The 576,716-nt window shown below is 42.5% G+C and overlaps 4 protein-coding genes across 7 annotated transcripts; 2 read left to right on the plus strand and 2 right to left on the minus strand.

Moving 5' to 3' along the window:
- Positions 1–73,691: 73,691 nt before the first annotated feature.
- ABCC4 (ATP binding cassette subfamily C member 4 (PEL blood group)) lies at positions 73,692–374,241 on the minus strand. 2 transcript variants are annotated; one of them, XM_075852387.1, is made up of 31 exons: positions 373,993–374,241; positions 347,710–347,820; positions 314,883–315,003; positions 314,064–314,285; positions 302,946–303,035; positions 301,572–301,735; positions 299,814–299,939; positions 297,464–297,713; positions 290,506–290,613; positions 283,350–283,439; positions 282,415–282,606; positions 278,656–278,750; positions 275,406–275,492; positions 260,694–260,790; positions 258,472–258,681; positions 258,165–258,305; positions 256,685–256,722; positions 254,082–254,179; positions 249,013–249,159; positions 219,665–219,744; positions 188,547–188,697; positions 175,984–176,103; positions 174,255–174,365; positions 168,185–168,285; positions 160,474–160,665; positions 158,879–159,034; positions 119,491–119,580; positions 115,720–115,892; positions 111,961–112,066; positions 76,236–76,370; positions 73,692–74,300 (listed from the first exon to the last, which is right to left on the minus strand). In XM_075852387.1, the coding sequence occupies exons 1-31, from the start codon at positions 374,064–374,066 to the stop codon at positions 74,211–74,213; spliced, it is 3,966 nt and encodes a 1,321-aa protein (XP_075708502.1). In that variant the 5' UTR covers positions 374,067–374,241; the 3' UTR covers positions 73,692–74,210. The 2 variants fall into 2 exon arrangements, with proteins under 2 accessions (XP_075708502.1, XP_075708503.1); XM_075852388.1 differs by lacking the exons at positions 73,692–74,300; positions 76,236–76,370 and adding an exon at positions 78,918–79,092.
- An 88,501-nt stretch (positions 374,242–462,742) lies between these two features.
- CLDN10 (claudin 10) lies at positions 462,743–509,021 on the plus strand. Its single transcript, XM_075850273.1, has 5 exons — positions 462,743–462,956; positions 466,154–466,315; positions 469,062–469,143; positions 477,026–477,133; positions 508,919–509,021. Exons 1-5 carry the CDS (start codon positions 462,743–462,745, stop codon positions 509,019–509,021), a joined length of 669 nt encoding a protein of 222 aa, XP_075706388.1.
- Positions 509,022–514,928: 5,907 nt separating this feature from the next.
- Positions 514,929–563,150, minus strand: DZIP1 (DAZ interacting zinc finger protein 1). Of its 3 annotated transcripts, none has more exons than XM_075852390.1 (19): positions 563,042–563,150; positions 559,847–560,407; positions 559,486–559,558; positions 549,478–549,602; positions 546,771–546,938; positions 544,506–544,649; positions 544,357–544,419; positions 543,743–543,883; positions 542,171–542,216; positions 536,622–536,684; positions 534,285–534,332; positions 533,509–533,651; positions 533,138–533,336; positions 530,290–530,443; positions 526,972–527,025; positions 522,610–522,818; positions 518,402–518,532; positions 516,232–516,385; positions 514,929–515,709 (listed from the first exon to the last, which is right to left on the minus strand). In XM_075852390.1, the coding sequence occupies exons 1-19, from the start codon at positions 563,042–563,044 to the stop codon at positions 515,627–515,629; spliced, it is 2,562 nt and encodes an 853-aa protein (XP_075708505.1). In that variant the 5' UTR covers positions 563,045–563,150; the 3' UTR covers positions 514,929–515,626. The 3 variants fall into 3 exon arrangements, with proteins under 3 accessions (XP_075708505.1, XP_075708504.1, XP_075708506.1); XM_075852389.1 differs by lacking the exon at positions 563,042–563,150 and adding an exon at positions 562,899–562,991; XM_075852391.1 differs by lacking the exons at positions 534,285–534,332; positions 563,042–563,150 and adding an exon at positions 562,899–562,990.
- A 7,732-nt stretch (positions 563,151–570,882) lies between these two features.
- On the plus strand, positions 570,883–573,007 carry LOC142741765 (uncharacterized). Its single transcript, XM_075851099.1, has 3 exons — positions 570,883–571,052; positions 571,210–571,495; positions 572,990–573,007. Exons 1-3 carry the CDS (start codon positions 570,883–570,885, stop codon positions 573,005–573,007), a joined length of 474 nt encoding a protein of 157 aa, XP_075707214.1.
- The last annotated feature ends 3,709 nt before the right edge of the window (positions 573,008–576,716 follow it).

Raw genomic sequence — 576,716 nt, forward strand, 5'->3', positions numbered from 1 at the left:
TTTTAAGTGGAAACAGGGGGATCTAGAGTCTGGTGAGTATATTGCAGACTGTGGTGCACCATATAGTTTTTTCAGAATAACTCTGAAGTTTCCTTTAATCTTAAATTTATCAAGAACGAGGTCCAGCCTTTGCCATTGAACGTTGTCAAAAGCTTTTTCAGTGTCAATGGCTACTAAAGCACCTTTTCCAGATGGCAGCCATTGAAGCTTAGATTTATTCAGAACCATTAAAACTCATCTGATATTAGATTCCGTGGCCTGCCTCGTACAAAACCCACTTGTGTCGGATTGATCAGATCAGGCATTTTCAGGCAGAGGCAGTCTGGTAATATTTTCCGTTTAGGTTCTGATTTAGCAGGGAAATTGGGAGAGAAGATTTAGGTAGCAACAGGTCTGTGCTTATTTTAGGGAGTGCCTTAATGTAAAAAACCTATAAGCAAAAGCACAGGGAACATAGCACCCAAAAGAAATATACATAACTCTCAAGTATTGCAAAAAATAGAAAAAAGCTTTAAATGATAAATATCAACAATACATGGTATCAAATACAAATATAGGAGTATAAACCAATAAAAAGGACATATACGGAGAGAATATCAGAAAGGTAAGATGTTAAGAAACCTGAGGGTTAACAGAACAACCCATCTCAAAGTGACAGAACCACCCCTGCAAGGCCCCACCACTATTGCATCAAAAAGCCAATGCTTCAATATAAAGTGAACAGTTAGCAAGTAATATATGAATGCATAGATACAGGTACATATAAAAGAATGCCAACTAGTGGTGCAAATTCACCATCACAATTGCTATATGAAAATATAGAAAATCTGGCGCCCAACCAGGTAATGGCAGGGTAAAGAACCAGAGGAATATTAAAGGAACATAACCTGAGGTCATGGGGGAGAAAGGAGAGAATGGTCGTGTGAGATGTGGCAAACAACCGCCTCAACGCGTGTTTCGCCTGAAAGTGCGGCTTCGTCAGGAGGCTAATTATTACAAAAAATCCAGGGCTTTATGTAGGAATTCTATAAACGCCAAATTGCTATCACCTGTAAGCAATATGCAAATTGTCGCTCAGTCTTCATGTTGAGAGCCATCGCATTACCAGAAGTGCCATGTGTCTGCGTAGTGATGTAGCGTCACGTCATTGCTGACATAAGACGCACATCCCCAAGGCTATGCAGACAAACAATCGGCACTCTGAAATACGGTGTCCCTGGCGCATGCACAGCAGCACAGGCAAAAGAAAAGGAACCATGCAAAATAAGTGATAATGCTAGGGATATGTCTAGAAGAGATAGGTATGGTCTAAATTTACAAAATATGAGCCCTAAAATGCATACAGTCAGTTGACAAAAATTAATGTACCCAAAAAGAGTAGCCATGCATTCATAAAGACATAAATAATATTAAATTACAAATACGAATTAAGAAATAAAATTGAGAGAAAAACTTTACATCATGATATATATATATATATATATATATATATATATATATATATATATATATATATACACTAGTCCTTCTCAATGAATGAGAATATCATGAAAAATTTAATTTATTTCAGTAATTCAATTCAAAAAGTGAAACCCATATATTATATATATTCATTACACACCGAGTGATCTATTTCCAGCATGTTTTTCTTTTAATGTTGATGATTATGGCTAACAGTTAATGAAAACCCAAAATTTAGTCTCTCAGAAAATTAGAATATTGGGTAAAAGTTCAAGGTGTCACACTCCAATCAGCGAATCAACACAAAACACCTAAAAAAAACTAAAAAACATCCCTCATGTGCCAATTTGTTCCTGGGGCTGTGTGAAAGGGAAATAGTCCAACATACACCTAATCATGACACTGTACTCCTGTGGTCAAGAATATACACAATATTTTGTTTATTTGGCAGGGCTCCATGTCGCAGCTAGAGTCTTTCTTGTCCTCCTTTTTTTTTTTTTTTGTATTTCAAATTTTTTTTATTTTCAACAAAGAAAGTAAGGATACAGAAGGAAAAAAGGGAGATGAGGGTACAAAAACAAAATCTGAAGGCAATGCGACATTTCTACAATTATCTCAACAAGTCTGCTTGATTTCCAATAATATCAATATTGTGAAATACTTCTCGCATCTACCAGTGTCAATATAGAGAGATTTGTACCATAAATTGACGCCTCTATCCGACATTTCCCAATTCCCTCCTGTCACCCCACATCAGAAAACTATCTGTTAAGATAGTCAGGAATCAATTCGCAGAAAAAGAACGATAGAAAGGAAAGAAAAAAAGGAAAACAGAAAAGATTAAAAGATATGAGGGTAGAGGGGAGTCATCTCTCCCAGCTCTCTCCCCCCCCCCCCCGCAGCACGTCTCTATGAACCAGATATTCTAAGAACTCCCAGCACCATTCCCAATTTGTTCGTCCATAGCCCTTTTGTATCTGTCTGAGCCACAAAATTCGAGCCAGTAGAACCATGTTTTCCGGAATCTACCCGCTTGTTCAGGAGAGAAATTAAGCAACTCCTCCATTCTCCGAATGTCGTGTACCCGCCTCAACCATTGTCTAATCGATGGAGGCTCAGAGGACTGCCATTTCGCTGGAATACATGCTTTAGCTGCATTTAACAAGTGTCTCACCAGCGATTTCTTATATGTCCCTATGGAGATGTCATGATGATGCAACAGAATCCACGCCGGATCATCTCCCAGGGCGAGCCCCGTAATCTCAAATATGACGTCTTGGACTTCTGCCCAAAAGGGGTGAAGACTGTCACAGCCCCAAAATATATGCAGTAGCGTACCTTCTTCCCTGCCACATCTCCAACAGAGATGAGAAACCTCAGGAAACATTTTGTGAAGCACATGTGGGACTCTGTACCACCGGGATAGTATTTTATAATTCGTTTCTTGATAAGCATTACTAATGGAAGCTTTATGTGAAAGGAGCATGACCTTCTCTTTTTGTTCTTGCGTTAGAGAGATCTGGAGATCTTGCTCCCATTTCGCGACAAACGGTGGCGTGAAATCTTCTACAGGAGAAATCAGTAAACCATAAATTTTAGACAATGCTCGTTTCACATGTCCCGCCTGGGAACACAGCGTTTCAAACTGGGTAAGTCTGCGATCATAAGTAACAGGAGCAGGTATATGAGCCAAGTAGTGAGATAGCTGTAAAGTCTGCCACTGTGATGCTACCGGCATGCCCTCAGGCTCAGCCAGTTCCCTCTCACGTAGCCAAACAGCATGTCTACGAAAGCGACCAATCCTAAAATGGCCCTGTTGAAGCCAGTTCTTAAATGTCACTTCCGACAATCCTGGTCCAAATTCTGGTGTCTCCAGGATCGGCGTGAGCGGTGAAGGGGTCGGTGAAACCCCTTCCCGTCCCCGCACACTCCTGAACACCTGTATTGTCGGATATATAGTAGGGTGATCCCTCAGGGATTTCAGATGAGTCAGAGGTATCCATGGCAAGCACTTCAGTGGGAGATCCGTAAAGCCTTGTTCCACAGCTATCCAATCTTTAAGAAAAGCATGGCGGCACCAGTCAACTATTCTAGTCAAATGTATGACATGATAATATTGCTCTACATCAGGCAGCCCAATCCCTCCACTACGCTTGGCCAGCATTAGAATTCTCCTCTGTAGTCTCGGCGGTTTATCAGCCCATACAAAGGAGGTGATGTACTGATATACCGTTTTAAAAAAGGATGTAGGCAATTTAATTGGTAATGCCTGCATCGGGTATAGAAATCTGGGTAACACATTCATCTTGATAATACTCACTCTCCCAAACCATGAGAACGTCCCCCTTGTCCATCGAGCCAAATCAGTCCTCAGTGTTTGTAGCAGAGGTAGGAAGTTTAGCTGGAATGTCGGTTCTATACTGGCCGGCAATTGGATACCCAGGTATCTGATAGATTCCCGCGCCCATCTAAAGGAAAAACTAGCAGGTAGGGAATTCCCTAGATCATGTGGCATATGTAACATCATCGCCTCCGACTTCTGAAAGTTGATTTTCAGGTTGGACAATAGGCCATACTCTCGAAATTCCTTCATGAGATTGGGCATAGAAATGTGAGGAGAGGTCACAAAAAATAGCAGATCATCTGCATAAGCCGCCACCTTGAAAACTTTACCCCTCAAAGTTAAGCCACTCACATTAACATTGCCTCTGATCTTACATAAAAAAGGTTCCAGAGCTAAGGCGAAAAGCAGGGGTGAAAGAGGACATCCCTGTCTTGTACCGTTATGAATCATAAACGGGGAGGAGTAAGTACCATTCACCCTCACAGAAGCCGAAGGCGACGAGTATAGTGCCCCAACCCAGGAGCGCATGCTAGGTCCTAAACCCAGATGTTCCATAATTCCAAATAAAAATGGCCACCCGACTCGATCAAAAGCCTTTTCCACGTCTGTGGATAAAATGACAGCAGGGCTCCTCTGTGAGTTGACCCAATGGACAAGGTTGAGAGCCTTAGTCGTATTATCTCTCGCTTCCCTAGATGGAATGAAGCCTGTTTGGTCTCCGTGAATTACAGTAGTCATCAATGGGGCTAGTCGATTCGCCAATATTTTAGAAAACAATTTCAGATCTACATTGAGTAAAGAAATCTATTGTTCAGGAGAGAAATTAAGCAACTCCTCCATTCTCCGAATGTCGTGTACCCGCCTCAACCATTGTCTAATCGATGGAGGCTCAGAGGACTGCCATTTCGCTGGAATACATGCTTTAGCTGCATTTAACAAGTGTCTCACCAGCGATTTCTTATATGTCCCTATGGAGATGTCATGATGATGCAACAGAATCCACGCCGGATCATCTCCCAGGGCGAGCCCCGTAATCTCAAATATGACGTCTTGGACTTCTGCCCAAAAGGGGTGAAGACTGTCACAGCCCCAAAATATATGCAGTAGCGTACCTTCTTCCCTGCCACATCTCCAACAGAGATGAGAAACCTCAGGAAACATTTTGTGAAGCACATGTGGGACTCTGTACCACCGGGATAGTATTTTATAATTCGTTTCTTGATAAGCATTACTAATGGAAGCTTTATGTGAAAGGAGCATGACCTTCTCTTTTTGTTCTTGCGTTAGAGAGATCTGGAGATCTTGCTCCCATTTCGCGACAAACGGTGGCGTGAAATCTTCTACAGGAGAAATCAGTAAACCATAAATTTTAGACAATGCTCGTTTCACATGTCCCGCCTGGGAACACAGCGTTTCAAACTGGGTAAGTCTGCGATCATAAGTAACAGGAGCAGGTATATGAGCCAAGTAGTGAGATAGCTGTAAAGTCTGCCACTGTGATGCTACCGGCATGCCCTCAGGCTCAGCCAGTTCCCTCTCACGTAGCCAAACAGCATGTCTACGAAAGCGACCAATCCTAAAATGGCCCTGTTGAAGCCAGTTCTTAAATGTCACTTCCGACAATCCTGGTCCAAATTCTGGTGTCTCCAGGATCGGCGTGAGCGGTGAAGGGGTCGGTGAAACCCCTTCCCGTCCCCGCACACTCCTGAACACCTGTATTGTCGGATATATAGTAGGGTGATCCCTCAGGGATTTCAGATGAGTCAGAGGTATCCATGGCAAGCACTTCAGTGGGAGATCCGTAAAGCCTTGTTCCACAGCTATCCAATCTTTAAGAAAAGCATGGCGGCACCAGTCAACTATTCTAGTCAAATGTATGACATGATAATATTGCTCTACATCAGGCAGCCCAATCCCTCCACTACGCTTGGCCAGCATTAGAATTCTCCTCTGTAGTCTCGGCGGTTTATCAGCCCATACAAAGGAGGTGATGTACTGATATACCGTTTTAAAAAAGGATGTAGGCAATTTAATTGGTAATGCCTGCATCGGGTATAGAAATCTGGGTAACACATTCATCTTGATAATACTCACTCTCCCAAACCATGAGAACGTCCCCCTTGTCCATCGAGCCAAATCAGTCCTCAGTGTTTGTAGCAGAGGTAGGAAGTTTAGCTGGAATGTCGGTTCTATACTGGCCGGCAATTGGATACCCAGGTATCTGATAGATTCCCGCGCCCATCTAAAGGAAAAACTAGCAGGTAGGGAATTCCCTAGATCATGTGGCATATGTAACATCATCGCCTCCGACTTCTGAAAGTTGATTTTCAGGTTGGACAATAGGCCATACTCTCGAAATTCCTTCATGAGATTGGGCATAGAAATGTGAGGAGAGGTCACAAAAAATAGCAGATCATCTGCATAAGCCGCCACCTTGAAAACTTTACCCCTCAAAGTTAAGCCACTCACATTAACATTGCCTCTGATCTTACATAAAAAAGGTTCCAGAGCTAAGGCGAAAAGCAGGGGTGAAAGAGGACATCCCTGTCTTGTACCGTTATGAATCATAAACGGGGAGGAGTAAGTACCATTCACCCTCACAGAAGCCGAAGGCGACGAGTATAGTGCCCCAACCCAGGAGCGCATGCTAGGTCCTAAACCCAGATGTTCCATAATTCCAAATAAAAATGGCCACCCGACTCGATCAAAAGCCTTTTCCACGTCTGTGGATAAAATGACAGCAGGGCTCCTCTGTGAGTTGACCCAATGGACAAGGTTGAGAGCCTTAGTCGTATTATCTCTCGCTTCCCTAGATGGAATGAAGTCTGTTTGGTCTCCGTGAATTACAGTAGTCATCAATGGGGCTAGTCGATTCGCCAATATTTTAGAAAACAATTTCAGATCTACATTGAGTAAAGAAATCGGTCTATAACTAGCACAAGAGGAGGGGTCCTTGCCATCTTTCGGAATAACCACTATAGTGGCCCTCAATGAATATGAAGGAACTGAGCTGCCCGATGATATCGCATTAAGAGCCCCCAAAAAGCCATCTGCTAACTGATCTAGGAACATTTTATAGTAACCAAGCGTCAGTCCATCTGGGCCTGGGGCCTTACCCTTTTTTGTATCCTGCAATGCCCCAGAAAGTTCTTCATGAGTGATTGGATGATCCAAAGTGTCATATGCATCTTCAGGTAGTCGTGGGAAACCTGAGGAGGATATATATTCCTGTATAGCTACCTTAGTGGGAGGAGAATGAGGTGTTAATTGGTATAGGGAGGAGTAGAACTCCCGAAAGGATCGGGCGATCTCCCTCGGAGAGGTTATCTTTACCCCTGTATGGGAAGTAATATGAGGAACATATGCTGAAGCTCTCTGGGTTCTTAAAGCATTTGCCAGTATTTTCCCCGGTTTATTTCCATACTCATAAAATATTCTCCGGCACTTAACTAATGTGGCTTTAGCCTTGACTTCATAAAGTGCTCTAAGTTCTTCCCGAAGTGACAGCAAGACTCCCCTCGTTTCTGATGTCTGACAATGTTTATGTTTGACCTCTACTTCGCTAATCTTAGTCAACAAGTCACTCGTTTTTGCCACTCTCTCTCTCTTGAGCCGCACCCCCCATTTGATGAAAAAACCTCTTATGAAGCATTTATGGGCCTCCCATAAGATGAGCGGGTTTGCTACCGAGCCAGTATTGGTAGAAAAGTAGAGCTCCAGCTCGCGGCGAATTTCAGATTGAGCCTCAGGATGTTGAAGTAAAAACTCGTTGAGTTTCCACCGACCTTGTGCCTGTGATGGCGGAGCGAAAGAGAAAGAAAGCGCAATTGGTGAATGATCCGACAAAGGAGATGTGTGAATGTCTGCCCTCTCTACTCTATCCAGATGGAAATGACTGATGAAAAAATAGTCTATTCTGGAGAACATATCATGCGTTGCTGAGTAATACGAGTAATCCCTAGATCCCGGGTACAGAGTCCTCCATACGTCCACTAGTTGGTGATCATGAATAATTTTCCTAATGGAGCTAAGTTGACAGTAAGGCATATGGGAGGCGTCCCTTGAGACGTCCAGGTGAGGTTCCATTGCTACATTAAAATCTCCTCCCACTACTATCACGCCTTCCCCAAAAGTCTGGAGCTGTTCCAGAAATGCCGCTAGAGCCGCTGATTGTCCCGTGTTCGGTAAGTACAAGTTAGCTAGTGTGACTACCTGTGAGAATAGAGTTCCCTTGACAAACAAAAATCTACCCTGAGGGTCAGCTTGAGAATCCATGAAGATCCAAGGTACATGTTGTGCAATGAGAATACTCACACCCCTAGATCTGGAGTCCTCTGAGCAACCATGATAGCAATATGGAAAGCGTCTATTGGAAAGCCTAGGTACCTTATCTTTCCGGAAATGTGTTTCCTGAAGAAACGCCACCTGAGTTTTAAGTCTCCACAGTTCAGCAAGAATCATGGAGCGCTTTTCCGGCATCCTCAGGCCTCGGACATTATAGGAGAGTAACTTCGTATCCGTGTTCATGGTTCCCGAGTGCTGCGAGGGAAGAAACCGAAGGGAGGAAAAAAGAAAAGGGAAAGAAAAGAAAACAACAATAGAGATCGAAAACAGGTAAGTATATAGGGAAAAACAGGGAAGTCTCTAAGGAAGGTTAAAGAAACCGAGGATACTCAGCCAGCGAGACTCCTCGGAGGGAATTCCTATAGGGGAGAGTTGGTAAGGAATCTAAGGAAGTGGAGTCCACCTCCCGTGTAGTTATCTGTAAATAGTACACTTTCAGCGATCACAAACACCCACCCCAAAGCTCTATTAGTAATTCAGCAGGGAGATCGAAGAAGTGATACTAATTCCAAACTTGTAGCAATAAAGGTATAGCACAGCTCCGTAGGGACCTCAAACCACTTCCCAGCCCTGGATAGTTTGCTCGCGCAAAGAGGCCCATAAACTCCATAAAGAGCCCTACCCTATGTACTAACCCTTGTAGCGACACTCGTGATAGCATAAAGCCCCTTCACCCTTTTCAATGGAATCCTGTAATTTCCCTCGCCCCCAGAGGGTGTTATGAATCGTACTCCGTTACCCAGAAAACATCACCATACTCAATAAGTCCCAACTAACAAATCCTAACTCAACTATTTGGCATAATCCTATGTATGTCCCATCAAATGTCGCACCATGAACCATGAGGCCCACATTATCCAGCTGCGTGTGTGTCTATCTCTTTCCCCTTAAACACAAGTGGCCCATCCCGTGATTTGTTCTAACAGAAATATCTAACCATTAGAAAAACATTTTTAGGGGACTATTCCTTCAGTATGGCTCAGCTTATAAGGATACATTATCTGACCATCTAGTCATTAGCTCAGGAAACCAAACATTTGCCCCAGGGTGAGCAGGAAGTCCAGTGTCATATGTAATCATGACTCCACAGCACGGCAAGATAATCACAGATCTTGGATTCCCTTCTATGGCAGTTGTTGCCTCGCCGGTCTGATGCGCTGCGGTCTGGGTTGAAGAGGGTCGATAGGGCGGTTTCTGCCGCGTCTAGCAGGGCGATAATTCAAGGATGACGCAATCCAGTACGGAATGGCGCTCGGAGGGACTTCCAGGAAGACAAAAAGGGCGGGCAGATCTTGTGGCGAATGTATAGCAATCACTGAGCCTTGTTTCTTGACAATAAGGTGGAACGGAAAACCCAACATATATGTCGCTTCAGCCTCTCTAATGATATCCAGTAGTGGTCGCATCACCCGTCTCATATGCAATGTACGAGCTGATAGGTCAGGCAAGATATGAATTTCAGCCCCTCTGAATTTCACGTGGCCCATGGTGTACCCGATCCAGCTCTATATGATTGCCCAGTGGCTCTCCCAGAATACCGTTAAACAGTTCTACAACTATTGCGCGTAGATTATGACCCTCCTTATCCTCTGGCAGTCCCCTGATACGGACATTATTGCGCCTGTTGCGGTTCTCCAGATCATCATGGTCCAGAGTCATAGCTTGTATTAGTGCATGTTGTGAGCGCAGTTGGTCCTCCAACCTATCCTCCAACCTATCCAGTCTGTCGCCACAACACCTGTCTGTTGCTCAATGGCTGAGACCCGAGAGCACATCTGCTCAACGGTGCGGTTCACCTCCTCTAAACACGTACGTTGCATTTTCTCCATTCTGTCTAACATGGTGTCAAAAAAGTTCTGGGACGGGAGATGCTTAAGGGCCTCCGCCAGATCTAATCGCGTTAGTGGAGTTAATGGCGTCTCCATGAAGGGCGGGGAGACAGGGCCCGGGGACCAAGAACTTCCCTCATGGGATCTCTCTGGACTGGGGCTGATAGCTGGGGCACTCTCCAGGGGTTTATAAGGAGTAGACACACCTGATAGCTCGTGGGATCGGGCTGATGTCGTCGCTCCCGGTCGTTGAGGCGTTCCACATGTAGCTGCGGTCGCCATGTTGGCTTCTTCCTGCTTCTGTGAGACACGTGGCCGTAGGAAGCGAGATAGTGAGGATGCCGGAATATTTTTGTCCGAGGTCTTCAGAGGCTTCCCTCGGGGCATAACGCGAGATGTCGGGGTGTTTGCAAGTCGCTGTCAGCGTTAATGTCACAGGTTAAGTCACGGTCGGCGGGAGCTCCTGAGAATGCGACCTTCTTCCTCACATGCTGAGACCACGCCCCCCTTCTTGTCCTCCTTTAATGTTAATGAATTTAACATTAAGCTCACTTGGAAATCGTATGTTGAGTTCCTTGACATTTTGATTACTAAAGGCTGTAATGGGGTAATTTCTACCAATATTTTTAGGACCTCAACTAATGCACTTTTCCATGCCACCTCCTTTCATGACTCGAAAGTCAAAAAGGCCATTCTGACTGGCCAGTTTTTAAGTGCCCGGCCGATCTGCTCCAATGATAGTAACTTCAAATGTCAAGCATCCGACATGTCAGAAAGTTTTCGCGATCTGGGGTACAACCAGAGGGATATTAGACATGGTACCTGAGAGCCAAATATTCATCTGGTGAGGAATTCTTGGTGTGTAAGCCGAATTATAGAAAAACTTTTGATCAGAATGTTAGGTTTATTATCACATTCAATTTGCAATGGGTGGAAATTCGTAACATCTTGCAAAAGCATTGGAATGTGCTTCTTACCGATCGAGATCTGTCCAGCTGTTTACCGGATTACCCCTCCATTACATGGTGGAGGTCTAAAAATGTGAGAGATCTCCTGACTTCCAGTCACTATATCGCTAAGGATCAGAACAATCCCTTTAGGAGTTAAGGTCCCCATGTGTATCATTTAATTATGGCAATTCTTACGTTCCTTCACCTTCTATAATTCTAAAAGAGATAGGGATTACACAATTGTATACAACATCAGCTGCAATACAGAAGCTGTAATTTACTTTGCCACATGTCCCTGTGACTTGATTTACATTGGAATGCAGACAGCCGTTAATGCCAAAGAGATAGATAAATTGCAACCTATCCCCCGCTATTTTCAAAAGCATCATTCTTGCAATCCTAGGGGCCTTAGAGTACATGGTATCGATAAAAGCTTGAAAAAGGTCCTATAGCAGGACGGAAACGTTGCAGCTGTTGACTGAATAAATCACATACATTTTGGAACCATCGGAGTGCTGTGGGATTTATTTAGCCTATATATATATATATATATATATATTTTATATAATTTATATATGCCTTTATGGATGCATGGCTACTCTTTTTGGGTACATAAATTTTTGTTAACTGACTGTATGCATTTTAGAGCTCATATTTTGTAAATTTTCTATCTCCTTCTATAGATCTCTAGCATTATCACTTATTTTGCATGGCTCCTTTTCTTTTGCCTGTGCTGCTGTGCATAAATGCTCGTTCGCGCATGCGCTGGGGGCACCGTATTCCGGAGTGCCGATTTTTTTTGTCTGCATTGCCTTGGTGATGTGTGTCTTAAGTCAGCAATGACATGGCACTACATCACCATGCAGACACATAGCGCTTCCAGTGATGCGATGGCTCTCAACATGCGGACTGAGCGTCGATTTGCATATTGCTAACAGGCGAGAGCAATTTCACGTTTATAGAATTCTTACATAAACCCCTGGAATTTTAGTAATAGTTAGACTCCTGACGAAGCCGGTCTTTCAGGTGAAACATGCGTTGAGGCGGTTGGTTGCCACATCTCACACAATCATTCCCTCCTTGTCCACCATGACCTTAGCTTTAATATCCTTCTGGTTCTTTACCCTGCCATTACCTGGTTGGGCGCCAGATTTTCTATATTTTCATATAGCAATTGTGATGGTGAATTTGCACCACTAGTTGGCATTCTTTTATATGTACCTGTATCTATGCATTCATATATTACTTGCTAACTGTTCACTTTATATTGAAGCATTGGCTTTTTGATGCAATAGTGGTGGGGCCTTGTAGGGAGGGCTGGTTCTGTCACTTTGAGATGGGTTGTCCTGTTAACCCTCAGGTTTCTTAACACCTTACCTTTCTGATATTCTCTCCGTATATGTCCTTTTTATCAGTTTCTCCTCATATATTTGTATTTGATACCATCTATTGTTGATATTTATCATTTAAAGATTTTTTCTATTTTTTACAATACTTGGGAGTTATATATATTTCTTTTGGGTGCTATGTTCCATGTGCTTTTGCTTATAGGTTGTCTACTTGTATTGTGGGGACACGTTTTGGTGGTTAGTTTGAGGTTCTTTGTAGGTTTATATAGTAGCTTAATGTAAGCCAAATTCACAGCTATATGGATTGTTGCACCATGTAAAGTAGAGAAAAAAGTACTTAGTTAAGGCCAGAGAGATCTACTGGCTTAAAGCCTTATAAAGTTTTAAATATTTCGTGGTATTGTGTATCCCCCACCTGGATAATGGTAAATTCACTTCTCCGTAGTAATAGAATAATAAAGAAAATAGATCCGGAGTACTAAAATATAACTTTTACTGATATGAATAAAAAATAGGTATAAACAATTATGAGATGAACATAAGGAACCTATTTGCCAATACTGCATACAATGAATTATTTTCCATCGTTTCAAGTTGTTGTCAGAAATTCTTTTGACAGCAGAAAGTAATCAGTCCACCTTTATAAGGTTTTCAAATTTTTAAATTTTTAAATGATTCTTTGGATCACAAATGGAGGAAAAAGAATAATGGGGCAGTTGCCCTCCTACCCCGTATTTTTCGGTTAGTAGTCCTCCATATTGAAGTGTCCCGCAATGATGTTGCGTCCTCTCTCAGATGGTAAAAAAAGCGACCTACCTGTTTATACCTATTTTTTATTCATATCAGTAAAAGTTATATTTTAGTACTCCGGATCTATTTTCTTTATTAAAGCCTTATAAAGCTCAACTGAGTAGACATCAGGTACCGGGGCCTTATAATTATTAAGGTGTTGAATGGTTCGAGAACCAAGACTGAATAAAAAATATATGCGTGATCCTGGCCTTAATGTGCTATCAAAAGTAGTTGCATCATAATATACTTAAAAGTATTGATGATTTCAGATGGATAAGTGTGAACAATACCTGTACTGTCTCGTATTATAGTTATGTGTGTATGCGCTTTAGATCCCCTGTCCAAATTGGCAAGAAGTATACTTGACTTGTTACCATAGCGAAAGAGATCTGCCTCAAACATAGATCTATGACTTCATTCCCTGCGGTCAAGCCATAGTACAAATTGTGCCCTAGTGGTTTTCTAATCAGCAAGAGACGCATCAGAGGGCTAGGATAGGTGTCTGTTGTACACTTTTCTAAGGGCCATGCTGCTAGCCTGTGATTTATTTTTTTTAAGTTGAGAAAGATAGGCTATCAGTTTGTCTCTAAATACGGCATTGGCCGTGTCCCAATATGTGGCGGGTTTTCTTTGTGAGCAATATTACAATTTTCGTACTTCAGCCACCTACCCTGTAATAGTTCTAGGAAGGAGTCATCTTCAGTAAGAAATGTAGGGAAGTGCCTGACATAATCTTTGCCCCTGACATGGATATCTCATTCCTCAATACTGACCAGTGAGTAGTCGGAGATGAACAACTGTTCTATTTCTAGATAAGAAATTTGGGGTAGCAGCGAGACCCCCGCAAACACAATCAATCCCGGACCAGGATCTATGAGCATGTGAATAATGTGTATATTCAATACGAATTGGATGATGTACACGCCATCTGTTTCCTATCTGTCAAGTGCAGGTTGAATGTTAAGGATTGAAGGACTTTGTCAGAAGCCCTGATTTTGGAAAATCCACCTACCAGACACTTTCAGTGTTTTGTAGGATGTGGAATCGTATTAAAATTCCTAGCTATAATTTTATGCATCACAGGGTCTAGTACAATTATGGTCTGTAGAGACAAAATATTTTTTTTTATCCCTACTGAACCTATAAACGTAAGTGCTGAGTACCCGCAGCAGGCTGTGCTAGGGTAGCATGAATTTGCCCTTTGGAGTCAGAGCAGTGTAATTTTATAGCGAGGGCTATGGATTTAAATAAAAGAATAAGAATACCCTCTTTTCTATCACCAGCACCTCCCCAACAAAGTTTTTTTCATTCTGAAAAAATCTTAAGCTTCTTGAGGATAGAAAAAGGTCTGTATAGTTGAGGAAACCCCATTTTTTAAGGTGGAGCTTGGTGCAAATCTTGCTAAAAGCTTTGCGCTTTCTTGTAAGTTCTGTAGAATAATTGCCAAGCAATAATATTTTGGCCCCTTCTATGTGTATAGATGTCGTATTGCACTTGTAGCCCTGCAAAAGATAATTGTATCTGTAAGCCCTCAAATGGGAGGTAGGCGGCTGCATTCTTCTCTGTCTGGGACTAGCCTATGTGCATGTTCCACGTTAAAGGCCCAAGAGCATAGGCAACTATATTGCACAAACAAGAAAGAGCACACTGACAGGGACAGATTCAGGAAGGCCTACTAGTCTAAGATTGCTCCACTGTGACCTATTCTCTAGGTCGTCAAGTTTTCCAGGATACGTGCATTTTCCCAAGGTGGGTCTCTAATCTGCCACCTAACATGAACTCTGACTTCTGAATTGTCACAACAACTTAATCTCCGGGTTCTGACTGATGGCTCTGTCTGACTACTTTCCAGTTCCATCATTGCCAATGCTTCCTGCTGCCAACAGGTGTACCTGCTCTGAAGCTCGTGATCTGGATATCCGACCGGTTAAGTCCAAACTTCCTTGAGGAGGTTCTTGATGAAGAACGGGAGGATGACCTAGACTACGTACCTAACTTTGGTCAGCGCCAGACAGGTTGCCGCCATAAGGTTCCACTTTCAACATAAGTCGGAGTAATATTATCATATCTGGACTGTGAGATGGGTAGTAGGTGCCGCTGGCACTAAATGTGGTAAATTGAGAAGCACGGTTAAGTCTGTAGCATGACGTCAAGGAGAAAAACCCTGACGGGTTGCTTGTTTTTATTTCTTTGGCAGTGATAAAATACAGCTGATATTTACAGCTCTCTCTGAAGACACCTTCATTTCAGCTCGATGACAATAACTTACTACCAAGCTAAACCATTTACAGCTCTATTATTAAATGTCTTTCAAAACAGTTTGCAACCTCTTTAATTACATTATAATAGGCACTTGCAAAGAAAACTAGTCCCTTCTCATCAAAAATGCTGTGTGTTTGTATACTTTGTATGCTATTACACATTATTCAGCACTTTAGTGTGTAGTATTGTAAGCACTAATTATATAGCATGGCCTGGCATCAAGGAGTCTTGTGCAGCTCAACTAACGTTCTTATTTTGTGCAAACTTCTAGTCAGTGTGCGTGTGTAGAGTGTGTTTAAAGAAGAAAATCTGTACGTCATTACTGAAATTGCTGTTGTTTTGTTGTATTAAGCCAGAAATCAAAATATATTATGAAAGAGCCTTTCCCAATTATAGAAAAGACAAAAAAGAATACCAGTGTTGCCAGGGGTGAACCTAGCCCCTCTGCTGCCTCAGGCGAACTATAAAAAGGCGCCCCCACCCCCAATCTATCGGAGTTTTCTCATTACTACCTTTACACATCAAACACGCAATATATAAAGAAAAATTTAATAGGAAAACATTTGTTGTTTATTTGTAAAGTGCTGTTTAATGTATAGAGAAGATTTAAAGAACTCTTTTTACTGTATTACTTTAGTATCATAGATCAGCAACGCAGCATTAACACTGAAAATGGTTTAACATCTTCTATGCCCCCTTTTTATTACCTAATTGACTTATGATTTTTAACCGAGTTCAGTGGCCCGGCGTGGTCGGCATGATGCAGTGACGTCATCGTGCCGGGCAGTTGACGTCATCAGCGTGCTCCCGATCTCTTGTAGGCCTCAGGCCTAAACCAGGCTGTGGCCTACAAGAGCAAACGGCAGAGCAGGGATTTTTATTGTGGCAAATTATTTATTTTTTTACATTTTATACTGCTAACTTTTTTTTGGTAGGTTCCGCTGGACCGTTTGGACTACATCGTAGATTCATTGGACTACTTCAATGATCTACTTTAAAAAAAATAAAATAATGAAAGAGGGTTGCATGGGGGAGTTTTGATTTCAATAAAAAAAAATTCTTATGTCTGTTTTTTTTAATACTTTATTATGGCCTTAGTAATGGCAGCTGTCTGATTGACAGCGTTCAATTACTAAGGCTGGGGCTTAGCATTAGCCAGTAAAAAGGCTATCACTAACCCCTATTATTACCCCGGTTCCCACTGCCACCAGGGATACCGGGAAGAGTCGAGTACGATTCAGTACCTGGCCATCTGAAACGACTGTTAGGCCGCAGGCTGGTATTATCAGGCTGGGAAGGGCCAAAAAAGTGGCCCTTCCCACCCTGGGGATGCTAGGCTGCAGCTGCTTTATTGTATCTGGCCGGTTATGAAAAATTGGGGAAACCCCTCGTCATTTTTTAAAAATAAATTTAAAAAATATTACGTGAGATCCCCTCCATTTTTCATAGCCAGCCAGATACAATAAAGCAGCAGCATCAGCCTAGCATCACCAGGGTGGGAAGGGCCATGGTTTTTGTCCCTTCCTAGCCTGATAGTACCAGCCTGCGGCCACCCAAGTACCCTTCACTTCAGATGGTCGGGTGCTGGATCGTACCCAGCTCTTCCCGGTACTCCTGGTGGCGGTGGGTACCGGGGTAATAATAGGGGTTAGTGACGGCCTTATTACTGGCTAACACTAAGCCCCTTCTTAGTAATGGACGCTCTCGATCAGACAGCAGCCATTACTAAGGCGGTAATGAAGTATTAAAAAACAGAGACAAAGTAATTTATTTTATTGAAATGACAACTCTTCCACACAATCCACTTTAACCATTTTATTAAAAAAAAAAAGAAAAAAAGCTTACATCAGCGAAGTAGTCCAACGAATCTACGACGTAGTCCAAATGGTCCAGCGGAACCTGCAAAGCAAAAATGAGCAGTATGAAAAATAAAAATAAAGTTGGCTGCCCCCACAGACATATGAATAAATAGCTACCTTCGGGAACATATTAAAATAATTAGAAAAATTAGGCCCATAAAATAAAACATATCAAATAAAAATAAATAAATTATAAAACCTTTCTTTTAAAGAGAACCTTTCACCTCCCCATACATGTGCAGCTGAGTGAGCACAAACTCTGGGGCACTTTACATATTTTTCCTAGCCTCCTTCGTTATTTAGATATCAGTGCTGTAATATTTGGTGCCCGATATTTAAATAACCCCCTGAACTGTCAATGGGCAGGTAATTGGCAAGGGGGCGTGTAACATCGCTGTGACACTGTCCAATCAGCTACAGACAGTTTCAGAGCAAGAGCTGGACAGAGAGCGCGTGCGCGCGAGCGCGCAGCTCCGCCACCACTAAGGAACAGAAGAAGAGTGTGAATTCTTCTTCTTCTGTTTCATGGCATCGGAGCCGTGCACGCACGCTCTCTCTCTTTAGCTCTCGGCAGACAAGGACGACAAGACTGATCTCTCACCTGAGATCACAGTCTTGTACTTGCCTGCCGAGAGCTGAAGAGTGAGAGCGTGCGTGCGCACATGCTCTCCTCTCTCCAGCTCTTGCTGTTGACATTGTCCGTAGCTGATTGGACAGTGTCACAGCGATGTTACACGCCCCCTTGCCAATTACCGCCCCATTGGCAGTTCATGGGGTTATTTAAATATCGGCGCCAAATATTACAGCACCGATATCTAAGTAAGGAAAGAGGGTAGGGAAATTTTTTTTTAAAGTGCCCCAGAGTTTGTGCAGCCCTGACCATTACATGCTGCACTCAAATGCAAATCTGTGGGCAGGTGAAAGATTCTCTTTAAAGTGTAACAACTTTTTTAAAAACTTTTGACATGTCAGAAGTTTTGATCAGTGGGGTCCGAACACTGAGACCCCCCACTAGTCGCTAAAACGAAGCAACAGAAGTGCTCGTGTGAGCAGTGTGCCGCTTCAATTCTGTTTGGCTTTCCTTGGAGCAGTGTACGGGCTCAATAGAAAATCTAGGAGTCCGTACACCGCTCACTCGGCTGAAAGTCGATCATAAATGAAGCGGCATAGCGCTCACCCGAGCACTTCTGCTGCTTCGTTTTAGCGATCGGTGGGGGCCTCAGTGCTCGGACCCCCACCGATGAAAACTTCGGACATGTCCCTATGATATATAAAGATATCTATTACTGCGATTGGTGCAAGTTTTAATTATTTTTTATTGAAAATGATTTGTACTTTTTTAGATACAGCTGCTTTGTATCCTGTATACAGAGCAGCTGTATATAGCGCTGAGACCTGAATCCATTAGGTCGCCTATTACCGATCACATCTAAGTTATGAACTTAGATGTGATTGGTAACAGCTCGATCCTGCAGGACTCGCTGACACTGAATCAGTCAGTCCCGCTGACCTGACAGATACAGGATACAGCGCTATATACATTATATAATATATTTATTTTAATTAGCGGGGGCAGGTTTATGGGGAAGGATTAGGGCCTGTTCACATCAGCGTTGGCTTTCCGTTCCGGGGTTCCTGGGAGGTTTCCGTCGGGTGAACCCCGCAACGGAAAGTCAAACTGAAACCACAGCTTCCGTTTCAGTCACCATTGAAATCAATGGTGACGGAAACATTGCTAATGGTTTCCGTTCGTTACCATTCCGGCAGGTTTCCGTTTTTGTGACGGAATCAATAGCGCAGTCGACTGCGCTAATGGTGACGGAAACGGAAGCTGTGGTTTCAGTTTGACTTTCCGTTGCGGGGTTACCTCCGACGGAACCCCAGAACGGAAAGCCAACGCTGATGTGAACAGGCCCTAAGGCTTCTTTCACACTAGCATTAATATATGTTTACCTCTCTTCAGTCAGAGGAAGAGAGGATCGATACGTTAAACGGAAAGCAACGGTTCCATTAGAACTACCATTGCTTTCAATGGTAATTCTTTTGTATCAGTTGCTTTCCGTTTGTCTCCGTTCGCTAAGTTTCCGTTTTTTTTAAAGGAAACAAAAGTGCAGTCTGCAGAACTTTTATTTCCGTTGAAAAGAACGGAAACCTAGTGAACGGAGACAAACGGAAAGCAACTGATACAAAAGAATTACCATTGAAAGCAACGGTAATTCTAATGGAGCCGTTGCTTTCCGTTTAACGTATCGATCCTCTCCCTCTGACGGAAGAGAGGTAAACGTATATTAATGCTAGTGTGAACAAAGCCCAATGCAAGATATTAATATTAAAAAAAAACAAAAAAAACTCCAGCTGAGATTTGAACCAGCAACCTTCCATGTGTAAGGCAGACAAGCTAACCACTAAACTGTAGAAGCTGTCATAGACAATGCCTGTGAAACTGTAGTAGTTGAGGGTTTACTATTAGTATCTCCTGTCTCTCTGCTGCGTGTGGGTGGTGACTGGTCAGAGGACTCACAGTCAGACAGTGTGCACTGTGAGTGACTGTGAGACTCACCAGTCACAGCCCTGTTTGTAGCTTTCCCACGCTAATTAAGCACAGGAAAGCTACAAAGCCAGGAGTATACTGCAAAGGGGGGGGGGTGCGTTTTACCGACAGCAGAGGGCTCTATAGGGGGGAATTATCCCCCCACCATCGAGCCCTGACTAGTTACTATACTGAAAGGTTAGGGGGGTCTGAGCATCTGACTGACTGCTCTAAAGGGGGGTGGCAGAATCCCCCCCTATAGAGCTCTCTGCAGTAAGTCAGACGCTCAGACCCTCCCCCACCCACACTAATCCTTCCATTAAAGTGATGTGAGGGCTCTATGGGGTGGATTATTCCAGCCCCATAGAGCCCTCTGCTGTCGATAAAATGCCCAGACCCCCCCTTGCAGTATACTCACGTCACGGGTCCCGGTCCCAGCAAGGCAGGAACTTACCTCTGCTGCTCGTCGCTCCTCCTGCAGACTTGCTCCTCTCTGGCTGCATGTGCTGTGTGCAGCGTCAGAGAGGAGGAGTATTACAGACGTTCTTCACGTCTCTCCCCGGTCCAGTCCGTCCCAGGCTGAAAATGCAACCCCCCCCCCCCCCCCCCGTTTGGGTAGGTGGTGCCGCCTGAGGCCGTCGGCTCACCTGGCCTCATGGCAGATGCGGCACTGAGTGTTACCCATAGTGCAATACTGGTGGAGACCACAACACAGTATTATGTGTAAATAGACATATGATCTATTTAGTTAGTGTATAGGTTTACTATATGTATAGGCAAGGAGCAATTGCAAAGGCCAGTCTTATATAGGAAGCCAAAAAGTTGAGACAAATCAGGTAATAAAGCAAGGAATCTGAATAACCAAGAATCAAGCTATACAATAGTTTCAGCATCAGAGCTGTCCAGAAGCTCAACGAAAAGAGTTACTGCCTGGGGCACAAGAGTTTCTGGGTTAAAATATTGCCAGTACCCCCCTTCTTCCAAAAGGTTACCTGGTTGCCCTAGAGCAGGGGTGGGGAACCTTTTTTCTGCAAGGGCCATTTGGATATTTTTAACGTAATTCGCGGGCCGTACAAAATTATCAACTTAATAATGTCCCCCCATAGCTGCCCCCCCACATAGTATATTGCCACCCATAGCTGCCACAAATTCTATAATGCCCCATACAGTATAATGCCCCCATACAGTATAATGCCCCCCTTAGCTGACCCATACAGTAGAATGCCCTGATACAGTATAATGCCCCCTTACGCTATAATGCCCCCATAGCTGCCCCATATACTATAATGCTCCATACAGTATAATGCCCCCATAGCTGTCCCATACCCAGTATAATGCCCCCTCAGCAGCTACCATATGAGCCCCCCTCCCATACCCAGTATAATGCCCCCATAGGTATGTCCCTAATAGAAAAACAATAACATAATTACTTACCTATCCCAGTTTCCACGACGGGTGGAGGATCCTTCTCCTCTGCACTGTGCTGTGAGTGAATCGGCGCAGACAGCGATGATGTCACTACATCGCGTCTGCCTGCACCAAGCTGCTTGCGGCACTGTGAATTCTGGTGCAAGTCTCCAGCATTGAACCCAACTGAATGTGCGTCCTGTGGATGCAGATTAAGTTGGAAGCGGGACCAGCCCAGTCAGCGCTGTGTGACAACGGGGGCCCTGCGAACCCCCCAGGCTTAGGGGACTGGTCAAAATTGCGACCATTAAGACCCTTATAGCTATGCCAATGCCGGCCCGGGAGTGGACCAGTCCGGTCACCTGACCACCACGTCCCTGACTCAGGTCAGGTGACTGGACTGGTCCACTCTTGGGCTGGCACAGTCCAGTCACCTGACCTCACGTCACTGACTCAGTTCAGGGGATCGGGCTGATCCACTCTTGGGCCAGCACGCACCGATCTCACTCAGACCGCCGCTGCCATGCTAATCCTAATTGTGAGTGAGTAGGGCGGAATCACTGTGGCAGCAGCGATGAGAGTGAGTTCGGGCCATACCAAATGATCCCGTGGGCCGGACATTCCCCACCCCTGTCCTAGAGGCTGGCTTGAGAGCATATCTCTGATGAAAATGTTTTGAAAGATTAGGAGCATGAACATTTTCTTCTGGTTCCATGGAATTCTCTTGAGAGCCACCCCCCCCTCCACTGAATTAAGTAATGCAACTTATTCTGAAAAATTCTGGAGTCCAAGATCTTTTCAATAATATATTCAACTTCACTTCAAGAGGATTTTAATAAAATGGATTTGAGTGCAAAGAAAAACAGGATGCACCTTCATAGTTTCATAGTCTCAGGAAGTTTTGGATGAAAAGTGACTTCATTAGTTTAAGCAGAAATTTGAAATGGCCCAATATATTTCTACCCCAATTTTGGGGAAGGTATTTTCAGCTTTGTGGAAAGCCATACACTTGAAAAGCAGCCTGTTTAAATTATTTTTGAGCATCGTACAAACTCTCAACAATCTTATTTTAGACCTTTTTTAATGTCTGCAAACATTCAGTCACTTATGGAGGAGAGGTAGAAATTGGTAAATCAGGATTGAAGACTGGGTGAAGGCCTGTATTAGCACAGAAAGGACTTTGTGGTGTTGATCTATGCTCAGAGTTATTATAGCTGTGGGTAAGTAATCCAACCAGTCATCCTGAAGCAGCGAAGGTACTATTCAAAAGTTTGATTAGTGCTTTCAGTTAGTAGCATAACGCAGAGATTTAGTCAAGAAACAATCCAAGTTCGGAACACAGATAAGCGTCAACTCAAGAATGTGCAGCGTAAGGCAGAGACGTGGTCATAAAAAAATCCAAGCGCGGTACACAAATAAGCAGCAATAGTTTGTAGAGTAGGGCAGCAATGAACTAGACTAGATGCAGGCAGCTCAATAGTCTGGCAAGGAGGAAGTGACTCCAGACTTATAGAGGAAGTCAAATGGTCAGACTAATAAGGTAATCAAGCAAGGAATCTTAAGAGGCAAGAATCAAGAGAAGCTAGAAAATAGATTCAGCATTCGAGCTGTCCAGCAGCACTAGTAGTTCAATGAGAAGAGCAACTGCCTGGGACATAGGATTTGAACACAAACTTCTGACAGATGTGGTGTTAATTCAACATGTAAAATCCACTATATTCTTTATTCATACAATGCATTATTGCTGCTTCACATAAAGAGAGACAGCTCTAAAGCATGATGCTACCACCAGCAGTGATAAACTGTACCAGTTGCATACTCAAGAAGATGAGGGTGATTTCAGGGTTGGACAGCTGCTCACTGCACCTCTTCGTAATCAGGACTGATTCCAGGCTATGACCACCTTTTCACTGTAAGTTGCTTTCTTCACTTTAGAAGTCTATACATGCAAAAGATTCCAGATTGTTCATATTCTTCTCACTATACCTGTAACCAACTGTTTTTTTCCTTCTTTTTATAATTAAATTTTATTACTGGCTCCAAACATATATATAAAAAAAAATATTTTTACAGCATCTTCTGTTCAATAAAAGTGGATATCCAGCTAAAACTTAGAATAGGAAAGGGGGGGAGGGAATCCTCCAGCTCACCGTTTGTTGTGTCTGTGAACAGACAGCGCCCGGAATCCTGCACGACCAGCAGCAAACAACATGCATGCCATGAGTAAGGACACAGTACGTGTCAGAAACGCGTAGGCAAAATGAACTAAGGCAATTTTGATCTTCTACCCAGCTCTGTACTCAGTTACATCATCCACTACTTCTTCGTTTTTAAACTTGACTTATTATTAATAAAAGTGGAACGTTGGTTCTTTTTACTTACCTCAAGCGCTGGATTTCGGTTCTACTTCTTCCTCTGGATATCCAGCTGTATGCATAAATTACATATAATCAGTCGATCTGAACTTGGCAACCCCATCTTCCCCTCATGCCTACATTTATTTAATCCACATTTAGGCATCCATCACAGAAATTCCCCTTCTTATATTTCTAATGTTCCTTTCCCCATGTCTTATTCCTCTGCATTTTCCGAAATAGGGGTATGTTGCTTCCCGTGCTCTCGTTTCACCAGCAACCAGTGCTGTGTTAATCTCACAGCACTGCTTGTCTCTACGTCCGCACCCCCGATCTTGCTATGTGAAAATTCTAACACACTGGACTAAAGGCCCTATTACATCGGCCGATTTTGGCCAATGCAGTGATCACCAATAAACGAGACAGCTTGTTGATCGGCACTCGTTTGCTCCGGTCACAAGGAGCTGTGTATGGGAATGAGCAGTTGTTACTCCAATCGCTCGTCTCCATACATTATCATCATGATGGCAGCGCATCTCCCTATTTACACACCAAGATGTGCTGCCGACAACTAAAATACTTTATTTGAATAATTTCCAAATTTTGTAACAAATACAAAGATCGCATAGAAAGTATTCATAATAGAACACAGAAAATAAAGCATATAAGAAAACACATGGCATATAATGTATTTCATAACGTAAGAGTGAAAATCCCCACTCCCTCCACCTAAAGCACGACTCCGGCTACCAGAGTAAACAGTAAGAGTGAATGATTCCAGACAACATTCTCAAATTAAGACATGAGTTGCAATCCCCCACGAGTGACTTTCAGAAGTTTCCTATTGTGCCAGGCAGTGTATTTAAATGGTGTGACAATTACTGCTATTTCTGGAGCAGTAAAGTGTGATTCAATAAAGATTCTCCACTTGGTAAAAAAAATTCTCAGCACCTGACTCTTTTTGTCTTTCCACTTCTATACGGATCAACCCCAATAGTGTTTTCAATTGTGTAACAATCATGTCTATACTCGGTATGTCTTTGTCTAGCCATTTAGAAAGAAGACAGCACAGGGCCACTAGTAAAACTATGTGTATCGGGGAATATTTTACTTTTTTTAAAATCGATACGATCAGCAGTACTTGCTCGTTCATCTGCTGATCGCTGCCCTGTTTACACAGGGCAATTATCGGCAACGAGCGTTCTATGAACGCTTGCCTGCCCAATGTAAAACCCCCTTTATTCTAGATTTAACAATATTATCTCTATATTTGCGGCTAGAGATAACATTGTGGAGGAACAAGCGCAGTGTGTGTTTAATGATAAGCGATCTCCTGTGCTGTGCCGAGTGCAAAGGCAGGGTCGGCTCCAGGACTACTGCACATGCTTAGGAGCCGTCTCTGAGAACTAATATGAGGTACAGAGGAGGAAGGTCCAAGAGGTAGTGTGCAGGTGCTAACTCGACGAAATCAGAAAGATGGGAAACTGGGCCGATGGCAAACAGTGGCGTTGGTCATATCTATGAAGGAAGGAAATAAGTATTTGATCCCTTGCTGATTTTGTAAGTTTGCCCACTATCAAAGACATGAACAGTCTAGAATTTTTAGGCTAGGTTAATTTTACCAGTGAGAGAGAGATTATATTTTAAAAAAAAACTGAAAATCACATTGTCAAAATTATACATATTTATTTGCATTGTGCACAGAGAAATAAGTATTTGATCCCTTTGGCAAACAAGACTTAATACTTGGTGGCAAAACCCTTGTTGGCAAGCACAGCAGTCAGACGTTTTTTGTAGTTGATGATGAGGTTTGCACACATGTTAGATGGAATTTTGGCCCACTCCTCTTTGCAGATCATCTGTAAATCATTAAGATTTCGAGGCTGTCGCTTGGCAACTCGGATCTTCAGCTCCCTCCATAAGTTTTCGATGGGATTAAGTTCTGGAGACTGGCTCTTTTTGAGCCACTCCTTTCTTGCCTTGGCTGTATGTTTCGGGTCCATCCATTCTCCCATTGATGCGGTGAAGTAGTCCTGTGCCCTTAGCAGAGAAACACCCCCAAAACATAATGTTTCCACCTCCATGCTTGACAGTGGGGACGGTGTTCTTTGCGTCATAGGCAGCATTTCTCTTCCTCCAAACACGGCGAGTTGAGTTAATGCTAAAGAGCTAAATTTTAGTCTCATCTGACCACAGCACCTTCTCCCAATCACTCTCAGAATCATCCAGATGTTCATTTGCAAACTTCAGACGGGCCTGTACATGTGCCTTCTTGAGCAGGGGGACCTTGCGGGCACTGCAGGATTTTAATCCATTACGGCGTAATGTGTTACCAATGGTTTTCTTGGTGACTGTGGTCCCAGCTGCCTTGAGATCATTAACAAGTTCCCCCCGTGTAGTTTTCGGCTGAGCTCTCACCTTCCTCAGGATCAAGGATACCCCCACGAGGTGAGGTTTTGCATGGAGCCCCAGATCGATGTCGATTGACAGTCATTTTGTATGTCTTTCATTTTCTTACTATTGCACCAACAGTTGTCTCCTTCTCACCCAGCGTCTTACTTATGGTTTTGTAGCCCATTCCAGCCTTGTGCAGGTCTATGATCTTGTCCCTGACATCCTTAGGAAGCTCTTTGGTCTTGCCGATGTTGTAGAGGTTAGAGTCAGACTGATTAATTGAGTCTGTGGACAGGAGTCTTTTATACAGGTGACCATTTAAGACAGCTGTCTTTAATGCAGGCACCAAGTTGATTTGGAGCGTGTAACTGGTCTGGAGGAGGCTGAACTCTTAATGGTTGGTAGGGGATCAAATACTTATTTCTCTGTGCACAATGCAAATAAATATATATAATTTTGACTATGTGATTTTCTTTTCTTTTTTATATATAATCTATCTCTCACTGGTAAAATTAACCTAGCCTAAAAATTCTAGACTGTTCATGACTTTGACAGTGGGCAAACTTACAAAATCAGCAAGGGATCAAATACTTATTTCCTTCACTGTATAGGAATGACTACCACAACTAAACATATGGCATGGGGTGGAGAGGATTATATAGCTGGAAAATACTGCATTACAGAAAAAAGAAAGTATTTAAGTATTAATAAATTCACAATCCCGAACACTTGGGCATTAATCAATACGTTGGAAATAACCTTTTAAGGGAGCCTGATGTACTGTAGTCTAAAATCCAAGTTCTGTATAGCCCACAGCTCTACTTGTTCAGATTTGCTGCAGATTGATGATGATTATGAACTAAAAGCAGCAACCACCGATGAGGAAACTGCTATGTACAATAAAAGAACAAAGCAGAACTATCCACTTCTAGTGATTAATTAACAAATATCTGTCACGTGAAATTGAAATGATAGAGTATTATAAAACATTGTAAGTGGATATTATAAAGTACTTTTTTTTTTTTAGGAAGAATCAATGTACCAAATTTTGGGGATTTACATAAAGAGCAAACAATGTATTGCCATTTTTAACAATTCGTGTCCTTGGAGATCAGCAATTAACTGCAGCAGTATGTAGCCTCTGTAATATATTCCAGGACTGGAGCAGCATCGCTGGAGCGAGTAGGCGGTATTTCAGTGAGTAGCGGATAGTTTATTATTTTATAACATTCCCTGCCCTAGAAGATATTTTTTATGTTACATACCTGCCTAGGATCTTACATCACTTTCTCTCTGCTGTTCAACCAGACCCTATTGCTATAGATAAGTTATGGTTAACTCTTCTCTGGTTCTGAGTTCTGTTGCTATGGAACACAATTTTTACTCCTGATTGCTACTGATGACATCATCAAGGCCTTAAAATTTATACCAGCTACTCCCCTCTCTTATTGCCTGACTGTCTTTGGTCTTTCAGCCTGCCTCTAGCGTCCTGAGCATTGTAGCTCCTCTGATTACTGTATCCCGATTCCTGATGTTTTACTTTGTTCCTGGTTTCTGATTTTGGTTCTGCTGTGTGATCCTAGTCTGGTCCTCAAATCTGTTTTTTTACTTCTGCCTTTGTCCCTGACTATGTCCTTGGCCAGAGGCGTAGCTAGGTTCTCCAGCACCCGGGGCAAAGATTCAGTTTGGCGCCCCCCACCCAACCTCTTTCCCGACATCTCCTTCCCCCTCGCCGTGTTTGTTTTCTCTACCAATCGACGTGTCATTGCTTTTTATGTAACACATTTGTACATCTTACAAGCAATATGGTTCTATACACAACACCAGAACCAAGCTCAGTACATAAATACAACACCAGAACAAATACAGCTCAATTTAGTGCAAATCTACAGCTCCCAGCATGGCCCGAACAATGATAAGGATATGCTGGGAGTTGCGGTTTCACAAAAATAAATCCTATCATAATCATCTCGCTGCAGATCATACAGTGACTACATTACTGATTAGAGGCAGAATAAACATTTACATTAAGTGACTCACCGGTGACGTCTCAGATTCTAGTTCTTTTTCTCCATCCGGTCCAGACCTCTATGATGACTTCTCCCGGTCACAGCCCATTTCTGCAGTTTGCCGCTCACATGTCTTCAGCTTCTCACGTTACCAACATTTCTGCACCTATAAATAAATATAAAGTTATCATTATACCACATACTACGCCCCTAAATATAATAGCGCCATACACTGCACCTGTAATTATAATAGCACCATACACCGTGTCCCACACACACACACACACACACACACTGTTCACCTTGTAGATAGTGCCTGCCATAGAGCCCCCTGTAGATAGTGCCCCCATATAGCCCACCCCTGTATATAGTGTCCCACAAATAACTCCCCCTATAGTGCTCTACAGATAGCCCACCCCTGTATATAGCCCCCTGTTGATATAGCCAAGCCCTGTATATAGTGCTCCACGTATAGCCCAACCCTGTATATAGCCCCCTGTAGCTATAGCCCACCACTGTATATAGTGCTCTACAGATAGCCCACCCCGTATATAGCCCCCCTGTAGATATAGCCCACCCCTGTATATAGCCCCCCTGTAGATATAGCCCACCCCTGTATATAGTGCTCCACAGATAGCCCAACCATGTATGTAGCGTCCCTGTAGATATAGCCCACCCCTGTATATAATGCTCCACATATAGTCCACCCCTGTATATAGTGCTCCACATATAGTCCACCCCTGGTATATAGTGTTTCACAGATAGCCCACCCCTGTATATAGTGCTCCACATATAGCCCACCCCTGTATATAGCCCCCCTGTACATATAGTCCACCCCTGTATATAGTGCTCCATTAGATAGTCCACCCCTGTATATAGTGCTCCACAGATAGCCCACCCCTGTATATACTATATACAGGGGTGGGCTATCTGTGGAGCACTATATACAGGGGTTGACTATATGTACAAGGGGGCTATATACAGGGATGGGCTTTCTGTGGAGCACTATAGGGGGAGATATTTGTGGGATACTATATACAGGGGTGGGCTATATCTACAGGGGGACTATATCTACAGGGGGGCTATATCTACAGGGGGACTATATCTACATGGGTGGGCTATATACAGGGGTGGGCGATATACATGGGTGGGCTATATACAGGGGGGGACTATATCTACAGGGGGACTATATCTACAGAAGGGCTATGTACAGGGGTGGGCTATATACAGGAATGGGCTATATACAGGGGGGACTATATCTACAGGGGGACTATATCTACAGGGGGGCTAGATCTACAGGGGGGCTAGATCTACAGGGGGGGGCTATATCTACAGGGGGGCTATATCTACAGGGGTGGGCTATATCTATAGGGGCGCTATATACTATATAGCCCCTTCTGTAGCTATAACCCACCCCTGTATATGGTGCTCCATAGATAGCCCACCCCAGTATATAGCCCCCCCTGTAGATAAAGCCCCCCGCGTGTAGATAAAGTCCCCCCCCCCCGTAGACAAAGTCGTCCCACTGTAGATACAGCCGCACACTTTTATTACAATTAAAAAAAACAAAAAAACAATTCACTCACCTTATTCCCGCTCCCACGCTGTCCGGCAGCCATGGAGACCTGCTCTCTTCTGCGCAGGTCTCCTGGGGGTTGAACGCAGCGTCTATGAAAGGCGATGATTGGCTGGGCAGAATGACTTTCCCAGTCAGTCAGTCAGCGCCTTTCATCGCCGGAAGCGTCACTGGTACAAAAGGTACCAGTCGCTTCATTCGTGGAAAGGCGCTGAATGGCCGGGCACGGAACGTGCCCGGTCATTCATTACTTCTAATTATACCTGTGTCCTTGCGACACAGGTACAATTATAGTGCAGGAGGAGGTGGCGCTGGCGCTGGCGCCCCCCTCTAAGCTGCTCCCGGGGCACATGCCCCGCCTGCCCCCCCTAGCTACGCCCCTGCCTTGGCTCCACCCATTGGTACGTTGTCTGGCTGCCACCCATCCTTGTTGCTACCTAGAGACTCTGCTCTGTATTTAATGACTGGCCATTGAAATCACCGCCTGCGCAGCTACTACCAATTTGAAGTTACTTTGGTGGCCTCGACCTGGGGATCCTCTGCAGCAAAGTGCCCATCCCCATATAGAGGAAAAGGGTGAATACCAGCGATACCTTCGCCTCTGCCGTCAGTGTAGCTAGCATCAATCCGATGGTGGCACAGAGGGTCCACATTCCAGTTAGTAACATTTAGAAGTACCAGAACACCCCTCCAAAGAAGAGCCAGGTGAGATTTGTTTTGCTAGATCAATTGCCCTCATGAATGTGAGTAAACTACAGTCATGAACATTTGTATTTGGTGTACTTACACAGCAGGGCCGGCTCCAGGTTTAGGGAGGCCCTTGGGCGAAAGAGCCTTAGTGGGCCTCTTTGCGGTGCAACTCGAGCGGCTGCGGTATAAAGGCACAAACTAGACAGTGAATATGAAAACATTTTATATGATATACTTAGATACAGGGCCCCAGCAGTAAGTATCCTTGTACTAACATAGGTTCACCCCCCCCCCCCCCCCCCAAAAATGTGTATGTATATAATTGCTTTGCTTTGTTATGTGTTACTAATATTTTTGTGTTTGTTTTTTTTACATGTTCGGATGTTGGACTACTTCGGATTCGAGGACTACTTCGATGACGGCTTTTATTATTCTCAATAAAATGGTTAAGGAGGGATGTGTTTTTTTTTTTTAATTTCAATAAAATAGTTTTTCTATGTCCTTGTATTTTTTTAAACTTTATTACTACCACCTTACTAACGGCCGCTGGCTGATTGACAACATCCATTACTAAGGTGGGGCTTAGTGTTAGCCGGTGCAAAGGCTATCGCTAACCCCCATTATTACCCCGGTACCCACCACCTCCAGGGCTGTCGGGAAGAGCAGAGTACGATCCAGCACCCGACCATCTGTAGTGATGGTTGGGTACTGGGACGGCCGCAGGCTGGTATTATTAGGCTGGGAAAGGCAAGAAACAGTGGCCCTTCCCATCCTGGTAATGCTGCCTGCCGTTGCGGTGTTGTATCTGGCTGGTTATGAAAAATTGGGGGGTTGTTTTTTCCATTTAAAAAAATAATAATTACGTGGAGTCCCCCACATTTTTCATAACCAGCCAGACAACACAGCAGCAGCCTGGCATTACCAGGGTGGGAAGGGACACTGTTTCTGGCCTTTCGCAGCCTAATAATACCAGCCCACGACCGCCCCAGTGCCCGACCGTCGCTACAGATGGTCCTGTACTGGATTTTAGCCAGATCTTCCCGGCACCCCTGGTGGTGGGGGGTACCGGGATAATAATGGGGGGTTAGTGTTAGCATCTGCACGGGCTAACACTAAGCCCTGCCTCAGTAATGGACCCTGTCAATCAGCCAGTGGCCATTACTGATGCAGGAATAATAAAAGTTGAAAAGAAAGTACAAGGACAGAGAAAAAATATTTTATTGAAAATAAAAAAAAGCCATCATCGAAGTAGTCCTCGAATCCGACGTAGTCTAATGACCGAAACTGTAGAAAAAGCACAAACACAAAAAAACTGAGTAACACATGTGGTAGGCTTAGATACAGGGCCAATGTGTGGTACTGTCTGTTAGATGATGTATCTAAGTCTACCACAATGTAGGCTTAGATACAGGGCCCATCAGACAGTATCATACATGGACATACATACATACATGCACCCATATAGAAGTTAGTCTGTTGTTGTTCTCCCATGTAAAAGTCAAGCGAGCCCCCAGTTTATGCCCCCATGTGAATGTTTTAGATCACAGGTTTGTGTCCCCAGTCAGTTTGATGCCTTTGCTCCAATAAGAATAATTAAAACAAACTCACCTAACACGGTCCCGACTCCCGTCACTGTCTTCCCACTGGCACTTGACTTGGCGCCCCTTGCATCCACAATAACATAGCGATGCGGTGCAATCGCACAGATGACGTAATCGTGTCAGTGTGACATGAATACGTCATCTGCGCTGCAGCACTAGGTTGTTATGGATGCGAGAGGCGGGGCCTCCGCTCTGCTCCTCTGCAATCTGCCGCCATGTACCACGGACGGCTACAGATCGTTTAAGCAGGTGGGCGGCGTAAAGCACCCGGCGGCCGAGTCAGCCCTGCTACATAATATTTCCAGTACCAGTGCCGTGTTGGATTCTTCTATTTGCGCCACTACTCGGCCTTCAAGAGAAGCGGATTATGCTGCCACCACCATGCTTCACTGTGTGAATGGTGTTCTTGTAATGATGGGAAGTGTTGGGTTAACACCACACATAGCGTTTCCTATGATGGCCAAAAAGTTAAATTTCATTCTCATCTGACCGAAGAACCTTCTTCCATGTATATGGGGAGTCTGCTACACGCTGTTTAGCGAACTGAAAATGTGTTTTCTTATAGCAATGGCTTTTTTCTGGCCACTGTTCCATAAAGCCCTACTCTGTGGAGTGGATGGCTTATACTAGTCCTATGGACATATACTTTCATCACCGCTTTGGATGTCTTCGTTGAATCTCTGATTAAAACCCTCCTTGCCCGGTCCGTGAGTTTTGGTGAGCGGCCTTCTCTTGTCAGGTTTGTAATTGTGCCATATTTTCCATTATATTATAATGGATTTAATGTTGCTCTGTGTGACGTTCAAAGTTTGGTATATTTTTTTTATAACTCAACCCTGATCTATACATCTACAAGTCTGTCTCTGACCTGTTTGGAAAGCACCTTGGTCTTCACGTTGTTTGCTTAGTGGTGTTGCAGACTCAGTGGTGCTTCAGAACAGGTGTATTTATACTGACATCATGTGACAGATCATCTCACATTTTATTGAAATAATGATGTGACTTCTGATGTTAATTGATTTGACCCTATCTTATTTAGGGGTTTTTATAGCAAAGTGAGTGAATACATATGCAATCTAAAGTTTTCAGTTTTCTTGTTGTTTCAAAAAAAAATTAATTTCATTCCACTGTAACAATTTGCTCTATTTTGTCAATTCCATAACATAAAATCAATAAAGCGCAGTTAATATTAAAAGGTTAAATAATTCTCTACCAACTGTAAAGAGCTTTTATGTCTGTACAAGAAAGAATATGAATAAAGTTAACAATTGTGAATATTGTGATCTTTCTAGTTTTTCACTCCAGAAAACAAATCTAATTCCTTATGATTATTATGGAAGCAGGCAGAATATTAGCTGCAGGGCTACAGTATAAATATTTCTCATGTATATTTTTATGGGTTATTAATGCATCAAAGGTATAAATGAAAGGGATGTCACCAGCTTAATGTAGAAATGTCTTTAGTGCTCTTGCCAAATACTCGTTATTATAAGTGTCAGTATAGGCTTTAGTTAAAGGATGAATCATTCTGGACATTGTTAACCATTTATCTGATGACTGCAGCTAAAGGAATTTTTCAGCACTTATAGACCAAAACAACATAATGAGAACTTTGAAGAACATGGGTAGAATGATTTTTTTTTCAGTGGCACATACATTTTTGTTTAGTAGCACAGACAAAACATGCATTGTTCAGATAAATCGCATTTGATAGGTGTCAGCTAGGAAACAGTATTATTCAAAATAGTGACAATGTAATTTTATATATTTTAGAGCTTTAAAGTAAGCAATAGAAAAAAAAGACTCATCTTGTCAGTTGGCTCCATTTCTCACGATCACTAAAACTGACTAAACAGAATAACGAGAGCCGTAGAGAGCTACAGTGTATAAGTGGGTCTATTTTCAAGATCCATACCCCCATTTCAAGACCTGTAACCCATACCACCCTACTTATATATACTATATTATATATTTGTGACAAACCATAACAGCAAATAGGTTTTCAGAATGAAAGCGATTGTACATTATTCATAGATTAGTGTCATATTGTAAAATTCTACACTGCATCGACACTGGAGCTATTTTATTGCATGACTTCTGAGTGGAATAGTGCATCTTAACTTATTTTTGCATTAGAATCTCAAATTCATCATCCACTAATATCGATGTAAAAAAGAAAAGAAACAAATACATAGCACAGGTGTGACTGCAAACACGCAATTTCCCACCTATACCTGTGGGGCGATGTAAAACCATACATTAAAAAAATTTATTTGGCTTACAGCACCAAATGTGAAACTTGGCTCTGATAAATTGGAGCATGTAGTCTAGGAATTTATACAACACATAAAATTGGTCTTAATACTAGTGTTAGAATTTGATCCCATAAACTGTCCTGGTCCCAGTAGCAGCACTTCTCACTGAGCTACCTGAGATGCTGGTCTGCTCACATTCCAATTTAAGGCTATGTTCACACGGAGTATTTTGGGGGAGGAATATCTGACTCAAAATTCCGTTTGGAACTTTGAGGCAGATTTTCCTCTCCCTGCACGCCGATTTTCGCGGCGATTTTTGCGCCGTTTTTCGCCCGCGGCCATTGAGAGCCGCGGGCATAAAACAGCGCGAAATACGGTTTCTCTGCCTCCCATTGAAGGCAATGGGAGGTCAGAGGCGGAAGCGCCCGAACATAGGGCATGTCGCTTCTTTTTCCCGCGAGGCAGTTTAAATGCTCGCGGGAAAAAGACGCCGACGCCTCCCATTGAAATCAATGGGAGGCGTTCTCGGGCAGTTTTTGCAGAGTTTTGCGACGCGGTTTCCGCGTCAAAAAACTCGCCAAAATACCCCGTGTGAACATAGCCTTACTGTCCAGTTTTATCCATGTGTGACAATTACCAAGCTTCTTGTTCCAGACTTGTTTATCCCAACACTCTGACCTTCTATAAGCCTTGATCTTGCACTTCCGGTTAGCTTGACTAGAAGCAAAGCGGATTGTTATGGCAGTGTGCAGCCTTGTGCTATCTACAGCGGTAGCAAATTTTTACCCAATTAATAATTGAAACTTAGAATTATCTGAACAATTGCATGTAAAAATTGCCAAGCGTTAAAAAGACGTGAGGAGCAATTACGTGTCACGAACGATCAAAACACCATATAAACACATTATTCTGATGTTCAATTTATTAGTTTATTAATCACACTTGCTATATTTTAGCATTTCTCAGTTTCCGCGAAGGAACCTCTTCTGCAGTTGAACCCCCTGTGATGTTGAATAATCATTGCTTATCTTCTTGTAATATGATGATCGCTGCTGTGCATAAATGTATCACCAACTGACTAAAATTTTCAAGAAGGAACTATACATTTTCTAGATGATATGTTGATAAGTCAGTTCTTGATTCATTTTTGTGAATACTAACAAAACAATAATTATTATTTTGTACGAAAAAAACAGTCTATAGTCACCATTACTCTCCAAAACTATTGCTGCTTATTCGTGCAAGATAACTTCAGGACGCTCAACACGAGCGCATGGAGCGGAGGAGATGTTGCGTTATAGTTTCATTGCTCTGCCGTGAACTTGCCACTGCAAGCGCTCTCAAATTGGGAGCCACAACCAGTAATATGCCACACGCTGAAACAATATTTAAAGGCTTAGTCTCCCCTGATGACTCTGTTGCCTGGAGGAAACGCGTCGGGAGAATCTTTCCAAACTTGAGGTTGTGAACAGGATTTCATCTTAATCTATCCAACTCGATTGAGAGACACCACAACAGGAACGGGTAGGGGGGTATATACACAACAAACCCCATAGCTACTACAAGTCTTTTTTCATATATGTGGGAAATGTATTAGGATCGATACTTCGGAATACCAGCTCTCAAATCACATTCTATCAATGTTTTCTACATGTTGCATAATTTGTGGCTTTTTTCTTCATACAATATGAGGGTTATATTCGCACTACTTATGCTTATTTAACCCTGTATTTTTCATCAATGAGAAGGTCATTATAACGTGTAATTTTTTTCTTTTTGCATGTAGTTTTGTTATATCTATTTTAGATTATACTTCAGTAAAAGTTATATTTTATTATAAACTCCAGTCCTTTTCCAGTGATTTTTTTTGTGTAACAAACCTGGAATGCTTCTGACAGGACTCTGCCTTAAGGCTCATGTACACGACTGTATTACAGCTTTGTTTTGTATGGAGCTGTAATTTGGCTACCATAGATGTTGATAAGGCTTTTAGTGTACCTCCATACTTCTAGGGAAGAATGTTCACAGAGTCTGTATGGCAGCACATAGAAGCCATATAGCTCCATACTTAGGTGCTGGAAGGCCTCCATGCACTGCAGTACTGGCTCAGGGTTCTGCCATGTGCATGAGCCCTTTCGCTCTCAAAATCTGTTGCTGTTGATGTGTTATCGAACCTGGATTGCTTCTGAGACTTTGCCTTAGGGTATGTTCACACGCAGTGTTTTCAGACGTAATTCGATCGTATTACGCCTGAAAAAACGCCCCTAATACGCCTACAAATATCTGCCCATTGCTTGCAATGGGTTTTACGGTGTTCTGTTCCCACGAGGTGTAATTTTACGTGTCGTTGTCAAAATACGGCGTGTAAAAAGACTCCCGCGATAAAGAAGTGCATGTCACTTCTTGGGCCGTTTTTGGAACAGTTTTTCATTGACTCCATTAAAAAACAGCTCCAATAACAGCCGTAAAATACGCAGCGAAAAACACGAGTTGCTACAAAAACGTCTGAAAATCAGGAGCGGTTTTCTCCTGAAAACAGCTCCGTATTTTCAGACGTTTTTGGTCACTGCGTGTGAACATACCCTAAGTCTCCCAAAAGCTGTTGCTGCTCGTGTACCAAACTTGGCCTGTTGCTTGCCTTTTCTTGCTTCATCATAACTTTCTGCAAGATTGCTTCAGCCATTGGACTCTAAAGTAGTTTTGAAAATCTGAGGCAGAAGCTGCTACTGTATTACAATGATTAGGTGAAAATAAAAAGTCACGGTACAGCATATTTCACTAATGGTATTTAAACTTTATTCATTATTTTTATTTAAAAATCACGCCTCTACATTCTATAATCTTCTAGATTTCACTGAAATGCATAGAAGCTCTAAAAGGAGTTTGGTTCCCAGGGCATGTGAACGGTCATTTATTGTACTTCTGCCTTAGCGTAATTATCAAAGTACAAATAGAGCAGGGGTGTGACCTTAGCAGTAAGATACACAAGACTGACAAACATCGAGCCACAAGAGGAGGAAGAAAGAGCAGGAAGTGTCTGTGCAAGCATTTATGTACATTGGGTGACTGAGTGACTAAAGATGGATCTTTATAGTTTCTACAATAGTAGACTATGATTGCAACTTCCTGGCCACAGTAACTGTAGGAAAAGCAGCTCTAGAGTACAAACTACTGCGCTAACAGCTAAAATACTACAAAGAGTAACATGAGTAGAATGAACACTCATGTGCACGTGAGTTTCATTACATATATGGAGATGCACTTTCAGTATTGGTACTATATTGTATTACATGGCTTGTTATAATAAATGGTTTTTCATTTAATCATGGTTGCTAATGGTTATAAATAATATCAGTATTTGGACAATAAAGTACTTATCCGATTTACACTTCTCTTTCTACAATTGCCACCTGTAATGGTGTATTGTGATGTTGGATAGCTGTAGATAATGGTTTTAAACCACTCAAGTTAGCTTTATATTTGACATGTTGCTTCCCTGACACTTGTAAGAGATTTAAATTCCTAGAATAGAATTACCGTCAAATTACACCAGGACCCTACTAGAGGAATATCTATTCAGTAGATTTGTCAAAACACATTGAGAGTAGTACAGATGTCCGAAAATAAAATGTGATGTTTACATTTCAAAGTTTGTCATTCTCAAAATCTGATAATTGTTTTATCTGTCAAGCTAAAGAAAAAACAACATCCACTGCAAATTCTCTCTCGCGCGCGCGCGCACACACACACACATGAACTGAAAAGATACCAAAATAAGCCACAAAATGTGCAGAGAAGATTCATATGGAAACATTTTAGTTTTATCCTAGATGCCACCATTTGCCTCAATAAGGTAGCACTGTACCAATACCACATCACAAACAATGGTCAAGATACACAATTGTCTAGTGTACAATGTGTACTGCACAGACCCATTTTGCTAGCTTCTGGGATCATTTCCTACTAAAAAATTCAATGAAGATGATGTGTCACAATATGTAACTAAACAATATTATACAGATAGCTCTAAATGTGGGAATCACAATAAAGATAAAAGGCTGCTTATATTATGTTAGGCTAAGTTCACACTACCGTCATCTTCCGTTCAGGTCTCTTCCATTAGAGAAAGAGATGACCGAAAGGCCAAACGGAAAGCATCGCTACTGTTTGAATTACTATTGATTTCAATAGTAATTCTTGTTTCAGTTGGATTCCGTTTTGCTTCAGTGAAAAAAAAAACGGAAACCTAGCGAACAGAGGCAAACGGAATCCAACAGAAACTAAAGAATTACCATTGAAATTAATGGTAATTCACACAGAAGTGATGCTTTCCGTTTGGGCTTTTGGTCATCTCTTCCTCTGACGGCAGATACCTAAACGGAAGAGGACGGTAGTGTGAACTTAGCCTTAACATGTCAAACATCACTGGATACCTTATATATTTGGAAACAAAGTAGAAAAGAAAAACAAATTCCATCATCAAATAAAAATATTTATGGACAGACATAAAATATGCTTGTATATAGCTTTAAAACCCTCCTCTTCAACCATTCCCTATAAAAGACAGGACACACTTTCATCTGACACATTTAAAGTGTCTGCATCAAAGGGAATTTCACACAGAATTATTTGTAATTGTGGATGGGAATGAATCAGCAATTATGTTTCTATTGTCATGTCATTTAAAGGTAATCCAGCATTAAATATTTTACAACATGAATAATGTGAATGCACCTGCATCAACTATAAACATCATGTTAGAATGACAAGGCTATATATTGTATTCATGTGGATAATTTACTTTGTTCACAGTGTTTTTAATTGAACAATTGCAACCTGATACATTTGGTCGCTTCCTGTTGCTCAGAGGTCCGGCTACTATGGAAGAAAAGCAAGCATTTCTTATATATTTAACTGTATATGAGCGAGTGAATGTGATTGAGAATACTATTACACAATTAAGGCCACATCAATACAGGAGAACATGTATTCAGCATAGCGCTGCAATTTTGGGCTATTGGATGTAGGTTGGATCATACGTTCAAGCAACCCGACCCAAACTACAAGCAAATAACTAAAAAACTAAAAAAAAACAAAAACAGACAAACTATAAATAAATACATGAGATGTTACATAGTTACATATTACATAGTTACATAGTTAGTACGGCTGAAAAAAGACACATGTCCATCAAGTTCAACCAAGGTACGGGAAAAGGGAAGGAAAAATTTCTACACATAGGAGCTAATACTTTTTTGTTCTAGGAAATTATCTAACCCATTTTTAAAGCCATCTACTGTCCCTGCTGTGACCAGCTCCTGCGGTAGGCTATTCCATAGATTCACAGTTCTCACGGTAAAGAAGGCTTGTCGCCTTTGCAGGTTGAACCTTTTTTTCTCCAGACGTAGGGAGTGCCCCCTTGTTTTTTGAGGGGGTTTTACAAGGAACAGGATTTCACCATATTTTTTGTATGTGCCATTAATATATTTATATAAGTTAATCATGTCCCCCCTTAGTCGTCTTTTTTCAAGGCTAAATAGGTTTAATTCTTTTAATCTTTCCTCATAACTTAAATTCTCCATGCCCCTAATTAGCTTCGTTGCTCTGCTTTGTATTTTTTCCAACTCCAGGGCATCCTTTCTATGAACTGGAGCCCAGAACTGAACTGCATATTCTAGATGAGGCCTCACTAATGCTTTGTAAAGTGGCAATATTACATCCCTGTCCCGTGAGTCCATGCCTCTTTTAATACACGACAATATCCTGCTGGCCTTTGACGCAGCTGATTGACACTGAATGCTGTTATTGAGTTTATGATTTACAAGTACACCCAGATCCTTCTCAACAAGTGAATCCGCCAGTGTAGCTCCCCCTAGGACATATGATGCATGCAGGTTGTTGGTACCCAGAGGCATAACTTTACATTTATCTACATTAAACTTCATCTGCCAAGTGGACGCCCAAACACTTAGTTTGTTTAAATCTGCCTGCAATTCATGAACATCTTGCATAGACTGAACTATATTACATAGCTTGGTGTCATCTGCAAAAATAGAAATAGTGCTATTAATCCCATCCTCTATATCATTAATAAATAAGTTGAATAATAGTGGTCCCAGGACTGAACCCTGGGGTACACCACTTATAACCGGTGACCATTCAGAGAAGGAATCATTGACCACAACTCTCTGGATACGGTCCTTGAGCCAATTCTCAATCCAATTACAAACTATATTTTCTAAACCTATAGTCCTTAATTTACCCATTAGGCGTCTATGGGGGACAGTGTCAAATGCCTTTGCAAAGTCCAAAAACACTAAATCCACAGCGGCCCCTCTGTCTAAACTTCTGCTCACCTCTTCATAAAAACAGATTAGGTTAGTTTGACAACTTCTGTCCTTAGTAAAACCGTGCTGGCTGTCACTTATAATGCTATTTATTGTCACATAATCCTGTATATAGTCCCTCAATAGCCCCTCAAACATTTTCCCCACGATGGATGTTAAGCTTACTGGTCTATAATTACCCGGGGAAGACCTAGAGCCCTTTTTGAAAATCGGCACCACATTTGCGCTGCGCCAGTCCCTTGACACTATACCAGTCACTAGAGATTCTCTGAATATTATGAAAAGGGGGACAGAAATAACTGAACTAAGCTCTTTAAGAATTCTAGGGTGTTCTATTTGGATGGTAGAGGACAACAGCTTTTATTAAGAAACCATAAGAATAAATCATGTGATGTGCTAGGCAAATATACATTGGTATTCCCTGATTCCACAACATCCCTTGGTTATGACATTATGCTATGAACATACAAATGATCAAGTTGGTATACCCTTTTTACTTCCTGTTCCAAGTCTAGCAAAGGAAAACCTGGCTCCTGAACTTATAGGGGACAAAAAAAGTTGCTTTGGATTTATATTTTATTGTGAAAAGAAGTCACTTACTAATGTATTTTCATTTTTAATTCTGTTCTAAAATCGTGCAGTTCAAACCCGGTGAATTGGTGCCGGAAGTCCTGTACTTTTTCTAATATTGATGACGCGCCAACAAAACCCCACGTAACGGAGGGTTGGCTTTCTGTGCTTTTCGTGATAGCATGTTATCAAGCGTAATACCGCATGGGGCTGTCACATTGCCTATCACCGGATTCCCTGAGCAAAGCATCAGCTAGCGCTCTGCCCGGGACTCCGGCACTACTGTCGACGTCACGGTCCATATATGGACACGGACATCAGGAGTTTCCTTTTGCTTGACTCCCCGAGCAGAGCATCAGCTGATGATCTGCCCAGGGACTGTAGCATTGCTGCTGAGATCACTGTCCATATATGGACAGTGACGTCGGGAGCAGTACTCGAGTCACGGCAGAGCGCTAGCTGATGATCTGCTTGGGGACTCCAGCGATAGGCAATGTGCCAGCCCCTTGCGGTCATCCGCTTGATAACATGCTGACACGGACAGCACAGGAAGCAAGCCCTCAGTCACGTGGTGCCATGTAGGCACGTCATCAATATTAGGAAAACTACACGTCTTGCGGCACCAATTCACTGGGTTTGAACCGAACGATTCAGTACAGAAGTAAAAATGAAAGTATATTAGTAAGGGGTCATTCACAGCACCACACCGGGGAGTGCTGTGTGGCACCATCTACAGGGGGGAGCTGTGTGGCACCATCTACAGGGTGCGCTGTGTGGCACCATCTACAGGGGGGAGCTGTGTGGCGCCATCTACAGGGGGGAGCTGTGTGGCGCCATCTATAGGGGGGAGCTGTATGGCGCTATCTACAGGGGTCGCTGTGTGCCATTATCTACAGGGGGTACTGAGGCATTATATACAGAGGGCACGGCGTCTGCTTCAGTTTACCTCCGTCGTGTTGAAGAACAGCCGGAGGCAAACTGATGCTAGAACGGATCCCATAGCTTTCTATGGGACATGTTCTGGCACAGGGGACATCATTGTGGTGCAGTACGGCGCTGGACCTCCCTGGGAGCCGGATCCAAAAAAGTTACCTGCGGCGATTTTTGGTTCCGGCTCCCAGGGAGATCCGGCAGCGTATCCTATCTATTTTAATGGTGGCCGGATGTACGCCGGGTGCTGCCGAATCCACCTTCCGGCAGCACCCGGCGGGAAGTTGGATGTGCGCTAGGAGCGGAATCCACGGTCATAGCATTGCCGGGGATTCCGCTCCAGAGCCCCTGACTACTACCCTCCCACCAGTCCCGGATTCAGCGGGACAGTCCCAGATTCCGGGCGGTGTCCCACAGCTCCGTGCAGGTATGTCCCGCTGTCAACTGTGTTTGCCTCCTCAGGATGCAGACACAGTTGAACTTAATACTAAAGCAGGGAACGATCAGGTCCCTGCTTCAGCATGCGTTCAGAGCGGAGCAGAGGGAGCTCCTCCGCTCGCCAAGAATACCCCGGGCACAGTGATGTGCTCGGGGAAGCCCTTGACAGGCTAGAGGGAGCCCTGAAGCTCCCTCTAGCAGAGGAATCCCCGGACAGAGCATCGCCGACGTTGTGGCTGGGGATTCCCTCACGGAGTGCCCCCTGACTCCACTGTCCATGTATGGAGAGTGACGTCCGTGGCTACTGATTGAGTGGAATCCTCGTTGCCGATAATCCGGCCGGAATCCCCGGCCAGAGTCGGCAATGGGGATTCCGCTCAAGGAGTAGCCACTGACGTCACTGTCCATAAATGGACAGTGGAGTCAGGGGGTCCTCTGTGAGGGAATCCCCGGCCACAGCCATCTACAGGGGGGCGCTGTGTGGCACCATCTACAGGGGGGCAATGTGTGGCGCCATCTACAGGGGAGTGCTGTGTGGCACCATCTACAGGGAAGCGTTGTGTGGCCCATCTACAGGGGAGCGCCGTGTGGCCCATCTACAGGGGAGCGCCGTGTGGCCCATCTACAGGGGAGCGCCGTGTGGCGCCATCTACAGGGGAACGCTGTGTGTCACCATCTACTCTACAGGGGAGCGTTGTGTGGCATCATCTACAGGGGGCGCTGTGTGGCATTATCTACAGGGGGTACTGCGTGTTGCTATCTACTGGGAGTACTGTGGCATTCTATACAGGGGGTATTGTGGCATTATATACAGAGGGCGCTATGGTATTATTTACAGGGGGTGTGTGGCACTATATACAGAGGGCACTGCTGCATTATCTACAGAGGGCAGTGTTTCATTATCTACACATGCAATTCATTTGTTTTTAAAAATTTGTCAAAAATGGAAAACACGGAACGGATGCAAAACGGCCCTAGATGGCTATTTTTAACAGCCGACACCCGAACCCTGTTGTGTGAATCCCTGCATGGTGTGGGGTGGGTAGGAGATGCAGGGTGGTATTGGGTAGCTGTAACGGCACCAAAAACTATCTACTCCCTGAAGTTATGGCTAATGTTTGGCGTCTTTTCAGGCTCCCATGGCTGCTTCGAAGATCTGATCTGAGGTCAGTGGACAGCAGCTTCCTTCTGGGCTCTCTCTCTCTTGGCGCCAGCCTTGGCACTGCGCTGAATATGACACACGTGAAATTACAATGTGTGTGTCAGACTTCAGTGTAGCGCCAAGGCCGGAGCAGAGAAGGAGAGCACTGACATGGAACACAACAAGTATCCAATCTATCACAAACTATCCGCCACTCTTCGGGCCGGTTCACATCATTGTTTGCTTTCCGTTCAGAGGTTTCGCCTGAGGTTTCTGTCATGGAATCCCTCAATGGAAAGTCAAACGGAAACCTTAGCTTCCGTTTGCATCACCATTGATATTAATGGTGACGGAAACATTGCTAATGGTTTCCGTTTGTCACTGTTCCGGCAGGTTTCAGTTTTTTTTTACGGAATCAATAGCGCAGTCGACTGCGCTATTGATTCCGTCACAAAAACGGAGACCTGCCGGAATGGTCCCAAGTTTACGACCAGGCACAGATAAGCATCTTTCATTACGAGCCGGTTTGACGAAAATGTTTTTGCCAGGTTATTTAAATCGTTTTTGCCTTTTTTTCTGTATTCTTTTGTGCCAGGAAAAACGACAAAAAAAAGGGTCATTTTGATATAGTGTTGTATAGTTCGTATCCATCATGGCTTTGGTTTGGGTGGACAGTGACATCCTGTTTACTTTTTTCTCCCATTGCTATTGCTATATTATGTAGAGAGTGCTCTCTGACCGATGTGTATAAAGTGATCAGCAATAATACAAATCTATAAGTCTCTGCCAGTAATCGGTCAGTCTCTGACAGTTGGTTCTCAACTCTTGCAGCTGCACATTTACCTATGCAGCAGCAGAAGTCTCTTCAATGCGGTTTATAAACTGAAAAAAGTTATATACTAAGGCAGTCAGCAAGTGGTTAAAATATATTCACTCTTTTTAATTAAAGTGGTATTCTACTTCCAAAAATCCTTTTCTGTTATCTTTCAATAATAAATAAAAACATTGGGAACTGCGTTTCAGCATGTTGCACGAAATATCCCAATCCTGCATGTTCTGATGCCATCTTCTCCCCAGCGGTCAATGACTTCCTGTATTGGTGACCACACTATCTACCCATGGAACAGACAATATTCATGATCACTGATAGCGGAGTAGCACGGTCATGTAGAAGAAATATATTCTTCCACTATCAAAATGTCGTTGAAGTCAATATGGGAAATGAGACAACTGTCTAACGTTACAAAGTAGCTCATAACACTGCTGCGCTATAGTTATGGCAGAGTAGGACAGGGAGGGATCTCTAGAAAACCACCATTCAGAATACGTTTGAAAGATTAAAAAAAAATGTTTAAAAAGGGAAAGTTTACATTTTCGTCTTTTTATTCAAAATGTATACTGTGCGAATGTATGCAAATGTATTCCCTAACGTTTGGATACATCTGCCATTGACTTCCATTTTTGTGGTGTCCCATTATGAAGCGAATGTTTTTCAATATAGTTAAAAAGGGTATCCAGATATAAAGACCTCATTAACGTAGAACATCAGTGCGATACCCTGAATAGAGTTATATGTATAGTGTATAATGACATTCACAAAAAACTTCCTCAAAGTGCCAAACAAGGGGGCTGAAATGAAAGCCCTGCTTGGTTCTGTAGCGTCACATGGTATATCACATGATTCATCTCAGCCAGTAAGCAGCTTTGAAAAGGATCATGTGACATGCAGTCGACTGCTCCCATGACCCTTTTCAATCCATGTGACTCAACAGAACAAGGAAGTGCTTTATTTTTCAACCCGTTTGCATCCACTAAAAAGCCCTCCAAAACGTCAATTTTTTTAAATATATATATATATATGTGTATATATATATATATATATATATATATATATATATATATATATATATATATATCCTAAATGTTTAAGACTATAATAACAGCTTGTCAAAACATAGCAGGTTATTTTGACATGACAGTGATAACTGCATCACAATTTCAGTGATATATTTGTGGATGTTACAATTTCTTTAAATATGGCACCTATTATTCAGGTTACTGACCATCAAAACAGGATTTCATCTATGTGTTAATAAAAACCGCCTGACATCCGAAAAATAAATATTACATGCAACATTACAACAGTGATTGAAATATTGTGTAGGGTCAAATCTCTTCATAAACCATCTCTAATCCCTTTTTGCTGCAGTAGCATTTCACCTTTCTGGACAAGTTTATGAAGCAGAAGAACCAGTAATAAAGTCAAGAATGACAAGAGCCACATCTCCAGTACAACAGTCTTTAAATGACGGGAGCTCTTAAATGTAAGAAATACAAGTAATTTTTTAGAAGTGACTGATCATATCTCATCCAGGTACATGTATTGAATACCATCTGGTTAGTTGCTGTATGAACTGGTTTTAATTTTAACTGTATGTTGGCTCAATACTACCAACATGTGTAAATGAGGCATCCATGATGGAGAATTTTTTTTTTTATTGTTGGAGGAATTACATTTTAACCCTTTCATGACCTATGACGAAAATGAACGTCATGGTCGGCTGCTAGATCGCGCACCATGACGTTCATTTTCGTCAGTATTTCAAACTGTCACTCTGTGTAAACGCAAAGTGACAAGCCCACGATGACAGCTGTCCTAGACAGCTGACACATCAGTCTTGCCGGTCAGCGGACCATCGCCGCTACTTTCGGCAATTAACCCCTTAAATGCGCACCGCATTTAAGTGGTTTGAAGCACATCGGCAGCCCCCACGGGGCTGCCGATGCTTGTCGTGGCAATTGGAGGCTAGACAATGGCCTCCGGGTTTCCATGTACGGAGACCTCGGAGGAGCAGCCTCCGGTCGGTCCTCTTCGGCTTCCTGTCAGAGTAACTGTCATTGTGACGTAACTGTCAGAGTACATTACACTACGTAGTCCACTGCAAGTCTCGTAGTCCCCTAGTGGGACAAGTAAAAAAAAGTAAAAATAAGTAATAAATGTTTTAAAAAAAAAAAAAAAAAAAAAGTTAAAAAAAGCTTTTTTTTCCTATAAGACTTTTATTACAGGAAAAAAATGAACACGTTAAAAAAAAAGTACACATATTTAGTATCACCGCGTTCGTAACAACCCCACCTATAAAACCATAATGTTATTTTTCCCGCATGATGAACACCCCAAAAAAAATCTATTAAAAACTACGACAGAATAGCTTTTTTTGTCACCACCCCTCCCAAAAGAAAGAATAAAAAGTGATCAAAAAGTTGCATGTACCCAAAAATAGCACCGATAAAAACTTCAATCCGTCCCGCAAAAAACATGCCCCCTTACACAGCTTTTTTGACTAAAAAATAAAAAAATTATTGCTCTCAGAATATGGTGACACAGAAATTTTTTTTTTTTTATATAAATAATTGATTTTATTGTGCAAACGGTAAAAAAAGGAAAAAAAACCTATATACATATGGTATCACCATAATCATAGCAACTCGCAGAATAAAGTAAAAATTTCATTTATAGCGTACAGTGAACACCGCAAAAAAAAAACCTAAAACTTGGTAAGAATTCCTGGTTTTTGGTCAGGATTGCAAAAATTTTTAATAAAAAGTGATAAAAAAAATCACATGTGCCCCAAAATGGTACCAATGAATACTACAGATTGTCCCGCAACAAATAAGCCCATACACGGCTCCGGTGGTGAAAAAATAAAAAAGTTCTGGCTTTCAGAACATGGCGATGCAAAATGTGCAGAGTGTCCAAAAGCGGATAAGATCGGGCGCCATTTATCAGTGCGACACCGGCCAAATATCTGCGGATTATGAATTATTTACCCCATTATTATACCCTGTTATTATGCCCTGATGTACTCTACCCAGCTTACACATGCCCCCTCAGTATAAACTGAAATACCAGTAAAACCCCAAACAAAAATACTACCAAGCAAAATCTGCGCTCCAAAAGCAAAATGGCGCTCCCTCCCTTCTGAGCCCTGTAGTGTGCCCAAGCAGCAGTTTGCACCCAAATATATGGCATCGCCATACCTAGCAGAACCCGCTCAACGTTTTATGAGGTATTTGTCTTCTGTGGCACAAACTGGGCACCACATATTATGCACTAAAATGGCATATCAGTGGAAAGTTGCAATTTTCACTTTGAACCATCCGCTGTGCACTAAACCCTTTGCGCACTATGACTACTTTATTGGCCATCATAATGCGGGGGTTGATGTATGAAGCCGGCTCACGTGCTGAGCCCGCTCCATACGCTGCGGGTGTCAGCTGTGTATTACAGCTGACACCCGGGACTAACGGACAGGTACAGTGATCGCTCTGTTACAGAAGCCTGTAAGAATAACAATATACTGCAATACATTAGTATTGCAGTTTATTGTACCAGCGATCCAATGATCGCTGGATCAAGTCCCCTAAGGGGATTAATAAAATGTGTAGAAGAATTAAAGTTATTCGTAGTGAGAATTTTTTTTTTTTTTTTAAAGTTAAGAAAAAAAAAGCTTTTCCCATTTTTCTTCTAAAGTAATGTAAAAAAAATGAACAAAATTGGTATCGCTACATCCGTAAAAGTCTGAACTATTACAATATACCGTTATTTAATTCGCACGGTGAACACCTTAACAAAATTGAATAATTGAAACTGCCAAAATCGCAGTTTTTTTTTTTGTCACCTTAGCTCTAAAAAAAAAAAATTTAATACAACCTTTTAATCACTTTTTATGTACCAAAAAAATGGTACCAATAAAAACTACAGCTCCTCCCGCAAGAAATAAGACCTCACACAACTCTATTGATGGAAAAATAAAAAAGTTATGGCTTTGGAATAAAATCTAAAATAAGAAAGCAAAAAATGGATCAGTTCTGAAAGGGTTAATTCATTTCTAATGAAAAAACGTATGACCACATGTGGGGTATTTCCGTACTCTAGAGAAATTGCTTTATAAAAAATTGTTGTTTTTTTCCGCCTTTATCCCTTCTGAAAAAGAGAAAATTCAACATTTTAGTGGAAAAAAAATTTATATTAATTTTCACGCCCTAATTCTAATAAACTCTGCATAAGACCCGTGGGGTCTAAATGCTCACTATACCCCTAGAAAAATTCATTGAAGGTTTCTCCAAAATGGGGTCACTTTTGGTTGGTTTCCACTGTTTTGGTCCCTCCGGTGCATTGCAAATGCGACATTGCACCGAAAACCATTCCAGCAAAATCAGAAATCCAAAATCCAAGTGGCGCTCCTTCCCTTCTGAGCCCTGCTGTGGGTCCAAACAGCAGTTTATTACCACATATGGGGTATTGTCGTAATCTGGAGACATTGCTTTAGAAATACTAAACCGAAAAAAGGATGGATGCTGAGAAACAGAAAGTAATGAAAAATACAAAAATACTTTGACATGAACAATGCGATACAATAGTAATAAAAAATCTATTATTATTTTTTAATTAATTTCCGCAAATTGTATCAGTCTACTTTTACCACTAAAATAAAGTACAACATGTGACGAAAAAACATTGTCAGAATTACTTGGATATTCAAAACTTTCACAGAGTTATTTTCTGATAAAGTCAGACATACCAGATTTGACAAATCTGGCTTGGTAATTAAGCTCCAAACTAGCTTGGCCATTAAGGGGTTAAAGGCTTAGAATTCCAAAAATGAAAAAATAAAAACAAATAAGCAACGTTAGATGAGAAAGTAAAATTGCATTGTTCTTCTTCATGTGCAATATTTGTAGCATGGTTAACCCCTTAAGAATGCAATCTAAGAGCTTTAACTTTCCTTTTTCCGTCGACAATGCTGTATGATGGCTTGTATTTTAGTTTCTACCTCATAACTAAGATAATTTGAGCTTCTTACTGTTATTAGAATCACTAACACTTATAAAAGAGTTTTTTTAATTTAGATTTGAATAAAACTTACATTTTTCCCCAGACAAGCCTTTTAACCCCTTAAGCCAACAGGATGTAACTGTACGTCATGGTTTTGGCTTACATTAACCAAGCTTCCGCTGCAACGGTCAAATTCAGACATAACTCTGATCCCAGCCATTTATCCCCTTAAATGCCGCAGTCAATATAGACGGCAGTGTTTAAGTGGTTTGACAGAGTGAGGGGGCTACCTCTGTCTCCAATTGGTGACATGGCCATGCCATGGCTGCATGCCTATTAGGCCATGCCAGAGGCATGTCATAACAGACTGCCTGTCAGTTTTTCACCGATCAAGTATACCAAAGCAATATACAGTGCATTCAGAAAGTCTTCAGACCCTTTAAATTGTCACATTTTATTATGTTGAGGCCTTTTGCTAAAAAATAAATAGTTTCTCCCCCCCTATCATTCTGCACTCAATACCCCATCATGACAAAATGAAAATAGATTAGTTGATAATCTTTGCTAATCTGTTGAAAATATTGCATCAACACAAGTATTCAGATCCTTTACTTAGTACTTAGTTAACCCCTTCCCTCTTTGGCCGCTTTTGACCTTCCTGACAGAGCCTCATTTTTCAAATCTCACATGTTTCACTTTATGTGGTAATAACTCCCGAATGCTTTTACCTATCCAAGCGATTCTGAGATTGTTTTCTCTTGACACATTGGACTTTATGTTACTGGCAAAATTTGCCCGATACATTCAGTATTTAATTGTGAAAAATACCAAAATTTAGCGAAAAATTGCAAAAATCATCATTTTTCTCAATTTAAATCTATCTGCTTGTAAGACAGGCAGTTATACCACACAAAAATGTTGCTAACTAACATCCCCCATATGTCTGCTTTAGATTGGCATCGTTTTTTGAACATCATTTTATTTTTCTAGGACGTTACAAGGCTTAGAACTTTAGCAGCAATTTCTCACATTTTCAAGAAAATGTCAAAATGCTATTTTTACAGGGGCCAGTTCAGTTGTGAAGTGGCTTTGAGGTCCTTAGATATTAGAAACCCCCAATAAGTCACCCCATTTTAAAAACTGCACCCCTCAAAGTATTCAAAACAGCATTTAGAAAGTTTCTTAACCCTTTAGACATTGCGCAGGAATTAAGGCAAAGTAGAGGTGAAATTTACAAAGTTCATTATTTTTTTCGAGAAATTCATTTTGAATCCATTTTTTTTGTACCACAGAATGTTTTACCCAAGAAATGCAACTCAATATTTATTGCCCAGGTTCTGCAGTTTTAGGAAAGATCCCACATGTGGCTGTAGTGTGCTACTGGACTGAAGCACCGGCCTCAGAAGCAAATGAGAACCTGGTGGATTTTGGGCCTCCTTTTTATTAGAATATATTTTAGGCACCATGTCAGCTTTGAACAGGTCTAGTGGAACTAAAACAGTGGAAACCCCCCAAAAGTGACCCCATTTGGGAAACTACACCCCTCGAGGAATTTATCTAGGGGTGTAGCAAGCATTTTGACAGACTAGTTTTTTTGCAAAAATTTTTGGAACTAGGCCATGAAAATCTACATTTTTTCAAATAAAATGTAGGTTTAGCTAATTTTTTTTCATTTCCAAAAGAACTAAAGTAGAAAAAGCACCACAACATTTGTAGAGCAATTTCTCCCGAGTAAAACAATACCCCACATGTGGTAATAAACGGTTGTTTGGACACACGGCAGGGCTTAGAAGGGAAAGAGCGCCATTTGGCTTTTGGAACTCAAATTTAGCAGGAATGGTTTGCGGAGGCCATGTCGCATTTGCAAAGCTCCTGAGGGGACAAAAAAGTGGAAACCCCCAACAAGTGACCCCATTTTGGAAACTACACCCCATAAGGAAATTATCTAGGGGTACAGTGAGCAGTTTGACCCCACAGGTGTTTTACAGAACTTATTGTAAGTAGGCCGTAAAAATGAAAATCTACATTTTTTCAAAGAAAATGTAGGTTTAGGTATTTTTTTTTCATTTCCACAAGGACTGAAGGAGAAAAAGCACCGCAACATTTGTAAAGCAACTTCTCCCGAGTAAAACAATACCCCACATGTGGTCACAAACATCTGTTTGGACACACGGTAGGGCTCAGAATGGAAGGAGCACCATTTGAATTTTGGAATGGTTTCTGGGTGTCATGTCATATTTGCTGAGCCCCTGTAGTACTAGTACAGTGGAAACACCCCAAAAGTGACTCCATTTGGGAAACTGCACCCCCTGAGAAATCATCTAGGGGTATAGTGAAAATTTTGATCACAAAGGTTTTTTGCTGAATTAAATTAGAATCAAGCCATGAAAATGAAAAATTATTTTTTTTTCCAACAAGATGTAGTTTTAGATACACATTTTTCCTTTTTACAAGGAATAGAGAAGAAAAAGCACCCCTAAATTTGGAAAGTAATTTCTCCCGAGTATGGTAACAACCCATATGTGGTTCTAATCAGCTGTTTACATATATGGGAGCATTCAGAAGAAAAGGAGCGGTATTTATCTTTTGGAGCGTAGATTTTGCTGGAATGGTTTGCGGACGCCATGTTGCATTTGCAAAACCACTGATGTACAAAACAAAAGTGACCCCGTTTTAGAAACTACACCCCTAAAGGCATTTATCAAGGGGTGTAGTGAGAATTTAGACTCCACAGGTGTTTTTCAGAAATGAATACGCAGTGGATTGTGCAAAGTGAAAATTGCAATTTCTCCACTGATCTGCCCATTCACCGCACAAGATGTTGTGCCCCTAGAGAATCTTACCCCATAAATTGTTAAGCGGGTTCTCCCGGGTATGGTAATGCCTTACTTGTGGCCATAAATTGCTGTTTGGGCACACTGTAGGGCTAAGAAGGGAAAGACCGCCATTTTGAGCATGGATTTTGCTTGGTAATAGTTCTGTTTGGGGTTTTGCTGGTATTTCCGTTTATAATGTGGTGGCATATGTAATCTGTGCGGAGTATATCAGGGGTATAATAAGAGGATATAATAATGGGGTAAATAATACAATTATCCATAGATGTGTGTTACGATGTGAAGCAATCCGTTATGCACAGGCCGGTGTCACACTGATAAACGGTTTTCTTTCTTATCCCCCCTTTTGTAACACTCTGCACCTTTTGGGGACTTTTTCTCCTTCGTAGTTTGGGAAATATTACTGGGAAAGTTTTGCGCTGTTATAATACGGGCACCCTCGCTTCCAGCGGATGTGCTGTGTCCATTCCCTTTCCTAGTTCCTAAATACTAGGGCCCTGAAACTGAAGGAATGTTCCACTCCGGCCTGCACATTGAGATGTTTTTCATCACCGCATTACTAGTGCCGTAACTTTTTTGTTTTTCAGTTGATTGAGCGGTGTGCAGGCTTGTTTTTTGCGAGACGGGCTGTTAGCTTTATTCTGCGGGTCGATACGATTACGGCGATACCAAATTGATATAGTTTTTTTTATGTATTGCAGCTTTTGCACAATAAAATCACTTTTTTTATAAAATCATTTGTTTTCTGTGTCGCCATTCTAAGACCCATAACTTTATTATTTTTGAGTGCACAAAGCGGTGTCAGGGATTATTTTTTGCGGCACGGATTGTCATTTTTTATTAGTACATTTTGGAGTAAATGTGACTTTTTGATCACTTTTTATAGCATTTTTTGGAAGGAGATGTGACCTAAAAACAAAGATTCTGGCGTTGTTTTTCATGGTTTTTTTTTACGGCGACACCGTGCGGGATAAAGTACATAATTGTTTTGTAGTTTTGGTCGTTACGTACGCGGCGATTCCAATTATGTATAGTTTTTTTTATTTTTACGGTTTTCCCATAATATAAGACTTACTATGGGAAAAAAGTCAATTTAGCTTTATTTTTATTTGAAATGTGTATGTTTTTATTGTTTTACCACATTTTTATTAACTTTTTTTACTTGTCCCACTAGGGGACATGAGGGCCTGATGCCCCGATCGCTACTCTAATACACTGCACTACATACGTAGTGCAGTGTATTAGCACTGTCAGTTATTCACTGACAGCAAGCCTATGAGGACACGCCGCAGGCGGGTCCTCATCGGCTCCCGTACAAGGCAGACTCGGACGCCATTTTCTGGCGTCCGATTGCCACAGCAACCCAGCGATTGCATCACTGGGTTGCCGATCGGGTGAAAACCTATCATATGCTGCGCTCTATTGAGCGCAGCATCTGAGGGGTTAATCTGCCGGATCGGAGAATAGCTCCGGTCCTGGCAGTTACAGGAGGGTGCCAGCTGTATAATGCAGCTGTCACCCCGCGGTGATGGTGCCGGCTCTGCTTCTGAGCCCGCACCATCACTGCGCCGTACATATACATATACGGCGCTTTGCGGGAAGCACCTCCCGACAGCGCCGTATATATACGGCGGATGTCGGGAAGGGGTTAAACAACCTTTGACAGTGATAACAGCCTCCAGTCTTCTTGAGTTTGATGCCACAAGATTTTCACACCTGGATTTGGGGATTTTCTGCCATTCGTATCTGCAGATCCTCTCAAGCTCTGTCAGGTTGCATGGGGACCGTCAGCCATTTTCAGGTCCCTCCAGAGTTGTTCGATTGTGTACAAGTCAGGGCTCTGGCTGGGCTACTCAAGCACATTCACAGAGTTGTCCCTAAGCCACTCCTGTGTGGTCTTGGCTGTGTGGTTAGGGTCATTGTCTTGTTGGAAGGTGAACCTTCGGCACAGTCGGAGGTTCAGAGAACTCTAGATCAGGTTTACATTAAGAATATCTCTGTACTTTGCTCCATTCATCTTTTCCTCAACCCTGACCAGTTTCCCTGTCCCAGCCGCTGAAAAACACCCCAACAGCATGATGCTGCCTCCACCATGCTTCACTGTGGGGATGGTATTGGATAAGTGATGGGAAGTGCCTGGTTTACTCCAGCCATGACACTTAGAATGGAGGCCAAAAAGTTAAATCTTGGTTTAATCAGACCACAGAATCTTGTTCCTCACAGTCCGAGAGTCCTTTAGGTGCTTTTTTGCTAACTCCAGACGGGCTTTCGGGTTTCTTTTACGGAGGAGAGGCTTCTTTCTGGCCACTCTGCCATAAAGCCCAGATTGGTGGAATGCTGCAGTGATGGTTGACCTTCTGGAAGTTTCTCCCATCAGCAGACAGGATCTTTGGAGCTCAGCCAGAGTGATCATTGGGTTCTTTGTCACCTTTCTTTCCAATTGGGGTAAGGAAAAAAACAAAAACTGAATGGTGTCAAGGTCAAAACCCTTGACCCCAATTTTGTTTTCTTTGATTTGGCAGTCTTTTGAAACTATTTAAACCCTGCTGGGCTCTCCTGGCAACATGTATGTTTTAGCCTGATGAAGAGATAGGTCCGATCTCGTAACACGTAGCGGTTGTGCAAAACAAACATATGTTATACTATAGTTCTCATCTACCATCCTCCTTTGGATTGATTTCCTGAACCTCATCACTACCTGGGATTCATAAGTGACAGCGCTGGGACACCAATCCGTTTTTGGCCGAGTGGCCCCTGAACAGATCTGCCAGCTGCAGTCCTAATATTTGACAGGCACACTAGGTTTTTGCGCTCCTAGCAAAACACCACAAGGTAAGCACAACTGCGTACAACTTAACCCCCTCTAAAAGCAACATGAGGTGCACTATGTGCGCAAAGCATTCTCTTTTTTCCTGTAGACCTTTCTTACCAAGGCCCTTACGTAGTTTGATGGGGCGGCCAGCTCTAGGAAGAGTCCTGGTTGTTCCAAACTTCTTCCATGAAGGCCACTGTGCTCTTGGGAACTTTCAGTGCAGCAGAAATTTTTTTGTACCCTTCTCCAGATCTGTGCTTCCACACAATCCTGTCTCTGAGCTCTACAGGCATTTCTTTCCTCCTCATGGCTTGGATTTTGCGCTGATATGCATGGTCAGCTGTGAGATCTTATACAGACAGGGGTGTGTCTTTTCAAATAACGTCCAATCAAATGAATTCACCACAGGTGGAATCCAAATCGAGGTGTAAAAACATTTTAAAGAAGAAATTGGAAGCCCCCAGAGCTAAATTTCAAGTGCAATGGCAAATGGTCTGAATAGTTATGTCCATGCAAAAAATTTGTAATTTTTAATAAATTTGAAAAAAGGTCTAAAATACTGTTTTCAACTGGTCATTATGGTGTATTGAGTGCAGAATGGATGAGGAAAAATGTGATGTTTGTATTTTTATTTTAGCACAAGGCCTCAACACAACGTGGAAAAAGTGAAAGCGTCTGAAGACTTTCCAAATGCACTGTACAAGCATTCCGAAGATTGAATTGTGAAATCCCCTAGTAGGACTAAAACGATGGTTTAGAAAAGTGAAATAAAGTTTGTTAAAAAAAAAATTATATATACACACAGTGAAAAAAGAAAATAAAGCATATTTTGTAAAAATGGAAACAAAATATATAAAAAATACATACACATGGTATCGCTGCTATAGTTTCGACCCGAGTTAACACATTTAAACCGCAGGATGAAATACATAAAAAAACGGCGGAATTGCTTTCTTTTCCATTCATCCTCCTAAAAAATAATAAAACGTTAAAAATGTACCCCAAAATTATTCCAATAAAAACTACATCTCATCTCGCAACAAAATAGTTTACATATGGCTACATCGACGGAAAAATACAAAGCTATGGCTCTTGGAATGCCATGATGCAAAAATATTTAAAAAAAACAACAAACCGTTTTTATTGCGCAAACGTAGTAAAACATAAATAAGACCTATACATATTTAGTATCGCTGTAATCATACAGACTCACAAGATAAAGATAACATTTTATTAACACGCCACGGGAAATGGTGCGATTTTGAAATGCAAAAAAAAATAATTCAAATATGACTCATCCCGCAAAAAAAAGAAAAAAGAAAAAGTTACACTCAGAATTCAGCAACACAAAAGCAAAAAAATTACTGCAGGCCTTAATGCCAAAACAGGCTGTTAAAAAATGATGCTGATTTTACAGTGTAACAAGACAAAATATGGAAAAAAGGACCAAAGAACAAAAGTTCACAGAATTCCTCCTGCACCTAAATTACTTAAGAAAGTACAATTTGCCTAGGGAAACATGTTAACCAGTGACAGTCCAGTGCATTTTTTTGGAGCACTGCACGACTAGACAGTTCACCCATTTTTAGTACAGGTTAGTTGAACTAAATTTTTTTTTCTTTTTTACTATAGACCTAACTTTTGGGGCTTGCTTCTGCGACCAATATAATGAAAACAGGTTTTGTTTTAAATTCTAGTTCACTGTTTTTGTCGTCATATAGTGCAACCCTAAAGCCTTGTTCACACAGTGCAGATTTTGCATTCATTTTTTAAGTGAAAACCATAATTCGATCCAGGAGCGTTTATAGGTTTCTTCTGCTTAGGTTCTGTTCCTGGTTTTGGTTTAAAAAAAAAAACAATACATGCAAAATCGGCATCAAATCTGCACTGTGTGAACAATGCCTAAGTTAGATAGACTTAATTAAAGGGTTTGTCTGGGCACTGGGAGGTTTTTCATACAGATGACCTGTCCACAGGTTAGGTCATCAGTATATTATTGGTCGGGGGTCCGACATCCAGACCGATCGAATTCTCTGGCTGCCTCCAGGCACCGGATGTTATGTAGTGGCCAGTGTTGGAAGGAGATGGCTATGTAAACCGCATAGCGGCCATGCTGCAGTACTGTAACTTTGCTCCTTTTCACTTCAATAGCAGCAGAGCTGCAGTACTGCAACACGGTTGCTATACTGTGACTGGTGCCATCTGATTCCGGCATGGACATCCGATGCCCGGAAGCAGCTGATCGATGCAGGGTCCTGGTGTCGAACATCCATTGATCATATACTGATGACCTATCCTGTGAATAAATCCTCAGGAAGAAAAAACGCCCATGCCCGGACAATCCCTTTAATATTTGTGTTCACCATCTTATAACATTAATTTTGATGTATAACATGTACGATGTTGCTTAATTGGATCGTGGTTAGCCCTACCGCAATAGAGGGAGTTATTTTGTTTATACATTATTTTTTTTAGATTATTATTACTATTATTACAGAATGTACCCTTGAAGGTCAGAAAAGACCTGTTGGGGAGCTTATATATTATTTTATATATCAATTTTTTCAAACTTTACTTATTTGCCAGGACTTTGATTCTATCTTTATTCAAAATCAACTGTCCAGTCGTGAACGGAACAATTTATCTACAGTGCCTAAAGTAAATCGGTACTAGTCTTGTCAAAGCCATCATTGGTTAGGTTGCTGCTCTTTCCCTCCCCACTGCAGCTCTGCCTCCTCAGATTGGATGCGGTGAATACACACAAGTCTATCACAGAATCACTTGGCGTCAGTGTTTGGAGAGCGGATTTATATTACAGCAAGGGCTGAATGATTACAAAGTACAGATTACTAAATCAACAGTGAGAAAAATATTAGCAGGTAATTGCCAAACATAAACAGAGGTAAATAAGCCCTAGAAAACAATAAGAAATAAATGGGTGTCGTACCTCCACAAATCTGCTCATCCAGAAAATCTGCAAAAACTCCAGTCAATTATGCACTATTAACGGAATTATACTGCACTTTTAATGGGAAACATTTTTCCTAAAGTCTTTCCAGTTGTGGAAAAAATTACTTGTGTCTGAAACACTCCTGTCATCAGTTGTGGATCTTGCAAGTATGGCAGTCTGAGCATTAACACCTGCCACTAGGATAACTAAGGATAGCATTACATATCGGATTATTAGTAATACAGGTGTTTGTATTATAACAAAATTTAGCAAAACATTCGTAAAGATATTACCTATATATAGTTAGGACCAGAATTATTTTGACAGTGGCACAATCTTCATGATTTGGGCTCTGCATGCCACCACATTGGATTTTAAAAGAAACAATGGAGATGCAATTGAAGTGTAGACTTTCAGGTTTAATTCAAGGGGTTGAACAAAAATATCCTGTGAAACGTTTAGGAATTGCAACTATTTTTGTACACAGCCTCCTCTTTCAGGGGCTCAAAAGTAATTGGACAAATTAACGTTACCATAAATAAAATGTTTTTAAAAAAAAATACTTTGTAGAGAATCCTTTGTAGGCAATGACTGCCTGAAGTCTGGAACCCATGGACATCACCAAATGCTGGGTTTCCTCTTTTGTGATGCTTTGCCAGGCCTTTACTGCAGCTGTCTTCAGTTGTTGCTTGTTTGTGGGTCTTTCTGCCTTAAGTTTTCTCTCTCGGAAGTGAAATGCAGCTCGATTGGGTTGAGATCTGGTGATTGACTTGGCCATTGCAGAATATTCCACTTCTTTGCCTTAAAAAACGCCTAGGTTGCTTTTGCAGTATGTTTTGGGTCATTGTCCATCTGTTCTGTGAAGCGACGTCCAATCAACCTTGCTGCTGTAATGGTACGGGGTGGGGAGACGACAGGTGAGCCCTAATCTACCCGCAACTCAGTCCCTGCCTACTTGCACGGCCCGTCCTAAATGACGGCGTACAACTGGGCGGTCCCTACGCTCAGTAAGTGCAAAGACAGACAACACAAGACAAGGGCACATAGAAGTAAAGAGGAGTAAGGGCAGTTGCCCATGGAAAACTGTGACCAACAGGCAGTGGTGAACGAGCCAAATCAAACCAGGAGGGTACGTAGTAGCAAAACAGAGCAGGAGAATAGTCAGGCAAGCCAGGGTCAAAAAGTTACAGCGGTCAATCAGGTAAATAGCAGGAATAGCAGAGCCAGGAAAACAAGAGAATCACAGGCAAGGAACATGCTGCTAGTCAGGGTATAAATAGACCAAGGGCAGGTGCTAGAACCGTCAGGCCAGGCTGTGATAGGTTCTCCCGCTCCTCAGCCTGCAAGCCTAAGTGGTAACAGATCGCGTCACTCTAGCAGACCTTGGAGCTGATGAAGGCTGATTAACCCCGGGCGTTGACACAGAACCTGTGTCAGGCAAACCCTTTAGGGTATGTGCACACGTAGTGACCAAAAACGTCTGAAAATACAGAGCTGTTTTCAAGGGAAAACAGCCCCTGCTTTTCAGACATTTTTAGAGCAACTCGCGTTTTTCGCTGCATTTTTTACGTCCATTTTTGGAGCCGTTTTCATTGGAGTCTATGAGAAAACAGCTCCAAAAAGGTCCAAAGAAGTGTCCTGCACTTCTTTTGACGAGGCTGTATTTTTACGCGTCGTCGTTTGACAGCTGTCAAACGACGACACGTAAATGACAGGTCGTCTGCACAGTACGTCGGCAAACCCATTCAAATGAATGGGCAGATGTTTGCCGACGTATTGTAGCCTTATTTTCAGACTTAAAACGAGGCATAATACGCCTTGTTTACGTCTGAAAATAGGTCGTGTGAACCCAGCCTTACAGCTGCATTTGGTTGAATCCGAGCAGAAAGTATATCCCTGAACACTTCAGAATTCATCCGGCTGCTTCTGTCCCATCATCAATAAACACTAGTGACCCAGTGCCTTTGGCAGCCATGAATGCCCATGCCACCACACTGCCTCCACCATGTTTTAGAGAGAATGTGGTGTGCTTTGGATCATGAGCCGTTCCAAGCCTTCTCCATACTTTCTTCCTCCCATCATTCTGGTACAAGTTGATCTTCGTTTCATCTGTCCAAAGAATACTGTTCCAGAACTGGGCTGGCTTCTTTACATGTTGTTTGGCAAAGTCTAACCTGGCCTTTCTCTTTTTGAGGCTGATTAATGGTTTGCACCTTGTGGTGAACCCTCTGTATTTGCTCTCACGAAGTCTTCTCTTTATGGTAGACTTAGATACTAATACACCACTAAACCTATAAAGAAACGCATCTGATTCCACCGATACATTAATAAAATTCATACATTTTATATTGATATCAATCTAAAAACACGTAAAAAGCAGAGATGATAACCACAACATGTGGTAGAATGTAGACCAGGCAACAAGTAGAGAAAGTATAGGCATAAATGTGCATTGAATAATAACAAACTCCAGCATTAAGATACAAATTGCCATTCATCATAAAATATGCTGTGCTATGGTACTATAATTGTGCAATCGTAACATTAACCCCTTCCCGACATTTGACGTATCCATACGTCATAGTCGGGTAGAGGGAAGAATGGAAAGGGCTCACGGAGTGAACCCGCTCCATACGATGCAGGTGTTGGCTGTATGTTACAGCCGACACTTCAGAGTAACGACCGCAGCATTTAAATCATTAGAAAGAGGGGGGCAACCACCTCTAACAGTGCATCGCGCCCCCCGCAATGCAATCGCGGGGTGGCTATGGTTGCTATGACTGCCTGGGGGCCTAATTAAAGCCCACAGGTCCGCCACCTTTGTGCTCCTATTAAGTACTGCCTCCGGCAGGGCTTAATAGAAGCCTGTCGGAATCACGGTATACTGCAATACATTAGTACTGCAGTATATACAGTGAAGGAAATAAGTATTTGATCCCTTGCTGATTTTGTAAGTTTGCCCACTGTCAAAGACATGAACAGTCTAGAATTTTAGGTTAATTTTACCAGTGAGAGATAGATTATATAAAAAAAAAAAAAAAGAAAATCACAGTCAAAATTATATATATTTATTTGCATTGTGCACAGAGAAATAAGTATTTGATCCCCTACCAACCATTAAGAGTTCAGCCTCCCCCAGACCAGTTACACGCTCCAAATCAACTTGGTTGTAAAGGATCTGCCAGGCACTGCTTCAGGGTTAACTCCCAGAATTAATCAGTCAACACCTGAGTGTACATCCCTGAGACAGACACCAGCTTCCTCCACTCAGGCTGGCAGGCTTAGGAGTGGGAGAGCCTATCGCAACCTGGCCAGACTCAGCTAGCTCCCGCCCTCGGTCTATTTAAGCCTGCTCTTCCTGTCCATCTGTGCTTGTGAATTCTTTCCTTGAGGTTTCCTGGCCCAGCTACAGCTCCTGCTACTTTTTGATCCTGCTCCATACAGACCCTGGCTTACCGACTACTCTTCTGCTTTTCGCTTTGTACCTCGCACTCTCCTGGCTTGACTCGGCTCGTTCACTACTCTGTTGCTCACGGTGTTTCCGCGAGCAACTGCCCATTTCCCTTGCTTGTGTTCCCTTGTTTGTTTGTCGTGTTTGTCATGCACTTACTGAGCGCAGGGACCGCCGCCCAGTTGTACCCCGTCGTCTAGGGCGGGTCGTTGCAAGTAGGCAGGGACAGAGTGGCGGGTAGATTAGGGCTCACTTGTCCGTTTCCCTACCCCCCCCCACCATTACAAATTCACAAGCCCTATACCTAGTCTACCCTGGTCCCTGACACCATTATGGAACCCCGTGAAACCCTGGCTCAGCAAATGCAGGGTCTCTCCCTACAGGTCCAGGCCCTGGCTCAGAGGGTCAACCAGCCTGATGCTACCTTGGTAGTTCCCCTCACCGCACCCCTTGAACCCCACCTCAAGTTGCCCGACCGGTTCTCAGGTGACCGGAGGGCTTTTCTCTCCTTTCGGGAGAGTTGTAAGCTTTACTTTCGCTTAAAGCCTCACTCCTCAGGTTCTGAGAGCCAGCGGGTGGGTATAATTATGTCCCGGCTCCAGGAAGGGCCCCAAGAGTGGGCCTTCTCCTTGGCTCCTGGCGCCCCTGAACTTTCCTCCGTTGATTGTTTCTTTTCTGCCCTCGGACTTATTTATGACGAGACTGACAGAACTGCCTTTGCCGAGAGTCAGCTGGTGACCTTACGTCAGGGTAAGAGACCTGTTGAGGAGTATTGCTCTGACTTTCGGAAGTGGTGCGTAGCTTCTCGGTGGAATGACCCTGCCTTAAGGTGCCAGTTTAGGTTGGGTCTGTCGAACGCCCTGAAAGACCTGCTAGTTAGCTATCCCTCTTCTGACTCCCTAGACCAGGTTATGGCTTTAGTGGTACGACTTGACCGACGTCTCAGGGAACGACAACGTGAACGTTTATGTGTTTTTTCCTCCGACTCCTCCATGATGCCTCCCGAAGTCCCGTTGCTTCGTTTGTCCCCTAAAGACTCAGAAATACCTATGCAACTCGGGGCCTCCGTGTCCCCTCAACAACGTAGAGAATTCCGCAGGAAGAATGGTCTCTGCTTCTACTGTGGGGATGTCAAGCATCAAGTAAACAACTGTCCCAAGCGTAAGAATGCTGCCAGAGAGCTCCCGCGTCTAAGTGATCATCGGGGAGGTCACTTGGGCGCACAGGTATTTCCCGTAAATATGAAACGTACTAAGATATTGCTTCCCTTTCAGGTCTCGTTTGGTGGTAGGTCTGCTACCGGCAGTGCCTTCGTGGATTCAGGGTCCTCTACTAATATCATGTCTGTGGAATTTGCTATGTCTCTTGCTATGCCTCTGATTGATTTGCCTAAACCTGTTCCGGTAGTGGGTATCGACTCCACTCCTCTTGCTAATGGTTATTTTACACAGCATACCCCTGTTTTTGAACTCCTTGTTGGCTCCATGCATTTGGAGCAGTGCTCTGTACTATTGATGCAGGGATTATCGTACGATTTGGTTCTAGGTCTTCCCTGGTTGCAGTTGCATAATCCCACGTTTGACTGGAATACTGGGGAGCTAACCAAATGGGGTAATGAATGTTGTACGTCATGTTTTTCTGTTAATTCTATTTCTCCCCCTAAGGAGGTGAATACGCTACCCGAGTTTGTTCAGGACTTCGCTGATGTTTTCTCTAAAGAGGCCTCCGAAGTATTACCGCCTCATAGAGAATACGATTGCGCTATCGAATTGGTACCAGGAGCTAAGCTTCCTAAGGGTAGAATATTTAACCTTTCCTGTCCCGAACGTGAAGCCATGAGGGAGTATATCCAGGAATCCCTGGCCAAGGGTTACATTCGTCCCTCTTCTTCTCCGGTAGGTGCTGGCTTCTTCTTCGTAGGGAAGAAGGATGGGGGTCTTAGGCCATGCATTGACTACCGTGGCCTGAATAAGGTCACGGTAAGGAACCAGTATCCCCTTCCTTTGATTCCTGATCTCTTTAATCAGGTTCAGGGGGCCCAATGGTTCTCTAAATTGGATCTACGGGGGGCGTATAACCTTATTCGCATCAAAGAGGGGGATGAGTGGAAGACTGCGTTTAACACGCCCGAAGGCCATTTCGAATACCTCGTCATGCCCTTTGGGTTGTGCAATGCCCCTGCGGTCTTCCAGAACTTCATAAATGAGATTTTGAGAAATTACCTGGGGATATTTCTTGTAGTGTACCTTGATGACATATTGGTGTTTTCCAGGGACTGGTCCTCCCACATAGAGCATGTCAGGAAAGTGCTCCAGGTCCTTCGAGAAAACAAACTGTTTGCCAAAATCGAAAAATGTGTATTTGGGGTACAGGAGATACCATTTTTAGGTCAAATCCTCACTCCTCATGAATTCCGCATGGACCCTGCCAAGGTTCAGGCTGTGGCTGAATGGGTCCAACCTGCCTCCCTGAAAGCGCTACAGTGTTTTTTGGGGTTCGCTAACTATTACAGGAGATTTATTGCTAACTTCTCGGTCGTCGCTAAGCCTCTTACGGACCTCACTCGCAAGGGTGCTGATGTCCTCCATTGGCCCCCTGAGGCCGTCCAGGCTTTTGAGACCCTCAAGAAGTGCTTTATCTCGGCCCCCGTGCTGGTTCAGCCCAACCAAAGGGAGCCATTTATTGTGGAGGTTGACGCGTCCGAGGTGGGAGTGGGGGCCGTCTTGTCCCAGGGTACCAGCTCCCTCACCCATCTCCGCCCCTGTGCTTACTTTTCTAGGAAGTTTTCGCCCACGGAGTGTAACTATGATATTGGCAACCGCGAACTTTTAGCCATTAAATGGGCATTTGAAGAGTGGCGCCACTTCCTGGAGGGGGCTAGGCACCAGGTAACGGTCCTTACCGACCACAAGAATCTGGTTTTCCTAGAATCTGCCCGGAGGCTAAACCCGAGACAAGCTCGATGGGCGTTGTTTTTTACCAGATTCAATTTTTTGGTTACCTATAGGGCCGGGTCTAAAAATATTAAGGCGGATGCACTGTCGCGTAGCTTCATGGCCAGCCCTCCTTCGGAGGAAGATCCTGTTTGTATTTTGCCTCCAGGTATAGTCATTTCCTCTATCGAGTCCGATTTAGTCTCTGAAATTGCTGCTGATCAAGGTTCAGCTCCTGGGAACCTTCCTGAGAACAAGCTGTTTGTTCCCCTGCAATTCCGGCTAAGGGTACTTAGGGAAAATCACGACTCCGCACTATCTGGCCATCCAGGCATCCTGGGTACCAAACACCTCATTACCAGAAATTATTGGTGGCCTGGTTTGCCTAAAGACGTTAAGGCCTACGTCGCCGCCTGTGAGGTTTGTGCCAGGTCCAAGACTCCCAGGTCCCGACCAGCGGGCTTACTGCGTTCGTTGCCCATTCCCCAGAGACCTTGGACACATATCTCCATGGATTTTATCACCGATTTGCCTCCATCCCAAGGCAAGTCGGTGGTGTGGGTGGTGGTAGACCGCTTCAGTAAAATGTGCCACTTTGTGCCCCTCAAGAAACTACCCAACGCCAAGACGTTGGCTACCTTGTTTATCAAACACATCCTGCGTCTCCATGGGGTCCCCGTCAATATTGTTTCTGACAGAGGGGTACAATTTGTTTCATTGTTTTGGAGAGCCTTCTGTAATAAGTTGGGGATTGATCTGTCCTTCTCCTCTGCCTTCCATCCTGAAACCAATGGCCAAACGGAGAGGACTAATCAGTCTCTAGAACAATACTTAAGATGTTTTGTCTCTGACTGTCAATTTGATTGGGTTTCTTTCATTCCCCTCGCCGAATTTTCCCTTAATAACCGGGTCAGTAACTCGTCAGGGGTCTCTCCCTTTTTCTGTAATTTTGGGTTTAATCCACGGTTCTCCTCCGTTTCACCTGGTTGTTCCAACAATCCCGAGGTGGAGGTCGTTCATCGGGATCTGTGCACAGTCTGGGCCCAGGTTCAGAAGAACCTAGAGGCGTCCCAGAGCATACAGAAGGCTCAGGCCGATAGAAGACGTTCTGCTAACCCCCTGTTTGTGGTCGGGGATCTGGTGTGGTTGTCATCCAGGAACTTGCGTCTCAAGGTTCCGTCCAAAAAGTTTGCTCCCCGGTTTATTGGGCCGTATAAGGTCATTGAGGTCCTCAGTCCTGTCTCTTTCCGGCTGGAGTTACCCCCGTCTTTTCGTATACACAACGTGTTTCATGCCTCCCTCCTGAAACGCTGCTCCCCGTCCTTGGCCCCCTCGAGGAAACCTCCTGTTCCCGTCCTCACCCCTGAGGGGGTGGAATTTGAGGTGGCCAGGATCGTGGACAGCAAGATGGTCCAAGGCTCCCTCCAGTACCTGGTCCATTGGAGAGGATACGGGCCCGAGGAGAGGACTTGGGTACCCGCCCGGGATGTTCACGCTGGGGTATTGGTCAGGAGGTTCCACCTGCGTTTCCCCAGTAAGCCAGGTCCACTTAGAAAGGGTCCGGTGGCCCCTCATAAAAGGGGGGGTACTGTAAAGGATCTGCCAGGCACTGCTTCAGGGTTAACTCCCAGAATTAATCAGTCAACACCTGAGTGTACATCCCTGAGACAGACACCAGCTTCCTCCACTCAGGCTGGCAGGCTTAGGAGTGGGAGAGCCTATCGCAACCTGGCCAGACTCAGCTAGCTCCCGCCCTCGGTCTATTTAAGCCTGCTCTTCCTGTCCATCTGTGCTTGTGAATTCTTTCCTTGAGGTTTCCTGGCCCAGCTACAGCTCCTGCTACTTTTTGATCCTGCTCCATACAGACCCTGGCTTACCGACTACTCTTCTGCTTTTCGCTTTGTACCTCGCACTCTCCTGGCTTGACTCGGCTCGTTCACTACTCTGTTGCTCACGGTGTTTCCGCGAGCAACTGCCCATTTCCCTTGCTTGTGTTCCCTTGTTTGTTTGTCGTGTTTGTCATGCACTTACTGAGCGCAGGGACCGCCGCCCAGTTGTACCCCGTCGTCTAGGGCGGGTCGTTGCAAGTAGGCAGGGACAGAGTGGCGGGTAGATTAGGGCTCACTTGTCCGTTTCCCTACCCCCCCCCACCATTACATTGGTGCCTGCATTAAAGACAGCTGTCTTAAATGGTCACCTGTATAAAAGACTCCTGTCCACAGACTCAATTAATCAGTCTGACTCTAACCTCTACAACATCGGCAAGACCAAAGAGCTTCCTAAGGATGTCAGGGACAAGATCATAGACCTGCACAAGGCTGGAATGGGCTACAAAACCATAAGTAAGATGCTGGGTGAGAAGGAGACAACTGTTGGTGCAATATTAAGAAAATGGAAGACATACAAAGTGACTGTCAATCGACATCGATCTAGGGCTCCATGCAAAATCTCACCTCGTGGGTTATCCTTGATCCTGAGGAAGGTGAGAGCTCAGCCGAAACTACACGGGGGGAACTTGTTAATGATCTCAAGGCAGCTGGGACCACAGTCACCAAGAAAACCATTGGTAACACATTACGCCGTAATGGATTAAAATCCTGCAGTGCCCGCAAGGTCCCCCTGCTCAAGAAGGCACATGTACAGGCCCGTCTGAAGTTTGCAAATGAACATCTGGATGATTATGAGAGTGATTGGGAGAAGGTGCTGTGGTCAGAGGAGACTAAAATTGAGCTCTTTGGCATTAACTCAACTCGCCGTGTTTGGAGGAAGAGAAATGCTGCCTATGACCCAAAGAACACTGTCCCCATGTCAAGCATGGAGGTGGAAACATTATGTTTTGAAGGTGTTTCTCTGCTAAGGGCACAGGACTACTTCACCGCATCAATGGGAGAATGGATGGAGCCATGTACCGTCAAATCCTGAGTGACAACCTCCTTCCCTCCACCAGCGCGACAATGACTCGAAACATACAGCCAAGGCAACAAAGGAGTGGCTCAAAAAGAAGCACATTAAGGTCATGGAGTGGCCTAGCCAGTCTCCAGACCTTAATCCCATCGAAAACTTATGGAGGGAGCTGAAGATCCGAGTTGCCAAGCGACAGCCTCAAAATCTTAATGATTTACAGATGATCTGCAAAGAGGAGTGGGCCAAAATTCCATCTAACGTGTGCAAACCTCATCATCAACTACAAAAACCGTCTGACTGCTGTGCTTGCCAACAAGGGTTTTGCCACCAAGTATTAAGTCTTGTTTGCCAAAGGGATCAAATACTTATTTCTCTGTGCACAATGCAAATAAATATATATAATTGTGACAATGTGATTTTCTTTTTTTAATATAACCTATCTCTCACTGGTAAAATTTGTAAAATAATGTAAAAAAAAAACAAATAAAATATTAAAAGTTAAAAAAAACCTTTTCACATTTTCCCCCCAAAGTATAGTAAACAAATAAATAAATAAACATAATTGCTATCGCTGCATTCGTAAAAGTCTGAACTATTACAATATATCATTATTTAACCGGTGTACGGCGTAAAAAACAAAACAAAATGTAAAAACGCCAGAATCGCTATTTTTCACCTCATCTCGCACGGAAAAATGAAATAAAAAGTGATAATAACGTTGCATGTACCTCAACATGGGGTCATTAAAAACTACAGCTTATCCTTCAAAAAATAAGCCCTCAAACCACTTAATCGACAGAAAAATAAAAAAGTTCTGGCTCTCAGAATTTGGCAACACAAAATATAGAAAAAACTATAACTATATTTGGTATCCCCGTAATTGTATTGACCCACAGAATAAAGTTAACATGTTTTAATTGCACAGTGATTCTGTAAAAACAAAGAGAAAAAACAATGGAGGGATTGCGGCTTTTTCATTTTCTACCCGGCAAATATTTTTTTCCCCATTTCTTAGTACATTATATGGCACAATAAATGGTGCTACGAAAAACTACAACTCATTCTGCAAAAATCAAGCCCTCATAGGACTAGATCGACGGAAAAATAAAAAAGTTATAGCTTTTGGAAGGTGGGGAGGTAAAAACGAAAATAAAAATCTGAAAAATGGCTGCGGTGGGAAGGGGTTAAATGTATCCTTATATAAAAGATTTAACAAATGGCTCTTATATAGAAGCAAATTACAATCCTACAGATGTATGATGTGCATATAAAGCACTAAAAATTCATGTATCTTACCCATGGATATAAGGGAACTGAAAACAGCAGGGCAGCCTGGCCACACAACCCGACGCGCGTTTTGGCTATGGAGCCTTCGTCCGGGGCTGATACACCTACTTCCAAGAGAGTGTTCTTCACTTGGGTAGATGTTGTGATGGGAAAGGATTCTGCGATCATCCTCCACTGTTGTCTTCCGTGAACGTCCAGGCCTTTTGGAGTTCACGAGATCACCAGTGCGCTCTTTTTTTTTTTTCAAGAATGTACCAAACTGTTGATTTGGCCACTCCTAACATTTGTGCTATGTCTGATGGATTTCTTCATTTATTTCAGCCTAAGGGTATGTTCACACGGCTTATTTTCGGCCTTTTTCGGGCCGTAAACAGGCGAAAAATGGCCAAAAAATGGGGAGCAGAACGCCTCCAAACATCTGCCTATTGATTGCAATTGAAAAACAGCTGCATAAAAAAACTGCCACGAAGAAGTAGTGCATGTCACTTCTTGGGACGTTTTTGGAGTGGTTTTTATTGACTAGTGAAAAACCGCTCCGAAAACGGCCGTGAAAATCACGAGTGGCTTAAAAAACGTCTGAAAATCAGGAGCTGTTTTCCCTTGAAAACAGCTCCGTATTTTCAGATGTTTTTTGTTTTGTATGTGCACATACCCTTACGATGGTCTGTTTCACTTGCATTGCGAGCTCCATTGACCTCATGATGTGGGTTCACAGCAACAGCTTCCAAATGCAACCCCGGGAATCAACTCCAGACCATCTATCCACGTAGTTGATGAGGGATTAAGGCGTGAATAGCCCATTAAAAAGCTTTTGAGATAATTGTCCAATTATCTTTGGTCCCTTGAAAACGAGGCAGCTACATATTAAAGAGCTGTAATTCCTAAACCGTTCCTCAAATCAGGTTGTGAATACCCTCAAATTAAAGCACAGAGTCTGCATTTTAAACCCATATTGATTATATAACTATACATTCAATGTTTTGGTAAACAGCTAAAACGCCAAAATTGTGTCAGTCCAAATAATTCTGGACCTAACTGTATGGTCCATTATATTCATAAAGAGACTACTTGGTGCAGGTGAGCTTGATCTCCCACTTTTTACCCTAGAATACATCTTATATCTTAGCATGAAGTTATGACTTGGCATTGAGTTAAGACTGACTCCCTTGTCCAGGATTAGAAAAACATGACTGCTTTCTTCTAAAAACAGCACTACACCTGTCCACAGGTTTTGTGTGATATTGCAGCTCAGCCCAATGTACTTCAATGTAGCTCAACAACAATACCAGGCATACCACATGGACAGGTGTGGCACTGATTTTAGAATTATTTTTTATTAAAGTGAAGATCTTTTAAACTGAATAGCTTCTTCTATGTACAACAGTCACCACTGCATAAATCCAAGTAATGTGATCACAATTCAACAGTATACATCACTAAGTATTCTATCCAGCATTACGTATTAGTGATCAGCATAAGGACATCGCTCAAGGGCCCACAAAAGAACAATTAACATTTTAGGGATTATTCAAATCAGGCAGTAATCAAGATATAGGATAAGCTTCAAAATGTTTCCTGAAATTATAACGATGGGCTATTATACAAACCCTAAAAACATTCTTTGCTGTACAGGTCAAGATAAGAGATTTTTTTGTCGTTTGGGATTAAAGTATATGGAGAGCCTAATAAAAAAAACAATCAATATGTGACCATATAATAATACACACCCGATCTTTTCCTCTTAAATAAGTAACACAAATGACGCATGAACTTATGACATTTTATATATTTTAAAGATTAAAATAGCTTTCTTTAAATGATGAAGATGATTACATTACGATCCTTGTGTCAGGCGATTACTGAAAATCTTGCAATCAACGGCTCAATAAAAGTAAGAAAAAGATGAATTACTTTAATTGTGTCAATGCGAGCGGAGACAGTATTTTCTCAAGGGAAAAGAAATGGTGCCTTTCAAAGATACTTGTTAATTCCTTTTAATCACAAAAGTTTTTTTGAACAAAGTGCACAGCTATTTTGTGATATGTGGTGTATTAGCCACAAAAGATAGATATGAGAAACTTACAGATTTTGTAACTATACTGTACATTATCGGATGCTTACGTGAATCCAAGGTCCGTTCTCATAAAATTACCCTCTATATACCTGTGTAATTGGTCCCAGCTTTACAGATTTGAACAACTTCTTTTAAGCCTCCAGCTATACAAGTGCGCACCTATTTTCCTTAGTCTATTAGAAACACCACAAAAAGGCATATATCTAACTAACAATCCAGAGAACCAGCCCTATAGATGTAAAACTGGTGCTGTACCCAGTCCTACCCTTTCGCATTTTTAATTTAACATGACCTAAACTAAAAACATTCTATGTCCAGGATACACTGACGTGAAGCTATATTAAAGGGGTAATATAACAATTCCTTTTTGTCAGAAGGATCCCTGACGATAAGGCTAGCAGAGGAAGTTATGCTGATAGGCCCCTGATTGATCATCTGTAATCTGCGGGAAAACTTTGAAGCACATGTTCAATTCTCCAGCAGCGCCATCACAGGGGGAATTAGGCAAGCAATGCAGCACACTAAAATCAAAGGACTGTTCACGTAATGCAGAAACGTGCCAGGTCCTCAAGATAGAAAATAAATTATTTGTAGCTGTTCTCTACACTAGCTAATAGAGGAGGATACTTTAAGAAGACCTGTCACTAGGTCAACCAAATTCATCTGGTTAACGGACCTGAATAGCGCAGTCTCCCTGACTCCAGCGCTATTTTTCTTTCACTCCTGGACTCCCCTGATTAATGAGATATGGCCCATTGTTGGTTTGGCTCCCTATATGCTAATTTGCTGTAGTTAGTCAACAAGGTGTAATCTACCCTCAAACTACCCCGCACGGATTGGTCAGCAGAGGCAAAGAAGCTAGTTCCACCCAGTTTGCGAACTACAGCAAATTAGCATAGAGGGAGCTTACAAAACAGTAAGCCATATATCTGGAACAGGGGGTCCAGAATTTTTTAAAAATAGGACTGGAATCAGGGGGACTGCGCTATTCAGGTCAGGTAACCAGTTCAACTTATATAACAGGTCCACTTTAACAGTGAACCCAACTCCCTAAACTCACAGTTTCCTAATTGGGTATTTGAATATGTGTCTTCTAAATCAAACATCCCCATTTTAATATGTACTGGTGATTTTATTTTAAGTAAGGTTTAGACTCCTGCAATGAAATATATTAAAATACATCACCTCTTTTATGAAAGAATCTGCGAGCATTAATATTACTCGGTCACAAATTTTCTATTCTATATTTTACTATACTTTACTAGATAGCTTATCTAACCATCTAAACAAACATTAGTTAAAGGTTACCGGTTACGTTGAAAATGCATTCAAATCTGCGGGCAACATGTCAGAGCAGGAGTAGGTAAGCAGATTAATGTATATTTTTGTAGAAAAGGATTCAGTATAACATATTTTATTAATTTATACCTCTGCTAATTCTGGGCTTAGGAGTCCAGTGGACGGTCCTTAGCAGTGATTGATAGCTTCCACTGTATGAGTGTGAATACAGAGGTAGCTGCAATCAGTAATTAGGACCGCCCACTGGACTCCTAAGCCCAAATTGAGCAGCAGTTTAAATGAATAAATTACAAGTTAAACTGAATCTTTTGACACAAAATTATATCAATCTGCTCACCTACTCTTGCTCTATAACATGCTGCCCACAGATTGGACTGCTTTTTTAAAGTGACATGTTCCCTTTAAAAAACAAAAAAAAACTAAAAAAAACACTGGATAATATAGTGGATACATTGTTAATATTAGTGCAGTGTATAATGTTCAATCCCACACGGCATATAAATGTATACAAGATCTTAAAGAACTGGTGACTCATCGAAACCATAGTGTAGCCCAGTGCCAAGGTGACTAAACATGGCAGCAGGGGTGTGTTTGTGCTGCTCTAACCGCAGCTGCTTTTGTAGTATCATTGGTTGCTGTAGGATCCTAGGGACCCACACGCAATAGGTCGTCATGATGTGGCAAGTGGACTTACACAGCTTGGGCAAAAAGTGTACCAAAGAACCTCATGTTAATTTTTTTTATTTTGCTTAGCAGAAATCAATCATCAGATGTCTTTGTACTCTACCATGGACAGTTCCAAATATTAATTTTTTACGGTCATAAAAAAAAAGCTCAACTTTTCAGATACACTGTTAAGACTGAAACCATTGTCTATATCAACAATCATAACTTAGAGACAGTGTATGGACAGCTTTCAAATAAAGTAAAAATTTTTTTTATAATTAAAACAAAATAAAACTGATGCAACATCTAACAAAAGAATGGGTGTCCCTTTAGTCAAATCATAGAATCATAAATTAGAAACAGACAAGAAAAAAATAAAACATATTTGTTTTTCTGCAAAGTCAACATGTACACTACAATGGTTACAACAAATAGGAACAATCAACTGCTAAACACATACATGCGATATAAATGAATAAATGACATTCACTTAGATTAAATGCCCGCATTTTCTAGTGTCTTTTGAGTGCGAATCTTAATTGCAGACGATTATGAATAGAAATTGGCATTAATGAAGGAAACTCTAAGAACCATGAATACTAATTGCATTAATGGCTTTTTAACTGATTGTTGCTTAAATATAGCATGAAAGTGACAGAGATTATGCTGGAAACATGTTTGCTAGTCGGCACTTCAGACCCCTTTTTGCAGGGTGATGGACTTATTATATGTCACTATTAATAACACAAACACAATACCAGTGAGAATAAGAACATCAGTGTAAACATTAACACAGTGTTTCCAGAGAGTTCAAGGCACGCTTAAATGTGTTAGACAAAGCTCTGGGAATGTTGACATTCCTGTTTTAACTTGGGAAAAAACCTGATGAGAAGCTGTAGAAATTACCTGAGGAGCCCTACAAACATTTACTCGCCTGGATCCCTGAATGGACACTTTGTGCTTGCTTTGGATAAGTTCACGTGTCAGTGTATCAGCCAATTCTGAAACTATTTAAAGGCAAAAAATGTCTAACTTACACATCAATACTGAATTTTAATAAAATGTTACCGACTAAATATATTTTACTTGATGGGAGATGCTCAAAAATAAAACATTTACTTTGATTGTGCAAATATATATGTATGTAAAAATAAAAAAAATAATAATAATATATATATATATATATATATATATATATATATATATATATATATATATATATATATAAAAAATGCCTAAACCATTAGATGCCTCTTTTGAAACTGAAGGAACTCTGGACTAGAATTTACTATTTTGAAAACCTTTCCCTTTTCTACGTGAATAGTTGTGTGTATGCCTGGCCTGCATACAGTAGTTAGGAACAAACTTGGCTACACCACTGATGATCATAGGCGGATGGAAATGCTGCCAAGTACAATTAAAGGAAAACAAAGCTGTGCCGTACTGTAAAATTCTGATGACACATGAACACAAACGTTCCCCTTATATTAAAATGAGCACATGAGCCAAGTAGTGATACTCTCCGTTACAGTATCACAATGTCCACTTTAACTCACAATCTAATAATTTCAGATAGCAATACTTAACCATACATATGAATGCACCCAGACTGCTGGCACTTTAAAGACAGCCCGAGGACTGACTGAGAAACCTGGCATAGAACAAAGGCTGCCAAAAGGCAACTTGTGAAAGTACTAGAATGCCGCATTGGAATAAACCTACACAAATAGTGTCAAAGAGCCGTTTCAAAAATAATAAATGGTTCGGATGGGTCCCTGGAAGTAAGTGGCTTGTTTGTTTCTTGGATTTTGTTCATATAAACCTAAAACAAAATAATATATTGTGTTAGTATATAAAACCAGATGGCTTAGACATGCAATAAAAAAAATAAAAAAATCTTAAAAAGCAACTGTTTGACAAAAAATAAACAATTCAATCTCCGTTGAAATCAGCAGTCACCAATACATCATCTGAACAATAGCCCGAATTAATTGCCAATAAACCAAAATGATAGAATGCCTGTTATCCCACTGAGTATTGATGCAACCACGGCCACATTATACTGATAAGACAGTCACTCTGTGCACTGGAAACACGGAGATAAATTAAACAGGGCGACAAAGGCGTGTGGAACCCAGCGTCAGCAAAAAGGTTTCTCATTTTCACACATAAAACCAAAACACAATGGATTTGGATGTTAATATCAGCTTGTAATCCCTATATTTTACAAACTATGATTGACAAGCATTGAAACTTCAAGGTACATATATTTGAAATATCAGTGTGTTTAATTTGTACCAAAAGCAGTTACAAGGCCCATAGAAATGTGATCTATGGATAGTACACCACAATAATGGAATGGAAGGCTAAGGCTCTGACAAAGCCTCATCCAAGCAACTTCTTTAAAACGTAAGATGATCCCAAGTAATAGAAGATATATATATATATTTTCCAGCATGCCTTTCACTGCTTCAATCCCTGCGATTTCCAGCTGAACTAGAAGAGATACAGGTTCCCTGATAAATGTATAATCAGAATATAAAAGGAATGAAATGCTGTCAAGTTTCACGGTTACACAATCGGCAGTTTTTAGGAGCTGTATGGTATCTCTGTTCTTTGACAGATGCGCATAACAAAATGAAATAATGTCAAGACTTGTGTGCTCTTATCTGCCACTGTGTATGCTGGAGAAAAGGGACTTCAAATGCAATTTTTTTTACTTCACAGATGAATGTGAAAAGTTTTGTTTGAGGCTTTCAAAAAGCAAATGCAATCTTCAAATGCTGACATCTGTCACGATTTGGGCCAGAAATAAATGTACAGCGTCTTGGAAATGTGTTTACAATATACATATAGAACAAGTGCCATAAACGGATGTTTGTTTGACAATAATAAGCCGTTATTGCATGGTTTAATATGATTTCTATACGTCCTTTAAAGTTTGCATTAAAAGGGTGCTGAATAGAAATGGCCTCACTAAGGAGCAACTAAATTCTGCAGCCTAACGTTTGCATAATGCAGTAAACATGGCCAAAACGGAGATGCATTGGCTTACTGCAGGGCAGCCCTGCTATTTAGCTTCAGGGCTGAAAAGTCCACTTAATATTCGCTTGTTTGGACTGTGAGGGTATACGCATGTATCCATTCACCATAAAACTGACAAGTATACTGTACATGCGGTTTGTCCGTAGAGTCATTCTGAGCATGACAACATATGGAGGCAGGATTTTACCTGAAAAAAAGGGTCATATCTACTGTGATGATCACACCATAAATTAGCTGTTGATATTAGTTTCTATAGAGGGGAAGGTATGTAGGAGCGGATATGACGGAGGATCGAGGCAATGGACATTTTAGTTTTTGTTCTTTATTTCTTCTACACTTACTTGAATCTAAAATTGATCTATCCAAATCTTCAATGGAACATCCTAGGCAAAATATTGTGGTAATCATTATATAGAGAGCAATAGCCCCTTAATTTTGGGACCCGACGGGAGTCCCCCACGGTTGTGATATTCTAACATGATATGACATAAGTCAGAAAATGAATTTCAGCTGTATTTCTTGATTTTCTTTTTCGCATGGATTGTTAAAATAGTTTACATATCTTTCTTAAACACAGATATAGTATATCTTCTAAAAGTTACCAAATATGCAGATGTCTTGGCTAGTTTAAAACTGCCCAACATCACCCACATTATAGATCCAAAGAATCAAGAAGTAGCAGTTATATTTTTTCTCTCTGCAGAAAACTCACCTGTCTGGCTGTCTCTGTCAAAGAAGATGCTTCTGATTTCCCAACTTGTTGGACCATATTGTAAAAAAGACTTTCTTTATTTTGCAGTAAGTTGAAGGGTTCATCATATTCTTTTACTCTTCCTGAATCAAGCACCTGTATTAACATGACAACTGTTACTAATAAAGGCAAGAATTATCTAGGACAAAATATACCCATCCATTACCGGATTTACATCTCAGTAGCCTAAAGGTACAACTTGCCTAGCCCCTTAGTCCACTCCCAATAATAAAATGACACACTAAAACCCACGCTTTTTATGCAAATACACATTATCCCCTAGACAACCGCAATAGGTATATTCATATTCTTGCTGCCTTTGAAACAGCATCAACTCTTCTAGGTACACTTGCACAAATGGTGTCCTCAATGCTGAGAAATACAGGCAGATACTTATCCATCATGCAGTACCATCAGGGAGGTGTCTGATTGGCTCCAGATTTATACCGCAGCAGGAGAATGACCTCAAACATACAGCCAATGTCATTAATAACTATCTTCAGTGTAAAGAACAAGAAGCCCTGTAAGTGATATGGCCCCCACAGAGCCCTAATCTCAACATCACCGAGTGTCTGGGAATACATGAAGAAATAGAAGTATTTAAGAGAGACTACATCCACAGAAAATTTGTGGTTAGTTCTCCAAGATGTTTGGAACAACCTACCTGCCGAGTTTTTTCAAAAACGGTGTGCAAGTGTACCTAGAAAAATTGATGCTGTTTGGAAGGCAAAGGGTGGTCACATCACATATTGATTTGATTTAGATTTCTGTTCGATCACTTTGTATTTTGTCAATTTATAAAAAAAATCTATTAACGCTTCTATTTTTGAAAGCGGTCTTACTATGCAACATTTTTCCACAACCGCCTAAAAGTTTTGCACAGTACTGTATATCCGAATGATCTGTGGGTACTACCACGGTACCAGTGAGATCAGCGGCAGGAGCACCGCTATTATACACAACCAATCTTCTACCACAACTTTTGGCATTAGAAATAGTCCATCAAAGCTTTAGTTCCGTAAAACCCCTAAGAAATTCATGTACACAGTCAATAGCAGATAGTGCCTCCCTGTGGTCAGTTCAGTGTGCTGAATAAAAGGGTTTAGGTTATTAAGCAAGTTTAGCAAAAAAAAGCAAACCTGATATATCTTCATTTTAAATCTATCTTATAACCAGCAATGGCACCAAATTCTAAGGATCAATTATGTTCCATAAATAGTGATGTGAATGCTTAATCAATAAAATATAAAGTGTCTGGCATATTGTCGATTACTTAAAATCTTGACAAGGCCATTTTTCTGCTAAGCAATTTAATAGCAGGTAACTAAGACCATGGTTAGTAAGGAAAAAAGTATTTGCCATGATTGCAGTTGTTTACAGCTGCTGTAGGGCAGGGAGGGAATAAAATTCCATAACTGTGATTCACATCTCCGTTTCATTTACATTTTTACACACAAATAAAACTGAAAAACAACAAAACCACTTTGAGCCTTTTCCATATTGCAACAAGTTTTACAGCCCATTTTGACATGGGTTAAAGCTGAAAAACACAGCAATGTGTAAATCATAAATGTAAATCACAATGAATGCAATCTTTCAAATAGTTGCAAGCTATTTAATTTGATTTATACACTTACACATTTATTGAAGTGGACCTGTCTGCTGGTATACACGTACAATCACCACTATGGTAGTGTAGCCTTAAAGTTCAATGCCCAACCTGCTAATAATCAGCAAGTCCAGCAGATGTGACATTGAAGACTAGAGTCCAAAATAGGTATATGTCTCCATAAACATTCCCCCTTCTTTCATGTATTGACTGACATGCTCTTATCTAGAAATTTAATCACTATCCGTAAGTGTGCACCATGCTTTTAATTAGCACACAATCTATTACTCTAAGGCTGGGTTCACATGATGAGGTAGTGTGCCGTGCAGCCAGAAACTTATTGCCATTTTGTACTGCGGCTATTTTTTTATTGGCCACACAGCACACTTACTGCAAAGTGGGAATCCGGCCACAAAGTGACCCTGCACTGTGCATGCATGAGTGGATATATGTAAGGGCACCAGATTCATCATCTGGAAGATTGACAAAAGTTTTCACGACGATTTCAGACCTATTTTAATGGCTTAAATGCTATGTACACCTTTGAAAAAGATTTAGAATTTTTTAAAATAAAAATGGCTGTGTGATTGGTGCAACTCTGTAGTTACATTTTATTAAAAATAATTTTTACTTTTTCAGATACAGCTGCTTTGTATCCTGGATACACAGCAGCTGTATCTAGCGCTGAAATCTGTATCCGTCAGGTCAGCGGGACTGACTGGTTCAGTGACAACGGGTCCAACTGTAATCGATCACACCCATGTTATGAACTTAGATGTGATCGGTAACAGCTTGATCCTGCGTGTCAGAGACTTTTATTGAGCAGATCGAGTAAACATTCATAGTGCAGGGAGAGAAGGTGAACACTTGAATTGAATAACCTGTAGATCCCCTTATAGCACAAACACTTCCACCAGACGTTTTCTGTAGCTGCAAAATAAGATTTGCACAACGTTGAGGAAGAACTTTGGACCATTCCTACCTGCATATCATCAATGCTTCTGGGATGCCTTGCATTCACAGCCCCATTCAGACCATGGCACAGCATCTCTATAAGGTTAAGGTCAGGACTCTGACTTGGCCATTCCAATACACAAATCTTTTTCAACCATTCTTCAGTTGATTTGCTTGTGTGCTTTGGGTCATTGTCTTGTTGAATCACCAACGTCTCTTCAGCTTGAGGTCATGGACTGCTGCCCTTACATTCTCCTGTAAAATATTTTTATACTCCTTTAAATTCATTGTCCCTTCAATGATGGCAAGGCAGCCAGGCCCTCAGACAGCTCAAACTATGGTTCTCCCTCCACCTGGTCTCACAGTTGGGATGAGGTTTTGGTGTGGTTGTGTAGTGCTCATATCCTTCAAAACAAAGCAGTGTGTATTTGTGCTAAAAAGTCCCACTTTTGTCTCATCTGTCTATAGAACATTCTCCCAGAAGCACTGTGTAATAGCCAGATGATCTCAGGGAAAATGTAGACGAGTCTCAATATATATATATTTTTGGACAGCAGCGGAATCCTTCGTGGTGTGCCTCCATGTACAACATTTTTTTCAGTGTTTTTCTAATAGTAGTCACACGAACAGAGTTTTTGCATATTGTAGGGTCCCTAGTAGGACTTTTGTTTCTTTCTCACCTCTATCAGGATTGCCCAATGTACTCTTATAGTGATCTAAACAGGACACAGACTCCTAGGGACAGTAGCCACAGACCAGAATTTTCTCGATTTGTAGACAATTTATCTAACGGTAGATTGATGTACACCCAGGTCTTTAGAATTGCTTTCGTAGCCTTTTACCGTTTAATGGTGTCTGTATAACACGTCTTCTGAAAGTTGTTTGCCTCAAGGCATGGGTCACACTAAGGCCTTATTCACACGACAGTGAAAAAAAATGTCCATTTAAAACTGATCAACTGTCAGCTTTTCATGGCCATTTTGCATCAGTTTGTCTGTAAATTTTCATCCATTTCAAGTCCATCTGTCCGTTTTTAATGGCCGTTTGACATCCATTTTGCATCAGTTTTTCATGGCCGTTAAAAAAACTGATGAATTTCATTGGTCAGGCTTTTTTTGTCCCAACCCCCTGAAAAGAACCAAAGGAAGGTCACATGTTCACCTAGACACTATTTACAGCCTCCCTGTATATGATGCCACACGCCTCCCTGTATATGATGCCACACGCCTCCCTGTATATGATGCCACACGCCTCCCTGTAGATGATGCCACATGCCTCCCTGTATATGATGCCACACGCCCCCTGTAGATGCCACACGCCTCCCTGTAGATGATGCCACACGCCTCCCTGTAGATGATGCCACACGCCTCCCTGTAGATGATGCCACACGCCTCCCTGTAGATGATGCCACACGCCTCCCTGTAGATGATGCCACACGCCTCCCTGTAGATGCCACACGCCTCCCTGTAGATGATGCCACACGCCTCCCTGTAGATGATGCCACACGCCTCCCTGTAGATCGTGCCACACCAGCCTCCCTGTAGATCGTGCCACACCAGCCTCCCTGTAGATCGTGCCACACCAGCCTCCCTGTAGATGCCACACCAGCCTCCCTGTAGATGCCACACCAGCCTCCCTGTAGATGCCACACCAGCCTCCCTGTAGATGCCACACCAGCCTTCCTGTAGATGCCACACCAGCCTCCCTGTAGATGCCACACCAGCCTCCCTGTAGATGCCACACCAGCCTCCCTGTAGATGCCACACCAGCCTCCCTGTAGATACCACACCAAACTGCCTGTAGATGCCACACCAGCCTCCCTGTAGATGCCACACCAGCCTGCCTGTATATGCCACACCAGCCTCCCTGTAGATGCCACACCAGCCTGCCTATAGATGCCACACCAGCCTCCCTGTAGATGCCACACCAGCCTGCCTGTAGATGCCACACCAGCCTCCCTGTAGATGCCACACCAGCCTCCCTGTAGATGCCACACCAGCCTCCCTGTAGATGCCACACCAGCCTGCCTATAGATCATGCAACATACTCACGAGAGCAGCGCCGTCTCTCCTCTTCTTCACTTGTGGTCACTCGTCTGCACGGGATCTGGCAAGGCAGAGCGACGGGGCGGTGACGTCATCGAGGCGCCTTCAAACCCCAGTGACCACAGACGAGTGACCACACTAGAAGAAGCGCCGCAAACGTGAGTATGCCAACGATAGCCAGCAAGGGAACTAGTAGTTCCCTTGCCAATCCCCATGTAACAGATCCATTTTTAACGGTTGTTACATGTATTGACAGCCGTTAAAAACGGATCCATTGACTTCTATGGGGGCCGTCAGGCCGTTAAAACGGCCAAAAATAGGACATGTCCTATTTTTTGATGGCCATTATTCACGGGCCGTTAAAAAAACGGCCGTGTGAATGCACCCATAGAATATCATTGTTCTGAAAACGGCCATGTGAAAGCCGTTAAAAGGACGGCCATCACATGGCCGTTTTTCACTGTCGTGTGAAAGAGGCCTAACCAATCTTTCTTGAGAATAACAGATTTGTCAGTAACCAGGCTGTGTGCCCTTTTGCCAAGTAGCTCTGGGAGAAGTCATTAAAACAAAAGGCTCACTTACTTTTTCTCCCTGCACTGCGGATGGTTACTTAATGTGCTCGACATGAACAGTACAACGGTTTGTGCGTTATTAATTTAGTTAGATTGTGTTAGTCTATAAATTTATAGAAAACCACATTTTATTAGTAATCAGTGCAGAAATCCAGGTAATTCCAAAGGGTTCACTTACTTTATCTTCCAATTGTAACTGTATAGTCAGAGGCATGCAATATTTCATATGCCCCCAATAAGTTTTTCAACAGTGGCTTTGGATCTTTCTGAAGATTTGTAACTTATGCAAAGTCAAAGGAACGCATAAATTCACTCCTATTTTTTTATAAGTATCCTCAAACAGATTGTGTGTGAATGTTTTATGTATATAATGTATAAACCTACATATACATTTGGGTAGAATATTTGATATTAAAGTAGGTACAAACTTATTTGTTAATTAATTTAAAAAAATATAGGTCGAATCCGTTCACTATATAGTGAACGGATTAGACTATATTTTTTAAATTAATTAATAAACAAATTTGTACCTACTTTAATATCAAATATTCTACCTAGAGTGTGCTGGTTTGTATCCAATGATGTTTTTTGTTTTAGTGTTTGTCATACTTAAATTTGGACGGCACCGTGCATATTATATTTTTTTGCATTTTTTCTAGGTTACTTAATTGGATTATTTTCTCAGGTTTTTTCTACATATACATTTGGTTAGAAATGTGTAACAGGTTCTGTGTCGACGCACGGGGTTAATTAGCCTTCATCAGCTCAAAGGTCTGCTAGAGTGACGCGATCTGTTACCACTCAGGTTCTCCCTCTCCTCAGCCTGCAAGCCTATCACAGCCTGGCCTTACGGTTCTAGCTCCCGCCCTTGGTCTATTTATACCCTCACTTGCAGCATGTTCCTTGCCTGTGATTCTCTTGTTTTCCTGGCTCTGCTATTCCTGCTATTTACCTGATTGACCGCTGTATCATTTTTGACCCTGGCTTGCCTGACTATTCTCCTGCTCTGTTTTGCTACTACGTACTCTCCTGGTTTGATTTGGCTCGTTCACCACTGCATGTTGCTCACGGTTTTCCGTGGGAACTGCCCTTACTCCCCTTTGCTTCTGTGTGCCCTTGTCTTGTTGTCTGTCTTTGCACTTAATGAGCGTAGGGACCGTCGCCCAGTTGTACGCCGTCATTTAGGACGGGCCGTGCAAGTAGGCAGGGACTGAGTTGCGGGTAGATTAGGGCTCACCTGTCGTCTCCCCACCCCGTACCATTACAAAATGTTACTACCACACATGATAACATTCATGTGTTATTGAAAAACAAAAGTGCCACATAACCCCTTAGTGACCGCCAATACACCCTTTCACGGCGGTTACTAAGGGGTCTTATCCTGATGCATATGCCTTTTCATAGTGCATCAGAATAAGCTCGGCACAGGTGTCCCGTCCCAGGAGGAGCGGGTGCTCGGATGTCTGATGTGACCACTGCATCTAAGTGGTATATAGAGTGAGGGGGCTCCCTCTGTCACCCATCGGTGGCCCCTGAATGCAATCGCGGGCCTCCGATGGGTTGCCATGGCAGCCAGGGTCCTAGTAAAAGGCCCCCAGGCCTGAACCTGGCTATATGCCTAAAAAATGTTTTACACAGACAGGCAGAAATGCTTTGGTATACTAAGTAAACCAAAGCAATAAATAAGCGATTAAAAGATCGCATAGTGTAGTCCCCAAGTGGCACTGGAAAAAATTATTCTTGTGAAAAATTTTAAAAAATCTGTGTACAGTAAAAAACAAAACCATGTTGTAACGTCCGTGGTGACCGACCACAAACTCCTTCCATCCAGTCGACGCCCTCCTCTCAAGAGATGTTTTCACATACGGCCATCCTGTTCCACAGTGTCCACCAGGGTGCGCTCACAAGCTCAGTCCAGACTTAAGCCAGAGCGCACGCAAGTTGGAGATTGAGCTAATTGCTCCCAGAGCACCCTGGGCTACAAGAAGGTCCCAGCCCCATCCTCCCACGCCTGAGCGTTGTTGTCGTATTCCATAGTTTGTCTTGCAAATTGTCCCCTAGTGTTCCCTGCTCCCAGTGTTCCCTGCTCCTGTATCCTGATCTAGTGCCGTGCTTAGCTGTAGCCATGCTGTATACCACGCCTATCGTCTACCTGCTGCCTAGTTCCTGCCAAGCCTGCCTTGCTACTGTCCGAGCTGCCACAGGTACCCTATATGAACTATAGACTCTGACCTGCGCCCTGTTGGCCAGCTGCCATACCGCCAAGGCGGTACGTCCTAGTGGGTCCACGACCCCTACGTGACAGTGCACTCCGGTCTATCCAAGACCATGACGACGTCACAAGAGATGCGGATGGATATGCTAGACCTCCGGTCTCGACAGGATCAAATCCTCCAGGCCTTGAACATTCTCGCACGTCGGCGGGAGGCACGAGCTGTCGTTCCTCCTACTACACCTCCTGGCAGAGTTGACCCACGTTTTTCTTTGCCACTTCCAGACCGCTATGATGGAGACGCAGGTACCGGACGTGGATTTTTGAACCAGTGCCAGATCCACTTCAGCCTGTATACTAGGACATTTTTGTCTGACTGTGCAAGGATCGCTTTCATCATCTCTCTCCTCACTGGCAAGGCCCTTGCATGGGCGAACCCTATCTGGGAGAGACCAGGACCAGAGACCCGTGACTTCCAGGGCTTCCTCCTGACTCTCTGCATGGTGTTTGAGGAGCCTGGACGGGTCTCATCTGCAGCGGTTTCCTTGATTAACCTACGCCAAGGAAACACCTCCTTGAGCGAGTACGCCATCCACTTCCGCACCCTGGCGGGAGAACGGTTATGGAATAATGAGGCCCTGGTGGCTGCATTCTGGCATGGACTGTCTCCTAAAATTAAGGACGAACTTGCCGCTTGAGACCTGCCATCTACCCTGTATGACCTCATCCTTCTGTCGGCCCGGATTGATATGCAGATCCGAGAACGGCTCCAAGAGGTTAGTCGGGAGGGTGACCTTCCTAGTCTTGTCACTACTTTGCAGCAACCCCTGCTGTCCTCAGATGTCGATCCTCCTAAAGAGTCTGTGATGATGGACCAGTTTAAGCTATCCACCCAGGAGAGACAACGCAGACGCACTTCGGGACTATATTGCGGCCTCGGAGGCAATCTTGTGAGCCTGTGTCACCAAAAATCCCAAAGCCTAGGGTTGCTAGGAGAGACAACCTCGGGTAAGAAAGGACTTCTGTCTAAATTGTCCATACCAGTGACCCTAGTGTCCGGCGAGAGAACGCATCAAGTCTCTGCGTATCTGGACTCTGGATCCACTGCGAATTTCATCCGTAGAGACTTGGTGCATCTTCTTCAATTACCCACCATCCCCCTGGAGAGGCCATTGACGGTTGCATCAGTGAATGGACGTCTGCCAGACCCAGTTATAGCGGTGACCAAGCCGCTGAGGCTCCAAGTGGGAGCTCTTCACTCCGAACTCCTGTTGTTCTATGTCCTATCCAAAGCCGTTAACCCTGTGTTGTGGGCCTGCCTTGGCTCCGACTACATGACCCAGTCCTGGAATGGAATTCTCGAGGGGTTCTCCAGTGGGGCCCCGAGTGTCAAAGCCGATGCCTGGTGCAGATTAGTTCGGCTCAGCCTTCGCTGCCTCTGTCATTGGAAGGATTGCCGGGTCATTATGCTGCAAGAGGGAGGCGGAGACATTGCCTCCACATCGGGTGTATGACTGCCCTATCGAGCTGATTCCTGGTGCATCTCTTCCCCGTGGTAGGGTATCTCCTCTCTCCTTGCCAGAGACTCTGTCCATGTCCACCTATGTGAAAGAGAACTTGGAGAGGGGCTTCATGCGGAAGTCTTCATCCCCGGCAGTAGCCGGGTTCTTCTTCGTTAAAAAAAAGGATGGTTCTCTTCGTCCTTGTATTGACTACCGAGGCCTCAACCAGACCATGGTGAAAAATAAATATCAATTGATACTGATCTCAGAAATGTTTGATCGTATATATGTGGTGCCAAGATTTTTTCCAAACTAGACCTGCGTGGGGCTTACAACCTAGTCTCCAATTTTTACAGACAGTTCATCCCAAACTTCTCTTCACTAACATCTCCTATCTCTAACCTCACTAAGAAGGGCATGAACGACAAGGCGTGGACTCCTGAGGCAGAGTCTGCATTCAATAGCCTGAAGAGTGCCTTCACGTCAGCCTCTATGCTCCATCATCCAGATGTGTCTCTACAGTTCTCGTTGGAGGTGGACGCATCCTCTGTCGGTGCTGGTGCACTCCTGTTCCAGAAAGGCTCGAAGGGCAAGTCAATGGTATGTGGATATTTTTCTAAGCTCTTCTCTTCCGCAGAATGCAACTACTCGATTGGGGATCGGGAGTTACTCTACTAGAGGGCGCAGCTCATCCCATCCTGATTTTTACGTACCATAAAAACCTCACCTATCTTCAGACGGCCCAACAGCTGAACCCTCGTCAGGCCAGCTGGTCACTGTTCTTTACCAGGTTCCAGTTTGAGCTCCATTACCGCCCGGTCGCTCACTCCAGACCAGCTGGTCTGCTCCAGCATTTGCCTGTGCCCAATGCCCCCTGGCAGCATATAGCCATGGACTTTATTACGGACATGCCTCTCTCTGCCGGATGCAGTACTGTCTGGGTGGTGGTGGATTTTCAAAGATGGCCCACTTCGTTCCTCTGACTGGTCTTCCTTCTGCTCCTCTGCTGGCCAAGCTGTTCATCCAACACATCTTCCCCCTGCACGGCGTGCCGTAGCATATTGTGTCTGATCGGGGGTTCAGTTCACCTCGAAGTTCTGGAGAGCCCTCTGCGGACTCCTAGGTGTAAAGTTGGACTTTTCCTAGGCCTGCCATACCGCCAAGGCCCAGTGGGTCCACGAACCCTATGTGACACGTTTTCCATAAAAAAAGGTTTGATTTTGTAAAAGTGTAAACCAGAAATAAAAAGTACACATATAGGTTTTGCCATGACCCAAACAATAAAGTTAAGACATTATATAAACCGCAAGATAAACGCCATAATAATTTAAAAAACGACTGAATTGCTTTTCTTTTCTAGCTTCCTTTCCTAAAAAAATTTAATAAAAGTTAGTCAAAAAGTCCTATGTATCTCAAAATGGTACCAAAAAAGGACATCTTGTCCCACAAAAAACAATCCCTCATACGGCTACAGCGCCGAAAAAATACAAAAGTTATGGCTCTTGGAATACAGCAATGCAAAAACTGAATATTTTCTTTTCAAAGTGTTTTTATTGTGCAAAAAGTAGTAAAACATAAAAAAAAACTACAAATTTGGTAATGCCGTAATCATATCTACCCATAGATTAAAGGTAACTGGTTATTTACGCTGCATGGCGTAAATTTAAAATGCAAAAAATAATGGCGGAATTGCGTTTTTTTTCTATACCACCCAAAAAAAAAAGTTAATAAAATGTCATCAAACTACATGTACCTTAAAAATGGTTGCATTGACCTTCATTATCTACTTACAACCTGCCCGATTGGCTAACTGCCCAATCGCTTCCTTTACTGACAGAATAGGCTCGGATGAAACTTAACGCCCAGGACTTCCAGTTCCGGCGCTGACATGTGAAGAAGAAGAAGGAGACGTGTGCTCCGACGCAGCCACCCTAAATCTTAAACTTTTTTGACATAGAACGCAGAGATAAACTCTCGGGTGGATTACCCCAATCCTGCAGAGGACAACGCTACTTATTGAAGGCGTGGTCATACATCCTTGAGGGAGCCATGCCTCAGACGACCTGCACCGCTTGTCTGCCAGCAAGGAAGACATAGAAGAAGTTTCCTCAGACGCAGTCTGAGGACTCTAAATCCAGTTCACAACATCTTCACATCGACTACAAAAAAAACTGGCTATCAAGGTAGCCAGACGGATCCCTCCAGATTTGCAATTTACACTAGTTAAGGCTATAAATGACTCTCTTCAAACCTTGCAATCAGAGGTTACTGTACATGCAGTTAGGCTAGACGAAGCAGAACATCGCATTTCAGCCGCTGAAGATGATATGGCGAAAGTACATACACATATTAGACATTTGATACGGCAAAAGAGCCATATCTTGGAAAAGCTTGATGACCTAGAAAACCGGTCCAGACACTGCAATCTAAGGCTGGTAGGTCTCCCGGGAATCTGTGCCTGCCAGTGCACTTTTCCACATATGTGCTGTGCAAATAAATCTTCTTTTCGACTTAGAAGTTCCATTCAAAGTTGAGCACGTACACAGACCTCAACTTGAGTCAACTTGACAGACCTCGCCAAGTCATCGTCAAATATCTAGACGACTATGAAAAGGAGAACATCTTGAGAGCTTATAAAAGAAAGGCACAGCCCTTGCGCATTGAGGGGGGTCAATGTACTTCTTTTTGGAGATTATTCTATTGAGCTCACACGCAAACGCAGAACGTTCAGCAGGATTTGTACAGTGCTCCATCACAACAAATGGCACTTCCAACTTCAATATCCTGCGACACTACGCATCACCAGACCTGATGGCACAACACAGACCTTCACGGATCCTGAAGAAGCGGAGACACTGCTATCGGATTTTGTGACCGCTCCACCACCTGGAAACTATGCTGCGGCTGCAGCTAGCAGAATGGGGTTCACAACTGTCGTCATTAGAGCAATGAAGACACCCTGAAACACAGCTGACAACGGGACTTCAGGAACTCACGCCGCCTTATTTTTTCTTTCTCCCCCCCCACTATCAGGAGGACTGGTTCGGCTGCTATGCTGGCTTGTGACATTATCTGCAACAGATAGCCCACCCACCCCTCATCGTTAATATCGGGTACTGGAATGAGTGAGTACAGTTATCATACAAGTTGGATATTGTAGTGTCTTACTTCTTTACTCATTCTACATATGTACAAGTAGTTTCATTCCACTAGAGCATTATCATATCTGCTTTATTTAAATGCTTAATTAGTAATTGACAAGGTCAACATGTCGTGTTTTGTCTAGCAATTGCGGGCATGAATCCCTCTCCAGTACAAATGGCCGCACGGATACTCCACATGTCGGAAAGAAGTGAAGTGAATTCAGGACGATTTTTTTCCTACTGGAGCTTGGTGGACTAAATGTTAATGTTTATTATTTTATTGTTCAATTGATTGTATGTATTCATGGTCAAGTTAATCAGGATCGCAGATTCATATAGTTTTGCCTGAGCATCATGCTATGTTGGGAGTGGACAAGACTCATGAGCATTGAATATTTTATCACACGATTCTCCCTATGAAGATCGTGACATGGAATGTCAAAGGACTACGGTCTCCTCACAAACGCTCCTTAGTACTTAAGCATTTGAAATGTCTGAGAGCAGTCATTGCCCTTCGCCAAGAGTCTCACTTACGTGAAAGGGATTTTTTTTAGGATGAAAAAATTGTGGGTAGGGGAGGTACTAGGCTCAGCCTCAGATGATAGAAAAGGGGGAGTTCTTACACTTTGAGTAAGTCACCATCACTTCAGGTAAAATCAACATGCAGATACAGAATGTAGGCTTCTCCATACTCTCCTAGACACTCCAGCGGGGAACGGAGCATATACAATATATATGGACCGAACGGGGATAACAAACATTTCGATTCGGCCTTGCAGACCCAAATTGCTCGACAATACCCAAAACAAAATTGTTACGGGAGACTTCAATAGTGTACTGTCACACATAGAGGATAGGAAATGCTTGAGAACATCTACACTGACAGTGAGAACATCGGATAAAATATTGCAATCTTTTACCTCAGACCTACAGATAGTTGATGCTTGGCGGTCTTCCAATTCGGATGAGTGAGAATACACGCACCACTCACATGCTCAAGGGTATTGGTCAAGGATTGACTATATCTTGACAGGGACCTCACTACCTTGCATATCTAATCCAATTATAGAACAACTTTTAATTTCAGATCATGCGTCGGTCTGCTTGGAAGCAGTGAAGGCATACAATAATTATATTTCACAACCTTCATGGGTCACTTTGCAGGAATGGAAACTCACTTGGGCGGAATTTGAGTTATGGCTCAATCGCAGGGAACGTTTTCATAGTTCTGCGCTGGAGGCTGAATTGTTTAAATATGGTAATAAATCTGGCAGGTTGCTTGCCAACTTGGTTAGGGGAACCAGACCCTACTCCCATATAACCCAACTAAAAAGATAACACTGGCACAGTTAGCACACTTTTAAGCAGTTATATGCTGATATTACCCCGTTTCATAGAGACCATGGTTGCCAATACGTCCAATCCTTAAAACTACCAGTTATGTCATCCACACAGCTATATACTTTGCAATACCTCCTCTTCGGTGATATATGCATTCAGACTATACAAGCCCTTAAAAACAGTAAGTCGCCGGGGCCAGATGGATACTCGGCTAAGTTTTACAAGGCCCTTCGACAGCAAATTACGCCTGCTTTAGTAGCTTACTATAATTCTATTTTACATGGCACACCTACACCCCCAGAAGCTAATTTGTCATACATAAGAGTGCTTCCTAAACCCAGCAAGGATCTCTTATTACCCTCATCCTATCGCTCGATGTCTTTAATTAATCAAGATCTAAAACTAAAACGAATTGCAAAAATCTTTGCCAAACGATTTTCACATATACTCCCTAACCTAATATATCCAACCCAAGTGGGATTTGTATGTGGCAGGGCGGCATTATCTAATAGAAGGGTTTTGACAGTTTTGGATGCCACAAAAATTCTGCATTAAACAATACGCTTTGATAGCCTTGGATGCCGAAAAGGCATTCGATAATGTTAGCTGGAAATGGCTAGATTTAGTACCTCGACAAATTTAGACTAACTGGTAGCTTTAGAACGTTCCTCCCAGCAATCTACAAAGAACCGCGAGCTGCCATATACTCCCCGGGCTGTAGACCGTCCTTGTTCACTTTGCAGAAAGGTACCAGACAGGGCTCCCCCTTGTCCCCCATTATTTAATTTGGCCCTGGAACCTTTGGCATATAATCTGGGGAGAACCTCCCTATTTTAGGGCATACAAGTAGGATCTCAAATGGTGCGTATTGCCCTGTTCGCCGATGATATCTTACTACTCATGTCGGATCCGGCTAAACATTTACAGAATGTGTTTCAACAGATCGGTGACTTCGGAAAAATATCAGGATTCAAAATTAAATCCCGAAAAATGTAAATTCCTTAATTTACTCCCCATTGCCCACTTGGATCGACAGGTGAGAGTCATTTTCAGACCCACTAAATAATGGCCTAACATAACTGTGGATAAAAGTAGGTAGAATCCCTGCCTCTTCTGAATTTCGGTAAGCTTTTTGCTATATCGATCCTTCCAGGTTTTGAAATGCTATTGTGTCCACTAGCCTTTCCCTTTTTTTCTTCCATCCAGATTATACTTTGTTCCTTAAATACTCTGTTCTGCATTGTTAGGGTTGCCTTTGAATCTCGATCTCTGCTCTTTATACATATATATTTCTATGCATGTACTTTTTTAACGTATCCAATGCCTTTTATAACTGTGAACATTTACCTAATGAGGTCAGCCACACCTGGTTTTATTTACCTGATTACTATGTGTTGTTGTTTTTTTGGCGGTTTTTTTAACCCCTCCCCAATCTCCTCTGTGTATTTAAACTGTATACTGTGCTGTTCTGTTATACCTATTTCTCGGCCTGACGAAGACGCATGTTCTGCGTTGAAACGCGTTGCCCATCGTGTGTTGCCCATCCTGTGTTGCACAATAAATCAGCTTATCAGTACCTATCTGCCTTTTCTTCATATCAAGGAGCGCTCTCCAAAAAATATCCAGTTTTTATATATTTCATTGAAATATACTATCCTTATCTTCCTGCGGCTCAATCACATTGATGCCGGTACCTGGATACGGAAAGCTGCAACCTGGCTACATCAAACTGACTTTTACACTAAGCTATACCTGCCAGTACTAGCTTTTATGGTGAGCCTAATCACTTACCTTTACTATTCAGTACCCTATCTTTTAAGGTTTGTCTTGCACCATGTGGCGCTGTGTATATTTTTCTCTCTTCAGACATGCTTCCATATATGGTCTTAACTATCCCCCCTACTATATAATATACAGTCTGACATACAGCGATGGGAAACACTTCCAATAAACTTAATGGGAACGCCACAAGCTTTCTCCAAGCTCCTATACCCATTACAGACTATACCACTCCTCCTGAAACATACTGATGTTACTAATTTAAACAGAGCATTTACCACAGTTATATGGGGGGGGGGGGAAAGAGGCCCAGGATATCAGTGGCCAAGTTGTGTTTGAGTAGGAGACAGGGGGGGGGGGATTTCAATGTTCCAAACATCAGAAGTTATAATATAGCATGCCTGGGCAGACACATTTTAGATTGGGTTCACTCCTCTAATTTATATTCTAATTTCATTTTAGAATCTGCATTAGTAGAACCAATTGACTTGATGTCACTAGTGCATACCACTTATGTATCCCTTCCGCTAAAGACTCCATCACCATACGAGATACGATTGCAACATGGAAGGAATTAAGAAAGCGATTTGGTCTCTCTTTCCAATTCTCTGTCACTCCAAATGGGTAGGTGTTCAAAGACTTTCCAGCTGGAAGGCTTAATAATTATTTTAGGAGCTGGAGACAAAAAGGCATAAATACTGTAGCACACAAACGGCATGATTCTGCACCGAGTATAAAGACTGCCGCAAAACCTTAAATCATTCTGTGACAAGAGCTTACGTGACGTTTCTAGTGAAACTTCAGTTAATGACTTTGATAAATTGCTAGATCAGAGATTAACTAAAAACTCCATCTCTGCTATTTATCAAGCAATTAGAGATAAATGCGGGACGTATAAGCCGCCACTCAGGTTTCCCTATTGGGAGAAGGTACTACAAAGCACCTAAGTTTCTGAACGCATACTGGAGGGATGACTACTATTGCGAAAACATATTATAAATGAGACTTGGAGGCAAACACATTTTAAACTAAAACACGAAGCTATATATGCCTTTAACTTACCTGTCACATTGAACAATCCAGAAAGATTGAAAAGTTGTCCGAAAAGTCAAACACACAGAACGGATCTTACCACGGTATGTGGACTTGTCCACAGATCCAATCATATTGGAGGAGTGTACTTACCTATATAAACACCATGTGGAGAATCCGTATTCAGGTGGCGCCTCTGCTGTTATTGCTCCATTCTTTAGTGCCTATAGCACCTCAATCTCAGGAGGGACATATGTAACCCGCCTTAATACACATTATTCTTTTAGTGGCGAAGAGGTGTATATTAAATAAATGGATTACACCTCAACTACCCTCGATAACTGATGTGTCAGCTCAGCTGAAATTTTACTTATATGCTGCAAATTTGAACCCGAAAGACAGACACACAAAAAGGTAACGCGATTTTTTGCAATATGGAAACCATTTGTTACGACTCATCTTACTCTAGACGAGATCAGAGAAATTATGTCTAAACTTCGATTCTCCACATGGTATCACACCGAAAACTTTAAGGGCTCATTGGGAGTCTTACAGCAATCTGACTGATATTTTTTGGTATTTTCATAAAGAATATGTTATGCCGGGCTTTCACGACATTCTCTACTGAAATGTCATGAATGTAACAGCATGTTCTTGCTTGCGATCCTTGTAAAGAGGCTTAAAACAATGTTAGGCAAAATGTATATAATGCTATATTTCTGCCCAGGTTTCTTTTTTATTGTGTATAACTGGAATTTATACTAGTTCTATGTATGGACGTTTGATTTTTCAATAAAAAATGTAAAAATGAAAAAAATTAAATAAATCAACGCCCAGATTACAATTGAAGAGGTGACTGAAAGTATCAAGTCGCTCACTTTCTCCAAAAGCCCAGGCCCGGACGGCTAAGCAGTCCTGTATTATAAAAAAAATCTCACATTCTGACTCCTCACTTAACTACATACTTCAATACACTTATGAATGGCGAATATATCCTTGATTCCAAAACCTGACAAAGTTGAGACTTAATGTAATAACCTTCGTCCTATATCGGTATTTAATATCGACTACAAGCTGTTTACAAGAATACTTTCAACCAGACTCCATACATGACATCAATAATTTCCCCACCAAACAGGCTTTATACCAATGCGACAACCAACAGATATTAGATTAGCTCATAATATCATTCTTCGTGCCTCATCACATAAACATCAATTATTAGTGTTGAGCCTAGACATTCAAAAAGCATTTGACTCAATTAGCTTAAAATACTTGTATAGAGTGTTACACCAGTTCGGTATTGTGGGTCCCTACCTGACTGCTATCCGAGCTCTGTATCATGCACCTCAAGATACAGTAAAATTTTTGGGCTAATATTCTCCTTATTTTAAGATATTAAAAAGGATGCGTCAAGGTTGTCCACTTTCCCCTCTCCTGTTCGCACTCGCCAAGGAGCCTCTTGCGCAAACCATTCGTCTTAACCACGATATTAGGTGTTACTGTTTGGATACACACATTTAAAGTAAGCATATATGCTGATGATCTGATTTTATTTGTAACTACGCTACTCGTCTCTCTGCCATATCTTATGGATAGCCTTACATGTTTTGGATCATTTTCAGGTCTTACTATCAACCCACCTAAATCAACAGATATGCACATTAATGTGACACTGCAGCAAATTGAGTTAATAAAACTCAATTTTGGCTTTCAATGGGAGCACTCCGGCATGACATACCTGGGGATTACACTTCCTAGAGACGCAAACAAGCTCTATCTCAGCAACTACCCAAAAATGTTTGCATCCATTAGAAAACTTCTTGAGGAATGGTCTAGATACCACATATCGTGGATGGGCAAACTCATAGCAATTAGAATGACAGTTTTACCTAAACTAATGTATTTATTTAGAGCCCTTCCTGTAAGAATCCCTTTACAAGCCATCTCTCATATACAGAGACCGGTGAATAAATTTGTGTGGGCGAACTGAAGTCCGAGGGTAGGCAAATCCACTTTGTATCGCTCGACTACTAGAGGGGGGACTTAGTCTTCCTGACCTAAAATAATACTAATACTATTACGCTTCACAATTATATCAAATTGCCGCATGGAATTGTAATCCTTCTGCCGTTAAATGGGTTTTATTTAAAACACTTACTACACCCCCTTCTTCCCCTCAAGCACTGATGTGTTCTCCTTACCTAAAGTCTTACATATCTAGGGTTAACAATAAAATTGTCAAACATTCCCTGACTCTCTGGTAGAGAAAAGTTTAAGCTCATCTCCCACCTGTCCTCTTTACAACCACTTTTGCATAATCCAGATATTCCGCCTGGATTACGTCCTGTGGATTTTCACTGGTGTGCCACATCAGGACTCCATTCCCTCCCTAAGTTATACGAAGATGGTAGGCCTCTTCCCTTTGACAGGAGCTTCAAATCCCATTTAGGGAACATTTTCGTTACATACAAATATACCATTTCCTTTCCGGTCCAAACTTTGTACAGCAAGACTCTACTCTAACATTCTTCTAAATTACCAGGCGTGGCTCCCCCAGGGAAAAGGGGCTTATATCCGCCCTATACTCACAATTTAGAGGCTCAACATACACGGGGTCTATATCATACATGATATCCTGGGAGAGAGAACTAGGTTCGTTATCTGACACGACCTCATGGCAACACATTTTTAGATAGAACAGCTACAGCTTCCCAATCAAAAAACATTAAGGAAACTTCTTATAAAAAATTAACAAGATGGTATCTCACTCCTGACAGATTGGCCAAACTTTTCCCAGGAAGTCCTCATATTTGCTTTAGAAATTGTGGAGAAAGGAGGCACTATGGCCCACATATGGTGGTTCTGCCCACAGGAAAAGAATAGAGCGCTTAAATAACTCTGAATTTTCAAGTGCAATTTAATTATCTCCCTGGTCGGCAATGCTGAACGCAGACATCCCTGATGTGCCCAAGAACAATAGAAAGCTAATCTCCCATATTTTATCCGCCGCTAAATGGACCATAGCAAGAAACTGGAAATCCCCAGTTATTCAATTTTTGAGGACACTTAATAAAATTAAAGAGATCCAACAGTTTGAAAAAATAGTTAGTATGTTATAAAATAGGCTCCCAAAGTAGAACTCTCAATGGTCAGGCAGGTCCAGATGACGACTTCCTTTGGGTAGTCTATTTTACAAGGCTGTACATCCCCATACTGGAATTTGCTAATTTCCATACAGTAGGCTGCACTGTGGTTTAAAGCGTTTTCTTTTCAGTCTTGTACTTGTATAATGACTTTTGTTTATTTAGACATGATTACCCAATAGTACATCAAAATAAATGAGCTCATATACTTGCCTTTCAATCCACATTTACCGGTTTATTATTACTGTTGATATTATGGTTCCGCAAAGCCAAACTTACTCCCGCATGTGAGAAAATGCACTTGTTACTCATGTCTTTTTCTTACCAAATAAAGAGTTTACAATTTTTTTTTTGAATGGTTGCATTGAAAAATACAACTCATCCTGCAAAAAACAAGCTGTCATACAGCTATGTTGACCAAAAAAATGAAGTTATGGCTCTTTTGGATAATGAAAAAAAACGGAAAAAATTGCTTGGTCATTAAGGGCCAAAATAGACCAGTCATTAAAGGGTTAAAGAGGCTGTCACTAGTTTAGTAATGCCCTATTTTGTAGCTAATCTAATAGGCGCTGTCACACTGGTAATTTTAGTGAAAATTGTGTCCCAAAAAGATTATTATTATTATTTTAACCCCTTAAGGACTGAGCCTGTTTTGGCCTTGAGGACACAGAAGATTTTTGCAAATCTGTTACTTTATGTGGTAATAACTCTAGAATGCTTTTACCTATCCAAGTGATTCTGAGATTGTTTTCTCATGACATGTTGTACTTTATAATACTGAAAAAATTGTTGTAGTTGAATTCAATATTTAATTGTAAAAAACACCACAATTTTGAGAAAATTTGCAAAAATCTGCATTTTTCTAAATTTTAATGTATCTGCTTGTAAAACAGATAGTAATACCACACAAAATAGTTACTAGTTAACATTTTCCATATGTCTACTTTATGTTTGCATCGTTTTTTGAATGTCCTTTTATTTTTCTAGGAAGTTACAAGGCTTAGAACTTTAGTTGCAATTTCTCACATTTTCAAGAAAATTTCAAAAGGCTATTTTTTCAGGGACCAGTTCAGTTCTGAAGTGGCTTTGAGGGCCTTCTATATTAGAAAGTCCACATAAATCACCCCATTTTAAAAACAGCACCCCTCAAAGTATTCAAAACAGCCTTCAGAAATAATTTTAACCCTTTAGGCGTTTCACAGGAAATAAAGCAAAGTAGAGGTGAAATTTACAAATTTCATTTGTAATTCAGTTTTTTCTGTAACACAGAAGGTTTTACCATGGAAATGCAACTCAATACTTATTGCCCAGATTCTGCATTTCTTAGAAATATCCCACATGTGGCCCTAATGTGGTAACGGACTGAAACACAGGCCTCAGAAGCAAAGGAGCCCCTAGTGAATTTTTGGGCTTCTATTTTATTAGAATATATTTTAGGCACCATATCAGGTTTGAAGAGGTCTCGTGGTGCCAAAATAGTGGAAACCACCCAACAGTGACCCCATTTTGGAAACTACACCGATCAAGGAATTTTTCTAGAGGTATAGTTAGCATTTTGAGCCCACAGGTTTTTTGCTAAATTTATTGGATCTAGTCTGTGAAAATGAAAATCTACTTTTTTTCATAAAAAACATACAATGTTTTAGTTTTTACAAGGAATAAAGGAGAAAAAGCACCCCAACATTTGTAAAGCAATGTCTCCCGATTACGGCAATAACCCATATGTGGTAATAAACTGCTGTTTGGACCCACGGCAGGGCTCAGAAGGGAACGAGCGCCATTTGGATTTTGGAGCGCAGATTTTGCTGGAATGGTTTTCGGTGCCATGTCGTGTTTGCAAAGCCCTGGAGGGACCATAACAGTGGAAACTCCCCAAAAGTGACCCCATTTTGGAAATTACACCCCTCAAGGAATTTTCTAGGGGTATAGTTAGCAGCATTTTGACTCCACACGGTTTTTGCAGAATTTATGGGAATTATGCCATGAAATTGAAAATCTAAATTATTTCTAATAAAATGTAGTTTAGCTCAGATTTTTTCATTTTTACATTAGATACAGGAGAAAAACCACGCCAAACATTTGTAAAGCAAACTCTTCTGAGCACAGCAATATCCCATATGTGGTAATAAACTGCTCTTTGGACACACGGCGGGACTTAGAAAGGACGGAGCACCATTTGACTTTGAGCTCAAGTTTTGCTGGAATGGTTTGCGGCCCCATGTCACATTTGCAAAGCCACTGAGGGGCCAAAATAGTGCAAACCCCGCAAAAGTGACCCCATTTGGGAAACTGCACCCCTCGTGGAATTTATCTAGCGGTATAGTGAGCATTCTGACCCCGCAGTTTTTTTGCTGAATTATTGGAATTATTCAGTGAAAATGAAAATCTACATTCTTTCCACTAAAATGTTGCATTTTTTTCATTTTCACAAGGAATAAAGGAGAAAAAGCACCCCAACAATCATATAGCAATTTCTCCCGAGTACGGCAATACCCCATATGTGGTCATAAACTGCTGCTTGGACACACGGCAGTGCTACTTGGCATGTAGATTTTGGTTGATTGTTTTTTGGGCGCCATGTCGCATTTGCAGAGCCCCTGAGGTACCAGTACAGTAGAAACACCTGAGAAGTGACTCCATTTTGGAAACTATACCCCTCATGGTAAACATCTAGGGGTGTAGTGAGCATTTTAATCCCATAGGTGTTTCAAAGATTGTATTAGAATGAGGCAGTGAAAATGAAAAATATTTTTTTTTTCCAAAAATATGTAGTTTTGCACCCAATTTTTTTTCCCACAAGTGGTAATAGGAGAAAAAACAACACAATTTGTTACCCAATTTCTCCAGAGTACGGCAATACCCCATGTGTGGCCCTAAACTGCTGTTTGGGCACATGGCAGAGCTCAAATTGGAAGCTTTGGCTTTTAGAGCGCAGTATTTGCTGGACTGGTGCGCCATGTCGCATTTGCAGAGCTCCCTTAGGTACCAGTGTAGAGTGTAAAATCCTGAGAAGTGACCCCATTTTGTAAACTACACCCCTCAAGGCATTTATCATTTGCCTGGACATATGACAGGGCTTAGGAGTGGAAGGCGCATGTGAGGTCTATTTTGGTGATTTTCGCAGCATTAGCCCACAATGGTAGGGCTCTGGGGTCAAATAGTAAAACAAACCCCCAAGTAGTGACCCCCATTTTGGAAACTGCACCCCTGAAGTCATTTTATTAAGGGGTGTAGTGAGCATTTTGACCACACCGGTTTTTTTTTGCTATTAGAAATGATTGCTCAGTGGATGGTGCAAAGTGAAAATTGCAAATTTCCACAGGTATATGCCATTTTAGTGCACAATATGTGCACGCTGCAGGGCTCAGAACGGAGGGCGGGAGAGCCATTTGGCTTTTGGAGCGCAGATTTTGCTTAGTGGTAATTTTGTTTGGGGTTTTGCTGGTATTTCAGTTTATAATGTGGGGGCATATGTAATCTGTGCGGGGTACATCAGGGCATAAGAGGGTATAATAATGGGGTAAATAAATAATATTTCATAGATCTGTTGCCAGTGACGCATTGATAAATGGTGCCAGATGTTATCCACTTTTGGACACTCTGCACATTTTGCGTTGCTATATTCTGAGAGCCAGAACTTCTTAACTTTTTCTTCACCGGAGCTGTGTGAGGGCTTATTTGTTGCATTGCAATCTGTAGATTTCATTGGTACCATTTTGGGGTACATGCGATTTTTTGATCACTTTTTAGGCAAGCAAGGTGACCAAAAACAAGAAATTCTGATGTTTATTATTCTTTTTTTTTTACGGCGTTCGCCATGCGATATGAATGACCATTTTACTTTATTCTGCGGGTCGGTACGATTACGGCGATGCCAGATGTATATAGTTTTTCTTATGTTTTGCAGCGTCTGCACAATAAAATCACTTTTGTTTCAAATAATTTATTTTTTGTGTCACCATATTCTGAGAGCCATAACTTTTTTATTTATCCGTCAAAAAGGTTGTGAGAGCTTGTTTTTTTGCGGGACGCTGCAGTTTTTGATGGTATAATTTTGGGGTACATGCAACTTTTAGATCCCTTTTTTTATTCTGTTTTGCGAGGGGTAGTGACTAACAAACAGCGATTCTGGAATTGTTTTTTATTAAAAAAAAATTACGGTGTTCACCGTGCGGGTAAAATAGAGTGATATTATTATAGTTCGGGTCGTTACGGACGCGGGGATACCACATAGGTGTACTTTTGTTAATGCTTTTCATTTTTTCCTATAAGACTTCTTATAGGGAAAAAAGGCTGTTAAAGTATTTTTTAACATGAAACTTATGTTTTACTTTTTTACAACATTTTTATTAACTTGTTTTAACTTTTTTGTCCCACTAGGGAACTTGAATCCCTGATCGCTATTCTAATACACTGCACTACCTACATAGCTCTAATACACTGCACTACCTACATAGTGCAGTGTATTAGAGCTGTCAGCTATTCGCTGACAGCAAGCCTATTAGGCTTCGCCTCCCGGCGGGGCCATTAGCAAACATAGGGTGCGATCTAATCACTTTGATGCAGCGATAGCTGCATCTAAGGGGTTAATCAGCCGGATCGGAGCCTAGCTCTGGTCCTGGGCGTTGGAGCTTGATGTCAGCTGTGACAAACAGCTGACACACGCGCCCGTGGCAACCATCAAGGTTGCCGACAGGCTAGAAGACACTTCGATTCAGCGATCGCTTTGATTGCTGCATCTAAGGAGTTAATCGCCCGGATCAGAGCCTAGCTCCGGTCCTGGCCGTTACAGCGGGGTGTCAGACAGGTGATACCCGGTGGTGATGCCACTGGCTCAGCTTCTGAGCCAGCGCCATCACATACACCTTCTCAGGAAGCTGTGATTGGTCAGTCTGCTGTGACTGACCAATCACAGCAATCAACGGCCGGGGACCGCTGTGACTGGTCCCCTGCCGTCTTACTGTGCCGATCAACTGTCAAACAGTTGACGGCACAATTCAGTCACCCTGTCGGGTAACAGTTTATAGCCAGGACGCACCGGTACGTCCCGGTGCCCTAAAGGACATACCGGTGCGGTAAGGGGTTAATAGTGATGAGCTTTTTTCAAAATATGCAAATGGGCCTATACTAGACAAGTGGGTGTCAATAGCAGCGATTCTCCTGAGGTGGAGCTACCTCACAGCCTCTGACGCTGTCCTATCAGCATGAAGCTGCTTCACACAGTGTGAGAGATTGAGGCTGGAGGGAAGGGGCATCACTGATGGCATATGAAAGAGGAGATTCTAATCACAGGGACACAACCAGAGGTATCACCAGTTGAATACACAGTCGGGATTGGAAGCTGTATACTAAATGATCAGGCTGTGTTGCTGGGTAGGGAAGGGGGAGAAGCTGTATGCTGATACAGCGTCGTACAGAAAACAATACACTAGCCAGAGTGAAAAGTCATCTCCTATTTGGCTATTAGAGCCACATTAGCATATTTAGAAAAATGCTCATAACTTTGCAAAAAATAAAAGTTTTTTTTAAAACAAATCACACTGTAGTTATTAGCATCATAGTGCCTATTTTTTTTAGAATGCATTTCTCACCCTTTCAAAATCTCTGCTTTTCTTCAGTAAATGAAAATATTAATGGTTTACATTCAGAGAATTAAAAGATTTTTGGATCTCGTCCAGATTACACAGCTGATGAGCTTGTTGCAATGTATCAATGTAGGTAAGTACTATCAGCCTTGGGAGTCCAAGACAAAGAGAGATTTGTGCTGCTGCTCCGTTTAGCTCAGAGAGTATCAATCCATTGTAACAAACACCTACAGGACTAAGCCAGGATAGGTTTAGAGCATCTATTTTAAAAACGTTAAATGTTCCCATTATCGGACAGCAAGCAGAAATATTGAAAAGTGGGAGGAATTGAAAGACAAAGTATGCTAGAAAGCTGCATAACGTTTCATTATACAAGGACCGGACTTTTGCATACACATATTGTGCAGAACTGAGAACAAAATCCATGTGATCACATTGTGGAAAACGCAATTAAGAGAGCTTTCTCTGATCATATCTAAGCTCATTACCCCAAGACATCCAAATCTTTCCCTGAATGAATGTTCCAGAGATCCTTAAAAAAAGAACTCGCTGAGATATGCTGTTTCCGTAAGTACCATAGAACAGAATGGCAGTTAAAGAGAGAGCGTAGCTCACATGCTACGCTGCTTCCGTAACTGCCATTCACTACTATGGGACTTCCGGAAACAGCATATCTCAGCGAGCTACGCTGTTTCCATAACTCCCGACCACGTAATCAGTAAGTGGCAGGGAGGCAGAGAGAGCACAAAAAGCTAGAACGGGGATAAGGGGGCCCAGTTCCCTCAGAGGTGGGACCCCGCATCTATCTGACATTTATGACATATCCTGTGGGTATCAGAAAAAAGGAGATTTTTGAAGCAGCACTAGTCCCGAGTAGACTCGGGACTAGTGCTGCTTCAAAAATCTCCTTTTTTCTGATATCAAACCACAGAGGCGTGCACTTTTGGAGAATGAATCCGAATCCGCCCAGTGCTATGGGCTTGATTTCCCGAGATACTACCGCACTTTCTAGTGCATCAACTTTACAAGGTATGTCAAAGACATTCGCATACAGCAATGAGGATGCGTTAAGGATTGTACAGAGTGCAACTTATGATTCAGCGTTTTTAAGTACTCCATCAATGGATGCCTTGAAGAGGCAATATGAAAGTGAAGCTAAAAGAAAGATTTCACTGGAGTTACATCTATCCACATTATTGGAGTACTACAAGGCACAGAGAATCCCCAGAGGCTTAAGATCACATTTACGCCCGAATCTGTTTCCTAATAATGAGTACTTCTGTACGAAGTTTGAACACATATCTAATAAATATGCCTTCGATTTAATACTTCTCAATGTGGAATATCTACAATCAGAAATTGCATTGATTGAAAATAAATTGAAGGAAGTTGAAGTGTCAATTGTCCAATCTTCCAATGAGCTAATTTTTGGTTCTCTAAAGGAGAAAATCTCCATGAATTTGGATAGAGTGAAGACCGTGATAGAGAGAACGAAAAGAGATAAATGGCATCGGGATTTGGAGGACTATCGCAATGGTAAAATCTACAATTGGCAAAATATGAATTCATATGGTCCTTCCCAGAGGCGGAGAAAACTGAGGAAATTGGGGAGTGGCAACCTGTTATACACTACCGGTGATTCTGATTCAACCGATGACGCCAATCATGCACCTTTTTTAGACAAAGGTCCACTTGGAAGTATGGACGGTCTAGGAGGGGTGGACGGAAACACCAACGGCAACGCAAGAGGCCGATTTCGTTCGAGATCGAGACCCCCAATGAGGAGGAACCCTCCAAGAACGAAAATATAGTGGTAAATATCTCATCTATAGACCTCACGAATGACCAACTTCAGGTGTTACAGAAGGGTCTTTCATTTTGTCTTGACACTGATGTTGATTGGTTCCAATTGGACCTTGATCTTAAAAGTTTTTTTAGACGTCTGAACCTTAAAGTAATGTTTTCCAAAGATAATGTTACTGTCTGTGAGAAAAGTGATTCTGATTGTATGTTTCAGTCTAGCAAATTGGGTCTTAGACCGACTAGCTCATATATGCCTCCCTCTAGCCCGATTATTGATACGTTTTCAAAGATTGTGTTAGATGAGATTAAATCATTAAAAGAGAGTACTATACATGATACAAGGGGTAATTTGAATCTTACAAATAAGGAAAGGAAGGCTTTAAAGGAACTTATGAATAATAAGGAGATTACCATAAAGCAGGCCGATAAAGGTGGAGCCACGGTCATTTTGGACAGTAGTAAATATGAGTCAGAGATTTATAGTCAATTGGCAGATAGTGAGATATATCAATTGTTACCTAGAGACCCCAAGTTAGAGCTATTGAAAGAGATCAAAGGTATTATTGATGTTGCAGTGGAACAGGGTATTATTGACCAACAATTGGGGAAGTTTCTGAAGGTGGAGGAACCAATTACTCCGATATTATATACACTACCTAAGATTCACAAAAATCTCCATGCCCCCCCAGGCAGACCAATTGTGTCGGGGAGGGGTTCAATTTTTAATAATATTGCTATCTTCCTTGACAAAATCCTGAGAGAACATGTTTTGAAGGCCTCGTCTTACATTAAAGATACAACAGATTTTTTACATAAATTACAACTGATTGAGGCCAGTGGTCCTATATTACTTGTATCATTTGATATTGTATCTCTATATACTAGCATTGAACACAACAGAGGTTTAAGGGCAATAGAGAAATGTCTCGCCAGCACCGGATGTGACCCAGGGTGTAGACGCTTCATCCTCCAGCTGTTGGAGCTGGTACTAAGGAAGAATTATTTTCTCTTTGGTGACCAGTTCTTTTTACAGCTAAGGGGGACGGCGATGGGGTCCAACGTGGCCCCAACGTACGCGAACATCTTCATGTCCACCTTTGAGGAGGAGTATGTCTACACCTCCCCCCATATGGGTCACATCCGCTGCTGGTGGAGATTTATTGATGACATTTTTGTCATATGGGAAGGTGATAGGTTGGGTCTTGATCAGTTTTCGTTAGAACTTAACACTCATATTCCAGCTCTTCAATTTACCATGGTTTGTTCTGATCGAGAATTACAATTTTTGGACACTTTGGTACAATGGAAAGACGGAGTATTTTCCACAGATTTATTTGTGAAACCCACAGACAGAAATAATCTCCTTTTATATAGTAGTAACCATCCTAGACACATGATTGAGTCGTTACCATGGAGTCAATTATTGAGGGTAGATAGGATTGTGTCAGATACTACACAGAAACAAATTAGGTTGACTCAGATGTGTAATAAATTTAAGAAGAGAGGGTATCCTAGGAAACTTGTACAGAAACATAAGGATAGACTACACAATAGTTTGGAATCCAATATTAAGGGTGTACAAGGTGAACGTATACCATTTATATCAACTTTTGGCAATTTGAGTGGTCGCATAGGTAACATTCTGCGAAAGAATTGGCCTATAGTGTCCAAGGGACATAATGAGATTGACACGTTGAGAATACCACCCATTATGTCATATCGGAGGACTAAGAATATCAGAGACACTCTGGTTAAGTCAGACGTGGGTAGTAGAAAGAAAAATACACAATTACTACTTTGCCCCCCCAAAAATGGTAATTTTCCCTGTCTGAATTGCTGCAATTGCAATAATATTGTGAAAGGGAATAGTTTTCAGCATCCACATACGGGGAGGGTCTTTAATATCAGACACAGATTTACATGCAATTCAGATTTCGTTGTATATATGATTACATGTCCTTGTTCATTGATTTACATAGGAGAGACAACTATGCCTATTAAATTGAGAATTAATAAGCATAAAAGTACAATCAGAAAGAAAATGATGGAACTTCCATTACCAAGGCATTTTGTTGAAAAGAATCATCAGTTAAATCAATTGAGATTTAGGGTAATAGATTGTGTCCCGATACTCAGGAGGGGAGGGGATAGACAGAAGCTATTGAAAAAGAAAGAATTACGTTGGATCTTTGAGTTAGATGCCCTATACCCCAAAGGTTTGAATCTAGAATACAAGATAATTCCTGGACTCTGAAATCCCATTGCTGTTTTTAACATTTTTTTAATTTTAATATTGTACACTTGATGGGTGATTTCTGACACATTGTGGAGCATCTATTTTTTGCATCGTCTTGTATTCCTGAGGGTCTTGATATTTTTGGAATATTTCTTACAGATTTGAGCATGTTCGTGATGGAGGTTTATTCACCACACGCCAGCGGATTTATGATCAGAACGAAGATTATAGCGGTTCCTTTCATGTTGGCATCCATCTGTATTTTTTATGCAATGTTTTTGAGTATAGTGATTTTTTGATTGGGTGGGCTATGGTTGATGCTCTATCATCATTATATAAATCTTGTGTTCTGTGCGGTATAGGTGTCCGACATGATTTGTTGGACAGATATTACGAGCATTCCCTAGAAAGTCTTTTAATCACTTTGAGTGATTCGATTTATGTAGGCTAATTAACACTAAAGAGTATTTGATGACACTAACTTTTAGTGATTGATATCATGTAGTAATATGAACCTGATCCCTTTTCCTTCCGTCTGCCCTGTGCACATGTGACTTAACATCACGGAATGAAGGCGTTTTTATCATCATTATATAAATCTCGTGTTTTGTGCGGTATGATTGTCCAACATGATTTGTCGGACAGAAGTTACAAGCATTCCCTAGAAAGTTTTTGAATCACTTCGGTGATCCGATTTATGTAGGCGGTTTAACACTAAACAGTATTTGATGACATTAACTCCTAGGGATTGATATCATGTAGCAATATGAACCTGATCCCTTCTCCCTCCGTCTGCCCTGTTCACATGTGACTTAAACAGAGTGAAGGCGTTTTTAATTATCGAATTAATTTTGCCTCAAAAATATACAGATTTGGAGCTGCAGTATGATGGATTCTTGTTTATGACTGAGGATGTCTTATATTTAACTTCTAGTGATTGATATCATGAAGTAATATGAACCTGATCCCTTCTCCCTCCGTCTGCCCTGTTCACATGTGACTTATACAGAGTGAAGACGTTTTTAATTTTTGAATTAATTTTGCCTTAAAATATACAGATATGGAGCTGCAGTATGATGGATTCCTGTTATGACTGAGGATGTCTTACATTTATACATACTTTGATTACCATTTTTGATCAAACGCTGGTCTTTATTTATTTTTTGCACAGCAGAGATGATTGATTGCTGAGCATGCACAGTAGAGCTCTGTGATCGTAGCTGGAACCTGGAGTGTGGTGAACTTTCCTCCTTCATTTTTCTATTGTAATAACAATGATTGACATATGATTGATGATGATGTATTAAAGATGTATTACACATTGTAGTTTTTCACGTTTTTGAAGATTATATAACTATTTGATGTATGTCATTAAGACTAATGTATGCTTCACCTGGGAGACCAGATTCACGATGTTCACTGGTTGGAATGGGCCATGTGATTATTTGTATTCACCCATTTATAACGATGTTTTTAGACATAATGTTAGGCTTGACAAAGACCCTTCACTCACTATGGGTCGAAACGTTGCTTGTCGTTTGTGGATGTCTTGACAATAAAACCACTTTGATGATTTGAAGACGTGTGCTGTTGTCCTACTACTTCTTTGGATATCCTGTGGGTATGTCATAAATGTCCCTCATGGGAAAACCCCTTTAAAAGTTATTATCATGAAAAATGACAATGAGAAAGAAACAAACTGATAAACTGAATTTTAAAATGATGAATTAATATCAAATCCCTTTGGAGAACTAGCAAGTAAACAAGAGTCACAATAATGCTAGTCATTATTTCACAGATGTTTTCTTATACTTCTTTTGTTCGGCTTCATCACAATAAGTAGAAGTACATCCCACTTGTATTTGTAAAGGGAGAAATAATCCAGAGAAGAACAATGGGATTATAATGAGTATAACAATAGTAATTAAGTGATGTTATGATGACAATGCTAATGCCGAACAGCTTTATTGGCAAATTGCTTACAGTACTCAACAAAGGAGACGATGGCTTGCCTAAGATCAAAGTGACAATTATGAGTTTTATCTTGGCTTCATGACTGTACCATAATATTGTGTTGTATTTCAATTTTCTCGTCATTATTAAGTCCGTGAACAAAACAAAATAAAACAAAAATCAATGCACTTATCCTTGTTTGCTTTGATCTCTATTAAATGCTGGAATCTGCAATTCATAAAACATTTGAATTGCAACCTGCTCTTCAAATAAGAATGTGGCAGAACCCACTTAGTCTACGCTTAAAAAGAAAACATTTGGATGACACAGGTAAATTCCTGCTTAAAACAAAAAATAAGAAGGCAGTTCGTATGAGAAAATATAAAACATTTAGCCATTTACTGCATATTGTAAATTGAAAGTGATGTTTACGTTTATAGCGTGAGCGACTTTATTTATTATAAATGCTGCTCATCCTCTAGGGAGGCGCTCAGTCTGATCAGCGGCAAATGACCCCGAGCACCTAAAACGCGCCCCCTATATTTTGAAACTGAGAAACAGGAGTAAGACACTATTTATCATATAAAAGTAGAAAAATATCCACTTTATTGAAATAATTTAAACAATGAGGGGATCTAAAATATACAGAGGATCCAAAACAAGATTTAACTGTATAAGGGCCACATTGGTAAAGGAGTTAATACCACAGCAGTAATAAAGTATTTAATGCACACATACCGAGTGAAAGATGCATTATATTAACAATATGGGAAAGGAAATTCCCTGTCTGAGTGTACACAAGGAAAAACAGTGCATGCTGCATGACAATTGTTACCATGTGAGTACACAAAAGGTAAAAAGTAAGCACATAGCCTTAATATTGTCACAGACAAAATGGTAATATCATTTGAAAGATATTCAAAAGTAACTAAACTAGTGGACAGATCTAAATGAGTGTCTAAATAGCCGAGAGTATAGATAGAGTCCCAGACAGAGGTATATTGCATGGCATGCCTTACCCATAAATATGAAGTGTAGTCAAGTGGGCCAGAAGAAGGAAAGCGCCCTGAAGCGTGTTTCGCCAATACAGCTTTTTCAAGGGGTCCCTGTATGTGTGCATTAAATACTTTATTACTGCTGTGGTATTAACGCCTTTACCAATGTGGCCCTTATACAGTTAAATCTTGTTTTGGATCCTCTGTATATTTTATATCCCCTCATTATTTGACTCCTATCAACTTCATTGAAATAATTTAGACACGATTGATCATATAAAAGTAGAAACATGTTTCTCAGTTTCAATATATGATATGTTGCAGTTTCTTTTTTCAAAATTTGGAGGTGTCTAACTTTATGTAGGAATCACCTACCCAATAACTTTCCCTGTGAGATATAGGTTGATTAAAAACTCCCCATGCAGGTTTCCCTTTAAAAGCTTATGGGGGAATTATATTAAGACTGGCATTTCAAGCGCCTGTCTTAAACTAATTTACATTGGCGGAAAGTGTACAGAATATATTGAGGTGCACACCTCTTAATATTTGGCGCATCTTTGGCGGTCTGTGCGACATAAAATCAAAATCTACGTATTCTATGAGCAGGTGTAAATTTTAACCATAACTTACACTACTTTCTGGAGCAAATTATGAGAAACCTGTTCCAATGGAGGCCCAACCACATGCCAAACCACAAGCCCTTTTCGCGCCACTTTCAAAAAGTGGCTAGAAAAGTAAAAAATTGCAAATTTTAACGTAACTATGGCATTCCGACAAAATGTGCAACTTTTTTACAGCAGAAAATTGTTGTGAACCTTTTGATATATTCCCCCCTATATGTTCAATAGTGGAACAGCATGTTCAGTCAGATACAGACAAGCTCTTAAACCCCCTAGTTAACATGCAAGATTTTTAGTATAAGGCTGGGTTCACACAACCTATTTTCAGATGTAAACGAGGCGTATTATGCCTCGTTTTACGTCTGAAAATAGGGCTACAATACGTCGGCAAACATCTGCCCATTCATTTGAATGGGTTTGCCGACATACTGTGCAGACGACCTGTAATTTACGCGTCGTCGTTTGTCAGCTGTCAAACTACGACGCGTAAATGGACTGCCTCGGCAAAGAAGTGCAGGACACTTCTTTGCAACGTAATTTGAGCCGTTCTTCATTGAAGTCAATGAAGAGCAGCTCAAGATTACGGGCGTCAAAGACGCCTCGCATAATACGAGGAGCAGCATTTACGTCTGAAACGACGCAGCTGTTTTCTCCTGAAAACAGTCTGTCTTTTCAGACGTAAAAGCCTCTCATCGTGTGCACATACCCTTAGGGTTGTGTCGTTTCGGGGCTGTTCTTTATACAAATGACCTATCCACAGTATAGGTCATCAGTATATCATTGGTGGGGGTCCAACACCCCGACCCCGCAGCGACAGGGGCGGACAAACCATTGATGCAACCTGTGCAGCTGCACAAGGGCCCATTAGGTAAGGGGCCCAGTGTCACCTTAAAGCCCCATTCTTCTGTCTGTTATATTTTATGTAAATGCCTGAGATGAATTTAATGGCTAACAATTACTGATGGATTGTTAGAGATACATAAGGGGGTGATTTATGATGAAATATTGGAGAACAAGGGGCCCATATACTGTTCTTGCACAGGGGCCCTCAGCTGTCTTTGTCCGCCACTGCTCACCGGTATCGTCCGGGTGCCGGAAGTTATGCAGTGGTCGGTGCTGGAAGCAGATCGCTCCAGTCACAGTATAGCAGCTGTCCTGCAGCTCTGCTCCTATTCAAGTAAAGATTATATGTCTCACTAGTTATAAAACCAACAAACTTATGTCTGGGTTTGGCTGGAGTTTGAAGCAAAAAGATACCATTTGGCAAACTACATCCCTAAAGGAATTCATCAAGGGGTATAGTGAGCATTTTAATTGCTGAATTTAGTGGAATTATTCCGTAAAAATTAAAATCTAAAGTTTTTCCAATAAAACGTAGAAATTATAAATTTTTACAAGGAATAAAGAAGAAAAAGCGCACCACGATTTTGTAAAGCAATTTCTCCTGATTAGGGCAATAACCCATATGTGGTAATAAACGGCTGTTTGGACACACAGCAGGGCTCAGAAGGGAAGGAGCGCTATTTGGCTTTGGGAGCTCAAGTTTACTCAATTGATTTTCGAGTGTCATGTTGCATTTGCAAAGCCCCTGAGGGACCAAAACAGTGGACACCCCACAGAAGTGACCCCATTTGGGAAACTACAGCCCTAAAAATAATTTGTCTAGGGGTATAGTGAGCATTTTGATCCCATAGGTTTTTTGCTGAATTTAGTGTGATTAGGCCGTCAAAACTTCTATTGTTTTTTATGGCGTTCACCGTGCACTATAAATGACATATTTAATTTATTCTGTGGGTCAATGCGATTACGGCGATACCATATATATATATATATATATATATATATATATATATATATATATATATATATATATATATATAGGTTTTTTATGTTTTACGGTGTTTGCACGATAAAATAACAGTTTAAAAAAAAATTATTTCGTCTTTTTTATTTTTCTATCAGGAAAGCGGTGTGAGGGCTTTTTTTTTGCGTAACAAACTGTAGTTTTTATTGGTACCATTTTTGGGTACATGCGACTTTTTGATTCCTATTTATGCAATTATTTGGGAGCTGAAGTGACTAAAAAAAGCGATTATGGTATCTTTCTTTTATGATTTTTTTTTATGGCAGTCACCGTGCAAGATAAATGACATTATATATTTATAGTTCAGGGAAAAAGGGCGATTTTTAAATTTTATTATTTTGACATTTTACTTTTGTACATTTTTTAACTTTTTTTTTTTAGTCCCACTAGGGACTTGAAGACCCAATTGTTGGATCGTTATTATAATACCCTGCAATACTTGTGTATTGCAGGGTATTATACCTGTCAGTTTCACACTGACAGGAGGCATATTAGGTCCTGCCTCCTGTCAGGACCTAATCGCCTTCCATAGATGGCAGACCAGAAGTCTTTGTTAGGCTTCCGGTTGCCATAGCAATTGCCCCCCCCGCAACAATCGGCCCCCGCAATCGCGTAGCTATAACAACTTAACTGCGGCGGTCGCTATCGACTGCCGCATTTAAGGGGTTAATTGGTTCAGATCACCGCTATGTTCCGACCCAATGTTTTCCCCCAGTACTAAGGCTGCTAGTAGCAGCCTGTACTGGGAGATGGCGGGCTGCGGGGACCGCCTGTGTGCTCTGTTAGGAGCGCATGTAGATTAACGGGCTGCAGGCACAAGGACCGGTGCTGCAGCCCGTTAATCTACGTGGGGTGGTCGGGAAGAGGTTAAATTTAAACCGCATATTCCCCCCTGCAACAAAAAAAAAAGTCCTCATACGGTTTTGTCGACTAAAAAAAATAAAAAAGAAGTCATAGCCCTTCGAAAGAACGATAGAAAACCCCCCAAAAACTGGCTGGGGTTTAAAATAGGCTGGTCACTAAGGGGTTACGTAAATGACTACTTATAGTTTATACTATTTAATATATATTATTATTTTACATTATTATAATCGATTATTTAGTAGCGACATCTAATGAGCACAGCAGCATTTTTTTGAGCCAATTTTAATCATAACCCCTCAACTTTACCTTAAAAATGTCTAAGATGCATGCTTACGACAAACTAAATAAAGCAAATCCGTCTCTGACCCATAAAGCAAAGGAATACTGCATAAGACATGAGCGTCAACCCAAGGAAAAAAAATCTAATTTACCATGATTTTATCGCTGTCGATAATGGTGTTCAGCCTGTGCGCAATTGTCATCACTGTACAATCAGCAAACTTTTCTCGAATTGTCTTTTGAATCAGCTCATCCGTTCTGTAAAAATAAAAATTTAAAATATCACATCTGTGTGTAATGTACTCTCGTTCAGTATTTCGGTTATTCATTTTAGTAATTGGAGGACACCAAAGAACAATGGGGCAAACTTATTTACTGCAGCTTCCTGACATAAATAGATTGAAAAATATGGTGTTCAGGTCAAATATTTCGGAAAAGTGGCCAAGGCTCAGAGTGGCAAATTTTTTGTCACTTTTCTACTACAGGCCAGCTCCATGTAATTGTTTAGCCTATGCCAAACCTAAACCGGCACATGATGCAAAGGGGAGAGAGATTGAAGCAGTGCTCACATGATGCACCAGTATTTATAAATCTCCACAATTACTTATTGTTACGTAAAAACATCTCCTTATCCCACTATGCAAATGAAGCAAGATAATTTATAGCCCATGCTTTGTTTATTCTTGTTGCTTATATAGTACCAGCATATTCAGTACCCCTGTAAAGCGATTGTCACCATTTACATCAGTCCTGGTACCCAATGGGGCTCACAATCCAATTATGAATTTGGTGCTGGAAAAGCACCTTTTTCCATAGCCAACCGCAAAAAGAGAACCACAGTAACCATTTTATGATGGAGGATTGTGCCGTGCATAGTTCTTTATGACACTGGAGTACACTACAGGCCTCATTACCCAGGAGGTTTTTGCACAAAAATAGCCAGACATGCAAATTAACAGTATGTAAACAAAAAAAACAACGATATAAACTCTTACCTGTCACTAAAACCTTAGATTTTTATGTTTTAATACACTACCCAAGACTGCTTGGAAACTCTGCCCCCCCCCCCCATCTACAATAGTGATCTCTTTACCCTACCTCTTACATGGTCTTGAAAAGTCCACCAGTAGTCCCTACTGCAAGAATTGCTTCACCTACCTCCTCTTCCTTTTTTACTGCTTACCCTCCTTGATCCTTCACACAGCATTTATTTTTTGAAGTTGTATGTGCTCTCGTATTTCTTGGTGCCAATATTCTATGCTAAATTATATTACATTTTTAGGGAGATGCTGCTGGCTAAATATTGCCAATAGTAAACGTCTTCAAAGATTGAATATAAACTTAATTCATATGGTATTTATCAAAACTTTGATTGTGAACTAAGGATCATGCCTTACTGTTGCGAGATCTCTTTGAACAACCAGCTATCAGACCTATGTTAAATTTTTGCTGTATTGAGAAATTTTTATTGTTGCAGTTTTTCTCTAGCTTGTATTTAGTAAAAAAAATGTTATAAAAACACAGTTTAAGGTTGCAAAAATTTCTGCCGAAGGAGGAAATGAGTAACAGCAATCTTGGATCAAGTATGATCCTTCTACACATCGTTGTAAATATCCACAGTGTTGAGATGTTCCTATTTCCAGTTTTGTACTTGACATTGTATTCTCTTCTGCAAAGATAGCGGGGTTCAGTTAGGCACAATTTGTATTATTCTTTTAAGAATCTTTCCAATATCTTAATGAAATTCATACCACAAAAAAATAGTGAGCAATGTTCTATTGATCTTATACTCTTTTTGGTCCAAGTGGCATATTGTAGCATCAACTTCAGTAGAGATCAATGTTGCAACTAATAATAACACTGAAATACTTTACGTATAGACTAATGTTCCATTTAGGCTTAAGCCACAGTATCAGCAATGTACATACATGTAATGAAAAGTCACGTTTACAATACAACACTTCACAAAGAGCTACCTCTCTCTCCCAAAGAAAGAAACCTCATCTTAATGTGATGTTGTTGAGAAAGTTTATAAACGGAGTCTAATTAAATGATCTAGCCTGAAAGCAATGAGTTTGCTCCTGAATACATATAACAGACTAAAACCTATAAAAAAAAATAACTTTCAGTTTAACAATGAGAACACTTTGTGAAGGACGACTATTGTGTGCATTCTGCAGAAATGAAGAGGTTAGCCTAATATAACCCAAGACTTCATTATCATTTTTAGCTACTTTCAATGGGCAGTAATTGAATGTGGGTAGCAAAACAATGAGTTGCGCTGAAATACAGAACAAGATAAACATCATCCCCAAGGTTTTGGATCATTACACATTTTCATCTGCCTCTGTCTTTAAGGGCTGCTCTCTATTCAGAGGTTAGACTATGGTAAGAGACATTTCACATGCCCACATTCAATTCATATGTGCTGAATATAATGGAAATGTTGTATTAGATTATCCTTTCAAGACCACAAAGATTTACAAAAGGGGGTAGAAGCAGAGAACATGTAGATTTGTGCAAACAGTGCCATTTTAAAAACTGATGCTATAGGCAAAACCAAGCTTCGTACTTCCTGGGAGAAAAAAAAACAAAAAAAGATTGCCACCGTGTTTTAAGGGACCTGTCACAAATTGTGCGGTTATAAATGGAGTTTACAACTACAGTAATATAGCAGATTCACACACGCAGGGCTTCACAATATAGTTGTAAAACACGCCAACAAGATCTAGCCTAACATAGTTTACGCTCACAAAATAAAACTAGTGTCTTATCTAAGCACAAAACAGCTGTTAATAAACCACCATTTAAACGTCAATCAAACAGATTAATCTTCAAAAGAAATGTAAATTCCTCACAAAGTTTCTCATATGCCTCAATTAATGGAGATTTTAAGCTGTAATGCTCCGAGGAGGGTGATTCACGACTCTTAATGCAAATGTCTGGGATTAAATTCTACTTTTAGAAACAGTAACTTTTACAGAGCTTTAGTCTTCATGCGCCTGTCATTTATTGTTTCATGCTTAGCAGGAAATGCTGAAATAGTGTTAAATTTACATTTGTAATCATGATACAGTTTGCATTCTTTTCACCCTTATGGTACAGAGTGAGCATGCCATTGAACAAAGAAAAACACTTCTATGTGCTTTATATTCTATTTCGCGTTATATTTTTATCTATTATCTTCATGAAACTGGATATCATCTCTATATAGAGCAAAAGAGTAAATACCCTTTTACACTGGGCAATTATCAAGCAGACAAGCGTTCATAGAACGCTCGTTCCCGATAATTGCTCTGTGTAAACAGGGCAGCGATCAGCAGATGAACGAGCAAACGCTCGTTTATCTGCTGATCGTATCATTTAAAAAAAGTTAAATATTATCCTTGTCGGCAGCACATCTCCCTTGGTAAACAGGGAGACGCGCTGCCGACATAATAATAATGTATTCGGACGAGCGATCGGAGTAACGACCGCTCTTCCCCATCCATAGCTTTGTGTGACAGGAGCAAACAAGCGGTCTCAATCAATGGCGCTCGTTGCATCGGCCAAAATGGGCCGTTGTAATATGGCCTTAAGAAACATAAGAGATTGCCATGCTATTATAAAATTAGATATTAGCTGAAATTTATTATATTGGTTCAAAATACTAGAATATACTGGTAACTTTGAATCCAACATGTTTCAGAGGAACAACAGATGTATTTTATTTACACATTAGTGATAAGCCGGCTGGCAAAAATTCTTACGAAACTGGCACTGCATAGATGTACACATACCGTTACTCTGCCCTATATTCAGTAAAGGTTGGAGTTTTGTAGAGTTGTCACTTTCCATATTGACTTCACAAAGAACATTTTCATGAAATATGCAATTTTAGAAATGAGCACAGAAAATATATTAAAGTGTACCTTGGGTCTACATTTGCTGTTGCTTCATCTATGATTAGTATTCGATTCTTTCTCAAAATTGCCCGGGCAAGGCACACTAGTTGTCTTTGGCCAACACTAAAATTGGAACCGGATTCAGCCAATTGAGTTTCGAGTTTCCCAGGTAATTCTTCAATTGCTTCCTTCAGTTGTACCTGTGGCACAAAATATATTCACAATTAAGACCTGAACAAAAATGATTACCTCACTGGAAAATCACAAACCATGACCCTGGAGCTTCGGACAAACCTTTCAGTTTTCATAGCCATAACCAAGAGGGGTTCCCCAAGAGAGTATAAAAGCATTATACCTGTGCTCCTTTTTTGGTTTTAATCCTAGTTTTGGCTCATGTAAAAATACAATGGCTATATTATTGCAGCAAACCCAGCCTGAGGTCAATTTGTCAATGCGGGGATTGGCAGGGTGGTTTTATGTCCCCATAATGGCATTCGTATCACAGCTGAAAGATCCGGATTGCACACCGTTCTACTTAACCAGACTTAGATCAACATAGAGTTCTATGGTGATTAGAGTTGGGTTCAGTAGAACCATACAGGTCCCAGAGTTGCAGACATAATACAGACTCTAAAATGCGGCTGTATGACCGCAGTCCGAAACCGGCCTTAAGCTGGCTACACACATTAGACTTATATGGTCAGAACGGCTAACCATATAATATGCATGGGGATTCCGGACAATCCCTCAATGTCAGACGTAGAGGGAAAGAAGGAGCATGCATGTTTGATTTCAACATGCCCGATCCTACGTTCCCACAGTGGAAAAAGTCACTGCCAGATGTGTCTAGCATCTGCTTACTCACCTCTCCCCATTGAAATAAACATGCAATTTCTGCCAAACATGCGTGTTTATGCGGAGGATTGGGAGATGGCGGAAAGTTCATTCAATATACAGCTAACAGCAGTCTAATGTGTATGGCTACCTTTAGGCAGCAAGTAGCTTTTCAGCAAACTCTAAACATAAGAACCATTTTAAAAAATGTTATCGATTCCGCTCTGTGAACAGGCCTTAGGCTTCCTGGTGGAAAAGCTATTCAAATCAACTAGCATTTGCTCTGTATTAAAAATTGTAAAAATTTGGTTGTATACAAATGTAAACATTATTCTCCAAAAACGTTTAATTCCGTAACCTTAAAGGAGAGGTGTCATAAAAAAAATGCAGAGCGGCTGCATGTGTGTGTGTGTGTGTGTGGGGGGGGGGGGGGGGGTCTGTGGGGTGCATGAGTTTGCAGAATGGCTGCATGTGTGGGGGAGAGCTCCTGGAGGCCCTGGAATTATTAATAACTTAAAATTTCTGGCGCATCTCTAGGTCCCCTGCGTCACAATAGAAACTACAGTTCATGGACGTCTAGTTTCTATTGCGGCGCAGGGGAGAAGACGGAAGACTGCTGTAGGTGAGCATACATTTTTTTATTTTTCATATTACTAATTTTATTTCTTTTGTTTTGCAGATTCCGCTGGACCTATTGGATGAAGTTGTAGATTCGGTGGACGTTTGCTTGTTTTTTTTAAATAAAATGGTTAACGAAGGTCTTGTGGGGAGTTTTTATTTCGCTAAAAATATTTTCTTATGCCTGTTTTTTTTAATACTTTATTAGCGCCTTAGTAATGCCAGTTGTCTTTTTGACAGCATCCAATACTAAGGCGGGGCTTAGTGTTAGCCAGTAAAAATGCTAGGGTACCCGTCGCCACCAGGTGTAACGGGGAGAGCCGGATACAATCCAGTACCCGACCATTTGGAGTGACGGCCCGGCACTTGGGCGGCCACAGGTTGGTATTAGGTTGGGAAGGGCCAAAAACCGGGTGGCCATTCCCACCCTTGTAATGCTAGCCTGCTGCTGCTATGTTGTATCTGGCGTTTTATAAAAAATTGGGGGACCCCAAGTCTTTTTTTTTTCTTTTTTTATAATTGTCAAAAGCGTGGGCCCCCCCATTTTTCATCGAAGATGAAATAGTCCAATAGGTCCAGCAGAACCTGCAAAACCAAAAAATAAGGTTAGTAATATGAAAAAAATAAAAATAAATCTTATCTCACATACAGCAGTCTTCTGTCTCCTCCCTGGTGCCGCAATAGAGACTAGAAAACAGTGAAAAATAATTCCTTTAGGCATGTTCACACGGAGCGAAAAAACAAAACAAAAAAAAAAAAAAAGACGTGTAAACGTGTCGAAGACACTAACGTTTCGTGTGAAGAGCTTTTTAAAATATAGGTGTTTTTTTGCAGTACATTTTATGCTTTTTGTGCGTGCTTTTTGGCACATAATTAGGACTCCCATTGACTATGGGAACATTTGGCACATTTTACGTGCCAAAGAATCAACTAGACACTTATTTTTTTACGGAACGCGTTATTTAAAAATCGCTTGTATAAAAAAAGTGCGTTGTATGTACGAACGCCTCGCTTCCCCATTGATGTAAAAGCTTTATCAAGCGTTTTTAAAGCGTTTTTCAGCACGTAAAATGTGCCAAAAAACACGTCAAATACACGCCATGTGAACCACTCAACTGAAAAGTCATTCACCACAGCGTCCTATAGCTGCTGCCAGGTACCATTTGTAAAATCACTCCGAAAATGGACCTTGACACTGCTTAGCAACTTTGAAGACACGTCTTCCTGGCTTGTAGCCAAAAATAGGGAGGGGGTGAGTCTCCCCGTCCCATATTCACAGCAGATGTACGTCAGGTTTCTTTGCCTGATTCACCTTGTTGTAATTCTGGGAAGTGCTTCCGACTGGTGGCCAACATAAGAAAACATGTCAAACTATTATTTAATTTTTAAATAATTCCCACCTTGTGGAAGAAAAAACAAAAATACACCAAAAAAATAAATAATAATTTACGACACATTCCCCTTAAGGGCTTGTCCACACAAAGCGGAATTGCTGCATATTTTCCGTCCGTAATTGCGGATGGAAAATACGCAGCAGAATACTGTAGCAGCAAAGTGGGTGGGATTTAACAAATCTCATCCATACGCTGCGTATGTGGACTGAATTCCTGCATTTTTCAGGAGAGGTCACCATCTCCCTGCATTGAAAAGAACTCTGCAAATGCCGCACCATTTTCTGCAGTAAAAAACACAGGAAATTGTGCAGTTTTTCCGCAGCAGAATCACAGCTGGTCTCTGCGGAATTGCTGCAGAAATTTTCTGCAGCAGTTCAGTTACGTGTGGACAAGCCGTAAGGCTTCCTGAACATGGGCTGAAAATGTTTCGGAATATCAGTCTTTCGAATTTGGACTCTGAAACCGCGTCGGAATCCGCAGCAAAAAACGTCCGAAACTGCCTCCCGTTGAAATCGGGCATTTTTCCGCTCACAGTAAAAAAAATAAAAAAAAACACGGTTCTGCCTCTGATCTCCCATTGAAACCAATGGGAGGCAGAGAGATAGTTTCTCATTGCGTTTTTTTTTGCCCAGGCGCTCAATGGCCAAAGAACATAGTGAAAATTGTTCAAGAATTTGAAGGCAGGTCAAAATCTGCCTCAATTCCTGAAGGAAATTTGAGGCAGATTTTTGTGAACAGGACCTAAGAAAGAAAAAGAAAGAAAAAAAAAGAAAAAATCTAATTCACCTTGGTTATTTATTAATACTGTTTCAAGGATTTTCTGCCACAGAGAGGCTTTAAATAAAGACAAAAAGTGTAATAAAGCAGCCCGTTGTTCACATCTACACATGGAAGGAAATGTTACAGAGATACTCTAGTTAATAACAATTCCATCTTTTTGTGTTGTCAGTACCTCTTCTAAAACATCCCACAGCTCATCGTCAGTGTGCTCGTCAAAAGGATCAAGGTTTTTCCTCATTGTCCCAGTGAATAATACTGGCTCCTGTTATTTTGGAAACATAAAATAGGTGACAAAAAAATTATAAAAAATAAAGCATTTCTTTTGTATACATTATCCATGTTTCTTACTGATGATTTCTACGGTCATGGTAATATTTTTTCAATTGATATTCTTTTCATTTGTATTTGCAAGTAGAATCTTGTAGCTGTACATAATTGTCTGCCCTGATTGTATCTAGGGAGCAGAACAGCTTTAAAGGGGGCACCTCCTTTTAATAAATCGATATATTGATAGACTTATTTAGGACTCCATGTTTGCAAATACAAAAAGGTAGCAGCACAGAAGAAATATTATATCTCAAAAAGCATTATCAATGTCATTTATAATGCAACATTTCATTCACTTGTCCTCTTCTTACAAAATATTCAGGAACGTTAAAGGGACGAACATAAAAAAGAATGAGAAAAAAAAACCTAGCTAACACTACAGTGTGCTCCCTCTCTTAGGCTGGGTTCACACGAGCACATTAACGTCCGTAATGGACGGACGTATTTCGGCCGGAAGTCCCGGACCGAACTCAGTGCAGGGAGCCGGGCTCCTAGAATCATAGTTATGTACGACGCTAGGAGTCCCTGCCTCTACGTGGAACTACTGTCCCGTACTGAAAACATGATTACAGTACGGGACAGTTCTCCTGCAGCGAGGCAGGGACTCCTAGCATCGTGCATAACTATGATGCTAGGAGCCCGGCTCCCTGCACTGAGTTCGGTCCGGGACTTCCGGACGAAATACGTCCGTCCATTACGGACGTTAATGTGCTCGTGTGAACCCAGCCTTAGAGTTACATAGTAAGTACTTTAAAAAAAAAAAAGAAAAGACATATCCATAAAGTTCTGCCAAGGAATGGAGTGGAAAGTTGAATGGAGTAGAAGTGTTCCTTGTTGGCCACCTTTACATTCAACTCCCCCCTCCCTGTGGACTTGCTGATAGGGAGGGACTGGGATAAATTTTTCGGACCCTAAAGGGGGGTTTTACACTTGGAGATTATCGGGCAGACAAGCGTTCACAGAACGCATTGTTGCGGATATTTATCCTCTGTAAACAGTTCAGCGATCAGCAGATGAACGAGCAAATGCTTGATCATCTGCTGATCGGATCGATTTAAAATAGTAAATTATTATCATTGTCGGCATCACATCTCCCTGTGTAAACAGGGAGACGCGCTGCCAACATGATAACAACGTATGGGGACGAGCGATCGGAGAAACGACCATAGCTCCGTGTGACAGGAGCAAACGAGCGCCGATCAACGATGTCTCGTAGATCGGTGCTCTCTGCACTAGCCAAAATCGGCCGATGTAATAGGGCCTAAACTCTAATTGTTAGAATCCGTTCCGAAGATGTAGACCGCTAGACAATACCCCCTTGAAGTCTTCAAGACTTCCTGTAACAATCAAATTAGCAGGAATCTTGCAGAGAGAACTACAAGCTATCACCTCCTAAGAACTGATCCATAGTCCAAAGGTAGTGTGCTTTCCACCAGTCCAGCCAACTTGTGGTATTGTGTATTTGTGTGGATATTCAGCTATGGAATCCTAATTCATGTAGCTCTCTCTAAATAGAATATTAAATATAATAATATTGCAATGAAGCACAGAGTTCCCATTGGGTGGTCTACCACTTCTCGGCTGAGCTCTTGCAACTTCTTGCCATTTCCAAAATAACATCAGTTACAGTTAATTGGGGGAAGCTCTGGCATGGCAAATATAAAGTTGGAAAACTGGCACGCTGTAAGTCACTGAGCTCTTCAGCCTGACCTATTCTACTGCTAATATTTGTCTTTAGATATTGCATAGCTGAATGTTTGACTTTATACACCTGTTAGCATTGAATGTCTTTGAACCCACTTATTAGAAGGGGTGTCCACAACTCCAGTGACAATATAACAGTACCAATACACAATTAATACGATATCGCAAGTCAATCAATGAACAACTAACAAGAGGAAATATTATTCGGGTGTGAGGGCTCATGCACACAGCACAGTCCCTATACCCTATACTGCAGCACAAAGTCTCAATGGAAGTGTCATTTATAGACACTCTCTGTGCCACCGTATAGTACCTGAGTGAGCATTGCTTCGAGGGAAGATTATCTACACAATATGGTAAGTGATGGAGCTTGCCAAGAAATAAACAACTTTACATGGCTCCACTCCTAAGTGCAGTTAGATTTTATACTGTGGTATTAAAATGACATGTTTAAAGAGATGTTCTTAGTTATGTAAGAATGTATGCTATGACACTTCTAAATAAAACAAATATGTTCATCGTTGTTTTAATCTTGCAATTCACTGCAGTGTTTTCAGCCCGAATTAGTTGCATATTAAACACATTAAGCAATCCAATTGTTTTGTTTCCTTTGTTACATCATGCCGAAGTTTTCACTCCAGTGTTTTTCCAATTAGTCCGACTTCAATCAAAATCTGTGTAGCAACAGCAACAACAGGACTTAATAAAAAAAATACTGGTAAACAGAATGTTTTCTTAAAGAAATCATAATAGATATTTGTTTGAAGATTACATCCACTTCTACTTGATTATAAAATGTAACAAAATAAACAAATAAATATAAGCAACCTCGTAGGTGCTGCTGCACCTTTATCTAGATAAGTAAATATTGGAGACCAATTACAAGGGTGGGTGGCACTATAAATAAAGTCTTGTATCAACGTGTATGGATACTGAATCCTGGATAGTAGTCAATACTCCTTCCATTTGCACAAAATAAGAAGGCGGTGTGCTGTAATTCTAATTTAGTGCATGATGGGATCTGTAGTTTTTTGGATAGATATCATGCAATATGTGTGATATTACCTTATTTAAGGACTGGATTACTAAAAATGCTAAAAGGCCAGGATCACACAGTTTTTTTAATTAAGGTTTTGATTTATAGTCCTGTTTTAGCTAAAACAAGGAGTGAATACAACATGAAACATACAAATCTTTCCTGCATACTTTCATTCATTCCTGGCTAAAAAAAAAAATGAAAAAAAGAAAATTCACCAAAACTGAACTAAACTCTGAAAACCTGGCCAAACATGACCGATAAATAAACACCCTTATCAACATTGCACTATGTATTCCAGGTAGGGTTCTCATGGATTGAATTTGCAAAAGTCAAGTATATTCTGGGTACCCATTGAAAGGTACTGTGCAGGCTTTGGCGTTACCATAGCCATAGCAGCAGCTAAGGGGCCCAAAGGTTTAGTGGGGTCACTTTGGTGCAAGAACATTGTTCCTTTTTGTGGGGAAATAAGTTGTTGGCTTTGCTATCTAGTACTACTATGTGAATTCTCTGCTATATGGTGTGATTATCCCTACTTGTAATTATTGTTACTTGGTGTTGGGGCCCCTTTCATTTTACTATGGGGCCCTATAAATTCTAGTTACACCCCTGGATGCAGGCTATTCTTTTCTTTCTTGTTTATCAACAGGATCCAGATGGCTCCTGTTTTTTGTACAACAGAATTTCAACAGGATGCAAACACGGGGCGTGAACCTAGCCTAAGCCCTTATTCACATGAACAATGAAAACAGCTATGTGACGGCTATCTATTTAATCAAACCATGTGGGGCAAAAAAAATTGTGGGCAAAAAAAATATAAAAACAATAGGCACAAATAATTTGGACAAATTTGAAATTAATGTTTATGATAGATAAAAAAAATTGTTTTTGCATATTTATATACCAAAATGTTAAAATTCTGTCATGGCAGCTGATGTCTCAGACACTATAGCAGAGGGTTGGGGTATAAGTTGCTACAATGGGGATGCATGTAAATGTAAATTTAGGGATGAAATATTTTACATTCAATTAAAAAAAAATTCTTGTTGACATTTATATGTAACAGCTTAATTTAAGATTACTTTTATCTATGTATTATTATCTTAGTTAACGGCTGTTACAAGGCTGCATAACAAAAATGTACTTCTATGGGGCTATTCACACAGTCATTTTTTTTCTGGACAGCCTATTTTTGCCCGTTTTCACGGATGCCTCAATAGACTCAAGTGTATGAGGGATCTGTGAAAGCAAGTCCCACATGGAGGCAAATCAGCGGTGAAAAATGGCAGTTATTCATGGCCGAATGACGCACATTCATGTAAAGGCCTAAGAAGTCTACTATTTAGCACAGTTTCGGTCAATGATGAAGCACATTAGTATAGGTGTTCCTTCTGCAATGTCCACACTTTATCTGCAATCAGCGCACGTCCTCGCTGCAGCCATATCAATCAACAGCGTGGGGAGGACCAGAGCGGCAGCATTGAAATGCCAGGGATCTTTGAGCTGAGTAAAGTTTCTTTTTATTTTTTTCAATACATCTCTTCTTCCTTGGCCACTTTTTGAATACATCAGAAAACCCCTTTAAACTTTTACATTGACTAAAATTTACTCCAATTTTTCAATACCATGGTCTATGTGGAGTAGAGATGCGACTTTTTTCCTAATATATACACATTATATATATATACATATACACACACACACACACACACACACACACACACACTACCGTTCAAAAATTTGGGGTCACCCAGACAATTTTGTGTTTTCCATGAAAACTCACACTTATATTTATCAAATGAGTTGCAAAATGACTAGAAAATATAGTCAAGACATTGACAAGGTTAGAAATAATGATTTTTATTTCAAATAATAATTTTCTCCTTCAAACTTCGCTTTCGTCAAAGAATGCTCCATTTGCAGCAATTACAGTATTGCAGACCTTTGGCATTCTAGCTGTTAATTTGCTGAGGTAATCGGGAGAAATTTCACCCCATGCTTCCAGAAGGCCTCCCACAAGTTGGATTGGCTTGATGGGCACTTCTTGCGTACCATACGGTCAAGCTGCTCCCACAACAGCTCTATGGGGTTGAGATCTGGTGACTGCGCTGGCCAGTCCATTACAGATAGAATACCAGCTGCCTGCTTCTTCCCTAAATAGTTCTTGCATAATTTGGAGGTGTGCTTTGGGTCATTGTCCTGTTGTAGGATGAAATTGGCTCCAATCAAGCGCTGTCCATAGGGTATGGCATGGCGTTGCAAAATGGAGTGATAGCCTTCCTTATTCAAAATCCCTTTTACCTTGTACAAATCTCCCACTTTACCAGCACCAAAGCAACCCCAGACCATCACCTTACCTCCACCATGCTTGACAGATGGCGTCAGGCACTCTTCCAGCATCTTTTCAGTTGTTCTGCGTCTCACAAATGTTCTTCTGTGTAATCCAAACACCTCAAACTTCGATTCGTCTGTCCAGAACACTTTTTTCCAATCTACCTCTGTCCAATGTCTGTGTGCTTTTGCCCATATTAATCTTTTCCTTTTATTAGCCAGTCTCAGATATGGCTTTTTCTTTGCCACTCTGCCCTGAAGGCCAGCATCCCGGAGTCGCCTCTTCACTGTAGACGTTGACACTGGTGTTTTGCGGGTACTATTTAATGAAGCTGCCAGTTGAGGACCTGTGAGGCATCCATTTCTCAAACTAGAGACTCTAATGTACTCGTCTTGTTGCTCAGTTGTGCAGCGGGGCATCCCACTTCTCTTTCTACTCTGGTTAGAGCTTGTTTGTGCTGTCCTCTGAAGGGAGTAGTACACACCGTTGTAGGAAATCTTCAGTTTCTTGGCAATATCTCGCATGGAATGGCCTTAATTTCTAAGAACAAGAACAGACTGTCGAGTTTCACGTGAAAGCTCTCTTTTTCTAGCCATTTTGAGAGTTTAATCGAACCCACAAATGTAATGCTCCAGATTCTAAACTAGCTCAAGGGAAGGTCAGTTTTATAGCTCCTCTAAACAGCAAAACTGTTTGCAGCGGTGCTAACATAATTGCACAAGGGTTTTCAAGTGTTTTCTAATCATCCATTAGCCTTTTAACAGTTAGCAAACACAATGTACCATTAGAACACTGAAGTGATGGTTGTTGGAAATGGGCCTCTTTACACCTATGTAGATATTGCATTAAAAACCAGACGTTTGCAGCTAGAATAGTCATTTAGCACGTTAACAATGTATAGAGTGTATTTCTGATTAATTTAATGTTATCTTCATTGAAAAAAACTGTGCTTTTCTTTCCAAAATAAGGAAATTTGTAAGTGACCCTAAACTTTTGAACGGTAGTGTAATATATATATATATATATATATATATATATATAAAAATAAATAATATTTTAGAAGTGTAGTAAGCTACGCCCACTTATCACTCCACTTTTACAAATGGACATACAGGGTGCAAATGACTGTAAATTCCGAAACAAATGATTAATAAATGTCACAGCAAAGAAGACATTATTTTGGAGTAAAAAATAAAAAAAAAATGCCTGTGGGCCGGTGTATGAATTTGGCCTGTAGACTTGTGTATATTCTGTAACCAGAGGCACACAGATCTGGTGTTACTCTGTCTGTCCTCTCTCCTTGCTAATATAAAGACAATAGGAGGAGAGTCGGACAGAGAGAAGGGAGCAAGGACCTGTTCTCGAAATTTTTTGACACGCTGATTTTGAAGCGGAAACCTTGTCTAAATCTGTGTAAAAAAACGCCCCAAACTTCCCTTCATTTAATTTGATAGAGTAGAGACTTTATTTTTCCCAGTGGGTTTTGTCCGTAAGGAATTTTGAGACAAATTTTGTCTCCCGACAAAAGTTTGTGCACATACCCGAATACATGACTGTAGGTTCTAACTCACGCAGTTAAAAGGTTACAGATCATATGCAAATAATGCGTTTATGTTGACTCCATCAAAGTTTGAGTTGCAAGAATATTCTTCATAGGGTGTAATAGATTTCCTGCTTGTGTCATATTCAATTTCAGAGAGTTAGGCTATGTTCACATGGAGTATTTTGGGGGAGGAATATCTGCCTCAAAAATTCCGTTAGGAACTTTGAGGCAGATTTTCCTCTCCCTGCTCGCCGATTTTCGCGCCGTTTTTTCGCCCGCGGCCATTGAGCGCCGCGGGCATAAAACAGCGCGAAATACGCTCTCTCTGCCTCCCATTGAAGTCAATCGGAGGTAAGAGGCGGAAGCGCCCGAAGATAGGGCATGTCGCTTCTTTTTCCCGCGAGGCAGTTTTACTGCTCGCGGGAAAAAGACGCCGACGCCTCCCATTGAAATCAATGGGAGGCGTTCTCGGGCAAAATACTCCGTGTGAACATAGCCTTCTTAAGGCTCTAGTACACCTGCTGATTTTCGCCGATGCATCGAGCACCGGTCAACGAGATATTTGATCAAAATGTGCGCTAAGAACCTCCCTATTGTAAGTAGATTTAGCAGTAATGCATATTTATTTACATTTAGCGACTTAGGTGACATTGGTGTACGCAGTGTGCTGTCGCCATTAACTTGTGTGACATATATATATATACATACAGTGAAGGAAATAAGTATTTGATCCCTTGCTGATTTTGTAAGTTTGCCCACTGTCAAAGACATGAACAGTCTAGAATTTTTAGGCTAGGTGTAAAGGATCTGTCAGGCACAGCTTCTATGTCTGTGAGACTGATTCCATCTTCCACCACTCAGGATGGCAGGCTTAGGAGTGGGAGAGCCTATCACAGCCTGGCCAGACGGAGCTAGCTCCCGCCCTCTGTCTATTTATACCTGCCTTTCCTGTTCCTCCTTGCTTGTGATTCTTCTCGTTTGGTTTCCTGGCCCTGCTGCAGCTTCTTGATCTATTTGACCCTGCTTCATATTGACCCTGGCTTACTGACTACTCTCCTGCTCTGCGTTTGGTACCTCGTACACTCCTGGTTTGACTCGGCTCGTTCACCACTCTTGTTGCTCACGGTGTTGCCGTGGGCAACTGCCCCTTTCCCTGGCTTCTGTGTACCCTTGTCTGTTTGTCTGTCGTGCACATATTGAGCGTAGGGACCGTCGCCCAGTTGTACCCCGTTGCCTAGGGCGGGTCGTTGCAAGTAGGCAGGGACTGAGTGGCGGGTAGATTAGGGCTCACTTGTCTGTTTCCCTACCCCCATTATTACACTAGGTTAATTTTACCAGTGAGAGATAGATTATATTTAAAAAAAAAAACACATTGTCAAAATTATATATATTTATTTGCATTGTGCACAGAGAAATAAGTATTTGATCCCTTTGGCAAACAAGACTTAATACTTGGTGGCAAAACCCTTGTTGGCAAGCACAGCAGTCAGACGTTTTTTGTAGTTGATGAGGTTTGCACACATGTTAGATGGAATTTTGTCCCACTCCTCTTTGCAGATCATCTGTAAATCATTAAGATTTCGAGGCTGTCGCTTGGCAACTCAGATCTTCAGCTCCCTCCATAAGTTTTCGATGGGATTAAGGTCTGGAGACTGGCTAGGCCACTCCATGCCCTTAATGTGCTTCTTTTTGAGCCACTCCTTTATTGCCTTGACTGTATGTTTCGGGTAATTGTCGTGCTGGAAGACACAGGCACGAGCAATTTTTAATGTCCTGGTGGAGGGAAGGAGGTTGTCACTCAGGATTTGACGGTACATGGCTCCATCCATTCTCCCATTGATGTGGTGAAGTAGTCCTGTGCCCTTAGCAGAGAAACACCCCCAAAACATAATGTTTCCACCTCCATGCTTGACAGTGGGGACGGTGTTCTTTGGGTCATAGGCAGCATTTCTCTTCCTCCAAACACGGCCAGTTGAGTTAATGCCAAAGAGCTCAATTTTAGTCTCATCTGACCACAGCACCTTCTCCCAATCACTCTCAGAATCATCCAGATGTTCATTTGCAAACTTCAGACGGGCCTCTACATGTGCCTTCTTGAGCAGGGGGACCTTGCGGGCACTGCAGGATTTTAATCCATTACGGCGTAATGTGTTACCAATGGTTTTCTTGGTGACTGTGGTCCCAGCTGCCTTGAGATCATTAACAAGTTCCCCCCGTGTCGTTTTCGGCTGAGCTCTCACCTTCCTCAGGATCAAGGATACCCCACGAGGTGAGATTTTGCATGGAGCCCCAGATCGATGTCGATTGACAGTCATTTTGAATGTCTTCCATTTTCTTACTATTGCACCAACAGTTGTCTCCTTCTCACCCAGCGTCTTACTTATGGTTTTGTAGCCCATTCCAGCCTTGTGCAGGTCTATGATCTTGTCCCTGACATCTTTAGAAAGCTCTTTGGTCTTGCCCATGTTGTAGAGGTTAGAGTCAGACTGATTAATTGAGTCTGTGGACAGGAGTCTTTTATACAGGTGACCATTTAAGACAGCTGTCTTTAATGCAGGCACCAAGTTGATTTGGAGCTTGTAACTGGTCTGGAGGAGGCTGAACTCTTAATGGTTGGTAGGGGATCAAATACTTATTTCTCTGTGCACAATGCAAATAAATATATATAATTTTGACTATGTGATTTTCTGTTTTTTTGTTTTTTTAATATATAACCTATCTCTCACTGGTAAAATTAACCTAGCCTAAAAATTCTAGACTGTTCATGACTTTGACAGTGGGCAAACTTACAAAATCAGCAAGGGATCAAATACTAATTTCCTTCACTGCGTGTGTGTGTGTGTATATATATTATATATATATATATATATATATATATATATATATATAGTGACACTGCGAACACCAATGTCACCTAAGTCGCTAAATGTAAATAAATATATATATATTCCATCTTCTTGTAGTGATGACAATTTGCCCCATCCTAAAATACCATTTTATAATTTCCCTGTTTACAACCCCTTTAAAGCAATGTGTACAATGGGTAAATGAATAATGCTGGTGGGTCTTTAATTAAAAACTAGAACACATACAGATGTGCTGAAATACTAACAATGCAGCCAACAGATGATTAGGTTTTTCGATTTCATACTGTAGGATGTGTGCACGCAGCATGAGAAGTGGCATTAATAGTTTACAATATAATCAGTCCTGTAAATGAGTCATATTAACACAATGTGTTTACAACACCGGCCTCTTCCATTTCACTTACACTGATTTATTACTGTGAGAAACAACATGCCATTCAACATCCCAAAATGTTATACTTGGATATATCTCATAAACAAGATCCGAAGCCATCAATCGATATAATTAAGTGGTTTTCAAATGTTTGCCACTGGTTTTAAAGGAACACTAAATATATAAAATACATAAAAAATAAACATATCACCATGCTTTCCTTTGATCATATGCAGTTATAAAAACTGAAAAAATATATAAAGAATTCTTTGATATGTCCCAGGAGATCAAGCATTTCCCCACTCTTCCCCATTCCTGCTCACAAACTTCAGACTTCACTTCTGTCTCTTGTTTTAGGGCACTTCGATGCACAAGGAGATCTCACTCCTGTCTGCAGTAGGAGACAAGGCACCATAAGCCCCACCCCATAGCAAATTCCAGCCCTTTAGACATCTGCCAGCTCAAAATAGTAGGGATCAGGAGGAAATTAAAACATACGTTCTCTTCAATATTTCTATTTCTAATAAGACTGTTGTTTTCTGGAGCAGAACATTCTGCGAACTGAGAAATACTGTGGGCAAGTGCCTCATCTGTTTACGTTAAGCATTAATTTCTGTATTAACTGCTCCTTTAACACGTGCCTACCTACCCATGACTTGGTCTTGTTTATTCCAGTACATGCATATTGTACATATAACAATCATTTAGCATTATGCACAGTGCATGTTTTGATCTTCTGTTATAAAAAAAAGTTAAGTGATGATGTGGTTTTTATGAATGTTGATGAATAAAGGTTTCCAGACAAAAACAACCATGGAGACAAAAGAGCACCCCAAACATTATCATGACAAGGTGAAGTAACTATCAGGCGATGAATAAAATAAGTAGTTTATTCAATCATTACAAAGCAAAATTTGGTTTAATATTTTGCTTGATCTTGCTGGAAAAAAACCTTCATGTCAAAGCTATACAGGAATGGCTTATAATAGCCAAGTCCAGTACTTAACCCAAATGAGAATTTGTGACTTGGTTGGAAAACAGCTCAACACTCGTTCTTGTGCAAATTGAATGAACTGGCAGAAATTTATAAAGAAGAAATAAGGAAAAATTGCAGATTTCGAAAACTGATTGAGACTCAAGGCTGTAAATACTGACAAAGATGCCTATACTAAATACTAACACAGATGCCAATAGTTATGTATTCAGTTACAGATAATGAATCAAGATAACTTAGCAGAGATTTGTTTGCAATAATATTTTTCTGTTAACTGTTCACAATTTTGACATATATGACCAAGTCCATCGCTTTAACCCCTTGGCATCACAGTCATTTTTAGCTTTTGCTTTTTTCCTCCCCACTTTCAAAATTCCTAACTTTTTATTTTCCGTCGACAGAGCTCTATGAGGACTTGCTTTTTGTGGGACAAGTTATAGTTTTTCATGTCACTATTTAAGGTAACATAAGATGTACTAGGAAACTGAAAAAATATTCTTTAACCCCTTCCCGCAAAATCATGTACAGTTACATGATGGGCGCTAGTGTGTTAGCGCATTCCCACGTAACTGTACATGATGGAGCTAGCTCAGAAGCTGAGACTGAACAATCACCGCCGGGTGCCAGCTGTATGTTACAGCTGGCACCCTGATGTAACTGCCAGAACAATAACTAGCCTCCGATCTGGCCGATTAACCCCTTAGATGCTGCGTTCAAAGATCTCACCATGTCAGGGGTTTTTAGCCACCGGCACCCCAGTAACGTGATCGCTGGGTTGCCAGTGGCTGCAATGGTAACCGGAAGCCTAATACTCGCCTCCTGATCTGCCAGTAACTGAAGCCTCCTATGCACCGCTTGGAGACGGGGCCTAAAAAGGCTTCCGTACCATCGGCAAGATGGCGCTGGCTCAGCTTCCGGCTCAAAAGCTGAGGCGGCGTCATCAGCAGTGGGTGTCCGCTGTATATTACATGGGATACCCTGCTAAAGCAGCAGGAACCGGAGGTAGTTCAGATTCCTGCCATTAACCCCTTAGATGCAGGGATCAAATGCAATCGCTGCATCTTAGTGGTTTGAAAAGAGATCGGCAACTCTGCCATGCAATGGCAAGGCTGTCGACCGCTACTACGGCAACAGGAGGCCTAACAATGGCCTCCTGTCTGCCATTACGGTGTGTTGTTGTTTGGCCTAGCAAGCAGGGTAGCCCGCTCTATGAATTATCAAGGCGTCACAAATAGGCTTCTACCTGGCTAGTCACGTTGCGCCTCATGACCTACACACTATCCCTCCATGTTTCACACACTTGCATCCCATTATTCATTTATTTTTTAGGCACTTTACTCATTACTGCCCCCTATATTTCACTTACATTATTACACTTGCATATACACTATTCATTTATTATTTCTTACTACACATCCCATGCACCACATACCACTCCCCTCAAGACTAGTGGGAGTGGCTATTATTATTTAAAGCACCTGCTCACTCGCCTTCATCAGCGTTTCAGACCTGGCTGTGTCCATTTGTAAGTATGGCCTTTTTCGGTGTTTTTGCATAAATGTCCTTGTTTTTATCTGTTTTGTCTGCCATTACGGAAGCCAATTAGGCCCCCGACCAGAGACGGAGCCTGATCGACTTGCTGTAAGTGAACAACTGACAGTTCTAATACATTGCAAAACATAGGTAGTGCAATGTATTAGAAGATCAAACAAACAGTTGGAGCTTCAAGTCCCCTAGTGGGACTAATGAAAAGTGTAAAAAAAAGTGTAAAAAAAAGTAAAAATAAAAGTTGTGTTTTATTTTATTACTTGAAACTCTTATTGTATTTTTTACAATCGCCCTTTTTCCCTTATCAAGTCATTTATTATTAATACAAATTTGGTATCGCTGCGACCGTAACGACCTGAACTATAAAAATATTGTTATTTATTATTATGTTATTTATCCAGCGCAGTAAACTCTGTAAAAAAAAAAAAAAAAATACTGCCAGATTTGCTGTTTTTTTGGTCACTTTGTCTTCCAAAAATTGAAATAAAAAGTGATCAAAAAAGAATGTATCCAAAAATGGTACCTATAAAAACTATAGCTTGTCTGGCAAAAAACAAGCCCTCATACAGCTCCCTCGACTAAAAAATTAAAAAAGTTATGGCTCTTACAACATGCCGACAGAAAAAAACCACATTCTTTTTACAAAAGTAATTTTTTTGTGCAAAAACTTGTAAAACATAGAAAAAGTGCTATAAATTTGGTATCACCGGAATCGTACTGACCCGCAGAATAAAGTTAACATGTAATTTATAACGCATGCTGAACACTATATAAAAAGAACTAAAAAACTATGCCAGAATTGCGTTTTTTTGGTCACCTTGCCTCCCAAAAAGAAAAAAGATAAAATGTGATCAAAAAAAATCGCATGTACCTCAAAATGGTACCAATAATAACTACAGCTCATCCTGCAAAAAAACAGCCCTCATGCCACTACGTCTATGAAAAAATAAAATAAAGTTAAGGCTCCAATAAATGAGGAAATAAAAAATATGCAGTTGTGCAGATCAGAGGGGAACATTTTTGTTTCAAGAGGCGATCAAGGCCCTAAAATTAGGGTACCAGCAGTGGTGTAGCTATAGGGTTCGCAGCGGTCGCTATTGCGACCTGGCCCAGAAGCCAGGGGGGCCCGCAGCCCCCCGCACCACATCAATGAAAAGTTACTATAGTAACAGGGGCCTATGTAATAAACTACACGGGGAAATTAAGGGGAAGCAGCACTCGTACGAGCTCTGCACCCCCTACAAGATAGCTGATTGGCGGTGCTCCCGGGAGTGGGACCCCAACCCATCAGCTATTGATGGCCTATACTGAAGATAGGCCATCAATATTTAGGGACTGGACAACCTTTAAAGCCTACCTTGTGTTAGGCTTCGATACAGGGCCCCAGCTTAAGAATACTGTTTGCTGGACCCTGTATCTAAGCCTACATTAGGCTTAGATACAGGGTCCAAACAGTATCACACATGCACATGGGCCCTGTTCATATCACTGCTGCCCTTTTGTTGAGGGGTTCCGTCTGGTTAACCCCTCAACGTAAAGGCAAACGGAAACCTTAGCTTCCGTTTGCATCACCATTGATCTCAATGGTGATGGAAACTTTGCTAATGGTTTCCGTTTGTCACCGTTGTGAACGGGTTCCGTTGTTTTGGCGGAATCAATACTGCAGTCGACAATGCAAAACAACGGAACCCTGCCACAACGGTGACAAGCGGAAATCTTTAGCAACGTTTCCGTTACCATTGAGATCAATGGTGAGGGAAACTGAAACAGAGGTTTCAGTTTGCCTTTCTGTTGAGGGGTTAACCCATCAACGGAAGGGCAGCGGTGATGTGAACAGGCCCTTACAAATTTATTTTTTTGTGTTTTTTTACAGGTTCGGTTGTTGGACTACGTCGGATTCGAGGACTACTTCGATGACGGCTTTTTTATTCTCAATAAAATGGTTAATGAGGATTGTGTGGGGGTGTTTTATTTCAATAAAATTATTTTTTCTATATCTTTGTATTTTTTTTTTTACTTTATCGCTGTCAACTTAGTAATGGCCGCTGACAGATTGACAGCGTCCATTACTAAGGCGGGGCTTAGTGATAGTCGGTGAAAAGGCTAACACTAACCTCCATTATTACCCCGGTACCCACCGCCTCCGGGGGTGCCAGGAAGAGCCGGGTACGATCCAGTACCTGACTATCTGTAGTGATGGTCGGGCACTGGGGTGACCGCAGGCTGGTATTATTAGGCTGGGAAAGGCCAAAAACAGTGGCCCTTCCCACCCTGGTAATGCTAGCCTGCTGCTGCTGTGTTGTATCTGGCTGGTTATGAAAAATGGGGGGAACCCACGTAATTTTTTTTTATAACTAATTGGACAGCACGATGTGGGGTTCCCCCATTTTTATAACCAGCCAGATACAGCATAGCAGCAGCAGCCTAGCATTACCAGGGTGGGAAGGGTCACAGTTTTTGGCCTTTCCCAGCCTAATAATACCAGACTGCGGCCGCCCCAGTGCCCCTCCGTTACTACAGATGGTCGGGTACTAGATCATACCCGGCTCTTCCTGGTGGCACTGGGTACCAGGGTAATAATGGGGATTAGTGTTAACCTCTTCATGTCTAACATTAAGTCCCCCCCTTAGTAATAGGCGTTGTGAATCAGCCAGCGACAAATACTAGGGTGGTAGTTATAAAGTTTAAACCAATACAAAGACATAGATAAAATATTTTATTGAAATAAAAATTACACACAACCCTCGTTATCCATTTTATTGAGAATAAAAAAAACGAAGTTATCGAAGTAGTCCTCGAATCTGAAGAAGTCCAACAACCGAACTTGTAAAAAAACAAAAAACACACAAAAATAATTAGTATCACGTCAAAAAGGAAAATAATTATTATTCTTACCTTTCCTGGGTCCAGCGCTGGAGCTGCAATGTCAGCGAGCTGGGCCCTATATCTAATCCAATCATGTGTGATACTGTCTGCTGGGCCCTATATCTAATCATGTGTGATACTGTCTGCTGGGCCCTATATCTAATCCCATCATGTGTGATACTGTCTGCTGGGCCCTATATCTAATCCCATCATGTGTGATACGGTCTGCTGAGCCACTGTGTCTAATCCTATCATGTGTGATACGGTCTGCTGAGCCACTGTGTCTAATCCTATCATGTGTGATATTGTCTGCTGGGCACTATATCTAATCCTATCATGTGTGATACTGTATCTAATCTTACCCATAGATTTAGGGTCGTAGTGCTATAGATATGCTGTCTCTATATATATATATATATATATATATATATATATGCACATATTCATACACACACATTTTTTGGGGGGGGGGCTCATATGTATTGGGCTACTCCCCCTGATGTTTTAAGTCCTTAGTGACACCCCTGGCAGCTAGTGCTGCATTGTTGGGTCACTTAGGAGACCCAGCGATGCAACTGAAAGCTGCAGGCCATCGGCCCTGAGAAATTTGGGGAGCCCCAAGAAGAACATTTGCACCGGGGCCCATGAGCCTTTAGCTACGCCCCTGGGTACCAGGAAGGGGAGGACCCAAACATATCTGCCGGAAGCGAGGGTGCCCGTATTATACCAGGACAATGCTTTCCCAGCAAAATTCCCCAAACTGCAAAGGTGCAGAATGTGGACCAAAAGGGGGATAAGTAAGGATATTTATCAGTGCGACACTGGCCTGTGCAGAAAAGATTGCTTCACAGTGTAACACATATCTATGGATTATTTTATTCTTTTTTTTACCCCATTATTATACCACCTGACTATGCCCCTGATGTACTCTGCCCAGCTTACACATGCCCCCACATTATAAACTAAAATACCAGTAATACTCCAAACAAAAACTACTACCAAGCAAAATCCATGCTCCAAAAGCAAAACGGCGATCTCTCCCTTCTGAACCCAACAGTATGCCCAAACAGCAGTTTACTTCCACATATATGGCATTGCGATACCCTGGAGAACCCTTTTAACAATTTTTGGGGTGTGTGTCTCCAGTGGCACAAGCTGGGCAAGATATATTTATTATCTATTATCTAGGGAAAATGTAACATTTTTACCATCCGCAGCGCAATCATTTATGAAAAAGACCTGTGGGGTGAAAATGTTACTACACCCCTTAATAAATGCCTTGATGGGTGCAGTTTCCAAAATGGGGTCACTTCTCAGGGTTTTTTTTAATTATTATTTCACATCCGAGCCCTGCAATTGTGAACCAATACTGTGTAAGTTGCCAAATTAGGCCTCAACTTTGCATGGTACTCTTTCACTCCTGAGCCTGGTCGAATGTCCAGGCAAAAGATTAGGGCCACATGTAGGGTGTTTCAAAAACCGGGAAACACGGCATAATAATTAGAGAGCTGTCTTGTTATGGTGGCACAAGCTGGGCACCATATATTGACATATGAATGGAGAAAATCCCTCTGCAACATCAAGTGCCCACTAATTTCTGCAAAAAACCTGCGGGGTTAACATGCCCCTAGGTGAATACCTTGAGGGGTGTAGTTTCCAAAATGGGGTCACTTCTGTTATATAGCACCCAGAAACTGATCTAGCAAAATCTGTACTTCAAAATCCAAAAGGCGCTCCTTCCCTTCTGAGCCCTACTGTGTGCCCAAACAGCAGTTTATGACCACATATGGGGTATTGTTTTACTCGGGAGAAATTGCTTTACAAACGTTGCAGGGGTCAAAATGCTCACTATACCCCTAGATAATTTCCTTAAGGGTGTAGTTTTCCAAATTGGGTTACTTTTGGGGGGATTTCCTCTGTTTTGGCACCGCAAGTACCCTTCAAACCGGACATGGTGCCTAAAATATTTTCTAATAAAAAGGAGGCCCCAAAATCCACTAGGTGCACCTTTGCTTCTGAGGCCTGTGCTTCAGTCCATAATCACACTAGGAACACATATGGGATAGTTCTAAAAACTGCAGAATCGGGGCAATAAAATATTGAGATGCATTTCTCCGATAAAACTTTGTATTACAAAAAAGATGGATTTTTTAAATAAAATAATTGGTAAATTTCACCTCTACTTTGCCTTAATTCCTGTGAAACGTCTAAAGGGTTAAGAAACTTTCTAAATACTTTGAGGGGTGATGTTTTTAAAATGGGGTCACTTATTTGTGGTTTGTAATATACAAGGCCCCAAAATCTGCTTCACAACTGAACTGGCCCCTGTAAAAATAGCCTTTTGGAATTTTCTTGAAAATGTGAGAAATTGCTTCTAAAGTTAAGCCTTGTAATATTCTAAAAAAATAAAAGGATGTTCAAAACACGATGCCAATCTAAAAGTAGACATATGGGGGATGTTAATTAGCAACAATTGTGTGTTATAACTGCTTGTCTTACAAGCAGATACATTTAAATTTAGAAAAATGCTAATTTTTCGCAAAATTTTGGATTTTTTCACAATTAAATACTGAATGTATCGAGCAAATTTTGCCAGTAACAAAGTCCAAAGTATCACAAGAAAACAATCTCAGAATCGCAAGGATAGGTAAAAGCATTTCGAAGTTATTACCGCATAAAGTGAAACATGTCAGATTTGAAAAATAAGGCTCTGTCAGAAAGGTCAAAAGTGGCCAAAGCGGGAAGGTGTTAAAAAGGTGGAATTGGAAAAAGACTGATTCCTTGATAATTTTTTGAGTTTCGTAGTTACATAGTTCTGACTTATGGACGTGGCGATACATTTTATTTACTTTTCTTATTATTTCTTCAGTATTAAAAATGTTATATAACCGTTTAACTTACTGTACCGTAGTGGACTTGAACAAGCAATCATTTGACTGCTGGTATAATACACTGCAATACCTGAGTATTGCAGTGTATTTTGCTATTTATCGGCTTGTAATAAAAGGGTTGTCCCAGAATTAATAAAAAAAAAAAAAGCAAATCAGACATCATATGGTGCATAACAATCTCTTTCTAACAAAGCTAGAACCAGCCCTGTAGGTTACATGGATCCAGAGATCTCCCCATTCATTGCTCTGCTAGATTTTCTTCAAGCTGGCAGCTCAGTGGGCATGTCCTTTATGCTGCAGCTCCTCCCCCTCCCTGTTAGAGCTTGTATCAGCAGATAGTTCTGTTTACCTGCCTCTACCACCTCTCTAGAAGAGGCTTTAGAAATGCCCCCTATTACATCTCTTTTTAAAGGGAGAGCCCAGACCTATGTAACTCAAGACGAGGGAGAGCCTGCAGCTTACACATAGTAAGAGGATCAGCGGGGAGAGGGGAGGGCTGAATTCTGTATGTAAGCAGTGCTATATGCAGGTTCTCTCCATCTAAGCAAACTGCTGGCTCTCCTGTGAGTTCTTACTGTGCGAGTCTCCATTCACACTACAAGCTGTGTTTCTCTACTAACAATCAAAGTGAGGCATTTTCTATTGGTTGGTGGAGAGGGGAGTTGAGAATGTGCATCCTTCCTTTTTCAGCACAGTAGAAGTACTATACATATTGAACACCAGGGGGTGCCATTACAATAAAGTTAAGGTAATATCTTGAAACTAATTCAATTTTCTAACTTAAAGGGAACCATTCACTAGTCCATACATGTGCAGTTGAGTGCACCATGTAACAGGCACTGCTGCACAGACCTTGTGTCACTTAAAACCATGTTTCTAGCCTCCTCGGTTTTTTAGATATCAGTGCCGTTATATTTGGCGCCTGATGTGTAAATTACCCCCTGTACTATCAATGGGGTGTTTTTCTTGGAAAGGGCAGGGGGGCATGATACTTAGTGCTCTGACACTGTCCAATCAGCTACAGACAGTGTGGGAACGGCATGTGCTGTGTGATCTCTCTCGCGAGATCACACAGTCTTTTCTTCACTGTCTGACAGGAGCTGGAGAGAGGAGAGCGTGCACGCACAAACAGCTCCACCATGGAACCAAAGAGGAGAAGAATGTGAATTCTTCTTCTCCTCTTCTGTTCCGTGGCGGCAGGAGTATCGTCGGCAGCGGCGACGTTGGAGCTGTGTGTGCTCTCATTCTCTCAAGCGCTCGGCAGACAAGGACGACAAGACTGATCTCGCGAGAGAGATCACATAGCACAACCTGCTCTGACACTGTCCACAGCTTATTGGACAGTGTCAGAGCGCTGAGTATCACGTCCCCCTGCGGTTTACAATAAATTAAAAAAAACGCCCCCTTGACAGTTCAGGGGGTTATTTACATATCGGACACCAAATATAATGGCACAGATATCTATATAACGGAGGAGGCTAGAAACAGCGTTTAAAGTAACACAAGGTTTGTGCAGCAGCGTCTATTACATGGTGCCCTCAGCTGCACATGTATGGGCTAGTGAAAGGTTCTCTTTAAGGTAAATTACAAGACGAATAAAAATTTTAATACGGACTTATATTGCAATAAAATGTAATACTCGGACAAGCCCTTCTAAGCCCAGGCCAGAGCAAAAATACTTTTATTAGGTCCCCAGGCTCCTATGACACCCTGCGATCATGACGCAAGGGGGGGGGGGAGATACCTGAATGAGGGGGCTGCCATCCTCTCACTGTTTACATAGATGCCGTGGTCAATAGCAACTAAGTGGTTAAAAACCAGGATCTGAGTTATCTCCACTTTCAGGCCGTTGCAGTGAGGTGTTGGCTGTAATAGAGCCGACACCCACTGAGTATAGAGCAGGCTCAGCCCGTGTGCCTGTTCCATAAACTCCCTTGACGGCTGTGACGTCACATCTGTACAAGGAGTTAAAGAAAATCAGCTATACACACTGATGGAACAACTATTATAATCACACAAACATATACATGCATGCATACGTATACAGGCATGCATACGTATGCATGCATACGTATACGTGTATGCATGCATACGTATACATGTGTGCATGCATACGCGCATACGTAGGTACACACATACACATATGCATATATAGCTATATATACACACACACACGCATATATACACACACACACACACACACACACGCATAGATATGCATATACACACACACACACACATATATACACACAGATATACACATGCATATATAGATATACACACACGAATATACACATGCATATATAGATATACACACACATATACACATGTATATATAGATATACACACACATATACACATGTATATATAGATATACACACACGCATATACACATGTATATATAGATATACACACGCATATAAACATGTATATATAGATATACACACGCATATACACATGTATATATAGATGTACATATACATTGTAATGTCCGTGGCTGCGGGCTGTCATATCCAGCCACCCCCTGACAGCCGCAGCCACGAGTCAGCAAGCGCTGGCCCCAGCCTCCTCCTCAGGAGACGCCAGCGCTCGCGTCCATTCACCTCAGCCGGATCCCGTAGGGTGTTTATAAACTTTGACCCGTGAGTACCCTGGACTATAAGAGGGGTCCAGCCTCCTAGTTCTATGCCCGAGCGTTGTTGTGTTCCCTAGTTTGTCTATGTGATGGCCTCCTAGTGCGTTTCCTGTTCCAGTCCCTGTCCCTAGACCGGTTTCCAGTTCCTGTTCCTAGCAATCCATACCTTCCTGGTCTAGCATTGTGCTGTGCCAAAGTCGTGCCGTGCTGTATCGACGTCTGACCTGCTTCACCTCGCCTGACGTTCGCCTGCTACCTAGTCCCAGCCAAGCCTGCCCTGCTGCTGTCTGAGCTGCCACAGGTACCTATAGAACTAAAGACCCTCACCTGCTCCCTGTTGGCCAGCTGCCTTACCGCCAAGGCGGTACAGCCAAGTGGGTCCACAGACCCTTCGTGACAGTACGCTCAGGCCATGGTCGATTCAAGACTATGACGAAGTCACAGGAGATGCGAACGGATATGCTGGACCTCCAGTCTCAAAAGGACCAACTCCTCCAGGCGTTGAACATTCTTGCATGTCGGCAGGAGGCACAAGCTGCCGTTCCTCCTACTACACCGCCTGGCAATGTGGATTCTCAGACTACACCTCTTGGCAGTTTTGACCCATGTGTTTGTTTGCCACTTCCTGATCGCTATGATGGAGAAGCAAGTACCTGTCGTGGTTTTCTTAATCAATGCCAGATCCATTTCAGCCTGTATGCTAGGACATTTTCATCTGATGGTGCCAGTGTCGCTTTTGTCATTTCTCTCCTCACCAGTAAGGCTCTTGCATGGGCAAACCCTATCTGGGAGAGACAAGGACCAGAGACCCGCGACTTCCCTGCCTTCCTCTGGACTTTTCTAATGGTGTTTGAGGAGCCTGGACGGGTCTCATCTGCAGCGGCCTCTTTGATTAACCTGCGCCAAGGAGACACCTCCGTGAGTGAGTACGCCATCCTCTTCCGCACCCTGGCGGGAGAACGGTTATGGAACGATGAGGCCCTGGTGGCTGCATTCTGGCATGGACTATCTTCCAGAATTAAAGACAAACTTGCCGCCCGGGATCTGCCTTCTACCATGGATGACCTCCTCCTTCTGTCTGCCCGAATTGATATACGGATCCGTGAATGCCTCCAAGAGGTTCAACGGGAGGGAGCCCTTCCTATTCTGGTTCCTACTTTGCAGCAACCCCTGCTGTCCTCAGATGTCGACCCTCCTAAGAAGTCGGTTTTAACGGACCAGTATAAATTATCTACCCAAGAGACAACGAAGACGCACATCTGGACTCTCTTTATTGCGGCCTCGATGGCCATCTTGTGCGCCTGTGCCCCCAAAAATCCCAAAACCTAGGGATGCTTGGAGTGACTTCCTTGGGTAAAGATGGACTTCCATCTAAATTGTCCATACCTGTGACCATAGTGTCCGGCGAGAAAATGCATAAGGTCTCTGCGTTGTTGGACTCTGGATCCGCTGCCAATTTCATCCGCAGAGATCCGGTGGACCTTCTGCAATTACCCACCACCTCTCTGGAGAGCCCATTGACAGTTGCCTCAGTGAATGGACTACCTCTGTCAGACCCAGTTATAGCTGTGACAAAGCCGCTGAGGCTCCAAGTGGGAGCCCTTCACTCCGAACTTCTGCCGTTCTATGTCCTGCCCAAAGCGGTTAACCCTGTGTTGCTGGGCCTGCCTTGGCTCCGACTGCATGCCCCAGTTCTGGACTGGAATTCTGGAGAGGTTGTCCAGTGGGGCCCTGAGTTGTCAAGGTCGTTGCCTGGTGCGGATTCGTTTGGCTCAGCCTTCACTGCCATGGTCATTGGCAGGATTGCCGGGCCATTATGCTGTCTTTTTGGACGTCTTCAGCAAGAAGGAGGCGGAGACATTGCCCCCACATCGGGCGTATGACTGCCCAATTGAACGGATTCCTGGTGCATCCCTTCCCTGTGGTAGGGTATATCCCCTCTCCTTGCCAGACACTCTGTCCATGTCCTCCTATGTGAAAGAGAACTTAGAAAGGGGCTTCATACGAAGGTCTTCCTCCCCGGCAGGAGCCGGATTCTTCTTCGTCAAAAAGAAAGATGGCTCTCTTCATCCTTGCATCGACTACCGTGGTCTCAACCAGATCACGGTGAAGAATAAATATCCGCTGCCACTGATCTCTGAACGGATTGATCGTATACGTGGTGCAATTTTTTTTCTAAACTAGACCTGCGTGGGGCTTAAAACCTAGTCCGGATTCGCCAGGGTGATGAATGGACGACTGCATTTAACACCCGTGATAGACACTATGAATATCTAGTAATGCCCTTTGGCCTGTGTAATGCTCCCATGGTCTTCCAGGAGTTTGTGACTGACATTTTCCGTGACCTCCTCTATGTTTGTGTAGTAGTCTACCTTGATGACATCTTTATTTTTCTCCAGATCCTATGACGCACCAGAGACATGTCCGTCAGGTTCTGCTACGATTAAGGGAGAATCGTCTGTGCGCCAAGTTGGAGAAGTGCGTATTTAACAAGGATGCTCTACCCTTCCTGAGCTACATCGTCTCGAATCATGGTCTCGAGATGGATTCTGAAAAGGTAAAGTCTGTCCTGGAGTGGCCACGCCCTCAAGACTTGAAGGCCATACAGCACTTTTTGGGATTTGCTAATTTTTACAGGCAGTTTATTACGAACTTCTCCTCATTGACTTCTCCCATCTCTAACCTTACTAAGAAGGGTATGAACGCCAAGGTGGGGACACCTGAGGCAAAGTCCGCATTCAATAGCCTGAAGAGTGCCTTCACGTCAGCCTCTATCCTCCATCATCCGGATGTCTCTCTGCAGTTCTCGTTGGAGGTGGACGCATCCTCTGTCGGTGCTGGTGCACTCCTGTTCCAGAGAGGTCCCAAGGGCAAGTCAAGGGTATGTGGATACTTTTCCAAGCTCTTCTCTTCTGCAGAACGCAACTACTCGATTGGGGATCGGGAGTTACTGGCCATCAAATTGGCTCTGGAGGAGTGGAAACATTTACTAGAGGGCACAGCTCATCCGATCTTGATTTTTAAGGACCACAAGAATCTGACCTACCTCCAGACGGCCCAACGGCTGAACCCTCATCAGGTCAGGTGGTCACTGTTCTTTGTAAGGTTTCAGTTTGAGCTACATTAATCGCCCGGCCGACAAGAATGTGAGGGTCGATGCCTTGTCCAGGTCTTTCGAGACAGAAGACTCCATTGAGAGTCCACAGAACATTAATGTCCCATCTTGCATTGTCTCGGTCAATCCCCTGCAAATTGGGGACATTCCTCCAAGGAGGACTTTTGTGCGCCTGGCTGATCGTGGAAGAATCCTCCGCTGGGGACACTCCTCTAGACTGGCAGGTCACGCGGGGTTAGGCAAGACCCAGGATTTGATTGCTCGTCATTTCTGGTGGCCTACTCTGCTCAAGGATATTGTGGATTTCGTTTCTTCCTGTGCTGTATGTGCAGCCAACAAGGCCACCCACTCCAGACCTGCTGGTCTGCTCCAGCCATTGCCTGTGCCCAATGCTCCCTGGCAGCATATAGCTATGGACTTTATTACGGACCTGCCTCTCTCTGCTGGATGCAGTGCTGTCTGGGTGGTGGTGGACCGATTTTCGAAGATGGCCCACTTTGTTCCTCTGACCGGTCTTCTTTCTGCTCCTCAGTTGGCCAAGTTATTTATCCAACACATCTTCCGCCTGCACAGCTTGCCACAGCATATTGTCTGATCGGGGGGTTCAGTTTACTTCGAGGTTCAGGAGAGTCCTCTGCAGACTTCTTGGCGTGAAGTTGGACTTTTCTACTGCCTACCATCCTCAGTCTAATGGTCAGGTTGAGAGGATCAACCAGATTTTGGAGAACTACCGACGCCACTTCATCTCCAAGAAGCATGATGACTGGGTGCAGCTGCTCCCTTGGGCGTAGTTCTCCTACAATAATCAAACCAGTGAATCTACTAGGAATACACCGTTCTGCATTGTCTATGGCACAAATACCTGCTGCTGACTCCACGTTTAGAGACTTTTTGCAGATCTGGCAGCAGACACGATCCTCCATCCTAATGGCAGTGGACCGCATGAAACGGAAGGCTGACACAAAGAGAAGAGAGCCTCCTCGGTTTCTTCCTGGCACTAAGGTCTGGCTGTTGTCCAGGAATATCCGACTGAGGGTGCCATCATGTAACTTTGCCCCCAGGTTCCTCGGACCATTCAAGGTCCTGCAGCAGATCAACCCTGTCGCCTACAAGCTTCGGCTGCCTCCTACCCTCACGATTCCCAACTCCTTCCATGTCTCCCTCCTGAAACCAGTGATCCTGAAATCGCTATTCCAAGACTCTCAGCCCTGCGGTTGCCTCCAGCGCCCCTTCAGACTTCTTTGAGGTCTAGGAGATTTTGGACACCAAGAGAGTGAGAGGAAAGACCTTTTATTTGGTGGATTGGAGGGGGTTTGGAGCTGAAGAGAGGCCCTGGAAGCCAGAGGAGAACCACAATGCCCCTACCCTTCTGAAGAAGTTTCTCTCTCGCTCTGTTCCCAAAAAGAGGGGGTGTAAGAGGCGGGATACTGTAATGTCCGTGACTGCGGGCTGTCAGGTCCAACCTCCCCGACAGCCGCAGCCACGTGTCGGCAAGCGCTGGCCCCAGCACCTCCTCAGGAGACGCCAGCGCTCGCGTCCACGCACCTCAGCCGGATCCCGTAGGGTGTTGATGAACTTTGACCCGTGAGTACCCTGGACTATAAGAGGGGTCCAGCCCCCTAGTTCTATGCCTGAGCGTTGTTGTGTTCCCTAGTTTGTCTATGTGATAGCCTCCTAGTGTTTTTCCTGTTCCAGTCCCTGTACCTATACCGGTTTCCAGTTCCTGTTCCTAGCAATCCATACCTTCCTGGTCTAGCACTGTGCTGTGCCAAAGTCGTGCCCTGCTGTATCCACGTTTGACCTGATTCACCTCGCCTGAGCTCCGCCTGCTACTTAGTCCCAGCCGAGCCTGCCCTGCTGCTCTCTGAGCTGCCATAGGTACCTATAGAACTATAGACCCTCACCTTCTCCCTGTTGGCCAGCTGCCTTACCGCCAAGGCGGTACAGCCAAGTGGGTCCACAGACCCTTCGTGACAGTACGCTCAGGCCATGGACCCCGCTGGTCGATTCAAGACTATGACGACGTCACAGGAGATGCGAGCGGATATGCTGGACCTCCAGTCTCAAAAGGACCAACTCCTCCAGGCATTGAACATTCTTGCATGTCGGCAGGAGGCACAAGCTGCCGTTCCTCCTACTACACCGCCTGGCAATGTGGATTCTCAGACTACACCTCTTGGCAGTTTTGACCCATGTGTTTGTTTGCCACTTCCTTATCGCTATGATGGAGAAGCAAGTACCTGTCGTGGTTTTCTTAATCAATGCCAGATCCATTTCAGCCTGTATGCTAGGACATTTTCATCTGATGGTGCCAGTGTCGCTTTTGTCATTTCTCTCCTCACCAGTAAGGCTCTTGCATGGGCAAACCCTATCTGGGAGAGACAAGGACCAGAGACCCACGACTTCCCTGCCTTCCTCTGGACTTTTCTAATGGTGTTTGAGGAGCCTGGACGGGTCTCATCTGCAGCGGCCTCTTTGATTAACCTGCGCCAAGGAGACACCGCCAAGGCGGTAAGGCGCAGTGGGTCCACAAACCCTTCGTGACATACATACATATACATACACTACCGTTCAAAAGTTTGGCGTCACCCAAACAATTTTGTGTTTTCCATGAAAACTCACACTTATATTTATCAAATGAGTTGCAAAATGACTAGAAAATATAGTCAAGACATTGACAAGGTTAGAAATAATGATTTTTATTTGAAATAATAATTGCAGACCTTTGGCATTCTAGCTGTTAATTTGCTGAAATAAATCGGGAGAAATTTCAGCCCATGCTTCCAGAAGCCCCTCCCACAAGTTGGATTGGCTTGATGGGCACTTCTTGCGTACCATACGGTCAAGCTGCTCCCACAACAGCTCTATGGAGTTGAGATCTGGTGACTGCGCTGGTCACTCCATTACAGATAGAATACCAGCTGCCTGCTTCTTCCCTAAATAGTTCTTGCATAATTTGGAGGTGTGCTTTGGGTCATTGTCCTGTTGTAGGATGAAATTGGCTCCAATCAAGCGCTGTCCACAGGGTATGGAATGGCGTTGCAAAATGGAGTGATAGCCTTCCTTATTCAAAATCCCTTTTACCTTGTACAAATCTCCCACTTTACCAGCACCAAAGCAACCCCAGACCATCACCTTACCTCCACCATGCTTGACAGATGGCGTCAGGCACTCTTCCAGCATCTTTTCAGTTCTTGTGTGTGATCCAAGCACCTCAAACTTCGATTCGTCTGTCCATAACACTTTTTTCCAATCTTCCTCTGTCCAATGTCTGTGTGCTTTTGCCCATATTAATCTTTTCCTTTTATTAGCCAGTCTCAGATATGGCTTTTTCTTTGCCACTCTGCCCTGAAGGCCAGCATCCCGGAGTCGCCTCTTCACTGTAGATGTTGACACTGGCGTTTTGCGGGTACTATTTAATGAAGCTGCCAGTGGAGGACCTGTGAGGCGTGTATTTCTCAAACTAGAGACTCTAATGTACTTGTCTTGTTGCTCAGGTGTGCAGCGGGGCCTCCCACTTCTCTTTCTACTCTGGTTAGAGCCTGTTTGTGCTGTCCTCCGAAGGGAGTAGTACACACCGTTGTAGGAAATCTTCAGTTTCTTAGAAATGATGGCTATTCCATGCGAGAAATTGCCAAGAACAAGAATAGACTGTCGAGTTTCACATGAAAGCTCTCTTTTTCTAGCCATTTTGGGAGTTTAATCGAACCCAAAAATGTATTGTTCCAGATTCTCAACTAACTCAAAGGAAGGTCAGTTTTATAGCTCCTCTAAACAGCAAAACTCTCTACAGCGGTGCTAACATAATTGCACAAGGGTTTTCAAGTGATTTCTAATCATCCATTAGCCTTCTAACACAGTTAGCAAACACAATGTACCATTAGAACACTGGAGTGATGGTTGCTGGAAATGGGCCTCTATACACCTATGTAGATATTGCATTAAAAACCAGGACGTTTGCAGCTAGAATAGTCATTTAGCACATTAACAATGTATAGAGTGTATTTCTGATTAATTTTATGTTATCTTCATTGAAAAAAAAATTATTTTTTTTCAAAAATAAGATAAATGACTCTAAACTTTTGAACGGTAGTGTACATACATGCATATGTACATACACAAACATACATATACACATGCATATATACATACACACATCTATACATACATACGTTTTTCTAAATATGCAAATGAGGCTATACTAGACAAGTGGGTGTCAACACCAGCAATTTTCCTGAGGTGGAGCTACCTCAGCCTCTGACGCTGTCCTATCAGCATGAAGCTGCTTCACACAGTGTAAGTGTCTAAAGCTGGAGGGAAGGGGATCACTTCAAACAGCCATATCTCCGGCTGTGGACAACCTAGAATAGTGCTTCTGGTGGCATATGAAAGATGAGGTTCTAATCTTTCATATGGCACCAGTTGAAAACACAGTCAGGAATGGAAGCTGTATACTACATGATCACACTGTGTTGCTGGGTAGGGAAGGGGGAGAAACTGCATGCTGATTGGACAGCATCATACAGAAAACATTACATGCCCAGAGTGAAAAGAAAGAGTCACCTCCTATTTGGCTATTATGGCCAAATTAGCATATTTAGAAAAATGCTCATAACTTTGCAAATAATAAAAGTTTTTGAAAACAAAATCACACTGTAGTTATCAGCATCATAGCGCCTATAAGATTAGTTAGGAGATAGGGAATTAATAAACTAGTGACAGATCCTCTTTAAACTCTGTGTTGTTTCCCTCCTCTGTTCTGAGTGATGTCTAATCAGGAGATAGCTAGAGATTTAATTTAAAGAAGAGGGGCAGGCAGCATTCAGTACGGAGAGCCTGGAGCACATAAAACATTAAAGCGCTTGCGATCGCAGCGCTAAAGACATTAAAACATTGATTTATCGGTTATGCTGCACTCTCCACCCTGTATTTAGGGCTGTCAGCAGTATTGAGGGCTCAAAACTGCTGACTAATTTCCTTTAAGTTCTGTAAGTTGCAAGTGGGGCCTCCATAGATCGAACTTATTTTTCCAGCACATCCCCCAGATTGAGATTGGGGAATTTGGAGGCCAAGTCAATATTTTAAACTCTCATGTTTTCAAACCATTCCTGAACAATTTTTGCAGTGACAGGATTCATAATCCTACAGAAAGAGGCTACTGCCATTAGGAAATACCGTTGCCACAAGGAGGTGTAGTTGTTACTTTGACACGTAACACCTACCTAAAACTTGTTGCAGACCTTCGACATGAATGCCAGGACCCAAGAATTCACAGCAAATCATTACATAGAGTATCATACTGCCTCCGCTGGCTTGCCTTTTTTCCATAGTGCATCCTGGTGCCATCTCTTCCCCAGGTAAGTGGCACACACACCGCAGCCCATATGATGTAAAAGAAAACATGACTTATCAGACCAGGCTACGTTTTTCCATTGTCTTATGGTCCAGTTCTGATTCTAAGTGCCCATTGTAAACACTTACGTTGTTGGACAGGGGTCAGCATGGGCACTCTGACCGATCTGCGGCTATAAAGCCCTAAACACAGCAAGCTGTGATGCACTGTATATTCAGACATCTTTCTTAGCCAGCATTTTCAGCACTTTGTTCTACAGTAACTGAGCTTGGACAAGATGATTCCCACGCGAATCAATGAGCCTTGGACGCCCATGAATTTGTCACTACACAGATTGTTCTTCCTTGGACCACTTTTGGTAGGTACTAATCACTGCACATTGAGAAGACCCCACAATGCCTGCCATTTTAAGCTTGCTCTGAACCAGTCGTCCAGTCATTACAATTTGGCTCTTGTCAAAGTCGCACAGATACTTACACTTGCCCATTTTTCCTGCTTCCAACACATCAACTTCAAAAACTGACTGTTTGCTTGCTGCCTAATATATCCCAACCCTTGAAAGGTGACACTAACGAGCTAATCAATGTTATTCACTTCACTGGTTCTAATGTTATGGCTGAATGGTGTATATATACACATGGTTATTGGGAGTCGCTTAACATGCTGTAAAAAAAAGTTCTTGGGGGCAGCAGCATATGACAAAGTGGGTGACTTGAATGGTTGTTGCTCACTTTATTTGTGCCTATCCTCGGATAGCATTCTGTGGAGACCTTGAGTTCCATCGAACCCCAGATGGAATCTGCTTCTGTAACACTACTGATGTATAATTGCAGGAACCCATAATGTACTCTGATAAACCTTTAGTGACCATGTTCTCTGTGGATGTACCTTTTTCTTCATCTCAGTCCTTAAGTCAACTATTTTGAAGTAAAAAGCAAGAATTCTGAGCTACACTTCTTGAACCTGGGTTTTTAATGAGAATGAAAGGCAGATGGAGGGTTCACAATAGAAAATTAATCCTCAAAAATAACTTTATTAAAGGTTCAAAGGGGCATTTAAAAAGAAAAAAAACTACACTAAACAGTCATAATTGGGCAGGTGTGTAGAAAAAAAAAACAAACCCAAAAGGTGCAGACTCTTCTTGTAAGTTTCCTTCTCAAGTAATTACTAACACATCCAGATGCCAAGACCTCTAAACAGTCCGTCTGAACCGAAGACATAAAGGGAAAACTAACAGCATTTATTTTCGGCACAAAAAGCATATTGTTCACCAACAAAAGGAAAAAAAAAAATTAAGTCCGTGTAGGGTCTTCTTTGGAAATGAAAAGGTCACTAGCTCTGGTGAGCAGCTGCAATGTGTGTTAATGAAGCCTTCAATGTGCAGAAACAAAGCTCTGTATTAGGCTACAAAGCAATTGTACTTCTCCACACAACTCTGCCCATTGACTTCTGCTTTGGCTATGCAAAAAGGGGTAATTAATCAGCGCTCTTAAATCCTTTTGTTTCTAATATACACCTCACATCACCATAAATCAGAGGAATGAAACAAAACACCTAAAAAGCACCTGCTATACAGCTACAGCACAATACATATATATATATATATTTATTTATTTGGGTCATCATCCTATACACTGTAGTCTGGTTTTAAAAAATATAACATGTGGATAATATTTATAAGCAAAGAGCATAGGTAAGTAATGGTGTGCCTTTGTCATGTAATGCTGTGTAATGCTAATCGTGCTATTTGATACCACAAGAATTAGTTCAGCCGAAGGAAATTCGAAGAACAGTCTTGCACTACACTAAGGTTAATAGTCAACATTCTTCACTGTGAACCAGTGCCCATCAGGTTAGAGAGATAGTAACTTACTCTCTCTCTGATACAGATAGCCCGGTTATACCATACCTGGGAGAACCAACAGCAGCATGGTTATAAACTAGAACATGAAATGAAAGTGATGTCAAATTTACACAGGTTGCACTATCCATGTAACTCAAATATTTTAAAGGGTAACTAAACGTTCAAACAAACTTCTGACATGTCATAGTGGCATGTCAGAAGGTTTGATTGGTGGGGGTCCAAGCACTGAGACCCCCACCAATCGCTAAAGCGAAGTGGCAGAAGCGCTTGTGTGAGCGCTGAGTCGCTTAGTTAGTTTGGCTTTTTCGGGAAATCGATGTAGCGGTGTACAGGCTCAATAGAAAGTCTATGGTAAGAGTTGGAAAATTATTTTTCCCTCTTAAATGGGGTAATTCGCACCCGTCTAATAATGGTTTTTGCCTTCTCCTATATCAACACAATAGGATTATAGGTTGGACTTGATGAACAAGTGTATTTTTCAACCATATCAACATTACAACATAAATACAATATTCACTAACACCCAGGGTGATTAGCTGAACATTAATAAATACAAATCTAAAACAAATGTATTTTGTAATTTTACTTCCATTTTCAACCCCATGCTCAAGCTCACAGTAGCAGAAAATTATGTTCAGTAAAGTTCTGTTTACACGTATATGGTGTGTGACGTGTGCGGCGAACATATTGACACATGTGCAACTGTATTCTATACAGTTGTGTTTGTCATCCAACGACTCCTATTGTAAAAGCATGTATACCCGGTGGTATACGTTTTGTAGCAGGATCCCTTTGTATTGAAAAGCACAGTCAAATACAGTAGAAGAATAAGGCCCCATGCACACGAACGTAAAAACGCCCGTAATCACGGGCCGTAATTACGGGCCCATAGACTTCTATTGGCCACCGATACCTCCCCGTATGCTTACGGGAAGGTGCCCGGGCCGTTAAAAAATATAGAACATGTCCTATTTTAGGCCGTAATTACGGCACGGGCAGGCCCATAGAAGTCTATGGGGCTCCCGTAATTACGGGCGACTACGTGTGTGCATCCGTAATTACGGGAGCGTTGCTAGGCTACGTCAGTAAATAGTCACTGTCCAGGGTGCTGAAAGAGTTAAACGATCGGCCGTAACTCTTTCAGCACCCTGGACAGAAACTACCGATCACAATATAGATCAACCTGTAAAAAAAAAAAAAAAATAAGACATTCATACTTACCCAGAACTCCCTGCTTCTTCCTCCAGTCCGGCCTCCCGGAATGACGTTTCAGCCCATGTGACCGCTGCAGCCAATCACAGGCTGCAGCAGTCACATGGACTGCAGCGTCATCCAGGGAGGTCGGGCTGGATGTCAAGAGACGGACGCGTTACCAAGGCATCGGCCGGGTAAGTATGAATTTCTTTTACTTTTACCTCGGAAAGGGCTGCCCCTTCTCTCTACCCTGCACGGATAGAGAGAAGGGGCTGCCGATTAGTGCAGTGCAATTTTGCAGCGAAAATGTGCCCGTAAATAGGGGTGGAATACTGGTGACACCGGACCCGTATGTACGGGCACGGGTCCGTAAATACTGGTGCAATACGGGTCGAATACGTGTGACCAAGGACCCGTATTTACGCCAGTATTTACCGGAGGAAAAAATACGTTCGTGTGCATGAGGCCTAATACAGTAGCAGCAGAGTGGATGAGATCTGAACAAATCTCATCCACAGGCTGTGTAAAGGTTAGGCGGAAAAACGCTTAGAAATTGACCTGTTTTTTAATCCGCAGCATGTCAATTGTATTTGCGTAAATCGCTGCATTTTTGTTGCGGGTTTACTCCATTGAATTCAATGGGAGGTAAAACCCGCAAAAAAATAGCAAATGTTGCGATTTTTGAGGCGGAAAAGCTGCAAATCCGCCGCATAAATCGCAACTAAGCAAAAAAAAAATATTATTTTTCCGTGCAGTTTTCAGCAGCGGACATGCTGGCGGAAAACCTGCACCACAATTTGGTTCTGCTTTTCAGACTGAATTCACTGCGGCGCCCGGGGCGGATTCGCGGTGTGCTTTTACACAGCGTATCCGCCCTGTGTGAACTTACCCGAATTATAAATATGATGTTCTAAATGTCTTATTTAATCCAGCATGTAGAAAAACGGTTTAAATTTTGGACTAGCAACAAATAATTTAATGAACTAAATTTATTTAGGCCCCACGCACAAGACCATGTTCAGTCCGTGATATATGGACCGCATGTCGGCAGCATTTCCCGGACCGAACACAGTTTAGCGAGCCGGGCTCCTAGCATCATAGTTATGTATGACGATGTTAGTCACTGCCTCACCGCGGCAATACTGTCCCGTACTGAAAACATGTTTCAGTGCGGGACAGTATTCCCACGGGGAGGCAGGGACACCTAGCATCATAAATAACTATGATGCTAGGAGCCCGGCTCCCTGAACGGTGTTCTGTCCGGAAAATGCGGCCGACATGCGGTCCATATACCACGGACCGAACATTGTCGTGTGCACGAGGCATTCGATTTATACGAGCAATATGTGAGCAAGTCGTTTTTATGAAGAGAGGTAATGATAATAATATTGCTAATTGATAACTGTATTTATAATCCTTAACCTCTTCAGGACACAGCCTGTTTTGGCCTTGTGGACGCAACCCATTTTTTCAAATCTGATATGTCTCACTTTATGTGGTAATATCTTGGGAATGCTTTTACCTATCCAAGCGATTCGGAGACTATTTTCTCGTGACATATTGTACTTTATGTTAGTGGAAAAATTTGGTCAACAAATTTAGTATTCATTTGTGAAAAACACCAAAATTGTGGGAAAATTTGCAAAAACTAGTATTTTTCTCAATTTAAATGTATTGGCTTGTAAAACAGATAGTAATACTACACAAAATAGTTAATAATTAACTTTTCCCATATGTCTACTTTATGTTGGCATCGTTTTTTTGAACACCCTTTTATTTTTCTAGGACTTTACAAGGCTTAGAACTTCAGCAGCATTTTCTCACATTTTCAAGAAAATTTCCAAAACCTATTTTTTTGTGGACCAGTTCACTTCTGAAGTGGCTTTAAGGGATTTCTATATTAGAAACCCCCATAGGTCACCGAATTTTAAAAACTGCACCCCTCAAAGTTTTAAAACAGAATTTAGTAGGTTTCTTAACCCTTTTTGTGTTTCACAGGAATTAAAGCAAAGTGGAGGTGAAATGTATAAATTTTTTCTATTTTAGAAAATCCAATATTTTTCTGTAACGCTAAAGGTTTTACCAGAGAAACGCAACTCAATCTTTATTGCCCAGATTCTGCAGCTTTTAGAACTATCCCACATCTGTGCTTATGGACTGAAACAACGGCCTCAGAAGCAAAGGATCACCTAGTGGATTTTGGGGCCTCCATTTTATTAAAATATATTTTCGGCACCATGGTGGGTTTGAAGAAGTCTTGTGGTGCCAAAACAGTGGAAACACCAAAAAAACAACACAATTTAGCAAACTACACCCCTCAATTTATAGAAGGGTATAGTGAGCATTTTGACAGCACAGGTTTTTTGCTGAACTTCGTGGAATTAGACTGTGAAAATTAAAATTTTAATAATTTCCAATAAAATGTAGAAATTATAAAATTTACAAAGCATAAAGAAAAAACACCCCAATATTTGAAAACCAATTTCTCCTGATTACGGCAATACCCCATATGTGGTAATAAACGGCTGTTTGGACACACGGCAGGGCTCAGAAGGTAAGGAGTGTCATTTGGCTTTTGGAGCTCAACTCTGCTGGATTATTTTTCAGGTGCCATGTCTCATTTGCAAAGCCCGAGGGACCAAAACAGTGGAAACCCTCCAAAAATGACCTCATTTGGGAAACTACAGCCCCAAAAGAATTTATCTACGGGTATAGTCGGCATTGTGATCCTACAGGTTTTCTGCGGAATTCAGTGGAGTTAGGCTACGAAAACGTCTATTACATATTCTTTTTTTTTTTATGGCGTTCACCGTGCACTATAAATGACATATTTAATTTATTCTGCAGGTCGATGCAATTACAGCGATACGATATGTATCTAGTTTTTTTTTATGTTTTACAGTTTGCACGATAAAATCCCGATTTAAAAAAAAATGATCTGGTTTTTGTGTCGCCATATTCTCAAAGCCATAACTATTTTTCCATCAAGAAAGCGGTGTGAGAGCTTGCTTTTTGCGGAACAAGCTGCCGTTTTTATTGGTCTATTTTTGGGTACATGTGACTTTTTGATCCCTATTTAAGTTTTTTTTGGAGCTGAAGTGACAAAAAAAATAGCGATTCTGGTACTGTTTTTTTACGATGTTCACGGTGTGGGATAAATAACATCTTTATAGTTCAGGCCGTTACGGACGCGGCGATACCAATTATGCATAGTTTATTTTTTCTAATAATAAAGTACTTTGTAAGGGGAAAAGGGCGGTTATTTTTATTACTTGTAACTTTGACTTTTTTATTTTTGTAAATTTTTTTTTATTAACGATCCAACTGTTGGATCGTTGTTATAATACGCTACAATGCTTATGTAATGCAGGATATTATACTTGTCAGTTTCACACTGACAGGCAGTGTATTAGGTCCTGCATCTGGCAAGACCTAATCGCCTTCCGTAGATGGCAGACCCGGCGGCCTTTCTTAGGCCTCTGGTTGCCCTAGCAACCATCGGCACCCCAAAATTGAGTCGCAGGTGACAATGTTGTTGTAAATCCTTAAATGCATCGAACGCTATTGACTGCCGCATTTAATGGGTTAATCGGTGTCTTCCCCCCAGTACTAAGGTTGCTAGTAGCAGCCAGTACTGAGAGATGCCAGGTTGCGGGGAATGCTTGTGCGCTCCGCCAGGAGCACACGTAGATTAACAGGCTGCAGGCACAAAGACCAGCGCTGCAGCTTGTTAATATAAGTGGGCTGGTCGGGAAGGGGTTAATAAATTGATGGCACTGCATAAATTATATAACCCCAGCAAAAGATGTGTTGAAGTAAACAGATATATAGTAGTGCCTCTAATTTCGCTTACTTTTCCCTCCCCTTTAACCCCTTAGTGACTAAGCCTGTTTTGGCATTAAGGACCAGAACATTTTTTTCAAATCTGACATGTATCACTTAAAGAGGCTCTGTCACCAGATTTTGCAACCCCTATCTCGTATTGCAGCAGATCGGCGCTGCAATGTAGATAAGAGTAACGTTTTTGTTTTTTTAAAACGAGCATTTTTGGCCAAGTTATGACCATTTTTATATTTATGCAAATGAGGCTTTCTAAAGTACAACTGGGCGTGTATTGTGTATGTACATCTGGGCGTTTTTACTTCTTTTACTAGCTGGGCGTTGTGAATAGAAGTTTATGATGCTGACGAATCAGCATCATCCACTTCTCTTCGTTACCACCCAGATTCTGGCAGTGCACAGACACACAGCGTGTTCTCGAGAGATCACGCTGTGACGTCACTCACTTCCTGCCCCAGGTCCTGCATCGTGTCGGACGAGTGAGGACACATCGGCACCAGAGGCTACATTTGATTCTGCAGCAGCATCGGCGTTTGCAGGTAAGTCGATGTAGCTACTTACCTGCAAACGCTAATGCTGCTGCAGAATCAACTGTAGCCTCTGGTGCCGATGTGTCCTCGCTCGTCCGACACGATGCAGGACCTGGGGCAGGAAGTGAGTGACGTCACAGCGTGATCTCTCGAGAACACGCTGTGTGTCTGTGCACTGCCAGAAGCTGGGTGGTAACGAAGAGAAGTGGATGATGCTGATTCGTCAGCATCATAAACTTCTATTCACAACGCCCAGCTAGTAAAAAAAGGAATAACGCCCAGATGTACATACACAATACACGCCCAGTTGTACTTTAGAAAGCCTCATTTGCATAAATATAAAAATGGTCATAACTTGGCCAAAAATGCTCGTTTTAAAAAAACAAAAACGTTACTCTTATCTACATTGCAGCGCCGATCTGCTGCAATACGAGATAGGGGTTGCAAAATCTGGTGACAGAGCCTCTTTAAAGTGGTAATAACTTTGAAATGCTCTTATTTTCCCATGCGATTCTGAGATTGTTTTCTCGTGACACATTGGACTTTAAGTTAGTGGTAAAAAGTGGTCGACACATTCAGTATTTATGAAAAACACCCACATTTTGAGAAAAATTTAAAAAATTAGCATTTTTATTAATTTAAATGTGTCTGCTTGTAAGACATAGTAATACCACACAAAATAGCTACTATTTCACATTTCCCATATGTCTACTTTATGTTGCCATTGTTTTTTTAACGTCCTTTTATTTTTCTAGGACGTTACAAGGCTTAGAACTTTAGAAAAAAATGTCTCACATTTCCAAGAAAATTTCAAATGCCTTATTTTAGGGACCAGTTCTGTTCTGAACTGGTTTTGAGGGCCTTATATACTATAAACCCCCTATGAAACCACACCATTTTAAAAACTGAACCCCTAAAAGTATTCAAAACAGCATTTAGAAAGTTTAACCCTTTAGGCATTTCACAAGAATTAAAGAAATATAAAGGTGAAATTTACAAACGTCATTTTTTTTTGCAGAAAATCAGTTTTGATAATTTTTTTTCTGTAACAGAAGGTTTTACCAGTGAAACGCAACTCAATATTTATTGCCCAGATTCTGCAGTGTTTAGAAATATCCCACATTTGGCCCTATCGTGCTACTGGACGGAAACACAGGCCTCAAAAGCAAAGGAGCACCTAGTGGATAATGGGGCCTTATTTTTATAAGAATATATTTTAGGCACCATGTCCGGTTTGAAGAGGTCTTGTGGTGCCAAATTAATTTTTACACTTTAGCTGAACTTTTTGCTAACTTTTTTCTGTCCCACTAGGGGACTTGAAGACCAGCACCTCTCATCTTTATTCTAATACATTGCACTAGACACGTAATGCAATGCATTAGAGCTATCAGCTATTCACTAACAGCAAGCCTATTAGGCTCCGCCTCTGGGCGGGCCTAATAGGCTTCCGTACGTGGCAGACCAGGAAGCCACTGTTGGCCACCGGCTCCCATAGCAACGATCGGCATCCGTGGAAACCACTAAGATTCCGCGATCGCTTTTGATCGCGGCACCGAAGGTGTTTATGGCAGGGAGCGGAGCCAGCCCCATTCCCTGCCGTTACAGCAGGATGTCAACTGTAACATATAGCTGACATACTTCGGCTGATAGCGCAGGCTCAGTTTCTGAGCTCGCCGCCATCTTTCATCTGCGGCCGGAAGCCTTGTCAGCGTGTCTTTTGACATGGTGACAGAAAAGCACAATGACGTAACTGTACTTCATGGTGCCTTAAAGCAGTGCAAACCATGATGTACAGTTGCGTCAATGTGCGTTAAGGGGTTACGCAGGTATGCATAAGTATCAATCACATTGAACAGGATACCTTTTCTAGGTATACACACAGAGAATAGTGTCATACAAGCCATAGGGAATGTTTCTACAAAACTTTACATCAATCTGATGAGCTCCCCCTGCTTTATGCTGTCTGCAGATAAAGCAACAACATCAATGAGAGAATCTACTTTTACGTTAGACCATCCCATGGGGCCCGGCCTTTAGTTGTGCATGGCCATGCTACCATTGTAAATTGCATGAACGTCTTGCATCAAAGTTGCCGTTGACTGCACAGCTTAAAACATCAATAGAGTTAAATTGGGACTTGTGGAAGCCATGTAACTGCTGACAACTATGTACCATATACTTCTATTGTAGTGCAACTCTAGCTGAGCAAGGTCAAGCCACTCAAATTTTCTGAATGTAGCATTACGTTATCCGGGTTTCACCACTTCCCTGCACTCGAGATTGTATGGCCAGTTATGTAAAAATGATCTTATGAGAATATGGCTTTAAGTGAAAATTCTGTCTTTATAAACCAGAGGAAGCCATTTTGTAGACTAAACCAATGTTCAGGAGAAAGAAGGCCCGAAGTTTGTGTGACATCAGTGTTTTTCATGGCTATTCATAAGATAGTGCTTTACATGAATATTCGCCAAGACAACATACTGGATGCCCCCTTCCTTAACAGGCAAAAACTGAAATGACAAGTCTTACATGTCACAATGAAAACATACCTGTGGTATAATGGACATCCTCTTCCGCAAATCATGTAGGCCTAAGCTTGATGTCAAAAGTTTATCAATCCAAATTTTTCCTTCAGGTTCAGCAAGACGGAATAGAGCAGAAATGAGGGAACTCTTTCCAGCTCCAGTTCTTCCAACTATTCCAACCTGTAGGCAGATAGGATCATTAGCCAAAGAACGTAATACCCCATTATCCTAGACCCAATAGTGAAAAAAGGGGGTCAAAAAAAACCAAAACAACTCTATACTCACAATTCTATAAACCCACATGTATAGGTATTAGACATCTTGAGTGACATGGACGCAATTTACATTGGGTGTCCAGTGATCATGCATTAATACATAGTACGGTTGAAAAAATACATATGTCCATCAAGTTCAACCAAGGGATGGGAAAAATACGTTTGTATCACGCAGAATGTATATTATCACAAATATGCAATAATTACCCACAGCCACCAATTTACAGCAGTTATACCACAGCCCTATTTTCTTTTTAACCATCACTAAAAAAAAGTTTCCCTATCTGAATAATCATTTATGTGCAGAAGCTTTGTAAAAGGAAGGGAAATACATCTAAAATGTAAATAGAGTCTTTGTTCTTGGTGCTATAGCGACATCTGGTACACATTGTACACCTACTTGAAATCTCTATGCATGAGAAAATTAGAGGATTATTTTTTTAGGTAAACATTATTACCCTATAGCTGAATTTGAAAATAAAATGTAAACAAAATTTATTATTCCTGGCTTCTGCACCTTTTTTCCCTTTATAAGACCTACAAAATTTGTTCCAAATACCTATATGACAGTGGTTCTAGCTTATGTAAAAATGAGGAACAGAACGGATTACATGTAGTGCTTTACATTTCAATTACTTAAGGTATCTAAAATCTGGAAGCTTGTAGAGATTTAATAAAAACCTTCACTTTTTTTTTTTTTTTTTTAATTCCAAAGGTTGATAATCAGTCCTGGTCATCTGATGATCACACAGGTGCCACTTTAGGCTGTGTGCTCACATGTCGCAGCCAATTTGCAATTTTTGCTAAATCGCGGAAAAACCTCAAAACATTTTTCGCGATTTTACGAACATCATGCCAAAAAACGCGAATTGACCATGACGCGTGTAACAAACTATGCATCTATGTAAAAAATAAAACCTCGCATTCAATGAATGCAAGTAGGGATCTTAAGAACTGATGAACTGATACACAAAATATATTACATCCTATGCATTGTATAACGAAATGTTAAACGTTTTATTTGCTGAAAATAGATAACCCCTGTAACTAATAAACAGCATTTCAGCTAAAATTCAGTCACCAAATCACATATATTGGGACTGCAGCAGAAGAAACGGCAGTTTTTTTTTTACATGCACTTAATGTGCGGTCGCAAATACCAGCTGGGATACCTTCATAGAGATTAATGAAGGCATCCAGTTACTAAAGGGTATTATTAAGCATGTAGGGAGCATGTCACCATAGTTGAGAAAAGGAAGATGTGAAAAACAAGAGATTGACAGAGAAGACATCCAATTCCATGTCAGAAAAAATATGAAACTGATAATATTCAGTTAGAAATACCTTTTCCTTTGGCCGGATTAGAGCAGTTAAATGTCTTAGAACCAGTGGTCCATCTAGGCTGTATGAAAAGTTGACATTTTCAAAGGCTATCATGCCCTTACTAGGCCACTCTGGCGGTGGGCGCTTTTTAGACTCCCATTCGGCTTCTTTTTCAAGTTGAGTGTACTCCATGACTCTCTCCACAGAAATCATCTAGAAATAAATAAATCTATCAACTGACTTGTTTCTTTAAATATTCTTATAGTTGAATTAATTAATCCGATAACAACCACAACAAGGACAATAAAGAAACTAAAAGGGAAATTAACTACAGCACACCATTTTGTAATAATAAAGACAAAGGGAACATTATTTCCCAAGGGACATCCTCACTAAACACAAAGAGGTGTGAGAGTCAGTGGAAATAATGAGAAAGACAGAAGACCATGTGTTTACTCACTGCCAACTGTACAGACAGCGATTAATATTCGGATTCAAATGGCAACAAATGAAAAACATTCAACAAAAGTATGATAAAAAATACTGTTCATCATTGAGGATTCATACATAAAGATCTGAATGACCTCTCAAGACGTAGTCGTTTTGCGTGCAGTCATCGAATCAGAATGATATATACCTACTGGGTGACTACCTATTGGACATTACTTAATGTAAAAAGGCCCTTAGTCCATAATTTCTTTACTTTCAGGAAATCATACCAGAATATGGAGGCTATTCACTACTATAGTCATAACAGAAACTTCAGGCAGTATCCTTGGCGAAAGTTGACCAAAATGAAAAAAATAAAAAAATAAATCAGTTACAATGTGGTATGGTGTAACATTAGTCGGACCCCAAACCATCAATGTCTTGTGATCTAGCCTATTGATCGCTTATAAAACATTATTGAATATTATAAAAAGTATTAAAATATGTGATCACTTGGAGCTTCATTCTGGAGATAGGTGTGGGTCTCAGAGCTGAAACCCACATACATCCGGGAGCGGATTATAATGAGGGCAATCTGGGCAAGTGACCAGGGCCGAGGCTCAAAGGAGGCCCAGTTTGTCCTGGTTCTCCTGTACCGGCTGTTAAAATTACAGCTGGTTCAGAGAACCCGGGCGAAGCAGGACCTCTCAGCCAATTGTATCCGCGTCCTTAGGACACGGATACAATTGCTTACATTAGTGCTGGCGAGACAGGGACCTATCCGTTCCCTTCCTCCCATTTTGCGCTTTATTAACGACGCAGCACCATCTACAGGGGGCAGTGTGACTGGCGCTATCTACAGGGGGCAGTGTGACAGGCGCTATCTACAGGGGGCATCGTGACTGGCAGTATCAGGGGCGCAGTGTGTGATACGATTATATTTAGGGGCATAGTGTGCGGGCACCATGAGAATTTTATCTTCGTTTATAGGTGTGGAAATGTTGGAAAAGTGAGGAGCCGAAGACAGCTGAGCGGCAAACGCTGCAGAAATGGGCCATGGCCGGGAGAAGTAATCATAGAAGTCTGGACTGGACGGAGTTGAAAAGAGAAAAATAATCGGAGACGTCACCCGAGAGTCACTCAATGTAAATGTTTATCCTCCCTGTGACTGATCAGTACTGTAGTCACTGTATGATCTGCAGCGAGATGACGGATGGCAGCATTCTTTTTTGTGAAACAGCAACTCCCAGCATCTCCTTACCATTGTTCAGGCTATACTGGGAGCGGACGTTTTATGTCGTACAAACTTAAATGGCGGGGGTTAAAGTGAATTTGCAAATGATCTCTGTACGGAGCTGTATTTGTGCTGGTGTTGTATATATGTAGTGAGCTTGGTTCTGGTGCTGTATTTATGTAGTGAGCTTTGTTCTGGTGCTGTATAGATGTATTGTGCTTTGTTCAGGTGCTGTATATATGTACTGAGCTTGGTTCTGGTGCTGTATACATGTACTGAGAATGGTTCTGGGGCTGTATATTTATGTACAGAGCTTGATTCTGTGGCTGTATAAATTTACCTTATCTGAAGATAAAATTAGACGTTAAATCTACTTTTACCTTAAGATAAGGTAAATATATACATGCAGTAAAAACTAAACCCCAAAAAACCGCAATTTTTTACAATTCACCCATTATATGGTACCTTAAATGGTGCCAATAAAAACTACAGCTCCTCCTGCGAAAAATAATCCTTCACACTCCACTCCATTGACATTAAAAAAAAAAAAAAAAGTTATGGCTCTAGTAAGGCGGCGAGAGAAAATGAAACACAAATACAAAAATGGCTTGGACTTTAAGGGGTTAAACCCTTCAGGCCTGAGCCTGTTTTGGCCTTCAGGACGAAGACGATTTTTCAACTCTGACATGTGTCACTTTATGTGGTAATAACTCTGGAATGCTTTTACCTATCCAAGTGATTCTGAGATTTTTTTTCTCGTGACATATTGTACTTTATGTTAGTGAAAAACTTTGGTCGATAAATTCAATATTTATTTGTAAAAAACACCAAGATTTGGAGAAAATTTGCATTTTTCTAAATTTAAATGTATCTACTTGTAAAACCGATATTAATACCACACAAAATAGTTACTACTTTACATTTCCCATATGTCTACTTTAGGTTTGCATCGTTTTTTGAACATACTTATATTTTTCTAGGACGTTACAAGACTTAAAAATATGAGAAATCGCCGCTAAAGTTCTAAGAAAATTTCAAAAGCCGATTTTTTCATGGACCAGTTCAGTTCTGAAGTGGCTTTGAGGGCCTTATATATTAGAAAGTCCCCATAAATCACCCCATTTTGAAAACTGCACCCCTCAAAGTATTCAAAACCGCATTCAAAAAGTGTTTTAACCCTTTAGGCGTTTCACAGGAATTAAAGCAAAGTATAGGTGAAATTTACAAATGTCATTTTTTTTTGCCAAAATTCATTTGTAATAAAAAAAAATTTATACCACACAAAGTTTTACCCGAGAAATGTAACTCATTATTTATTGCCCAGATTCTGCAGTTTTTAGAAATATCCCACATGTGATCCTAGTGCGCTAATTTACTGAAATACAGGCCTCATAATCAAAGGAAAACCTGGTGGATTTTGGGGCCTCCTTTTTTTTAGAATATATTTTAGGTACCATGTCAGGTTTGACGAGGTCTTGTGGGGCCAAAACAATAAAGACCCCCAAAAGTGGCCTCATTTTGGAAACTACACCCCTCAGGGAATATATCTAGGGGTATAGTTAGCATTTTCAACCCACATTTCTTTTGGTAAATTTATTTGAATTAGTATGTGAAGATGAAAATCTACTTTTTTTCTGAAAAAACTTTGAAAAAATAAAAAAATTCGAAGAATAAAAGAGAAAAAATACCCCAACATATGTAAAGCAATTTCTCACGATTATAGCAATACCCCATATGTGGTAATAAACTGCTGTTTGGACCCACAGCAGGACTCCTAAGAGAAGGAGCACCATTTGGATTTTGAAATTCTGATTTTGCTGGAACAGTTTTCAGTGCCGTGTCGCGTTTGCAATGCACTGGAGGGAACAAAATAGTGGAAACTCCCGAAAAGTGACCCCATTTTGGAAACTACACTCATCAAGGAATTTTTCTAGGTGTAAAGATAGCATTTTGACCCCACAGTTGTTTTGCTGAATTCATTGGAATTATTCTGTAAAGGTAAAAATTAACTTTTTTTCTGAAAAAAGGTAGCCATTTTTAACTTTTACAAGGAATAAAAGGAGAAAAAGCACCCCAACATTTGTAAAACAATTTCTCCCGATTACGGAAATATGCCATATGTGGTAATAAACTGCTGTTTGGACCCACAACAGGGCAAAGAAGGAAAGGAGCGCTATTTGGCTTTTGGAGCTCAAATTTAGCTGAAATGGTTTTTGGGTGCCATGTCGCATTTGAAAGCCCCTGACAGGCCAAAACAGTGGAAACCCCCCAAAGTGACCCACATTTTGGAAATAACACCACTTAAAGAATCTATCTAGGGGTATAGTGAGCATTTAGACCCACAAGTCTTTTTTCAGGATTTATTAGAATTAGGCCATGAAAATTAATATCAACATTTCTTCCACTAAAATGTTGAATATTTTCAATTTCAAAGGATAAAGGAGAAAAAAGCCGCCAACATTTGTAAAGCAATTTCTCCCGAGTACGGCAATATCCCACATGTGGTCATAAATGTTTTTTCATTATAAAGTAATTAACCCTTTCCGGACTGAACCATTTTTTTATTTTCCTTTTTAGTTTTTCCCTCTCCGCTTTCCAAGAGCCATAATTTTTTATGTTTCCGTCACTAGAGTGGTGTGAGGGCTTATTTATTGAGGGACGAGCGGTCGTTTTTATTGGTACCATTTTTTGGTACATACAACTTTTTGAGCACTTTTTATTACATTTTTTGGTAGAGCCAAGGTGACCAAAATACAGCGATTTTGGCGTTTTAAATTCTTTATTTTTCATGGGAGACGCTCCATACATCACCCCCCACACTACGACATGCTATGTCGTGGTGCGCGAAGGGGTTAATGTGCAGCGGATGGTGCAGAGTGAAAATTAAAATTTTCCACTGATATGCCATTTTAGTAAACTACATGTTATGCCAAGTTTGTGCCACTGAAGACAAATACCTCATAAAATATTAACCGGGTTCTCCTGGGTATGGCGATGCCATATCAGTGAACGTAGACTGCTGTTTGGGCACGCTGTAGGGCTCAGAAGGGAGGGAGCGGAATTTGATGCGCAGATTTAGCATGTTAGTTCTGTTTGGCGTTTTACTGGTATTTCAGTTTATAATGTGGGGGCATATGTAATCTGCGCGGAGAACATCAGGGCATAATAAGAGGGTATAATAATGGGGTAAATAAATAAAAATCCACCGATGTGTGGCCGGTGTTGCACTGATAAATGGCACCCAATCTTATCTGCTTTTGGAACACTGCACATTTTGCATCGCCATATTCTTAGAGCCAGAACGGTTTTATTTTTTCTCCACCGGAGCGGTGTGAGGGCTTATTCTTTGCGGGACAATCTGTAGTTTTCATTGGTACCATTTTGGGTTACCAAAAATTATTTTGATCACTTTTTATTCAATTTTTTGGCAAGCAAGGTGATCAAAAACCATCAATTCTGACAACATTTTTTATTCTTTTTTTTTATGGCATTCACCCTGGGCTATAAATGCCAATTTCACTTTATTCTGCGGGTCGATACGATTACTGCGATACCAGATGTATATAATTTTTTTTATGTTTTGCAGCGTTTGTGCAATAAAATCACTTATTTATAAAATAAATAATTTTTTGTGTCCCCATATTCTGAGAGCGATAACTTTTTTATTTTTCAATTAAAAAAAGCTGTGTAAGGGCTTGTTTTTTGCGGGACGGGTTGTAGTTTGTATTGGTACCATTTTGGCGTACATACGACTTTTTGATCACTTTTTATTGTATATTTTGGGAGTGGTGGTGACAAAAAAATTGTGATTCTGGCATTGTTTTTCTTTTTTTTTTTCTTTGCGGTGTTCACCGTGCGGGAAAAATATTCGTTTTATAGTTGGGGTCGTTACGAACGTGGTGATACCAAATATGTGTACGGGTCAATTTTTTCCCTATAATAAAATACTTATTATAGGAAATAAAAGCATTGTTTATGTCACTTCTAACTTTTATTTTTACACTTTTTAAAAACATTTTTTATTAGCTTTTTTTTTTAAAACTTTTTTTACTTGTCCCACTAGGGGACATTTAGACTTGCAGCTCTGATCGCTGCTAGAACACATTACACTACCTGCGTAGTGTAATGTGTTCTGTCATTGTAACGTGACAGTCACACTGACAGAAAGCCTCGGAAGATCGGCTGGAGGCTGCTTCTCCGAGGCTTCCATACATGGCAACCCGGAGGTCATTGTCTGGCCTCTGGTTGCCGTGATAAGGATCGCCAGCCTCCACAAATGCATGTGGGGGGCTGCCAATCTGCTCTAAACCTCTTCAATGTGGTGATCGCAATCGACCACCGCATCGACAGGCCGCTGATCGGCAATGGGGAGAGCAGGGCAGACACCCTGCACAGTTAACGGCCTCTGCGGCAGTTAACTGTTAAAGCGCGGACGTAACTGCACACACAGGTGCACGAAGTTACTGCTCACCTGGGCGTTCATGTATGCCAAGGTGCGGGAAGGGGTTAAACAAACTGGTTCTTTATATTTACGCACAGCAGATGGTTTTTTTCCGGAAACTACTAACAATTTAAAGAGGCTTTGTCACCAGATTCTCAAACCCCTATCTCCTATTGCATGTGATCGGCGCTGCAATGTAGATAACAGTAACGTTTTGTTTTTTTAAAAAGTTCTGAATTCAATGAAATGCTCAGCCCTTAGTCAGTCTTCTACTGCTTGTCTGTATGTTCATTACCCTGCACATAAACCAATCACGTTCTCCGAATATTCACAGAGCAACCAATCTGAAAGTTTACAGTGCTTGGGAATAAGTGACTGGGGCAGAAGAGGATGGAGGCGCAGCCTTATATTGTGGATCGAGCGGGTTCCCCAGCAGCATTTAAAAAAAAACAGGATCCTGACCTGTCCACAGAGTTTAAGGCAACACAGAGTATTTCAGGAGCCGCGTTCTGCTCCCGTAGGTAAACGGGGTAGCAGCACTGCGAAGACCGCACGGAGAATTCACCGGCGGTCAGGATAGAACGTAGCAGCTAGATGAGGGGAACACACCCAGCTGCTAAGTGAGACACAGCAGGGCGCGCTTCCAACACAACCGTGCTGTTAGCTATACAGCTGACGGCTGTCAGCCGTGCAGTAGGATCTTGTGCGGGGTGGTGACTTGCCAATCATGTGAAGGTGTTATTGAGGACAGGAGTGGAGGAGAGGTAACAGACTGAGAGCTACGTAATGGTAAGAGCAGAGTTCACAGCAGCACAGAATATTTCAGGAGAGGAGCTTGCAGAAGTTGAGGAGTGTATGATGCTGACGGGTCACTTATTGGTCAGCGTCATACACATAAACACGCCCAGTTAAAAACACAATACACGCCCAGTTGGAAATAACGAAAAAAAAACGCCCAGTTGTCCATTTCAAAGCTCATTTGCATATATATATAAAATAGCTCATAACTTGGATAAAAATGAACATTTAAAAAAAAAAACTTTGCTGTTATCTACATTGCAGCGCTGATCACATGCAATAGGGATTTGAGAATCTGGTGACAGAGCCTCTTTAAAGCTGCTGACCTCTTTTGGGTCCCAGTATTCTGCTTTTTCTCTTCCGTATGGCTTATTCTGCGTTTACAGCAAATTTACAACCGTGCCAGATCTGTGGCTGCCTAAACAGAAATCTGCAAATATATACGGTACAGCACCTTCAGGGTTCGGGGAAGGGGGGCCCAGACTTTGTGAACTGCCGGGGCCCATGGTATAGATCACACATTTATGGCATAACCTGTGGATGTGCCATAAATGTCTAATGTGGGATTAACCCTTTAACTGAAAACTGTAAAATATTATTAAACCAGAAGTTCCAGGATTCACATTTCCACTTTTATTTAGTAGTTTTCTGTATCTCTAAATAAAACATGCAGCAGACATCAAATCCAAAGCAAACAGATCTATCCAGAAGCACATTACCATACAGGTTTAGAATATTCATATGTGTAACATTTTAAACATACATGATTAAGAAGCTGCAAACGGATAAAAGAAAATGAAAGAAAAAAAATAAATAAATAAAAAAGTTACCAGATTTTCCACTTCTGCACTTTGCCTTACTCCCCACTGGAAAGATCCCATGATTGTAATGGCATAAGACAGCGCCAAACCAACCTGTCCGGCATCAAGAGCTGTAGCAAAATAAAAACCAAGATGGGCATTCAGTCCATAAATCTGTATTTCCTCATTAACAGACATTATCATACTCTGTCCTCACACACACTACAAGGGCCAAGGCTGTGAAATGTTTTCTGCTTTTATATAAGAACAGCTCATTCATAGGATAATGAAAAGTTATCCAAATACATTTCTAACCAGATTGCGGACATTGGCACAGACAATCACTTCCAATGTGATTTTTTTTTTTTTAAACAAAAGTATTTTCAAGCTTTTTTTAAATTCTGTTTCATTTTGTATCACAATGAAATTTCAATAATATTTTGTGTTACAATGTAGCTTGGCAAATGGCACAATAAATTCTGTGGACTATGAAATACAAAATTAGCTGTAGGAAGATTCCAATATGTAGGAATCGGGCACAGATAAAGAAGCTGCCCAAAAAGGGGGGGGGCATGGCCAGATGCCTGCCTGAGCAGACGTGCTTTACTGAGCTCCCTGGATCGATCTCGACCATCCTGCTCTTTTGTGCCTTAAACAACATCAGCGAGTGCCTGCTTTTCTCCCCACCCGCCTTTCCAGATATCTTTGGTCTCCTGGTCCTGTATGGCATTATTCGACCCTCAGCGCCCTAGGCCGCATGTACATTGCTTGAGGCTAAAGGACTCCTGCCCTTACCAGTGGTGGCATTTTACAATCCGAGCCATGTGTGGTGTGGCATGAGGTAGGTGCTCTGCTTGAATCCCTCTCCCTGCCCGTAACTGCATATATCTGGAGAGCAGCGGCCATCAGATTTTCTGTATATTTCCCCTCTGATAACCCCATAGTGGTTTGGAGGTGGTGGATATTGTTGGGACTATGTTATTAGAACTAAAACCAGATATCCGGACCCCACACAGGAGTTCTGGTTACCTGGATCACTTGCTTTCACAACTATTTTGCTTTGGACTCTCGTTTACCTATCTCTGTAATACATCACCTTGCTGATTGCTGCCCCCCCCCCCCCCCACTTCTACATTTCCAACTGTATAATGGACTTCAGTGGGGTATCTAGTCCCTGAATTTATTGACTTGAAGGTTAATAGACAAAGAGGGAAGGAGAAATCCCTGGCTGGGAACTCGGGGCCCATCTCTGATGATGAATCTGTAATGGACGATCCCAAATTTGAACCATTGAATTATTTGGATGAGGATGCCTCTTTCACTGTTCTAAGATACAAGGTAATGCAGCAAATAAACTTGATACATTTTCTAGCCCACAGCCGCTGCCTCCCCCTGCCTTTCCTGACCAGTCTTTATCACTATTTGATGGATCTTTAAGCCCTCCACTATCACTATCCCTGCAGGACCAGCTGGCCTCCTCCTCTCACATGGATGCAAAGTTTGCGGAACTGCTGGGTGCCATTCATTTGTGTCACTCTATGCTGGTCCCTAAAGTTGATGAACTACAGCAGGACTTGTTATTGGAGACCTGACATACAGTATAAAATATGGGAACGCGCTGCGGAGACGGCACATAGGATTTCTGATGTGGAGGATACTCTGCACCTATTCTTACTCAAATTGCTGATTTGCAGAGGCAGATGAAGGCCTCGGTTGAACGAGCAAAGGACTTCTACGATATAACAAGGTCCATATTGTCTGACTGCCTGAAAGGGCTCAAACCCTGTGGATTTCCTGGAATTGTGGCTCAAGGAGACCCTTGATGCCACTGCATTCTCTCCATTTTTTACTATTGAAGGGGCACATAGTGTTCCTGTTCTCCCTGGTCCACCTGGGGGTCTCTTCTCGATCGTTACTTGCTCGCCTGATACACTTCCGGGATAGAGATACCATCTTACAAGCTCCTAGAAGAAAAGGGGATATCCTCTACAACAATCAGTGGGTCTCCTTCTACCAGGACTTCTCTCTTACTATACAAAAGCAGCGTGTCCAGTTCACAGAAACCCGCAAGAAGCTTTGAGAGAAAAGATACAAATATACCCACAGAGCAGACTAAAACATATGTTGTTTACCGAGGCATCAATATTTGAGTTTGGAGACAAAAATTGCAAATTATCGGAGCGCCCGTATGCCTCTATCCTGTCTATAGTATCCCCTGAGAGGGTTATCTATACTACTCCGAAGGATATAAACAGAGCTGTATAGTGAATTATAAAAGTTACAAAATACCCTAAGTGTTGTGTTCCCCAACGGATGATTCAGATTTTCTTGGACAGGCTTCCTTTTTGGCGTCTTTCTGCTGCTCAGGCAATTGAATTGGATGCCTCACTCACAGATCGTAACATTGAAAGCGCAATTCAATCCCTACTGTCTGGTAAGACAAGAGGTCTCGATGGTTTAGAGCAGACATGGGCAAACTACGGCCCGCGGGCCACATACGGCCCGTTAGGCTTTTTAATCCGGCCCGCCGAACTTGTCCAAATTATAGTAAAAACCTCCTTTTTTTTCCCCTTTCCCTGCAATGCCCACGTTTTCCCAATAGATGGCGCACTCAAAACACATTGACCGTTGTTAATGTGGCGCGTATTTCTCTTTATTTCACTTTAATTTTCACTTCGTTTCACGTCACCATTAAGCCCTTCAGCTGCAGGTAGGATATTTAATACAGCCTATGTCTGTGTGCTTGGCAACGATACACGTGTACTGTTTGCGCGTGAAGGCGAGGGTGTCCGTGGCGAGTTTGTAGAGCGCGCGGTCAGGACAATCCATCCATGATTTTGCGGAGTTTAACACAAGTAGATATTATTGAGCTTGAGTATTTCGTTGTGTAATAATATGTTTTGAATGTTGAAAGTGATTCCATTTTTCAATAAATGTTGATTTCTTTAACTTTGCACCTTCGATTGAAACTTATTAAAACAGACGCAATCTTGATAAATCACAGTGCGTATGTTATTTTAATCTATTTACATTTCCTCCTCCCAGTATCTGCGAAATAGTATGTAAATGCCATATCTTGCATATTCCTTGAGACAAATTTATTAACTGATAAGGGCTATTTTTCACATTTGAAAGACAGTTAATAAATTGGGTTGTAGTGTTCTTACTGTGCTATGAGGTTTGCACACACTACATTTAATGCTTTAGTATATCCGGCCCAAACACTCCCTCCAAATGCTCCTGGCCCGGCCCCTCTGTCAAATTTTAGAACCCATTGTGGCCCGAGAGTCAAAAAGTTTGCCCACCCCTGGTTTAGAGGGTGAATGGTATAAAAATAGTTGTAAATAGTCTAGTGCCTAGGCTTCAATAATTATACTCTCATGCCCTTGAGAAGGGGATTTTAAACGATTCAATGCTTGACGCTCTTATTGTAGTCTTGTTGAAAGCCAGGGAAGGACCCTACTCTTTTTGATTATTACCACCCTATTTCCCTTCTTAATTCAGACATAAAAATTCTTGCTAAGATTCTTGCTACAAGATTGAATAGGATTATTTTGCCCCTAATACACCCTGATAAGACCGGCTTTATGCCTGGGAAGGGCATATATATTAATATACTATGGTTATTCCTTAATATTGCTAATGCACACCATGAACCTTCTCTGGGATTTGTTCTCTCTTTTGACACATGTAAAGCTTTTGATACGATTGAATAGCAGTACCTGTGGAAGCTTTCTTCCTGGCTGAACTTTTGCCCTAGATTTAATGCTTTTGTTCGCCTGTTATATAAGGCACCTAGTGCTAGAGTCCGAATAAATCTGATTTCTGATTCCTTTCCTCTTGGACATGGTACCTAACAGGGATGTCCGTTATGCTTACTTTTATTTGCCCTTGCTATTGAACCACTTGCGCTAGCTATCCGCCAGTCCTCTTCTATAAAAGGTATCTCTAGGGGTTCCATAGTTGAATAAGTGTCTTTATACGTTGATGATACCCTGGTATATTTGGTGGATGATGGTTCTTCCCTGGCTTCTCTTTTGCTTCTTATTAAAGTCTTTGGCACATTTTCAGTTCCATTAGTGAACAGGTTTAAGTTAGTTATTTTCTCCCTTTCTCCTCGGTATTGCTCTCGGCAGAGCCTCCCTGCTCCCATACAAGTAGCTACCCAGTTTACATTCCTCTGGGTTGTGGTTTCTCTCAATTTACTGAAATACCCGAAACGTAACTTAGACCCCTTAGTAGCTTCTATTGAGAGAAAATTAAACTCATAAATATGTCTACAAATACTGCAGAATTAATCAGTTTAAGATGATAAACCTCCCTAAATTCCTTTACTTATTTCACAAGTGCCCAATATTATTACCTAAAAAATTCTTCAGACATCTAGATGGTGTGTTGCGCGCTTTCAATCGGCAGGGTGGTACTCCTAGATTTAGCTTTAGTCTTTTGTAGGCCCTTAAGCTTTTCAGGGGGTGGCTCCGCTTAATCTTTACCAGTACTACATAGCCTCAACTAGTTTTTGCACGCTGGTGGATTGATAGATTTGAGTAATGCGGCCACTGCACTTGCAGGAACGGTTAGGAGAGCCCTGCAAATTTTTTATATAGATATAAATCCCCCTGCTCAGCGGTTTTTCTACTCCAAACTGTGGCTCGGTCCGAAAGATCACGCAGGTTGTGCTTCAGGTTAATATCAGCTCTCCATACTCACCTAGAATCCCATTGAAGTCTAAGGGTATGTGCACACACACTAATTACGTCCGTAATTTACGGACGTAATTCGGCCGCAAGTCCCGGACCGAACACAGTGCAGGGAGCCGGGCTCCTAGCATCATACTTATGTACGATGCTAGGAGTCCCTGCCTCGCTGCAGGACAACTGTCCCGTAGTGTAATCATGTTTTCAGTACGGGACAGTTGTCCTGCAGCGAGGCAGGGACTCCTAGCATCGTACATAAGTATGATGCTAGGAGCCCGGCTCCCCGCACTGTGTTCGGTCCGGGACTTGCGGCCGAATTACGTCCGTAAATTACGGACGTAATTAGTGTGTGTGCACATACCCTAACCCGTGTTTATCCCACCTGGAGTCTCTGCTGGGCACGGTGCTGTGGGCTGGGATTATGTTTTTGGGTCAGCTCTACTCTACTGACACCAGCTTTGTATCCTTCTCTGAACTTGTGGATAGTTATGAGATCTCGAGGAGTGAATTTTTCCCCACTATCTCCAGTTGCGTCATGCCTGTGTAACCCAATTTGGCTCTCTCACTCCAGAGATGTGGGTTTCTCTTGGTGCCCCGGACCCTTCTAAGCCCCTTTCACAAACTTATACCCTACTCCAATCTTCTGGGCATAGACCCTTTCATTCTCTGGGTGGCATGGACATATTCCTGATCTGACAGAGGAGTGGAGGGAAGTAGGACCTTCCTTTTTCGATTCTGTAGTGAGTGGAAGAGATTTTTTGATACAATCTCGTTTTTTACGCCAGATTTATTACACTCTGGTTATCTTTAGGAGACAAACCGATTAATAAGGGGATTGAACATCAAAAGGCAGATTATTTATAGGCCTAAACTCACAAAATTATGGTTTATCAAGTGCGGAACAATATAAAACAGAGAACAGTAGTTAGAACTCAAATGCCAGTATTAAACTTGCTGTTGTGACAAAAGCAGAAGCACAAGATAAAATATAGATAATAGAGGAAATTCAGCCATAGCTTACAGGTACATACATCATTAACATCACGTCAAATAAACTGAATACAGATTCATCCATAAAGCTAGGAATTCAGATTAGATTAGGAAAGAAAAAACTCACAGTCAGTGAGCATCACTTAATTCAGTGATCCAGGAATAAAGCTAAACTATGCAGGTGAAGGATTTGGCTGTACTGAATTTTGACTTTATAATTAACTATTTTAATACCACCAAGCTTTCTAGATAGTAACTATGGTGTAAACCATCCATCCACATCAGCATGACTTGTGTGACAAACAGTTTAGGTTATGCTGTGTTTCTTGACCAAGTCTATTTTGTCTCAGTTCCAAGTAACACAAATAACATAGGCAAATATTAGTGTCATATAGATTGAAGACCAAACTTACTTTTTGAAAGGATTAAAGAACCAAAGGCAATGGCTATTACAAACAGTGCGCATATGGCATCCAGACGCACTGCAAGCCAACGCGATGTTGTCAGGAACAAAAACCAGGCCTCTATTAGAAAAGAGAGGAGTAGGATCAAATTTAAAATATACCACAACAAGGGACGGAAAAACAGTTTAATATGGTTTATAAAAATTAAAAAAAACACCCGAAAAAGGTATTTTGTGCCCTCAAACATATAGAATATATAAAGAACATATGACTATACCTAAAGTGGTTGTAAGAGATTACATTCCAGTAAATGGGGCTGTGCTGCAATACCACACACAGCCTATGGTGCAGTTTCTGTAAAAAATGCAACCACCCTAAAAATAAGCCCAATCTATACTAATTCTCAAGTATTTGTAGGCCAGTAATTCTTCCAAACACCACTAGAAACAGATGTGGTGATGGGGTGATAGCATGAGGTTGTATCACAGCAAACCAACAGGTGCCATAGTAAAGACTGACAGGGTTCAAATCTCATTTTAAGAAGAAAAAATGCAACAAATTGCCTTTAATTCTCATTGACGGTCAACTCGAAGCTCCACTTCACACAAGTGCACTGGAACAGGAGTTCTAGTGTAGTGTATGCTACTTCTACCATTCATCTGGATTACACAGCAGGGCAAAATAGCGTGAGGAGAGCACTGACTGCTTTCTCTGAAACAGCACTGCTGTAAAGGCTTAAAGCATGCCTTACTTTTCAGAATAAGCTGGTGTGTGTACATGAGGAATAACACTAATTCTGGCCATTATAGGACATGTATATGGCCTCTGCAGGCGGTCTCTCTAATTCTCAGTTGTCACAACGCTAGTGGGTGGAGCCTAACTGCTATCATGTGGTCTATACACTGCACATATAGAAGAGGAGAATCCTGCTCTCCTATCTTTATCCCATTTATAGAAGCTGCAGCAGCATGGTTAAGTTCATACAGCAGTAATGGGCAGTGTAGCTGAAATTCCAGCACTGGGGTGACAGAGATCTTCCATCACATCTGAGTGTTTCTCTCTGCTCCTACTGCCAACCCCTCCCCCTTCCATAGACTTCCATGAACTGTGTGTTACGGAGACACACTCTCTCTGCTCCCTCCTCCTGCACCTCCTCCTCCCTTCATAGACTTATGGCCAGCAGTGAAGTGACACATCCCCACCTTCTGCAGCCCATATCTTCTGCTCTGTAACCAGGGTCGCCCAATGCTTGACAACAGGAGGTGGACAGCAGATTACAGGAAAGGAGACACCTAGTGGCAGTAACTTCACACAAAATTTGCATGGATAAAACAACTCAATTTTAACAGTAAGTGAATTACAAAGTTGTTTGGTATCAGGTATACTAGTAGATCCGCATAAGTTGTTTGAAAAGTGTCCATTTAAATTTCAGCCCACTGATATAACATTATTATCGCCCAACTAGCAGCTAAAACAGTCTTGTGATCTAACCATAGGCTCCAGTCCATGACATGATCTAAGGTTTGGGCCCAGTATGTACTGTATTAACAGAATATCTGTAAACAAAAATTATTTGTATAGTCTTGTTCATTATAATGTTTTCTTTAACCACCTGGCTACTCAGATACACTGTTGATGCCTGTATCTTCAAAATCGATTCACAAAAAACATTAGCTGGTTAGCACTCTTCCATATAGATTTCCCCAAATACTCTGAGAACAATAACAGTTGCACAAACCAGAATGGAGATCTTGTTGCGCATCAAATATATCTTGGAAACGTTCCTCTGCTTTAAAGGCCCGTATTGTCCAAAGTCCCTGAAGGGAAGATGATAGGTGGGAGAACACTGGACTTCGAGCTGGAAGAGAATAAGTCATTTATATGGGATCATTTCTTGTAAGGACCTAAAAGACACAGATGTGTTCACACTTAACTTTTCTTGAATTCCATTAAATTATACAATTTGTCATTATACCAAATTAATACAATCTTGCACCTTGCAGTAAAAACGTACACATTAAACTATAGAAGTTTTCTTAACATCGAAGTCTAAGGGCTACGGACGGCATCCATTAGACCGATCCAGTAAGAAAAACCTATACATAAAACGTATACGTTTTTAACATGGGAGTCTATGGGCAACGGATGGCTGACAGATTGTCTGAGGTATACATTTTTCTTAAAACATTTAACCCTTTCCCGCCACAGCCATTTCTAAGATTTTCACTTTTGTTTTTTCCTCCCCACCTTCCAAAATCCTTAACTTTATTATTTTTCCATCAATATTGCCGTGTGAGGGCTTGTTTTTTGCAGACGAGTTGTAGATTTTTCAGGCATCATTTATTGTACCATATAATGTAGTGGGAAACTGTAAAAAAATAATTTGTGGTAGGGTGGAATAGGAAAAAAACGGATTCCTCAATCTTTAGTTTTGTATTTACGGCGTTCACCGTGCGGTAAAAACGGCATATTAACTTTATTCTGCGGGTCAATACGATTACAGCGATACCAAATTAACATTTAACTTTTTTTTTAGGTTTTACTACTTTTACAAGGAAAAGACTGATTGTTAAAAATAAAATTTGAGTTTGGTCGCCATATTCAGGGAGCAATAACTTTTATTTTTACGCCGATTGAGCAGGAGGGGGGCTTATTTTTGGCGGGGCGAGCTGTACCATGGTACCATGTTGAACTACATGAGACTTCTTGTAAAAAAAATTCTAGGAGATGAAGTGACCAAAAAACAGCGATTCTGGGGGATTTTAATTTTTTATGGCGTTCACCGTGCGGACTAAATAATAAATATTGTGATAGTTCAGACTTTTACAGACGCATCGATACCAGTTATGTTAATTTTTTTACATTGTGCTTGAGGGAATTTAAAAAAAAAAAAAAAAACTTTTCCGGTTTTTTTTTTAACTTTTGTATTATTTTTGAATTTATTCAAAAATAACCCAATACTTTATTTTATTTTTTTTACTTTTTTCACTTGTCCCCCTAGGGGACTTGAACCAGTGATCATTGAATCGCTTGCACGATATACTGACAGTCTCCTATTAAGCCCTGCCAGAGGCAGGAGTACAAAGGTGGCGGACCTGGGGGCCTTCATCAGGCCCCTAGACGGCCATGCCAACCAACGGCACCCCCCAATCACGTCACGGTTACCCTGAAACACAGTCGACATGCTCGTTCTATGAAGCGGGCTCAGTACGTGAGCCCGCTTCATATTCCCCCACCAGGCACGCACGCGCTATATATATATATATATATATATATATATATATATATATATATATATACACACACACATATACATACATACATACACACACATATATATATACATACATACCACACACCACGGATGTCGGGAAGGGGTTAAAATCACGTGACACACATCTCAGGATATGTCAAGTTTTGGCTATGTTCACATCAACGTTTTGTTTTCCGTTTTACTGCTCCAAAATAGGAGCGGAACAATGAGAAAAACGAAAGTGCCGAGTTCTTCGCATGCCAGAAACCAAACGGCGCCCGATGGAACCCATGGACTTTAATCGGTTCGGTCGGGTTTCTGTCATGGCTTTCTTAATTTTAGAAGACAAAAGTAGTGCTACATGCTATTCCAGCTACACTCAACATTGAAATTGCAACACCAAGAAGGGCAAGCAGTTTGGTTATGCAAATCGAGGAAGTAGCAGGTGTCGCTAAGATCTGTAAATGATAAAAATTTTAAGCAACTAGCTCCAATCTGTGGCATGTGGGAGGGACATAAAAGCCAGATTGAAAGCAAAGTTTTTTAGCCACATGAAACTTCAACAATCAGATCAAGTGGTGTGGGATGATTGTGATGATGCCTCCTGTTTGTCGACGTGCCAGTTATCGCCACTTGTCGCATACTGAGGGAGACAGAATCCTTGAACTGAGAGACCTCAGTTTATCACCCCGGCAGATCACTACACGCCTAGGCCGAGATGTCAGCACAACGATCAGAAGGCATTTGCAAGACATTGGGCTACGAGTCAGACGTCCAGCAACAGGTGTTCCACTGACCATACGCCACCGATCTCAAAGGCCATCATGGTGCACAGTAAGATGGCAATGGAGGCTGAAATGGGGGTCTATTCTCTTCAGCAATGAGTCCCGCTTTGTCTCGGACGCAATGATAGCTGGCGATTGGTCTGGAGACCACGCGGGCAACACCATGAAGAGGCCTTCACAAGGGAATGTCACACCGGTCCTACTCCCAGGATTGTGACGTGAGGTGGCATAATGTACAGTAGCCGGACTTCATTTCAGGTGCACTAACAGCTCAACGTTACATTGATTTGGTCGTGCAACCAGTGGTACGGCCATTTCTCCAAAGTGTTCCAGAAGCGGTTTTTCAACAGGACAATGCCAGGTCACATGTTGCTCGTGCTACTGTGAGCAGCCCGTGTCCCCTAAACGTGCTAGCATGGCGTGCAGCGTCAACGGACTGGTCTCTCATCGGGCATATCTGGGACGTCATTGGTAGGCAATTGAAAAGGGAGCTGGCAGCAGCCAATCTTGATGATTTGCATGTCTAAGTGCATTCAGCGTGGCATAACATTCCTCAGACAACCATTAACAATATCATTGATAGGATGCCAAGGCGTGTAAGTGCGTGTATTTCTGCACGTGGCGCTCATACTCTATGCTGAATAAATAAAGATATTTGGAATATTTTGTTTCCATTTTTTTTTATCATTTGCATATCATTAACAGGTCTATCGATCCTGTGATTTCTACAATTCCAAAAACTTTTCATTCTTGGTGTTACACTCAACATTGAAATTGCATGTCCAACAAAAATGACGACTCTTTGACGGAGGACTCTAATGCAGATGTGAACAGTGCCTAAGAGATAATATGTACAGATGTGTTCTCCCGTAATTTAAGACGCACGGTTTCTTGCATGCTCACCAAATAAAAGCAGATTGAGGTTACCCAGAGTGTCATGCCACTCCATCTAGCCTACAATAGAGTTTCTGTACAAGAATTAAACATGTATAACACTTCGTACATATGCAATTCACACAAACTTCACACATGGGAAATTAGATTTATTTGAATTACATATCTGCACCATGCCAGATCAGTCGTATGACAGTACCATACGGCACCGGAGTGTCCCCATTCACTGCATGATGCGCTATCCTTGTGTCAATAGGGATGGAACTACCAGACGAACCCCTGAATGGTACACAGAACGGTAATGTAACCAAAGCTGAACCAGTTAAAGGCTATGTACACCTTTGAAAACTATTATATATATTATATTACAACTTTGTAATTACTTTTTATTAAAAATTATTTTTATTTATCGTGCGCCAAGACCTGAATCTGTCAGGTCAGCCGGACTGACTGTTCAGTGACAGCTGTGATAGATAACAGCTGGATCCTGCGTGTTCGAGACACGCAGGACCTGCTGTCATTGAAACCGTCTGTGCCACTGGCCTGATGGATACAGGTTTCAGCGCAAGACCGCTGCTCTATCTGAAAAAGTAAAAATAATTTTTTCAAAAAAAGGAATTACAAAGTTACACATTTTTATTTCAAAAAAATGTTTTCAAAGGCGTACATAGGCGTTAATTTACAAAAATTGACATCCCAAAACAAAACATTATTTTGTAACATAGGGTTATTTGGAAACAAAGAGGCAAACATAGTAAGTTCAGGTAGGGTAGGATGGTCAAGGAAGTTCGAAGTAGGGAAAGAATCAAAAGTTTTAGGCCTCATGCACACTACCGTAGCCATGTGCACGTCGGTGATTTTCGGGTCGGCCGGGTGGCGGAATGTCACCCTCAAGCCGCCCGCAAATCGCTAGCCGTGCACATGGCCGCGGCCATTATTTGCTATGAGCCTGGACCGCAGAACACGGCTGTAAAAAGACTTGCCCGTTCTTTCTGCGGTCCGGGCTCCTGGGCCATGCACGGACTGTGAAAACCACGGTCGTGTGCATGGCCCCATAGGAATGAATGGGGCCGCAATTCTCCCGTGGATTTTCGGGGGGAATTGCGGCCACAAAAGCACGTTCGTGTGCATGGGGCCTTAGGTGTCTTTTGCTCAGAAAGCGGTGTGCCAATCTTTTTATTTCTTAAAAATCACTGGTTACTGGAACATAAATGTTTGGAGTCCTAGTTTTTTTTGTGCTGGCGACATTTTTGGGTTTTAAGCACCCAGCGTAAGTTGAGTGCAATGTGCCTCATTTATTTAGCAACATTTATACAAAACCATGTATGCGAATACAATAAAATACTACACAAATAATCAATGTAATACCCTAAAATTCATGATTCACCCATAAAATAAATAAATCCTATACCAAGCTTCAACATTGGATTAGATTTAAAATAAGGCCATAAAAGGGTTATCTATAAAACAATCTTCATGTTAGGTGAAGGTGCTTGTAAAACTGGCTACAAACCTAATAAATATTGTTAATGATCCGTTGGTCGGAACACTAAGGCCCCATGCACACATGGCCGCAATTCCCCCGAAAATCCACGGGAGGATTGCGGCCCCATTCATTCCTAGGGGCCCATGCACACGACCGTGGTTTTCATGGTCGGTGTATGGCCCAGGATCCCGGACCACAGAAAGAACGAAAAAGCCTTATTACAGCCGTGTTCTGTGGTCCGGGCTCATTGAAAATAATGGCCGCGGCCATGTGCACGGCCCGCGATTTGCGGGAAGCTCGCGGCTGTCACTCCGTGGCCGGCCAACCCGGAAATCACGGCCGTGCACATGGCTACGGTCGTGTGCATGAGGCCTTAGGGTATGTCCACACACAGCGTAAACACTGCAGATTTTCCGCAATGGATTTAATTGCGGAAAAACCGCAACATAATACAGTAGCAGTAGAGTGGATGAGATTTGAGATAATCTCATCCACAAACCGAGTAAAAAATATGTTGAAAAACTGTTTATAAATTGACCTGCGGTACACTTTTTTAAATCCGCAGCATGACCATTCATGATTCTGAATTGTTGCTTTTATGTTGCGGGTTTTCCACATTGAATTGAATGGGGAGGTAAAACCTGCAACAAATCGCAGATATTGCGATATTTGTGGCAGAAAAGCTGCGATTCCGCTGCAAAAATCGCAACTAAAAACCCAGTAAGTACAGCCCAAGTTTTATCCCATGTAACTTCTGCAGCCAATCACAGGCTGAATCAGTTACATGCGATGAAACGTCATCCCTGGAGGCCGGGCTGCAGGACGTCAGAGACACGAATCGCCATGACTACGGGTAAGTATGGGCTTTTTATTTTTTTTACCTGCTATTTTCTGCAGTGGACAGTTTGTTGCAGTTTTTCGTCCGGAATTCCCTGCGGAGGCCAGGGCAGATACGCTGTATACTTTTACGCAGCGTATCCACCCTGTGTGAACATACCCTTATTGTTCATATTTCTAATACAAATGTAGCATTTAGTTAGGTATTGTCTGGAAAACGTTTGGCAATGCAAATACACTATACAAACGATTTTGCATGGGATAAATTGCTCAAATCGTGAGAATTTTTTTCCGTGTATGTGCTTTGCCACTATTTGTGGTTTTGTTTTTACTGCGTCCTCCATGCAGAATAAATTATATGGTTCGAGTGAGAGCAATAACTTTATTTTTCTATCGACGGACCTTTATGAGGGCTTGTATTTTGAGGGTCGAGTTGTAGTTTTCATTGGTACCATTTTAGACATGGGACTTATTGATTAACTTTTATTCCTCTTTTTTGAAGAATAAATAAAATAATAGTTTTATAGTCTAAGCAGGTTCCAAAGATAACAATTGTGTAGTTATTATATTATTAGATTTTTCTTTCCATAACAGAGCATCTTGTAATTGCAAATTTACGTTCTTTTTTTATTTTACCTTCGTTTTTCTAATGTTTTTTTTTTCTAAACCAGAATCACACCTCTGTTTAACTAACTAAATGCGACGGTTGCTCTTGACCGTGGCATCTGAGGGGTTAAACAGCTGGGGTCGGAGTTAAACACAGCCTACACATGCCACAGATGGTGCGGGCACAGCATATATTTGTGCCTGCATCATATATTTGCGGCACTTGACGCTCACTACATATGACCAGCACCGTAAATGTATGGTGGATATTGCAAAGTATTTAAAGAAGTTTTCCAGGCTCTAAAAAAAATAAAAAAATGTATAAACTTGCAGCTGCATATGGTATAACATAAGGGTAGATGTCTTACTTACCTTTTAAATTCCCTACTGGTCCATCCGCCAGTCTGAGTTTAGATTGCTGAAGGTCCAATCACTGGCCGCAGCGGTCATGTGCCATACATACTGACATCACCACATCAGCAATGTCAAAACAGACCAGAGGGAACTATGGGCCAGTGGTACTGGACCGGAGAGGATTTAAAAAGGAGAATGTTTTTTTTTTTTCTTATGTTATACCGTATGCAGCTGCAAGTTTATTTTTTTAAAGCCCGGAAAATCCCTTTAAATTAAGCACTACGTAAAACTGAAATACATTAGTTATTTAGTAAAGATTTACCATAAGAAAAGTACTTAAAAAAACAACTGATGACAACCATGTATTATTCTAATGGGAATTACATAGAAAAACTAAATGGGACTGAACAGTGGACAAGTTATGTCTCAAAAAGAGAAAAATACAGAAGTACATTTTCTCCATGTTTTTGTAAAAATGAATAAGGGGCAAAGTTTGAATTTATGTACTTCGAATAGCATTTATTTTTGACAATATGCACAAAGAATGCTCTTATTTAATGAGCATTGTACATTTACGGTTAAGAAAGCATTGTACTTCCAGCGTACCTATGAAACAAACATACTAGCTCCTGTTAGCAGGAACTATAGAATGAAATTGAGAACAGCATCATCCGAGATGGTCTCAGTCCACCTCCCTCATACACTGAGACTACAATGACCGCTTATTAATGGAATATAAAGTGACAGCAACTGGTTGTGCCTGTCAGCAGGTAAGACAGTTTTACAATGGAGGCATTATAAAGCGCTTTCAAGCTATAGTAGCTCCCTCTCGCTTTCATATTTTTTTTTCATTTCCTTTTGTTGAGTGGTCACATTCTCATAGAAAATAAATGTCACCTAACATGATCTAGACAACAGAAGACATGTCAATCATTCCACTTTTAAAAAGACAAAACATTACAATCTGAATAACTCTTAAAGGTGTTATGATCAAAAAACATAGAGCAATTGACCACCGGCACACACATTGAAAATCAACATCATTAATTAGCATGAAAAAAATAAATAATTCTAACCCTAATAAATTAGAATAAAAATAGTAAAAAAAGAAAAGGAAAAAGTAAAAGAAAAAAAAAAGGAGAGAAAAAAAAAGAAAAAAAGTAAAAGAAAAATGATAAAGAAGAAAAAGAATTAGTCAGAGTAAGCAATTGTAATAAAATAGAAATTTAGCATTCTATTCAAACATTGGATGGAAGAACGTGTACCTAATGAATTATTTATATATATATTAGCACTCTATACCTGTCATCAGAGGTATGGTGAATACCTGCACATACTGTACATCAATAGAAGTAAATATATAGGATGTATTTGGGCCTCATTAGTACATTACCATGAAATTTAATAGATTGTGTCACATGCTGCTTATGTCAAGCTCTAAACCTAGGATACATGAATTTTGAGTTCGATAGCCCATGTACAAAATAATAAGCATTTGTCTATGGTGTGCATACAATTGAATAATTTCCAAGTATATACTAGCATACTACATTATTATATGTATTTATGTATTATACTGATAAAAAACACTCACATTTTTTACTACCAGTCACTTTAGTAGTAAGGACGACTAGGACACCCAAATGTCAATATTTACAGAATATTAGAGATTATCACTGCTGTATTTTGGTTGTTTAGTGTTTTTTTTACATTTTACACATTATAAACAACCAAAGTAGTATTAAGTGCATATACACTTATGCAGTAATTCAGTAAATGTCTATCAGCATAAACAATAAGAAAAATAAACAGAAAATGTTGATATGTAGCCATACATGGTCCAATTGATAAATCAGGCAGTAAAATGACATTGTTTGTGGTCAATTGTAGCGGTCATAGCCTTGGTACTGGAAATAGTTTATTTATTTATATATCTAGATTTCAAGTGAAACCACAAACAAGGGCATACATTGCAGAGGCAGTTCATGTGGCTGGCTATGGGGCCCCAGTAGGGAGGGTCACGTCAAATCAAAAAGACCCTACTAGGTAGGAAGGTAAAATAATTATATTTAATAATTTTTCACAAAGGCAAGTTAGACCTAATTTCACACTACTAAATAAATAAAACTTTTATTTCAAGTTAATTAAATCCACTTGAAGTGATCCTATTGGGACTTTAAAAATGCAGTGCCGGACCTATCAGGATCTACAGTATATCCATGTCTGGTATATTCACAAGTATCAATTCACTGCACTAGCGCTAATAAAATAGCTTTATACAATCGGATTTATTTAGCAAGGTTAAGGCCTGTTCACATCAGCATCAGCCTTCAGTTCATGGGTTCCGTCAGACCTTTCTGACGGAGGAACCCATGAACAGAAAGACAAACGGAAACCATAGCTTCCATTTCCATCAATTTTAATGGCAATGCCTCCATTGCAATTGGTTTCCGTTCTATAAGGTTTCCTTTTTTTAGCGGAAATAGCGCAGTCGACTACGCTATTGTTTCCGCTAAAAAAACTAAAACCTTACAGAACGGAAACCATTTGACATTTCTTACTTCAATGTCGCCATGGGGGGGGGAGCATGGAGCGGGCTCACTGCCTGAGCCTGTGCCATACTCAGCAAGTGTCGGCTGTATGTTACAGCCGACACCTCACTGCAACGGCCAGGATCAGAGAGGACTCTGACAAGGGGTTAAATAAAAGGCACACAAAGCCAGGTTACTGACAAAGCTGATCTGCCCGTATATGCGAGCCATCTTCAACCTGACAAGGAGCGCCGATCACAGCCGAAGGTGCATGGCTCTCAGCTTAGCACTTTTTCACCTTTGTTTCAGCGACTGTGGCGGTCTGAGCACCCGGACTCCCAACAATCAAACCTTCTGATAGGTCTACATGGAATATCAAAAGTTCTTTGAAACTACAGTTAGTCTTTAAGTTTTCCCCAAGCCACCTGGATGTTCCTCAATGCTTCTGGGAAAATGTTCAATGGACAGATGAGACAAAAGTGGACCTTTTTGGCACAAATGCACAACGCTATGTTTGGACCAAAAAGAACACAGCACACCAATACCAAAATCTTCATGGCAAAGTTAGGAGTCCTGACCTTAACCCTATAGGGATGCGGTGGTATGACCTGAATAGGGCTCTGCATGCAAGGCATCCCAGAAACATTGATGAACTAAAACACATTTGAAGTTAGTATGGTCAAAAACTCCTCAACGTTGTGCAAATCTGATTTGCAGCTACAAGTGGGAGTGGCTATCATTATTTAAACACACCTGGGCACTTCCCTTCAGCAGAATTCTCTGACCTGGCCGCGTCCTGTTTGGAACGGGTTTTTACCCTCCTCCTAATTTGTGAGTATGGCCTTTTCTATGGTTTTAATTACATTCTATGTCACAATTTTTTTGCACAAGTAGAGTGGAAAGCCACGAGTAGTGACCCAATTTTGGAAACTACACCCCTCAAGGCATTTATCAATTGTCTGGACATACGACAGGACATAGGAGTGAAAAAGCACAATGCGAATTTGAGGCCTATTCTAACAGTTTTCACAGCATTGGCCACAATTGCAGGGCTTGGAGGTCAAATTGCAAAACAAACCCCCAAGTAGTGACACCGATTTTGGAAACTACAACCCTTAAGCCATTTTAAGGGGTGTAGTTAGCAATTTGACCCCACAGTTTTTTTTTATTTCATTAGAAATGAATGCGCAGCGGATGGTGCAAAGTGTAAATTACAATTTTCCACTCATGCCATTTTAGTGCACAATATGATGTTATTTTCAGTTTGTGCCACTGAAGAAAAAAACGTCAAATTGTTAAAGGAACAGTGTCATCACAATTTTTTTTTTAATATGTTAAAGATGTTAGTGCTTTATTAAAAACGTTTGGATTAATTTGTGTGTTGTGTGTTACTTTTTCTTATTTTTACACTTTTTCTTCCCTATGGGGGCTGCCATTTTTTTTTCCATTTCTGTATGTGTCGATTAACGACACATACAGACATGGAATACGGCAGCCACAGTCCCATAGGGACTGCGAACGGGTCCCGTCCCATCCACTTCTGTGTACGCCGTCTGTGTGGGAACGGCGCATGCGCCGCTCCCACACAGTCCAATTTGAAATGCGCGCCGTCCGGTGCCATTTTCCTGTGGACCGGAAGTCGCGGCCGGACAGTAAGATTACTACTTCCGGTCGCGGCTTCCGGACTTGTGCACTTGGACCAGCGGCAGCAGACGGAGCGGACGGGCCGGAGGGAGCCGCGGCGGCAGGAGCAGGTAAGAGATTTCTATGTATGTTCGTGTTTACTACTGTATGTAAACCTACTACACTGTGTGTTAGCTCAAAAAATGGCGACACACAGTGTAGGAGGCTAGACCGTTCAATCCCCTCGTTTATCCCGGCACTAGCCAGGATAAAGGAGGGGGGGATTCTCAGAGCTCACTAGAGCGAGTGCTTTTTTCCAAATTTTGCAGCAAAAAGCAATGTGGTTGCTTTACCACATGCAATGCTGCAATTTTGGGAATAGCTCCATCTAGTGACCAGCACTGGGAAATATTATAAATTAGAATCTAATTTATAATATTTCCTGACTCGTGAAAAAAATAAAAAAAATTTGAACAATGTTTAATCACCTACACACTAAATGTTTAACTAAAAAAAAAAATACATGTTTTGCTGGCAACACATTCCCTTTAAGGGGTTTCATTCGGATTTTAGAGCGCAGATTTTTCTTGGTAGGAGTATATCAAGTCCTGAGTCAACGCAGCCGTCTACCAGGAAATTTTAGAGTACTTCATGCTTCCCTCTGCTGACGAGCTTTATGGAGATGCTGATTTTATTTTCCAGCAGAACTTGGCACCTGCCCACACTGCCAAAAGTATCAATACCTGGTTTAATAACCACAGTATCACTGTGCTTGATTGGCCAGCAAACTCGCTTGACCTAAACCCCGTAGAGAATCTATAGGGTATTGTCAAGAGGAAGATGAGACACCAGACCTAATGATGCAGACGAGTTGAAGACCGCTATCAAAGAACCCTGGGCTTCCATAACATCTCAGCAGTGCCACAGGCTGATCACCACCATGCCACCACGCATTGATGCAGTAATACATGCGAATGGAGCCCCGACCAAGTATTGAGGGCATATACTGCATATACTTTTCAGTAGGCCAAAAATTCGGTATTAAAATTTTTTGAAATTGGGTTTATATAATATTCTAATTTTCTGAGACACTAAATTTTGGGTTTTCATTAACTGTTAGCCATAATCGTTAACATTAAAACAAAAAAATGCTGGAAATAGATCACTCTGTGTGTAATGAATCTATATAATATGAGTTTCACTTTTTGAATTGAATTACTGAAATAAATTAACTTTTTGATTATATTCTAATTCATTGAGAAGGACCAGTACTTCTCCACACCTTTGTCTCTGACCTGTTTGCAGAGCTCCCTGGTCTACATGTTGCTTGCTCAGTGATGTCGCAGACTTATTTCAGAACAGGTGTATTTATACGGACATGTGGCAGATCACGTGACAATTTGATTGCACACAGACGAGCCTTATGCAACTAATTATGTGACTTCTGAAGATATTTATGGCTTTCATAGCAATGGGTGTGCTTACATATGCATCCCAACTTTCCAGTTTATTATTTTTTTTCTTTTAACAAGGATTTTTTTCCGTTCAATTACATAAAATCAAATATAAAATCCATTTTAATTCCATGTTGTAATGCAACAAAACAGGAAAACCAACAAGGGGGATGCAAGGCACTGTAGATACACAAAACAATGTAAAATGTTTTTCTTACACGGAGAATATCACATACAGATTTCAAACTTTATACTCTGAAGAACTTATTTTAGAACACTGAAACAGGGTCTTATTCCCTTTGGGGCTACATTATGGAAGAAAAGCAAAGCGTCTGTGGCTAGAAACATGCGGTGCTGCAATGGCCATTATAATTGTTGACCAGCCTGTGTCCTGGATTCATTAAAAGCCCAAGTACACCTTGTTAGACATGTGCTAAATTATATGCTGAAAGGTTCTAATTATTTATACAATACTTACTTGTTGACTCAAGTCGTTTGATATCTCGAGATGTTTCCAGAAAATACCTCCTCAGGAAATAGAAAACGATCACAAGAGGAAGCAATGGAATTAAAATCCACGGAATAACAGCAACTGCCACAGCAATTACCCCTAAAATCTGGAGAAACACCTGAAAGAAACAAAATGACCATGACTGTATGATTATGTACACTACATTAAACCCCACATAATAAGCGGTATTATCCTAGCCTTTTATTGCCTGCATCCAATAACAAAACCATCATAATAAAGGGAAGACCCACTCCACACCTAAGAATTTAAATGTGACGGCAGAGAACCCCAATACTCCACATCTCCAATACTTAGATCTCACTAACAGTCCAGTCCGGGAAGCGGAAATTTAAAGAGCTGATTGGTAGTGTACTCATGCACTGTAGGTCTGCTTTACCAGTCTCTGTAACTACGCCATTGTTAATAGCGCCCAAAAGTTGAGACTGGCGTGCCCCAACCAGAGAAGACAAAAGTCGTTTTAAATGCTTCTATCTTCTACATTATATACACAGCAGTCAGTAAGTGTTGCTGCCCTTAATGGTGCCTCCAATTATAATATAATACAGTCCTTTCTAAGGTACACACTAGAATAAGAATAATAACTAAAGATTGCCTTAGTAATTCCTGCAATTCAGCGAAGTCTTATATCAAAATTAATAGCCACTGATGTTGAACACAAATAAGTGCATTGTACGATGTCAAGAAAAGTAAGGTAGTCCTTGGCAAAGTATAGATTTTTTTTTTTTTTTTACTAATACACTTATAATTCTATTCTATATACTAATCCGCCATGGTGTTTATGTTAGAGATGCACTAAATATTAAGATATACATTTACCATTCAAGTGTACTGTGGTATTCATAACTCGATTTTTATATTAATTTAGGCACCAGGCTGCCATCAGTTCATGGTCATACAAAATGTGGACTGTATTGTCAAAATGATGTCCCTTTACTTCTGCTAATAACAAGGTTTCATGCCTAAATTACTGCATTAATTTAAACCTATCAATCTTTGTTTGGGAATGAACTAAAATATTGCATTCAACGTGTTAAAATGATAGGCTTATTTAGTCCTCAAGTGCCTCGATTAGCCTTTTGTTAACGCTTAATGGCAGCATCGTCGCTCTCATGCTGAGAATGACAAATTAGGTCTTTGACTACAAGCAGAGCAGACTCCAAGGATTTCAACCTGATTAACTGCCTCTGCTCTTCTCTCCTTTGTAGTCTCAATTTTTGGGTAAACTTGTCATGTAGGAAATCTTGGCCCAATCATTTTCATGTATATTGGCAAAAAAATAAAATATGTATTTGGAAGGCAGATGTAGTACAAACATTTTCTTTGGTCAGTATTTATGTGACTTTCTGCTCTAACTCCGCATTTAAAAGGGGTTTTCCATGTGTCATAAAAAAACAACAACTCCCAAAACAGTTTAAACAGTATCAGTTGAAGCAGTTTGTAGCAAAATTCTTAGTTTCGGTCAACCATGACACTGGAGACTACAATCCCTGGAATGCAACATACCAGGAGCGATCTGCACAGTAAACTCCTTTCGCCAACTTCTTCATTCTGATACTGCGCATGAACAGGGTGGTTGACACACGCATGCTTGTTGCCGCCATTCAAATTTCCAGCCCCCCATACGTCATGTCACTGACGACATCCCGTACATTAAGGCCCTGTTCTCACACAGTTTTTTTGCAGGCAGAAAATTCGGATTTTTGATCTGCCTGCACGCCGTTTGCCGCGATTTTCACAGCGCTTCGCCCGCAAGCATTGAGCGCCGTGGGCAAAAACGACGCGAAATACACTTTCTCTGCCTCCCATTGATGTCAATGGGAGGTCAGAGACGTAAACGCCTGAAGATAGGGCATGTCATATCTTTTTCCCGCGAGACAGTTTTTCCGCTCGCAGGAAAAAAATGCCTCCGCCTCCCATTGAAATCAATGAGAGGCATTTTCGGCCGTTCTTTGGTGCGTGTAAAGGGGTTTTTACCATAATCAATATTGATCACCTATCCAGAACGGGCTTATCTTGCCGTTCCTGGGAGCCCCATAGGAATGAAGTGGTACTGTGCATGCTCGGCCACCGCTCCATTCATTTCTATAAGGCTGCCAAAGATAGTGCTTGGCAGCCCCATAGAAATTAATAGAGCAGTGGTCCAGCATGCACACTACCGCAAGATAAGCCCATTCTTGTGATTGGAGAGTCCCACCGATCAGATATTTCTCACCTATCTTGTGGATAGGTGATTAAGAGGTTTTCCCATAAACATTATTTAAGGGAGTGGAATGCAAGAAGCTGACAATGGCACCATGGCACAGGATGTCAGCAGAAGAGGAAATACACAATGTAGCAGTCATCACGTAACTTGCGTCCGAACCCAGGAATGTCAGTAGCTTCCGAAACACAAGTACACATCAAAATCGACTGCATTTTTTATGTTTCGAATGGGTGGGTAATTTTTTTTTGGGGGGGGGGAATACCTTTAAAGACATTTTTAGTTTCTACTTTAACATTCCATGCTAGTTTAGCAAATCTCAAAGAAATAGTTTTTGCCATAATAACGTAAAGCCTAACTCTACCCATAACCTCAAGTTACGTACGTTCTGTGCATTACGCACTCAGTGATGTAGTTAAAAAAAAAAAAAAAAGACAAAAATGGAAAAACACAAAAGATCATAATAAGGAAAGAAAAATGACAAAGTCGCTGTAACGACAAAATTCTTTCTACACGCTTTCTCTGACATTTCCACACAATAAAATGCAAGGGTCAGTGGTAGTGAAACAAGGCACGGCAGTTCCAGTCTTTTGCTTCCATGCAAGTGAATGACCTCAGCTATTATTTCTGTCTTAAGCACTTTTTGTTCTCAATGTCCAGATGCAAGAGCTATTCTTTCAAAGAAATAACTGTGGACAGCGTCTCCAGATTTCCCTTTTCCTCAGTGTTTTCACTTCATAAAGCTGCAGTCAATGCATTTTGTGTGTGGTGGGGACAGAGAGGGAGGGGAAAAAGCACATTCACTGGTGGTCTTCACCATACCCTTCATTGCTGGCTCAAGTAGTCCCAGGATTACGCCTTTGTTTGCGATGAAAGCAATTGAAAAGTCAGTTATTTAAAATTAGTCAAGCTGTTGATTTTAAAATAAAGGCTTTTTAGATCGGCTTTCTTTAATAAATCACTCGATTCTTCTGAGGGCAGCTGCAGGACACCGCACATCCTCCATGAACTTCCTCCCAGGTTATTTTTTCTTTTCGTTTTCTGCTCCCATTAAATCACAACTTGAACCAATTTTAGTCATTTGAAAAAAAGTTAAATGCAACATCTTTCTAAAACTACGATAAAATCGCCCAAAATTAAAACAAACAAGCATTTTATTTTTTTAAAACAGCATTGTCCAATGCAGATTTCCAATGCATATTGAGACCTTTAAACTAGTCATCACTAAACATCTTCAGCTAACGTCAAAGAATAATTATGCCTAATACAATTACAGACGTGTCCTCATGGTGAACAAAATAAGTTTCCAAGATGGAAAACTTTTCAAACTAATGAGACCCTTTAGAAAATAAAACGTTAGCGTTGGGAAGGCAAACTATCAGAATCGAGTTCTTACTTACTCTATAGCCCAAGATCTTAACCTCTAGTACTTGAAACCCATGGGTTATATGCTATTTCACTAGAGGGTTTCTGCACTGTCCTAATGCTTTGCTTTTAATAGGCAGCAGCACAGTGTAGAATCTTAGCCTTGGGGGTACTTTGATGGTATTTAGTTGAGGTAAGGGGTACTTGGCTTAGAAAGCTTAAGAAATACTGCTCTAGAGGTGCTCAACCATAGAAGGCAGATGTCCAATTTGTTTCTATAGGCAGTGAAGGTAAGCGGTCAGCAGGGCCCCTACTTTGATTGATTTGCTTTGTGAACAGGGCATTATGTCCTAGTCTCCTAGGAGGACAAATCGCTCTCAGAGATCAGCAGATAAGTGCCTCCCAAGTATAGGCCCTACCTGTCTGAGGTTGAATACTCATATGAGCACCTATTAGAGTTAGGGTATGTTCACACGAGGTCATTACGTCCGTAATTGACGGACGTATTTCGGCCGTAAGTACCGGACCGAACACAGTGCAGGGAGCCGGGCTCCTAGCATCATACTTATGTCGGACAACTGTTCCGTACTGTAATCATGTTTTCAGTACGAGACAGTTGTCCTGCAGCGAGGCAGGGACTCCTAGCGTCGTACATAACTATGATGCTAGGAGCCCGGCTCCATGCACTGTTCGGTCCGGTACTTGCGGCCGAAATACGTCCGTCAATTACGGACGTAATGACCTCGTGTGAACATACCCTAAGCCAGGTCTCAGCAGTGCCAATGGCAGGTCTCAGCAGTGGAAGAGACTGTTCTTACAGGAAAGAGTAATCTGCTCAACGCATAATAAGATCTTCCAGGGGAGAGGTGCGCCACAGGAAGTATGGTGTATACAAAGCAAGCTGCTCTAGAAAGGTTTCTTAGTCTGTTACAGAAAGTGATTGCTTTCAAAAGCGGAATACACATTTGACAAAATGTTTTTTTTAACACAATAACACGTGTACTCTGTAGTAACTCTAACGTTTGTAGTATGTAAAAAGTAAGAAGCCGTAACACAAGTATTAAATGTTCAAAGCAGATCTGTCAGCGAAGGCAGCACTTCAAAGAGGAGAAGCAGAGCACATTGATATATTGCTTTCTAGAATTCAATGTAGAAGACTGTAATTACTGTATTACTCACTAAAGCTAGGTTTCTCAGCGCTCAGCAAGTCCTGAGTATTCCCCCCGCCCTCACTCAGTGAGTGACAGCCTTGCCTATATGAGAGTGCATAAAAGGTAGGCGGTCAATCATATCCTGCAGATAAGGCAGCATAATCCTGCTGACAAGTCCACTTTAAATAATAGAATTCTAACTAATGAGGTCAATGAATCCATTACAGATACAAGAATGACTCTCAAGGCCCTATAAAACCAGCAGATAAGCGGCAGGTGCAGCGAGCGCCGATCAAGGAGACATCGTTGATCGGCTCTCGCTTGCTCCGGTCACACGGAGCTATGGATGGGGACGAGCGGTCTTTACTCCGATCGCTCGTCCCCATCCATTATCATCATGTCGGCAGCGCGTCTCCCGGTTTACAAAGGAAGATGGATGTGCTGCCGACAACGATATTTTACTTTTTAAAACGATATGACCAGCAGATGAACGAGCGTTTGCTCGTTGATCTGCTGATCGTTCCCCTGTTTACATAAGGCAATTATCGGGAACTATGAACGCTCGTCTGCCCGATAATCGTCCTGTGTAAAACCCCCTTAAGACCTTGGAAATTAAGTAATTTCTGTAAAATCGTCAGATGTGCATTTAAGAGTATTTTAAATTCTAGCTGAAATGCAGAGTTACACTTCACTAATTGAGAAGAAAATGCGAGACATAGGAATGCAGTGATATTATTCTAAAGGAATCATATACAAGGCGGCAATGTTTTCAAGCTAAACCACGATATTGCATCCCAGTGTCTCGGAATGTTCTTCTCGATTATCTGCTGTATGGGATGATAGTGGAGGTACTTCACCAGACTGCCCAGGAACTTACACATGTCAGCGGTTCAGCGTTCCGACTGTTCCTAATTTAAATGTACTAACCGCACAAAAAAATGGAAAATAGGATATGAAACAGGTCTTCTGAATGATCATAATAATGTGGCTTTTATGGAGCAGTCATGGTATTTATACTGAAACAGGATCATGCAAGTAAGATGTGGTTCAGTGACAAGAGGCTTATAAAAGAAGAGATAAGAGTTTAAACCACTCAAATCCTCGATGTTTGAAGAGGAGAGCGTATCCTATGGATATGGAGTCATTAAATAAGTAGTTAAAGAGAACCGGTCACATTGAAAATGTTTGCCAATCTACCAGCATATTATAGAACAGTATGTTACAGCTGACACCATGCTGTAATGGCAGGAACCAGAGAAAGTTCCTATCCCTGCCATTAACATTTTAGATGTAGCGATCAAAAGTGATCGCTGCATCTAAGTGGTTTGTGGCCAATTGGCACTCCAGCGATGCGATCGTGGGGTTGACGAAGACTGCTATGTCGCAATAGGAGGCCTAACTATGGCGTTCTGGTCTGCCAATTACAGAAGCAGATTAGGCCCAGCCCAGAGGCGGAGACCAATCGGCTTGCTGTTACTGAACGACTGACAGTTCTAATGCAGTGCACTACATAGGTAGTTCAAAGTATTAGAACAGCAATCAGACAGTTGAACCTTCAAGTCCTCTAGTGGGACTAAAAAAAAAAAAAAGAATAAAAAAAAAAAAGTTTCAAGTAATAAAATAAAATAATTGCCCTTTTTCCCTTATCAAGACCTTTATTATTGAAAAAATAAAACCATACATAATTGGTATCGCCGTGTCAGTTACGGCCCGAACTATAAAAATCTTATGTTATTTATCCCGTGCAGTGAACGCCGTAAAATAAAGAATAAAGTGAGTATGTAATTTATAACGCATGGTGTACGCTGTGTAATATATATATATATATATATATATATATATATATATATATAACACACTATGCCATAATTGCTGTTTTTTGGTCACCTTGCCTCAAAAAAAAAAAAATAGGATGAAAAGTGATCAAAAAGTCGCATGTACCCCAAAATGGTACCACCCAAAGAAAACAGCCCTCACAGTACTACGTCTATGAAAAAATATAATACGCTAAGGCTCCAATAAGTCAGGAAAGAAAAAATATGTAGTTGTGCACACAGAGGGGATCAATTCTTCTGTTTCAAGAGGCGATTTATCAAGGCCCTATAATTTTAGGGAACCAGGAAGGGGAGGGCCCAGACATATCTGCTGAAAGCGAGGGTGCTGTATTATACCAGGAGACAACACTTTCCCAGCAAAATTCCCAAACTGCAAAGGTGCAGCATGCATACCAAAAGGGGGATAAGAAACGACACCATTTATCAGTGCGACACTGAAGCAATCCTTTATGCACAGGCCAAAGTGAATCACACATCTATGGATTATTATATAAAAAATTTTTTACCTCATTACTATACCACCTAATTATGCCCTGATGTACTCTGCCCAGCTTACATATGCCCCCACAGTTTAAACTGAAATACCAACAATACCCCAAACAAAAACTGCTACCAATGTTCACACGCTGTGTTTTCAGGCGTATTTTGGGGCGTAAACGCCCAGAAATATGCCCGAGAAAACGGTAGCTAAACGCCTACAAATATCTACTATTGAATAAAATAGGAAAAACTGTGTTTCGTTTAGACGGGGCGGTTCTTTACGTAAAAATATGTCCCGTAAAAAGGAGGTTGTAATTTCTTGAGACGTTTTTCATTGTATCAATGAAAAAAGAGCTCTAAAAAGGTCTAGAAGAAACGCCTCAAAAAACGTAATCAGCTTCAAAAAAGTCTGAAAACCAGAGGCTGTTTTCTCTGAAAATAGCTCCGTAATTTCCAGCCGTTTTTGAGCTTGCGTGTGAACATACCCTAGAGGAAAAAGGAAGCTTTCTATAGATACTTAAGAAAGCGTTATAAATAACAGCAGTACCTGAAACATATAAACACGTTAGCTACGTTTCAGCTTTTTGACTTCTTTTATGACATACCGGTTTTATTGCACAATCTAAACAAACTGAACATGTTTTACATATTAACACTTTCATGCCGACAATCTGTAGATTCACATCCTTTTCGCACATACCCCGTGCTGCCAGGGCGTGAATATACAGATTTCTGTTCCAGCCGGCATAGCATGGTGAAAAGCGCTCGAACGCCGGCTGTGTCAGTGTCCCCGGCTTCCAAGCAACCTGCTCACTGACAGCCAAACCGATTGGTTCGGCTACAGAGAATATGATCACCGTTATTAACTGCTTCTTGACCGCCCACAGTAAATTCACGTCGGCGCTTGCTGGGCTCTGTGCAGCGCCGACGTGAATTCACAGTGGGTGTTAAAAGCGCGATCTGGGTGTCTCAGAGTAGTGCCGACACCCGGATCGCTCTGTTAACCCCTGCCTCTGGACCCGGAGACCTGATCGGGACCGTATTGGTTCAGGTCCCGATCATGTGATCGCAGGGAAAGTTTGTTGTAGCAACAAACTGGAAAGTTTGTTGCTACAACGAACTTTCCCGAGGACCGATTGCGGGTGCTGCCGTCGGTTGCGTGGCAAAACCGGAGGCCATACAACGGCCTCCGGTCTGCCATTCACGGAAGCCTATGAGGACCAGCTGGTCCTCATAGGCTTCCTGTCAGTGTGGCGGTCAACGTCACACTGCCAGTTTATAACACGTTACACTACCTAGCTAGTGTAATGAATTATAGCAGCCATCAGTGCTACAGGTCTTCAAGTAAAACAAGTAAAAAAATAAAAAAAGTAATAAAAATGTTTTATAAAAGTGTAAAAACAAGTTCTAAGTTTAAAAAACAAAAAATGCTTTTTTTCCTATAAGGGTATGTGCACACACACTAATTACGTCCGTAATTGACGGACGTATTTCGGCCGCAAGTACCGGACCGACCACAGTGCAGGGAGCCGGGGGGCCTAGCATCATACTTATGTACGATGCTAGGAGTCCCTGCTACTCCGTGGAACTGCTGTCCCGTACTGAAAACATGATTACAGTACGGGACAGTTGTCCTGCAGAGAGGCAGGGACTCCTAGCATCGTACATAACGATGATGCTAGGAGTCCGGCTCCCTGCACTGTGTTCGGTCCGGGACTTGCGGCCGAAATACGTCCGTCAATTACGGACGTAATTAGTGTGTGTGCACATACCCCAAGTCTTTTATTATAGGAAAAAAATTAAACCGTTAAAAACATACACATATTTGGTATCACCGCGTTCGTAACGACCCCAACTATAAAAACTATAATATTATTTTTCCCGCACGGTGAACACCGCAACAAAATAATTAAAAACCAATACTAGCATCACTATTTTTTGGTCATCACCCCTCCCAAAATATAGAATAAAAAGTGATCAAAAATTTGAATGCACCCCAAAATATTACCAATAAAAACTACAACCCGTCCCGCAAAAAACAAGCCCTTACACAGCTTTTTTGACTGAAAAATAAAAAAATTATGGCTCTCAGAATATGGTGACACAAAAAATAAATAATTTTATAGAAAAGCAATTTTATTGCGCAAACACCACAAAACATTAAAAAAACACTCTAAATATGGTATCGCCGTAATCGTACCGACCTGCAGAATAAAATAAAATGTCATTTATAGAGCACAGTGATTACTGTAAAAAAAAAAAAAGACAAAAAAACCTTGTCAAAATTTATGTTTTTTTTTTTTGTCACTTTGCTTGCCAAAAAAAATCAAATAAAGAGTGATAAAAAAAAAATATCACATGTACCCTAAAATGGTACCAATGAAAACTACAGATTGTAAAGTAACAAATAAGCCCTGGCACGGCTCCGGTGACGAGAGAAAAAAAAAAGTTCTGGCGCTCAGAATATAGCGACAGAAATTGTGCCGATTGTCCAAAAGCGGATAAGATTGGGCACCATTTATCAGTGCGACACCGGCCACACATCTATGAATTATTTATTTACCCCATTATTATACCCTCTTATTATAACCTGATGTACTCTGCCCAGCTTAGATATGCCATCACATTATAAACTCAAATACCAGCAAAACCCCAAACAGAACTATTACCAAGCAAAATCTGTGCTCCAAAAGCCAAATGGCGCTCCCTCCCTTCTGAGCTCTGCCATGGGTCCAAACAGCAGTTTATTACCACATATGGGGTATTGACGTAATCGTGAAAAATAGCTTTACAAGTTTTGGGGTGCTTTTTATTCTTTATTCCTTGTAAAAAATAAAAAAATTATATTTAAGAAAAAAAAAAAGTAGATTTTCATTTTCACAGACATATTCCAATAAATATAGCAAAATACCTGTCGGGTCACGATGCTAACTATACCCCTAGATAAATTCCTTGAGGTGTGTAGTTTCCAAAACCACTTTTGGGGAGATTCCACTGTTTTGGCACCACAAGACCTCTTCAAACCTGACATGGTGCCTAAAATATATTTTTTAAAAAGGAGGCCCCAAAATCCTCTAGGTGCTCCTTTGCTTCTGAGGCTGCGGCTTCATGCCATTATCACACTAGAGCCACATGCGGGATATTTCTAAAAACTGAAGAGTCTGGCCAATAAATATTAAGTTGCATTTCTCTGGTAAAACCTTCTGTGTTACATAAAAAAAAATGTATTACAAATGAATTTTGGCAAAAAAAATGAACTTTGTAAATTTCACCTCTACTTTGCTTTAATTCCTGTGAAATGCCTAAAGGGTTAATAAACTTTCCGAATGCTGTTTTTAATACTTTGAGGGGTGCAGTTTTTAAAATGGGGTGATTTATGGGTTCTATGTAGTAGATAAGGCCCTCAAAGCCACTTCAGAACTGAACTGGTCCTTGACCAAATAGTCTTTTGAAATTTTCTTGAAAATGTGAGGAATTGCTGCTAAAGTTCTAAGCCTTGTAACGTCCTAGAAAAATAAAATAATGTTCAAAAACCAATGCAAATATAAAGTAGACATATGGGGATGTTAATTAGCAACAATTTTGCGTGGTATTCATATCTGTTTTACAAGTAGATGACATTTTAAACTAGAAAAATTATAATTTTTGAAAATTCTTTACATTTTGGTGTTATTCCCAAATAAGCTATGAATTTATTGACCAAATTTTTCCATTAACAAAAGTACAATATGTCACAAGAAAACAATCTCTGAATCGTTTGGATAGGCAAAAGCATTCCAGAGTTATTACCACATAAAATGACAGGTCAGATTTGAAAAAATGGGGCTGGTCATTGAGGTATCGATGACCCTTGGTCCTGAAAAGGTTAATCAGGCTCACAAAGAAAATACCTACGTGATCAAACATACATAATTATTATACGTAATTGAAAATATACAAGTTAAAGATTTTTTGCGTTCTCCCTATCCCAAGGACATGGTGCACTATACCGTGTCAAGCTACTCCAGGCTCTGGATTTGTACACCAAGTCTGTATTAAAAAGTCACAAAAACAGTAAAGGTTTTGAAGGCTGAAAGTGACCCTGAGTGTACCTCCACCAAAAAGCCCTTCTTCAATGCAAATCCTTTAAAAAATGCTCCAGTACAAAGAATGAGATGAACCAGTTACTGCATTGTTTATCAAGTCTCACTTGATTCCTCCTGACAACCATTTAAACAATGAATGTTGGGAAATATCCCTCAAAGAATCAGCAACAAAAGGCAAGGATCAGAGAGCCTTTATATTTACTTAATACTCTTTAAAAAGAGAGAAACTATTTCTTCCTGAAGGGATTAGAGGTCGTCTTATAAAAGACACCTGCAAACAAAACAAGTGTCAAAAGATCTTTATCATAATTGATATTGCTGTTGTTGAAATGCAGATCTGCAATGAAACTCAGATTTAGCAAGCAACCGGACTTATAAAATTGCAACCACATTAAGTATTACTGCTTACCTTGTCTTTTTATGAGGAAATCACAAACAGTAAAGAAAATAAGCAAAATAGATATGCAAGAAGTTACAATTTATCGATGTTTATCATTCAAAATTTTGTCTAAAGTAAACAATTTACTCTTGCAACCACAGAGCCTAAGGATACAAATTTTTATGTAAATCAGAAATTAAAGTACATTTAGCGCTGTTATTTGATATATATATATGCATGTGTGAAGAATTACTTTAACATTCAAAACAGATCTAGCTTACTCAAAATTGAATATATAAATATTCAATCTATATCAAATTTGTTCAAAACTGTATATACTTTTTTTATTGAGAACACTGGGGCAGATTTACTAAGCTGTATAAGATTTAGATAGTGTAAACTTAAATTTGGCACATCTTCTGACTGCCAGGTCCATCACAGTGGCGTACAGTGTATGATAAATTTGGCCCATTTTGCTAGACACGTTAGATACTTTTTGTTTAGACCACCTCTTGGTTGCCTTAGTTTAGGAGTGTTAATTTGCGCCAAATTTTAGCGCAATTTGGCACATTTTAAATCCGGAGACAAAGGGTACGTCCACATACATTTAAAACACTGCAGAATTTATACCTGGATTTTCAGCGCGGAAACTCTACAGTGTACTACAGGTGATGAGATGTGAACAAATCTCATCCACATGCTGCAGGAAAAAAAATCCAGAACACACGTGCGGAGATTAACCGGTGCTGCGGATTCTCATTCTGCAGAATGTAAATTACTGTGGAATTTCCGCTCTGAAATTTTGAAGTGTTTATACTTTGAGTGGACTTACTCCAAGGCCCTGTTCACACAGTTTCTGTGACACGGTTTTTTGACGCGGAAATCGCGTCGGAAAATACGCCAAAAAACTTCCGAAAACGCCTCCCATTGATTTCAATGGCCAGGCAAAGGAGTTTCTTCCCGCGAGCATTTTTCCCGAGACATGCCCTATCTTCGGGCGTTTACGTCTCTGACCTCTCCCTGACATCAATGGGAGGCAGAGAAAGCGTATTTTGTGGCGTTTTTGCCCGTGGGGGTAAATTTGCTTGAGCTCAAAATGTCGCGAAAAACTCGGCAAACGGCGTGCATGCTGATCAAAATCTGCCTCAAAATTCCAAACTGAATTTTGAGGCAGAATTTTCTGCCTGCAAAAAACTCAGTGTGAACAGGGCCTAAGGATGGATTCACATGTGGCATTTGTTGCAAAAATTTCTGCGACTGAAAATCAGTTCTATTCATCTGAATGGAACTTGCAGAAATCCATGCACTGGCTGCAGAAACAACCCCATTCTCATGAATGACTGAAAATCAGTTCTACAGAAATTTCTGCATCAAAATCTGCCACTGCCGCAGTTTGAATGCATTTTTTAAACTTGGACCAGGAACGGAACCTAAAAACAGAAGAAAAATATAAAAGGGCTTACAGATCTGGTTATGGCTTAAAATAACGCATTCAAAATCTGCATCAAATGTGCACCGTGTGAACAAGGCCTTAGAGCGTGAACGTCAAAACTTGTATTTTGTGTTCCCATAACCATGTGAGTGGATTTTGATGTAGAGTCATCATGATCTTACTGAAAAAGCTATCCACACCCCCGTTTAAGCCTTCTAATAACTAGACTTCTAGCAGCAAAACAGCCCCAAAGCATCAATGATCCACAACCATATTTGACATCAGGTGCTTTTCTTTATGAGCAGTCTTTCTTTTTTTATACACTGAGGCCGGATTCACACGAGGGTGTTCAGTCCGTGATATACGGTCCGCAGGTCGGCCGCATTTCCCGGACTGAGCACACTGCAGGGAGCTGGGCTCTTATCGTCATCCTTAGGGTATGTTCGCATGTACACGTCCGATACGCCTGAAATTACGGAGCTGTTTTCAGGAGAAAACAGCTCCGGAATTTCAGACGTAAAGGCAAGTGCAGGCGTTTTTCGCAGCGTCCATTACGGACGTAATTGGAGCTGTTTTTCTATGGAGTCAATGGAAAACGGCTCCAATTACGTCCCAAGAAGTGACAGGCACTTCTTTGACGCGGGCGTCTTTTTTACGCGTAAAAAAAATGACCGTCGGCACAGAACATCGTAAAGCTCATTCAAACGAATGGGCAGATGTTTGCCGGCGCATTGGAGCCGTATTTTCGGACGTAATTCGAGGTTAAAACGCGAACCCAGCCTTATCTGCCACATTTCTTCCTACAACACTTATTTCCTGTATTGTCTGTTTAGACAGTGCAGCAAAGTCTGTGGACTTTATGGCAATTGCTATGAATGGGAGATAATTGACTGAGAAATGTAAATAGATTATTGGCCTCCAAAAAGTGATGAAATACAGTCCCCTTCCCGATAGAGTGATAGGGAAGGCACATACAGAGCCATCCCTGCATGTGTATATTGTGGCAATCTTGCCATATCTAGGCTTCCAGTAGTACAACAGAGCGGTAATTAAATCTCTCACCCACCCTCCGCTGACTCTATCGCAGTCTACACAACAAAGCTGTGAGTTGCAGAAAACATCAGCTTATTCTGAGTGCTCTAGTGGCCGAAACTTTCAGAATAAATTAGGTAAACGTGCTCCGCGTAGAAACTGCCTTTCGCGTTGGGTGAAGCAATTCGAAACCACTAGGTCTTATGTCATGGGAAAAGACTTCGGAAGAGACAGTGAACAGGATTCGAGCCGGGTACCAGCATAGTCCCAGAAAGTCGACCAGGCTGACTAGTATTGAACTACATGTGCCACAAACCTAATTTTCTACAAATGTTCAAAGTGATTTCCATTAGTGACACAGCAGATGTCTAGGCAGTAGTCCGAGTATATGCGGGCGCGTCTGGACAGAACCGGATATGGACACCACTGTTTCAGTGATACCTTGTCTCAGGTCATTCAGATCCTGTGGCTGGGGGGCAGATACATCGAGTCCTTTTTAGATCTGGCAATTGTGGAGGCCAGCGCAACATTGGTGAATCGTTATTTCTGGTGCGGCTAACCAGCGTTTCATTAAAGGAACAGTGTCATGGCAAATAATTTTTTTATATGTTAAAGATGTTAGTGCTGTAATAAAAACGTTTATATTCATTTGTGTGTTTGTGTTTTACTGTTTCTTATTTTTACACTTTTTCTTCCCTATGGGGGCTGCCATTTTTTGTTCCATTTCTGTGTGTGTCGATTAACGACACACACAGACATGGAGTACGGCAGCCACAGTCCCATAGGGACTGTGAACGGCTCCCGTCCCATTCACGTCCGTGTACGGCGTCTGTGTGGGAACTGCGCATGCGCCGCTCCCACACAGTCCTATTCGAAATTGGCGCCGTCCGGCGCCATTTTCCTGTGGACCGGAAGTCGCGGCCGGACTGTAATATTACTACTTCCGGTCGCGGCTTCCGGACTTGTGCACATGGAACAGCGGCAGCAAAGGGAGCGGACGGGCCGGAGGGAGCCGCGGCGGCAGGAGCAGGTAAGACATTTCAATGTATGTTAGTGTTTGTGTGTGTTTACTACTGTATGTAAACCTACTACACTGTGGGTTACCTCAAAAAATGGCGACACACAGTGTAGGAGGTTAAACCTTTCAAACCCCTCGTTTATCCCGGCACTAGCCAGGATAAAGGAGGGGGGGATGCTGAGAGCTCACTAGAGCGAGGGCTTTTAACCCAATGTTGCAATGCTGCAACATTGGGAACAGCTCCATCTAGTGACCAAAAATGGGTAGTATTATAAATTAGAAATAATTTATAATATTTCCTGGACTCGTGCAAAAAAAAAAAAAAAATTTGAACAATGTTTAATCACCCACACACTAAATGTTTAATTTTTTAAAAAAAAAAACATGTTTTTAGGGCAACACCATGCCTTTAAGGTATCACGAACATCAAAAATGGAAATTTGGAGGTGCACCACCCTGCTGATAGGGGAAATCTGCCAAATGTAGTTTGTGGCATAAGCCATTTCTTTAACATGTCCAGGTAGGAGTGACCAGTGATAGTATCCTCAGCAAAAAAAGGGACCGCAGACTTTGCGCCTGCTCATTTCACAGAACATGTTTCATTTGGGGGAGTCCCGCATGTGCTCTATAAGGGCACATGGTTTTCCTGAGATACGCCATACTGTGGTTTGTGGCACTTGTAGTTCCATACTAGTCAGCCTGGTCAACTTTCTAGGAGTACGCTCGTACACGGCTCGAATCCTGTTCACTGTCTTTTCCGAAGTCTTTGGGCGGCCCGGACTTTTCCAATGACATAAACACCCAGTGGTTTCGAATTGCTTAACCCAACGCGAAATGCAGTTACTTTGCGGAGCACATTTACCAAATTTATTCTGAAAGTTTCGCTGTACTGTCACAACTGACCCAGTTCTTGCAAATTCCAACACGCAAAAAGCTTTTTCTTGCTTCAATGTCACCATCTTATGTCACAATATGTAAGAACATTTCAAATTTGGCTCTTGAAAATTAAAGCTGTGCTGTGATTGTTTGCTATGGGCACTAACCAGCTTTACCATTGATGTTACTTTAACTACAGGCCTTTACTTTTGCACCATCTTTTTTGAATCACACTGTAATAAATAAAAAAAAAATATTATATCTATCTATATATATATACACACACACACACACACACACACACACACACACACACACGAAGATAGTAGAAGTACGAGGCACTCACCGTCTGTGGCAATAAAAAGATTTTTATTGAAAAATGATCTCGCTCTGTTAGATGTGGAATAGCCTACGACCGTTTCACGCTACAAGCGCTTTATCAAGGCAATTTGACAGGTGTACTCCACATATGCTAACCAACAAGGAACTTTGTGCAGTGATTGTATTGTGTCTGAAATAGGGCAGTGCCAGCCTTCTCTTTCTCCATTCAATTACATACACACACACACACACACACACACACACACACATTTGTTGCCACAAAAAAATAAAAGCACCTCCAACATAAAAAAAAAGACTGACTTAGTTAATATCATTTTGTGTTGATAAATTCCCTTTAAATTTAAAGAAGCTTCTTCAAATTCCTTAATCTATTTGACATTTTCTAGACTAAAGTTTAGATTCTTAATCATAAGAACGTACGTTATTACTTTATACCATAAAACACTTGTATGAGTTGATCCTCTAATGTGTGTTTACATCTGTAAAAGATAGATTTCCAAAAGTAGACTCCACTCCAATTCAAAAGTGAACAATGGGTCTCTTTATTAGCCCTCGTGCAATGTTTCGGCCCTCCAAACTGAGTCATTTTCAAGCATACGGACAGTGTACACAGCAACGGTATATATGGGGACCAAACATTGTCGCATTTACATGTGATTAAAGCAAATATTAATTTCTTTCACATGTACTTGTTTGCTTTATTAGTGCATGCATAATTACTCTATGCACTTTATGTATTTGAAAATGTTTTTAAGCACTATTGTGTAGAACAATCATTTTTGCTATGATACACAATTTACAACAAGATGTTAATACAATGAATTTATTACTGTTTGAATATTTGCTTTAATCACATGTAAATGCGACAATGTTTGGTCCCCATATATACCGTTGCTGTGTACACTGCCAGTATGCTTGAAAATGACTCAGTTTGGAGGGCCGAAACGTTGCACGAGGGCTAATAAAAAGACCCATTTTTCAGTTTTGAATTGGAGTGCTGTCTACTTTTGAATTGGAGTGCTGTCTACTTTTGAATTGGAGTGCTGTCGATAGATAGATAGATAGATAGATAGATAGATAGATAGATAGATAGATAGATAGATAGATAGATAGATAGATAGATAGATATAGTTTTTACAATCACTCATACCAGGTGTGCAATACATAAAAGAATACTTCATCCTATAGGTCTTTTACGTCTTAATTCGAACTAAAACAAAGATGAGTGAGAAGCGTGAGAAGACCACGTCATCAGTACAGTGATGTGTGATTTATGGGCTTTATTAAATTGCAAGTATAATAAACTAACATCCTCCCCACCTGTTTAGCTCTTAAACCATAACACCTCTGAAACCTATCACTCCTTAGAATGCGTAATTAGCAGTGGATTTACTGCACGCACACAGGGCCCAACCCCATGTACACTAAATGTAACCCTTTTGCTGCCACAGTGATTTGACCTGACAGCACAACTCTGCCTTGACTACAGGCAAGGCTAAGGGGCTTAACAGCCATCATGATCAAGGTCTGAATACAAGCTTACAGTGCACAGGTATTTACATTCTAATTGTTAAAAAATCTAGTCGTACAGGTTAATAATACATATGTTGTATGTATAAAAGTTGGAACTGAAGCAGTAGCCAATAGCATTATATTGTAATACCTTTGATCTTTTACAATCTTCCTGGCACATAAATCTTTTGTGTCTTTGGAGATTATTATCTTGAGTTACAGTTTTTTCTTTTATTCTTACTAAGACATCATTATTTTTACCTTATTATGGCTAATCTGTTCATTCTTTACAAATAACCACTCCTGGTTTTGTTCAATAGGTGCAGTAAACATGGGCTTTGCAAAGCCAACACACATTTAGAATTTGCTTAATCTTTGTTATCATTCCGTGAGAGCAGATTGTTTCTACAAGGCTCCGACATTTCACAATGCATTTCTTTTCTTGCCAGACCGCTGCAAGGCAATCCAACAGAATGCAAAGTGATAGAGAAGGAGAAATAACTACAGCGTTACAATCTACACGGAGGTAAAATCAAGCCAGCATATGACCACTCCTATCCCACATCTTTTTCCCTCTCATTCCTTTTTAGACCCACCCATCTGTCAAGCTACTTATTTGCCTTTAGACCAATGCCTTACCTTTATATTAATATTTCTAGTATAGGATTAACTCAATGTAATGTACTCACCTCACTGTGGTCCAGCAGAGTCTCTCCCTGCTGGCCACCACCGCCACGAGTCTCTCAACAGGTCTGGCAGTGTGGTCAGGCGGGTGGCGCTCTACTTAATCCTTTGGTGACATGTGACGTAACTGTACGTCACAGCCGCCAAGGGGGGGGGGGGAGGATGTATGGTGCTGGATCATGGGCTGTGCCCAACCCATACTTAACGGTTGTCGGTTGTATGTTACAGTTGACACCTCACTGCAGCGGCCGAGATTACAGGACTCCAATCCTGGCTATTTAACCACTCAGGTGCTGCAGTCAATAGTGAGCCCCCAGGTCTGCCATTTTTTCTGCTCCAATTCAGCCCAGTTAAAAAAAAAAAACAAAGAAAAAAAAACAAAAAACCCTTTTCCCATTTTTCCCCTGAAGTAATGCAAAAAATAAAAAGTTAAATTTAACTGCCATCGAAAAAAAGTAAGAATTTTTCACGTTATTGAACCCGCCAGATGAGGACCATAGAAAAATAATAAAATCACCATACCAAAATTTCAGCTTTTTGATCACCTTGCTTCCCCAAAAATTTAAAAAAAACAAAAAACAAAGTGAGCAAAAAAGTTGTATGTATCCCAAACCCCAAAAATGGTACAGATTAAAACTGCAGCTACCCCACTAAAAACAAGCCCTAACATCGCTCTATCGAAGGAAAAATAAAAAAAAGTTATGGATCTCCGAGCATAGAACGTAGCTATCTGTTTTCAGTGTGTGCCATCTTTATTATTATTATTTATGTGTATGTCTCACACTGAAAGCAGATAGCTCTGTTTTGACAGTCAAAGGGGGGGGGGGCTAACAGATAATGGGGAGAGTAGGAGGAAAAGGATCAATTGCAGACTGGACATAAAGCTACGGTGTATTAGCCGGGACAGAGGAGGGGCTGGCTTATCTAATTAACAGAGCCAGGCAGCCAGGCCCATCATCACGTCACCGACACTGGGAGGAGGGGGGAGCTCTCTGCATTCTGAAGCCCTGTCAGCACGTCACAACTAAGGAGAGAAGCTCCACTTTCAGGACCACTTCACAGAACAGGGAAATCTGGACATCCTTGCAGTTTTGAAAGTGAAAGTATATATTAGTAAATGTCTCCATTTTACATTTCTTAACCAATTAGGAACATTTTCTGTTGTCAGACAACCCATTTAAAAACTTCAACTCATCCTGCAAAAAACAAGCCCTCATACGGCTATGCCGACCTTTAAAAAAAATAAAAATAAATAAAAGTATGGCTTTTGGAAAGTGAGAGAGAAAAAAAACTAAAATGAATAAAAACTGAACAATGGCTGCAGCGCCAAGGGGTTTTGGCTCCCTAAAGTGGTTTTGCTATATTCTGATCTTGAACTTTATGTTTGTGACCTGTTGCGGTCCTTGACTACTCCCTTGGATAATCCCATGTACTGCAAGCTCAGTACTACTAGATCACCATTACCGAACCTGCTTGAATAGGTTTCAAAATTGTTCTGGTACGTGTTATAGCCTTTTACTGCTGTAACCTGTAGAAACTATCTCCAACCTCCTCATTATTGGTTTCCCCTTCCACTGAAGCAATCTAGAAAATCTACAACTGGGCTAATTAGAGGCACTGAAGCCCTGGTGCCAGATGAGTACCTCCACCCTAACCGAGCTCCTGAGGAACCGGACTACAGGAACCAAACCGTAAAGGTATGTTCACATGCCCTATTTACTGACATAATTCAGGCGTTTTACTCCTCGAATTACGCCGGAAAAAACTTCTCCAAACATCTGCCCATTGAATTCAATGGGTCTTATGGTGTTCTGTTCAGGTGTATTTTACGCTCTGCTGTCAAAAGACGGCGCGTAAAGACACCCGCCTCAAAGAAGTGCATGTCACTTCTTGGGACGTAATTGGAGCGTTTTTTCATTGACGCCATTGAAAAACAGCTCCAATAAAGTCCATAATGGACGTCGCGAAAAACGCGTGCACTTGTCAAAACGTCTGAAATTCAGGAGCGGTTTTCGCCTGAAAACCGCTCCGTAATTTCAGACGTATTTTGCGCTGTCGTGTGAACATACCCTAACACTTGCTAAAAGGTGTGACATGTCTTACAGTGGAAGTACAGGCTCTAAAGTAACTGGCCCAGTCTTATCTGAAGATTGTAATAAAGAAAGCACCTCTTTTCAAGAAGATTAGCACGAATATGACAGAAACGTGGCATTTTCACGGTCTGCAATGAACAAGCATTATTAATTAGCAGATAACCCTAATACAGGTCTGTGCATAAAACATCTGGATGGAACTGCCATGACACTCCATTTGCATATTATTATGCCATTTATTTTACAGCCTATTCTCTAATTCAAGCAATTTTAGCTTGTTTTTGCAGGACAATTTGTGTTTTTTAATTGCACCATTATGGGGCACATATAAATTATTATTAGCTGTTTTTGGGGGTCTAATGGAAAAGAAACTGAGATTTCGCCATTCTCTTTTCATCTTAAGTTTACATTTACCATCTGGTGTAAATAATATAATAACTTTATTCTGCAGGTCGCTACGTTTATGGTGATACCAAAATTATATCTTTTATGTTTTACTACTTTGACACAATAAAAACACTTTTCCTTTGCAACGTATTTGTGTCGCCATATCCAACAGCTAAAACTTTTTTTTGCCTCCAACGCAGTTGCTTGAGGGCATATTTGCGAGATAACGTGTCGTTTTTATCGCTACCTTTTTGGGGTACATACGACTTTTTGATTGCATTTTTTGGAAGGCAGGATGAACAGCAATTCTGGCATTGTTATTTCATTTCTTATGGCGTTCACCATGCAGGTTTAATAACATAAAAGTTTGGGGCGTTACAGATAGGACAATACCATTTATGTGTAGTTTATTTAAAAAATAAATAAAAAAATTATATATATATATATATATATATATATATATATATATATATATATATATATATATATATATATATATATATATATACACATATACATATACACACACACACACACACGCACACACATACAGGGTGGGCCATTTATATGGATACACCTAAATAAAATGGGAATGGTTGGTGATATTAACTTCCTGTTTGTGGCACATTCGTATATGGGAGGGGGGAAACTTTTCAAGCTGGGTGTTGACCATGGCGGCCATTTTGAAGTCGGACATTTTGTATCCAACTTTAGTTTTTTCAATGGGAAGAGGGTCATGTGACACATCAAACTTATCGAGAATTTCACAAGAAAAACAATGGTGTGCTTGGTTTTAACGTTACTTTATTCTTTCATGAGTTATTTACAAGTTTCTGACCACTTATAAAATGTATTCAAAGTGCTGCCCATTGTGTTGGATTGTCAATGCAACCCTCTTCTCCCACTCTTCACACACTGATAGCAACACCGCAGAAGAAATGCTAGCACAGGCTTCCAGTATCCGTAGTTTCAGTTGCTGCACATCTCGCTATGCTGTCTATGCTGTGAAGATACGAGATGTGCAGCAACTGAAACTACGGATACTGGAAGCCTGTGCTAGCATTTCTTCTGCGGTGTTGCTATCAGTGTGTGAAGAGTGGGAGAAGAGGGTTGCATTGACAATCCAACACAATGGGCAGCACTTTGAACACATTTTATAAGTGGTCAGAAACTTGTAAATAACTCATGAAAGAATAAAGTAACGTTAAAACCAAGCACACCATTGTTTTTCTTGTGAAATTCTCGATAAGTTTGATGTGTCACATGACCCTCTTCCCATTGAAAAAACTAAAGCTGGATACAAAATGTCCGACTTCAAAATGGCCGCCATGGTCAAAACCCAGCTTGAAAAGTTTCCCCCCTCCCATATACGAATGTGCCACAAACAGGAAGTTAATATCACCAACCATTCCCATTTTATTTAGGTGTATCCATATAAATGGCCCACCCTGTGTGTGTGTATATATATATATATATATATATATATATATATATATATATATATATACAGTGAAGGAAATAAGTATTTGATCCCTTGCTGATTTTGTAAGTTTGCCCACTGTCAAAGACATGAACAGTCTAGAATTTTTAGGCTAGGTTAATTTTACCAGTGAGAGATAGATTATATTTTGAAAAAAAAAAACAGAAAATCACATAGTCAAAATTATATATATTTATTTGCATTGTGCATAGAGAAATAAGTATTTGATCCCATACCAACCATTAAGAGTTCAGCCTCCTCCAGACCAGTTACACGCTCCAAATCAACTTGGTGCCTGCATTAAAGACAGCTGTCTTACATGGTCACCTGTATAAAAGACTCCTGTCCACAGACTCAATTAATCAGTCTGACTCTAACCTCTACAACATGGGCAAGACCAAAGAGCTTTCTAAGGATGTCAGGGACAAGATCATAGACCTGCACTAGGCTGGAATTGGCTACAAAACCATAAGTAAGACGCTGGGTGAGAAGGACACAACTGTTGGTGCAATAGTAAGAAAATGGAAGACATACAAAATGACTGTCAATCGACATCGATCTGGGGCTCCATGCAAAATCTCACCTCGTGGGGTATCCTTGATCCTGAGGAAGGTGAGAGCTCAGCCGAAAACTACACGGGGGGAACTTGTTAATGATCTCAAGGCAGCTGGGACTACAGTCACCAAGAAAACCATTGGTAACACATTATGCCGTAATGGATTAAAATCCTGCAGTGCCCGCAAGGTCCCCCTGCTGAAGAAGGCACATGTACAGGCCCGTCTGAAGTTTGCAAATGAACATCTGGATGATTCTGAGAGTGATTGGGAGAAGGTGCTGTGGTCAGATGAGACTAAAATTGAGCTCTTTGGCATTAACTCAACTCGCCGTGTTTGGAGGTAGAGAAATGCTGCCTATGACCCAAAGAACACCATCCCCACTGTCAAGCATGGAGGTGGAAACATTATGTTTTGGGGATGTTTCTCTGCTAAGGGCACAGGACTACTTCACCGCATCAATGGGAGAATGGATGGAGCCATGTACCGTCAAATCCTGAGTGACAACCTCCTTCCCTCCACCAGGAAATTAAAAATGGCTCGTGGCTGGGTCTTCCAGCACGACAATGACCCGAAACATACAGCCAAGGCAACAAAGGAGTGGCTCAAAAAGAAGCACATTAAGGTCATGGAGTGGCCTAGCCAGTCTCCAGACCTTAATCCCATCGAAAACTTATGGAGGGAGCTGAAGATCCGAGTTGCCAAGCGACAGCCTCGAATCTTAATGATTTACAGATGATCTGCAAAGAGGAGTGGGCCAAAATTCCATCTAACATGTGTGCAAAGCTCATCATCAACTACAAAAAACGTCTGACTGCTGTGCTTGCCAACAAGGGTTTTGCCACCAAGTATTAAGTCTTGTTTGCCAAAGGGATCAAATACTTATTTCTCTGTGCACAATGCAAATAAATATATATAATTTTGACTATGTGATTTTCTTTTATCAATATAATCTATCTCTCACTGGTAAAATTAACCTAGCCTAAAAATTCTAGACTGTTCATGTCTTTGACAGTGGGCAAACTTACAAAATCAGCAAGGGATCAAATACTTATTTCCTTCACTGTATATATATATATATATATATATATATATATATATATATACACACACATACATACATACACATACATATACACACACATTTTTGTCCTAATAATAGCATTTTGTAAAGGTTTCTCCCTTTACAAAATACTTTATTATGACAAAAAGTTAATTTTTTTACTTGGGATTTTTCAGTTCTCTATTAGTAACTTTATGAAATTATTTTTAACTTTTTTTTTTCTAGTCCCACTAGGGGACTTTACAATGCATCCATTTGACTGCTTTCATAATTCACTGCAATACTTCTGTATTGTATTGCCTTTGGCAGGACCTAATAGGCATAAATTAAAGGCAGACCTGGAGGCCTTGATTAGGCCATGGAAATGTGTATTGGTGGTCATTAAGGGGCAGAGTACAATGTCTATTTAGTATAGAATCAGCTATGATTAAGGACGAGGAGATCGTCTGAAACGCGTAGGCAGCATATTTTTCCACACATCCACCTTTCCTCTGTGGGACATTGACTCCCGTTTTTACTCTGTCACTAAATAAAATTGGAACAAGTTTCCATTTTAAATATAACCTTTTGGAAATTATTTCATTGCGCTGGATCCCATCTACTCACTGTTCTATTACAATGTCTATTTGTTAGGCTCTTTTCACAATAGCATTAGTTGGGTCCCTCAGGTTTACTGCCAGGTTTTCAAGAATTTTTTGTTGGAGGACAAAAACTGCAGTTTTCGGCAATATTCTTGCGGTTGAAAATACCAAAACCCCGATGGAACCCAGTAAAGTCAATCAGATGTTAATAGGCTTCTGCTTCCGTTTTTTTCAAGCGTTTTTTGAGGCGTAAACGCCCCGAAATACGCCTGAAGACACTCCATGTGAACATACCCTCAGATTGATCACTTATGGCTGCTGTCCAATGGAAATACAATGACCACAGACCTACTATGTGGATGAGTATCTTCTTACTTTTTTCCCCATTTTCTTCTCAGACTGGTACCAGCCTCTTTCATGTTGACGAACTGATGTAGTGCACTAAATGAGGAGAGTCAGCCTTGGCCTATTATTGCCAATTACTTGGACAGTCGTCTGTTGACTATATGCTCTGGATGTGTCCAATACTGCTAATTGATGCTTTTTTAATGTTCGCTAGGAGCCATACCATTAGGATATGTGCACACGACAACGGCAAATACGTCTGAAATTACGGAGCCGTTTTCAGGAGAAAACAGCTCCTGAATTTCAGACGTAATTGCACGTACTCGCGTTTTTCGCAGCGTCTTTTAGGGACGTAATTGGAGCTGTTCTTCATTGGAGTCAATGAAAAACGGCTCCAATTACGTCCCAAGAAGTGTCCTGCACTTCTTTGACGCGGCCGGAATTTTACGCGCCGTCTTTTGACAGCGACGCGTAAAATGACAGCTCGTCTGCACAGAACATCGTAAGACCCATTGCAAGCAATGGGCAGATGTTTGCTGACGTATTGGAGCCGTCTTTTCAGGCATAATTCGAGGCGTAAAACGCATCCATTACGCCTGAAAAATGGTCGTGTGCACATACCCTTAGATTGCATCCCCTAGGCCACAAAATGGCCATATGCTGGGACTTTGCAATATATTATATGCCTGCATATGTTGGGAATTTGTAATATACTTTATGCAGGTGTTTTACACTTTGATCTTATTTACTGCGTGTTCCACTAGTAAAAGAAGAAATAGCGGCACCCAAATCAACTTTCTCTTTCCTTTATTGCTCAATAGCAATAATAAGTGGGTAGAGACAGTGAACTTGACAGGCCTGTGAAAATCATGGTCTCTACCCGCTATTCCTTCTTTTACTATTGGATTATTTGAAGACTTTACCTTTGAGCTGAGCACCTCCTTTGACTCTTTCACGGAGCCTACCAGGCATTAGAATGGGACATTATTATATGATCTTTAGTGTGTGATGATTTACTGTGTGGTTTTGCAGTTTTTTACGTGCTTATATTTGGTATTTTATCTGCAATAAACTATTTAATTTAGAGAATTTGTAAGCTATAGCTCTGGGCCCACTAGACCAGGTCATTACCGGTTTAGGTTTGTGACGTCAGTTTGCTGCAGGATCGCCTGATGTAACGTGACATTTTAATATCTAGATATAATACATTTCTTTACTTCTTACTCTTACTCCAACCACTTGCCATTCTCCCTTTTCTACCATTATCCTATTTTCTCTCCCCATTACCTTATTTAATACTAGGGAGGCAATGTACCCACTGTACTGTGCTATAAGGAAATACACAAGATCTATTTTTTATTTCTAGTGTGAACAGAGTCTTACTGTTGAAGGGTTGAAGTGGTGAAAAGTAGGTCATGCCATCCATTCAGGAGCATGTACATTAATTTAAGGCCCTTACTCTGTTGGGTTAGTTTGAGCACTTCTCATAAATTATTCAAATCATTAGCTCCAAACATATGTCGCATAATAACAGATGGTATTAGAATTGCAACTATGACGATAAAGAATCGGAGGATACGATTTCAGTCCTTGAATTACAGAAGAGAGTCAGTTCTACGCGTCATCCTCCTGATCCTAGTGTTTGAGCAAATTGTCAGCACTGCACAAAGTCTCTGTCTGCAATTTCATGCAAGGACTAGATTTCTGAATAGTTTAGGGGTAAGGTCGCTATTGAATCACTGTGTCCAAAGGTGATATGCTGTAAATTCAGCAAGACCACAAAGCTCCGGTCACCAAGGTCTCAATTCAGACTGCATTAACAAAATATTGAGCCTATGTATCTCTAAAGCCATTGTATACTTAGAATGGAAAAATATTCTAAACTGTATAACTCTAGCAAGAAGCAATGGCTTCAGTCATTATTTACCAATGGTTGTTAAAACGGAGTACCCTCCCATTTGTGTAAATAGAAGTTACGATCAGATAAAAGCGAACAACCATTAGATAAAACACAACTGCATACATAATGAACCACGACTAGAACTAAACCTTATTTACAGAAAAAACACCAAAAGTCAGACTTCGGGATGGTACTATATGTATTGGAACTATATTGATGGTACTATACGTTTGGGTATTTTTAGTACATCTCACATTACATTACATTTTCCATTTAAAAATATAACCTGCCATTTTTCTGTCCCCTGTACACAGGCCAGTTACCTCAAGATCAGCACCTTAACCGTCACCCTTTCACATATGTCAAGGGTTCTGTTTTGTTTCCCTCTGACGTGGTACAGAAACGTCAGAGGCAAACAGATGCCAGAACGGATTCAATGCTTTCCTATGAGGGCAGTTTTGGCCTCCGTTGTAATGCTGGATCTCTACCTGCAGCGGACAGGAAAAAAAACCATTGCATGTAGCCAGACTGATGTTCAAAGTTCACAAAAAGGCCATTAGTTATGTCCGGCTCAGCATAAAACATCTGACCGGACACAACTGATATAGCATATTCCACAATACCAAGGAATCTTAACCATGGATCGAATATCTACTGTCTTCTTGTTCGGCTTGACTAAATAAAGCCTTCTCCCTGTAACCCACTCTTGCATCACCTCCTTTGTTAATTTTTTTGTTTGTTTTTGAGCTTTTGATGTCATATGAGAACTGTAGGTTATAATATTGCAGAATATGGTTTACATGGGCCGCAGGTCTGTTATCTCTATCAGGGCAGGCTCCAGGTTTAGGCGAGCCCCTAGGAGATAGATTCACATTGGGCCCCTAATGCCTCAACGTCTTTCATCCACATCATATATTACACACCAGTAATGTTGCCAGTAATGTTTTTTGGATATTGTTTGGTACATTTTTATTGCGTGTGTTTTTTGGTAAAAATTACATAAATAAATGTTCCGGTAATTTTTACAGAACGACGCAAAAAAACAAATGCCACATGTTAACATACCCTAAGAAGGAGAGATGCACTTATATGCCATAAAGTTTTTTCATTTAACTCTTTTACTCCCAGAAAACGAGGATGCTGTACAGATGTTTTTTCCTTCCCACATTGATAGCCATAACAGCCACTACTAATACATCTTCATAGCTGTATCAGGTTTTGTTTTTTCCGAGACAAGTTGTATTTTTTTTCTAAGCAGCCATTTTGCCATAAACATAAGCGTTTAATTGACATTAACTTTTATTATGGGTTAAATGCAATGTAATTTTTATTTACGCCATTTACCGATTACCATAAATGTTGTGTTCACTGTATTGTATGGGTTTTTACGATTGCGGGGATTCTAAATATGTCTGTTATTTACAATTTTGTGATATTTTTTTACTGAAGAACATTTCACTTGAACGCATTACCTATTTTTTTATTAAAATTAACTTGCATATAGAAATATATATTTATTTATATACCAGTATATTATCCCTGTGAAGAAGAATATTGTTATTTTTAGGCAGATAAAATCCTCTCATATTCGCTCACTGCTAGTGGTTCTGACTCCCATACAGTAGGTCCTGGGTTCCAGACCCGGCAGAGACCAGGTGAACGAAGAGGCTAAATAAAAATTGAATATAGAGCGAGGCGTTTCATTTGTAGGAGAAAATACATAGAACGTAAGCGAATGCAGCATAGTAGCCTCTCCTACTGTCCTGTGTAAGAGAGACGACACAAGGCGTAAAGTTCTGGCAAGTGCTTATTGTATTATGTTGTAGTAAATTAGTAAATTGTTTTATTATGACTCTACGATCATATTGTCTGACAAAAGCTCACCATATTTTCTCTTTATAAAGCTACGAAAATGTCAAAGGGAATGTGTCGCGAATTAAACTTTTTTTTTTTTTTAAGTAAGTTACTTATTTCTATTATATTTTTTACGTTTTTTCTTGTATTTTTTTTTTTTCTTCCACATGGTGGAAGGTATTAAAAATTAAATAATAATTTGACATGTTTTCCTATGTTGGCCTCCAGAGAGAGCACTTCCCAGAATTACAGAAAGGTGAATAAGGCAAAGCAACCTGACTCACAGCTGCTGTAAATGTGGGAGGGAATCCTACAAGCCAGGAAAAGGTGTCTTCAAATTGCTAAGCAGTGTCCGGCTGCCATTTTGGGTGTGATTGTTGAAATGCAGCTTGCAGAAGCTATAGGACACACCAAAAGGCTAAGGGTATGTTCACACGCTCACTAAACAAAGGGAAAACAGCTCCTGATTTTCAGCCATTTTTTAATCAAACTCGAGTTTTTGGTGGCGTTTTTTACGGCCATGTTTGGAGATGTTTTTCTATAGAGTCAATGAAAACCAGCTACAAAAACGTTCCTAGAAGTGACATGCACTTCTTTTTGGCAGGCGTCTTTTTACGTGCCGTTTTTGGAAAATGGCCGCGTAAAAACGTCGGAACAGAGCGCCGTATTTCCCATTGAAACCAATGGGCACATGTTTGGAGGCGTTAGGTTTCCGATTTTTCAGCCGTTTTTCGGGACGTTTACGGTCCGAAAAATGGCTGAAAACACTGCGTGTGAACATACCCTGAGAATGATGAAAGTGAAGTGACTGACTTTTCAGTTGACAGGTTCACACAGCATGTATTTGACACATTGTTTTTTGAGCATTTTACATGCCTCTCCTGCTAAATGTCTTTATCCCTCCATCCTGCTGACAGTCTCCTCCAGGATCACCACCCAATACTGCTTACAGTCTCCTCCATCGTCCCCATACACACACACACTCAGCTTTACTACATCTGACAAGCTTAGCTCCGCACACCGTCCACACTGAATACATCTAGCGACAGGGGAGGGGGCCCGTTTGGGGCCACGACAGTGGGGGTCTGTGAGAGAAAGAGAGGGACAGACAGAGACACACACCTTACCTGGAAAGCAGCTGGTCTTCATAATGGCGCCTGCTATCTCCCTACCAACCGGCTTCTCTGCTGTGTGACGGACAGTACAGAGCCAGATAGCAGAGGCAATGAACGGCTCACGTTCATTGTGCCCTATGCCCTGTAGCTGCCGTATTCCATCTGTGTATGTGTCGTTAATCGACACATACAGAGATGAAAAAAAATGCCAGCCTCCATAGAGAAGTAAAAGTATGAATATATTAACCCCTTAATGACCGCCGATAAGCCTTTTCACGGCGGTCATTAATGGGCTTTATTCTACAGCGCCGCTATTCCACGGCGCTGCATTAGAATAAAGTAAACAGAGCAAGGAGCTGTCAAATCTCCCTGCTCTCAGAGGTAGCTGAGGGCTGGGAGCGTCCCTGCTCTGCCGAGTGAGATCGATATAAGTATCGATCTCACCCGTTTAACCCCTCAGATGCGGTGCACAATAGCGTGCACCGCATCTGAGTGGTTTTGGAGAGAGGGAGAGAGCTCCCTCTCATCCCACTGACACCCGGCGATAAGATCGCCGAGTGTCTGTGTCTCCAACGGCAGCCGGGGGCCTAATAAAGGCCCCCAGGTCTGCCTGTAATGAATGCCTGCTAGGTCATGCCGGAGGCATGACCTAGCAGATGCCTGTCCGTTTTAAAAGGACATTCAATAATACACTGCAATTCAAAAGTATTGCAGTGTATTATAATAGCGATCGGAGGATCGCATTGTGAAGTCCCCTAGTGGGACTAGTATAAAAGTTAAAAAAAGTTGAATAAAGTTAATTTAAAAAAACGTGAAAAAAAAGAAAAACCCACTTTTTCCCCTTACAAACAGATTTACTATTAAAAAAAAAACGTAACGTCCGTAACGACCCCGACTATAAATCGATTACATTATTTAACTCGCACTGTGAATGGAAGAATTGCTGGTTTCTGTTAATCCTGACTTTAAAAAAAATGTGATAAAAAGTGATCAAAAAGTCGCATCTACTCTCAAATGGTACCAATAAAAACTACAAGTCGTCCCACAAAAAACAAGACCTTATACAGCTATGTCGACGCAAAAATAAAAAAGTTATAGCTCTTCGAATGTGACAATGGAAAAATTTAGAAAATGGCTTGGTCATTAGGGCCCAGAATGCAAGCAGGGGGAAGGAGTTAAAAAGTAGAAAGTGACAAGACAAATAAATACAATTCTTGTTTACATTATATTAAAAGCAATATAATGAAAAAAAAAAAAAAATCATGACGACACCTTCCGTTTAGTGCAAATAAGTTTGTTACCTGCATGAAGTCCAAAAACGTAAAAGGTAACAAGTCATCAAGGTGACCAATATCTTTGGAAAACCGATTCAGAATCCTTCCTGAAAAAAAAAAAGGACATATAAATTTACTTACATTGATGAGTGCTTAAAATGAATGGGTCTTCAATATCAAAAGGTTTAGCAATAAAATAACACACTACACGAGTTTACATTTCCAGTTGATGAGGAGAGGAGAAACAATAAATGTTCAAGAAAGACCTACCTCAAAATTAGCAAAAGCTAAAAATCTATACCTTGTTCCCTCCAATTTCCAATGGGGGTAAAGGGAAAAAAAAAATCAAAAAAAAAAATCACAGATTGCACCAATTAATGGCGTTTTCTTAACTGGACAACCCCTTCTCAGCATAAAAATTCCCCAGCAATCAGCTCATCGCCATGGGTTTGGATTCTCTAAAATGTTTTGAACTCTAAATCTGTTCCATACACCCAAACGGGACAGTTCATGTGCATGGATTTTTACAAACCCCGTTCAGACGTATGTAAAAGTCGAAGAAATTTCTGCAAAAAATGTGTTGCATGTGAACATACCCTAATGTGGGGCATACTGTTAGTTTTGAGAGACACTGCCAACCAGTTGTCAAATAGGCATTTTGGTTTGTATCCAAGACTGCCAACCTATGTACCACATCAGTAGACGTGTATGCAGATTTTTAGTTTAAGGGGTTTTCACAAGACAGGTGATTGTATGTGATTGATTGAATGTATGTTTGCTGGGGATTTCCACCTCAAACCCCTAAATCATCAAAATTAGAGTTCCAAGTCCCTGTTGCTCCTCATGGCACGACCGCTGTGAGGAGGAGATTGAAAGGAGTGGTGCTCCATTCAAAGTTTATGGGGCTTCCGAAAAGAGAGTGGAAAAACCCCTTTAATCTATTACAAATCAGCTTCAGTAGAAATGGATAAAATTACAGACTGGTTTAATAAGTTGACCGCAAAATACAAGAGACAAGGCAGCACATCCAAAATAACAGGAATTCATTTACCCACAAATGCGACGTTTCAGTCCAACAGGACCTTTCTCAATAAGTTCACCTTCTGTTTTTAGTGATATACCTTTTTTACAGTCGTTTTTTTTTTTTCTTTACTAATTATTATTATTTCTATAATCGAAGACTTGAAATCTTTGAATTGATGGTGTCTTTTCCATGAAACATAGACATACCGGCCAATACTAACAGTAAGCTATAGGACTAAGCTGAATTAGAGCTGCAGAATTAAATGTTTCTTTTCAAGTACATTTATCAGGTAAAAAAAAAAAGAAAGACTACCAGAATAAGATAAGTTTAATAAAAATCAAGTGGCGGATCGTGATATTTCTTCAGGGTACTGGAATTACTAATTGAATGCCACAAACTTGAGGATGGAGCTTAAACCTTCAGAATGTAATTTACAGTTGTACCTATCAGAAATGTACTGGGATTAAAGAGAATACCCGCGGGGAGGAGAAGACTCGTTTTAAAAAGAGAAACAGAGATGTGATTAGGCCTTTAGAGCATTTAAGCTATATTCTAATGAACATTAGCCTCTGAATAAAATTGCATTCCAAAATATTCTTCATCTTCTGATAAGCAGAAGATCAAAAGCAATGTTAACAATTCCAACTCCCCTCGTGCAAAGACAAATAACTAGTGTGGGTAAAACGAGCATTAAGGAAATGCCCAAACCTCCTGCAAGCCCCCTAGGACTGTACAATGCCAGCATTTCCTTAGGTGAAAATTTATACGTGACCATCACTTGTAGTATAAAACAATAAAACCTTTACAAAATTTTCTATGTGATCATGGCTGGATTAAACATTTAAAATATTTTTTCCCCATAAAGATAGCCAGGGAGAAATAAAAAAAAAGCATTTATTTCAATTTTAAAGTGTATTTCCAGAAATCAGAGAAAAATATTTTGGGTATGTGTCAAAGTGTCTACATAAAAGTGCTATATATTTTTGGTTTGTTTTTCAATGTCTAGTGCACTAGGCTACACATATGCTGCACACTTCATTGACTTCTATAAGAGGGGTCTGAATCTCATGCATGCAGTCATTTTCTCCCTCAATGATATCAAAGAACTACATTGCCCAACATGTTTTTCTACTTAACTGGGGAACTGGAAGTCGGCCTATGTATCATTGAATATGTGCTCTCAATGGTCACGTGCATTATTTTTGTACATTGAATATATTTAAAGTGAGTGTCACAACTTTTGCCTCTCCCCTTTCCTTCCCACATCAGTCAACTTGTCTCCTCTGCCCCTATCTAGTTGGGTTAATCATACCTATCTCGGAGGCAATGCTGCAAGCCATACTAGGAAAGTTTACTTTTAATATTTATGCACCGAATGTGAAGTGTCCGGCTTCTCTGCTGCAGCCCCTCTGCTCCTGGATCGCACGGCGTATAACGGAGGACATGTAGGGCCTTCACTCAAGTGTAGAGGGGAGGGGTGGCAGCAAAGCAGCCGGAGACACTTCTCATTTGGCGTGTGAATATTAAAAGTCTATTTGCCAAGTGTTGGTTTCAGCATGACGGACGTCATAGATCTGATTAAACGTCTCTCCTCTACCCCTATCTAGTGGTGTTAGGATAATGGGGGACGGAGCAAAACTCATGACAGATTCCCATTAAGTGTTTGAGTGATATGCAACTGCAGCATCTAAGTAGTTTGTAGCCCATCGGCACCCACACGACACGATTGCGGGGGTTGTTATGGCAAAAGGAAGCCCGACAACGGCCACCTGGTCTGCCAAGTATGGAACACTATAAGGCCCCGTCTGAGTCGGGGCCTAATAGACGTCCTGACAGTGTAAAACCGACAGATCTAATACACTGCACTACATAGGTAGTGCAATATATTAGACTAGCGATCAGGGGTGCAAGCCTTCTAGTCCCCTAATGGGACTAAAAAAATAAAATAAATAAAAAATATACAAATTCCAGAATTGATGTTTTTTGGCCATGCGTTCTTCCCAAAAAATTAATCAAGAAAATGTGATAACACATTTGCAAGTGGCAGAAAACTGGTATGAATAAAATCTACTGCTTATCCCACAAAAAAAAGCCCTCACACAACTTTTTTATTTTTCGGTCTATGGAGTGAAGGCTCTAGTAAAGCGAGAATGAAAATACATCCTGATGTGCAAGCCTGGAGGAAAACATTCCTTTCTGTAGTAAAACAAAACAAAAAACAGAACTATATCATTTTAGTTTCGCCATAATCGTACTGACCCGCTGAATACAATTAAAGTGTAATCTATACTGCACGGTGACCAATGTAAAAAAAATGACATAAAAAATAATGATAGAATCGCTGTTTTTTTTGTTCATCTTGCATCACAAAGTGAACAAAAAAAAGTTACATGTCCCCGAAAACTGTACCAATAAAAACGATAGCTCGTCTCACAAAAAAAAAAAAGCCCTCATGCGGTTACGTATATGGAAAAAAAACCGTTATGGCACTAGTAAGGCAGGGGTGAAAAAACCTGATGTGTAGGTCAGAGGGGAACATCCCGTCAGTATTAAGAAGTGGTTATCAAGGCCCTAATAATTCAAAACCAGGATGGGGAGGGCTCAAGAATATATCTGCTGGAAGCAAGGGTGCCCATAATACCAGGGCAACACTTTACCAGCAAAGTTTCCCAAACTACAAAGGAGGAAAGGTCCCAAAAAAGGTGCAGTGTGTTCCAAAATGGGGATAAGAATAAACACCATCTATCAGTGCGACACTGGCTTGTGCATGAAGGATTGCTGTGTATAATTATTTACCCCATTATTATACTCTTATTATACCCTGATGTACTCACACAGCTTACATATGCCCCCATATTATAAACTGAAATACCAGTAAAATCCCCAGATAAAAAAAAAATTCTACCAAGCAAAATCTACGCTCCAAATGCCTTATGGCACTCCAACCCTTCTATGCCCTGCAGTGTGCCCAAACAGCAGTTTACGTCCACATATATGACACTGCCATACCTGGGAGAACTTACGTAACAATTTAGTGGGGTAGGACTCCTTAGATGGCACAAGCTGGACACAACATATTGCAAACTGAAATGGCAGATTTGTAGAAAAATTGCAGTTTTCACTTTGAATCATCCGCTGCGTATTAATTTTTGAAAAACACCTGTAGTCTAAAGGCGCACTGCAACACCTTTTGGGGGTCTCTTATTATTTCACATGAGAGCCCTGCAATTGTGAACCAATGCAGTGTAAATCACCAAATTAGGCCTCAAATGCGCATGATGCTTTTGCACTCCTGAGCCCGGTCGTATATCCAGGCAAACTATTAGGGCCACATATAGAGCGTTTACAAAACCAAAAAACAATACTTAGAAAGCAGTCTTTTCACATTGGCACAACATATTGGGCATTGAAATAGCAAAGCTATTGAAAAATTGCCATTTTCACTCTGCAAAATTCAGTGCACACTAACTTACATCTGTGGGGTCTACATGATCACTACACCCCTAGATGGATGCCTTGAGGGGTGTAGTTTCCAAACTAGGGTCACTTGTTTTGGTACACCAGGGGTTTTGGAAATGTGACATGGTGTCAGCAAACCTTCCCAGCAAAATCTACGCTCCAAAAGCTAAATGGCGCTCCTACCCTTCTGAGCCCTCCAGTGTCACCAAACAGCAGTTAATGACCACATATGGGGGGTTGCTGTATTCGGAAGAAATTTCTTTACAAATGCGGTGCTTTTCCTTCTTTATTCCTCGTAAAAAAAACAAAAAAAAACTGGAGCTAAAACAACATCTTATTAAGAAAAATTTAATTTACAATTTTCAACGCCCAATGATGATCAATTCATACAAAAAAACCTGTGTGGTCTAAATCCTTACTACACCCCTAGAAGAATTCCTCAATAGGTGGTGTTTCCCTAATGGAGTCAAATATAGTATATATAAATACAGCACCAGAACGAAGCTCAGTACAGAAGTCTAGTATCAAAACCAAGCTCAGCACATAAATACATCACCAAAACCAAGCTCAGTACAGAGATAATTTTCAAAGTAAGGTTAACCCCTGCTATAGAATTTTGTACCATGTAAAACTACAGCATTCAGTATGACCTAAATAATGGTAAGGTTAGGCTAGGAGTTACGGTTTCACAAAAGAAAACGGTACCACCAACCACCTCGCTTGAGATCATACAGTGAATCAGTACTGATCAGTCAGGGGCAGAATAAACATTTAAATTTAGTGACTTACAGGGGACGTCCTCTGACTGGAGTCGTTCTCTTTCCTTTTTTCCCTCCATTCAACCCAGACCTCCATGATGACATCTTCCAGCTAGGTCTCGCCTCTGAAGAGTTTGTCACGCAGATGTCTTTGGCTCCTTACTTTTACAGCACATCGGTAACCTCTATACTAAACAAAAAATCTTCATAGCACCATACACTGTGCCCCGAATACAATTGTATCACACATTGTGCCTCCTGTAGAAAGTGTCAAATACAATGTGCCACATACAAAGTTGCCCCTGTAGAAATTTTCACATACACACCCTGAACATACCCCTGGAAAAAATTGCCCCCCCCCGCCCCCCCGTGGAAAGTGACACACACTGTCCAGTGCTGAAAAGATCAGGTAGTGCCCCCGTAGAAATTGTCACACAAACCCCTGGAGATCATGCCACACACATACAGTGTACCCTTTAAAACATGCCAAACACACTGTGCCCCCATAAAAAAGTGCCACACACACTGAGTCGCCCTGCAGAAGGTACCACACTTACTAAGCGTCCTGCAGAAAGTGTCACACACCCTGTCCAGTGGCTGAAAAAAAATAAAAAATAGGTAGGAGTAGAACTTGGGGATATGGCCTAAAAATAAAATCTGTTTATGGTAACGTTTTCAATTTTAACCTCGATTCGCTTATGTTTTTGCTAAAAGAAACGGAATAAAAGTTAATTGAGCAGGCGCCGTACAGAGTCAAATATATTTGATGCAAGCGTCCCAGTCCCGCCAACCGGCAATTATTAACTATAGCAAAGAAACTGCTATCATAACTGATGGGAGTAGGAAGCCCGCAAGTAATATATTGGACACTCGTATATTACTGCGGCTGTGTCACCATTGCAGTTTGCGCAATGCACGGGACACCTGTACATTGTACGCAGACGGTGGCCATGTACAGACCTGAGCACCGATGCAGTGATTACATATAGTGACCCTCTGGTCAGCGGACACTGTAGGGGGGGGGGGGGAGACTTTTAAACATCGGTGGGTACTCCCATGGATAAAAAGGCTAAATAAAAGCATACAACTTGGAGAGTGATGACATGGCTAACAGCTGCTGAGCTACCTCTCTGGAAATACGCACCACGCATGCAGCATCACAACGGTGCTGTGGGGGAAAGCTTAATAGTGTGGGAGAGTGATCATCGCAAAAGTAGTCCAGCAACAGTCCAAGTTTGGCAGACTGATAAGCGGCAACAGGTTGTAGCAAGAGACAGGGACGTAGTCCGGAAACCGTCCAAGTTCAGTACACAGATAAGCGCCAATAGGTTGTATAATGTCAGCAAGGAACTAGACTACAGGCAAGAAGCTTAATAGTCGGGAATGGAAAAAGTGAAACCCAGACTTAACAAGCCAAAAAGGTAAAACCAAATTAAGGCAAGGAATCCAGAGGCAGGAAACAAGAGATTCAGCAGTGGAGATGTCTAATATTTCAGATGAGTCAATGAGAAGAACCACTGCCTTTACACAGAAGTCTCTGGGTTAAAATCTTGACACTGCCATACTGAATCCGGCCAAATTAATCCATGCTTGAAGAGGTACATAGCCCAAAACATTGCATGTTAAAGTCACATGTATATGGAGTTGGCTTAATAAATATCTCCCTTAAGTAGGCTTTAAGAGGACTCTAAAACCCCACCGCAAACTATATATAGTAAATAAACTATATTACTTTTTTATCCTATAGTGGTCTCCACTTCTCCTTGCCAATATATCCACTCATTTTACTTCCATTCATAGAACACAACTCAATGGTAGAACACCATGGAGTATGTACTTATGTATACAGGTTAAAGGGGAATTCAAGCTTCAGCAAATAATTGTAATTATTTGTATAATGAAAAGATATACAATCTCCTATTATGCTTTCTGTATGAATTCCTCACGGTTCTCAAGATCTCGAATTGCTGTCATTCTATAAGAAGCTTCATTGTTTACTTTCAGTGGATAAAAATCTGTCCAGGTGATCCACTCGTTGCAGTTACAGTACAATTAAAAAGCCATGCACCCGTCTGATTACTACATGACCATGAACAGATTTTTAGCCCCTGGCGTAAACAATCAAAAAGTTCTTATTGAATGATTGCAAGCAGAGATCTTGAAAACCATGTAGATTTGGAATGTACATTTCTTATTCCTTGCTAACCTTTCAATAAAAATAAAAAAATCCTGAAACTGAAATACCCACTTAAATTGAATCTGGTTTGTTGATACTGGCTGGTTCAGTAGTGTCCTTGTTCCTTTTGTATCATCCCTTTTCCATGAAGATTGTAATCATGTGGGCAGCGCCGTCTCTCCTAATGTTTATATTGTAACAATATATCAGACTGTAACTATGTCACTGTACCCTGTAACTCATTGTACAGAGCTGCTGAAAATGTCACTTTATAAAAAAAAAATATTATAATCATGAAGCATAATCTAAGGAGTGCAGTCTTTATCTTTGCATGTCTTCTATTGGATGTCCCCTACAGGCAGGAAGGTGTATTCGAGATGTTCACCTAATATTCGTGGGGTGTGCAAGAGCAGCATTAAACAAGCTGCATTTTCTCATTTGAGAAAAATTACTTATAGTTCCGGGACTATTATATTAGGTTTAACTTAACCCCAGTGAGAGACAAATTTCAGTACTCTATGCAATATCCATTGCCCGCACACGCACAACAGAAATGTGTATCCTGTAACATTAAATATTGTAATCGGAATACACACTGTTCTTGGATTTCTCCGCAAGTAATTACATAACCACTGAATGCCAATTAATCACTGTTAAATACAAGACCTGTGAAAGACGTGCTATGTACACATCTAAGACTATTTAATCCGCAAATACTTTTCACTATCTAAGCTACACAATGATTCATTAAACCTCCCTTGCTACACAATGGTGAGGCTAAACCTGAAGTGAATAACTCGAAAATCTTTTGTTTCTTAATAAAAGACATCAAACCACAGAGTGTATTATTCTTTCCATGCTCACGCTGTAAAATACTTTAATTGCGTGAACTGAAATGTGTTCAGGTGCTCACTATCCATTTTTACTCTCGCAGGTGTTTTCAGTCATTTGCAGTCATTTTGTTAAAATCTTTTGATCCAGGTATGAAAATACTTGACATTGTACCACACCTGTGCTTTTTATACTTCATAAAGCCAAGGCTAAGGCGGTGTTCACATCAGCGTTGCTTTCCATTGATGGGATCCGTCGGACCTTTCCTTTGAAGGTACCCCCTCACCGGAAAAGCAAACGTAAACCATAGGTTCGGTTTGCATTACTATTGTTTCAATGGTAAGGCTTCAGTTGCTTATGGTTTCCGTTTATCAGCGTTGTGTAAGGCTTCAGTTTTTTTGCCTAAATCAAAAGCACAGTCGACTGGGCTATTGATTCCCCTCAAAAACGGAAACCTTACACAATGGTGGCAAACAGAAACCATAAGCAACTGAAGCCTTACCATTGAAACAATAGTAATGCAAACCGAACCTATGGTTTACATTTGCCTTCCGTTGAGGGGTTTCTCAACTGAAACCAACTCTGATGTGAACAGACCCTTACTTTGTAATGTAGTCCAAAGCTTGGGAAGCGTTTGTTTTCTGTTGGTTCCAATGTAGACTTAGGTCGGTTTCAGCACCGTATATGGGCAATTTTAGAACCCTATGCTAGAATACAATGGTCTAAAAGCGGTTTTAGGTTGTAGAATAATCTAGTAAAATTCAGAAATCAATGTGTAATGGAGTCCCAGAATTCATAGGTCAGTGGCTGCCTCAGGCATAAAGAATTATTCCAATTTAAAGAGGCTCTGTCACCAGATTATCAAATCCCTATCTCCTATTGAATGTGATGGGCGCTGCAATGTAGATAACAGCAAAGTTGTTTTGTTTTTTTGAAAAACTATAATTTTTGTCCAAGTTATGAGCAATTTTATATTTATGCAATTTAGCTTTTCAATGGACAACTGGGCGTGTTTTCTCGTTTTACCAACTGGGCGTGTATTGTGTTTTTACCAACTGGGCGTTGTGAATAGAAGTGTATGACGCTGACAAATCAGCATCATACACTTTTCATCGCTCCTACCCAGCTTCTTTCACAGCAGACACAGCGTGACGTCACCCACAGGTCCTTCAACCTTGTCGTCGGACAAAGATGATACATCGGCTCCAGGCGTCCAAAAGGTTAATATGCTCGTCTCTAGGGACTTTGCTATGCTTACCTGCACATACCCTGCACTGTACTGTCTGACGCCTGGAGCTGATGTGTCTTCTCTCTTCCGACGCCAAGGTTGAAGGACCTGTGGGTGACGTCATCATACCCAGCCAGCTTCTTTCACTGCAGACACAGCGTGACGTCACCCACAGGTCCTTCAACCTTGGCGTCGGAAGAGAGAAGACAAATCCGCTCCAGGCGTCAGAGAGTATAGTTGAATTTGCAGCAGCATCACCATGTGCAGATAAGCATAGCAAACTCCCTAGAGACGAGCATATTAACCTTTTGGACGCCTGGAGCCGATGTATCTTTTTTGTCCGACGACAAGGTTGAAGGACCTGTGGGTGACGTCACGCTGTGTCTGCTGTGAAAGAAGCTGGGTGGGAGCGATGAGAAGTGTATGATGCTGATTTGTCAGCATCATACACTTCTATTCACAAGGAGCAGTTGGTAAAAACACAATACACGCCCAGTTGGTAAAACGAGAAAACACGCCCAGTTGTCCATTGAAAAGCTCATTTGCATAAATATAAAATTGCTCATAACTTGGGCACAAATTATAGTTTTAAAAAAAAGAAAAAAACGTTGCTGTTATCTACATTGCATCGCCCATCACATTCAATAGGAGATAGGGATTTGATAATCTGGTGACAGAGCCTCTTTAAAGACGATCATTTTTGAGAAAGTTATGAGCTAGTTTAGATTTATGCTAATTAGTTTCTCAATGGACAACTGGGCGTGTTTTTACTTTTTACCAACTGGGCGTTGTGAAAAGAAGTGTATGAGGTTGACCAATCAGTGACTAATTAGTGTCCCACACTTCTGATTGTTCCAGCCCTGACCTGATTAGTCACTGATTGGTCAACCTCATACGCTTCTCTTCACAACGCCCAGTTGGTAAAAAGTAAAAACAAGCCCAGTTGTCCATTGAGAAACTCATTAGCATAAATCTAAACTAGCTCATAACTTGCTCAAAAATGATTGTTTTTCAAAATAAAAAACACTGTTGTAATCTACATTACAGCGCCGATCAGATTATGTAGGAGATAGGGCACTTATAATCTGGTGACAGAGCCACTTTAAAGCATTTTTTTATCTACCCACTGGATAGGTGATAAATGCTAGATAGGTGGGGGTCGGAATGCCGGCGCCCCCACCCATCGCCAGAACGGGGACCCCGGTCCTAGTTTCCGCCAGCCACAAAACGACAGCTAGGAGGAGTTTTAATGGAGAGGCAGCAAGGCACCCTGCCGCTCCATTCACAGTGTATAACACGAACATATTATAGGTTTACAAAATGTTCGAAAAGTGTTAAATTATTAAAATAATAAAATAATATTCTTATTGAACAAAATTGTTAAACATTAAAAAACAAAAAACATACGTATTTGGTCAATTAATGTGAATTTTAATACAAAAAACAAAATGGCAGAAGTTATTTTTTATGCATTAAGCTATTGTTAAAAAAAAAAAAAAAATGTACATAAATTACACGTTAACTTATATGTACCCCAATATAATGTCCAAGAAACCTAGAACTTAAACAACAGCTCAAAAGATATAAAAGTTATGTCTGACAGGCAAAAAAACAAGAAAATTGACAAATTGGCTCAGTCCTCAAAGGGTTTATCCAGGGAGAAAAAATGTTCTCCAAATAAAATAAATGCTGAACATGGGCACACTTACTAATGTGCATGTTTTTGCATAACTGCGCGGTTTCTCAGTTTGACAATACATTACTGGGTTTCCAGAAGTCCTTTTTTCATAGTTAAGGCATGTCATCATTTCACGTGACCGCTAGTGGGCTGGCTCCGTGAAGTCCATGCAGTAGTAAGCCAGACCCCTTCTTTAACAGTGGCGTCTCGGACATTGTAATAGCTAGCAGACCTGAATAATAATATGTCACTGGCTATTCCATAGAGCATGCACCATACTGATCCACGAATGAAAAAAAAAAAGCTTTGTTATTGGGGGCACTTGTGGTCATTGTGTGGGGACCGCTGTAAGACACATAGTGCCGGGAATGTGGAGTATACACATGCACTAGTGATCGGTACTTGGGGTGGGCGGGGATACACATCACGAGGAGCGAAATGCATGATGGTACTTGTAGCTTACGGAGCATGCTAAAATGACAAGTAGAGCCTATTATTCAGAAGACTGTCCATGGCTGCAGCTCTATATAGGGGATTGGTGTATGACGAAGAAGTGTGATTTACTGCAGGGAATATCGTTATATAAATATGTTCAGACATTTTTTCTTCTTCATTTGCTCCAAGGATAACCCGTTTAAGGGGTTAAAGGTCATACATAAAGATGTCAGTTTACTGTAAAGGGAAACAATGGTAAAATGCAATTACTTATTCTAACACATTTAAAGGGTACCTAACCTTTCAGGTGACTTTTCAGATAAGCTGTCATGTGTGTACATGGGGAATAACTAATTCTGGCCACTGTATGACTTGTATCGTGCAATTTTGTGTTTTTTTATTAGCAGTTTTCACCTCTGCAGGTTCTATCATTCTCAGTTTACCCTGAGATAGTGGAGCCTATCTGCTATCATTCCCTCCATACACTGCACACATAGAAGGGGATAATCCTGTTCTCCGATCGCTTTCTTTCACATATATAAAAGTAGCAGCATGGAGGAGATTATAAAGCAGTAATGTGCAGTGTAGCTGTGAATCCAGCATTGGCGTGAGACATAACACTTACTAGAAGCTGAAGCAGCATCTGAGTGTCCCTCCTCTGTCTCTCTCACTCTGCCGTTATCCTCCCCGCTCCATAGACTTTTATAGGCAACTGCAATATGATCTCTCAGTGAGCCGATAGTCTGTCTCGTCTTGAGGAGACAGATTTAGCAGTAAATTCAGTTTGCATGAACAGTTAGGCGGGGTCGGTGGAGAAAGCACATTTTCTCTAATAAAATATAATACAAAGTTTATTTTATTCGCTTGTACTATTGATTTATGCAAAGTTTGTTGAAAAGCTACAGACCATTTACAGCAACATTGTGTTATTTTATACTTGTATTGCAGAATACATTACATGGGTATCAGCCACTCACATATTTCACTTCCCCACAAGCATATATTGTCAGTTTTGCTGAAGCAAGTGTACCCCCTGTGTCGACTGCTAGAACCCCCCCTTCAAGTTATAGTGGCAACGCATGCAGGGTTACTTTATATTACAGTGGATCGGTCACATCAATATGCTGTTTTAGGTAAGAGCAGCATATTACAGGTGCAGGTCTGTCCTCCTATTATCCAAAATGGCACACAAAAAAAATATATTGCTATTTGGCCAATAGGAGAGATCAAAGAATAGACCGGACTCTCGGTGGTGATTGACAGGCTACGGTGTATGCAGATACACAGCAGCCAGCCGTCAATCATAGTGAGGAGGGCTGGGGGGGGGGGGGGAGACCCACCCTAATGAATACGCTGTACTCATGTCTATTCTTTAATTGCTCATATTAGCCCGTTAATAGGAGAATAGAGCGGTCTCTTACTTATAAGGGACGCATGGTGACAAATCCACTTTAATCAGTGGAGGATTCGGAAACAGACGGTTCTGCAACTAGGAGTGTCTGACTATAGTTATACAGGGCTTCCACTTTTATCCTAAGCTTTTTAGAACTTGCCACAGAAATAAATTATTGTCCATTATATGTTCCAAGTACAATTCTAATTCTATGGAACTTTCTAATAAAGCGTGGTAGCACTAAAAGGCCACTACTACCTGAGCACCAGCAGATAAACACTGCTTAGGATTAGTACACACCTGCGTCTGTGTGTTCCATAGTTCTGCTCCGTAAGAGGAGCAGAACAAGGGAACGATGGAAGCAACAATTCCGTTGCACAATGGACACCACCGGCGGCTGACAGAACCAATTGACTTCAATAGGTTCCGCCGGCTTTGCGTTGGGGTGTCCGTGATTTTACCAGACAATAGCGCAGCAATAGTCTCAACCGGATCTACCTAACGGAGCCCCCAACACCGATGTAAACGATGCCTTAACTGGTTAAAGAGCAAGAATTTAACCAATCACATTCACGACTGGTCACCAGGTAACAGGAGGACATTCTGACAATCTAGTCAGACGTCAGCATGTAGAGGAAGCAGACGTCCAGTACTGTTAGAGGGCTGAAAAATTGTAAACGTTCACGAGTAGCCATTTTAAATAATACACACATCAAATTCAGAAGGATCCCAATTTAAGGTATTTCCAGAAAATATAAATAAACTTCAAATAGATAATACACGAAGAGTATTTCATGAACGGAACTACACAAGCATTACATCTTCTGGCGCTGCCATAGGGGTGCTAACATGTTTCCTAAAGACAAAGGTGTCCCATCAAGATCTCGTCCCTTAATTCTGTGACATCCGAACAGGGAGAAAAGGTAAAGGCCGTCACAAGGGATATTACCGCCATCATAACTTACAAAAAGGCTTGGTAAACTAAACAGGTTTGATTTGGAAGCCTGAAAGCAAACACAGATGTGTAAATTCAAGTTCTTGGCTAAACAAACAGATTTTATCACATTGAAATGATAATCACTATAAATATAATGAACATTTAACACAAAAGATCACCTGAATACAAGCAGGACGTGATTTAGTGCTGTTCAAATAACTAAAACAATAGCATAAAATCTCAGCTACAAGAGAAAGTAAAAAAGGGGGAGAAAAAAAAAAAAAAAAAAGGATGACATACAAAAAACCCTAGGATAAAATATGAACTGTAAAGCCAATACAAATATCTCAGTGTACACTACAATACACAAAATTCATGAACATAAACCAGCAATAAAGTTGTAAAGCTGGAGTGAATACTGTATATTTTTATTACTATTCCTCAGACCTAAACATATGCGTAATTATCTAATTCAATGTTTCATGAGAATCTTTAGAACATGCCCAGGTTAATATCCTGGAGCTTCGAACGTTTACCCTTTCCGGAGGGTTTTGTAATATAGTGACAAGCAATGAAGCAAATAAAACTGAACGCAAAATGGCGAGAAGTGAAAATATAGCCAGACAATGGCATATTGTAGTTCATCTAACCCAAAATCATGTGCCACAGCCTCTGGGATTTAACTTCACATTAGGTAAATTGTCCTGCGCATCTTACAACTCACATTTCTTGGGAGATAGTCCTTTGAGCTCAGGAGGATGCAGTTACAGTCATCCTTTATGCAGGTCTGGCCTGATGCCATGTCATTTTTATCCGAACAATACGCCGCTAACAAACTGATTGAACTCTAGAATCTCCCTTTTGTCTGCCATTTTCAAATTAATTACCTAAAAAGAGACACCAGAAAACACACTTTGTTTAGCTAGCAGAAACTTCAGTATGGTGGTTATTAAAGTTCCCAAGAGTTGTAAACTAAATAACCGTGCGGGGTATAACAAGTGGGTCATTTGATGCCATATTATTTAGCGTTGTTTGCTTGAAAGTGTAACGCCACTTATAACTAATGAAAAATTCTGCAACTTTCTAATATACTTTGTGTATCAGTTCCTCAACATTTTCAAGATCTCTGCTTGTCATCAGTGAACGGAGACATTCTTGTTTAAATCCAGACGCTGGAATCCTGTTCAGACCCTCTGCTTCTCACAGCTGTGCATTACAATGTATCAGGCTCTCTAACTCACAAGGGAATAGATAAAATTGTTGTAACAAACTATCAGGACCGGGCAGAGATTTGTGCGGTTGACGATGTATTTAATAAATTTTGTAGACTAAAATACTATTTTAGCAAGATGTCAGCTGTAAAAATTGTACCATCAGAACTAGTTTTCTATGTTTGGACATAAACAAGGAAGTTTCCATTCACTTACAGAAAATGCTAAGAAATGGAAACACCGCTCCTGGCCATTAACCCTTATATGTCACGGTCAACAGCGACTATCCCGTGTCAGGTATATCAGGTGCTCAGCTGTCTATTGACACGCAGGCTCCTGATCTAACAGCCGGGATTGGCGAAATTTCAGATCCCAGAAGTTTAAACTCTTAGATGATGCAGTCAATAGCCACCACAACATCTAAGTGGTATTGGAGGGAGGGGGGCCCCCCTCTCTCATCCCTTAAGAAATGCCTTTTTTTTTTTTTTTTTTTTATAGAAAAAAATAAAAAAATACATATATACACCTGCTGCTACTTCGATTTGAATAACCATGCGGCTTGTCCTTCTTGGTGTTGCAATTTCAATGTTGAGGAGTACACAGCCACACACACATCAAAAATATTCAAATGAAACCGCACTTTAGTAGTAAAGCAGTGGGTGCAAAGCAACTAGAGCTTAATCCACAGCTCATGATACGAGAAAAAATTATTACAGAACTTGAGCAAGGTCCAGTAAGAAGAAGATCTGTGGTTTTATTTGCCCATGTTTAAAGCCAAACGATGTTTCAGTTCCACCATGGAACTTTTTTCAGGCCAGGCATATATATATATATACATACATATACACATACATATATACATATATTATATTGGTAGAAAGAGAAATGGCGACAGCACGACGCTGCGAACACTAATGCCACTAAATATAAATAAATATGCATTACTGCTAAATCTACCTACAAATAGGGAGGTTCTTAGTGAACATTTTGATCAAAAAGTGTTAGCCCACCTGCCACGACAAGGCGACCTCTGTAAGGTGGGGACCTACGCTGCACATACACCCAGAACTGGGACTAAGCCCACATATATATCTGGGGATGGTAGGAACCAGCACTAAACTAGGTAGATTTAGCAGTAATGCATATTTACTTATATTAGTGGCTTAGGTGGCATTAGTGTCGCAGTGTGCGGTCGCCATTTCTTTGTCTGCTGTATATTAGCAGTCACAGGTGTTCTTGCACCTGTATACACGTTTTGTAACATTTTGTTGGACTGTGTTCAAATTTTTGTTGTGTTTATGGGATCCATATATGTGGGGTTAGTGACTGCCTCCATTTTTTATCTTGCACTCCTCCCATTCTGCCCTGGGTGATTTTAATTAGTTTAGTGCTGGTTCCTACCATCCCCAGATATATATATATATAGGCTAAGTCCCAGTTCTGGGTGTATGTGCAGAGTAGGTCCCCACCTTACAGTGGTCGCCTTGTCGTGGCAGGTGGGCAAACACTTTTTGATCAAAATGTGCACTAAGAACCTCCCTATTTGTAAGTAGATTTAGCAGTAATGCATATTTATTTATCTTTAGTGGCTTAGGTGGCATTAGTGTTCGCAGTGTGCCATCGCCATCTCTTTTTCTGCTATATATATATATATATATATATATATATATATAAAGACCCAAATGGTAAACTTAATGGTAAACTGTAAAAAAATACCCAAAAAAATAAAAATAAAAAAATTAGGGCAAAATTGTAGTTTTTTTTTATTATCCACCAGCAATTAAAAAACTAGATGCACCCCAAAATGGTACCAATGAACACTACAGCTTGTCCCAACAAAAAAAAATAGCCCTCATACAGCTCCATCGATGGAAAAATAAAATTGTATGGGAATGCAGTGTCAGAAAAACACATTTTATTTGGGGGAAAAAGATTTATCGCGCAAACTATATAATATATATTGATTGGCCTGATGAAGACGTTAGTTCAACGTTGAAACGCGTTGCCTGCTTATCTCCATTAAAACTAGTTATTTATTGCTAACTACTTGTCATCATCATTCTCTTCATTAACAGCAGCTCCTCTCTTTAGGACCTCTTACACATCAAAATGTGTATTGTTTTTAGTTTATTTTAATTGTTCTCATGTTATTTATAGCACACTGTGAACGCTGTAAAAACAAAACCCCCAAAGTACGGTTAAATAATAAATTCTAAGTATCCAAATACGGTGTCAATAAAAAACAGGAGTCCCACACCCGGCTATGTTGACGGAAAAATAAAATAGTTATTACTTTAAAATGCATCAATGAAAAGACAAAAAATAATAAATAATAAAAAATAAAAAAATAAAAATCGCTAAATGCGTGTCACTACGGGATTAAAAAAAACATTTAAAAATAAATTTTAAAAAATACATATAGGGCTCCACCGCAATCATAACAAGACATAGAACAGAGTTATTTATACTGCACCACATCCCCCCAAAAAATTTTGGATTTGCCTTTTTTTAACATAATTTTTTTTAAATAAAAGTTATTCAATAAATAATATGTAACTTTATGAGGACTTTCGTTACGATTATACACTGAGTGAAAGCAGTCATAATTGGATATGAAAACATAACTATTAGGCCCTCTTCACACAGTTTGTTTTTTTTTACATGTTTTATGCCACGGAAACCACGACAAAAAACGGCCACAATTGCCTCCCATTGTTTTCAATGGGAGGTGGAGGCGGCTTTTTCCGGTGAGCGGGAAAAAAAAAGGCTAGCGGGAAAAAGAAGCGACATGCGCCTTAAAAACCCCATTGAAATCAATGGGAGACGGGAAAACCGCCACGAGCGGCCAACGTTTTTTTACTTGTTTTTCAATTTGTCTGTTGAAGAAATAGGTTAAAAAATAAATAAATAAATAAAAAAGCGTCAAAAAACACCTGTGGTGCAAAACCAATTCAAAAAAACCGGAGCTGATTTTTCTAGGCAGAAATTTCTGCCTGCAGAAAAATCTGTGTGAACATACCCTTACACAGCAGGATTTTAGTCAGCATTCTGGAGGAGAAGTATTAATAAATCAAAACGAGGAGTGGGTCCAAAATACGAAAGGGGTGCAAATCTTTCCATTACACTTTTTCTCTGTGTAGTTTCTACTCCTGGTTTTAGCTTCCAAATACTGAAAATACATCCATGTGAAGGTGACCTTAGGTTGTATTAACAGAAACAAGCGGCTAAAAAAAAAAAAAGTTCAACTGTGTGCAAAAATGTATGCAACTGTATATCAATACATGAACGGACGTCGGCGTTTGTTTTGCGGTATTGGACAGCCTGGTATACTGGGCTTTTCAATACTGAAAAGAGATCACACAATACGGTCGTTTTTTGGGGGGTCTTTTTAATTTTTTTTTTGCAAGGTAAACATAGCCTTCAGATGTAGCTCATAAATGTGCCATAACTAGAGGCTCCGGTAGCCAATATTGATGTAGCAGGACTTAAGAACTGTGATTTTTGCTGCAATATTCTATCTTATTTTAATCTTATTCGGCATTAAATTTATGTTACAAGTGTCCGCTTAGAAGAAAAGAGAAGGGACAAGTCATAATATCCATTTACAACAAAGTCCTTCTAATTTACGTCTTTTAAATATACGGATGGCACCGACTATTCAATAAGACTGGAAGAGTTATCAAATGTTTTCTCGTGAGCTTCTTCCAGTTTTACTTTATCTTGTACCCTGCAATAAAACCTACTCTCTCTTTGTCTGCGCTCTGTAAAAAAGAAGTGTTGGATTCACCGAGCACCGCACTTGATAACTGAAGTAAGTGGAGAACATTGTCCTAACAAGCTACTCCCCCTAGTGTCTGTCCTCGTTTTTGCAAGCACACGCCATCAATTAAACTAGATTTCAAAGATTATACATGGTCAATAAATAATAAAAATTGTATGCATACATCCGCATCAATACACAGATTATTTAGAGTATGGAAACCAAAGATAGGTTGGCTTTGAAAAATATAAAATCCCATAAATCTTTTTAAAAAACATAAGAATACATATTACATTTTAATTGAACCGAAAATTATACACACAGTAATATTCCCATGTGACGTTCACAGAATTAAAATGTAATATAGAAAAAAAAGCGTCAAAGATAAAAAAAAAAAAAAGGCAAATGAGAGCAGCAGTAATACTTTCTATATTGAAGCGGTGGCCGAGGATGTGCATCACAATAAAACATTACATTCCGTACTTGTCAAGCTAATATCTATATTATACTCTGAACTCAGCAGACTGACTATGAACATAGACAAAACTTATGTATATGGCCTGTAAGGTCGCCAGTGACGACAATATACCAGCAGAACTATTCTATACTTTCACAAAGTCAGACAAATGTTCTTTGGACGACTGTTGGAATAAATTAGAATTTACACAATCTAATGCTGGAAGTCGTCAGATTGTGATAGCGGTGAATTGTAATCTGACATTTCTTGTTGAGAAGCAGCCGTGGAGGATTTCACATTAGCATGATGCAAAATAATCTTCATACAAGACATCTGAGCTCCAGCATCACTATGCAAAATGAAATGTAAACGATAATGACAGAAAGCCTCCCGGGGATAAGATCTAAATGAAGGTGCTGGTTATTTCTGAAGGGAAGACGTCTCGAGTAGGCTAGTTAAATCAGACAAAACAAATCTGTATTATAGGACAGTCCTAATTGTTGAAGTTACGCGGCCTCAGTCTTATGAATGGCGTGTTTTAATATAAACGCTCCGTAATAGAAGGAGCTACAATCTACCGTGTGTAAAGCGCTTATATGAATACAGGAGTCATCAGCTTTCCTTTAGAGGACCTCAAAATAAACATGCCAATCGTTGTGCCAATAAATATACAGCCATGGCAGCTGGAATGTTTGAGAGCTCCTGACACGGGAGAATTTAATACGAGGTATAAATCCCACTGAGGTGTGATGAATCATCGGGGAGGTTTAAATTAGATTAAGGAGCACAATACAGAAGGCGATTGCCTATGAGGAAATTATTTATTGCCCCTAGTGGCAGACACTTGAACTTTAAGAGATTTTAGACTAAGCTCTTTATCTAAGCCCTCATGACAGGAACCCAATAGGAGTAAAATGATTTCCCAAAAAGGACCCAACTTCAAGACATGCAAGCCACTTCTAAACTTTACAGGACAGACAGAACACTGACTAAACTAAATAGCAGGGGCACGTTTCCCTATTCTCTGACCCCGGGCTCGTCGGGATTCTGTCTTTAGATAAATGTAATAAGATTGCCCCATCTCCTGCCTTGTCAATTAGCACCACAACTAAAATCCAGGTGCTTTCAAGCTTACCTCTGTATTAGTAAGTACACGGACGTTTCTATATATACACACGCATCTTTAAAGAGAACCAGTACCTCTACATATGTTCATCATGAACTAGAGGGTCTAATTACCCACCAAAAAATAAGCGGATAAAGGGGCATTCCCCGGCTCCTGTCTGCAGCACGTTCATTTATTCAGCGTGAACACTGCAGAACCTCCAGACGGAAATTCTGCACCATTTCCATCCCGTGTGCAGGAGGTCTTAGGCATGGGCAAGGCTCTCTAAGTGTTATTGTACTCACTAGTACATGACACAGATCTCCTCATCTAAAGAGAGACTGTCCTAAAAACAAGGGTCTCAAATCCGTTTGACTTCCAAAAAGCTGAACTTTCTGCTTTAATGAGTAACTTTAGATCAGAATAACTTTTAACTTAGAACACGTGCAAGATTTTGTGAGCAGCACATAGCATTAAAACCCCAAAAAATCAATATGGCAATTTCCCTGGGCCACGCCAGACTTTACAGCTCACACTCCAAGTACAGTCCCAGGACTACACATGTGGATTTCTTGCTGCTGGAAAGAACGTTTTCAGTACTGACCATCTAGTGCAATTTCATTCTAATACAATTCATATTGAATGCCATTACGGTCCGGCCTTTATGTAATAAATGACAAGAAATCTAACTTCACTAGACGTAGCAAAAAGGAAAGCTGCAGCACACGAGGCTCAGTTACAGTATGGCATACACGCAATGTCTATACAACTGATCAGCAGAAAAATGTACACAGCAATGCAGAAACTAGCGAGATTATACAGGATAGAGAATATAGAGATTATATACATATATGTGTGTTTACTGATATATATATATATATATACACACACACACACACACACACACACACACACACACACACACACACACACACATATATATATATACACACATACACACACACACACATATATACATTCATTATTATTACTACTAAAATGATTATGTTTTGTCATTATTATTCTCTTTATGCTTTTATTATTAGTTGATTCTTGGGAAATAATATTGAGACTAAAAGCTCAAAATATTTTTCTCTTCATATCCTCTAGCAATATTGTGTGCCTCAGATAAAGGAGTCAATTATAGGATCAGGGCAAAATCACGATGAAAAGAGAAGAGAATTGTAATGATGATTTGGTAAAAAGACAAGACAGAAAATATTTGGATCTTCTGTAGCACCTCAAGCTATTAGCCACTGTGCTCCCCCGGCACAGATTACCCCGTACGTGTAACATACATGCAATGCTTGTGCCGGTATTACGCCTTCAAAGTATGTAGAACATTTTAATGTGTCAAATCAGTGGCGAGGAGGCCTCTTAATACAAGTGTATAAATAACCTAAAACTATTTATTTTATCATATGCTACAAATAGTGGTGAGGCGCTGGTTCTATGTAAAGACAATTTGTGATCATTGGTGAAATCAACCAAAATTAAAAGATCATTTATGTTTTGGTTTTTTTATGGGGAAAATTACATTTTACGGATCATTCATATATAAGAATATAGCTCAGGTATTCATGGAAGCTTAGCTATAGAAAAATCCTATGGGGAGGAACACTAAAAAAAATCTACTGCAAAGTCATAAATGAGTATAAAGTGTACAATGTATTTTTACGCACCAGGTCAAAAATGGTAAAATACAATTTTTCATGACTACAACACTACAAAAAAAAAATACTATAATAATGTAAAATATATATCATTTAATATACCCCCGACATGCAATGTGTGATTTTACATAAATCAAGTCACTGACATTTGTGAGTTAATGGTACATACATGGAGATTTCTATCTTGCCAAAAAGAGTAATAATAGTAATAAATAAAACATACAATATAAAGCCAGGCTTTCATGTTCGACACCGTCTGTCAGTTTGCAAAGTGTTTTTTGGCTTTACACATGGCAAATTTTGCTAAGATCATAGACAGAATATCAGACCCTATCAATAATTGCTGTATCGATTGTCAAAAAAATATATATATAGAAACCATTTAATCCAGTCAGTGTCTGAGCTTTATAGTATTTGCATTTGTATCACTGTCATCAGAAGGGAAACGGCAGTGTTTTATTTTGCTAGGATAAGAAAAACGTTCCCGTTTCCAAAAATAAAGCGCTCAGACCGATATCCATACAGATTACGTAAAAGTCCTGATTGTGAAGAGGGACCTTGGCATGTAGGACCGGCCAAAGAATTGCACAAAAGTCCTTCTCAACAGCAACAAAATAAACCCCGGGAACTTATCCACACTTAAAAGATCATGTATTTGGTCTAATCAGGTCAATGTCTGTAATGAATGCGACAAAGTGACACAAATGTAAAAGATGCATTAGGTTATCCTAGCAGATAACACGTGCAAACAAAACAATCTAACGCAGTGTTGACTCTACTAAAGTAATCCGTTTGTAGAAAGGTTAGCAGCGTGAATACAATGGGTTATCTACTGTTGGGCCACTGGAAAGCTATGGAAATGGAACAAGGGCTTTTATGGTTCTACGAGGTGCAAATGAACAACTCCCACTAAAATATCATTTAATATCACACCCTGATAAAGGGCTGGAATACACAGAACCGCTTATGTAGGAAAACATTATGATGTTTGTCAAACATGCAAAGTCATACAGCCTTCCTTTGACACACCTTCCCGAGTTATTAGCTGTTCCATTCAAACACCCAAAAATAATATTTAGGGTGTTATTATGCGGCTGCACCAAATAAAGGAGACTGATGCAACCTTTTGTCTTGGAATATTTCAGTCACTTGCAATTATAATGTCAGCAGGCTCAGGTCAGAGAATGTGTGTAGTGTTAGAACCACAAGATCCGCTGCCAACGTTTTCAGCTCGGGAATACGCTGCGTAGGTTCTATAATAAGGCAAGCTTCAGTCAGCATAGGAAATAGCAATGTACAGAGGGTGGCATAAAGAAAAGTCACAATAAAAAGTCGCAATACCAGCATTTTAACTTCAGCTTAGTTTGGCAAAAAAGAATTAAAAAAACTAAATAAAAAAAAACAAAAAAAAAACTAAAAAAAAAAAATACAAAACGGTTCGCTATGAAAAAAAAAAAAAGGGCTAGTTTGTATAATCAGGCCTGTTCGTAAGACTTCCTTATTACCCCAAAAATTGTCCTGAAATCTGTTATGCAGTGCTGAAATCAGACTGTAGGCTCTACGAGGGAAGGAACTAACTTCGAGAAATACTATGTAAGATATTAATATCTTTATGTTGGATGATGAGAATAATAATAAAAATAACAACAATCGTGGTAAATGTCATTTCATTATTTTAAAAGACAACTACAAAAGAGAAAAGTAGCTTAACGTCATTAAACGCGGTGTCAGAAGTTGCATCTACACGAGCTAAAACGTAATGCAATGTTATTACTCTACAATTACACGGAGCTAAAACTACAACTCTTCTATAAATTAACCTATGGCTGACACACAAGCACGACTCCACCTCAATACTTGCTTATAAAATAATACAAAGACTAAGCGCCCATTCACACCAGCGTGAATAACATCGGTGTGCAGCGCATGGAAATCACGCGCGGCACATGGACCCATAGACCCATTGAGTTTTCACGTAGCGAGAGTCCGCTGCGTGAAACTCACTGCATGTCCTATATTGGTGCGTTTGAAGTCAATGGTTGAGTGAAAAGCACGAACTGCACAAGGATCCATATCCGTGTGCGGTGCGTGATTTGCGAATCAATGTGATTGAAAAAAAAAAATAGATGTGCTCTGCGAGAGCGCGAATAACGCATGCCCCTCGCAAAGCACACTGATGCATAACACAACACACACAGACCGGATACACGCGCGTGAATCTGATACGCTCGTGTCAATGTAGCCGAAGCATTGGGAATGAAGTTTTTGTCTCAGAGTTGGTGTGTATTATCCTCCGGTCACGTAAAAACAAGGCATAATATAGATTGGTGGGCTTTATAAAAGGTGCAGTCAGAAGCGTATGTCAAGATACCTAAACTATGCTGCCCTCTTGTGTCCAAAAGGTAGCAAAACCAGTGACAGCAATGCAAAACGAACATCAGTTTAAATGAAAAAAATGTGGACCTTTTTACACACACACAATTATTATTATTTTTTTTTAACAATGCCAATACCCAAGAATAAACACCAATCCCTAATTTATCTTGGACTGTTCTCTGTACTTCACCTACTCGGATGCCGTCTCCAAAGTAGCCTGCTTATACCAAGAAAGAGTTTCTAAAGATATATTAAAAAGTAGCAGAGATACAGGGCAGCCTTCATTTTGTGATATTGACTCATCAAAGCGTTCATGTAACTACATTTTACATCGATGAATTCCATGATATCCTACACAGATGGAAAAACATGTTAACCACTTATTTCCTGTAAGATCAGGAGGAGAAAAAAAACCTGTAAATGATACCAATTCCAGTAATGAAAGCGGCAATATAACCGTGTAAAGCATGCTGTACGTGGTAATAGGGGGAACACAATGACAAGTTCCTGACGCAGCGTGTGGGGTCTGGTTAGAGAAGTGACCATTGCAAAACAAAGTGTGGAATAAATGTTGCTAATGTTCTCATGAAGCACACGAGCAAGCCAAGACAAGAAGCGTCTCGGACTGTCAGAAGTCTATATTTAGACTGTTCTACCCTAGAGGGATTCAGGTGAGGAGAGGAAAATGACAGCCAAGCACGCTGAGCAAAGAAAGAAATGACAGAGGTCAGAGGTGGGAAAACTATTTTTGATATTCGATTCTGTTGACACTTTAGAACTCAAAATGGCGGCACGTAGAATAAACAAAGCAGATAAAGGTAGATTTACATGTTACACTTCCCGCAACAAAGGCTCCAAAACAAAGGAGACGGAAAAGAAGATTAACAATGCGTCAGGGTTTAAAAAAGGTCTAGAGAAAGGTCAACAGGCATTCTAAAAGAGCAACACCAGACCTGAATTTATCATGAGGGTGGAAAAAAAACAAAAACATATGTACCTTGTAAAGCACAGATCTCCGTCATCAGGTACTTCTGCCTTATAGCGCGATCCTCTGCAGCGGGAGGACAGGCGGATCAGACGTCACATTTCTCTAACCAATGCCTCAGACTAAGGCCTCATGCACACGAGCGTGTCCGATTCCCGCGCGTGAGGCGTTATGAATCAGTGTGCTTTGTGAGTGGCATGCGTTATTCACGCACTCGCAAAGCACATCTTTATTTTTTTTTTACGTTCAACTGAATTGATGCATATACGTGTGCGGTACGTGGTTTTCACTCACCCATTGACCTCAATGGGCGCGTAGGTGCGTGATAACGCACCAATATAGGATATGCCGTATCTTTCATGCAGCGGACTCTCCTGCGTGAAAAATCACGCATGTGTGAACGGCCCCATTGAAATCAATGGGTCCGTGTGCTGTGCGTTGTTTCAAAGCGAAGTGTGAATGGGGTCTAAGCTGATAACTAATAATAGGAGCGAGAACAGTCTGTGGAGGCAGTTTAGACCCCTTATGGCCCATATGGGAAAAGGATAGGTTATGGTCACATCCATCACTATGACTACCACTATAATTGTGTTATAGGCTGTTACCCACTAGGGCAATTCGTCAAAAAATAAAAATGTATGGGCTGATTATAATGAGTTTACCCCGGATACATTGTGAAAAGTTTGTAGGAAGACATAGCAAGGTATAAAATAATAAACTAACAGGTACTTGAAATGTCCCCCGCTCCAGGCGGACATACCTGTTGCCACCGCTACAGTGCCAGACGCTCCTGCAGCGGTCATGTGCCGCTGCATCCAATCGCCGGCCTCGGTGGTAAAATGCCGTTCATCACCTTCGAGGCCAGCTATTGGCTGCAGCAGCATGTGATACATGAACGCAGCAGGAGCTTCCGGGATTGAACTTTATTTGCAGACCAAATACGTTCATTCAGAGAACGAGAAATGTTAAAAACAAACCTGCAAACACATTTTTTGTTATAAGATGCTCAATAGATTAAAAGGAGATTTAGCAAATAAAAGGTTTATTTTTTTTGTACAATGTTAAGTTTAACAATTTTTCAATACACTTTCTGATTAATTACTCAAGGTTTTCAAGATCTCTGCTTGTATCGAGCCATGCACCTGTAAGTAAACAACAAAGGTTTCTGTTGAATGACAGCAAGCAGAGATCTTGAAAAACATGAGGAATCGATACAGAAAGTATATTGGGAGAATTGTGTAACGGTCTATTATAGAAAGAATAACCTTAGAGGGAATGTGGCATCAGAAAAATTCCTATTGTTTAAATCAAGTTGTAATGCTAAACATATTTATGACTTTTTGGTGATTTTTTTTTTCTATGTCATTACCTATATAAAAAATACAAACATCTTGCAATTTCGACTTTGGCCATTCAACCTCACAATAGACTGTAAGGGCCCTTTTACACCGGCTAATTATAGGATAAACTAGCGTTAACAAAACGCTCATTCCCGATATCTGCCCTGTGTAAACAGTGCAACGATCAGCCGATGAACGCGCAAATGCTCGTTCATCAGCTGATTGTATAGTTTACAGAGCCTAAAATACTATCGTCAGCAGCACATCTCCCTGTGTAAACCGGGAGATGTGCTGCCGATATGATAGAAATGTATGAGGACAAGCGATCGAAGTAATGAGCAATCGTCTCAATACAATACTTGTGAAAGGAGCAAATGAGCGCGGATCAGCGAGCGGTCTCGTTGATTGGTGTTAGTTTACACGGCCCTCGTCTGGCCATGTAATAAGACGCTAACTTCCTGTTCTGTAGAGATCACTTCTCAGCATTCATCTCATTATCATCACACGCAGGATTACAATGAATGGTAACACCTCTATATAGATAACACAGGATCCACCATTGACAATAGGTGATGGACACAGCTCCCCTCCTATCCCTTCCTGCACAATGACCTCTACACAGGTCACAGAACATGCCTATAATATTCTCCCATAGAGGTCAATGAGTCATCTCGTCTACAGGTTCCTATGGTCCATGTGGCTGCTGTAAAGCATATCACTATTTGCTGTTAAAGCAGAGCAGATGCTCCGACACCTCCATAATCACATACAGAAAAGAGAATACAAAAAATCTACAGTTAAAAAATTCAAACAGATTAGAAAAAAAATATGTGTTTCACTATATTTCAATATAGGTGATTCAATTTATTTTATTTGCTTTGACTAGAATTCTCCTTTAAGGGGCAACTCATCATCCTGCAACTTCAAGTTTGAGTGCAAAAAGGGTAAGGCCCCATGGTGCAGCATTTACAGTCGTAATGCACCCGAAATCTTCTCCAGCATGCTGTTCGGTGCGGTTGTCAAGCTCCTCTTTAATGGCTACGCGTTGTTGCGGGTGAAACTGCCGTTTACCTGCAAAACCATTAATGAATACACCCTTTATGAACGCCGATTTTGCAGGAAACCGGTTGTTTTACCTACCCGCAACAACTCGCAGCCATTAACGAGAAACTTGACAACTGCACAAAACCGAGTGCCTGCACGGCTTTCAGCCGCATCCTGTTCTGTGGGGCCATTCACTCCCACACCATCTAAGAGAGTCCTTCACAATAGCAGATTGCTGCCAGTAATATAGCACGTCGATCAGCACTCATTAACATGGTGCAATCATTGTACTGTATGGGGATTAACAAGAGCGTTAGTTCCCATTCAGTTTGCATCATTCTCTCATTCTCGCAGCACATCCCGTTAAGGAGAAATGCGCTGAAGACCACAATGATCTTAACGGCCGCGTAAGAGATGCGATCAGCCGACAGACAAGCATTTGCGCGGTTGTCGGCTGATCGCTGGGCCCTCATATAGGGGCCAATGACCGGGGAACGAGCATTCCGTTCCCCCGATCACCGGCCTGTGCAAAATGGTCTTAGGTCACATTCCGAGCTGAGATCTGTGCTGCGGATTCCAGGGTCTTTGCACTGCTTTAGCTGTCAATTCGTCTGTACAACTAAAATTAGGGACAATATTTATTTTTTCTCAGTGCTTGGTTGCCCAGTGTCAAACATTTTTTTAATAAAGACTAATCCATTTATTAAAAAATGAAAATGCACTCAGTGCGTTTAGTGTAACTTTGTATTTAGTCTTTATTAAAAAAATATTTTTGCTTTTGGAGATACAGCAGTTTTGTATTCTCTATACAGAACAGCTGTATCTCTCGTTTAAGGCCGGATTCACACGAGCGTGTTCGGTCCGTGATATACGGTCCGTTGTCGGCCACATTTTCCGGCCCGTACACAGTGCGCGGAGCCGGGCTCCTAGCATCATAGTTATCTATGACGCTAGGAGTCCCTGCCTCACTGCGAGAAAACGGTCCCGTACTGTAATAATGTTTTCAGTACGGAACAGGACTTCCACGAGGAGGCAGGGACACAGAACTTACACTGAATTAGTCAGTCCCGCGGTCCCGAGCAGGTTCAGTGTTGGTGGTTCCTGCGTGTCTGTGACAAGCAGGATACACCTGTAATCGATCACATATAAGTTATGAACACGCCAGAGACATGCAGCAACCGCCGACACTGAACTAGTCAGGTCCGTGGGACTGACGGATTCAGTGTAAAATGAGCGACACAGAACAGCTGTATCTACAAAAGTAAAAAGATTTTTTTTTAATAAAGACTAATTACAAAGTTACACTAAACACACTGACATTTATTTAAAAAAAAAAATGCCCTCAAAAGGTGTCCACAGCTTTTAAATTCCATCTTCAAAAACTGCAGCAGCGTGTAATAAGTAACACCAACAATAAGAACAGGATCTTTTATGCTATTATGCTGATACTTTACGTTAGATTCATTCAGAGAACAAAACTTGAATCGTTTAACAATCACACTTACCAATCGGGTTCCTGTCGAAAAACAATACTGGTGCCCGCAAGAGTGACTGGAACATTTGGTTGTGCAATGCCTGGGCAGCAGAAACGAGCACGTGAAACACAAGCAAACTCCGCAGGAAACCGAACACGATGGTAGCCAATGTCAGACCTGAAACATTAATAAAAGCGGAGTTTTAAAGTTTTCACTTCATATTTCATATAGAAAGAACAGCAAAATAATTGACTGTCCAAGTTAACCTCTTGTGGCAACTTTATATTAGAGAATTGCTCGCAAAGTAATTCTCTCATAAAGTTAATGTTACACTCAAAATTGCTCCCTTTGTAAACAAAGTAATTCTCATAACACTTTTCTATTAAGGAAATGCTAATAATGCAAAGTCATAGAATAAAAATGCATGAACATCAGAGAATCCATTTAAAGGGAGTCTGTCAGTAGATTTTACGCTACCAAACGTCTGACACCGTTAGGTATATATCAGGTAAATGGATTAGGGACATACCCGTGTTCCTACGATTACTGCCTGCATTAGTGGAAAAAATAAGTTGTATTCCCATGCCCGCCGAACCAGAAAGAGTCCGGCAACTGGCGATCCAACCCCTCCCCTCTCCTTTTCAGTTGATTGACACTGCTAGGTCGATTTTGGTTAACAATTCCAGCCCCTCCTCTCTACTATGCAGTTGCTTCAACAGTTAGTTGAAATCTACTGACAAACTCCCTTTAAAAACCTATCCTTTAACTTTTAATCACATAATAAATGAAATAATAAAAAAAAAAAGGTAAATATAAGAATAGTTTCCTTCCTATAAAAGATTAATCAATCTAAAAGAATAGAATGTTCCCTTGGGTGCAGCAGGAGGAGCATAATAAGTAGCAGTGTTCTCTACATCTTCAGTAATAACCTGAAAAACAACATGATGAGAAGTAGAACACACTGCTGCTTCTAATAGTCTGTCTTGTAACATTGTGACAGTGCTGCATCCACCTCACAGCTGTCCAGCTGAATAGCACAGCACCACTTAAAGGTTTGAGATTGGAAAAAAAAGGTTCTGCCTATTCTCCAAGAACAGCGCCACTCCTGTCCATGGGCTGTGTCTGGTATTAAAACTGCAATACCACAGTCCATCGACATGATTGGCGCGCAGTGTTTCTTTTTTTTTAAATCTTCGACAACCCTTGTTAACAGAAGTATCACTGAGTGACATCACAAATGTCACTGCATAGCCATAGTCTAAAAATAATGTTTTCGGAATAACGTTCTCTATACTGTGAATTTGTATTGGTGTGGTTATCTAATCTGACATACTTTAAAAAAAAAATGATCTCAGCCCTCGATCTAAGGATTAAATGTTTTAAAGATACAGTTGTCTAAAAAAGGTTAATCTAGGAATTGAATGTTAATTGTGTATTTCTACATGTCACAATAAATTACATTCCTAGTCTCATGCCCCCAGAACTGAGAACAGGCAGGGTGGAGGAGTAGGTATACTTCTTTCCCCACACTGCACTTTCCAGGTCATTCCCCCGGTCCCCTCACTCACATTTCCCTCTTTTGAAGTCCACACCCTCAGACTCTTTCACCCTTTTCCCCTCCGAGTGGCAGTTGTCTACCGCCCACCGGGCTCACCCCGCCAATTCCTGGATCATTTTGCTGCCTGGCTTCCACAGTTTCTATCCTCTGAAACACCCACTCTCATCATGGGTGACTTCAACATCCCCATTGATAACCCAATCTCCTCATCTGCCTCCCAGTTTCTATCTTTAACCTCGTCCCTCGGTCTGTCACAACTTACTAACTCTCCTACACATGAAGACGGGCATTCACTTGACCTGGTCTTCTTCCGGCTCTGCTCAGTTTCTGACTTTATTAACTCTCCTCTCCCGCTTTCTGACCACAATCTTCTCTCCTTTACTATCAAATATTCTCTGCCTCCTCAGGTCATCCCTACGTATCAGACATACAGAAATCTACATGCCATTAACACTGTGAAACTCATAGACAGTCTACAGTCCTCATTGTCCCCTATCTCTTCCCTCTCCTGTCCCAATCTGGCTGCCAAACTTTATAATAACACTCTCAAAAATGCATTGGATGAAGCAGCCCCACCTACACTCCGAACCACCCGACAAAGACGACGACGACAACCCTGGCACACGCCTCAATCCCGCTTTCTTCAGCGGTGCTTGAGATGTGCCGAACGACTGTGGAGAAAATCGCATTTGGATGCAGATTTCCTCCATTACAAATTTATGCTCAAAACTTACAACTCTGCCCTTCACCGCGCCAAACAAGTCTACTTCACTTCTCTCATCTCCACACTATCTAATAATCCAAAACGCCTCTTTGATACTTTTCACTCCCTCCTTAGTCCTAAAGTGCAGACGCCAATCACAGATCTCAGTGCTGAAGACCTGGCCAATTATTTTAAAGTTAAAATTGACAACATCCGGCATGATATTCTCTCCCAGTCCCCTAGTAACATCGATCCCCTTCCCCCCCGCACTCGCTCTTCTTCACTCTCAGCATTTGACCCAATAACTGAAGAAGAAGTCTCGAGGCTCCTCTCTTCTTCTCGTCCTACTACCTGCCCTAGTGATCCTGTCCCCTCACACCTCCTCCAGTCCCTCTCCCCAGCTGTCACTAGTCACCTGACTAAAATATTTAACCTCTCTCTTTCCTCTGGTATCTTTCCCTCCGCTTTTAAACATGCCATTATAAACCCATTATTGAAAAAACCAACACTTGACCCATCCAGCGCTGCCAACTACCGACCAGTCTCTAATCTGCCCTTCATCTCCAAACTCCTGGAACGCTTGGTCTATTCTCGCCTTATCCGCTATCTCTCTGCTAACTCCATTCTTGACCCCTTACAATCTGGTTTCCGCACTCTACACTCCACAGAAACTGCCCTTACTAAAGTCTCAAATGATCTCTTGGCGGCTAAATCGGACGGTAAATCCTCTCTCCTGATTCTTTTGGATCTCTCTGCAGCCTTTGACACTGTAGACCACAAACTCCTACTTAACATGCTCCACTCTATTGGCCTCAAGGACGCGGCTCTCTCTTGGTTTTCCTCCTATCTCTCTGACCGCTCATTCAGTGTGTCATTTGCTGGTTCCACTTCTTCTCCTCTTCCCCTTGATATCGGGGTTCCTCAGGGATCAGTCCTAGGTCCGCTCCTCTTTTCTCTCTACACAGCTCCTATTGGACAAACCATCAGCAGATTTGGCTTCCAGTACCATCTCTACGCTGATGACACCCAATTATATACCTCTTTCCGTGACATCACCCCTGCTCTAATACAGAACACCAGTGATTGTCTGTCCGCTGTCTCTAACATCATGTCCTCTCTCTATCTGAAACTGAATCTTTCTAAAACTGAGCTCCTTGTGTTCCCACCATCTACTAACCTCCCTCAACCTGATGTCTCCATCTCTGTGTGTGGCACTATCATAACTCCTAAGCAGCACGCCCGCTGTCTCGGGGTTATTTTTGACTCAGATCTTTCCTTTACTCCTCACATACAATCACTTTCACGCTCCTGTCATTTTCACCTCAAAAACATCTCCAGAATCCGCTCTTTTCTTACGGAGGAAACCGCCAAAACTCTCATTGTTGCTCTGATTCACTCTCGTCTTGACTACTGTAACTCATTACTAGTCGGTCTTCCCCTCACTAAACTCTCCCCTCTCCAATCTATCCTCAATGCAGCAGCCAGGCTCATCTTTATGACCAACCGCTACACCAACGCCTCTAATCTGTGCCAGTCACTGCACTGGTTGCCCATCCCCTTCCGAATAAAATTCAAACTTATTACTCTCACCCACAAAGCTCTCCACAGTGCTGCACCTCCTTACATCTCCTCCCTCATCTCTGTCTACCACCCTACTCGGGCTCTACGTTCTGCCAACGACCTTAGATTAAAATCCTCCATAATCCGAACCTCCCACTACCGTCTCCAGGATTTCTCTCGTGCTGCACCCGTCCTCTGGAATATGCTACCCCAGACAATCAGATTAATTCCCAATATCCACAGTTTTAAACGTGCCCTGAAAACACATCTATTTAGACAGGCCTATAACATTCCCTAATCTGACTCCTTTCCATGGCCCTCCATTTAGATTAGTCATCAGAATAAGATTCCCTCACACTCCTTCTCTTCATGTCCGTCATACACGGATACTGGCTGGTGACCGGCTCATGCAGCTTTATGTTACCACCGCATGTGTATAAAAATGGCCAGACCATTGTACAGAACAAACACTATTACACTTTGTGTCTCCCTTATGTCCTCATAGATTGTAAGCTCTTGCGAGCAGGGTCCTCACTCCCCAGGTTTGAATTGTAAATGAACTTTGTCACTATGTAATGTCTGATATTGTTTGTTTCATGTTCCCTCTAAATTGTAAAGTGCTGCGTAATATGTTGGCGCTATATAAATAAAGATTATTATTATTATTATTATTATTATTATGTTATAGTACTAAAGAGATGCCCTCATCCAGAAGATAATTTATAGAGACTGCTCCCAAATCTCCAACTGGGAATGGACATTCCCTTAATCATATACTCTATTAAATCAACTATACTTTTTCCAAAACTGTAAATTTGACACCATTTTTATAAAAAAATAAATACTTTTCTATTCAGTTGTGTTACATGGATGGGGCCAGTACAACTACTTAATTATGACTTATGAGCATGGGTGGTTGAAAAAAAAAGTGTAAAAAAAAAAAAAGTATATATATATATATATATATATAAAAATAATAATTATGCAGTTCTTTGCTATGGAGAACCACAGGCTCCCACTGAAACTAGTAGCCCATTAATTTCAATGCTTGGTTTTCCCTGCAGGGAGATGAGAATTTATACTGCGATTCATCTGCAGATACCAGATGATTGCAGGACCTTTCAGGAACGAGACCCCCTCCCATGAAAAAAAACCTGCTTGTACTATACCTATAATGTTAAAAAAAAACGCTGCTCAAACTGGAAGACTCCTTAAATAAAATAAAAAAAACACTTTAAAAGTTCTCAACTATAGAAAATATTTTTAAATGTACCTTACCGGCATATACTCCCAGGTATAAGTTGAGATCTAACTTCTCTGGCGCTGTGACGTTGCTATTGGTCCCATTAGCATTCAGTTTTTCCTGTTCCGTTGCCCTAACATAGAAGTCAGAAATGTTAAGAATAAGTGCCATCATGATCGTCCCAGCAGGCGTAACCCCGTACCCCCGATCAGAACGTGATGGCACACCCTAGTAATATGTTCTATGCAGAGGAGGGGGGAATAAAGTATCTTGAGAAAGCGCTGTAAGAAGAAAAATGTTTACTTTTATTAATATACCTGTAGGTCAGGGGTCTCAAACTCGGCCGGGTAAGTGGGCCACATATACAAAAAATGTGAAGTTGACTGACCGCATTACTTTCAAATTTGATACATTACAAAATTATTGTTAATTTATTAGTTATTTGAACTACTATAACAATACTACAATACTATAATAAAACCGCTAGGTTTAAACTTACCGGAAATTTGAGAGCATTCTCCACGTGCTTATTTAAACAATCCAGTTTTACAGTTTAAAGAGGCTCTGTCACCAGATTTTGCAGCCCCTATCTGCTATTGCAGCAGATCGGCGCTGCAATGTAGATTACAGTAACGTTTTTATTTTTAAAAAACGACCATTTTTGGCCAAGTTATGACCATTTTCGTATTTATGCAAATGAGGCTTGCAAAAGTACAACTGGGCGTGTTGAAAAGTAAAAGTACAACTGGGCGTGTATTATGTGCGTACATCGGGGCGTGTTTACTACTTTTACTAGCTGGGCGTTGTGTATAGAAGTATCATCCACTTCTCTTCACAACGCCCAGCTTCTGGCAGTGCAGATCTGTGACGTCACTCACAGGTCCTGCATCGTGTCGGCACCAGAGGCTACAGATGATTCTGCAGCAGCATCAGCGTTTGCAGGTAAGTCGATGTAGCTACTTACCTGCAAACACTGATGCTGCTGCAGAATCAACTGTAGCCTCTGGTGCCGACACGATGCAGGACCTGTGAGTGACGTCACAGATCTGCACTGCCAGAAGCTGGGCGTTGTGAAGAGAAGTGGATGATACTTCTATACACAATGCCCAGCTAGTAAAAGTAGTAAACACGCCCCGATGTACGCACATAATACACGCCCAGTTGTACTTTTGCAAGCCTCATTTGCATAAATACGAAAATGGTCATAACTTGGCCAAAAATGCTCGTTTTTTAAAAATAAAAACGTTACTGTAATCTACATTGCAGCGCCTATCTGCTGCAATAGCAGATAGGGGCTGCAAAATCTGGTGACAGAGCCTCTTTAAGTGTCGCTAAATGCAGTCCGGCAGCTCAGTTGGCAGCATTTGGCAGGCACACAAATGTCAAAATTAGGCAGCCCCTTTTAAGATCATGCCACAGGGCCCTCTGTAGATGCTGCCACAGGGCCCTCTGTAGATGCTGCCACAGGGCCCTCTGTAGATGCTGCCACAGGGCCCTCTGTAGATGCTGCCACAGGGCCCTCTGGGGCTCCCTCTAGGAGTGAAATCCCCAGGCAGAGCGTTGCCGATGCTTTGGCCAGGGATTCCTCTGCTGGAGGAGCCCCTGATGTCACTGTCCACACACCGTGACGTCAGGGGATCCTCCTGGACCGGAATGTGATGTCAGGGGCAACCCCAGAGCCGGTGTCCCAGAGCGGAGCACTAGTATAGGCTCAGCTCCGGAACTCTGGGGAAGCAACTGACATCAGTGTCCATATATGGACAGTGATGTCAGGGGCTTGCCCAGAGCTGGAGTTCCGTAGCGGGCCGCGTGCTTCAGACCCCTGCTGTAGGGTAGATTCACACAGGTTGGATACGCTATGAAAAAGTACACCGCGCGTACCAGACAAAGAACTCGTAGGGAATTCCGTCCGAAAAACCGCACCATATTATGGTGCCGTTTTTTGGCCAAAATAGCCGCTGTGGAAAACAGAGTATAAAAAATAAAATCAATACTTGGCTCACTAGCGTTGCCATAGTGACACATCCCTGCTCTCCCCCTGTGATCGTCTACAGTAGTCACATGGAATGAAACGTAATTTAAGGAGGCCAGCAGCACGTAGAACAACCAGAGGAATAAGTAGTTGCCGCTATGGCAATGGCAGGGAAATAAGTATAGACTTTTTAATTAAATTGAAACAGGAAAAAAATGTTTTTTTGTTTTTTTTTTTACTTTTGTGATTTTTGCAGATTTTCACATAGTGAAAATACGGTTGATGTTTATGTTTGGCATCTAATGCGTAGACCTGTTCCTATGGTTATACAGTGACAAACGCACTGATTAAAATTCTATACTTAATAAATAAAAGAGAAACATACTGAATGAAGTGACTTAATGTGGTTAATAACACTGGGGACATCCAGCCCACTCATCCCTTGGGCTAACATACAATAATAGCTACAATCCTGCAGGTGATGTATTTTTAATTGTAACTAAAAAAGAAAACTATTTTAAAGTAGATTAATAAAAGTAAATTTGACATGAAACTCCATACAACTGCATTCAAAAATAAACTATTTTAATGAATCAAATAGGTTATTTATTTATTTTATAATAAAATAAAAAAACAAACAAAAAAAAAAACAAAAAAAAAACTTACCAGTAAGAAAGCCACCAGTCTTGCAAAACATATGCAACCTAAGGGCAGATATACAGTACAATGTAACAAGGCATACAGCAATAAAAACATCTATAGTCCAAGAGATTATTACAGTATTCCAACAATGCTGTGCATAGTCGATGTATATATGCAGTATAGGATATATAGTAAGTTGCGGTGTTTATTATATACATTACATTATTGGAATTGCAATAAGTAAAATTGCAAAGAGACAGGGTATGATGCTGGGGGAGACATAAACCTCTATCTGCTCCATTTCCCATCGGACTACTAACCTGACACGGTATTCTTTGTTGCACGTGTTTTTAGGGGGCAAGACTAGGGCTGGGCAATTAATTGAAAAATAACAGAAACCGAAAATCAGCGCCGATAACTGACGTCATCTTTGCATTTTGTTTTTTTCGGTTCGGTTTGATTACATGAAGCCCAGCCTCTGCTGTCAGTAACTGTATGCTATCCAATTAGATTTGCTGATATGTGATTAACACATCAGCGATTCTGATTGGATAGCAGACAGTTACGGACGTTTGGGATAGCCAATGGCAGAGCAGGCTCAATATGATGGCATCGACGCTACTCCTCCAGAACGTCGAAGGTATGGCTGCCTGGAGTGCAGGGATTATCAGTTACAGCACCTTCAGGCTGGCTGCTGAGGCACAAGCAGACACACCAAATCAGCCAGTGGGCCCTGCCTAAGCCAAAAGTGGTCCCCCACCCCCCGCACGAGCAGTGCTGCACTATTTACAGCTAGTCCACATTGTTTTGGTCAGTCGTCGCCACTCATCCCTCCGGACAGTCCCCATACTTTCTGCCTTGTTCCGTCAGCTAACTCTCTGCTGCAGTCGCCACTCAAACCCCCCCGACGGTCCCCATGCTTTCTGCTTTGTTTACAAAACAAAGCAAAAAGCGTGGGGACTGTCCGGGGGTGGGGGGGTGAGCTGACTGAGATGCCTCAGCCAAGTGTTAGTGGAATGGTCTACTACTGTATATAATATATACCCCCTGAGCCTGCCTACTGTATAATTTATATGCTGTATGTATACCCCCTGGCTCTAAACCTTCTGTATACTAGTAGTATATAGCAGACTCCGGAAGTATATCATATACTAGTAGTATACAGCAGGGTCAGGGGATAAATATTAACTCAATGGTGTAGCATGCAAATAGGGGGCGTGGCATACAATAAGGGTTGTGGCCTAAATAATCGTTCAATAATCGTAATTGAGGTTACATGTTCAATTAATCGTGATTTTGATTTAGGTCATAATTGCAAGCCCTAGGCAAGACTCAATAATAAAATGATGGTAATGGAGTGGGGGGGGGGGGTAATAAAAACAAAATGAAAACAAAAAATCAGGAGGCGGATTATGACCATTCAATAGTTTACTGCATCATCTCACAGCACAATTTCCTGAACATAAGAGTTTGTCAATTCTTTTAAAAAAAGACAAGGACATACCTGTGATAATATATTCAACAGGATAAGGAGGAACATCATCAAGTAGCTAGATCCAGAAAGGAAGTATTTCTTGTACACCTTGAAACCAACAGTTCCCTCTGAGCGACTCTCCTCCTGAACTGCAGACAGAACAGGTTCTGTCTGAATGTGGTCAAGGGAAGAAACAATTTTGTAGACACCAAGTAAATGTCAGGATGGATACAGCAATTATATCACATAAGTGTCACGCTGTAATTGTGTGTAGCCCATAACAATACAACACAACTGTATAGAGTTTCTAGTAGAAACAGAGCAAGGCTCCACTTACTGGTAGGACATCTGCAGCTCCCTCTTTCTGCGACTGTACTGAAGAGTCTTGAGACCAGGCGGATGACTGGGAGAAGGTTCGGTTCCTGGGTGACTTTATCTGCCCATCTTGGGTTGGGGACTGCTCCTCTTCTCCACTTTTCAGTAAAGAAGCAAAATCGATACCTGACTGTAGAAGCTCTGGAAATGTTCCCTTTCCTACCATCTGGCCCTTCAAGTAAGTAGGAAAATACAATTTCAGTGTTTATCTGCTAGATTAGGAGAATATTGCTTTTAAATATTTTGATAGTGCCACCAAAAATCACAATTATATCTTCGTTAGTTATTTTCCTTCAGGTTTCCTTTGCTTTATTTAAGGACAGAATAGTGTAATACAGTGCGCTATTCCATCCAGCACAAAAAAAAAAATGGATAGCTGACGGAAACCTGAACAATTCATTAGAAGTTAATGGAAAATAAATAAATATATATATATATATAAAAATAAATAAATAAAACTCTTCCTGGTGTGATGTTAAATTTGTGCTGTGTGCCCTTACAATCAGACATCTCCCCTCCGCTGATCCCCCTCCTCTCTCTTAGCATGCAGTCTCACTCATAGTGAGGGAGAGATACGGTTATGGATACGTCTTACACTAGATGGCTTTATTTGGTGATCGAGGGGATTTCTCAACTTTTACCGAGGATGGGGAACTACATGCTGCTGATACAGATGCCAAATTCCCCTAATTACAAATATTCCTTCGGCACTCCAGATGTTGTAAAACCTGGCAGCCAAAGTCTTTATTTCAGTCAAACGCTGTCGGGGCATGCTGAGGATTGTAGTTTCATAACAGCTAGAGGGCCGAAGGTTGCTGACCCCTGGACTAGAGGTTAGTGAAATAAAAAATGATAGGTACAGTATGCTTTAAAATGTAGTTCACCAAAGGCATAAAATAGCAGTTCCCTTGTTTATTCTATGAGAATGGGAAGTCTCATTGGGGGGGGGGGGGTGTACGGGGTCCAACAATGGGCCTCTATCTTGCTACGCTCCATGCAGTGAAATCTACAGGATTGTCGCAGATTTGCACTATAATTTGTGGTAAATCATTGTAAAATTGGTCGGTCCCATTTTGGAAAGCAAGAGTGTCAAATATACCACATTATGGGTGTCAGGTCCGAGCATTCCTAGATGAACAGTTTCCTGGAAAGTGGATTGGTCGTCGTGGGCCAGTTGAATGGCCCCCTAGGTCTCCCGATCTGACCCCCTTAGACTTTTATCTTTGGGGTCATCTGAAGGCAATTGTCTATGCTGTGAAGATACGAGATGTGCAGCAACGGAAACTACGGATACTGGAAACCTGTGCTAGCATTTCTTCTGCGGTCTTGCCATCAGTGTGTGAAGAGTGGGAGAAGAGGGTTGCATTGACAATCCAACACAATGGGCAGCACTTTGAACACATTTTAGAAGTGGTCAGAAACTTGTAAATAACTCATGAAAGAATAAAGTAACGTTAAAACCAAGCACACCATTGTTTTTCTTGTGAAATTCTCGATAAGTTTGATGTGTCACATGACCCTCTTCCCATTGAAAAAACTAAAGTTGGATACAAAATGGCCGACTTCAAAATGGCCGCCATGGTCAACACCCAGCTTGAAAAGTTTCCCCCCTCCCATATACTAATGTGCCACAAACAGGAAGTTAATATCACCACCCATTCCCATTTTATTTAGGTGTATCCATATAAATGGCCCACCCTGTACAATGCATCAAAAATGAATATGGAATAATGTATTCAGTATATATTACAAATACTATTGAGAACATTGCATTAACTTTGGTAAAGAAAGAATAGATGGAGAAAGAAAGTAGGAAAAAAGAGAAATATAAAAGGCAAAAGACAAAAAGGTCCTTGAGTTGCTTCACAAAAGGGTTTATACTGAATTCATATTACGGGGCTAATAGATCGCTATGGGCCCATTTTGTACCTTATATTTTATACAACCAAACGGGTGTTTTCTCTGATTCATACAGAATGTTTGGAGAAGAAAAATTGTGACATGTTCCAACAAATGCCATATTACAGAGGCACTGTACATAGAGGGCCTATGGCTTTGTAATACAGGACTGTAGGGACTCCGTGTGCCATTGTACAGGGTTTGTTCACGTGGCTTTGCCTCACTAGGTTTAGGTTTTTAAACATAATAAAATGCAGTAACATCCATCTTTAGGATAGAAGGTACCTCTTTCAGGATGAGAATTTGCTTGGCTGCACTCAGATACTGTAATTGATGGGTCACCAAGATGCATAACTTTTTGCGTAGAGCCTTACAGATGCACCTAAGGAAAAAAAAAGGTCAATCTTTAATTGAAGAAATCATGAAAATGTGCATGTAAATATGGTCAATGTAATTAGAAGTATATAAGAATAAGGCCTTATTCACACGACAGTGAAAAAAAATGTCCATTTAAAACTGATCAACTGTCAGTTTTTCATGGCCATTTTGCATCAGTGTGTCTCTAAATTTTCATCCATTTCAAGTCCATCTGTCCGTTTTTAATGGCCGTTTGACATCCATTTTGCATCAGTTTTTCATGGCCGTTAAAAAAACTGATGAATTTCATTGGTCAGGCTTTTTTTGTCCCAACCCCCTGAAAACAACCAAAGGAAGGTCACATGTTCACCTAGACACTATTTACAGCCTCCCTGTATATGATGCCACACGCCTCCCTGTATATGATGCCACACGCCTCCCTGTAGATGCCACACGCCCCCTGTAGATGATGCCACACCAGCCTCCCTGTATATGATGCCACACGCCTCCCTGTAGATGCCACACGCCCCCTGTAGATGCCACACGCCTCCCTGTAGATGATGCCACACGCCTCCCTGTAGATGCCACACGCCCCCTGTAGATGATGCCACACGCTTCCCTGTAGATGATGCCACACGCCTCGCTGTAGATGCCACACGCCCCCTGTAGATGATGCCACACGCCTCCCTGTAGATGCCACACGCCCCCTGTAGATGATGCCACACGCCTCCCTGTAGATGATGCCACACGCCTCCCTGTAGATGCCACACGCCCCCTGTAGATGATGCCACACCAGCCTCCCTGTATATGATGCCACACGCCTCCCTGTAGATGCCACACGCCTCCCTGTAGATGCCACACGCCCCCTGTAGATGATGCCACACGCTTCCCTGTAGATGATGCCACACGCCCCCTGTAGATGATGCCACACGCCTCCCTGTAGATGCCACACGCCCCCTGTAGATGATGCCACACGCCTCCCTGTAGATGATGCCACACGCCTCCCTGTAGATGCCACACGCCCCCTGTAGATGCCACACGCCTCCCTGTAGATGCCACACGCCTCCCTGTAGATGATGCCACACACCTCCATGTAGATGATGCCACACGCCTCCCTGTAGATGATGCCACACCAGCCTCCCTGTAGATCGTGCCACACCAGCCTCCCTGTAGATGCTACACCAGCCTCCTTGTAGATGCCACACCAGCCTCCCTGTAGATGCCACACCAGCCTCCTTGTAGATGCCACACCAGCCTCCTTGTAGATGCCACACCAGCCTCCTTGTAGATGCCACACCAGCCTCCCTGTAGATGCCACACCAGCCTCCCTGTACATGATGCCACACCAGCCTCCCTGTAGATGCCACACCAGCCTGCCTGTAGATGCCACACCAGCCTGCCTGTAGATGCCACACCAGCCTCTCTGTAGATGCCACACCAGCCTGCCTATAGATCGTGCCACATACTCACGAGAGCAGCGCCGTCTCTCCTCTTCTTCACTTGTGGTCACTCGTCTGCACGGGATCTGGCAAGGCAGCGCGACGGGGCGATGACGTCATCGGGGCGCTTTCAAACCCGAGTGACCACAGACGAGTGACCACACCTGAAGAAGCGCCGCAAACGTGAGTATGCCAACGATAGCCAGCAAGGGAACTAGTAGTTCCCTTGCCAGTCCCCATGTAAGGCCTCATGCACACGACCGTAAAAACTCCCGTTATTACGGGTCGTAATCACGACCCGTAATAACGGGCTCATTGACTTCTATTGGCGACGGGTGCCTTCCCGTTTTCTCACGGGAAGGTGCCCGTGCCGTTGAAAAAGATAGAACATGTCCTATTTCAGGCCGTAATAACGGCACGGACAGTCCATAGAAGTCTATGGAGCTCTCGTAATGACGGGTGGCTACATGTGTGCACCCGTCATTACGGCAGCGTTGCTAAGCGACGTCAGTAAATAGTCACTGTCCAGGGAGCTGAAAGAGTTAACGGATCGGCAGTAACTCTTTCAGCACCCTGGACAGTGACTACCGATCAGTATAAACCTGTAAAAAAATAAAATAAAAGACGTTCATACTTACCGAGAACTTCCTGCTTCCTCCAGTCCGGTCTCCCGCCCGTTGCCTTGGTGACGCGTCCCTCTTGACATCCGGCCCGACGTCCTGGATGACGGTTTCAGGCCATGTGACCGCTGCAGCCAATCACAGGTCAATCACAGGCTACAGCGGTCACATGGACTGCCGCGTCATCCAGGGATGTCGGGCTGGATGTGAAGAGAGAGATCGCGTCACCAAGACAACGGCCGGGTAAGTATGAATTTCTTTAACTTTTATTACAGAAAGGGCTGTCCCTTCTCTCTATCCTGCACTGATAGAGAGAAGGGGCTGCCGATTAGTGCAGTGCTATTTTGCCGCCAAAAACGTGCCCGTAAATACGGGTAGAATACGGGTGACACCGGACCCATATTTACGGGCACGGGTTCATAAATACTGGTGCAAAACGGGTCGAATACGTGTGACACCGGACCCGTATTTACGCCAGTATTTACGGGTGGGAAAAAATACGGTCGTGTGCATGAGGCCTAACAGATCCGTTTTTAACGGTTGTTACATGTATTGACAGCCGTTAAAAACGGATCCATTGACTTCTATGGGGGCCGTCAGGCCGTTAAAACGGCCAAAAATAGGACATGTCCTATTTTTTGACGGCCATTATTTACGGGCCGTTAAAAAAACGGCCGTGTGAATGCACCCATAGAACATGATTGTTCTGAAAACGGCCATGTGAAAGCCGTTAAAAGGACGGCCATCACATGGCCGTTTTTCACTGTCGTGTGAAAGAGGCCTAACCGTGTCAATGTGAACATAAATTTTGCATCAGAACCAAGCGGTTTGACAAACCCGGATGCAACATTTAAACTGACTGATTATTAAGTGGCATGGTTTAATAAATGGGAAGAAACTTTAATCTCCATTTATTTCTAGTATTAATATACGATTCGATTTGTTGTACAAACAAAAAAAACTAGGAGTAGAAACCAAAAAAAAAAGTCCTAATTTGCACAAGTGTTCCTAGATTACCATCAAAGAAAAGGGTAAGGACACGCGTATCGGCCACAGACAAACACCGAGCTGACTTGCGGGCTTACCATAAATCGGTGAGGTTCTTAAATGATTGTCGATGTCCACACATTTTTGCAGGTAACTAGAAGTTTAACCAGCAGTTTAATTTTCAAAAAACATGCAAACATTAACAATTATTTAAACACTGTAAAACACGACATTGGCCACTACGTGTTCTCTTAACCTAAGAGGAAATAAGTGAAGTTATTATTGGTGGTTTTGTTGAGACCTTTTGTCTTGGAAAAAAATTAAATAAAAAAAAAAAAAAACACGGCACCCAGGAACACACAGAAGATAGAAAATATCGCAAGCAGAAATAAAAGAGCAAGAATCTTAAAGGGGATTATCTGGTGTCCAATATACAAAGCTGATTCATTGTATGCTAGAAAATTAAGTAACACTCATAACTTCAATGTCTCGGCTTGCTTTCAGTGAATGGGAACACTCTTGTTTACTTAAACAGCCTAAAAACCTGCGCAGACCTTGTGTAGCTCACACAGTTACGCAGCAGATTACAGTGCATCAGAGAACTCTCTTAGGGTATGTTCACACGGCCTATTTACGGACGTAATTCAGGCGTTTTTGCCCCGAATTACGTCCGAAAATAGCGCCTCAATAGCGCTGACAAACATCTGCCCATTGAAAGCAATGGGCAGACGTTTGTCTGTTCACACGAGGCGTAATTTACGCGCCGCTGTCAAAAGACGGCGCGTAAATAGACGCCCGCGTCAAAGAAGTGACCTGTCACTTCTTTGGCCGTAATTGGAGCCGTTATTGATTGACTCCAATGAATAGCAGCGCTAATTACGCCCGTAATTGACGCGGCGTTCAAGCGCCTGCACATGCCGTTACGGCTGAAATTACGGGGAGGTTTTCAGGCCGAAACATCCCCGTAATTTCAGCCGTTACGGACGCCCTCGTGTGAACATACCCTTATAAGGCTTCATTCACATCTGCGTCAGGGCTTCGTTTCGACGTTCCGTCTGAGCTTAGCCGTGAGAACGGAGCTCTGACTGACACAAACGGAAACCATAGGTTTCCGTTTCCATCACCATTGATGTCAATGGTGACGGATCCGGTGCGAATGGTTTCCGTTTGTCTCCACTGTGCAAGTCGACTACGCTATTCATTCTGTCAAAATTATGGAACCTTTACACAACAGGGACAAACAGACCATTGGCACCGAATCCGTCACCATTGAAATCAATGGTGAAGGAAACGGAAACCTATGGTTTCCGTTTGTGTCAGTTAGGGACCCGCTCCCACGGAAAACTCAGACGGAACGGGACCCTGGTGCAGAAGGGTGCGTTCACATATATCAGTTGCATCAGCATCAGTTTTTTTGTCTCTCAAGTGATCACAACTGATGCAAAATTAGATCAGTTGCCATCAGGCTTTCACAATTTTTACTACAAAACCAGTTTTCATTAGATGTCATCTGTTTTTAACATCAGTTTTTACCACAATGGTGCACCAAAAAGGTAGTCTAGGGTCTGAAAATGTGCCAAATTTATCAGAGTGGTGCATAGCTTGTGATAGATTGGATACATGATGGTACAAAACAAGTATCTAATCTATGTCAGGGCTCTCCTTTGCTACGGCCTCAGCGCTACACTGAAGTCTGACACACACGCTGTAATGTCACGTGTCATATCCTGCGCCAAGACAGAGAGCCCAAAAGGCAGCTGCTGTCCACTAACTTCAGATCTTCGAAGCTGCCTTGTGAGCCTGCAAAAACGCCAAACACTAGCACTAACTTCATGGAATAGCTAGTGTTTGGTGCCTTTACAGCTACCCACCCCACACCACGCAGGGATTGCGGTTTCTATTCACACGACAGGGTTCAGGTGTCGGCCATTAAAAACGGCCACCTAGGTAGATAGCACCACCCCCACTGTATATAGCGCTACCCCCCTTCCCCTGTAAATAGTGCCACCCCTCCTGTAGAGAATGCCAGAGTATCCCCTGCAGATGTCACACAGCCCCTCTGTAGATGGCTCTACCCCCCTTCCCCTGTAGATAGTCCCACTGAAGCTCCCTCTAGCAGAGGAATCCCCGACCAGAGCATTGCTGACGCTGTGGCCGGGGATTCCCTCCAGGAGGAGCCCCTGACACCACACTCCATATATAGACAGTGACGTCAGGGGTTACTCCCAGAACGGAATTCCCCATTGCCGACGCTATGGTCAGGGATTCCCTCCAGGAGGAGCCCCTGGCGCCACACATCATATGGACTGTGTCGTCAGGGGTTATTCCCTGAATGGAATCCTCAGCCACAGCATTACCGACGCTGTGGCCGGGGATTCCCTCAAGGAGGACCCCCTGACACCACTGTCCATATATAGACAGTGGCGTCAGTGGCTACTCCTTGAGAGGAATCCCAGTTGCCGACTCTGGTCTTGGATTCCGCTCCAGGAGGAGTCCCTGACGTCAATGTCCATATATGGACAGTAACCTCGGGGGTTTCCTCTAGGAGCGGAATCCCCGGCCAGATCATCGGCAACGGGGATTCCACTCAATCAGCAGCCACTGACGACACGGGCTTCCCCGAGCACAGTGCTTAAAGTAGTGCTGTGCCCGGGGAGTCCTCGGCGAGCGGAGGAGTTCCCTCTGCTCTGAACTAATTCTGAAGGAGGGAGCTGATGGTTCCCAGCTTCAGAATCGGGTTCAACTCACTGCGCTATTGATTCCGTCTAAAAAACTGAAACCTGCCGGAACGGTGACAAAAGGAAACCATTAGCAATGTTGATGCAAACGGAAGCTGTGGTTTCCGGTTGACTTTCCGTTGCGGGGTTCCACGACGGAAAACTCAGACGGAACCCCTGAACAGAAAGCGAACGCTGATGTGTACCGGCCCTAACGGACAGCTTTCCCCAGAGCTTACAGCTGATTGATGGAGGACACTTTGTGATCAGCATATTGCTAAAGGACCCTAACAAGTAGGAATTGTCTAAAGCGGAGAACAACTTTAAAGACAAAATGTAAGCCTTTGGATGTAAAAAAAAATAAAAAGACAAAAGAGATGGTGTTTTTATACCCCGTTAATAAGACGAGATCTTAAAAAAGGTGAGAAATGAAAGAATATACAAGAGTGTTGCATTACCTTTCCTTATACCACTGAAAAACTTTACTTACATAAATCCGCTTTTAGACTTGCCCTGACACAGATTCTAACGGATGGGAGTGGGGCTATAGCTTTGAGAATGCAAAATCTAAAACTTCAACCTATAACAATAAGCCTGGAATCCTGCTCTTAACACCTTGTTCACACAGTGCAGATTTGCTGCTGATTTTGTTTGCTCTGAGGCTCTATCACCACATTATAAGTGCCCTATCTCCTATATAAGGAGATCGGCGCTATAAAGTAGGTGGCAGTAATGCTTTTTATTTAGAAAAACGATCTATTTTAAACCACTTTATGAGCGATTTTTAGCTTTAGGCCTCATGCACACTTCCATCACCGTTTTCTCGGCCGTTTTTGACGGATCCGTGTGTCCGTTTTTGTTTCCGTGTGCACTCCGTTTCCGTTCCGTGTTTCCGTTTTACACGGACGTTTTGCTTCCGTTTGGTTTCCGTTTTAAAAACGGATGTGAACTTCATTTGAACCTGTCACATGTCCCAGGAAACACCCATAGAAAGTTTACTAGAAGTTTTTGGTGCTGTTTTCTGCTGCTTTCAGAGCATAGAGAACAGTTGAGATTACTCTGCTTGGCTTACTTTGTTTTTTTGGGTGTTTTGGAGTGAAAATATGAGCCTATCTTCAGGATTGAATGTTTACTGTAGTCTGTGAGTCTGAACTCTTGCTCACCCAGCCGTTGCTATGGCAACGGATCCGTCAAAAACGGACGGCACACGGAAGCCTTCCGTGTGCCATCCGTTTTTTTCATTGACCCATTGACTTCTATGGGCCACACGGTCACTGAATCACTGAGCAAACTAGGACATGCTCTACTTTGCACGGAACGGAACAACGGATCCGTTTAAATAACTGAAGTGTGCATGGGGCCATTGAAATGAATGGGTTCAGGGTGCCATCACTGACAAAAACGGATAGCACCCTGAAGGAAAAAACTGAAGTGTGTATGAGGCCTTATGCCTTAATGCCCAAGTGGGCGTTGTACAGAGTATTAAATATACACAAAATGACTCCAATAGCAAGTACGGGGCTAGATGCTTAAGACAGGGTGCAGCATACTACCCAGATAGTGCTGAAGGGCAACTCCTATATATACTTATATACACAAGAGAAAAGAGGAGCATAAAAGCCATGAAAAAAAATAAACAGCTTTATTAAACACATAATTACATACATCGAAAACGTTAAAAAGGTACAGGACAGGAGGACACTGTGTAATTCCAGTGAAAACACGACTAGAGAGACTCCATATAATATACAAGGGATGATATAGGGTAATCAAGGAGATGGGTGTACGGTATGAGTGATAAACATATTAGTAATAAATGTATTAGGCACTGAAGACCATGTCATGATATACATACAGACAGATGCATATAGGTGTATAGGCATAGAGTAAAGTGCTAGTAGCAAGTAGGCAATGAGGCTAAGACCTAATATACAAGTGTGAGTCAAATGCTAACAATAGACATATTTGAAGGTCTAAGACCTAAATAAACCACTCATCCCTTCCACTCCTGGAAAAAGCTTACCCATGTGAAATTGTTTGAGGGAGTCGGATTGGCGTGCAAGGAACCCCAACGCGCGTTTCGCGGTATGCTTCCTCAAGGGGATACCCCTCAAACAATTTCACATGGGTAAGCTTTTTCCAGGAGTGGAAGGGATGAGTGGTTTATTTAGGTCTTAGACCTTCAAATATGTCTATTGTTAGCATTTGACTCACACTTGTATATTAGGTCTTAGCCTCATTGCCTACTTGCTACTAGCACTTTACTCTATGCCTATACACCTATATGCATCTGTCTGTATGTATATCATGACATGGTCTTCAGTGCCTAATACATTTATTACTAATATGTTTATCACTCATACCGTACACCCATCTCCTTGATTACCCTATATCATCCCTTGTATATTATATGGAGTCTCTCTAGTCGTGTTTTCACTGGAATTACAGTGTCCTCCTGTCCTGTACCTTTTTAACGTTTTCTATGTATGTAATTACGTGTTTAATAAAGCTATTTATTTTTATTCATGGCTTTTATGCTCCTCTTTTCGCTTATGTATAGTTGAACAGAAGAGTGTATGACGCTGACCAATCAGCGTCATGCACTTCTCTCCATTCATTTACACTGCACTAGCGATATAGTTATATCGCTATGTGCAGTCACTTACACAAACATTACTGCAGTGTCCTGATAATGAATATACATCACTACCAGCCTGGACGTGATGTTTATTCAGAATCCTGACACTTCTGAATCTTTTCTGTAAGATTCCAGCAAGGCAAGCGTATTCTCGTTTGAAATGACAGGTTACATCGTAATCTCGCGAGATTACGCTTGCCTTCATGGAATCTCACAGAAAAGATTCAGAAGTGTCAGGATTCTGAATACACATCACGTCCAGGCTGGTAGTGATGTATATTCATTATCAGGACACTACAGTAATGTTAGTGTTGGTGTATGTAGCTGTGCATAACGATATAACTATTTTGCTAGTGCAGTGTAAATGAATGGAGAGAAGTGTATGACGCTCATTGGTCAGCGTCATACACTCCTCTATACAACGCCCACTTGGTCTAACGTAAAACACGCCCACTTGGGCATTAAGAAGCTCATTAGCACAAAGCTAAAAATCCCTCATAAAGTGGTAAAAATAGACCGTTTTTCTAAATAAAAAGCATTACTGTCACCTACATTACAGCGCCGATCTCCTTATATAGGAGATAGGGCACTTATAATGTGGTGACAGAGCCTCTTTAAAGGAAAAAGCAAAATTGGATCCAGGAGAGCAGACCTATAGGGCCTTATTTGTATTTTTCTGCTTTTTGGGTTCGGTTTCTGGTTTTGGCTTAGAAAAAAAAAATACATGCTCAGGCCTCATGCACATGACCGTAAAAACTACCGTTATTACGGGTCGTAATTACGACCCGTAATAACGGGCTCATAGACTTCTATTTGCCACGGGTACCTTCCCGTTTTCTTACGGGAAGGTGCCCGTGCCGTTGAAAAAGATAGAACATGTCCTATTTCAGGCCGTAATAACGGCACGGACAGCCCATAGAAGTCTATGGAGCTCCCGTAATGACGGGTGGCTACGTGTGTGCACCCGTCATTACGGCAGCGTTGCTAGGCGAAGTCAGTAAATAGTCACTGTCCAGGGTGCTGAAAGAGTTAACTGATCGGCAGTAACTCTTTCAGCACCCTGGACAGTGAATTCCGATCAGAATATAGAGCAACGTGTAAAAAAAAAAAAAAAAAAAAAAAGGACGTTCATACTTACCGAGAACTTCCTGCTTCCTCCAGTCCGGTCTCCCGGCCGTTGCCTTGGTGACGTGTCCCTCTCGACATCCGGCCCAACACCCCTGGATGATGTTTCAGCCCATGCGACCGCTGCAGCCAATCACAGGCCAATCACATGCTGCAGCGGTCACATGGACTTCCGCGTCATCCAGGGATGTCGGGCTGGATGTCAAGAGAGGGACGCGTAACCAAGACAATGGCCGGGTAAGTATGAATTTCTTTTACTTTTACCTTGGAAATGGCTGCCCCTTCTCTCTATCCTGCACTGATAGAGAGAAGGGGCTGCCGATTAGAGCAGTGCAATTTTACATCGAAAACGTGCCCGTAAATACGGGTGGAACACGGGTGACACCGGACTCGTATTTATGGGCATGGGTCCATAAATACTAGTGCAAAACGGGTCGAATACGTGTGACACCGGACCCGTATTTACGCCAGTATTTTCGGGTGGGAAAAAATACGGTCGTGTGCATAAGGCCTAAGTCTGCACTGTGTGAACAAGGCCTTATATTGCCTAATGGCAGCAACTCTGCTCTTATCCTTCAGAAATAGTACACAGCAAGTTTACACTGGGCAATTATCGGGCAAACGATCGTTCGTAGAACGCTTGTTGCCGATAATTGCCCGGTGTAAACAGGGAAGTGATCAGCAGATGAACGAGCAAATGCTCGTTCATCTGAGGATTGTATAGTTTTAAAAAAGTAAAATATTATCGTTGTTGGCAGGAAATTTCCCTGTGTAAACAGGGAGACGCACTGCTTACATGATAATGTATGGGGACGAGCGATCGGAGTAACGTTGATCTCATTGATAGTCGCTCACTACACCAGCCAAAATCGGCCAGCCTAATAGAGCCTTAATAGGGTTACTCTGATAGGAAAGCTGCTCTATTATCAGACTGTCTCCATGATTGACCACAAGTAGCTACTAAAACCTCACTCTACTCGCAGACTCAATGGATTGTTCACGTTATTGAAAATAGGTTTAGCTTTGGACTAATAAAAGTTATATTTTAATTTGCTAGTGGTTTCAGTTATTCAGGTTAATAGTAACTAGTACCAAATTTAGGCAAGGGGCATGTAATTCTCTCATTCATGGATTTCATGTAATTTATTTAAAAGTTATTTTATACTTCTACAAATAAGAACATTTCTCACTATAATAAAAATCCCCCATGGCCACACTGTCAAATGTAAATGTGCAATTCCCTTTCAGCAACAATAACAGTTTATTCATGGTCTAATAAACAGGTATGCAATTTTCTAATACACGTTGTGTATCAATTCCTCAAGGCTTTCAAAGTTTCTTCTTGTAGTCATTGAATAGAAACCTTCAGAGCTCTCTTATAACAAGCCGTGCACCTGTGTGATCATCACATGAGACGGACAGATTTGTATCCTCTAGATGTAAACAATGAAGGTTACAAATGAATGACAGCAAGCAGAGATCACAAAAACCGTAAAGGAATTGATAAAGTATATTAGATATTGTATAAACTCATGGGCTTCATTTGCTAAAATCAGAACAACAATTTTGCCTCCTAATTACTGGTATAATCCAGAAGCGGTGGTAAAAAGGACCGTGGCATACGTTTTCCGGTTCATTCCTATATGGTTTCCTGTAGGAGCACGGTCACTGATGTTTATGGAGGCACAATGGGTTCAGATTATACACTATGTCTAATGCACTAGCATTAAAAAAGTGGTAATAAAAAAAAAATAGAGAGAGTCTGATAAAAGCTACTGACAAAAATAAAAGGATGGTTAAAAAAAACCAAAAAAAAACACAGCTTTCATTTCAGGTATCTTGTAATAGTTTTTTTTTCCATATTAGAAGTCTTAACAATTAAAACTCCCAATACAAAAGAATTTCAGCTAAAGATGTCAGCCCTTTTATTGGCCTCAAATGAGTAGCAGAAATCAATTCATCTTAATAACGTTACTTTTTGAATGCAGTTTAAGGTTCTTTCTGTATTCTCATAATACAAAGCATTGAAGGACACGGAATTCTTACATATAATATAAATGTGACAGAGAACTGGGAGGATGCAGAATCAGAATCTCCCCTAACGCAGAGCGCCCATGTCAGGGTCACATACTGGTTCTTCTAATGAAAGATGCGGTTATGGAGAATTGGTGCCATAATACCATTCATTTTCAGAAGCCTTGCTTTCAAATACACATATGTAGACTGACTAAGGATGCTTTTCCATTGTAGAGGAAAAAAATAATTCAAAAATATATATCTATTTCAAAAGGATTCTTGACAGATTGGAGATAGAGAACATTTTCGTCTTAGTTTGCCTTACATTCCGATTTGATAAATAAAGTTAAAAAAAAAAAAAGCCTGGGATAACAAGCGGCTATGCCTTAATTTAAGCGCTTTGTTTGACACATTTCATGTGCAAATTCTTACAGTATTGCTAAAGCGATAAATGTTTTATGTCCCAGGGCCTTGACGGGTAACAAATACGTTCTGTATAGTCAATGTGTTTCATGGCATAATCAAGGCATTGAGCATCAGTTCACTTCATGGGAATGTGAGAGGGAAACTAATCATCAAAGTCACTTTCTGAGCATTGTCATAGACATCCGAAATCTTCTGTCTGTGTCAAGGAAACAAATGTCTGAATTTATTTAGATAACATTGCTGTTTAGAGGAGAAAACAAAACATCAAAGCAAGCAGCAGAAATTGTGACCAGAGGCAGCGGCAAACTTCAGGGAAACAAACAAGATAGGAAAAAAAAAATGACATATCGAGTCGGGACGATAATTTATACACAGAAGTGATTATGCTGTGATGCATGGCCAGATCCCGGTCTACTGACGGTCGCGATTGTCCTACTGGATGTAAGTTGGGTCACAAGGACTGGCCTTTGTACACTTTAAATATACCTACAAAATATTTCTAAAGAAATAGATTGCCTTACATATCTATTCCATGCTTTTGAAGTACAATCACCTTTAATATTGCTCCCGAAATCAATCCCTATGTGACTTGAGTTATCTTTTTCTTTTCTCACAGACATGGGAAGAACTGAGCCATTGCCTTCTAAATATAAGGACTAGTCCAGGTTGTTATGGAGGACAGTATAGCAGCACATCTAATTTATGGCCACAATATAAAACTATAAAACAATTCTACAAAACAGTCATGAGGCGCGCGCGGGAGCGAGCGCGCACGCACACACACCGTAAAGTTTTCTTTTTATTGCTTATACTTGTAGTCATAGGCACAGTTCTGTCATACAGCAGATACGTATGCATACTTCAGGGCACGCTAGTGACCCATTAGAGAGCACAAAATGACAAACTTGTTTTGCACAAAACTTCCCCCTCTTTCAAATATGTACCACAGACAATCAAATTGTAGTTCTGGGAAATTGGATACACAACAGAACCAGGTTAATTTAAAAAAAGATATATATTATAATTATTTTTTTAAATGGGTATGCGGTGTTTACGATGTGTGCGTGTGAATGTCATATTGTATGACGGATTAAAAAAAATAATATAACGTTTAGAACTATACTGCAAGTTACAATGAGGTAGTCACGGGTATAAAAAGCAATGCACCGAGGTAATTCCACCTTGCCGGAGGTTCTGCTCACACTGGTCTTTTTGTAATTCAATCAGGGGTTCTGGTATTTTTTACAGCAATAGAGCAGCGATAGCCTTCCCATGAAAAACACAGAAACTCTGATGAAAACGGATGTAATTATAAGTTCCTAAACATTTTGAGATGGCCTAAACAGGTAGTCCGTAATGTTTCTGCTCTTTACACAAAGCTAAAACCTGAACAATGTTGAGCAAAGGAGAAACAAATCAACACTGAATAAATATTCCAACATTTACAAAGTTTACTGGTTGCATAAAAATGGTAATAATACGCACAAAAATAGTATCATTCCAGTTCAGAAGTCTGAACAGATGGAGCGCGATCACTGTGTGCCCATCGCTATAAAGAAATTGGTCTATACATCGCAATATACAAAAGGTAAAATTAAACCTGAAGTGTCAAATTATACTCTGAAGTGGGGCAATTATGACCTAAATCTCGATTAATTGAACATGTTTCCTCGATGACTATTGAACTATTATTTAGGCCAAACCCCTTTTTATATACCACGCCATTGAATATTTATCCCCTGAGCCTGCTGTATACTACTGTATATAATATACCCGCCTGTCACTGCCCACAGTATATTGCCCCATAGCTGCCCCCACACATTATAATGCCCCATAACTGCCTCCACATAGTATAATGCCCCCCCATAGCTGCCACCACGCAGTATAATGCCCCCATAACAGTCCTCTATACCGTATAATGCCCCCATAATTGCCCTCCCCAGTATATTGCCCCCATAACTGCCCTCCCCGCAGTATATTGCCCCCATAACTGAATTCTACGCAGTAGAATGCCCCATAACTGAATTCTACACAGTATAATGCCCCCATAACTGAATTCTACGCAGTAGAATGCCCCCTGCTCTACCATGCACATGACCGTATTTTCATCTATCCGTAAATACGGATCTGTAGTCATCCGTAACGGTGTCCGCAAATACAGTCCGTATTGCATCCGTATACACGGAACCATAAAAAAAGGAGACTGAAAATGCGTAAATACGGGGGTTTACAGATGCACATCCATAGCGACCCGTATTTACAGAAGCGCCCTAAGGCTTCTATAAGAGAATCCCTGCTGTAATTACAGACAAGAATAGGACAGGTTCTATAATTTTTCCAGCATTGACACCCATGGTTAAAAATACTGAAAGGTGTCCATGGCCAACAGAAATGAATGGGTCCGTAATTACGAATAAACTATACGGTCGTGTGCCTAAATAGGTAGAAAATAATTGATAAAACCGAAATTCGTAAGAGGACGTCGATTAATGGCACCGAATTTCGGTTTAGATGATTTTTCAATTAATTGCCCAGCCCTACTCTGAAGCATTGTGTGCCTGATGCAGTGACCCCAGTAATAAAGTAATACTGCTACCTAAGTGAGAAGCATACCTTGAATGTATGGCTACCAAGAGAAATGTGGTAAGTGGAAACAAAAACAATATACATACTTTTCAAATAAATGTCTTCCGACCTCAGCATCTACAGCACTCAAAGGATCATCCAGCAGATAAATATCTGCATCCTGATAAACAGCCCTGTAAAACATAGAATATAATATAGTACCATACAAGACTATGTACAGATATGCAAACTGCACCACTGACGTTTGACTAGGTACTGTATTTTTTATGTATAGTGTATAGTACAGATAAAGTACAGTGAAGGAAATAAGTATTTGATCCCTTGCTGATTTTGTAAGTTTGCCCACTGTCAAAGTCATGAACAGTCTAGAATTTTTAGGGTAGGTTAATTTTACCAGTGAGAGATAGATTATATTAAAAAAAAAAAAAAAAAAGAATATCACAGTCAAAGTTATATATATTTATTTGCATTGTGCACAGAGAAATAAGTATTTGATCCCCTACCAACCATTAAGAGTTCAGCCTCCTCCAGACCAGTTACACGCTCCAAATCAACTTGGTGCCTGCATTAAAGACAGCTGTCTTAAATGGTCACCTGTATAAAAGACTCCTGTTCACAGACTCAATTAATCAGTCTGACTCTAACCTCTACAACATGGGCAAGACCAAAGAGCTTTCTAAGGCTGTCAGGGACAAGATCATAGACCTGCACAAGGCTGGAATGGGCTACAAAACCATAAGTAAGACGCTGGGTGAGAAGGAGACAACTGTTGGTGCAATAGTAAGAAAATGGAAGACATACAAAATGACTGTCAATCGACATCGATCTGGGGCTCCATGCAAAATCTCACCTCGTGGGGTATCCTTGATCCTGAGGAAGGTGAGAGCTCAGCCGAAAACTACACGGGGGGAACTTGTTAATGATCTCAAGGCAGCTGGGACTACAGTCACCAAGAAAACTATTGGTAACACATTACGCCGTAATGGATTAAAATCCTGCAGTGCCCGCAAGGTCCCCCTGCTCAAGAAGGCACATGTACAGGCCCGTCTGAAGTTTGCAAATGAACATCTGGATGATTCTGAGAGTGATTGGGAGAAGGTGCTGTGGTCAGATGAGACTAAAATTGAGCTCTTTGGCATTAACTCAACTCGCCGTGTTTGGAGGAAGAGAAATGCTGCCTATGACACAAAGAACACCGTCCCCACTGTCAAGCATGGAGGTGGAAACATTATGTTTTGGGGATGTTTCTCTGTTAAGGGCACAGGACTACTTCACCGCATCAATGGGAGAATGGATGGAGCCATGTACCGTCAAATCCTGAGTGACAACCTCCTTCCCTCCACCAGGACATTAAAAATGGCTCGTGGCTGGGTCTTCCAGCACGACAATGACCCGAAACATACAGCCAAGGCAACAAAGGAGTGGCTCAAAAAGAAGCACATTAAGGTCATGGAGTGGCCTAGCCAGTCTCCAGACCTTAATGCCATCGAAAACTTATGAAGGGAGCTGAAGATCAAAGTTGCCAAGCGACCGCCTCGAAATCGTAATGATTTTTACAAATGATCTGCAAAGAGGAGTGGGTCAAAATTCCATCTAACATGTGTGCAAACCTCATCAACAACTACAAAAACCGTCTGACTGCTGTGCTTGCCAACAAGGGTTTTGCCACCAAGTATTAAGTCTTGTTTGCCGAAGGGATCAAATACTTATTTCTCTGTGCACAATGCAAATAAATATATATAAATTGTGACAATGTGATTTTGTTTTCTTTATATATATATATATATATATATATATATATATATATATATATATATATATATATATATATCTCTCACTGGTAAAATTAACCTAGCCTAAAAATTCTAGACTGTTCATGTCTTTGACAGTGGGCAAACTTACAAAATCAGCAAGGGATCAAATACTTATTTCCTTCACTGTATATTTAGAAATATCACAGAGAAAAATAAATCTGATGCTCTGGCAGAAGACAATGACGTCAAGAGCTTCCCTAGGGGCCAAAGCACTTCCGATGCTCTGGCCGAAGACTTCGGCATTGTAAAGCTACGTGGACAGTGATATCAGGAGCGTCCCCAGGTACAACGCTTTAAGAAGCGCACTGCCAGGGGGTTCAGGAGACTATCTTACTGTACTCCTAAACGGCTAGATACGTTGCAGCCTTTCTTTGGAGGTATACATTGGGAGTCCCGACGTATGGAGGGGACCTAATTGTCATGCAATAATCTATTTGTTTGCAATACTCATTTGACCATAAGGCATCATTCACCTATAGGGTTTACTCTTGACCCGGTAGAGTCATGGAACTCAGGTCACATAAGAGATGACTAGAGGGTGTTGTTTAGCACATGTTTAATCCATACAAGGCATTGCAGAGAGGCCATGCCCCAGCAGAGAGCTCAGGCCGATCACTCCTCATGCCCCACGTGAAAGAAGGGTCTTTCATCACAGACACGTCTCCTCCACAATAGGACTTCCTATGGGCACATGCACAGAATTTTTTCCAGCTTTAGTGCCCAACATACTTTACTGTGGCTTTGCATGTTTGAGACTATTTTGGTGCTGAGCACTGCAATGAGATTTTCTCGACATTGTAAAGCTAGGAGATTTTCGCCGTCATCTAGTTTTTTGTGTTTTTGTTAAATCATAAGACGAACTGTGCCTGCAGGCTCCGCAGATGTAAATACACTACTTATAAAGAGTGTGTACATGTAACAGTTTTTAAGTAGGATGTGCACACTTCATTGTAACATTTGTTGAAGCTTGTCAAGATGGGGACATTTATTCCTTTCGATTACTTGAATTTACACTGTACACACGCACGCATGCCCAATTGAGCCACAATAAACTGTAAAAAATTGTTACGAGAAAACAGCTACTACAGGTCATGTACACAATGCGTTAATCACATTGTAGAGGTTAACCCACCTTTAGTAATATAGAAGTATTTGAGTGTGAGTGTTTTAGTTAGGGTTCAATGCGGTTTAGTATGACCCACAGCACTTCCCTCTCCAGGGACTTGTAAGGCACAATTTTGTAAAGTGAAGCCTCACCGTTCATGAAATTCGTATAGTCAGCACAAGTAAAATCTATCATCTTTGTAATACATTCTAAATTACCACTAAAGCTAAATTTCTACGTTTTTACTGTTTAAATGGCTGAATAAGGTATACTAAGGGTCTATTCTGGTGATTCTCTTACTTCTGGTTGTAAATCTCTATGCATTTTGATACAATTACTCCAATAGTAATGAAAAGTATAGTATAAAAGCCAAGTGATTTAAAGTAGTTCTGCATTATCGCCCATTGAATGTCCTACCGTGCCAAGTTAACACGAGCCTTCTGTCCTCCACTTAACGTAACACCACGATCTCCAATCATAGTCACATCTCCATCTTCTAATTGCAGCAAGTCCTGTATCATGATAGGGTAAAACTAATCACATTGGACTGATCGGAGACATGACTCCACTATGGATGACATCCCGCCATGATGGTGCATATTGTTTGCTAATCACCGCAGGATTTATATTTATATATATATACACACACACACACACATACATACACACATATATATAATATTGGTAGAAAAAGAAATGGCGACAGCACACTGCGAACACTGATGCCACCTAAGCCACTAAATATAAATAAATATGCATTACTGCTAAATCTACTTACAAATAGGGAGGTTCTTAGTGCACATTTTGATCAAAAAGTATTTGCCCACCTGCCACGACAAGGCGACCTCTGTAAGGTGGGGACCTACTCTGCACATACACCCAGAACTGGGACTAAGCCCACATATATATCTGGGGATAGTAGGAACCAGCACTAAACTAATTAAAATCACCCAGGGCAGAATGGGAGGAGTGCAAGAGCAACAAGTGGAGGCAGTCACTAACCCCACATATATGAACCACATAAACACAACAAAATTATACAAAACGTGTATACAGGTGCAAGAATGCCTGTGACTGCAAATATACAGCAGAAAAAGAAATGGCAACAGCACACTGCGGACACTAATGCCACCTAAGCCACTAAATATAAATAAATATGCATTACTGCTAAATCTACTTACTTAGTTTAGTGCTGGTTCCTACCATCCCCAGATATATATGTAGGCTTAGGGCATGACCAGATGTGGCGGAATTGCTCTGGAATTCCGCTGCGGACAGTCCGCAACGGAAATCCGCAGCGTACACGTTTCTCCATTGCTTTCCTCAGCTTTTTAGTGAGGTTCGTTTACACGTTGCGGAAAACTCCACTGCGGACCATAGGCTGCGGTGCGGCATTCGGTGTCCGCAGCATACACTGGTTGTTACGGACGTGTAGCGGACTTGTTGCGGACTCATTGCGGAATTTCTCCATTGACTTCAATGGAGTCAAAATTCCGCAATGAAGTCTGCAGATGTTATGTGTGCTGCGGAGCGTATTTGTTTTACGAACATGACATTTCTTTAGTCTGGCTGTAGACCTAGAAATACATAGGTCCAGCCAGAATGAAGCCCCATGCACACGAACGTAAAAATGCCCGTAATCACGGGCTGTTATTACGGCACGGGCAGGCCCATATAAGTCTATGGGGCTCCCGTAATTACGGGTGACTACGTGTGTGCACCTATAATTACGGGAGCGTTGCTAGGAGATGTCAGTAAGTAGTCACTGTCCAGGGTGCTGAAAGAGTTAAACGATCGGCAGTAACTGTTTCTGCACCCTGGACAGTGACTTCCGATCACAATATACATCAACCTGTAAAAAAAAAAATAGAAGTTCCTACTTACCGAGAACTCCCTGCTTCTTCCTCCAGTCCGGCTTCCCAGATAACGTTTAAGTCTAAGTGACGGCTGCAGCCAATCACAGGCTGCAGCGGTCACATGGACTGCCGCGTCATCCAGGGAGGTCGGGCTGGATGTCAAGAGAGGGACGCGTCACCAAGACAACGGCCGGTAAGTATGAAATTCTTTTACTTTCACTAGGGAAAGTGCTGTCCCTTCTCTCTATCCTGCACTGATAGAGAGAAGGGAAGTACTTTCACCTCAATACGCAACAGCTAGTCCGCATCAATTTAATGCCCATTTTAGGCAGAGCCGCAACAGAATCTGCAACGCAGATAATGTGCGACATTGATGCGGATAGTGGCGGAAGAAATACGCCACGTCTGGTCATGCCCTTAGTCCCAGTTCTGGGTGTATGTGCAAAGTAGGTCCCCACCTTACAGAGGTCGCCTTGTCGTGGCAGGTGGGCAAACACTTTTTGATCAAAATGTGCACTAAGAACCTCCCTATTTGTAAGTAGATTTAGCAGTAATGCATATTTATTTATATTTAGTGGCTTAGGTGGCATTAGTGTCGCAGGGTGCTGTCGCCATTTTTTTCTGCTGTATATTTTCAGTCACAGGTGTTCATGCACCTGTATACACGTTTTGTATCATTTTGTTGGTATGTGCTGTTCAAACTTTTGTTGTGTTTATGCGATTTATATATTATATTGGTGAAATAATGATCAATTTATATATGAATGGCACTTGTACATAGTTAAAAACATGGAAAACCCCTTAATAAATAGATGTTTTAAGGCTAAGAGTAAATGTTTAGAATGTAAAATGTAATGAAACCAACGGAAAAAAAAAAAAACACGAAAAAACCCCACACCATTACTTCAGTTCCCCCCTGCTGGTCTTTATTTACATTCCAGCAGCAATGACGTGCCATACATTTAAATACTGCAGCCAATCACTGTCCTCAGTCACGTGACGGAATTATAACTGTACAGAACGTTATCGCTGCTGGAATGTAAACAAAGACACTACGTTTTTTTGCAGCCTTGCACTTTATTCTTAATCCATACCTACATGCGGTCTTAGTTTTTGTGGTCAGGCTAACCAAAAATAAAAGTAAAGAAAATAAAGAAAATAAAAAAGGCATAACTACTTGCTGCCACATAACATTTCAGGTGTGTAAGGGCAGTTCATGAAATATAAAACTTCTACCGCTTGCACACAAACTAGTTCGGCCGTAAAAAACGGTCCGTTTTTCGGATGGGTTTCCCGGCACGACCACGGTACAGGTGAACGGGACTCCTGCCATCACAGACATTTATGATGCTAGGAGTCCCTGCCTCCCCACGGAAATGCGGTTTCGTACTGAACAAAATTATACAGTACTTTACAGCAGTTCCGTGGGGAGTCACACTACTAGCATCATAAATGTCTGTGATGGCAGGAGTCCGGTTCACCTGTACCGCGGTCGGGACAAGGAAATCCAGCTGACACACGGACCGTTTTTCACAGCCCGAACTAAGTCATGTGCAAGAGCACTTAGCAATGTGGAATGGTAAAGACTAGCAACTTTTCAATACTAACGAACTAAAGTATTTCATAAAGAATCATTGGCTGACCTGTGCAAAACCTATCTTTTAGTAAATGTAACATAGTCAAGATGAGATTATAGTCTAAATTCCGAAATAATGCAATCTACCAGAAGTGTTTGGGTATGTGCACACACACTAATTACGTCCGTAATTGACGGACGTATTTTGGCCGCAAGTCCCGGACCGAACACAGTGCAGGGAGCCGGGCTCCTAGCATCATACTTATGTACGATGCTAGGAGTCTCTGCCTCGCTGTAGGACATCTGTCCCGTACTGTAATCATGTTTTCAGTACGGGACAGTAGTTCCACGGAGAGGCAGGGACTCCTAGCATCGTACATAACTATGATGCTAGGAGCCCGGCTCCCTGCACTGAGTTCGGTCCACTACTTGCGGCCGAAATACATCCGTCAATTACGGACGTAATTAGTGTGTGTGCACATACCCTTTGGCTGTCTGCATGCTTCGTATTGGTTGGATCTGCAAAGACTGCATGTATATATCTGCTGCAACTGCACAAGAATATGGAGAGCGCAAAAAAGTCTCTGCTGTCAGCTAAGAGATCAAGGCAAATCTGTCCCTTGCATCTGTAGATTACAGCAGCTTTGTCAGCTTTAGTTTCCAAACAAAAAAAGTAAATCATGAAGCGCTAATGAATGCAGTCAATACCAATCAGCACAAGTCTGCAGCCAGATAACAACTTACCTTCTTCAACGCACACACCCTCAGGACTCTTTCATATTTCTCTTGGTTGTATTCTTTCCCAAATAATATGTTACTTCGGACAGTGCCTGAAAACACCCATGGCTGCTGTGACACATATGCAATTCTTCCTCTGATGTCCACAAAGCCTTTATATTTTGGCAGTTCACCCAGCACTGCACTCAGAAGAGAGGACTAACGGTGGGAGATATAGGTCACATAATATGTCATAATTGTATTATTTTAGGAACAAAGACAGCATTAAACTAGTTGATTTTTTTTTAAATTTAATTTCTTATAATATTCCTGAAAAATCTAAAAATGGCGCACGCTGTTAATATATCTGGAACATTTTATGACTCCTCTTAGCTACAACCCGTTTTCTAGACACTTTCAAAAGTGCCAACATTTATTTATTTAAAAGGGGGAAATACTCTTTAGACTGGACCCCCTTCAGTTCTGCACAAATAAAATCATGACAATAAAAAACATTACAGGTTCTATCCATTAGTACCTATGACAAGTTCAAGTGCAGCTCAGACCAGTAACTAGTTGTCCTTTGTCCACTAAAATATTTAATATCACATTATAGGAACTCGTCATACAAAGGATAATCAAGGATCGATCTAGGTCACGTTGCAGAATTATTCCCCCTTTCATCAGAAAATAAAATAAAATCAGACAGAGTCCAATAAGAAAACACAATACAGCAAGGTAAACTAAGCGTACTATTGTGTCTTCACAAAGAAGTAACACCCCAAGCAGTTTTCTCTGACATGTCATCACCCAATTGGAATGCATTGGGACAATGTACGTACAGTACACATTCTCTTTCATCACTGACTCTGAATACAGCCGCAAAAGTATCAGCATTTTCATTATACTGTAAAATCACAGTTTAAGGTATTTAGAAAGAGGGGGGGGGGGTGAATACTCACTTTTCCTGCCCCAACCGGTCCAATTACAGCCAGCAATTCCCCTGGTCTCACACTACATGAGACATTTTGGAGAGTTGGCATTTCCGAGGTCTGGAAAAAAATATGTAAAGAAATACATGTTTGTTAACACCAGTATCAGAGAAGCAATTATACTTTCAATAACTAACAAAAGGGATGAATACAGCACTGAAAGTTAGACTTATTACCATAAAAGCCACCCAATGTGACAAAATATAGGAACGTTTCAGGCAATCACATGCCCTTTATCAGGCCAAAATCATGGCAGGCAGTGTGAACGACTACACAAACTCCCCCTAAGAAAGTAAAGTATCACTAGGGCAATACGACAACCTCATTGGTAAGCGTTAAAACTAAAGACCATGTAAAACTTTCACATCCACTTTTTTTATTGTCCAAACGCATCTAAAATAAAAACTAAAGCAAGTTTGCAAATGGTAGTGATTTAAAAGTTCCTACGATTTTGTATTTACAGTCCGAAGAACCTTATGCGTTTCCATGTTAACGGAATACAAAGCAGTCAGATCCTGTAGTCATACCCACTTTTATCTATCCTCTACTTCTTTCTAAGCTACATCGGCAGACTAGGGTCAGTAAGGGACAGATGCAATCTCATCTCTCCGTTATCTGATCTCAGATATCTGAAGGGCAACACCTCGAAACACGTTAAATAGGGGATTAAAATAAACCATATTTTTGACCCACAACCATATTCAGTGTGGTCTCAATGGAGTTTTGCGCCAGATCCAGAACAAAATATTTTTACTCCCTACTCCCTTTGCATCTACTAGACGTTAATGACTGCAACCGCTAGCGAGAAATCCGAGATGGCAGCACCTCTGTTATCGTTGCACACAACGTACAATTACGTTCTATTTCTACATGATGTACAAAAGGGGAGCATATTTTCCTACAGTTCAGATGTAAGAGTAGGACTGCAGGATCAGACTACAGAGGGTTTGTTTGTAGTCGGTTACCATGAAGGCACAAAATGATAGGAGCAATTTATTCCAAACTATTTACAAAGTTGCTAAATTATTCATTTTATTTGTATTGTGTTGTGAAGGTGTACATAGTCTTTCAGGGGGAAAAAAAACCTCTGTTAACCTTCAAAAATAGAGTTCACTCAAAGGGGCAGATTTATTAAGACTGGTGTTTCAGATGTCAGTCAAAAAAAAAACCGTGTTGGGAGTGAATTGCGCCAAATGTATTAAGAAGTGCGTGCCTCTTAATAAATTCGGCACATTTTGAACTGCCCTAAAGTCATAAAGTGAAACTCACAACTGCTATGACTAGGCATAGATTTGCGGCAAAAATTTGTAACATCTCCTGGCTTTTTTAAAATTAATAAAAGGTGGAGACCACACCCACTCCTAATAAGCCCCACCCTCTTCTCTGCACTTTCAATGCCATGGAAAGTCGCAGATTTTTACGTCAGGATTTGCGACCAAGCCAAAAGACAGGCGCAAAGCTATTGATCCATTTCTCCCAAAGAGTCAGTCAGCTTCAGCACAATAAAACCTAGTGGGGAATAAAGTAAATGGTCTTTAAAGAGGCTCTGTCACCAGATTTTGCAACCCCTATCTGCTATTGCAGCAGATAGGCGCTGCAATGTAGATTACAGTAACGTTTTTATTTTTAAAAAACGAGCATTTTTGGCCAAGTTATGACCATTTTTGTATTTATGCAAATGAGGCTTGCAAAAGTCCAAGTGGGCGTGTATTATGTGCGTACATCGGGGCGTTTTTACTACTTTTACTAGCTGGGCGTTCTGACGAGAAGTATCATCCACTTCTCTTCAGAACGCCCAGCTTCTGGCAGTGCAGATCTGTGACGTCACTCACAGGTCCTGCATCGTGACGGCCACATCGGCACCAGAGGCTACAGTTGATTCTGCAGCAGCATCAGCGTTTGCAGGTAAGTAGCTACATCGACTTCCCTGCAAACGCCGATGCTGCTGCAGAATCAACTGTAGCCTCTGGTGCCGATGTGGCCGACACGATGCAGGACCTGTGAGTGACGTCACAGATCTGCACTGTCAGAAGCTGGGCGTTCTGAAGAGAAGTGGATGATACTTCTCGTCGAACGCCCAGCTAGTAAAAGTAGTAAAAACGCCCCGATGTACGCACATAATACACGCCCACTTGGACTTTTGCAAGCCTCATGTGCATAAATACAAAAATGGTCATAACTTGGCCAAAAATGCTCGTTTTTTAAAAATAAAAACGTTAGTGTAATCTACATTGCAGCGCCTATCTGCTGCAAGAGCAGATAGGGGTTGCAAAATCTGGTGACAGAGCCTCTTTAAGTGTTCCAGTAGCTCGTCCCTAAATGTTCTGACCCTGTAGAGGAAGCAGAGATATCATTCTGAAATCACACCTAACTACCCAGCCATTAAAACTGTGCACATGACATAAAAAGGGGACATTGTGTACACCTGTTATTTTCTTTCCTTCATTTAAGGGGTATTCCGCTTACAACAAATTACCCCCTATCCGTAGGGTAAGGGGTGACTTGCGGATCGGTGGGTGTCAGACAGCTCGGACGCCCACAGTTTACGAGAACGGGGAGCCCGAAGTTGCCTGAACCCAAGTTTGAACCGAACGGCAGGTCGCTCATGCGCACTGCTGCTCGATTCGTTCTCTATGGGAGCGCTGAAGACAGCCAAGTGCAGCGTTCGGCTTTTTCCGACACTGCCCTGAGTGGCAAATAAATCCACCACTGGTAATCCTCATTTTTGAGTGATCCATATAAAGACTTTGTCTTGTAGGCACCATTCCCCTGGATCGAAGTCTCTTCTGCTCAGGAAGTCGGCCTGAACATTGGTAGATTCTTTTAGATGAAGAGCTGTGAGGGATATGAGATGTTTCTCTGCCCCAAAAAATATTTGGTCTGATAATGTCTGAAGGTTTTTTCCCCTGGTGCCCCCCTGATGGCGGAGAAATGCTACAGTGGTCATGTCGTCCAAGTAGACTTTTACGTGGGATTTTTTGACCAAATGAGGCGTAGCTTTCAGAGTCTCCCACACCGCACTTCTCTAGAAAATTTGAAGGTAGAGGTTTCAAGTTTTCGGGCCATGTGCCCTGGAAGGTCTTTTGGAGTACCATAGCGCCCCAGCCTCTCTTGCTGGCATCCAAAGTTACCGATATTTACTAGAGCAGGGTGCCAGGGAATTCCCTTTTCCAGATTTATGTGATTCTGCCACCAGAGGAGAGAGACATCTTTACTTTCTTGGGTAAGATTATTCTTTTCTCCAAGGATCGAGGGGACCTGTCCCATCTGCTGAGAACCACGTATTGAAGACATCTGCAGGGAGCCTGTGCCCACATTACAGACTGTATGCATGATGTCATGGATCCTAGAATGGACATGGCTTCTCTTAAGGATACAGTCTCTCTGGAAGGAAAATATTTTTGCCATTAAATCTATCTTTTTCTCTAGGGGAAGAAAATACTTTTGGACTCGAGTGTCCAGAGTAGTTCCCAAGAAAATACTTCTGCAAGAGGGGATAAGGTTGGACTTGTTTGTTGACTATCCACCCTAGGTTCTCCAGGAGTTGGTAAGTCTGAAGGTTCTGATTTTCTAGAACAGGTATGGAGGATGCTACTATCAATAGGTCGTCTAGATATGGAATGATGTGAATATCCTGTGTCCTGAGGTATGCAATCATTTCTGCCATAATTTTTTTGAAAATTCTGGGAGCAGATGAGATCCCAAATGGCAGTGCATTGAACAGATAATGGAAGATGCTGCCTACTTGGATTACTGCAAACCTCAGAAATCTTTTGTACATAGGACATATTGGGACATGATAATACGCGTCCTCAAGGTCTATGGTTGCCATAAGAAAACTGATCTATCAGAGGAATGGTTCATTTTATTGACTCCATTTTGAAATAACAATATTTCACGTATTTGTTCAGAGGCTTTAAATGTATTATTCCGTAAGTTCCGGTTGGCTTCCTTACCAGGAAGTGTCGAGAATAATGAACCTGTTTTTGTTCCATTATGGGAACAGGTGAAGTCACTTCCATCTTTAGCATCTTCTGAAGACCTTCTTTCAGGGCTATTTGAAGAGTTAGAGAGAAGATTTGTTGTGACAAACCTGTGACAAGATGTAAACTCTATCTTGTAGCCTTCAGATATTGTTTTCAGTATCCACTGATTTTTTTTGTAATCTTCTGCCAGTAGGGAAGGAATCTCGATATCCTTCCTCCTATACATCTGGTGTCATTGTTTGATTTGTCCCAGATTCTGATTAAAGAAAATCTTTCTTTTGTTACCACCTTTCGGGTAACTCCATCTCCCAGATTTACCTTTACCCCTGTAGTTCTGGGTTTGATGAAAGGGCCGAAAGGACGGTTTCTTTTTAATCACTCTAGGTACAGGTAGTGTCTTCTTTTTGTCATTATATTTTACGAATATAGCGTCAAGGTCAAAAACATATTCTCCCTGGAAGGGAAGGTTAAATAGTCTGGCCTTGGAGATGGGGTCACCAGTCCACATCTTTAACCAAAGGGCTCTTCTGGTAGTATTAGAGATTACAGCCGCCCTAGAGGCAATTCTCACTGATTCGGCTGATGCATCAGCCAAGAACCCTGTTGCCTTCTGGAGTAAAGGGATGGACGTTAGTATATCCTCCCTAGTGGTACCTTCTTTAAGATGGAACGCCAGCTGATTCAGCTATTGGTAAATGGACATTGTTACACATGTAGCTCCAATGTTCACCTGCATTGATGTGGAGGACATTTCCCATAATTTTTTCAGGAGACTGTCAGCCTTTCTGTCCAGTGCCTCCTTCAACTGGGATGAATCCCCAAATGGGAGAGTTGTTTTCTTCCCCACCTTAGCTAATTGTAGATCAATCTTGGGACTTTCTAGCCATCCTTTTATCTTTTCCTCTTCCAGTGAAAACCGGGCATTAAATTCTGATGGGAGAGACAGATGTTTCTCTGAATATTTCCATTCCCCCTTATTTAAAATTCTTTATAATTTTTGTGTATGGGAAAGAATGGTCTTTCTCACCCCCAACCCTGCGAACATATCATCTTGAACTGTGCATGTTTCGGGGACTTCCTAACAGAACAGACAGAGGTTTTTTCTCCAAAGAGGGTAGCTTCTTGTTGCAAATAGCACATTTACGGACAGAGGGATCTTTTTTAGGTTTAGAAGTATCCTTGTCCGTCTGAAATACATAACATAGGGAGGGGTAATGAATAACCTGACCCTAGCAACAGAATAAAAAAATGATTATATATATATATATAGTACCACTTACTAGTGCTGTTTTCCCACTGGCTTCAAAGGGAGCAGGGTGGGACACAGCTTCCAATTCAGACATGATTAGGAAATAACATGTGTAGAAACAAGTCTTACCTGACCAAGGGTGTGTCTTTTATCAGGCTGAAACAGTATCTGACCTTGAGGTTCCTCCCCTAAGAGAGGGACTTCCGACTGCCGGGCAACGGGATGGAGGAGACGAGAACCGCCGACCTCAGCTGGGATGCTCGGTGCGCGCCATTACTCCCATTCCAACAGGAACCAGAAGCGCCCCCAACGTCACCTCCTCCTGGAAGCTAATTACGTGACTGGAAGTGCACACTTGTACACCGGAAGCGACGCGGGCGCCAAGCGCGTCAGCGTGGAATGCACGCTGAAGCCGGCAGGGGAAGCGGCAAGGCTGGGGAGCTCCAAAGGTGACCAGAGCCTGCCACAACCACCCTAGCATTACCAAAAAGGCGGAGGAGAGGCGGTATTCGGTCCGGAGTCCAGGGGAAGCAGGAGAAGACATGAGGGAAAAAAAGCAAGGTTACTTAACATGGCTGCCTGGTTAGTACTCCTTAAGCTATACCCTGTCACCAGCCCAGAGCAGGCCTCTCTTGCATGTCTCCCGACCAGGGACACGAAAAACACTGAGTAGAGGAGGTGGGAAGGGGCTTTTAACCTATTGTGTGTGTCCTTGTCCCTATTAGGGGAGGAGATTCAACCTCCTGTGGTGGGTGAGTTGAGAAAATGCTTTACCAGTAAGTAGAAAGTTTTCAAAAAGGAATGGTTATTTTTTGCTACAATATACACTTCAAAAAAGGAGGTGTTCCATATAGTATGTGCAGTCTTGTGAATGTATTTGAGAACTCCCCTCTATTACATTCATATGCCGTACTAGGAAATAGATATGGGTCGTAATTTCCACCAAACACTTCCTATAATGTACAAGTCTTTCACATCATAGACAAATACGTAATACATAACCGTTTTCACAATCCTGTAAATAAATGAAGATAATCCATCCTACAAGATACAATGTGCATTTAAGAAGAAAATTTAGAGGAAAAGACGACAAAAAAATTCACCTAAAGAATCAAAATCCAGGTCTGGGTAAACTATTTCAGACTTTTGAGTTGTATTATTGCCATTTTTAAGGGTCCAGTTATCTTAGTGACACAAATCACTGCACTGATGCAACTCCTATAAGTAATGTCCCTTGTCAATCATCTACAGAGCTCCATGTGACAATTTCCAGAAGCTCAAAGGTTAGCATGTAGTGTCTGTAATATGACGCATTTGTGCATACCCCAATGATTTTTCTAACTTACTAGTGCACATGACGCATATTCATGTCCAGAAAACAGCTCAAAATGATCAAACTTCACAAATCTTGGTAACATTATAACCACTACTGAAAAGATTAACAGGACCTTTGTTCTGAACACCTTGGCTTAAAGAGAAATCAGTGTTACATAAGAGATTTAGAATACAGCAAGTTCTTTAAGATGTAGGAATCCTTCAGGTGTGGTCTTATTACAGCAACCTTTGTCCAGATGCCGTATAAAAGGACATCTCGATGTCAAAGTGGAAGCACCCATCTCGAGACCCCTCTATGAACCAAAGAGCCCTGCTGCAAACAGGAGCCAGCCTGTCTATGTATTATATGCACAGTCATTCATTTAAATGGCCGCCATTTAATACTACATTTCATCGGGTAAGAGCAAAAGACAATTGTCACAGTAGTACGAAGATCTCATGAAACGCCAATCGATCTTACAGCTGAAAAGGTCAACAGCTACAAAGCAGAAGGGATATATGCATGTTGTGCACTTTAGGAGGTTACCTTTTACCTTGTATTAACAGAGTTTCTTACCTTGTCCCAATAACAAGTCACGTCTTGAATTTGCACCAACAGACTTTCCTCATTTTCTTCAGGCAGTACTACTGCTGGTTTTGAAATCTCATCAAGTAATAAAAAGTTCTGAAATGTTATAAATATGTTATTTGTACTTGATGGTTACTGCAAAAGTATGAAGAACTAGTGTTATGTAAAAAATGGGTCAAAACATCGACGTTGGTGTCCCAATCTGTACCATGCTGGAGGAATTTCTATTGTGCCATCATAAATATATGTAGAGGGCTAAGGTAAATAAGGTTACAAAGTCATCACAGTAACATGGGGGTGCCTGTATTCATCACGTTTAAAAATTTTAATTTGATAGGTTGTTGTGGCCAACAAAACTATTCTTATTAACTACATTTTCTATAGACCAAGTTTATATTTTTAATAGAAATAAAATTATAGCTACTAATCATTGAGCATGTATTATCATAAAGAAAATAATCTAACACATTAATAACAAAACTATACAAATAAGGGGATATGCTGCCGACAAGATGCAAACGTATGGGGATAAACGATCGCCCCGATACTTGCGTTCATTGCGCCATGTAAATAGAGCAAAGAAACACTGATCGACAAGCTGAACATATCGAAATCTGGCCATGTAAAAGGACCCTTACATGGGTACATACTATACAGGTATGTGTATCCATGCCGAGCGAACAAAGCAGCAGTTTTGAACAATAGCTCCATTTCCTACACAGGTAACAAACCTAGGTCACACTACTCACTAATGCCTCATGCACACAACCGTGTGTGCCGTCCGAGTCCAGGGAGTGATCTGAGGAAAAATAGAATATGTTCCATCTTTCCTCGGATCGGAGACTCGGATCATTTTTCACAGACCCGATTCACGCGAGTGGTACAATGGTCGTGTGCATGAAGCATAAGGCTCTGTTAACACGGTGTTACATTGGAGGTTTAACTCAGGAAATACTCCCGACATATACCTATGACGGAAGACTCCGATGTAGGCTGTATAGGGATACGTTGCCCGTTGACTCCTATGAAATATTATTTTTGTACTAGGGGGGGGAAAAAATAAAAAAAAGGTATACCGTCTTAATGTATGCCAGAGGGACACCGTTTTGTCATATGTCGGGTCAATGGGGCTCTGTGGATACGTTCAGCGAATGAGCCGGGAGCTTTCCCAGCACATATTATGAAAGTAGACTGTAATGTCGGGGTAGGGAGACAGACAAGTGAACCCTAATCTACCCGCCACTCAGTCCCTGCCTACTTGCAACGACCCGCCCTAGGCGACGGGGTACAACTGGGCGACGGTCCCTACACTCAATAGGTGCACGACAGACAAACAGACAAGGGTACAAAGAAGCAGGGAAATGGGGAAGTTGCCCACGGGAACACCGTGAGCAACAAGCGAAGTGAACGAGCCGAGTCAAACCAGGAGATGAGCGAGATACAAAAACGCAGAGCAGAAGAGTGGTCAGTAAAGCCAAGGTCAAACAAGCAGAGGATCAGTAGTTCAAGAAGCTGCAGCAGGGCCAGGAAACCAGCAGAGAAGAATCACAAGCAAAGGAGGAACAGGAAAGGCAGGTATAAATAGACAGAGGGCGGGAGCTAGCTCCGTCTGGCCAGGCTGCGATAGGCTCTCCCACTCCTAAGCCTGCCATCCTGGGTGGTGGAAGATGGAGTCAGTCTCACAGACATAGAAGCAGGTGCAGACTGATTACCTATGGGCGTCAACACAGAAGTTGTGTCTGGCAGATCCTTTACATAGACTGCAAACCGTGTGAACTCAGCCTAAGCCCAAAGCCTCAATAGTAACTACAAAAGGCATCAAATGACATGGTCTGAATGTTCACCTTTATCATTGAGACCTGTCAGAAAATAATCTGCAAAAAATTCCTATGAATCCGACAGAAAATAAATCATGGCATTGAATGATTTATTCCAACGGTATTCTTCCCCAGAGTACCTCCATAATACAGAGCCATATGAAGGCCCAATATAGCACCACACAGAGTGCCTACTGCTCCGAAGTATAGAACTTCCATACAGGCTCCGTGTAAATGACTGTAGAGTGCCACGTCTTCCTAATTCTAAGGATTGTGGAAGCCTCAGTTTAGAGACCCTAAACGATGCAACCTTCGGACATGTCTCAATAACCATGTCAAAAAAATACATATAAGAGCACTATCATTTTATATTATTTACTTCCAAACCTAAAGCCTTTGTTTTGAAAAGAATGTAGAATAAATATGCTTCTTAAGGAATTAAACTGATACAGATAACTTTACTGCTCTACTGCCAAGGGTATGTATTATAGGCCAAATAAGAAGAATCTCGCAGGGACATGCTCACAACAACTATGCATATGTGTAGTGTAATAAACGCTAAACCATTCCTTGGAATAGAAAGAAACTGCTTTTTTGGCCTGGCCTAGTTTATAAAGGCATTTCTAAAGGAAATGTGATACAGATAATACGCACTGGAATGTGGAAGCAAGGCTGTGATTAAACTGAAGGAAAATAGGTGTGCTCTTTGGTTTTACATTTCTTTGACATAACTCTGTAGTGAGATTCAGCCTCATGACTGCTTTGCATTTGCACAGATTTAGGATTAAAAAGTTTTAAAATTTTCTCACTTAAAAGTACATTGGGTTGGGCTGAATTTTTCAATTTAAAAAAAATTCTAATATAGAATTCACTCACTGGCGTAGCTATAGGGGGTCGCAGCGGTCGCAATTGCGACCGGGCCCCGAAGTCAGGGGGCCCCACAGCCCCCCGCACCACATCAATAAAAAGTTACTATAGTAACTCGGGCCGCTGTTACTATAGTAACAGACTGTACTTACCTTCCTGGTTCCGGATCGCAGCAGAGGTCCTGACGTCAAGCGCTGTGCGCAGCGCATGACGTCACATCGCTATGCGCCGCGCACAACATCGAAAGGACAGGACCTCCACCGCGGCTGAAGAGGAAGGTAAGATTAGTAGCCCTGACTGGCGGGGTCCGACTCCCAGGACCCGCCAATCAGCTGTTTTGAAGGGGCCGCAGCACTCGTACGAGAGCTGCTCCCCTTCATTCCGGTCACACTGTGAATCGGTGTCGGCGATTCACAGTGTGAGCGAGTAGTGAAATGAAGGGGAAGCAGCTCTCGTACGAGTGCTGCGGCCCCTTCAAAACAGCTGATTGGCGGGTCCCGGGAGGCGGCCCCCGACACATCAGCTATTGATGGCCTATCCTGAGGATAGGCCATCAATGTTTAGGGACTGCACAACCCCTAAGCCTACGATGTAGCAGGCTTAGAGGGCCCATGAGACAGGATCACAGATTGTGTGATCCTGTCTGCTGGGCCCTGTATCTAAGCCAATCACATGGTAGGCTTAGATACATGGCCCATGTGTGATCCTGTCTGATGGGCCCTGTATATAAGCCTACCACACTGTAGGTTTAGATACAGGGCCCCAGCACACAGTAATCTTATACTGTATCAGATTACGGTCTGCTGGACCCTGTATCTAAGCCTACCTTGTGGTAGGCTTAGATACAGGGTCCCACAGACAGTATCACACATGGGCCCTGTATCTAAGCCTAACACATGTGTTACTAATCAGTTTTTTTGTGTGTTTTCTTACAGGTTCGGTCGTTGGACTACGTCGGATTCCAGGACTACTTCGACGACGGCTTTTTTTTTAATTATCAATAAAATGGTTAAGGAGGGTCCTATATCTAATCCAATCGTGTGATACTGTCTGCTGGGCCCTATATCTAATCCGATCATGTGTGATACTGTCTGCTGGGCCCTATATCTAATCCTATCATGTGTGATACTGTCTGCTGAGCCAATGTATCTAATCCTATCCATAGTGTAATGGCAGGGGAGTAGGGAAATAGACAGTGAGCCCTAATCTACCCACCACTCAGTCCCTGCCTACTTGCAATGACCCGCCCTAGGCGACGGGGTACAACTGGGCGACGGTCCCTACGCTCAGTAGGTGCACCACAGACAAACAGACAAGGGGACACAAGCAAAGGGAAATGCCCACGGCAACACCGTGAGTAACAAGAGAGGTGAACGAGCCGAGTCAAACCAGGAATGTACGAGGTACCAAACGCAGAGCAGGAGAGTAGTCAGTAAGCCGGGGTCAGTATGAAGCAAGGTCAAATAGCTAGGAGCTGCAGCAAGGCCAGGAAACCACACGAGAAGAATCACAAGCAAAGGAGGAACAGGAAAGGCAGGTATAAATAGACAGAGGGCGGGAGCTAGCTCCATCTGGCCAGGCTGCGATAGGCTCTCCCACTCCTAAGCCTGCCTTCCTGAGTGGTGGAAGATGGAGTCAGTCTCAGAGACATAGAACCAGGTGCAGACTGATTACCCATGGGCGTATACACAGAAGTTGTGCCTGGCAGATCCTTTACACATAGTTTATAGGGTCGTAGTGCTATAGATATGCTATGCTGTCTCCTATACACACATTTATTTTTGGGCGGACACATACGTATTGGGGCTATTTCCCCTGACATTTTAAGCCCTCAGGGTATGTTCACACGGCAGCGTCCGTTACGGCTGAAATTACGGAGCTGTTTTCCAGGCGAAAACAGCACCGTAATTTCAGCCGTAAAGGCATGTGCAGGCGTCTTTCGCTGCGTCCATTACGGACGTAATTGGAGCTGTTTTTCCATGGAGTCCATGGAAAACGGCTCCATTTACGTTTGAAGAAGTAAATGGGCGGCTTTTTTACGCGCCGCCTTTTGACAGCGGCGCGTAAAAAAGTGACCGTTGGCACAAAACATCGTAAGACCCATTCAAATGAAAGGGCAGATGTTTGCCAACGCTTTTAAGCCGCATTTTCGGACGTAATTCAATGCTAAAACGCCCGAATTTCATCCGTAAATAGGGTGTGTGAACCCAGCCTTAGTGACGCCCCGGCTGCTAGTGCTGCATTGTTAGGTCATTTAGGAGACCCAGTGATGCAGCTGAAAGCTGCGGACCGTCGGCCATGAGGAGTTTGCGGGGGGGGGGGGGCAATAAGAACTTTTGCATCGGGGCCCATGAGCCTTTAGCTACGCCCCTGAATTCACTGATACATTATGAATGTGGACACATGGCATGTCTCTGCATTGTACTCAACCAAACATCCATGGCTACAAGTGTTTTATAATCTATAGGACAAGGAGGTATTTAAGTTACATATAGTTAAATCTGTATAAATTGAACTAATGTGTACCGTTCTGTTATAATACAGTCTTTGCAGGGAAGGTTGAATTTAAATCCCAGTAACTCATGCCAATCTACAGGAGGTCACTCATGATTTAGGATAGAAAACTCCTATGTGCAGTTGGCCTAGAATGTACCTAATCGGTGGTGAATGCTCCAGGGGTAGATTGTTACAGTCCATTTTAATCCACACATAAAAAATACGCTGGTTTATTAATCTAACATACCTAATCCTTTCCCTTTTAAGTCAGCCGTCGTCCTACTACTATACATAAATAGATTATTAGTTATACATATATAAGATCATCGTCCAATCCTGTCGAAATGTGTTTGTCCGACTTTAATCTAATGTGAACTGCCAGATTTAGACTCACTCCCAATATTCACAACTTTTATGCATGACTTTGAAACAATTTATTTAATTTTTTTTAATATGCTGCAGCCCATATGATTCACTCAACTCTGTCGTGCATAACCCCTTTAAAGGGGTATTCCCAACTTGGACATTTATGGCATATCCACAGGACATGCCATCAATTTCCGATAGTAGCGGGTCCCACCTCTGAATTAGATTGCTGCCTAGTTTCGCTGAAATAGGTGGGGTACGACAGATTTTCTCTAATGTGTATGGTCGACTTTAGTTACGTTTTTAGGAGTGCCAAGTAACAGCTGGAAGGCAACTGTAATGGTGGCTACATTGATTTTCTTACAATCTTAATGGGAACCTGTTAGCAACTTTATAGTAGTGGCAGACACGCTGATTTCAGCGATCTGTCACTTATGTGGAAATGTGCTTTCATTTTGTTTAACGGCTGCAGCGCGATACAAGCGCAATGAGGAAGGAGTCTGGTGTATTTGTAAGTTGCCACTGCCCCCTGCTGCTGATTGACAGCTTTGTCCCCTTGTTCATCAGCAGAGACTGGGCGGGGAGAGTGGGCGGGGAGAGTGGCAGCTCATAAATACACCAGACTCTTTCCATAGAGCGCTTGTATCGTGCTGCAGCATTTAAACAAATTGAAAGCACATTTCCACGTAAGTGACAGTCTGCTAAAATCGGTGTCGCTGCCACTACCTTATTCTGACCTCAAAGTGGGCACCATAAAGTTGCTGACAGGTTCCCTTTAAATGCAAATCTGCCTGGCTATGCAACGATAGAGTAGGGGGGTACCTGTAAGATGATATAGATGTTCTAAATGAATTCTACTTTGAGTGAAAGTTGTTATTAGAACTAACTTGCTTATGCTTGTCAGGCTTGTGGCAGCTCTTAGGCTCTTAGTTCACACTTGCGTTGAATGATCCGTTACTCTGATTAGTTTTTATCCTTATTCTGATGTAGAAACAGATCAGTTAAAAATCCCAATGAAATCAAAATAAAGGATGCAAATGGATTACAATCAGTTTGTATCGGTTTTAAATTGACACCAATGATAAAAAGAACCCATCCGTTAGATATAAGTTTTTTTAAACAGCGTAAAAGTCCATTATTCTGATTTAAAAACGTATCAGAGTAACTGATTATACAATGCGGTGCTATTGTTTCCGGTAATCTTGGCCGGATCTGTGATGGAGGCCCCTAACGGAGCCTCGAACACAGATGTGCAGGAGGCCTAAACAGTGGAAAAATAGAGTTCTCCTACTTTATAAGCTACATGCAATTTATCAGCAGCATTGTGCAAATACTTAATTTAAAAAAGAAGTCTTTAAAAATGTGCACAATGAATGGTGGATTTTTAAAAGAAAACATACCTTTATCCTCCTTATGCTGACCTTGGCCTCAGATATCCTCTCAATAGCTGAGGGGAAGAAGAGAGTGACAGTGAGTCTCACTGCACTATAAAGGGACACTGCAACAAACACTCGACTGGCAGAGATAACATTGCCAAGCAGAACATACGTGGTGAAAGTCACAAACACGATGATTTTGCTTGCAACAAAGAAAGATGCCAAGTTGATTCCACGCAGATAAGAACTTTGAAGGACCTTCGATATTTCTTTCCTACAATGATGAAAGCGGGAAAAAAAAAGAAACCAATTCCTTCAAACCACTGAGTAAACACAAAAAAAACCACATTACTTTCTAAATTAAAATGTTGATTAACCCCTTTAAGGGGTATGCTTATCTCAGACATTTGTGGTATATCCATAGGATATGCCATAAAGGTCTGTTAGGTGCAGGTCTCAGAGCGGAGACCTGCATCTATCTAGAGATCAGGGTCCCCCAACCAAGATTGGAGAGATGCCCATTGTCCACCTCCTACAAGCGTAGACTCCATGGCAAGTTGTCCAGGATTCTGGCTACCATCGAGCTCACAGAGCTACACGGTTTCCTTTACTCCCTTAAAAGTTGATGGGAGTTACGTAAACAGCATAGCTCATCGATCTACACTGCTTTCATAACGCAAGCTCCAGAAACAGCGTAGATCACGGTGCTACACTATTTACGGAACCTCCATTCAATTCTATGGGAGTTCCGAACAGAATGGCTTATTCAGCTCGGATGTTTCCGGAACTTTGACCACCTCTGCACAGATTCTACAATGCATCTCACCATGCAGGACCTGCATCTATCAGCCATTATTGGCATCCATCAGCCATTATTGGCATATAGAAGGGATTTTTTTTTTTGCAGGACATTTTTAAATTACACAATTTTTGGGTACATATAATGTATAGAAAAACTTGAATTAATTTTGTTTTATTGGGGGCAATGGAAAAAAACAGCAATTCCAATTGTTTTTTTTTTTTTACTGCTTTCTCCGTGCGATATAAATGACAAGTGAACTTCATTCTGCAGGTTGGTAAGATTAGGGCGATACCGTAATGTTTTTCTAATTTTGCACAATTAAACACAAAGTCAGAGGCTTTACAACTGTAACCCAACCCACAAAAAACTAGCCCTCATATGGCTACGCCGACTTTAAAAACATGTTGCATAGGAAAAAGTCTTCTTTTCTCTTTTTATTTTACTGTGCAAAAGAATTAAAAACGTAACAAAAAATAAAACTATAAACTACTTGGTATCACCATATTCTTACTCACCCACAGAATAAAAAAGGTAACTTGTTTATTGCAGTTTTTTTCTCTGCAGTTTACAGTGCAGTAACAATAACAAGCAGAATTGCTGTTTTTTCTTTTTTCATTCCCTCCCCCACACAAAAAAGCGCAATTGAAAAATAAAACTTGTCATGTAAAAAATAAAAAATCCTTTCATATACATAAATGAAAAAACGTAAAAAATTTTTTTTATTAATTAATAAAAAGTTAGACCTTTGGATACGCAACAATAAAAAAAAATTCTTGGTCCTTAAAGCGTACCAACCTTTTTAGATTAAGCCGTCGTGTATGTAAATGAGGAATAACACTATTATTGACAATTATATTTCTTGTATATATAATTTTTTTGCCGTTTTCCCCTCTGCTGGCTCTCCAATTTTCCCTGAGCTAGTGGGTGGAGCCTAACTGCTATCATATCTTCTATACAAAGCACAAATAATATAACATAATTCTCCTTTTCTATCGATCACAAGATTTATATCTCACCTCATCTCAGTGTGTATCCAGCAATGGGCAAGATAAATCTTACCAGCAGCTGCTGCAAATCTGTCTGTCTCACTCATTCTGCTAACTCCTTCTGCTCCCCCTCCCCTCTCCATATACTTGTATGGGCAGCAGTGTCGGTTGCTGACTCACTCTCACTCTGCTCCCCCTCCCCTTTCCATAAACTCCTATGGGCAGGCTGTGAAGAGACACACTCCCACTTCCTGTATTCTGTCTCCTCTGCACCTAGAGATGAATTTTGCTTGACAAGGGATGGACAGCAGATTACAGGAAGGGAGACACCAAGTGGCAGTAACTTCACACAGAATTCGCATGGATAAAACTATTTTAACAGCAAGAAAATTTGATATGTACCCGGTATATTATTAGATTAGCTTAAGTTGTTTGAAAAGTTAGTGTCCATTTAAGGCTCAAAATAGGCTGGTTCTTAAGGTTCTTAAGGGGTTAAAGAAAGCCTATTGAAAGACAACTGTACGTGCACATGCTTTGTATTACAAACACTACATGACAACATGAACCGGAAAATAATAAAACCTACTTCCTTATGTCATTGACCAGCTCTGTAAATGACTGTTCCCATGCATACATCTTAATAATTCTCATTCCAGATATCACTTCATTCATGGTTCGAATCCTAGTGTCAGTGAAAGCTGCAGTCTTACCCCTAAAACAAAATAAAAAAAAAAAAAAATCTAAACAGAAAAAAGAATCTGGAATTATCTGCTCTTATTTTTAACATGCAGTGATTATACCCATCAGTATTGTATTTAGAGCTCAGGCACAGATTGGCTGGAAATTGCTCCATCTTGGTCTTCATCAAACCTCTGACCACTCATTCACTGTTTATTTTATGGTCTCTACTTCTTCATTTCCCTTCTCTGTTCCTCAAGGGTTCAGCTCTGGGCCCCTTAAAGTTTGAGTGATTATCATTATTTTTTTGATTTGGTCTCTGAAAGCTCCTTTAATATGATGTCTGGTCGCAGTTGAGAGTATTTTCAATACTATCTCTACGTTGTGCCTTGCCATAATCGGCTTTTAATAAAATCTGTCGCTCTCCTAAATATCCCCAGTGAACGTCTTTAAGCAATCTCCTTTCTCTACTTTCTCCACCTATGACATGTCCTTTATTTGCCAGAAACTCCTTTCTAAAACAGAGATTCTCCTCTTCAGTCTTTCTATGAACAGTGTGTTGTACCACATTTGGACCTCAAGCCATATATATTCTGCTAGTGACCATTGACTACTGTCCTCCCTTGTCAAAACCTCCTACTCACATGTCATTTAAGTGCTGCAGAGTATTTTGGCGCTATAAAATAACACAAAACATTCCTTGTACAACTGTGGATTAATGTATATGGTATAAATTATAATTGAAAAATTGCAATCTAACTGGAAGCATACTCTTCATACCCAACACACCTTACAAACAAGTAGAGCAACAAATCAAAGTTTTATGTAGGGGAGATCTTGATGTCCGAGTATTTTTTGCTTTTACTGAAAGATTCCATTATGGAGCACATTAAAAGGGTATTCCAGTCAAGCTGGTCTTCTGATGTGTCAGAGATACATTTAAGAAGATCACAATGTTGAGGACAGTGATATTGCACCAGCTCTATAGAACGCTTAAAACTCTTTGGCACCTCCCAGATTTTTGTTACTGGGAATTGGTACAACGTTCTAAGAAAATGGTCACTTGGTTATTTATGTTACGGTTATTCATATCATACATATATGAGAAATGCTAAAGTAGGTTTGAACTCTCTGAAGAGCCCTTTCATTCTGGACATTAGTGATGGTCCTAGATCACAGACTTCAACAGTGTGATCTTCTCGCATTTCAATTACATTTTGACCCCACTTTGAAGGGAACCTGCCATCCACATTGTGCTGCCCTCATTCATTTAAAGATGTCTCCCTATCACTGTGCATAGGGAGAGAACTGTCAATCAGCAGAGAGAAGGTGGGGCTTGCAAAAAGTGGGTGGAGCTCATGAATATACCATACTCTTCTTTGGCAGCGCTGCCTGGGATTTTAATGTAAGTTCTCAGAAAAGGGTTTACATTAGCACATAACTGATAGACCACTGAAATCAGCATGTCCGTCACTACATTATGCTGCCCTCAGTGAGTGTAGCATAATGTGGATGACCGGTACCCTTTAAGATTAGTGGGCATCAGTAATTAATTCTGTTCTACATAGAAGCAATATTGAAATATAGACAGTATATACAATTACACAGTGCAAACAATTATCCATATGGCTTCAATTTGTATAGACTGTTGAAAATTACTGTTCACCTCAATGATGTAAAGAATTTTCCAAGAAGGGTTTGCAAGGGCATAAGGATAATAAGTACTGCCATTCCTGCCAGGCACGATGGACCAATCTCTATCCAAAGAAGCACAGTTACTGCAATTGCCTGCAATGGTGCAGCCCAGATAAAGTGCAAAAAAATAGTTACCTGTGGAGATAAAAACATATATACACCAGCATACTTAATGACAAAGTGTCAAAATCTGACAACCTTGGATAATCTATTCCCCTAAACCCTGATCATTTAATCTGTTATTATTCTCATGTCACCTTCTCCCCTATTGTTACTATTGAAAAGTGCCCTCAATTAGCTTTATTCGTTGGTAACAGTTTACCTTTATTTGTATAGTTCTGGAACGACAAGTTTTTATAATGTGAGCTATCCCTCTTTTATAACACATAAGATAATGCTTTTTCTCCTCTCATGATGAAAAAAAAATAAAATAAAAAAGTTTCTCAGGTATTTGTGTGGACTTAAAATATTATTTGGTCAATTAATTTCTATTTTGTTATGTAAAGTCAAAATAAAAAACTGAGCCTTTAACCCATTTGTACAATCGGGTGTACCGTTACATCCTAATTGTGGTCTATTGACCACAATAGGACGTAATGGTACACCCAGTGGGTGAGAGGTTTGCACCAACCGTAGCTGGTTCCAGCTGTATTACACAGCCAACATCTCGCTGCAATGGCCAGAATAGACTTTTTCTCCGATTTCGTTTGTTTAACCCCTTAGATGCCGTGCTCAATGGCGACCGTAGCATCTAAGTTGCTACAGACAGAAGGGGCTTCCTCTGGCGTCCCATCGGTGCCCCACTACACAATCAAACAAAGGCCCCCAGGCTTGTCTTGGCTATATATGCCTATTAGGCCATGCTAAAGCATTTTACACTAACAGGCAATAATGCTTTGGTGTATAGAGTATAGCAAAGCATTATATAAGCGATCACGTTTGGTCCCAAAGTGAGACTAGAAAAAAAGCGTTCTTAGTAAAAATAAAAAACAACGGTAGAATTGTTTTTTCCATTCTACCACCAAAAAAGTTAACAAAAATTTATCAATAAGTTAGATGTATCCCAAAATGGTGCCAGACAAACAAAATATACAAAGAAAAAAATAGCCGTCAGTTCTTTCCCAGAAAGTGGTGACACAAAAACAAATGAATTTAAAAAAAAATTAAAAATAAATTAAAAAAAGGACGTTTTTGGAGGTGCAAGGGCAAATTTCGTTTTTTTAATAAAATATTTATTAGTCCCGCTGTAAAGTTAACAACCTGCAGAATAAAAAGTTAACATGTCATTTTTTCTTAAACGTAAACTCGCGAGTGTATCTGATCTAAATATATAACTGAAATATACCTGATCAAACTTATTGACATCATTTGACAGGAGATTTACAATTTGACCTGTAGTTGTTTTTCCCATGGCTGTATTACTGAGACGAAGAGCCTAAAACAGAGAAAACATAACAAAATAGGTCATCCACATGGAATCAAATATAAATGTCCACACATGAAATCACAATGCTGACTTTAACCCCTTAATGACCAGCCTATTTTAAACCTTAATGACCAAACCATTTTTTACGTTTCTCCATCGTCGCATTCCAAGAGCTATAACTTTTTTATTTTTGCGTCGATATAGCTGTATAAGGTCTTGTTTTTTGCGGGACAAGTTGTATTTTTTAATAGCACCATTTTGAGGTACATATTATTTATTGATTAACTTTTATTAACTTTTTTTTGGGGGGGGGGGGGGAATAGAAAAAAACCTGACATCTCGCCACTCTTTTTCACATCTTAAATCTACGCTGTTTACCGTGTGATATAAATAGCACAATAACTTTATTCAGCGGGTTGTTACGATTGCAACGATACCAAATTTGTATAGTTTTTGTATGTTTAACTATTTTTACACAGTAAAAACGCTTTTTTTTCAAAATTATTTGTTTTTGTGTCTCCATATTTGAAGAGCAGTAACGGTTTTATTTTTTCGCCGATGCAGTTGTACGAGGGCTTTTTTTGTGGGAAGACTTGTAGTTTTTATTGGTACCATTTTGGAGTAGATGCGACTTTTTGATCACTTTTTATCACATTTTTTTAAAGTCAGGATTCACAGAAAACAGCAATTTTTCCATAGTTTTTTATTACATTTTTTACGGCGTTCACCGTGCGGGTTAAATAATGTAATATATTTATAGTCGGGGTCGCGGCGATACCAAATATGTGTAACTTTTTAACTTTATTTTGTTTTGTTTTTTCATTATCAAGATTTTTATTTTGTAGCAACAAAATTACAGCATTTATACATTACACAGTTTTGGCAGAAAAATTTGTATCATGTATAACATACAGATTATAACAGTTTATAAACATTATGAAGATGCATAAACCCAAATAGGTGGTAACCTCCCACTCATCTAAAGAGCATATGAATTAAAGTACAGTAGAGCTAACTGTACCCCATATACAGTAATATAATACCATAGCCAAGAGGACCAGGCCTCAATAAAGTAAACATTGGTACATATAAGTGCCACCGAAAGATTATAACAACAACCCAAGACACTAGACAACAAAGGGAAACACAAACACACATAGCGCATAGAGAAAAAGATCACATAATTTGCTCAGAACCTACCATCAAGCCATAGAGGTAGATCAGTACCACCCCGGAATCCAGACCATACTGCCCAAGTTTGGACAAAGAGCACAGACTTGCCCCTGTCTGTTGACAGTAATTCCTCCATTCTCATTATCCCGTTCACCTCTGTCACCCATTCCGTCAAAGAGGGAACCGTATGAGATTTCCAGTGCCTAGGTATCACCGTTCTCGCCGCAGTCAGAAAATGTCGAAAGATACCCCTTTTGAGGTGTGTGAGAGATCCAGGAACCATGGAGAGTAACCCAATAGATGCCGAAGTCGGAACTTCAATGTGCAAGAGCTTCTTGCCCAAATCAAAAATCTTCCCCCAAAAGGTACGTATCCTGGGACAGTCCCACCAAATATGCAACATGGTTCCAGGAGCTTCCCCACACCTCCAACAATCAGCAGACACATCCGGAAATATCTTATGCAGCAAAGCAGGGCAACGATACCACCTAGTGAGTATTTTGTAGTTTTTTTCCTGGGCAAAACAAGACATTGGCAATTTATGGGCTAACAGGAAGGCAGTACCCCATTCCTCTTCAGTATGTTGAACCCCCAACTCTTCGTCCCATGCATTGGTGAAAGACAGTTGAGAAAAGGAACCGCTGGGCACAAGAACTCCATGCAAATATGACAATACATGCGAAGGGGCCGTTGGTAAAGATAAATACTTTTCTAAAGGAGTCTTATCCTGTAATAACACCAGACAGTCCCCCAAAGAAGAGAGATAAGAACGCAGCTGTAAGTATGACCACCAGGTTGATCTTCTCCCCGGGCAAACCTCAGAGACTGCATTCATTGACAACATGACACCTTCAGAAGTAAGGGTCTCAGACAGATATCCACCTTTTCTTCTCTCCCAGCAGAGGAATGTATCCATACCCAACGCCGGAGGGAACGAGGGGTTGTCGAAAAGAGGAGTCATAGGACCCGGCCGATTCACCAGGCACGCAGCACCCATGATCCGCTCCCATACCACAAGAAACTGACGTGTGAGGAAAGGCAGAGATAGACTATGGCGCTGTAGGACAGTCAACCACGGCAAAGAGGACAATGCAAGAGGAGACATATCTTTTTCGATACGCACCCATTGCTTACCTGTTTCCGAGCGGAACCAATCCACTACCCTCATAATCAGTGCGGCTTGATGGTATCTTTTAAAGTCTGGAAGACCCGCGCCCCCGTCTATTTTTGGGCGACTAAGGACAGCAAAACGAATGCGAGGCTTAGAGGAACCCCACACAAATTTGGTTATAGCCCTATGTAAGGTCTTGAAAAAACCCGCTGGTATTACAATAGGGACAGTCTGGAAAAGGTATAAGAATTTGGGCAAAATATCCATTTTGACCGCATTAATTCGCCCAAACCATGACATGCGGTTCCCTCCATATTCTGCCAACTCCTTCAAAGTACGTTGAAGAATAGGTGTGTAGTTCAACGCGAACAAATCTGCCTGTTGCGTGGGCACCTGCACCCCCAAGTATTTTAAGGATGTAGATTGCCATTTGAATGGGAAAACCCGAGCGAGATGGGCAGCCATAGAAGCATCCAGAGATATATTCAAGGCCTCCGATTTGGAGTAATTAACTTTAAAATTGCTTAGATGACCAAAACGCTCAAATTCCTCAGTCAGAGATGGCAAAGAGATCATGGGAGTTGTTATAAATACCAGGAGATCGTCTGCATAAAGCGCTAATTTATGATGCTGTGATCCCACCCGTACACCATTAACATCAGGGTTGCCCCGCAGTGCCACTGCCAGGTGTTCCATAACCAGAACATATAATAGAGGCGATAGTGGGCACCCCTGTCTCGTGCCATTAGCAATAGACAAGGAATCAGATAGGAGTCCATTAACACGAACCCGAGCCGTAGGCCTATGGTATAATGCCATTATCCTATCCACCATAGTAGTGCCAAGGCCTACCTGTTTTAGGACACTGCGGAGGAACACCCAATGCACTCTGTCAAAAGCCTTCTCGGCATCAACCGACAGCAAGCACATCGGTATCTTACGGGATTGGCAAAATGAAGTTAAAAGGAGAGTTTTGTTGGTGTTATCCCGTGCCTCCCGACCACATACAAACCCCACCTGATCATCCCGTATCAATCCAGGTAACAACGGTGACAAGCGAGATGCAAGCAACTTTGCGAAAAATTTTACATCTACATTAATTAATGAGATGGGTCTGAAGTTAGCGCAAGAGGTTGGGTCCTTGCCAGGCTTTGGTAACAGAGTAATGTGAGCCTCAAGGGACTGGGGTGCAAAGGGACACAAGGAAGACACGGAGTTAAAGACTTTCGTCAAAAAGGGAACCAGTTGAGCCTTAAATGTTTTATAAAATTTGTTGTTAAATCCATCAGGCCCTGGACTCTTGCCCAAGGGTGATTCCTTAATAACATGTTCCACTTCTGATTCCACAAAATCCTCCTTGAGTCCCGAAGCCTCCCCCTCCTCTAAAGGCGGTAAAGCCATACTATTTACATAATGATCTATTTTGTCCCGCAAAGCCTCAGCCTGCATGTCGTGAAATTGCCCCTTGATGTTATATAAAGTCGAGTAATACTGTTTAAAGCACTCTGTAATACCCACTGGGTCATGAACTTCGCCCCCCGAAGAAGATAGTATTTTAGGGATGTAGGACGCTTGCGTTCGGGGATGTAACATACGCGCTAAAGATCTACCGCACTTGTCCGCAAATTCATATGAGTGTTTTCTCATCCGATCTCTAAACCAGGCGTGTGATTGATCTATAAGAGATCGCAAGGACTCCCTTGCTGTGGTAAGATCCGCAAAAACCTGTGAAGATGGAATTTGTTTATGACATGATTCCAACTCCCTTATCTGAGTCAGGAGACGTGCAATAGAAATCCCTTTCTCTCGCTTCAAACGTGCCCCGTGCTGTATTAGGACTCCTCTAATGACACATTTCAGCGCCTCCCATTGGAGTGGTAAGGAGGTAGGGTCATGGTCATGTTCATGTACTGCAATAAACCCATCAAGAGCGTCCTTGAGAGCCGACACACATACTGTATCCTTCAATAAATTATCATTAAGTTTCCAAGACCGAAAATTCGGTACCGAGTCAGGAAACGAAAGGGTCAGGAACACTGGGGCATGATCTGACCAGATCATGGGGCCCACATTAGTACTAGGATGCCAGGTAAGCAAATGGTGACTGATCAAAAAAGCATCTATCCGACTGTACATGTTATGCAAGGGGGAAAAGTACGTATACTCTCTCACCTGAGGGTGTAGAATCCTCCACACGTCGATCAATTGCATGGAATGCATCATAGCCTTTAGTGCCCCCAACTGTGATTTAGGAACAGCAGACCTGCCCGAGGAGGTATCAAGCCTAGGATCAAAGGTCAAGTGAAGATCTCCACCTACAATTAAGACGCCCTCTGTAAACTCTTCCAATTTCTTCAACAACACTCGCCCCACTCTAGCCTGATCCTGATTGGGAAGGTACAAGTTAGCCAGGGTAAGAATCTTATTGCGCATAGACAATTTTAAAAAGACATATCGACCTCCCGGGTCAACCAAAACATCAATGATTTTATGGGAAAGTGACTTGTGGATACCTATGCTAGCCCCTTTGGACTTAGATTCCGGGTTGGCACTGTGAAACCAAGACGGGAAGTATCTGTTTGTAAATTGTGGCATATGGCCCACCTGAAAGTGAGTCTCCTGTAGGAACAAGATGTGTACTCGTTCTTTATGCATATTATATAAAATTTGTGAGCGTTTTTCCGGGACATTGAGCCCCCTAGCATTGAAGGTACAGACCTTCTATTGCGCCATCAGAGTCTTTACCCCGAGGAGCTCAACAAAAGAATGCACTAAGGCAGAAGTAAATAGGACAAGACAGACGAGGGGATATACAACAACAAAGACAAACGAACGGGCGAACTAAATCGCCCTCTCCTTGAGCTACTCAAGGAGAAACACTCTAACAGACACCGGAATCAACCAGTGAGTCCCTAAGAGGAGAAGTGTCAGGACACAGACTAGCCAGTGCCCCGCACCCCCCCAACCCAGCAATTATATTCAAGCAAGTAATAATAAATTATTACAGTTAGGAAAACCAAGGCACTTTGCATAACACCCAATAGTAATGAGACAAAAGTATGCCGCATTAATATACACCTAGAAATACCTCAACGGAGCATATTCCTATATACATTCAATGTTATCAAAAGTGCATATACTTGTAAGAGGTACAAGGGATTATAGAAAACCTTAAGCATTCACGTCTGAAGCATAATGACATTAATCGAACCATATCAATGGACCCGCAGTGTCCAGCAAAAATAAAATCAGTTGCAACGAGCGGTAACACCAATGTGAGCGGCTATAAGAACACAGACTATATTTGCTTTAAATGAGAAACCCCAGAATTATTGCATTGAACTCTGATAACAGAACACAGAAAAGTCTAAAAAGGATATCAGATCGGTTCAGCTAGGCGACCCTCATGCCTACGACCAGGAGAAGCAGGAGAACGACCTCGCCTACGCGCCCCTGGACGCGGCGGAGGAAAGGGAACATAAGGCCAATCAGGGATGGAGACTCGAGGTACACGGAGAGCAGCGCAGAAGTCCGGAACATCCCCTGGGTCCCGAACACTCAATAATGACCCATCTCTGCGGACCTGTAGCTGAAAGGGGTGACCCCAAGAATAAGAGATCTCATGCTCCCTCAATACATCCAACAAAGGACGAAGCACTCTGCGCTTATCCAGAGTCATTTTGGACAAATCCGATAGCAGTTGAATCTTGACCCCTTGCAATAAAACTTCCCCTTTATCACGGGCTTTTCTCATTATCTGCTCCTTGAGAGAGAAAAAATGGACACGACATAGCACATCTCTAGGCCTGTCTGGATCCGGGTTCCGAGGACCCAGGGTCCTGTGGGCTCTATCCAACTCAATAGGATCTGCAGCAGGGCGTCCCAGTAAGGTATTAAATAGAGATTGTAAAGTAGGGATAAGTTGACCCGGAGAGATATCCTCAGGAATGCCCCTCAGCCGAATGTTGTTGCGACGATTCCGATTCTCATGATCTTCAGCCAAATTAAATAATGCATGAATCTGATGAGTGCTGATCTAAACGGGCGTCCTGAGAAACTTGTTGCTGTGAAATAACTGAGACATCGCTCTCCATACGCTGCACCTGATCTGACAATTGGGATAGGTTAGTGGTGAGAGATTGTATCTCAGACTTGTATGTCGTTTACAGACGATTAACATAACGCTCCATGTCCTGCTTAGTGGGTAAAGCTGATAACTGACGTCTCAAGCCCTGTAAATCATCCCCAAGGGCAGATGCACCTCCCATTGACGTTGAGGGGTGAAGATCCATATCTATATGAGATGTGGAAGGCAGCAATGCAGGACCCAGCACATGCGGGAGGGAAGATGGAGAGACTCGGCCGCCATGACAGGCACCACGTGACACGCAATCCCGCGCAGGCAGCGCCATCACATCCCCAGCAGAACTCGGTGTGACCCCATCTAGCCTGGAGGGAACCATCCCCGATGCACCGGACAATGAAGGAAAGGTACCATCAGTACCTGAAGCAGCAACGCTGGCCGCAGATGAAATCCCCTCAGGGAGCAAGGACTCGGTGCCATCGCGTCTCTCCTCTGTCGGCGCCATCTTGGAGACTGCTCCTGCCCCGGCGTCGGTCAGAAAACGCTGAATAGACCCAGCTGCAGACATCTGCCGAGTATGATAATGAGTCCCCGAAGAGGCCCAGGACTTCCTAACCATCAGGTTAGTAAATAAATGCGCTTTTGATGCTTTTAAATTAGCTTATGATCGGGTTGAAAGGAGTGCAGGCGCAGAGCTCTCAGAAAGCACGTCCGGTCAGCGCCATGTCCAAGCCACGCCCCCTTATTTTGTTTTTTTAATAGTAAAGCAGTTTGTAAGGGGAAAAGCTGGGTTTTTAATTTTTTTTTTCATTTTTTTTAAAATTAACTTTATTAAACTTTTTTTTTACTTTTTCACTAGTCCCACCAGGGGACTTTAATATGCGATTCTCCGATCGCTATTGTAATACACTGCAATACTTTTGTATTGCAGTGTATTACTGCTTGTCCGTTTAAAACGGACAGACATCTGCTAGGTCATGCCTCCGGCATGATCTAGCAGGCATTCGCTCCAGGCAGAACTGGGGGCCTTTATTAGGCCCCTGGCTGCCATTGGAGACACAGACACTCGGCGATCGTATCGCCGGGTGTCGGTGGGAGAGATAGGGAACTCCCTCCCTCTCTCCAAAACCACTCAGATTCGGTGCACGCTATTGCGCACCGCATCTGAAGGGTTAAACGGGTGAGATCGATACTAATATCCATCTCACCCGGCAGAGCAGGGACGCCCCCAGCCCTCAGCTGCCTCTAGCAGCTGAGAGCAGGGAGATTTGACGCTCCCTGCTCTGTTTACTTTATCCTGAGGCCGGATTCACACGAGGGTGTGAGTTTTGCGCGCGCAAAAATGCGGCGTTTTGCGTGCGCAAAAGGTACTTAACAGCTCTGTGTCATCACCATATGATGCGTGGCTGCGTGATTTTCGCGCAGCCTCCATCATTATGACACTCTGTTAACAGAAAAGAACGTGGTGCTTTTGTTTTCATTCATGGTTTTTACTGCTGTTGCGCGAATCACGCACGTCACACGGAAGTGCTTCCGTGTGCTGCGCGTGATTTTCACGTACCCATTGACTTCAATGGGTGCGTGATGTGCGAAAAACGCACAAATATAGGACATGTCGTGAGTTTTACGCAGCGGACACACACTGCGTGAAAATCACGGACTGTCTGAACGGCCCCATTGACTAACATAAATCCGTGTGAGGCGCGTGAAAATCACGCACGTTGCACGGACGTATATCACGTTTGTCTGAATAAGCCCTTAGTAATAGCGGATCTTTACAAGTTTAGGCACCTTTCAAATACAATTTATTAATATGAAATAAAATAAAATATCAACACGTACAGGCTAGAGTTTATTGCTCAAGTATTAAAATGTGGCTAGAACTGTGAGAGGAAAGCTTAGTAATGATTGCTAAAGGGATTTAAGGTTTTTATCATTTTTACTAGACGAAGGCCCTATTCACACCTGAGTCTCGGTGTTCCGTTGTTCTGCTCGGTCAGAAGAGCAGGACAAGGAAATAACGGAAGCAACGGCTCTGTTGCACCACGGACACCACATGCGGCTGACGGAACTAATTGACTTTAATGGTTCCATCAGCTTTTCATCATGGTGTCCGTGGTTTTACCAGAATCAATAGCGCAGCATGTTGCTCTAATTTTTTTCAGTAATCTCTGCCGGATCTCCAACGCAGATGTGAACAGGCCCTAACTAGTGCGGCTTTTTCTAAATGAAATGGGATTTCTATTAAAGAGGTTTTCAGGTTGAATGTAAATAAAGCTAAAATAGGTCAAAACTCCGTCAAAAATTATAGTTTTTTCTAAATAAAAAGCACTGCTGCAATCTACATTACAGCGCCGATCATATTATGTACAATATAGGCCACTTATAATGTGGTGACATCCTCTTTAATCAGTGCATAATTGAAAACGTTATACCACTTTCTAATTCACTTTGTGTTTCAATTTCCCACCATTTTCAAGATATGCATTTGCTGTCAGTGAATGAGCACACTGTAAATTCACAGGCTGCAACCTCCATACATCCCTCAATGTGAATACAATTGTATCCAGTCTAGGCATTGCTCTGTGAGCTAAACAGCCTGGATTCCAGACTGACACATTGTAGCATACTACAATGCAGCTGCTGATGTATATAGCTCACAGCACATTGCCTAGACTGTATACAATGGTGTCCACTTCTCAGCTGAGAGCAGGACTAGGTATGTATGGGTTCGCGGCCTCTGAATGTACACAAGTCCCTCATTCACTGACAGCAAACACACATCTTGAAAATGGTGAGGAATAGAAATAGTCTATTAGGAAGTTATATAACATTACTTTCATAAGATTGCGTCTGTCCCTAGCTCTCGAAAACCATGTCGTCCATAGTGAGGTCACATCCTGTGGCTACGACAGCATCCTTTAATGCCTCGGATATTGTACATTGAGCCATTGGTATATACAGTCATGTGACTGCTGGACACCATTTCCCTTCACATCGCGTTAATTGCCTTCCTTCAGAGGTATATATTGGGAGAACTCCTAATGGAAGGCTGTGACATCACCCACTCTGTATGTATATCGTCCAAAACAGCCCCGACCCCCTCGCAGAGCGCCTGGGGACAATAGCCCCGGGGAAGCTCTTGACGTCACTGTCCCTATATGAACACTGACGTCAGGAGCTTTTCCAGGGACGAAGTCCCTGAGCGGAGCGCTTCCTGAAGACAGCAGTGTTTCCTGTGGCCCTGTGCAGAAAGCTCCATTGACATAACTGGTTATATATGGACGGTTTACGTCGCTGGAGCTTTCCATCGTATATGTTTAACGTACAGTATATCTGTTATGGGCGCCATACAGTGGCATCCATCCCTCATAGGCTCCCATGACCAAAAACTTATACTGTGCGGTATACTTTGTGTTTTATTTTGCGAAATCCCTCAGGATGGAATAGCGTAGTTTACAACGCTATTTCATCCTTGGAAAAAAATAAAAATAAGTATATGGACTTACCAGCCCGACGGTGTACTCTTTTGGCCTCCATCGGGCTAATAAAGCCCTATTGACATATTTATCTTGTACGTTGGGAGCTTTCCAGATGTATACAATAAACATAGGGCAGGAACGTGATCTGAAGGGGGCCTAAGAATGGCAAGTCCCTGTTTACTTGGAGCCAAAAACTTTGAGAGCTGAAGCTAAACGCAACATTTTTTAAATAAGAATAAGTGCTTTAATTCAGTAAAAGTAAATTGTAGAATCTTGGTAAAACAGTTTAATATGATCTAAAGAAACTAGGATGAGCTCGTATAGGGAATTACATCATTTTCTGTCAACAGTGCTCAAATGGTTACACAAGTCTAATGCTTTAAATTTCTAATACTGTATAATGCGTCTTAATATAGTGGGATGTGGGATTGTTGGTCTCTTTATGTAAGCCCTTAAGTTGGTTTTCAATGAGCGCCGTGGGTTCAAACAGAGCAATGATTGTTAAATATGGGGACAAAATTATCATAACTAATTTCGTTCGTCCCCATGCATTTGCATCATGTCGGCAGCACATCTCTCCAGAGAGATACAATACAGACTAGCGACCATTTTTTTGGGTTGCATAAAAGACACGATCAGCCGATGAACGAGCGTTGGCTTGTTCATCAGCAGATCTTTACACGGTGTACAATGATTGGGAACAAGCGTACGAATGCTCGTTCACTTGATCATTGGCCCGAGTTAAAGGGCCTTACAGACTGGCAAATAGGGAAGACTGGGTGTAAACTATCCATAAGGCCACTTGTACGAACATGTTAAAATAGATAATCTTCCCACTGACGCTTCATTCCTTGAAATCATAGCACCCTGGAAAAGATTGCTGTAAAAAACGCAACATGTGAATACACGTACACAGTGCCTTATGTTATTTGGTCTACCTCGCATTATGTTCTTTTTTTATATCTTTAGTGGTTATCAATGTTCTACATCAAAAGATGGGGACAAAGCATAAGGAGGCAATTAGAAACGGAGCCGCTGACATTACATATCGCAAACCGTAATAAAGTAAAGTAATCTAGTAATATAATAATAATAAATGTTCAGCAATTTACTAGGCGATTAGCTATTTTTATAGGTCATTACCACCCGAACTTTATTTAATACAGACTACTAAAGTAAACACTTACCTTTCTATAAATCATATGGCACATAGCCACACGAAGCTTCATGCCAGCTCGAAGAACATGATAAAAATAAATATGATGAAGGACTGCCAAGAGTAAGGTGCAGACAGACAAGGCTGCAGCGTTAATGTAGGCATTAGCCAGGGCAACATCACTAGGGCCATCCATCTCAAAGTACGTTATAACATTCCCAAGAAAAATTGGTTGGATCACTTTGATACTTTCCTAAAAGAAAGAAAATAACTTTAGGAATGAGAAAGAATTGTATAATTGGCACTTCAGGAAGAAAGGAATAGTTTGAGGACGGCTCGGCGGAGCTGAAACAATGCATGGGTGATTAAAAAAAATGTCTTTATTTGTGGATGTGCTGCCTTGTCCCTCCGATTTATTGCTAGGGACTTTTTAGATCAAGTACTATTACGCTCGCACCCATCTATTTCAATGGTCTGGAGCGGTGATTTTTTTTATAAAAGAATAGCAGATATCAAACTTGGACGCTTTAGGCCCCTTTGACAATGCATTTATGGGTCGGGCGTGCGTGTGTGCATGTTCTATAAACACGTGAAGAAACATTTGTTATTTCACATTCATTAATACAAAGAGTTTGTCAGAAAGAATGGAGTCCATTGTTAGGAGATAAAAACTCAAGCCAGTTCTCGCAAAATAATTTTTTTCGAATAGAGTCCTCTTGCCAAATTAAATGTTTCTAACTTATACAAATAGTGGAAAATGGAAAATCACTGCAACGTTTATTACAGAACAGCAGCTGCTGGCAGAGAAATGCAAAAATCCAAGCAGTGGACATTATTATTACATATCTACCTCAATAAAAGTAAAGAATCCTAAGACAGAGTAGGCTTTCCAGTGGCAGCGTATAATAGCCTTGGTTAGGCGTGGAACGCGACCCTCCTTTTGAGCTTCTTGTAATTCAGTGTCCCAGTACCTAGGATAATCAAACATGCATACTATTAATCTTTGTGTGCCTTTTATTATACCTATTAACTTTTAGGCCTCGCTCACACGGTACTTGACACATTTTACACGCCAAAAAACGCATGTTTTAAGCTTTCCATTAACATCAATGGAAAAACGCTTTGAAGTGCATACTACGCGTTTTTTGTAAAAAAATAAAAAAATAAAAAAAGCAGCATCAGGTAATTAAACACACCTAATTCCCATAGTCAATGGGAGTCCTAATTACGCGCCCAAAAAACGAGTCAAAAACACCTGTACTTTAAAAAGCGCTTTGCAAAAACACTAGCATTTTTTACGCGTTTACAAGTATTTTTTTTTTCTTTAGTGCCGTGTGAACAAGGCATTACAAATCAGAAATATAGCAACTTGCGTAAAATTAATACCTTTCCAATTAGCATTTTCTGTTATTTTACCATCAGCTGGTCTGGTGACCCCTAAAAGTGTCAAAGTAGATGTTCGCTTGCAACGGTTTCAGGAACATTACAAAATCACAACGCAACGATGTCATTAAAAGACAAGCTAGTCAGTGTCAGTGGCAAGTAGCTTACACGCAGTGAAACGAGATCCTAGGAATAGTCAAAGTCAAGCTGGATCATAGACCAAAATACACAAATATTATATTACTAATGACAGTTCAGGACACAGCAACCAATTAAAAAAGGTAAGGAGTACACATTAGGCATAATATATTGGCAAGGTCAGAAAAAAATATATATTTGAAGAACAAACATAGCTTATCTGTACTTCCTCATCCACAGATGTACATACAATGAAGCTCTCCTGACATGTCAATTGTAGTAAGTACTTTTTTTCCACATGAAATAACAATTCTGGAGCAGTTCTCAGAAATCTGCATTGTGCAGTTCCTCGTTTATTCCTCTTGGAAATGTATGAATAAATTAACAACTGGCTGTTACCATTCCTCTGAGACTGTCAGCACTGATTGGACAATGTAAGGGACACGCCCCACCGATAAGGAAAATGGTAACACCCAGTTGCCAATTTAGTCATACATTTCTAAGAGAAGTAACAGAGAATTGGCACAATGTAGAGTTTTAGGAAAAAAAATATCTAGAATGTTCTTATTTTCTGGGAAATACAAGTATTTACTAAAAAAAGACATGTCAGGAAAGATGACTGGTCCTCTTTGAGAAGCAGACTAAAACTGAACAATGGTGAGAACGCATAAAAGAACTATATATGCAACAAAATAAAAACTGCTAATGTCTAAATTGCTTATGTGCATAAGGAAAAACTGCAGTGATCACGCAGGAAAATTCTCGCAGCAACGGAGACAATGGATTGACAGACACTCTTATAAAATAAGACATCCATTTAGCGGCAGCAGTTCGCTTTCTTAGCACACAAGGTTAAAACAGAGACACAAACACATTCAGGTTTTCCACTTCATGATACTCACAGCCCTCAACTCTTGAGAACCTTGTAATTAGTTTTTCAGCAATTTCCTGATGAAGGAAATATGGTCCAATGATAGCAATTTAACTACGGAAATATATTCAGATAGTGGCATAGTTGGTAATCAGCAAGATGGGATGTACAATAGGTTTCTGAATTGTTGCAGGCCTTCTGGTAGGATTGCCAGGCAGCCGCCTCATTTCCTTCACAAAATAAGATGTGAGGTTGAGATCACAATTTCCTACACAGTAGTCTCCAGATATTAATAGGAAAATGTTCATGTGAGCTGTCCTTGCTCGTCCCCGCTGACATCCTTAGTGTTTCCTTGCTGACCTTTTTTTGCACCCAAACACCTCCGTAGAGGTCATCCCCCACCTCCATCGATGTCACACTCCACTCCCCCCACCTGTACCTAGCGCTATTATACCTTACCGAAGGAGCGGAATCCCACCGTGGTTGTGGATTCCGCTCCTGGACGCTTCGCTTGATCTCGCTGTCCATATATGGACAGAGACATCAAGCGATCCGTTCTGGACAGGAATCACCGGCCACAGTGGCGCTATGTATATAAAGGGGTGTTTGTGGGGGGTATCTACAAGTGGCTGTGTTTCGCAGGTGCCGTCCTTGTTCACTGTGAACACGCACAGGCGTGCTCACAGTGAACAACTGCAAAGGCTGGGCGGGCACTAAGGAACCAGCACCCGCAGAAACGACACGTCACCAGTGACGTGTCGTATACCATCCGAGGTCTCTCTGGTCCGAGACCACGTGATCGGTATATGACACGAGAGTGGAGGAGGCAGAAAACGGGACGTCGGAGCTCACGTGATGAGCAGGAAAAAGCAGCCAGAGTGGAGAACCGAAGCAAGATTGCAAGGGTAAGTATATTATAAAATTGTAAATATGTGCAATGTGGTTTTAAATGTAAAAAAAAAAAAATCTCAGACAAGCCCTCACACAAATCTAACTGTACGCGTATACATCTGCGTATAAGTCTGCCATTGACTGCTTTAAGAAAAAGCAGTTGAAAAAAAGTGCAGTTGACTGGGGCAGAGATACACTGGCCAAGCATATGGCAAAAGGGCACCCTCACTTTCTCTTTAACCACTAAAGTCTATGGACATGTCGTCATACATGTTGGAAGATTTCAAGGCTGATTTAACCATAGGGTAAACTGTGCCGTGGCAAGCGACATCACTTTCAAATGTATTTATTTCTTCAGGACGCAAATTCAGTTGAAAACCATGGCAGAGCAGGGAGCCAACTCAAACAAGGGAAGAGTACCAGCTCTTGTTTTTTAGGACCCTCTAGAACTGGGGTCAGCAACGGCACATGGGGCATAGTTTTCTGGCACAGAAACGGTGTCCAGCGCCGTTGTGTGCTTGGCAGAGCTGATCACCAGGAGACAGAGAGCGGAGTATCATTGTGCTTGTCGCTCCTGAACACTTGGCAAGCACATGCAGCACCGTTCTCTCCTGGTGATCAGTGCCACAAAGGTGGAGTTCAGTAGCCGTGTAAAAGGAAAAATGGTAGCAAAAGTTGACAGCTCTCTCTACTATGTGCACCCCTCAAGCTGGTTTTCAGTAGCCATGGTCATTACTATCTGCACCCCTCAAATCTATTGTTTAGTAGCCGCAATCCCTATTTTGTGCACCTTCCCAAGCTGATGTTCAGTAGTCTCGCATGCACCAGAAATGGATCATCTTTGCAAAGAAAGTCAGTTACAAGGGTCGCACTAAAATGTAAGTTTAACCTGTTCCCGCACCACAATGTAATAGCACATTGTGGTGCGGAGGGGGGGGGTGATGTTTGGAGCGGGCTCACCTGTGGAGCACGCTTCGTATGCAGCGGGTGTCAGCGGTATATTAGCGGACACCCAGGCTAACGGCCAGAAACAGCGATCGCGATGTTCCTGGCCATTTAACCCCTTAAATGCTGCAATCACGATCGCAGCATCTGAACCGTTAAAAAGAGGGGGCGCCTCCCTCCGACAGCTCATCAGCGCCCACACAACGCAATTTGGGGGGGGGGGTGATGTCATGGCAGCCAAGAGGCCAAATGAAGGCCTCCAAGGCCTGCCTTTTTTCATCTCCTGTTAAGCCGTGATGGTGATCAAAAAAAGTCTCATGTAGCCCAAAACTATACCAATACAAACTACAGCTCGCCCCGTAAAAAATAAGCCCTAAATAAAAAAAATAAAAAAAGTTATAGCTCTCAGAATGTGGCGACAAAACACAAATTTTATTTCTAAAAATTAGGTTCCCTCCTGCAAAAGTAGTAAAACAAAAACAAAACAAAAAAAAAAAAAACACTATATAAATTTGGTATCGCTGTAATTGTATTGACCTGTAGAATAAAGTTAACATGCCATTTTTACCGTAGAGCGAAAGCCGTAAAATCTGAACCCCTCAGAAGATTGAGCAATCACTGTTTTTTTCCTATTCCACCCCACAAAGATTTTGTTCCCCAGTTTCCCAATACATTATACGGTACAATAAATGGTGCTGGAAAATACTACAACTCGTCATGCAAAAGATAAGCCCTCATATGACTATCGACGGAAAACATAAAAAAAAGTTATGGCTTTTGGAAGGTGGGGGAGGAAAAAGGGAGAACGAAAATCCCAAAAAACGGCTGTGACGGGAGAGGGTTAATTAACTGATTAAATTATTAGTGACCGCCCATAGGAGTTTTTACAGCGGCCACCAACGGGCTTTATTCTGATGCAGTAGCCTTTTTACGGCGCTGCATCAGAATAAACAGAGCAGGGAGCCGTTAAATCTCCCTGCTCACAGATACCTCCGATAGCTGAGGGCTGGGACTGGGAGCAGCCCTTCCTAACGGGCGAGATTGATATCAGTATCGATCTCGCTCAACCCTCAGATGCGGCGCTCAATAGCAAGTGCCGTATCAGAGTGGTTTTGGAGGGAGGGGGCTCCCTCTCTCACCCCACTAGCATCCACAGTCGTGTGCATGAGCCCATAGAAATGAATGTGGATGAATTGCCACCGCAAAAATACGTTAGTGTGCACGAGGCCTTAGTCTACCGAACATACTCCTGAAAGGTTAGCAAGAAGTAGGGGACGGATGGATGACAATAGGACTGAAGGATCAAACTACACAGGCTTTGTTTGTAGTTTGTTACCACGGAGACACATAGGTATACATAGGAGCCGTGGACATAAAATAGGAAAGTTTTAAATTTAATTTGATATTCGATTAACCCCCTTCCATCCCAGCAATTTTTCAATTTTAATTTCTTCATTCCCAACTTCTATAAGCTCTAACTTTCTTTTTGCTTTTCTCCCAAAACCGCGTCACCCAGTGATTGCATTGTCTAATAGTTTAGATATCCGCGGCTCACTATTAATCGCTACATCTAAGTGGTTAAACAGCTTGGGATCGGAGTGATCTTCTACCTCTGCCGTTAGTGTGAGGGATTCAGCTGTAATACACAACGGACACCTGAAGCGTATGGAGCAGGCTAAGCCTGTGAGCCTGCTCCATACATTCCCTTCCAGACTAGGACGTACAGTTAAGTCAAATGTCGGTAAGGGGTTAAAGAAACGCTCAAGATAAGACATCATAGAGGAGGGTAGCCCACTTTTGAAGCTCCTCAATTAGCCAGAACAAAGAATGACTCCCCCTCTGTTCGGACTCTGCCACGCAACCTATTACGTAGTCGGACATAATTTGAATGCCGAAATGCAATACTATATCTACATAAGTCTTCTAAATCCCACACATCTGAGTATCTGCAGAGTACGCAGGATGGCGGCTAATATACTAAATGTCAGGCTATGATATCTGTGGTAATAGCCATGCTGAATGGGAGGTCATGAGATTACTTGAATTTCCACCAGAGGGCAGCACTGCTGGCAATTTAGATGTAGTAAATTAAATAGCTACTGAGGTAATACTCTTTCTGACTGATGTCATGAAGCGAACTTGGATTTCTTCCAATCAGAGAGCAGCACTGGTTATAAATAGCAGCATTGGCCTGCTCTGTCTTGTTCCGGGTTATTGTCTTGTGCAGTAGCCTTTCTGCTCCTTGTGAATATATCAAGAAGAAGAAGAAAGCAAAGGAAAGCGCAAAGCCACAGCTGGGAGCAGCAGAACATCAAGAACTGGTCTAAAATTTACAGTTGGCCGTATTAATTGCTGAGGAAAAGTTTATATGCCAACTTCTTCAGTGCCGACGCTCCAGTGTTATATGGCCGCGGAGATCCTGTTCTTTGCTGGGTTGGAAACCCAGCATCAGAGCCGCCACCGCATTATAACTTGTCACCTACAGCAGGCAATGCATTCAGATGTGGAACTGTACAAACTGCTAAAAAATATGCCACCATAGTGCAGGGAGGCATGGTGCCCCAAATCCCCCTATTTCATCCAGATAGAACAATATCCTGCAGACCTCTAACTGCCTCTCTCATTGACCAAACAGCCCTTTTAAAAGGTCCACCCACATGTACCAAAGTACCAATACCCCTCATTATATCGGATTTATGAATAGGTTTAAAACGGAAAATTTGTCAGACAGACCCCTTTAATAGTTTGGAATAATTCCCTTCATACATGGTGCCTGAATTAAAATAATAAAAGTACAATACTAAGTCTTTTTGGGTCGCAAGTGCCTTGGCCAAGACCACATGGTGCAAATCAGGCCAGAAGGCACCATGAACAAACATATGGTGGGGCCATTTGAACAGTGCTCCAAACTGCTCATGGTGGCATTGTATAGGTGAAAAAGCACAGTACTAGGAGTATCTTCTAGATGCTTTTTATGGTGTGGTGACAGTCGCTTTATCATGGTTGCTTCCATCACTACGTGGTGGTGCACTGGATTAAATACGTTTTTTGTAGCACCCATCTCAGGATTACACCTCTCCGGTCAGCAGCAATACCGGTCTGCCAGGCTGCTATTGGGTGCTGCCATTTATAAGCTGCGAGGTGTTCAGTAGCCGCCATCTCTCTCCTATGTGCAGCTCCCCCCCCCCCCAAGCTGTTAAGTACTCGCTATCTCTCTCCTATGTGCGGGCCCTCCAAGCTGATGTTCAGTAGCCGCTCTCTCCTATTTGCGGCCCCTCCAAGCCGGTGCTCAGTAGATGCTCTCCCTCCCCAAGCTGATGTTCAGTAGCAGCTCTCTCCCCTATGTGCAGCCCCCCCCCCCCCCCAAGCTGGTGTTCAGTAGCTGCTCTCATGTATGCAGCCCCCACAAACTGTGCAACGCTTATGGCTCATGTTTGCATGGCATATTCAGTACTTTATCTCTGATTATTATTTTTTGCCACACTGTACAAAATAAGGTTGCCCACCATGACCGTATATTTTCCATGGCCGACCATGTAACACACTAACACGCCCGGCCACCAAAACATCAGCCACCCTTACACAGCAGCTCTTCATTCTGGATCATAGAGGGGTCCTGAACAGTAGCATGTGGGAGCTGCATAGGCAGCGGAGGTGAAATGAGCTGCCTGCATGAAGACCTTTGTGGATCTCCAAAACAGCAGGGACTAAGAGAGTTTAACTTTGGGGGTGGCGTATGCAGTGGATTTTGTGTTCTATCAGGAAAACAGCACTCTGAACATTGTAAAGACATATATTAAGAAATTTAACAGCACAGATTTCTGGAAGTATTTAGGTGCAAAAAAAAAAAAAAAAAAAAAAAAGCATAAATATTCCTATTTAACCCCCTACCGCTGACATTTTTCGGATTTTCACTTTCGTTTTTCCCTTTCCACATTCTGAAAGCCACATTTTTATTTATTTTTCTGTCGTATGAGGGCTTGTTTTTTTGCGGGACGAATTGAAACCAAACCAAAAAAAAAAGCGATTCTGGCGTTTTAATTTCTTACGGGGTTCACAGTGCGGACTAAATTATTATATATATTGGAATAGTTCGGACTTTTACGAACGTGGCGATGCCACTTATGTTAAAAAAAAAAATTTACATTGTGCTTGGGGGAAAATAGGAAAAGGGGGGTTTTTGAACTTTTAAATATTTTTATTTCTTATATATATTAAAAAAACAAAAAACTTAATTTAACTTTTTACTAGTCCCCCTAGGGGACTTGAACAGGTGATCTGACATCGCTTGCATGATATACTGCAATACTATAGTATTATTGTCATTATACGGACAGTCTCCTATGAAGTCCTGCCGCGAGCAGGGCTTCATAGGAGTACAAAGATGGCAGGCCCGGGAGCCTTCATCAGGCCCCCAGGCTGCCATGCCAATCATCAGCACCTCGCCCACTCCATACTCTCCCACCCAATGTGCGCTATATATATATATATATATATATATATATATATATACACACACACACACACACATACATACAAACACATATATATACACACACACACACACACACACACACTGCAGATGTCGGATAAGAGTTAACCATTTGAAGACATGACGAGTAGCAGTAGCCGCATCATGCCGCTGTGCAATTAGGAAAGGGGCAACCAATGTAATCCATACCAGCAGACCCGCACTAACAGCATAAATTACAGAAACCTGTGATTTCCAGCATTTAACCCTTTGTATGCCGCAGTCAATGCTTATCGCAGAATATAAAAGGCAAAGACTTATCAGGGACCACCATGTGATATGTTACAGGCATTGGAGCCCATACCTTGTATGGGAAAACAGTCTAGGGTCCATTGCAGGAGCCCAGAGCGGTCTGGCCATATTACCGGTTATGGCATACTTGGCCTTATCTATGTGGAATTATCTATCATGGATGATAGGTGTGAGTGAATGTTAATCAATATTCTGGACAAGTGCTACCTCCCCCGTATAACATTGTGGCTTGTCTGCACCCTGCTGGGGACTGGTGTTTTAACCTATCCTTGTATTAGTAAGTATGGCCTTTTTCTGTGACGTGTCATACTTAGGTATTCCCTAACCTCTGCACCATTAGGCCGTGTTCCCACGTAGCGTAAACGCTGTGGAATTTCCGCAACGAGATTCTGTGCGGAACTTCCGCAGCATTTACAGTAGCAGCAGAGTGAATGAGATTTCGAAAATCTCATGCCCACGATGCGGAAAAAAAAAAAGGTCGTATGGAAAGTCGATACAGCATTCACCTTTTGGCTACATGCACACGTTGCGGAAAATATGCTGCAAAACCGAAGGAAGTCGAAAGAAGTTCACAGCAAAAAGACCTACCCTTAAGGTGCGTTTTATGAATTTTTCGGTGCGGTTCTTACGTTTTGCTGCGTAAGTCGCTGCGTTTTCATGCTGCGGGTTTTGTTGCATATTTCTGCATAACTAGGGAGAAAGAATTCGCAAGCTGAATCGCAGGATAAATTAACATGCCGCGGTTTTGAATATACGCACCGTGGGTCAATTTACGTCACAAAAAATACCGCAGCGTGGACATAAGATTCCCTGGAATCTCATTGCCTATGTTCATACTGTATTACGCTGCAGTTTTGCCACGTGCAAAACCACACGTAATACAAATCGTGTGCATTGACCCCAAGGAGGACCTACCAGTTTTGAGAAATCATCATCTAATGGATGCCCTCAAAAAAAGCAAGCCAGCATGAGCGTCCCACCAAAGTCATGTTTGGAGAGCTAATAAAAAGAGAGTCCTGTATGTTAGGCTGCATTCACACAGGACAGATTACAGTCCCAGCAATGTGGGCTAGATTTGAATAAACTCATCCACATGTTGCCGAATATTTTCCAGACCGAAAACAGAGCTTTTGAGTGCCTCAATTCAGGTCTAGGAGAGCCTCGATGGGAGTCTCATAGACTTGCATTGAGACACTGCAATACAGTGGCAGGTAAGGTAATACACAACATAACACTGCTTGTCACCACATATTAAAATATAGGAGGGGGGAGGGTGGAGTAGTCAGTAAAAAAAAAAATACACCACAGTGCTTCTATTAAGCAAATCCATAAGCGAACAAATAAACTGTAAAGTTCCTTTTAAAGGGTGGGAATTCTCCACCATACCATAACCAGAGGAAAATGACGGTTAAAAAAAATTACATTTAAAAAAAAAATAAAAAAAAAAAGTTGACAGGAAAACACATTAAACCCATTTTTTTTATTACATTTATTCCTTATAAAGTTAAAATATATTTTTCGCAAATTTATTTTCCTAAAGCTTCACGCTCTCCTAGAGCGCTTCCAGCGTTTATTTACATCCAGGAGTAATGGTCCGAAAAAGTTTCCGGTCCTCCTACACTTGATTGCCCACAATGCATAGCGTTTGCATCTCCAGACCTGCCTAGCACACCTCTTCAGTTCAGTAACAGACCACCCTCTGGACCCCTGAGCCAACTTTTTAGTCCCAGTAGTTTCCTGTAGAAGATCTTCACTCTACACTCCGATAGTTCACTCACCAGTGGAAAATCCTCCACATAGTCTGCCTCCTGTTGGAGTGCTGCACCAATCACTATCACAGCGCAGACGCAGTAGATTTTACATGGTTTGTGTGAAGAAAGTTTTATCACGCAGGTGCATTGTAGGAAATGCACTGAGCAAGAATGGGGAAAACAGATCAGAGCAAATCTGGACCAACCCCTGTATGCTACGTCAGTAAGGATGCTTCATACATTGAGCAGGACTGTAAGAGAGCTTTGACACAGAGCAAACAGGACGCCAGCGGACATCGGAAATTCACATGGGGTTGGCATTACGTGACTATCGTCGCGATAGGAAAACCAGGGCATTTTCGGCAGCATGATTTAACCGGTTAAGGGGGTTTTCCACCTTCTGACAACTGATGACCTATCCACCTGATAGGTCATCAGTACACGATCTGTGGGGGTCCGACACCCGGGCCCCGCACAGATCAGCTGGTCTGGCGCCTCCGTGAATAGGTGCAGACCTGCAGCACAGCCGCTATGCACGGAGTCAACTGCTTCCGGCTCTGTACATAGCATTATGTGCCATAACATCCGGTGCCCGCAGGCCTCTGGAGCATCGGTGCACCGATGATATACTGATGACCTACCCGGTGGTTAGGTCATCAGTTATTAGAAGGTGGACAACCCCTTTAAGGACTAGGCTGTTTTACAGCTAAATGACCAGAGAAAAATTCACAGATGATTATAACTCTGCAGGTGAATAAAGTTTATTTTAAAAAGGGTGTAAAGTTCAAAGGACAGATAGGGCTTTGTTTTAGTGGCATTTGTCAGTATGCATCATTCTTATTTTTTCTCTAAAGTGGACAAAATTGGAAACAAATGCAAGCATTTAGCAAAACGTGTAATTTTATGCAACCCGTGATCACACAGTATGGACCACGGACAGAATTCATCTCCTTGATTTTCTAGCAGAATACTGTATTCTGGGGGGCCTAATGCTGCTGAAACATTAGAAATACCCCATAAATGACTTCATTCACACAAGTAGACCCCACAAGGTTTTCTTCAAGGAGTTTATCATCTTTTTAGAAAGTCCAGTTTTCTTCTGAAAGCTTCTTGAATAAGATGGAACAAAATAAAATTGTAAAGGATCTGCCAGGCACAGCTTCGGGGTTAACTCCCTTAATTAATCAGTCAGCACCTGAATCTACATCCCTGAGACTGACTCCAGCTTCCACCACTCAGGCTGGCAGGCTTAGGAGTGGGAGAGCCTATCGCAGCCTGGCCAGACTCAGCTAGCTCCCGCCCTCTGTCTATTTATACCTGCATTTCCTGTTCCTCCTTGCTTGTTATTCTTTTTCGTGTGGTTTCCTGGCCCAGCTACAGCTCCTTCTATTTTGTTCCTGCTCCATACAGACCCTGGCTTACTGACTACTCTTCTGCTCTTCGTTTGGTACCTCGCACACTCCTGGCTTGACTCGGCTCGTTCACCACTCTGGTTGCTCACTGTGTTGCCGTGGGCAACTGCCCCTTTCCCTTGCTTGTATTCCCTTGTATGTTTGTCGTGTTTGTCGTGCACTTACTGAGTGCAGGGACCGCCGCCCAGTTGTACCCCGTCGCCTAGGGCGGGTCGTTGCAAGTAGGCAGGGACGGAGTGGCGGGTAGATTAGGGCTCACTTGTCCGTTTCCCTACCCCCCGGTCATTACAAAAATATTAGAATTTTGGCAAATACGTCAGTTTAGGCTAGTATTTTTCACGCACAGTATGGACCACTCACAAAATGCATCTCCTTTCACATTCTGCCACTTCTCTTGTGCATGGGGATACCAGATATATGTGCCTTATTTATCACATAGAGAAGTAGGAGGGAGGACGATAGAAGAAGCTGGTTTTACAAAACTCAGCAGAGTTTCTATAAAGCTGGGTTTACACAGAGCTTTTTCCGCTTGGAATTTTGAGGCAGATTTTGCTCTGCCTGCACGCCAATTTCTGCAGCGTTTTTCGCCCGCGGCCATTAAGCGCCACAGGCAAAATACGCTTTCTCTGCCTCCCATTGATGTCAATGGCAGGTCAGAGACGTAAAAGCCTGAAGATAGGGCATGTCACTTTTTTCTCCGAGACGGTTTTTCCGCGCGCGGGAAAAAAAAAAAAAAAACGCCTCTGCCTCCCATTGAAATCAATGGGAGGCATTTTCGGACATTTTTTGGCGCGTTTTCCGACGTGGTTTCCACGTCAAAAAAACGTGTCAAGAAACTCGGTGTGAACACACAAACTCAAAAACGTCTGAAAATACGGAGCCGTTTTCAAGGGAAAACGTCCCAAGAAGTGACATGCACTTCTTTTTTGAATCAGGAATCTTTGCAGCACCCGTCTTATCTGCAGACGCAGCACTTTTTCTGGGGGTTACTTCTAGTTGGTGTTGGGTGAATGGGACTGATAAAATGCCTTTCAGTCAATCGTTTGACATACTCAGATTGGGGGCCCTCTGGTGTCCTGAAAAACAAAAATGAGGCCTTCAATAATTATCTTTCAGATGTGTCTCTGCCTGTTTTCTTTTGTAGAGCACAAATTAATTGTCTATTGCCACCTGTAGCAGATATATGGCCACTTTTTTGTAACAAGTTTTTGTTTGGCATTTAACTAAATACGGCTTTAAAACCTGGTCGCTTAAATCCACCCCCCCCCCCCATGTACTTGTTATATTCGGACACGCTGACTGGTTTGTGCTTGTCCGATGTTGCCCCTCTTTCCCTCACTGCCACTGTTCCTGCGGTATGAATCGTGCTTAGCACATTTACATCTTTGCAATCACTGTTACTGACCGCCAGCAATTCCTCAGATGCATAAGCACAGGAGTCCCGCTTTACCATGCGCTTCCCCACTAATTGCTGAGAAAAAAAAACAAAATCGTTTTTTGCGCATGGTTCCACACGCCATGGTCCTCGCAGCATGCTAATGCCTAAACAGGGGCATACTAGAATAAAAATTGTCGCAGTACAGGTGGTACCCCTGGTGAAGCAGAGGCTGCATTATCTCCTACACAATTTTGCTGGTGGAAAGATCAGGGGGGCATCCAGGAACCATTATTGAGCGGTCCTGCCCTTCATAAATTCTGAAGGCGGTGGTATATCCTAGCCCGCTTTCACACAATTTATAAAAGCTTAATGCCGTATCTTGCCCCTTTTGGAGGGTAGATATTGGCGAAGGCTAAGCCTTCCATGGAAGTTGAGGAGGGATTAGTCTACGCTTAAGTTCTGCTCTGAGGTGTAAAGTTGCAGAAATAAATTTCTAAGGCAATTTCAGTGGTCTTAATTTGAACAGCCAATCATGGTTTGCATCGGTACTTGGGGGGGGGGGCCTGTGCGTTGTCATTGAAGTGGAGGAACCTCATTATCATTTCATAACGAGACCTGGGCATCACTGCAAAATACACTAGGGTGGCTTAGGTGGGTCTTGTTGACCAGTACAATCTAATGGAGGGCTTTTTCACAATACCCAAATTTAGGGGGAGCCCCCAAAAAATGTTTCATTCTGAGAAATTGGTTGTCGTCCAATCTCTGGAATGGGTGGATGTTTGTTTCTACCTTATATACTGAGTGGCATATAAAATTGGTTTGGACGACGATTAAATTTAGGGGGTCGTCCGTAATAAATAAACTGAAGTAATTAATTTGGGAAAAAATATGAATTGTCCACAGTTATGCCAGATTTGTCAGTAAATGGGTGGAGTCTAGGCCCAAAAGATGGAGCAGGTGCCCATAAGGGAGCATGAACTGGAGGGACCAGGCTGTCCGGTGCTACAGCGCTACTAGGCCCGGCGCTTCCATGTTCTCCAGTTTCAACTGCATCAGGGATAACGTCCCCTGAAGATGAACCTGAAGTGACGCTATCATAGTCACTGCCTAAAACAGGTTCCATTTCGGACGCCATCTTTGATGCGGTCTCAGAGTCTGACCACAGCATGGCGTATGCAGTATGCCTCCTCAGTGCTAAACAACTTCCTTGCCATAAATGTCATTCACACTAACTAACCAAAACTTTTTTTTTTAGACAAAAAATAAATCATAACTATACACACACAAATTAACTGAATATATATATATATATATATATATATATAATATTCGAACAGCCTATACATCTACACTAGAGCGGACAAAAAAATATAAACCGCTATGGAGATATATTCCCTACCTGCCTATTTTAATATTAAAAGTAGAGATAGAAAGGTAGATCTATACAATCTATCCATCTATCTATATTCCAAGAATCAGGCAGCACTCTAGAGATGTAGCAAAAATAGAAAAATGTGCTTTATTCCATCAGTCAAAACAGCAACGTTTCAGCTCTACCATAAAGCCTTTCTCAAGCTAGTGAACACATGTTACAACACTGCATATATAGGAAAGCCTCAAATCAAGAGGGAGGGGTTTGCATCAGAAAATAATTAACCATACACAGTGAATATGGCATATAGTTAAAACATAGTGTTAACAAAGTGCTATAGAAAAAAACATGTCATGTCATAATGTATAGATCTCCATAAATTACAATCCATAAAACGTACTGACAGTCCGTGCATACCCATGATTGTGCACAATTAGGTATTGCTAGCACCTGTGAATACATTTAGAGAACAAATGGAAACACTCACCATGATGATATCGGCTGCTAAAGTTCAAAACAACCGCGCTACTCACGGCGTCCCCTGTGCGCTATTGCGCATGCCCAGGAGACCAAATATGTCAGTGGTGAATCGTTCAACTGCGCATGTCCGCACATGCGCCAACGTAGATACTGTGCCGAGAACGCCGTATTATATAAGGGCAAACTGACACCGTCTGTCCGTATCGCTCCAAGGTGATTTCCACAAAAGTGTGCAAGGAAAACGCAGGGAAGATGCGGTGCAAACTGCAATCATGAGATATACAGTACAGGGACCAGAATACAATCTGGAAAAGGCCAAAAGAATAGGACCAGACTACGCACCTTATAACCCATATTTTACCCCATATAAATGTAACTTTATTGTGTAGCAAGGCACTTCAATCCATAGACATATATGTACAAGCAACCAGACACCCACAGGAGCGCATCATAGACTTACCCCTCAATTAGGAGGGGAAAAGTCAAAAAATGCACGGGCGTGAAAAAAAGCACCTCATCCACATCTATAATGTGAATAGGTGCCTATAAACCCACCCACTCAATCCTGTATAGGGCATCTGTTTAAAGGCTATTCGATTAGTAACATGGATAAGGCTGTTCAAAACTAAAGGTTGCTATAGAAAATGAGGATATAGTTGCCACTCTACATTTATAACAAGGTTCAAACAAACCTCAGTCTTAAAAGGAATGCAAGGGGCAATATACCATCCTGCTTAATCCTTACTCCACCTGCCCATATGGACAAAAACGGACACAGTAATACGATCCAATGTATACACCACTGACATATATAGTAAACGGTATAATACATCAAATGTAATTTTTATTGAAAAAAGTACAGTACAATCATAATTAGCCGGTTACACTTCTGGTGAGTTCATCCATTGTTCCCAAATATCGTGATCTGTGAATAGACAAGGTGAAAGTTAAAATAGTTTAAAAGCAAGATTACACTGAGGCTGACTATGGCACGGTCTAAGAGGGACAATCAGATGGCGTTACCCAAAGGGAAATCAACCTTTAACCCAAAAGGTCTCAAAGTCTTGAGTCTATAGATCCACTGTAATTCTCTTGTCTTGAGTATTTTAATTCGATTACCTCCGCGCCTAAGTGGAGGAATATGATCAATAATGCAGAATTTAAGATCCCGCTCACTGTCTTAGATCAGTGAAGTGCTTTGATACCGGAAGATCCAGCCTCTTTTTCCGTATTGTGTACCTATGCTGGTTTAATCTGGTCTTAACATCAAGTGATGTTTCACCCACATACAGTAGATTACATGGGCATTGAAGTATGTAAATGACAAAAACGGTATCACATGTTAAAAAATGTCTAATAGGGTATTGCTGACCTGTATCTGGATGTTTAAAACAGTTTCCTTTCATCATTAATGCACAATTCGTGCAGCTAAGACATGGAAAGCAACCTTTCCTAGGAGGGCATAAATCTGATTTTTGCCCAGCTCTGCTGGGACCCATATCTGATCTGACTAACTTATCCTTAAGGTTCGGCAGTCTCCGATACGAGAACATAGGCATTTGTTGGAATTCTCCCACCGTTCTGAGGCACCTGCCTAACATAGGCCAATGTTTACGAACGACGTCATTAATCTGACAACTCATTTGTGAAAAAGTAGAGATAAAGGGTATACGTTTTTCATAGGGTTTATGGTTCCTATTTTTTAACAATTCTGTCCTAGGTATTGAATCAACTCTCGATTTATGCCGATCTAATAGTCGACTGGGATAACCCCTAGTTTTGAATTTGTCGATCATCATCATCTCAAGTCCAGGTACAAGTCTATCAGGTTTTTCTATAATCCTTTTAGTACGCAATAATTGACTGACCGGTAGAGATTTAATTAAACCTCTCGGATGGGAACTCTCATACCGTAATAAATTATTCCGGTCAGTCGGTTTAACAAAAAGATCTGTCGTAAATGTCGTACCCTCTAACTCCACCAGGACGTCCAAGAATTGTAGTGTTGTCCTTGAACTAACCAAAGTGAATTTAACAGTCTGATCAATAATGTTAAGAAAATCATGGAATTCAGTCAGCTCTGATGATCCCCCCCGTCCAGACGAGGAAGACGTCATCTATGTATCGCCACCATCTCAGCACATGCCGAAAATGGTGAGGCCCTCCTCGAGAGAACGCATATAGATATTAGCATACGTCGGTGCTATATTGGAGCCCATTGCGGTACCTTGGCATTGGACGTAAAATTGGTCACGAAACAAGAAATAGTTGTTTTGTCAATATGACTTCCAGCAATTACAGTAATAATGTGCTACTCTCAGTTGAATATTCCGATTCAGCCAGCCTCCCCTCAACTGCTCTTAACCCACACTCATGTTGGATTGATGTGTATAAAGATACCACATCAAATGAGGCAAGGATAACCTCACTACCCTTTTCCAGCCTCAAATTCTGTAGTTTGACCAAAAAAATCTGTGGTGTCCTGTATATGTGATTGAGCATCAGTAGCAAAACATCTAAGGGTTCTATCCAAAAATACGGCAACATTAGAGAAAACATTAGAGAAAATAGACTCTGTGCCGGAGACCATTGGTCGTCCTGGTGGGTTATGTAGTGTCTTATGGATTTTTGGTAGTATATATAGAACTGGAGTAATCGGATATTCAACCAGCAAAAATCTTTTCAAATCATCATCAATGAGACCCCCGCCCTTAGCTTCATCGAGGATTCTCAAGATCAATTTAGAGATACCAAATTTAGGGTCACAGAGGATTTTCTTATAAACATTAGTATCAAGAAGCTGTCGATTGACCTCCCGCACATACATATTAGTATCCATGACGACAGTTGCCCCGCCCTTGTCTGCAGGCTTTATGGTTATACTGCATTAATGTTGAAAGGAAACTGTTTAAAACATCCAGATACAGGTCAGCAATACCCTATTAGACATTTTCTAACATGTGATACCGTTTTTGTCATTTACATACTTCAATGCCCATGTAATCTACTGTATGTGGGTGAAACATCACTTGATGTTAAGACCAGATTAAACCAGCATAGGTACACAATACGGAAAAAGAGGCTGGATCTTCCGGTATCAAAGCACTTCACTGATCTAAGACAGTGAGCGGGATCTTAAATTCTGCATTATTGATCATATTCCTCCACTTAGGCGCGGAGGTAATCGAATTAAAATACTCAAGACAAGAGAATTACAGTGGATCTATAGACTCAAGACTTTGAGACCTTTTGGGTTAAAGGTTGATTTCCCTTTGGGTAACGCCATCTGATTGTCCCTCTTAGACCGTGCCATAGTCAGCCTCAGTGTAATCTTGCTTTTAAACTATTTTAACTTTCACCTTGTCTATTCACAGATCACGATATTTGGGAACAATGGATGAACTCACCAGAAGTGTAACCGGCTAATTATGATTGTACTGTACTTTTTTCAATAAAAATTACATTTGATGTATTATACCGTTTACTATATATGTCAGTGGTGTATACATTGGATCGTATTACTGTGTCCGTTTTTGTCCATATGGGCAGGTGGAGTAAGGATTAAGCAGGATGGTATATTGCCCCTTGCATTCCTTTTAAGACTGAGGTTTGTTTGAACCTTGTTATAAATGTAGAGTGGCAACTATATCCTCATTTTCTATAGCAACCTTTAGTTTTGAACAGCCTTATCCATGTTACTAATCGAATAGCCTTTAAACAGATGCCCTATACAGGATTGAGTGGGTGGGTTTATAGGCACCTATTCACATTATAGATGTGGATGAGGTGCTTTTTTTTACGCCCGTGCATTTTTTGACTTTTCCCCTCCTAATTGAGGGGTAAGTCTATGATGCGCTCCTGTGGGTGTCTGGTTGCTTGTACATATATGTCTATGGATTGAAGTGCCTTGCTACATAATAAAGTTACATTTATATGGGGTAAAATATGGGTTATAAGGTGCGTAGTCTGGTCCTATTCTTTTGGCCTTTTCCAGATTGTATTCTGGTCCCTGTACTGTATATCTCATGATTGCAGTTTGCGCCGCATCTTCCCTGCGTTTTCCTTGCACACTTTTGTGGAAATCGCCTTGGAGCGATACGGACAGACGGTGTCAGTTTACCGTTATATAATATGGTGTTCTCGGCACAGTATCTACGTTGGCGCATGCGCGGACATGCGCAGTTGAAAGATTCACCACTGACATATTTGGTCTCCTGGGCATGCGCAATAGCGCACAGGGGACGCCGTGAGTAGCGCGGTTGTTTTGAACTTTAGCAGCCGATATCATCATGGTGAGTGTTTCCATTTGTTCTCTAAATGTATTCACAGGTGCTAGCAATACCTAATTGTGCACAATCATGGGTATGCACGGACTGTCAGTACGTTTTATGGATTGTAATTTATGGAGATCTATACATTATGACATGACATGTTTTTTTCTATAGCACTTTGTTAACACTATGTTTTAACTATATGCCATATTCACTGTGTATGGTTAATTATTTTCTGATGCAAACCCCTCCCTCTTGATTGAGGCTTTCCTATATATGCAGTGTTGTAACATGTGTTCACTAGCTTGAGAGGCTCTATGGTAGAGCTGAAACGTTGCTGTTTTGACTGATGCAATAAAGCACATTTTTCTATTTTTGCTACATCTCTGGAGAGCTGCCTGATTCTTGGAATATACATTTTGGGTGACTTTGGTCATGTCCCTAACGGGCTTGCACCCTCATCTTTATGAACTGACTGTGCAGTTAACATTTTTTTTATTTCTCTATCTATCTATCCATCCATACAAAGAATGTATTATGGTGTAAGACCTCAAGCACTCGGCCGTGCCTGTGATCACGGGCCGCGATTGCGGGCACGGCCGGCTACAGCCGTCTGTATCTTCGGCCCGTGCTCTCATACAAAGTATGGGCGCACAGCCCGTAAAAAGCCAGATAGGACCTGTTGTATCTTTTGCGGTACACTTCTACGTCACGGACACCTATCCGTAGTGATACAAAAAGGTGTCCGCGGCCAATAGAACTGAATGTGTCCGTAATTGCAGACCGTATTACGGTCCGCAATTACGGAGAATTTTTACGGTTGTCTGCATGGGGCCTAACACTGTTTTTTGTAACCATTCTTCCTGCAGCGATTCGATCTACGTCTCCTCTCCTAACACCGAAACAATGTGTGTGAGAAAAAAAAAAAAAAAAAAAAAGGAGAGCTGCCAGAAGTTTCAAAATAAAAACAAATGTGGTCACGGTGATTGGTTCTCACAGCGATCAAATGCTCAGGGATCAACAGATTGGCCCCAGATACTCTGCCCATTGCCTTCGGCCTTGCCGATCGCGCGTGCACACTCTGAAATGCCGCCGTAACTAGTCTATATGGCGGACTTCAGAGACCCTGACCGCTGGCCGTAAAAAAACAGTCAGTGGTCGGGAAACCGTTAATGGTTATGTGCTTTGGCAGATGTATAAATATAGCCTCTACATAGATAGTCCCGGAAAACCTCTTTAAAGGGAACCGATCACCAGCATTTCACCTAATAAACCAGCAATACCAGGCGGTAGTGGGTGAAAAATCATTTCAATGTAACCTATAATTGTCTTCTTAGTCGGCTCTATAGCTTTAGTATTCAGCTTTTTAGTGTTCCCGCGCTGTATGCTAATGAGCACAAGAGAGTCAAATCTTCGTATGAAGCGAGTCAAATCTTCATTCCTCAAGTCTTTCCGAGTTAACCCAGCACCCTTACTTTTGATTGACAGCTCCTAGCCTTCCCCCACTCGTGCATTGATATTTTCTTCTGGTGTGTGCGCACAAAGGGACACCGGTTTATTACGATAAAAGGCGCAAAAGGTTTGCAGACCGTTATTTACAGTAGGAGGAGGAGTTTAGGAGAGAAGATAACAGCAATAAACTTTTTATAGCAGCGGCCAGTGAGGGATAAGTAAAGTTCAATAGGGGAAATGCTGGTGACAGGTTCCCTATAAGGCCCAAAATACAAGGTTTAGGGGATTAACAATTCCTCTGAGTAAAACAGCCTGGACCGTAAGAGAAGTTTGAAATACACAGATGCATTGTAGCAAACTATGAAGACAAGAGAAACGGTGTGCTGATCACGTATTTAGCTCAGAGAATGGTCTAGACCAGATACAATCATATCCACATTTCAAGGTCTGTACTGATTTTTAGCCTCTAGCCCTAAATAATATTTTACGATTGTAGAAATCTTGAAAAGGATGAGGATTTGAAAACGAACCTTAATACCAAGTTGCAAAACTTTTCATTGAAGAATGCTTAAGATTATGTACATAAAGCTGGAAAACTGCATCAATCCCTTGCCCAGTTACAACTTTTTTTTATCATAATGTATTCAAATACTAAAATATTTCAGGACTAAGGCCTCATGCACACAAACGTATTTTTGTCCTCCCAGTAAATACGGGCGTAAATACGGGTCCTTGGTTACACGTATTCGACCAGTATTTATGGACCCGTGCTCGTAAATACGGGTCCGGTGTCACCAGTATTCCACCCGTATTTACGAGCACGTTTTCACTGCAAAATTGCACTGCACTAATCGGCAGCCCCTTCTCTCCATCAGTGCAGGATAGAGAGAAGGGGCAGCCTTTTCCGTAATAAAAGTAAAAGAAATACATACTTATCCGGCCGTTATCTTGGTGACGCGTCCCTCTTGTCATCCAGGCCGACCACCCTGGATGACGCGGCAGTACATGTGACCGCAGCAGCCAGTGATTGGCCTGTGATTGGCTGCAGCGGTCACATGGGATGAAACGTCATCCCGGGAGGCCAGACTGGAGGAGGAAGAAGAGTGTAATGACGGGGTAATGAGACAGACAGGTGAGCCCTAATCTACCCGCCACTCAGTCCCTGCCTACTTGCAACGACCCGTCCTAGGCGACGGGGTACAACTGGGCGACGGTCCCTACACTCAGTAAGTGCACGACAGACAAACAGACAAAGGGTACACAGAAGCTAGGGAAACAGGGCAGCTGCCCACGGAGACACCGTGAGCAACGAGAGTAGTGAACGAGCCGAGTCAAACCAGGAGTGCACGAGGTACAAAACGCTGAGCAGGAGAGTGGTCAGTAAGCCAAGGTCAATAACAAGCAGAGGATCAGTAGTTCAAGCAGCAGCAGCAGAGCCAGGAAACAAGCAGAGCAGAATCACAGGCAAAGGAGGAACAGGAAAGGCAGGTATAAATAGCCAGTGGGCGGGAGCTAGCTCCGTCTGGCCAGGCTGTGATATGCTCTCCCACTCCTAAGCCTGCCATCCTGAGTGGTGGAAGATGGAGTCAGTCTCACAGACATAGAAGCAGGTGCAGACTGATTACCCACGGGCGTCAACACAGAAGCTGTGTCTGGCAGATCCTTTACAGTACCCCCCTTTTATGAGGGGCCACCGGACCCTTTCTAGGTGGACCTGGCTTATTGGGGAAACGAAGGCGGAACCTCCTGAGCAATACCCCAGCGTGAACATCCCGGGCGGGTACCCAAGTCCTCTCCTCAGGCCCGTATCCTCTCCAATGGACCAGGTACTGGAGGGCGCCTTGGACCATCCTGCTGTCCACAATCTTGGCCACCTCTAATTCTACCCCCTTAGGGGTGAGAACAGGGACTGGAGGTTTCCTCGAGGGAGCCAAGGACGGGGAGCAGCGTTTAAAGAGGGAGGCATGAAACACGTCGTGTACTCGAAAAGACGGGGGCAACTCCAGTCGGAAGGAGACGGGGTTAAGGACTTCAATGACCTTGTACAGCCCTATAAACCGGGGAGCAAACTTCTTGGACGGGACTTTAAGGCGCAAATTTTTTGAAGATAGCCACACCAGATCCCCGACCACAAACAAGGGGTTAGCAGAGCGTCTTCTATCTGCCTGAGTCTTTTGTATGCTCTGGGATGCCTCTAGGTTCTTCTGAACCTGGGCCCAGACTGTGCACAGTTCCCAATGAACGACCTCTACCTCGGGATTGTTGGAACTACCAGGTGAAACGGAGGAGAACCGTGGATTAACCCCAAAATTACAGAAAAAGGGGGAGACCCCTGACGAGTTACTGACCCGGTTATTAAGGGAAAATTTGGCGAGGGGAATGAAGGAGACCCAATCATATTGACAGTCGGAGATAAAACACCTTAAATATTGTTCTAGAGACTGATTAGTCCTCTCAGTTTGGCCATTCGTTTCAGGATGGAAGGCCGAGGAGAAGGACAGATCAATCTGCAACTTTTTACAGAAGGCTCTCCAAAACAATGAAACAAATTGTACCCCTCTATCAGAAACAATATTGACAGGAACCCCATGGAGACGCAGGATGTGTTTGACAAACAAGGTAGCTAACGTCTTAGCATTGGGTAGTTTCTAGAGGGGCACAAAGTGGCACATCTTACTGAAGCGGTCTACTACAACCCACACCACAGACTTGCCTTGAGATGGAGGCAAATCGGTGATAAAATCCATGGAGATATGGGTCCAAGGTCTCTGGGGAATGGGCAAAAAACATAGTAAGCCCGCTGGTCGGGACCTGGGAGTCTTGGACCTAGCACAAACTTCACGAGCGGCGACGTAGGCCTTAACCTCTTTAAGCAACCCAGGCCACCAGTAGTTTCTGGCAATGAGGTGCTTGGTACCCAGGATGCCTGGATGGCCGGATAGTGCAGAGTCATGATTTTCCCTAAGTACCCTTAGCCGGAATTGCAGGGGAACAAACAGCTTGTTCTCAGGAAGGTTCCCGGGAGCTGAACCTTGATCAGCCGCAATTTCTGAGACTAAATCAGAAACAATAGAGGAAATGATTATACCTGGAGGCAAAACACAAGCAGGATCTTCCTCCGAAGCAGGGCTGGCCATGAAGATACGAGACAGTGCTTCAGCCATAATATTTTTAGACCCAGCCCTATAGGTGACCAAAAAGTTGAATCTGGTAAAAAATAACGCCCATCGAGCTTGTCTCGGGTTTAGCCTCCGGGCAGATTCTAGGAAAGCCAGATTCTTGTGGTCGGTAAGGACCGTTACCTGGTGCCTAGCCCCCTCCAGGAAGTGGCGCCACTCTTCAAATGCCCATTTAATGGCTAAGAGGTCGCGGTTGCCAATATCATAGTTACTCTCAGTGGGCAAAAACTTCCTGGAGAAGTAGGAACAGCGACGGAGATGGGTGAGGGACCTGGTACCCTGGGACAAGACAGCACCCATTCCCACCTCGGAGGCATCAACCTCCACGATGAATGGCTCCATTTGGATGGGCTGAACCAGCACTGGGGCCCGAGGTAAAGCACTTCTTAAGGACCTCAAAAGCCTGGACAGCCTCAGGAGGCCAGTGGAGGAGATCAGCACCTTTGCGAGTGAGATCCGTAAGAGGCTTAGCGATGACCGAGAAGTTAGCAATAAATCTCCTGTAATAATTAGCGAACCCCAGGAAGCACTGTAACGCCTTCAGGGAGGCAGGTTGGACCCATTCCGCCACAGCCTGGACCTTGGCGGGGTCCAGGCGGAATTCATGAGGAGTGAGGATTTGATCCAAAAATGGTATCTCCTGCACCCCAAACACACATTTTTCGGGCTTAGCAAACGGTTTACTTTCCCGAAGGGCCTGGAGCACCTTCCTGACATGCTCAATGTGGGAGGACCAGTGCTTGGAAAACACAAGTAGGTCATCAAGGTACACTACAAGAAATACCCCCAGGTAGTCTCTTAAAATCTCATTTATGAAATTCTGGAAGACCGCGGGAGCATTACACATCCCAAAGGGCATGACTAGGTATTTGAAATGACCTTCGGGCGTGTTAAACGCAGTCTTCCACTCATCCTCCTCTTTGATGCGGATAAGTTTATAAGCCCCCCGTAGATCAAACTTAGAGCCCCCTGAACCTGATTGAAGAGATCAGGAATCAAAGGAAGGGGTACTGGTTCCTTACAGTGACCTTATTCAAGTTCCGGTAGTCAAAGCACGGCCTAATTCCACCATCCTTCTTCCCTACGAAGAAGAAGCCAGCACCTACCGGACAAGTAGAGGGGCGAATGTAACCCTTGGCCAGGCATTCCTGGATATACTCGCTCATGGCTTCACGTTCGGGACAAGAGAGATTAAATATCCTACCCTTAGGGAGCTTAGCTCCTGGTACCAAATCGATTGCGCAATCGTATTCTCTTTGAGGAGGTAACACTTCGGAGGCCTCTTTAGAGAAAACATCAGCGAAGTCTTGAACAAACTCAGGTAGAGTGTTCACCTCCTCAGGGAGAGAAATAGAATTAACAGAAAAACATGACGTCATGCATTCATTACCCCATTTGGTAAGATCCCCAGTATTCTAGTTAAACTTGGGATTATGCAACTGCAACCACGGAAGGCCTAAAACCAAATCGGAGGATAATCCTGCATCACCAGTACAGAGCACTGCTCCAAATGCATGGAGCCAACAAGGAGTTAAAAAACAGGGGTATGCTGTGTAAAATAACCATTAGCAAGAGGAGTGGAGTCGATACCCACTATCGGGACAGGTTTAGGCAAATCAATCAATGGCATAGCTAGAGACATAGCAAATTCCACAGACATAATATTAGCAGAAGACCCTGAATCCACGAAGGCACTGCTGGTAGCAGACCTACCACCAAAAGAGACCTGAAAGGGAAGCAAGATTTTATTAGGTTTCATATTTATGGGAAATACCTGTGTGCCCAAGTGACCTCCCCGATGATCACTTAGGCGCAGAAGTTTTCCGGCTGCTTATTCTTACGCCTAGGACAATTTTTCACTTGATGCTGGTCATCCCCACAGTAGAAGCAGAGACCATTCTTCCTGCCGAACTCTCTACGTTGTTGGGGGGACACAGAGGCCCCGAGTTGCATAGGTACATCCGAGTCTTACGTGGAAGAACGAAGCAACGGAACCTCGGGAGGCATCATGGGGGAGCCAGAGGAGAAGGCACAAAAACGTTCAAGTCATCGTTCCCTGAGACGTCGGTCAAGTCGTACCGCTAAAGCCATAACCTGATCTAGGGAGTCAGAAGAGGGATAGCTAACTAGCAGGTCTTTCAGGGCGTTCGACAGACCCAAACTAAAATGGCACCTTAAGGCAGGGTCATTCCACCGACAAGCTACACACCACTTCCTAAAGTCAGAATAATACTCCTCAACAGGTCTCTTACCCTGACGTAAGGTCACCAGCTGAATCTCGGCAAAGGCAGTCTTGTCAGTCTCGTCATAAATGAGCCCGAGAGCAGAAAAGAAAAGATCAACGGAGGGGCGTCAGGAGCCAAGTAGAAGGCCCATTCTTGGGGCCCGTCCTGGAGCCGGGACATAATTATACCCACCCGCTGGCTCTCAGAACCTGAGGAGTGGGGCTTTAAGTGAAAATAGAGCCTACAACTCTCCCGAAAGGAGAAAAAAAGTCTTCCGGTCCCCTGAGAACCGGTCAGGCAACTTGAGGTGGGGTTCAAGAGGTGAGGTGGGGGGTAGCATCATGCTGGTTGTCCCTCTGAGCCAGGGCTTGGACCTGTAGGGAGAGGCCCTGCATTTGCTAAGCCAGGGTCTCAAGGGGGTCCATAATTGCGTCAGGGACCAGGGTAGACTAGGTATGGACCTGTGATTATGTAATGACAGGGTAGGGAGACAGACAGGTGAGCCCTAATCTACCCGCCACTCAGTCCCTGCCTACTTGCAACGACCCGTCCTAGGCGACGGGGTACAACTGGGCGACGGTCCCTACGCTCAGTAAGTGCACGACAGACAGACAAGGGTACACAGAAGCTAGGGAAACGGGGCATCTGCCCACGGAGACACTGAGCAACGAGAGTAGTGAACGAGCCGAGTCAAACCAGGAGTGCACGAGGTACAAAACGCTGAGCAGGAGAGTGGTCAGTAAGCCAAGGTCAAGAACAAGCAGAGGATCAGTAGTTCAAGCAGCAGCAGGGCCAGGAAATAAGCAGAGCAGAATCACAGGCAAAGGAGGAACAGGAAAGGCAGGTATAAATAGACAGTGGGCGGGAGCTAGCTCCGTCTGGCCAGGCTGTGATATGCTCTCCCACTCCTAAGCCTGCCATCCTGAGTGGTGGAAGATGGAGTCAGTCTCACAGACATAGGAGCTGTGTCTGGCAGATCCTTTACAAAGAGGAAGAGTTCTGGGTAAGTTAACTTTTAATACTATGAACTCCAGCGGTAGTCACTGTACCGGGTGCTGAGAGTTACGGACGATCAGTTAACTCTTTCAGCACCCTGGACAGTGACTATCCCCTGACGTCGCCTAGCAACGCTCCCGTAATTATGGGTGCACACTCGTAGCCACCCGTAATTACGGGAGCCCCATAGACTTCTATGGGCCTGCCAGTGCCATTATTACGGCCTGAAATAGGACATGTTCTATATTTTTCAACGGCACGGGCACCATCCCGTAAGCATACGGGAAGGTACCCGTGGCCAATAGAAGTCTATGGGCCCGTAATTACGGGTGTTTTTACGTTCGTGTGCATGGGGCCTAAGACAGCTGGACTGCTGCTGTCCCTGTTGAATATACAGTGCTCATTGAGCATGTAGAAATCGATGCACATGCTGCAGAAACAAACCCATTTAGTTTTATGGAATGGATTTTTTCAGTTCCAGAAATTTCAGCAACTAATATGCCAGCTGTGAACATAACCTTATGCTTTTTTTTTTTTGGGGGGGGGGGTAATCAAACTGTGTTTTGTTTGCTTTTTCTTCTGTGTGGCATTAAAGAGGCTCTGTCACCAGATTCTCAAATCCCTATCTCCTATTGCATGTGATCGGCGCTGCAATGTAGATAACAGTAACGTTTTTTTTTGTTTTTTTTTAAACGTTCATTTTTGGCCAAGTTATGAGCTATTTTATATATATGCAAATGAGCTTTGAAATTGACAACTGGGCGTGTTTTTTTTCGTATGTCCAACTGGTCGTGTATTGTGTTTTTAACTGGGCGTGTTTACTTGTTTTACTAACTGGGCGTTGTGAATAGAAGTGTAGGATGCTGACCAATCAGTGACCAATCAGCATCATGCACTCCTCTCCATTCATTTTCACAGCAGCATCACGTTCTTACTAGAACGATGTGCAGCCACATATTCAAGCGTCCTGATAATGAATACACATGACCTCCAGCCTGGAGGTCATGTGTATTCAGAATCCTGACACTTCTGAATCTTTTCTGTGAGATTTCCCGCAAGGGAAACAAAATCTCGTTTACCTCGTAATCTCGCGAGATTACGTGTGGCTTGCTGGAATCTCACAGAAAAGATTCAGAAGTGTCAGGATTCTGAATTCACAGGACGTCCAGGCTGGAGGTCATGTGTATTCATTATCAGGACACTTGTGTATGTGGCTGCACATCGTTCTAGTAAGAACACTATATGCTGTGTAAATGAATGGAGAGGAGTGCATGATGCTGATTGGTCACTGATTCTAGGCATCATACACTTCTATTCACAACGCCCAGTTAGTAAAACAAGTAAACACGCCCAGTTAAAAACACAATACACGCCCAGTTGGACATACGAAAAAAAACACGCCCAGTTGTCCATTTCAAAGCTCATTTGCATATATATATATATATATATATATATAAAATAGCTCAAGGTTATCTACATTGCAGCGCCGATCACATGCAATAGGAGATAGGGATTTGAGAATCTGGTGACAGAATTAAGGACACTTTTTGTTAAAGAGGCTCTAATTACCTTGTTACATAAGAGAAACAAAAATGTAGTTTATATTTAGCAAAAACAACCAAGCATGTATAAAAATTTTATGACACTTTAATACATACAACATTTTAACCCCTTAATGACTGCCTATACGTGTTATTACATGTTTTTCATGGCGGCCATTAAGGGTACTTATGCCAGAGCACCGCCTTTTCACGGTGGCGCTTTGGCATAAGATAGCGCCCCCGGGAGGCACTTAAACTCCGTGGACTCCGCTACAGAGGTAGCGGTGGCCTCGGAGCACAGACCAACGACCGTTTTGTCTGGTCCCCGGTCACATGATCGCCGTTACTCAACGAATAACGGCGATCGCTGTAATAACAGCAGCGGTTCGCTCTCTCTCACCGAATATATTTTGTGAGAGAAGAGAGAAATGGTCTAAATAAGGGCCAGCACCCCCCTATTACACCCCTGATCAACCCCCCCCCCCCCCCATCCACCCCCCCCTTACCTGATCCGGATCTTCAAGATGGCACGTGACTGACTGTCCCGTCATAATGACAGAACACATTACGTATGTAGTGTAATGTGTTCTAGCAGCGAACAGAGCTGCAAGTCTACATGTCTCGTAGTGGGACAAGTAAAAAAAAAAAAAAAAATAGTGTCAAAATAGAAAAGTTATAAGTCATTATAGGAAAAAAATTAACAGGTTAAAAAAGTACACATATTTGGCATCACCGCGTTTGTAACGACCCCAACTATAAAACTATAATAATTATTTTTCCCGCACGATGAACTCCGCAAAAAAAAAAATGCTAGAATCACTATTTTTTGTCACCACCCCTCCCAAAATATACAATAAAAAGTGATCAAAAAGTCGCATGCACGCCAAAATAGTACCAATAAATACTACAACCCGTCCTGCAAAAAACAAGCCCTTATACAGCTTTTTTGACTGAAAAATAAAAACGTTGTGGCTCTCAGAATATGGTGCCACAAAAAATAAGTTCTTTTATAAATAAGTGATTTTATTGCGCAAACGCTGAAATACCAGCAAAACGCCAAACAGAACTATTAGCAAGCAAAATATGCACTCCAAAAGCCAAATGGCGCTCCATTCTGAGCCCTACAGCGTGCCCAAACAGCAGTTTACGTCAACAGAGATGGTATCGCCATACCCGGGAGAACCCGGTTAATATTTTATGAGGTATTTGTCTTCAGTGGCACAAACTGGGAATAACATATAGTGCACTAAATGGCATATCGGCGGAAAATGTTAATTTTCACTCCGTCCCATCCGTTGCGCATTAACCCCTTCGTGCACCACAACTTAATAGAATGGTGGTGTGGGGGGTGATGCATGGAGCGGTCAAACGCGCTGAGCCCGCGCCATACACTGCGGGTATCAGCTGTGTATTACAGCTGACACCCAGGACAAACGTACAGGAACAGCGATCACGCTGTTACAGGAGCCTGTAAAAATTACAATATACTGCAATACATTAATGTGTAAAAACAAATGTAAATTATGATTAGTGAAAATTAAATATTCAGTCCAAAACAAACAAAAAAAAAACCCTTTTCACTTTTTTTTCTCTAAAGTAACGTAAAAAAAAATTGAAAAAAATACACAAAATTAGTATCGCTGTGTCTGTAAAAGTACAAACTATTACAATATAGTATTATTTAACTCGCACGGTGAGCGTTGTGAAAAATAAAGACTTTAAAACGGCAAAATCTCAGTTTTTGGGTCACTTTATCCCTACCAAAAAAAGTTAATAAAAAGTGCTCTAAAAGTTGTATGTGCCAAAAAAATTGTACCAATAAAAACTACAGCTCGTCCTGCAAAAAATAAGCCCTCACACCCCTCCATTGACAGAAAAATAAAAAAAAGTTATGGCTCTTGGAAAGCAGGGAGGGAAAAACAAAAAGAAAAAGCAAAAATGGATCATTCTGGAAAGGGTTAATTACTTTCTAATGAAAAAAACATTTATGACCACATGTGGGGTATAGCCGTATTCGGTAGAAATTGCTTTACAAATGTTGGGGTGCTTTTTCTCCTTTATCCTTTGTGAAATTTAAAAAATTCAACATCTTAGTGGAAATAATGTGGATATTCATTTTCACGGCCTAATTCTAATATATTCTGCAAAAGACCTGTGGGGTCAAAATGCTCACTATACCCCTAGATAGATTCCTTAAGTGGTGTAGTTTCCCAAATGGGGTCACTTTTATGTGGTTTCCGCTTATTACCACATATGGCATATTTACGTAATCAGGAGAAATTGTTTTACTAGTGTTGGGGTGCTTTGTCTCCTTTATCGCTTGTAAAAATTTTAAATGGCTACGTTTTTTCAGAAAAAAAAAGTATTTTCGCATACTAATTAAAATAAATTTAGCAAAAAAAAAAACTGTGGGGTCAAAATGATAACTACACCCCTAGATAAATTCCTTGAGGGGTGTCGTTTGCAAAATGGGGTAACTTTTGGGGAGTTTCCACTGTTTTAGCTCCACAAGACGTCTTCAAACCCGACATGGTGCCTAAAATATATTCTAAAAAAAGGAGGCCCTAAAATCCACTAGGTGCTCCTTTGCTTCTGAGGCCTGTCTTTCAGTCCATTAGCACACTAGGGCCGCATGTGGGATATTTCTAAAAACTACAGAATCTGGGCAATAAATATTGAGTTGCATTTCTTGGGTGAAACCTTCTGTGGTACAGAATTTTTTTATTACAAATGAATTTTGGCAAAAAGAAAAATGAAATTTGTAAATTTTGCCTCTACTTTGCTTTAATTCCTGTTAAACGCCTAAAGGGTTAAAACACTTTCTGAATGCTGTTTTGAATACCTTGAGGGGTGCAGCTTTCAAAATAGGGTGATTTATGGGGACTTTCTAATATATAAGGCCCTCAAAGCCACTTCAAAGCCCACAAAGCCACTGGTCCCTGAAAAAATAGCCTTTTGAAATTTTCTTAAAAATATGAGAAATTGCTGCTAAAGTTCTAAGCCTTGCAACGTCCTAGAAAAATAAAAAGATGTTAAAAAAATGATGCAAACAAAGTAGACATATGGGAAATGTAAACTAGTTACTATTTTGTGTGGTATTACTATCTGTTTTACAAGCAGATACATTTAAATTTAGAAAAATGCAAATTACTGCAAAGGTTTTTTTACAAATAAATATTGAATTTATGGACCAAATTTTTATACTAACAAAGTCCAATATGTCACAAGAAAACAATCTCAGAATCGCTTGGATAGGTAAAAGCATTCCGAAGTTATTACCACATAAAGTGACACGTGAGATTTGAAAAATCGTCTTAGTCATTAAGGCCAAAACAGGCTAAGTCTTGAAGGGGTTAAAGATATGTTGTGTGTATAAAACAGAAGTCTTATGGCTAGAGCGATAATTTTAACTTGGGGATTGATTATTAGCGATGTTCCAGTGTAAGGCCCCATGCACACGAACGTATTTTTGTCCTCCCGTAAATACGGGTCCTTGGTCACACGTATTCGACCCGTATTGCACCAGTATTTACGGACCCGTGCCCATAAATACGGGTCCGGTGTCACCCGTATTCCACCCGTATTTACAGGCACGTTTTCGCTGCAAAATTACACTGCAGTAAATCGGCAGCCCTTCTCTCTATCAGTGCAGGATAGAGAGAAGGGACAGACCTTTCCGCAGAAAAAAGTAAAAGAAATTCATACTTACCCGGCCATTGTCTTGGTGACGCGTCCCTCTATTGACATCCAGTCCGACCTCCCTGGATGACGCGGCAGTCCATGTGCCGCTGCAGCCGGTGATTGGCCTGTGATTGGCTGCAGCGGTCACATGGGCTGAAACGTCATCCCAGGAGGCCGGACTGGAGAAAGAAGCAGGGAGTTCTGGGTAAGTATGAACATCTTTTTTTTTTACAGGATGATCTATATTGTGATTGGAAGTCACTGTCCAGGGTGCTGAAACTGTTACTGCCGATCGTTTAACTCTTTCAGCACCCTAGACAGTGACTATTTACTCACGTCTCCTAGCAACGCTCCCGTAATTACGGGTGCACACACGTAGTCACTCGTAATTACGGGAGCCCCATAGACTTCTATGGGCTTGCCCGTGCCGTAATTACGGCCTGAAATAGGACATGTTCTATATTTTTCAACGGCACGGGCACCTTCTCGTAAGCATATGGGGAGGTACCCGTGGCCAATAGAAGTCCATGGGCCCTTAAAAACGTGCCGTAATTACGGGCGTTTTTACGTTCGTGTGCATGGGGCCTAAATTTTTAGATTTGTTATTGTGCATTCAGTTCACTAGCCAAAAATAACAGCTATAAATAGTGTCGGATCCCCCCCCCCCCCCATGGCGAGCATTCTTTTTGCAAGTTCTTGCTCCTTTGTTAGTCTTTGGAAAAAATGGAAGGTAGAAAACCAAAACATAGGGAAACATCTTGATAGCTACCTTTGTGACATAACCAATGGTGAGGTTTAAGTCAATAATTTTTATATATATATATATATATATATATATATATATATATATACACACACATATATATAATTTTGTTGCATCAATAGGAATAACTTCTATTTCATTAAGAAAAGCAGAGAAGCCCCTTACCATTGAAGTTCCTCTCCAAGTCTCTCGGAGGTGTCCTCTGGGAGCACTTTGTACATGTCATCTTCCTCAAGCTTTCTTTTGTGACCAATAACAAACAGGGAGTTGAGCCAACTGGAAATAAAGATGGAAATTGTTTTAAATAACATTGTATACAACCCAACGTGATAGTCCTAGATCAAAATTAAATAACTCAGTCATAAGCAGTTACACAGAGGAGTGTAGTACTCAGGGCAGAAATCGTTTCAAAGCGAAGATTCAGCTTGAACTACCTTCATTTGCCTCCCAATCAGAATGTTGCCTCTTGTTGTCTAAGGGTTTATTCAGACATTTTGCAATAATCGCGGTAATCAACCACAATTCGACTGTGCCATCTGAATATACGCTAATTGTACAGTGGTGTGTGCAAAAAGCTACTGAGAACTGCTGAAAAATAGAGCTTGTTGCGCTATAAGTCAGCCACTGGCGCAGACATTTGAATATCCTGAGCATGTGCGCTATGTAGAAGTAGTATGTGATGGATTTGGTTTATTTAGAGTATTCGCAGTGAAATTTCTGCACGTTTATAGTGTGAGCTATGTTGTTAGCCATGAAACGGTCTAGGTGGCCTGACCGTACCAGATTTCTGACCATAGTCAAATAATCCCTTGTGCCCATCACCCCCCATACATGCTTCTGTACGGACCCATTCATTCCTAATGCCCATGGACACCTTCCCATATATTTACGGGAAGGTATCCGGGCCGGAGAAATTACCAGCAAAAAAAAGGACATCCTATTTTTGATTTTACAGACCGTGCTCCCATACTTTATAATGAGGGCATGGCCGGCAAATCCAGGTGACTGTCCGCAGCCGTCCTTTCCCATAATCACCGGCCAGGATTACGGGCACGGCCGTGTGAAGGGGGCCTTAGGCTTTGTTCAGACCATGCTTGTGATGCACGCTCAGCATATACACCAAAAAATCTCCTAATGTAGATGCTGAATTTATAGCCGGATGATCACCGGCCAGTGTAAGAAATGTATACCACACGGTATAATGTTTTAGCGGGATTATTTTGTATTGAAAACGCGTAGTCAACTATGCTTCCCAATACGGTGCCGCAGGTACATATGAAAAAAGGACACTTGGCATACGTTGGGCTGATTATAGACTATGAGCAGGTTTGGTTTATACGTTTAAGATTTCCATGTGTGAAGAGCGAGCATTTCTGCATGTCCTGTCAGATACACATGCTCTCAGACACACAACCTGTCTTTCTGTAACGTGTGGAAGCCACAGTTGCTCATTACACATACAGCAGCCACGATGTTGAAAACTAGACGTGGCTGCTCTATTCCTAGGGAGGGCACTAAAGGCTATTGGAAACTAGATAGCACAGATACCCCTAAGAGCAGAGGTCCCCAACCTTCTGTAGGTCATGGCTTTCAAAGGTGGCTTTGAGCCATGCTCAATATTAAAAGGGAAAATGCCCATTAAAGTTATATCTATGTGTAGTATGGCTTTGTCCCAAATGTTTACTAGCAGTGCTAGGATTTTGACACTGGTACCAACTTTAGTGATGCTATGATCTCCCTGGTGCCACTAGGGAACAATAGGATCTCAAGCTGTCAAAATGTTACCACTTGTTCTCAAATTGAGTGTGGAAAGACCAATTTGTGTGAATGAAGTTTTTCCAAACCTTATTTCACATATACTGTACCTTATTGTGGAATTTTCGTGCAAAATCTGCACCAAAAACGTGACTTTAGACTGGTGCTACGTGCCAAACTCTAACTAAATTTCAGACATTAATGGGAATTCTGCAATAGCAGCAAATTCGCATGCAATTTCCCCCCGATGGAGTAATAGAAGTCAAATTGTGACAGCTACTTTCTGATACTTCGTGATTGAATGTTGCTTTATGTGTAGCCCCATCCAGAAGTCTAGATGAAGGATGGACAACAGTATTCTCAACTTCCTCCAACCCAGTCGGTCTATGTTAAACTGGATGCTCGACAAAAGTACACAAACCCAAGCCTCAGGCATAAATAAAGCCTTTCATACATTTACATTCTTGCAATTTTATTTTGCTATCAAACGTCAAAACTAAATATTTATACTTTTAATAAGAAGTCAAATTATTGCAATGGGAGGTAAGAGGCAGAATCCAAAAGGTACAGTATACTTGTGTGCTTCTACCACAATGCTAATGTTACATGAAATAAATATGTAACAAAGTTACAAAATATAAAAAAAACTTTAAAGAAAAACACTGGGAATATGTTCATTCACTTGTTTGACGCAGGTTTTTGATCTACTGTTGTGTTTTTACCATCAAATACACTGGTTTTATATATCAACAGAAACTTAATATTTAGACAGTAAGAAAGATGTGGTTTATAAGACTAAGGCCATGTTCACATCTGTGTCAGGACTCCGATCCATTGTAGCTTCCTGTCGGAACAGAGCCCTGACTGACAAACTGAAACCGTAGGTTTCCGTTTCCATCACCATTCATTTCAATGGTGACGGATCCGGTGCCAATGGTTTCCGTTTGTCTCCGTTGTGCAGGGGTTCCGTCGTTTTGATGGAAACAATACTACGGTATTCATCACAGATGTGAACGAAGCCTAATAAATAAGTGGAGGTTATTCATGGTAAAAATATCAGCTCTGAAAACACTGGATGGGGTATAAAAGGATACCTTAGAAAAAAATAAAATAAATAAAAGAACAGGACCAGCAAGGCTGACGGCACAGATTGTATATAATTATTTACAGTCAGGAAACCACATCCGACTTCACTTTGACAGCTGACAAATCTGCGGTAACGGACACCATAGTGAAAGATACGTTATTAGTCTCTGAGATACACATTACTACTTGAGGGTAGTTACATTTTTGGGTACCTACACATGGGCCCATAGTGGTAGAGTACGAACCCACAGCGACGCCACACAGAAAAAAACAAAACATTTAAATACTGAGAGCAAAGCTTTAAGGAAAAAGCTCTGGGAAATAATTAACTCAAGTATTATTTTAATCCAAAACAAAGATTAAATATGAACCAGTCAAAACAGTGTCAGATAAGACTGGAATATTACGTAGATATCAGAAATTCCTTTAAAAAGACCAAGTTCATATCAAAGCACAAGAATGTTACAAATGACATTGGCCATGCTTCTAACAGTAAGTATCGGCATGCTGTCCCATTGTGTGGCCAATAGATCTTTCATGGAAAGGAAACAAGTCTGCTGGAAATGAGTGCTACTAATTGTTTTATGTAGATCCCTTGGGGATTTTAACCCAAGGCTCATAACGAGTGTTATATTATAGGTGAAAAAGCGCTGGTTAACCATTAACCCCTTAGTGGCCAGCCTACATTAGGCCTTAATGACCAACCAATTGTTTTTGTTTTTCCATCGTCGCATTCAAAGAGCTAGAACCTTTTTATTTCTCAGTCGACATAAATGTATAAGGACTTGTTTATTGCAGGACTTTTAATAAATAGCACCATTTTGGTACATATAATTTAGTGATTAACTTTTATTAACTTATTTGGGGGGATAATGGAAAAAAAAGGAGTCTTAAAAGGGGTTGGCCAGTTTACTATTAAATGCTGTTAAATGGTGTCTTGTTGCAACACAAGACACTTACTAATATGAGGTCTTCATCCCTGTATCGCCAGTTCTGGCAAGCCACGCCCCCATATAAAAGATCCGCTATCCGTCGCCGTCACACCTGCCTCGTCCATGGAAGCGTTCCATACCTGAACGAGCCGCAACTTCCAGCCCCTCCTCTGCGCTTGCTTCGGACTTGCACAGGAACAGCGCAATGAACACTTCATTGTGCGTGATCTTCCGGTCCTTCCTCCCCGCAACGGACTAGAGAAGTTACGGACTAGAGTTGCGACATAGAACCGCTAGTATAAACCTTGGATTGTGTATGTATCACCATGCTTGAAAAAAAAAAAAGTCCTAATGTTGGACTGAAACATCGCACTCTTTCTATGTTGGCTTGAAGAAAAATAAAAAAAAACAGTTTTTCATCTATTCTATCGTAGTGCTGCAAGATTTATTACTTTGGGGTATCAATATAGTCTCTAGATCTGGACTACTTGCGGTCACCTGTTTACATATCAATTTGACTGTGTTGGAGTGCTGCTGTCTTTTCTGCTGGATATATATATATATATATACACACACACACACACACACACACACACACTAGCAAAAGGAATGAGGATATATCAATTTCTAATATTTTTTAAAAATACTTAAGTGTAGCCTCCTATATGGACAGTGACATCAGGGGAAACTCCTGAAGCGGAGTCCTCGAACACTTTGTGACCGGGGATTCCACACCAGGAGAAGCCAGTAACGTTCAGTGTCCATAAATGGACAGACACGACAGGGGCTTTTCCTGAAGTGGAATCACCGGCCACATGGGGATTCCACTTCAGGAGTTGCTCCTGATGTCACTGTCCAGATATGCCCAGCCCGGAACAGAATCGGAACGGATGCAAAACAGATGCAAGCCGGACAGGAAAAACGTCCGATTTTATTGGACGACACTTGGACCCGGTCGTGTGAATAAGGCCTTAGGCCATGCCTTTGGCAGGGCATAATACGCATTGACTAAAAGCAGGCCTGGGGCCCTTGGTTAGGCCCCCGACTTCCATAAAAACCATCAGGACCCTGGGATTGCTATGCGGGTGTGCAGATGGGGAGAGGGAGCACCCTCCCTCGAAAAGCACTTAGATGCTGGGGTCGCTATTGACAGTGTCTAAGAGGTTAAGGGGTGGGATCTATGCGGATTTTGACCCCGCCCGCTAGATAAGGTGACCGGCTGTCTTTACACAGCAGACACCCACTGTAGCTGGCTCAGGACACTCTGCTTATGTCCCAGCGCCGCCTTTTCACGGCGCTGTGGTATAAGTACCCTGAATGGCCACCGTGAAAACACGCATTGGCGACCATTAAGGGGTTACATGAATGCTCCAGGTAAATCTGGTACACTGTGTTATGCCTAGTGCAGGGCCTGAAGGGGAGGTGTGTGACAGGGATTTAAACAACGCTTTAAGGGATTGTCTCACGACATACATTTATGGGATATCCACAGGATGTGCCATAAATGTCGGATTGATTCGGGTCCCAGATTTAAGACACGCACCTATTTAGAGAACACCCCGTCCCAACCTGGTGAGGTGGCCACTAGCCGTCCCATCAAGACGGTGAAGGTGGTCAGGATTAGAGACAGATGAGCTCGCTGTGTCCACAGCTCCCAAGTAGCAGAAAAAGCATAGTTCAGAAAGCTTGGCTGTTTCTGGAATTCTACCGCTACACCTTTACCGCCTGGATGCAGTGGCTAATGGCTGCTTCACCAGGCAGGAACAGGCGAACCCTATTAGAGATAGATTAAGTTCTCAACTCTGGGATCTGTGCGTGCCTATCAGACATTTGTCTGTGGATAGGTCATAAAAAGTCTGTCATGAAAAAAAAAAAAACTTTAAATTCAAAAGTTTTGCACCAGTCACTCAGGCAATGCACTAAGCATAACAGTATCAATTTTGCATGGTGTATTCCGTCACTTTTACTAGATGAAACTGGAAATTATATCAAATATTTACGAAGGACGTACCAGTATACCAACATCTAGGAAATACTATAGATAACTTGAATATAGGTCTGTATATGTACATATCAGACCAGGACAATCACACATGGATATACGTTAGGTTTCTGAGATTTTCCAAGCCAACAACCTATGTGAATGCATTTTTTGTACCTGGTGCTGCATAATATGGAACAGAAAAATCAATAAAATAATAAACTAAAATATGTAGATTTGGTAAGAAGGCTCCATTTCCAGAGTGTGTGTTACAGAACTTGAAGGTAAACTAGGATTAAAAAAGATGCATAAACTTATTTGAGGATAGAATTTTAGGCGTGTGAATGGCTTAGCCCAGATCTGACCTCTTAATTACTTTCCAGCTGGTTACTGAACAGTACGTTTCTAATCATGAAAAGGAAAACTGAAAATATACGTGATATAAAACACAGTGGACCAACACTGGTGCTCGGTGTCCAAAGTCCGGTTTTCAGATGAAAGTAAATTTTGCATTTCATTGGGATATCAAGGTCCCATAGTCTGTAGGAAGAGTGGGGAGGCATCAATCCGAGTTGCTTGTGATCCAGTGTGAAGTTTCCACACTCAGTGATGGGTTGGGGAGCCATGTCATCTGCTGGTGTTGGTCCACTGTGTTATATCAAGTCCAGAGTCAGCGCAGCCGTCTACCAGGACATTTTCGAGCACTTCATGCTTCGCTCTGCTGACAAGCTTTATGGAGATGCAGATTTCATTTTCCAGCAGGACTTGGCACCTGCCCACACTGCCAAAAGCACCAATACCTGGTGTAATAACCACAGTATCACTGTGCTTGATTGGCCAGCAAACTCGCCTGACCTAAATCCCATAGAGAATCTATAGGGTATTGTCAAGCGGAAAATGAGACACCAGACCCAACAATGCAGACGAGCTGAGGGCCACTATCAAAGCAACCTGGGCTTCCGTAACACCTCACCAGTGCCACAGGCTGATCACCACCATGCCACGCCGCATTGATGCAGTAATTCATGGAAAAGAGCCCCGACCAAGTATTGAGGGCATATACTGTACATACTTTTCCCGACATTTCGGTGTTAAAAATAATTTTTGAACATTTTCTGAGACACTAAATTTTGTGTTTTCATTAACGGTTAGCCATAATCGTCAACATTAACATAAAAAAGATCCTGGAAATAGATCACTCTGTGTGTAATGAATCTATAGAATATATGTTTCACTTTTTGTATTGCATTACGGAAATACATTTTTTGATGATATTCTAATTCATTGAGAAGGACTAGTACGAAGGCCGGATTCACACAAGCGTGTGCGTTTTGCGCGCGCATTAAATGCTGCGCAAAAGGTACTTAACAGCTCTGTGTGTCCGCCCCGTATGATGCGCGGCTGTGTGATTTTCGCGCAGCCGCCATCATTATGACACTCCGTTTGGATGTTTGTAAATAGAAAAGCACGTGAAGCTTTTCTGTTTTCATTCATAGTTTTACAGCTGTTGCGCGAATCACGCGTGTTCCACGGAAGTGCTTAGTGTGATTTTCACGCAGCCATTGACTGCAATGGGTGCGTGATGTGTGAAATACGCACAAAGAACGGACATGTCGTGAGTTTTTCGCAGCGGACTCACACTGCGTAAAAATCACGCAACTGTCTGCACGGCCCCATAGACTAATATAGGTCCGTGCGACGCGCGAGAAAATCACGCGCGTTGCACGGACGTATATCCCATTCGTCTGAATAAGCCCCAATACTCATTTAACCCCCTTCCAACGACGAGTGTAGGAGATCAATCTGCTCCACCGGTCTGTGCAGCTAAGCGCAGAAAGGCGCGATGACGTCACTGCCTTGCGTCCAGCGATACATAGTGAATGGTAGAGCAGAGACCTTACAGTCCCCTGCTCTACCATTGCATTCAACTGTATCTACGTCCTGAAGATGCGCATCCAGTTTAAACCGGGGAAAATAATTGAAAAAAAAAAAAACGAAATGCGCAAGACGACGTTGATTAATTGCACTGAATTTCGGTATTTTTTCGATTAATTGCCCAGCCCTAATGAGACCTAATCCACACAATGTAAATATCCAGCCACCCACAATGAAAGCGAGCAAAACACACATCAATTTTTCCTGATTACTTTGGCGTTTTTCCCACAAAAATCTGTTGTCATGGAACGATTACATGAGGTCTAGCTGCATGAATTAGTTACCGTCTTCCCTAAATGTGTGAACACTAGCAGGGACAAATCAATAAGAAGAGGAAGTAAACACAGTGATTGACTTCAGTGAATAGTAGAATGTTAGTCAGCTTTCCAACATCATTTTAACATTTTATATAAAAATATCAGGAACTAGTTCTCTCATCAGGTGTGCCTGCAACACTACAGATATTCACATGGATCACATTGCTCTACATTTTGAGATAAAACCCCTGATGAATGATGTGACTAATATGAACAATGTGATCATCACACTAGCATTTATACATGATGTACATGCTCTTAGGCCAGATTCACACGAGCATGTTCGGGCCGTGATATACGGTCCGTGTGTCGGCCGCATTTCCCAGACCGAACACACTGCAGGGAGCCAGGCTCCTAGCATCATAATTATCTATGACGCTAGGTGTCCCTGCCTCTCTGTGGAACTACTGTCCGGTACTGAAAACATGATTTCAGTACGGGACAGTTGTCCTGCAGCAAGGCAGTGACACCTAGCATCATAGATAACTAGGAGCCTGGCTCCCTGCAGTGTGTTTGGTCCGGGAAATGCAGCCGACACACGGACCGTATATCACGGCCCGAACACGCTGGTGTGAATTAGGCCTTAGCTTGAGGAACATCACACTTCGCAATGTTGGAGGTAAATAATTTATACTTCTTTGAAGTATAATCTTTGATTCTGGGAGAACTTTCAGGGCACAAGCCACTGTTTGCAGTGGTTCTTCACTCCAGCTAATAGCGAGGGCCTGGAACAGGGCACATAAACAGGTGCTGTTATATTTGGACAACCACTATAGAAGTAATTTATCACCTTATTTATTTTTTACTAATTAAAATCTATATTGAAACATACACGAGCTAAGCTGTAATAGTTCCAGAGATTTGATTTACAGCAGGCACCTAGACATAAGGAACTGACTTATATGTGAGTGTTGTGGGCATGCTCTGACATGTGCAGAGAGGGGAGGGAGCGGAAGGAGGCCAGCGAGGTCCATCACAAATAGTCCACGGTGTGATTTGGGGTTTTCTGCCTCCAGCTTCATAATAAAGGTGTTACCTTTTATTGTAATCCTGCTCTCCCTGAATAGACCAAAAGACCAAAACAAAAAAAAACGATTGCTTACTGGTAATCAGTTTTTCATGAACCTATGACAGCACCCATGGAGAGACATCCCATTCGCAGGACCGGAAGCCTGATGATATAAAAAAGGACACACCTCTCCACACACCCAGTCTTTAGAAAGAACTCAGGATGAAAATTAGTTATCTTTTATCTAAATATACACACATACGTGCATATACATTAGGGATGCACGGTGCATCGAAACTGCGATACTCTTTCGATACTGTGCATCCCCAAGCGGTTCAATACCGTTATTTCTGTACACAGGCTAATATATTGGCATATAGCCAATATACCAGTATATTAAAAGTTTAAAAATAAAGTAAAAACTTAAAGTAATATTACATTTAAAACAAATTACGCCTTTTTTACAATAAGCCTTAAAATAAGTCTCAATACATAAAATATACACATTAGGTATTGGCACGGCCATAATCACCTGCACAACAATTTTTTTGCATCATTTATGATGTGCAAGCCGTAAAAAAATAAAATAAAAAACGGCTTTCTTTCACCTATTGTGGGGCACGAGGTGTGATGAATTTGACCTCCTTGTGCCTCACATTAATAGTAATTTAAGGTACATGATGGGGTTAATTACTATTAATGTGAGGCACATGGAGGTTAAATTCATCACACCTCGTGCCTCATCAGAAAATGGAAGAACTTTTTTTTTTTTTTATCACTGTTGGCAAAATATCGTTTTGGTATCGAAATCGCAATACTACACAAAGTATCGGTATTGAAGTCCAAATTCTGGTATCGTGACAGCCCTAGTATATATACAAGCACACTTTTTTTTTTGCCCCACCTTAGTGAAAAGCGACCCCACACCATAAATATATATTTCTAGTCATATATATCCTGTTTACAAGATTCTAAGGAATTTTACTGAAGAGGGGGGGGGGGCGCGACTAGGAGGGGTGCGGTCATATGTTCCTGAAAAAACGATTACCGGTAAGTAATCAATCTTTTACCCTTTCACCTATGACAGCACCCCTGGAGATGTAACATAGAATCCCAGTTTTTAGGGTGGGACCACAGCTTGTAGAACTTCCCTACCAAACGCCGGGTCAGTAGCTGAAGGCAACTGCAACCTAGAATGTTTAATAAAGGTGTGGACTGAACGCCATGTAGCCACCCTGCAAATCTGGTCTAGAGATGCGTTGGCTCTTTCTGCCCAATAAGTAGATACAGCTCTAGTGGAATGAGCTCCAAAGAATTCTGGGGGATTAATGTTCTGGCCCATGTAGGCTAAGTGTATCGCCGGTTTAATCCGTGCTATTGTCGGTCTGCTAGCTGCCGAACCTCTATATGGACCCTGGAAAAAAATAAAGAGATTCTCTGAAGACCTCCAGTCCTTTGTGACCTCTAGGTGGTGGGCTAAACACCTCCTCACGTCTAAAACAATGAAACTACTGCTCCTTTAGATTTTTTGGGGAGTCCCAAAAGGAGGGAAGTCTTGATGAAATGGGAAAATTACCTTTGGCAAGAAACCTGGTAAGGTCTTCATAATTACCCTATCCTCCAACACCAAAGTGTAAGGAGGGAAGGCCGAGAGGGCTTGAATTTCGCTTACTCTTCGGGCAGTAGTAACAGCTAGTAAAAAGGTCATCTTTAGGGTATGTTCACATGGCCTATTTTCGGACGTTTTTCGGGCCGTAAACGCCCGAAAAATCAGAACGCCTCCAAACATGGCTTAAAAAAAAAAACTTCGGAAAATCAGGAGCTGTTTTCCCTTGAAACCAGCTCCGTATTTTCAGATGTTTGAGTTTGCATGTGAACATACCCTTTAGGGCTTATTCAGACAAACGGGATATATACGTCCGTGCAACGAGCGTGATTTTCACGCGTGTCGCACAGACCTATATTAGTCTATGGAGCCGTGCAGACATGTGCGTGATTTTTACGCAGCGTTGGTCCGCTGAGTAAAAGTCACGACATATCCGTTCTTTGAGCGTTTTTCGCACATCACGCACCCATTGAAGTCAATGGGTGCGTGAAAACCACGCATGTCGCACGGAAGCACTTCCGTGCGAACAGCGTGATTCGCGCAACAGCTGTCAAAAGGATGAATGAAAACAGAAAAGCACCACGTGCTTTTCTGTTTACAAACATCCAAATGGAGTGTCATAATGATGGCGGCTGCGCGAAAAGCACGCAGCCGCGCATCATATGCTGCTGCCACACGGAGCTGTCAAGTGTCCCTTTTGCGAAGGCAAAATGCCACGTTTTTTGCGTGCACGTGGTGCTTTTCCGTTTTCATTCATCCTTTTGACAGCTGTTACACGAATCACGCTGTTCGCACGGAAGTGCTTCCGTGCGACATGCATAGTTTTCACGCACCCATTGACTTAAATGGGTGCGTGATGCGCGAAAAAGGCCCAAAGAACGGACATGTCCGTGATTTTTACTCAGCGTGAGTCCGCTGAAAGAAAAAAAAGTCACGACATGTCTGAACGGCCCCATAGACTAATACAGGTCCGTGCAACGCGCGTCAAAATCACGCGCGTTGCACGGACATTTTTCCCGTTCGTCTGAATAAAGCCTTAGAGTGAGAAATTTTATAGACAGGGAGTCTAAAGGTTCAAAGGATGAACCCATCATGGCAGTAAGAACTAAGTTTAAGCATCAGAGAGGCCACAAGCAGGAACCTTCTGATCCAGGGATGTTCTGCTAACCTGGAATCATAGAAGGAGATTAGGGCAGAAATCTGTACCTTTTAATGTACTAGGCTTGAGATTCTTGTCTAGCCCTGCCTGGAGAAAAAGTCTAATATCAGGGGCATATCTGGATCTGTTAATGGATCTATATCAATTCCTGTAAAGGTAAGGAAGGTTTTCCAGACCCTTAAATATATTTTAGAGGTAACCGGTTTCCTACTTGCCAATAAAGTAGAGATCACAGTTTCTGAGGATTATCCACTCAGTCTCCATGCTGTAAGATGCAGCTTGGTGACGTTGGGATGAACTACTGGGCCCTGGGACAGGAGATCTGGTCTGTCTGGAAGAATCCATGGTTGGGCTAAGGACAGCTTCCTCAACCATGTGAACCATGGTCTTTTTGGACTAAATGGAGAAATTAAGATTACCGAGGCCCTGTCTTCCCTGATCTTTAACCCCTTCCCGCACCTTGACGTTAATGCACGTCGAGGTGAGCAGTAACTTTGCGCACCTCGACGTGCAGTTACGTCTGTGTTTTGACAGTTAACCGCCGCGCGGCGCTACACCGCAGCGGCGGTTAACTGTGCAGGGCGTCTACCCTGCATTCCCTGTTGCCGATCAGCGGCCCATCGCCGCTGATTTCGGCAGTTAACCCCTTCGATGCGGCGGTCGATTCCAATCGCCACATCTAAGGATTTTAGCGGAGATTGGCAGCCCCCACGTGAAATCACGGGGGCTGGCGATGGGACCCATGGCAACCGGACGCCAGACTATGGCTTCCATGTACAGAAGCCTATGAGGACCAGCCGGACTGTCACGTCACAATGACAGTTGGAATACATTACACTACGTGTGTAGTGTAATGTATTCCAGCAGCAATCAGAGCTGCAAGTCTAAGTGTCTCCTAGTGGGACAAGTAAAGAAAGTAAAAAAAAAAAAAAAAAAAAAAAAAAAAAAGTGTCAAAATAAAAGTTAAGTGACAAACAAGAACTGCTTTTTGTCCTATAAGTCTTTTATTATAGGGGGTAAAAAATGAACACGTAAAAAAAAAAATGGTACCAATACAAACTACATCCCGTCCCGCAAAAAACAAGCCCTTACACAGCTTTTTTGACAGAAAAATAAAAAAGTTATGGCTCTCAGAATATGGGGACACAAAAAAATAGTTTCTTTTATAAAGAAGTTGTTTTATTGCGCAAACGCTGCAAAATGTAAAAATAACGATATACATATGGTATTGCCGTAATCGTATCGACCCGCAGAAAGTAAAATGGTCATTTATAGCCCAGGGTGAAAGACGTAAAAAAATAAATAAAAACATTGTCAGAATTGATGGTTTTTGGTCACCTTGCTTGACGAAAAATGGAATAAAAAGTGATAAAAAAATAATAAAGTGAGTTTGACAGCTGTTGCGCGAATCACGCTGTTCGCACGGAAGTGCTTCCGTGTGACATGCGTGGTTTTCACGCACCCATTGACTTCAATGGGTGCGTGAAGCGCGAAAAACGGGCAAATATAGGACATGTCGTGAGTTTTACGCAGCGGACATACGCTGCGTGAAAATCATGGACTGTCTGAACGGCCCCATTGATTAACATAGGTCCATGCAAGGCGCGTGAAAATCACGCGCATAGCAAGGACGTATTATACGTTCGTCTGAATAAGCCCTTAGACAAAGGGGGGAGGCATAACCCTGTTCCTGTCTCCAACACTGAGAGAGAGCATCTACAGCTACCGGATATTCCCTGGGGTCTATGGAGAAAAATCTGGGCACTTTCCTGTTCTCCCTGGTAGCGAACAGATCTGGCCACAATCATCTGGAAGACCTCCTGGTTTAGGGGCTATTTTGATTGTAGCAACTGTCTTCTGCTCAAAAAGTCTGCTACCCGATTGTGCCTTCCCCTTAGATGGACAGCTGAAAAAGACAATAAATGCAGCCTGGCTAGGGAAAAAAATCTCTGTGGCTAAATACATCAGAAGTCCTGATCTTGTACATTACTGTAGTCGTGTTGTCTGAAAATTGTTTTACCCTCTTTCCTGAAAGTATAGGAATGGTGCCTTTTATAGCCTGAAGTACTGCCTCCAGCTCCCTGTAGTTGGAAGATTTTATGGAGGTTTGAGGATCCCACTGACCCTGAAGGCAGAAGGATTTGCCATTGGCTCCCCAGCCCCAAGGACTAGCATCTGTTGTAATGTTCAGGGTTGGAAACATTTCCCATGAAACACCCTTTCTGAGGATTTTCTACCTTAATCCACCACCTGAGAGATGGTCTGGCTATAGAGGAAAGGTGTAGGGAGTGATCTAGGGAGAATTTGCTCTTGTTCCACTTCTCCAATATGTGCTTCTGTAGAGGTCTGGACCTGAACTGCGCCCACATTATGGCCGGGATATAGGTGGTTAGAAGACCCAGGACAGACATAGCCCTTCTGAAAGAAGTTAAGTGATCCAAAAAGAGGCCCGAGACCCTCTCTATCAAAGGCTGCATCTTTCCCTGAGGGAGAAAAAAAACAATTGTTTGGAGGAGTCTAAAAGGATTCCCAAAAAATGCATCTGTTGGACGGTGTTATATTTGACTTGTTTACATTTATATTCCATCCCAGATCTATTAACCCTTTACAACTTGTCACGTACAGGTACGCGGCAGCCGTTAAGGAGAAGTATGGAACGGGCTCAGTCTTGCTCCATACACCGTGGGTGACAGTCACAGCTGTGTTACACAGCCGACACCTCACTGCAACGGGCAGAATCAAAGATCACTTTGATGATTCCGCCCGTTTAACACCTTAAATGCCACGGTCAATTGCGACTGCGGCATTTAAAATTGCCAGAATCATGGGGAACACCCTCAAACACAACATTGCGCGCCCCCCGTGGTACAATCGGCCAATTACAGCGGACCTAATAAAGGCCCCCAGGTCTGCCATCTTTGTACTCCTCTGGCAGGGCTTCAAAGAGACTGTCAGAATCGCGATATACTACAATACATTAGTATATCATGCAAGCGATCCAACCATCCCTGCTTCAAGTCGCCTATGGGGACTAATAAAAAATAAAAAAAAAGGTTTCAATAAAGATTTTTTATAATGTTCCAAAACAAAATAAAATTTGAAAAAGTTAAAAAAAAAAAACCTTTTCCCATTTTTCCCCTAAAGCAATGTTAAAAAAAATAAAAAGTTAACATAACTGGTATCACCACGTCTGTAATAGTCACAATATAGTGTTATTTAACCCACTCTATGAATGACCGAAAAAAATAAATAAAATGTAATAAATAAACCATGCAAATTGCGGTTTATTGGTCACCTTAGCTCTCCAAAAAAAGGAAGCTTTCACACCTCTAATTTAATGGAAAAATAAAAAAAAAGTTATGGCTCTCAGAATATGGTGACACAACAATTTTTTTTTTTTAGCAAATAATTTTTATTTTTAAAAGAAGTGGTAAAACATATAAATCGTATTAACCTGTAGAATAAGGTGAATATGTAGTTTTAAATTATTTTTTTTCTAATTCCCAGTACATTATGCATTTTTTTTCTACCCCACAAATAATTTTTTCCCGTTTGCTTGAACATTATATGGCACAATAAATGGTGCTACGAAAAACTACAACTCGTCCCGCAAAAATTAAGCCCTTATAGGACTAGATCGATGGAAAAATGAAAAAAAAAGTTATGGCTTTTGGAAGGTGGGGAGGAAAAAAAACTAAAATGAAAATCTGAAAAAGGGCTGCGGAGGGAAGGGGTTAACCCCTTCGCGCTCAGCAAAGTACTATTCCGTCGCGCTAACCAATACGTTCGCGCTCAGCGACGGAATAGTACGTCGCGGGAGTAACGCCCATTTCGGCCGTCCTCCCGACACATACAGGAGCTATGACAGCTGCTGTCTCGTACAGCAGCTGCCACAGCTCCTACAGCGGGGACCGATCACTGTGTCCCCGCTGATTAACCCCTGAAAAGCCGTGTTCAATAGTGATCACGGCTTTTTAGGGGTTAAGCTACAATCGCCAGCATGCTAAGCGATAGCGGCTGGCGATTGCGACCGGACACCAAACAATGGCGTCCGGCTCTGCCATCGACGGAAGCCTAGTGGGTTCTGACAAAGTCACGACCCACTATGCTTGCTGTCAGTGAGTAGCTGACATTTCTAATACACTGCACTACGCATGTAGTGCAGTGTATTAGAATAACGATCATGACCTCCTGCCCTCAAGTCCCCTAGTGGGACAAAGTAATAAAGTAAAAAAAGATGTGTAAAAATAAGAAAATAAAAGTTTTACAAGTAAGAAAAAGTAAAAATCCCCCTTTTTCCCTTATCAGTCCTTTATCATTAATAAAAATATATAAACAAATAAACTATACATAATTGGTATCGCCGCGTCCGTAACGGCCTGAACTACAAAATTATTTTGTTATTTATCCCGCGCGGTGAACGCCGTAAAAGAAAATCATAATAAACCGTACCAGAATCACAATTGTTTGGTCACTTCACCTCCCAAAAAAATGGAATAAAAAGAGACCAAAAAGTCGCATGTATCTAAAAATGGTACTGATCGAAACTACAGTTCGTTACGCAAAAAATAAGTCCTCGCACGGCTTTCTTGATGGAAAAATAAAAAAGTTCTGGCTCTTAGAATAAGGTAACACAAAGAGTAAATGATTTTTTACAAAAAGTATTTTATTGTGCAAACGCGATATGACATAAAAAAAAAAACGATAAACATCTGGTATCGCCGTAATCGTATCGCCCCGCAAAATAAAGTGAATATGTCATTTATAGCGCACGGTGCACGCTGTAAAAAAAATAGACTAAAAAAACAATAGTAGAATTGCTGTTTTTTAGTCACCACGCCACTTAAAAATAGAATAAAAACTGATCAAAAAGTCACATGCACCCCAAGAAAACTGCAATGATTTCCTCAAGGGGTCTAGTTTCCAAAAGGTCACTTTTTGGGGTTTTCCACTGTTTTGGCACAAGACCTCTTCAAACCGGACATGGTGCCTAATAAAAAGGAGGCCTCAAAATCCACTGGGTGCTCCTTTGCTTCGGAGGCCGGTGCTTCAGTCCATTACCGCACTAGGGCCACATGTGGGATATTTATCAAAACTGCAGAATCTGGGCAATAAGTATTAAGTTGCGTTTCTCTGGTAAAACCTTTTGGTTAGAAAAAAAATGGTATAAAGAGGATTTTCTGACAAAAAAAAACAAAATGTAAATTTCACCTCTACTTTGCTCTAAATTCCTGTGAAACACCTAAAGGGTTCATAAACTTTCTAAATGCTGTTGTGAATACTTTGAGGGGTCTAATTTCTAAAATGGGGTGTTTGATAGGGGTTTCTAATATATAGGCCCCTCAAAGCAACTTCAGAACTGAACTAAAACCTAAAAAAATAAATAAATTAGGCAATACTTCGCTTCTTACATTATACTGATAATGAGCCGTGCCCATCCCGAGATTACCCCAGTTTTGACCGTTTGTATAAACGGAGACCCCTATTAGACCGTTTCAGTGCCCGGTTTTCCCAAGCATTCAACCCCGAGAAGTGTATTTCTATTGATGAGTCCTTGGTAGATTTTAAAGGGAGGCTTCAATTCTGCGAGTACCTGCCGGGTAAGAGGGCAAGGTATGGCGTGAAGATGTATAAGCTGTGTGAGAGTGCATCAGGGTACACCTACAAATTTAGGATATAAAAAGGGAAGGAGTCCAGTATTCAACCCCCATAATGCCCCCCCCCCCTTACTGGGAGTTAATGCAAAGATTGTGTGGGATTTGGTGCACCCACAGCTGGACCAGGGTCACCACCTCTACCTGGATAGTTTTTATACCAGCTTCCCACTCTTCAACTGCCTCGCTTCCAGTCCTGTGGCATGCGGCACTGCTAGAAGAAACCTGAGAGGCCTCCCTAAGACTCTGCAGGGCAAACAAGAAGGGGTGAGCGCAGGGCACATTCTAGCAGCAACATATTGTGTGTTAAGTACAAGACAAGAGAGATGTCACACCAGTACCCATGTACCAGGACAAGGTACCAGTACAGAGACCCCAAACCAGACTGCATCCTGGACTACAATAGGTACATGGGAGGGTTGTGAGATCAAGTCCTGAAGCCCTACAGCGCCATGCGGTGTGGTATAAGAAGCTGGCCGGGCACCTCATACAGATGGCATTGTACAATGTGTACGTGCTACGTCGATGTACAGGCCTGAGGGGAACTTTCCTGGAATTTCAAGAGGTGGTTATCAAGAACCTAATCTTTAGGGACCAGGAAGGGGGAGGGGGGCACCCAGTACTTCTGGAAGCGAGGCCACACGCATTGTACCAGGGCAACACTTTCCAGGAGAAGTTCCCCAAACTGGCAAGAAGGGAAAAAGTCAAAAGAGGTGCAAAGTCTGCTATAAGAGGGGGATAAGGGAGGACACATATCAATGTGACACGTGTCCCGAAAAACCAGAGCTCTGTATGAAAGGGTTTTAAAATTTATCATACATCCCTTGGTTTATAACTTACCCCAATTTTACTTACCCTGATGCACTCCGCACAGCTTATGCCCCCTTATCTTTCCCTTCTGAGCCCTGCTGTGTGCCCAGGCAGCTGTTAACAGCCACATTGAGGGTATTGCCATACCCGTAAGAACCCACATTACAGTTTATGGGTTGTATGTCTCCGGTCAAAATGCTCACTACACCTCTAGATGAATGCCTTAAGGGTGTAGTTTCTAAAACGGGGTCACTTCTTGCGGGTTTCAACTGTACTGGTACCTCAGGGGCTTCTGCATACATGACTTTGCACCATAAAATCCCCAGTAGGCCAAATGATGGTCCTTTCGTTCTGAGCGCTCACATGGGCCCAAACGGCAGTTTATCACCACAAATGGGGTATTGCTGCATTCAGGACAAATTGGGCAACAGAATGGGGTATTTTATTTCTTGTGAAAATAAGAAATTTGCAGCCAAAACTACATATTATTGGAAAAAATAAATTTTGTTTTAATTCCCAGCCCAATTCAAATAGTTCTGTGAAGAAACTATGGTGTCTAAATGAATTCCTTGAGGGGTGCAGTTTCCAAAATGGGGTCACTTCTGGTGGGTTTCCATTGCTTTGATACCTCTGGGGCTCTGCAAATGCGACATGGCACCCGAAAACCAATCCAGCAAAATCTGGACTCCAACAAACACATAGCACTCCTTTCATTCTGAGCCCTCCCATGGGCCCAAACGGCAGTTTATCACCACAAATGGGGTATTGCCGCACTAAGGACAAATTGGGCAACAAAATGGGGTATTTTGTTCCCTGTGAAAATAGGAAATTTTGATCATAAATGACATCTTATTGGGAAAAATTTAATTTCTTTAATTTCACAGCCCAATTAAAATAGGTGCTGTGAAAAAACTGTGCAGTCAAAATGGTAACAACCATAAATGAATTCCTTGAGGGGTGTAGTTTCCAAAATGGGGTCACTATTTTGGGATTCCTACTGTTTTGGCACCTCAACACCTCTTCAAACCTGGCATGCTGCCTAAAATATATTCTAATAAAAAAGAGGCCTCAAAATGCACTAGGTGCTTCTTTGCTTCTGGGGCTTGTGTTTTAGCCCACCAGCGCACTAGAGCCACATGTGGGATATTTCTAAAAACTGCAGAATCTGGACAATACATATTTAGTAGCATTTCTCTGGTAAAACCTTCTGTGTTACAGAAATAGTTTTTTTATAAAATTGAAATTCAGCAAGAAAAATGAAATTCGCAAATTTCACCTCCACTTTGCTTTAATTCTTGTGAAATTCCTGAAGGGTTAAAAAAACTTTCTAAATGCTGTTTTGAATACTACGAGGGGTCTAGTTTTTATAATGGGGTGTATTATCAGGGTTTATAATACATAGGCCCCTCAAAGCCACTTCAGAACTGAAGAAGTACCTTAAAAAAAAGGCTTTTGAAATTTTCTTTAAAATATGAGAAATTGCTGTTTATGTTCTAAGCCTTGTAACGGCCAAGAAAAATAAAAGAATGTTCAAAAAACGATGCCAATCTAAAGTAGACATATGGGAAATGTGAACTAGTAACTATTTTGGGTGGTATAACCGTCTGTTTTACAAGCAGATGCATTTAAATTCTGAAAAATGCTATTTTGTATACATTTTCTCAAAATGTTGCAATTTTTCACCAATAAACACTGAATATATCGACCAAATTTTACCACGAACATGAAGCCCAATGTGTCACGAGAAAACAATCTCAGAATCGCTTGGATAGGTTTAAGCATTCCGACGTTATTACCACGTAAAGTGAAATCTGTCAGATTTGAAAAATGGGCTCTGAGCCTTAAGGCCAAAACTAGGCTGCGTCCTTAGGCTGGGTTCACACGACCTATTTTCAGACGTAAACGAGGCGTATTACGAGGCGTATTACGAGGCTACAATACGTCTGCAAACATCTGCCCATTCATTTGAATGGGTTTGCCGACGTACTGTGCAGACAACCTGTCATTTACGCGTCGTCGTTTGACTGCTGTCAAACGACGACGCGTAAAAATACAGCCTCGTCAAAAGAAGTGCAGGACACTTCTTTAAGACGTAATTTGAGCCGTTCTGCATTGAACTCAATGAAGCACAGCTCAAAATTTACGGCTGTCAGAGAAGCCTCGCAAAATGCGAGGAGCAGCATTTACGTCTGAAACGACGGAGCTGTTTTCTCCTGAAAACAGTCTGTCATTTCAGACGTAAAAGCCTGCTACCGTGTGCACATACCCTTAAGGGGTTAAAGAGGACCAATGAGATCTCCGGACGTCTGTTTTAGTAAATAATCATATTCCCAATGAAATAATAATTCTGGACTGGATGTTAACAGTTCTGGGTGTGTCCCTACACAGTCTGACACTGTCCAATCAGTGCTCAATCTCAGACTGTGTAGGGACACAGCCTTTTGACTAGGGTAATGGATTCTGATGGTGTGGTTTAGAGCCCACCACCCAGACTTGAATTTTGCAATCCTCCGTAGTATATGTATAAAGAAAAAATAGATCCGGAGTTTACATATAAAATATAACTTTTACTATATTTTCATATTAAAAAAATTTGAAACAATATTAACATATACATATGTTAAATACATATGTCAAATAGTCATACATAGTGGATTCTTGCATTGTTTATGGCATATATCCTGAGAATTTGTTTTTGATTGGTCAGATTAGACAGCAATGCATACGTAGTTATTAAAGAAGGAGTAGTCACCAGGATTTAATTTGATATTTCCCTTGTATTTCTCTTGTACAGATGCTATTAAAGGGGTTGTCCGAGATGTAATGACTGTTAATGCTTGTAATTTATAAATGTAAATATACTTACATTTTCCAAAGTGGCCCCGTTTCCAGATCCTGCCGTGGGGAACTTGACGGGTGGCGTCACTCTCTGCTCTGGCCGCTTTGTTGATCTTGAATTCATTTCCGGGTATACGACACGACTTGTGACGTAGTGTAGATCGGCTTGTTCTGCTTCACAGCCCGTAACGCGCATGCGCTGTCACTGCTGTTCTCGCGGTCCCTGCTGTCCTCGAGATAAAAGCAGGGGCCGCGCATGCACGTTACAACAGAACAAGCCGATATACACCACGTCACAAGTGACACGTCGTATACCCGGAAATTAATTAAAGATCAACAAAGCGGCCAGAGCAGAGAGTTACATCACCCGTCAAGTTCCCCACAGCAGGATCTGGAAACTGAAAATGTAAGTATATTACAAATACATTTACATTTATAAATTACAAGCATTAACACAAAGTCATTAAATCTAGGGCAACCCCTTTAAGGTACATAAAGACTACGTGTCAATACCAGACTACCCATTCAGATGCTAGATGTCATCGGTTATTGAGTTGATGTAAGGGGACCGGGGAACCTCTCGCAATATAGAAAAAGTCCTCCCTTCCTCACGTTTCAAAGTTAGCGCCCGTTTCTGGCATCGGACGTCAAACAAGCGCCACCTTCAAAGCCTAACATAGGCGATCTCTTGCCACGGCAAGCATGCTCTCACTGAAGAGCACTACTTTGAACAGATAGCCATAACGATTTGTTCCAGCACCCTCGGAATTTGGATATAGCTGGTTCCGGCCCATCTCCCCTGAAGAATCGTTTGGTCGTAAGGAAACGCATTGGGAGGATTTTTTTCTATATTGAGAGAGTTTCCCCGTTCCCCTTACATCAACTCAATAACAGATCACATCTAGCATCTGAACAGGTAGGGGGTTATTGACCCCTAGTCTTTATGTACCTTAGGGCTTATTCAGACGAACGTATAATACGTCCGTGCAACGCGCGTGATTTTCACGCGCCTCGCACAGACCTATGTTAGTCAATGGGGCTGTTCAGACAGTCCGTGATTTTCACGCAGCGTGTGTCCGCTGCGTAAAACTCACGACATGTCCTATATTTGTGCGTTTTTCACACATCACGCACCCATTGAAGTCAATGGGTGCGTGAAAATCACGCGCAGCACACGGAAGAACTTCCAAGTGACGCGCGTTATTCGCGCAACAGCAGTAAAAAGTATGAATGAAAGCAGAAAAGCACCACGTGCTTTTCTGTTTACAAACATACAAACCGAGTGTCATAATGATGGCGGCTGCGCATAAATCACGCAGCCACGCATCATATGCTGCTGACACACGGAGCGGTTATGTACCTTTTGAAGGCGCAAAAGGCCGCATTTTTTGCGAGCGCAAAACGCACGCGCTCGTGTGAATCCGACCTTAATAGCATCTGTACAAGAGAAATATCAAATTAAATCATAGGGAATACTCTTTTAATAACTACGTATGCATTGCTGTCTAATTAATCAAAAACATTTCTCTGGATATATTTCATAAACAATGCAAGAATCCACTATGTATGACTATTTGACATATGTATAGGTTAATATTGTGTAAAAAAAAATTTAATAGGAAAATACAGTAAAACTTATATTTTATATATAAACTCCGGATCTACTTTTTCTTTTGACTAGGGGAATGGTAACACCCAGTTGTCAATTTATTCATACATTTCTAGGAGGAATAAACAGAGGAACAACACAATGCAGAGTTCTAAGAAAAGATGTTCCAGAATTGTTATTTCATTGGGAATACAATTATTTACTAGAACAAACATGTCCTCTTTATTCTGCACAGCACATGTCCGGAGTATATTGGCTGTACTATGGTTGCACTATTTGGCTTTTTACAGTATCCTTGCACGGATAGCAGGTGTGAAGCTTTTTAGAACTGACAATGTGTGTGAAATCGGTTTATAGATCTGTCACTTATATGTGGCCTGATCAAAATGAAGACCAGATACATCTTTCATGAGATTTGTATACTAACATACATAAGATGTTAGTATTGCATACAGAGTGCAGATAGATACAAATGCTTGGTCAGTTGTAAAGTAATAGAGATCAGGGAGCCAATATAACAGAAGATCCGTCAGTGTTCTGGAGCCAGTCTGCACAGGTGAAGGTGTAGTCTGTCAGTCACCAGTCTGTGATTTGCTGTTCCTAGGCAACCAACGCTTCTATTTATACGAGAAGACCAATAAGTTGAACTAGTATAAAGATAGTTTCTCTTTAATCTTTTTTGTATGTACGCTACAAATTTCATGTTCTATAAAATAGAAACATCTGCTAGAAAATATAAGTGGACACTAAAATGCTTTATTACATTATTTGGTATTTGCACTATTGTCCGATATAAAAAGCCTTTGACAATTGACCGCACTTATTGTGAATTCTATGGTTATGTACCGGTTTACATACTAAATATTCTTGGTCTGTTCAAAATTATGGCTACTTGCATCTTTTCTGGTCTTCTCTGTTAAATTTGCTTATGTGATTATCTGAAGGTAAATGTAGATTTAAACAGACTTCTAGTTCTTTTTCTGGAAGCCACATACAATTTAAATCTCCTGACCTCTTTTGGGTCTCAGTATTCCGCTCTCTCTCTTCTGTATGGCTCATTTTTACAGTGTGTTTACAACCATGCCAGATCTGTGCCCGCCTAAACTGATGTCTGGAAAAATACAGTAAGGAGTCTTCAGACTTCGGGGCGGCAAGGGGGCCCACACTTTGCGAAGTGCCCCGGTGCCCATGGTACCCTTAATCCGGCCCTGCATACTTCTGTTACATTATAATAGCCAATCCCCCTTCCAAACTCTTATATATGCACTTAAGGGAAAGAGACCTAGGGTGAGATTTATCAAAACTGGTGCAAAGGTAAAGTGGAGTAGTTGCTCATAAAGAACATGTCCTAGTCTTGTCCACAACTGCAGCACCAACTCGCCATAGAAGTCTCTGGGCGCTTCCGCAATTGCGAACGGCTACAGATGTGCATCCGTACTTTCAGATCCGTATTTGCAGACGTGAAAAACATTACGGTTATAACTTAGATGTGATTATTGGGACCGACGGAATCAGTGTAAAGTGAAGAATACATCTTCTCTGTATAGAGAATACAGAACAGCTGTATCTCCAAAAGTAAAACCATTTTTTTAATAAAGATGAATTACAAAGTTACACTAAAACACACGGACTAAGCCATCTAGATTTTAAAAAAAAAAGTTGTTTTTTAAAAAAAACTCAAAAATACTGTCCTAAAGTTAGACAGGTAAAAACTAAACCAGACAGGCAGAAACTGGGCCAAATATATCTCAGTGGTGTACACTATATGATAATTAGCTTTTTGCACCTTGCTAGACATATTAAACACTTTCCCTTTCTTACACCACCTCTTGACTGGCCCATAAAAAAAAATAGGTGCACATCATTAATAAGCCTATTTAGTTTATGTTACGACTCCTCTTGGGCACACCTCCTTTGATAGACATTTTCAAAACGGTCTAAAACACATAATTAAATTGGTGAATGGCACACAAGGCACTTTTTACCCTAATTTGAGCCAGAATTTTGTAACATTTTACTTTGTACGTTGTGGGAGAGCTTTGCAAAGAATGGTAAAATACCCGCAATACTGATCTGATGCACAGGAAGAAAGCCGTCCTGATCATATGACATTCATCTTTTAGGGTTTGTATAAAAGACAGTAGGAAAACAAAACGGTGCAGAAACAATCATTTCACATTGCTTCAAGTGAGCCCAAGACATGTTAATGCATGCTCTCCAAAGCTATGATACAGAATATACTGTAATACCAGGTTATCTTCACAGGGCCAAATTATAGCGTTCCCAGAGAGCTGGAACGCCGCAGGGAATATCATCAATACAGAAAAATCCACAAGTAAAAACTAACCAGAAGTGAAGGGTGTATGGGCCATTTCCTTGCATTATTTCCTGGAGTCAGGTTAGAAAGCAGGACATTACTACACTTTATAAAATCGTGGTCTATGTGGAAATAATGAGCCTGTATGGCGACACACAGAGACGAGCCGGGACGTGCTGCTGTAAGCACTCCGTGTACAATACGATGCCTCAGTACAACATTGTATTATAGCATTGTTCTCTTGCAGCAGAGAATCCCTTTATAATAAGATATTGAATGGGCCGTGCCACTATGTTTTTCTCTATCAGAGGTACAGTATGGGCCAGTACGCTTCTATGGGGGTCATAAAACCGATCCATACAGCTCGCAACCTGGATGTTGATGTACTAGACTCAAGTTTAAGAAAAAATATTGTTACGTTAGGAAGAGAGATAAAGTGTTCAGGTGGCCAACTAAATAGACCCCCAAATACTACAATTAAGGGGACAAAACATTACACACCCTCTTGATGCAAAGCCCTCCCAAGCAACAGTAAGTATAGAGAAGGCTGACATGATGGATCCTTCAGGCGAAACAGACTTTCCCGATTGGTCAAGATTTACATAGAAAACCCCTTTAAGAGAACTTTCTAATGACAGGTGGCAATGAGAAAGACCCCCTTATATTATGACATCCATATTAGCCTTATTTCTATAACTGTGAAGTCATCAGTGACAGGGTAGGCGACCAATCAGCTTAGAGGGACACACTGGTCCTGCCTAGAAAGCGCACCTCTTGTTGGCCCCAAAATGGGTCACATGGTTTCTCTAGTAACTCACCCTTTCATTGCACATTATAACGTTTCTAGGACAAAATGAAAGGCTTGACATTTTTTTCCTACATTATCGGCAAACGAATATTAGTGTACAATAACAGGACTGACTAGGAACTTTTGGGGTTATTTTCTACGGATATCTATGACAGCTCTTGTTGTCTGGTAACTATAAAAAATAATATTGATTCCTCAACTGGAATCATGACATGTCAGCACCATGACCAGTCCGATGCCACAGGGGACCAAGGGGCATGATATTACAACATTTTACTTTTAGAATGATTGTAATCCATTTTAACAAAGGAAAACTACTCAGACATGTTTCTGGATTATAGGGAGCGCTCAGTCAGCACAGAACATTGGATATTACAATAGGATACAAGAAGTGGGTGATGTGTACGAGCTGCCATGTTGGTGGCAAGCTGTCAGGTAGGCAGGGAAGGTAACAGTGTAAAGGGTGTTGCTCTGTGCCGCCTACTGCCGGTACAATGTGACTTCCTCAGGATTCTGCTGCCGTAATGACACGTCCTGTACCCTTATACCATGTTTGTGCCCTGTGACAGCTTGTAGGAACTATCCACGTGTTGCTTCCCAGGGTGTGAGGTGACTGGGCACCGGCTACTTACCAGAAGAAGAGTTTAGAGCAGAAGTTGGCAGTCTGCAGCGGGTTCGTCTTACTTTCCTTCTGTGCGCGCTCCATCCTCAGCAGCTGCTTGTACCCACAGACTCCACTCTCCTTGTCGTCATCAGGACCCCCGACCTGGAGGACTGGGAAAAGGGCACAACGCAGCTCTCTGTGCCCGCACCGCAACCTACTGCTTCTTCCCTCAGTCCCGGCCGTACACGGCTCCACCCACCGCCGCAAACCCGGCCATTCATTGGACAGCAGGCGGAGAGCTGCACATGGCTCGCCGGAATCTTCCACTAAGGGGGGAACCACGTCACAGGGAGGGGGGTGAATTACCTCACATAATGGTAGTGTGGAGGTCCTGTCCGCCGGGGATGTTGTGTAAAGTAACCGCTAGTTCTGTGTCTCCTGAGGCGCAGTGTCAGTCCAGACACCAGAAATATAACGTATTACTACAAGCTTCCACATTCAGGAGAAGAAGCCATAACGTACTACTACAAGCTTCCACATTCAGGAGAAGAAGCCATAACGTACTACTACAAGCTTCCACATTCAGGAGAAGAAGCCATAACGTACTACTACAAGCTTCCACATTCAGGAGAAGAAGCCATAACGTACTACTACTACAAGCTTCCATATTCAGGAGAAGAAGCCATAACATTTTCATTTTTTCATCAATATAGCCATATGAGGGCTAGTTTTTTACCAGACAAGTTTTCATTTTTTACGTCGTTCACCGAGCAGGTTAAATAAGGTTATATTGTAATAGTTTGGACTTTTACGGTCGCGAAGATATCAGTTATGTTAACTTTTATTTTTTAGCATTACTTTAGGGAACAAATGGGGGGATTTGAAAACTATTTCACCACATCGAAGAGGTTTACAGCGGATCGGCAGCCCCCCACATGTATTTGCGGGGGCTGGCGATCCTTATCATGGCAACCAGAGGCCAGACAATGACCTCCGGGTTGCCATGTACGGAAGCCTCGGAGGATCAGCCTCCGGCCGGTCCTCCGAGGCTTCCTGTCAGTGTGACTGTCACGTCACAATGACAGTTACGTGTGTAGTGTAATGTGTTCCAGCAGCGATCAAAGCTGCAAGTCTCAGTGTCCCCTAGTGGGACAAGTAAAAAAAGTAAAAAAAAGATAATAAAAATGTTTTGAAAAAGTGTAAAAATAAAAGTTAGAAGTGACATAAACAAAGAATGCTTTTTTTTCCTATAATAAGTCTTTTATTATAGGAAAAAAATGAACACGTTAAAAAAAGTACACATATTTGGTATCGCCGCGTTCGTAACGACCCCAACTATAAAACTGTAATATTATTTTTCCCGCATGGTGAACACCGCGAAAAAAATAAACGAAAAACAGTGCCGAATCACAATTTTTTGGTTACCACCCCTCCCAAAATATACAATAAAAAGTGATCAAAAAGTCGCATGTGCGCCAAAATGGTACAAATACAAACTACATTCCGTCCCGCAAAAAACAAGCCCTTACACCGCTTTTTTGACTGAAAAATAAAAACGTTATGGCTCTCAGAATATGGTGACACAAAAAATTATTTATTTTATAAAGAAGTGATTTTATTGCACAAACGCTGCAAAACATAAAAAAATTATATACATATGGTATCGCAGAATAAAGTTAAATTGTCATTTATAGCCCAGGGTGAAGGCCATAAAAAAACGAATAAAAAACATTGTCAGAATTGATGGTTTTTGGTCACCTTGCTTGCCAAAAAATGGAATAAAACGTGATCAAAAAAATTTCTCGTACCCCAAAATGGTACCAATGACAACCTACAGATTGTCCCGCAAAGAATAAGCCCTCACACAGCTCCGGTGGTGAAAAAAGTTCTGGCTCCCAGAATATGGCGCTGCAAAATGTGCAGTGTTCCAAAAGCAGATAAGATCGGGCGCCATTTATCAGTGCGACACCGGCCACATATCTGCAGATTATTATTTATTTACTGCATTATTATACCCTGATGTACCCCGCACAGATAACATATGCCCCCACATTATAAACTGAAACACCAGTAAAACCCCAAACAGAACAACTACCAAGCTACATCTGCGCCCCAAAAGCCAAATGGCGTCCCTCCCTTCTGAGCCCTGCAGCCTGCCCAAACACCAGTCTACGTCCACTGATATGGCATCGCCATACCCGGGAGAACCCGGTTAATATTTTATGAGGTATTTGTCTTCAGTGGCACAAACTGGGCATAACATGTAGTGCACTAAAATGGCATATGAGTGGAAAATTGTAATTTTTCACTCCGCACCATGCGCTGCGCATTAACCCCTTCGCGCACCACAACATAGCATGTCGTAGTGTGGGGGTGATGTATGGAGCGTCTCACGTGAAAAATAAAGAATTAAAAATGGCAAAATCGCTGTTTTTTTGGTCACCTTGGCTCTACCTAAAAATTTAATAAAAAGTGTTCAAAAAGTTGTATGTACCAAAAAATGGTACCAATAAAAACGAACGCTCGTCCCTCAATAAATAAGCCCTCATACCGCTCTATTGACTGAAAAATAAAAAAGTTATGGCTCTTGGAACGCGGGGAGAAAAAAACGAAAAAGGAAAAGAAAAAAATGGATCAGTCCAGAAAGGGTTAATTACTTTCTAATGAAAAACCATCTATGCCCACACGTGGGGTATTGCCACACTCGGGAGAAATTGCTTTACAAATGTTTGGCAGGTTTTTCCCCCTTTATCCTTTGTGAAATTGAAAAAAATGCAACATTTTAGTGGAAGAAATGTTGATATTCATTTTCACGGCCTAATTCTAATAAATCCTGCAAAATACTTGTGGGGTCTAAATGCCCACTATATCCCTAGATAGAATCTTTAAGTGGTGTAATTTCCACTTTTGGGGGGTTTCCACTGTTTTGACCTCTCAGGGGCTTTGCAAATGCGAAATGGCACCCAAAAACCATTTCAGCTAAATTTGAGCTCCAAAAGCCAAATAGCGCTCCTTCCCTTCTAAGCCTTGCTGTGGGTCCAAACAGCAGTTTATTACCACATATGGCATATTTCCGTAATCGGGAGAAATTGTTTTACAAATGTTGGGGTTCTTTTTCTCCTTTATTCCTTGTAAAAATTAAAAATGGCTACCTTTTTTCAGAAAAAAAAGTAGATTTTTACCTTTACAGAATAATTCCAATGAATTCAGCAAAACAACCGTTTTGTTCCCTCCAGTGCATTTCAAACGCGACATGGCACTGAAAACTATTACAGCAAAATCAGAATTTCAAAATCCAAATGGTGCTCCTTCCCTTCTGAGTCCTGCTGTGGGTCCAAACAGCAGTTTATTACCACATATGGGGTATTGCTATAATCAGGAGAAATTGCTTTACATATGTTGGGGTGTTTTTTCTCTTTTATTCCTTGAAAAAATTAAACATTTCTACGTTTTTTCAGAAAAAAAGTAGATTTTCATCTTCAGAAACTAATTCAAATAAATTTAGCAAAAAAACTGTGGGTTAAAAATGCTAACTATACCCCTAGATAAAATCCCTGAGGGGTGTAGTTTCCAAAATGAGGTCACTTTTGGGGGTCTTTATCGTTTTGGCCCCACAAGACCTCTTCAAACCTGACATGGTACCTAAAATATATGCTAAAAAAAAGGAGGTCCCAAAATCCACTAGGTGCTCCTTTGCTTCTGAGGCCTGTGTTTCAGTCCATGACCGCACTAGGGCCACATGTGGGGTATTTCTAAAAACTGCAGAATCTGGGCAATAAATAATAAGTTACATTTCTCGGGTAAAACCTTCTGCGGTATAGAAAAAAATTATTACAAATGAATTTTGTAAAAAAAAAAATGAAATTTGTAACTTTCACCTCTACTTTGCTTTAATTCCTGTGAAACGCCTAAAGGGTAAATACACTTTCTGAATGCTGTTTTGAATACTTTGAAGGGTGCAGTTTTCAAAATGGGGTGACTTATGGGGACTTTCTAATATATAAGGCCCTCAAAGCCACTTCAGAACTGAACTGGTCCTTGTAAAAATCGCCTTTTGACATTTTCTTGAAAATATGAGAAATCGCTGCTAAAGTTCTAAGTCTTGTAACGTCCTAGAAAAATAAAAGAATGTTCAAAAAACTATGCCAAACTAAAGTAGACATATGGGAAATGTTAACTAGTGACTATTTTGTGTGGTATTACTATCTGTTTTACAAGCAGATACATTTAAATTTCGAAAAATGCTAATTTTTGCACATTTTCTCCAAATCTTGGTGTTTTTTACAAATAAATTTTGAATTTATCACCCAAATTTTTTCACTAACATAAAGTACAACATGTCACGAGAAAACAATCTCAGAATCGCTTGGATAGGTAAAAGCATTCCGGAGTTATTACCACATAAAATGACACATGTCAGATTTGAAAAATCGGCTTCGTCCTGAAGGCCAAAACAGGCTCAGTCCTGAAGGGATTAAATCCCCTGCTGCGTCCTCACCGCAGAACAAGTAAACAAACAACGGCAGGGGCCACAGAGCATCGGCACTGGAGTGGCAGGGGTTTAACCCCTATCCGCACCAGGACGTAACTGTCCGTCGTTGCGGGAAGTTACTTCCCGCACGAGGACGTACAGTTACTGAGTTAATCCCGGTGCACACTGTCGGCGACAGTGTGCACAGGGAACCAGGAGGTCAGCTGTCGCCGACAGCTGACACTCCCCTCTTGCCGGCCAGCGGTCCTTTGCCGCTGATTTCGGCGCATTAACCCCTTAAATTCGGCGATCGGGTGCAATCGCCGAATTTTAGGGGTTTCTAACATATCGGCAGACCCCCGTCCGAAATCGCGGGGTCTGCCGATAGTTAGTATGGCAAACGGAAGCCAAACAATGGCTTCCGGTTCTGCCATGGACGGAAGCCCATCAGGACCAACCTTCGGCTGGTCCTGATAGGCTTCCTATCACAGTGACAGAAAGCCACTGTGCCGTTCCCGATGCACACTGTCGGCGACAGTGTGCATCGGGAACTTGGAGATCAGCTGTCCCCGACAGCTGACACTCTCCAGTGTTGCCGATCAGCGGCTCATCGCCGCGGATTTCGGCAATTAACCTGTTACATGCGGGGCTCGATTGCGATCTCCGCATGTAGCCGGTTTGTAGCGCATCAGCAGCCCCCATGCAATCGTGCGGGCTTCTGATGCTTGTGATGGCACCCGGGGGCCAGACAACGGCCCCCAGGTCTGCCATGTATGTCAGCCTATGAGGATCAGCCTCTGCTGATCCTCGTAGACCAACTGTCAGAGTGACTGTGACGTCACACTGACAGTTGGAATACATTACACTACCTAGGTACTGTAATGTATTCTAGCAGCGATCAGAGCTGCAGGTCAAAAAAAGAAAGTGTAAAAAGTAAAAGAAAAGTTAATAAGCAAAAATATAAAGTGTAAAAAGTAAAAAAAAGTTAATAAAAATGTTTTATAAAAGTGTAAAAATAAAAGGTTTTGTTTTCCTATAATAAGTCATTTATTATAGGGAAAAAATGAAAACGTTAAAAAAAAGTACACATATTTGGTATCGCCGCGTTCGTAACGACCCAATCTATGAAACTATAATGTTAATTTTTCCGCACGGTGAACGCCGCAAACAAAATAAATGGAAAACTGTCAGCATCGCTATTTTTTGGTCACCACCCCTCCCAAGATATAGAATAAAAAGTGATCAAAAAGTCGCATTTACCCCAAAATGGTACCAATAAAAACTATAACCTGTCCCGCAAAAAACAAGACCTCCCACAGCTTTTTTGACGAAAAAATTAAAAAGTTACGGCTCAGAATAGCGTGTCCCAGAAAATAAATTATTTTATAGAAACTTCATTTTATTGTGCAAACGCTGCAAAACTTTAAAAAAACTATACACATATGGTATCGGCGTAATCGTACCGACCGGCAGAATAAATGTAAACGTAATTTATTGCGCACGGTGAACGCTGTAATAAATAAAGAATTTAAAGCGCCAAAATCGCTGTTTTTTGGTCACCCTAGCTCTAAAAAAGATCCTGAGGGGCCAAAATGCTCACTATACCACTAGAAAAATTCCTTGAGGGGTGTAGATTCCAAAATGGGGTCACTTTTGGCGGGTTTCCACTGTTTTGGTCCCTCCGGGGCGTTGCAAACCCAACATGGCACTGAAAACCAATCCAGCAAAATCTGCGCTCCAAAATCCAAAAGGCGCTCCCTCCCTTCTGAGCCCTGCTGTGGGTTCAAACATCAGTTTACGACCACATATGGGGTATTGCCGTAATCGGGAGAAATTGCTTTACAAATTTTGGGGTGCTTTTTCTTCTTTATTCCTTGTAAAAATGAAAAAATTCTATGTTTCCACAGAAAAATAGGTGATTTTCATCTTCACAGACTAATTCCACTAAATTCTGCAAAAAAACTGTGGGGTCAATATGCTAACTATACCCCTAGAAAAATGCCTTGAGGGGTGTAGTTTCCAAAATGGGGTCACTTTGGGGGGGTTTCGGCTGTTTAGGTACCACAAGACCTCCTCAAACCTGACATGGTGCCTAAAATATATTCCTAAAAAAAGGAGGCCCCAAAATCCACTAGCTGCTCCTTTGCTTCTGAGGCCTGTGTTTCAGTCCATTAGGACACTAGGGCCACATGTTGGATATTTCTAAAATCTGCAGAATCTGGGCAATAAATATTGAGTTGCGTTTCCCTGGTAAAACCTTCTGTGTTACAGATTTTTTTTTATTACAAATGAATTTCGGCAAAAAAAATGAAATTTGTAAATTTCACCTCTACTTTGCCTTAATTCCTGTGAAACGCCTAAAGGGTTAAAATATTTTCTGATTGTGGTTTTGAATACCTTGAGGGGTACAGTTTTCAAAATGGGGTGATTTATGGGGACTTTCTAATATATAAGGCCCTCAAAGCCACTTCAGAACTGAACTGGTCCCTGAAAAAATAGCCTTTTGAAATTTTATTGAAAATATGAGAAATTGCTGCTAAAGTTCTAAGCCTCGTAACGTCCTAGAAAAATAAAAGTACGTGAAAAAAAATGATGCAAGCATAAAGTAGACATATGGGGGATGTTAACTAGTAACTATTTTGTGTGGTATTACTATCTGTTTCACAAGCAAATACATTTAAATTTAGAAAAATGCAAATTTTTGCAAATTTTTGCTAAAATTTGAAGTTTTTCACAAATAAATATTTAATTTATCGACCAAATTTTTTCACTAACATAAAGTACAATATGTCACGAAAAAACAATCTCAGAATCGCTTGGATAGGTAAAAGCATTCCGGAGTTATTACCACATAAAGTGACACATGTCAGATTTGAAAAAATAGGCTGTGTCCACAAGGCCAAAACAGGCTGTGTCCTAAAGGGGTTAATAGGTAAGTTATGTTTGGCTTGTTATTTTATCACATTTCCTGCAGCTAGTTTGCTTTCTTATTCTCTCGGACAACCTCTTTAAGGGCGGATTTACACGAGCGTGTGCGTTTTGACAGCTCCGTGTGTCATGTTCATATGGTGCGCGGCTGCATGCTTTTCACGCAGCCGCCATCATTAATGACACTCCGTTTGGATGTTTGTGAAAAGCACGCACCATTTTCAGAGGCCACACTGAACTTTTGCGCGCGCAAAACGAAGCATTTTTTGCACGCGCAAAACTGACACGTTCGTGTGAATAAGGCCTAAGGCTGGGTTCACACTGAGTTTTTTGCAGGCAGAAAATCTGCCTCAAAATTCCGTTTGGAATTTTGAGGCAGATTTTATTCTGCCTGCACGCCGATTTTCGCTGCGTTTTTTGCTCGCGGGCATTGATCATCGCAAGCATAAATTGCCGCGAAATACGCTTTCTCTGCCTCCCATTGATGTCAATAGGAGGTCAGAGGCGTGGATAGGACATATCCCTTCCTTTTCCCACGAGACGGTTTTTCCACCCGCGGGAAAAAAAACTCCTCCGCCTCTCATTGAAATCAATGGGAGGCATATTCAGCCATTTTTTTGCGCGTTTTCCAACGCAGTTTCCGCAACAAAAAATGCATAAAAAAAACTATGTGTGAACTGTCCCTAAGGATATCTGCACACGTAGTATTTTCAGCCGTTCTTAGGGCTGTAAACGTCCCGAAAAACTGCTGAAAAATCGGAACGCCTACAAACATCTGCCAATTGATTTCAATGGGAAATACGTTGTTCTGTTCCGATGGGGCGTTTTTTTACGCCTCGTTTTCCAAAAACGGCACGTAAAAAGAAGCCCGCAAAAAAGAAGTGCATGTCACTTGGGACGTTTTTGGTGCTGTTTTTCATTGACTCTATAGAAAAACAGCTCCAAAAACGGCCGTAAAAAACAAGGTGAAATTCGCAAGTGGCTTAAAAAACATCTGAAAATCAGGAGCTGTTTTCCCTTGAAAACAGCTCCGTATGATTAGACGTTTTTGAGTTTGTGTGTGCACGTACCCTAATACAATCTGCAATTCGGGATAAGTAAGAGATAAGTAAAGCAATTTATTTACAGTTATTTAACTTTGTGATACTTTATATTGATACACAAGCTGTAAAATAGCGCTCAAAGGTGGACAAAACACATGCAATCATTTGCACCTTAACTGGGTTGGCCGGTAAAATAAGTTTCTTCCTTTGGATCAATGTGGTTTGAAGTATAAGTTCAGTAAGGGTATGTTCACACGGCCTATTTACGGACGTAATTCGGGCGTTTTTGCCCCGAATTACGTCTGAAAATAGCGCCTCAATAGCGCTGACAAACATCTGCCCATTGAAAGCAATGGGCAGACGTTTGTCTGTTCACACGAGGCGTATATTTACGCGCCGCTGTCAAATGACGGCGCGTAAATAGACGCCCGCGTCAAAGAAGTGACCTGTCACTTCTTTGGCCGTAATTGGAGCCGTTATTCATTGACTCCAATGAATAGCAGCGCTAATTACGGCCGTAATGGACGCGGCGTTCAAGCGCCTGCACATGCCGTTACGGCTGAAATTACGGGGATGTTTCAGCCTGAAAACATCCCCGTAATTTCAGCCGTAACGGACGCCCTCGTGTGAACATACCCTTAGTGTGCCTGTACACATAATGGCCATGCAGCAGTTCAGGTCTTTTGGCCGCGTGGCTTGAACAGGTGAAGCAGATAATTGTAATGTGGTTGACCTGTACAAAACACGCAGCAAAAAAAAGTTGCTTAGGCCTTATTCGCGCAAAAGTTCAGTGTGACATGTGTATATGGTGCGATTTTTGCGCAGCCGGCATCATTATGACACTCCCTTTTTAGGTGACGATACAGTAAAGAAGGAGGGGATTTTATGTTTCCCTTCTCTTCTTTACCAGCTGTAGCACGAATCACGCGCGTCACCCGGAAGTGCTTCCATGTGCCGTGCATGATTTGCACGCACCCATTGACTTCAATGGGTGCGTGCTGCGTGAAACACGGGCAAGTATAGGACATGTCGTGAGTTTTAGGGGGGATTCACACGAACGTGTATTCGGTCCGTGCGGGCCGCGTGGTTTTCACGCGCCACGCAAAGACCAATACAAGTCTATGGGGCAGTACAGACAGTCCGTGCTTTTTGCGCAGCGTTTGTCTGCTGCGCAAAAAACGCGACAGGTTCAATATCTCCGCGTATTTCGCGCATCACGCACCCATTGAAGTCAATGGGTGCTTGAAAACCACGCAGGTCGCACGGAAGCACTTAGCGCACCAGCTGTCAAAAGGATGAATGTAAACAGAAAAGCACCACATGCTTTTCTGTTTCCAAACATCCAAATGGAGTGTCTTTGAGATGAGCGAACCCGGACAATCGAACCGATCTTCACCGGGTTCGGCCGAATCGTTTTGGCCGAACCCGGCAAAAAAATTTCCGGTACGCGACGTCAGGAGATAGTCACTGTCCAGGGTGCTGAAAGAGTTCAACTGTTTCAGCACCATGGACAGTGACTACCGATCCCAATAAACATGAACCTGTAAAAAAAAACGAAGTTCTCACTTACCGATAACTCCCGGCTTCTTCCTCCAGTCTGACCTCCCGGGATGACAATTCAGTTCAAGTGACAGCTCCTGCCAATCACAGGCCAAGCACAGGCTGCAGCGGTCACATGGACTGCCGCGTCATCCAGCGAGGTGGGGCCCGATGTCAAGAGAGGCGCGTCACCAAGGACGCGTCACCAAGGCAACGGCCGGGAAGTTCTCGGTAAGTACGAACTTTTTCTTTTTTTTTAACAGGTTGCTGTATATTGTGTTCGGCATTCACTGTCGAGGGTGCTGAAAGAGTTACTGCCGATCAGTTAGCTCTTTCAGCACCTTGGACAGTGACGGGCGTCGACTAGCCTCATCTCTATGATGGCGGCTGCGCGAAAATCACGCAGCCGCGCATCATACACGGATGACACACGCAGCTGTCAAATGGTTTTTGCGCGCGCAAAACGCTGCATTGTTTGCGCGCGCAAAAACGCAACGTCCGTCTGTATCTGCCCTTACGCAGCGCATATACGCTGCGTGAAAATCACTGAGAGTCTGAACGGCCCCATTCACTAACATAGGTCCGTGCGACGCGTGTGAAAATCACGTGCGTATCACGGACGTATAACACGTTCGTGTGAATAAGGCCTTAAAGTAGTTCCGTGGATGTTTCTGTCGTTTTGATGACATGAATAGCACTGCATGCTGCAATATTCTTGCTTTCAAAAGTGGCAGAACCCCTTAGCTAATACGCTGCAGAATTTCCGTCCAGACTTGCGGGCAGAAAATATGCAGTGTTAGGCTGGATTCACACGAGCATGTTCGGTCTGTAAAGGACGGAACGTATTTCGGCCGCAAGTCTCGGACCGAACACACTGCAGGGAGCCGGGCTCCTCGCATCATAGTTATGTACGACGCTAGGAGTCCCTGCCTCGCTGCGGGACAACTGTCCCGTACTGTAATCAAGTTTTCAAAAATTCTGCGCAGAATACGTGCATAAATTGACTGCTGCAGCGATCAATTGTGATGAAATGTTATGACAGGAGGCTGCCTGTACACAAACCAGCCAGGGGAACAGTGACACATCACCATGGGAGGATCAGGAGGGGTGATTAAAGTTGTTTTTTTTTTTCGGTCGGTTGTTTTCCGAAGGAGAAAATAGACCGGAATATACACACCAAACTGGGAACTACTTGGTGCGTATATAATTCAGCGGACTTCCCTTCTTTTTCTGGGACAGACGCATTGTGGCTTTTTCTGCAGCATATCCAATTCGTGTGTACATACCCTTAATGTGTGTGATTTAAAGGTATACATTTCTGATTTTCATTTTGTTATTATCTCCTTAACAAAAAATAAAATGTGTTTTCCAGAAAATTTGGTATAAGTAACAATTTTGAATAAGACGTCTGGTGCACAGATAAGCATTTGTGAATTCTCTCTTCCAAATAGACCCATTATTAATGTTTTATACATTTAAATAATAGATGAAAATGTTTCATGAGTTCACAACATGGCTTTGTGTAAAGCAGCAGATGTTCGGAGCCTCTCCCTACACCCTCATGATGACTACTGACTTTTTTTAATGCGCTTCTAACTGACTTTAAAAAGTGTGGACATTGGAATTATCTTATAATAAGCAGTAGGATGTCAATACAATTATCTCAAAACAAATATAAAATTTACCTTTGTGTCATAATCATTAAGCTGAAAATTGAGCCAGACAGTGTTTGATATACACTTTATACATATGAACAACTTACAATTGTAATTTTTATAGTCACATGGGTTATAACTGGCGTAAATAGGATATTTTATAATGCCAAGTAAGGCTGAGTTCACATCTGCATTCTCAATTCTGTTTTTCTCTTCCATCATAGGAAATTAGAATAACAGTAGTGCCGGATCGGTCACGTGAAGGACGCCAACGGTGCCTGATGTACCCCATTGACTTTTACATCATGGTGTCCGTCATTTTACCAGAAAAATTGGGCCGCATGATGTGCAATATTTACTCTTCTTTTTTGACGGAAGCCTTAAAGCAGATGTGAATGAATTCTTAGGCTCTGTTCACATCTGCGTCTGTCATTTCCATTGCACCGTCATAGGTACAGAATGACGATGGAGGCTTCAAACGGAGCCACCAATGTAGATGTGAACATAGTTGTAAAATAGTTTAAAATTTGGTTGATTCTTATTTGACTTTTGTTTAAATTTACTGTAAATTTTTCTGTAATACAAAATCTTAATTACATGCAACCATCATTCCAGGCGATAAAACATCAAATATCAAACTTCTCAACACGAAGTTCCATTCTGAGAATTTTTTTCTCATATATTCCAGACAAGAATGCAGGGTAAGGGCTCTTTCATACTGCACTTGCAGTGTCCGGTTGCCGTAGGCTCTGGAATCCGTTTGTTTTCCAATAGGATGTTATAGGTCAGGGATACCGTTTTTTTCTGTATGGAATAGCGCAGCAGACTGTGCTATTCCATACAGAGGTGTCAAATGAAAAAAAAAACAGCTTACATTTTTAAAACTTGGGAACCTATGTATGACGTATATGCCACTCAGAGGAAATCATCCTGATGAAAATGTTCGACGGACACTGCTAAACGCAGTGTAAAAAAGAGACTTATAAGTCATTGGGCAGTGTCAATATATGCAGGAGCAAACTGTTGGAAAATGTGGTTCCGTCGTGGCGTCCATTGTTTTAACGGGAAAAATAGCGCTGCATGCAGTGCTATTTTTTTCTGTCAAATTTGCTGGAATCTGTGACAGAGCCTCCAATGCAGATGTCATCATAGCCTTAGCTGCCCATGCCAATTTAATCATATAATCTCTGCAATAGATATTGCAAATTCTATTGCCAAAAAAGATTATCACTTTAACATGTATGAGTTTTTCTCAAGAGTTTGCTTTGGAGAAAGGGAATTACATTTTTATTATTTGGCTCTTGATCAATCACTCCCAGTGCGCCGGTTGTCCCTGGATAAGGAAACAGGACCTAATTGATGTCCATGCTCCCAGAGGTAGGACCTCCACCTGTCAGGCATTTAAGCCATATTGTATTGAAATAGCAGGCAGCAGCTGGGTGGTTGGGCTACAGTTGGAATATGCACCTAGCAAATATAAAATGGTCCCTGTAATACCATAGCACTCCAAGGTCATATACGTGAATAACCGCCCTAAGCAGTTTAAAAGACCTTTTGTTGTGTAAACTCCATAATAAGGCAGCCTCACCTGCACAGTTCTCTGCGTTTATAAGGTTGATCATTTGCTTAGTGTTGCATTCCTCATGATTGAAAAGGCACAAACCAAACCTGATCCCTCTGGATCATTTGGGGCTACCAGCAATTAAGAAGAACGGCTATCTTCCTGTATTTGGAGTAATACATTTGCAAGGGACATTAGAGAATTGCCAAAAAAAAAAAAAAAAAGGAAATATGTGCACTGGCAATAATGTTTTGGAATTAACAGATATTCCAATACATTATAGTTAAAAAGAACAATGAACAAAAGTTAGACCCGTAACACTACACGCTGTACATTTAGGGTATGTTCACACGATAACGGCAAATACGTCTGAAATTACGGAGCTGTTTTCAGGAGAAAACAGCTCCTGAATTTCAGACGTTTTTACAAGTGCACGCGTTTTTCGCGGTGACTTTTACGGACGTAAATGGAGCTGGTTTTCATTGGAGTCCATGAAAAATAGCTCCAATTACGTCCCAAGAAGTGTCCTGTACTTCTTTGGCGCGGCCGTAATTTTACACGCCGTCTTTTGACAGCGACGCGTAAAATGACAGCTCGTCTTCACAGAACATCGTAAGACCCATTGCAAGCAATGGGAAGATGTTTGCCGACGTATTGGAGCTGTCTTTTTAGGCGTAATTCGAGGCGTAAAACGCCTCCATTACGTCTGAAAAGAGGTCGTGTGCACATACCCAAAGGCTGGGTTCACACGACCTATTTTCAGGCGTAAACGAGGCGTATTATGCCTCAATTTACGCCTGAAAATACGGCTCCAATACGTCGGCAAACATCTGCCCATTCATTTGAAGGGGTTTGCCGACGTACTGTGCCGACGACCTGTCATTTACGCGTCGTCGTTTGACAGCTGTCAAACGACGAAGTATAAAATGACTGCCTCGTCAAAGAAGTGCAGGACACTTCTTTGAAACGTAATTTGAGCCGTTCTTCATTGAATTCAATGAAGAACAGCTCAAATGATCGGCCGTCAAAGACGCCTCGCAAAATTCGAGGAGGAGCTTTTACGTCTGAAATGACACAGCTGTTTTCTCCTGAAAAAAGTCAGACGTAAAAGCCAAGTAGTTACTAAACAGTGCCATAAGTGATGACATTGGCCCAAAAGCTGTGAGCACGTCATCACCTGCAACAACGGTGATTAGAATACATTCCAGAGTTTAATTCATAAGCAAAGGTACCCTAGTGGAACAAAAAAAAGTTAAAATAAAGTTTTTAAACTTTTTTTTCTATGAAAATTGCTTTTATTAAATACAAGTGCTCTAACGTGAATAAAAACTATACATATTCAGTATTCCCGTGAACATAACGACCCATAGAATAAAGTTAAAATATTATTTATACAGCGCGGTGAACGGTCTAAAAACAAACAAACCAAAATGCCAAATAGTAGTACCCCCCTTAAAGATTTATAAAAGTTAAACACTAATATACATGGACTCCATAATCACAGTGCTATTGAATTATACAATCAGCCCCTCAAAATACAAGCCCTCATATTTCTATGGCTGTGGGAATGCAGTGAGGCAAAAGCAAAATAAATTCCCTGAAAGTCCTCTAATAGAACAAAACTTACATCGGAGCAATTTGATATGAACAAAACATAAAAAACGTATTTGATAAAATAAAAATCCATGCAGTGAAGTTATTAATTTGAATACATACACCCAGGGCCGTTCTTAGGCTACAGGGTGCCCTGTGCGGAATTGCCCTTTGGTGCCCCCCCCCACTCCATTTATCATGGTGTTTTTGTTTGTACTGCTTTTGTTTGTCACGCCGAAAAAAGCTTAAAAAATGCTTGGTTTAAGCGTCCCATTGGTACACATCAATGGTATTGCGCGCCGTTAGTGCATACGACACGTTTTGTTTAAAAATGTGTCGCGTAAAAAAAGAAGCGTCAGATAAATTCTTTGGCACGTAAAACGCGCCAAAAATGTGCCAAAAACGCACCTAATTTCTATAGTCAATGGGAGTTCAGATTGAACGGCAAAAAAACACGCCAAAGGGGTGCAAAAAACACGATGAATACGCGTCAAAAGCGCCTGTAGTTTAAAAAGAACTTTACAAAAACACTAGTGTTTTTAAGGGTATGTGCACACACAAAATAAAAAACGTCTAAAAATACGGAGCAGTATTCCAGGGAAAACAGCTCCTGATTTTCAGCCATTTTTTATTCAAAGTCGCGTTTTTCACTGTGTTTTTAACGGCCGTTTTTTGAGCTGTTTTTCTATAGAGTCTATGAAAAATGGCTCCAAAAACGGCTGAAGAAGTGACATGTACTTCTTTTTCGCGGCCGTTTTTTTATGCGCCCGTTTTTCATAACGGCCGCGTAAAAAACGCCCTTTCGAAACAGAACGCCGTTTTACCAATGGGCAGATATTTGGAGGTATTCTGCTTTACGATTTTTCTGCTGTTTTTCGGGCCGTTTATGTTTGTTTTTAGCACAGTGTGAACAAGGCGTATGTTTTGTTAAGGCTGTTTTCACATTACGTCCTGCCTGTTCATTTATCATATGCGGCGGTAAAGCTCCTGGCGCATACATTAAATGGACACAAAAAACGTGCAGTATAATTATATTTGACTGGACGCCACTACATAAAATAGCACAGTCCCACCCAAACTGAGGCTTTTTTAACCTCCATCAGGTGTATGGGGCTGTTTACCATACGTTCTGGGAGCTTTCCCGGTGCATACATTACACGGATGGGCAGGATGTAATGTGAAATTACCTTTGGGCCGGGTTTACACAAGCGTGTGCGTTTTGTGCACGCAAAAAACGCGGCGTTTTGCGTGCGCAAAAGGCACTTAACAGCTCCGTGTGTCATCCCCGTATGATGCGCAGCTGCGTGATTTTCGCGCAGCCGCCATCATTATGACACTCCGTTTGGATGTTTGTCATCGTGGTGCTTTTCTGTTTACATTCATAGTTTGACAGCTGTTGCGCAAATCACGCGTGTGGCATCCGTGATTTTCACGCACCCACTGACTTCAATGGGTGCGTGATGCCCGAACAACGCAGAAATATAGGACATGTCGTGAGTTTTACGCAATGGACTCACGTTGCGCAAAAATCACGGACTGTCTGCACTGCCCCATAGACTAACATAGGTCCGTACGACACGCGTGAAAATCACGCGCGTTGCACGGACGTAATACACCTTCGTGTAAGCAAGCCATTAAGCTGAGTTCACTTGGGCTGGATACACTGCGTAAAAGAACGCAGCGTATCCGCCCTGTGCGCCGCAGGGAATTTGGGGAAAAAAACCGCACCAAACTGTGGGGCAGTTTCTCACCTGAAATGTCTGCTGCGAAAAACTGCAGTACTTAGCCAGCCTGCTTGCAGACTGGCCTCCTGGAATGGCATCTGCAGCGGTGGTCACATGGGATGATGCGTCATCCCAAGAGGCTGGCCCTCTGACATCATGCAGGCCGGCCTCCTGGGATGACGTTTCATCCATGTGACCGCCGCTACAGCCTGTGATTGGCTGCAGCGGTCACATGAGATGAAGTGTCACCCAGGAGGATGAAACACAGATTCCTAGGTAAGTATAATATATTGTTTGTTTCCTGAGTTGCATTTTTTGCGGTGGGATCGCTGTGAACCCGCCGCAAAAGAACGCAACATCTGCTATTTGTTGCAGAATTTACCTCCCATTGAATACAAGGGGGAAATCCCAAATAAGGCGCGTTTACGCAAATACAATTGACATGCTGCGGAATAAAACTCTGCACCGCATGTCAGTATTTTCAGCTAAGTATTTACGCAGCGTGTGGAGGTTTGTTTTATCTCATCCACTTTGCTGCGGATCTTCTGCAACGAATGCCGCAGTATTTACGCAACATGTGAACTGGCTCTTACTCCGTTTACTCAAAGGCTATCTTTTGTATAACAGAAAAAAATATTAAAACGTCTGTCCACTTAGGCAATATTGGTACTTTTTATTTCTTCTTATTTAACTCACACTGTGAAGGCAGTAAAAAATAAAAAAAAAATAGCCAAAATCGCTGTTTTTTGTTCACATTAGCGCTTAAAAAAAAAATTTAGAAAAAAATTTGCAAAAAGTTGTACCAAAATATTGTACCAATAAAAGCTACAGCTCGTCCCGCAAAAAATAAGCCCTCACACCGCGTAGGCCTCATGCACACTCTAGTTTTTTCCTTCAGGGTGCTATCCGTTTTTGTCACGGATACCACCCTGAACCCATTCATTTCAATGGGGCCATGCACACTACAGTTTTTTTGACGGTCCGTTGCTCCGTTCCGATCCAAAGTAGAGCATGTCCTACTTTGGTCCGGGATTCCGTGACCGTGAGGCCCATGCAAGTCAATGGGGCCGTCAAAAAAACTGAAGGCACACGAAAGGCATCCGTGTGCCGTCCGTGTGTGACGGAGCCGTTGCCTAGCAACCGCCGGGCGGGCAGAAAAACATTAGAAAAATATTACACTAATTGGCAGCCACTTGTCTCTATCAATAACTGATAGAGAAAAGAGGCTGCTGATTAAAAATAAAATAAAAAGCATTTCATACGTACCCGGTCGTTGTCTTGGTGACGAGTCCCTCTTCTTCCTCCAGTCCGACCTTCTTTTGTGACGCGGCAGCCTGTGATTGGCTGCAACGGCGACATGGATTGAACGTCATCGCTGGAGGCCGGACAGGAGGAATGTAAGTATGAACTTATTTTTTTCAAATTTTTTTTATTGCATTAACATTTTATTTTCCGCGCGCCGAGCATGGTACTGTCCAGGGTGCTGAAAGAGTTACCGCCGATCAGTGCTGCCCATTAACTCTTTCAGCACCCTGGACAGTACCATGCTCGGCGCACGGAAACGGAAACACGGAGTGCACACGGGAATGCACATGGAAACCACACGGCCGCTAAAACGGGTTCACAGACCCGTCAAAAGCGGCCGTGAAAATGGTGACGTTAGTGTGCATGAGGCCTTAGATGAAAATATAGACATAGTTATGTCTCTCAGAATGTGGTGAAACACATTTTTTAACAAATAGTTTTCTTTGTAAAAGTAGTAAAATATAAAAAAAATACCTAGATTAATTTGGTATCACCGTAATTGTATTGAGCCGCAGAATAAAGTTAACTTGTCGTTTTTACCACACGATGAAAGCCGTAAAATAGAAATTAAAAAAACTATGGAGAAATCACAGTTTTTTTCTCATTTCAGCCCACAAAGAATTTTTTTCAGTTTCCCAGTACATTATATGGTACTTTAAATGGTGCCAATAGAAACTACAAATCAAGCCGCAAAATATTACCACCACCCTATTGACGGAAAACGAAAAAAAAAAAGTTATGGCTCTAGGAAGGCGGGTAGCGAAAAATGTAAATGAAAAAGCAAAAAATGTCTCAGTCCTGAAAGCGCTAAAATAAGAAAGCAGCCCATACTTACCTCTCTCTTTACAGACGTTCCATCGTTGGGGGCTCCCGTCACCTCTGTTCTCGGTTTGCATACAGAGCGGCTGCAGTGGTGACATAACCTCGACAGTACATCACCGCTGCAGCTGCTCTGTATACAAACAGTGAACAAAGGTGATGGGAGCCCCCAGTGCAGGAACATTTGGGAGGAGAAAGGTAAGTATAAGTTATTTTTTATTTTAACTTCTCCTCTACTGCTTCAACAGAATTTCTTTTCAACCCCTTTAACGTAACGTGCAAAGGGTCTAAAAAGGCAACAAATGGTAAATGTGCACTATGGAGCAACTGAACAATGTGCCCATCTGCCATTTATTAACAGTGTCGTTCAATGCCACCTTGGTGCCCATTTTCCACTTATTTTCCCTTTTGTGTCCTTATGCTCAGTGCTTCCTTGATGCATATTTGCCAATTACTGCCCCTTTAGCACCCCTTTGTCACAGAAGAACAATAAATGGGCAATAAATGGAAAATGGGCATCGAAGGGGCACTGAACAGGACACTCAAGGGGCAATAAGTGGCAAATGAGCACCAAGGAGCAACTGAATCCTCTGCCCATTTGCCATTTTTATACCCCCAACAGTGCCCCCATACAACCAAAGCCCACAGTCTGACTGACCTGCTGGGCTTCTTACAGTGCACTGTGCCCACTGATGCTGCTGGAGAGGAGCCCTGGGGAAATAGCGGTTTATACCAGACCAGGAAGGCATGGTAAGATAGTCTCCTCCCTGTCATGCATCCTGAGTGATGCCATCACGCTTGATCATCACTCAGGACGTAATACGAGGAGGGGGAGCGGAAGCCAGTATTGAAGTCAGTGAGTGACACCTGACCAGCTGGCGCCCCGAGCAGTAGTCGCAGCGCTGGAGAAATTCACCCGCTGGCGCCCCACTTACAGCATGGCGCCCGGCACCCTGTGTGACCGCACGGGTCGCACGTAGCGATGGCCGGCCATGCATACACCATCCCAACCTAAAAATTATTTATAATGGGCGCTTATACTTATGAAAAGCAACAAAAATCCCAAACTTTAAATACCAAATAATACAGTGCTGCAACTATTTAATCCAAATAAAGGGAGAAAAGGACAAATATTTGAAAGGATACAGTCCCTAGGAAGCTGAGATAGGTGGCATCACTTGTATTACATGTTAATAATTACATTGTCATTGTAACTGATTAGCAAGATGAGTAGATTAGTGAGTCCTCAGGTTATTCAAGTGCAATATCTAACCTTTTCTACCACTGTCACTGATTATTTCATTAAAGAAGACCTGTCACCAGGTCCTAACATCTAACTTACATACAGGGGTGTAGCTAAAGGCTCATGGGCCCGGGTGCAAGAAATCAGCTTGGGCCTCCCAAACACCACCATCATCAGACCCCAGCGCGCGACTATGCCCAGACGCCTTGCCCAACAGCCCCCATACTATAATGCCCCCACACAGTATAATGCTCGCATAGCTGGCCCCACACAGTATAATGCCCCATAATGTATAATGCCCCCCCATAACAGCCCCATCCCGTATAATGCTCCCCATATCAGCCCCCACAGTATAATGCCCCACATAGCTGCCCCCATACATTATAGTGTCCCCCATATCAGCCCCTATACGGTTTAATGCCTCCAATATCAGCTCCCCATACAGTAAAATGCCCCCCATATCAGCTCCCCATACAGTACAATGCCCCCTATATGAGCTTCCCATATAGTATAATGCCCCCCATATGAGCTCCCCATACAGTATAATGCCCCTCCATATCAGCTCCCATACAGTATAATGCCCCTCCATATCAGCTCCCCATACAGTATAATGCCCCCCATATCAGCTCCCATACAGTATGCCTCCATATGAGCTCCCCATACAGTATAATGCCCCCATATCAGCTCCCCATACAGTAAAATGCCCCCCATATGAGCTCCCCATACAGTTTAATTCCCCCCATATGAGCTACCCATACAGTATAATCCCCCCCATATCAGCCCCCCATACATTATAATGCCCCATATCAGCTCCCCATACAGTAAAATGCCCCCCATATGAGCGCCCCATACAGTATAATCCCCACCATATCAGCCCCCCATACAGTATAATTCCCCCATATCAGCCCCCATACAGTATAATGCCCCCAATATCAGCCCCCCATACAGTATAATTTCCCCATATCAGCCTCCATGCAGTATAATGCCCCACCATCTTATCAGCTTATTGAACTACTGACCCTCTGCTTGTTATTGACCTTGGCTTTACTGAACACTCTTCTTCTCTGCGTTTTTGTACCTCGCTCATCTCCTGGTTTGACTTGGCTCGTTCACCTCGCTTGTTGCTCACGGTGTTCCCGTGGGCAACTTCCCCATTTCCCTGGCTTCTTTGTACCCTTGTCTGTTTGTCTGTCGTGCACCTATTGAGTGTAGGGACCGTCGCCCAGTTGTACCCCGTTGCCTAGGGCGGGTCGTTGCAAGTAGGCAGGGACTGAGTGGTGGGTAGATTAGGGCTCACCTGTCTGTCTCCCTACCCCGACAATACATAATCACAAGCCCATATACCTAGTCTACCCTGGTCCCTGACACTACTATGGACCCCCTTGAGACCCTGGCTGAGCAAATGCAGGGCCTCTCCCTACAGGTCCAGGCCCTGGCTCAGAGGGACAACCAGCCTGATGCTACCCTGGTAGTGCCCCTCACCTCACCTCTTGAACCCCACCTCAAGTTGCCTGACCGATTCTCAGGGGACCGGAAGACTTTTTTCTCCTTTCGGGAGAGTTGTAGGCTCTATTTTCGCTTAAAGCCCCACTCCTCTGGTTCTGAGAGCCAGCGGGTTGGTATAATTATGTCCCGGCTCAAGGACGGGCCCCAAGAATGGGCCTTCTCCTTGGCTCCTGACGCCCCTGAACTTTCCTCCGTTGATCTTTTCTTTTCTGCTCTCTGGCTCATTTATGACGAGACTGACAAGACTGCCTTTGCCGAGAGTCAGCTCGTGACCTTACGTCAGGGTGAGAGACCTGTTGAGGAGTATTGTTCTGACTTTAGGAAGTGGTGTATAGCTTCTCGGTGGAATGACCCTGCCTTAAGGTGCCAGTTTAGATTGGGTCTGTCGAACGCCCTGAAAGACCTGCTAGTTAGCTATCCCTCTTCTGACTCCCTAGATCAGGTTATGGCTTTAGAGGTACGACTTGACCGACGTCTCAGGGAACGACGACTTGAACGTTTTTGTGTTTTCTCCTCTGACTCCCCCATGATGCCTCCCGAGGTTCCGTTGCTTCGTTCTTCCACGGAAGACTCGGAGGTACACTGCCGTTCAAAAGTTTAGGGTCACTTAGAAATTTCCTTATTTTTGCAAGAAAAGCACAGTTTTTTTCAATGAAGATAACATTAAATTAATCAGAAATACACTCTATACATTGTTAATGTGCTAAATGACTATTCTAGCTGCAAACGTCTGGTTTTTAATGCAATATCTACATAGGTGTATAGAGGCCCATTTCCAGCAACCATCACTCCAGTGTTCTAATGGTACATTGTGTTTGCTAACTGTGTTAGAAGGCTAATGGATGATTAGAAAACACTTGAAAACCCTTGTGCAATTATGTTAGCACCGCTATAAACAGTTTTGCTGTTTAGAGGAGCTATAAAACTGACCTTCCTTTGAGCTAGTTGAGAATCTGGAGCATTACATTTGTGGGTTCGAATAAACTCTCAAAATGGCTAGAAAAAGAGAGCTTTCATGTGAAACTCGACAGTCTATTCTTGTTCTTAGAAATGAAGGCTATTCCATGCGAGAAATTGCCAAGAAACCGACGATTTCCTACAACGGTGTGTACTACTCCCTTCAGAGGACAGCACAAACAGGCTCTAACCAGAGTAGAAAGAGAAGTGGGAGGCCCCGCTGCACAACTGAGCAACAAGACAAGTACATTAGAGTTTCTAGTTTGAGAAATAAACGCCTCACAGGTCCTCAACTGGCAGCTTCATTAAATAGTACCCGCAAAATGCTAGTGTCAGCGTCTACAGTGAAGAGGCGACTCCGGGATGCTGGCCTTCAGGGCAGAGTGGCAAAGAAAAAGCCATATCTGAGACTGGCTAATAAAAGGAAAAGATTAATATGGGCAAAAGCACACAGACATTCGACAGAGGAAGATTGGAAAAAAGTGTTATGGACAGACGAATCGAAGTTTGAGATGTTTGGATCACACAGAAGAACATTTGTGAGACGCAGAACAACTGAAAAGATGCTGGAAGAGTGCCTGACGCCATCTGTCAAGCATGGTGGAGGTAATGTGATGGTCTGGGGTTGCTTTGGTGCTGGTAAAGTGGGAGATTTGTACAAGGTAAAAGGGATTTTGAATAAGGAAGGCTATCACTCCATTTTGCACCGCCATGCCATACCCTGTGGACAGCGCTTGATTGGAGCCAATTTCATCCTACAACAGGACAATGACCCAAAGCACACCTCCAAATTATGCAAGAACTATTTAGGGAAGAAGCAGGCAGTTGGTATTCTATCTGTAATGGAGTGGCCAGCGCAGTCACCAGATCTCAACCCCATAGAGCTATTGTGGGAGCAGCTTGACCGTATGGTACGCAAGAAGTGCCCATCAAGCCAATCCAACTTGTGGGAGGGGCTTCTGGAAGCATGGGGTGAAATTTCTCCCGATTACCTCAGCAAATTAACAGCTAGAATGCCAAAGGTCTGCAATGCTGTAATTGCTGCAAATGGAGCATTCTTTGACGAAAGCAAAGTTTGAAGGAGAAAATTATTATTTCAAATAAAAATCATTATTTCTAACCTTGTCAATGTCTTGACTATATTTTCTAGTCATTTTGCAACTCATTTGCTAAATATTAGTGTGAGTTTTCATGGAAAACACAAAATTGTCTGGGTGACCCCAAACTTTTGAACGGTAGTGTACCTATGCAACTCGGGGCCTCTGTGTCCCCCCAACAACGTAGAGAGTTCCGCAGGAAGAATGGTCTCTGCTTCTACTGTGGGGATGAATAAACAAGATTGATCCGGAGTGTATTAAAAAATAACTTTTACTTAAATTTCTTTAAAACATAAGCGTTTGCGATATGAGCGCATATATTCAAATCATATGTCACAGTCGTGTACAATTATTCTGTTTTTATCAGTATGCATAGTCAGCAATATTGGAGACAGCAAAAATAGTCCACCTTTTTGGTTTCCTAATACTTGTGGTTTAAATAATTCCTTAGTTTCAGAGGTTCTCTCATAAGCACTAAGATGCTCTGTTAATCATGTAGGATATACAAGAAATATATGAGAATTTTTTCGGGCAGTTGCCCTCCTACCCCTTTGTTTATGGGATGGTGGTATTCCTTTCAGGCGTGTTCTGTAAAATCCTGGATTTAGTTGGACCTCTGAAGTAAGGTAATTCTTCTCCCAATTTCTCTCCCAACGCGTTTCCTCTGACCCATTGATTCATCAGGGGAGATAGGTCATGAATGCTGCTTCGTCCTATTCCTTGGGAAGCTGCATGAAAATTAGATATAGCTGTCTTGAAAAGAATGTAGTTTGCTGTCAGCAAAACATGCTTGCAGTGGCAAGGGAATGGCCTCTCGGTTCGGAGGCAGAGTATCGGCGTCTGGTCCTGACGCCTGCTGTCACGTGACAGCAGGCGTCAGGACCAGACGCCGATACTCTGCCTCCGAACCGAGAGGCCATTCCCTTGCCACTGCAAGCATGTTTTGCTGACAGCAAACTACATTCTTTTCAAGACAGCTATATCTAATTTTCATGCAGCTTCCCAAGGAATAGGACGAAGCAGCATTCATGACCTATCTCCCCTGATGAATCAATGGGTCAGAGGAAACGCGTTGGGAGAGAAATTGGGAGAAGAATTACCTTACTTCAGAGGTCCAACTAAATCCAGGATTTTACAGAACACGCCTGAAAGGAATACCACCATCCCATAAACAAAGGGGTAGGAGGGCAACTGCCCGAAAAAATTCTCATATATTTCTTGTATATCCTACATGATTAACAGAGCATCTTAGTGCTTATGAGAGAACCTCTGAAACTAAGGAATTATTTGAACCACAAGTATTAGGAAACCAAAAAGGTGGACTATTTTTGCTGTCTCCAATATTGCTGACTATGCATACTGATAAAAACAGAATAATTGTACACGACTGTGACATATGATTTGAATATATGCGCTCATATCGCAAACGCTTATGTTTTAAAGAAATTTAAGTAAAAGTTATTTTTTAATACACTCCGGATCAATCTTGTTTATTTGTCATAATTTACGGAGAATACTTGATAAACCAATATTGTCTAGGTGGTAGATGATACACAATACCACGAATATATACTACTGTGGGGATGACAAGCATCAAGTGAACAAATGTCCTAGGCGTAAGAATAAGCAGTCGGAGGAACTTCCGCGGCTATGTGACCATCGGGGAGGTCACTTGGGCGCACAGGTATTTCCCGAAAATATGAAACGTAATAAAATCTTGCTTCCCTTTCAGGTGTCTTTTGGTGGTAGGTCTGCTACCGGCAGTGCCTTCGTGGATTCAGGGTCTTCTGCTAATATTATGTCTGTGGAATTTGCTATGTCTGTATCTATGCCATTGATTGATTTGCCTAAACCTTTCCCGGTAGTGGGTATCGAATCCACTCCTCTTGCTAATGGTTATTTTACACAGCATACCCCTGTTTTTGAACTCCTTGTTGGCTCCATACATTTGGAGCAGTGCTCTGTACTGGTGATGCAGGGATTTTCGTCCGATTTGGTTTTAGGCCTTCCCTGGTTGCAGTTGCATAATCCCACGTTTGACTGGAATACTGGGGATCTTACCAAATGGGGTAATGAATGCATGACGTCATGTTTTTCTATTAATTCTATTTCTCGCCCTGAGGAGGTGAACACTCTACCTGAGTTTGTTCAGGACTTTGCTGATGTTTTCTCTAAAGAGGCCTCCGAAGTGTTATCTCCTCATAGAGAATACGATTGCGCAATTGATTTGGTACCAGGAGCTAAGCTCCCTAAGGGTAGGATATTTAATCTTCCCCATTTCCCTGGCTTCTTTGTACCCTTGTCTGTTTGTCTGTAGTGCACCTATTGAGTGTAGGGACCGTCGCCCAGTTGTACCCCGTCGCCTAGGGCGGGTCGTTGCAAGTAAGCAGGGACTGAGTGGCGGGTAGATTAGGGCTCACCTGTCTGTCTCCCTACCCCGACATTACACCTGCGGTGTGTTATATGAGTGACTCAGCCCTGTTTCCCAACTACCAAGAAATGGTTAAGAACAATACTTTATTAAGCTACATATAGCAAGACAGACCACATAGAATTATATTAAAATTTTCACTGCCTGAGACCGGACATAGAAGTAGTTTACCTGTGCAGGTACAGGCATACAGTAGGTACTAGTTAGGAGCGTAGATTCCTATCATTAGCAACTTAAATTGACTAATAGATTAGCAGTAGGTCCATTCAGCGGTAGGTATTAAAATATTGAAAGTCCCCCCGACATGTTTCGCTACTACGTAGTGTCCTCAGGGGTACACGGGGCTAATGATTAGCCCCGTGTACCCCTGAGGATGCTACTTAGTAGCGAAACATGTCGGCCTTTGGTAGAAGCCAGAGTTAGAGGATCTTGATGGCCTGTTTCGTTTTCTTCAGATCGAGCTGTTCCCAGTTCCGGACTGGCTAGCCCTGGACAGAATTGAACAACCTCAACGTCGTCGCCTCAACAGACCTAGCCAGCCCATCCGAAGCAGATCCATCCCGGGAGCACCATATCTTCCGTTAATCGACCTCTCCCACCGGGTCCCGCCTGAGGCCTAAAGGGGACATTCACGCTAATATCCTTTTACTTGTCACTGTTTTGCTGGGCCGCCAAATGTTATTTTGTCCATATAATGCTTTGCTAGGTACCTAACAAGGTTCTCTTGCAACCAAATGTTTTGCCCAGCTTTTTCATAAGATACTCAGGTTTCTTGTATAGATATAGGGGCTGCTATAGGTCTCTACTTAGCCCTCACGAAATGCGTGCTGATTATACCGTATTAGTTTAAGTGTCAATTAAAAGACCGACATAAAATGGGTTAGTGTCTGAAGATGTTTACAGGGCGTGTTATCACCTGCAGCGCATGAGGCACTTAGCCTACTGTTACCTCCCTCATTCCCTCCCTCTTGCTGGTTCACTATATTAGACAACTGATTGCGATGTGGGGTATGGGGAGTTTCATATGATTCTTCTAGCCTGTATCTCCGGTAATTTTAAAATGCGGTGTCTGCCAGGTATACATCAGTTGCATGTCAATTTTTCAAATCCTCTTAACAGCTACGAGGACAGATTTATGTCTGATATACGGTTATAGCAGCCTTTAATACTTATCCAGAAGGGTGCTGCAACTCTATAGGTTGTTCATAAGAGGTCATGGCTATTAGCACAGGTTTTGGGTTAACCTACCTCGGGCTATTAGAAGCTGAGAGATGCACGTCGGTTCTATCATTGTTTGTGCCTCCGTCGCCTCCCCATAGGTAGGCGATGGAAGAAATGGTTTACTGTTTGATGATTATGTTTGCGGTCCGGGGCTCCCCCCCCCCCGTGGTTTTCCAGGTCCCCACCAATTTAACAACCTTCCTTTACAGGTTTTTGTACCTTCTAGGAGTCGGCCTTCGGGCCTCTTTCTTGTGTATCGTCTCATTCTCTTTCTTTCTTATCCTTACCTGTTCTCTTTTTGTCCTTTCCTTCGCCTGCCCCTTCCCCTCCCCCTCCATCGCATCCTAGGGCAGATATGACGCAACACACACAAACGGACCTGATAATAGGCTCATTGAATGTCAAGGGGTTACACAGCCCTGGAAAACGATCCATACTTTTCAATTTGCTGAAAGGCAAATATATACAGGTTGCGTTCCTCCAAGAGACGCACCTATGCCAGCAAAAACCTTTCAAACTCTCTAACGCATGGTTCCCCAATGCATATCAGAGTTTTTCTCCTGACACGAAATCCAGGGGGACAAGCATTTTGATCTCCAGATCTCTCCCTTGGGAATTCAAGGGGTCTCGCGGTGATGAATTGGGATGGATGCTCTTGATCAAAGGTGTTATTGACTCTCAAGTATACACCTTTGCCTCATTTTATCTACCCAACTCCGATCAAAGCACAGCCCTTGTTGGCTTTCTGAATGCTCTGGAGGAGTTTGGGGAGGGTACCATTGTTCTGGGAGGGGACTTCAACGTAGCGCTAGATCCCACACTAGACACTTCCGTAGGTTCTTCATCATTCTCGAGGGCACATCTGCGCCGCATTGTGAAATCATTTCACGAACACCAAGTCCGAAGCCCTGAACATTTCTCTCTCACCCCATCTTTCTGCGGCCCTGAAACAATCTTTCAGTTTTAAATGGACTCCGACAGCTCTGAAATATCTCGGGGTTCGCTTATCAGCAGACCTGAGAGATCTCTTTCAATTAAATTTTCCCCCACTCCTTGCTGAACTTAAGGCAGATTGCGCCAGATGGTCCAAAGGCACCTTTACATGGATGGGCTGCTGTACCATCTTCAAAATGAATGCAATTCCTAGGCTACTATATTTATTTCAAACCCTTCCCATAGCCATCCCAACACAGTTCTTTAAAACGGTCAATTCTCTTCAGATTACGTTTGTTTGGAATGGTAAGACTCCGCGTCTCTCCCGCACGCTATTGTGTCGATCTAGGGTATCGGGAGGGCTAGCACTACCCGACGTCCGCACCTACTACATTGCATCTCATCTCGCTCAGGTAGTTGATTGGTGCAGACATGCGACCTTTAAGTCTTGGGTGTCTCTGGAGCAGAGTTTCTACTCTATTCCATTATCGGCTCTTCCGTGGCTACACCGTAGCCAACTCAGACATCTCCACCATCACCCTACTATAGGCCCAACACTGGTGTGCTGCTCTCTCCCCTCGGTAAGGACATCTTGCTTGCCACTCCCTTCCTCTTTGTTTCCGATACTGGGCAATCCATCCTTTCCCATTAGCTTGACTGACCCAATTTTCCGTATATGGCAATCCTCGGGATGGTATCGTGCAGATCGGTTCTTGACAGACGGTGAATGGCTTTCTGTTGCAGACCTGGCCCAGATTCCTGATCTTCCTCCGTTGGGACATTGGCGTTCTCTGCAACTACGACACTATTTAACCTCTATCTCAGCTCCTATGTCCTACCAAGTGGTAAAGACTCCACTAGAGACCCTCTGTACAGGCTCTGACTTGGTTAGACATACATTGTCCGCAATTTACAAAATTCTCATGGACCCCCCACATATTCCCACCCCTACATACATTTCAAAATGGGAAGAGGATCTGGAGATATCCTTCTCTCCCGCACAAGGGCAGCGTATACTCCTTATGGCTCAAAAAACTTCCATCTGTTCAAGATACCAAGAGGCAAGCTTCAAACTACTCTCGCGCTGGTATAGGACCCCAGCCCGCCTACATAACATCTTCTCCACAGCGTCCCCTATGTGTTGGAGATGTGGGCAAGACATTGGTACCCTCCTTCATACCTTCTGGTCATGTCCCCTCCTTACCCCATTTTGGGAAGGCATAAAACGGGTGATAATTGAAGTCACAGATACAAGTGTAACTATGGATGCGGCCTTCTTCCTTCTTCATCACTGCGACATTCCAGCGAACAAGTATAAGCGTTCTCTACTTCACTTTCTAGTGATGGCAGCACGTCATTGCATCCCGCTACGGTGGAAGGATCCATCTCCCCCACACTATCCCTCTGGGTTTCACAGGTTAACGACATCATGCATATGGAGGACTTGACATCCGTTATTCACGACTCAAGATCCAGGTTTTGCCAAACTTGGACCCAATGGATAGTTTTTCAGGATTCGGACTCCTATAAAGACATCATTTGAGAGCCGCATTCCTTTAGTCAGCCGGAATAGCACCTTTGCCTATGGGATGCTGTGGAGGGTCCCCCCCCTTCTCCTTTCCGCTTTAACCTTCTTTCTTCATTCCCTAGATTGGGAACTCAGCTCCAGCCTCACTTTGGAGATTCGTGATCCCCTATCATTATGCTCTCTTTTTCAATCAGTACACTGATGTATAACAATGTATTTATTATTTTTGTACATTTGCTGTTGGATTATGTATTCTAAATGTACGTTGCCTTGTTTTATGTACCCTTTATGTTACAAAATGGACCTCTTGGGTCAACAAAATAAAGAATTTAAAAAAAACAAACAAAAAAAAAAACAGAAAATCACATAGTCAAAATTTTATATATTTATTTGCATTGTGCACAGTGAAATAAGTATTTGATCCCCTACCAACCATTAAGAGTTCAGCCTCCTCCAGACCAGTTACACGCTCAAAATCAACTTGGTGCCTGCATTAAAGACAGCTGTCTTAAATGGTCACCTGTATAAAAGACTCCTGTCCACAGAATCAATTAATCAGTCTGACTCTAACCTCTACAACATGGGCAAGACCAAAGAGCTTTCTAAGGATGTCAGGGACAAGATCATAGACCTGCACAAGGCTGGAATGGGCTACAAAACCAGAAGTAAGACGCTGGGTGAGAAGGAGACAACTGTTGGTGCAATAGTAAGAAAATGGAAGACATACAAAATGACTGTCAATCGACATCGATCTGGGGCTCCATGCAAAATCTCACCTCGTGGGGTATCCTTGATCCTGAAGGAGAAATTGCTTGACATATGTTGGTGTTTTTTTCTCCTTTATTCCTTGTAAAAATGAAAAAAGTTTACGTTTTTCAGAAAAAAAGTAGATTTTCATCTTCACATACTAATTCAAATAAATTTAGCAAAAGAACTGTGGGTTCAAAATGCTAACTATACCCATACATAAATTCCTTGAGGGTGTAGTCTCCACTTTTGGGTGGTCTTTACTGTTTTGGCACCACAAGACGTCTTCAAACCTGACATGGTGCCTAAAATATAGTCTAAAAAAATAGGCCCCAATATCCACTAGGTGCTCCTTTGATTCTGAGGCCTGTGTTCCATTAGCACACTAGGGCTGCATGTGGGATATTTCTAAAAACTGCAGAATCTGCGCAATAAATATTGAGTTGCATTTCTTGGGTAAAACCTTCTGTAGTACAGAAAAAAATGTATTACAAATGAATTTTGGCAAAAAAAAATGAAATTTGTAAATTTCAACTCTACTTTGCTTTAATTCCTGTGAAACGCCTAAAGGGCTAAAATACTTTCTGAATGCTCTTTTGAATCCTTTGAGGGATGCAGTTTTCAAAATGGGGTGATTTATGTGGACTTTTTAATATATAAGGCCCTCAAAGACACTTCAGAACTGAACTGGTCCTTGACAAAATAGCCTTTTGAAATTTTCTTGAAAATATGAGAAATTGCTGCTAAAGTTCTAAGCCTTGTAACGTCCCAGAGAAAAAAAAAATGTTCAAAAAATGATGCAAACATAAAGTAGACATATGGGAAATATAAACTAGTAACTATTTTGTGTGGTATTACTATCTGTTTTACAAGCAGATACATTTAAATTTAGAAAAATGCTAATTTTTGCAATTTTTCTCCAAATCTTGGTGTTTTTTACAAATAAATATAGAATTTATCGACCACATTTTTTCACTAACATAAAGTACAATATGCCACAAAAACAGATAGCCGAAGGGTATGTGCACACGAGAACTGTATTTTACGTCTGAAAAGACGGACTGTTTTCAGGAGAAAACAGCTGCGTCGTTTCAGACGTAAAAGCTCCTCCTCGCATTATGCGAGGAGTCTTTGACGCCCGTAATCTTGAGCTGCTCTTCATTGACTTCAATGAAGAACGGCTCAAATTACGTTGCAAAGAAGTGTCCTGCACTTCTTTGCCGAGGCAGTCAATTTACGCGTCGTCGTTTGACAGCTGTCAAACGACGACGCGTAAATTACAGGTCGTCTGCACAGTACGTCGGCAAACCCATTCAAATGAATAGGCAGATGTTTGCCGACGTATTGTAGCCCTATTTTCAGGCGTAAAACGAGGCATAATACGCCTCGTTTACGTCTGAAAATAGGTCGTGTGAACCCAGCCTTACCAAAAATACAGCATGAATCTAACAGCCCGACACGTGCAAAGCAACAATCAGTATATATGTAATTAGTCTGGGCTAGATCCTAGGGCGTATACCCAAAAGCATCAAGAATATACAGTGAAGGAAATAAGTATTTGATCCCTTGCTGATTTTGTAAGTTTGCCCACTGTCAAAGACATGAACAGTCTAGAATTTTTAGGCTAGGTTAATTTTACCAGTGACAATAGGGAATGGATGGAAAAATAGGAATTTCCCTCTGGCGCATCCTTCGTTGAAAAATATTTTCATTGAATGAAAATATTTTTCAACGAAGGATGCGCCAGAGGGAAATTCCTATTTTTCTATCCATTCCCTATTGTCTTTGAAACATCGAGTCTGTTATACAGACTTAGAATTGGATCCCCGGCTGCACCTGAACCATAGCTGTCACTGCTACTAAGGATCTCCTCCTTTATTCCACGCAACTATGGATGTTATGCTCCGAGCATAACTCCACAAGGTGAGCAGATATTGTTACCTTTACCAGACCAGTACCACCACTGGTTCATGCACTATTGTGCGCTTTGCATTTTTTCTTTTGTATTTTATACAATTTTACCAGTGAGAGATAGATTATATTTAAAAAAAAAAACAGAAAATCACATAGTCAAAATTTTATATATTTATTTGCATTGTGCACAGTGAAATAAGTATTTGATCCCCTACCAACCATTAAGAGTTCAGCCTCCTCCAGACCAGTTACACGCTCGAAATCAACTTGGTGCCTGCATTAAAGACAGCTGTCTTAAATGGTCACCTGTATAAAAGACTCCTGTCCACAGAATCAATTAATCAGTCTGACTCTAACCTCTACAACATGGGCAAGACCAAAGAGCTTTCTAAGGATGTCAGGGACAAGATCATAGACCTGCACAAGGCTGGAATGGGCTACAAAACCAGAAGTAAGACGCTGGGTGAGAAGGAGACAACTGTTGGTGCAATAGTAAGAAAATGGAAGACATACAAAATGACTGTCAATCGACATCGATCTGGGGCTCCATGCAAAATCTCACCTCGTGGGGTATCCTTGATCCTGAGGAAGGTGAGAGCTCAGCCGAAAACTACACGGGGGGAACTTGTTAATGATCTCAAGGCAGCTGGGACCACAGTCACCAAGAAAACCATAGGTAACACAATACGCCGTAATGGATTAAAATCCTGCAGTGCCCACAAGGTCCCCCTGCTCAAGAAGGCACATGTACAGGCCCGTCTGAAGTTTGCAAATGAACATCTGGATGATTCTGAGAGTGATTGGGAGAAGGTGCTGTGGTCAGATGAGACTAAAATTTAGCTCTTTGACATTAACTCAACTCGCCGTGTTTGGAGGAAGAGAAATTCTGCCTATGACCCAAAGAACACCGTCCGCACTGTCAAGCATGGAGGTGGAAACATTATGTTTTGGGGGTGTTTCTCTGCTAAGGGCACAGGACTACTTCACCGCATCAATGGGAGAATGGATGGAGACATGTAGAGTCAAATCCTGAGTGACAATCTCCTTCCCTCCACCAGGACATTAAAAATGGCTCGTGGCTGGGTCTTCCAGCACAACAATGACCCGAAACATACAGCCAAGGCAACAAAGGAGTGGCTCAAAAAGAAGCACATTAAGGTCACGGAGTGGCCTAGCCAGTCTCCAGACCTTAATCCCATCGAAAACTTATGGAGGGAGCTGAAGATCCGAGTTGCCAAGCGACAGCCTCGAAATCTTAATGATTTACAGATGATCTGCAAAGAGGAGTGGGCCAAAATTCCATCTAACATGTATGCAAACCTCATCATCAACTAAAAAAAACGTCTGACTGCTGTGCTTGCCAACAAGGGTTTTGCCACCAAGTATTAAGTCTTGTTTGCCAAAGGGATCAAATACTTATTTCTCTGTGCACAATGCAAATAAATATATATAATCTTGACTATGTGATTTTCTGTTTTTTTTAAAAATATAATCTATCTCTCACTGGTAAAATTCTAGACTGTTCATGTCTTTGACAGTGGGCAAACTTACAAAATCAGCAAGGGATGAAATACTTATTTCCTTCACTGTATGGACAGTGATCTCAGGAACTTCCCCAGGGCCGGAGTCCTCGAGCAGAGCATCAGCTAGCGCTCTGCCTGGGGAAATCGGTCCTGGGGATGCTCTTGTCGTCGCTGTCCATATATGGGCAGTGATATCAAGTGCTGTACGATGCCTGTCCCCAGACAGAGCATCTGCTAGCTCTCTGCCTGGAGATTCATTTGATGCCTCGGTCGACATATAGACATTGATGTCAGGAGCCTCCCCAGGGCCACAGTCTGCAGGCAGAGAGCTTGTGAGGCTCTGCCCAGGAACTCCGGCATTGGGAAGCTCCTGATGTCACTGTCCATATATAGTAGAAAAGATGGGCTGCACTTCTAAAGTAGAATGTTGGAGCTGTTAGGGTATGTGCACACGATAACTGCATTTACGTTTGAAATTACGGAGCTGTTTTCAGGAGAAAACAGCTCCTGAATTTCAGACGTAATTGCTCGTACTCGCGTTTTGCGGGGCGTCCATTACGGACGTAATTTGGAGCTGTTTTTCATTGGCTTCAATGAAAAACGGCTCCAATTACGTCCCAAGAAGTGTCCTGCACGTCTTTGACGAGGCTGTTATTTTACGCACCGCCTTTTGACAGCGACGCGTAAAATTACAGGTCGTCGGCACAGTACATCGGCAAACCCATTGAAATTAATGGGCAGATGTTTGCTGACGTATTGGAGGCGTGTTTTCAGGCGTAATTCGAGGCATTACGCCTGAAAATAGTTCGTGTGAACCCAGCCTTAGGGTTCGGGTTGGAATCCCCACAATATAACTAAAGAAAGGAAACCCCAGCACTCAAAGTATGAAGCATGAGTAAGTCCTTGATTTTCAAAATGCGTTTTTTTATTCGTACATAGGTTCATGTACTTCATAAATGTAGTAAATTCTTTTATAATAATGCGATCTTTTCTCTCTGACGTTTCGGCCTATATAAGGCCTTTGTCATAATCGCTGTAAGTATAATACAGAAATAATAAGTATAAAATTCCCATAGATTAAATAATAAGGTATAACATGATCACACCAATGACATTGATACAGTAATATTGCATATGACATAATATAATGACGTCGAACAGGAACATGATAGTCAGAAAGAGAAACATAGTTGATGGACTATAATGGCTTATGAAATAACGTCAATGACTATAGGAGGAACGAGGAAGTCATGGCTCCAATTCGGCCCGGTAAGTATCGCTATAGTACATGAGCTCCGGTGAAGGCCTAATGAAGTAAGTCTATGATATTAAAAACAAGGTAATGGTCACAAGTCTAGCCATCGCAGAATATACAAAATATTGTTGCAAAATACAAGAGAAAATTAAAAGCGTAGAGTATAAGCCGCATATTTGAAATAGAACATCTATCAATTATGTCCTAATATGCAAAAAAGTTTATATACAAAATTATATAAACAAACTTCAGATTAAAAACCATTTTTGAAGGAAAGTAGGGATGCTGGAAAAAAGATTCCTCAAGACCTTACCATAAAATGCCGGATAATGGGAGTGATAAGATTGTTAGCAAAGGATAGGGAGAGCATAGGGAAAGCATCAAAAAATTCAAGAGGGATTTCCCTCGGTATGTGTGTGCTATGTAGTCCTGATGAAATGAATCAGCGTCTGCCAGACACTCTTATGTGGGTGTGGGGCCAGAGAGAAATAGCGCCCTTCTTATACCATAGTAATGGCGAACATTGATGACAGCTGAGTACGTACGGAGACACATCAATAAACAGGTGGATATGTCATAAATGTCCTTCATGGGAAAACCCCTTTAATGCAACTTATGTGTATTTTTCTGCGTAAGTAACTGTAAAAATATTCCATAACTGCCTGTCCATGTTTTCTGTTCTATACAGGTTAAAACATTATTTTCATATAAAATGTAGTCTTTTAAATAAAGCCTTAAATAGGACTGGGTTTTACCAGTTAGGGGTGTGTCCCTACACAGTCTGACACTGTCCAATCAGTGCTCACAATCTTGGACTGTGTAGGGACACACCCCTAGAGGAATGGTAATACCCAGTTGTCAATTTATTCACACATTTCTAGGAGGAATAACAGAGGAGCGACACAATGCAGACTTCTAAGAAAAGATGTTCCAGAATTGTAATATTATGGGGAATACAGGTATTCACTAAAGCAGACATGTAAGGGGAACTGACAGATCTCTTTGAAGTGAATGTTTACCTTTGAACATGACTTTGTTTCTAGGTCTAAAATTTTGTGCTGATTAATTTCATAAAAACACTGTTTGCCTTCAGCTACTACTTCGGGGGTGAGTAGGAGCTTACTGCAAACTCAATGGGAGCTGTATGCAGTTAACTCCTAAGCTTTCCATAGTGGTGTCTGGAGGCAGTCACAATTATAGCATTTGAAGGGGTTTTAAATGATCACAGAAAGTGATGGTATATCGCTAGGTTGGGGGTTCCAGCTGCAAAGACACTAATTGACACTGAGAATACTTCACAGTTTTTCCTTGCATAGCAGGTGGCCCGGATCTCTGCTGTGCAGGGAAAAACTTTGAAGGGGCCTCAGCGTTCAACCAGTGATGTGGCCCCTTCATTCTCAGGATCGTGGGGTCCTTGCAGTCTGACCCTCATGAATAGAAAGCAGTGGGATATGATGGGTAAATCATTTTAAGAGTATGCTCCCACAGGCAGGATACACTGCAGATTTTTCGCAACGGAAAATCTGCAGCGGAATCTCAAAAAACCGCAAGCAAATCAGTCAGAAAACAGCAGAAAATGTGAGTTTTACTGCACATATTGATGCCGAAACGCAATGTAGCTACGGAAATCATTGTTGATTTTCCGCAGCAGATTTACCTGTGGATTTAGTGTGAAGCATTGATTATAGAAAACTCTATGTGCACTGGTAAACTCTGTAGAAACCCCACAACAAGACTGCTCCCCATTCAAGTCTATCGCCCAAACACGCAGCATCTCCACACAGAACCCACAGCATAAGGGTATGTTCCCACAGGCAGGATACGCTAAGGTATTTACGCAATGAAAATCTGCTGGTGCACATAAAGTTTTCTACAATCAATGCTAAATCTGATGGTAAAACACTATGGAAAATCCGGTGTGAAATTCTGCAGTGTTTATGCTACATGTGCACGTACACAAAAATGACATGCTGCGGATTGGGAAGCCGACCACTCTAGAACACTGCATTGGTTTTATTAATTGACCGCTCTCTATTGGAATTATCCAATAGATAGCTGCCGATTTGAATTATACTTAACTTCTTTGCTCCCGGGCTCCTCTTCAGCTCCAGGAGCAGTTACTATGAACTGTGTCTGGACTTAGTGTGCAATGGTGCACAAAACGTCCTGATGCTGGATGTAGTCAGGATGTAGTGTGCAGTGAGCAGCGCCTGGAGCTGAAGAGGCCCGATTAGCGGTGCGTATAAGGAGGCATCTGATCTGGGGTCTGAATTTTTTTTTTTTTCTGGCCTGGGATCTGATTAATTTAAGAGATCTGATCTGGGGTATGATTAATTTAGGTTCTCTGATCTGAAGTCCAAATATTTTAAGAGGTCTGATCCTGAGTCTGATTAATTCAGGGGGTCTGATTAATTTAGGGTTTTGGTTTGGGGTTTGAATATATTTGTGTTGCTACAGACGCTGGGGATGGCTGTAAAAGCAAGAGACCAAAGATGTCTCGGCAGAAAACTCTGCAGTCAGCAGGAGAAGTTGTCATGGCAGTCTGGGCTGAATGGAGAAGAAAAGAAAGTCTACAATCAGAGAAGACGTCACCTGTACTGAATTTTATAGAGGAGCTGTCATATCTCCTGACATGTCTGTTAGGGCTGATTCAGACGAACGTGACGTTTTTGCGCGCGCAAAATACGCTGCGTTTTGCGCACGCAAAAGGCACTTGACAGCTCCATGTGCCCTGTTCATATGGATGCGCGGATACGTGCTTTTCGCGCAGCCGCCATCATTATGACACTCCGTTTGGATGTTTCTAAACAGAAAAGCACGTGGTGCTTTTCTGTTTAAATTCATTCTTTTACTGCTGTTGCGCGAATAACGCTTGTCCCACGGAAGTGCTTCCGTGGGGCATGCGTGATTTTCATGCACCCATTGATTTCAATGGGTGCGTGATGCGCGAAAAACGCAGAAATAAAGAACATGTTGCGAGTTTTACGCAGCGGAGTAGCGCTGCGCAAAACTCACGGACAGTCTGCACTGCCCCATAGACTTGCATAGGTCCGTGCGACCCGCGTGAAAACCATGCGGGCTGCACGGACGCAAATCACATTCGTGTGAATCCCCCCTTAGGGTATGTTCACACGCAAACTCAAAAACTTCTGAAAATACAGAGCGGTTTTCAAGCGAAAACAGCTCCTGATTTTCAGAAGTTTTTCTAGCAACTCGTGTTTTTCGCTGCGTATTTTACGGCCGTTTCTAGAGCTGTTTTTCAATGGAGTCAATGAAAAACGGCTCAGAAAACGGCCCAAGAAATTACCTGCAATTCTTTTGACGCGGCGTCTTTTTACGTGCCGTATTTTGAAAACGACGCGTAAAATTACGCCTCATGGGAACAGAACACCGTAAATCCCATTGCAAGCACTGGGCAGATGTTTGGAGGCGGAATGGTGCCATTTTTTCAGGCGTAATTCGAGGCGTAAATGGCCCGAATTATGTCTGAAAACACATTGTGTGAACATACCCTTAGGCTGGGTTCACACGACCTATTTTCAGGCGTAAACGAGGCGTATTATGCCTCGATTTACGCCTGAAAATACGGCTACAGTACGCCGGCAAACATCTGCCCATTCATTTGAATGGGTTTGCCGACGTACTGTGCCGACGACCTGTCATTTACGCGTCGTCGTTTGACAGCTGTCAAATGACGACGCGTAAAATGACTGCCTCGTCAAAAAAGTGCAGGACACTTCTTTGAAACGTAATTTGAGCCGTTTTTCATTGAATTCAATGAAGAGCAGCTCAAGATTACGGGCGTCAAAGACGCCTCGCAAAATGCGAGGAGGAGCATTTACGTCTGAAACGACGGAGCTGTTTTCTCCTGAAAACAGTCTGTAATTTCAGACGTAAAAGCCAGTTATCGTGTGCACATACCCTTACACTGTCTGATACGGTCAGCGATTATTGGAGACTGTCAGTGTGTAGGCACACAATTCATTGATACATTAGTAGGAGGAATAACAGAGGAACGGCACAATACAAACGTGCTCTAGAATTATTATTTCATGGGTAACACAACTGTTTAAAAAAAAAAAAGACGTCAGGAGAACTAAAAGGAACTGTTTAGCTGTTATGTGCGTCTGATGAATACTGTATTCTCTTGTATGGTATGCAGCGTGATAACATGCTGCAGAGTAGAACTGGTATCTGACCACTAAATGGTCACTGTGTGGTGGTATTATTGTTTATTTTGTTGTTTGTATAGTGGTAGCGTACTGTTGCCCATGACTGAAAAACCTAGTGCTGATCTGTCCCTTAAATTTTCCTATTTGTGTTGGTGGTGTGGTTTACATATTTAACCCCTTATACCAGAGCGCCGCCTTTTCACGGCGGTGTTTGGGCATAAGATAGCGCCCCCGTACCAGCGGCGGTTAGTTCTCTCTCTTCTCTCACAGATTATATTCTGTGAGATAAGAGAGAAATGGTCAAAATAAGGGCCAGCACCCCCGATCACACCCCGTCCGCCCCCCGTACCTGATCATCAAAATGGCGTGACTGACCGTCACGTCGCAATGACATATCACATTACACTACGTAGGTAGTGTAATGTGTTCTACCAGCGATCAAAGCTGCAAGTCTAAATGTCCCCCAGTGGGACAAGTAAAAAAAAGATAATAAAAATGTTTTAAAAAAGTGTAAAAATAAAAGTTATAAGTTACATGCTTAAAAATGCTTTTTTTCCTATAATAAGTCTATTATAGGTAAAAAATGAATACGTTAAAAAAAAGTACACATATTTGGTATCACCGCATTCGTAACGACCCCATCTATAAAACTATAATATTATTTTTCCCGCACGATGAACACCGCAAAAAAAAAAGTAAAAACACAATGCTAGAATCACTATTTTTTAGTCACCACCCCTCTCAAAATATACATTAAAAAGTGATCAAAAAGTCGCATGTACACCAAAATAGTACCAATAAAAACTACAAACCGTCCAGCAAAAAACAAGCCCTTTTTTGACTAAAAAATAAAAAAGTTATGGCTCTCAGAATCTGGTGACACAAAAAATAAATGATTTTATAAATAAGTGATTTTATTGCGCAAACGCTGCAAAACATGAAAAAAACTATATACATATTGTATCGCCGTAATCGTACCGACCCGCAAAATAAAGTAATATGGTAATTTATAGCCCTGGGTGAATGCCGTAAAAAAAAAAGAATAAAAAAACATTGTCGGAATTGATGGTTTTGGGTCACCTTGCTTGCCAAAAAATTGAATAAAAATTGATCAGAAAAATCGTATGTACCCCAAAATGGTACCAATGAAAACTAGAGATTGTCCCGCAATAAATAAGCCCTCACGCAGCTCCAGTGGAGAAAAAATAAAAAAAGTTCTGGCTCTCAGAATATGGCGATGCAAAATGTGCAGTGTCCCAAAAGCGGATAAGATTGGGCGCCATTTATCGGTGCGACTCTGGCCACATATCTGCGGATTACTCTTTATTTACCCCATTATTATACCCTCTTATTATGCCCTGATGTTCTCCACACAGATTACATATGCCCCCACATTATAAACTGAAATACCAGCAAAATGCCAAACAGAACTACTACCAAACTAAATCTGCGTTCCAAAAGCCAAATTCCACTCCCTCCCTTCTGAGCCTTGCAGCGTGCCCAAACTGCCGTCTACGTCCACAAATATGGCATCGCCATACCCGGGTGAACCCGCTTAATATTTTATGATGTATTTGTCATCAGTAACACAAACTGGGCATAACATATAGTGCACTAAAGTGGCATATCAGTGGAAAATTTTAATTTTCACTCTGCACCATTGACTGCGCATTAACCCCTTTGCGCACCACGACTTTATAGCATGTCGTGGTGTGGGGGGTGATGAATGGAGCGGGCTCACACGCTGAGCCCGTGCCATACATTGCGGGCGTCAGCTGTGTATTACAGCTGATACCCGGGAATAGCGGGAGCCTGTAAAAATGAAAATATTATGCAATACATTAGTATTGCTGTGCATTGGACCAGCTATCTACTGATTGCTGGTTCAAGTCCCCTACTTTTGTGTAAAAACAAAAGTAAATTATTATTATTAGTGAAAAATGTCCCCCAAAAAAAAACATTTACAATTTTTTCCTCTAAAGTAACGTATAAAAAAATACACAAAATTGGTATCGCTGTGTCTGTAAAAGTCCAAACTATTACAATATACTATTATTTAACTCGCACGGTTAATGCTGTGAAAAATAAAGTATTTAAAACGGCAAAATCGCTGTAATAAAAAGTACTCAAAAAGTTGTATGTACCAAAATATACCAATAAAAACTACAGCTCGTTCTGCAACAATAAGCCCTCGCACCACTCTATTGACGGAAAAATAAAAAAAAGTTATGGCTCTTGGAAAGCGGGGAGGCAAAAACAAAAAAGAAAAAGCAAAAATGGATCAGTCCGGAAAGGGTTAATTTCTTTCCAATGATAAAACATTTATGACCACATGTGGGGTATTACCGTACTCGGGAGAAATTGCTTTACAAACGTTGGGGTGCTTTTTCCTCCTTTATCCTTTGTGAAATTGAAAAAATTGAACATTTTAGTGAAAATAATGTTGATATTCATTTTCATTCTAATAAATTCTGTGGGGTATAAGTGCTCACTATACCCCTAGATAGATTCCTTAAGTGGTGCAGTTTTCCAAATGGGGTCACTTTTGTGAGGTTTCCACTGTTTTGGTCTCTCAGTGGCTTTGCAAATTCCACATGGCACCCGAAAACCATTTCAGCCAAATTTGAGCTCCAAAAGCCAAATAGCGCTCCTTCCCTTCTAAGCCCCGCTGAGGGTCCAAACAGCAGTTTATTACCACATATGGCGTATTTACGTAATCGGGAGAAATAGTTTTAACAAATGTTGGGGTGGTTTTTCTCCTTTATTCCTTGTAAAAATGTAAAATGTCTAAATTTTTTTCAGAAAAAAAGTAGATTTTTACCTTTACAGACTAATTCAAATGAATTCAGCAAAACAACTGTGGAGTCAAAATGGTAACTTTACAGCTTTAAAAATTCCTTGAGGGGTGTAGTTTCAAAAATGGGGTCACTTTTGGGGGGTTTCCACTGTTTTTGTCCCTCCAGTGCATTGCAAACGTGACACGGCACTGAAAACGATTCCAGCAAAATCAGAAATCCAAATGGTGCTCCTTCTCTTCTGTGCCCTGCTGTGGGTCCAAACAGCAGTTTATTACCACATATGGGGTATTGGTGTAATCGGGAGAAATTGCTTGACATATGTTGGTGTTTTTTTCTCCTTTATTCCTTGTAAAAATGAAAAAAGTTTACGTTTTTCAGAAAAAAAAGTAGATTTTCATATTCACATACTAATTCAAATAAATTTAGCAAAAGAACTGTGGGTTCAAAATGCTAACTATACCCATACATAAATTCCTTGAGGGTGTAGTCTCCACTTTTGGGTGGTCTTTACTGTTTTGGCACCACAAGACGTCTTCAAACCTGACATGGTGCCTAAAATATAGTCTAAAAAAAGTAGGCCCCAATATCCACTAGGTGCTCCTTTGATTCTGAGGCCTGTGTTTCAGTCCATTAGCACACTAGGGCTGCATGTGGGATATTTCTAAAAACTGCAGAATCTGCGCAATAAATATTGAGTTGCATTTCTCGGGTAAAACCTTCTGTAGTACAGAAAAAAATATATTACAAATGAATTTTGGCAAAAAAAAATGAAATTTGTAAATTTCACCTCTACTTTGCTTTAATTCCTGTGAAACGCCTAAAGGGCTAAAATACTTTCTGAATGCTCTTTTGAATCCTTTGAGGGATGCAGTTTTCAAAATGGGGTGATTTATGTGGACTTTTTAATATATAAGGCCCTCAAAGACACTTCAGAACTGAACTGGTCCTTGACAAAATAGCCTTTTGAAATTTTCTTGAAAATATGAGAAATTGCTGCTAAAGTTCTAAGCCTTGTAACGTCCCAGAGAAAAAAAAAAATGATGCAAACATAAAGTAGACATATGGGAAATATAAACTAGTAACTATTTTGTGTGGTATTACTATCTGTTTTACAAGCAGATACATTTAAATTTAGAAAAATGCTAATTTTTGCAATTTTTCTCCAAATCTTGGTGTTTTTTACAAATAAATATAGAATTTATCGACCACATTTTTTCACTAACATAAAGTACAATATGCCACAAAAACAGATAGCCGAAGGGTATGTGCACACGAGAACTGTCTTTTACGTCTGAAAAGACGGACTGTTTTCAGGAGAAAACAGCTGCGTCGTTTCAGAGGTAAAAGCTCCTCCTCGCATTATGCGAGGAGTCTTTGACGCCCGTAATCTTGAGCCGAGGCAGTCAATTTACAGCTGTCAAACGACGACGCGTAAATTACAGGTCGTCGGCACAGTACATCGGCAAACCCATTTAAATGAATAGGCAGATGTTTGCCGACGTATTGTAGCCCTATTTTCAGACATAAAACGAGGCATAATACGCCTCGTTTACGTCTGAAAATAGGTCGTGTGAACCCAGCCTTACCAAAAATACAGCATGAATCTAACAGCCCGACACGTGCAAAGCAACAATCAGTATATATGTAATTAGTCTGGGCTAGATCCTAGGGCGTATACCCAAAAGCATCAAGAATATACAGTGAAGGAAATAAGTATTTGATCCCTTGCTGATTTTGTAAGTTTGCCCACTGTCAAAGACATGAACAGTCTAGAATTTTTAGGCTAGGTTAATTTTACCAGTGACAATAGGGAATGGATGGAAAAATAGGAATTTCCCTCTGGCGCATCCTTCGTTGAAAAATATTTTCATTGAATGAAAATATTTTTCAACGAAGTATGCGCCAGAGGGAAATTCCTATTTTTCTATCCATTCCCTATTGTCTTTGAAACATCGAGTCTGTTATACAGACTTCGAATTGGATCCCCGGCTGCACCTGAACCATAGCTGTCACTGCTACTAAGGATCTCCTCCTTTATTCCACGCAACTATGGATGTTATGCTCCGAGCATAACTCCACAAGGTGAGCAGATATTGTTACCTTTACCAGACCAGTACCACCACTGGTTCATGCACTATTGTGCGCTTTGCATTTTTTCTTTTGTATTTTATACAATTTTACCAGTGAGAGATAGATTATATTTAAAAAAAAAACAGAAAATCACATAGTCAAAATTATATATATTTATTTGCATTGTGCACAGAGAAATAAGTATTTGATCCCCTACCAACCATTAAGAGTTCAGCCTCCTCCAGACCAGTTACACGCTCCAAATCAACTTGGTGCCTGCATTAAAGACAGCTGTCTTAAATGGTCACCTGTATAAAAGACTCCTGTCCACAGACTCAATTAATCAGTCTGACTCTAACCTCTACAACATGGGCAAGACCAAAGAGCCTTCTAAGGATGTCAGGGACAAGATCATAGACCTGCACAAGGCTGGAATGGGCTACAAAACCATAAGTAAGACGCTGGGTGAGAAGGAGACAACTGTTGGTGCAATAGTAAGAAAATGGAAGACATACAAAATGACTGTCAATCGACATCGATCTGGGGCTCCATGCAAAATCTCACCTCGTGGGGTATCCTTGATCCTGAGGAAGGTGAGAGCTCAGCCGAAAACTACACGGGGGGAACTTGTTAATGATCTCAAGGCAGCTGGGACCACAGTCACGAAGAAAACCATTGGTAACACATTACGCCGTAATGGATTAAAATCCTGCAGTGCCCGCAAGGTCCCCCTGCTCAAGAAGGCACATGTACAGGCCCGTCTGAAGTTTGCAAATGAACATCTGGATGATTCTGAGAGTAACTGGGAGAAGGTGCTGTGGTCAGATGAGACTAAAATTGAGCTCTTTGGCATTAACTCAACTCGCCGTGTTTGGAGGAAGAGAAATGCTGCCTATGACCCAAAGAACACCGTACCCCCTGTCAAGCATGGAGGTGGAAACATTATGTTTTGGGGATGTTTCTCTGCTAAGGGCACAGGACTACTTCACCGCATCAATGGTAGAATGGATGGAGCCATGTGCCGTCAAATCCTGAGTGACAACCTCCTTCCCTCCACCAGGACATTAAAAATGGCTCGTGGCTGGGTCTTCCAGCACGACAATAACCCGAAACATACAGCCAAGGCAACAAAGGAGTGGCTTAAAAAGAAGCACATTAAGGTCATGGAGTGGCCTAGCCAGTCTCCAGACCTTAATCCCATCGAAAACTTATGGAGGGAGCTGAAGATCCGAGTTGCCAAGCGACAGCCTCGAAATCTTAATGATTTACAGATGATCTGCAAAGAGGAGTGGGCCAAAATTCCATCTAACATGTGTGCAAACCTCATCATCAACTACAAAAAACGTCTGACTGCTGTGCTTGCCAACAAGGGTTTTGCCACCAAGTATTAAGTCTTGTTTGCCAAAGGGATCAAATACTTATTTCTCTGTGCACAATGCAAATAAATATATATAATTTTGACAATGTGATTTTCAGTTTTTTTTAAAAATATAATCTATCTCTCACTGGTAAAATTAACCTAGCCTAAAAATTCTAGACTGTTCATGTCTTTGACAGTGGGCAAACTTACAAAATCAGCAAGGGATCAAATACTTTTTTTCTTCACTGTATATATATATAACCTAGAAGAAAAAGATGCTGAGAATCAAGAAAATATGCAAAAATAGAAAAATACTTTATTGAAATTACATAATGACATACAATAAATAAGAGTGCCACGAAAACAATCTCAGAATCACTTGGATAGGTAAAAGCATTCCGAAGTTATTACCACATAAAGTGACACATGTCAGATTTGAAAAATCGGCTTCATCCTGAAGGCCAAAACAGGCTCAGTCCTGAAGGGATTAAGGGAGTGGTGGAGGGAGTGATCAAAGAAAGAAAAATGTGCCACAACGCCCGTCCCCCTAGGATTCAACCTTGGATCCACACCTGTAAGAGATTAAAAACTTACCTCTGTGAATTGTTGGCAGGGCCTGCGTGCCCACATGTTATTTGCATTACTTGTTTTAGTAGATTGTATGCCGAGATTACTTGGTTTGACATGTATAATATTTACATGTTTGATGTCTACTTATGTGCATAAATAAAAAGATATTTGCAAAAAAAATAACAACTTACCTCTGTGTTTCACTTATCTCAAATACGTTTTATTCATTACTACAATATTCCACACAAACAGAAAAACGGCTTAATTTAAACCGAAAATGTCACATTAAAGGGAATGTGTCGCGAATTAAACCTTTTTTTTTAAGTGTCTTTACTTATTTCTATTATATTTTTTAAGTTTTTTGCTGTATTTTTTTTTTTCTTCCACATGATGGAAAGTATTAAAAATTAAATAATAATTTGACATGTTTTGCTATGTTGGCCACCAGGGGGGGGGGCACTTCCCAGAATTACAGCAAGGTGAATAAGGCAAAACAACCTGACTCACAGCTGCCGTAAATGTGGGAGGGAATCTCACCCCCCCTCCTACTGGAGTGTGTTTGGGGATGTGACTAATGAACCTCTCACACTCCAGTAGGAGGGGTAATGGTGGTCACCCAGCTTTCCCAGAACCCTGAATGGTAAATCTCTCTAGTTGTGCTGAGACTGTGTGGGGATGTGACTAATGAACCTCTCAGTCTCAGCACAACTAGAGAGATTTACCGTTCAGGGGTCTGGGAAAGCTGGGTGACCACCATTACCCCTCCTACTGGAGTGTGTTTGGGGATGTGACTAATGAACCTCTCAGTCTCAGCACAACCAGAGAGATTTACCGTTCAGGGGTCTGGAAGCTGGGTACCACACTAACAGCGGGCATATTGTTTATCACCCAGCTTTCCCAGGAGAGTTACATCATGTGTGGATGGCAGACATCACATAACATAGAATAATAAGCTGCGTCCTTTATACAGAGTCTCCTGCACGACTACAGGGGGGCCCGTTGGGTGGGGTGGCCCGTCGGGGGGGACCCGTCGGGGGTCACGAGAGCGGCGGTCTGTGTGAGAGAGAGGGACAGACAGAGACACACACTTACCTGCAGTGCAGCTGGTCTTCATAATGGCGCCTGCAGTCTCCCTACAAACAGCTGATCTGCTGTGTGACTCTGACCTGAGTCTGCGCAGTACAGAGCCAGAGAGCAGAAGCAATGGACGGGAGCCGTGAATTGACTCCTATGCATTGTAGCTGCCGTATTCCATCTCCGTATGTGTCGTTAATCGACACATACAGAGATGAAAAAAAAATGGCAGCCCCCATAGAGAAGTAAAAGTAAGAAAAAAGTTAAAAGTAGAACACAAATATATAACATTTATTTTAATATCATACTAAAAGCAATTTGATAAAAAAAATAATAATTTCATGACACCTTCCCTTTAAGCATGCTGTTTGATTATTGGGCTTATAATAAGGCCTCATTCACAGACTGCAGATTTGAACAGGATTTTGTATCCGTTTTTGAAGCTAAAATCAGAAGTAGATGCAAAGAGCAGCAGAACAACACAGAAGTGTTGTGGCCAAAGTCGCTGTGCAGCCCTGGCATAAATCTTTCCGTTATATTTCCCCTATGTTTAAAGTCTAGTTCTGGTTTTGGCTTGAAAACACTGATGCAATATATTGAACAAATCTGCAGTGTCTAAATGAGGCCTAAATCCAGAAGGCTGCCTCACTCAATCTCAATGACAGACAGATTGTCCAAGGGTAAGGCCACGCGGTGCGTCGTTGATGTCGTTTTGTTGCCGTTTCGTGGCGTTTGAAAACCGCATGTGGTCAACTGCATGCGTCTTTGTCTCTGTAATGCTGCAGTTCTGTTTCCTTTTTTTTTACACACATAGCTTATGGACATAGTTTTCACTGGTGTTGAAGTTGGTTAGGTGCTTCCTGTATATAGTTAATTACAATGCATCGCAGCACTATTAGCAAAAACGCAAGCAGTTCAGCAAGAACATTGGCAGCGTGGTCATTAACCGCATGCGGTCGGACATTATGAAGATGTGGTCAACCGCACACAGAACACATTGTAATATAATAGCAGCAGTCTGTCCATAACAAAAATTTCACCATTGACTTCTATTGAAAAATGACTTGCTGCGGTTTAAAAACACAACATAAACGCAACGTGGCTGCACCGTGTGGGCTAACCCTTATTGGTTGTTTTTGGAGGTGTGAACAGGATAATAAAGGGCGGGACAAACATCTAAAAAATTTGCTGTTGCACATGCTTTTATACTTCCATGATTTAGGTTCCTGAATGGCTGCTATTAGGACGGCTCCTAAAAGACAATTAGCCAGCCACCGCTATTATATACAGAACCTAACTATGAGACTGAAGTAGTCACTTACTAATACTTATTATCTTTAGTTTAAAGATTAGAAGCCAGTCCAGATGACAAGTTAGCATGACCGGAGATAAACAGAGTGCGGTTCTGTAACACTTAAACCATTATATTACTGTGGCAACACCAACTCCCCTTGATATACCCTTATCTTCTCTAAAACAATGATGACACAGAGACTTAGAGCTGGATTGAATTGGCCACAGGAGCCATTTTATTAGCAAAAACAACATAAAAACAACTTAATAATAAATACCAGCAAATACAAAATAAATAACAATAACTTAATTACCTGTTCACGCAAACCCCCCATACAAACACCATTCACGTGAAAAATCATACACCCCATACGGAAAAAAATGGGAAGGTCCTTGGAGCTAATAAGAAGGATCTAGCGCCACTCTGCCTATATCTCTATTTTACCCCCAGCCATCCTACCAAAGGCTCAGGGGGACTGTGCAAACAGCAGATGGCTGAAGTATTTCCATTTTGCTCCCTGGGACCCCACCCAGCAGGAGCCCATATAAGCCAGATCCCCCATAATCTATAATCTGGGAGGGACCATCACCAGTATGAATCCCTCCCCCACCAATTTTAACGAACTGCAAGGACCCCCCCAAAACCCGCCATTCACTGCCATGACACCTGGACATACAACATGACTAAAAACACCTATGCTAAGCAACACATCCAACAACAGGGAGGGAGGGTGGGATAACTGCTCCTCTCTTGACTTCTGGATAGACTGGCGCTCAAACCTGAGCGCCGTCTATCCGGACCTTGTGACACTCAGGCTCCTCCCCTTTCTATTTTCCCCTGTCCTCCTACGCCCGGGGCTTAGCTCTGGCCGTTCTTGACCGGGGATAAACAGAGTGTGGTTCTGTAACCCTTAAACCATTAAGATGAACACAGGAAGACTAACAATGCTCAGGCAAGGAGAGGAAGGGCAGAGGTTGGGAAAATTTAGACAGATGCGTACTGGCTCTTTAAGACCGGGAGTGAGCGAGCACCCACCGTACGGGAGACAGGGGAGAGCTGCAGCCGCATATGTTGGCGTCAATGAGGAGGGAGACATCGGCATGAAGACATAACAGTAACCCCTGTAGATACTGCCCCACATATGGCCCCCGTGTAGATTGTGCCCCATATATAGCTACTCTGTTGACAGTGCCCCACATATAGCCCCTCCTCTAGATAGTGCCCCACATACAGCTCCCCTGTAGATAATGCACCACATATAGCCCCCCTGCAGATAGTGGCCCACATATAGCCCCCCCTGTAGATAGTGCTCCACATATAGCCCCCCTGTAGATAGTGGTCCACATATAGCCCCTCACATTTTTATCAGAAAACAAAAAGTTTACATACTCACCTAAACCCGTTCTCGCGCCGTCCTCTTGCAATACAATGCAGGCCTGCTCTCTTATGAACAGGTCTGTTTCGGCTAAACGACGCAAGCGGCGCAATTACATCATCGCACCACTTGCGTCGTTGAAAGGCTCTGATTGACAGGGTACCTTGCCCTGTCATTCAATTACGCAAGTGGTGCGATGACGTCATTGCGCCGCTTACGTCACTGAAAGGCACTGAATAGCGGGGCACATATGTAATTGTATCTGCGTCGCAGGTACAATTATAGAGGAGGCAGGCGGTGGCGGCTGGATTCAGGGGCGCCGCTGCCCCCCAGAAAGGCAGTAGGCCGCCGCCTGAGGCGAGATGGGCATCTGACCGGAGAAGTGGATCCTCTAAGCCACAATCGGCTTGCTGCTGGAGGCTAAGGGTGCAGTTACACGTGGCGTTTTTGCCTTGTATTTCCAAATCTAAATTTCACATTGTAAGCCTATGGGTAAAATATTCTGCAACGCAAGAAAGACTGCAATGCAAGACATTGTACAGGTTTCTGCATTTCATTTGTACACCGCGGAAATACAAGGCAAATAACCGAACGTGTAACTGCACTCTTAGGAGTTTCCCCATTCCTCATTTATACTGTAAGTCCCGCAAGGAGGTATGGACCTTCCTTTTTTTTTCTTTATCAAAGATTTTTATTTTGAAAACATACAAAACATAACAGCATGCACATGGTTTCATAAATTTGCAAAATTCACACGCAGTGCAATATAACCACTTCAATATCGCATAAAATACACAAAGACTTAGGAACAACAGTAGGAGGTAACCTCCTAATCAGTAAGCAAAAACTAAATAAGAATGCAATGAGAATAACAATACCATAAGTGCAGCAAAGATAGTGCATTATTTAGGGAAGCCAGTCCCCACAGTTGGATAAAAATTATCGCATATAAGTGCACATTATACGTCAGACTAACACAGACACAAGACAACAAGGGGAAACACATACAGACCTAGCACGCAAAAGGTAGGCTTATATAGGTGTTCAAAAGAGGCCATCCAGCCAGAGAGGTAAATCATTACCACCCCAGAATCCAGACCACACTGCCCAAGTGCGGACAAAGAACTCAGCTTTACCCTGATCAGCAGACATCAACTCCTCCATCCTCATAATTCCGTTCACCTCCGTCACCCATTCCTTCAGGGAAGGTACATTGCTGGACTTCCAATGACGAGGAATCACTGTTCTTGCTGCGGTCAAAAAATGCCGAAAGACACTCTTTTTGAGGTGTGGGAGTGATCCAAGAACCATGGAAAGTAAGCCAATGGAGGCCGAAGTCTGAACCTCAGTATGAAAAAGTTTGTTACCAAGATCAAAATTTTTTTCCCAAAAGGGACGAAGCTTGGGACAATCCCACCAAATGTGCAGCATGGTTCCAGGAGCCTCCCCACACCTCCAGCACTCATCAGATACATCAGGGAATATCCTATGCAGTAAAGAAGGACAGCGGTACCATCTGGTGAGAATCTTATAATATTTTTCCTGGGCGAAGCACGAGGTCGGTAGCTGATGCGCCAGGAAGAAAGATGTGCCCCACTCCTCAGCAGAGTGTCGAGTCCCAAATTCCTCATCCCATGCGGTAGTGAATGTCAGCTGAGAGTAATCGTATTTGGGTAGAAGGATCCAGTGTAAATAGGACAACACATGAGAGGGGGCAGTAGTCAACAACAAATAGTGCTCCAGAGGAGTCTTATCCTGCAGCAATACAAGACGCTCGCCCATGGAAGAAAGATAGGAGCGCAACTGAAAATAGGACCACCAAACCGGACGTCCCCCCGGGCAGGCCTCAGAGACAACAGACTGTGACAAGATTGTACCCTCAGGTGTAAGAGTCTTAGCCAAGAAACCACCGTCCTGTCTCTCCCAACAGAGGAATGTGTCCACACCCACCGCCGGAGGGAAGGAAGGATCATCAAAAAGAGGAGTTAGAGGACCTGGACGGTGAACAATGTCCATCGTAGCAATGATCCGCTCCCAGACTACAAGAAACTGACGTGTGAGGGAAGGCAGAGAAGATGAAGGTCGCTGAAGAGCAGACAACCAAGGCAGAGACGACAGTGCTAGGGGAGACATAGCCTTCTCAATGCGCACCCATTGCTTACCCGCATCTGAGAGGAACAAGTCTACCAATCGCATGAGGACCGCAGCTTGGTGGTAGCGTTTAAAATCCGGCAATCCTGACCCCCCTCCACTTTCGGCCGACTAAGGACAGCAAAACGAACACGAGGCTTAGAGGAGCCCCAAACAAATTTAGTTATGGCCCTATGCAATGTTTGGAAGAAGCTAGTTGGAATTATGATAGGGACGGTTTGGAATATGTATAGGAATTTGGGCAGAATGTCCATTTTAACCGCATTAATGCGCCCAAACCACGATATGCGGTTCCCACCATATGACATTAAATCCTTCAAGGTGCGCTGCAGAATGGGTGTGTAATTCAAAGCGAACAAATCCGACTGTTGTGTGGGGATATGCACCCCCAGATATTTTAGAGATTTAGATTGCCATTTGAACGGGAAAACACGAGCGAGATGGGAGGCTAGAGCAGTATCGAGAGATATATTCAATGCCTCCGATTTAGAATAGTTGACTTTAAAATTACTCAAATGACCAAATCGCTCAAATTCAAAGATGGCAAGGAAACCATGGGAGTCGTAATGTACACAAGGAGATCATCAGCATACAATGCTAGTTTGTGATGTTTCGCGCCAATACAGACGCCATTAACATTAGGGTTGTTCCGCAGTGCCACGGCCAGGTGTTCCCTGACCAAAACATAGAGTAAAGGTGAGAGTGGGCACCCCTGTCTCATGCCATTAGTAATAGACAAAGAGTCAGATAACAAACCATTAACTCGAACCCGGGCCGTAGGCCCATGATATAATGCCATAATCCTATCCACCATAGTGGCGTCAAGGCCAACCTGTGTCAGGACACTGCGGAGAAACACCCAATGTACCCTGTCAAAAGCTTTTTCAGCATCGACCGAGAGTAAACACATCGGTATCTTATGGGATTGGCAGTATGATGTTAAAAGGAGGGTCTTGTTAGTGTTGCCCCGCGCTTCCCTACCACGCACAAACCCCACCTGGTCATCTGTGACCAGATCATGTAAGAAAGGCGAGAGTCGAGAGGCCAGCAACTTCGCAAAAATCTTAACGTCTACATTTATCAATGATATTGGTCGGAAATTTGCGCACGACGTCGGATCCTTGCCCGCTTTTGGTAAAAGGGTAATATGAGCCTCAAGGGACTGAGGTGCAAAGGGACACGAGGAAGACACAGAATTAAAAACTTTCGTCAAGAACGGAGCCAATTGATCCTTAAATGTCTTGTATAATTTATTATTAAACCCGTCGGGTCCCGGACTTTTGCCCAAGGGGGAGTCTCCAATAGCGCGCTCCACTTCTGTTTCCAAAAAATCTTCCTCAAGTCCCAAGGCCTCCCCGTCCCCCAATGACGGCAACGCAGTGTCGTGCACATACCGGTCTATTTTATCCCGCAACGCATCCGCCTGCATATCCTGAAAATGGCCATTTTTTGAGCTAACACACAGTGTAGTAGGTTTACATACAGTAGTAAACGTACACAAACACGAACATACATTGAAATCTCTTACCTGCTCCTGCCGCCGCGGCTCCCTCCGGCCCGTCCGCTCCGTCTGCTGCCGCTGGTCCAAGTGCACAAGTCCGGAAGCCGCGACCGGAAGTAGTAATCTTACTGTCCGGCCGCGACTTCCGGTCCACAGGAAAATGGCACCGGACGGCGCCAATTTCAAATTGGACTGTGTGGGAGCGGCGCATGCGCAGTTCCCACACAGACGGCGTACACAGAAGTGGATGGGACGGGAGCCGTTCGCAGTCCCTATGGGACTGTGGCTGCCGTATTCCATGTCTGTATGTGTCGTTAATCGACACATACAGAAATGGAACAAAAAATGGCAGCCCCCATAGGGAAGAAAAAGTGTAAAAATAAGAAAAAGTAAAACACAAACACACAAATAAATATAAACGTTTTTAATAAAGCACTAACATCTTTAACATATGAAAAAAAAAATTGTGATGACACTGTTCCTTTAAGGTCAAAACGACTTTCTTGGTTACAAAGTCTAACGTTATGCTACTCTACATGATAAGTTGTTTTTTTTCTCCATTTCGATTCTGTTGTACTAATGTACTTAATTACTCATACTGTTTTGTTCACACTTTGTGGTTTTATTGGTGTCCTTGGTGCGGAAGTCAAGTTACTGCTTACCTCTCGAAGCACTCATGTGTAGGGTCATAACTCACAATGTCAGGGGATTCAATTCACCCACTAAAAGACGTAAGGCATTTCTTAACTATGAAACACATAAACCGGATATTCTATGCCTCCAAGAGACCCATTTCACCTCTATGTCTCACCCCAAGTATTTTAACTCCAGATACCAAATGGTTTATCACTCTACATTCCAATCCAAGTGTAGGGGTGTATCTATTTTATTTAGGAACTCGTTCCCCATAAATGTTACAAATTCAGTTATAAATCCTCAGGGTCTGTTCATTATATGGTTGGGCACAATTCATGGGGTAACTGTATATGTAGTTAATTCCTACGCTCCTAACGATTCTCCCATCCCATTTTTCCTCTCCATATGCAAACAGCTCCTGTTGTTAGACTATACTAAACTCACCTGGTGTGGTGACTTCAATTTCACGTTAACGCCTTCTAGTGATTCCACATCAGTGGTAGCGGACAATCGCACAAGTCCCCAAACCCGGGCAATACATGATATTTTCAACACACTTACATTGGTGGATACATGGAGGGAACATAATCCTTTGGTTCGGGGATATACATATTACTCACCTTCTCAGAGACATCATTATAGAATGGATTGGATACTTACAAATGCTATTTCTGCAGGGGATATGCTATATTCAAGACGAATACATTGTGTTTGGTGGGACCACGACATGGTATTAACAGTTTTTGATGGTACTAATAAGTCACCTCCGCAGACTACCTGGCGTTTAAATGAATCGCTTCTCATTAGACCGGAAATACTCACTACTATTACTAAATCCCTTGAGTACTATTTCCATGATAATTCCACTTCGGAAGTCTCATCTGACATTGTTTGGTTAACTCACAAACCTGTAATTCAGGGTTCTTTTATTTCTTTGGCTTCTAGATTGAAAAAGGATCGTACCAAAGCACAAAAAGGCTTAGAATATAAATTGGCGAAACTGGACATTGCATATTCTATGAACCCGTCCCGATACTTGTATAAAGCATTGAATGACACCAAAATTGCGTTAGACTCGATACTAACACACACGGAAGAAAAAGCCTTATTGTGGACACAAGCAACATATTATAAATTCGCCAACAAACCTGACAATATATTTGCTCGACGATTAAGGGAAAAACAAACTATTAATCATATTCACTCTTTACAAATTAGGCCAGGGATCAATACCTCTAACCCAGATCAGATCTATGATAAAATGATGGAATTTTACTCCAATCTATACTCCTCCCCTGATCCTGTACCGGAATCGGTATACGTGTCGTTTTTCAGTTACGACTCCCTAGTATAACTGTATTGGATAGAGAAGGACTGAATGCGGATATCATGGAGGACGAGCTATCAGATGCTATCAAACATCTTAAATTGGGGAAAGCTCCGGGACCAGATGACTTTTCAGCTAAATACTATAAAAAATTTGCCCCTCAACTACTACCCCATTTACAGTCATTCCTTAAAGAGGCTCTGTCACCACATTATAAGTTCCCTATATTCTACATAATATGATCGGCGCTGTAATTTAGATTACAGCGGTGTTTTTTATTTAGAAAAACGATCAATTTTGACGGAGTTATGACCTATTTCAGATTTATGCTAATTACTTTCTTAATGCCCAACTGGGCGTGTTTTTACTTTTTGATCATGTGGGCGTTGTGGAGAGAAGTGTATGACGCTGACCAATTAGCGTCATACACTTCTCTCCATTCATTTATTCAGCACATAGGGATCTTGCCAGATCATGATGTGCAGTCACATACTCACACATTAACGTTACTGAAGGGTCTTGAGAGTTGTCAATTACAGCGTGAACTCGCGAGATTACGCTTGCTGTGCTGTTAATCCCACACAAACGTTACCGAAGTGTCGGGATGGTTACATAGTTACATAGTTAGTACGGCTGAAAAAAGACACATGTCCATCAAGTTCAACCAAGGGAAGGGAAAAGGGAAGGAAAAATTTCTACACATAGGAGCTAATATTTTTTTGTTCTAGGAAATTATCTAACCCTTTTTTAAAGCCATCTACTGTCCCTGCTGTGACCAGCTCCTGCGGTAGACTATTCCATAGATTCACAGTTCTCACTGTAAAGAAGCCTTGTCGCCTCTGCAGCTTGAACCTTTTTTCCTCCAGACGGAGGGAGTGCCCCCTAGTTTTTTGAGGGGGTTTTACAAGGAACAGGATTTGACCATATTTTTTGTATGTGCCATTAATATATTTATATAAGTTAATCATGTCCCCCATTAGTCGTCTTTTTTCAAGGCTAAATAGGTTTAATTCTTTCAATCTTTCCTCATAACTTAAATTCTCCATGCCCCTAATTAGCTTCGTTGCTCTTCTTTGTATTTTTTCCAACTCCAGGGCATCCTTTCTATGAACTGGAGCCCAGAACTGGACTGCATATTCTAGATGAGGCCTCACTAATGCTTTGTAAAGTGGTAATATTACATCCCTGTCCCGCGAGTCCATGCCTCTTTTAATACACGACAATATCCTGCTGGCCTTTGAAGCAGCTGATTGACACTGCATGCTGTTATTGAGTTTATGATTTACAAGTACACCCAGATCCTTCTCAACAAGTGAATCCGCCAGTGTAGCTCCCCCTAGGACATATGATGCATGCAGGTTGTTGGTACCCAGATGCATAACTTTACATTTATCTACATTAAACTTCATCTGCCAAGTGGACGCCCAAACACTTAGTTTGTTTAAATCTGCCTGTAATTCATGAACATCTTCCATAGTCTGAACTATATTGCATAGCTTGGTGTCATCTGCAAAAATAGAAATAGTGCTATTAATCCCATCCTCTATATCATTAATAAATAAGTTGAATAGTAGGGGTCCCAGCACTGAACCCTGGGGTACACCACTTATAACCGGTGACCATTCAGAGTAGGAATCATTGACCACAACTCTCTGGATACGGTCCTTGAGCCAATTCTCAATCCAATTACAAACTATATTTTCTAAACCTATAGTCCGTAATTTACCCATTAGGCGTCTATGGGGGACAGTGTCAAATGCCTTTGCAAAGTCCAAAAACACTAAATCCACAGCGGCCCCTCTGTCTAGACTTCTGCTCACCTCTTCATAAAAACAGATTAGGTTAGTTTGACAACTTCTGTCCTTAGTAAAACCGTGCTGGCTGTCACTTATAATGCTATTTATTGTCACATAATCCTGTATATAGTCCCTCAATAGCCCCTCAAACATTTTCCCCACGATGGATGTTAAGCTTACTGGTCTATAATTACCCGGGGAAGACATAGAGCCCTTTTTGAAAATAGGCACCACATTTGCCCTGCGCCAGTCCCTTGGCACTATACCAGTCACTAGAGATTCTCTGAATATTATGAAAAGGGGGACAGAAATAACTGGACTAAGCTCTTTAAGAACTCTAGGGTGTAACCCATCTGGTCCCGGGGCCTTGTGCACATTTATTTTATTTAATTTAGCTTGGACCATCTCTACATTCATCCAATTCAGTATATCAACTGATATATTAACAGCACTGGCACCGGCTACATCAGCTGCTCCTTCTTCAGTTGTATATACAGAGCTAAAGAACCCATTTAGTAACTCTGCCTTCTCTTGATCCCCTGTGATCAACTCCCCATTACCATTATCTAGGGGTCCCACATGTTCAGACCTGGGCTTTTTTGCATTTATATGCTTGAAGAATTTTTTGGGATTTGTTTTACTATCCTTGGCCACCTGCCTTTCATTTTGTATTTTTGCTAATTTTATTACATTTTTACAGATTTTATTAAGCTCCTTATATTTTACAAAGGCTACAGCTGTACCCTCAGATTTGTATTTTTTAAATGCCCTTTTTTTGTCATGTATTGCCCCTTTCACAGAATGTGTAAGCCATGTGGGGTTTAATTTGAGTCGTTTATACTTGTTACCTGTAGGAATAAATTTTGCACTATAATAACTCAAAGTAGATTTGAAAATCTCCCATTTATCATTTGTTCCATTATTTGACATTAGTTCTTCCCAGTCTATATCCTGAATTGCAGCCCTCATCCTGGGGAAATTGGCTTTCTTAAAATTAAATGTTTTTGCCCTCCCAGCCTGTGTCTGTTTTTTACAGTATAGGTAAAATGTAACTATATTATGATCACTGTTACCGAGGTTTTCACGAACATTGACATTCCCAACAAGATCTGCATTATTAGAAATGACCAGATCCAACAGAGCTTCACCTCTAGTCGGGTCTTCCACAAACTGGCCCATAAAATTTTCCTGCAACAGGTTGAGGAAATGTCTCCCCTTTGCAGTTGAAGCCGAACCATGACACCAATTAATATCCCGGAAATTAAAATCTCCCATTATCACTACAGTACCCGCCTGTGCAGCCCGCTCCATCTGTTTATATAGCTGAACTTCCATCTCCTCAGTTATATTGGGGGGTCTATAGATTACACCAAAAGTAATTTTTTCAGTGTTTACCTCCCTTTCTAGTTCCACCCACAAGGTTTCAACCTCCTCACAGTATTCACCCACTATTGTCTCTTTCACACTCGCCTTCATATCATTTCTCACATACAGACATACACCACCACCTTTCCTATTTGTCCTGTCTTTCCGAAAAAGTGTAAAACCCTGTAGATTTACAGCCCAGTCATGTGAAGAGTCCAGCCATGTTTCAGCAACACCAACTATATCTATATTTTCTTCCAGTGGTGAATAGACATCGCGATGGAAGCGATGTCTATTAACTCTCAAGAAACTTCAGTAACGTTAATGTGTGAGTATGTGACTGCACATCATGATCTAGCAAGATCACTATGTGCTGATTACATGAATGGAGAGAAGTGTATGACGCTGATTGGTCAGCGTCATACACTTCTCTCCACAACGCCCACTTTGTCAAAAGAAAAAACACGCCCAGTTGGGCATTAAGAAAGTAATTAGCACAAATCTAAAATAGGTCATAACTTGGTCAAAATTTATCATTTTTCTAAATAAAAAACACTGCTGTAATCTACATTACAGTGCCGATCACATTATGTAGAAGATAGAGTACTTATAATGTGGTGACAGAGCCTCTTTAATACCATTATGTCTGATAAATGCCCGGTCCCAGAATTTCTATCGGCACAGATTACAACAATCCCAAAGCCTCATAATGACCCTACTAACCCAGCTAATTATCGTCCTATTTCCCTGCTCAATTTAGACTTTAAACTTTTTACTTCTATTTTAGCGTCCTGACTTAAAAAATTGCTCCCTTGTTTGGTGGATAGAGTTGGTTTTACACCATTTAGACAGGCAGCAGATAATGTTCGGAAAATCTTTAATGTGATCCACTATGCGAAAAGAACCACTACTCCCATTATAGCTCTTGCCCTTAACATAGAGAAGGCATTTCATAGTTTGTCTTGGCCTTATCTCATACACACTTTAAATGCCATGAGCATCAGGCGTTCCTTTCTTTCTGCGGTCACTGCCCTCTATTCTTCCCCTACCGCTACTTTAAAAATTCCGTCTCGCCATCCTAGACCTGTTAAAATATTTAGGGGAAAACGGCAGGGGTGTCCCCTCTCTCCTGCCTTGTTTGCATTGGCAGTCGAGCCTTTAGCTATAGCTATAAGCAACAATGTTAATATCTCTGGCTTGGAAATCGTCGGGAAACAATATAAGTTAAATCTTTTTGCTGACAACTTGCTGCTGACTCTTACTAGACCATTACTCTCGCTGCCTAATATAACTAGCCTTTTGGATGTTTGGTCGCATATCTGGTCTAAAAATAAATCGCACTAAGTCGGAAATAATGTTTAGCAATATCTCTGCTGTGAAAAATTGGTGAATTTGAACTTTGGATTTAAAGTTTAGCTAAACGTTCGACAAACTTCTGACATTTCATAGTGACATGTCAGAAGTTTGTATTGGTGGGGGTCCGAGCACTAAGACCCCCACCAATCGGTAGAACGAAGCAGCTGAAGCACTCGTGTGAGCGCTCAGCTGCTTCGTTTCTGTTTGGCTTTATCCGGAAAGCCAATGTATCGAAGTACGGGCTCATAGATTTTGTATTGAGTCCGTACACCGATACATTTATTTCCGGAAAAAGCCGAACAGACACGAAGCAGCTGAGTGCTCACACGAGCACTTCAGCTGCTTAGTTCTAGCGATTGGTGGGGGTCTCCGTGCTCAAACCCCCACCAATCCAAACTTCTGACATGTCTCTATGACATGTCAGAAGTTTGTCGAACGTTTAGCTACACTTTAAGCACTGTGTAGCTTACATTACTTACCTAGGGATTAAGATAACGATGTCCTTACAATCCCTATATAAGGTCAACTACCTGCCAATGTTGTCTTCCCTTAAGAAAGTATTAGAAAAATGGGACTCGTCTTTCTGTCATGGATTGGGCGCATACATTGCATCAAAATGGTCACATTACCAATATTGTTATATTTATTTAGAACTCTACCTATCCCAGTCCCTAAACAGGATATTGAATATCTTCAAAAATCAATCTTTCAGTTTATATGGCGTTCTAAACGTCCACGTATATCAAGGTCGGTCATGTGTCTACACAAAACTAAGGGTGGATTCTCTGTACCTCATTTATTTAAATATTATCAGGCTGCTAGACTCTCTGTTAGCTAGTGTCATGTCGGGGGTTCTAGCACCTCTCTGGACTAATTTTGGAGCTCATTTAATATCCCCCTTGACGTGGCCCACGTTAATTTGGACCTCTGCTCTATATCCTGACAATTTCAGACATGTATCTCCATTTTCCAACTTTGACCTGGTGTTATGGAGGAGCGTTAGATTTAAGTTAGCTTTACAGGGTAGGCCTTCCCTACTAACGCCTCCATTTTATAATCCTAGATTTACCCCAGCTTTAAACCCACACTCTTTTAGATGGTGGTTAGACAATAAACTGTTAACTGTGAGAGACTTTATCCTTAACCCCTTAAGGACGCAGCCACTTTTGGACCAAATGACACGGCCTCATTTTTTAAATCTGAAATGTGTCACTTTAAGTGGTAATAACTCTGGAATGCTTTTACTTATCCAAGCAATTCTGAGAACGTTTTCTTGTGACATATTGTACTTTATGTTAGTGAAAAAAATTGGTTGATAAATTCAATATTTTTTGTGAAAAACACCAAAATTTTGAGAAAATTTGCAAGAATTAGCATTTTTCTAAATTCAAATGTATCTGCTTGTAAGACAGATAGTTATACCACACAAAATAGTGACTAGTTAACATTTCCCATATGTCTACTTTATGTTTGCATCATTTTTTGAACATCCTTCTAGAACGTTACAAGGCTTATAAGTTTAGCAGCAATTTCACACATTTTCAAGAAAATGTCAAAAGCCTAATTTTTTAGGGAACAGTTCAGATTTGAAGTAGCTTTGAGGGCCTTATATATTAGGAAGCCCAACAAATCACCCCATTTTAAAAACGGCACCCCTTAAAGTATTCAAAACAGCATTTAGAAAGTTTCTTAACCCTTTATGCGTTTCACAGGAATTAAGGCAAAGTGTAAGGGAAATTAGCAAATTTAATTTTTTTTTGCAGAAATTCCATTTTAATCCATTTTTCCTGTAATACTGAAGGTTTTTACCAGAGAAACACAACTGAATATTTATTGCCCTGATTCTGCAGTTTTTAGAAATATCCCACATGTGGCCCTAGTGTGCTACGGACCTGAAACAAAGGCCCCAGTAGCAAAGGAGCACCTAGTGGATTTTTCAGCTTTCCCTTTCTTAAATTATATTTCAGGCACCATGTCAGGCTAGAAGAGGTCTTGTGGTGCAAAAACAAACCCCCAAAAAGTGACTCCATTTGGGAAATTACACCCCTAGAGAAATTCATCCAGGGGTGTAGTGAGCATTTTGACCACACAGGTATTTCATAGATTTCATTAGAATTGGGCAGTGAAAATAAAAAATTACATTATTTTCCAATAAGATGTCGTTTTTCCTCAGAATTTTTTATTTTTTTAACAAATAAATGAGGAAAAGCACCCCAACATTTGTAAAGGAACTTCTCCAGAGTACGTAAATACCCCACACGTAGCCATAAACTGCTGTTTGGGCAAGCGGCACGACTCAGAAAGGAAGGCACCCCATTTAGCTTTTGGAGTACAGATTTTGCCGGTTTGATTTCTCTGCACCATGTCGCATTAGCTTTAGGTCAAAATGTTTAATTTTCTCATCAAATAAAGGAGAAAAAGCACCGTAACATTTGTAAAGCAACTTCTCCAGAGTACGGAAATACCCCATATGTGGTAATAAACCACTGTATGAATACACATGAGGGCTCAGAAGGGAAGGAGCGCCATTTGGCTTTTGGAGAGCAGATTTTGCTGGATTGGTGTTTCTGCACCATGTCGCTTTTGCAAAGCCCCTTAGGTACCAGTACAGTGGAAACTACCCAAAAGTGATTCCATTTGGCAAACTACACCCATTGAGGAATTTATCTAAGGGCGTAGTGAGCATTTTGACCCCACAGGTATCTCATAGATTTTATTAGAAATGGGCAGGGAAAATGAAAAATTACATTATTTTCCAATAAGACGTAGCATTAGTTCAAAATTTTTCATTTTCTCAACAAATAAAGGAGAAAAAGCACCATAACATTTGTAAAGCAACTTCTTCAGAGTAGGAAAATACCCCACATGTGGTCATAAACGGCTATTTGGACACACAGCAAGGCTCTAAAGGGAAGGAGCGCCATTTAGTATTTTTGGAGTGGAGATTTTACAAGATTAGTTTTTTGACACCATGTTGCATTGAGCTATAGTACCAGTACAGTAGTACCCCTGAAAAATTACCCCATTTTGGAAACTAGATCCCTCAAAGAATTTATCTAGGGGTGTAGTGAGCATTTTGACCGCACAAGTGTTTTGCAAAAATGAGTAAACAATGTTGCAGATTGAAAATTGCCGTTTACCACAGATATGCCATTTCAGTGCCAAATGTGTTGCGCCCAGCTTGTACCACCGTAGACACACATCCCATAAATTGTTAAGCGGGTTCTCCAGAATATAGTAATACCCCATATGTGGTCATAAATTACCGTTTGGGCACACTGCCAGGCTCAGTTGGACCACCATTTGGCTTTTGAAGCGCAGATTTTGCTAGGTGTTTTAGTGGTATTTTAGCTTATAATGTGGGGGCATATGTAAACTGGCCGGAGTAAATCAGGGCATATGTAAACTGGGCGGAGTACATCAGGGTATATGTAAACTATGCGTAGTACGTCAGGCTATATGTAATCTGGGCGGAGTGCATCAGGGCCTAATAGGATGATGTAATAATGGGGTGAATGAATAATCCATGGATTGGTGTGGTACGCTTTGAACCAATCCTTTATGCACAGGACGGGTTTTTGGGTATTATACAAAATATCTGCGCTCCAGTATAGCCTAATCTTTGACTTCTTCACTAGCCCTATAAGCAGCACAAGGCCCTAACGTTTCCCCATCTCTGCTGTGTCTACGGGGTCCACCTGTAGGGTCCAGCAAATGACGATGTGGGGTATTTAGTGAAATTCTACTGGACCTAAAAAATTAGTCTGGGCCGTCATTTAGCATCATTTTGCATCATTGCGTTTTGAGAGTCATAATGTGTTATTTTTACATTGATGGAGCTGTGTGAGGGCTTGTTTTTTGTGGAACGCGCTGTAATTTTTATTGGTTCCATTTTGGGGTACATGCGATTTTTTTTTTTTTATCACTATTTATTACATTTTTTGGGAGTTGAGGAAACCAGAATTGTCCAGAGTTCAGAAAGTGATGAGAAAGATAGGCGGTAGCCTACGCGTTTCAGACCCCTGCTGGGTCCTTAGTCATGGCTAGTAAGCTAGTAAGCATGACTAAGGACCCAGCAGGGGTCTGAAACGCGTAGGCTACCGCCTATCTTTCTCATCACTTTCTGAACTCTGGACAATACCTGCCCGTCATTATTTTTTCTCTGTTTATTGTTTTTACTCAAGTAATATTAAAACTTGGAAATAGTTTCCTATTTTAAACAGATTCACTACTCTCAGCGCTGGTTCCAACTTTCTTTTTCTGCTGCTGCCCATTGTGTTGGATTGTCAATGCAACCCTCTTCTCAAACTCTTCACATACTGATAGCAACACCGCAGAAGAAATGCCTCCCGATCTGACCCCCTTAGACTTTTATGTTTGGGGTCATCTGAAGGCAATTGTCTATGCTGTGAAGATACGAGATGTGCAGCAACTGAAACTACGGATACTGGAAGCCTGTGCTAGCATTTCTTCTGCGGTGTTGCTATCAGTGTGTGAAGAGTGGGAGAAGAGGGTTGCATTGACAATCCAACACAATGGGCAGCACTTTGAACACATTTTATAAGTGGTCAGAAACTTGTAAATAACTCATGAAAGAATAAAGTAACGTTAAAACCAAGTACACCATTGTTTTTCTTGTGAAATTCTCGATAAGTTTGATGTGTCACATGACCCTCTTCCCATTGAAAAAACTAAAGTTGGATACAAAATGGCCAACTTCAAAATGGCCGCCATGGTCAACACCCAGCTTGAAAAGTTTCCCCCTCCCATATACTAATGTGCCACAAACAGGAAGTTAATATCACCAACCATTCCCATTTTATTTAGGTGTATCCATATAAATGGCCCACCCTGTATATCCACATTTTGTTGTAATTCAATAAATTACTTTGAAACATAAGGCTGGGTTCACACGACCTATTTTCAGGCATAATGGTGGCGTTTTACGCCTCGAATTACGCCTGAAAACACGGCTCCAATACGTCGGCAAACATCTGCTCATTCATTTCAATGGGTTTGCCGATGTACTGTGTCGACGACCTGTAATTTTACGCGTCTCTGTCAAAAGACGGCGCGTAAAATAACAGCCTCGTCAAAGAAGTGCAGGACACTTCTTGGGACGTAATTGGAGCCGTTTTTCATTGAAGCCAATGAAGAACAGCTCCAAATTACGTCCGTAATGGACGTCCCGCAAAACGCAAGTACGAGCAATTGCGTCTGAAATTCAGGAGCTGTTTTCTCCTGAAAACAGCTCCGTAATTTCAGAGGTAAATGCAGTTTTCGTGTGCACATACTCTAAAGGTAAAAGTGTAAGAGCCAATGCAGGGTTGTCATGGCAAGATAGTATGGAGACAGGAGTTTTTGCGGCCACTGAATTTTACGGCACACCCAGCCACAGCCAGTCAAACACTTCTCAATATGAGTGGCACAGTCTTTTACAAGTGGTGGTTTAGGCAGGTGGTTGATAGGAAGACCACTCACATTTATCATGGACAGAGCCAAGGGTGCTCCTCCGATACATGGGTTGGTCCGGCAATTTTAGTCCTCCTAGGCCAAATCTGACTTGCTGAACACTGTATACGTGGGAGGGCTCCTGCCTGTACCCACCAATGCTCACACTCCTCTTGCACACCACGGAGAGGCTCCTGTCTGTGACTCGCAACTGGCTTCAGGACCACAGACTCAGGCCCAACCACTCATGTCTGTCGCTTCTCTAGCAGCTCTTCAACCCACTCTCTAAAGAAGCTCTCCACAGTTCTCCACAGTAGGTCTCTCTCTCTATAGCCAGCGAACCAACCATCATTCCACTTCACCTGCCATAAACATATGTTACAGTGCAATAAATAAAACAGTAGTACAAATCAAAGACATGCCATTACTTACCGCATAAGTATAAAATAAGTGCAGCAGGCCAGACTGGCCACGCCTCCTATGGGACGCCATCTAGTTGATAAAACAGTATAGAACAGACAGAACAAGAGCACACATTAAAGGCACAATGCATAAATAAATAGACCATATTTTGGCATATATACAGATACACAAATTAAATATCACCGTCCCCTTTAAGAGTTGGGAATTTTCTCTCACACTCTTAGGCTGGATTTACACGAGCGTGTGCGTTTTGCGCGCGCAAAAAATGCGGCGTTTTGCGCACGCAAAAGGTATTAAACGGCTCCGTGTGTCAGCTGCGTATGATGCGTGGCTGCGTGATTTTCGTGCAGCCGCCATCATTATGACACTCACGTGGTGCTTTTCTGTTTCCATTCATGCTTTTTACTGCTGTTGCGCGAATCACTCGGGTCACACGGAAGTGCTTCCGTGTGATGCGCGTGATTTTCACGCACCCATTGACTTCAATGGGTGCGTGATGTGCGGACAATGCACAAATATTGGACATGTTGTGAGATTTATGCAGCGGACACACACTGCGTGAAACTTACGGACTGTTTGCATGGCCCCATAGACTAACATAGGTCCGTGCGAGGCGCATTAAAATCACGCGCGTTGCACGGACGTATATCACGTTCGTCTAAATAAGCCCTTACACTCACACTGCTGATTGACAGCTTTTCCTGTATGAGGTTATATATATGTAGCTTTCAATCAACAGCTGTGTGTGGGCAGGGGAAGCAGTGCTTACAGACTTTCTCTGTCTCTCTTAAAACTGCATCAAAATACTGCATCTGAAAAGCACATGCGTTTTACCACGATTTGTCTGGTTTTCATTCTGGTAGAGTTTTTTTTACCGGAACCGCATCTAAAAACGGAACAAATATAAAAAGCGGTAAAAAGATAAGGTAGCAAAGGAGACTTTGCAGATCAGCTTTGAGTTTTTATGTTCCTACCCTAGATTGCTTTGGTGCCTCTTGTTTTAGCACCTGTTTTGGAGCATTGCTTCTTCGTCTCCCAAAGCTTAAGATGGTTAAAACCAGTGGGTTCACCTTTTTTCAATTATAGGGTCTTCTGGAGTTTACTTGTTGCTTTATTAGTTCTATCCACCACATATTTAGGACTCTACTGCAGTATAATTCAGGACATGAGTTATCACCAACTGTGTACTGTGACTCGAAGGCCAGATTCACATGAATGAGTTCAAACTGCAATTTTTCACGTCCGAGTTGCACCCGTGTGGGTCCCGTTTCCAGGGTTCCCCACAGACTTGAGTCTATTGAGGGATCCGTAAAAACCGAAGGAAATAGGACATGTTCTATTTTTCAACGTACCCTTTACACAGTCCATTGAACCAACGGTCGTGAGAACAGCCCCATTGAAATACATGTGTCCGTGTAAACGGCTCCATTGAAATACATGTGTCCGTGTAAGGGCTGTTGTTTTTATATTTATACAAATGGAAAACAAAAAAAGATGAAAGAAAATTATAGGTTTCAGTATATATATTTTATTAAATAACTTTTATTTGTATTTTATAATGCAAAAGAAAACATTGTACAAAACACCCCTTCCCAACCTTTCCCTCCTTCATGCAGGCCCACCAGGCATAGTTGCCAACTATCCTGAATTTGCCGGGACTGTCCCGAATTTACAGAGACAATACTGGCAAATTACTGTCCCGGACCTTGTCCCGGCAACTGCCGATTACCATATTCAATTGTATCTGCGTCTTCAGGACACAGCCTATAAGAGGCAGGGACAAGATCCTTGCACATGACGGCGCGATGACATCACTGGATCGTGCCGGCCTATGCAAGGATCCCGTCTCGGCACGTAGTAGGCGGCAGGACTGAGGAGGCTGTGGTGCTTTGTTGTTCGCGGGAACGGGCTAGGTGAGTATAATGTTTTTTTATATTTTTGAGTTGTAACCTGCCACTATCTGCAGGGGGGCTCTGTGGCACTTTCTACAAAGAGGGAAGCTATAAAGGGGGAGTGTGGCACTATATAAAGGGGAAGTGTGGTACTATCCATAGTGGGAGAGTGTGTGGCACTAAATACAAACGGGGGAGTGTGGCACTATCTTGAAAGGGGGGAGTGTGGCACTATGTACAAGGAGGAGTGTAGCACTATCTACATAGGTGGTGTAGCTCTATCTACAAAGGTGGTGTGTGGAAATGGCACTATCTACAGAGGGCACTGTGGCATTTTCTACAGAGGGAACTGCGGCACTATCTAAAAAGGGTCCGTGTGGCACTATCTATAGGTGGCCATGTGGCACTATATACAGGGGGCTGTGTGTGGCACTATCTACTAGGGGCACTGTGGCGTTATCTACAGGAAGAAGTGTGTGGCAATATCTACTGAGGGCAGTGTGGGGCACCATCTACAAGGGGCACTGAGTGTGGCACTACCTACTCTGGTTTTTATGCTACCAGTAGTGGTCGGCACATATCGCCTAGCCCTAGTGATAAAGTGAGACATCATCTGCCTGTATACAACCAGATAACCAGAGAGAGATACTGGCCACCATAGTAGTTGTCAGCCAAACTTTTGCAGAATTTATTGTTTGTTTATTTGTATGCAGAAATAAAGAAAGCCATGCCCCATTAGCCACGCCCACCAGATAAACTGCACCCCATAATACACACCCACCAGATAAGCCACACCCTAAGTGTCCCTGGAAATCATTTTCAAATGTTGCCAACTATGAACCAAGTTATGTGTGACCAAATATAAAGGTAAATACAACCTCCTCTGGGAGGTACAACATACTAATACAAGCATCAGTGTTACAGTACAAATACATGAATTGCATTATAAAAAAAAAAAATGGATAACAGCATTAGGCCTCCTTCACACATAATTTTTCTGGCAATTTAAACTGCATCAAAAAAATTATTCGAAAATCACTAGGGGTATTAAAATGTAACATGCGTTTATTAAGGCTTACACTTTTTTCCATGCAGATAACTCAAATATAACTTTTCTGTATTACCAATTTATGTAACTCCATCAATGGAAGATCTTCAACATATACAAAACACCTACGAACGAAAGGAAGTGTGGAACACTGAAGAGATAAGTTGAAACACCTTCTCCCAAACCTCTATCCACCACATATGCAGTAGATCTTTCTGTTCATCCGGACACTTGGGGTATCTGGCATCAGAACGTAGCCCAACCTGTGCATTAAAAACAGTTGGGATCTAAGATGGGCCACGTTTAATGACATTTTAGGGATACTTTATAAGATCTATTTTCAAACATCAATTGAGAGGGTACCAATATCTCGATCCCATTTCTGTTGTACATGCTCAAGAGGCAATCGCGTCATATGTCCTTAAACATGTGCATATATAAAGAAGATAAGCCCCTTAGTGAAATCTAATGATTCTGAAATATTACCAAATGCAGAAAAATGTTTGTAGGAGGAATCCTCAAGCTCACCTTTGGCAGATTTGCACTGCTGACTGCGCCCAAATCTCTGCGTCGGCACACGGTGTAGAAACAGATAGGGTTGTAAAGGATGGATCCAGCGCCAAGACAAAGGGTATGTTTAAAAAGGGGAACTCTGTTCCAATTTTATTCGAGATTTCATTAAAAATAGAAAGTTCCAGGTACAAGGGTGGATAGAAGGTGTAAGAGTTACCTACGCATTTCAGGCGACCACAGCATCCTTATTCATGGCTTGTTTTGTTTAAACAAGCCATGAATAAGGACGCTGTGGTCGTCTGAAACGCGTAGGCAACGCTTACACCTTCTATCCACCCTTGTACCTGGAACTTTTTATTTTTAATGAAATCTCTAATAAAATTGGAACGGAGTTCCCCTTTTTAAACATACCCTTTGTCTTGGCGCTGGATCCATCCTTTACAACCCTATCTATTACCAAATGTACTTTGTATAAATTATATATATACGGTAATACTCTTCTAGACCTTTTTTTAACATCTTTAATAAAAGCTAAGATCTGTTTTAATAAAATTTAATCAACAGGAATCATCAGAATGTAAATTCAGCTGATCAGCGCCTATCATAAAGCAATGAAATTGTGACTATTGTAGTGAATGATCAGCACAAGCAAGCATCATAAATAATGTGCCAAGTATAGTTACAGTGTAAAGAAAAATAAACAGAGGAGGACATAACATGTCTGTAATAATTTACAAGAGATGAAAAGCTTCCTATTCACTTGGTAATGTTGGTGGTGACACAGCAGATTATTGTATGTGAATAACACTCTGTAACTCCATCACCTCTAATTGGCAGGTGTTCAACGTTCTTAGAGTGACGATAGATATATACTACCGTTCAAAAGTTTGGGGTCACCCAGACAATTTTGTGTTTTCCATGAAAACTCACACTTATATTTATCAAATGAGTTGCAAAATGACTAGAAAATATAGTCAAGACATTAACAAGGTTAGAAATAATGATTTTTATTTCAAATAATAATTTTCTCCTTCAAACTTTGCTTTCGTCAAAGAATGCTCCATTTGCAGCTATTACAGCATTGCAGACCTTTGGCATTCTAGCTGTTAATTTGCTGAGGTAATCGGGAGAAATTTCACCCCATGCTTCCAGAAGCCCCTCCCACAAGTTGGATTGGCTTGATGGGCACTTCTTGCGTACCATACGGTCAAGCTGCTCCCACAATAGCTCTATGGGGTTGAGATCTGGTGACTGCGCTGGCCACTCCATTACAGATAGAATACCAGCTGCCTGCTTCTTCCCTAAATAGTTCTTGCATAATTTGGAGGTGTGCTTTGGGTCATTGTCCTGTTGTAGGATGAAATTGGCTCCAATCAAGCGCTGTCCCCAGGGTATGGCATGGCGTTGCAAAATGAAGTGATAGCCTTCCTTATTCAAAATCCCTTTTACCTTGTACAAATCTCCCACTTTACCAGCACCAAAGCAACCCCAGACCATCACATTACCTCCACCATGCTTGACAGATGGCGTCAGGCACTCTTCCAGCATCTTTTCAGTTGTTCTGCGTCTCACAAATGTTCTTCTGTGTAATCCAAACACCTTAAACTTCGATTCGTCTGTCCATAACACTTTTTTCCAATATTCCTCTGTCCAATGTCTGTGTGCTTTTGCCCATATTAATCTTTTCCTTTTATTAGCCAGTCTCAGATATGGCTTTTTCTTTGCCACTCTGCCCTGAAGGCCAACATCCCGGAGTCGCCTCTTCACTGTAGACGTTGACACTGGCGTTTTGCGGGTACTATTTAATGAAGCTGCCAGTTGAGGACCTGTGAGGCATCTATTTCTCAAACTAGAGACTTTAATGTACTTGCCTTGTTGCTCAGTTGTGCAGCGGGGCCTCCCATTTCTCTTTCTACTCTGGTTAGAGCCTGTTTGTGCTGTCCTCTGAAGGGAGTAGTACACACCGTTGTAGGAAATCTTCAGTTTCTTGGCAATTTCTCGCATGGAATAGCCTTCATTTCTAAGAACAAGAATAGACTGTCGAGTTTCACATGAAAGCTCTCTTTTTCTAGCCATTTTGAGAGTTTAATCGAACCCACAAATGTAATGCTCCAGATTCTTAACTAGCTCAAAGGAAGGTCAGATTTATAGCTCCTCTAAACAGCAAAACTGTTTACAGCGGTGCTAACATAATTGCACAAGGGTTTTCAAGTGTTTTCTAATCATCCATTAGCCTTCTAACACAGTTAGCAAACACAATGTACCATTAGAACTCTGGAGTGATGGTTGCAGGAAATGGGCCTCTATACACCTATGTAGATATTGCATTAAAAACCAGAGGTTTGCAGCTAGAATAGTCATTTAGCACATTAACAATGTATAGAGTGTATTTCTGATTAATTTAATATAATCTTCATTGAAAAAAACTGTGCTTTTCTTGCAAAAATAAGGAAATTTCTAAGTGACCCTAAACTTTTGAACGGTAGTGTAGATAGATAGACAGACAGATATAGATGTTCTGGTCATATTTATAGGATTGTGTATAAAATGTACTAGAACGATGTAAAGGAGCCATTTGTGTTAATTTCGTTTGTAATATCAAATCTTTTAATATAAACTTATGTGTATTGGCATACGCCAAAATAAGTCCTCACTAGAGATGAGCGAACCGGGACAACCGAACCCGGTTTCGGTCCGAACATCGGGAAAAGTTCGGTTCGCAGCGAATCCGAACTTCACCGGGTTTGGCTGAACCCGTTTTGACCGAACCCGGTCAAAAATATTATACAAATCGGCAGCCACTTGTCTCTATCAATCACTGATAGAGAAAAGAGGCTGCTGATTAAAAATAAAATAAAAAGCATTTCATACGTACCCGGTCGTTGTCTTGGTGACGAGTCCCTCTTCTTCCTCCAGTCCGACCTTCTTTTCTGACGCGGCAGCCTGTGATTGGCTGCAGAGGCCTCTGCAGCCTGTGATTGGCTTCAGAGGCCGTGGCAGCCTGTGATTGGCTGCAGCGGTCACATGGGCTGTATCGTCATCCAGGAATGTCGGGCCGGATGTCGAGAGGGACGCGTCACCAAGGCAACGGCCAGGAGACCGGACTGGAGGAAGCAGAAAGTTCTCTGTAAGTTTCGGAGTATATAGAGGCGGCTCTCTTGTTCTAGTATCCGCCTTTCGCTTCATGCGGTCGACAGCCAGCAAAATAGAGGACTGGGTCCGCTGCCAAATCTGTAGAAAGTCCCTGAATGCAGAGTCAGCTGCGGACCCCTGGGACGTAGCTGAAACAGGAAGAGGAATTTGTGGATGTTGGCCGTAGACAATGAAGAACGGTGTAGAAGCAGTGGACTCACTTATGTGGTTGTTGTATGAGAACTCGGCCCAAGGAAGAAGCTGTACCCAGTCATCATGCTGCATGGAGAAGAGGTGTCGTAGATAATTCTCCATGATTTGGTTAATCCTCTCGACTTGACCATTGGACTAGGGATGGTAGACTGAGGAAAAGTCCAACTTCACATCTAGGAGTTTACAGAGGGCTCTACAGAACTTTGAGGTAAACTGAACCCCCCGATCAGACACAATATGAAGAGGCAAGCCATGCAAGCGGGAGTTGTGTTGGATGAAGAGGTTAGCCAGTCGAGAAGCAGAAAGTAGGCCTGTCAGCGGAACAAAATGAGCCATTTTCGAGAACTGGTCCACCACCACCTAGACCGTATTGCATCCAGCAGAGGAAGGAAGGTCTGTGACAAAGTCCAGTGATATATGCTGCCAGGGAGCATTGGGCACAGGTAGAGGTTGGAGCAGACCAGCAGGCTTGGAGTGAGCAACCTTGTTGGCATCGCACAAAGTGCAGGACGAGACAAAGTCCACAATATCTTTGGGCAGCATGGGCCACCAGAAATGATGGGCAATCAGATCTTGGGTTTTACGAGCACCAGTGTGCCCAGCCAGTTTGGAGCTGTGCCCCCAGCGAAGGATTCTCCTCCTGTCTGCCAGGCGCACAAAAGTCCTCCCCGGAGGGATGTCTCTAAATTGCAGAGGATTAACAGAAATAATACAGGACGGATCAAAGATACTTTGCGGAGACTCCACAGTGTCCTCTGTCTCGAACGACCTGGACAAGGCATCGGCCCTCACATTTTTGGCAGCAGGCTCATAGTGGAGCACAAACTGGTTCCGGGCGAATAACAGCGACCACCTGGCTTGACCCGGCCGTTGGGCCGACTGGTGAGGTTCTTGTGGTCGGTATATATCAGGATGTCAAGATGTCTCCACTCCTGCAGAGCCAATTTGATGGCCAGTAACTCCCGATCTCTAATAGAGTCATTGCGCTCTGCAGGAGAAAAAAGTCTAGAATAATAGCCAAATACCACTGCCTTCCCTTTGGAACCTCTCTGGAACAGAAGTGCACCTGTACCAACAGAGTAGGCGTCTACCTCCAACGAAAACTGTGGACATCAGGATGATGGAGGGTTGAGGCTGACGTGAAGGCACACTTAAGGCTATTAAATGCAGATTCTGCCTCAGGAGTCCACACCTTGGCGATCATACCTTTTTGGTGAGGGTAGAGATGGGAGCTGTCAGTGAAGAGATGTTTGGGATAAACTGCCGGTAGAAGTTGGCGAATCCCAAAAAACGCTGTATGGACCTCAAGCCTTGAGGACGTGGCCATTCCAGGACCGAGTTTACCTTCTCAGAATCCATCTTGGGGCCTTGATCCGAGATGATGTAGCCCAGGAATGGTAGAGAATTCTTCTCAAACACACTTCTCCAGCTTGGCATACAGGCTATTCTCCCTTAATCGCAGGAGAACTTTTCGGGCATGTCTCTGATGAATCGTCGGATCTGGAGAAAAAAATCAAAATGTCATCGAGATAGACAACAACACAGACATAGAGACATAGAGGAGATCTCGGAAGATGTCACTGACGAACTCTTGGAAGACCGCGGGAGCGTTACAAAGATTAAAGGGCATTATCAGGTATTCATTGTGCCCGTCCCGGGTGTTGAATGCCATATTCCATTCGTCAATCGGCGGATCCAGATCAAGTTGTAAGCCCCGTGCAAGTCTAGTTTAGAGAAAATCTTGGCTCCTCGTATGCGGTCAAATAGTTCGGAAATTAGTGGCAATGGATATTTGTTCTTGACCGTGATTTGATTGAGATCCGGTAGTCGATGCAAGGCCGAAGAGATCCATCTTTCTTCTTGACAAAGAAGAACCCGGCCCCGGCTGGGGAGGAGGATTTTTGTATGAAACCCCTCTCCAGATTCTCCTTGATATAGGCCAACATAGACTGAGTCTCTGGCAAGGAGAGAGGGTATGCCCTTCCACGAGGAGGGAACGCATTAGGAACCTGTTCAATGGGACAGTCATAAGCCCGGTGTGGGGGCAGCGTCTCAGCCTCCTTCTTGCTGAAGACATCCGCAAATTGAGAGTAATGAGGAGGTAATCCTGCCAACGTCTGAGGCAGGGAATGCTGGACCGGATGGATCTGTAACAGACAGTGATTGAGACACTTGGAACCCCATTGGAGAACCTCTCCGGGAATTCCAGTCCAGGACTGGGGCACGTAGTCAAAGCAAAGGCAGGCCCAGCAGCACAGAGTTGACGGCTTTGGGCAGGACAAAAAATGAAATTAGCTCTGAATGAAGGGCTCCCACTTGGAGCTTCAGCAGTTTGGTCTCAGATACAATTGGATCGGGCAGAGGCAGTCCATTCACTGAGGCAACAGCCAAAGACATCTCCAGAGGGACTGGGGTCAACGGGAGAAGATCCACTAGGTCCTTTTGGATGAAGTTAGCTTCGGATCCAGAGTCCAGATAGGCAGAGACCTGGTGCGTCTTTTTCGCCGGACACTATGGTCACGGGTTGGATAGTTTTGAAGAGAGTTTTTTTATTCAGCGCTGTATTGCCTAGGGTTGTCTCTCCAACCAATCCTGGGCATTTGGAGTTCTTTGGCTTCTGAGGGCACAAACGCACAACATGGCCTCCGAGGCTGCAGTACAGACAAAGTCCCGTTGTCTCTCCTGGACGGATAATTTGAGCCGGTCCACCTGCATAGTCTCCTCTGGTGGAACAACTGGCGAGTGCAACAGGGATTGCTGGAAAGTAGGAGCCAGCTTTGGAAGTCTTCTCTCCCGACGAACCTCTTGGGATCGCTCTCAGATCCTCTGATGTCAATCTGGGTGGCGAGAAGAATGAGGTCATCCATTGGACTCCAGGGTTGGTGGCAGATCAAGAGCGGCAAGCTCATCCTTAATCTCGGAAGACAGTCCCTGCCAGAGTGTAGCCACCAAGGCCTCGTTGCTCCAGGACAGCTCTGCCGCCAGGGTGTGAAACTGAATGGCGTACTCGCCCACGGAGGTGTTTCCCTGGCGAAGGGTCACCAGAGATGCAGCAGCAGATGAGACTCGCCCAGTTCCTCAAATACCGTGCGGAAAGTCTGTAGGAAACACTGGAAGTCACGGGTCTCTGGTCCCTGACATTCCCAGATAGGATTCACCCATGCTAGGGCATTGCCAGTAAGGAGCAAGATGATGATTAAAGCAATCCTTGCGCCATCAGACGGAAATACTTTGGCATGTAGGCTGAAGTGGATCTGGCACTGGTTCGGAAAACCCCTGTAGGTACTCGTGTCTCTGTTTGAAGCGAGAAGGTAGTGACAGCAAGAATCGTGAGTCGGTACTGGTACTGCCAGGAGGTGTAATAGGAGGAACAGCCGGAGGGACAGGAACAGGTGCCTTTATGACTGCAGCTTGTGCATCCAGTTGCTGTGTAATGGAGTTCACTGCCAGGAGAAGTTGGTCTTGGCTTGACCGAAGGTCTCGCAGGTCTGCCTGCATGGCTTGTGACATCGTCATGGTCTTGGGTTGACCAGCGGGGTCCATGGCCCAAGCATACTGTCACGAACTATGGGTATGTGGACTCACTGGGCCGTACCACCGTAGCGGGATAGCAGCTGGCCAACAGAGTACCAAGTCAATATATACACAGTCCAAGCACAAGGGTACCTGTAGGGGTTCAAACAACGGATAGGCACAGATGGGACCTTAACAGCAGACACAAAACGTGGTGTAACACAGAAGGTGGAACCGGTAGCACAACACGACTCCAACAGGTTTAAGGCACAGGAACAAATAGTACGGTATACAGGATACAGGTAGCAGGGCATGGAAAACAATGGGAACAGGATAACACTAAGGGACCATTTGCAAGACTAACATAGGAAAACACAACAACGCTCAGGCAATGAGCAAAGGGGCTGGGCCCTTCTTATAGTCCAGGGTGATCATAGGCTAATTAGGAATAATTCCCACGTGTGCACGCTGGCCCTTTAAGGCCGGGCATAAGCATGTGCGCGAAACCACAAAAAAAGGCCATACTCACTAGGTAGGTGGGTGGGTGAAAACCCGTTCCCATCAGGAACGCAGACGGGTCAAAGAATGCTGCAGAAGGAGTGTGCATTAAATAGTGATAGCCCCTCCCACTAGTCTTGAGGGGAGTGGCGGACTAAGTGCTCAAAGGTGTGCGATAAATGTGTGTCAGTGTAGTGCTAGGGTGTGAATGGATGGTAAAAAATAAATATGTATGTATGAAAGTGTCAGAACTGTGTAATAATGTAATAAAAATAAATAAATAAAATAAATGTGATGAATAGGGGTCAGTGCTGTGAATAGTACATGGGGTGTCAGTACTATGTGTAATACGTGGAGGGATAATGTGCTGGTCGTCAGGCATGGCGTATCTTGCCGAATAACAGCCTATTTGTAACGCCGCTAGTGTTAGCTAAAGCGGGCTGCTCTGCATTCCAAACCAAACGCCAGCACATCATGCCCTCCCAGCATATAAGACCCGGCTGCGTCCTGAAAAAAAGTGTAGTATACGTAGTAAGAAATATCCATGAAACATGGGGTATTAGTTGTTATTTTGGCCAAAATACGCAAAGCTCGCAACCCAACGTCAAGGGTCCCCAGTGCCTTGCGAGTCCCTAACCAGAACTTTTCGTTCCTAAGCATGTGCGCGCATGTGCGCGCACCCTATGGGACACAGCAGACCAGAGCAGAAGTGAGCGCTGGCGTCTCCTGGGGAGGAGATGTGAGCCAGCGCTCACAGATCCAATGCTGCGGCCCGCCAGGGGGTGAATAATCCTGAAGGTCCGCGGCCATGGACGCTACAGGTAGATACATAGAGACAGCTGTATCACTGAGCTGAATGCCGCTATAGAGCTGTAAAGAGTTTAAAATCTGCAGGACATTCTGGAACGTCCCTGCAGAGTTAATTGCGGACTGACGAGACGTTTATAGTCTATGGGCAGCCCTCAAGTAGTTAAAGAAGCTTTCTGGTTTGTTCGTTTTTTTCATTCATTAGATCCCTATCCCCCAATATATAAACTCAGCGAGTATTACCTTATTTAGTTATTCCTTTCTATCTAAATTCTTCTCTTTAGTTGGGTCATGTGACCTCACTCCGACCTAATAAAATCTACAGCAGTTAATGTAATTGAGAGTCAGCCTCTTCACTTCCTGGTTTATAGACCGTACCAAACAGGTTCTCCACAGAGTGGATACAGAAACTTATGTCACTAACTACAGATAAGCAAACACATAACTCTCACACAGTTCATGAGGCTGAGCTGCGACCTCCTTCATTATAACTGTATGATAGTTATGTGTGTGCTCATCAGTAGGTAGTTAATGACAGTTGTTTCTGTATCACCTCTGTGGAGAACCTGTTTGGTACAGTCCATAAATCAGAAAGTGAAGAGACTGACTCTTATCTACATTAACTGCTGTAGATTTTATCAGGTCAGAGTGAGGTCTAGAATAAGGCTTTTTTTTAAATCATAATGTAATTGAGAGTCAGCCTCTTCACTTCCTGGTTTATAGACCGTACCAAACAGGTTCTCCACAGAGTGGATACAGAAACTTATGTCATTAACTACAGATAAGCAAACACATAAGGGTATGTTCACACGGCGGGGGTCCGTAACGGCTGAAATTACGGTGATGTTTCAGCCTGAAAACATCCCCGTAATTTCAGCCGTACCGGCATGTGCAGGCGCTTGAACGCCGCGTCAATTACGGCCGTAATTAGCGCTGCTATTCATTGGAGTCAATGAATAGCGGCTCCAATTACGGCCAAAGAAGTGACAGGTCACTTCTTCTACGCGGGCGTCTATTTACGCGCCGTCATTTGACAGCGGCGCGTAAATATACGCCTCGTGTGAACAGACAAACATCTGCCCATTGCTTTCAATGGGCAGATGTTTGTCAGCGCTATTGAGGAGCTATTTTCGGGCGTAATTCGGGGCAAAAACGCCCGATTTACGTCCGTAAATAGGCCGTGTGAACATACCCTAACTCTCACACAGTTCAGGAGGCTGAACTGCGACCCCCTTCATTATAACTGTATGATAGTTATGTGTCTGCTCATCAGTAGGTAGTTAATGACAGTTGTTTCTGTATCACCTCTGTGGAGAACCTGTTTGGTACAGTCCATAAATCAGAAAGTGAAGAGACTGACTCTTATCTACATTAACTGCTGTAGATTTTATCAGGTCAGAGTGAGTTCTAGAATAAGGCTTTTTTTTTTATCATATCGCTTTTAATGTAATATTTTCAAAATTTTTATTCAATTGTGTCCTCATGTTTTCCTTTTTAATGTTTTCTGATTTATACTTCTCTATGGGGGGCTGCCATTTTTTTTCATCTCTGTGTGTGTTGATTAACGACACATACAGAGATGGAATACGGCACATACAACCCCATAGAGAATGCGAATGGGTGCCGTTCCATTCGCAGTTGCGTGCGCCGTCTGTGTGGGAACGGCGCATTCGCCGCTCCCACACAGACCAAAATGAAGCTCGTTCGTAGAGAGCAATCCCACGCCATTTTCATGTGGACCGGAAGTCGCTGCCGGACAGTAAGATGACTACTTCCGGCCATGGCTTCTGGCCATATGTTCAACAAACCGAAGGCGCAAGGAAGAGGAGCGTAGACCAGCAGAGGCGGCGGCAGGAGCAGGTAATTTATGTTCATGTGTATTATGTTCGTGTGTATTATGTTCGTGTATTACTGTCTGCTGAGCCCTGTATCTAATCCTCCTACACTGTGCAGTCGCTCAGAAAATGGCGGCACACAGTGTAGGAAGTTTGAAGACATTCAAACCATTACTTCTCCTGGCACTAGCCAGAAGAAGGGAGGGGGGATTGTGTGAGGACACTAGAGGAGAGTGTGTCAACCCCAAATTTGCAGCATACATCAATGAGGTTGCTTTACCACAGTGACCATGCTGCAATTTTGGGAACTGCTCCCTCTAGTGGCCAGCACATGGAAAGGTTATAAATTAGAATCGAATTTATAATTTTTCCTGACTTGTGAAAAAATTAAAAAAATTAAAACAATGTGTAATAACTTAAATACTAATTGTTTAACTGAAAAAAAAAAATAATAATAATTTCTAGCGACACATTCACTTTAACCCCTTCCCGCACCTTGACGTTAATGTACGTCAATGTGTGCAGTTCGTTCCCGCACCTTGACGTGCATTAACGTCTGCACTTTAAAAGTTAACCGCCGCGCGGCGCAACACCGCAGCGGCGGTTAACTTCACAGTTAGTATGCCCCGATGTCCGGGCAGACTACAAGGGACGAATGAAAGCGGTCCCTTGCTCCAGATCGCTCTGATTGGTTAGTCTGTTCAGACTTTCCAATCAGAGCTTAGGATCTTAGAAGTACGACGTCACAGGCTCCGATTTCCTGTTGGAGTAAGGAAGTTAAGGAGATCGGAGCCTGTGGACGTCGTGAGAAGAGAAAGTGACAAAAAAAAGCCCAAAAACACCCATTAACCCCTTGATCACAGCATTTAAACTGTGATCACCCCCTCCCTTCCTCTCCCAGTCTATAAGGGAGATTTTTTTCTGTTTTTTTTAAAAAAAATAATAATCATAAAACTCAAAAAAATAAGTTTAGTGAGCGTTAGTCAGCGTTAGTGAGCATTAGTGAGCATTAGTGAGCGTTAGTGAGCGTTAGTGAGCGTTAATCAGCGTCAATTTAGTCGGTGTAAGACCGTCTGTTAGTCAGCGTCAGACCGTCTTGTTTGTAAATCAATCAGCGTCAGTCATCGTCTTTTTGTGTAGTTTAGTCACCGTTAGCCAGTTTTAGTGTCAGAAAATAAAAAACTTACTGTGTACGTTAGTGTTAGATCAGTGCATCAGTCAATCAGCGTCAGTTAGGATCAGTCAGTGTGTGATTGTCAGTCAGCGTCGTCTTTTTGTCAGTGTACTTTAGTCAGTGTCAGTCAGCGTCAGTTAGTCAGTCATTTTGTCCGTGTTAGTGAGAGTTTCAGTGTCATAAAATAAAAAAATAAAAAATAAAAATATTAGTGTACATTAGTATTTTATGTAAAAAAAAAAAAAGACAAAAAAAGTTATATTATACATTTGTTGTATACAGCACTTTAGTATACAAGTCCACATATACACTTTAGTAAAAATAATAAAAATGGCCCGCAAAACCTTTACTGCAGAGGAGGCATATGAGATGCTGGCATCGGACACCGATACTGCAAGTGATCCTGGGTCCGCATTTGTGCTGTCCTCCTCCTCAAGCGACACCGAAGAACCTCCTTGCAGTCGCAGGAGGGTTAGTGTTCAGGTTACACCTGCACTTGAACCTGAACCCAATTGGTTGCCCCCAACCTCCTACACCCCCCAAGTACCGGACTTTACTGCTGCTGCAGGGGTCCAAGTCCAGACATCAGGACTGTCCGAAATGGAGTTTTTCCAGCTCTTTTTTTCGGACAGCGTTGTGGAAAATATTGTTGAGCAAACTAATCTCTGTGCTCAACAATTCATTGCTGTCAACCCTGGTAGTTATTATGCCCGGCCTTACAGGTGGCATCCCACCGACAAAGCAGAAATGCTTCAGTACTGGGGATTGGTCCTAAATATGGGCCTAACGAAGAAGCCATCGGTGAGGGCCTATTGGTCCACCGATATTCTGTACCACTGCCCCTTATACCGCACCACAATGCCCAGGGCTCGTTTTGAGGCAATCCAAAAATTCTTGCATTTCAATGATAATTCCCAGTGCCCCCCCCAGAATGACCCAAATTTTGATCGACTCTATAAAATTAGACCCCTTATTTCCCATTTGGCCCAAACATTTGCATCGTCCTATACCCCATCAAGACAAATTGCCATTGACGAGTCCCTGGTGCATTTCAAAGGAAGGGTGAAGTTCAGGCAGTATTTGCCCAACAAACGTGCCAGGTATGGCATCAAGATCTATAAGTTGTGTGAGTCGGAGTCGGGCTACACACATACTTTTAGAATATATGAGGGAAGGGACAGTCAGATTGAGCCCCCAAACTGCCCACCTGTCCTGACCACAACTGGGAAGATTGTCTGGGACCTCCTGCACCCACTGTTTAATCAGGGGTACCACTTGTATATAGACAACTGGTATACAAGTGTACCCCTGTTCAAATGCCTGGCAGAGCAAAAAACAGTGGCGTGTGGGACGGTCCGCAAAAACCAGAGACAGCTCCCAAAAACCCTTCTCAGTCAACCCCTGCAGCGTGGGGAGAGCAGGGCGCTCCACAGTGAAGGGGTCCTTTTTTTAAAATTCAGGGACAAGAAGGATGTCCTAATGCTAACATCCATTCACGACGCCACCTGCTCCCTTGTCCCTGTGCGTGGTGCAACACCCACCACCACGTCACGGCCTCTCTGCATCCAGGCCTATAACAAATACATGGGGGGAGTGGACCTTTCTGACCAGGTGCTCAAGCCGTACAATGCCATGCGGAAATCAAAAATTTGGTACAAAAAATTGGCGGTGCACTTTGTCCAAATGGCATTGTACAACTCCTTTGTAATATACAGGAGCACTGGTCAGGAGGGGACATACCTGGAGTACCAGGAGAAGGTAATCAAATCCCTTCTCTTTGGGAATGTGGCAGAGGTAGGGGAAAGTTCTACCTCTGCAAGCAGTGATGTCCCCAGGATAGTTCCAGGACAGCACTTTCCTGGTGAAGTGCCGTCCACAGAAACAAAAAAGCGCCCCCAGAAAAGGTGTCGTGTCTGTGCCAAAAGAGGCATAAGGAGAGACACGACATACCAGTGTAACACCTGTCCCACCCACCCTGGACTGTGTATCAAGGAGTGCTTCCAAATATATCACACCTCTCTGGAGTTCTAAATTAAATTTGTATCTGCCCCTTTCAATTATAATTATCGTCCCTTTCATTTAAAATTACGGTGCCTTACCATAACCATTTCACCATTTAAAAATTGAACATCCCCTCCATAACAAAACTAAAAATACCCATTATACCCCTAGATGAATACCTAGGATTTGTAATACCGTGTAGTATCTGCACAATTTTTTAGGCCTATGCAAACATGACATGTGCCCAAAAATCATCCAAGTAAAATAAGGCCTCAAAATCCTTGTGGTGTTCCAATACTTTCTGGCCCTGCCATATGTCCAGCAACAGCAGATTAGGGCCAAGTTGGGGGTATTTATAAACTCGAAATAGCCTGATAAATGTTGAGGTGCTTTTCTTCACTTGCATGCTCTGTGTCTGAAAAATCTGTCCTATAAATGAAGCATTTGTGAAAAAAATTGAAAATGTTCTTTTTCACACCACATTTCCACAAGATTCTGCAAAAAAACTGTGCGGTCAAAAAAGTGATGACACCCCTAGATAAATTCCTTGAGGGGTGTAGTATTCGAAATGGGGTCATTTCTGGGTGTTTTCTATCATTATGGGGGCTCAGAGTCTCTTCAAAGATCAAATGGAGCCGTTGAACCAATCATGCAAAACTTGGGCCCTGAAAATCAAAGGCTGCTCCTTCAATTCCAGGCACTGCCATGTGCCCACGCAACATATTTGGATCACTTTGAGGGTATCTCTGAACTCAGTTCAAATGGGCCAATAAATGTTGGTGTTTTTCTTCACTTGCATGCTCTGAACAATCTGTCCTATAAATGAAACATTGGTGAAAAAAATTGAAAATAGTTTTTTTCATGCCAGATTTCGACAAGATTCTGCAAAAAAATTGTGTGGTCAAAAATGTGATCGCACACCGAGAAAAATTCTTAGAGGGGTGTAGTTATCAAAATGGGGCTATTTATGGGGGTTTCCCATAATTATGGGGGATCAGAGTCTCATGCAAAACTTGAGTCCTGAAAAACTAAGGCTTCTGCTTCACTTCCCTGCACTGCCATGTGTCCACACAACATATTTGGACCACTTTGGGGGTATCTCTGAACTCGGTACAAATGGGCCAATAAATGTTAAGGTGCTTTTCTTCACTTGCATGCTCTGTGTCTGAAAACTCTGTCCTATGAATGAAGCAGTTATGAAAAAATGTTAAATGTTCTTTTTCACGCCAGATATCCACAAGATTCTGCAAAAAAAATATGGGGTTAAAAAATTGATCACACCCCTAGAAAAAATTCCTTGAGGGGTCCAGTTTCCAAAATGGGGTCACTTTTGGGGGGCTTCCACTGTTTTGGTCGCTCCAGGGCATTGCAAATGCGACATGGCACTGAAAACTATTCCAGCAAAATCCGTGCTCCAAAATCCAAATGACGCTCCTTCTCTTCTGAGCCTTGCTGTGGGTCCAAACAGCGGTGTATTACCACATATGTGGTATTGCCGTAATCGGGAGAAATTGCTTTACAAATGTAGTGGGGCTTTGTCTCCTTTATTCCTTGTCAAAATGAAAAATTTCTATGTTTTTCCAGAAAAAAAGTAGATTTTCATATTCACACACTAATTCAAATAAATTTTGCAAAACAACTGTGTGGTCAAAATGCTAACTATACCCCTAGAAAGATTCCTTGAGGGGTCCAGTTTAAAAAATGGGGTCACTTTTTGGGCATTTCCACTATTTTGGTCGCTCCAGGGAATTGCAAATGCGACATGGCACTGAAAACTATTCCAGCAAAATCCGTGCTCCAAAATCCAAATGACGCTCCTTCTCTTCTGAGCCTTGCTGTGGGTCCAAACAGCAGTGTATTACCACATATGTGGTATTGCCGTAATCGGGAGAAATTGCTTTACAAATGTAGTGGGGCTTTGTCTCCTTTATTCCTTGTCAAAATGAAAAATTTCTATGTTTTTCCAGAAAAAAAGTAGATTTTCATATTCACACACTAATTCAAATAAATTTTGAAAAACAACTGTGTGGTCAAAATGCTAACTATACCCCTAGAAAGATTCCTTGAGGGGTCCAGTTTCAAAAATGGGGTCACTTTTTGGGCATTTCCACTGTTTTGGTCGCTCCAGGGAATTGCAAATGCGACATGGCACTGAAAACTATTCCAGCAAAATCCGTGCTCCAAAATCCAAATGACGCTCCTTCTCCTCTGAGCCTTGCTGTGGGTCCAAACAGCAGTGTATTACCACATATGTGGTATTGCCGTAATCGGGAGAAATTGCTTTACAAATGTAGTGGGGCTTTGTCTCCTTTATTCCTTGTCAAAATTAAAAATTTCTATGTTTTTCCAGAAAAAAAGTAGATTTTCATATTCACACACTAATTCAAATAAATTTTGCAAAACAACTGTGTGGTCAAAATGCTAACTATACCCCTAGAAAGATTCCTTGAGGGGTCCAGTTTCAAAAATGGGGTCACTTTTTGGGCATTTCCACTGTTTTGGTCGCTCCAGGGAATTGCAAATGCGACATGGCACTGAAAACTATTCCAGCAAAATCCGTGCTCCAAAATCCAAATGACGCTCCTTCTCTTCTGAGCCTTGCTGTGGGTCCAAACAGCAGTGTATTACCACATATGTGGTATTGCCGTAATCGGGAGAAATTGCTTTACAAATGTAGTGGGGCTTTGTCTCCTTTATTCCTTGTCAAAATGAAAAATTTCTATGTTTTTCCAGAAAAAAAGTAGATTTTCATATTCACACACTAATTCAAATAAATTTTGCAAAACAACTGTGTGGTCAAAATGCTAACTATACCCCTAGAAAGATTCCTTGAGGGGTCCAGTTTCAAAAATGGGGTCACTTTTTGGGCATTTCCACTGTTTTGGTCGCTCCAGGGAATTGCAAATGCGACATGGCACTGAAAACTATTCCAGCAAAATCCGTGCTCCAAAATCCAAATGACGCTCCTTCTCTTCTGAGCCTTGCTGTGGGTCCAAACAGCAGTATATTACCACATATGTGGTATTGCCGTAACCGGGAGAAATTGCTTTACAAATGTAGTGGTGCTTTGTCTCCTTTATTCCTTGTCAAAATGAAAAATTTCTATGTTTTTCCAGAAAAAAAGTAGATTTTCATATTCACACACTAATTCAAATAAATTTTGCAAAACAACTGTGTGGTCAAAATGCTAACTATACCCCTAGAAAGATTCCTTGAGGGGTGCAGTTTACAAAATGGCGTCACTTTTTCTCTCTTTTTACTGTATCGGCAGCACAAGAACTCTTCAAATCTGACATGGTGCCTAAAATATATTCTAAAAAAAGGAGGCCCCAAAATCCCCTAGGTGTTCCTTTGCTTCTGAGGCCTGTGCTTCAGTCCGTTATCCCACATGTGGCTGTTGTGTGCTATTTCTAAAAAGTGCAGAATCTGGGCAATAAATATTGAGTTGCATTTTTTGGAAAAAAACCTTCTGTGTTACAGAAAAAAATGGATTACATATGAATTTTGGCAAAAAAAATGAAAATTGTAAATTTCACCTCTACTTTGCTTTAATTCCTGTGAAACGCCTAAAGGGTTAAAACACTTTCTGAATGCTGTTTTGAATACTTTGAGGGGTGCAGTTTTCAAAATGGGGTGATTTATGGGAACTTTCTAATATATAGGGCCCTCAAAGCCACTTCAGAACTGAACTGGTCCCTGAAAAAATAGGCTTTTGAAATTTTCTTGAAAATATGAGAAATTGCTGCTAAAATTCTAAGCCTTGTAACGTCCTAGAAAAAGAAAAGAATGTTCCAAAAACGATGCAAATATAAAGTAGACATATGGGAAATATAAACTAGTAAGTATTTTGTGTGGTAATACTATCTGTCTTCCAAGCAGATAGATTTAAATTTCGAAAAATGGTAATTTTTGCAAATTTTCTCTAAATTTTGATGTTTTTCACAAATAAATATTAAATTTATCGACCAAATTTTTTCACTAACATAAAGTACAATATGTCACGAGAAAACAATCTCAGAATCGCTTGGATAGGTAAAAGCATTCCGGAGTTATTACCACATAAAGTGACACATGTCAGATTTGAAAAATCGGCTTCGTCCTGAAGGCCAAAACAGGCTCAGTCCTGAAGGGGTTAAAGAGAACCTTTCACTAACCCAGAACTGTGCAGCTGAGTGCACCATGTTATATGTACTGCTGCACAGAGGCCTCTAGCCTCCCTTGTTTTTGAGATATCGGTGCCATTATTATTGGCGCCCGATATGTAAATTATCCCCTGTACTGTCAGTGGGGCATATTTTTTAATGGAAAGGGCAAGGGAGCATGATACTTAGCACTCTGACACTGTCCAATCAGCTCCGGAGAGTGTCAGAGCGGCTTGTGCTGTGTGATCTCTCTCACTAGATCACACATTCTTGTCATCACTGTTTTACAAGAGCTGGAGAGAGAAGGAGAGCGCACGCACAGCTCTGCCGCTTCCACAGGGCAGAAGAGGATAAGAACAGTTCACATCCAGTATGACAGCGGCGGTGTCGGAGCTGTGCGTGTATCCATGCGCGCGCGCAAGCTCTCCTTCTCTCTCTAGCTATTTTAAGACAGTGACCACAAGAATGTGTGATCTCGTGAGAGAGATCATACAGCACAAGGCAATCTGACACTGTCCGTAGCTGGTTGGACAGTATCAGGGCAGATTCAGACGAACGTTGCGTTTTTGACAGCTGCGTGTGTCATCCGTGTATGATGCGCGGCTGCGTGATTTTCGCGCAGCCACCATCATAGAGATGAGGCTAGTCGACGCCCGTCACTGTCCAAGGTGCTGAAAGAGCTAACTGATCGGCAGTAACTCTTTCAGCACCCTCGACAGTGAATGCCGAACACAATGTCGAGAAACCTGTTCAAAAAAAAGAAAAAGTTCGTACTTACCGAGAACTTCCCGGCCGTTGCCTTGGTGACGCGTCCTTGGTGACGCGTCCTTGGTGACGCGCCTCTCTTGACATCGGGCCCCACCTCCCTGGATGACGCGGCAGTCCATGTGACCGCTGCAGCCTGTGCTTGGCCTGTGATTGGCTGGAGCTGTCACTTGGACTGAATTGTCATCCCGGGAGGTCAGACTGGAGGAAGAAGCCGGGAGTTATCGGTAAGTCAGAACTTCGTTTTTTTTACAGGTTCATGTTTATTGGGATCGGTAGTCACTGTCCATGGTGCTGAAACAGTTTAACTCTTTCAGCACCCTGGACAGTGACTATCTCCTGACGTCGCGTACCGGAAATTTGGATGTTTGGGAACAGAAAAGCACGTGGTGCTTTTCTGGTTACATTCATCCTTTTGACAGCTGGTGCGCTGTTTCAGTCGGTTCGCACGGAAGTGCTTCCGTGCGACCTGCGTGGTTTTCACGCACCCATTGACTTCAATGGGTGCGTGATGCGCGAAATACGCAGAGATATTGAACCTGTCGCGTTTTGTACGCAGCGAACAAACGCTGCGCACAAATCACGCACTGTTTGAACTGCCCCATTGACTTCTATAGGGCTGTGCGTGGCGCGCGAAAAATACGCGGCCTGCACACACGAAAATCACGCTCGTGTGAATCCCCCCTCAGAGTGCTAAATATCACGGCCCCCTGCCCTTTCCATGAAAAGACAGTGACAGTACAGGGGGTCATTTACATATCGGGCTCCAAGGCCAGACAGGTAGTTTATAGTGCCCCAGGGTATGTGCAGCAGTGCCTATAACATTGTGTACTCAGCTTCACAGGTATGGGGTAGTGAAAAGTTCTCTTTATGACCGCTCTAAAAAGGTATGTTGGCTATAAAATGGAATGGATAAAAAACTACCAACAGGATTTCTCAACCAGTCTCCATACTGACCATCTGCAGTCTGCTGAAGAGACATAAGAACATACTGTAGCCACTTCTGTACAATACATACCATCCATACATCTATGGAGTCTATAGTCTTTCTTTCGTGCTGCTTGTCCCACCCCCAGACCAGTAATGTTCTCTTTAACCATCAACTATGATTAAGAACACCACTATTGTTCAATTAATCATTAGTTTGGACTTTGTTTCCAAGTTTATTTTAACTTAAACATTACATTTTAGCGACTGTAAAATAATATTAATCATAGTTACCGTTTGCAAAATGTAAACATTTCATTATATATTCATAAACAAAAGAACGTTACATCTAAAGCTTTCTATTATTGCTCCTAACACATTAATCCATTCATTAATACCTGGTAGCCTTTCTTGCCCCAGTGCTTCACCTCCAGTGAAATGTACTTTGCCCCTCACCAAGGATCGCTCTTGTGAGAAAAGAAAACCATGTTTTACAAGGACATGATGTTTTTGTAGTGTCCTTCTAATGTAATTAGGCCTTCAGAACACCACAGCTTTTCATCTTAACACTGTTCGTTCAGGATCCCTTCACCTCACTTTCTTGATATGTCTGGATTTCAAATTTTTGCATTATTATTTTGCATTTGTGGCACTGGAGCAGTTATTGGTGCAGTCATTTCAAACGAATGGAGAGTGACCAGCCGAGCCAGCTCTGTTATAACGGCCACTTGGGTGTTCCAGGGCTTGTGGATGAACTGTGCAGGGAATGCTCTAGGCTCATATCACTGTCGACCTCACTTAACCATCTTCCATGTAGAAGGTAAGAAGCTTTAGAGGTTTTAAAATTTTTGTGATGGGAAGACTTTTATGAGATATTTAATTCTTGGATTTTGCCACTGTATATTCAAGGTTGATTTCACATATATCAGTTGTATCCAGACACTTTTTGCACCTGCTGGCGCCTATAACTTGACGGACAAACGTGGCATGCAATGTTTCTATGCTTGGCTCTGCAAAACTAAGGTCGCGAGATGCAAAACTGACCCCTTGAACTTGAGGACCAGGTATATGTGATTGGGTCCCAACAATATGTGTATTAATATTTGAACAATTATCTGGCAGATCAGGAAATATAAGTTGTTTCTTTTATAGGCATAACATTTAAAGGCAATGTATAGGCACATTTTACTATTGTTTGTGCTGCCTACATTGTTTCATTATTTAATTATATTATTTACTATTTTATTTTAATATTATGTACTATACTATGTTTATTTCAAACTTTAAACAAATTAGGCTCTGTTCACATTAAGTTTTTGCACTAAGTTCAGTATATATGCTGGGAAAGCTCCCAGGACATATGCTGAATGTATCCATAGAGCCCCATTTACTTGATGGTTGCCAAAAGAATGACTATATAGTTGAATACGTCGGAGCCTTTCATAGCTATATGATGTCGTATAGGCTCTGTGGTTCACATTATTGCCCTTGAGTACTGGGGTGCTGGATTCAGGTGTGTATAATCTGTATGTTTTTCCTGTGTTTGTGTAGGTTTCCTCCAACACTCCAAAAACGTACTGCTAGGCAAATAAGTAATGTAATTTCTGCTCTATGTGAACATTTTTGTGAAATATATTTACATTTTAGAAAAAACACAATACATTTTACAACATGCTAACATACTTAATATGTTTGACCACAAACTTTATTGTAAATATTGGAATATACAGGTTTTTTTTTCATATGTACAGTAAACTCTCTATCCTGGAATAAAAATACATTAATATGGTGAAATATATGTCCGTTTTTAAACGTACTGGATTTCCCGAAATTGGCATTAGGGAATGTGTAAGAGAGAGGGAATTTGATGGTAAACCTCAATGGGGACAGAGTGTAATATGAGTGACTACAATCTGTACAGCGCTGTGTGATAAGATGGTGCCATATAAAGTACAGAATTAAAATACAGTCACTTGTTTCTATTATAGTAAGCAGAAGACATGTAAAGTAAGAGTAAAGACTCCAGAGACCAGAAGCTAAAGAATGTTAATGCCCAGTATAATATAATATAGTCACAAGTAAACTCCTATCAGTTGAGGATTATCTGCATTTAAAAAATAAAATGGCAATTAGAATTAGTTTAATATCATAATCCACATTTCAATGGTAGCTCATTATACCTGATACCAACACCATTCTACTCCAGGATCAGGGGCGTAACTAAGAAAGACAGGGGCCCATAGAAAACATTTGACTGGTCCCCCTACCCCCACAACCAACACCCCCCACAACCCCCGCCACTGAACATATATCAGTTCTGTGTACAATTTAAAAATACAACTAGGCCGCCAAGTTGTAGATCATCCACCCCTCTATTTTATGAGATCTCATTAATAATGATCCCACAGTCCTCCTGTAGATTGTTCCACACAAGCCCCTGTAGATAGAGCCACACACCCCTTGTAGATAGTGCCACACACATAGCCCTTGTAGATAGTGCCACACACAGCCCTTGTAGATAGAACCACACTGCTCCCTGTAGACTCTGCCCCATACAGCACCCTTTGTAGATAGCGGCACACACAGCCCCCTTTGTAGATAATGCAACACAGCCCTCCCTTGTAGATTGTGCCAGACACACCCCATGTAGATAGTGCCACCCACACCCCTTGTAGATAGAGCCACACTGCCCCCTATAGACAGTGCCCCATACAGCACCCTTTGTAGATAGTGCCACACACAGCCCCCTTTGTAGATAGTGCAACACAGCCCTCCCTTGTAGATGGTGCCAGACACACCCCATGTAGATAGTGCCACCCACACCCCTTGTAGATAGAGCTACACTGCCCCCTGTAGACAGTGCCCCACTGCCCCCTCTTGTAAATAGTGACACACACAGCCCCCATTGTAGAAAGTGCCACATACAGCCCCCTTTGTAGATAGCGCCACACACAGCCCCCTTTGCAGTTAGTGCAATACAGCCCTCCCTTGTAGATGGTGCCAGACACCCCATGCAGATAGTGCCACCCACACCTTTTAGATAGCGCCACACTGCCCCCTGTAGACAGTACCCCACAGCCTCCTCTTGTAAATAGTAAGGACACAGATACAATTGATTGTGGCAGTCGCCCGGGGCCCCGGGTGCTAGCAATGAGGGGGTCTATGCTGCCCAACACATTATGGGGTGGGCGACACAGGCCCCCTCATGGCGCGGACTCCGTAGCAGTCGCTATGGCTGCTATAGCGGTAGTTCCACCACAGTCCAGGATTATTGGCGAACTCAACATTTTCTACCCTCCCCTGCATTAAAATACAATATAGTCCTCAGAGCCACACTGCTCCCTGTAGACAGTGCTCCACTGCCCCCTCTTGTAAATAGTGCCAGACACAGCCCCCATTGTAGATAGTGCCACATACAGCCCCCTTTGTAGATAGCGCCACACACAGCCCCCTTTGTAGATAGTGCAATACAGCCCTCCCTTGTAGATGGTGCCAGACACCCCATGTAGATAGTGCCACACACACCCCTTTTAGATAGAGCCACACTGCCCCCTGTAGACAGTACCCCACAGCCACCTCTTGTAAATAGTAAGGACACAGATACAATTGATTGTGGTAGTCACCCGGGGCCCCGGGTGCTAGCAATAAGGGGGTCTATGCTGCCCAGCACATTATGGGGTGGGCGACACAGGCCCCCTAATGCCGCGGACTCCGTAGCAGTCGCTATGGCTGCTATAGCGGTAGTTCCACCACTGTCCAGGATTACTGGCGAACTCAACATCTTCTACCCTCCCCTGCATTAAAATACAATATAGCCCTCAAACTAACACATCTATTCTGCTTAAAACAGAAGCAAAAACCTGCAAAACATTGTTAAGATATTTGAGGAAGGCATGATCAACCCATTTTTATGGTACTACATTGACCTAATTTTCATGGACCAGATACTTTAGAACTTGGGAGGTCATGTGCCTTCTTAATCCTATGTGACTATTTTATCTTGCGTCTAACCTCCAGGATTTTTGCAAGCCTGCAGAGCACTCATGATTGTAGCGATATGCTTGGGATTCTTCGGCACAATGTTTGCTTTTGTTGGTATGAAGTGTACAAGAATAGGAGGCTCTGACCAAATGAAAGCTACAGTTGCCTGTTTGGCTGGAATACTATTTATACTATCAGGTAATAACTTTTGTAGTATGGTGATACTGTAACTAAGACTATTTGGATCTTCAATCTATTTAAATACTAAGCTAAATCAGAAACATGAGCTAATGTAATGACGTGTTTATGTACACATTAGTATTTTTCTGCAAATCCTGAAGTTTTTGAGGATCTATCTATCTATCTATCTATCTATCTATCTATCTATCTATCTATCTATCTATCTATCTATCTATCTATCTATCTATCTATCTATCTATCTCTGTCCATGCCACAAATATTTATATTAAAAATCTATTTACAGGACTTAAAGATATATCTTTAAAAATCTTCTGACACATCATAAACCCCTATTTCAACAGCCATAACATTTTATTTTTCCATCAATGTAGCCGTATGAGGGCTTGTCTTTTGTGGCACGAGTTATGTTTTTCAATTGGTTTTTCAATTCAGTGGTACAATTTTGAAATACCTATAACTTATTAATTTAATTTTACTTAATTATTTTTTTGTGGGGATAAAAAACCAGCAGTTCCGCTATTTTATTTTATTATATTCACAATGTTCATTGTACGATATTAACAACATTTTAACTGTATTCTACTAGATATCTATACTTGTTTTTAGATTTCACTACTTTTGCACAATAAAATAATTTTTCATAGAATAAAAAAATCGCCAAATTCCAAGTGCCAACACTTTTTCATTTTTCTATTGATGTCGTTTATGAGGACTTGTTTTTTGCATGACGAGTTATATTTTTTTATGGTACCATTTTGGGATACATATAACTTATTGATGTAATTTTTATAAAGCTTTTTCTAAGAGGTTATTAGGGGCAAAAAACAGCTATTCCACCGTTGTTATATGGATTTCTATTACTTCATTCAAATTTGAAATTTAATGTTTAAATAACATTTTAACTTTATAACATGGGTCTGTATGAATGCAGCAATACAAAATAAGTATGTTTTTTTTCTACTTGCACTATTTTGTGCCTAATAGGCACATACACATGACAGACACGGAGGCATTTGTTTGCCATGACAATCAATTGGCATTCCGCAATCGCTTTGCGGGGGAGCCGAGTGGATGATTGTCTAATCACTTGGATGCAATCTATTGACCACGACATCTAACAGGTTAAATGTTAGGGATCAAAGTTATCTTTGATCTCAACCACTATAGTGGAATGTCTGCTGTTAGTAATCACCATAATGTAATAGCACAGCAGCTTGTAGGAATGACTAGATAACAAGGAGATACAGAATGGACATGGTGCTCTGTAGATTGTCACAGCCCCTTTGGTCTAGCGATCAGTGAAAGTCTTGGTTAATGGAGCCCCACTGATGAAATGTTCTCACATCACTCAATGACATATCAGAAGATGTTTAAAGGTGAACCTTCACGTCAAAGTATAACCTCCTTAGAATATTAAACACAAAGCTAAAATAATGCCAAAAAATGTCCTGCCCTCTGTTCTTCTGACATATAGATAATGTTTTTAAAAATAAAAAAAATAAAAACAGTGGTTGGAAAAGGCATACCCTTACCTATGGATGATGTACTAAGACGCACTACTCCCAAATGAGCCTTGTATAGTATATTGTAGTAGAAGGGTGAGCCCGATGCTCCCTCCCGTGTCCTGCTTCGGGATCCGCTATGTCAAAATGTATGTACATAGCATAAAGAGAATAGGGATAGCTCAGCGGCGCTATCCCTACTACGTACATACACCATTCCTCTGAGGCTCGCAATCCATAACTAGAAGAAACGTAGATTCTTTTTTGGCCCCATGTTTAGGTATGTTCCATGTCAGTATCGACAGCGACAGTCAGAGTCAATAATCATCAATACATAATATTGATATGCTAAAATGATACTGGCAGAATGCAGGACAGTTTATTGTATTTTTTTTAAACACTCATTTCCATGTAGACAACACTAAAGGTTGGATGGAAGATCACCCACCATTATAAGACAGAAGAAATGGTAACTGTACAGCACTAATAAGAGAAGAAATATGATGTTTTAAAATGTTACCTTTACATATTAATTTAACATAGTAAGGATAAAAAGAAAAGTCCATCAAATTCAACCTATTACCTGACCCAGAGGAAGGCAAAAAACCAAAACATAAAGTCGTTGGTATTTCCAACTCCAAATATAACACAGAATAAATCCCTGGATTAACAACCCATCTCAGCAATCTATTACACATAATTTGTAATATTATTCAAGCTTCTCATATGTCAGCCTAGTTTATAACTGGTTAATAGGAATACTGATAATTGCTGCCTGTACTAAGAAAAGTACTGTGCACACTCTTTATCTTACCTGCCTCATCGGCCCTGTTCACACAGAGTTTCTTTACACGTTTTTTTGATGTGGAAACCGCGTCGAAAAAGCGCCAAAAACGTCTGAAAATGCCTCCCATTGATCTCAATAGGAGGCGGAGGCGGTTTTTTCCCCGCGATCGGTTAAAAAACGCTCACGGGGAATAGAAGCGACATGCCCTATCTTCGAGCTCTTACACCTCTGACCTCCCATTCACATCAATGCGAGGCCGAGAAAGCGTATTTCGCTGCGTTTTTGCCCATGGGACTCAATGGGCGCGAGCGAAAAACGCGGCAAACGGCGTGCAGGCAGATCAAAATCTGCCTCAAAATTCCAAACAGAAATCTGCCTGCAAAAAAAAACTGTGTGAACAGGGCCTTAGAGTTGTTTGGAGCATTGAGATGTTTATTACTGTGATGTTTTTCAGGCATAAGTTCTTTGTCCGGTTGCTCCCTTTATGCACATAAAACCACTATGGAATTCTTTGATCCTACCCATGTAACAGCAAAGTAAGTTTTCTTTAAGAATATTAATAAGATCTGATACAAATATACAGTTGTTTGTCATGAATAATAAAGCAGGAGCTACCCAAACCTACAGAGGGATTTCAAATTCCCCATAGTTTCCCTTAAAACTCAGCAGACTATAGACTACTATTTATAAACGGCACGCTGGCTTTAAAGAGCCAGTTGACAGTTTTCAGCCCCCTACTCACTTCCTAAATTGCTCTTGCAGAGGGGTAATTTCACAACCATATTTGAGAAATGTAATTTCTAGCAAAAGTACCTTCAAACATAGAGGCATGTCGTGAATAATGCCTGCTATCAGCGTGGCCAAAGATTTCTAGTGGTGTATTAGTGATGCCCAAACACTTATTACAATGAACAACCCTGTGAATATTATTTACTGTGTTTGCCTTTACGTTAGCTGTTAGATCAATAATTAAACAGTAACAAATTACTAAAAACAGATGGAGCCCTTTTAGTTATTATTACACAGATAGTATATACATGTATACATGAGGCGGTTCGAGTAATTGTTTCACCACGTTATCCTATATGAAGTAAAGTTAGGAAATTTATACAACGTTATATGTGTCTAAAGGTGGGGGGTTAAGATGGTGCCCAGACATTGCAGGTTTATCGTGGAACAAATAGAACAGATTCACTGAAAAATTGATAATAAATGTCGTTCCAATATTGTTAAGTATGGTTCACCGCCTGAAAGAACGATTAAAAAGTGTAGTTTATTAATAGTATTTATAAAATTGTGGCTCAACCAGCCACTGATACCAGACCAGGCATAAGCAAGCGATTTGCGACAGGAGAAAATGGTTCCGAGTGAATGATGTCTCTCACACCAAAATACCAGCTCTCCTGCTTATAGTATAAATTCCGCTATATCCTTGCCATAAATCACTATCTATATAGATCCTACGCGTTTCCTCATCACACTTAAGGTGATGTTTCCTCAGGGATTCATAGATATAAATTGTTTAGTTGTAGTTAAATTCTAAAGTGTTTCAATAGTTGCAATGTTACAGCACTGGATAGCACTGTTCATGTGCTGATTGTTAGCCTCCAGACGCATGCACGGCTCTGATACACTGGCCGTACACGCGCCGAAAAGACCCATGGTTTAAAAGGCTGAGAGCCCGCCCTCAAAAGGTCGTCCCCGGGGCAAACCACCAATCCGCGTCATACACGACAACCTGTGACGTGCCGGAGGCGGCTCCCCGCGGACCTAGCAACCAGTGAGGGTTCCTGAACGCCGAACGCGTCCATAGTAACTAGGGGACGCTAAACGCGGCTCCTGAACTGTCAGTCGACAGCAATACACATATGGATATAGTTAATGTAGCACACGGCAGTGTAAAAGAACAAGGCCGTGTAGGTACATTGGGAGAGGTAAGTCATCATGAGAGCCGTCTCGGTCAGAGACTACACTCCCGGACATGACACAATTAGTGTCCTTTTATCCCAAACGTCAGCCAGGGATCACAGATACAAACAGATAGCGTCAATAGCATCGCCGAAAAAGTATGTTAGAGAACAGGTATGGGGGATGCGATCCACAATATTAATCATCCCGTCCCAGTTTTCCCTTCAGATGGTCGCACGCACAGGTACAGCTCGCGCCCACTGATCGGTGATACACAGGAAACATGAACTGGTGACAGACTTTAGGGGATATCAATACCAGATGTAGGAGTATACAGGGTCAGAGGAGGTACAACAAGAACCAGGAGAACTAGAACGCGGAAAAACGCGGTCAAAAAACGCATGTGTGCATGGAGGACAAAGGCCGATTAATCAAAAAATATATATATCCAAGAGTGGCATATATCTGCATGGTATATATGCAAGACTCCCTAAATGTCACAGCAAGCCATAGGGTCACATTATGTGATTAAAGGAAACAGGAATAAGAGATTTGTTCGTTAATGCCATGAGGGTTAATTGTCTGCATTCTAAATATCCATTCTGCCTCTTTTTGTAATATTTTCTTATCCAGGTCCCCACCTCTCAGGAGGGGTCTCACATGTTCTATTCCCTGGAAAACAAGGGCAGTAGCATCCCCGTCATGGCAGGACCACACGTGTCTTGATACCGGGGTGTCCACTTTCCTTCTCACATCCCCAATGTGGTCCCGAATCCTTCTCCTAAATTCCCTTTTGGTCTTACCCACATATTGTAGGCCACACTTACAGGTAATCAAGTAAACAATGCCCTTTGTTTTGCAGTTTATGAATGACCTGTTGTCAAAGGTTTTGCCAGTTTGGGTGCTCGTGAAGTTCTTGCTACATAATATGGACATACATGCTTTGCATGTTCCACATCTGTATGTCCCTTTGGTACTGTTAACCAGCCAGGTACTACACGGTGTCATCGGTTGTAAATGGCTATGGACCAGTCGGTCCCTAAGATTGCGTCCCCTTCTATAGGTAATGAGCGGGGCGTCCCCAACCAGGGCCCCCACATCCGGATCTTCCTTAAGAATGCCCCAGAAGCGTTTGAGCACTTCCCTGACCTCTCTGTTGGCCGAGTCAAAAGTACCAATGACCCTAATTTGTTCTTCATTCGTTTCCTTCGGTTTCGGGTTAAGCAGGTCATCTCTATTGCACCCCAGTGCATTCTGATATGCCCCTCTCAACACATCCCTGGGGTATCCCCTATGTCTAAATCTGTTCTCTAGGTCACGTGCGGATATCCTAAAATCCGTAATGGTAGAGCAATTCCTCCGTGCCCTGAGATATTGGCCCTTTGGTATCCCTCTCTTCAGGTTAAATGGGTGCCAGCTTTCCCACCGTAGTAGGCTATTGGTCGCCGTCTCCTTGCAATACATATTGGTCTCCAAAATCCCCATGTCCGTCTTAGAGATCGTAATGTCCAGAAAGGTGATCCTAGTGTCTTGAATTTCAGATGTAAAGAAAAGACCTAATTCATTGGCATTCAAGATCTCCACAAATTCCTTAAATTCCTCCCTGGTCCCTGTCCACAGGATCAAGACATCATCTATGAATCTCAGCCAGAGCAAGATAGATGATGACCATTTGTCCATCAAATCACTGAACACAACCTCTTTTTCCCACCAACCCAGATATAGGTTGGCAAAGGTGGGTTCACATGGACTACCCATGGCCACTCCTCTGAGTTGATGGTAGATCTTCTGATCAAATAAAAAGAAGTTGTGTTCTAGGACAAACCTAAGTAGTTCAATCACAAATTTATTGTGGGCCTGGTATTGTATCCCTTTATCCATCAAGAAGTGTTCAATAGCTCTACACCCCTGACTATGTGGAATGGAGCTATATAGGGACTCCACGTCTAAGGATGCCAATAGAGTCTCACCATCGCAGCGTATACCCTCAAGTCTTCTCAGCACATCCATTGTGTCCCTCACATAGGATGGCAGGGACACAACGAACGGCCTAAGAACCTGATCAAGGTACAGGCTAGCGTTTTGTGTGAGGCTATCAATCCCCGATACAATGGGGCGACCCTTCAACGGGTTCAACCCCTTGTGTACCTTAGGTAAGCTATAGAACGTTGCCGTTTGTGGGTACTCCGTTAAAATGAATTTCATTTCCCTATCATTTATAAGGTTATCCGATTTCGCCGGACCAAGGATGTCCTTTAATTTCTCTTTGAAGGTGGTCATCGGGTTACTGGTAAGGACCCCATAGCAGTTACGATCATCCAAAATGTCGTGACACATCCTGCTGTATTGTGATCGATTCATCACCACTATATTCCCCCCTTTGTCAGAGGGTTTAATAATGATATTGTCATCCCCCTCTAGAGATAACAGAGCTGCCATCTCTCTAGTGGAAAAGTTAGAACCATGCTCCTTTTGATTGATCAATTTAAGTTGGTCCTCCACTACCTTAACAAAAACATCAATGGGGGTGTTGTCACTAAGGGGTGCATATTTGGTTGACGGGACCCTTAGCTCTGTAAATGGGCCCTTGCCCTCCTCCCTGTGACCCTCCTCCCATAGATCCTCCAGCAGTCTAAAATGTGGGAGATCTTCTTCCATGATTCCTAATTCAAGGCATTGCCGTTTGTTATGCATCTTGAAAAACTTTTTCCACTTAAGTTTCCTGGCAAAGAGGTTGAGATCCTTAACCCACGTGAAAAGATTAAATTTATTGGTCGGGACAAATGAGAGACCCTTGCTAAGCACCTCCACCTCCTCTCCTGTGAGATTGCGTGTGGAGAGGTTAACTATCTGGAGTCTATCACTGTTCCCTACTGAAGTGCCTATAACTCCCTTCTGTCTCGCAAAAGGTAGTCTGAGATCGGGTGGTTCTTGGCTAAAAAACCACCCCGATGCTGATTCTTTCCTCTACCTCTGCCTCTAAAGTTTTGACGGGTCTGGTATCTACCAGTTTCGTTCCCTCCCTGACCTCTTCTGGGTGGATTTCTACCAAACTCTGAGTCCGATTGTTCCTGCTCTGATGAGGAAGGATCGGTATCCGGCTCATGAGAAAGACCAGTCCTGGCACTATAGTCAAAGATTCTTCCTTCTTTGAAGTCCACAGTGTCACGTACAAATTGGAAATGTTTCCTTTCTTTAATGTGACACGTGAACTTCTCAACTGTTTGTTGTAGAACAGCCTCCTTTCTTTCGTATTCTGAGTTGTTAAATTTTTTAACTACAGTAATACACTCTTTTAGTTCTTGACTACTACGTGCCAGGCTGATATGTTCCTCCTCTAACAAAATTCCCATAAACCTCAATGAGGATTCGATCGATTCTTTCTCCCACTTTTTTAAAAGCTCAGGGGAGCGAACCCTCACTGCAGGGATAAGGGAAATTCTCAGGCCCCTTGGAACAATTTTGTTTTTGATGTACGTTTCAAGAGTTTGGATTTCCCACCAGGATCTAATGTGGTCTTTATATACTTTAGTTAGTTGTCGAAAAGAGGCAGTGATGCTTAGATTTTGAGACTGCGGTATCAGTTCCTTGTCTGAGAAAACCTCCCTAGCGTCTGTAAACCATTTGTCGGTATTGATGTCACTCGTCAGGAATCCTGCCATCCCCACTAAATAATACAGTTAATTAGTAGATTCACTGAAAAATTGATAATAGATGTTGTTCCAATATTGTTAAGTATGGTTCACCGCCTGAAAGAACGATTAAAAAGTATAGTTTATTAATAGTATTTATAAAATAAATCTCAGGGACCGACTGGTCCATAGCCATTTACAACCGATGACACCGTGTAGTACCTGGCTGGTTAACAGTACCAAAGGGACATACAGATGTGGAACATGCAAAGCATGTATGTCCATATTATGTAGCAAGAACTTCACGAGCACCCAAACTGGCAAAACCTTTGACAACAGGTCATTCATAAACTGCAAAACAAGGGGCATTGTTTACTTGATTACCTGTAAGTGTGGCCTACAATATGTGGGTAAGACCAAAAGGGAATTTAGGAGAAGGATTCGGGACCACATTGGGGATGTGAGAAGGAAAGTGGACACCCCGGTATCAAGACACGTGTGGTCCTGCCATGACGGGGATGCTACTGCCCTTGTTTTCCTGGGAATAGAACATGTGAGACCCCTCCTGAGAGGTGGGGACCTGGATAAGAAAATATTACAAAAAGAGGCAGAATGGATATTTAGAATGCAGACAATTAACCCTCATGGCATTAACGAACAAATCTCTTATTCCTGTTTCCTTTAATCACATAATGTGACCCTATGGCTTGCTGTGACATTTAGGGAGTCTTGCATATATACCATGCAGATATATGCCACTCTTGGATATATATATTTTTTGATTAATCGGCCTTTGTCCTCCATGCACACCATGCGTTTTTTGACCGCGTTTTTCCGCGTTCTAGTTCTCCTGGTTCTTGTTGTACCTCCTCTGACCCTGTATACTCCTACATCTGGTATTGATATCCCCTAAAGTCTGTCACCAGTTCATGTTTCCTGTGTATCACCGATCAGTGGGCGCGAGCTGTACCTGTGCGTGCGACCATCTGAAGGGAAAACTGGGACGGGATGATTAATATTGTGGATCGCATCCCCCATACCTGTTCTCTAACATACTTTTTCGGCGATGCTATTGACGCTATCTGTTTGTATCTGTGATCCCTGGCTGACGTTTGGGATAAAAGGACACTAATTGTGTCATGTCCGGGAGTGTAGTCTCTGACCGAGACGGCTCTCATGATGACTTACCTCTCCCAATGTACCTACACGGCATTGTTCTTTTACACTGCCGTGTGCTACATTAACTATATCCATATGTGTATTGCTGTCGACTGACAGTTCAGGAGCCGCGTTTAGCGTCCCCTAGTTACTATGGACGCGTTCGGCGTTCAGGAACCCTCACTGGTTGCTAGGTCCGCGGGGAGCCGCCTCCGGCACGTCACAGGTTGTCGTGTATGACGCGGATTGGTGGTTTGCCCCGGGGACGACCTTTTGAGGGCGGGCTCTCAGCCTTTTAAACCATGGGTCTTTTCGGCGCGTGTACGGCCAGTGTATCAGAGCCGTGCATGCGTCTGGAGGCTAACAATCAGCACATGAACAGTGCTATCCAGTGCTGTAACATTGCAACTATTGAAACACTTTAGAATTTAACTACAACTAAACAATTTATATCTATGAATCCCTGAGGAAACATCACCTTAAGTGTGATGAGGAAACGCGTAGGATCTATATAGATAGTGATTTATGGCAAGGATATAGCAGAATTTATACTATAAGTAGGAGAGCTGGTATTTAGGTGTGAGAGACATCATTCACTCTGAACCATTTTCTCGTGTCGCAAATCGCTTGCTTATGCCTGGTCTGGTATCAGTGGCTGGTTGAGCCACAATTTTATAAATACTATTAACAAATAGAACAGGGACAAGCAGCTCATGGCAACATAAAGTTTACTAAGCCGGTATTAATAGCACACTCGGTCACAACAAGCAAATGAACACTTCCCAAATTTGAGAGGCACAGTTCTTACAAGTTGGCGGTTCAGGTTGGAGGTTGATGGCTGGCTGCCTCACTCTTTCGTCCGACACAATCCCCTGATGTAGGACATGTCCGGTAAATTCAGGCCTACTAGGCCACAGCTGGCTGTACTTGCTGCACTGCTCACATCACACAAGGTTCCTCTACTTACACCCGTTGAGAGCTCTTGGCGGGAACATCAGTAGTTTTATAAAGTAAGCAGTGCCACAGGAGTCATAGCGCGGCATGGCTGCGACGTCGTGATGCTGTTATGAGGCAGCAGAACAATAACCAAAACGGCATCCACTCCGTTTATCATGGCACCAAATAAATTAGACCACCAGTGAGCCAACAATCATCTGCCGCAGCTGCCATAAATAAAAATAACGTTACAGTGCAATAAACAGCTGGACAACATAAATATAACAGGCCACTTTTTTGGGGGAAAGCCACCTAGGGGTGGAAAACAGAATAAAATTACAGCACTTAAAGACACAGTACAAAAATAAGTGAACCATAAACACATATACTGTTTACAATATATGGAACATAGTTCCCTTTAAGACATAGGGCTTCCCCCCAACACCCTTACAAGTGGGCAGATAAATTTCAAGTTCAAATGGCTTCCGCTCACTTTTTGCCAAGCGAACAAAAGTACGTCCAGGTTTTATTTAGATCATGAACTTGCTTAGTTAGTACTCCCCCCCCCCCTTACATCTCTGTCTGTAAATGTTTGTAATGTTCAGACTGACAGCCACTGACCCCCAAAACATTACAGAAAACTGCAAAAAAAAAACAAGCTATGTATGTAGGCATTCTTCAATTTTACTATAGACTTTACGCTAACATCTGGCGGCAGTGTTTTTTGTTGGATTTGGAATATTGTGAACTGGATTTATATAAAGCATGCGTTTTTTATTTGCAGATATGAGCTTGGGACGGCACTGTTTGTTGGGTGGACTGGATCTGTTCTCTGCTTGGTGGGAGGATTCATTTTTTGCTGCACAACTTCAGCTCAACACATTATAATAAGGTATCTGCAGTATTTGCTCTCAGTAGTTACTCATTTAAAAGTTGGCCATATATGTAAAGTTTGCTGGTAACGTTCTATAATATTAAAATAATTTGCTCTGTCACCTATCGTTCATGCTTCGCGTTCCTGGTATCTAGTGGTAAATGCTATTAGTGTTCATCACTGTCCAAAAATACACATGGATCAATGCACAGCCACAATATTTCACACAATCTGGATGATATTTAACTGTGAAAATTGTTCATATCATGGGAAATATCTATTTATGTATGCCCCCTTCCCGACAATCTTCCTGTTCCAAAACATATGGAAACACTCATTGGATTGGGGAGTATCTTCTTGAAATGTCTACATCCAATGTGTTGGATGTATCCAACATAGAAACAAGATGTAAGTAAGCAAACACACTGTGCGTACCCAATCCCCTGTAATCAGGTATCCTTATATTTCCTCTTTATTGTCAATAAAAGCCCCTGTAACCAAAAATGAATATAATATACATCATATATTATTTCACCTTGAGACATTCCATTGGTTTAGGCTAGGGATGAAGGTAATTTTATTTCTCCTGGGGGATATGTTCATTTTGATGCCTTTCCCCCATAAAGTATAACTTTACAACCTTTCGTTCCATGTGCCCAGGTAGAGTAACAAGATGCACCCAGAACCCATATAGTGAAAAAATACAATAGTTCCTATGATATAGAAGTGCCCATAGTTTTTCCTGACGATGCAGTTCCAACATAGTAGCACCAATCACATGTAAGTGCCCAGAGTAGCACCAGTTCTAGCAGTACCCATACAATTTGCCAGCAGCATATCAGTGTCCATGCAATAGTGCAGAGACATGGATAGGGTGTGGCTGGCGAGCAGCGGCATACATAAAAATCATATTGCCCTCATAGCAAAACAGTATGAACCAGTGGCGTAACTACCGCCGTAGCAGCCATAGCGACGGCTACGGGGCCCGCGGCATGAGAGGGCCCGTGTCGCCCGCCGGCACGGGCCCCCACCATGGCCGGAGGCTCCGCTAGCAGCCGCTATGGCTGCTACAGCGGGACGCCACTGAACACTATGGCAGAGCAGGGAGGTATCTCCCCGCTCTGCCATTAAACAAAAGACATGTATCTCCTATCCACAGGATAGGGGATACATGTGTGATCGCTGGCAGCGATAGGGAGAACGGGGGACTGAAAGTCCCCTGAAGTTCTCCATCACAAACCTCGGACTTCCGGGGTCTGTGTCGGCAGCTCCGTAGAAATGAATGGAGCGCCAGTCGCGCTTGGGCGCATGCGTGACCAGCGCTCCTTTCATTTTTATTGAGCTGCCGACACAGACGCCGGAAGTCAGAGGTTAGTCATGGAGAACTTCAGGGGACTTTCAGTCCCCTGTTCTCCCTATCAATGCCAGCGATCACACATGTATCCCCTATCCTGTGGATAGGGGATGCATGTTATTTGTAGGACACACTATAGGTCGCATTTTTTTTTTGGGGGGGGGGGCTGTATGGCGTTCCCTGCAGGAGGGGGGGCGCTGTATGGCGTTCCCTCCAGGGGGGGCGCTGTACGGCGTTCCCTTCAGGGGGGCGCTGTATGGCGTTCCCTGCAGGGGGGGCGCTGTATGGCGTTCCCTGCAGGGGGGGGGCACTGTATGGCGTTCCCTGCAGGGGGGGGCGCTGTATGGCGTTCCCTACAGGGGGGGCTGTATGGCGTTCCCTACAGGGGGGGGCTGTATGGCGTTCCCTACAGGGGGGGCTGTATGGCGTTCTCTACAGGGGGGCTGTATGGCGTTCTCTACAGGGGGGGCTATATGGTGTTCTCTACAGTGGGGCTGTATGGCGTTGGCGCCATACAGCCCCCTCTGTAGATAACGCCATACAGACCCCCTGTAGACAACGCCATACAGTCCACCTGTAGATAACGCCACACAGTCCCCCTGTAGATAACGCCATACAGTCCCCCCTGTAGATAACGCCACACAGCCCCCCCCTGTAGATAACGCCACAGTCCCCCCCTGTAGATAACGCCACACAGTCCCCCCTGTAGATAACGCCACACAGTCCCCCCTGTAGTTAAAGCCATACAGTCCCCCCTGTAGATAACGCCATACAGCCCCCCCTGTGGATAGAGCCATACAGCCCCCCTGTAGATAATGCCATACAGTCCCCCCTGTAGATAACGCCACACAGTCCCCCTCTGTAGATAACGCCATATAGTCCCCCCTGTAGATAACGCCACACAGCCCCCCTGTAGATAACGCCATACAGTCCCCCCTGTAGATAACGCCACAGTCCCCCTGTAGAGAACGCCATACAGTCCCCCTGTAGATAACGCCACACAGTCCCCCCTGTAGATAACGCCATACAGACCCCCCTGTAGATAACGCCACACAGCCCCCCCTGTAAATAACGCCACACAGTCCCCCCTGTAGATAACACCACACAGTCCCACCTGTAGATAACGCCATACAGCCCCCCCTGTGGATAGCACCATACAGCCCCCCTGTAGATAACGCCATACAGTCCCCCCTGTAGATAACGCCATACAGTCCCCCTGTAGATAACACCATACAACCCCCCCTGTAGATAACGCCATACAGTCCCCCTCTGTAGATAATGCCATACAGTTCCCCCTGTAGATAACGCCACACAGCCCCCCCTGTAGATAATGCCACACAGCCCCCCCCTGTAGATAACGCCACACAGTCCCCCCTATAGATAACGCCACACAGTCCCCCCTGTAGATAACGCCACACAGTCCCCCCTGTAGATAACACCACACAGTCCCCCTCTGTAGATAACGCCATACAGTCCCCCTCTGTAGATAACGCCATACAGTCCCCCCTGTAGATAACGCCATACAGTCTACAGGGGGGCTGTATGGCGTTATCTACAGGGGGGCTGTATGGCATTATCTACAGGGGGGGCGCTGTATGGCGTTATCTACAGGGGGGACTGTATGGCGTTATCTACAGAGGGGGCTGTAAAAAAGGCACTATCTACAAGGGGGGGGGGTTGTGTGACATCCAGGGGAGGGGGGGCCCCAGTTAAAAGTCTGCTATGGGGCCCAGTCTTTCCTAGTTACACCCCTGGTATGAACCCCACCTCGACTGAGAGCTCAAGTTAATGTTCATTGTAATTTTATAACAGATCTTTTTAGTGGGAGCTCTGATAATAATGATGCACCATGTGAGCAGTGTGCCAGTATCACTCACCTGTGTGGCATGTAACAGATTTATCAACAGTCAGAAAACCATATTTTTCAATTTATTTACACCAGACAACTGCCATAAATACATTGATAAATCTGTCCCATACAGCTCTAAATCCTCTGCTTCCCTTCACACAGCACATGGGGTATTTCCATCTCAGACATTTATGGCATATCCATCTCTGGGTACCGCACCTATCTCTACATTCTCCTGCTGTTGCTGGGTTTCGGCCTCTGAGTCACAAGGTATCTGGGTTTTATGGAAACAACCAAGCACGTTTTGCTACGTTGATTCCGGAATGTCCATAAAAGTGAAAGGAAGTTACTGAAACAGCATAGCACAACGAGCTATGCTGTTCCCATAGCACTAAAGTTACGGTAACTTGCATTAACTTCTATGGAACATGCTAGGCTGTTTTGAGAAAACTCGGGCAACACAAAACTCAGTCGTAGGAGCACAGCGACAGCAAATAGGACGGGGGACAGGGGGCCCCGTTCTAGTGATAAGTGCAGGTCCCAGACTGTGTCGGACTGGAGTACCTTGGGCCCACCAGAGGAAATAATTCTTGGGGCCCACCCATCAGCTATATTGAAATAATTTGACCACTCCTACTTGTGTAGTAAAACATGTGTAGTAAACCAAAGACCAATATTACTACCACTCATAGTGACCATATAATGGTAGACACCAGTCCTACACTAGCACTCTGCAGACCATATAAATTAAAGGAGTTTTCCCATCATAGACATTTATGGCATATCCACAGGAAATGCCAAAAACGTCTGATAGTCTAGTCTGGTAAAAAAAAGTCTGGTAGCCGCAGCTATACCTAGAACTCACCGCAGAATCCAGGCGGAGACCAGTGGAGTGAGGGTCACGCACGACCCTCACTCCATTGGTCTCCACCTGGATTCTGCTGTCAGTTCTAGAGATAGCTGCAGGTGCCAGAGCTGGGACCCGCATCTATGAGACATTTTTGGCATTTCCTGTGCATATGCCATACATTTATAAGATGGGAAAACTCCTTTAATACAATACAGTGAAATCCAGTGGCTCACCAGTGACGTCTTCTCAGATTGGAGTCGCTCACTTTTCCTTTTCTTCTTCATCCGGCCCAGATTGCCCTGACGCCTTATCCCAATTACAAATTGCCTCTGCAGAATTTGAAACACAAACATCTTTGGCTTCTTGCTTTTGTAGCACCTCCCCACTCTCTACAAAACGCTCACCATCTATAGTGCCCCACATGGAAATAATGCCCCCTCGGTGTCACACACTATAATAGTACCCCCTTTAGGCCCCAAAATAATAATAGTGCCAAACACTACCCCCTGTAGATAGTGCCACACACAGCCCCTTCTCTTGTAGATAGTGCTACACATAGCCCCCCTTGTAAATAGTGCTACACGCAGCCCCCTTCCTGTAGATAGTGCCACACACAGGCCCCTCTTGTAGATAGTGCCACACAGCCCCTTCGTATAGTGCCAAACACAGCCTCCTTCTTGTAGATAGTGCCACACACAGCCCTCCTCTTGTAGACAGTGCCACACAGCCCCTTTGTATAGTGCCACACAGCCCCCTCGTATAGTGCCACACAACCACCCTAGTAGATAGTACCACACAGCCCTCCCCTCTATAATGCCACACAGCCCCCCTAGTAGATAGTCCACACAGCCCTTCCCCTATATAGTGCCATGCAGCCCTCCCCCTGTATAGTGCCACACAGCACCCCTAGTAGATAGCGCCACACAGCGCTCCCCGCGGCCATTGCACAAGCCACGAGACATATTTACCCCCCCCTGAAAAATATATTTTTTACATATATATATGGGAGATAGCATATCTAAGACTAAGGCTCCTATAGCTACACCGCTGGATAGAATTGGATGCATTGTCTCATATAGGATAGGCTTAGATACATGGCCCCAGCAGACAGTATCCCACATTATAGGCTTTAATACAAGACCCCAGCAGACATTATCACACGATAGACTTAGGGCTCATTCAGATGAGCGTGATTCTCGTCCGCGTGCCGTGGGTTGAAACAACGCACAGAACACGGACCCATTGATTTCAATGGGGCCATTCATACATGCGTGAGTTTTCACACAGCGAGTGTCCGTTGCGTGAAAATCACTGCATGTCCTGTATTAGTGTGTTTTCACGCACCTAGTCGCCCATTAAAGTCAATGGGTGCGTGAAAACCCCCGGACGGCATACAGACGATATCCGTGTGCTGTCCGTGTTCACGCATCAATTACATTGAAAAAAAACAACAAAGTGCTTGTAAGTGCGTGAAAAACACATGCCACACGCAAAGCACACTGTTGTGGGTATTCTTGCCGTCATAAACAGTCCTCACTCAGGATTTGGCAAACAATGCTTGTATTTATTTTGAGCAAATACAAAAGAAAAAGTAAAAGAACAACAAAAAGCAGGTAAATTAGGAGTTGAATTGCAGCAGCCTTCATATCGAGCAGCACCCCCAATCCTCAGCTCATATGCTCTGAACTGAACCTGTCCCACCCTCCTCTGGTTGCACTTAAATACACAATATTCTATTTCCCAGAATTCTACAGTCGTAAAAGGACACACACATTTGTGTTTAAATTTCAAATACATACATATTATACATAAACCACATATTATACATATTCCATACTTCCTGTCTCCTTTTAAAATGAGCAGGAGCTTACAATCTCTATACACATAACCTAATCATACAAAAGAAAAAGATACATATACTATGTGTGGCTGCAGCTCTGCCTCACCTGGAATTAATGAAGTGCATCCTATATACTTTTTTTTCGTTCTCGGGGGAACAATTTTCTACTAATATACAGAATTGGATGTTCTTCTTCATTCTGAACTTGGCATTGTAACGTCGGTGGTCGCTGACCACGAACTCCTTCCATCCAGTCGACGCCCTTCTCTCCAGAGATGTCTGCACATATGGCCGTCCTGTTCCACAGTGACCACAAGTGTGCACTCGCGTGCTCAGTCCAGAATTAAGAAGCCAAAGCGCACACGTGGGAGATTGTGCTGATTGCTCCCAGAGCACCCTGGGCTATAAGAAGGTTCAAGCCCCATCCTTCCATGCCTGAGCTTTGTTTGTCATATCCTAGTTTGTCTAGCTAATGGTCTTCCAGTGTTCCCTGTTCTTGTATCCTGTGTCCCGTGCTAACCTGTTCTAGTGCCGTACTGAGCGGTAGTCGTGCTGTGCTGTACCTACGCCTGTCCTGCTGCTCCACGCCTGACATCTACCCACTGCCTAATCCCAGCCGAGCCTGCCTTGCTACTGTCCGAGCTGCCACAGGTACCTTATACGAACTGTGAACTGTGACCTGCACCCTGTTGGCCAGCTGCCAGTTCCTCTTACTACACCTCCTGGCAGTACTGTTCCTCAGACTACACCTCCTGGCAGTGTTGATCCTAGTTTTTCTTTGCCACTTCCTGACCGCAATGAGGGAGACGCAAGTACCTGTCATGGATTTTTGAACCAGTGCCAGATCCACTTCAGCCTGTATTCAAGGGCATTTTCGTCTGATGGCGCAATGGTCGATTTCATCTTCTCTCTTCTTACTGGCAAGGCCCTTGCATGGGCGAACCCTATCTGGAACAGACAAGGACCTGAGACCCGTGACTTCCAGGGGTTCCTCCGGACATTTTGCACTGTGTTTGAGGAGCCTGGACGAGTCTCCTCTGCTCCGGCTTCCTTGCTGAACCTACGCCAAGGAGACATGTCTCTGGGCGAATATGCCATCCACTTCCGCACCCTGGCGGAAGACCTGTTGTGAAACAATGAGGCCCTGGTGGCTACATTCTAGCATGGATTGTCTCCTAAGATTAAAGACTAACTTGCCGCTCGATACCTGCCGTCTACCCTGGATGACCTCATCCTCCTGGCTGCCCGGATTGATAGGCTCAGAGAACGGCACCAAGAGGCTCGTCAGGAGGGAGGCCTTCCTAGTCTGGCCTCTACCTTGCAGCAACCCCTGCCGTCCTCAGAGGCCGATCCTCCTCAGGAGACTGTGAGGATGGACCAATGTAAGCTATCTACTCAGGAGAGACAACGCAGACGCACTTCGGGACTCTGTCTTTATTGCGGCCTCGAAGGACATCTTGTGCGTCTGTGTCCACAAAAGCCCCAAAGCCTAGGGTTGGTAGGAGAGACAACCTTGGGTAAAAAAAGGACTCCCGTCTAAGTTGTCCATACCCGTGACCATAGTGTCCGGTGAGAAAACGCATCAGGTCTCTGCGTATCTGGACTCTGGATCCGCTGCTAATTTAATTTGTAGAGACCTGGTGGACCTTCTCCAATTACCCACTACCCCTCTGGAGAGACCGTTGATGGTTGCATTAGACTACCTCTGCCAGACCCAGTTATAGCTGTGACCAAGCCGCTGAGGCTCCAAGTAGGGGCTCTCCACTCCGAACTTCTATCATTCTATGTCCTGTCCAAGACGGTTAACCCTGTGCTGCTGGGTCTGCCTTGGCTCCGACTACATGCCCCAGTCCTGGACTGGAACTCTGGAGAGGTTCTCTAGTGTGGCTTTGAGTGTCACAGCCGATGCCTGGTGCAGATTCGTTCGACCCAGCCTCCTCTGCCTCAATCATTGGCAGGATTGCCTGGTCATTATGCTGCATTTTCGGACGTCTTCAGCAAAAGGGAGGCGGAGACACTGCCCCCACACCGGGCGTATGACTGTCCTGTCGAGCTTATCCCTGGTGCATCCCTTCCCCTTCACCGATGCCTGGTGCAGATTCATTCGGCCCAGCCTCCTCTGCCTCGATCATTGGAAGGATTGCCTGGTCATTATGCTGCATTTTTGGACGTCTTCAGCAAAAGGGAGGCGGAGACACTGCCCCCACACTGGGCGTATGACTGTCCTATCGAGCTTATCCCTGGTGCATCCCTTCCCCTTGGTAGGATATATCTTCTCTCATTGCCAGAGACTCTGTTCAGGTCCGCTTATGTCAAGGACAACTTGGAGAGGGGCTTCATACGGAAGTCTTCCTCCCCAGCAGGAGCCTGGTTCTTCTTCGTCAAAAAAAGGATGGCTCCCTGCTTCCTTGTATTGACTACCGGGGTATCAACCAGATCACGGTGAAGAATAAATATATGTTGACGCTGATCTCTGAATTATTTGATCTTATACGTGGTGCACTCCTGTGCCAGAGAGGTTCCAAGGGCAAGTCTATGGTATGTGGATATTTCTCTAAGCTCTTCTCTTCCGCAGAACGCAACTTCACGATTGGGGATCGGGAGTTACTGGCCATCAAGTTGGCCCTGGAGGAGTTGAGACATCTACTAGAGGGCGTAGCTCATCCCATCCTGATTTTTACGGACCACAAGAACCTCACCTATCTCCAGACGGCCCAACGGCTGAATCATCGTCAGGCCAGGTGGTCGCAGTTCTATACCGGGTTCCAGTTTGAGCTCCATTATCGCCCGGCCGACAAGAATGTGAGGGCCGATGCCTTGCCCAGGTCTTTCGAGACAGAAGACACCATGGAGATGCCACAGAACATTATTGATCTGTCTTGCATTGTCTCAGTCAATCCCCTGCAAGTTGGGGACATTCCTCCATGGAGGACTTTTGTCCTGCTTCGTGTGTGCAGCTAACAAGGTCGCTCACTCCAGACCTGCTGGCCAGCTCCAGCCACTGCTTGTGCCCGATGCTCCCTGGCAGCATATAGCTATGGACTTTATTACTGACCTGCCTCTCTGCTGGATGCAGTGCTGTCTGGGTGGTGGTGGATCGATTTTCGAAGATGGGCCACTTCGTTCCTCTGACCGGTCTTCCTTCTGCTCCTCTACTGGCCAAGCTTTTCATCCAACACGTCTTCCGCCTGCACAGCATACCGCAGCATATTGTGTCTGATCGGGGGGTTCAGTTCACCTCAAAGTTCTGGAGAGCCCTCTGCGGACTCCTAGGTGTAAAGTTGGACTTTTCCTCAGCCTACCATCCTCAGTCCAATGGTCAGGTCGAGAGGACCAATAAGATCTTGGAGAACTACTTACGCCACTTCATCTCCAAGCAGCATGATGACTGGGTGCAGTTGCTTCCGTGGGCTGAATTCTCATACAACAATCACACCAGCGAGTCCACACAGAAGACACCGTTCTTCATTGTCTACGGCCAACACCCACAAATTCCTCTCCCGGGGCCTGATACGTCCTAGGTACCAGCTGATGACATGGCTTTTAGGGACTTTCTGCAGATCTGGCAGCAGACTCGATCCTCCATCCTGCTGGCGGTCGACCGCATGAAATGGAAGGCGGACACAAGGAGAAGAGAACCTCCTCAGTTTCTTCCTGGCACGAAGGTCTGGCTGTCCTCCAGGAATATTCGACTAAGGGTGCTGTCGTACAAATTTGCTCCCAGGTTCCTCGGACCCTTCGAGATCCTACAGCAGATCAACCCTGTCGCCTACAAGCTTCGGCTGCCTCCTACCCTCAAGATCCCCAACTCCTATCCCTGTCTCCCTCCTGAAGCCGGTGGTTCTGAACCGCTTTACCAAGACTCCTAGCCCTGCGGTTGCCTCCATCGGTCCTTCAGACACCTTCGAGGTTAAGGAGGTCCTGGACATTAAAAAAGTAAGAGGAAGAACCTTTTATTTAGTAGATTGGAAGGGGTTTGGTCCAGAAGAGAGGTCCTGGGAGCCAGAGGAGAATCTCAAACGCTCCTACACTCATTAAGAGGTTTCTCTTTCGTTCTGGTCCCAAAAGGAGGGGGGATACTGCAATGTACGTGGTCGCTGACCACGAACTCCTTCCATCCAGTCGACGCCCTTCTCTCCAGAAATGTCTGCACATACGGCCGTCCTGTTCCACAGTGACCACCAGGGTGCGCTCGCGAGCTCAGTCCAGACTTAAGAAGCCAAAGCGCATTCATGTGGGAGATTGAGCTGATTGCTCCCAGAGCACCCTGGGCTATAAGAAGGTTCCAGCCCCATCCTCTCATGCCTGAGCGTTGTTTGTCATATCCTAGTTTGTCTAGCTAATGGTCTCCCAGTGTTTTCCAGTTCCAGTGTTCCCTGTTCCTGTATCCCTTATCCTGTATCCCGTGCTATCCTGTTCTAGTGCCGTGCTGTGCTGTAGTCGTGCTGTGCTGTACCTACGCCTCTCCTGCTGCTCCACGCCTGAAATCTACCCGCTGCCTAGTCCCAGCCGAGCCTACCTTGCTACTGTCCGAGCTGCCACAGGTACCTAATATGAACTGTGACCTGCACCCTGTTGGCCAGCTGCCATACCACCAAGGCCGTACGGTCCAGTGGGTCCACGAATCCGACGTGACAGGCATAGAACAGCTACAATAACTCTTTCTGAGGCATCAACCTGGACTTGAAATGGCAGAGAAAAGTTTGGATTACTTAGCATGGGTGCGGTACAAAGTTTCTCTTTTAGGCTGTGAAATGTATTTTCACAATCAGATGTCCACTCAACAAAGTTCCTTTTTGTTTTCTTAGTAAGATCACTTAATGGGGCTGCCACATTGGAAAAATTTGGAGTAAATCGGAGGTAATAGCCAGCCAATCCTAAAAATGACTTCTTTCTTTGTTTTTGGATTTGGGGCATCCTTTACTGCTTTGACCTTGGACATTTCTGGTTTAATTTTCCCACCACCTATAACATAGCCAAGATAGGATGTTTCTTTCTGAAAAAATTGTGCATTTGGCTGGATTAATTGTAAGTCCAGCTTTAGCTATGGCAGATATTAAATTGTCTAAATGCAAAAGATGAGACTTCCAATCAGAACTAAAGACAACAACATCATCGAGATAAGCTCACAGTATGAGCTATGTGGTTTTATTACTGTATCTATTAATCTTTTGAAATGCAGCAGGGGCATTATGTAGGCCAAATGTAAATTGAAACAAGCCTTGTGGGGCAGCAAAAGCAGTTTTTTCACGGGAGTCTCTCTCAAGTGGTATCAGCCAATAGCCCTTGGTCAAGTCAAATGTGGAAATATATTGCGCTTCATCCAACCTAGTGATCAGGTGTAGCGCCCATGGCCGCGGGCCGTCGGGTTCACTCACCTCCCGACGCCCGCAGCCATGGATCTTCCGCTCCGTCCGGCCGGGTACCGTAGGGTGCGCGCGCACGCTCGCGCCCGCTCTTAAAGGGCCAGCGCGCGCACATGAAAACTATGATCATTAACCATCGTGATTCCCTGCTCTATAAGAATGCCCCAGCCCTTCTGATCCTTGCCTGAGCGTTGTTAGTTTTTCCATGTCTGTCTCGCAAATGGTCCCTTAGTGTCTCCCGTTCCAGCTGTTACCCGTGCCCTGTTACCGTTCCTGTATTCCTCTTTGTTCCTGTGCCTACCCGTGTTCAGGTGCCATCTGCCACGTCAAGTGTCATTTGCCACGTCAAGTGTCATCTGCCACATCAAGTGCCATATGCCACGTCAAGTGCCATCTGCCACGTCAAGTGTCATCTGCCACGTCAAGTGCCATCTGCCACGTCAAGTGCCATCTGCCACGTCAAGTGCCATCCGCCACGTCTGGCGCCACTTTCCGCACCTGCCTCCATCCGTGCTGAAGCCACAGTCACCGTCCGGACTATTTCAGGTACATAAGCATTACTGTCTTCTATCTTACTTTCACATAGACTGTGACCTGGTCAGCTGCCTCCCCGCTACGGCAGAGCGGCCTAGTGGGTCCACAAACCCAGTGTCCATGACAGTACGCTCAGGCCATGGAACCCGCTGGCCAGCCCAAGACCCCAGTACAGAAGATTCAGACAGAGATGCATGACCTACGCACTCGTCATGGATCAACTCCTTGAGGCGGTGAATTCTATTCTGGTCCGCCTGGATCTACTCGCTGTTCCACCCCCGGTTCTTCCTCCAGAGGCTGTTGCCGTGCCACTGCCTGTTGCTCCCCCTGTTTGTGCCGGATCCTCAGTTCCTCTGCCTCTTCCTCCTCGCTAGGACGGTGATCCCAGAGCATGCAGAGGATTTCTTAATCAATGCACGGTGCATTTTAGGCTATGGCCTCATCTCTTCCCCTCCGAGGAGGCTAAAGTAGAGTTCATTATCTCCCTCCTCGCTGGCAAGGCCCTCGCATGGGCGAACCCAATCTTGGAGCAACATGGACCTGTAACCGCTGACCTAGCCTTGTTCCTGAAGTCCTTTCGTGCCGTGTTCGAGGAGCCGGGTCGAACATCCTCTGCCGCAGCCACTCTGTTGACCCTCAAGCAAGAAGGCTCCACAGTAGGGGAGTATGCGATTTCCTTCCGTACCCTAGCAGCCGAGCTGGCATGGAACAATGAGGCACTGGTGGTGACCTTCTGGCAGGGACTGTCCTCTCACATCAAGGACGAACTGGCAGCCCGCGACCTTCCTTCTACCTTGGATGCCCTCATCCTGTTAGCCACCCGTGTTGATATGAGAATCCGGGAGCGCTCTCAAGAGGTTCGTCAGGAGAGCCGGGCCCACAGACCAGCACCCCCTGCCCAGAGACCACAATTGTCCACTCCTAGTGCGCTACCTGAGGAACCCATGCAGGTAGACAGAGTCCGGTTATCTGAACAGGAGAAGCAGCGCAGACGCTCCTCTGGACTTTGCATGTATTTCGGCCTCAAGGGTCATTTTGTGCGTCAATGCCCACAGAAACCGGGAAACTCCAGTACCTAGGGTTGGTCGGAGAGGCAACTCTAGGTGGAACGTCTCCAAACGTTAAAACCTCTACCTAATTATCGATACCTGTGGCCATCGTCACCGGACAGGCATCACATCCTTCCTCCGCCTATCTTGACTCTAGAGCAGCTGCTAAATTTATCCACCAGGATCTAGTGGATCGGTTTCAACTACCCACAGTCCGTCTGGAGAGACCCCTGGCAGTTGCCTCTGTGAATGGTCTACCGCTGTCTGATCCAATCATGCTCATCACTGAGCCGGTGACATTACGGGTCGGAGCTCTTCACTCAGAACAGATCTCCTTCCTGGTACTACCCAAGGCTATCAATCCTATCCTGCTGGGTCTGCCATGGCTCCGTCTACACGCCCCGACACTCGACTGGAGTTCTGGAGAGGTTCTTCAATGGTGCTCCAGATGCCATAGCCATTGCCTGTCACAGGTCCGTCCTGTTGTACCCCCTCTGCCTCAGTCACTCTCCGATCTACCTTCTCAGTATGCCAGTTTTGCGGATGTCTTCTGCAAACGAGAGGCTGAGACGTTGCCTCCACATCGGAGTTATGACTGTCCCATTGAACTGGCTCCCAATGCTTCTCTTCCCCGTGGACGAGTATATCCTCTCTCCTTGCCAGAGACGTTATCAATGTCAGCCTATATCAAGGAGAACTTGGAGAGGGGTTTTATTCGAAAATCTTCCTCCCTGGCCGGGGCAGGATTCTTCTTCGTTAAAAAGAAAGATGGATCTCTCCGACCCTGCATTGACTACCGTGGTCTCAATCAGATCACGGTCAAGAACAAATACCCGTTGCCACTCATTTCCGAGCTGTTTGATCGCATACGAGGAGCCAAAATTTTTTCCAAGCTAGATCTGCGGGGGGCCTATAATCTAATACGGATTCGCCGGGGTGACGAATGGAAGACGGCATTTAACACCCGCGATGGGCACTATGAATACCGAGTGATGCCCTTCGGACTGTGTAACGCTCCCGCAGTATTTCAGGAGTTCGTTAATGACATCTTCCGAGATCTCCTCTATACGTGTGTTGTAGTTTATCTCGATGATATTCTAATCTTCTCCCCAGATCTGATGACCCAACGGAGGCACGTTCGTCAAGTTCTTCTGTGACTAAGAGAAAATCGCTTGTATGCCAAATTAGAGAAATGCACATTTGAAAAGATGTCTCTGCCCTTCCTGGGCTATGTCATCTCGGATCAAGGCCTTAAGATGGACCCTGAGAAGTTAAAGTCTGTCCTGGAATGGCCACGTCCTCAAGGCCTGAGGTCCATACAGCGTATCCTGGGATTCGCCAATTTCTCCCGGCAGTTTATCCCAAACTTCTCATCACTGACATCTCCTATTTCCATCCTTACCAAGAAGGGTGTGAACACCAAGCTGTGGACCCCAGTGGCAGAATCCGCATTTATTAGTCTCAAAATAAACTTCACTTCAGCCTCGATCCTCCATTACCCTGACGTATCTCGGCAGTTTGCTTTGGAAGTGGACGCTTCCTCTGTTGGTGCAGGCGCACTTCTGTTCCAGAGGAGCTCCAAAGGAAAGGCAGTAGTGTGTGGCTACTACTCAAGACTGTTTTCCTCTGCTGAGCGCAATTATTCCATTGGAGATCGGGAGCTACTGGCTATCAAATTGGCCCTGGAGGAGTGGAGACATCTTCTGGAGGGCGCTGCTCACCCCATCCTGATCTTCACCGACCACAAGAATCTCACTTACCTTCAGTCCGCTCAAAGACTGAATCCTCGTCAAGCCAGGTGGTCACTGTTCTTCACCCGTTTCCAATTTCTGCTCCACTACCGTCCCGCGGACAAGAACGTGAGGGCCGATGCCCTGTCCAGATCATTCGAAACGGAAGACACGGTGGAGTCCCTTCAGACGATCATAGACCCATCCTGCGTTGTCACCGCCAATCCTCTGCAGCTTAGAAATATCCCTCCAGGGAGAACTTTTGTTCGGTTGGCTGACAGAAAAAGAATTCTCCGCTGGGGACACAGTTCTAAACTGGCTGGGCACGCTGGTGTCCGTAAAACCCAAGACCTGGTCGCTCGTCACTTCTGGTGGCCCACGCTACCTAAAGATGTTCTGGACTTTGTCTCTGCTTGCACGGTGTGTGCCTCTAACAAGGTGGCTCACAGCAAGCCTGCCGGCCTGCTTCAACCCCTACCTGTACCCAGTGCCCCCTGGCAGCACATCGCTATGGACTTCGTCACGGACCTTCCTCTCTCAGCAGGATGCAACACCATCTGGGTGGTGGTGGACTGGTTCTCTAAGATGGCACATTTTATCCCGCTAACCGGCCTACCCTCTGCTCCTCGACTGGCAAGCTTCTTCATTCAGCACATCTTCCGCTTGCATGGCTTGCCTCTTCACATTGTGTCCGACCGGGGGGTTCAGTTTACCTCCAAGTTCTGGAGAGCCCTCTGTAAACTCCTGGATGTGAGTTTGGACTTTTCCTCTGCCTATCACCCCCAGTCCAATGGGCAAGTTGAGAGGATCAACCAGATCATGGAAAATTACCTCCGCCACTTCATCTCTTCACAGCACGATAACTGGGTACAGCTTCTACCATGGGCGGAGTTTTCATATAATAACCACACAAGTGAGTCCACCACCTCCACTCCGTTTCACATCGTGTACAGTCAACATCCCAGAGTTCCTCTTCCAGTGTCGACTTCATCTCAGGTACCCGCTGCTGACTCTGCATATGGGGACTTCCTGCAAATCTGGCAACAAACCCGGTCCTCTATTTTGCAGGCGGTAGATCGCATGAAGCGTAAGGCAGATACCAAAAGAAGAGAGCCGCCTCAGTATCTTCCTGGGACTAAAGTCTGGCTGTCCTCTCGAAACATTCGCTTGAGGGTGCCTTCATACAAGTTTGCTCCCAGGTTCCTTGGTCCCTTCGAGATCCTGCAACAAATTAACCCTGTTTCCTATAAGTTGCGGCTGCCCCCTACCCTCAGAATCCCTAACTCCTTCCATGTGTCCCTCCTGAAACCAGTGGTCCTGAACCGCTACAGCAAGACCTCTAGTTCCACAGTTGCTTCCAGCGGTCCTTCTGATGTATTCGAGGTAAAGGAGATCCTGGACCGCAAGAGGGTAGGAGGAAGGACTTTCTATCTGGTGGACTGGAGAGGGTTTGGTCCTGAGGAGAGGTCCTGGGAGCCAGAAGAGAACCTCAGTGCTCCTGCTCTTATTAAAAAGTTCCTCTCTCACTCTGGCCCCAAGAGGAGGGGGTGTAAGAGGGGGGATAATGTAGCGCTCATGGCCGCGGGCCGTCGTGTTCACTCACCTCCCGATGCCCGCAGCCATGGATCTGTGAGCGCTGGCCTCCGTCTCCCTCCTAGGAGATGCCAGCGCTCACTTCCGCTCCGTCCGGCCGGGTCCCGTAGGGTGCGCAATCACGCTCGCGCCGCTCTTAAAGGGCCAGTGCGCGCACATGAAAACTATGATCATTAACCCACGTGATTCCCTGCTCTATAAGAATGCCCCAGCCCTTCTGATCCTTGCCTGAGCGTTGTTAGTTTTTCCCTATTTCATATTATATGCGTCATACTTTCATGTTACTCATGATCTTCTCTTTTTTCACGTGTTTTACATTAGTTTTCCCTGGTATCAGCTTTCCCCTTCAAAACCCCCCCCCTTCCCCCTCTCCCCCCTCCCCCTTTTATTTTTTCTTTTTACCCCCCCCCCTTTTTTTGTTTTTTTCCCATTAATTTATTATCTCATCAATATTTAATTTTCTGCATTATTATACCCTATTGTCTGATATATATTTGCACGTTTATTTACCACCAGCTGCAATGATTTATTTCGATTATATTGGTCACATCACTTCACAAATGCTATTTTATGTCTCACATGCCTTATTCTTTTTATCCTTCCTATTCACCTTTTTATCTGATATCTACGGTATAAACATCAACACATTTTCATTCCTCTTTTTATTGCTGATCATACTCACTTTCTATTATAATAACACAGGTTCATATACGCACCTCAATATTTCCATACGTCCTGGGGTTTGCGAATGCCGTAGTTGAACCTTGGAGCCTCGCCCCGCTCCTCTGTCGTCTACACGTCCGCACTGCGCCTGCTCTGTTCCCATGGACACGCGTCCCCGGGGGCACGCAGGCGCAGTGGGAGCGTGACGAACAGGGGACGGGGATCTCGCGGCTCAGGCCAGGTTCCCGCGCATGCGCCATAGACCAGAGCGCGAGGACCGACACCGGAACTACATATTTTTTGATTAATGGAACCATATATAAAGCTCGACATCGTACCTCACAATACACTACCCCCTGAGGAAGCCATATCGGCGAAACGCGCGTCGGGGCGCAACACCTTTCAGGCTGCAGTGCGGGACCTCACTATATTCATCTTTATGGGTAAGCCCACTACAATACTTTCCACACTTGACTTAATGTGATTTCACACGGACCAGATACACTGGACTGCGTCTTTGACAGTTCTATTCTTACTCTGGCACCTTGGTTCAGACCTTTTTATTAGCCTCTAGTAATGTCACAAGCATTAGGGTTACTTATACTGACTTGGTGTTATGATCAATCCCTAAATTCTGCTGCTCGTCATTACCAGTTTATTATATGTGCAGACAATATATTAGTTAGACGCTGTCACGTGTGATTCACACTAGGAAGTGTTTCTGTACTAGATTCTGTGTATTCACAGTGGGCCTCATATCCCAACCTTCAATACCTTTGAAGCTACCGCACTGCTTTTCCCTTCTTTTATTCGGATCCATCTTTGAATTTTATCTGTAATAATGTTTGTGTATTGTATGTCCTAATAAAATCTTGCTATTTTTATACTCTATTTGTGGCGATACGACTTCTCTTCCTCTTAGTTTTTTATGATTATATGAAGTTTTGCTGTGTTACTTACATTTAGCGGGGCGCATTGGATACTTGCTTGTGGCGCCTAACTCTTTACCTAACCTAGTAAGTCCCTATATTGAAAAAGGTTATTAATGGATATATAAAGAATGTTATGCCACGCCGAATGCACTAGGGCACGCAAATCATCAAGATTGGCTGCTGGCAGCTCCCTTTGCTACTGCCAACCAATGACATCTCAGATATGCTCCATGGGAGACAAATCCAGTGACACTGCAGGCAGTGGTAGCACATTTGGCCACGCAAGCTGCTCACAGTAGCACGAGCAACATTCAGCCTGGTGTTGTCCTATTGAAAAACGGTTTCTGGGACAATTTGGAGAAATGGCCGTACCAATGGTTCCACTACCAAATCAATGTAACGCCAAGCTGTTAGTGTACCTGAAATGAAGACTAAAGGGTTACAGCAACATTATGCCACGCCACACCACAATCCCAGGATTTGGACTAGTGTGACGTTCCCTTGTGAAGGCCTCTTCGTGGCGTTGCCCACGTGGTCTCCAGACCAATCTCCAGGTATAATTGCGTTTGAGACAAAAGTGGGACTCATCGCTGAAGAGGATAGACCTCCATTGCCGTCTTGCTGTGCACGATGATAGCCTTTGAGAGTTGTGGTGTGCGGCCAATGGAACACCAGTAGCTGGACGTTTGACTCTTAGCCCAATGTGGTGCAAAAGCCATCTCATGGTTTGTGTCTACACTGTTTGCCGCCGTAGGCTTGAGATGTGACGTCCAATATCACTTACAGTACAGAATGGATTACTATGCGCCATTCTTCCAATTAGATGATCCGTCCGTGCAGAGGTTCGCCTCTGTGCACCTCTTGCTGTCATTCTGGTTCGTTGATGTTCTCCCAACTTCTGGAATGCGCAACATTGAACAGTTCTGACACCTCGGCCTAGGCACATAGTGATCTGCTGGAGTGATAAACCATGTTCTCTCAGTTCATAGATTCTGTCCCTCTCAGTTTCCAAAAAGTGGCTATTACTGGCAGGTCGACGAACAGGAGTCATCGCACACCACTTGATGCAATTTTTTAGGTTTCATGTGGCTAAAGAACTTTGCTTTCACTCTCTTTTATGCCCTCCCACATGCCACAGATTGGAGCTCGATGCTGGAAAATTTTATCATTTTCAGATCTTAGTAACACCTGCCTCTTCCTTCATTTGCATAACCTGAGGGCTTGACCTTCTTGGTGTTGCAATTTCAATATTGAGTAGTGTGTATATGTATATACACACACACACACACACACACACACACACACACATATAATATTACGTTGTATGGGGGCGGTGGGGGACAAATTGAAATAAGTTGTATTTGTGTGTGCCTGGGGGCACAACACTTAATATTTGCCCTGGGTGAAGAAAAGCTCTGAATAATGTCAGCAATAATAGTTCCCATTAATAGTGCCAGGCATAGTAGTACACATAAACATTGTCAGCAACAGTGCCCATTAATACTATGAGCCATATATAATGGAACACACTTTTTCTAGCATTCAGGCTAATAGATGAAGGTCTAATAGGGCCAATGGGCTAGGGTTGTCGAGTTGGACATGTCCCCGGAGCTGTACCCTTGGTTTAGGCACCAGAAACAGTATTCCAAGTGTTTTCCTAGTATCAGTGTTCGTAATCTTTGACTACCACAGCTGCGTTATGTGCCTTGTTTCACCTTTTACACGCTGGCTCATATACTGAATAAAAGCATTGCTGATGGTGCTGTTCCCTCTTTATCTGAACATTCTTCTGTTCATTTTCTCATCTGACATTATCAATAGTGCATGAAAGCTAAAAGCAAACACAGGATTTATTTTGTCTCACTCTTGCATGAAGTAAGATTGTGTTGAAAGTAAGAATTCCTAATTTCAGTCTGAGGGTTGCATTATCTGATTTACTTGTAATAAACACAAGGAAATGAACACCAACACAAATAAAATGAGAATACTACTTCCTCTGCTGTAGTGTATAGGTGTGTCACCAGGAGCATGGCTACATAGAAATACATGGAATTTCATGAACAAGCAAATTTCGTGAGATTTTCATGCAATCGCTGTGCAACAAAATATCACGGAGAAAGTCACATGATAAAATAAATGTAATGACGGGGGTGGGGAGACAGAAAAGTGAGCCCTAATCTACGCGCCACTCAGTCCCTGCCTACTTGCAACGACCCGCCCTAGGCGACGGGGTACAACTGGGCGACGGTCCATACGCTCAATAAGTGCACGACAGACAAACAGACAAGGGTACACAGAGCTAGGGGGAGAAAGGGGCAGTTGCCCACGGCAACACCGAGAGCAACAAGAGAAGTGAACAAGCCGAGTAAAACCAGGAGAGTACGAGGTGCCAAACGCAGAGCAGGAGAGTAGTGAACAAGCCGAGTCAAACCAGGAGTGTATGAGGTACCAAACGCAGAGCAGGAGAGTAGTCAGCAAGCCGGGGTCAATATGAAGCAAGGACAATAGTACAAGAAGCTGCAGCAGGGCCAGGAAACCAAACGAGAAGAATCACAAGCAAAGGAGGAACAGGAAAGGCAGGTATAAATAGACAGAGGGCGGGAGCTAGCTCCGTCTGGCCAGGCTGTGATAGGCTCTCCCACTCCTAAGCCTGCCATCCTGAGAGGTGGAAGATGGAGTCAGTCTCACAGACATAGAAGCAGGTGCAGACTGATTATCTATGTGCGTTAACCCCGAAGCTGTGCCTGGCAGATCCTTTACAGTACCCCCCCTTTTATGAGGGACACCGGACCCTTTCTAAGTGGACCTGGTTTACTGGGGAAACGAAGGTGAAACCTCCTGACCAATATCCCAGTGTGAACATCCCGAGCGGGTACCCAAGACCTCTCCTCAGGCCCGTATCCTCTCCAATGGACCAGGTACTGGAGGGAGCCTTGGACCATCCTGCTGTCCACAATCTTGGCCACCTCGAATTCTGCCCCCTCAGGGGTGAGAACAGGGACTGGAGGTTTCCTCGAGGGAGCCAAGGACGGGGAGCAGCGTTTAAGGAGGGAGGCATGGAACACGCCGTGTACTCGAAAAGATGGGGGCAACTCCAGTCGGAAGGAGACAGGATTGAGGACTTCAATTACCTTGTACGGCCCTATAAACCGGGGAGCAAACTTCTTGGACGGGACTTTAAGGCGCAAGTTCTTTGACGATAGCCACACCAGATCCCCGACCATAAGCAAGGGGTTAGCAGAACGTCTGCTATCTGCCTGAGTCTTTTGTATGCTCTGGGACACCTCTAGGTTCTTCTGAACCTGGGCCCAGACTGTGCACAGTTGCCGATGAACGACCTCTACCTCGGGATTGTTGGAACTACCAAGTGAAACGGAGGAGAACCGTGGATTAAACCCAAAATTACAGAAAAAGGGGGAGACCCCTGACGAGTTACTGACCCGGTTATTAAGGGAAAATTCGGCGAGGGGAATGAAGGAGACCCAATCATATTGACAGTCAGAGATAAAACACCTTAAATATTGTTCTAGAGACTGATTAGTCCTCTCAGTTTGGCCATTAGTTTCAGGATGGAAGGCAGAGGAGAAGGACAGATCAATCTCCAACTTTTTACAGAAGGCTCTCGAAAACAATGAAACAAATTGTACCCCTCTGTCATAAACAATATTGACAGGGACCCCATGGAGACGCAGGATGTGTTTGACAAACAAGGTAGCTAACGTCTTAGCATTGGGTAGTTTCTTGAGGGGCACAAAGTGGCACATCTTACTGAAGTGGTCTACTACAACCCACACCACCGACTTGCCTTGAGATGGAGGCAAATCGGTGATATAATCCATGGAGATATGGGTCCAAGCTCTCTGGGGAATGGGCAAAGAACGTAGTAAGCCCGCTGGTCGGGACCTGGGAGTCTTGGACCTAGCACAAACTTCACAAGCGGCGATGTAGGCCTTAACGTCTCTAGGCAACCCAGGCCACCAATAGTTTCTGGCAATGAGGTGCTTGGTACCCAGGATGCCTGGATGGCCAGATAGTGCAGAGTCATGATTTTCCCTAAGTACCCTTAGCCGGAATTGCAGGGGAACAAACAGCTTGTTCTCAGGAAGGTTCCCGGGAGCTGAACCTTGATCAGCCGCAATTTCAGAGACTAAATCAGAATAAATAGAGGAAATGATTATACCTGGAGGCAAAATACAAGCAGGATCTTCCTCCGAAGGAGGGCTGGCCATGAAGCTACGCGACAGTGCATCAGCCTTAATATTTTTAGACCCAGCCCTTTAGGTAACCAAAAAGTTGAATCTGGTAAAAAATAACGCCCATCGAGCTTGTCTCGGGTTTAACCTCCGGGCAGATTCTAGGAAAACCAGATTCTTGTGGTCGGTAAGGACCGTTACCTGGTGCCTAGCCCCCTCCAGGAAGTGGCGCCACTCTTCAAATGCCCATTTCATGGCTAAGAGTTCACGGTTGCCAATATCATAGTTACTCTTAGTGGGCGAAAACTTCCTGGAGAAGTAGGCACAGGGACGGAGATGGGTGAGGGACCTGGTACCCTGGGACAAGACAGCCCCCACTCCCACCTCGGACGCGTCAACCTCCACGATAAATGGCTCCATTTGGTTGGGCTGAACCAGCACCGGGGCCGAGATAAAGCACTTTTTAAGGATCTCAAAAGCCTGGACAGTCTCAGGAGGCCAGTGGAGGAGATCAGCACCTTTGCGAGTGAGATCCGTAAGAGGCTTAGCGATGACCGAGAAGTTAGCGATAAATCTCCTGTAATAATTACCGAGCCCCAGGAAGCACTGTAACGCCTTCAGGGAGGCAGGTTGGACCCATTCCGCCACAGCCTGGACCTTGGCGGGGTCCATGCGGAATTCATGAGGAGTGAGGATTTGACCCAAAAATGGTATCTCCTGCACCCCAAACACACATTTTTCGGTCTTCGCAAACAGTTTGTTTTCCCGAAGGACCTGGAGCACCTTCCTGACATGCTCAATGTGGGAGGACCAGTCCTTAGAAAACACAAGTATGTCATCAAGGTACACTACAAGAAATACCCCCAGGTAATCTCTTAAAATCTCATTTATGAAATTCTGGAAGACCGCGGGAGCATTACACAACCCAAAGGGCATGACGAGTTATTCGAAATGACCTTCGGGCGTGTTAAACGCAATCTTCCACTCATCCCCCTCTTTGATGCGGATAAGGTTATACGCCCCCCGTAAATCAAATTTAGAGAACCATTGGGCCCCCTGAACCTGATTAAAGAGATCAGGAATCAAAGGAAGGGGATACTGGTTCCTTACAGTGACCTTATTCAAGTTACGGTAGTCAATGCATGGCCTAAGACCACCATCCTTCTTCCCTACGAAGAAGAAGCCAGCACCTACCGGAGAAGTAGAGGGGCGAATGTAACCCTTGGCCAGGCATTCCTGGATATACTCTCTCATGGCTTCACGCTCGGGACAAGAGAGATTAAATATCCTACCCTTAGGGAGCTTAGCTCCTGGTACCAAATCGATAGCGCAATCATATTCTCTATGAGGAGGTAACACTTCGGAGGCCTCCTTAGAGAAAACATCAGCGAAGTCCTGAACAAACTCAGGTAGCGTGCTCACCTCCTCAGGGGGAGAATTAGAATTAACAGAAAAACATGACGTCAAGCATTCATTACCCCATTTGGTAAGATCCCCAGTATTCCAGTCAAACGTGGGATTATGCAACTGCAACCAGGGAAGGCCTAAAACCAAATCGGACGATAATCCCTGCATCACCAGTACAGAGCACTGCTCCAAATGCATGGAGCCAACAAGGAGTTCAAAAACAGGGGTATGCTGTGTAAAATAACCATTAGCAAGAGGAGTGGAGTCGATACCCACTACCGGGACAGGTTTAGGCAAATCAATCAAAGGCATAGCTAGAGACATAGCAAATTCCACAGACATGATATTAGCAGAAGACCCTGAATCCACGAAGGCACTGCCGGTAGCAGACCTACCACCAAAAGAGACCTGAAAGGGAAGCAAGATTTTATTACGTTTCATATTTACGGGAAATACCTGTGCGCCTAAGTGACCTCCCCGATGATCACTTAGGCACGGAAGTTTTCCGGCTGCTTATTCCTACACCTAGGACAGTTGTTCACTTGATGCTTGTCATCCCCACAATAGAAGCAGAGACCATTCTTCCTGCAGAACTCTCTACGTTGTTGGGGGGACACGGAGGCCCCGAGTTGCATAGGTACCTCCGAGTCTTCCGTGGAAGAACGAAGCAACGGAACCTCGGGAGGCATCATGGGGGAGTCAGAGGAGAAAACACAAAAACGTTCAAGTTGTCGTTCCCTGAGACGTCGGTCAAGTCGTACCGCTAAAGCCATAACCTGGTCTAGGGAGTCAGAAGAGGGATAGCTAACTAGGAGGTCTTTCAGGGCGTTCGACAGACCCAACCTAAACTGGCACCTTAAGGCAGAGTCATTCCACCGAGAAGCTACGCACCACTTCCTAAAGTCAGAACAATACTCCTCAACAGGTCTCTTACCCTGACGTAAGGCCACCAGCTGACTCTCGGCAAAGGCAGTCTTGTCAGTCTCGTCATAAATGAGTCCGAGAGCAGAAAAGAAAAGATCAACGGAGGAAAGTTCAGGGGCGTCAGGAGCCAAGGAGAAGGCCCATTCTTGGGGCCCTTCCTGGAGCCGGGACATAATTATACCCACCCGCTGGCTCTCAGAACCTGAGGAGTGGGGCTTTAAGCGAAAATAGAGCCTACAACTCTCCCTAAAGGAGAGAAAAGTCTTCCGGTCCCCTGAGAACCGGTCAGGCAACTTGAGGTGGGGTTCAAGATGTGAGGTGAGGGGCACTACCATGGTAGCATCAGGCTGGTTGACCCTCTGAGCCAGGGCCTGGACCTGTAGGGAGAGACCCTGCATTTGCTGAGCCAGGGTCTCAAGGGGGTCCATAGTAGTGTCAGGGACCAGGGTAGACTAGGTATATGGGCTTGTGATTATTTAATGACGGGGGTAAGGAAACAGACAAGTGAGCCCTAATCTACCCGCCACTCAGTCCCTGCCTACTTGCAACGACCCGCCCTAGGCGACGGGGTACAACTGGGCGACGGTCCCTATGCTCAATAAGTGCACAACAGACAAACAGACAAGGGTACACAGAAGCTAAGGGAAATGGGGAAGTTGCCCACGGCAACACCGTGAGCAACAAGAGTGGTGAACGAGCCGAGTCAAACCAGGAGTGTACGAGGTACCAAACGCAGAGCAGGAGAGTAGTGAACAAGCCGAGTCAAACCAGGAGTGTACGAGGTACCAAACGCAGAGCAGGAGAGTAGTCAGTAAGCCAGGGTCAGTATGAAGCAGGGACAAATAGTTCAAGAAGCTGCAGCAGGGCCAGGAAACCAAACGAGAAGAATCACAAGCAAGGAGGAACAGGAAAGGCAGGTATAAATAGACAGAGGGCGGGAGCTAGCTCCGTCTGGCCAGGCTGTGATAGGCTCTCCCACTCCTAAGCCTGCCATCCTGAGTGGTGGAAGATGGAGTCAGTCTCACAGACATAGAAGCAGGTGCAGACTGATTACCTATGGGCGTTGACACAGAAGCTGTGCCTGGCAGATCCTTTACACTACATAAATGCTGCCTATCAATACAGGTCATGCCCCAAACGTCCAAATTGCCCCAGGGCCGAGTGACCGTATAAGGAGTGCCAGCCGATAGCCCCCCATAAACAATAGTTAGAGCATATATCTTTATGATGGTCAAGCCTGTTTTTCTGATTAAAAAGTCAAAATTCTTTGCCTCAAATCCTTGATCCAGATAGTTACATAATAAAATTCTGATTGCTTGCAGCTGCCACTAGAGGAAGCTCACTGCATACATATTTGCATAAGCCCACGGAAGCAGTATAAACACATTTGCAGCAGTGGCGGCTGCCAGACGCAACTTTTGCATCAGTCTTCTTTTGCCTGTTAGCAGGTCTCCAGCAGTGATTTTCTAGTCACCATAATTTATGGATACAAAGTGTTGTTTAGGAATATCGAGTCCTGATTTCTGCTTTATGCTGCTGTCTTTTGGATTGTGTCTTCATGGCTCACACATCAACAGAATTAATTCATCATGGGTGAGCTGATAATCGTTTTATTATTTGGATCTTATGTCTATTGTCAGCATAAAAGGAAATTCTTTTGAATATTTTGCAGTTAAAATCTACACATAATGCTAAGCAACTGTGTAAATACTTTACTTATCTTGTACTACTACTGTTGTTTTCTTGTACTTATCTTTTACTACTACTGCCGTATTATGGCTGCAAGACCTGGCCCGACTGTGGGTTTAATAATCAGAACTAGCAGCATCACAGATCCCTATGATGCTGTTAGTTGACTTGTGGACATAACACAAACGTTAAAATGCGGCTTAATCAGTATTTTACATTTGTTTTTTATAGCCAAAACCAGGACTGAATCATAAACACAGTAAAAATATATATACCGTACTTCTGTTTTTTAATCCATTCCTGATATTGGCTTTAAAAAAACATGCAAAATACTGATAAAATACACCCGTCTATATGAGGCCTAAGGCCTCATGCACACAAACGTATTTTTTTCCTCCTGTAAATACGGGTCATTGGTCACACGTATTCGACCCGTATTCGACCCGTATTCCACCAGTATTTACGGACCCGTGCCCGTACATACGGGTCCGGTGTCACCAGTATTTCACCCGTATTTACGAACCCGTTTTCTCTGCACTAATCGGCAGCCCCTTCTCTCTCTCAGTTCTGAATAATAGAGAAGGGGCAGCCATTTCGGGCAGAGTTTCCGCAGCGATTGAAAGTAAAATAAGTAAAGTAAAAGAAGTTCATACGTACCCCGGCCGTTGCCTTGGTGACGCGTCCCTCTTTTGACATCCAGTCCAACCTCCCTGGATGACGCGGCAGTCCATGTGACCGCTACAGCCTGTGATTGGCCTGTGATTGGCTGCAGCAGTCACATGGGATGAAACATCATCCCGGGAGGCTGGACTGGAGGAAGAAGCAGGTAAGTTAACTTTTAATACTATTAACTCCAGCGGTAGTCACTGTCCCGGGTGCTGAAAGAGTTACTGCCGATCAGTTAAGTCTTTCAGCACCCTGGACAGCAAACGGGAAGGTACCCGTGGCCAATAGAAGTCTATGGGCCCGTAATTAGAGGCCGTAATTACGGGCGTTTTTACGTTCGTGTGCATGAGGCCTAAACATGTTGTTTACAAAATTGGAGTTCTCTTTGAATGAAGAGCTTATATACAGCAACTAGTATTTTAGATAACTTAAAGCCTATGTACACCTTTGAAATAGTTTTTTTTTTTTTTTTTTTAAATAAAAATGTTTATCGGTGTATTTTGTGCAACTTTCTAAATACTTTATATTAAAAATACTTTTACTTTTTAAAATATAGCAGCTTTGTATCCTGTATAGAGAGCAGCTGCATCTAGCGCTGAAACCTGTATCTGTCAGGTCAGCAGCACTGACGGGTTCAGTGGCAGTGGGTCCTATCGAGCTGTTGCCAATCAAATCTAAGTACATAACTTAGATGTGATCGATAAGAGGTGGATCCTGCGTGTCAGAGACACTCAGGACCCGCTGTTACTGAACCCGTCAGTGCCGCTGACCTGACAGATACAGGTTTCAGCGTGAACATAGCCTTTAAAGGGTTTGTCTAGTTTAGAAAGCACATTTTTATCTACACTATTAGGTTCACGACGGCCGTCACACGGCCATTTTCAGAACAATCAAGTTCTATGGGTGTATTCAAATGGCCGATTTTTTAATGGCCTGTAAATATTGGCCGTCAAAAAATAGGACATGTCCTATTTTTGCCCATTTCACAGCCAGACGGCTCCCATAGAAGTCAATAGACCAGATTTACCGGCCATTTTTTAGGAAACAATCCTTGTAACGTCCGGTAAAAACTGATCCTGCACGAGGACTCCCCGGACACAGCGCTATTTTGAGCGCTGAGCCCGGGAAAGCCCTTGACATTACTGTCCATAGAAGGACAGTGATGTCGGGCTGTCAACAATTGAATCCCTGGCCAGAGCATCGCAAGATCTCTGACCGGGGACTTCAGTCTTGTAGCTAGCAACCCTCCATGTAGATACCACCCCCTCCCAAAAGATAGCAAGCCCCCCACCCATCCCCCATAGATAGCGCACCACTGTAGTTCCCCGTAGGAGCGGAATCCCCCAGTGGCCAAACCCCGCTCTGGCAGGCGATTCCTCTCCTGGGGAAGCCCCCAGCGTCACTTTCCATATATGGACAGTGACGTCAAGTTGTTTGTCACGGCACGGGGTGTGGACCCACTGGGCTGTACCGCGTAACGGGATAGCAGCTGGTAAAACAGGTACAGTACAAAGTCTATAGTCCAGAAAGGGTACCTGAGGCAATGCAGACAGTAGCGGTGATTCAGGCTGAAGATAAGGCTCCGGAAGTAGATGGACACCCGGCGGGGTGTCACGCAGTAGATCCAGTGGAAGACACAATTTGACTTCGACTCTAGACGGCACAGAGGCACGGTAGAACAGGATACAGGGTACAGGCAGCAGGAACGGGTAACACTGGGAACTGGAAAACACTAGACCAGGAAGTGAGTGCCGGTATCACGGTTCTCACCGGTTTGTTTGTGGATCCTCTGTGTCGTCTGGGAGATGGTGCTAGTAACCCAGGGCAACGCTTGGCACAGCAGGTTTAGAGGCAGTCGGATGTATAGGCCAGAAGCCAGGACACCAGGACAGGCAGCAGACGTCGTTACGGGTATGGATAGCAATAAGTCAAGGCAGGCGGCAGGCTAGGATAGTACAAGTTCAGGCAGAGGTCACAACGGGAAATCCAGACAAAGGCAGAAGTCAAGGTAACAGTCAAGGTAACAGGGAAAACTGGATACAGGAAAGCTCACAGGGATAACTTGGTTGAACAAGCAAAGATCTGAGGGAGGCGGGTCCTTAAATAGGAAGTCTTAGAATTTTGACACACGCCGGCCCTCTAGTGGCTGCAGCCACACATAGTGGATGATGGCCGTGGAGGGAGGTGAGAGATGCAGTTACCTGACGACGCCCAGAGCCTGCAGAGCGTCAGGTTCGGGTGAGTGGTGCTTGGGACGAGCATGAGGGAATGGAGGGTGCAGGAACCTGAGCAGAGGCCATGGAAGCAGCGGGGAACAGCGTGGCAGGCGTTACAGTCGCCGTCTCACAAGAGGAAGACGCGTGTCCATGGCCGCGGTCGTCGGAGGGTAAGTCAGAACGACGGGCCGCAGCCATAGACGTTACAGTGTTACTCCTAGAGCGGAATCCCCTGTCCGCTCTGGCAGAGGATTCCGCTCTCCTGTCAATGTCCATATATGGACAGAGACATCAGGGGCTCCGTCTATGAGCAGAATCCTCGGCCCGCTCTTGCAGGGGATTCCACTCTCCTGACGTCACTGTCCATATATGGACAGAGACGTCAGGGACTCCGTTTATGAGGAATCCCCGGCCAGAGGGATTCCGCTCCTACAATGAGCTACAGTGGCGCTATCTACAGGGGAGGAGGTGGTATCTACAGGGTTGATATCTACAGGGGGGTGCTATCTACAGGGGGTATGATATATGGGGGTGTGGAACTATCTACAGGGGACACTGTGGCACTATGTGGGCTCTGTGGCACTATCTACAATGAGAACTGTGGCACTACGTGGGCACTGGCACTTTATATGTGGGCACTGTGGCACTATCTATAGTGGGCACTGTGGTACTATGTGGACACTGGCACTTCATATGTGGGCACTGTGGCACTATCTATAGTGGGCACTGTGGCCGTGTGGGCACTGGCCCTATGTGGGCATTATCTACAGTGGGCACTGTGGCACTATCTACAGGGACATTGCAGCACTATCTACATGGGCACTGTGGTGATTTCTGGGGGTTGGGACAAAGAAAAAACCTGACAAATGAAATCCATCCTTTTTTTTAATGGCCTTGAAAAATGGATGACAAAAGGCCACTAAAAATGGACAGACGGACTGGAAATGGTTGAAAATGTAGAGAAACACTGATGCAAAACGGCCATGAAAAACTGACAGTTGATCAGTTTTTAATGGCCATTTTTTTCACTGTCGTGTTCACTTTAGGCTACTTTCACACGACAGTGAAAAACGGCCGTCATTTTGTAACGGCCGTCATACGGAGTTCTATGGGTATATTCACACAGCCGGTTTTTTAATATAGAAGTCAATGGATCAGTCTTTACCAGACGTTTTTTATGAATCAATCCTTGTAACGGCTGGCAAAAACTGATCCTGGCCGAGGATTCCTCACACACAGCACTACTTTGAGCACTGAGCCCGGGGAAGCCCTTGACATTACTCTGGCCGGGGACTCCTGTCTCCCTCTGACACCCCCTGTAGATAGCACCCTCCTGTAGATAGCGGCACCCCCCTTCGAGATAGCGCCGCTGTAGCTCCTTGAAGGAGCGGAATCCCTGGCCGACGCTCTGGCCAGGGGCTTCAGATGCTGGAGAAGCCCCTGGCGTTACTGTCCATGTATGGACAGTGACGTCAGTGGCTACCTCTGGAACCCCCTGCCAGAGCGGAATCCCTGGCCGACGCTCTGGCCAGGGGATTCCGCTACTGGAGAAGCCCCTGGCGTTACTGTCCATATATGGACAGTAATGTCAGTGGATACCTCTGGAATCTCCTGCCAGAGCGGAATCCCCGGCCGACGCTCTGGCAGGGGATTCCGCTACTGGAAAAGTCCCTGGCATCACTGTCCATATGAGACATCAGGGACTCCCTTTAGGAGTGAAATCCCCGGCCAGAGGGATTCCGCTCCTACAGGGAGCTACAGTGCCGCTATCTACAGGGGTGCCGCCATCTACAGGGGGTGCTATCTACATGTGGGGGTGATATCTACATGTGGCGGTGCTATCTACATGGGGGGTGTCATTTACGGGGGGAGGGGGGTTCTATCTACAGTGGGGGTGGTGCTATCTACAAGGGGTTGGTGCTATCTACAGGGGTGTGGCACTATCTACATGGGCACTGTAGCACTATATGGGGTGTGAATATCTACAGGTGACACTGTTCTGCTATCTACATGGGCACTGTGAGGGAACTGACACTTTATATGTGGGCACTAGGTCACTTTATATGTGGGCGCTGTGGCACTATCTGCAGTGGGCAATGTGGCACTATCTACAGGGTCATTGCAGCACTATCTACATGGCAAATGTGGTGCTTTCAGGGGGTTTGGATAATAAAACCAACAAATTAAATCCATCAGTTTTTTTAACGGCCATGAAAAACGGATGGCAAACGGCCATTAAAAACAGACAGACGGACTGGAAATGGATGAAAATTTGGAGACACACTGACACTAACAGTTGATCAGTTTTTAATGGCCATTTTTTTTCACTGTCGTGTGAATGTAGACTTACGCATAATGCACCGAGTGTGCCGTCTGAGTCCCGTCAGTGATCCGAGGAAAGATATTTTTAAAGGAGCTGATTCACCCGCTAAAGTGAATAGGTCCGTGAAGACTATCGGGTGCCACTCGGTCAAAAACGGCCCGAGTGGCACAATGGTCGTGTGCATGAGGCAATTCTGAATTAATAGTCCCCTGTTCAGGATCCTCATCTCTCTGACATAGTGAAGAGCGGTTACAAAGACTATTTCCTGCTCTGGAGAACTGGTCCTGTCATGCATTATGCAAACAACATCATCTGGGTCACGTGACTACCGCCATCTTTAGTCCATTCAGTTATCCTATGGATGCATTTTTACGGACTAATTTGTTGGCTATACCATTTTTTTTTAGAGGCTACTGCACTGATTTAAGAAACGTATGTGAGCAGAATTGTAAATAAATGTATACTAGAAATCTGTGTGATTACCTATTCTATAAATTAATTTTTTTTAAAAGTGGACAACCCCTTTTATATATAGTTCATCCGAACTAAGATTTGCGCCATTCATTGACTTGTCATTAGTAAAGCATTCAAATGTTTACCGGGACAATATTTTTTTTCTTTCCAGACCAGCATTCTCCAATAAGAATTCATATAGCCAAGCTAAAGGGCTAACCAAATTGAAGCCGACTGTTGGACCCTCAGAGGAATATACAAAAACGTTTGTCTGAAATATTTTGTTTGAAGCAACAGAAAAGAAAAAAGCACCGAATTATAACAAAAAATGACTAAATATCTTCCTTTTACAAATCTTAGGGTATGTGCACACAGCTTATTTTCGTCCGTTTTTCGGGCCGTAAAAAATCGTAAGCAGAACGCCTCCAAACATCTGCCCATTGATTTCAATGGGAAAAATGGCGTTCTGTTCAGACGGGGCGTATTTTTACACGGTCGGTTTAAATAACGGCCGCGTAAAAAAACGGCCGCGAAAAAGAAGTGCATGTCACTTCTTGAGTTGTTTTTTGACTCTATAGAAAATAGAGCTCCAAAAACGGCCGTAGAAAACGCAGCAAAAAAGTGAGTTTGCTTAAAAAATGGCTGAAAATCAGGGGCTGTTTTCCCTTGGAAACAGCTCTGTATTTTCAGACGCTTTTGGTTAAGCGTGTGAACATACCCTTATGGTATGTTCCCACACACAAGATACGCTGCATATTTTCTGCAACAGAAAATCTGCAGCAGAATCTCTAGAAAAACGCTGGTAAATCTCTCACAGAAATCCGCACCAAATAGTGCGTTTTTTATGCTCATATTGTTGTGGAAATGCTGCGTTTTTCCCGTAGTGGTTTTACTTGTGTATTTAGTGTTGAACATTGGTTATAGCAAAGTATATGTGCACCTGTGGATTTCCACCGGTTTTCACTGTGTTTTTGCTGCGTAAACAACATAAATCTGTTGCGGAATTTCTGCTCCCTATTGAAGTCTATGGGCCAAACACGCAGCATCTTTGCACAGAACACGCAGAATAATTTGACATGCTGCGGAATTGAAAAACTTACCGCAGAACATTTTCCACACGACTTATGTGTGTTTTTTCCCCGCAGCGTGGGCAATAGATTTTCTAAACCCAGCCTAAGTGTCATATGTCAATATTAGACGTGTGCTGCTGTTCCACCACGCTTTTTCTGAGGATTACATTACGTTAGACTGGGTTTGTCTGATCTTACAGCGTGACACCGCTCCTGATATCGGGATTTGTGCTGCTTCAAATATTTTATTTTTTGGATATGTTAATATTATAGCACAACTTCCATGATCACACAAAGCATAGGAGGAGATTGCGGAGAATTCATTTTTTGTTCTTTTTCTACCTTATTGTGTAGTGTGGACATCAGTCTTTCCTGTCATCACAACATTATTAGGCATTAAATTCAAATGACCTTAGTGAGTACCTGAAATAGGGAAAGAAGACTGTGGGCCCTACTGGGGACGGAGACTAATGTGAGTGATTATATTGGGGGAATACTGTGAAAATAGCGCAAATTTATACAAATTTATCACAATTAGGACAGAAATCTGGTCAATTTTGCTTAGTAAATCTCCCTTATTATGTACAGCGCTGTATGAGTAATTATCAATCTCAACATCCTATTTAATAAACAGAATAATTTCCATATCTACAAAATTGGTCAATTCAGTGTTGTACTTTAAATTTTCTATGGTTTTAATATTTAAACATTTTTATTCTAGGGGCTCAAATAAAATTTAACTTAGGGGTTACATAGAGAAAAAACCCCCCATAAGAAATATATTTACTTAAAGAGGCTCTGTCACCAGATTTTGCAACCCCTATCTGCTATTGCAGCAGATAGGCGCTGCAATGTAGATTACAGTAACGTTTTTATTTTTAAAAAACGAGCATTTTTGGCCAAGTTATGACCATTTTCGTATTTATGCAAATGAGGCTTGCTAAAGTACAACTGGGCGTGTTGAAACGTAAAAGTACAAGTGGGCGTGTATTATGTGCGTACATCGGGGCGTGTTTACTACTATTACTAGCTGGGTGTTCTGATGAGAAGTATCATCCACTTCTCTTCAGAACGCCCAGCTTCTGGCAGTGCAGACACAGCGTGTTCTCGAGAGATCACGCTGTGTCGTCACTCACAGGTCCTGCATCGTGTCGGCACCAGAGGCTACAGTTGATTCTGCAGCAGCATCAGCATTTGCAGGTAAGTAGCTACATCGACTTACCTGCAAATGCCGATGCTGCTGCAGAATCATCTGTAGCCTCTGGTGCCGATGTGTCCTCGCTCGTCTGACACGATGCAGGACCTGTGAGTGACGTCACAGCGTGATCTCTGGAGAACACGGCTGTGTCTGCACTGCCAGAAGCTGGGCGTTCTGAAGAGAAGTGGATGATACTTCTCATCAGAGCGCCCAGCTAGTAAAAGTAGTAAACACGCCCCGATGTACGCACATAATACACGCCCAGTTGGACTTTTACTTTTCAACACACCCACTTGGACTTTTGCAAGCCTCATTTGCATAAATACGAAAATGGTCATAACTTGGCCAAAAATGCTCGTTTTTTAAAAATAAAAACGTTACTGTAATCTACATTGCAGCGCCGATCTGCTGCAATAGCAGATAGGGGTTGCAAAATCTGGTGGCAGAGCCTCTTTAACCAATATCACTGTTCCCCACCGTGATGCGTGATGATGTCTGGTCCACCGCGTCTGTGACAGCCAATCACTGCCCACTGCGGTGATGTCAGTATAGAAAACACGGCACTGTGGCAAGCAGTAATTGAACTATTTATTAATTAACCAACAACCTAATGGAAATAGTGTCGTTCTAGAAACTATATTGGTGCCATGAGAACACCTGATATATTTAGAGAATATTACAACCTCATGTCTGACTATCTGCATAAATAAAGAACTTGAACTTATATTCAGTTATCCTCACCTTCTTCTTCTTCCCATAACATACAACCCCATAGTCCCACTTCTGGTTCAGGACTGATGGATTTGGATCTTACAGTCATATGATATGATGCCCTATTTCTAAGAAGTGTTGGTAGGCAGGCATTGTTGCCAGTGCTAGGGCACATTTCCCCTGTACTACCAAAATCTAGTTTTTTTTAACATCACTTTATCATAAAAAGCAAACCCATGATAGGTTGATGTAAATTACAGAAGTATTCCCCTCTGTATCAACTTTCATAGAAGTCCAAATGCATTCACAGCAGGGAAAGCCACGTAGTTCAAGATTTTAATAGTGTTTTTTTAAAGGAAAGGTGTCACGAAAATTTTTTTTTTTATATCAATTTGCATTTAGTGTTTTATTATAAAATCTTTTATTTATGTGTGTGTTTGTTTTTTACTTTTTTCTAACTTTTACTTCACTATGGGGGCTGCCATTTTGTTTTTCATCTCTGTATGTGTCGATTAACGACACATACAGAGATGGAATACGGCAGCTACAGTGCATAGGAGTCAATGAACGGGAGCCGTTCCATTGACTTTGCTCTATGGCTCTGTCCTGCGCAGACGCAGGTCAGAGTCACACAGAGCAGAGCAGCTGTTTGCAGGGAGAGAGCAGGCGCCATCTTGAAGACCAGCTGCACTGCAGGTAAGATGTGTGTCTCTGCATGTCCCACTCTCTACCTCACAGACCCCCGCTCTCGTGACCCCCGACGGGCCCCACCACCCGACGCCCCCCCCCTCCCTCCCTTGTGTGAAGGACACACGATGAAACTGTACTGGGAAAGCCCTGAACGGTAAATCTCTCTAGTTGTGCAGAGACTGTTTGGGGATGTGACTAATGAACGTCTCAGTCTCAGCACAACAAGAGAGATTTATCGTTCAGGGGTCTGGGAAAGCTGGGTGACCACCATTACCCCTCCTACTGGAGTGTGAGATTCATTAGTCACATCCCCAAACACAATCCAGTAGGAGTAATGGTGGTCACCCAGCTTTCCCAGACCCCTGAACGATAAATCTCTCTAGTTGTGCTGAGACTGAGAGGTTCATTAGTCACATCCCCAAACAGTCTCAGCACAACTAGAGAGATTTACTGTTCAGGGGTCTGGGAAAGCTGGGTGACCACCACTTCCCCTCCTACTGGAGTGTGAGATTCATTAGTCACATCCCCAAACACACTCCAGTAGGAGTAATGGTGGTCACCCAGCTTTCCCAGACCCCTGAACGATAAATCTCTCTAGTTGTGCTGAGACTGAGAGGTTCATTAGTCACATCCCCAAACAGTCTAAGCACAACTAGAGAGATTTACTGTTCAGGGGTCTGGGAAAGCTGGGTGACCACCACTACCCCTCCCACTGGAGTGTGAGAGGTTCATTAGTCACATCCCTAAACACTCCAGTATGAGGGGTAATGGTGGTCACCCAGCTTTCCCAGACGCAGATATAACCAGGAAAGGGCTGGATGGACGGGCTGAGGGTGCACAGGGTTTTTGGTGATCCCCCTCTGTCATGTGATCGGACCTAGGTTACCGGTTCATAAGACGGGGTTCATGTGACTATAACTCTGTCCATAATAAGAGACAGTGCACTCAGGACAAGCCCTGCCCTCATGCCGTAGTTGTGGTTCTGTCTGCGGTGATGGCGGTGGGTGGCTCTGACACCCGCCTCCCCCGTCGGGTCATCTCAGGACAGAAGGGGTGTCCGGATTGGAGACACAGCGCCGCACCTGTCCTCAGGTTTTGTCTGGTATTGCAGTTCACCTCCATTGAAGTGAATAGGACAAAGCTGTAATACCACACACGACCTGAGGACAGGTGCGGCGCCATGTTTTCCTGGACGACCCCTTTAAGACTTTTCCCGTGTGTGTGTGTGTGGCAGAGCGGAGTGTGCACGGGCGCCGCTGATACTTCATAGCCGCTTATCAGCTGTTTTGAAGAATCAGCGGCGAGCACCCCCCCCCACACACACACACACACACAAATCCCCCAAACACGCAATATCAAGTGTAATCAAGCGTTTTTTATGTGGTTTTTTTGCACGTAAAATGTGCAAAAAAAAAAACATGTCAAATACACGCCGTGTGAACAGGTCAACTGAAAAGTCATTCACTTCACTTTCATCATTCTAAGGCTGGGTTCACACGACCTATTTTCAGGCGTAAACGAGGCGTTTTACGCCTCGATTTACGCCTGAAAAGACGGCTCCAATACGTCGGCAAACATCTGCCCATTCATTTGAATGGGTTTGCCGACGTACTGTGCCGACGACCTGTCATTTTACGCGTCGCTGTCAAAAGACGGCGCGTAAAATAACAGCCTCGGCAAAGAAGTGCAGGACACTTCTTGGGACGTAATTGGAGCCGTTTTTCATTGAATTCAATGAAGAACAGCTCCAAATTACAGCCGTAATTGACGCCTCGCAAAACGCGAGTCCGAGCAATTACGTCTGAAATGACGGAGCTGTTTTCTCCTGAAAACCGCTCCGTCATTTCAGACGTAAATGCAGTTAGCGTGTGCACATACCCTAGGGGTATGTTCACACACAATGTTTTCAGCTGAAAAATCGGAAGCAGAACGCCTACAAGCATCTGCCCATTGGTTTCAATGGGAAATACGGCGTTCTGTTCCAACAGGGCGTTTTTTACGCGGTAGTTTTCCAAAAACGGCACGTAAAAAGACGCCCGACCAAAATGAAGTGCACATCACTTCTTGGGACGTTTTTCATTGACTTTATAGAAAAACAGCTCCAAAAACGGCCGTTAAAAAACGCGAGTTTGATTAAAAAATGGCTGAAAATCAGGAGCGGTTTTCCCTTTGTTTAGTAAGCGTGTGAACATACACTTAGCCTTTTGGTGTGTCCTAGAACTTCTTCCAGCTGCAGAATCACACCCAACATGGCTGCCGGACACTGCTTAGCAATTTGAAGACACCTTTACCTGGCTTGTGAGAGGGGGGGTGAGGTTCCCTCCCACATTTACAGCAGCTGTGAGTCAGGTTGCTTTGCCTTATTCACCTTGCTGGGAAGTGCTCCCCCTGGTGGCCAACATTGGAAAACATGTCAAATAATTATTAAATTTTTAATACTTTCCACCATACGGAAAAAAAATAAAAAATACAGCAAAAAACGTAAAAAATATAATAGAAATAAGTAACGAAACTTTAAAAAAAAGGTTTAATTTGCGACACATTCCCTTTAACTTGCAGTACAAAAAGGAGTAAAAAAATACAATACCGCTTTCTGACTTCTGAATAAAAGTCGCATTACAAAGAAATCATATAAAATCTTGTGCTTTACAGCTCGGCAGACATACCATAGAAAAGGGCAGACATACATTTTAGGACATATGTGCAAATGATATAGGGATTATTGCACGGCTGTTTTTCTGCACCAGATCACATGCATTTGTAGGAGTACCAGAAACAATGGATTCCAACCTACAAAATCGAAAACTATCTAGATACAAACGTTGCTCTGACATATTTCCTAGTAATCTAGGCATCATACTGAAAGTGGCCAAACACTGAATTCATTCTGAAAATATTGTGCAAAGTCTCATATGAACATTAGGGTGATGCTTTTATTCTAACTAGTCTTGCTAAGTGGTGGAGGCAGTAACAGTAAGTGCTTCAATATAAATTCATTGTACCGTAAAAAGATAAGACGTCAAAGTGTAGACAGAAAAGACATATGCAAATATAATACTACATCTTTGGCAAGTGAGGACATCAATGATATTTACACAATTTGCTACCTTTGGGAATACAAAGACATAAAACATACAAAGGACACGATTGCCAACACTGGTCGTACAAGTCCTTAAGGCACCGTATAATGTCTTTTATTGTGACCACAGAGTCAGGCATCCGATATGTCACTGAAGTCACTCACGGTAACTAAACTGCTGACTAGCGTGCTGGAGGTTTCAGCGTCATGAGTGTCTGCAAAACAGGGAAGACGCGTTAATATTCCAGCCGTCTACAGAACTAGAGGGAACATTTACAACATGCAGATCTATAAATGCGTAATATAGGATTGTACATTTATTTCAATATTTGATAGATATGTAATGGACTTTCTGGCCTGTTTCTATAGTAAAAAAAAAATATTCTCGCTGTCCGTTTAACCTTTCAGAACATGAATGAGAATTTCGGAAGAAACACTTTTTTAGTCATTCATATATTGACAGGAGTCCGGCAGCTGGAATTACATGTGCGACCCTCCACATTCTTGAAATCAGGCCGGTCCCATCATCCTGATCTACAGAATCCTATCCGCTGTGGTTTTTAATCAGGACTTCTCCGCACTGACTCGAATGGCGAGAAACCATGACATATAATAATACTTCTCTGAGCCTTGCCACCTACTCATGACACTTTTCAAAACTATACAGATAGGTGTAAAAATTGTATATTTAGTGCCTGTCATCCTCCAGATAATAGAAATAATTCTGAATGACATACCTCCCTTTGTCAGTTTAGAAGTACTAAAAGCATTTTTAGTTGCAGGAAACTCTTTTTTGGGCGCAGTAGCTCGTCTGCGTACAGATCTTGGAACTTCAAACGGTTCGTCCTCTAAAGAAGTGCTATCAAATTCAGTGTCATCAAGGTCAGTCACCTGTTGAGTAAAAGAAATGCAAACACAATAAATATTGGAAAAGATGTTCTTTATGAAACATCCAGGAGCTAACAGGGACTCTCAGAGGGAGCAAAGCAGGGGGTAACAATGCTTTTCTCCTGCCATGAAGCCATGAAGAGAATGTCTGTGTTATACCGACTTCATGTAAACATGGACGCGGATTTATTTTTGGCTTCACTAGTCTATAATTGTTAGACTTTTTAATACACAACAATAAAGGATTACCGCAAACCAGATAAAAAAAAAAAAAAGAATTAGAGGTGATCTAAAGCTAAAAAGTGGTACTAGCATATATGTTCTTTGGCCAAATAAACAAAGACAGGCCAATGAATGGGTTAATATTCCAGCCATATCCATTGATAACAGGTTCACAAAATGCAAATTTCATAAATAAGGAATGAGTGGTACTGAAGAGCTCAGTCACTGTGAAGCCAAAACCGCACAGCCCTGAAGCAGCGGTCCACACATAGACACAGGACAGCTAAATGCTTCTGTCCATACTTGTAGCACTCTTGTTCTAGGTCCAAACTAACTATGGAATCGCCATCAGCACACGTACTACTCACTAGAAGCTTCATAGACTGCTTTATAATGACTGACAAGCCTGTAATCTCTGTGCCCCATGCCAAGCGTTAACTGAAGTGCTGTAAACAAACTGCTATTGTACTCGGGAGCTCTGAAAACATGTCCTGTGAAACAATATATCTGGTTAGAGGATACCTGGATAACCCTACAGTAAAAATACGTAGTGTCAGCTGTCAAAGAGGACCTGTCATGGGTATTTTTTATTTATTTTTTAAACCACAGACCTCCCCTTACTCCTGCTCCGTTTGGCACCTAATATGCTAATTTTGAGTAAAGGTCCAGAGAGGAGGAGACCTCGTCTCTCCTCAGTAGGCATTGCCTCCTGCATCACCGTGACGCTGTTCAACGGGACAACAGGAGGGCCAAAAAAAAATTAATGCTTTTTACGCTTGATAGGGGACAGGATAATGGTCTGGGGCTGTTAGTTCCAGTGAAGAGAAATCTTTATGCTACTGCATATAATAATATTTTAGAGAATTCTGTTTCTAAATTTGTGGAAATATATTGGCATGATAATGCCCAAATAGCAAACACCTTTTCACTGAATTGGAACACCAAATGTGAGACAGGCCTTCTCACCAAAATAGACATGAATCCTCGCAGATATGCTGTAATGATGGGGGTAGGGAAACGGACAAGTGAGCCCTAATCTACCCGCCACTCTGTCCCTGCCTACTTGCAACGACCCGCCCTAGGCGACGGGGTACAACTGGGCGCCGGTCCCTACGCTCAGTAAGTGCACGAGACAAACAGACAAGGGTACACAAAGCTAAGGGAAATGGGGCAGTTGCCCACGGCAACACCGTGAGCAACAAGAGTGGTGAACGAGCCGAGTCAAACCAGGAGTGCACGAGGTACCAAACGCAGAGCAGGAGAGTAGTCAGTAAGCCAGGGTCAGTATGGAGCAGGATCAAATAGTCAGAAGCTGTAGCTGGGCCAGGAAACCACATGAGAAGAATCACAAGCAAAGGAGGAACAGGAAAGGCAGGTATAAATAGACAGAGGGCGGGAGCTAGCTCCGTCTGGCCAGGCTGCGATAGGCTCTCCCACTCCTAAGCCTGCCATCCTGAGTGGTGGAAGATGGAGTCAGTCTCAGAGACATAGACTCAGGTGCAGACTGATTACCTATGGGCGTATACACAGAAGTTGTGCCTGGCAGATCCTTTACATATGCTCTTAAATCTTGTGAAAAGCCTTTCCATAAGCATGACATATGTAATAACAGCAGAGGGAACAAATCCACATTAATGCCCATGGAATGAGATGCTCAATAGGCACACAAATGTAAAGGATGTCCACCAACATTAAAGTCCTCCAATGCATTTCCATTTTATCGTATAAGTGTGTAATATGATGTGAATAAGTAAGGACCGCATTATTTACATGTTAAACAGATTTTAAAGATCTCACCTTTAGCTCCATAACCGGGTCCTTTTTCACTAAGGCATCAGAAATATCCACTCCACCAACAGGTTTCAGATCAGCTGTACGTGTAGACCGTGCCATTTGCAGCTGTTCAGAAAGTTCTTTCACAAGAGTTGCTATTGAATATAAAAAAGAAAACCACAGAAATAAATTCCTAAGTGAATAAAAGATTTATGCCATAGAAAAATAAACAAATAATCCCTTTAATAAGTGTCAAGTGCTCTATAAATACTAACACACTAAATTGTCATGTGCCTCCTGCATGGGAACTAGTTCAGATCATGGTCATTAATCATATTGCAACTTTCATTTTTCCAATTAACATAAAACAAATAGGTGATTTGATTGGTTGCTCGGGACAAAATTGAGACTTTGTCTGCACTAGTTTTTATGCACAAGGCCTAATATATTGTATTCATGTCTGGGTGATACAGTACCTGGGCAAAAAAATATAACACTAGCCAAGTACTGCCCTTGGGCTAGTATAGAAAAATTAGATTTTTGTATTCACCGAAAAATCCATTTCTCTTTGAATTCCTTAGGAGGACACAGCACCGTGGGTATAGGCCCTTGCCACTAGGAGGCTGACACTAGGTAGTAAAAAAAGTGTTGGCTCAGGCCAATGGAGGCCATTCTTTTCCCACAGACACTGAGCTAATGAGTTTGTACAGTAGGAGAAAATATAACATCTCCATGGTCCCGGGAGAACAACAACAAAACCAACAGAACCAAGGTCCCTGGACCAGGAAAAGAAAAGAGGGCAAGATCTCTGCCCCCAATGAATTCAACGAAAAAAGGATTGTACGGTTAATACAAAAATATAAATTTTCTCCTTAATTGCATTGGGGGACACAGCACCAAGGGATGTTTTACAGAAGTCCCATAGCATGGGCAAAATAAGGAATCTACCGTGCGACCCCCTCTACCGCATAGTAGCATGGACTACCTTGTGACCCAGGTTGGTATCAGAGAAAGCCAGAGTATGAATTTGGTAGAACTTCGTGAAGGTATGCACCGAAGCCAAGCCCAGGTAGCAGCTTTGCAAACCTAAGAAAACAAGGCTTGTACTGCCCGAGATGCACCGCCAGCCCTCGTGGTATGGGCGGAAACCCAAAAGGTAGGAACTTTGCCCTTGGACCGATAGGATTCCAGGAACATTGATCTAATACAGCGAGCAATGGTAGCCTTGGAAGCCGCAAAACCCTTGTGCGGACCCTTGGGGATCAAAAAGTGTGTCAGAGTGACAGAAAGATACAGTCGCTGCAAAGGAGATGCATATCATTCTTACCACATCGAAACAATGAAGTGTTGCGGGAACACCTCTGGGAAAAAGTATTGGATGAAACAGTTAACTTATACTTGTGGATCACAAAGAAAGGAGACAGTATAGTGCTGCCAGTTGTGAAAACGCGTCTGATCGAAGTAATGGTCAGAAGGAGGGCAACCTTCTAGGAAGGAAAACGGGATGAAATATCCTGTAATGGTTTGAAGGGAGAGGCCGGGAGAGCCTCCAGAATCAGGTTGAGATCCCAGGGTTATAAGTGATGCCGAAGAGGAGGGATGCGTGAGCCATACCCTGCATCAAGGTCTTTACATGGGAACGGAAAGCCAACGTTAGCAGAAAGAGGATAGAGAGAGCAGAGACCTGGCCTTTTAGAGAAGCCAGGACCAGACCCTGATTTAGACCATACTGCAAAAAAGACAGAATCCTTGGGGTGGAACACACCAAGCGATGGAAACTGCACTGCTCACATAAACAGGAATAGGCCTTCCATGTATGTTGATACACCTTGGCAAGTTGAGGCTTCCGGGCCTTTAACATAGCCTGGATGACAGGTTCAAAAAGACCACGGGATCTCAAAATTTGGGCTTCAACAGCCACGCCGTTAAAACGGAGCTGAGGTAAAGTGGGGTGGAACAGTGGACCTTTGGAAAGGAGGTTTAGTCACAGAGGAAGGCGCCATGGTGCATCCTTAAGTAGATTGATGAGGTTGGTGCACCAGGCCTGGCATGGCCAGATTGGGGTCACCAAGATGGCTGGACTGCCCTTTGCCTTGACCCGCTTGAGAGAGCTCTGGTCAGTAGTAGAAGGGGAGGGATGACATACAGAAGAGAGAACCATTCCCAAGAAGTGATCAGATCATGGACAGCTGGAGTCCTGGGATCCTGAGCCATGGCCACATAGGCTGTTACCTTGTTGTAGAGGCGAGACGCAAAGGTCAACATCTGGAGTGCACCACTTCCGGCAGATCTGGGGGAAAATCAACAAGGATGGCAACAAACTGAAAATGTTGAGAACTAACAGCGAAACGAATGAAACACTGGTGGACCCTTGCCATATGAAGGCATCGCGAATGTTGATGGATGAAAGGTGCCGTGTTCGAATGAGGCAACCACTGACGGCAGTGACTCCATACGGAACACTCAAGCACATCATAAGCAGTTCAACTTCACGTCTAAGATGGGCCTGACTGACAAATCCTTTTTTGGGACTGTGAAGTAGAATCCTTGGAAACATTCTGACTGTGAAACAGGGACGATTACTTCCTGAAGAAGAAAAAGCGGAAGCGCACTCTAGGGTCCGAGGTGGAGTAGACAGAAAGAAACAACCTGGGGTCAGGAACTCTTATCTTGTAACCTGTCGACAAACACCTCTCGAACACAGACATCGTTCATGTGAGCAAGCCATATCGCCTAAATAGAAGGAAGTCGTCCCCCACCTGAAGAGAAGATTTGAGTGGGGAAACACCTTCAGACAGAAGTAGTCTTGGAAGTTGAGGGCTTCTGTGGCTGGTCCTCTTCTCTGACCTCTGAGGAGACGAAAGGAACGAAACCTCTGAGAACGTTGGAAAGGCTGTTGGCGTCGAGGATGGTTGAGGTAGAATGGAACTCTTGCCGCCAGTGGCCTCAGTGATATGTTCATCCAGACGCTTACCAAAGACTCACGGGAAGACCAGTGAGAGCATTCTTTGAAGCAGGTTACGCCACCCAGGATTTAAGCCAAACTGAGATTATCGCCACCGCATTAGCAGACTCAAGGGAGGCCTTGCATAAAAACTTGGAAGCATGGATAAGCTTGAAACACAGATCAGTTAGAACCAATTGCAGAACTTCTTCTGTAATGCCCTGGTGAAGCCCAGATGGAGCAAGCTTTACTGACCCAGGAAGAGGCGAATGCTGGACGCAGGGTAGAACTTGCCGCCACAAAAGCAAATTTTTGTTAGAGAATCCAATCTCCTGTCCTTTTGGAGGCGGGCGAGCACCTGTCACCGTGCTTCCATTCCTTAGAGAGGAAATCCCCAAACTCGACGTAGTTTGGGAAAACCAGAGGCTGGTGAAAAACATGGGAAGGAGTAGTCATCCTTGACATGTAAGATGTCCTTGACAGAACGTTTCAAGTCTTGCATAGCGGCTGCCATTATAATGTCCTGTTATGACTGAAGCAGAATCAGAAGATTCCTCAGGGGGGGACAGGCTGATCCTGCAGAGAGGCAGATTCCCAGTGCTGGTCCTAACAGGGGACACTAGTAAAGATCCTCTTACTTGGCCTACCACAGGGATGAGAGTGTGTTACCCGAGGGAGATTCCAGGGAAGAATTGATCTGGGACGCTATCTAGGATTGCAGGTGTTCGAGAGACTCAGCCATAGTCTAGGAGACACTTGAAAGATCTCCTAAGGCCTGGGTAACGGATGATGCCCAGTCAGGGGAGCCACATCCTGCAAAGATGCGTTATCCTGGTAGGCCCTGGGTTGCAAGCACTGGGTGTATAGTGAGGTAGGCTGACCGCAGCAGAATTTTTTTGCCTCAGAGATTGCAACTATAGTATGAATCCTCCCATGAGGCAGACACGCTGGAGAGGGTGGTCCTCTGCTATAGTAAAGTCAGTTAAAGGGAAACCGTCCTGAGTGAAAAATAGGAGCCCTTGGAAAAAAACTGTTTACTGACCTGGCCTACTGGACCCCTGGTGCTGTGTACTATGAGACAGGAGGCTGAAGAGGAGGGTGATTAAAACTGATTAGCTCAATGTCTGTGGTAATGTTATGTCCTGCCTTAAAACTTTTTTTTTCTACCTAGTGTCAGTCTCCTAGTGGCAAGCGCCTGTACCCCAATAACCTTAACGAGAAATGGTAATGCCATTCGGAACTGACATTAAAAATGTACTGTTTATCTTAATGTCTGGACAATGCTTACCTCTTGCTGGTTTGGCTGGGGCCGGTTTCTGGACAGTCTGCGGCTTTATCTCCTCCAGCACACTACCATCTGACTCACTTTCAGTTGTCGCAAAACCAATGAGTTTGCCATTAATTGAAGATTTAACCTTCAAAGAATGACGACGCTTTTGATGCTGCACAGACTCATCCTGCAAGTCTGACTCGTCATCAGAACTAAATGGAGGTGTCCTGAAATGAAGCATAATTAGAAATGAAGCATAGTTTTGGTGTAACACTTTAATACCAAGTGGATTATAAAAAGAAGAAGGCTTTCCCTGAATGTTGTCAGTGCAAATTCTAGATTAACGTAATAGAAAGAGATTCTTTCCATGAATTACTCTACTTTAATTTTGTATCAGATTTTAAACCTGCCTATAGGCACAGTAAGAGTCACTCATATACCTTCATGTACCATGCATGAGATTTTTATTAGAAGAGGGCAAAGATGTTCAACTCGTGGAGCCCAGCACTCACTTTGACCTGCAGGGGTGCTTTTGTTGAGCCCAATAAAGGCCTTGGGTGTTGTCTTAAACAGGACAATAACAGAAAGGTGACCAACTGATCAGGTTCAATTGACATAACTGCTTCTAGACCATGTCAGAGTGGTCCACTCATAACTTTTCAGTGCCATTTTTAACTAATTAAGGACGTAGCCAGTTTCAGCATGAAGGACGCTTGTTTTTCCTCCATCTATTTTTTTGGGAGGGGGGCCTAAGAAAAAAAATCCTATTTCGCCATGTTTTTTTTTTTATTTAGCTCAATACCAAATATGTGTCTTTTTTTTATGTTTGATCACTTTTGTTCCATATTTATGAAAAAAAAAATGTGTTTATTATTTAAATAATAATAATCTTTATTTATATAGTGCTAACATATCCCTCAAAGCTTAAAGAGTAACTGTACTTTAAAAAAGCTTTTGATATGTCATAGAGACATGTAAGAAGTTTTGATCGATGGGAGTCCGGGTGCTGTGACCCTTAGGCTGGGTTCACACAACCTATTTTCAGGCGTAAACGAGGCGTATTATGCCTCGTTTTACGCCTGAAAATAGGGCTACAATACGTCGGCAAACATCTGCCCATTCATTTGAATGGGTTTGCCGACGTTCTGTGCAGACGACCTGTAATTTACGCGTCGTCGTTTGACAGCTGTCAAACGACGACGCGTAAATGGACTGCCTCGGCAAAGAAGTGCAGGACACTTCTTTGCCACGTAATTTGAGCTGTTCTTCTTTGAACTCAATGAAGCACAGCTCAAGATTTACGAGCGTCTCAGAGCGTCTCAGACGCCTCGTAAATTACGAGGAGGAGCATTTACGTGTGAAACGAGGCAGCTGTTAACAGTCTGTCTTTTCACACGTAAATGCCTCTCATCGTGTGAACATACCCTTACTGTTTCTGACACGAAGGTGCAGACGTGCTCAGACGGTCTCATAGACATCCTATGTGAGCTACCTTCAGTCTAACAAGAAGCACTGATCACAACTGAAAAAGCAGCTGAGATCTTCTGCACCTTAGTGTCAGCGTCCATGGCGGTCTCAGCATCTGGATCCCCACTGATCTAAACTTCTGATTTTCCCCTATGATATATCAAGTTTTGTTGAAAGAACAGTTACTCTTTAACAATCGTCAAGTAAATTGACAAGTACTCAAAACAAAGGACCAAAAAAGGAGCTTACAATCTAAATGGAATGGGAGGAATGACACAAAAGGTACATCGTGCTAATTTTGTCCAGGGTACCAGCCCCTTGTGCCAACATGGGGAATTTAAATAAAGGTGGATGTACCGGTCACCTAGCCAGTATCTGAGCCAACATGAATATAAAGTGCAGAGAAATGTGACAAGGGTAGTTAGTTGAGGACAGCGTGGGGTGGAGTTTTTTGTGACAAGGTCAGGTGGTATATTGGCCATCGATTATGGTTATTTGACATAGGTCTCGATAAAGAAATTAGATTTCAAGTCCCGCTTAATAGTGGGACTGGGTGCAACAGAGAAGACCTGCAGAAGGGAGTGAGCGGATGTAATAAGGGCTGAGCGAAGAGCATGAGTTAGTTGGTAAACGGAGATGAGAGCAGAGATGTATGACAGTGCAGCACTGTGGAGAGTTACACAAGAAACAGGCAACCAGTTTAATAAACGACAGAGAGAGAAGGAGGAGAAATGTCCTGAGAAGAAGTATGAACCATAAAAATAGGCGAAAAAACCTAAATAGCACAATGTGCTTTAAGCCAACAGAGCAGAGAATGGAAGAGTATTGGGTGATTTACCGCGTCAAATGCGGCAGATAGATCTAGAAGGATTAAAAGTGAGTACTGACCACTGGATTTTAGCTTTAAATAATGCAGTTTTAGTAGAATGTAAAGCAGTGTCTGTAGAGAGGTAGTTGAGGAGTATACAATTTAGAAACAAAGGGAAGTTTAGAAACAGGGCGATAGTTAGCAGGGAAGAAGGGGTAAAGAGGTGGCTTCTTGAAAATTGGGATGACAAGAGTATGCTTAAAAGATAAAGGGAAAGTTCCAGATGAGAGAGATTGAAAAAGTGGTGAATGACTGCTGGGGACACAGCACGGACAAGGTGTGAGGGAGTGGGAGCGGACATGTAGTTAGGCAGGCAGGCGTTGGCGGGACGTTATTACGGGCACAGCCGTGTGCATGGGGCCTTGCTGGAGTCCACCTGGACATGATTTAGAAAAACACGCCACTGTCTATATGAGGTCTCACAGCTGACAATACATATCAGAGCAAATACCAAGTCATGAGGAGTTAGCGTATGTGCACACACACTAATTACGTCCGTAATTGACGGACGTATTTCGGCCGCAAGTCCCGGACCGAACTCAGTGCAGGGAGCCGGGCTACTAGCATCATACTTATGTACGACGCTAGGAGTCCCTGCCTCGCTGCAGGACAACTGTCCCGTACTGTAATCATGTTTTCAGTACGGGACAGTTGTCCTGCAGCGAGGCAGGGACTCCTAGCATCGTACATTAGTATGATGCTAGGAGCCCGGCTCCCTGCACTGTGTTCGGTCCGGAACTTGCGGCCGAAATACGTCCGTCAATTACGGACGTAATTAGTGTGTGTGCACATACCCTTAAGAACTTCATGAGACAGGATTGTGTGGAGCTACAGATCTGAAGAAGGGTACAAAAAATTCTGCTGTATTGAAAGTTTCCAAGACCACAGTGGTCTTAATAATTCTTAAATAGAATAAGTTTGGAACAACCAGGACTCTTCCTAGAGCTGACCGCCCCACCAAACTAAGTAATTGGGGGAGAAGGGCCTTGGTAAGAGAGGTGACCAAGAACCGAATGGTCACTCTGGCTGAGCTCCAAAGATCCTATGTGCAGATGGGAGAATCTTCTAGAAGGTCAACCATCACTACATCACTCCACCAATCTGGGCTTTATGGCAGAGTGGCCAGAAAGAAACCTCTCCTCAGTAAAAGACACATGAAAGTCCGCCTGGAGTTTTCAAAAAAGCACCTAAAAGACTCTCAGTCTGTGAGAAACAAGATTCTGTGGTCTGATGAAAACAAGATTGAACTTTTTGGCCTCAATTCTAAGTGTCATGTCTGGAGGAAACCAGGCACAGCTCATCACCTGCCCAATACCATCCCCACAGTGAAGCATGGTGGTGGCAGCTTCATGCTGTTGGAGTGTTTATCAGCGGCTGGGACAGGGAGACTGGTCAGGGTTGAGGAGAAGATGAATGGAGCAAAGTACAGAGATAATCTTAATGAAAACCTGACCCAGAGTACTCTGGACCTCAGACTGGGCCGAAGGTTCACCTTCCAAAAAGACAATGACCCTAAGCACACAGGCAAGACGTCACAGGAGTGGCTTAGGGACAACTCTGTGAATGTCCTTGAGTGGCCCAACCAGAGCCCTGACTTAAACCCAATCGAAAATCACTGGAGAGACCTGAAAATGGCTGTCCACCGACAATCCCCATCCAACCTGACAGAGCTTGAGAGGATCTGCAGAGAAGAATGTCAGAAAATCCCCAAATCCAGGTGTGCAAACCTTGTGGCATCATACCCAAGAAGACTGGAGGCTGTTATCGCTGCCAAAGGTGCTTCACCTAAGTACTGAGTAAAGGGTCTGAATACTTATGTCTTATACTTCGTTTTTCCTTTTCAATAAATTAGCAAAGATTACTAGCATTCGGTTTTCACTGTCATTATGGGGTATTGAGTGCAGAATGATGGGGAAAAACTTTAATTTTTTTTATTTTAGTACAAGATGTCAACATAATAAAACTTGAAAAAATGTAAAGGGTCTAAAGACTATCCGAATGCATTATATACATACACCCGTATAGATATCTAATAAAGTACTTACGTAATACTCGATGGCTTTGTCATATGAGCTTCCTGTGAGGACACCAGCTTAATTCTTAAAAAAGATAAATGACATTTATTTTGGTATATCTTGTTCAATAAATAAACTGACAAATGTGAATACAACTCTCAGGTCAGTTAGATATAATTGTGTGCTATTTAGTAAAAGAGTTAGTTTTTTGTATGGATTTTTAAAAACTGATCACAGCAGGTGTTTGTAGCAACGTCACAGGCTTATAGATCAGGGTCTTTTTAGCTGTCTCCCCTTGACATATAGGTCGGGAAAAAGCTCTCGTCCCCCATAAGCTATAATGGTATAGATTTAACAGATACATCAGAAACACATCATGACCCCTTTTCATGACGTATCCCTTAAACGGATGCCATTTTAGCCTAAGGGTGACGGTTGACACTGTGAGGCATCCGGCACCCATAGGCTATAATGGCATCCGTTTAACGGCTCTGTCAAGAAAGCCTATTAAAAAGCTTATGATGTAGCTGTTTAACAGATGCCAGTGACGTATGCCATATGTCACCTGTAGTGTCCCATTTTTTTTTTTTTTAAACGTATACCGTGCGGTATGTGTTTTTCTACTGGATGCCCCTGGAAAGAATAGACAAAAACACCATTCTACCCAGCAAAAAAAAAATAATACAACAACAACGATGTCCCCAACGTATACCAAAAGGGGATACGGGCGCATACGCCTAAAACGCAGTGTGACAAGTGCATTATATAATATGTCTAATACATAATTTATATACAGGCAATAGACCAAAGCAATTATTTAAAACAAACATACCAAACTGGCAGTTTCTATAAAAGGCGCTCAATGAGTTGGGAGAACCCCCTCTAATGCAGCTTGTTTGCTGAAACTCCCGGCAATCAGCTGTCATTGCTAGGGAAAGCAGTGGGCGGCCAAAAAATGTAGTATTACATGGTGCCAAACCAAGTGAAGGGTTGCCCATGTAATATGCGGTAACAAAGAGTCCACTACAGCTTTTCACACCCAAGCGGTGGGGGTCTCAGCACCCTCCCATGATATCCAGATGCCCTAATAGGACATATAGATTGGGATATAAACGAATGAACTGTGGTCAAAGTGACCTGTACGTGTAGAACCTACACTCGTCTATGCTTTTCTAAAACAGATTTTTAAAACCATTCACCAAGTATTATAATAATATCAGTGTGTAACGAATTGTAAGGGGATGTTCACATGCGGCAGATTTATTGCAGAAATCCGTGCAACTGAAAAGTCCATTCCATACATACAAATAGGGTTATTTATTAACCGGTTGCCGACACAGGACGAGTATGCTCGTCCTGAGCGGCGAGCACTTCGCGCATTAGGGCGAGCATACTCGTCCTGTGACAGCCGTTCCTGCGCGCGTCTCTGCGCGCGATCGAGAGCGGGGCAACGGCTGTAATACACAGCCACGGCCCCGCTCTGACAGCGGAGAGAAGAGAAACATCTTCTCTCCGCTGTTAACCCTTTGAACGCCGCGATGACAGCTGATCGCGGCGTTCAAGGAGAGGGGACTGCACATTGATCGCGTCACAGAAAATAACTGTGACGCGATCAAAGCCAACAACTCGTATGGCCAGACAGCCCAGGGTCCAGTGAAGGACCCCAGGGCTGTCTGAACATATTTCCTGTTGTTAGGGCATACTGAGGTATGCCCTAACAACTGCCTGTGTACAATCAGTAACAGGCTAATGTACTGGCATATAGATCTATGCCAGTACATTATAGTTACAAAATAAAAATCTAAATGATAAATCCCTTTATGGGATTAAAAAAAAAAGTTAAATGAATGTAAAAAAAAAATAATGGTAAATAAATAAATAAAAAGTAAATAAAATACACAGAAACACACATTTTTTATAATAAATCAACTTTTTAAAATATAAGTCCCAAAACATGAAATAATATAGACATATTTGGTATCGCCACGACCGTAACAACGTGTACAACAAATGTATACCATTATTTATGATGAACGGTGTATGGTGTAAAAAAAATTATATTAAAACTGCTGCGCAACTGCTTTTTTTCTGCATTTTAATCTAATTAAAAATGTATAGAAATTAAACGATAATGTATTTGTACCAAAAAATGGTACCTACATAAAGTACAACTCGTCCCGCAAAAAACAAAGTCTCATACAACTACGTCGTACAAAAAATAAAAGCGTTATGAGCGTCGGGATGCAAAGAGGGAAATGTAAAAAAAATTGCTCTGTCAAGGCTAAAATTGGCCGTGTCCTTAAAGGAACAGTGTCATCACAATTTTTTTTTTAATATGTTAAAGATGTTAGTGCTTTATTAAAAACGTTTATATTTATTTGTGTGTTTGTGTTTTACTTTTTCTTATTTTTACACTTTTTCTTCCCTATGGGGGCTGCCATTTTTTGTTCCATTTCTGTATGTGTCGATTAACGACACATACAGACATGGAATACGGCAGCCACAGTCCCATAGGGACTGCGAACGGCTCCCGTCCCATCCACTTCTGTGTACGCCGTCTGTGTGGGAACTGCGCATGCGCCGCTCCCACACAGTCCAATTTGAAATTGGCGCCGTCCGGCGCCATTTTCCTGTGGAGCGGAAGTCGCGGCCGGACAGTAAGATTACTACTTCCGGTCGCGGCTTCCGGACTTGTGCACTTGGACCAGCGGCAGCAGAGGGAGCGGACGGGCCGGAGGGAGCCGCGGCGGCAGGAGCAGGTAAGGGATTTCTATGTATGTTCGTGTTTGTGTACGTTTACTACTGTATGTAAACCTACTACACTGTGTGTTAGCTCAAAAAATGGCGACACACAGTGTAGGAGGTTAGACCGTTCAAACCCCTCGTTTATCCCGGCACTAGCCAGGATAAAGGAGGGGGGATGCTGAGAGCTCACTAGAGCAAGGGCTTTTTACCCAATTTTGCAATGCTGCAATTTTGGGAATAGCTCCATCTAGTGACCAGCAATGGGAAATATTATAAATTAGAATCTAATTTATAATATTTCCTGACTCGTGAAAAAAATAAACAAAATTTGAACAATGTTTAATCACCTACACACTAAATGTTTAATTAAAAAAAAAACAACATGTTTTTCTGGCAACACATTCCCTTTAAGGGGTTAAGCAGGTACATTGATTTCTGCAAGTTTCATTCAGATGTATGGGACAGTCACAGAAATATCTGCAACTAATCTGCCGCTTGTGAACATACCCTGGCATTCCGAGGGCATGACATTTCTCACTCATGCATAACCTTTATGAACTACAAATCACACATTTAATAAACAATTCCCTATTAATGTCTTACTTTGGGGTGGAACTAATTACTGGGATGGGATATCTTGGTTCAGCGTTTATTTCTTCTTGTGAAGATTTAAGGATTGATGTTCTGGACTTCGTCTGTCTAGGTAGTGAAGTAGAAGATGTACTCGCCAAAGTAGATGATTTAAATGTGGAAAAAACTGAGAAAAAGTAGAACAAATATTACAAGGATCAGAGGGTGACCAGAATCTTCTCTTCTGTAAACTATTGTTTACAAGCTAATTAAAATTCTATTCTATTCTATAATAAAAATCTATTAATAAAGAAATATTAAAGTGGTTATCCGAGATGATGAAAAATAAAGAAAAGCACCTGTATGTGTCTGAATGGTCACCAGGTGATGCCACACTATACAGGGCTGGCATCAGCACCTGGCAAACAAGGACAAGTGCCAGGCCACTGCCCTTGGGGGCCCACTCCACTACCGGGTGCTTTACGCTGTCGCCATGGCTCCTCCAGCTGATGCTGGCGCTTATATGGACAGTGACGTCAGCGGCTCCTACTGGACCGGAATCCCCGGCCACAGCGTTTCTGACAATCTGGGCGGGGATTCCGCTCCTGGAGAAGCCCCTGATGTCCCTATCCATATATGGACAGTGACGTCAGGGGTCCCTCCAGGAGCGCAATCTCCTGGCAATAAGCAGAAGATAAGAACCAGGAGCATGGTCATGTGACTGCAAGCGAGACTCACCTACAGAGACATCTCAGCTACAGACAGCATATTATTAAGTTAAAGATCTTCCTTTATGTAAACCAAATGCACATCATTTTCAAAAACTGGATAACCCCTTTAATTAAATATTATGCAGTATATTATTGAACTGATGTATTTTCAAGTCTGTCATGGCCAAAAGTATGTGCACACCCCTAGTAATTATTGAGATTAGCTGTTTCAGCCATATCCATTGCAAACAGGTGTATAAAATCATGCACACAGCCATGAAATCTCCATAGACAAACGATGGTAGTAGTATGGGTTGTACTGAAGAGCTCAGTGACTTCAAACATGGCACAGTCATAGGATGCCACCTTTGCAACATATTAGTTCTGGAGATTTGTGATGTGCTAGATCTGCCCTGGTCACCTGTAAGTGATATTATTGTGAAGTGGAAACGTCTCAGAGTAACAACAGCTCAGCCAGAAAGCGGTAGATAACGGAAACGGCTGCCGAGTGCTGAAGCATGTGGTGTAGAAATCGCCTATTCTCTGTTGCATCAATTACTACAGAGTTCCAAACTGCCTCTGGAAGTGACATCAGCTCAAGAACTGTGTGTAGGGAGCTTCATGAAATAGGTTTCCATGGTTGAGCAGCTGCACACAAGCTAAAGATCACCATGTGCAATGCCAAGCATCAGCTGGAGGGGTGTTAAACATGCTGCCAATGGACTCTGGGGCAGTGGAAATGTGTTCTCTGAGGTTACGAATCACTATTCACTATCTGGTAGTCTGATGGATGAATCTAGTTTTGGCAGATGTCCGGAGAACGCTACCTACCGGAATGCATAGTGCCTATTGAAAAATTTGGTGGATGAGGGATAATGGTCTGGGACTGTTTCTCAGGGTTTGGCCTAGGCCCCTTATTTCTATGAAGGATAATGTTAATGCTACAGCATACAAAGACATTTCAGACAATCATATGCTTCCAACAGTTCGGAGAAGGCCCTTTTCTGTTCCAGCATGACTGTGCCCCAGTGCACAAAGCAAACTCTATAAAGGCATGGTTTGTCAAGATTAATGTTGAGGAACTTGAGTGGCCTGCACAGAGGCCTGACCTTAACCCCATCAAACGCAAATGCTCTTTTGGCTGAATGGGCACAAATTCCCACAGACACAATGCTAAATCTTGTAGAAGAGCGGAGGCTGCGACAGCTGCAAAAGAGGGTCCAACTGCATATTAACTCCTGTGGTTTTGAATTCGATGTAGAACAAGCTCATATAGGTGTGATGTCAGGTGTCCACATAACTTTGGCCACATATTGTATCAGTTTTTGGATTACTAAACATTTTAAGAAATGTTTTTAAAAATGTTACAAAACAACAAGGAACATATTAAGGGCAATCCATAGACAACCAAGGATTCTGGCTAAAAACTATAGTAAATTGTAGGTTAGACATTTGCTGTATATGGAGGCGGTTTACAAGGGGATACGGAGGCCAAATCCTCACACCAGTTCCAGCAAGAAATGGCAGTCCCTGCTGGAAGAGAGGAAACATGCACTTTGAGTCCACTCAGATCAACCCGTATAGGTGTCTTTACTGTTCATCAAAAGACATAAAATGGACATAGCGCAACAACGTCTACAACCAGTGTTGGGATTATTAAACTCACACCGGCATTTCAAACATATAAAATTCCACGTGGCCGATGTTCTGGCGAAACTAGAGTGGGTTTAATGACTGTTTGGAGGCCACTTGGAATATTATATGTTTAAAATGCTGATTTTAGACTCATGTTTGTGAATATAATAAACTCCAAGAGCGTTCCCAACACTGGTGGTAGGCGTTATTGCACTATGTACATTTTTTAGGTCTGTTGCTGAATGGTAAGAACATCTATACGGGAAGAATTGGGTAAACTTAAAGTTCAGGTTTCTTCTCTACCAGCAGGGGACTGCTATTTATTCCTGGAACGGCAGTGAGGACATGACCTCCATATTCCCCTTGTACACCAAGGACACCGGTAGAGCGCAACGATTATTTTTTATCTCATGTTTGACTTATGAGAAAAAAGGATGTCTTTCGTTACACGCCTGCTGCTCCCAAAGCCTTGTGTGCGGGTTATACAATTTTTTTTGTACTCGTATATGTAGCAATAGCAGCTTTGTATGTCTCACCGTCAGTGAAGAATTGAGAGCTGGAATTAAGTTTTACAGATGTTGCTGATGCTCGTTCCTCCACCTTTTGGTTTACATGCTTGATAAGATTTTGCCGGATTTGCGGAATTTCTGGTATTAACTTTTCCTTTTCTTCTCTGAAAATTTCCACTGCACCCAAAACCCGATTGAAATGCTCACTAGGGATCCCACGCACACCCTGGCAAATGAAAAAGTGCTACCGTCATAATGTGAAATTTCTTCATCTGTCATAAGATAATGTATTCTTTCTACAGTACAATATATTAAAAAAACAACTGTCTATAATCTAGGACAGGCAGTTATTATTGTGCTACTGCACCATTACCATCTGAATGCAGAAAAACATTTACCGGTTTCACTCCCAAGGAATCTAATTTCTCCACTAGTCCCTGCTCCAAGACTTTCCGGAGCTCTCTGGTTAATGAAGGATTCTTCTTCAGAGCATTGATCAAATGCTGTTTGCTGGTGATTGGTACTTCTTCACTGTCCAAGTCTGTAATGATAGGAGAACTCTAGATGACATACTTCTCTTTCTCAAAATGTAGTAAAGAGGTCCCACTAGTGACAAGAAGAGTTTTGTATCTTTTTCCAGGAACAACAGTTTTCCTAAACACATTCATGCATGCACACAAAAAGCAATTCTTATTCAACCGATCGAATATCTACAAACATAGAATTAACCAATTAAAATTGTTACCATTAAAAAGCGTGACCTTATATCCTATGATTTTGAGTCTGGAGAGATACAAATTTTTGAAAGGACTACCCCCTACAGGCCATGTATGTGAATATCAACTCTTATTTTTTTCTTTGCCATGTGTAAAGGGAGTCTAGTTTTTCCACATTCTGGCTAGTTTTTCACAGTTGACTACAATGAGGGAAAAATGCACATATAAAAACCGGGATTGTGGATTACACTTCAATAGAAAAAACATTTTCTGTTCGTTTTTGGTCTGATAACTTTAGCTTTGTGCGTCACGACTACCAACAAATTTGAACTTGGCCTTAACAAAGCGACTCAAACTCAACTCGCTAAGTACCCTACAGAACATTGACAACATGCAAAAATGAATATAAAAAAGCACAAAATGCAGAAAAGCCCATGCTTTTATAGAAATAGGTTTACCTTTTTCCTCAGCAAGCTCCTGAATAGGCTGCAGTCTATGTGCCTGCTCTGGTATGGAGCATATGGGAAAAGGACAGCCAGAGCGTATCTTAGAACACATACAATAGTGAACAGGCGCTGATATATTACAATCTAGCAGGATCTCATTTCAGAAAGATTGGTAGTAAACTGCCATTGAATAATAAAGTCAAAATTAGCAATGCGGACTAAAGCTTAACCAACACTACCCCCAAATCATATTGCATTGTGCAGTGACTGGGATTTTCATTGCAAATCCTACAGCTTAACATATGATGACCTTCAATACATAAAAACATACACATACATGCCGCACATAAGCCACACATATTGGAAAATACTGCACAGAAACCACACATGCCACAAACACAACACTCGCAAATAGAATACAAGTGGCACACACGTCACATACGCATAGGATACGTGCTGCACACACTGGACAACATGCCACACACACACATAGGACACATCCTGCACACACCACACGCCACTTACACATGCTGCACACAGCTAGGACATCTTCAGTACTACTGTGTGATACTGCACCCTACTGGACACAATAATTATTTCTCCTATAAAACAGGAGGGATAATTACTGACATTGGCCGGTGGGCCCCTCTTCCCTCCAGAATATCGCTAAGATTTACCATTACTTTCTGATTGGTGGGTGGTCTGACTTTTGGGAACCCCACCCATCCACCGATATTGGTTCAGTGCTGCGTCCCCTTCTCAGTTTTACCTGAACAGCAGCTCTCCTAGTCACAGGCTGTTCTGCAGTTCCCTGCACCGCGGGTGGCAGAGAGTGCCACTGTGCAGGGAGAAGCAAGTGCTGGACTGCAGGGATGGTTTTATTTTTTGGATCGGAGGGGGTCCCAGAGGTCAGACGCCTACCAATCAGAAAATGACAGCATATCCTAACAATATTATAGGAATAATGCTTTAAAAGGAAATGGTCTTGACTTTTAAGCCCCATAAATCACCACCATGTCAACATTCCTGTGGTCCACCAGGTCGTGCTATTTCATTACAAGCCAGCTTGGGGACGTCAATCAAGTCTGGAAGGGGCGTCTTTGGGGAATGGACGGCCTGACTCTTCAGCATTGTGGCTTATGGCTGTTTATAAAAGTAGTTTCACTTGGTTTTGCTCCTGACGCAGGTTGCGAAATGTGCGCCGATGTGCTCCATGGGGTGACTTCTCCCATCCATTTCACCATGTCTGCTACAGATAATTTACCTATGTGATATTTTCTATGGTTCATTGCTTTAGCCTGGTTATGGTATGCCACAATTTACAACCACTACATCTTTAGTACTATTGACAGTTTATTTAGTACTATTGGCTGTTATGGGTGGATATCACCCCAGGGTGTTTTAATGTTTTGATCCTATTTGTTTTTGGGTGTGAACTTGTTTGTTCAATTGTATTTAGTAAAGAAAGAGTAACTTTTTCTATGCGAAAGACTTGGACTTGTGTATTTTTGGCTAGCTTGGATAATATTGGTCTAGTGTATACTGTACATTTTTGTACTGATGCTTTATATATTGGTTTTGTTCAGAAAATATATAGGTTAATATATGGTTTACTAGGTTATGCTGTATCAGCCAATATATACAGGGACATCTTTATAAACCTACATATGACAGTTATTACAGCATGATGGTGGTTTAGGGCCTGTTCACATCTGCTTTGTAAGCTCTGTTAGCCGCATCTGACACAGATAACTCCAAAAATGCCGGAAACAATAGTGCAGCATGCTGCGCTATTGTTTCTGGTAAAACCATGGACACCCTGACGGAAACCCAAAGGAACCCATTAAAGTTAATGGGGTCCGTCAGGCACAAATTGTGTCCGTCATGCAACGGAACCAACACTTCCGGTACTTTTGTTGTTCTCCTCCTCTGACGAAGTGGAACAACAGAAACACCAATGCAGGTGTTAACCCAGTCTTAGGGGGCTGAAAAGTCATGGCCGGTTCTTCTTAAAGCCCCTACAACATATAAACTAGCAGCCTAAGAGTCAGTTCACACAGAGTTTTTTTGACGCGGAAACCGCGCCAAAAGACAGCCGAAAATGCATTCCATTGATTTCAATGGGAGGCGGGGGCGTTTTTTTGACCTCCCATTGACATCAATGGGAGGCAGGGGAAGTGTATTTTTACATGCGGCGCTCAATGGCCGCGGTCGAAAAACGCCACGAAAATTGGCGTGCAGGCAGAGCAAAATCTGCCTCAAAATCCCAAATGGAATTTTGAGCCAGATTTTCAGCCTGCAAAAAACTCTGTGTGAACCCAGCCTTAGAGCTTATTATAATTATCTTACCTCTTGTTACTGGTGTACTAAGTTTTGGTTCTACGTTTTGTAACATTGGAACTGGTGTTGGAGCTGAAAAATAAAACAAATACAATTTTTACTTACTTGGAAACAAGACATGCAAGTATCAGTGTGGTCTAAATCTAATCACATTTGTTTGTAATGTTTAATTAAAAAGATATGTTATAGACATGTCTGAAATGTTGGGGTCCCAGCACACAGACTACCACGGACACTACCTTCAGACATATTTCTACGACACAGGTTCAAATACCCTTTAAAAAGAAGGATGTGTGAACCTAATAAAGAACTTAATCCCCCTCCATGACCATTTACAGCCACTTATTTCTGAAAATGCTGGACCTTAAAGTGTAGCTAAACGTTCGACAAACTTCTGACATGTCATAGTGACATGTCAGAAGTTTACATTGGTGGGGGTTCAAGCACTGAGACCCCCACCAACGAAGAACGAAGCAGCTGAAGTGCTCATGTGAGCGCTCAGCCGCTTCGTGTCTGTTCGGCTATTTACGGAAATAAATGTATCGGTGTATGAACTCAATACAAAGTCTATGAGCCCGTATTCCGATACATCGGCTTTCCGGAAAAAGCCGAACAGACACAAAGCGGCTGAGCGCTCACTTGAGCACTTCAGCTGCTTCGTTCTAGCGATTGGTGGGGGTCTCAGTGCTCGGACCCCCGCCAATCCAAACTTCTGACATGTCACTATGACATGTTAGAAGTTTGTCGAAAGTTTAGCTACACTTTAAATATAAAAATGAGGGTTCTTTGAGGACATTTAGCACTGCATTATGCTGTATAAAAATATCATTGGGGTAATCTAAAAAATATTTTTTATTAATTCATCAATATTCTAAATGATGTGTTCCTTATGTGGCACAGCGTGGTAACCCTCTTATGTTAATTTAGTGACATACATAACAATATTCATCGACAATGCTGTCAACAGTCATTCCTATTAATTTATGAATACCACAGATGTATTTAACCCGTATCAGACTCCCAAAAGCCACTTATGTTAGTTTCGTAGTGAATGTACAACTTTCCTAATAGTGACCTATGTAAAGGTCGATCGTCCAGAAAAGAGCAGCCCTATGCGAGAACAGGGAGGAGAGGCCATATCAGGGTAATACAGGGACAGGTTCCCGCAAAAAGGTTACCACCCTACACATGTCTTGTTTTTTTTAACCATATACAGTGCCTTGCGAAAGTATTTACCCCCTTTGTGTTTTTCCTGTCTTGTTGCATTACAACCTGGAATTAAAATGGATTTTATGTAATGGACCTGACAAAATAGTCCACTTTGTTAGGGTTTATTCAGACGAACGGGAAAAACGTCCGTGCAACGCGCGTGATTTGCACGCGCGTTGCACGGACCTATATTAGTCTATGGGGCCGTGCGGACATGTGCGTGATTTTTACTTAGCGTGAGTCCGCTGGAAAAAAGTCACGACATGTCCGTTCTTTCGGCGTTTTTCGCGCATCACGCACCCATTGAAGTCAATGGGTGCGTGAAAACCACGCATGCCACACGGAAGCACTTCCGTGCGAACTGCATGATTCACGCAATAGCTGTCAAAAGGATGAATGAAAACAGAAAAGCACCACGTGCTTTTCTGTTTACAAACATCCATACAGAGTGTCTTTGAGATGAGCGAACCCGGACAAGCGAACTGTACTTCACCGGATTCGGCCGAACTCGTTTTGACCGAACCCGGCAAAAAAATTCCAGGTACGCGACGTCAGAAGATAGTCACTGTCCAGGGTGCTGAAAGAGTTAAACTGTTTCAGCACCCTGGACAGAGATTTCCGATCCCAATATACATGAACGTGTAAAAAAAAAAAAAAGTTCTGACTTACCGATAACTCCCGGCTTCTTGCTCCAGTCTGACCTCCCGGGATGACGATTCAGTCCAAGTGACAGCTGCAGCCAATCACAGGCCAAGCACAGGCTGCAGCCAATCACAGGCCAAGCACAGGCTGCAGCGGTCACATGGACTGCCGCGTCATCCAGGGAGGTGGGGCCAGATGTCAAGAGAGGCGCGTCACCAAGGACGCGTCACCAAGGCAACGGCCGGGAGGGAAGGTCTCGGTAAGTACGTACGATCAGTTAACTCTTTCAGCACCCTGGACAGTGACTGACGTCGACTAGCCTCATCTCTATGATGGCGGCTGCGCAAAAATCACGCAGCCGCGCATCATACACGGATGACACATGGAGCTGTCAAGTGGTTTTTGCGCGCGCAGAATGCCGCGTTTTTGCGTCCGCAAAAACGCCACGTTCGTGTGAATCCAGCCTTAAAGTGGAATGAAAAAAATAAATATATGAAAACACCACATTCAACGTTGTGGTTGAGGTGCAGTTAGAACCTCATATAAAAAAACGTATCAGAAAAACACATGCTTTTTTTTTTACCACGATTTGGTGCGGTTTTTACAGCAACCGCTTAAAAACTCACCAAATAATACATGTGTTTTTTTGGATGCGGTTTTTCGATGCAGTTCTAATTGTACCTCAACCGCAAAGTGTGAATGGATCCAAAGGGTGTTTTCTGGAACTTTTATATTGATGGCCTATCCTTAGAATAGATCATTAATATCCGATCTTTGGGGGTCTGACTCTCAGCACCCGCACTGATCAAGAGACTGAGGGGGCCACAGCAACGAATGGCGCAGCCTCTTCATGGTTTACCAGGCACAGTACTATACACCTCCATAGCGTCTTTGTCTGGGAAAGCCGCTACGATCCCCATTGATGCAACTGAAAACTGTACCGGCGTGCTGATCAAGTGTGGTTGTCAAATTACTTGTTAATGGCCGCACGGTGTTGTGGGTAAAATACTAATTATTTGCAAAATTGTGTGGCCAAGGGGTCTATTTTGCAGGTAGCCAGCAGTATTGACGAGGCCATCGTGGGCACGTCAATGCTGCCCTGTGGGACCCTACCCTAAGGCCACATGCACACAATGCATATGCAGCTTAATACAGTACCAGCAAAGTAATTGAGATTTCAAGTAATCTTATCTACATGTTGCAGAATTTTTCCACTTGTAAATTGACCTGTGGTGCGTATTTTAAATTCCGCAGCATGACAATTTTTCTTGGGTTTCTGTCTTAGAACTGTATCTGACAAGTTTATAAAAAAGCGCACCAAAATACTCAGCATAAAATCTGCACCTGTTTCCGCATCAAAATGTAAAAACTGCACCTTTTAAAAATGCATCAACAAGCCTCATTCAGACGGCAGCATTTTGATCAGCATTTTTCTTTAGGCCTTGTTCACACAGTGAAGATTTTGCATGTATTTTTTTAAGTCAAAACCAGGAATCGAAACAGAAGAAATATATAAAGGAAGGTCTTCTCTCCTGGATCCAATTCTTGTTTTAGCTTAAAAAATGCATGCGAAATCTGCAGCAAATCTTCACTGTGCGAACAAAACCTTAGTATTTGTAAGCTAAATCCAGGAATATAAAGGAAGATGTACAAATCTTTCCATTATACTTTTTCTTTGTGTAGGTTCCACTCATGGTTTTAACTTACTAATTCTGATCCAAAACACTGCTGTCTAAATGAGGACTAACTCATATGTATGTATTTACAGTGGATATATAAAGTCTACACACCCCTGTTAGAATGGCAGGTTTTTGTCATGTAAAAAAATCAGTACAAGATTAATAATTTCACAACTTTTTCCCCCTTTAATGTGACCCATAATCTGTACAATTCCATTGAAAAACAAGCTGAAATCATTTAGAGGGGAAAAATAACAAAACTACAATAATGTGGTTGCATAAGTGAGAACACCCTCTTATAATTGGGGATGTGGTTGTGTTCAGAATTAGCCAATCACATTTAAACTCATGTTAAATAGTAGTCAGTACACAGCTGCCATTATTTAAAGTGATTCTGAGTAACCCCATATAAAGTTCAGCTGTTCTATTAGGATTTTCCTGACATTTTTTTGTTGCATGTGACAGCAAAAGCCATGGTCCGTAAAGGGCTTACAACACATCAAAGGGATCTGATTGTTGAAAGGCATCAGTCAGGAGAAGGGTACCAAAGAATTTCCAAGGTATTAGATATGCCATGGAACACAGTGAAGATGGTCATCAAGAAGTGGATTACATTTGGCACAACAGTGACATTACCAAGAACTGGACATCCCTCAAAACTTGATGAAAAGACAAGACGAAAATTGGTCCGGGATGCTACCAAGAGGCCTACAGAAATATTAAAAGAGCTGCAGGACTTTCTGGCAGGTACTGGTTGTGTAGTGCATGTGACAACAATGTCCAGTATACTTCATATGTTTGGGCTGTGGGGTAGGGTGGCGAGACGGAAGCCTTTTCTAACAAAGAAAAACATCCAAGCCTGGCTATATTTTGCAAAGACCTACATCAAGTCATCAAGTCTGCCAAAAGCATGTGGGAAAACGTGTTATGTTCTGATGAGACCAAAGTTTAACTTTTTGGCCATAATTCCAAAAGGTGTGTTTGTCGCAAAGCCAACACTGCACATCACCAAAAGAACACCATACCCACAGTGACGCATGGTGGAGGCAGCATTATGCTTTGGGGCTGTTTTTCTGCAGCTGGAACTGGGGCTTTAGTCAAGGTGGAGGGAATTATTAACAGTTCCAAGTATCAGTCAATATTGGCACAAAACCTGCAGGCCTCTGCCAATAAGCTGAAGATGAATTTCACCTTTCATGACAACGACCCAAAGCATACCTCCAAATCAACAAAAGAATGGCTTCACCAGAAGGTCAAAGTTTTGGAATGACCCAGCCAGAGCCCAGACCTGAATCCCATTGAAATTCTGTGAGGACTTAAAGAGGGCTGTACACAGGAGATGCCCTCACAATCTGACCGATTTGGAGCGCTTTTGCAAGGAAGAGTGGTCAATAATTGCCAAGTCAAGATGTGCCATGCTGATAGACTTCTACCCAAAAAGACTGAATGCTGTCATAAAGTCAAAGGGTAATTCAACAAAGTATTAGTTTAAGGGTGATATTTATGTAACCACATTATTTTTGTTCTTTATTTTTATTTTTCCACCCTAAAAGATTTCAGTTTGTTTTTCAATACAATTGTACAGATTATAGGTGACATTAAAGGTGGAAAAAGTTCTGAAATGATTCATCTTGGACTGATTTGTAACATGACAAAAACCTGGCGTTTCAACAGGGGTGTGTAGACTTTTTATATCCACTGTATGTATGACTACTTTCCTTAGGTTTGGTACATTGTTCACATGTGACAAATGTCATGTATCACGACCAGACCAAGGTTACAAACATAACACCAGTTTTAAACATGAAGAAAAGCCTTTAATTTCTTCACAATATTGTTTAGGATAGTAGGCATTTATATAATGCCTGTAGTTATATATAGTCATGTAAATGTATGCATGTATATTAGCCACTGCTATAAACCTAACTGCTTCATATTTAATGCCAAGAGTAACTTTTGTGATCAATACATATTTGTGAATGACCACTGCTATCTTCTGAATATCACAGTCTATCTGACGTGTCTTACCTGAATATTTTTGGGCCACTGGTGGTTTGCTGGATAGCTCTTGAATCTAAAACAAGAAACAGTGCTTTTTAGGACTGGTGATTATTTACAATAACAAACTAGTATATCTTCATAGGGAACAGGGGAAGGATTAAAGTGAAACTTTACCTACTAAGGTGTCATACACACGGCCGTGATTTTTTATGGTTGCGTGCATGGGGCCTAAGGCCACTTTCACACGGCAGTATTTTTGTATCAGTATTTGGCAGCCAAAGCCAAGAGTGCAACCTACACGGAGAAAAAGATTTCCACGCCTTATGTTTTTTTTGGACCCACTCCTAGTTTTGGCTTACAAATACTGGTGCCAAATACTGACCAAATTACTGCCGTGTGAAAGTGGCCTAAAAGGGGTAATTATGCAATGTGACTTTGCAGTTGTAGCCACCTTGACTCTGCAGGATCCTATGCACATTGCTGTAATGGAAGAATTGTCGCTTTTCCGGAAGGACAATGGGAAGGGAACTATGCTAATAGTCAATGAACTGTCTTTTAAAAAAAATTGGCAAAATAGGCCATCAATGTTTTAGTCCAGGAAAACCCCTTTTAAATCAGTCCACACTTGTTGGCAATATTGTTGTAAAAAATTTACAAATGTCAATCATATTCATTAATACTGGGGAATTTCTAATCATTGTCACCCCTTTAAAGACCCTGGAGAGTTTTATCCAACTTTATCTCACCTCTACTTGGAGAATTGTCATACAAAACACCGGAAGGTACAAGCATATTGTTATTAATATTTATGCTTCATGTGCTTATGGAGACTATTTTCTGTTCATGTATTTTATCCTCGATTTGCTATGTAACTAATCTCTTTTCTAAACATAAAACCTAAATCAAATATTTTTTATAAAAAAAAAAGAACAAAGGGTCACTTAAGAATAAGCAGATCATAAAGTGATTACACAATTCCCATTCAAATCAATGGGTTGACAGTGTAATGCAGGACCGATCCTCCAGATCGATAGACGCTCCGTTGTAATCGCTCTCCCCTCTATACAAGAGATGAGGATCCTGAGCAGAGGACCTCTATTAACAGAGTTGGATTCACACTCTGTTTGTGGTGGCGTTTTTTGCGTCATTCTTTGTTTCATTTTTTTTAGTGCGGCCAGAAGTTACTTTAAAGTCTATAGTAAAATATAAAAAGCACTACACACAACTGTGTTTTTTGGTCAGTGGTATTTTTTTTCCAAAATGCAGCATGCTCTGGGTATGGTGTTTTTTCAGGTGTTTTTTTCCCATAGGCTTGTCTATAGGACTTAAAAAAACGCCAGAAAAAAATGCATGTTACATTTTCATAACGCTAGCATTTTTTGATGCAGTTTACATTGCCATAAAATTTCTGTGTGTGAATAAGGCATAATAGGTTAGATGGAAATTAGTTTTCTACACTGGACAATCCGTTTCAATTCTAGGGTTTTACTGCTATTTATACTGAACATACATAGATATAGCAAAACGAACTTTCAGGTAAGTGCAACTAGAGAGCGTCATGTTTGTAATAAACACAAACCACACAACCCTGTTGCATACCTGCTCTTTTTGGCATCTAATTAATTTATGTTGCTCCTGAAGTCTGTGTCCAAGTTCATCCAGTCGTTTCTTATAGAATTCATTGGCTGTCTTTTGATCTTCATTCATTGATAATCTTAGCTTTTCAATTTTTGACTGGAGCTAAAAAAAAAAAAAGCAGGTAAACACATAAATACTATTTTATTATTTATTTCTTTACATATTTAAATACACTCGAAATACACTCTCAAATATCTAAGTAGCAAAAATCCCATAGAGAAGAGATCCATGTAAATAATCTCCCTATGAACAGTATGGAGAAAGCTGTCAAATATCAGCGGTTGGGCGCGGACAGCCACAGCGCATACGAGCTGCTGGAAATAAAGTGAATTTTATAAAAACGACTGATCACTGAAAAGTAAGTACTACAGCGATAGAGTCAGGGTCTCGGGCACTACTGTATGATGCCCTCAAATAGGGAAGAAAAAAAACTCTGTTTAGATACAAATAAGGTGGTTAGATAGAGAAGAAAGTGTGCTACTGTTTCACTGTGTATTTTGTTTCAGCAAGTTTTCTATGGTTCCAAAATGCCTGTGTAGCTGAATGGAGACAAATTATGAACAGTTTAGAAATACCTGGTTCCTCTCCTTGTCATGCTCTCCATGAAGTAGATGTATGCGCTTTTCCCACTTTTCTTCCTTCAGGGAAAAAAAATAATAAAATATTGATTTTAATGTGTACCATAATTGTAGAGCATAGTTTAAAATGAAGATCGTAACTATACCTGTATTTCAAGAAGTTCCTTCACACTCTGAATGTCACGTGGACATTGGGATTTAACATCTTCTGTATCACTCTGTGAGCTCTCCTGCAAAATGCCAAGGCCAGATCTCCTGTGCAGACTGTCATTTCTAATTTCATGAAGCTCCTGAAATTGATATTAGTAAATCGTGTGCCAAATCTATAAGTATTAATCCAAATGACATCACAGGTAATAATGAGATACAAATATATTTCTTTGGAACATTGATATTTTCGCCAGATCTGTATGCAGGAGGATGTACGGTGGCAGATGTGGTCAAAGGGATTCTATGTACCACCGTACCATCCTATGTCTGGTGCCGTTTGTATGTAGCTATTCTCCCCTAGCATGCCTCTGTAATATGGCATGGGATGAAGCATGCCATCATTTTTTTCTTTCTCGATCCCACGGAATCCACGTGTTTCCTTATGCAATCAGAGGTATATAGAGGGATGCCCTCTATGGATGCCCTATTACAGCTACTTTTGTATACATGAAATCTAAGACTTGTACTGTAAACATGCATGGTAAATGTCAGACAGTAGCATTTACTAAAGCATGTGAACAGGCCCTAACTGATGTCCCATTCTCCTGTTCTAACTGATGTCTCAGTCTCCTGTTCTAACTGATGTCCCATTCTCCTGTTCTAACTGATGTCCCATTCTCCTGTTCTAACCGATGTCCCATTCTCCTGTTCTAACTGATGTTCCATTCTCCTGTTCTAACTGATGTTCTATTCTCCTGTTCTAACTGATGTTCTATTCTCCTGTTCTAACTGATGTTCCATTCTCCTGTTCTAACTGATGTCCCATTCTACTGTTCTAACTGATGTCCCATTCTCCTGTTCTAACTGATGTCCCATTCTCCTGTTCTAACTGATGTCCCATTCTCCTGTTCTAACTGATGTTCCATTCTCCTGTTCTAACTGATGTTCTATTCTCCTGTTCTAACTGATGTTCTATTCTCCTGTTCTAACTGATGTCCCATTCTACTGTTCTAACTGATGTCCCATTCTCCTGTTCTAACTGATGTCCCATTCTCCTGTTCTAACTGATGTCCCATTCTCCTGTTCTAACTGATGTCCCATTCTCCTGTTCTAACTGATGTCCCATTCTCCTGTTCTAACTGATGTCCCATTCTCCTGTTCTAACTGATGTCCCATTCTCCTGTTCTAACCGATGTCCCATTCTCCTGTTCTAACCGATGTCTCATTCTCCTGTTCTAACTGATGTCCCATTCTCCTGTTCTAACTGATGTCCCATTCTCCTGTTCTAACTGATGTCCCATTCTCCTGTTCTAACTGATGTCCCATTCTACTGTTTTAACTGATGTCCCATTCTACTGTTCTAACTGATGTCCCATTCTACTGTTCTAACTGATGTCCCATTCTCCTGTTCTAACTGATGTCTCAGTCTCCTGTTCTAACTGATGTCCCATTCTCCTGTTCTAACTGATGTCCCATTCTCCTGTTCTAACCGATGTCCCATTCTCCTGTTCTAACTGATGTTCCATTCTCCTGTTCTAACTGATGTTCTATTCTCCTGTTCTAACTGATGTCCCATTCTCCTGTTCTAACTGATGTTCTATTCTCCTGTTCTAACTGATGTCCCATTCTCCTGTTCTAACTGATGTCCCATTCTCCTGTTCTAACTGATGTTCTATTCTCCTGTTCTAACTGATGTCCCATTCTCCTGTTCTAACTGATGTCCCATTCTCCTGTTCTAACTGATGTCCCATTCTCCTGTTCTAACTGATGTCCCATTCTACTGTTCTAACTGATGTCCCATTCTACTGTTCTAACTGATGTCCCATTTCTCCTGTTCTAACTGATGTCCCATTCTCCTGTTCTAACTGATGTCCCATTCTCCTGTTCTAACTGATGTCCCATTCTCCTGTTCTAACTGATGTCCAATTCTCCTGTTCTAACTGATGTCCCATTCTCCTGTTCTAACTGATGTCCCGTTCTCCTGTTCTAACTGATGTCCCATTCTCCTGTTCTAACTGATGTCCCATTCTCCTGTTCTAACTGATGTCCAATAATGCGACTGCCTATAATTCCCTAAATCATGAGCTTGTGTATCTACAGACTGAAGGTACACTTTAACTGCAGCCCATCAGTATGATTGGTGGCTAGCTCGTCCATTCACAAAAATACAGATTTAGATCTAGCTCAGTCTGTCTATAAGTATCATTAGGTGATGATCAATGATGATAGATGATAAAAGGAAAACAGTAACGGATACTTACTTTTTCTAAGCAGGTGTTCTTAGATGTCACTTCTTTAAGCTCTTTCATAAACATCCCCCTTACTTTGTTTAATTCATCTTCAAATTTGTCCCTTTCTTCTATTTTCCAATCGTCAAACTTTTTTAAAAGATCATGTTCAATTGTTCTCTTATGTTCATTTTCCTGTATCTATAGAAAAAGGATTCACGAGTGTTTGAAGAACAGCATAATAAACAGCACTAGTATTCGGTGATTCGGCATTGGGTAAACTATAGAGGTATCAAAAGAGACTACCCTCTTTTAATTCAGAATGCCCTAATAGCATATTTAAAAATTGATTTTCTAAGTATTTATGTCAACACAATAACCACCCTACTACTACATACAACCTATTTACATATATATATATATATATATATATATATATACATACATACACACATATATACACACACTAGTCCTTCTCAATGAATTAGAATATCAATCAAAAAGTTAATTTATTTCAGTAATTCAATTCAAAAAGTGAAACTCATATATTCTATAGATTCATTACACACAGAGTGATCTATTTCCAGCATAGTTAACAGTTAAAGAGGCTCTGTCACCAGATTTTGCAACCCCTATCTGCTATTGCAGCAGATAGGTGCTGCAATGTAGATTACAGTAACGTTTTTATTTTTAAAAAACGAGCATTTTTGGCCAAGTTATGACCATTTTTGTAGTTATGCAAATGAGGCTTGCAAAAGTCCAAGTGGGTGTGTTTAAAAGTAAAAGTCCAAGTGGGCGTGTATTATGTGCGTACATCGGGGCGTTTTTAATACTTTTACTAGCTGGGCGCTCTGAAGAGAAGTAACATCCTCTTCTCTTCAGAACGCCCAGCTTGTGACAGTGCAGATCTGTGACGTCACTCACAGGTCCTGCATCGTGACGGCCACATCGGCACCAGAGGCTACAGTTGATTCTGCAGCAGCATCAGCGTTTGCAGGTAAGATCGACTTACCTGCAAACGCTGATGCTGCTGCAGAATCAACTGTAGCCTCTGGTGCCGATGTGGCCGTCACGATGCAGGACCTGTGAGTGACGTCACAGATCTGCACTGTCAGAAGCTGGGCGTTCTGAAGAGAAGAGGATGTTACTTCTCTTCAGAGCGCCCAGCTAGTAAAAGTATTAAAAACGCCCCGATGTACGCACATAATACACGCCCACTTGGACTTTTACTTTTAAACACACCCACTTGGACTTTTGCAAGCCTCATTTGCATAACTACAAAAATGGTCATAACTTGGCCAAAAATGCTCGTTTTTTAAAAATAAAATCGTTACTGTAATCTACATTGCAGCGCCTATCTGCTGCAATAGCAGATAGGGGTTGCAAAATCTGGTGACAGAGCCTCTTTAATGATAACCCAAAATTTAGTGTCTCAGAAAATTAGAATATTATATAAGCCCAATTTCAAAAATGATTTTTAATACACAAATGTAAACCTACTGAAAAGTATGTACAGTATATGCCCTCAATACTTGGTGGGGGCTCTTTTCCATGAATTACTGCATCAATGCGGCGTGGCATGGGGGGCGATCAGCCTGTGGCACTGCTGAGGTGTTATGGAAGCCCAGGCTGCTTTGATATCGGTCTTCAGCTCGTCTGCATTGTGGGGTCTGGTGTCTTTCATCTTCCTCTTGACAATACCCTATAGATTCTCTATGGGATTTAGGTCAGGCGAGTTTACTGGCCAATCGAGCGCAGTGATACTGTGGTTATTAAACCAGGTATTGGTAGTTTTGGCAGTGTGGGCAGGTGCCAAGTCCTGCTGGAAAATGAAATCAGCATCTCCATAAAGCTTGTCAGCAGAGGGAAGCATGAAGTGCTCGAAAATTTCCTGGTAGACGGCTGCGCTGACACTGGACTTGATGTAACACAGCTGAAGGCCGCTATAAAAGTAACCTGGGCTTCCATAACACCTCAGCAGTGCCACAGGCTGATCGCCTCCATGCCACGCTGCATTGATGCAGTAATTCATGCAAAAGGAGCCCCGACCAAGTATTGAGTGCATATACTGTACATACTTTTTAGTAGGCCAACATTTCGGTATTAAAAATCATTTTTGAATTGGGCTTATATAATATTCTAATTTTCTGAGACAAAAAATTTTGGGTTTTCATTAACTATTAGCCATAATCATCACCAGATTTGAGTCTATGGAGGGATCCGTGAAAACGGAACAAAATAGGACATGTTCTATTTTTCAATGGACCCTTCACACGGTATGTTGAAGTAACGGCCCCATTGAATTACATAGGTCTGTGTGACGACGTTGTTTCAACGGCCATCACATGGATGTATTCAACGCTCATGTGAATCAGGCCTAAGTCTGTAATATTCATTTAGCACAGTTTTAAATGTCTTGTAATTCAAGGGCCACTTGCTGCCACGTTGACAAATAACATGGCAACATTTGGTCATGAGCGAATCACAGGTCTGACTTCTTTTGAAGGTCTCATCTTCACCCATAAAGGAACTTTGAGGTAGCGTTGAGGTAATTTTGTGATTTTACTGCAACAAAATGTCAGAGTAGAAAGATTTAGCCTTAAATGAAGACTAAACGCAAAACCAAGATAAAGGTCTGAACCTACACAAGAATCCAGCCAGTAATGAAGAAGTGTCCTATTTCGTTTTCATACTATATTAATTCTGCATTGCTGCATTTACTTAGTTTAAGACATGTTACCTGTGAAAGTTTCTCCAAATGAGCCGCTTGTTCCGTCTCCAGCTGACTTCTGGTCTGCTGTAATTCCTCTTTCAGACAGTTTATTTCATACTGCAGTTTATTACTTGGCTGGATATTTTGCTTTCCTTTATGAAGAAAAGAGAACACAATATTAATTTACTATGAGTATACGCAGCTGTTTCTGTATTTCTCATTATTTTCTATAGAGAGCGACCATACAGGGACAGCATTCTCTTCCGAGGACGGTTACCTGGAGTCCCTTAACGCTTTTACAGACACTTTTATATGCCATAAGACTTAAAGGGGTATTTCCATTTCAGACATTTACGGGATATCCACAAGATTTTTTATTAATGTCTGATAGGTGCTGGCACATGTCACACCTTCATTTATTCTGTGCCTGGATTTAGCTGTTGGCTTATAAGACTGGACGGGGACCCCCCATTCTCCATAGGTCCTTTGAATATGCCATTGATGCGTGATAGATGCTGGCACATGCGACCTCTATATTTATTTATTCTGCGCCTGTATGTATCGGCCACCCTTAGATGGGACCCCTGCCGTTCCTGTGGATATGCCATAAATGCTGAGGTGGAAATGCCCCTTTAATAAGCGGAAAACCACTGAGAAGGTTTACTGTAAAATTACTTTTAACTCCTTAACGACATGTCACGTACTGGTACGTGACAGCCGTTAAGAGAAGTATGGAGCGGGGGCGCCCTCTCAAACTCGCCATCGCGCCTCCCCTCCCCCCTGCGATCGGCCGGTGAAAATGATTGTCATTGCAGCCTGGGGGCCTAATAAAGGCCCCCAGGTCTGCCACCTTAGTACTCCTTCGAAGCTCTGCCTCCGGCAGGGCCTCAAAGGCGACTATCAGAATCACAATATACTGCAGTGCATTAGTATTGCAGTATATCATGTAAGTGATCCAACGATCCCTGGTTCAAATCCCCTATGGGGACTAATAAAAGAAGTAAAAAACAGTTAAATAAAGGTTTTTTTTATGTTCCAAAAAAAAAAAAAAGTACTAAAAGTTCCAAACAAAAAAACCTTTTCCCATTTTTCCCCGAAAACAAAAGTTAACATAACTGGTATCACTGCGTCTGTAAAAGTCCAAACTATCACAATATAGCGTTGTTGTATACTCGGTGAACGCCGTAAAAAAAATAATATATAAAACATGCAAATTGCTGTTTTTTGGACACCTTAGCTCTCCAAAAAATTTTTAATAAAAAGTGATCAAAAAGTCACATGTACCCCAAAATGGTATCGGTGAAAACTACAGCTCGCCCTGCAAATTTAAGCCCTCACATCGCTCAGAATATGGAGACACAAAACATTAACTTTTTTTTAGCAAATACTTTTATTTTTTAAGTGGTAAAACATAAATCAAAACATATGAATTCGGTATCGTCATAATGGTATCAATCTGTAGAATATGGTGTATATGTAGTTTTTACCGCCGTCGTAAAAACAAAACCCCCCAAAAAAATGTCGTAATCGCTGTTTTTTGCCCATATCACTCCACAAATAATTTTTTTTCAGCTTCCCAGTACAATATGCAGTACAATGAATGGTTCCACGAAAAACTTCAACGTGTCCTGCAAAAAACAAGCCCTTATATGGCTGTGTCGATGAAGAAATAAAAAAAGTTATGGCTTTTGGAAAGCAGGGAGGAAAAAACTCAAATTGGCCGTGTCCTTAAGGGGTTAATAAATTGCTGGTAAACGGCAAAATAAACAAATTTCAAGCATTTCTTTGAATAACCTTTGTGCTTCTTTTATCTCTTGTGAAGCCTACTCCTTCTCAGAGAATAAACAGTAAAATCCTCTATTCTAGATGCTGCAGGAGTCTAGCTGTGTAGTCTGGACCGCCCCCATCACTGCTCTTCGGATGTAGTAAGGCTGGGTTCACACGACCTATTTTCAGACGTAAACGAGGCGTATTATGCCTCGTTTTACGTCTGAAAATAGGGCTACAATACGTCGGCAAACATCTGCCCATTCATTTGAATGGGTTTGCCGACGTACTGTGCAGACGACCTGTCATTTATGCTTCGTCGTTTGACAGCTGTCAAACGACGACGCGTAAATTGACTGCCTCGGCAAAGAAGTGCAGGGCAGTTCTTTGCAACGTAATTTGAACCGTTCTTCATTGAACTCAATGAAGAGCAGCTCAAGATATACGAGCGTCACAGACGCCTCGTATATTACGAGGAGGAGCATTTACGGCTGAAACGACGCAGCTGTTTTCTTCTGAAAACAGGCTGTCATTTAAGCCGTAAAAGGCAGCTAGCGTGTGAACATACCCTTAGGGCTTATGCATACTTCCGTATTATGAATACATACAACCTTTTAGTTGTCCCAATACAGTGCCCACAGAAGTCCGTAGGGCCCTAAAGTATCTCCACGGCTCCAACTTCACATGGAGTAAAAAAATTGTGCCATGTTCCCTTAGCGCCATATAACGGAGCTATTATTTATTCAGCTTTTTTATCCACAAAATGTTTATCTTTTCCAGAATAATAAAACAGCTAACAACTAGCATGGTAGGAAAGCATCATCAATGACATAGTTACTGGTTATTTTTTGGTTAGGGTAAATTTACACACGGCAGATATGTTAGGCTATGTTCACACTTAACAAAAAACGGCTGAAAATACAGAGCTGTTTTCAAAGGAAAACAGCTCCTGATTTTCAACCGGTTTTTAATCAAACTAGCATTTTTTATGGCTGTTTTTGGAGCTGTTTTTGGAGCTGTTTTTCTATTGAGTCAATGAAAAACGGCTCAAGAAGTGACATGCACTTCTTTTTACGTCCTGTTTTTTTATGCCCTGTTTTTTGAAAATGAGGCGTAAAAAAACGCCCAGTCGGAACAGAACGCCATATTTCCCATTGAAATCAATGGGCAGATGTTTGTAGGCGTTCTGCTTTTGATTTTTCAGCCGTTTTTCGGAACGTTTACGGCCCGAAAATAAGTCGTGTGAACATACCCTCACAGCAATTTAATTTCTGCAGCAAGCACATGGATTTCTGCAAATGGGACAGTCGTAGAATTTTCTGCAACAAACCTGTCGCTTGTGAACTTCACCTAAAGCTATTTATCCTGCTAGAGACAAGAACACGGTTATCATTAACGTTGTTTTGTCCCTCTAAAAACAGACATAATGCAATGGTGAAATAACTGAAACTGCCTGGCTAACCATGAAATTTACAGAGTGAAAATGAAGGTTTTATTTTGTTAAAAATGACACTGCGTCAAATTAAATGATATTCAAAGGTGAGAAGGTTTTTCTTGGCTTCAGTTATCTGCACAGCCAGATCTACCTCTTCTGACATACCTTTCATCTCTTTTGTGCTACCAACTACTGTACAGGCTTTCATCCGAGAAAACAGGCTGGCAGGCAACTAATGAAATGTTCTGCTTCATCAACAAGGGCATTCATGTCTGATATGAGGAAGAGTGCCAACAGAGCAGAACTCTTACAGAAGCTGCCGAACAACTATATTGAGCACTTCTTACACAACCTTCCTCCACTGAAGGGGGCTTTACTTTGTCTGACACTCGGCTGTTTATAAAAATGTCAAAGGACACTCAAAATATCCAATATATTGAGGATGCTTTTATAAGCAAAAATTCGGCAAGAAATACTGCACAGGTAACCAATTGTGCTGATTGTGATTTCATGAGTAAGACTGCAGAAACACAAAGTCATAATCATAGGAAAGGCCCATACCTTTATATCTGGCCTGCCTAAAGTGAGAAGTTCTCTCCTGATACACACTTCTTCACATAAAAGCAATGATAAGGTGCTTGAGTCTAAATACTTGTTCACAAAGAGCAGTTTCGCTACAGATAAAAGAAAGATCCAATAGAGATCCTCGTTTTTCAAAAACTGCATTGTGTAAAGAGGGTCTAATCGACTATGCGAGTGCAAATAATAGCAGCAGGTGACCAAACTCCTACCCATGAAGGATGTCAGGAGTGCATCAGTAAGATGATCCCTCTAAGTCAATCAGCGAAAGGATACGGTTTTACATACAGCTCAGTGGACCGTTAAATGGTTGCTTCATTTTTGTTTTCTGAGCTGCGCCAATGATGTCACGTCGACACACGTGACCGCAGCAGCCACCGCTGGGGCCAGTGATTGGCTGCAGTGGTTACACGTCGACGTGACATCATCGCTGCAGCTCAGAAAACAATGACCGGCGACAAGCAACAGGATTTAACCCCTTCCCCCTGCTTGCATTCTGGGCCCTAATGACCAAGCAATTTTTTAGTTTTTCCATCGTCACATTCAAAGAGCTATAACTTTTTTATTTTCATGTGGACATGGCTGTATGAGGACTTGTTTTTTGCGGGATGAGTTGTATTTTTCAATGGCACCGTTTTGGGCTATATAGAATTTTTTTATTAACTTATTTTTTGGGGGGGATATAAAAAAAAACAGCAATTTAGCCATTGTTCTATGCATTTTACATTTACGCCGTTTACTGTGTGGCGCAAATAACATGCTACCTTTATTCTATGGGTCCCTACGATTACGGCGATACCAAATATGTATAGTCTTTTTATGTTTTACTACTTTTGCAGAATAAAAACACTTTTGAAATAAAATAATTTTATTTTGCATCGCTGCTTGCCAAGAGCCATAAATTTTTATTTTTCCGTCAATGTCGCCATATGAGGGCTTGTTTTTTGCGGGCCTTCATTGCTACCATTTTGGGGTACATGGGACTTATTAATTAACCTTTTATTATTATTATTATTTGGGGGGGAATGGGAAAAAATAGCAATTTTGCCGTTGGTTTTTGCGGTTTTGTTTTTTTTACGGCGTTCACCTTGCGGTTAAAATAATATGCTAACTTAATTTTTTTACACTTTTACTAAATAAAACCATTTTTATGGCAAAAAAATTGTTTTATTTTTTTTTAATGTGTATTTTTATTAATTTTTATTTCACATTAATTATTTTTTCAGTCTCACTAGGAGACTTCCCTATGCGATCTTTAGATCGCAGCTATAATGCTTTGGTACACTTTGTATACCAGAGCATTATTGCCTGTCAATGTAAAACTGACAGGCATCTATTAGGACATGCCTCTGGAACGTCCTAATAGGTATATAGCCAGGGCAGACCTAGGGGCCTTTGTTAGGCCCCCGGCTGCCATGGCACCCCATCGGATGCCGGCAATTGCATTTGCAGGCCGCCGTTGGGTGACAGAGGGAGTTCCCTCCCTCTGTAAACAACTTAAATGCAGCGGTCGCTAATGACCGCAGCATTTGAGGGGTTAAACGCCCGCGATCGAAGTAAACTTTGATCGCTACCGTTGGAGCAGGAGCCCGGCTGTCATCAGACAGCCGAGCCCCGGCTCCAGCTTACATGGGAGAACCGTGCAGAACGTTGATTAGGCAGCCATGAAAAGGCGGCGGCCTAGAATAAAGCACCTTAATGACTGCTGTGAAAATGCGTATCGCCGGTCATTAAGGGGTTAACAGGTAAGTAATGCTTATTTTAATACTTTATACATTTCCCCTCTTGGTCCGTTTTTTTCTGGACAACTCCCTTAAGGACGCAGCCTATTTTGGACAAGGGGACGTAGCGGTTCCAAGAGCCAATTTTTTTTATTTTTCTGTCAAAGTAGCCATATAAAGCCTTATTTTTTGCGGGACAAGATGTATTTTCTATTGGTACCATTTTCGGGGGAACATAAAGTTAGGTCCAGAATTATTTGGACAGTGACACAATCTTCATAATTTGGGCTCTGCAAGCCACCATAATGGATTTGAAATGAAACAACTGAGATGCAACTGAAGTGTAGACTTTCAGGTTTAATTCAAGGGGTTGAATAAAAATATCCTGTGAAACGTTTGGGAATTGCAACCATTTTTCTACACAGCCTCCTCATTTTGGGGGCTCAAAAGTAATTGGACAAATTAACATTACCATAAATAAAATGTTTTTTTTAACACTTTGTAGACAATCCTTTGCAGGCAATGACTGCCTGAAGTCTGGAAGCCATGGACATCCCCAAACCCTGGGTTTCCTCCTTTGTGATGCTTTGCCAGGCCTTTACTGCAGAGGTCTTCAGTTGTTGCTTGTTTGTGGGTCTTTCTGCCTTAAGTTTTGTCTTAAGCAAGTGAAATGCAGCTCGATCGGGTTGAGATCTGGGGATTGACTCGGCCATTGCAGAATATTCCACTTCTTTGCCTTTAAAAACTCCTGGGTTGCTTTCAGAGTATGTTTTGGGTCATTGTCCATCTGTAATGTGAAGCGACGTCCAATCAACCTTGCTGCATTTGGTTGAATCGGAGCAGAAAGTATATCCCTGAACACTTCAGAATTCATCCGGCTGCTTCTGTCTTCAATCACAACATCAATAAACACTAGTGACCCAGTGCCTTCGGCAGCCATGCATGCCCATGCCATCACACTGCCTCCGCCATGTTTTACAGAGGATGTGATGTGATATGATGCCTCCTCCATACTTTCTTCGTCCGATCATTCTGGTACAGGTTGATCTTAGTTTCATGCTGTTCCAGAACTGGGCTGGCTTCTTTACAAGTCTAATCTGGTCTTTCTATTTCCGAGGCTGATTAATGGTTTGCTCCTTGTGGTGAACCCTCTGTATTTGCTCTCATGAAGTCTTCTCTTTATGGTAGACTTAGATACTGATACACCTACTTCCAGGAGAGTGTTCTTCACTTGGGTAGATGTTGTGAAGGGGTTTTTCTTCACCATGGAAAGGATTCTGCGATCATCCACCACTGTTATCTTCCATGGACGTCCAGGCCTTTTGGAGTTCACGAGATCACCAGTGCGCTTTTTTTTTTTCACGAATGCACCAAATAGTTGATTTGGGCACTCCTAAAATTTGTGCTATCTCTCTGATGGATTTCTTCATTTTATTCAGCCTAATGATGGTCTGTTTCACTTGCATTGAGAGCTCCTTTGACTTCATGTTGTGGGTTCACAGCAACAGTTTCCAAATGCAAATGCCACCCCTGGAATCAACTCCAGACCTTTTAACTGCTTAATTGATGATGTGAACATGCCATGCAGCCCATTAAATAGCTTTTGAGATAACTGTCCAATTACCTTTGGTCCTTTGAAAAAGAGGCAGCTACATATTAAAGAGCTGTTATTCCTAAACCCTTCCTCAAATTAGGATGTGAATACCCTCAAATTAAAGCTGAGAGTCTGCACTTTAAGCCCATATTGATTATATAACTGTATATTCAATATGTTTTGGTAACAGCTAAAATGCCAAAACTTGTGTCACTGTCCAAACAATTCTGGACCTAACTGTATAATGTATTGTGTAACTTTTATTCACTTTTTTGGGGGAGGTAGGAAAAAAATAACATAAATTCTGCCATTGTTGTTTGAGTTTTGTTTTAACGGAGTTCACTGTGCGCTATAATTGTCAAGATAACTTTATTCTGTTTGTCATTACCATTACAGCAATAGCAAATATATATAATTTTTTATGTTTTTTTACTTTTGTCCAATAAAAACACTTTTTTAGAAAATATATATTTTTTTGTGTTGCTGCATTCAAAGACCAGTATTATTTTTATTTTTCTGTCAAAGTAACTCCATGAGTGCCTGTTTTTTGCGGACCGAGTTGTATTTTTCATTGGTACCATTTTCAGGTGCATACAATTTTTTTTTATTCCTTTTTATTCTGTTTTTTAAGAGACGGAATAATCAAAAAACAAGAATTTTGGGATTAATTTTTTTTCCACGGCGTTCATCGTGTGTGATGAATATTGTAGTCATTTTATAGTACGGGTTTTTACAAATGCAGAAATACCAAATATGTATAATTTTTGATGTTTAAAACTTTATTTCAAAATAAAGGGCTTTATACAGGGAGAAGATGACTTTCTTTTTTGTTTTCACTTTTTATATTTTTCTACAACTTTTTAAAAAAATTATTAACTTTTTTTGGCCCAATATGTGACTCGAACAACTGACTTTCTAATCACTCCGTTGCAAATGTTTCTTGTTGCAAATGCGACTGCCAAGCAAATCATTCATACCCCGCGATCGCATTTGCAGGGTGCCGATGAGAGTGACACTCCCTCTGTCTCTCATTGACCACGGCATCTAAGGGATTAAACGGCTGGGATCAGAGTTATCTCCGATCCCAGCCGTTAGTCGGCTGTATATTAAAGTGTAGCTAAACGTTTGACAAACTTCTGACATGTCATAATGACGTGTCAGAAGTTTGGATTGGTGGGGGTCCGAGCACTGAGACCCCCACCAATCGCAATCGTTAGAACGAAGCAGCTGAAGCCCTCGTGTGAGCGCTCCACCGCATCGTGTCTGTTCGGCTTTTTCCGGAAATAAATGTATCTGTGTATGGACTCAATAGAAAGTCTATGAGCCCGTTACGCCGATACATCAGCTTTCCGGAAAAAGCCGAACAGACACGAAGCGGCTGAGCACTCACAGAAGCAGTTCAGCTGCTTCATCCTAGCGATTGGTGGGGGTCTCAGTGCTGTGAAGGATCGCCACTATGTATATTTGTGTGCTTGCAAAAATTATTATTATTCTTACATAAAGCTTCTCAGTATATCATATTCTGCTATAATGCTATGTAGTATGATAAGATGGCACAAGATGGCGCCGGAGCATGAGACAACGCCCTGGAATGTGAAAAAAGCAATATGAAGTTTTAACCCACAAACTTCTATAAACGTACTGAACAAATAAGAAAAGGACATGTTTGAACAAAAACCAATTAGCCCCTTGGAGGTGTCACAAGATCATATACTGATAATTGATGCCATTTTTGCTATACAAGTTTTGCATTGTTTTAAATAAAGCTGTGTTGTGATCCTATCTCATCGAGAGAGGATATTCTACCTGAGCTCTGCTTCTGGTGTCATTCTTCTTGCCCTACTCGGTGAAAACCAGGCTGACTAACTGGGAACGAGGATCTAAAACTTCATAGTGCTCGGACCCCCACCAATCCAAACTTCTGACACGTCACTATGACATGTTAGAAGTTTGTCAAACGTTTAGCTACACTTTAAGTGATGGAAACGGCTCATCACAGCAACATACTATTACGGCACAAATCAGGAATGGGCTAAATGGTTACTAACTTTTCAAAAACTTCGCAGAAATCAATAGCACAAGCAAGTATATGAAACATTGTAATATATCTTATCAGAGAAAAATGCCTTTTTCTCCACTTATCAGGCTCATTTCCTGCTTGCCCCCACCTAAGGGTATGTTCACACGGCTTAGAAAAATACGTCTGAAAATACGGAGCTGTTTTCAAGCGAAAACAGCTCCTGATTTTCAGTCGTTTTTGTAGCAACTCACGTTTTTCGCGGCGTATTTTACGGCCGTTATTGGAGCTGTTTTTCAATGGAGTCAATGAAAAACAGCTCCAAAAACGGCCCAAGAAATGACCTGCACTTCTTTTTACGTGGCGTCTTTTTACGCGCCATATTTTTAAAACGACGCATAAAATTACGCCTCATGGGAACAGAACACCGTAAATCCCATTGCAAGCAGTGGGCAGATGTTTGGAGACGTAATGATGCCGTTTTTTCAGCCGTAATTCGAGGTGTAAACGGCCCGAATTACGTCTGAAAACACAATGTGTGAACATACCCTAAGTGTTATATCTCACCCCAGTGCTGGATCAACAGCTAAACTGCTCCTGACTGCTGTATGATGTCCTCCATGTTGCTGCTTCTATATATGTGATAGAGATATGAGAGCAGGATTCCCCTCTTCTATGTGTGCTGTGTATAGAAGACATGACAGCAGTTAGGCTCCACCCACTAGCTACAAAACAACTGAGATTTAGAGAGAGAACCTGCAGAGGGGAAAACTGCTAAATAATGCAGAGTATAAGTCATATAGTGGTCAGAAATAGTGTTATTCCTCAAAAATTAGGGATGTTTTAATGTATTCATTTAACTGACAAAATGCTATATGAAAATGTACATATGAAATAAAGTACGGGTGAACCAGATATGCACCTTCTGGATGTCTCCTTGTCATGTGACTCTGCAAATACGAATGATTCATGAATGCCTTCTCACAATGTTGACACTGCAATTATAAAAATAAAAATTGTACATACATGTCATTTTATATTGTGAATGAAATGTATACTTTTAACCAATCTTTATAGTATATTCCTCAGACTACAGGATGCACCCAAGTTTACACAAGAGTGGTGGGGCTCCCTATTGCACCATTTCCAGACCATGTGCAATCATATTACTGCATAAAGGGTTGAATACAATATGGGAGGTATAGGATTACCATCTGTGTGCAAGCATGTGGAAGCTTATAGGAAAATGATGAGTATGTAGTAATGCCTTTCACTTGCTTTACCTTGTGGTAGGGCCCAGCGTTGGTACTGATCATCAGCTGCTGCGTAGAAATCATCTTCTTCCGACGCTTGCATTCATCTTTAAGTGTCTTTACTTCCTGAGTCTGCTTGGCCATTTTTGCTTGTATCTGCTCTGTTTCGGCCAGGGTGGCATTGACCTTCTCTTCTAATGTCTGCAGATTAGTGGTCAGGTACTCCTGAGTATGGAGCAGATACTCAATAGTGTACTGAGACAGTCTGAAAAGCTTCAGCATAATCGGGTCGAGGCCATTGTGACAGTGCGGGCACTTTTCATTCTCTAGGTTACAGAATGTGATACCCATGATGTTTTCCTGAAGGGTTACAAAGTCCAATTCATTTGCCAGCCTGTCCACATCAATAGCCCCAATCCTTCTCCAGTCCACACTTTCATGGCGTGTTCTGAATTTAAACCGGGAGTCATGGTTGTAGGAAGGCATTCTGGTGGGTGTTGAAGGACGCGGCATCCAAGGAGTACTTAGCACGTCAGCAGAAATATTTGCCCGCTCTGGCTCAATAGGGTAGTAAACATTGTCTAAGAAAGGCTGAAAAAGAGGTAAATGGCCAAATTAAAACCAACCAACACTGAAAAATAAATCTAGAAATAAAATCATCTAGAATTAAAGGTCTTGTCCACTTTGGACAATCTTTTTTTGTTAGAAGGGTCCATAGATCATAAGTAGATTACAAGTTTTTCCACTGCACAGACCACAAGCAATCAGCTGTAAACTTTTGGAGAACCCGCAAGTGTTCAATTTCCCTGCAGCGCCACCACAAGGCAAATTAAGTATTACATAATTTTCTTTTAAAGAGAACCTTTCACCTCCCCATACATGTGCAGCTGAGTGCAGCATGTAATAGGGAGCGCTGCACAAACCCTGGGGCACTTTACATTTTTTTTCTACCTACCTCCGTTATTTAGATATTGGTGCCGTTATATTTGCCACCCAATATTTAAATAACCCCCTGAACAGTCAACTGGGCGTGTTACTATGGCTGTGACACTGTCCAATCAGATATGGACAGTGCCACAGCAGGAGAGAGTGTACAATTACAGTCTTTTCACCCGAACAGGCAAGGGGGCGTGTCACTGCTACGGACAGTGTAAGAGCTGTGGAGAGGAGAGCGCGCATCCGCGCTCTCATCTCTTGCGAGAGATCAGCCTTGTATTGTCAACCGAACTGGCAAGGGGGCGTGTCTCTGCTACGGACAGTGGAAGCGCTCCCCAGCTCTTACACTGTCCGTAGCAGAGACACGCCCCTTGCCTGTTCGGATGAAAAGGCTGCAATCGCACACTCTCTCATGCTGTGGCACTGTCCATATCTGATTGGACAGTGTCACAGCCATAGTAACACACCCCCTTGCCAGTACACGCCCAGTTGACTGTTCAGGGGGTTATTTAAATATTAGGCGCCAAATATAACGGCACCAATATCTAAATAACGGAGGTAGGTAGAAAAAAACTGTCAAGTGCCCCAGGGTTTGTGCAGCGCTCCCTATTACATGCTGCACTCAGCTGCACATATATGGGGAGGTGAAAGGTTCTCTTTAAAAGAAAATTATGTAATACTTAATTTGCCTTGTGGTGGCGCTGCAGGGAAATTGAACACTTGCGGGTTCTCCAAAAGTTTACAGCTGATTGCTTGTGGTCTGCACACGGAGCTATGGACCTTTTGCGAGCGCAAAACCCTGCACTTTTTGCGCGCGCAAAACGCACACGCTCGTGTGAATCCGGCCTTAGTATCATAAGATTGTTTTCATCCAGTGCCTGCTGGTCCGTCACGCACTTAAAAGCGTACCAGGCTCCAGTAAACCAAGAATTGACCAATGTAAGGTAGGTGCAGATTGAGACTTTTGCCAAGCAGAAAAAAATCTGATTCAAAACTCCTTCCGAACTTTTGAAGCAGATTTTAAAATGCAAGCATTTTTTTTACGCATTTCTACACGTTTTTTGAGGGTGTTTTGATTTAGCAAATGCAAAAAGTGCGGGCGTTTTTTTTCTTAAAAATCGCATCAACAACCTCTCCAAACGAGAGGTTCAGAGGCGGAAACCACTCCACTATAGGGCATGACGCATTATTTTCCAGCGAGCGTCAAAAAACGTCTGAGGAACAAAAAGGCCTCTACCTCCCATCAAAATCAGCGCAAAAGGACGGTGTGTGAACTGGGCCAGACCTTTCTAGACCCCGTTTAGTGTGGGTAGAACACCTCACATCTGACGTATACATCTATATACCATAAGATAAGTGTACATCGTTCTCAAGGTATCCTATAAGGCCAGTGAATGCTATAAGGCTTCGTTCACATCTGCGTTAGGGCTCCGTTCCGTCTGAGCTTTCCGTCGGAACGGAGCCCTGACAGTCACAAACGGAAACCATAAGATTCCATTTCCATCACCATTGATTTCAATGGTGACGGATCCGGTGCCAATGGTTTCCCTTAGTCTCCGTTGTGCAAGGGTTCAGTAGTTTTGACGGAATCAATACCGTAGTTGACTAGCGCAGATGTGAACGAGGTCTAAGAATGTCCCTTTGACATACGTGTGAAAGGATTATATCCAGAGTTAACCCCGTGATGGTTAGATACCAGTTTTTTATCAGATCCATAGGCCATCACACTGACAATGGTCAGTAACCAGCATAATACTGTATATAGTTTGATTACAGTTGGGTAATACAGTGATACAGAACGTGTGGCACAGACAGTCACGTTGCATTTCCACAGCACTACATATAGGGCCCCTTGTAGTGAGGGGCCACATGTAATGTAAGATCACCCCACAGTTCGTGGCTGCAGATGTCCCTGGGCCCGATACTCGCTGTGTGGAGGGAGATGATCGGCGCACACATGTCTACACAAGCCGCACATTCCTCCCATCCAGCAGTGGACGCCTCTCCAGCTGTGGCACCCTCACTGCCCTGGCACTACCGGCTGCCTCACACGGCTGTAGAAGGCACAGTTGTGGCTACTAGTATTTGGTAGCCCGGAGCCATGCACATCGCAGAACAATAGCACAAGCTTATTCATCACCAATACCCAAAACATCCGGCACGCTGCTCATCCCCCGGGCTATACGTAAACAAGCAGCTCATAACTTCAACGGGTTAAATATTTAGGCACCCCGCCTCCCCAGACTGTCAGTGCTCCCCGGAATTCCCTCCCATCCCCCACCTCCTCACCATTCCCCCTTCCTCCGCTTCTTCTTCATCCGGGGACTCTGGGCTGAAGACGCTAGGCTGGCTGAGTACGGGTGGTCTGCACAGTTACCACGACAACAACAAAAAGCTCCTCCCCCAATCTCCACACTGTACTCTGCACAGATTGAGAAGAAGCCAGTCACAAGCTCCGCCCACTTGCATCCATCAATCCTGCTGCGGCTGGCACGTGTTTTTCAGTGCAGGGTACCTGTAGTGACTAGTGTTACCAGCCGCCTGGTGTCACATGTAATAAACCCTCCGAGAGCCTGAAATTCAAATGGGAGCCTTGGCATGTTAAAATAGTAAGAATGTGGGCACATTTATCAATGTGATTCATTAAATAAGAAAACAACCGAGCACTGGTATTTATGAATGACACTCTTCCCTGGATCCATGCCACACTGCCCACTCATGGTTGAGTCTAGAATTGTTCCTTACAGAGTTTCTCCCTGCAGCCCATACATAGTAGCCTGTTCAGTACTGCAATGCTTAGAATATAAAGGCTCTGTTGGGGGTCTCCTTGCAGCCCATACATTATATCCTGTCCTAGGCTGATGTGCCTAGAATGTATGGGCTCTGTTGGGGGGTCTCCTTGCAGCCCTTACATTATATCCTGTCCTAGGCTGATGTGCCTAGAATGTATGGGCTCTGTTGGGGGTCTCCTTGCAGCCCTTACATTATATCCGGTCCCAGGCTGAAGTGCCTAGAATGTATGCGCTCTGTTAGGGGGTCTCCTTGCAGCCCCTACATTATATCGTGTCCTAGGCTTAAGTGCCTAGAATGTATGGGCTCTGTTAGGGGGTCTCCTTGCAGCCCTTACATTATATTCTGTCCTAGGCTGAAGTGCCTAGAATGTATGGGCTCTGTTAGGGGGTCTAATTGCAGGCCCTTACATGATATTCTGTCCTAGGCTGAAGTGCCTAGAATGTATGGGCTCTGTTGGGGGTCTCCTTGCATCCCTTACATGATATTCTGTCCTAGGCTGAAGTGCCTAGAATGTATGGGCTCTGTTGGGGGTCTCCTTGCATCCCTTACATTATATTCTGTCCTAGGCTGAAGTGCCTAGAATGTATGGGCTCTGTTGGGGGTCTCCTTGCAGGCCCTTACATTATATCATGTTCTAGGCTGAAGTGCCTAGAATGTATGGGCTCTGTTGGGGGTCTCCTTGCATCCCTTACATTATATTCTGTCCTAGGCTGAAGTGCCTAGAATGTATGGGCTCTGTTGGGGGTTTCCTTGCAGGCCCTTACATTATATTCTGCCCTAGGCTGAAGTGCCTAGAATGTATGGGCTCTGTTGGGGGTCTCCTTGCAGCCCATACATTTTATCCTGTCCTAGGCTGAAGTGCCCAGAATGTATGGGCTCTGTTAGGGGGTCTCCTTGCATCCCTTACATTATATTCTGTCCTAGGCTGAAGTGCCCAGAATGTATGGGCTCTGTTAGGGGGTCTCCTTGCAGCCCTTACATTATATTCTGTCCTAGGCTGAAGTGCCTAGAATGTATGGGCTCTGTTGGGGGTCTCCTTGCAGGCCCTTACATTATATCTTGTCCTAGGCTGAAGTGCCTAGAATGTATGGGCTCTGTTGGGGGTCTCCTTGCAGCCCTTACATTATATCTTGTCCTAGGCTGAAGTGCCTAGAATGTATGGGCTCTGTTAGGGGGTCTCCTTGAAGCCCTTACATTATATCATGTTCTAGGCTGAAGTGCCCAGAATGTATGGGCTCTGTTAGGGGGTCTCCTTGCATCCCCTATATTTTATCCTGTCCTAGACTGAAGTGCCTAGAATGTATGGGCTCTGTTGGGGGTCTCCTTGCAGCCCATACATTATATTCTGTCCTAGGCTGAAGTGCCTATAATGTATGGGCTCTGTTGGGGGTCTCCTTGCAGCCCTTACATAATATCCTGTCTTAGGCTGAAGTGCCTAGAAAATATGCGCTCTGTTAGGGGGTCTCCTTGCAGCCCATACATTAGATCTTGTCCTAGGCTGAAGTGCCCAGAATGTATGGGCTCTGTTAGGGGGTCTCCTTGCAGCCCTTACATTATATCCTGTCCTAGGCTGAAGTGCCTAGAATGTATGGGCTCTGTTGGGGGTCTCCTTGCAGGCCCTTACATTTTATCCTGTCCTAGGCTGAAGTGCCTAGAATGTAGGGGCTCTGTTGGGGGTCTCCTTGCAGCCCTTACATTATATCCTGTCCTAGGCTGAAGTGCCTAGAATGTATGGGCTCTGTTGGGGGTCTCCTTGCAGCCCTTACATAATATCCTGTCCTAGGCTAAAGTGCCTAGAATGTATGGGCTCTGTTAGGGGGTCTCCTTGCAGCCCTTACATTATATCCTGTCCTAGGCTGAAGTGCCTAGAATGTATTGGCTCTGTTGGGGGTCTCCTTGCAGCCCTTACATTTTATCCTGTCCTAGGCTGAAGTGCCTAGAATGTATGGGCTCTGTTAGGGGGTCTCCTTGAAGCCCTTACATTATATCATGTTCTAGGCTGAAGTGCCCAGAATGTATGGGCTCTGTTAGGGGGTCTCCTTGCATCCCCTATATTTTATCCTGCCCTAGACTGAAGTGCCTAGAATGTATGGGCTCTGTTGGGGGTCTCCTTGCAGCTCATACATTATATTCTGTCCTAGGCTGAAGTGCCTATAATGTATGGGCTCTGTTGGGGGTCTCCTTGCAGCCCTTACATTATATCTTGTCCTAGGCTGAAGTGCCTAGAATGTATGGGCTCTGTTAGGGGGTCTCCTTGAAGCCCTTACATTATATCATGTTCTAGGCTGAAGTGCCCAGAATGTATGGGCTCTGTTAGGGGGTCTTCTTGCAGCCCTTACATTATATTCTGTCCTAGGCTGAAGTGCCTAGAATGTATGGGCTCTGTTGGGGGTCTCCTTGCAGCCCTTACATAATATCCTGTCCTAGGCTGAAGTGCCTAGAATGTATGCGCTCTGTTAGGGGGTCTCCTTGCAGCCCATACATTAGATCTTGTCCTAGGCTGAAGTGTCTAGAATGTATGGGCTCTGTTGGGGGTCTCCTTGCAGCTCTTAAATTATATCCTGTCCTAGGCTGATGTGCCTAGAATATATGGGCTCTGTTGGGGGTCTTCTTGCAGCCCTTACATTATATCTTGTCCTAGGCTGAAGTGCCTAGAATGTATGGGCTCTGTTAGGGGGTCTCCTTGAAGCCCTTACATTATATCATGTTCTAGGCTGAAGTGCCCAGAATGTATGGGCTCTGTTAAGGGGTCTCCTTGCATCCCCTATATTTTATCCGGTCCTAGGCTGAAGTGCCTAGAATGTATGGGCTCTGTTGGGGGTCTCCTTGCAGCCCTTACATTATATCCTGTCCTAGGCTGAAGTGCCTAGAATGTATGGGCTTTGTTGGGGGTCTCCTTGCAGCCCTTACATTATATCCTGTCCTAGGCTGAAGTGCCAAGAATGTATGGGCTCTGTTGGGGGTCTCCTTGCAGCCCATACATTATATCCTGTCCTAGACTGAAGTGCCCAGAAATGATGGGCTCTGTTAGGGGGTCTCCTTGCAGCCCTTACATTTTATCCTGTCCTAGGCTGACGTGCCTATAATGTATGGGCTCTTTTGGGGGTCTCCTTGCAGCCCTTACATTATATCTTGTCCTAGGCTGAAGTGCCTAGAATGTATGGGCTCTGTTAGGGGGTCTCCTTGCAGCCCTTACATTATATCATGTTCTAGGCTGAAGTGCCCAGAGTGTATGGGCTCTATTAGGGGGTCTCCTTGCATCCCCTATATTTTATCCTGTCCTAGACTGAAGTGCCTAGAATGTATGGGCTCTGCTGGGGGTCTCCTTGCAGCCCATACATTATATTCTGTCCTAGGCTGAAGTGCCTATAATGTATGGGCTCTGTTGGGGGTCTCCTTGCAGCCCTTACATTATATCTTGTCCTAGGCTGAAGTGCCTAGAATGTATGGGCTCTGTTAGGGGGTTTCCTTGCAGCCCTTACATTATATCATGTTCTAGGCTGAAGTGCCAAGAATGTATGGGCTCTGTTGGGGGTCTCCTTGCAGCCCATACATTATATCCTGTCCTAGACTGAAGTGCCCAGAAATGATGGGCTCTGTTAGGGGGTCTCCTTGCAGCCCTTACATTTTATCCTGTCCTAGGCTGACGTGCCTAGAATGTATGGGCTCTGTTGGGGGTCTCCTTGCAGCCCATACATTATATCTTGTCCTAGGCTGAAGTGCCTAGAATGTATGGGCTCTGTTAGGGGGTCTCCTTGCAGCCCTTACATTATATCATGTTCTAGGCTGAAGTGCCCAGAGAGTATGGGCTCTGTTAGGGGGTCTCCTTGCATCCCCTATATTTTATCCTGTCCTAGACTGAAGTGCCTAGAATGTATGGGCTCTGCTGGGGGTCTCCTTGCAGCCCATACATTATATTCTGTCCTAGGCTGAAGTGCCTATAATGTATGGGCTCTGTTGGGGGTCTCCTTGCAGCCCTTACATTATATCTTGTCCTAGGCTGAAGTGCCTAGAATGTATGAGCTCTGTTAGGGGGTCTCCTTGCAGCCCATACATTAGATCTTGTCCTAGGCTGATGTGCCTAGAATGTATGGGCTCTGTTGGGGGTCTCCTTGCAGCCCATACATTATATCTTGTCCTAGACTGAAGTGCCTATAATGTATGGGCTCTGTTGGGGGTCTCCTTGCAGACCTTACATTATATCTTGTCCTAGGCTGAAATACCTAGAATGTATGGGCTCTGTTGGGGGTCTCCTTGCAGGCCCTTACATTATATTCTGCCCTTGGCTAAAGTGCCTAGAATGTATGGGCTCTGTTGGGGGTCTGTTAGGGGCTCTGTTAGGGTGTCTCCTTGCAGCCCTTACATTATATCATGTTCTAGGCTGAAGTGCCTAGAATGTATGGGCTCTGTTGGGGGTCTACTTGCAGCCCCTATATTTTATTCTGTCCTAGACTGAAGTGCCTAGAATGTATGGGCTCTGTTGGGGGTCTCCTTGCAGCCCATACATTATATTCTGTCCTAGGCTGAAGTGCCTATAATGTATGGGCTCTATTGGGGGTCTCCTTGCAGCCCTTACATTATATCATGTTCTAGGCTGAAGTGCCCAGAATGTATGGGCCTTGCATCCCCTATAGTTTATCCTGCCCTAGACTGAAGTGCCTAAAATGTATGGGCTCTGTTGGGGGTCTCCTTGCAGCCCATACATTATATTCTGTCCTAGGCTGAAGTGCCTATAATGTATGGGCTCTGTTAGGGGGTCTCCTTGCAGCCCTTACATTATATCATGTTCTAGGCTGAAGTGCAAAGAATGTATGGGCTCTGTTAGGGGGTCTCCTTGCAGCCCTTACATTATATTCTGTCCTAGGCTGAAGTGCCTAGAATGTATGGGCTCTGTTGGGGGTCTCCTTGCAGGCCCTTACATTATATTCTGCCCTAGGCTAGAATGTATGGGCTCTCTTAGGGGGTCTCCTTGCAGCCCTTACATTATATCCTGTCCTAGGCTGAAGTGCCTAGAATGTAGGGGCTCTGTTGGGGGTCTCCTTGCAGCCCTTACATTATATCCTGTCCTAGGCTGAAGTGCCTAGAATGTATGGGCTCTGTTGGGGGTCTCCTTGCAGTCCTTACATTATATCCTGTCCTAGGCTGAAGTGCCTAGAATGTATGGGCTCTGTTAGGGGGTCTCCTTGCAGCCCTTACATTATATCCTGTCCTAGGCTGAAGTGCCTAGAATGTATGGGCTCTATTGGGGTTCTCCTTGCAGCCCATACATTATATCCTGTCCTAGACTGAAGTGCCCAGAAATGATGGGCTCTGTTAGGGGTCTCCTTGCGGCCCTTACATTTTATCCTGTCCTAGGCTGACGTGCCTAGAATGTATGGGCTCTGTTGGGGGTCTCCTTGCAGCCCATACATTATATCTTGTCCTAGGCTGAAGTGCCTATAATGTATGGGCTCTGTTGGAGGTCTCCTTGCAGCCCTTACATTATATCTTGTCCTAGGCTGAAGTGCCTAGAATGTATGGGCTCTGTTGGGGGTCTCCTTGCAGCCCCTATATTTTATTGTGTCCTAGACTGAAGTGCCTAGAATGTATGGGCTCTGTTGGGGGTCTCCTTGCAGCCCATACATTATATTCTGTCCTAGGCTGAAGTGCCTAGAATGTATGGGTTCTGTTAGGGGGTCTCCTTGTAGCCCTTACATTATATTCTGTCCTAGGCTGAAGTGCCCAGAATGTATGGGCTCTGTTAGGGGGTCTCCTTGCATCCCTTACATTATATTCTGTCCTAGGCTGAAGTGCCCAGAATGTATGGGCTCAGTTAGGGGGTCTCCTTGCAGCCCTTACATTATATTCTGTCCTAGGCTGAAGTGCCTAGAATGTATGGGCTCTGTTGGGGGTCTCCTTGCAGCCCTTACATAATATCCTGTCCTAGGCTGAAGTGCCTAGAATGTATGCGCTCTGTTAGGGGGTCTCCTTGCAGCCCATACATTAGATCTTGTCCTAGGCTGAAGTGCCTAGAATGTATGGGCTCTGTTAGGGGGTCTCCTTGCAGCCCTTACATTATATCCTGTCCTAGGCTGATGTGCCTAGAATATATGGGCTCTGTTGGGGGTCTTCTTGCAGCCCTTACATTATATCCGGTCCTAGGCTGAAGTGCCTAGAATGTATGGGCTCTGTTGGGGGTCTCCTTGCAGCCCTTACATTATATCCTGTCCTAGGCTGAAGTGCCTAGAATGTATGGGCTCTGTTGGGGGTCTCCTTGCAGCCCTTACATTATATCCTGTCCTAGGCTGAAGTGCCTATAATGTATGGGCTCTGTTAGGGGGTCTCCTTGCAGCCCTTACATTATATCCTGTCCTAGGCTGAAGTGCCTAGAATGTATGGGCTCTGTTGGGGGTCTCCTTGAAGCCCATACATTATATTCTGTCCTAGGCTGAAATGTCTGGAGAGAGAAACATTGTTGTTGCAGATTACATTTATTTTGATAATTAGTCAGAGCTGGGTTACACAGTTCTTATCCACAAATGGAATTTGGAGAAATATATTCCTCTGTTTTCCTCCTTTGGCCTGTCTTATAATGTAGCTAACTACCGGTTGATAATGCCGTGTTCATGCAGGAACTGGAGTCCGCAGACCATTACTGATGCAAAGAATCTGTGAAGTAGAGAAGAGAGTTGATCAGTGGTTTGTCATGTCCATATTTAGCAGCAGTTTTCCTGTCAATACATTTTGCAGGTCTCCTCTGGCCATATAATCCATAACAATTAGGAAACATTTTGGTGTCTCCAAAGATGCCTGAAAGGTAGGTCAGAAAGTGACCTATGATCTCAAGTTCTACTGAGATTTGGGCCTTCATACACTTTTAGGCCTCATGCACACGACCGTGGTGTTATTCTGGTCCGCAAATTCCAGGACCGTGTTCCGTGGAATGTCATCCGCAGTTCATCCGTATGTAGTCCGCAGTTCATCCGTATGTAATCCGCAAAAATGCGGATGAAAAAAAAAAAAAAAAAAAAAGGACTTTGAAACAGGATGCCAAAAGCTTGGTCAAACCCCCTTTAGAAGGTCACATGATCGCTCTGGAGCCATTTCCTGCTGCATTTTCCCTGATCTTTGCTTTGTGCAAGTTCAGTGAGATTGCGCTGCTGATATAGCTGTGGTTTTTGACAGTTTTACTCACTGCGAACATGTCTTCTGATGATGTGGATGATGTACTCCTGCACTGGCTCCTCTCCAGGCGATTTGGACAGCAACCACCAATGCTGGACGAAGAACCGAGGAGGAGGAGGAGATATTGGGTTCACCCCATTATCTCACAACGGCTTTGGAAGGGGCATTTCAACATGCTGTACTCAGACCTGCGGCAGCACCCGGACAAGTTCCTCAGCTACTGCCGTATGTCCGTTCAAAGTTTTGATCGTCTGCTGGCGGACCTTCGTCCTGGACTGATCTTCCAGGACACCACCATGAGACGTTGCATTTCTCCAGAGGAACGCCTGATCGTCACTCTGAGGTAAGAAAACCTAAATCCCCTTCTACGACATGTCTCTACCCTGCAAACAATATTAGTATAGTTGTCCCCTGTTCATATTGCCGCCTTGCCACCGTGCTGCAGATATTTTTCCTGTCTGTGCATATTTTGATATATATGTTTTTGTTTTTTTTTACAGATTTCTTGCTACCGGCAACTCCTTTGCCTCCCTACATTTCCAGTTTCTGCTGGGGTGCTCCACTATTTCCAAGATTGTCAAGCTTACCTGCGAAGTCATCTGGCAGCAACTTCGAGCAGCAGTTATGCCAAAGCCCAAGCCAGAGGACTGGATTCGGATTGCCGATGGCTTCTTCCAATCAGCACAGTTTCCCAACTGTGTTGGTGCGCTGGATGGTAAGCACATCCGCGTAAAAAAGCCTGCTCACTCAGGGTCTCAATATTTTAATTATAAGCAGTTTTTCTCGGTGGTGCTGTTGGCCTTGGCTGACAGTGACTATCGGTTTATAATTGTCGATATTGGGGCCTATGGAAGCTCTGCGGATGCTGGCATCTTCAGGGCTTCCAGAATGGGTGAACGGCTAGCATCTAACCAGCTCGACCTTCCGGAACCTAGACAGCTTCCAGGATCTACAGGACCACCAGCACCCTTTGTCATTGTGGGTGATGAAGGTTTCGGACTGTCCCCTCACCTGATGCGTCCATTCCCTAGGCGTGGCTTAGATGAACAGAGGCGCATTTTTAACTACCGCCTTACACGTGCAAGACGGTATGTGGAGTGCGCCTTCGGAATTCTAAGCAGCAAGTGGCGTGTGTTCCAGAGCTCCATTCAGTTGAATCCTGAAAATGTGACAAAGGTTATCCAAGCCTGTGTTGTCCTCCACAATTTTCTGAGGATTCATGAGTCGGCAGTGGACGCAGAGCTGAACCATTTCTCTACTAATTACATCCCTTTGGACTACACACCACATAGAAGACCTGGAGTGTCTGGACTGGCAGCCCGTAATTTGTATACAGACTATTTTGTATCACCTGAGGGAGCAGTTCCTTGGCAAAGGGATGTGCTTTGTCTGCCAAATTAAAATGTGAGAGGGACTGTTGTATTTCCGGTTTATGTTACAAATGTTAGTAGTTAAAGTTGCAGTAGTAGGTAGAGTAGGGACTCGCAAGAGAATGAGGACCCTTGACGCGGGTTGCGAGCTAATGTATTTCTGTTTTGTTTTTTTAAATTCTTGATTTAAAAAAAAAAAAGCGATTATTTGCATTTGGCAGAAATGCAGACCAATACCTCATTATGTTTTTCAATAATAATAAAGACAAACACATAATTAACTAGAAACGTATTTTATTTCTTGCATAAAATAGTGTCAACAAACATTATCAAAACTATGTTATATAACTAAATTATAAATTGTAAAATGATTGCGAAGGTGCAGGTTCATGATGTGGTCGTGGAACTGCCTCCCCCTGCTGCATTTGCCCATACTGTTGCTGAGAAGGTCCTGGCATGCCATAAACTGACCGATCGTGACTGAATAGCGGCATTGAGTCTACATATGACGGATGCTGGATGCCTTGCGCGGTTGCTGCAGGTGCTGGAGGGACAGAGTTGTAGGTGCTTGCATCACACCCCCGTCGATGAAACTCGATGGCCTGATGCATTGCACGTGGGTCCGGATGTGTCGCAAATATTTCCACGACTTCCATTAGTGCTGTTTGGCACCTTATCTGTCTGGAAATTGGCACTCTTTTAAGAATATTAGAGAGAGCGCGACAGAAGGTGCCCTCTTCCGTTTCTGTAGCTCTTTTCTCCAAGTGCTCTAATACGCGCAAGTCGACTTCCTGCCTTGGCTCTGTACGTGTTGGACCTTTGGCAGAACGTCGACGTTTACCTCGGGGTAGAATTTCTTCGTCCGCGGCACAGACTGGATTATCCACTGTTGTTGGTTCTGCTGTCACAGGAGTGGAAGTGGACCTAGCAGCCCCCAAAGCTACGTCAGGCTCTTCAATTAGAGTCACATCAGAGTCTTCTTCTTCCTCCAGATTATCCTTGGTTCTGTTTGAAAATGAAAACATAATGTTAGGGAATTTTTGTAGTAATTTAACGTCATGTCTACAGCTGGGCAAATAAACTATGTATGCATCACTACATGCAGAGCCCTAACTAGGAAAGACAGGGCCGCATAGCAAAGTTTTAACTGGGGCCATCCCTCCACTGGGTGTCACCCCCCCTTGTAGATAGTGCCTTTTTTGCTGCCCCCACCCCTGTAGATAACGCCATACAGCCCCACACTGTACACTGTATGGCATTATCTACCGGGGTACTATATGGCGTTATCTATAGGGGGACTGTACGGCGTTATCTAGTGAGGGGGCTGTATGCCGCTAACGCCATACAGGCCCACCTCCCCGCCCCCCGGACAAATGCCACCTATAGTGTGTCCTACAAATACATGCCTTATCGCTGGCAGCGATAGGGTGAAGGGGGGACTGAAAGTCCCCTTAAGTTCTGCCGTCTGCACATCTCCCAAAAATTGAAAGGAGCGCTGGTTATGTATGCGCACAAGCACGACTTTGGCTCCATTCATTTTGACGGAGGTGGCGAAAGTACGAGGTTTGGGATGGAGAAGTTCAGGGTACTTTCTGTCCCCCGTTCTCCCTGTCAATGCCAGCGATCACACATGTATCCCCTATTCAGTGGTTAGGGGATACATGTCTGTTGTTTAATGTCAGAGCGGGGAGATACCTCCCTGCTCAGCCGTAGTGTTCAGTTGCGTCCCGCTGTAGCCGTCATAGCGGCTGCTAGCGGAGCCTCCGGACATGGTGGAGTCCCCTCATGCCGCGGTCCCCGTAGCAGTCGCTACGGCTGCTACAGCGGTACTTACACGACTGGCTACATGGCCAGACTACAATGATCAAAGTATATAAGCAATACTTACGGGCCAACCTGCATTACATCAAGAAGAAACGAAAGCTGTTTGGTGTACATGTACGGCTTTTTTTTCAGACGTCCGTCTCCGCTCTTCCCCTTGTCATTAATCTCACGCTTGAATTGGTCTCGGCACGTGTTCCAGCGTGTTTTGACGTTTTCGACTATGATATAAAATAAACCAATCACAGATCAACATTTTAGAAGAGTACATTACTAGATATTATGAAATGTTGTTTATTATATGAAAATGATGCTGCAAATTTTTGTTGTTTACGCAACAAATCTGCACCTACATTTGCATATTTGACAGGTAATTCCAACGTTGCAGAAACTACAGCAGACTTGCCACGTTTTCCATGTGCACACACGACAGCGTCCGTAACGGCTGAAATGACGTTGCTGGTTTCAGGAGAAAACATCACCCGTAATTTCAGCCGTAAAGGCATTGTCAACGCTATTGCGTATTGTCAACGCTATTGCGGCGTATTTAGCGTGCGTAATAGAGCTCAAACACCACAGAATTACGTACGTAATTAGTGTGTGGGAACATACCCTCATAGTGACATGTCACGTTTTGATCCGTGCTGTTCAGAGCCATGAGACCCCCACAATCTCACGTGCACTTCTGCAGCTTCATTTCAGCGATTGGTGGGTGATCCAACTGCCAACAATCAAAACGTCAGGCATGTCATTATGACATGACAGGAGTACTCAGAAACAGCATCAAGTTGTGAAACTTACCCATGCGCTTCTTTTGCACTTTAGTTGCCTTCTCCCACTCAGGATGCACCTCACTGCAGACCTCCTGCCAGGCAAGATCTTTCATATTCCTGTCTGCATAATCTTCCACCCGCTTATTCCACAGACAGGGCTTGTGCTGGACCAGGATGATTAGTTTCTCTACGTTTATTGAAGCCATGCTGCTCTCTGCTGCTCTCTGCTGCTCTCTGCTGCTCTCATGCACTCTCTCCAGACTTCACGACGACAGAAGTCATTCCCGGTCGACGCCTAGCAACACTTCCGGACAATCCGCAAACTGCGGATGACACACGGCGGTGTATCCGCAATTTCCACGGGCCCATTGACTTCTATTGGCATGTCCGCACCGCATTTGCGGCCCATAATAGGACATGTCCGTAGTTTCTGTGGCACGGATGTGCGGACATGCGGAGAGCCGTGAAAACACGGATAGTGTGTATGGGCCCATAGAAATGAATGGGTCCGCAATTTACCCGTGGATTTGCGGTTGAATTGCGGACGCAAAAACACGGTCGTGTGCATGAGGCCTCATGCACACGACCGTGTTTTTGCGTCCGCAATTCAACCGCAAATCCACGGGTAAATTGCGGACCCATTCATTTCTATGGGCCCATACACACTATCCGTGTTTTCACGGCTCTCCGCATGTCCGCACATCCGTGCCGCAGAAACTACGGACATGTCCTATTATGGGCCGCAAATGCGGTGCGGACATGCCAATAGAAGTCAATGGGCCCGTGGAAATTGCGGATACACCGCCGTGTGTCATCCGCAGTTTGCGGATTGTCCGGAAGTGTTGCTAGGCGTCGACCGGGAATGACTTCTGTCGTCGTGAAGTCTGGAGAGAGTGCATGAGAGCAGCAGAGAGCAGCAGAGAGCAGCAGAGAGCAGCATGGCTTCAATAAACGTAGAGAAACTAATCATCCTGGTCCAGCACAAGCCCTGTCTGTGGAATAAGCGGGTGGAAGATTATGCAGACAGGAATATGAAAGATCTTGCCTGGCAGGAGGTCTGCAGTGAGGTGCATCCTGAGTGGGAGAAGGCAACTAAAGTGCAAAAGAAGCGCATGGGTAAGTTTCACAACTTGATGCTGTTTCTGAGTACTCCTGTCATGTCATAATGACATGCCTGACGTTTTGATTGTTGGCAGTTGGATCACCCACCAATCGCTGAAATGAAGCTGCAGAAGTGCACGTGAGATTGTGGGGGTCTCATGGCTCTGAACAGCACGGATCAAAACGTGACATGTCACTATGAGGGTATGTTCCCACACACTAATTACGTACGTAATTCTGTGGTGTTTGAGCTCTATTACGCACGCTAAATACGCCGCAATAGCGTTGACAATACGCAATAGCGTTGACAATGCCTTTACGGCTGAAATTACGGGTGATGTTTTCTCCTGAAACCAGCAACGTCATTTCAGCCGTTACGGACGCTGTCGTGTGTGCACATGGAAAACGTGGCAAGTCTGCTGTAGTTTCTGCAACGTTGGAATTACCTGTCAAATATGCAAATGTAGGTGCAGATTTGTTGCGTAAACAACAAAAATTTGCAGCATCATTTTCATATAATAAACATTTCATAATATCTAGTAATGTACTCTTCTAAAATGTTGATCTGTGATTGGTTTATTTTATATCATAGTCGAAAACGTCAAAACACGCTGGAACACGTGCCGAGACCAATTCAAGCGTGAGATTAATGACAAGGGGAAGAGCGGAGACGGACGTCTGAAAAAAAAGCCGTACATGTACACCAAACAGCTTTCGTTTCTTCTTGATGTAATGCAGGTTGGCCCGTAAGTATTGCTTATATACTTTGATCATTGTAGTCTGGCCATGTAGCCAGTCGTGTAAGTACCGCTGTAGCAGCCGTAGCGACTGCTACGGGGACCGCGGCATGAGGGGACTCCACCATGTCCGGAGGCTCCGCTAGCAGCCGCTATGACGGCTACAGCGGGACGCAACTGAACACTACGGCTGAGCAGGGAGGTA

The sequence above is a fragment of the Rhinoderma darwinii genome, chromosome 2 (assembly GCF_050947455.1).
Source record: "Rhinoderma darwinii isolate aRhiDar2 chromosome 2, aRhiDar2.hap1, whole genome shotgun sequence".
Lineage (NCBI taxonomy): Eukaryota > Metazoa > Chordata > Amphibia > Anura > Rhinodermatidae > Rhinoderma > Rhinoderma darwinii.

Excerpts from the sequence above, each read along its gene's own strand:
- ABCC4 (XM_075852387.1), bottom strand. The coding sequence starts at position 374,066 with ATGGAGCGCGCACAGAAGGAAAGTAAGACGAACCCGCTGCAGACTGCC. Across the intron at positions 275,493-278,655 it reads GCTCGTGTTAACTTGGCACG|GGCTGTTTATCAGGATGCAG; the intron begins GTAGGACATTCA and ends TATGTTTTACAG. Across the intron at positions 256,723-258,164 it reads TGTTGAATATATTATCACAG|GTTGCATATGTTTTGCAAGA; the intron begins GTATGTCCTTGT and ends ATCTGCCCTTAG.
- DZIP1 (XM_075852389.1), bottom strand. Across the intron at positions 559,559-559,846 it reads ACGCTGGGCCCTACCACAAG|TGTCAACATTGTGAGAAGGC; the intron begins GTAAAGCAAGTG and ends TTATAATTGCAG. Across the intron at positions 515,710-516,231 it reads TTCTAAACTGACAAAGGGAG|ACACTCATGACGCTGAAACC; the intron begins GTATGTCATTCA and ends CCTGTTTTGCAG.
- CLDN10 (XM_075850273.1), top strand. The coding sequence starts at position 462,743 with ATGTCTGGATTTCAAATTTTTGCATTATTATTTTGCATTTGTGGCACT. Across the intron at positions 469,144-477,025 it reads CCTACCCATGTAACAGCAAA|ATATGAGCTTGGGACGGCAC; the intron begins GTAAGTTTTCTT and ends TTTTATTTGCAG. Across the intron at positions 477,134-508,918 it reads GCTCAACACATTATAATAAG|ACCAGCATTCTCCAATAAGA; the intron begins GTATCTGCAGTA and ends TTTTCTTTCCAG.
- LOC142741765 (XM_075851099.1), top strand. The coding sequence starts at position 570,883 with ATGCTGTACTCAGACCTGCGGCAGCACCCGGACAAGTTCCTCAGCTAC. Across the intron at positions 571,053-571,209 it reads CGCCTGATCGTCACTCTGAG|ATTTCTTGCTACCGGCAACT; the intron begins GTAAGAAAACCT and ends TTTTTTTTACAG.